Source organism: Phyllostomus hastatus, unplaced genomic scaffold (assembly GCF_019186645.2).
Source record: "Phyllostomus hastatus isolate PE091 unplaced genomic scaffold, TTU_PhHast_1.1 phas_contig_402, whole genome shotgun sequence".
In the NCBI taxonomy this organism is placed as follows: domain Eukaryota; kingdom Metazoa; phylum Chordata; class Mammalia; order Chiroptera; family Phyllostomidae; genus Phyllostomus; species Phyllostomus hastatus.
The window spans coordinates 4,224,265-4,740,557 of NW_025333873.1; the positions used below are offsets into that span (position 1 = coordinate 4,224,265).

A 516,293-nucleotide genomic window follows, 5' to 3' on the forward strand; every position below is an offset into this window, starting at 1 on the left:
AGTAACGCGTTGCAGGCTAGATAAACCTGAAGGGGTCCTGAGGTTAAAGAAACACTTGAAAACAATGGTTCCAACTGTTGTTAATTATAATTTGGAAACTGTGAGAGTGCTGCAAGGTCCTTCTCAGAGAACCAGAAGGTTTTAGATGGCATGCAATTAGAGGGCAAGGACAATATGCTTTTCTTTTAGATTCTGTACGGTTACTGCTACATTAATCCCAGAGCGGGCTGCTGATGGGCAAGGTGGCTTTCTCTTCCCTCAGTCTTTCTGCTGTACAGTTGCCCACCCCCCCGCCCTTATCCACAGTTCTGCTTTTCGTGGTTTCAGTTACCCACTGTCAACTACGGTCCAAAAATATTACATGGAAGTTCGAGAAATAAAGAATTCATAAGTTTTAAATGGCATGCCATCCCAAGGAGCATGGAGGGATCTTGTGCCGTCACGCCTGAGATGTGAATCATCTTTTTGTCCAGTCACTTCTCTGTCAGTCACTTAGTAACTGTCCGGGTCATCTGATAGGCAGGCTGCCACCCCATTGCAGCGTTTGCGTTCAGGCAACCCTTATTTTTCTTAATAATGGTCCCAAAGCACAGGAGTAGTGACACTGCAATTTGGATATAAAGAGAGGCCCCCTTTGAGTGAAAAGTTGTGTGTATGTACAGGAGAACACATCGTATACACAGAGTTAGGCTCTCTCCTTGGTTTCAGGCATCCACTGGCGTCCTGGAATGTTTCCCCCACAGATAAGAGGGGATGACTGTGTATCAATCCTGGAATCTTTAAAAAAAAAAAAAAATCCTGACTCCAGTGGTTTCTGAAAACTTTCAGATGAAAAACACAGGTCAACCCCCAGCCCAGATCAGGGAGGAAAACAAAACAAAACAAAACAAACCACCATTGCAAAAGACATTGAACTTTAGAAAAGGTTAGATCAACACCAAGAATAATGGCGAGGTCTTGGGAACCTCTCCCTAGAAATAATAGGCTGTCTTGAAGCAAATGCCATGGGCCAGGCTCTGTGCCTGTTACCATGGTTACAAAGACTAGGAGAACAAAATGCACGTCTTCAAGGAGCTCCCAGTCCGGAGGAGAGACAGGCCTGTGCGCCCGGAGCAGGTGCCCATGCTGCGGTGAAGGCCGACGCTGAGTTTCACGAGGGAAAGGCTTCTGGAGCGCGTGCCCTCTGAACCGATCTGGAAGGCCATGTCTCGCTCGTTGGGCAAGAGAGGGCAATCTGGGCACGGGAGACAACACATGTGAAGCACAGAGAGGAAAAAGGGCAGAGAAGGGCTCAAAAATGGTAAGGAGAAGTGACTGAATCAGTTAAAAATTAACATACAAATACACATATACACACAGAAATTTGCATACTGGCTAGCTATTTGATATTAAAGAGTATTGTTAATTTTTAAGGTATGCTAATGATTTGTGGTTGTACTGTAAAAGAGTCCTTATCTTTCGGAGACACATATTGCAATATTACTTCCAGATGAAGTAATATCTAGAATTTGCTTCAACATAATTTGGGGCCCTCACTGGTGTGGCTCAGTTGGGTGTCGTCCCACAAAGCAAAAAGTCGCTGGTTCGATTGCTGGTAAGGGCACATGCTTGGGTTGTGGATTGTGGGTTCTGTTCCTAGTAGGGGTGGGTACAAGAGGCAACCCATCGATCGATGTTTCTCTCTCACATTTGATGTTTCTCTCCCTCTCTTTCTCCCCTCTTCCCCTTCTCTAAAAATAAATAAATATAAAAAAAAAAAAACTACGGGAAAGGGTGTGTTGAAAGTGGGTGATGGATGAATGGGAGCTCATTATACTATTTTTTTTATTTCTGCATATGTTTGGAATTTTTAATAAGTTGAGAAAGAGAGAGAAACACCACTGAGCACGGTAGCTACCATTATCATAAGCATTCACCAAATATTTGTGTTTTTTTCTTGCTTTCTTTCACGTGTCAGTAGACGTGACCACCACACCATGACATGACCACTGGCCTGCAGTGACCTTGGAACCCTGCGGATGGCATGTTGAAACATGAGAAAAACATACACAGAGACAACCAGGTCCTGTGGGGAAATAGGGACGGAACAACCACTCTCTCTAGTGGAAAGTGCCGCAGCCACCCTCCCTAGGGGAGAGCGCCTTGTTATCCCACCCAAACAGGCTTTTATTGGGTTCGTTTACACAGGAATTCAGGTAAAGCTCATTAATCATTGCCAGGAAATAAGGATCAAACAATAGGTAACAAAGAAGTCTGAGGGCCTATTTTGAGTCAGGGTCAGATAGCTAAAGAGCTGTAAAACTTTGAGGAACAAACTTACTTCTTCCTTGGACCCTTATCATTTCATTGAGAGCATTCTAAACAAAGCAGGTTTCACAGATTTTACATATTCTTTCTTAGGCCTGATCACCCTGGAACCCGCCCTTTCCAGCACAGGGCTGCACCACCCTTTGTCATTGTTTCAGGCTTAGGTAGAGCAAGGGAAGTAAGGCAGCCAAGAGGTTAGGAGATTACTCACAGACAATGAGGACTCAGGCTTTGTCAAAGCTGAGGGACGAGGGTCATTCACCCCCTTTTGCTGTAGCCCCCAAAGTCCTTCCTCAGGGACCTCCTACGTGCCTGTCTTAGGTTGTTCCCCCCTTGGGGAATCTTACCTGTCATTGGCTAACTGACCAAGCGTTGGGGGCCAGTTATGAATGAAGTAACAGGAGCAGAAGCTGAGCTCCTGCCAGGGAGATAAGCTTTTGTCTCCTTGGTGGCTTACGGTCCAAGGTCACTCCCTCAGGCTTAGCCTTGGTGGGGGTTACAGCTTCTGATACCAGGCAGGGCGGTTCCCAACACCACCACTCACAGACACAAGCTAGAGGAAAATGCTGAGTCACTGATGCTTTTCCTAAACTGAGTCCTGCTTTCCAAAGACACTGTGTTACTCACTGTTTGAAGCCGGGGCGACAAGAGGCGCCCTTGCTGACGGCTCTGCCTAGGAGTTACCCTGTGCAGGTTAATTTCCGGGGACTCCCGCTGAAGGCCAACCTGAAAGGCGAGACAGACAAAGGTTCTGCCGAAGCTCCAGCTCCTGGGCTCACAGAGGGCCAGAAAGGTAGGCCCCCTCGGGGTCTGCCTTTCTTTTTGTTACCATGACTGAGCTCAGGCAGGCAAGCAGGACCCCTAGGGAAACTTCCACACATGGGCGTAGCTAGGACACAGTCCCTAAGGGAGGGAAAGCTCCTCGGGGAAACTCAGGGAAGCAGAGCAGGGCCAGAGGCTCCTGGCCCCTGACTCTTGGGCCTACAGTGTACCAGGCCCACGGCTCCCCTCCAAAAGGAGCCTCAGTGGAAAACTGAAATACCCAAGCAGGGCTGATGATTTTTTTTTTTTTAAGATTGTACTTATTAATTTTTAGAGCGAGGGGAATGGAGGGAGAGAGAGAGACATCGATCAGCTGCCTATCCTGTGCCCCAGCTGGGGACTGAACCCACACCCGAGGCATGTGCCCTGACTGGGAATCGAACCGATGATGGTTTGGTCTGTGGGGAGGAGGCCCAATCCACTGAGCCACACTAATTAGAGCAGGGCTGAACTGTTTTATAGGTAGAATAGACGACCCTCTTTTGGCTAATTTGAAAGGCCTCAACACTCATACACTCTTTTTCTTAAAACCACTTCCTTAACAACACAGAAACTACAAATGTCACTATTAGAGAGTATTTCTTTGGTATTAAAATTTACAAGAGGGGAAATAGTTGTGAATTGATCAATTATAATTATTATTAATAATTTAGTGTTAGCGACATCTTAAATTTATGTGGCATTTTGAAGTTAACAAACCATTTTTATTTTCCTTTTCTCACCCAGTTCTCATGAGGGACAGCTACTACCTTAGCAGGAAGTATTCTTTTTGTTTCCTCCGAGATCTTATAGCTACGGGGGCTTGAATTCAAACTTTTTAACTCCCAGAATAAAAGCTCTTCCCTAAAACTTTCAGTCTCCGAGAATGAGGAAGGAAACACAGAGGAGGGGCCGGGCAGAGGCATTAACGACACAGGAGGGCTCAGTCCCACGGGGACCTCTGCAGAACCTGCTCCAGAGCTGTCCCCAGAGAAGCAACAAGTCCTCTCAGTTACTGCTTGACAGCTGAGTGCATTAATACCCTGGCCATCTCAGCTGGCCACAAATGTGGGCCAAATACGCCCCTGTGGCCAGAGAAAGCTGGCAGGCACAGGGCTGCAGGTGTTGGCAGGAAAAGACCATCAGGGCGAGGAGAGGTCTGTGCCCAGGTGCGGGGTGCCAATGCACTTTGGTCCTCTGTGATCTACCTGTATCCCACAGCAAGTCCATTTTGTCTATCACTCAAGGCGGGAGCCAGTGACGATATCGAAAATAAAAATTAATTGAGGTAGAACCAGACTCAGTCCTGTTGCAAATTACTCACTCCCGGCTGCCATGATATTTATCATCTCTCTCCTGCCATTCATTCTGGATCCTCTTCATCCTCAGTCAACCTTTTCTCTGGTCTTGGTTGCTTGCCTCCATGTCTGAGGAGGATCAGGCCTCCATCCTTAAGGTTACTGAGCCTTCGTGTGAGAACCAAGCGCTCGAATCCAGTGGATCCTCCCACAGGGAGCCAGGCTGGTGTTCTGAGTCACTTGGTATCACTGTCAACTCAGGATCTTGAGAAATCTGAATGCTCTTTCCCTCGTTGTTCAGTTTTTCTCGTACATGGTCATAAATCATTTTGTGGAAGGATTAAGGGAGTCACAACTGTATGGGCAGCGTTTTAGGGTCCTTCCTCAAGGCGACTCGGCATCACAGGTCTGAAAACTGGGGGTGGGGGGGGCTGTGATTTTCCATCCTGTGGGCTGTCCTCAGCTTTCTACTCACTCATGGTAGTTGTGTATTGCCGCATAACAAATTATAGCAAATTTAGCAGCTTAAAACAAAGTCTGCTTTGTTTTCTTACATTTTCCGTGGGTCAGAAGTTCAGGCATGGCTCAGCTGGATCCTCCACTTGAGGTTTCACAAGGTTGTAATCAAGGTGTCACGTGGGCTCTGTTCCTTTCTGGAACTCCTTTCTGGATGGAGCTCCTCTCTGGAGTTTGGTGTGCTCTTCCAAGCTGACATGATTACTGGCCCAAGTCTGTTCCTTGCTGTCATAGGACGAAGGGACTGGCTGACTTGGTACATTGTCTCCTCTCTCAGAGGCCGTTTACTTTCTGGCAGCTTGCTTCTTCAAGGCCAGAAGGAAGATCTCTCAGTTCAGTTGACTAAGATGGAGTTTTTTCATTTATTTTTTAAAAGATTTCATTTATTTACTTTTAGAGAGAAGAGAAGGGAGAGGGAAAGAGAGGGACAGAAACACTGATCAGTTGTCTCCCACTCATCTTCAACTGGGCACTTCACCCACAATCCAGGCATATGCCCTGACCAGGAGTCGAACCAGCGACTTTTTGGTTTGTGGGACGATGCCCAACTCACTGAGCCACACCAGTCAAAGCAGAGATGGAGTTCTTTAAATGATGTAACCTATTGGCAATTAGCAAGGTATGGGTTCTCAAGGAGAGAGAATTAGAAAAGAGTGTGACTTGTGGCGGAAGGGGGCTCACCCTAGAGTGTGTCTGTGTGTCTCTTTCATTCTTGATCTTTTTTTTCCCCAGTATAAAAGTCAAGCAATGCCCTTATTGTCTACCTCTCTATCTTGTTCCTAGGAGCAGCATGGTCTATAGCCATTGCCCCTTGGATCTGGGAAGATCTTGTGACTTGCTTTCACTAATAAAAATGGCCAAAGTGATATTGCACCAGCCTCAGAGACTGGGCCTTGAGACACCTTGCACCTTCTGCCTTTGGCCTCTTCATGTGCTGATAAGTCCCCTGAGTACGGAAGCTGGTCCAGCCCAGTAAAGGAAAGAGGGCCAATGTGGAAGAATACCAAAGCGTCCCAAGCCAGCAGCCAAGGTAAATTGCAAGCCATGTAAGGGATGCCAGCTTGGACCTTTCAGCCCAGTTAACTCTGCAGTCGAATACAGTTCTGCAGGCAAAACCAGAAGAGGAACCACTCAGCCCACCCACAGAATCATGAAACACAACAAATCATTGTTTTAGGCCACTGGTTTGGGAGTAGTTTGTTTTATAGCAATAAGCTACTGAAATACGTATTTCTACACCAACTCCAGTCAATCTTTGTTTGATAGTTGCTCTTAGGGGGCATTAAGACCTTGTTTGGCTTTTCTGGTCTGCCCTGTTCGTGAGTCAAGACTGCTCTAGTGGTCAGGGAAAACTCTCAGGCAGAGAGTCCCAGAGGCATGCAGGAAGGAGCCGCCAGCATATGCAGGAACACCGAGTGCTGAGTGGGTATGTCGGAAACCAGCCACATTTGCTACAACCTCAGAACCTCTTTTTCTCCACCTTGTACACACACGTGGAATGGGGGTGGGAGGTGCGTAGGAGAAGGTGTCTTTGAGGAAACAAGAACATTGGAGTAGATGGTGCTTCTGGGAGATACTACCACCGAAGGGAAAAATTTGCAGAACACAGAAGTGAGGCTCCCGAAGACCTTGTTCTTTTCAACTTTTCTGGCTGTGTGAGAACTGGAGTTCTCACAGCCTGCTGTCAGACTGTGGGCCTGGAATCCCACATTTTGCTTGCTCTCAGATTCCTCTCCATCGCTCCCGGTCTCCTAGCTGGCGAGCTCGCTTATTATTCCTTGCTGGACTTCTCATTAGCCTCCTATCAATTGTGTTGTCATTTTCACCTCTCAGCAACCTACCTGTCTCCTAGCTACTGCCCCTGACCTCCCCACCGACTCCAGATCCTGTCCTGTTCAAAACTAGTTCGCTCAGCATTCCTGCAGTTTCCCTTATCAGTATCAGGGCTTTTTCCATATCAGGGCTTCTAAACGTAAGAAGTCTGAACAAAAGGGTGGATCAAAAAAAAAAAAAAAAAGAGATCTCACTGGTGAGATAAAATTACAGGAAATCTCAGGTGTGATTATCTCCAGGTCAGCACTGCAGGGAGATTATATTGAAACTTGCAATAGATTTGGATCCCGGGCTGCAGAGTTGTTCTCAGGTACCAAGCATGGTGAGTTCACATTTGAAAACATCTTGGAAGGTTACCAGGAGACGTTTTTCTTTTGTCTGAACACTCAAAAGGATAAAGAGAAGCAAACCTTGTGTATATACCAAGATGAGCTATGTTCCTGTATTTGAAATATAAGGAAGTTGTTCTCCAAGGGACTAACCAAATAAATTTACTTCCAGTTTATTAAGACCGTAAGACCAAAAATCACAGCATTTTGTATTTGGCCTGCAAAAAACACTCAGGTTTCAAATATCCAGATGCAAAAGGACTCAATTTAGAAGAAAACCTTAGTCTTAAACCAAAGATCAGAATACGTAGTGTATTATTTACCTCTCTAATGGATGGCAAATGAGGCAAAAATAAATGTGTGTGGTTGTTTTTAGTTTTCCTCATCTTTTTTTCCTACCTTTTATGATAGCTATTTAACTTTTTTGATCGTCTACCATGTATTGGAAACTGCCTTTCATTTTATTTAATCGTCAGAACAACATCCACTATGCCAACCAGTTCTAGTTTAAATTCATGACCACACATCTCAAAGGGAGTCTCTCAACACTGCCAAGCAGCCCCACTACCCTTCTCCGGTCTCTCCCTGTGCTGCAGAACAACTATTTCACACATTCTGTGCTTTCCTCCAATCTCCCACACCTGCCCCCACTCCCCCAGTCCTGCTCTCCTCTCCCACCTCTTCCCGGATCCCTCCCCACCTCACTCCATTCTTCTTCAGGTTCCACTGACACACCAAACTCTTTCCTCCGCCCGAGGGCCTCTGAAGTTCCCCTCCCCTCTAATCAGAATGCTCCACACCCCTGCCTTCATGGGGCTGGTTCCTTCTTGTCTTTTTTGTCTTCTGTTTCAGCTCAGATGTCAAATTCTCAGAGAGACTCGCCTTGTAATCTAAAGATGCTCCCACTTAGGCACTCCCTTTTACACTAACTTGTTTTATTGTCTTTCAAGCATTTATCAACATCTGATACTGTTTTGTCTATTTATTTCAGTCCTCCCTCCTCCTGACTAAAGCTCCATGACTGCAGGGCCTTACCTGTCTGGTTTACTTCTGTATTCTCAACACCCACATCTGAGCCCATCACGTAATAGGCTCAATAGATTTTCACTGAGTAAATTTTCCCAATTTCTGGTAGATGAGGAAACTGAAAATTAGACAATCTAAATAAATTGCTTTAGTTCACCCCGGTAGTGAGTAACAAAGTTGGGAATTGAACTTAAATCATTTTAGGTCAAGGTTGTATCCTCATCGATGTAAAAAATCTCTTGCTACGGTGAACATCTTAAAATGTATTCGGCCTCTGAGGAGGATTTGTGAAAGTGGAACTTAAGACAACTTTAGAATGAATAGTCAGATTCCTCAGGCAGAAAACCAAGGAGATGCTGAAGACATCTGGCTGGACAAAGCCGGTGGTAACTAAGGAACACACAGTCCAGCTATTCCCGGCTTGCTCCTGGCTGGCCTCCAATTCCTCGGCCTTCCTTCCTGCTTCCTACATCTCTGAGTCTCTGGCCACCTGCAGTCCAGTCGGGCTGAAGTCGGCTCTGGATTTCCCTTCATGGCCATGAAGTGAGCTAGTTCCTGCCTGTCAATAGTGTCCAGATTCATGCTTTAGAGGACCTGGAATAGGATATTTTCCAGGAGAGAGGGGTCTATCAATTCTAAATTTGTGTTTATACACCGGCCTTAATTCTTAGGAAGTTGCCTTGTTAGTTCTTTGCAGAAAAGGAGAACCTTGTGCTGACATTTCATTGATTCTCAAAAGAGGAGGGAGAGAAAATGAGATCTCATTGGCTGTTGCCTTAATTAGCATTTAGGAAAATCTTCACAAATAGACTAGATTTTCAAGGGATGCTGTATCCAGGAAATTATTTGTTGGATTTTCTTCAGAAACCAAGGTCCAGACAGCTTATGATATTATCATTTATTGAATATTGATTGTATACCTGACATTATTTTAAGCTCTTTATGTGTATTTGTTATCTTCACAACAAACTTATGAAGATACTATCAATATCACACCTGTTTTTCACATGAGAAAACTGAGGCCAAGAAAGATATTTTAAAAAATTTGTCCAAAGTCACATGCTGTGTGCTGAAACCAGGATTTCATTTCTTGATCTCAGTCAGGAGGAAGGTTCTTAACCGCCCTACCACCTGTTTTGTGTTTGCTTATTTGTTTTTTTGGGGGGGGGGTTGGTGTGTTTTTGCTATGAATTCCTTTGTCAGTTTGTTGAAGGCTGTGGGTCCCTTCTCAGAATCTTTCCATGTGTAATAAAATACATGAGATTGCAAAGACATTTATATTGATGTAGAGCGATCAGCTTATTAAAAAATGAATTTGTGATATAGCGATACGTGTGCTTCATTATTCATGCATCAAATAATGAGATCTGGTGGCAGGTCTGAAGCACTGAAATTGCGAAGTTGTGATAAATGTAAGACTAGTTCCAGACATCTTAACTGTAATATAATATAAAAATATTTATGATTTCTGTTAGTGACAAAGTCATAGGTGACCAATCAGTTTAAAGTTAGTGAAAATAAAAACGTTATTTTCTCTAAGCTAATGGAACCCTTGCCTGGACTCCAGGTTAGAAGCCCTGAACTAGAACTTGAGGACATAGTAACTAATCCCTGTGTACTGTGTATAGCCCTCCTAACTGGTCCCTGCTTCTACTTTCATTTATTCTCCCTGCCCGACCACTTACTACATTGGCTGTCATTCTAAACCTTTCATCTAAAAGGCTCCTCCCTGGAGCTTTGCCAGACACCCTCCCCAGCACTAATCCCCACAGGGTTTACCACCTTGCCACTATATTACTCTAGGATCTTGCATACACGTTTGTGATTGCATGGTATTTACTTTTTTAATAGCTCTTTCTTACTTTAATATGAGATAGTTGGGAGTAGGGACTGTGTCTTATTCATTCATTTACCTATTTAGTCATTCAATACAAATGTATTGAGCACTTCCTCTGATAAGGTGCTATTCTGGGCACTGCAAATATAATAATGAATGTGTTCTCCCTCTTTGTAGTCTTGCATTCCTTTCTGGTCCTCAGTATTTGGTTCATGGTTAAAGTACACTAAATTAATCCATTTCATTAAACTGGGGTATTTATTTAAGTTAATGGTAATACATTCTGATTACTACCTGCATTATTTACATAATCTAGCCCCAAACTGAAACATAGCATAAATATAAAGAGTATTTGAGTATCTTTTAAATATATGAATAGAAGTAACTTAAAAAAATATTTTCCCCCTTCTCTAATCCAAAGATACAGAGTGGCTCAATAGATAACAAACAAACAAACAAAACCATATACTGCCTAAAAGAGACTCACTTTAGCTTTAAGGACACACATAGATTGGAAGTAGAGGGATGGAAAAAGATATTCCACACAAATGGAAACCAAAAGAAAGCAGGTGTAGCTATATCTACATCACACAAAATAGATTTTAAGCCAAAGACTGTAACAAGAGACAAATAGGTCATTATATAATGATAAACAGATCAATTCATCAAGAGACTATAACATTTGTAAGTATTTATGCACTCAACACAGAAGTTCTCAAATATATGAAGCCAATATTAATAGGTATGAAGGGAGAAATAGATAGCAATACAATAATAGTAGGGGACTTCACTATCCCACTTCCAACGGTAGATAGATCACCCAGACAGAAAATCAGTAAAGAAACATTGGACTTAAATGACACTTAGGCCAGATAGACTTAAAAGACACTTACAGAACGCTCCATCCAATAGCATCAGATCACACATTCTTCTCAAGCACACATGGAACATTCTCCAGGATAGCTCATATGTTAGGCCATAAAACAAGCCTTAATAAATTTGAGAAGTTTGAAATCCTATCAAGCATCTTTTTTAGTCATGATGATATACTAACAGAAATTGATTATAAGAAAATTGGACAATTTACAAATATGCAGAGATTAAACAACATGTTCCCGAACAACCAATGGGTCAAAGAAATCAATGAGAAATCAAAATACATCTTGAGATAAATGAAAATACAAATATACCATGTCAAGACCTATGGGATACAGCAAAGCAGTTCTAAGAGAGAAGTTTATAGCAATAAACTCCTATGTTAAGAAAAAAGAAATCTCTCAAACAGACAACCTGACTTTTTTTAAATCTTTTTTTTTAAGATTTTATTTATTTGTTTTTAAAGAGGGAAGGGAGGGAGAAAGAGAGAGAGAGAAACATCAATGTGCGGTTGCTGGGGGTCATGGCCTGCAACCCAGGCATGTACCCTGACTGGGAATCGAACCTGCGATGGTTTGGTTTGCAGCCCACGCTCAGTCCACTGAGCTGTGCCAGCCAGGGCTGACAACCTGACTTTATACCTAAAAGAACTAGAGCCCTGACAAGCGTGGTTCAGTTGGTTGAGCATTGTCCCATAAAGCGAAAGGTCGGTGATTTGATTCTGGGTCTGGGCACATGCCTGAGTTGTGGGCCTCGTGCCCGGTTGGGGCACATGAAAAAGCCAGTGATCCCTGTTTTTTTCTCAATGATAACATTTCCCTCCCTCTGTTTCTCCCTCTCTTCCCTTCTCTCTAAAAATAAGTAAAATCTTTTTAAAAAGTACTAGAAAAGGAAGAACAAACTAAACTCACAGTTAGTAGTAGGAAGAAAATAAAGATCAGAGCAGATGCTATTCTTCTTTTTTTAGAGACAGGGTAAGGGAGGAAGACAAAAAGAGAGAGAGAAACATCAATGTGTGGTTGCGCCTCGTACGTCCCCTACTGAGGACCTGGTCCACAACCCAGGCATGTGTCCTGACTGGGAATCTAACATGTGACCCTTTGGTTCACAGACCTGTGCTCAATCCCCTGAGCTGCACCAGCCGGGGCTCTTTTTTTTTTTTTTAATTGATTTTAGAGAGAGAGAAAAGGAGAGAGAGGGAGGGAGAGAGAGAGGAAAACATCGATTTTGCTGTTCTACTTATTTATGTATTCATTGGTTGATTCTTGTACGTGCTCTGAACTGGGATCAAAGCAACAATCTTAGTGTATCTGGACAATACTCTAACCAACAGAACCACCCAGTCAGGGCCAGAGCAGATGCTATTAAATTTTTTTTTTCCTTTTATTGATGTTTGAGAGAGAGGAAGGGAGGAAGAAAGAGAGGGAGAGAAACCTCGATATGAGAGACAAACATCAGTCAGTTACCTCTCATACATGCCCTGACCTGGGACCAAACCTGCAACCCAGGCATGTGCCCTGATCTGGAATCGAACCTGTGACCCTTTGTTTTGCAGGATGATGCCCAGCCAAGTTATACTGGCCAGGACACAGATGCTATTTTTAAGAGTGCAAGTTAGTGGCATTAAGTACACCCATACTGGAATTTTTTCATGATCTCAAGCTGAAATCCTGTCCCCATTAAATAATAACTCCCCATGTTTCTCTGCCCCCAGCCTCTAGTAAAATTTGTTGATTTTTAACAAAGATTTTATTTATTTATTTTTAGAGAGAGGGGAAGGGAGGGAGAAAGAGATGGAAAGAAACATTGATCCGTTGTCTCTCACACGCCCCCAGCTGGGGACCTGGCCCACTACCCAGGCACATGCCCTGACCAGAAATTGAACCAGTGACCTTTCAGTTCACAGGCTGGTGCTCAGTCCATTGAGCCACCCTGGCCAGGGCAAAACTTTTTAATTCTTATACAAACATGTTTAATCAGGATTCTTAAATACATTCTTTTAGTGTTTAATTATATTTTAATTTAGATTTCACTGATTCTCATGAAGTAGGTATTGTTGTTAAATGTTTATTACCTAATGAATTTCCTCTTTTGTGAATTGTCCATATTTGTTCATTTTATTTCTGGGGTATAGTGTGATGTTTAGCAGGGGTGCTATAGCATACTTTTCCCGGTTGGATAAATCAATTTAATTCAGTAAATTTTAGATTGCTTCCCAAGTGGCAGCAGAGCAAATCTAGGAAGAAAAGGAGTAAAATAACTCCCTCTCTTTAAAAACTATTAGTTAGCTCTCACTAATAATCATGATTAATATTTCTTATTAAAAAAGAAACAAAATCTTCTTCCCATAATCCCCAACCACCAGTCCCACTACTCCCAGATTCCTTTTAATGACTTCTTGTGTATCCTTCTAGAAATTGTATATGTATACACCAGCATTGTTGCAGAGCAGAGCTCCAGAAAGCAGGCTGTGGGCTGGAGGTTAGCATGCGGGAAGTTTATCCGAGTGCCCTCAGGACCCACACCTGTGGGGAAGTGGAAGCAGCAGAACTGGGCAGAAGGAGAAGTCAGGCTCTGATGCCATTTTGACAAATGCTGCACTCAAGTCCGTGGGAGCTCACAGCTGGGTTGTGCTGAGTTGGGATGTGGTGGCCAGGCCTTTCACACCCCGCCTCAACCAGTCATTGAATGCCACCTGTCCTGAGAGGTGACTTTGGGCAAAATGTCTCTATTCAGCTGAGGAAGCTTCCAGAGAAAACTCCCACCAGCTGCGGGATTGAATTCTTCAGTCCTGAGGAGGCACATGGCAAGTGAATGGCAGTGTCCTCTACATTCCCCTTCTTGTATCCCTGGCATCACTTACTTGTGTAAGTGCTCAGTGCAGGTCTTCTGGGTTCTGATGGGCGTCTGTTTCCGAGGGAAGCTTCTACAGAGAGGAGTGGAACAAAATACAGACTCCACCACTGCAGGTGACCTGGAGTGCCAACTATACTTACAGACTCCTGCTTCTGCTTTGCAAACACAGATTCTTCTTAGTTAGTGCTGCTGCTATTTCTTAACATAGAGGGAAGTATTGTTACACTTAGAAGGGCAGAAGAACCCTGGCTGGTGTGGCTCAAGGGATTGAGTGCCAGCCTACAAAACAATGGGCCGCCGGTTTGATTCCCAGTCAGGGCACAGGCCCGGGTTGTGGGCCAGGTCCCCAGTGGGGGGTGCATGAGAGGCAACCACACATTGAAGTTTTTCTCCCTTTCTCTTTCCCTTCCCCTGTCTCTAAAAATAAATAAATAAAAATCTTAAAAAAAAAAAAGAAGGGCCGAAGAGTGGGTGGACACTGTGCAAGTGCAGACAGTAAGTATAGGTTATAGTTTCAAGATATTTACGGGCAATGACAGGAGAAAAATAATTTGGTACAGTAGTATGGTAAAGAGACTTCTTTATTTAAGCTGGAAGGATCTTGAGAATGCTTGTAGAAGGGGGTGGAGGGGAGTCAGAATGAGAAAATAATGAAGAAAATAGGGATAGCTTAAGGAGCAACTTTTAATTTTTATTTATTTATTTATTTTTAAAGATTTTATTTATTTATTTTTAGAAAGATGAAGGGAAGGAGAAAAAAGGGAGAGAAACGTCAATGTGTGATTTCCTCTCACAAGCCCCCCCCCCACCGCTACCCCCACTCTGGGGACCTGGCTTGCAACCCAGGCATGTGCGCCGACCAGGAACTGAACCAGCAACCCTTTGGTTTATAGAGCGGCACTCAATCCACTGAACCACACCAGCCGTGGCAGGAGCAACTTTTTTAAAAAAGCAAGAGGGGATGGGGTCTTGTATACAGTATGGTATGCAGTGTATTCAAGGGAGATTAACCTATGGTAAGGAAGAGGTTAGTACTAGCAAGTTTATGGGTAAACTTAGCAGCTGAAGAAAGGCAAGGTGAGACTGTATCTGGTGGCCACTAATTTTTATATGATGCATGGATCAGTGTTACTAGCCAAATGAAGAGGCTAAAGTAGAAGTAGGGCTAAGAAAGTTTGACTTAATCAGGAACTATGGTGGGTGTCACAGTAGGGGTAAATGGGATTTTAAGAAGAAAGATCTGGCATCCTTTGAAGGATGGGCTTGAATAGGGTGGCAGTAGAGACAGAACATTTAGGAACATTCAGGACTATAGTGGAAATGATGCAAGAGACGCAAATAAGCATAACAGATTGAATTAATAAACACTGGAACAAAAACACTCTCTGGGGAATTATAATTTAATAACAATAAATGATCCAGATCTGTGGAAGCTTAAAAACTAGGAACTGCAATACCATAGTCCCTACCCTTGAGATTAAACCTGAGGCCCTGGCCACTCGGTTGGTCGCAGTGCTGTCTGATGAATTGAAAAGTTGTGGTTTGATTCCCAGTCAGGGCACAAGCTTAGGTGGCGGGTTCAGTCCCCAGTCGGCACATGTGAGAGGCAACTGGTGAATGTTTCCTTCTCACACTGCTGTTTCTTTCCCTCTGTCTCTCCCTCCCTTCCCCTTGCTCTAAAATCAATGATCATGTCCTCAGGTAAGGATTAAAATCTGCCTCTTAAAAAAGAAAGAAATTAAAATCTGGGGATAGAGCTCCAGAAATGTAGTCATTTGCCAATTAAGGTCAGGGAATCATTCTGAGAAATGCATCATTAGGTGATTTCATCGTTAAGTGAACACTATAGACACACTTACACAAACCTAGACGGGACAAGTCTACTATACACCCAGGCTATGTGGTATAGCCTATTGCTCCTAGGTTACAAGCCCATGTAGGATGTCATTGTACAAAACTACATGAAATTTAATCACGCACAAGAGAAAATGATGCAATCAATAGACAGTAATCATGAGATGTACGAGGCTGCTGCCAGTGTAACAAGGCATAGTGTTTACAGCAAACTTAAACATATATATATATATATGTTTATTGATCTTAGCGAGAGAGAAAGAGGAAGGGAGGGAGAGGGAGAGAGAGAAACATTGATATGAGAAACATTGATCCATTGCCTCCTGCATGTAAACCAATGGGGGATGGAACCTGCAACCTACATATGTGCCCCGACAGGGAATCGAACCCCAACCTTTTGGGGTACTGGGCAACATTCCAACCAACTGAGCCACACTGGCTAGGGCAAACTTTTCTTTCTTGATAAATAGAAAGAGTACACTAAATTAATGAAAGAAAGTATAGTGTAATAAATACATAAACCAGTAACAGTCCTTTCTTATCATTACCAAGTATTAGGTACCATACATAATTGTGTTATACTTCTTTTTTAAAATTTTTTTTTAAATTTTATTTTAATCATTGTTCAAGTACAGTTTTCTCCCTTTTACTCCCATTCCAGCCCACCCACCCACCCCTCCCCACTTCCCTCCCATTACCACCCACCCCTAGTTTTTGTCCATGTGTCCTTTAAATTTGTTCCTGTAAACCCCACCCATTCCCCCCTAAAATTCCCTCTTCTCTCCCCTCTGGTCACTGTCAGTCTGTCCTCTATTTCAGTGTCTTTGGTTATATTTTGCTTGTTTCTTTGTTTTGTTGTTTAGGTTCCTGTTAAAGGTGATATGTGGTATTTGTCTTTCACTGTCTGGCTTGTTTCGCTTAGCATAATGCTTTCCAGCTCCATCCATGCTGTCGCAAAGGGTAGGAGTTCCTTCTTTCTTTCTGCTGCATAGAATTCCATTGTGTAAATGTACAATAGCTTTTTGATCCATTCATTTACTGATGGGCATCTAGGTTGCTTCCAGCACCTAGCTATTGTAAATTGTGCTGCTATGAACATTGGGGTGCATAGGTTCTTTTGAATTGGTGTTTTAGTGTTCTTAGGATAGAGTCCCAGCAGTGGAATTGCAGGGTCAAAAGGCAGATCCATTTTTAGTTTTCTGAGGAAGTTCAAAAATATGGAACGCTTCACAAATTTGCGTGTCATCCTTGCGCAGGGGCCATGCTAATCTTCTCTGTATCGTTCCAATTTTAGTATATGTGCTGCCGAAGCGAGCACGTGTTATACTTCTATAAGACTGCCAGTGCAGTAGGTTTGCTTACACCAGCATCACCACAAACACTTGAGTAATGTGTGGTGCTACGGCATTATGAAAACTACCATGCCACTAGGTGACAGAAATTTTTCAGCTCCACTAAAATCATATGGAACCACTGTCATGTATGTGGTCAGGCTATGACCAAAATATCACTGTAGAGTGCATGAATGTAGGACAGTGGGAGGAGCTGGCCTAGCAGGGTGTGAAGACAAGATGAGGCCGACTGTCCAGGGAACAAGGCTGATGGCAAGCCCCAGCCAACAGCTGGAAATGGAGAGGGGTTTCTTGAACTGACTACAGATGTAGGCATTAGAGAGAGAGGGATAATGCTATGAGTTACTAAAAGAATTTGTGACAATTACTTCAAGAATATTTGTGATTAATATTCAAGAAATATTAGTATCTAGGTGGCCTCTAAAACTTCCTATTAAGACTTTTCTTTTTAGTGTTAACAGGCCCCTTTTGAAAAATGGAGGGAAAGTTTTGAATCCTCTTCTCAAAAAATTAATGAATTAACATACACAAAATATTCTCCCTAATTTTAGGGAGTCCATGAACTTCTGAAACCCATGCATGGGCTCCAAGTATTGCTCTCGCCTGTCTTTCTTCCCAAGAAACAGCCCAACTCTTAGGCCTATTTCACAATATAGTAAGTTTGTTAGACCAGAAGCTGCTTCTTGAAGCGGGTGGATTTGTAGATGCTATTACACATTCTTTATATTTTGCCAAGTATAAAGACGTGAATAATGGGACGGAAGATGATCTTTAAGTAGGCTGCTATGAAAAAAAGCTACAAATAATGGTTTCTGACCACAGACATAGCTGAATCATTCAGCAAATATTTACTGGGAGTCTGATACAGGGACTGTGCCGGAACTGAGCTCACCAAGATAAAAAAGACACCATTTGTGTCCCTGATGAGATGATTCACAGGTAAAAACGTGAATGTAGTTATTGGGGGCCTTAACAAAATGTCGCCTAAAATTGAGAGGCATTCCTGGGTGATGGAAAGGGCTCTAGGTGGCAATGTGATTTCCGGTTTCTCTACATCCTAGACTTGTGAGCTTGGTAAAGCATGGTACTCAATCTCAAACTGCTTCATCCATCAAGTATAAGAAAATTGTTACAAATCTTCATAAAGACAACCTTTGCAAAGATAAACACAGACAAATGGGAAAACGCAAGTACGAGGTTTACTGAAGGTGCTAGTTGGGAGGATCGCTCCTTGAGGGAGCAGGCTGCCCATTTCAAGTTTCTGCAGCCAAGGCGGCGCCTCGCACGCGGTCCCAATTCCTTCCATAAGCCTTCCGGGATAGATCAGGTTCCGCTTCCGCAGGCAGATTTTTCAGGGTCGGCAGGAGAGCCAGAAGCCCCAAGCTGACTAGACTCGGACAGTCCTTCCGCGCATGCTCCGAAGGAGAGGCGGAGAGCGGAAGTGCGTGGGCGTGGCGAGTTGCGGCGGACCGCCTCTTCGCTTTCCCTTCAGCCGCGCGCGGTGGGCGGGGGCGCGCGCGCGCTCGTTCGCGCTGCCGACTGCGTACAGTAGTGACGGCCGCGCGGGAGCCGTCACATGACCGTAGCGGCTGCCTGTACAGTAAGGGCCCAATATGGCAGCGGCGGTAGCAGTGGCAACGGCAGCAGGAGGACCGGCCGCCTCATAGACGCCCTCCCTACCCCCCCGCGCACCACCCCCGCCGCTTCCTCTGTTTGGGTGCTCCTCCGGCCTGACTTCCCCTTTCTCCCACCTTTCCCGGCACCGCGGGAAAAACAGCGCAGGGCAGAGTAGGGAGGGAGGGCGGCCGGAGCCCGGACACGGGAGCCTCCCAGTCAGTTCAAGACCCGACATGAGGGAAAAGGGCCGTAGGAAGAAGGGCAGGACCTGGGCGGAGGCCGCCAAGACGGTAAGGGGGCAAGAGCGAAGGGGAAGGCTGGGAGGATTTTGTTCCCTCGCCAACCTCCGGTCGCAGGGGAAGGGAGGTCATTGGCCCAGCGACCCGGCTGAGGGGGCACAAAATCGCGCCGAGAGGCGGCTGTTAGTGTCGGCTTGTGATCCTTGTGCGAATGGAGGCGCCCGGCGGAAAGAGGGTCGCCGCGGGGCTGTGGCTTCTCCTTGCGATTGCAACGAGTCCTCTAGGTGTTCTGGCGCTACGTTTCGGGGTCACGTCGCTCTCACCCCACTCTGCGGTAGCCCCCGCCCCGGCTTGGGGAAGTGTGTTGTGCCTGCCCAGTAACCGGTTCTTCTCCCTTGTGCGGCTGAAGAGCCCCCATTGGATGCACACAGGAGAGGGCTCGTGCGTGCACCCAGCCCCGGAAAGAAGAGGGGAGCGCAGGAGCCGGGCAGAATTTGCCGGCTGCAGCAGCCCGGCCGCTTGACCTCGGGCCCCTTGCTCGTCTGGGCTCCCGGAACCGGCGTGAGGTCACGGGGCTCTTGTTTTTGTTTGCTGTTGGAGCCGAAAGTGCAGGAGGTGTTTAGAAACCAAGTAACAGGTGGGACTTGTAGAATTTTTTTTTCTGTTTCCGTAGAGACCTACTCTGAACAAGGCAGCAATGCATGGCGGGACGTGTAGTTTACCCGGCTTTGAGTTTTCCATAGCTAAAGTGATGGTGGCCTCACGAAGTTGTACTTTGTGGGTAAAGCCATCATCCACCCCCCCCAATTTTGTTATAACGAAGTTTAGAAGTAGGACTATTTAAGATGGGTGAGAACTTTGTTTTAAGAAAAAATTAAAAGCGTTTATTTACGTAGAAATGAGGGGGCAGCAGAAGAGTAATAGGACCTAAAACAGCAGCATTATAGTGTTGGGAAGGGAGAAGGAGTGGAGGTATTTATTATCTTTAATGGCGAATCATCTCAGTAATACTCGCACAGCGTGGAGAGCCCTTCTAAATGAACCTTTAGTATATTATGTTTGGTTTATTATTAAATGAGATTTTTTTCGAATATAAAAATAAATGTTCACTGTGGGAAAATTTGGAAGATTATAGAAACGTAAAAGGAAAAGAATAAGAAATCTTGTATTTCTCCCCTCAGCTGTATCTGTTAACGTTTTGGTGTGTTAGGGAGTTGATGAGTCTTAAACTTGTATTCGTTTCCGTTGGAAATGTGAAAAAGTAAATGAAAGCATATTTTATTTAGTGTTTTCACTTACACTATATCTTCATAATTGTGACTGCTGGTAGTTTCCCTTTAAAAGATTAAAAAAACTATAGAAATAATTTTTTGGTTGGGAAATTGCCCCTTCCCAGAAGATTGTTTTCCCTTCTGCTTGATGAATACCTCAAGACTTCTTCCTTTTATTAAAAGAAGGATGGTAAATTTTAATTATTGGTAAACAGACCTCAAACCTAATTATGTTAATTAATTTTAAGTCTCTAGAATCTTAGTATGTTTCCAATCATTGAGAGATTATGACAAATAGAAATTTGCATCTGTTTATATTTTCTTAAGATGAATTAATATGTTTGAGCATTTATAATAAACATTTCATGCCCTACCTAGCTGTGTGAAAAATGGTATTTTAAAGGTGTAAAGATGAGTTTAATTAGAGTTCTGAGTGGGTTCCTGAAGGGATCAGTATATTAGTGGCTTGGTGTTTTTATGTGATTCTGGCAAATGCACAAGGCCTCAGTCTGAATAAAGATGAATTTTAGAAAGAGAATGGTGACACTAAAACTTTTTTTTTTTTTTCCGGTAGCCAAAATCTAGAAAATACCATCCCCTTTTTTTTTGTTTGTTTTATCACATATAAAGTGAGGAATTAAACTAAACCTCAGTGTTCAAGAGGTTTCTGTTTGTAAGAGGATTAGAAGTAAATGTAGGAGTAATAAACAAAAGTAAATCTTTAATATTTCAGACTGTAAATAATATCAGAAAATTGGTGATTTGACAAATGGAAGTGACTTTGACCTAAATTAAGAAATAGTGCATACGGTATATTTATAAGATCAAGAAGACTAGGAGAAGGAAGTTTGAAACTTATTGAGGTCAAATGTTCTAGGAACAGAGTTTCAGCAAGGAAATACTAAAATTGTTTATGGATACAGGCAATATTTGCTTCTTATTTTAGCGTGTTCTTGGTACCTGCATTGTAGAGTTGTCCTCTTTTAGTGAGCACTGTTAAAATGGGGTTGTATTCCTGACCAATAATGGAGCAACAGATAAGTAAAATTAATTATATATGTATGTATACATATGTGATAATGGGTGTGTGTGTGTGGATTTGTGTGAGAGCTACATGGATTAATGTAAGGTTGCTGTGAACAATCTGAAAAGAAACAAAATAAGTTTCATAACTGTTATATAATAATGTAAAATTATGCCCTTGTGCCAAAAGGCTGATTAAATGTATAGACTGGTTCCAAACTAAGTACACCAGACAGAGGGATAACGGAGTCTTTCTGCTGATCTTATTTATATTTGCATTATACAAATATACTAGTTATAAAATGCATTATTCAGATATTTAGTTAACAGTCTCCCTTTTTAAATTTTAAGGGTGACAGTGATGGTTGTGATAAAATGATTTGGGTGAGAGATCTGTAGTAGTTTGGTGTTTGGTGCAGTTTAAATAGAAAAATTTCTAGTAAGCCAGAGATATTGAGAACCATTACACTTGACTCTAATGTTTAAAGCTATGCTCATTCTTTTTTTTTTCTCACTGTACTTTTTAAAAAAAATTTTTGTTGTATTTTTTTCATTACCACTTAATCCTCTTATACCTCGCTCCTTCCTGCAATCACCACACTATTGTCCAGGTCCATGAGTCCCTTTTCCTTTTTCCTCAATCCCTCCACCTCTATACCCTCCCCACCTTAGCTGCCATCCTGCTCTCTATCTATGAGTCTGTCTCTATTTCTCTTATTAGTTTACTTTGTTCATTAGATTCCACATATGAGTGAAATCTTGGGGTATTTGTCTCTCTGACTGGCTTCTTTCACTTAGCATAATGTTCTCCAGGTCCATCCATGCTGTCGAAAAGGGTGAACTTTTTTTCTTTTTTACTTTTTTACAGCCAAATAGTATTCTACTGACTCTAATGTTCAAAGTTATGCTCATTAAATGAAAAAGACATATTATCATCTAAATATTTGATGACATCCCTGAAGAATTTAGCTGTTTTGCAAAGCAGAGCTTTTGAAATAGTATAATGTTGTTGACCCTGGGTTTTTTGACTTTTCTCTTGTCACCTACCACAACTAGGGAAGCATTAAAAGAGAAAAATAACCTAAGAGGATTAGCTTTGTTGTGATCATAGGTAGAAGGGACAGAGACACAGACCTTGGAGACTGTATACTAGAGGTCCCCTTGGGTATCTTGTGAGTCAAGTGGTTGAAGTATGAGAAGTGAAGTATGGGTGTTAGAATTGAGGAGCACAGCATCTGTAGGTAGATCTTTTAAAAAAACATCCTTACCTGAGGATATGTTTATTGATTTTAGAGAGAAAAAGGGTGAGAAAGAGAAACATCAGTGTGAGAGTGAAACAGCAATCATTGCCTCCTATACATGCCCCTACTAGAGACTGAACCTGCAACCTTCTGGTGCATGGGACAGAGCTCAAACCAACTAAGCACCCAGCCAGGGCTGTAGAGATCTTTAGCATATGGTTTGTAGATTGAAGAAAAAGTGGTTTGATTTCTGGATGGTAATTATATAGACTTCACTTACATGTTAATATTATTTTGAATATTCATAGATTTTTTATGTTTATCATTTACCTAAAGTTATTTAACTTTGGAGAATAAGATGGAACATAGAAAATTTCTGTTGAAGGAGTAAGACCCATAGGCTAATTTCTTTTATGTAGGAAGTATGGGAAATTGAAAATAATTAAAAGTATAATGATAAAAATATATGATTAGAAAGATGTTTAGAAAAACATCTTAACAAATACACGTTAAAAAAGTAAATGTATTAACTTAGAAATTTTCAGTTCTCTTAATCTTTGCCACGAGTAACTTTTTTCTTAAAAAAGGCCAGGGTTGGTTATGGTGGCTTGGATACATATTGATAAGGGCCAGGGTTCTCTTAATCTGTATTTGTATCATATTTGTAGTTATATTAGAATGCCCAGGACAGACTGTGTGTCTTGGAAAAACATATTAAGCAAACCTATTTTTTTGTAATAATAGACTATAGAAAGTAAAACTGGACAAAATCTTGGTTTGTGGAGTTCATAAAAAATAGTGTGAGGAAACTTTGCAAGGGGCATGGGTTAAAAATTGAGAAACTGCTCTGATCTATAATATTAAAAACAATAGCTGCATGTTTTATTTCAGCTTTATTAAGGTACAATTTACATAAAATTGTAAGATATTTCACACATTTGTGCTAGGTGATTTGATGTAACACTTTTTTGAGTGATCTTATTGTAATGAAGTAAAGTTTCTATGGGTTTTGCTTCTTAAATTTTGTGTTGTTATTTTCAGTTAATCTTTCTTCTGTCCTGCTTTTATGTTTCACAAACCTTCTAACTCCTTGAAGAAGAAGAAAATAAAAAATAATTTATTATTATTATTTTTTTGAACACAAGTTTAACTTTTTTGTGAAAGGTGTTGCTGCTGCTGCATCTCCTAGAATTCTGACAGGAGCTGAGAAAATATCAGATTAGCAGAAGTCCTTGCTATTTCATCCTCCACATAGTCTATCCACCCTTAAAAGGCTGTGCAATATTGCTGTCGGTGAAAGGGCATTGTGTTTTCACTACAAAAACTGTCTGGAAGGAGGCCAATATGTGGAAGATAAAATTACAGTGAACTGACCAGTGGGGTTTGCTGAAACTTGCTATTTTTGTCCTTTTTACAAAAGACCTCTGAACGTTCCTCTAGTTCTATATTTTTTCTTTCCATATCTCAGAGGCTATCCTCATAGTTTGTAGTTTTGTGCAATTTAGTATTTTTGGTACAGTGTGATTATCATGTTTTTAGTGTTTTAAAAGATAATTTAATGTACTAAGTTTTTGAACTTTGTTTAAAGGAAAAGCTTTGTTTAGAAATACAAAGATGAACATAGGTGCAGTTTTGGAAGTATTTAAAATGACAAAAACAATTACTTTAAACTTTGAGTTCCTATTGACGTGTAGGCTCATTATTTTTTGGAAAAAAAAAACAAGTAGAACAGAAGTATGTAGTTAATCTTGGATGAATCACTATACTGAAAAATGGATTAAGTGAAAGTCTACATGAAATATTGAAAATATTTAGAATTATAATGAAATTAACTGTATTCAATAATTTGAATATAGTTTTCTGGACTTTTAACTCTGTATATGGAAATATACATAAACATATATGGTATACCTATATATTTTCCTCCCTCCCTCCCTTCCTTTCTTGCTTTCTCCCTCCCATCTCCTCTTTCCCTTCTCTCCCCCTTTCCCTCTCTCAAGGCCTGCCTGCCTGCTTTCCTTCCTTCCTTCCTTCCTTCCTTCCTCTCCCTCTCGCCTTCCTTTCCTTACTTCTCCTTTCTTCTCTCTCAGTCCTCACCCAAGGATATGTTTATCAGTTTTACAGAGAGAGGGAGGGAGGAAGAGAGAGAAATAAATACCAATGTAAGAGAAAAATGTTGATCAGTTACCTCCTGCGTGTACCCGAACCAGGGATTGAACCTGCAACCTAGGTATGTGCCCTGACTGGGAATTGAACCTGAATCCTTTCGGTGTGCGGGATGATACTCCAACCAGCTGAGCCACCCAGCTAGGGCTGTAACTTGCTTACTTTATGAATATCATGGATGTCTTTTTTTTTTTTTTTTTCAAGATTTTATTCATTTTTAGAGAAGGAAAGAGAGAGAGAGAAACATCAATGTGTGGTTGCCTCTCATGCGCCCGGTACTGGGTACTGGCCCGCAACCCAGGCATGTGCCCTGACTGGGAATCGAAATGGCGACCCTTTTCGCAGTCTGCTCAGTCTGCTGAGCTACACCAGCCAGGGCTCGTGGATATCTTTTTAATACCATTACATGTATCTGCCTCATTTTTTCAAATAGTTTCTTAATATGCTATTGTTTTGGGATGTATTACCATAAAAAATCAATCCTTGATTATTTGACATCATAGGTCATTTATAGTCCCCCCCCGCCCAGTAACAAATACTTAACTGTATACATTGGGGCATACATGTATGCATATACATTGTGTGTATATGTGTATCTGTGTGGATGGACCAGTTAAGATAATGAGTTTGTAAACTTGAATTTGTGTGAATTTATATTTCCCCTCCAAAAATTTGGGAGTTCTTGTTTCTTCCCACTTTTCTTTGTAACTCAAGGAATATATTAGCCTTTACACTTAGCCATTTTGATATATTAACAAAGCATTTCTTTTGTTCAGTAGAACTTGATGGAAATGTTCTATACCTGTTCAACACAGTAACTACTTGTCACATGTAAATATTGAGCACTTGAAGTGTGGCTCGTGTGACTGAGGGAACTGAGTTTTGAGTTTTATTGAAAGTTTAAATACCACATTTGTCTTGTGGCTGCTCTTACTGGATAGTGCAGATATGAAGTAACTTCTTATACTTACTATTTGTATTTTTTTCACTTGTCCATTAGTATTATTTTATTTATTTTTGCTTCCTGGTCTTTTTCATACTAATATTTAAGAGTGCTTTGTAGATTAAGGAAACTAACCCTTTGTTATGTGTGTTGTATATCTATGCCCATTTTTGTCTTTGATTTAATTTATACATTCTTAATGTTAATGTAAACAAATTTATCAGTCTTTACCTTTTGTGCTTTTCTAGGTTTTGAGTCCTATTAAAAAAAGTTTTTCCAGCCCTGGCTGGTGTGGCTCAGTGGATTGAGTGCTGGCTTGCAAACCCAAAGGTTGCAGGTTCTATTCCCGGTCAGAGTGCTTACCTGGGTTGTAGGCCAGTGTTTTTCTCCCTCTCCCCCCCAAAAAAAAATAAATAGATAAAATCTTAAAAAAAAAAAAGAAAGAAAAGTTTTCCCCAATTAAAGATTGTAAATTGAGTGCTTTTAAAAAATGTTTTGCCCTGAAGGTGTATATCTATATCTTCCCTAAATAAAATACATATTTATTGTGGAAAAGTAAGAGGAAACTCAGTTTATATATCAGTAAAATTATGCTCCTTGAAGGCAGAGTTTTCTTTTAAGTTTCTATCTGTAGAGCTTAACTCATTTTCTTGCACATGAGTGCTAAATCTCTCTTTTTTTTTTTAGTCTTTTAATTGGAGGTAAAAGAAGACATTGTTTTCACTTTTAAGAGAGCACATTTGAATAAAGTCAACTGTTTTAAGTGTGGTTTTCCACAAAAACAGGTTGAGTATCTCTATCTCTCTATCTCTCTCCCTCTCTCCCTCTCTCCCTCTCTCTCCCTCTCTCTCTCTCTCTCTCTCTCTCTCCCCTCTCTCTCTCTCTCTCTCTCTCTCTCTCTCTCTCTCTCGTTTGTGAAAGAAAATTATCTCAAGACACACCTGGGTTTTTGCCTCCAAAGATCACTTGGAGTTTGGGCATTGGGAAGTTTCTGGGATAGTTCTTAACTTCTGATCTTGCTTGACCAAACTGAAATTGGTTATTAGAAAATACATGTGTACTTGGTCCTGGACATCGGGACATTGTAAATCTTATTGACTGTAGTGTCTTCTGGGTAATTTGATCCATCTTTTGGTGAAAATTGTATTGTGAAAGACTTTTCATTTGAAAGTTTTTTGTTTACTGACTCTTAGCAGTTGATACTACATTTAGAATGGACTTTCATTGGAATTCACAGCTTGGGATGGCCTAAATTATCCTGAATCTTTAACCTGCTGACATCTGAATTATTCAGTAGTTGGCTTAGCCATATTCAGTTTCAAATGAAGAGCTTAATGGTGTTAGTGACTTATTTCTTAATAGCAATGTGAAAATGTAAATGTATTACTATTGAATTATAGGGATTAGTTTTCTGTGTGATTTGAGCAATTGACAAATTTCATAAGTTTAAACTGATGGTACCATGAAATATATTAATATGTTAGGAAGGGTGTTTTTTTTTTTTTAATATGGTGTGCGTGAGAGAGAGAAAGAGAAGGTGTAAGAAAGATGGATTACAAAAAAAAGATAATAGAAAAAATTTTCATGTATATCATTAATTACCCATTAAAGACATAATGGGAAATAAAGGACTATTTTGATTAGCAATTTGGAAATACCTTAACAATCTGGATTTGATTCCATTTCTACCATTTACTCTGTCAGCTTGGAGAAGTTATTTAAACCAGTGCACAATGTGTATGAGAATCATCTGGAGAACTTGTTATAATGCAGACTTTTATTCAGGAGGTCTTCAGTGTAGCCAGAAATTACGCATTTCTAACAAGTTCCTGGGTAATGCTGGTGCTTTGGTCTAGGACCACTTTTGGAGTTATAACGACTTACATTAAGCTTTCTCAGTTCCCCCAACTTTAAAAAAGAGATAATAGTAGAACTTACCATTTGGGATGTTAGGTGATTAGTTGAGAATGTATGAAAAGTTTCCATTTTTTTTTTTAAGATTTTACTTATTTTGAGGGAGATGGGAAGGGAGGGAGAAAGGAAGAGAAACATCAATGTATGGTTGCCTTTTGTGCGTACTGGGGACCTGGTACCCAACCCAGGCATGTGCCCTAGACTGGGAACTGAATAACAGGTTCACAGGCTGTCTCTCAGTCCACTGACCCACACCAGCCAGGGCTGAAAAGTTCTCTATCTAGTGACTAGTATGTTGTGAACATTGTTTATTAACGTTACTGAAAAATTAATAAATGTAGATCATTTATGTTTCTGAATGGGAAACATAAAGTCATATATTATAAAGTCATTATTTCTTAGCAAAGAATCACAGAGGTTTGAGACTTCTAAAAAAAGCCTTTTAACTTCAGGGATATCATTTGCCACTTCTCTGAAAGGTCAACGTATAACCACACAGAGACTTAAATTAGCTGTAGACAAGTTTGGGAACCCACCCATTTCCTGCTTTAGGAGATTTTGCACCAAATCCTGTCCTCTTCACTTACACCTTGGGAACTGCCTGTGGAGAAGGCCATGTGGCAAAGAGTGGCAGGTAACCTCTGGGAGCTGAGTGACTTCTGGCCAAGAGCCAGCAAAACAGAAAGGGACTGAAACCTGTCAACAAGTAAGCTTGGTAGTAAGCTTGGAAAAAAACCCGAAACCTCAGATAATTTCAGTTACTGCTGAAACGTGTTTTATGAGTAGAGTTTATTTTACACCTCATACCCCTTGTCTGCACTTTTATTGATTTTAGAGAGAAAAGAGAAACATCAGTTTGCTCTTCTACCTATTTATGCACTCACTGGTTGATTCTCACGTGTGCCCTGATTGGGGATCAAACCCTCAACCTTGCTGTATTGGGATGATGCTCTGACCAACTGAGATATCTGGCCAGAGTCTGCAGCTGAAACTTTGATTTCAGCCTAGTGTGACCCGAAGCAGAAGACCCTGTTAACCCATGTCTAGAATCCATATACATACTGAGATAAATTTGTGTCATTTTCACCTAAGTTTTGTAATAAAACATAATCACAAAGTAAGTTTGTGTTGTTGGGGCTGTATCATAGCAAACTAGTAGTAATACTAAAATTTGGTGAAGGGGGACTGTTTCAGGGTTGGTCTTAGAGGTTTGACCTGGGTAGTCAGGGATGGTGGATAGTGAGTATAAGTAAGGGCATTCCCAGCAGAGGGAAGAACTGAAAAGAGGTAAGACTGAAAAATGCAGGGCATATTTGATACATGACTAATGTACCTTTGAGTATTGTGAAGTGTAGTGAAAAAGAAGGCCAGAAAAAGTAGGTTGGTGCCAAAATGTGGAGAGTTAAAGAAGTTGGGCTGACAAGTATTTTTATCCTAAGGTTTGCAGAGAGTTTTTATGTAGGAGATAACATTTTTGTTTCAATCTGATCGGGCCATTTGTGGGATTTATTGTAGAGGGCTGAAGAGTCTAGCTGTAGAGAGATTAGGAGGTTAGAGTAGGGCTCTTGAAATAAAAGGGTGGGAAGAGGCATTGGTGTGACTCAGTGGGTTGAGCATTTAAGGCCATTGGTTTGATTCCTAGTCAGGGCAGGCCAGGTTGGTGGCATGGAAGAAGCAACTGATGGATGTTTCTCTCCCTCCCTTCCCCTCTCTCTAAATAAGTGAAAGGGTGGGAGGGGGCTCTGGCCAGAAAGCTCAGTTGGTTAGTGCATTGTCCTTATACCCTACACCAAGGGTGCTGGTTCTAACCCAGGTCAGGGCACATAAGAATCAACCAGGGAATGCATAGATCAGTGGGGCAACAAATTGATGTTTCTCTCTCTCTCCTTCCCTGTCCTCTTCTCTCTCTTTAAAATCAATTTTAAAAAAGGGTGGGAGAAGTTATATGCTTTTTTCCCCCCATGTCTTTCAAATTTTTCTCATTTCTTATTCTATCTATACCTATCTTAGCTCTCCAACAGAAGTCTTAACTTCTTCCAGTCTCCTGAAGTTTTCATACTTCAGTAATAAAATTCTACCATTGGAAGGAAAAAATAAAACAAAATTATTTCCCCAGTTATTCCATCTCATGTTGATTTTTCTTTGATTACCTGTATCATTGTTCTTTCCATACCACTGTCTTCTGTTGGTCTTCAGGTTTGTTTGGGTGGTAGACTCAATCAGGGCTCTGTGTTGTACAAATTTAGGCGGAACCGTTCATACTGTATTTTATGTGAATGTTGCTTCCTGGAGTTGTACCACAGTGGCTCTGGGTTCTATGATGCTTTGTGAAAATACCATTAAATATTAATATATTTACTTCTGATAAAAATTACGGACATTTTTCCAGGAGAAAACCTTCTATTACAGATTTGTGATACGAAAGTCACAGTTTAGAACAGATGTGGGGGACATGAAGGGCAACTTTTCCAGTCTTTCATTTAGTATTGGGTTTGCTTCGTATTTATTTTTCAGGTCTGTTTTTTAGCAGTCAAGAGGTAGCAAATGAAAAAGGCTTAATGAAAATGTTTCTCAAGCTAGACTTCTTACAGACCTCCCATCAGGAATTTGTATATTAATTGAAAAGATTCTGAAAGTTGTCTATAAATACATTTAAGTTTTAGCCCTTGCTGGTGTGGCTTAGTGGATTGAGTGCTGGCTTGTGAACCGAAAGGTTGCCAGTTCAGTTCACAGGGCACATGCCTGGGTTGTGGGCCATGTCCTCAGTTGGGGATGTGCGAGAGGCAACCGATCAATATTTCTGTCCCTCTTTCTCCCTCCCTTTCCCTCTCTCTAAATAAATAAAATCTTTAAAAATATATATAAGTTTTATGCTTTAATGCTGATCCTAAAGTTGTATGAGCATATTTGTGATTTGAATTTGCCTGTCTTAAGACACTAAAATTTGTTTTCTAAAAAGAATTTTATTGTATTTTTCTTTTACCGTTTAGTCCTTTTACACTCCTCTTCCCCCAGTAGTCACTACACTGTTGTGCATGTCCCTGAGTCCTGTTTCCTTTTTGCTCACTTTCTCCATCCCCAATCCCCCTTAGCTGTCTTCCTGCTCTCTGTCTGTGAGTCTGTCTCTATTTTGTTAGTTCACTTTGTTCATCAGATTCCACATATGAGTGAAATCTTGGGGTATTTGTCTTTCTCTGACTGGCATCTTTAACTTAGCATAATATTCTCCAGGTCCATCCATGCTGTCTCAAAGGGTAAAATTTTATTTTTTCTTACAGCCGAGTAGAATTCCATTGTGTGAATGTCCCCATAGTTGTTTTATCCACTCGTCTACTGATGGACACTTGGTCTGCTTCTCTATCTTGGCAATTTTAAATAATGCTGCAATGAACATACAGATGCTTATGTTTTTCCCAATTAGTGTTTTGGGTTCCTTTGGATATATTCCCAGAAGTGTGATTGTTGGGTCAAAAGGCAGATCCATTTTTAAGTTTTTGAGGTATCTCCATACTGCTTTCCACAGTGGCCAAACCAATCTGCATTCCCACCAACAGTGCAAAAGGGTTCCCTTTTCTCCACATCTTTGTAGCTCCTTTTGTTTGTTGATTTATTGATAGGTATTGTAACAGATATGAGATATCTCATTGTGATTTTAATTTGCATATCTTGATATTAACCCCTTGGCAGATGTATCAGTGGATATGTTTTCCCATTCTGTGGGTTTTTATTTTGTTGATGTTTTCCTTTGCTGTGGACACTGAAATTTGTGAATGGCTTCTGTTTGCTTTGTATCATTTTATTTTCTTAATCTGTAATCAGACATTGTTGTTAGTTCTCTCTCTTATTAATGACTTAGATGATGCTTTACAATTTATAGATTTATTTTACTTTAGTATTTGTGAATTTTGTTTCTAAGTTAGGATTAGTGTGTTTTTTTGCTCTTAATGTTGAATTTAGTTATAGGAAAATATAGGGTTTCCCCATTTCAAAAAGTTTCATGAATTATTTAAATTATAGAAATTAAATTAATGGTAAATGGAGGAAAAAAATCCCTGCCATCTGATACAATGTAGTTTAACATTTTGAGATATTTCCTTCTAGCCTTTGATACAGTTGTCTTTGTAGTTGTAATCTCTCTTCTTTTTTTTTTTCTTTTTTAATCCTCACCTGAGGACATTTTTTTTTCATTGCTTTTAGAGAGAGAGGAAGGGGGAGAGAAACATCGATTGCTTGCCTCCCATATGCGCCCGGGGTTGTATGTGCCCGGACCAGGGATTGGACCACAACCTAGGTATGTGCCTTGACCAGGAATTGAATCTGCAACCCTTTGAATACAGGACGATGTTCCTATCAACTGAGCCACACTGCACTGGGCTTCTTTTTTATGTATTAAAGAGGATTTTACTCACTCTGGCTGGGTAGCTCAGCATGTCCTCCAGATAGTCAAGGTTGTGGGTTCAGTCCCTGGTCAGGACACATACAGGAATCAACCAATGAATGTATCAGCAAGTGGGACAACAAATTGATGATTCTCTCTCTCAACCCCCACCCCCCACACTCCCTATCTCTTTCTAAAGTTAATAAATACAAAAGTTTTTAAAATGTATTTTATGTCATTTACTGGTTTTGCTAATAACCCTTTTTAAAAATGCAAAAAAAAATTGATTGATTTTTAGAAAGAGAGGGAGAGAAACAAACAGACAAGTTGTTGTTCATTTATTCATTCATTGGTTGATTCTTTTATGTGCCACAACTGCGGATTGAACCCACAACCTTGGTGTATTGGGATGAAGCTTTAACCTACCGAGCTACCTGGCCAGGGTTGCTAATAGCCCATTCAGAATAGCTGAACAATATTCCATTATGCAGTTGTGTCATAAATGTCCAATAGTATTAAGGAAGTTAGGTAATTAAAAGTGAACACTTTAATTCTATAGTGACTGTCTTGTCTTTTCCCTACTTACATAAACATCTAGTATCTCATCTCAATATTTTGGATATAAAATTTTTTAATTTAAAGATTAACGAATAAAATTTGACCTTTTTGTTAAACAGTTGTGTGACTGTAACACATGTAACCACTACCATGACAGTCAGATACAGCCAAAAAACTCTAATGCCAGCCTGCTATGTCACTCTCCACTTCCCCCAACCCTTGTCAACCACTGATAAGTTCTTCATCACTATATTTTGCTTTTCTGAGAATGCCATATAAATAGAATTGTATGACTTTTTCAGACTGGTTTCTTTTTTTTTTTTAAGATTTTATTCACTTATTTATTTTTAGAGAGGGGAAGGGAGAAAGAGAAGGAGAGAAACATCAATGTGTGGTTGTCTCTTACCCCCCCACTGGGGACCTGGCCTGCAACCAGGCATGTGTCCTGACTAGGAATCAAGCTGGCGACCTTTTGGTTTGCAGGCAATCCACTGAGCCACACCGGCCAGGACATGGTTTGTTTGTTGTTTACTTCTTTTTTTAAATTATATTTTATTGATTATGCTATTACAGTTACCCTGATTTTTTTCCCTTGTGCTCCCCCTCCACGCAGCATCCCTAACTCCCTCAGGCAATCTCATCACCATTGTTCATGTCCATGGGTCATGCGTATAAGTTCTTTGGCTACTCCATTTCCTATACTGCACTTTACATCCTCATGACTATTCTGTAACTACCTATTTGTACATCTTAATCCCCCCACCGTTTAACCCATTTCACTCCCCGTCTGCCCCCCACAAATCTGACAACCATCAAAATGCTCTTCATTTCCATAATCCTGTCTCTGTTCTTGTTTTGCTTAATTTGTTTTTTAGATTCAAACATTGATTTGTATTTATTGCCATTTTATTGGTCATCTTTTTCTTAAAAAGTCCCTATAACTTTACTTATAATAATGGTTTGGTGATGATGAACTCCTTTAGTTTCTTCTTGTCTGGGAAGCTCTTTATCTGTCCTTTGATTCTAATGATATCTTTGCTGGGTAGAGCAATCTTGGCTGCAGGTCCCTGCTTTTCATGACTTTGTGTATTTCTTGCCAATCCCTTCTAGCTTGAAAACTTTCTTTTGAGAAATCTGCTGACAGTCTTATGGGCACTCCCTGGTGGGTAACTTACTTCTTTTCTCTTGCTGCTTTTAAGATCCTCTCTATCTTTAATCTTTGGCATTTTATTATGATGTGTCTTGGAATTTGACCTCTTTGTATCCATCTTATTTAGGACTCTGTTTTCTGGACTTCATGCCTATTTCAAAATCTTCACTAAATTAGGGAAGTTTTCTTTCATTATTTATTCAAATAGATTTCCAGTTTCTTTTTTTTTTTTTTAAGATTTTTTATTCACTTTTAGAGAGGGAAGGGAGGGAGACAGAGAGAGAGAGAGAAACATCAATGTGCGGTTGTTGGGGGTTATGGCCTGCAACCCAAGCATGTACCCTGGCTGGGAATCAAACCTGCAACACTTTGGTTCGCAGCCCTCGCTCAATCCACTGAGCTACGCCAGCCAGGGCAGATTTCCAATTTCTTGCTCTTTTTCTTTTCCTGGCACCTGTCTGATGAGAATGTTGGGCCTGTTGAAATTGTCCCAGAGGCTGCTTATACTGTCTTCATTTTGGGGGGGATCCCCCCCTTGGTTGGTTTTTGCTTCCTTTTGGTTTCATCCACTCTACTCCTGTATCCCTCTAAATTGTTTTTTATTTCAATTAGTGTATCCTTCATTTCTGACTAGATCTTTTTTATGCTGTTGAGGTCCTCACTAAGTTCCTTGAGCTTCCTATAATCTGTGTTTTGAACTCTGCATATGATAGATTGCTTGTCTCCATTTTGTTTAGTTCTTTTTCTGAAGTTTTGATTCATTCTTTCATTTGGGCTATGTTTCTTTGTGTTCTCATTTTGGCAGCCTGTGTGTGTTTCTGTGTATTAGGTAGAGCTGCTTTGACTCCGAGTGTTGATTGTGTGTCCTAATGTACTATGTGTCCTGTAGAGTCCAGGGGAGGGCACAGTTTCCCCTATCACCCAAGCTGGGTATTTGAAGTGTACCCTCTCTGTGGGCTGAGTACACACTCTTCTTGTAGTTGAGCCTTAGTTGCTATTGGCAGATCCGTGGGAAGTATTTACCCAGGCTAGTCAGCTGCAAGGATTGGCTGTGACCACTGACCACCAACCTCCACCCTCTGGAGGATTAGCCTTGCTGGGGCAAGGTAGTGGTCCTCCAGCATGGTCTGTAGTTGTCCACTGGGTGTGCAGGCCCTGGGGATTTCCAGGGTGATGGCAGGCCAAGGGTCATCCCCCACCTGTGTTTTTCCAGGTGTTGGGGTGGAGAAGTGGCCCTTCCTGAGCTATAATGCAATCCGAGATGGCTGCTACTTGTGCTGGGCTTGGGTATTCCTAGGTGAAGCCCAGCTGTGAATTAGTACTATCCTGGAGCTCACCAAGTCCTGGTATTGCTTGTTTGATAGGATTTAGAAAGTTGTGAAGGATGAGCCAAGAGTATCCATTCATATGCAAAAGCTGCTTGTGTGGGTTTATAAGTTGGGTGGGGCAGAGTCTCTGGGGATTTCCAAGGCTGGTCCAACAGTGTTAGCCAGGTTGATGGAGTCTCAGATATGGCACCAGCTTGCCAGCTGTGTTGGCGGAGTGTTTAGAAAAGGGACATTAGCCTCTGCTGGCCTTGGGCCAGACGTTTGAATTCCTCCCTTTATGCCATGGGTGCCTTTCAAGCTGCTGCCCTGGTGCTGGAGCTCAGAGGGAGTGAGTCTGAGTAGGTGAATCCATGTGTGGGTTCTTTAAGAGGAATTTCTTTTGTGCTCCAGCAGTTGCCTCCACTGACTCAGTCCCTGCTGGTTTTGGCAGCCAGAAGTTGTAGGGACTTATCTTCCTGGCACTGGGACCCTGGGCTGAGGGGCCTGGTTTGGGACTGGGACTCCTTGCTCGTGAGATATAGCCCTCCTGAATTTTTATTGACTACATGTGGGTAAGGGACCAGCCCAATCTGTGTCTGAGTCCCTCCTACCAGTCTTTATGGGTGTGGTTTAATTCCGTAGTTTTGAGTCTTCCATTCAATTCGATTTCTGATGTTTCTGAGTGATAGCTGTTCTATGTTTCAGTTGTAATTTTGATGTATGTAGTTGTGGGAAGAGGCTACCCATCTCTGCGTATGCCACCATCTTGCCTGGAAGTCCAAGATTGGTTTCTTTAATTCAGCTAAATGCTTTTGAGATTTCATCCATGTTGTTTTGTGTATTAATAGTTTATTCTTTACTTATTGCTGAGTAGTAAGTAGTTCATTGTACCAATGTATAATAGTTTGTTCACTGTTGAAGAACATATAGGTTGTTTGTGTTTTTGGCACTTAAGAATGGAGCTGCAGTAAACATCTGTGGGCAGGTTTTCCTTTGCACATAACTTTTCATTTCTTTAGGGGAAATATGCAGGAGTGGACTTGCAGGGTAATATGGTAACTGTATATTTAATTTCATAAAAGAACTGCAAAACTTTTTAAGATTTTATTTATTTTTAGAGAGAAGGGAAGGGAGGGAGGAAGAGAGGGAGAGAAACATAGATGTGTTGTTGCCTCTCACATGCCCTGTATTGGGGACCTGACCTGCAACCCAGGCATGTGCCCTGACTGGGACTCAAACAGGCAACCCTTTGGTTTGCAGGCCTGCACTCAATCCATTGAGCCACACCAGCCAGGGGTGGAAAACTGCAAAACTGGTTTTTTGAGTGGCTATATATCATTCTACATTCCCACCAGCAACACACACACACAATCCAGTTGCCATTCATTCTTGCTAGATCTTGGTATTATCAGCATTTGTTAATGTTAGTCATTCTAACAGGTGTGGTGGTATATCATTGTGATTTTGATTTCTCTAATGACATTGTTGAACATCTTTTAATGTGCCTGTTTGCCATCTGTATATCCTCTTTGGTGAAGAGTCTGTTTAAGTCTTTTCCTCACTGTTTAACTGGGTTGGTTTTCTTGCTGTTGAGTTTGGAGAATTCTTTATATATTCTGAATACTTGTTCTTTACTGAATATGTGATTTGTACATAATTTCTTCCTGATTATAGGGGAAAGCTCAGTTTTTCATCATTAAGCTGTAGGTTTTTTAAAATAAACGGGTATAATCAGGTTGCAGAAGTTCCATTATGTCATGAATGGATGTTGAATTTTGTCAAATGCTTTTCCTGAATCATTGATATTATCATTTGCTTTTAATTTTTAGATTATTACTATGGTAATATAGTAATACATTGGTTTTCAAATTTTGAATTGGCCTTGCATTTTTCAGGGAGGGAATTTCACTTGGTTGTGGTGTATGCTTTTTATATATTGCTGGGTTTGTTAATATTTTATTGAGGACATTCTCAGTTTTGTTTATGGGGAATATTAATCTGTAGTTTTTTATACTGTCTCTGTGTTTGAGTAGCAGGATAATGCTGGCCTCATAAATATTAGGTGGAAATTCTTCCCTTTATTATATTTCTTGAGATTCTAGTCAACCATCATTATTCATGGTTTCAGTATTTGTGAATTCACCTATTTGCTACAATTTATTCTTAACACCCTAATCAGTACTCATGACACTTTTGTGGTCATAGATGTGAGGAGCAGCAAAAAATTGGAATCATCTGATGCCCGTATTCCCAGCTGAGGTCCCTGCTGAGGTTGAAGAAGGTGATTTGTTCTTGCCCTCTGGTTTCAGTTCTTATGAAAAATGTGTCCTTTTTGTGGTCTATTTTAAACCATGATTTTTGCATTTTTGTGCTCTTTGTTGGTGCTCTCACTGTTTTAAACTGCCCCCAAAAGTGTAGTGCTGAAGTTTGCTGTCTGTATTCTTTTCTTTTTTTAAATCCTCACCTGAGGATGTTTGTTGATTTGAGAGAGGGGGGGAGGGAAAGAGAGAGGGAGTGAGAAACACATCGATGTGAGAGAGAGAAACATTGATGTGAGAAACATGACCGATCTGTTGCCTCCTGTACATGCCCTAACCTGGGATCGAACACACAATCTAGGTATGTGCCCTGCCTGGGAATCGAACCTGCAACCTTTTGGGTTGGCCTTTTTGTATGGACGATGCTCTAGTCAGCTAAGCCACCCAGGCAGGGCTGCTGTCTGTGTTCTTAAGTGCAAGACAGCTGTGATGTGACTTATGAAGAAAATGACTGTGTTAGATAACTTTGGTTAGGCATGAGTTACAGTGCTCTTGGCCATGAATTCAATACTAGTGACTCAATATCTATCAAACAAGATATCTTTAAACAAAAACACTCAAAAACACAAGGTTGTGTAGTGATAAGTTGACAGTAATGTGACCAGAGTCTTGTAGGAACCTAACTTTGTGGTTCCTGTAATAGCAGTGTTTCTGTATTTGCTAATTTAGTGTTTGTGGTGACTTTATAGAACATAACTATTGTGAATAGTGAGAATTGACTGTATGTAGATCTGTTACTATTTATTTAAAAAAAATTTTTTTTTAGGGCCGGGGAGGTAGGTAGATAGATATGAACTCTAGTATAGTTCACTAGACCTCCTGTCAGGAAGTAAGGAGTTAGGAAGGGCAGAATATAAACAAGAGAGTATTGATATTAAAAGGTCATCGTTATGAGATTCAGAAAAGAAGTCTGTGCATATACAGTGATAGCAAGTTGTATTTTCTTTTTTAAGACTTTATTTATTTTTAGAGAGAGGGGAAGAGAAGGAGAAAGAGGGAAAGAAACATCAGTGTGATTGCTTCTTGCACACCCCCTAGTGGGGACCTGGCCCACAACTCAGGCATGTTCCCTGGCTGGGACTGGAACTGTCAGTGGTAACCCTTTGGTTTGCAGGCCTGTGCTCAATCCCTGAGCCATACCAGCCAGGGCTGAAAGTTGTATTTTCTTTTCCTTCTATTGTGCAGCTTTCCCTTTCTATTTAGACAAGTTCTCTTTTTACAGTGCCTTCAGTTTTTCTTTATTTTAAACTATGCAAGGGCAGAAAAGGGGTATTTTAATCCACCTTTGAACTGGAGCTTTATGTAGAAATTGTATCTCTGGCGGGCTTTTGTGATGGCAGTGTTAATACGGTAAGAAAATTCTGAGTTTTCTGAAGTCCGAGAAATCTAAGTTGGGATTACCTGGTTACCTATCCCCTGGAGAAGTTTTCTTTCTAGTTTTCTTTTGATTAAAACATTGACTATTTTGTCTTAGGGAGTAGGTGCATTTCAGTGTGTGGAGACAAGAGCAAGAGACTAAAATATCTAGGAATGGTAAAAAATAATATATAATTAACTGCTAAATTTGCCCATTTTAAGTACCTGAGGTAGTTGAAAGGAAGAGTGTCATGAGAATGCAAGTGGACTTCTTGGAAGAAGTGAGATTTTATGTGAAGTTTTTTTTTTTTTTTTAAGATTTTATTTACTTTTAGATAGAGGGGAAGGGAGGAAGAAAGGGAGAGAAACATCAATGTGATTGCTTCTTGCACACCCCCTACTGGGGACCTGGCCTGCAACCCAGGCATCTGTCCTGACTGGGAATTGAACTGGCGACCCTTTGGTTTGCAGGCCAGTGCTCCATCCACTGAGCCACACCAGCCAGGGGAGGAATGGGCTCTATCTATTGCAAGACTTTTTTTGAAAGTGGTAGAAAACCTATCCTAAACTGGTAGGGAGAAAAGGGAATTTATGGGTTTGTCACTGACAAATTTGAAGGAAGAGCTTCAGGTATGGTTGGATTTTGTTTATTTTTGTTTGTCTTTGGGGTGTTAGAAAGCTGTTAGCTTCAGTCTTTCATCATCATTCAAAATTAAGTCCATTAGTTGCTGGGACAAAAAAAATGTGTCTTACCTGTTATTTTGTCCCTTTAGCCTTAATTTGAGCATTCTGTCAATTTCTAAACCAGTTGTTGTGGCCAAGAAGTTAAAAAGTGCTAATGGGTTTCATACTGTGTAGCTGGTGTTGGTTCCCACTATATGGATTGAAAATGGAGGAGGGATTAGATTTCCAAAAGAACTTTAAACCAGAAGAATGTTGAATGGTAGGTCAAGTTGCTAAACACAAATCTGCCTTAGGCTTCATGCAGTCTGTGGACCCACAGAAACTAACCATAAAAATTATAGATTTTTTTTCTGAGAAAAATCTTCATGCTGTCATCATATTCTTTAGGGGGTCTGCACCCAAAAAAAGGTTAAGTATTGATATATAGGTCTGCGGAGGGAGGGCATTTGAACTGAGGATAGATATGTAACAGGGTGCAGCCAAGAGGAGGGCCCCAAACAGGGATTTGAAATGGGGTCCAGAACTCAAGGTGTTCAGGAAATATTAGGATGTCCTCACCGCCCGCCCCCCCCCCCCAACAGGTGTGGGTTAGGGGAAGGGACACATGGAGCAGGGCCATTGAGAGCTGTTTTGCATAGCAACAGCTTTGCAGCTAACCTCTGGTATGGTCATTTAACATATCTATAACCTTTAACTGGTTGCATAGATATGTTAAATAGCTGTGGCCATGCTCTGAGCCAGGGGAATGGAAGTAAATTCCCCACCAAGAGGTAAGGGGGCGGGTGGGGGGGGGCTGCATGTGCCCTGAGTTACAGTGCCTGCGTGGGAACTTGGAGATTGGCTCCATGACATGGGGCTAGGCCTGCGCAGACCCACGATGGCAGCCCAGTGAAGCTGGAAGGATATGAGAGGGCTAGCAAGTGTAGCCGATGGTGGGAGGAGTCGGAAATGGGGCTGCTGAGGAAGATTGGCGCGGAGATTTAAACTGAGACATGGCAGCCATTAGAGAGAGAACCACTCGGTCTTTATCAGAGTGGGGACTCCTGCAGCCCTGCGAGAGAGAAGCACCATGCGGCTTTAGCAGAGAACCGTCACTTGGCTTTGGCAGAGTGGCGACCCCCCTCCTTGCAGCCATTGAGGAGAGAGAACCACTCGGCTTTGGCAGAGTGGAGACTCCCACAGCCATTGTGCAGAGAGGACCATGAAGCTGTGGCAATAGAGGGGAGAAACACACGGTTTTGGCAGAGTGGGGACTCCTGCGGCCTTGTGAGAGAGAATCACTACTAGGCTTTGGCAGAGACCCCGGCGACACCGCTGATGGTGCCGGGAACCGAGGAAGGCCTACCAGCTGAGATGGATTACTGGGAAGAACTGGGGGCTGCCTGAGCCACGGACTTCTATTTCTTTTCCTGAGATATGGTACCCCAGACTGGGCAAAGGGGGGAAGGAAGGACTGTGTGTGTTTGTGGGTGTTTTAAGGGACTTTGGGATTTTGATAAAGACATTAGGTCACTACTTTAAGTCTGTATTGCATTAAATAAACATTTCCTTTCCTTTTCACGAATCTCTGGCATTGGAGATGTCTTTCCTCTGGCAGTAGACATAATGAACCCGGGGGTTCCTTTTGGGTAATAGTATATCGTCCCAGGCCCCCCGTCTTTGCTCGGAAACAGGTACATTACCAAAGGCATACATGAGAATCCTTTTTGAGAGACAGTAGAATTGAATCTGAATTTATATTGAGCATAGTAGAGTATAAATTTAAATCTTTTAGAATACTTGTTTTGGAACGGTAGGAGATGCTCAGATATTTGTTAATCATTTATATATGTAAAATAATGTAGTTTAAGAGAAAAGAAACAGCTAATGATTTTTTCTGTAATTATACTTTTCATTTGCTTCAGTTGTCACTAGATATTACAATTATAATTTCCTTCTTGGGCCCTGGCTGGTGTGGCTCATGGATTGAGTACTGGCCTGTGAACCAAAGGATCACTGGTTCAATCCCAGTTAGAGCACATGCCTGGGTTGCAGGCCTGGTGCCCAGTAGGGGGCACTCAAGGGGCAACCAATCAGTGTTTCTCTCCCTCTTTTTCTCCCTCCCTTCCCCTCTCTCTGAAAATAAAGAAATAAAATCTTTAAAAAATTTTCCTTCTTGGTCCAAGGTTTTTTGGGTGTGGGAATTAAAAACAATTTTAAGACTTATTTTTTGTAATGTGTGCTTTTATTGCATTATAATCAGAACATAGATTTGAACCCTTTATATGGTTTTTGTATTTATTGACATTTTCTACCCATTCCATTAGTGGGGAAAACATGTAGAGTTTTTTGAACAATTTAAAGTGTGATTTATCTTTGAAATCGATCTTACTGATTTTACTATTCATATACTCTTATTTCTCTTTTATACTCATGAATGAGAATTGTAGAGGGAAGGTTGAGATGAGAGATACACCATAACTTTAATTAAGATCTGTGATTGTACCCTGGCTGGCGTAGCTCAGTGGATTGAGCACAGGCTGCGAATCGAAGTGTTGCAGGTTCGATTCCCAGTCAGGGTACATGCCTGGGTTGCAGGCCATGATCCCCAGCAACCACACACTGATATGTGTGTGTCTCTCTCTCTCTCTCTCTCTCTCTCTCTCTCTCTCTCCCTCCCTCTCCCCCCTCCCTCTCCCCCCTCCCCCCTCCTCCCCCCTCCCCCTCTCCCCCCTCTCCCCCTCCCTCTCCCCTTCCATTTCCTCTCTAAAAATAAATAAAATCTTAAAAAAAAATCTGTGATTGCTATACCAACTCCTTTATTTTAGTATGTGGTTTAACTCACTTCTTTTATTGGAAATTTTAAAATCAGAAATGGCCAAACAACCCTAGAACTTGAAACCTACATTTTTAGCTTAGACATTAGACATTGAAATTCTTTTGTGATACTAATAAACTGTATTTGTAGAGTGGCACTACCAGAATAGGGTTCCTACACCCATTCCTTCCCCTTTGTTGGCTGGACCCAGTATAAAATATTGATCCTGCAGTGTGGACCAGAATTGGGCAAATTAGAAGCTTTATTTATTTGTAAAAGATTTTATTTATTTATTTTTATAGAGAGGGGAAGGGAGGGAGAAAAAGAAGGAGAGAAACAGTGTGTGGTTGCGTCTTGCATGTCTCCTACTGGGGACCTGGCCCACAACCTAGGCAATTGTCCTGATTGGGAATTGAACTGACAACCCTTTGGTTCACAGGCTAGCGCTCAGTCCACTGAGTCACACCAGCCAGGGCTAGAAGCATTACTCAAAACAAACAAAAACTGTATGCTTTGAGCTGATAGGAATGTCTTAAGGAAATGTGTTAATAAGCAGGTCCTTTAACTTTCTTAGTTAGGGATTAATCATTTATTTTTGTGAGCTGTGGATACTTTTACCTAATTGCCCCTTTTCCCTTTCCTTGATTATCTGGCTAGTGTGCATTGTGGAAAGTTTAAAAACAAAAATGTAAAGAACCAGGAAAATATTATGATTTTGCCAGATAGGGGAGTATTCTTAGTTTGGAGTCAGAGTTCTCTTTTGGAAACTGATGAAAGCTGTGGATCTCTTTCCAGAAAAAGATAAAAACACTAAATAATTCCAAAAGGGTTCATGGAATCTTGAAAGTAGTTCGGGGTCCTGTGGGCCTAGCTTATATTTTAATAGCTCTAATTTGATCTAATACCATCAACATTTTGGCCTTTATTTCTAATTCTTCTATCTGGTCTGCCCTCCCTCCCTTTTCCCCTTCCTTCTTCCATTTACTTATGCATTCATCTCTTGATTCTTGTATGTGCTCTGACCAGGGATCAAACTCACAACTTGGGCATATTGGGATGACACTCTAACTGACCTACACAGCCAGGGTTGGTCTGTCTGTCTGTCTGTCTGTCTGTCTGTCTCGCTCATCTCAGATGTGTAATGTGCCCATGTATTACGAGGTTTGAGGGAGGCACATCTGAACACAAGAGTGTGAACACGCAGTCATCACAGTTACGAACTACAAAAGGATCTTTCTGGTTATTTCTTTACTTAATTGAAATCTTATTGTGTATTCAATTTTGTATGCGATGTTTGTATATCATAAGTGTTTCCTCAGAGTTTCCATTGAAAACTCTGCTTAAAAGATATATTTAATGACAACATAATGTATCACTGTTTTTAGCTTAGAAATAATTTATTGGGTTCTTTCTATGTTTCATGTATTGTCTGATTGGAGGGCCATAAAGATAAAGAGGCCTATGGTTTCTGCTTTGCTATTGATCTGAAAGATCTCTTTGGGAGGGATGTTAAATTGATTTATTATCTTAATATTGGGAATTTTATTGTTTATTTTTATAATTGTTACAAATAATACTATAGCAAATATCTTTATGTCTAGATCTTGTATGTATTTCTGTTACTTTTATAGATTGCTGGAAGAAAAGTTGTTGGGTAAGAGGATGTCAGTCTTTGGAAGGCCCTTAAAGTTACATGCTACCAAATTGCTTTTCAGAAAGGTTTATCGGTTTACTTTCCCAGCTGTGTAGTGTGTGTATGTCTGTCTTACTGAACCCTTGAAGGAATTGAATATTTCTACTTTTGAAGATTTTTTTTTTTTGGTGACAGACTTTCAGGTGTAGAATGGAGTGGGGAAGTTATGTTACATACAGAGAGTGGTATGAACAAAGGTAGGATGTTTGCAGCAGTGTGAGTGTGTTGCAGGATCCTGAGACCGTTACCGTTTATTCTTACACAGCCAGCATTCCATATTAAGTCCACTCTTGTTACCATGCCTGGCAGTTTGTCACATAGTTCTCAGCTTAAATGTTGGGTAGTCATTAAGGCTTGACTACTCAGACTTATCTCTGTTTGCATTCACTGTAAACCATACCACCCTATTTCATTTTATATATTGAACTTAAACCACTGTAGGAAACAAACTTTTTTTTTTTTTTTTTAACTGGCCCTGGCACCCTCTTCTTGTAGTTGAGCCTTCTTGTTTTGTAGATCAATGGGAAGGATTTACCCAAGACATTCTGCTGCTGCAAGGACTGCCTCTGACCACTGACCACCACCCTCCGCCCTCTGTGGAGGATTGGCTGTGCAGGGGCAGGGTGGTGGTAGGTAGGGGGAAGAGGTAGGGGGACTGGGAACTCACTAAGGCAGCCTGTTGCTTGTTTCCTAGAATTTAGAAAGTTGTAAAGCATGAGCCAAGACCAGCCATTCATATGGAAAAGTTATAGTTAACAGTTTGAGTGTGCCTGTGAGTTAGGTGGGACAGTCTCAGGGGATTTGCAGGGTGGGGCAAATAATATCAGCCAGGTAGTTGGAGTTTCAGCCTTTACCTACCTTTCTGCCTGGGTGAAAGCTTTTCCCCCAGCTCTTGCCTTGATGCGGATGCTTTGGTTTCTCCCTGTTTGCCATTCAACCGCTACTCTGGTGCTGGAGGTCAGAGGGAGTGAGTCTGAGTAAGTCTGTGTGTGGGTTAAGAGGAACTGCCTGGGACTCCAGAAGTTTCTTCCACCCACTCAATCCCCACTGGTTTTTGTAGCCACAAGTAATGGGGACTTAATTTCCTGACCCTGGGTCCCTGGAACCCTGGGCTGAGGGGCCTAGTATGGGGTTGGGACTCCTTGCTCCTGAGATATCCCCCTGAATTTTTATCCACCACACATGGATGTGGGACCAACCAGTTCTGGACTCTGCCCCTTCTACCAGTCTGGATGGATGGATGTTTCTTTAATTCCGTAGTTGTCAGACTTCCATTCAACTCAATTTCTGATGGTTCTGTATTTTAGTTGTAATTTTGATGTGGTTGTGGAAGGTGATGAGCCCTGTTTACCTATGCCCTCATCTTAACTGGAAGTCCACAAACCACTTTTGACACCATTCGATCATTCACAGCACCTTATTCATATACCGTACAAATAATTTTTTTTCACTTCAGTTGTGTTTTTACCTTTTTTGAGATAATAAAGCATAATATACTGAAAATGTTGCATGTTTTCTTCCATCTTCAATATTAAAATGGCTGCACAAAAATTCACCAGTTTTGATTTTATTTTTAATGCATGCTGATAAGACAACTATCACAATATAGTCTGACAATTGTTTCGAATGAAGTTAAAGACAACCAAGTGCCAGTAGAACCATCGAATGGAAAAACCTAACGGACTTTTTGGGCAACCCAATAGTTGGGCCAAAAAGTGTTTTATTGTTTCGTAGTTTCCTCTGTATTTGAAATATTGCATAACTATTAAAGGCAGAATTAAAGGTTCTTTACCATTTGTTTCTGTAGGGTTTTTTAGAAATCTTTTTTAGTATTTCCTCTCAAATTATACATGTTGTCTCTTCCTTCTCCCACCTTCTTTCTACCCGAGTTGTGAACTATTAGGGCTTGTTTCTTACTCATTTTTGTATCCCCGGTTTTTGACACTTAAGTACTTCTTAGTAAATGTCCATGAAAGTAAGAGTTAATTTTAGGAGTAGTGTGGATGTGTACTTGATGGAAAAGGGACTGTGTGTAGCCTAAGGTGCAGGAGCAAAGAATCGTGTTCCCCATCATGTATTAGGTGATGTGACCGTGGTCAAGGGACCTGTTTTCTCTGTGCCTCAGTTTTCACATTTGAAAAAAATGCTGTGATTGTATCTGCCTCATAGTTTACAGAGATGAAATGAGCCGATACATGTAAAGCACTTAGAACTGTATCTGGCACTTAAATGCTAGATTAACATTAAATGTTACTAAGCCTTAAGAATTTTGGGAAAATTAGGTTATCTTTAAAAAAATTTTTTATCTACTGATTTTAGAGAGGTGGGAGGGAGGAATATCAGTTTGTTGTTTTACTTATTTATGTATTCACTGGTTGATTCTTATATGTGCCCTTACTGGGGATTAAACCCACAACCTTGATGTTATCAGGACAACGCTCTAACCAACTGAGCTAAGCAGCCAGGGCCAGGAAAATTAGATTTTGAGAACTTTTTTGTTGTTGCTTGAACTAGGAGTGCATATAACATTCAGACCTGTTGGATAATCAGGTAAAAATCAAAGCTAGGACTGAACTATAGACAGAATGACTTGATAGAGCTGTTGAGAATCGAGGTAAAATTACTCCTGGGCTTATGAAGTCAGCCTATGTAATCTTCTCTGGTTTTCTGTAGCTGTCTCTCTGTATATATTTGTATTTAAATATTCAAGCTTCTGCCCCTAAATCTACAAACATATTTGCAATTGCACTCACCTTTCATCTTTTGTGTTAAAAAAAACAAACAAACACAAAAAAAACATTTTTTTCTATTGTCTAAAGCTCATGTTCCTAATTAGTCAAGCCTCACACATTTTAGGCCTACAATAGGTAGGCACTAGGGGTGCCTGATGAACAAGACAGATGGTCACAGCCCTCCTGGAGCTTATGTACCAATGGGCAGGACAGATGATTTAAAATGGAATTATAATAAATACAGTGAGGGTGATAAGCACTACTGGGGGTATATAGAGTGCTGCTGTAGGAGTGTAATTATTTTTGAAACCATGGGAGGGTGAATTGCCCAAGGAGAGTAGAAATTGAGACAAGAGAATCCTGAGGAAGAAGGTCAGTATTAAAACTGTAGAAAGAAAAGTTGCTGTTGAAGGGGCAGAAGGGAAGCAGGGAGAGTCTGGTGTCACAGGAGCTGAACAGAGAAGTGCATCTCAGGACAGAGGTAGTGATCAAGAGATACTGCTAAGCAGCAAGGTAAGATCTTTTTCCCCTCTTTTCCTTTTCAAATATTTGGCTATATTAGTTATTTCTTCTGCCTAAATTCCGTGTATTCCTTGCTGTTATCTGTTCAGCTCCTGAACTCACACCGTGACTGTTTGTAAAGTGGATTTGGTAGGTGAGGGATACTGCATCCTCTGAATTAATTTTGTTTGCGTGTCAAATTAGCACAAGTTTGATAATGAGGGATTTGTCCTTCATTTGTATCTGAATCTGTTGTATTTGCCTCTCATCTTGGGCTGGGGAAAGTTAAGGTAGTGAGGGCTACTTCCGTCTCCTTTTATCCTTGTCCAGTGAAACTTCTTCAGATCTGTTTGACAAAATTCCTTGACATATTTATTTCCTTCACTGTTCTAGGAGTTGTGTTAACTCCCTGTTGCCACCTCTGGACCTCCCATTCAGTGCTGAACCCTCTCAAGTTTGATTTCTTCCCTCCTGATTAAATGGAATTTGTAAGACTAATTAAAGAGCTCATGGTTAAATACAGTGGATTTTGAAATTATTTCAACTTCTGGGACGTTTTTGACATTGTTGATCACTTTATCCTTCTTAGAGTGCTTTTGTTTTTCCTGACACACATGTTCTTCTGATTTTTTCCCAGTTTCACTGGTACTCCTTAGTTTATTTGCTAGTTTTTCTTCTCTTACTCTTAAACATTGGTGTATTGGTTTTGTAGCATAGGCTGTCATCACTTCTCATTCTGCATATTTTCTGGGTGAACTCATTCACTACTGTGACATTGGTTTTAAAGCTTTTGGACAGTAAATAAACCATATAACACTGAAGTAAATCTATAAAGATTTCCATGTTTTTTCTGTACATTTTAAATGTAAAATAAAATTACCTAGGCTACACAAAATGCAGGCTTTATATATCTGTGCATATCTGGAAGTAACTCATAAGTGCAGCAGTAATTGAAGTACCAGTGTCATTGAGGCTAGAGTCAAGCTCAAATCTTAGGGGCTATCTAGATTATTCTTTACTCAGAAAGTACAATTTTTATATCCTTTTTATTAGCTGGATGTGAGATTCTGTAAGTAAAGATATATATATATATGTTAGGCATGCTTTTAAAAACAATCTGTTATGCTTTAGTTTTGGATAGTGTTGATTTTAATTCTTCTGAGCAGTTATTCAGATTGTCATAGTTTCTAAAAATTGAATTATGTAGTTCCATAAACAGTTCCAATGGAATGATATTTTGTTTGATAAACACTGCCCTCCTGTGGTTAAATTAAGCTAAATGTTTTTATAAAACTAGTATTGCCACTTACATGGAATCTGTGGTAAAAAAAAAATGGCAATAGTATTATAATACAGTAGTAATATTACAATAGTACTGTATTTTTGCTAAGAAATATATGCAGCCATTTTGTGTTTTTCTCCATTTTTCCCTCTTGGGTTTTACTAGTTTATATTTTTCTCATTATGTCTGTACACTTTCTTATTAAAAATTAGTGAATTAAGAGAGTCAAATATAAATGAAAAGATGGAAAAATATTAAGCAATTGAAAGGGAAGCTACACTTTTTTTAATTAAAGATTTTTATTTTTAGAAAGAGGGGAAGGGTGGGAGAAAGAGAGGGAGAGAAACATCTGTGTGCAAGAGATAGACCGATCAGTTGCTTCTCACACACCCCTGCCTGGGGACCTGGCCTACAACTCAGGCATATGCCGCTGGGAATCAAACCAGCAACCTTTCGGTTCACAGGCCAGTGCCAATCCACTGAGCCACACCAGCCAGGGTTATAGTTATAAATATTGAGAAAATTTATCATAAATAATTTTGTAAATGAAAATCAATTTTAAATGTCTAGTATGTAAAGGAACTAGCGATAAACATTTTTTAAAGGAAAATCAACATCCCTTAAGTAGTTTTAACTAACTTTTTTCTGTTTTATTTCATTAAAGAGCAGAAAATCAGCTAAGTCATCACTAAAAAGGCATACAAGAAATTTTTGAAAGCTTTTATTTATTTATTTTTAGAGAGAGGGGAAGGGAGAAAGAATGAGAGGGAGAGAAACCTCTCGATCAGTTCCTTTTTGCATGCCTGGCACTGGGGATCTGGACAGAAACCCAGGTATGTTCCCTGACTGGAGTCAACCAGCAACCTTTTGGTTTGCGGGAGGACACCTAACCTGCTGAGCTGCACTGGGCTCTGCTTCATTTTTTAGGATATTTTTGCTAGATGGGAATTTTGCTTTGTTGGGTCCTTTTCTTTCAGCTCTTGAGCATGATTTTCCACTGCTTCTGCATTCCATGATTTCTGATGAGAAATCCACAGCCACTTAAATTGTTATTCTCCAAAATGGAATGTTGTTTTTTCCTTGCTTGCTTTCAAGATTTTTTTTTATTGATATATCTGGGTATGGATTTCTTTGAACTCATGTTGAGATTAATCGATCTTCCTGAAATTTTAAGTGTTAAGTGAAATTTTAAGATTAAAAAATTTTAATCTAGCAAGTTTGGGAAGTTTTCTGCTATTTCTTCACAAATGTTTTCTGTGCTCCGTTCTGTCTCCTCTCCTTTTGGGACTCTGATGGCATGAATGTTAGACCTTTTGTTATTGTCCCATTAACTCTGTTCTTTTATTTTTTTTCTTTTTCTTTTAAAATTATGTGTCAACCCTCGTGCCCCCCCCCCCCCCCCAAAAAAAAAGGTTTCAGTCCAAATCCCCAGTACCTGTGGGGGAATGTGATCTTATTTTTGAAAGTAGGGTCTTTGCAGATGATCAGGTTAAGATGGGGTCATTATAATGGGCAGACTCTAATCTAACACAATTGAGTCTTTATTAAAAGGGGAAATTTGGTCACAAAGACAGACAGGTAAAAAGGGAAGACATGTAACGACACAAGGAAAAAGGCATCTACCAGCCAAAGGAACACTTGAGGTCACCAGAGAGTAGGAACAATTGAAACTGTTAAGATGTCAGTTTCTGTTTATTACTTTGTCGTTCTCTGTTAATTTTTTTTTTATCAGTTTTCCTCTGTTCATTGATTGGATAATTTCTGTTCTTATATCTTCAAATTCACCCGCTTTTCTGTTATTCCATTCTGAAATTGTGTCCCTCCAAGGAATTTTGCGTTTATTTACGTTCTTGTATTTTTTTAGTCTTAAAATTTTATCTTGCGAAGAAACGAAAAAAAGAAAAATTTGTCTTGTTTCACACAGACACATAATATATGTAATCTTATTTTTCTGCTGGAAAAATGCTTACCTATTTTTTCCTAGGAGTATTCTTCCCAACTTTTTAAAAAAAAATCCTCACCCAAGGACGTGCTTATTGATATTTAGTGAGAGAGAAAGGGAAGGAGAGAAACATTGATAGTTTGCCCTTTGTACATGTCCTGACTGGGGACTGAACCCTCAACCTAGGCATGTGCCCTGACAGGAATCAAACGTGCAGCCTTTCATTTTACTGGATGAAGCTCCAACCCACGGAGCTACACCAGCCAGGGCTTTTCCCAACTCCCTGAAGCAATGTTATAATAGCTGCTTTAAAGTTTTGTCTGATAATTCCAACATCTTTGTCATCTTGGGTTTGTTGTATGTAGGTTGTTTTTTTCCCCTTGTGAGATAATTGAGATTTTCCTGGTTATTCATATGTGATTTTGGATAGTATGTATATTAGGTATTTTGATGTGATGTTATGATACTGTCATTTTCAATCCTAAGGAGAATGTTACTTTTTTTTTGGTTTTGAGGGATGGGAGGATTTTTTAGGCAGACATTTGCCTCACTGGGTTCAGGTCACAATTTCTACCTATCTTCTAAACACTAAAATTCTGATGTCTAGTTTTCACAGTCTTCATTGTGCCCTTCGCATCTGATCTGTGTATGCACCATCTAGTGACTAATTTGGGAACCTGATAAGCAGTGTGTTGAGGGCTAGATACACCTAAGCATAGTTTGGAGTGACCCCAGGAGTTTTTATAGAACTTCATGGTATCTCTTTCTTGAGCTCCTTTTTGCAAGTTCCTTGACACTTTCTGGTTCCTAGAGATCCTTCTCCCTTGTCATGTCTGTTTTGTTGCATACTTTCACTACTGCATCTGCCTTCTATACCAAGCAGCAGGATGGAGGAGAAAGAATATAAGCCATGGGGATTCCCTTCACACTCATAGGGCCTGATGGGTTCTGCTTTCTTGAGTATTAGGTTCTTGTCTAGCCATTGCTGTTATCATCACTCCACAAACTGCTGCCTTTGGATTGCCTGGGGACAGCGCCCAAGAGAAAGGGGGGGAAAAGAAACCCCAGAGGATCCTCTTCCCCCTTCACTACTCCTCAGACCAAAAAAGAGAGGACTTCAAGCTATTTCTCACTTCACTTAAAGTGCACTTCTGAGTTTGGGCTGCCATTGAGTCTAGACTGAGTCGTCCCAAGGGAAACAAAACCATGAAATTCACTGCTGGGTTAGACTATTAGTTGTTTCCTCCCTCAAACCAATTGCTACCATTTTCAGAGTCCTTGGATAGTTGCTGCATGTATTCTGCTTAGGTTTTATTTGTATGTATTGAGTGGGAGAGACAGGATAAACTGTGATTACTTCGTTTTTATCAGAACCAGAACACAGATACCATTTTGATTTTATTTATATTGCTAATTTGTTTTGGTTACGGGTTTTTGAACATCCATGCTGTACTAGGCTTTGCTGGAAATGTTAAGACGGATCATCTTTAAGGTGCTTATAGTAAGTTCACAGGTAGGCATGTGATGTAAGGGTGGAAGCAGCAAGTACTCATAATTTCGTATTTTGTATTAATGAATAATTGAGTTATTAATCATCCTTTTGATCTATTTCTGCTTCAGGTTTGACTTGTTTGTGACTGAAGGAGAGAAGATCCTATTTATATTTCATTAATTTTCTACTTATCACCCCAAAATATAAGGGATGAAAAATCTCTGTAATGTATATGTTGGATGAAATTAATACATAGTTTTAATGAGAATAAAGAAAATACTTAAATATATAATTATAATAAGAATAGCACTTAAAATAAAAAATAATTTATTATTATATACTTGTTTCTCAGGTCTTAGAAAAATACCCCAATACACCCATGAGTCATAAAGAAATTCTTCAAGTTATCCAGAGAGAAGGACTAAAAGAAATCAGGTGAGTTATTTAAATATTAGTAATAATTATAATACATAATTAGAGTATTTTATAGTGTGTAGCAGTATAATTTAGTTCTGAACATTGATTGCTTAGTGATAACTGCATTGTTAATTTCTGATTTATTCAGTTGTCAGATGTTTGAAGTTTTCAGTCCTAGTACAGTTATAAAACCAAAAGTAAGTTTTAAAAAATTCTTAGAAGGTAACTGTCTTCACACCCATGCACTTTAATTCTTAGCAAGGCCTAGAGCCATCTTCAAGCCTTCATCTATCAAGTCAGGCTTTTGATTTAATAAGCTTGGTCATTAGCAGATAAAAAGTCAAAGTGCAGAAAGAGTGCTACAAGTAGGTAGTCTAGAAAGAAAGAACCTTGGCCACAAAGACTATAATGGAATACCCAAGGGTGGGGTCAATTAATGTAATATCAAAGGTAAACATACTTTAATTTCTAAGAGTCTTATTATATTACAATAGCACATAATAGTCACTGTTCATAACCAAGACCTTTTATCATCAAGAAATGTTAAAATTGTGTTCAATATAATTTGTCGGTTAAGGCAGAAATCTGGGAGTCTGTATTACAGATATTTTCATTAGCATAGAAAAGGTTTTGGTGCTTTAAAACTGCTACTAGGCCCTGGCTGGTGTAGCTCAGTGGATTGAGCACGGGCTGCGAACCAAAGTGTCGCAGGTTTGATTCCCAGTCAGGGTACATGCCTGGGTTGCAGGCCATGACCCCCAGCAACCCCACATTGATGTTTCTCTCTCTCTCTCTCTTTCTCCCTCCCTTCCCTCTCTAAAAATAAAATAAATAAAATCTTAAAAAAAAAATAAAACTGCTACTAGTTCTCACCTTGGGGTGGTTTTGTATAACACCCTTAGGGGAAGTGTTTAGAATTGTGGGGAGCTATTTTTAATTGTCACAGTGACTAGAAAGAAGGGAGCACTGGCATTTAGTAGGAAGGTAACAGGGATGCTGTCTTCCATCATGCTGGACAGTCTTTCACATTGAGGGATTGTTCAGCTCAAATGCCAGTAGTATTCCTATTGAGAAATAGATATATTTGTGAATAAACAACAGTACATTTTTGATAAATCATATTGTATGTTGTAGATTTCAGTTTTCATTTTCTTTAACATGATATTCAATTTAAGAGTTTTTATTGGCCTTTGATAATGCAGTTAAAAATTTTTGTTTTGATTTGTGGCCAAATGTCAATAGGCTGGGAATAAATTAGGTTTGCTTTATTAATTAAAATATAAAATATAAATTAGTGTATCTCACTTTATATCCCTGAAAAATTGTGAACATATGTAAATTAAAACATTAAAATGGATTTGAAGAATTAGCTTATAAACATTTTTTATAAATTACTTAAAAACTTACTATTGATATAGCTCTAAGTTTTTATTTGAATTAGCTAGATTTATTAGATTAAAATTAAAGCACAGTACCCAATGAATTACAGATCAATTTGTATAAGGCTATAGGAAAGAGAATAAGTGATTATTACTCTGAGGAATGAATTTTGCTAATGTGTTCTAATATCCTTTTATAGTACTATTGGGTCTTATAGAAGTGCACTAGAGATTTCATCTTCATAAAATTAGACTTGATACACACTGGGAAATAAGTCAGGAAACCTGGTATATAGAGATCAGACCTCACCAGTAGTTTAGGTTAGAATGCCAGTTGCAGGGTCATCCAACTCTAACAGTGAGGAACTGCCACTTTAAACTGTCATTTCTAGGGAGCAGGCAAGAACTGTAAATAAGTAAAGCATAGTAAATTAAAAAAGATGGCGATGCAGTTAAGTGACCACAACACACTTCTAAGTCATCAGTGACTTATATTTTGCTAAGTCCCTGCGACTTTCAGTTTTTACCTTTCTTCTCAGCACTATTTATTACAGCTGACTGCTCTTTCCTTGAAACTTTTGTTACCTGAAGTAACGACAAACAGTCCTTCTCTCTTTCCTTTCTCTCTAAGCTTTCCTTCTCATTTCTTTTTTTTTTTTTTCCTCATTACCTTCTCTCCAACTTAAGTGCACTTTTGTCTGTTCTCACAGCTTTATCGTTTCTGGCTTGTCAGTTCCCAAATATGTAGGGAATCTGCCTCACAGCTCAGCCTTTTTACATGCTGACCCCTTAGCAAAGGAATGTGCTTTCCCTCACTTAACTTTTATCTTTCAGGTATCAGTTTGAATATGTCTTTTTCAGGAAACTTTGACTTTCTGTTCTAGGTCACATTTTCCTTTTTTAATTTAATAATGTTCTGTGTTGTTTCTTCTTAGCACTTAAGGTTTAAAATTACGTATTTTTGTGATCCTAAAAAACTCATGTAACTTCTCTATAGCTTACATTAAGCTAGCTCCATTAGGGCAGTGACATTGTCTGCTCTTCCATTTCCTTCTTCCCTCATAGTGCTTGGCACTTAACAGATATTGAAAACCTACTTCTTAACGAGGATATGAAATACCAGTGGTTGGAAGATCACATTCAAATGTAGTTATAATTTATTCTTTTGCTTCTGTGATACATCAAGTGGTAGGCTTATAATAAAGATCGTAGGCAGGTGCCCTGGCTGGTGTGGCTCAGTGCATTGGGCACCAGCCTGTGAACTGAGAGGTCACCAGTTCGATTGGGCACAAGTCTGGGTTGCAGGCCAGGTCCCCAGTTGGGAGCATGTGAGAGGCAACAGATTGATGTTTCTCCTTCTCTTTCTCCCTCCCTTCCCCTCTCTCAAAGTAAATAAATAAAATCTTAAAAAAAAATGAAATTTTTAGGCAGGTTGTTGAATGAAAATTGATACTGTGCTTATTGAAAATGTGCTGTTATTTTTTTTTTTTAAGTTTTTTTTAAAGCAGTTTGGATCTCAGATCTCTCTGTTTATAGAGAGAAGGGAAGGAGAGAAACATCAATGTGTGAAAGATACATCAGTTGGTTGCCTCTCGCACACCCCCAGCTGGGGACCTGGCCTGCAATCCAGGCTTGTGCTCTTACTGGGAATTGAACCATTGACCTTTCAGTTCTCAGCCTGGCACTCAGTCCACTGAGTCACACCAGCTAGGACGCAGATGTGCTGTTTCTTAGTTTTATTTTTATTTCTCAGTCAATACATGGCTTTCAACTCTTTTTTTCTCTTTGTAGTTTTTTGTGTGCTCATTCATTTTGAAGAATCTTGTTTAATTTTGATTATTCCATACTACATTGTTTTATTTTAAAAAATGTTGAAGTGGAGGTAGCCCAAATGTCCAAGAGATGAATGGCCCTGGCTGCTGTGGCTCAGTGGATTAAGTGCTGGCCTGTGAAACAAAGGGTCCCAAGTCCAATTCCCAGTCAGGGCACATGCCTCTGTTGTGGGCCAGGTCCACAGTAGAGAGTGCATACAAGGAGCAACCAACATTGATGTTTCTCTCCCTCTCTCCCTCCCTTCCCCTCTCTCTAAAAATAAATAAAATCTTTAAAAATAAAAAAGATGGATAAAAAATGTGGTACATACATTCAATAAAATATTAGCCTTAAGAATGAATGGAATTCTCATACATGCTATATGGATGAGCCTTAACATGCTAAGTGAAATAATCAAGACACAAAAGGATAAGCATCGTACAATTCCACTGATATGAGATACCTAGAATAGGCAGATTTATAGACAGTGTAATAGAGGTTGACGGGGGGCTGAGACTAGGGGAGAGTAGGAAGCTATTTAATTGGTACAGTGTTTTTTGGAGGATGATGAAAAAGTTCTGGAAATAGTGGTAATGGTTGCACAACATTGTGATTGTTCCTAATAACACTGAATTATACACTTAAAAATGGCTAAAATGGTAACTTGTATGCTCAGTATATTTTGTCACAGCTAACTAACAAAATAGCATTAAAAATGTAATTTTTAAAATCCAATTTGATAATCATTGACATGATTAGGTTTGGTGTATCATTTTATTATTTTGTTTTTCCTTCTTTTTATATCACTGTCTCCTCTACTGCCTCTGCCCCCTATTGCCTTCTTTTGAATTGAGTATTTTGCAGTATCCATCCTTCCTTCCTTCCTTCCTTCCTTCCTTCCTTCCTTCCTTCCCTCCCTCCCTCCCTCCCTCCCTCCCTTTTTGGCTGCATCTCTTTGTTTTTTAGTGGTTGCTTTACAGATTATATAATATACACCCAAACTTTCATTGACTTCTAGAGTTAACATTTTACCGCCTTAAATAAAACGTAAAGGCCTTGCAACCATGTTCCCGTTACTCATCCCCTTTGTTATACTTGTCATATGTGTTACATCTCATACATGGAATTCCCCACCAGACAATGTTACTCATTTTACTTTCCACTTAAAACGGTTCAAAGAATAACTGTGTTAACCCAGATGTTTACCATTTCTTTTCCTCTTCCTTCTCCTTCAGTTCTGCATTTTTTGCTAATATCATTTTCCTTCAGCCTGAGGAGCTTTCCTTTTAATATTTCTTTGCGCAGGTCTGCTGGTAATGAATTCTCTTAGTTTTCCTTTGCCTGAGAATATCTTTTGTTTATTTTGCTTTATTTTGAAGGGTTTTTTTTTTGCTGCATACTGAATTCTGTGTTGACAGTTCTTCCTTTCATTACTTAAAAAAATGTTGCTCCACTCCATTATGGCCTCCATGGTTTTTGATGAGAAATCCTTGATTGCTTGAGTCATTGCCTTTTTAAAAAAATTATTTTATTGTTGTTCAAGTACAATTGTCTGCATTTACCCCCCCGCCCCCCCCACTCCCCCGACCCCAACTCCAGCCACCCCATTGAGTCATTGTTTTCATACAGGTAATACTTTGTTTTCTCTGGTTGCTTTCAAGATAATTTCTTTATATTGAGTTTTCAGCAGTTTGATTTTTGATATTACTAGGTGTGGATTTCTCCCACACACTGTTCCAACAAGTATTTATTGTTAGTTAAGCCATGATTCAGAATCCTAGGGTGGGATATACCCAGGTCCCCCTTGACTCCCCGGGAGAAGGATGGAAGACAGAGGACAGGCAGGGAGCAGCCAGTTCAGATCTTCCCAGGAAATGTGCCTTCTGCCCGGCGGTCATGCCAGGCTGACACCCAGGATACGGGGCAAAGGGACTTATATACACACTGGTACCCTTCGCACACAGCTATATCACCCCCTTTAGCAGCCATTGCCTTCTCACAGCGGTGAAATTCTAGGTAGTTCTGCCAACAGTGCCTGGTCTGGTTCTGCTTGGGGAAATGGCTGTCAAAAGGGGCAGTCTTGTAGTTCTTGATTTTGTTCTTGATGTCTTCTGCCATGTTGCTGACTCCTAAAGACCCCCCCGAAGCCGCTCGCAGCTCAATGTTTGGTGTGGATTTTTTGTGTTCAATCTGTTTAGCATTCACTGAGCTTCTTGAATCAGTAGCTTTATGTATTTTATCAAATATGGCAAACAGTCAGCTGTTGTTTATTTTTTTCTTTACCATATTTTCTCTTCTTCCAATTACATGATTATTTTTGAGCATTTTATTAGTTTCCCGAATCTCTGCTTATTTTTTCCAAACTTTGTACCTGTGTTTCAGAATGGATCATTTCTGTTACTCTATCATCAAATCCCCTGACTTTCTTTTCTGCCTTTATATTCAGCTATTGAGGCTGTACAGTGGAATTTTTTAGTTTTGATGTTACATCTTCTGATTTCAAAATTTCTGTTTTGTTTCTTTTGTAAAGTTTCTATTTTTCTGTTGTAAACTTCTTGGCTTTCTGTTAATTTCAACTTTATTTATCTTTACCACATGAAGTATAAAGTTTTTGTCTGATAAGTTCCATCACCTGGATAATTTCACAATTGGCAACTACTGATTATCTTTTCCCTTGAGAATTTGTCACATTGTTTTGGATCTTTGTTTATGGAGAATTTTAAGTTTGTGTTTTAGATATTTTTAGTATTATGTTATTAGTATCTTTAGTATTTTATGTTAGGAGTGTTTTAGTGTTATTAGTGTTAGTATTTAGTAGTTGTTTAGACTCTGGTTTTCTGTTAAAAATCTGTGTAGAATGGTGATTTCTTTTTGATAGGCAAAAAACCCAGTTGTTCTCTCAGACTACTGGTCTGTCTCACCTCTATAGGAGCTGGATCAATAATTGTTCAGTTTTCAAAGCCTTTTCTGCTGTTTTGGAGTTGTTCCATGCATGTGCCACTCATGCTGAGTCTGAGATATGAGCAGAGGTTCAGTTCTCAAAGCCTTTGCTGTGTCGCTTGGGAGTGTCCCAAGTATGCACCACCCAGGGATAAGCTCAGACCTTGTGTGGGAATTAAAAGGTTCCCTTCTCTGGTTCTTTTGTCTCTGGAACCCCCCTCAGTTCTTCTCCTTCCCCCACTCTACCCTGCAGTACCCTTTTTTCTCTGTCTCTGGCCAGAAAGTCATGGCTTTTTTTTTTTTTTTCCAGAATGTTATCTATCTCCTACAGTAGTACATCTCATCTAGGGCCTGCTCTTCAAAATGGTGAGAGAAAAACCCAGACAACTCACCCTGTGAGCAGTTGGCTAACTGTGACCTTAGAGGGAACAATTCTCATGACCACCCTGACTTAATTAGACCAACTGCCTGGTGAGGGGGTCCCCAAGAATACTTTCAAGGCTCAATAATTTGCTAGGAGTGCTTGTATAACTCAGTGGAAACTGTTATAGTCATGGTTATGGGAAGGATACAGAGAAAGGATGTAGATTCCAATTAGCCAAGGAAAGAGAGACACATAGGCCAGAGTCAAGGTAAAGTACCAAACTCAGAGCTTTCAGTCATCTTCTCTTTCTGACTTGGGACAATGTTAATCATCAATATCAGTGTATGCCAGTATGCATGGAATTTTGCCAGCCAGGGAATCTCACTCGAGCTTTGGTGTCAAGTTTTTATTGGGGATCCATCACTCACGTAGGTGTGATTTGTTACCCAGGTCGTTGATCTATTTCCAGTGTCTAGCCCCTCTGGAGGTCACCTGATACCATGTGACCGAGGCCCCCACCCTAAATCACATTGTTGGTGTGGCTCAAAGCCTATACTCTAAATTACAATATTACTATCTGGCTGGCCTAAGGCCCTCATTGGGGCTAGTGATTATCTTGTAGAAGCTAATAGCAAAGGCCAGACCTATCTTTAGGTAAGGGTAAAGTCTTCACTACGTACCTCTGTATGTGTCAGGTTTCGATTTCCCAGTGTGCCAGCTTTTAACTTTCAGTGTTTTAGGCAGTTGCTTTTAGAAAAATTTGACATATAATTCGCATATCATAAAAGTTACCATTTTAAAGCATACATTTCCGTGGTTTTTATTTAGTTCATTTACCCAAAACATTTCCGTCACCTCCCAAAGAAACCTTGAACTCATTAGCTTTTAGTCCCTTTTTTGACCTCCTCTCCCATGCCCCAGTCCTAGGCAACCACTAATGATGTACTTTCTGTCTCTATGAATTTGCCAATTTTGTAATGGAATCATAAAATATGTGGTCTTTTGTGACTGGCTTCTTTCTTACAGTATGATTGGAAGGTTCTTTTATGTTGTAGTATTTATCAGTACTTCATTTCTTTATTGCTGATTAACATTCCATTGCACGCATATACCACATTTTGTTTATTTGTTTATCCATTGATGGACATTCTGTTTCCAGTTTTTGGCTATTGTGAACAATAGTATGAACATTCATGTAGAGGTTTTTGTGGGAAATTGGTTCTTGTATTTTTGTCCACAGTTTTTAGTTCTCACTAGCCAGGAAGAGACAGAGACAGAGACAGAGACCAGACACAGACTGTTGCGGACCTGATCTGTCTTCACTAGCACCAGAAGTCCCAGCCAGTTTTAAATCATGAAGATTGGATTGAGCTTTAAATTCATAGAACCTTCCTTGATTAACCCAGAGATTGCAAATCAGAACTGTAGTGTTTTACTTTGGCTTAGAATAGAATTGTAGGTTTTTGTGTAGCCTTTGTTTTCCAGTTGATTTTGAATTGCAGTAAGGAGCGGTGGCGGTTTTCACAAAAAGTCTGGTATAGGAAAATAGCGCAGGTGTTTTATGACTACATGTCTGGAATCTTAGTGTTGACTAGTTTAGTTGCATAATTAGAGCCAATTTTCTTTCTACCAAATAAGTGAATGTGAATAGAATGCAACAAACCAGTGTGAATCCATTGGCATGGTTAAATGTTTAATAAGCCTTGCTCTGTCCTAATGTGTGTCAGTCCTCAAAGGGAATTAAGATAATGCACATGCCTCAAACATTTGCTTCTTTACTACAAGACGATAGGTATTCTGGTTTGTTTTAGGTAAATGTATATATTTAGGTAAATATAAATTGTGAAGATGGACTGTAGCAGTCAAGAGTTTGAAGGGATTAAGGAGACAGACTATTAGTAGATTAGGCAATAGATGGTGGTAGTTTGGATTAGGGTGAAAGTAAGTAGAGCTGCAGAGAGTAGACAGATTTGAGTTAACGTGTTTCAGGACTGGCTGATGGCTTGGATGTAGGAGGTGAAAGGAAGGAAAAAATTAAAAATGATTTCCAGGCTTCCTGATTGAGTAGCTGCCGTTCTCTGTAGAGATTAAGAATTGAGGAATAAACTCGTCAAGTGGGGGGTTGCTTAATAAAGGAATCATTGAGCGTGGATTGTGGATTAAAAGAAAAAAGGTTTGACCCTCATGAGGGGTGAGGAGGTATTCAACTGTGGGGAATGGTTTTGTTATAAATGTCAAGACAGCAATTAAAAGGTAGCAGTAGTCTGCAGCTTTAGAGTAGGTATCTCTTTTCAGAGATTAATATGTATGTAATCTGTGTGTTGGACATGGATGAGTAGAGTTCCCAGTGTATTACAGAATCTAAAAATCCTTTTTCTTTTGTGATAATATACTTTGACTTATGTTACAGTCTAGGTTTATAAGTAAGGTACTGAAGACAATTTTTTAAATGTAAAGGTTTACTTTTTGAAAATTTCAAACTAAAAAGTACGCATTTTCCAGTATAAATTACAAACAGTCCTACCACCCCAGATTGTTTTGAAGTAAAACCTCAGGCATTTGACTTCCAACATTCCAATGTGTATCTAACAAATAAGAACTCAAGAGACTGCGTGCAATTGGGTATTCTGGATTGTTATAAAAAATAGAGCAACTAAGTATAGACATTAAGCATACATACTATTGATAAAACATATACACAGAATAGTAAATCAAAGTACTTATGTATACTTCAGGAATATTCCTGCTAATCCTTTACTGTTATCAACATCTCATTGCAACTTCTATTCTTAGCCTGTTGGATAGCAGTTTTTTTTCCTCCATTAGCTGTGGCTGTCATTAATGCTCACAAATGTGCTTTTATAGCATTAGTGTAGGACTTCTAGCCTTTCTTCTAAAGTAGTCATTGCTTTCAGTGCTCCCCCCACCCTCCTAGTGGAGTCTTCTGAACCTGCTTTGCTCATCCTATTAATTGTATATTTTGACTCTCCTTATTAAAGAGATTTGATGACAGAAGAGAAAGAGGAGTATTCATTTCTCGAGACCCTATTCTCTTACTGGTTTCTCTTGTCTTTCTATTCATGAATAGAAGAGGAAAGAGAAATTAAAAAGATTCTTGGTGTTCCTGAATTCATCATGCACAGATAGAGTGTTTTCTGAATTAAACCATTCATAGTAGTTTTGGTGAGTCATGAATTTGAATCTTCTACACCATAAGAGTGGTGTGGACCAGTAAGTTATGGAGCTGATAAATAAGTGTAGCCAACTGCTTAGCTTTTAGATTAGGTGGTCATTACTTATATGTCACCTCTGAAAGATGTCAAGAACTTTAAAAGCGTTAGTTCTTTATGGGAAAAGACCTAGAAAGGAAGACATAAATGCTGTTTATATACTAGTACTGACAAATTTGTGGACAAGCAGATGGCTTGTGTAGGCATTACTTGCAAATGAAGTTCCACGAAGTTTTTTAGTTAATTATATAGTACATCATGATGCCCCTGATTAACAATACCCCCAATTAACAATACAAAATGTATAATCTATTGCATTTCTTCCTCATCTTCTCCTCCCTCCCCAGGACCCTTTTCAAACCAGTCACATTATTCAGTCATGAAATGTTATAGCTGGAAAAGATATCTTGGGATATTATAGTTACATCTCATTTTATTATTAAAGAATGAGGGCCCATGGAGATTGAGATTTGGCCAGTCTTACATGTAGTTCAGTGAAACTAGAAACCAAGGCTTACCCTGTCAGTTTTTGCTCTTTTTAGTGTATCATAACTGCCTCTACATCCATAGTTCCCCAGACCTTTCTTTTTCTTTCTTTCTTTCTTTTTTTTTTTTTTTTTAATTTTTATTTATTCTTAGAGGGGGAGGGAGGGTGAATGAGAGGGAGAGAAACATTTGTGTTTGAGAAACATTGATTGGTTGCCTCTCAAATGCCCCCAACTAGGGACCTGGCCCACAACCCAGGCATGTTCCCTTACTGGAAATCGAACCTGCAACCTTTTGTTTCGTAGGCCTCTACTCACTCCACGGAGTCACAGCAGCCAGGGCTCCAGACTTTTCTGATTAGCATGTGTGCTCTGTTGTTTTTCAAATCGAATTTATATCACGTGCTGATATATATCAATATTAGGTTAGGTTAGTTGTTTTCTAACTGAATTACTTTCTGGAAGAATCTGAAATTAAAACTACAGCCTTTATAATAACTTAACTTCTGGAAAGGGCAGTACATTTTTTAAGAGCTTTTAAGTAGGTCTTTACATTGTTGTTATACAGAGCTCTAAGTTGTTACCTAGCAAGGAGTTTCTCTTATGTTCAGTCTTTATCCCATGCTAGCTCCTTTAGAGGTAGAATTGTAAAGAACTTTGGGAATCATTTTCAAAGATCATGCTCAATAAACATTTGCCATATTGAAATTAGACCTCTTTGGAGGAGTCCCCATTGCGCCTGGTTAGTATTAATACATTTATTTGTGAACCAAATAATCTCTCATGGTACTTAAGCGTGTGTTAGCTCACCTCATATCAAAAACTAATCCCATGTTCTGATTTTCCCCTACCTTTTTATATGTGAAATTATACAGCAAGGAAAATAAAATCAACATTCACTACTACTCTGTGGCAGAAATCATTATTCCCACAGAGTAGATCATTTGCTTATTTTCCAAGCTGAATTGCCTCGAGGTGATTTCATTAGAAAGAGCTCAGTTTAAGAGTGAAGAACATTATTAAATTGGTACCATATTTATAAGTTTGGCCAATACCCTTGAGTTTGGCCTGCATTTTCTTTATCTGCTAGTTGCAGTCTGCTTTCAAGCCCACACACCTTGTTACGATGTCAAAAGGACTAATAAAAACAACAAAACCCAAAGTGCTTGGATATTGACAAAATATTCCTGTTCATTGTTACTAAGCTTCACAATGAGCTCCATTATGGATCAAAGGGAAGGCTACTGAACATTAGGATCCATAGCTGATGGCTTTATGATGGCTCCTTGAAATTGAAATGCATGGGAAGAATATTAAAGGATGGGGAATATTCAATGTATCCACATTTAACTCTAAACTACTGTAATAGTTTTATTCTGCCACATAAGCAAGGTAGTGCAACTGTTACCTGAAATGGTGTAGACTTGAGCTGAATTTAATTGTGTGTTGTTAGACACAGCAATCATTCAGGATAATTTTTGTGAATTCTGAAGAAGAAATTAATATTTTATGTAGCACAGTGTGGGGAGCTTGCTAATTTGAGGAATTGTGGACATTGCTGGGAGGGGAAGGGAGAGTTTGTTTTTTGGCTTTATTGTTGCTTTGTAAAAAATTAAAAGCTCTTTTTTTTCCTTCTTTCATTTTCTTGGGGTGCATTCCAACTCCAGAAGGTAAGAAGTATTATTTTATTTTAAAGAAGTATTATACAATTATAAAACACTCTTTTAGAAGTTTAATTGAACTTACCTTTGGATGCATGATTTTTACCTTATAAAATGATATAATTAGTCTGGAAACTGAATAAGAATGATACTACTATGTAAATGTTTTATTATATGTACTTTTTTTGTTCTTGCAGTTTATAAGCATTATTTGGTCATAATTTCAGAAACTCAATTTACATCTAATTTTGTTAAGATCATCATTTGACTTACTAGCATTGAGATACCTAGTATTCTGCAGATTAATAATGAAAATATTTATGAGATTGGAAATGTCTGAGGTAACATTTGCTTTTGTTCTGCACTTATAAAATGTGCCACTTCCTCGTGGTCTCCATGGTTTCAGATGAGTAATCTGCTGTCATTTTAATTAGTTTTTCCCTGTAGGTAATGTGTTGTTTCTCTCTACTCTCAGAACCTTTTTTCTTTTCTTTCTCCCTTTTTTTTGTATTTAGTCTTTAGAAATTTATGGGTTTTTTTTTTTTAAAGATTTTATTTTTATTTTTAGAGAGGGGAAGGGAGGGAGAAGGAGAGGGAGAGAAACATCAATGTGTGGTTGCCTCTCGAGCGCCCCCTGCTGGGGAATCTGGCCTGCAACCCAGGCATGTGCTCTGACTTGGAATTGAACCAGTGACCCTTTGGTTTGCAGGCGGGCACTCAGTCCACTGAGCCACACCAGTCAGGGCTAGTCTTTAGAAATTTAATTATGATACGTCTTAGTATGGGGACTTCAAGTTTTATCCTATTTAGATTCCCTGACTTCCTTGAATATGTAGGCTTTTCACCCAGTGAAAGAAATTTTCAGCCGTTAATTCTTTAAATCCTTCTTTCCTTTTTTTCTCAGACTCTGATGAAATGAACTTTGAATATTCTGTTATTATCCCACAACTCCCTGAGATTCTTTTAATTTTTTTCAGTGTTATTTTTCTCTCTGTAGTTCATACCGGGTTGTTGTTTTTTTGTTTGTTTGTGTGATAAATAGTCAGGTTTAATGATACATTGCTCTTCACACAGATGACTGCAGAGACTTTAAACTCTAGTTCAAGAGTACACAACTATGCAACACAGACCAATTAGCCAGGTCAAAAATAAAATGGCTTTTTATACTACCCTGTAAACATCACAGCTCTTCGTCTGTTCAAAATGACCCTAATCTCACATGAAAAGTTTATGCAGAAGAATCAGAAACCTAGCTTTGTGGCCAAAAGTAAAAACCAAGGGAAAAAATAACAGTCCAGTGGCTAGTTGGTGAAAACAGGGAATTTGGTGCCCTTGACTGTGCTGCTTTGCTTTTCTTACTCTAGCTCTTTTTGTCCCTCTTCTTCAGCCTGTCCATGTTACCTCTCAACAGGTTTGAATAAGCCATCTGAAACTTATCACTTCTTTGAAGCTCACCACTGTGCTGCTGATCTTCTTTCTCCCATCAGTAGCTCTTAACAGACACTTATTGTCTGAGGGCTCAAAGCCCTCCACAGAATGTTTCCTTGGAATGGGTTTAGTTTGGCCATCATACTTCTTCAGGGTGATGAACACATTGCCTGACAACTGGCACTTCTGGAAGGGCCTGGTCAGTTCCGTCAGGAACTGCTTACTCTCCAGCAGAACCATCCCAGCTCCACTGGCTCCCACCCCATCAACATAAGACCCAAAGAACCAGAAGGCCCACACTAAGCCACACTGGGTAAATTTTATTGATCTATCCTTAAGATCATTGATTCTGTCCTGTTATCCTTATTGTACTATTAAGCCCATTTAGCAAGTTTTTTTTTCATCCAACAAGTTCTTAGATTTCTTAATGTATTTTTAAGTTCTGTAAGTTCTATTTCTTGTTATAGCTTCTATTTCTTTGCTATTTGCTGTGTTTTCATTCATTCCAAGAGAATGTAGAAGTGCTTATTGAAACATAAAGATGACAGCTGTTTTAAAATCCTTGTCTTATAATTTCAACATTTGTGTCAGTGTTGGCATCAGTTGATTGTCTTTTCTCATTTCGGTTATGATTTTCCTGGTTTTTGGTATGATGGGTGATTTTTCTCCTGAATCTTGGATATTCTAGCTATTATGTTGAGAAATGTTGGGTCCTAACCAATGGTGGAAGTGGCTAACACTGCTTGGGTTTACTGTGGGAATCCTGACTCTTACGTTGGACTGTGGTCTTCTTTTTTACTCTTTTTTTTTACTCTGGTAACAACAGAGGCTCCCAGTGATCTCTGCTGCTTCTTTCTGTGGAGTTTGCACAGGCCAGGCTGCCTTATGCCTCTAGATGTGGGAGAAAGGGAGTCTCTGGCCTGTGGAACAAGAGGCTTCCTGGGTCTGTGCTTATGACAGGGTCCCTCCTTGCTTGTGCACTGGGCTACTCAGCATTTCAGAGGAGGAGGTTGTAGTCTTAGGCCCACAAGGACAAGGAGGCTTCCTGGGTTGGGTTGCTTACTGTCTGATCCCACTTGCTGGTGCCACCTTGCCACTCGTATTTTTGGTCTTCGTTTTTGCTGCTTGAGGTAAGGTAACTTGCTGAGTCAAAGCCATTTAATTATATGAGGTTTCCTATAACTTTTAAGTTACTTCTGTGAGCCGGAAAGTGCCAGGAATTGGTAAAATTAAGGGATCAGTTCACTCCTTCAAAACTCTGAATCTCGATGTAAGTGGCTATGTCAAGACTGACAGCTGTTGTTCAGAAGCAGAAAATAATGGTAATACATAGCTTTGCTGTTTAGATGCATCGACTATATTGGTAAATGAACAAGAAATACTGAATAGGACAAAGATGTAAAATTACAACAAATTCTTAATTTTTGACGTACAGAAATCTGTAAAATTTTATACTCTTCAGCTCCTTGTTTCAGAACTATGTCCTTAGCTTATATTGACAAGTATTTTTCGTTTCTGTTTTGCACACCAGTACTTCTTTTATCCCAGATTATCTGTCCTCATACGGCAACCATCTACATATACCTCTTTAGTTCAGAGACGTGTGATTTTCAGGAACTTGTCCCAGTTCCTGAAAGACATGTTAGTTAAGAAAGTAAGAAATGTTAGCATCTTGGTTAGCTAAAATAAAGGCAGTTAATATTTCTTTATATACAGTAGTTAAAAGGTGACCTTTTTAGGAGCATTATATTTCTCTTAAACTCTTTTTTTTTCTTTTTATTATAAGATTGAAAAGCAAGACACTGTTAGTGAAGCAATAGTGGAAATGGCTGTGGACTAAGATAGTATTCAGGTACTTTATACATATGATCTATTTAATCTTAAGTAAGTCCTCTGAAGTCTTTATTTCATAAAGACATTGAAGCAGTGAGAAATTCCATAGCTAGCTAGAGATAGAACTTGAACCCACATCTGTCTGACTCCAAAGCATAAGTGCGCTTCACTTTTGAGTAGGGCCAGGACATTAGGTAAGCTCTTGATGAACAGCTTTGTATTTCACTTTTCAGGGGTGTCCAACCTTTCGGTGTCTCTGGGCCACACTGGAAGAACAACAGTTGTCTTGGGCCACACATTAAACACATTGCTACATGTAATCACAAAAAATTTTCATAATGTTTTAAGTAAAATTATGATTTTGTGTTGGACCACATTCATAGCCATCCTGGGATGCCCCACAGGCCATTGTTGGACACCTCTGTTTTAGGTGAAAAGTTACGGTGTTCTCTGAGGTCCTTCAATACCAAGAGTTTGTGATTATCTAATCTAAATAAAATTGTACCATATTGTTCCATATATTTACTTTAAAATAAAACATAATCACTGGACTTTTTTTCCCTTTCAAACAGTTTTGCTCACACCTTGTTGGTAGTAGACAAATTATACTTTTTAAAAAACAGTAATGGAAAAAAGACAATAATGGGAAGATAGAGTGAAGATTTACAGTGAAGTATTAAAAGAGAGTATACAAGCAAGTTTTCCAAAGAATCTTTTTGTTTTTCTTATTTTTTTTATATGGGTTATTTTCCACTATAATCATTTATTTTATTGTTTGATGATAAGAAGCAGTTTAATCTCTGCACAAGTAGTATTAAGATAAGTCTTTAGCATGGACATCTAAACAGATTTGAGGTATAATGAATTATTTGTCAAATATACTTTTCATTAAAAGTAAATTTTCACATGAAAGTTATTTTATTAGAGGTTTGTAAAAGCCAAATTCTGTTTGAAAATATACTTTGATATAAGACTTCAAAGTTATTGTCAGAATATCATGATGGTTTTCATATTGATACTCTTAAGTGGAAGCTAATTTTTCCCCCCTAAAGATCATTATCATATAATTGAAATGATTAAAAATTTTGGTGATAATGATCTAAGCATTTCTAAAACCACTAGATCTCCCCCACCCCCTTTTCATCATTGCCTTGTCTCTCTCTCTCTCTCTCTCTTTTTTTTTTAAGATTTTATGTATTTATACAGAGGGAAGGGAGGGGAGAATAGAGAGAAGCATCAATGTGTGGTTGCCTCTGTGTACCCACTACTGAGGATCTGGCCTGCGACCCAGGCATGTGCCCTGACTAGGAATCATACTGGCAACCCTTTGGTTCACAGGCCGACACTGAATCTACTAAGCCACGCCAGCCTAGGCTTTGCCTTGTCTCTTGATCTTTGAATGTCATATATACACACAATGTATTTTTGGGACCATAAGACACACCCAGGTTTTAGAGGAGGAAAATAGGAAAAAAATTTTTTGAAGCAAAATGGTAAGATATTTAATAACTTAAATAACAATATTTCACCATTGTAAATGTAAACAGAACTCAACAGCAGCATTAACAACCATTATTCCTCCCAAATTTGATGGGGGGTGGGGAGGTGCATCTTATAATACAGTAGGTATCCCCTGTCTTTGTAGTTGTGGGCATCTGTGACTCGTGAGTGTTTCTTCTTTTACTTGGTCAACAAATACCTTGCTAATCAATGTGTCTTTTCTAGTGGAAGTCTTTCATTTCATTCCATACAGTTTCCCTGTTGCTTGTTTTGTTTTTAATAGCTTGCCCTGTGACAAAGGAAGTGATTCTGAAAAAGAGCATTACTCTTTCAGAAGTTACATGGTTTTAATAATTTATGTATTTTTAGACTATTTAATAATTTTGTAAAAGTGATACCTGATAACCAAAATAGAAAAGTTAATAATGAAAAATGTGCCTGTGAAATTCACTACTCAAGAATAACCATTGTTTATTGCATTTCATTAAGAAACTAAGAAAATTGCTATACTTCAGTTTTCTCACTGAAGTATATTAATGTACTTGATTTAGGATATTAATTCCTAAATGATTTCTGACATTGAAGAAAAGGAAAATAGAAAAATTATGAAGGTGTGTTTTCATTTTTTAAATGAAAGTTGAAAAAATAGAAAACATTCACATTTCTATTACCTAATTGCACTTATTTACATTTTTTCTCCTGTAAACTTTTCCTTTGTTCCTGGATTGTTTATTTTGGTGCATTTCTTTGTTGGCTTTTAAGTTTGGATGATTATCTTTCAATGGCTTCTTTGTCGGAATGGCATCTTGGTTGGATGTAAAATTTTTCTTAACATAAGAGCTTTGCTTACTGTCTTTTGGTTTTGAGTATTGCTAAGAAAGATGTTCTGTGAATTATACAGGGATTATTTTTGTTGGTCAGTTTTGGTTGCATAACAGTCTCAAAATCTTATAACAACAAGTAGTTTGTTTTCTTCCTTTTGTGTCTTTAGATTTGCTTGGGGTTCAGTTATTGTTGTCTAGGCTTGGCTTTAGGCTGTGGTTTTCTCCATTCTGTAATCAGTGGCCTGCTGTCACGGCAGTTTCAGAGTTAAGACAAAACATGCACATTTTAGCCTCTGTTTCTGCATGTCTGGTATTTCATTGACCAAATGAAGTCTTGTGGTCAAGTCCAACATTCATGTGGGGCAGGGAAATTATTTTACTTACTGTAATACAGCAATTTTCAGCTGGTCTGCTGTGGCACACTAGTGTGCTGCAAGAATTTTTAAAACATGCAATACCTGACATTTTAGTCAGGGGTACCGATCTCTTTTCCCTTAGATTGTCAAATAAAATGACAACAGCCAACACAACAATAGCCATCTGGTGTGAATACCCTGTCTTGAACCATGAATATTGGGTTGGCCAAAAAGTTTGTTGGGTTTTTACTGTAAGATGGCTTTACTAGTGCTTAGTTAGTTGTCTTTAGCTTCATTTCAAACATTTTTTTTTAGATTGTATTGTGATAGCTGTCATATCAGCGTACATTTAAAAATAAACAAAATTGGTGAATTTTTGTCTAGTTAATATTGAAGATGAAAGAAAATATGCAGCGTTTTGGCATATTATGATATTTTAAGAAAGGTAAAAATGCAACTGAAATGGAAAAAAGATTTGTTCAGTGTATGGAGAAGGTGTTATGATTGATTGAACATGTCACAGGTAGTTTGCGAAGATTCATGCTAGAGATTTCTTGCTGGACGATGCTCCACAATTGGGTAGACCAGTTGAAGTTGATAGCGAGCAAATTGAGACATTAAGAACAATTAATGTTATTACCACACAGGATATAGGCAACATATTCAAAATATACAAATCTATAAAGTTATTGGTGAAAATGAAAAAAATGTGTCTTTTATGGAAAAAACTAAATGGACTTTTTGGCCAACAATATATAGTTCATGTGTAATAGAGTTGCATCTTATTGGTCACATTGCATAAGGCTGCATTTGACTGGTTAATTCTTGGTACTAGATATTCTCATATAATTTTTTAAAAGTCACTTTGGAGCAAAAAGGGGTAGGTAATTAGTACTTTTTATTGTAAATAAAAATTATACCTATTCTTTTCTGTCAGATTAGCAAAAATATAGTTTTTGGTGTGCTGCAGAATTTTAGTAATTGGTTTATATGTGCCAGGAGATGAAAAAGTTTGAAAATGGTGCTCTACATACTGCAAGGTAACATGATGGTTAAAAAACAGTAATTTAATCTGCTAGTTTTGCTTTTTGTGCCTTGATCTAGGCTTAATTCTTAATCCTTGAAGTTGCAGGATTTAGAAAAAAATTAAGATAAATGTTTTTGAGTATATGAGTCCTTGGGTTTGACTTTACAGGTTTGAGTAGCACCTTGCCTCCTTTTGTGTATGCTGTTGAGTTGGCTTTGACCTCTGGTGACCCTAGGAATGAGTGATGTCCACAGTGTCATGTCCTCAGTAGTACTACTCTCATGCTTATGACTTCTTTATGGAGTCAGTCTGTCTTATGTTTGGTCTTTCTCTTTTCCGGATACCTTCTGTTTTTCCCCAGCATTGATTTCCAAAGAATTCTGCCTTTTCATGATGTGCCCAAAACAGGACAGTTTCAGTTTTATTGTTTTATGACCAGTGAAGCTTCAGGCTGCATTTACTGTAGGATTCATTTGCTGATCTTTTTGGCAGTCCCGGGTATCAGTAGAGCTCTCCAGTAAGGCCATGTTTCAAATGAATCAGTTTTCTTACCAGCTTTTTTCACTGTTCAATTTTTGTATCCCTAAATACTAATTGGGAATATGAGGGTGTGTATGATCTTAGCTTTGGTCTCTAATGGCACATCTTTGCTCTGAGTGATCTTTCCTAATTCTTCCATTGCTGCCCTACTGAGTCTCAGCCTTTTCTTAATTTCTTGGCTACAGTCTCCATTTGAATTGATGACTGAACCAAGGCAAGTCATCTTTAACAATTTCATCTCTAACATTTTCTATGTTAAAGTTGTGTATTCCGTAGTCGTGATTTTTGCCTTCTTGGTGTTCAAATGCAGTCCTGCTTTGGCATTTTCTTTCAATTTTATCAGAAGTTGTTTGATATCATTGCTCGTTTTCTGCCAGTAAGGTGGTGTCATCTGTGTATCTTAAATTCTTGGTATTTTTTTCACCGATTTCACTCTGTTTCTCTGAGTCTAGACCAGTTTTTTGTATGATGTGTTGTGTATACAGATTAAATAAATGAGGAGCTAAAATTCACCAATATGTGACACCTTTGGCTCCAGGAAGCCATCCTGTCTCTCTACATTCTGTCCTGACCGTGGCTTCCTGTCCACAATGCAGGTTACACATCAGGACAGTCCAGTGCTGAGGCATGCCCATTTCTTTCAGAGCAGCCCACAGCTTTTCATGGTCCATACAGTCAAAGGCTTTACTGTTACAGTATTTGCAGGATTACACTCATAGGTTCTGGAGCCTGTATGTTTTTGGGTTCAAATAGAGAAGAGAGAATGTGCTTCCCAGAGAACTTAGCGGAAATCACACACCGTTGAATCTGGCTGGTCCACAGTGGAGTCACACATTAAATTAAAAATTTTTTATTACCATGTATGTAGTTATAAATGCTGTGTATTTAGGACAGTTTTGGTTCTTATACAACGTTGGAGTGGCTTCCTCAAATGAGACATTAAGAATGACATCCGAAGAGCTTGGTAGGAGAAAAGGTGAGGATTATTATCGTTGGAAGCAGAAGCTTTAGCTAGTACAAAGCCCAAGAAGTCAGAATCGTAAGTTACAAAATGGAAAAAAGGCTGGTGAGGAGAATGATCATGGTCAGATGATATTGATAATTTTGGACTTTATTCTAATAAAATGATGATACCATGTGTGAAGTTTAAGCTGGGCAGAGGTATTGTGATTATATTTGTTTTTAAAAGGCTACTCTGGCTTCAGAGTGGAGAGTTTATGGGGGTGAGAGTGACATTACTACTACTGGGGATAGGGAACACTGAAACACACAAGGCTGAAGTGGGGGAGCAAGTTGTTCAGGTCACTTGCCATGGTTACTGAATCTCTTCTCTGTGACATATGCTTTGTCCCAAATTACAAAGTAGGTGGTATTACATCTACTTTGAAATGAAGTTGAGAAAATCATTTGAAGACAAGAAAATTAAGATCAGTGGTGTTTAAAATGACTTGCTCATGGCCACGGTCCGATCTGAATTCAAATTGGTGTGAATACATAAATCTGGCTCTTTTTGTCTCACAATGATGTGTCTGTTCCTGAGTTACTATATTTGCTTCATCTGAGCAGTGTAATTATAGACCCCAGTTTTTTAGGTCTTGCAGCTCTTCAAGCTCCTGCTAAGGAACCATTTTTACAGGAGAGGGAATTAAAAAATAAGGTGATTGACAGCATGACTGAAGTTACTTCTGTTCTTGGGCCTTGCAGGAAACATCTGAGTATATTTCCTTACATGAGGTAGATTCAGCATAAAATTACAGCGTTGCACTTGTTCCTTTTCTTAAAAAAAAAAAAAAAACCAGTCCCCCTTTCCCCCCACCCTGATCTCTTGAGCATGGAAAATTAGAAGCTGCATTGTCTCATAACTATGTAACCAGTACCAGGGTTTTATTACCCATGCATATGATACCTGTTCTTTCCAGTTATTCCATTTTTGTTTTTGTTTTGTTTTTTAATTTAATTATATAATTCTGGAGTTACTGCCCTTGAAGATCTATTCCTGCCATTATGGGCAGTATCTATTTTACTTTCCTGCCATTGCTTCATAATTTATAACATTAACTCTGTCAGAATTCTCTGACTTTTTATATTAGTATTTTCCTGAAATAAAATTTGAATTGTTGTCTTAAACAGTACAGTGTTCTGTATCTCTTTTTGGCTTTTCAAAACTTTATTTCCTTCAGAGAAAATTGGCCCTGGTTGGTGTGGCTCAGGAGATTGAATGACAGCCTTCGACCTGAAGGGTTGATGTTGGATTTCCTGTCAGGCACGTGACTGGATTGCAGGCCAGGCCCCTGATTGGGGGCATATGCGAGGCAACCGATGGATATTTCTGTTTCTTTCCCTCTCTTCTGCTCTCCTTTCCCCTCTCTAAAAATAAATAAATAAAATTGTTTATTTTAGATTTTATTTATTTTTAGGGAGGGGAAGGGAGGAAGAAGAGAAGGAGAGAAACATTAATATGTGGTTGCTTCTTGCATGCCCCTTCACTGGGGATCTGTCCCACAACCCAGGCAAGTGCCCTGATTGGGGATCAATTGGTGACCCTTTGATTCACAGGCCAGTGCTCAATCCACTGAGCCACACCAGCCAGAGTTAAAATCTTTTTTTTTTTTTAAAGGAAAATTATACACAGATTTGCAAAGAAAAAATTATGATGGTGTCTGTATCTCCTTTACCACATCTTTTTACTAGATGTGTTTGCCATTTACTTTCATTTTTAGGTTGGGGTATTTTGAGTTTTTTTCTGTTTTGTTTGGTTCTAGGTAGTGAACCCTACACCTGATTTGTTTGTTTCCCTTTGATACAAAGCACTTTATTTATACATGTCTGCAGTCTCTATTCCATAATTCCCAAATTCAAAATGCTTGAAAAAGTTTTTTCCCCCATATATTTGTTACTGAAACTCATTTGACACCCTTCTCTTGAACTGACAAGAAAACTGTATGTAATCTTTGTATATCCCACTTAGTATGACTATTCATTTGCTTCACTGTGTGCTTACGGGGTGCTGCCCTAATCTCTCTGGTGATATTACATCACATACGTCATACCGTGTTACCTTTCTAAAATCCAAAAGGTTTTTATGTCTGAAACATTTGGTCCTCATTGTTTTAGGTCAGTGCCTGTATGAATAGCACTGATTACATTGCAGTGTGCTGTGGTTATTTCCTTGTCTGTCTTCCCTTTTAGACTATAAGCTAAGAAGGCTTTCTGTTTTGGAGCCACAAATCTCAGTGTATTGGCATAAACAGGGTAGATGCTTAATATTGAAATTGAATGCCATTAGTTGGGGCAAACTTTTACCAGATTATAATGTCTTTTCACTTGGTTATATGTTCTTTTTAAGTGGTCTTTTCCTGTTCTGCTTTTGTTTTCTTCTAACGGCTTCACCATTTATTAATTTCATGATCATGAATGTTTTACCTAACACCTGTATAAATTAGTTTTATGTTTTTGTAAAAATGGTGTAATAATTTTGTTTTACTCTAAGTATTGTTGTTAGGGCTAAACAGAATACTTTCTGGAATTAACACTCTTCTTAATGTTAATGTAACTATTATTTATAGCCTGTTGGTTACTTTACTAAAATATGGTCAGCCATACCCTTATTAATGGACTTTGAGGTCATTTTCATTCCTTTGACACTTTAATACTACTGTAGTTAATTCTTATGTATATGTCCAATCCCACCAACAGTCTATAATATAGAGTGCCCCTAACCTTACCAGCAATGGGTTTTATGAATTCACTTTTTTAAAATGTTAAAGTAATAATTGGCTCATATGAAATTATAATTGTAGTCTCATGTATACCTTACCCAGTTTCCCCTAGTGGTAACATATAAATATAGTACAATAGTGCTAAGATGAATTCATTTGATTTCTCCAAGTCTGACCAATGGTATCTTCATTTAATTTGTTTTCCTTTGACCACTATTAAGTTTGGGCTTCTTTCTGTGTAATCTGTTGGCCATTTGCATTGCATTTTATGATCATTTGTTCCTATCCTTTTATCTGTTTTTTTTCCTACTTTGTTGTCTTTTTCTAAAAGAAACTCTCTTAGGATTATTAATTTTTTTGTCTGCCATTTGTTTTGCAGTTAACACATTTCAGCTTTGTATACTTTCTAAGTTTTGTTTATTATATTTTTCCCTGTATAGAAATTTTTTAAAAGATTTTATTACTTTTAGAGAGAGGGGAAAGGAGAGAGAAAAGGAGAGAAACATCCATGTGCAAGAGAAATGTAGATCACCTGCCCCTTGCATGCTTCCAACCTGGGACCTGACCTGCAACCCAGGCATATGCCCTGACTGGGAGTTGAACCAGTGACCTATCAGTCCATGGGTTGACGTGCAGCCCACTAAGCCACCCCAGTTAAGGCCCTGTATAGAAGTTTTTATTTTTATTTAGTCAGTATGTTTCTCTTCTGTGGTTTTTAAGTATCCTGTCTTCTGTAGAAATATTTCTGAATCCTGTATTCTGTGTCTTTTAATGCCTTTTACTTTTTACATTTTGGCCTTTAATCCATTTGGTATATGTTTTTTAATATATTGTGGGAATTATTTTCCCCAGATGTACAACATGATAGCCAACACTACTTATTAAATAAATGATTTTATTTAAGACTCAGTTCTTGTGACTTAAAACCTTAACAAAATTCCAAGATAAGACTGGCTTCAGGCAAGGCTTGGTACAGTGCAAAAGTAATACTGCTAAAAAAAAAATGGTTGTAGTTCTGTCTTTTTAGATGTTGAAATTTTTTCTGTGACCCTTACCTAGGTGTTCATCTATCTGTCTTTTGTGTTGTTCCACCCCAATTCCAGATAATTCCTGTGGTCACATGATGACTATGAAAGTTTTAGGCATTACTTCTTTTTACTACTCAGGGGAGGACAAAGGGTCTCTTTCTGAAGCTTCCCTGGAAAGAAAGTTTCCTTTCCCAAATGCCCTACAAAAAGACAAAAAGCACTTTGATTGTTGGCCTGGATTAAGTCATGTTTCTGTTCCTGAATCTGTCACTGTGATGTGGGGAGTTGCACACAGAAATGCTTACTGGGATTTCAACCAGGAAATGCTAGTTTAACAGTTTGGATTTACACCTGTGATGAGCGTGGGATTCTGTCTCAACCATGTTAGAGTGGGAGGGGGCTAAGGTTTCACAGGAAATTTTAGGTACTCTCTGCAGAAGAGGAGGGAACAGATGACCATAAGTGACTGTGTCATGATGCCATCTGTATTCTTCCCACTACACAGAAATAGTGCCTTTACATTTATTATGGGCCGTTTCTGCATTTTCTCTTTTGTTTCACTAACAGTATATAAGAGTGCTCATTTGCTTATTTATGCTGTCCCAGAAGTATATCACTTCAATATAATACTGGCTTACAGTGTATTTTAATATCTCCTTAAGCAGTTCTCCCATTATTTTTCCCCCAGATACTTCTTGGTAATTTTTATATGTTTATTTGATATAAATTTTGGGATTCTGACTAGAATTATATGTATTTTTCATGTGGAAATAACCAAATTAGAAACACATAACTATGAAGTAATTAGCCTGGAACTTTCTTCAGCAAAAGATTTTTCTTTCTTTTCTTTGTTGTCCACCATCTTCTTTGTAGGTTTGTTTGTTTTTTTTAAAGATTTTATTTATTTTTAGAGAGAGAGGAAGGGAGGAAGAAAGGGAGAGAAACGTTGATGTATGAGAGATACATCGATCGGTTGTCTCCTGCACGCCCCCAACTGGGGACCCAACCCACAACCTAGGCATGTGCCCTAACTGGGAATTGAACCCTCAACCTTTTGGTTCTCAGGATTTTCAGGACGGCATTCAGTCCACTGAGCCACACCAGCCAGGGCTTCTTTCTAGTTTTTGACCCTGAGCACTTTCATAGTATCAAAAGACAATGGACCCATGGCCTGCTCTGCCCCCACAGATAACCATAATCTTTAGTTATACCCAAGATATGTAGCAGTCTGCTCTAGCAGCCTTATTTTATTAAGTACAAGAGGAAAATGAAATCTGATTACAATTAGAAAGGAAAATAATATATTTATGTTTTTACAGATAATTTTATATATATATAAAACTCGAGAAAATATGGTAAATGCATTATAATTAGGAAACATTTACCCATGTTGTTAGAGAGAAGATAAATAATTATTCCAAAACTTACTTTTCAGTGACCTCATAATAGGTCTAAATACAAGAGGTCAGCACAATTTATACAAATACGGACTCATGTTGTACACCCACAGCTGTATGTCAAGTTCTACTTCTGGACATTTAAAGCCTCTTCTAAATGAATATAGTGTCTTTTAAAAATAATTCAGCTTCGTGAAGGCATAATTGACAAAATTTTAAGTGAAATAGAATCTTTTCATATTACATTTGTGATACTTTTTAAAAAAATTATTTATAGAGAGAGGGGAAGGGAAGGAGAAAGAGAGGGAGAGAAACATCAGTGTGTGGTTGCCTCTCACATGCCCCCCACTGGGGACCTGGCCTGCACCCTAGGCATGTGATCTGACTGGGAATCAAACCTCTGACCCTTGCTTTGCAGCCCTTGCTTTGCAGCCCTTACTGATTGAGCTACACCAGCCAGGGCATTTGTGTTACTTCTATGAGATGTTTTTCTTGGCTTCAATGTTAGATACTGGATGAGGATTAAGAAAATTAAATAATTTTTTTCTTTAGATACATAAGCATGAATTCTAAATCCATGTTCTCCATGGCAGCCTCTCTGTAGATTGATAGACTTTATAATTTATAGTTTACAAAATGTGTTTATGTCAATTGAGTGTTGATAAGTTAGTTTTATCTTAAGTCACCATTACATTGGATATTCAGAGACAGAAGCTAATCATTGTTTTTCTTTTGTTTGTCTTTGCAGTGGGACTTCCCCTCTTGCATGCCTGAATGCAATGCTGCACACAAACTCTCGAGGTGAAGAGGGCATCTTCTATAAGGTTCCGGGTAGAATGGGAGTCTATACTTTGAAGGTAAATATTTTTGTTAGGAAGTCATTTGAAAGTAGGTCATGAAGTGACTACATATAAATAATATTTGTATCATAGAGGACAGTGTTCTTGAAGAGCATATTTCCAGAACTAATATTTTCAACCCTGTATCTGATATATAGTAATCTATAACCATCTGTAGACTAGAAGTACATTTATTTTTTATTGTTTCTAATATTATCTTATGAGGACGAAATGAAAATGACTTTCAGTAATTTTTTTCAAGGGCCATAACATTTGAATAATTATGGTGGACTTACAGCCTTGATGCTCTATATACCCTCTCATTTGATTCTCCATTACAATTCAGAGTTATAGTTACTGTTCCCTTTTTATAATGGAGAAAGCCAAAATTCAGAAGATTGAATTTTTCTGCCCAATTTTGGCCAAGTAGTATCAGAATCAGAACCTAGATCTGACTGAATTCCCAAGCCCATGTTCTTTGTACCATAGCAGGCTTGCTAATTTTTAAATTCCTACACCGAGAAGGGGCCTTGACTTATTAGGGTCCTTTCAGTTACAAACAGGAAAACCAATACAAATGAGCTTGAGTAAAACAATTTTTTAAAAAGATTTTTATTTATTTTTAGAGAGAGGGGAAAGGAAAGAGACAGGGAGAAAAACATCAGTGTGTGGCTGCCCCCCACTTGTCCCTCACTGGGGACCTGGCCTGCAACCCAGGCAAGTGCGCTGACTGGGAATCAAACTGGAGATCCTTTGGTTCACAGTCTCACGCTCAGTCCACTGAGCTACACCAGCCAGGGCTAAAACAATTTATTAATTCAGGTAACTGAAAATTCCAGAGAAACTCAGCCTTGATTCAGAAGCGCAAAGATGTTTCAGGGTTTGGTAACAATTGATAATGGGGATGTTATCAGGTCTCTCCACTTTTCTTTTGGCTTCATTCTCAGGCAGGCTCTCACTCTCCTCATTGTACATGACTTCACACCCAACCCCCACCCTGCAAGCTGTACGTGTGGAGAGGAAAGAGTCTAAGGAACTAAAGCAGGAGCCTTCAGTTTGTTTCGATTTGGGTTAATTAGTTTGCCTTGGCCTATGTGTCTATACCCGAATGACTGCTGTTGCCAAATGTTTTGATCCTCTTGTGGCCACTCTTAGGTTCATGGTTACCCGTGATGTGAGGTTGGTGTTAAGCCTGCTCAAGCCAGATGAATTGATAAGAGGGGTTGTGTCCGAAGGAAATTAAATAGGAGATTAATGCTTAGTATGTATGACTACGACTATGTTTATGTGGGACTGTCCCCTCTAAACCTTTTTAGCTTTGAGCTGTAGTCATCATTATGCTCAGTGGTTGTATGTAGCCCACTAACATTAAAAAGAACTAATTTACCTGTAATGCCTCCTTTTTCTACACTTTATTAAACTTCCTGGGATTATAGGACTCTACTCCCACATGGAGTTTTCTGCTTTTCTTTTAGGCTTGAGCTGTTCTAGGCTTTGTGTGTTGTTAGTAACGTTTATGAAATGGATACTCCATGCTGGACACTGTCAGGAGTGTCCAACCTTTTGGCATCTCTGGGCCACATGGAAGGAGAGTTTTCGTCTTGGGCCACACATTAAATACAAAAACTAATGAAAACTGATGAGCCAAAAAAAAAAAAGGTTTTAAGTACTTAAATTTACAATTTTGTGTTGGGCCACATTTATAGCCAGCCTGGGCCGCATGTGGCCGCTAGGCCATGGGTTGGACACCCCTGCATGAGACTGTAAGAAGGGTACATGGTGGTCCCTGAGCTCTTGAAGGTTGCATAGTTCTTGAAATAAATGCACATTGATAAAACTTACTGTGATGTGAAGTACTGTACTGTAAAGAACTGTGATGGCACAGAGAAAGATTGAATAAAGGGATCTAGAAAGTTTTTGTTTTTTCTTTTTATTTATTTATTTTTATTTTATTTTTTTAATTCTCACTTGAGGATTTTTAGAGAGAGAGGAAGGTGGAGAGATAGACATCAATGTGAGAGAGAAACATCTATTGGTTGCCTCCCGTATGTGGCTGGACCAGGGATCAGTCCCTCAACCTAGGCATGTGCCCTGACCAGAAATTGAACCTGCAACCTTTCGGTTATGAGATGATGCTCTACACTAACCAATTGAGCCACAACAGCCAGCGCTATTTCTGTTTTCTTTAAACTTGTAAGATTTGAGTTACACTTTGGCAGTAAGTAATGTGAAGAGGGCCTTCCAGGACAAGGGAAGAGCTTAAGCAAAGGCACAGGTAGAATGGATTTTTTTGTCGAGTAAATTGGAATGGGTAGACCATAATCTGTGTGTGGGCTAGTGTGATAAGGAGTCAGGGGTGGGATACATGTTAGGTAAACACCAAACTTTTGAGCTTTTGAAAACCTGAGTGAGCAGTGAGAGAGAGTGTGTATGTGTGAGACAAGGGGGTGGGGGAGAATGAGAATGAGTATTCAGGAGCATAGCTATGGTTGTTTGAAAAAGATAATTGTCGTGAAATACAGAGGTAGTAAAAGAGATGGAGGCAAAGGACATTAGAGAAATAAAATATGCACTAAATGGAGTGGGTGAAAGAAGGGATACAATGATTGCAAAATTTGGGGCATGAGCAGTTGATCTTGGAGGGATCACAGGTTTAAGATAAGAAGTTATATTTGTATCTAAAGTGAACCTGCCGGTCAAGAGATATGGCTAGCAACTAACTCTATATAAAGTGTCCTGCATTTTAAAGGAAAGAATATAAAAACATGAGATGAGCATTTGAATAAAGTGCATAGCATAAGAAATGGCACTAGGATATAAACATTAAGTGGACAAGGACAGCTCTTTACTAGATCAGAGTTACTATTTACCTGTGGTATGAATGCCAATTACAGGTAGGGGGGGTCCTATGCCAGAATTATTTTTATCTTATTAGAAAATTAATTTATTAATAAAATAAAAATGTGTCAAGAGGAAAAAACATCTGAAATTTTGTAACTTAGAAATAACATTTATTATTTATATGTGTATATTTTTATATACTACATAAATACATAGTATATAATGTTTACTGAGATCTTACCATTTGCCAGGCACTGTTTTCCATTTAGTAACTCATTTAATTTCAGAGTGATCCTTTAAGGTGGGTATTTGTGTGCCTGTCTTAAAGACTGGGAAACAGAGGCATGAGAGGTTAAGACTTTGCTGAAGTCTACACAGTTAGGAGAGTATAAAGCCAGAATTCAAACACAGAAAGTTTTAATTTCCTAGTTTTTTATCTTATAACTATCTTGTTACATCTCTCACGTACTGTGCTGACACAGGTATCCTTTCTGACTGACATTCTCACAATCCAGTGCAGAAACCAGAGTCATATGATTAAAAAAAAAAAAGATTTCTTTTGTATTTGATTCTTGCTAGTTACTAACCAACATTCAATAACCAGTTACATTCATGGACTATCTTTTGCTACCCATAATTGAATTTATAATACAGAATAGTACTAATATACATACAAACACAGACATATATATTGTACACATATTACATGGATGATGAATGTACACACATTTGACAAAATTTTTATTAGTTTTAAAATCTTGAGCATAAAATAATTTACCTGACTTATACCAGTTTTTGTCTAGTTTAAGTCTCTGTGTTGTGCCTGTATACAATTGTTAATTTGACCCAAAGTAGAGAGATGACAGGGATTTAGAAAATATTGCTGATTCTGCCGCTGAGTCCTATAATACTAAATTAATCTGCACAGTTAGTTGCAACAGTACATATCAGAGACTTAATTCTCTTTGCCAAATTGATAATGACTAATCCTAATTGGATGCCTACATTTTCAGAAAGATGTGCCGGATGGGGTAAAAGAACTATCAGAAGGTTCAGAAGAAAGCAGTGATGGTCAGTCAGATTCCCAGAGTTCTGAGCACAGCAGCAGCAGCAGTGACGGTGGCAGCAACAAGGAGGGAAAAAAGAACAGGTGGAAAAGGAAAGGTAAATCTCCCCAATCCCCCAATAAAGTACTGAATGCTATAGGATAAATGCCCTTGTTAGTAGTAGTTCTTTTTTTGGACCCCAGGTCAGTTAGTCTCCTTCCCTTACCCTTTTGATCACTACTGCCCAGTAGAATTTCCTGCAGTCATGGAGAGTTCTATATCTGTGCTGTCAAGCCCAACAAAGTAGCCACTAGCTACATGTGTCTACTGAGCACTTGAAATATGGCAAGTGTGACCAAAGAACTGGATTTAAATTTTGTTTTAACTTAAATTTCAGTAGTCACTTGTGGCCAGTGGCTACCACATTGGACAACACAGCTCTGGGTTTTACCTGGGTTTGTTTTCAGCCGTTGGTCTTTTATAGCCCTTTTTAAGATGCTCTGATTTTATTTGCCCTTTTAATCCTTTCTTCTAAAATTTGAGCACTTACTACTCTTAACAACTCTCTGCTTACTAGGAAAAGAATGCTTTTCATTTCTTCTAGCAAAGACTAAATGTAGTCTGCTTGTCTTCGCTTTCATCCCTTGCTTCACAGCTTACCAAAAACACTTTTCCTTAAGGAATAGTGTCTTCATTGCTACAGCTTTCCTGGGTTGGATTTTTCACTTAAGAATACATTTTATTATTTATTCTTGCAAATCATCTGTAGCTTCTTGTCAGAGCCTTAAAGAAAGCAAATTGTTTTTACCAAAATATTAGTGACTTAAGCTGTACATGGCAAGGCAGATTTTAATCCAACTCATTATACTTCCTTCCTTCACAAGGGCTTCTTTTACTCTGATCTGATTTTCCAGAGCAAAATAGACATCCAAGAGGTTCCCTAGTTTGGAAACTCGCTTGGGTTTGAGTTTTTGGTGAGCTGTCTTTGGATCTGAAATTAGAGTTATGTTTTTTGGAATACTTGACTCATTAATTTTAAGTGCCTTTAGAACTATCAGAGAAGCAGTCTTATTATCATCCCTGTGTTAATGTGTGTGCTACTCCTGGAGAGAATTGAGATAATTGGTGCATCATCTGGGTTCTCTGGTATAGCTACTACCTGCGCAGTTTGGGCAGATTTTGTGGTTGTGAGGATCTTATCTTTAAGAACAAAACCACTTGGAGAGCAACCCAGACCTCAAATGTTGGGACTGAATGGAATAAAGTAGGGACAGAGCCAGGACTTATGATCAGTATTCTGATAAATATATCCTGAAAGTGATCTCTGTCAATAGTGAAAGGAGGTATGGTCCAGGCCTATATTCTTTACACATTAAGGACCTTTTTTGGAAGGGTAGAGCTGACCATTTTAAAAGCTCTGTCTCTTCTGTGCCTCCAGTTTCAACTTTTCTTTTTAAGTTTGGAAATTGTTGATCTGAGAATAGGAAGCCAGCCAAGTCATCAGGCTGGAGAAACAGTTAGCAAGATTCTTCATGTCTGAGTGTGGCTGGAAATGGAAATCAGTATTAAAGAAGGCCAGACTAATAAACCGAAAGCAAAATCACGGTCTTGGAGGTCTTGACTTTTCAATAGCCACATATGCTGCATTAGCTGTTATGAGTAGTGGCTGTTGCGGTGTTGTTAAAGTCTGTCTCTGAGAATTTAAATGTATTATGCTACAGGAGGATCTAAGAAATAATAATAGAACCCCATTGTCAGTAGTTTATGAGGTTGATTAAAATGGCATAACCTTGCCCAGTACTCAGCGTATTAATAGAAGATACTAACAGCTAAGTTAGCAAAATCAAACTTATTAATAACTAATAAATTTTAAAATAAGTAAATTGTGTGGAACTGCCTTTCATTCCCTCCTTTTCTAGAAATTGTCACAAAATTGAATATTTACCAGTATTACAATGAAATGTTCCATCAAGATCTTTTCTGATTGCGAGTAGTCTGTGGAACTGAGAGTAGAATGGGCTGTGTGGTGGTTTGGAAGGTGGAGATGAGAGGTGCACATGACATTGTATGGAAGTCATGTTTACTGTAGCAGCTCCGATATTCTTAAGAACTGAATAAATGCTGAGTTGTTAACGATGAAGAATGATTTAGTCTCTCATTTATGGGTCATACATATGGCATATATATGTACATTTTTAGGTATGTATTATAGATTTATGAATGTTTTTGTAGTCCAGTGCAAATTAAAGTGGAAAACTTGTAGTTAGCAGTGGTAATAGCAGTATGCAGCAGATCAGTACTAATCAGTTGCAGTTGTTAATAAAGGTAAAGCAAACTAATTGTACCTATCCTTTTTCTTATTTAGGGTTTTTACTCTCAATCTGACATCACTTTATTTCAAATGCATTGTAAGACAGGAAGAACATAGAGATAGTATCAAAACCCACTTCCTTTTATGTACAAAAATAAAGAGCTCTGACAGCAAAACTGATACTTCTGGTTGAAAATCGATAGAAACACTCTTGATAGAAGTGTACCTTTCAGCCAAATAGGAATAGAGAACAGAGCTTTGAAATTCAGCCCAGTATTAAAACTAGTTTATTGATTTCCATGGAAAGTGGAAGAACTTAGAAGCTTGTAGTTTTGGTAACTAATTTTCAGACAGGAAGCAATGTTCAGAGAAGAGTTTTATGGAATTCCAAGCCAAGGTAAGGTGGAATGCCAGAAAAATGATTAAAATTCATTTTTTTTCTGTTGCTTTTTTGGTAGGATCATAGCTATGTAAGTCTTTTTTCAAATATTACAGTATGAAGCAACTTCAGAAGTATTATTTTTATCTTCTGATAAAGTTAGTTTGATTTTGTTCTACTTTTAAAATGTCTTAAGAAAAAAATTAATTATATGAAATATGCCTTTTCACCTACAAGGAATTACTAATTCTTTCCAGGAGCATGACCTAATGTTAATTTTACTGCTTGTTCAGAGCTACTTTAAATCAGGAATTTGATACACACTGTGTTTGCAGTTAGAATACCATAGAGCTCCCTGCCCTCTAACATCATTTTATATGTGTTAAGTTACTGAATGGGGATGATTATGTATAGAAATGTCTCCTTTATAAAGTACACTGGGGAGAAAAACTCCTGTGGGCAAAGTTACCTTATGTGGGGAGAGACGTTTGGGAGAGATGTTCTATTTCTCCTCTGGGCGGTGGTGGCTGAGTTTGAGGTTTTAGCTCTGTCAGTTATTATAGATGACAACACTGTTAATGTTAAGACTTGGATAGTCAGGGCACCCAGAAGCAAGGGAAGGTGTTCAGGTATTGCCTCTCCATCTTTGATTATGGGACTGTTTGAATATCATCAGGAGCCACAGTCTGCACAGTTTGGAGTGGATTATACTTGTTGCTGTGGGGAGAAGGGGCCTAGAACTAAAGCCTGTTACTTCTGGAAAGGAAATTCCTCTAAAGAAAGACTATTGTGAAAATAAGATCTCTCCTTTTAGAGAAGGGTTACTGTTTCTAAAGATAAACACAATTTTGGAAACTTCAATTGTTATCACTGTTTCTGCTATTAATCCTTCAGCTATGTAAAGTTAGGTTTTAATTTTGATATTACTGCTTTATTATTTCTGATAATCTCTTTAATATTTCAGAGGGGCCTATTGAATGTTTTCAGGAGAAGATAAATTATTGTCAATGATTATTTACTAAAGCTTTAAATTCAAATGTATTTAATATGCATACTCCATATTTTATTGACCTTGTTCAATATAATAACCATCCATTGAAATGAGAAATTCTCCATGCTATAAAGTATTTTGTGAACATAGACTCAGTGGGTGTACAGAAATATCCAGCAACAGAAACACTCAGCAACTACTTTAGTAAATTATGCAGTACTGTCTTTAATGAGCAACAAATTTTAAACTTTTAAAAGTTTTCTTGACTAGGTTGCTCTTTGTTTTTTGGGATGACCTTCTTTGTTTTTTAAAATCAAACAATAAATAGTTGCTGATCTTCTGACCAGAATTTGTTAATGTTTTGTTTTGGCTATATGTTTATATGAAAGCAGGCATTTTTGTTTCCAATCAGATACTAATATGTTGTTCAGTGAGTGCTTTTTAATCTGTAGAGCAGTTCATATTGGAGGACTGGTAGATCAGGATATATTCTTGAGAAGTGTTTAGGCCATTATTTATTTACAAAATCAAAGAAACATCTCTGTTTAAAATATTTGCTCTACTAGCCTTTTTCCATTATGTACCATTTGCCAGGTATTTGGGAAACCAATTTGAAATGATGTGGGTTCCATCTGTATCCAAATGTATAGAAAAATAAGCAGATAGTAGCAAGTAAGAAGTGACATTTTCATATTTATCATATTATGGCAGAATTAGAGAAGATAGTAAACTTTACCTGGGTTAGCAAGTATTGTGTGAGATAATAGAAAACTTTAATATGCTCTGTTTCCCCTGAGAGTGTAACCTCTAGTGAAGACAGGACATATCATGAAGGGAGAATGTATTTAAAGACCAGAAGGTGTAAGTGTGTATGCACTGTTTCTAGGAAACCATAGGGGAAAAGTTTGATTGGAAGGGGGGATTTGTAGGAAAGAAAAAAGAGGAAAGAAGTTGGGATCAGACTGTTATGTTACCCTTTAGTTTTAGTCTCCATTATTTATAGGTTGTAGGTGTACATAAAGTAATTTCTTAGGAAAATTAAGATATGTAATATGAATCAGAGAATGACAACATGGCTGACTCACATTTTCATAGCTACATACTAAGAGGAACAAGATTTATGTCTATTGACTTTTTCTATTTGTTTTATCCTCTTATCCATTTAGTTATCTGAGTTATATATGAGCTGCTTTGATTTGTTTTTCTACTCAATAGTGTTTTTTTTTTTAAATTTAAAGATTTTTACTTATTTTTAGAGAGAAGGGAAGGGGGAGGAGAAGGAGAGAAACATTGATCTGTTGCCTCTCACACCCTCCCAACTAGGGAGGGACCTGGCCCGCAACCCCATGTGCTCTAACTGGGAGTCAAACTGCTTTTGGTTTGCAAGATGACACCCAACCCACTGAGCCACACCAGTCAGGGCAGTTTAGTTTAGTTCTAATCATTGGTATACAGATGATGAAAGAATTCATTTCCATTCTACTCTCTCAATTCTCTTACACCTCATTTATGTGTTTCACTCTATTGTCCTTCACAGATCTTTTTTTTTTTTTTTAAAGCAAGTGGAATGTTTGTGACAACCCTGCATTGCATAAGTCTGTCGGTGCCGTTTTTCCAACAGCATTTGCTCTCTGTCACATTTTGGTGATTCTGAAGATATTTCAGACATTTTTGTTGTTATATTTGTTGTGTTAATCTGTGACGTTACTATTGTAACGTTTTAAAGCACCACAGACTATGTCCATTTAAGATGGTGAATTTAACTGATAAATGTTGTGTGTGTTCTTATTGCTCCCCCAACTGGCCATTCTCCATCTCTTTCCTCTTTTTGAGCCTCCCTGTTTCCTGAGATACAGTGATATTTAAATTAGGCCAATAAATAACCATACATCGACCTTTAAATGTTCAAATGAAGAGCCTCACTTCTCTCACTTTAAATAAAAAACTAAAAATATTAAGCTTAGTAAAGAAGACATGTCCAAAGCCAAGATAGGCCAAAAGCTAGGTCTCTTGCATCAAACACTTGAAGGCAAATTTGTGAATGCAAAGGAGAAGTTTGTGAAGGAAATTAAAAGTGCTATTCTAGTGAACACACAGATGATAAGAGTGTAGAACGGCCTTATTTCAGATATAAAAGTTACAGTAGTGTAGATGGAAGATCAAACCAGACATAACACTTTCTTAAGCCAAAGCCCAATCCAAAGCAAGGCTCTACAGTTCTGTGAAGCCTAAGAGAGGTGAAGAAGCTCAAGAAAAAATGTTTGAAGCTAGCAGAGGTTGGTTCATGGCGTTATAGAAAAGAAGCAGTCTAGCAGAAAAGAAACAAAAAAGTATAAGGTGAAGCAGCATGTGCTGATGCACAATAGAAGTGATGGCAAGTTATCCAGAAAATCTAGGTAACATAGTTAATGAAAGTGGCTACACTAAACAACAGATTTTCAATGTTGACAAAACAGCCTTCTATTGAAAGAAGATGCTGTCTGGGACTTGCGTAGCTAGAGAGAAGGCATTGCCTGGCTTTAATGCATAGGCTGACTCTCTTGTTAGGGGCTGATGCAGCTGGTGACTTTAAGTTGAAGCCAGTGCTCATTTATCATTTTGAAAATCCTAGGGCCCTTAAGAAGTATACTAAATCTGCCCTGCCTGTGCTCTGTAAATGGAACAACTAAGCCCGATGATGACATATCTGTTTACAGCATAGTTTATTGAATGTTTTAAGCCCACTGTTGAGACCTGCTGCTTAGTAAAAGATTCCTTTCACTCTGTGACTGCTCATTGACAATACACCTGATCAGGCACTCTGATGGAGATTTGTAATGAGATAAGTGGTTCATGCCTGCTAACAGCATCTTTTCTGCAGCCCATGGATTAAGGAATGGTGTTGACTTTCAAGTCTTATTTAAGAAATACATTTTTCATAGAATTATAGCTGACCTAGATAGTGATTCCTCTGATGGATCTGGGCAAAGTAAACAGAGTATCTTCTGGAAAGGATTCACCATTCTAGATACTATTAAGAACATTTGTGATAATATGGGAAGAGGTCAAAATTTCAACATTTACAGGCGTTTGAAGAAGTTGATTTCAACCCTCCTGTATTACGTTGGGGGTTCAAGACCTCAGTGGAAGAAGTAACTGCAGATGTGGTGGAAAGAGCAAGAGAGCTAGCATTAGAAGAGTGGCCTGAAGATGTGATGGAACTGCTGCAATCTCATGATAACACTTGAATGGATGAGGAGTTGCGTCTATGCCTAAGCAAAGAAAGTATTTTTTTGAGATGGAATCTACTCTTGATGAAGATGCTGTGAAGATTGTTGAAATGACCACAAAAGATTTAGAGTATTACATAAACTTAGTTGATAAAGCAGAGGCAGGGTTTGAGAGGATTGACTCCAATTTTGAAAGAAGTTCTGTGAGTAAAATGTTGTCAAACAGTATTGCATGCTACAGACAAATCTTTCATGAAAGGAAGAGTCCATTGATGCAGCAAACTTCGTTGTTGTCTTACTTTAAGAAACTGCCACAGCCACCCAGCCTTCAGCAACCATCGCTCTGATCAGTCAGCAGCCGTCAACACTGAGGCAGTACCCTCCACCAGCAAAAAGATTACAGCTCGCTGAAGATTCAGATGACGGTAAGCATTTTTTAGAATAAAGTGTCTTAAAATAAGGTACGTACATTATTTTTTAAAAGGTTCTGTTGTACAGTTAATAAACTGCAGTATGGTGTAAAGCAACTTTTATGTGCACTGGGAAACCAAAAAATTAGTGTGACTCACTTCATTGCCATGGTCTGGAACTGAACCTGCAGTATACTTAAGGTATGCCTGTCTAACATTATGTTAGAGGGATTTATCTCATCCTAAGTAAGCAAGAGAAAGCAGTTGGAACAGTGAGTGACAGGAGGGTGAGGGTGTTGTATGCTGTGCCATGGTATCATGTGGATGGTGCAAGCAGGCTGAATGTGTGAGTGGACGCATGAATGTGAGCGTAAGTGGGGTATGTAAGGTGAGGGTGTCTCCCCCTGCATCCTTGCCCTCTACCCCCAGCCTCCACATTGATCTTATTTGATGGGGTTGTGTCTCCAGCCCCACCAGACCAGCCTGAGATGAAAAGCTCTCCTCCTGTGAAGTACCATCCTCCGGGTGCAAGGCCCCTTGGTAGCAGCAACATCAGGGTCTCAAGAGAGCCATTTCCACTGGGCCAGTGCTTAGAAGTGATGAATTGATCAGATAGATGGGGCCGGGCTTATCCTGGGCCACTGATTCTCCAGTGGATTGTAGTCTGAAAAAAGTGACAAGGGAAGGAAAAACTACCTCTGTGTGTGCAGATAATCACATTATCTAAAAAACTTAAATCTTTATCTCTACTGAGATAAAAATTGACAAAGAAGAGAATTTAGTAAAGTAGCAGGATGTAATGAGTGCAATTAACATATAACAGACAGCCATCAATATATAGATGATAATCAATGAAAAGAGAGCATATTTGTGATAAGTACATCACCACCAACAGAAGGTCTAAGTATGACGTTTGTAAGATATGTGCAAAAGCGTTGGAACAACTGAATAGCCAAAAAATAAAAGTGAATTTATTTCTCATAACATACTCTGGGGTAAATGCCAACCAAACAAATAAAAGATGTAATAAATGTAAAATATGATACCAGGTACTTAAGGGGAACATGTGAATTCCTTTTAAAACCTGAGAATAGGGTTTAACAACAAACTTTCTATTCTCCTGGAAGCATGTTTTTATCCTTTCGCTTAGCAAACCTACTTCTAAGAATCAATCCATAGATACATTGTCAAAAATGCAAAATAGCATAATAGCTTAAGACCAGTGCTTCTCAAACTTGAGCATGCTTCAGAATCACCTGCAGATCTTATGATGCAGATTCCTGGGTCTTGCCCTGAGAGTTTCTGACTCAGTAGATCTGGGTTAGGGTCCAGTAATTTGCATTCCCCACAAATTTAGGAACACCTTAGGTTAAGATATTGCAGTAATGAGAGCAAACGACCAGAAAGAACCAAAATATCAAAGTCTAGTTAAAGAAAATCATGGTACATCTGCCCAGTAGAATTCTATGCAGCTATTAAAAGGAACATGAAAGATCTCTACATTATATTGTAGGATGTTCCCCAGGATATCTTAATTAAATTTTAAAAAGTTAGTGGACAGTTTATAGCACACAATATTTTGCTTAAAAAAAATTGCCCTGAGCGGGTGGTTCAGTATACCAAAAGGTCGCAAGTTCAGTCACTGGTCGGGGTGTATACAAGAGGCAACCAATCAGTGTTTCTCACATTAGTGTTTGTTTCTTTCTCCCCCCTTCCTCCTTTCCTCTCTCCCTTTCTAAAATCAAGAAATATATCTGTGGATGAAGATGAAAACAAAGAAAGAGAAATGAGTAAAAGTATTAAAATATATACTATGGTTTCATCAAAATAGAACTATTAACTGATTTCCAGTAGGGGAAGAGAAGTAATAAATTGCTGTAAACAACAAAGGTAGCCAGACTTACATGAAAGTATCTTGTTTTATATTGGATTGGCCAAAAAGTTTGTTTTTTTCTGTATGATGGCTGTGGTAGCACTTAGTTGTCTTTCAACTTTTTGAAACAATTTTGTTAGGTTGTATTGTGATAGCTGTCATATCAGTGTGCATTTAAAAAAAATCAAAATTGGTGAGTTTTTGTGTAGTCATTTAAATACTGAAGACGGAAAAAATACACATTTCACCATATTATGCTTTATTATTTCAAGAAAGATAAAAATGCAACTGAAATGTAAAAAAAAAAAAACGTTAGTGCAATGTTTGGAGAAGATGCTGTGACTGACTCAACCTGTCAGAAGTTGTGTGTGAAGTTCATGCTGGAGATTTCTCGCTGGACAATGCTCCATGGTTGGTAGACCATTTGAAGTTGATAGCGATCTAATTGAAACATTGAGAACAAGCAACATTCTACCATGCAGGAGCTAGCCAACATACTCAAAGTTACTGGTGAAAATGAAAAATGTGCTTTTTTTTTTACTGTAAAAAAACCCACAAAAAAAATCCAAAAAATCAGACTTTTTGGCCAACCCACTATCATTACATAATTAAAACAATTATAAAAATGTTATCCAGAAATAGGAAGCAACTTAAAGCAAACTCAAGTGTACATCTAATTTGTTGCATAATGACATAGGTAAGTTACTGTGGACTATTTCTTAGCTGTGAGAGTCCACAAAGAAATCTTAAATTGCATTCAGCAGTCTTATTTTCAGCAATTAATAACATGGGTTTTTTGAAACTGGATCTATAATAGGAAGTTAATAATTACAAAAAATGTTTTTTTAAGACCCAGGACTATCAGGAAAGAAGAATAGTGAAAGAAATATAAACTCTATATAAACTCTATCTATATTTCTAGATAGAAAAGTTAAATACCAGTCATGTAATTCTAAATTTGAGTTTGTTATGAGCATGATTTATTTTTCTCCTTAAAAAAAAAAAAAGACTTGTTGTAGCCATTGAAAAGTCCTAGAACCAGGGGTAACCCAGTAGCATGGTAGCACCCCAGGTGTGTATAGTGCATGGCATTTTACTACCATTTCCAATGAAAAGATATTAGCTTCTTGGAGAAGTAGTTGATCAAATTCTGAGAAAAAAAATTATGCAAGATTTGCCTGAGACTCTTTTGTGCTAGATTGCAAGGAAGCAGTTAAATACTCCTGGAGCCATGTCCCAAAGGTAGTTTACAACTTGGAGTTCCCACTGTCCCAAAAGGGGATAATTTGCGTGCCAGATTTGTCACGATTGCTTTTGACTTAAACAGTTAAATTATATAAACATCTATGATTTGATAATGATACTTTTAAAAAAGTAAGTTTTAGCTATAGTGTTAGTTTTCTGAAGCTGCTATAACAAATTAGCAAAAACTGGGTGTCTTAAAACAACAGAATTTTACTTATTTACTCACAGTTCTAGAGGCCAAAAGTCTGAAATTGAGTTGTTAGCAGGGCTACAAGTCCCTGCAGAAGCTCCAAGGGGAGGATTCTGTTCCTTGTAGTTTCTAGTTCCTGTGGTTACTGACCAACTTTGCCTTATTTTCACATTGCCTTCTCTTCTGTGTCTGTCTTCTCTGTTATCTCAGGATACTTATCACGGGATTTAGGGCCCACTGGGAAGATCCAGGATGATCTTCTCTTCTCACGATCCTTAACTTAGTTACATCTGCCAAGACCCCTTTCCCAAATAACATATATAGGTGTTGGGGATTAGGACATAAACATGCCTTTTTGGTGGCCACCATTCAGCCAACTATAAGTAGCCACTTACTCTGAAAATGTACCAAGGTTAAAGCTTGGCTATGCTTCTTAATAGCTTTGTCTTTTGGCAAGATAATTAAATTTCCTGATCAATATAATTTAGATAGCATCACCACAATATGCAGATTAATGTATATAAAATTTACATGTGAGGATTTTTTCATCTTTTTATTTGTGTAGAAGAATACCAGTAAGGATGGCAATCCAACTATATTTAGTTATTTTAGAGGATAGGCATTTGGTGGGATTTAGAAAGAGAACTTATTTATAGTCACCTTAAAGTATAGTTACAAGAGTGTACCGAAAACCTGTTCGAATGAACCTAGCACAGATTGATCGTATTAATAAAAGTATGTGTTTTTGAAGATAGTATTTGTTCACTAAAAGGAATTACAGGAGATGAGTTTCTTAACAAGTATATGAATCTTTGTGTTTAAATCTTGTTTGCTGTTTGTAGTTCTTAGCCTTTAATACAGTATTTAAATGTTAGAATCATGTTTAAGTTTCATAGAAGTTATGAGACCAATACTTGGCATTAAGTCACCCCTGGGAGGTGTTCTTCACTGGTGAGTCCTGGTATCTATGATTTAGTTCAGTTGGCTTCAAGATATGTTTATGGTTTTAATTCTTTAGAAAGGGCTTTTGCCTTAAGGGGAAGTATTCCAAACATTTGCTGTGGTAATTACAGATAATTTTATTCTCTCTTTTCCAGGCTGCAAAGTAGAATTCTTATCTGGCGAGTTTATTTTAGTTTGTTTTCTGTTTATTTTTAGGCAGTATTGGAGGCAGGTGAGGGAATGTATGTTCTCAGATTTATACAAACCATTAAAAACAAAATAAATGTAGTTAAATATTAGTAGTCTTAAACTTTATTATGTCCCTTTAAAAATGGTGAAATAAAAAAGACAATAACAAGTGCTGACAAGGATATGGAAAATTAAAAGTCTTACATATTTCTGGTGGGAATGTTAAAATAGTTTGTCCATTTTAGTAAATAATTTGACAGTTTCTCAAAAAGTTAAACAGGGTTACAGTAAGACCCAGCATTTCCACTTTTAGATAATGAACTCAGGAGGATTGAAAACTTGTGTCCATATCATTGTTCATAATGGCCAAAAAAAATGGGAATAAACCTGATGACCATCAACTAATGAACAAAAAATGACATATGTGTACAATGGAATAGTATTCAAAGAGCCCATCAGCAAATGAGGGGATCAGAAAACTGTGGTAATGTTTACACAGTGGAGTACTACACAGCAGAAAGGAGGAGCTCTTGGCATCAGCATGAATGGAACTGGAGAGCATTATGCTAAGGGAAATAAGCCAGGCGGTGAAAGACAAATACCATATGATCTCACCTATAAGTGGAACCTAATCAACAAGACAGATGAGCAAAATACAACCAGATATTTGGAAATAAAGAACAAACTGACAGTGATCAGAGGGAAGGAGGAAGGGAGATAACAGGGAAAGAACGGGAAGGGTCAAGCAAAGGAACACGCATAGAAAACTGATGGGCATGGACAGTGGGGGCAATTGACTGTGGGGGCAGGGGTTGGGGGCGAGCAAGGGGGAAAAAGATGGGACAACTGTAATTGAACAACCATAAATTAAAAAAGGGGGGGGTGAAGTATTGATACATGCTGTAACATAGGTAAACCTTTGAAATATGCTAAATGAAAAAAGCCAGTCCCATTTATATGATGTATTTAGAATAGGTAAATGCATAGAGACAGAAAATAGGTTAGCCTAATTCTAGGGAAATAGATTAGGGAAAGGGGAATGCCAGTGAACTTGTACAGGGTTTTTTAGTGGGTAATGAAAATGGATTTTGGTGATGGTTGTACAGCTTTGTAAATATATTAAAAGCCATTGAATTTTACATGTTAGGTGAATAGTATGATACATAAATTATATCTCAGTGAAGCTGTTATTTTTTAAAAAATTGGTCAGCATCTGAATGCACTGAGGATATGATTTCTGATTGCTCAGGCATCTCAAGAAGTATCTAACTTTATTTTTGTGTGATATGTTACAATGAACTTTTTAAAATGTCACTTGCTGTATGTCAGTTCTTCCCCATATATAGATTGTATCATAATGGTTGGGATAACAGCTAAAGCTATGCAGACAAGACACCTTAATATTGTCTGTTCTTGTCCTCTTCAAGTATTATCTACTGTGTATTGTTTTCTTAGGACATCTAAGAGTCCGTTGAAATTCTGTGTTCCGGAATTGTGTATTTCAGTGAACCATGCTTCTGCATTTTCATATTAGGGTAGCTACCTACAAGCATCCTTTTTTTGCTATCTTAAAGTTCTTTAGTCCATACCATGGAATGCCATTTTGCTATCAAGCCTTTTCAGTCCTACTACCACAAAAGGAGAAGGCATTAGTAAACATGTCCTCTTCAAAGTCATCACTAGCAGTAGTGATGATTATTTTATTATTAAGGGGTCTGAACCAACAATTTATCTCTTACCATAAATAATGCACTGTTGAATTTTATAGAACATGAAGATCAGTTGTTCTTTATTATAAGAGGTATAGGCTCTTAAAGGGGAAGACCTTAATTCAAATAAGTATAAGACACCTGTGGCAAACACAAGGCCCATGGGCTGAATCCGGCCCTCCACCTTGCTTCTGCCTGGCGGCAGTGCTGAGCTCTCATTTAACTGTTAAGGAGTAGTTCCATTTATACAGTCCTAAAATTACATTTGGCCCTTTGAAGGCAACTGTGAGGCTGATGTGGCCCCCAGTGAAAATGAGTTTGACACCCTTTGTACTATAAGGTTTGGCTAAGTTCTTGGGTATAAAACAGCTAGTAATGAAGCGGAGAGTGGTTACACTTTGTTGACCTACGTTGCTTCCATTAGAGAAATTCTACAGTGTCCTCTCACACGGTTAGCAGGAATATCAGTATTAAAGCTATGGTAGAGTTGTTGAGGTAGAATGGGCTTATTCTCTTTGTTTCAAAGACAGGGAAACTGGGAGCTATTCTGTCGATCCAGGTTTCTTCTACTATATCATGTTGTTGTTAGATTAACTTGAAGAACACACTGTCTGTCCAACAGGCTCTATAAAGTCTTTTCTAAGTTTTATCTAATTTGGTGACTAATGGTTTATATTCTGCTTCCTGCTTCTTCATTCAATTCTATTGAAAAATTAGAGAATGAAAAGTAATGAATACTAATAACACCCACCCCTTCCCCCATCCTATCATCCTTCACTAGAGCTTTCTGAGGAAATAAACTGAAAAGGGAGGCTGTTTGCCGTAGAACTCGAAAAGAAGATCCTTCCCAAAAGTGTTTGGTCACAGTTCTTAATACAGGTAGCAGCATATGATTGGGGAAGGAATGGTGCTTGATATCAACTCTAATAACAGATTTTTCATTGTCATTTTCCCCCCCAGTATCATCTAGACTGTCACAGCCATCCTCTCCCCAGTCAGCCTGCCCATCGCCCACCATTCCAGCAGGTAAAGTCATTTCTCCATCACAGAAGCACAGCAAGAAGGCACTAAAGCAGGTAATCATGCTAGTCTTTGCTTATCAGAAGTATAATCTACATTAACTCTGGCAGCCAATGAAAACGCCTTAAAAAGACATTATGTCCTTTTAAGGAGAGATTTCATGCAGCTTTCCCAATTTGGATTTAATAATTTTTACACCTTTGTATCATAGGTCGGTAGTAATATATTCTTTTTATTACCCTTTCATTTGTTCCTAATTTGCTAAGAGGTTTGTGTGTGTATGTATGTGTTTTAAATTGTGAATAGGTGTTGATTATTTTTCAGGTTTGTATTCTTCAGCATTTATTAAGATAATCAGGTAGCTTTTCTCTTTAAATCTAGTACTTAACAGAATTCCACCACTAGATTTTCTAATGTTAATCTATACTTAGCTCCCTGAAATAAACTATTATTTATATATAATATATATAATATATTATATATAATATATTATATAATATATACAATATATTTATATGTAATAATATATATTATATATAAAATATATAATAATAATATATATAATATATAATATATTATATATATATATAAATGGAATTTATTTATTTATTTTTAGAGAGAGGGGAAAGAAGGGAGAAAGAGAGGGAGAGAAAAATCAATGCATGGTTGCCTCTCATACGCTCCCTACTGGGGGCCTGGCCCACAACCCAGGTGTGTGCCCTGACTGGGAATCGAACTGGTGACCCTTTGGTTCATAGTCCGGCACTCAGACCATTGAGCCACACAACCCAGGGCCTTGGTATTTTTCTATATGTCTATTTTGTTCTTCAGTGTTGTTCATTTATAATGTATCTTCTTTTTTCCCAATGTTAGTTGCCAGTGGTTTGTCTGTTTTATTGAGCTTTTCAAAGAACTAGCTTTTGGTTCTTTTGAAATTCAAATGATCAGTAAATATAAAGTCACTGATAGCTGAGAAATCTTTAAAATAGTAGACTATTTTTATCCTCAGATTGGTATGAAAATCTCCATTATATCAAGCATTGGCAAGTATGTGGGGAAATGGCTACTTGTAGTTTGCCAGTATATTATAAATTATTATCGTTATTTTGGAGAGAAATTTTGTAATACTTATTAAAATTTTAAATGCACATACCCCATAACTAAGCATTTGAACATTTTAGAACTAATGTTAGAAAAGTACATACATACATACATAAACACACCAAAAAATATTTGCATTAAAGTTTGTAATAGCAAAAACTTGCATGCTCTTTACCATTTAAAAAGTCATTTATTTTTTATTACCAAAAAAACTGATCTGTTTTGTTTCTTATAGTCGGTTTTCTCTTTCTAGGCTCTGAAACAGCAGCAGCAGAAGAAGCAGCAGCAGCAGCAGCAATGCAGGCCAAGCATGTCCATCTCCTCCAGTCAGCATCTGTCTCTGAAGACTGTCAAAGTGGCCAGTGACTCTGTAACTGCCAAACCTGGTAGGCAGATGTGGTGTTTTTTAATGGAGTTTTTTTTCTTATTGATTTTATTCAGGTGACATTGGTTAATAAAATTATTTAGGTTTTGGGGTAAATGGAAAATTTATGCAATATACTCCTGCAGTTATTAAAAAATACATCAGTGGTATCTGTTTGTTAGAATGAGATCCATGACTAACTTACCTTTCAAGGTATCTTACCTAATAATATTTGGAAGCCTCTAGCCAGTAACTCTAGAAAGTAGATGTTTCTAAAAGATGCTCAAACTGAACTCTTCACCAATTCTCTCCTTTAAAATAAAAGGTTTTACTAAGAATCCATGCTGCTTTTGAGTTTCCATTGGGCTCAGGCCTTTAGATTTTTTGTTGTTGCTTGTTTTGTTTTTAATTTAAACTGGCCTAGGTACAGACTTTGTGTTTTATTTCGCAATGCAGTTTGATGCCAGCTGATTATGTGTGCTCACCAGATTCACACTGTGTCTTGTAGAATTTTGCATTTATGTGAAGAAGAAAATTTACCACTAGAAGCAAATATTGTGCTGAGAAGAAGGAAGAGATTTTACTTTCCTTTTTCAGGCTTAGTACCTATACTCAAAACACATTTGCAAGGTCACATTGCCTCATATATAATTACTTTCAGTGTTGTGTGGTCTACTTGTTTGATTAGTTGATTTCTATCTATAACCTTAATGTCACCAGTCTTTTATATATTTTTCCCCCTAGCAATATGGGAAGGAAGGCAATCTGATGGACAGTCGAGCAGCCCGCAGAACTCTAGCTTTCCTTCTTCAGTTAAAGTGGAAAATCCTTTGCTAGGCTTGGGGAAGAAGTCATTCCAAAGGTCTGACAGACTGCACACAAGTGAGTTAATTTACAAAGACTCTATTTCCTTTTAAATTATTTTTCTTATTAAGTTAACCAAGTCTGTGTCTGAAATGTATCAGCTTCGTGGCTTAATTGGTCACCTATGAGGTCTTGATGATCTTTGTGTTCTTCCTGTCCTGCCTTTACCAAACTTTATTCACAATAAGATCTGCTATCAGCCATTTTGTGTTTGGCCCCCCCGCTTAATGGGTTGCTTTGTCCAGCATTATTTATGTTTTATTTCTAACTGCACAGAAAAGTAGAAGGGCTTATACTTAAACATGGAAAACTGAACCTTTTCCCTGTTCCCTTTGAATCCCACTAAAATGAGTATATGGAAATACAAAAGGTTAAAGTCCATAAAAATGAAGAAAATAAGGAAACAACAGACAGGCAGGCTGTCAACAATTTTAATAGATGACAGCTGGATGGAATTTTTTCACAGAGCTGAGGAGCAGATGCCACTGCTAACGAAGCCAGTTAAGGCTGTAGAATACCAGAAAGGTTCCAGAATGGGAGATGTCATGAATCATAGTAGAGAGGGTGAGGCATAGGGTTGAAAAGAAGAACCTTGTTTAAAAGTTGGTAAGAAGCAGTTTGATGCCTCAATCTAGTGGGAGACAGGAGGTTTATTTTGACATGAAATTAAACCATACAGATTTTAAAATCAGAGCTTGACTTTCAGAATGTTAGTAGTTAGGTATTGTTTCTACCACTAGATCCTTCCTCCTCTCCAGCTGTGCTGCAGCAGGAGATTGGTGGATTGGCAACTGAAGAAACAGAATAACCTTAGACAAAAAACAGGCAGGCAAATTTATAGATTCCCTACTAAACCGAGATTACCTTGGTCACACTTCTGTGGTGCTCTTCAGTCTGCAAAACCTACCCATTGTCCTCAGAATTTTCAGCCAGCCTTTTTAAGTGCCTGTTTTTAAGTTATGCTTACTAAGGATAACCTTTGAGAAAAATGTCCAGCCTGAAAGATAGAATATGAAATACAGACTCAGAAGAAGCACAAATTCAGGAAGGAAAAGATTTAAAACAAGTAACTCTTATTTTTTAATTTTTTATTCAATTTATTGAAGTTGTTGGGATGACATTAATTAATAAAATTATGTAGGTTTCAGATGTACAATTCTATATAAAGCAACTTTTAAAACTATTATACCCATAGAAATAAAAGATGTTGTACCCATGAAAGAGCAGAATATGATATTAAATATCAGAAAATAAACAGTTCTAGGATATTAAATAATGTGGTAGCAGAAATAAAAAATTATAGTAGAAATTCAAAAGGTTAAAGGTGGAAAAGTTTCCCAGAACATAGGTCTAAGGAGCATTTTGTAAGGGAAGAAAAGGTAAGAAAATTGAAACTTGAGGCTGTCTACCGTGTTAACTAGTAGGACTATTAGAAATGGAAAATAGAAATTGAAAGAAAGTTAACTAGTAAGAGAAGTAATAGAAGAAAGTTTCTGCCCTAGCTGGTGTGGCTCAGCGGAAAGGTTTGATTCCCAGTCAGGGCACATTCCTGCGTTGTGGGCAAGGTCCCCAGCTGAGGGTGTATGAGAGACAACGGATCAGTGTTTCTCTCACACATGTATGTTTCTCTCCCGCTCCCTCCCTTCTCCTCCTCTAAAAATAAATATATGAAGTCTATAAAAAAGAAAAAAAAGAAAGAACCCTGGGTTGTGTGACTCAGTGGATTGAATGCTGGTTTATGAACCAAAGACTTGCTGGTTCCATTCTCAGTCAGGGCACACGCCTGGGTTGCAGGCCATTTCCCAGTAGGGAGCGTGCTAGGGACAACTACACATTGATGTTTCTCTCCTCCTTCTGCCTCCCTTCCCCTTTCTCTAAAAATCATCAAATTGCAATCCACACAAATTTTAGACTGGAAGTATACAGTTGGTGTCAAGAAACATGAATAAAAAGAAACCTATTTTAAGGCACATTCTTTTGAAATTTCAAAACATCCAGGATAATGAGATTTGCAAAAAGCCTCCAGAGAGAGAGAAAAGAAACAATTCATATAAAAAGATTCAAGAATTGGAATGGCAGACATCTCAGAAACAACATACAAGCTAAAAGATTGTGCAGCAGTGCCCACAAAATTCCTTGGGAAAGTTTATTTTACACTCAGTTATGTGTTCCAGACCATCCCAAACTGTCGTATTAAGTTTGAGAACAGAATTTCAGACAACTTCTTTGTAAAAATCTAGTTTGATTCTAAGTGTGATTATAAATTCGTGTATTTTTCTTAAAGAGAGTATCTGCCATAAATTGAATATGCCTTTTGATCATCAGTTCCACTGCCAAAGATGAAAAATATTCACTTAATGAACAAATTCTTACAGAAGGTAAACTAATATGCCAAGCACAGATACAGGGCCCTAGAGATGTGGCAATAACAGAACAAAGTTTCTTCCTTTTGGGGACTATTTTCAACTCCAATTAAAGTCACAATTTTAGTATCTTCATTCAATAAAAGTAGAATTGTAGCTGTACAAAACTGAGAAATTATGTATTTAGAATTTCCAACTTTCATGGAAATCTAGGAAGCATTAACCATTTTAAAAAGAAGGCATGGTGTATTTCAGTATGATGTAATGGCTAAACATAAGTGAAAGTTTATCTTTCATGCAAATAAACGTTAAAGGAAACAATATGGGAATTTTTACATTTTGCCACAATGAGTATTTTCAAAACATGGAAGAAACTATATTTTGTGTAAAACATAAATGAAAAAACTAAATTAGGTCATTTATATGAAATTTAGTTAACATTAGTATACTTTGTCTTCAATAACAACATTTATCCTTTATTTTTATATCCCAGATTCAATGAAAAGAGTAAACAGCTCAGATTTCATTGTAATGGAATAGAATAAAACAACCTAAACTGTAGAAAAAGTAAGGTCAACTTTATCAAAATCAGAGGATTTAAAAATCTAAAAAGGAACTACTTTGAGGCACATAAAAGTATCCTCTGGGCACTATTTAATCAGAATAATTTACAACTGCTTCTCAGTTTCACTTAAGTTAAAATTTAACTAAAATTTGATTCCTGTGTGAAGGTGCAACATGAATGCAAAAATACGGTAGTGAAAACTACTCAAGGAATGCTGACACCCCCATGCTGTCCAATTATATAAGAAAAGGAAGCTAGGATGTTGCTTTTGAGTCTGTGGAGCTGCTGCAACATTATTATACAAACAAAATCTGGTAACCACCTGTGTGATCATCAGTGGGCTCCAATTAAATCATACATATGTTAGAATATGGTGCAGCTTTCTTTGCAAGAAAGAGGTGGATTTGTTTGGAAAGATGTTGAAGATATTCAGTGAAAGGAAAAAATATGATTAGTGTATATGTCATTTCATTTCTTCAAGTTAAAAGTGCCGCTTTTAGCCCTGACCGGCCTGGCTCATTGGGTTGGGCATCACCCTGCATAGCGAAAGGATGCCAGTTCGAATCTGCCTGGACACGTGCCTGGGTTGCTGGCCAGGTCCTCCTCAGTCGGGGGTGTATGAGAGAGCCCGTCAGTGTTTCTCTCCATCTCTGTCTTCTTGCCTTTCCCCTTCTCTGAAAATAAATAAAATCTTTTTTTTTTTTTTAATGCCATTTTTGGTAGGAAGCCCTGATTTGAATGTAGAAACATTTACTTTACATTTTATATATTTGGCACTATTTTAATAAGGACATTTACCTTTATCTTTCAACTACTGTTTTTATTATCATTTATTTTGAAAAGGTTTAAAATTTTTTATTGTGATTTTTCTTTTGTCTCATAAGTTACTTTGAAAAGAAATTTTATATTACCAAATATATAGGAATTTTTATATTTTTGTTGTGAACTTTTAACTTGGGGTCAGAGATCATGCACTGTATCATACCTGTGCCTATATAGTGTGGTGATAAAAAGCAGACTCTTAGGCCACATGGCTTGGTTCAAATTCCTGCACTGTAACTTAATAGTATAATGTTGGGCACATTACTTACACCATATCTGGGCCTCACTTTCTTCATCTTTGAGTTGATTTCCTTCTTCATTGGGTTGTATGAAAGTAAATGTGTTAATACCTACCGATGTTTAAAATACTGCCTGGTGCTTTGGGGGCCTATATAAATGTTTGCTGCTGCTGTTATTGTTGTTACTACTACTAGTACTACTTTGCATTTACTGAGGCATTTTTGGGAATAATGGTAAAGAATTTTATGATAGAAAATTCTTGGAATAATGGTAAAGAAAGTGTTTTATAATAAAACAAAAAATTTTGTGTTAATTGGATCAAGCTAGTCAGTGGGGAAAATAGCACAGCTTTTTTTCCCTTCTTGTTTGCACTCCTTTTAATGTGCTTGATTGAGTATTAATTGAGAGATGTGTTGAAATCTCCTGTCTTAAGGCTTTGTCCAATTCTCCCTGTTATTTTGTCAGTTCTTATCTCACATATTTTTGAAGCTGTCTTATATTAGATATTTTCATGTTTAAAATCTTGCTGGTGGATTGAGTCCTTTATCATTTTTTATTTACCTTATCAATCACTGATCAGATTTTTTACTTAAAGTGTCTTTTGTTTGATATTAATAAATGTACACCGATTTTCCTATGATTAGTTTTTCCCTGGTATATCTTTGTTCATTTTTCCTTGTGCTTGTGTTTTAGGTGTATTTCTTTACAGAGCATATTTCTTTACAGGGCTGAGTTTTATGTTTATTTATTCAGTGAGTTTTATTCATTTACATTTATTATAATTGATTATTTGGATTAGTTTCCGTTGTCTTTTTTTTTTTTTAAGGTGGGGGTGATCTTTGTCCTGCTTCTGTTTTTCTTGTTTTCCTTTTTTTAATTAAATGATTTTATTTTTAATTCTTACCTGAGGATATGTTCCCTGACCAGAGACAGAGAGAGACAATTGATGTGAGAGAGACACATTGATCAGTTGCCTCTGATATGTGCTCTGAATGGGGATTGAACCTGTAACCTTTTGGTGTTTAGGACAGTGCTCCAGCCAATGGAGCCACCCAACCTGGGGTAAATTCACTTTTAATATGAAGAATTTTTGGTTGTGGCTTACAAATATTTTTTTCACCTTTTAAACCTTTGTGAACTCAAATCTGTCTGATTGTTAACAGATTTCCTGAAATTGCTGAGCTATTTGATCATAACATTTTTAGGTAATGCAAATTCAAATTGTTGGAAAAAATTTTCATAAGAGAACAAGGACCCCAGTATAATTTATATATAGATTTGAATTTTCTATTTTTAAGTGAAATTTTATATGTGTTATTTATCATGAACTTCCTCATTTCTATTTGGGAAATAATCAAGTCTCAAACTAAAATGCACGTTTAGTATGGCAAAAGATTCACTATTCTAAACCTTTTTCTAGTTTTGTAGAGAAAATAAATTCCTTTTTTTTATCTTTTGTGAGTGAACAAAACTTGTTTTGTTAGCCTTAGAAGAAATTTATAAGAGCCTTAAGTGTTACTTTCTTCACAGTGTGATATTTAAAGTACTTAAAACTATAGTTGTTTTGTTTTGTTTTTTTCCTTTTTTTCCTTGCAGTGCAGAGCAAGCTGTAGTTTGACTAGAAGCAGGAATGTGAAGGAAGGCCAAATGATTCTTTTTTATCTTACAGGGCAAATGAAAAGGACTAAATGTGCTGAAATTGATGTTGAGACACCAGACTCCATTCTGGTTAATACAAATCTTCGCGCACTGATCAACAAACACAATTTTTCAGTCCTTCCTGGAGATTGCCAACAGCGACTGCTTTTACTGCTTCCAGAGGTGGATCGACAGGTGTGTGATTTCAAACATAAGCAGCGTTATAACCCTTCTGAAACTTCCTTCACTCATTCCCTTTAGAACTCCTTAAGTCTTTTTCAAGAGCTTTTTAGATGTACCTGTAAAGAAGTGGTGTCAAAGGTACTAAAAAAAAAAAATATATATATCTTTTTGTAAGTATTCTTAATAGGTTGACCATGTAAAGCTTAAAAAGAAAAATAACTCTTGTCAGAATGTCAAGATTATGTTAGGTTGGCTGAAAAGTCCTTTTAGTTTTTTCCATAAAAGGCATTTTTCATTTTTACCAATAACTTGATTGATTTGGGTATTTTGAGTATGTTGGCTGTCTCTCACTATTGGCTTCCATTGGGCAGAGGCCAGGGGTGCTGCTAAACATCTTCCAATGCATAAGACAGCCCCACAGCAATGAACTATTTGGCCAAAATGTTAATAACACCAAGAAACTTCACAGACCTCTTTTGACACATTTAATCAGTCACAGCACTTCTTCTGTACACTGCGCAAATCTTTTTTTGCATTTCAATTGTGTTTTTACCTTTCTTGAAATGATAAAGCATAATATGTCGAAAGTGTTGCATATTTTCTTCCATCTTCAGTATTACTATGGCTACACAAACTCACCATTTTTGATAAGTTTTTGTTAATTCATACTGATAGGACAGCTGTCACAATGCAATCTAAAAAAAAACTAAGCACCAATAGAGCCATCATATGGAATAAACGAAGTGAAGGTTCTGTTCAACCCAATAGAATAAAATTCATCTAGCTGTCATAGTAGGATGTAGGCATCCATAGAGTACAGTTCAAGAGGAAGAGTTGTCTTGTTTAAAGCATGAAACAGGGTTTTTAATGGATTTTTTTGAAGTGATCAAGACTGTTAATTTACTTTCATTCTCTTGTTAAATTTTTCTAAAATATGTATTGTTTTCATAATAAAGAATTTAAAAAACCAAATAAAAGTTACACTTAAAAAAAAAAAAGGTAGTTAGAAGAAACACCAAAGGTTTGGGAACAGTCTAGGCTGAGGTCAGAGAGATTTAGCCTGGTCAGGAATAAGGTGAGGATCTGAGCCCAGGCTTTCATCAGGGAAGAAGTGACTAGCAAGTACCTCCCCTTCTGATCCTCTGTTACCTCATGTGAAAGGAATACAGGACCATTATGATTTTCGTTAAGGTTGACTCAATTCTGAAATTGTTTTTTATTCAGCATACTTTCCAGAACCTAATATTTTCTAAGTAATCCAATTGCCCCCGCCTTTTCTAATCATAAAAACAAGATGAAAGATAGGTAGTTTTCCTAGTTTACAGTAAGAAGTAGATATATTCCTTAGTTAGAAGTTAGTGGAGAATAGTAAGCTGCACAAAATCATCATAATTAATTGTCTGTAAAGTAAAAACCAGGTCTGATTCTGAGTATCACCTCTCACCTCTCTAGTAGACCTAATTGATATCAATTGCACAGTGCTGTGAATCAGCACATGTAAAAGCAGGTCAGATTCCATTTCCAGGGGAGTCCGGATAAGTAATGTACACTACCATCAATGGGGACAAAGAAGTAAAACTGATCCTTCCCCACTTGATCACATCTTGGAGAAACTGGAGCTTTGCAGATGCCCAATTCTTGCTTGGATCAACTTAAGTGACTGATATCTTGGCAGAGTTTTAGCGAGTATCTTGTTAGGGATTGCTCTCATCTTTTTTCAAGCTTGGGTTATTAGGTTGGGAATAATAATAACACAGGACCTAACTGAAGGCCTATGGGTAGAACTGCATTCCTCAGAACTGTGTTTTGACTAATGGCCTTTATTTCTCAGAATAAGGATTGCTACACACAGTTTTAAAATTAAAAAGTAGCTTTATTATTCAGCTTCCCCCAGAGTGGAGTCCTGTGGGGTATTCTTAATAGGTGGTCATTTGACCTGTCTTTCACTTCTTATGGAGGGAACACACAATAATCTAAGAAATATAGTTCTTGTGTATATAGAGTATGGAGTTCAAATTAAATGAAATATAACTTCACTGTCAGATGAAATCTGTAGTGTTTATTGTAAAGAATTCTGGTTATTACTAGGATGAAACATTGGAAACCATATTTCAGTGTATGAGTACCCAGTAATGAACAGTAGAGAAACATTATTTAGACCAGAGAAAAGAAAAAGGGAGGGAAGTAGATAAAACACCTTTCTTCAAATATATTGAAGGTCTGTCATATGGAAGAGGTAAACTTCTTTTCTTCAGAAAGCAATTTATGGGTTAAAATAACATTCTTTAAAAACAGTTGGAGCTGTTCAACTGTGGAAAGGATTGACTTGTGGTAGAGTAACATGTTCATCACTAGAATATTTAAGGAAAGGTTGGATGACTTGTGATCAGAGAAAACCTGTTACCCCTTTGTTAACTCTCTAGAGTACTACAAACTGTAGCCCCTGGGCCAATTTTTGATTCTATACATAAAATTTTATAGGTACACAGCCACTCTCATTAGTTAGTTGTCTGTAGCTACTTGCATGCTACAATGGCCAAGTTAAGTGCTTGCAACATAGACTACATGGCCTGTAAAGCCTGAAATATTTGCAGTGTATTTCTTACAGAAAATGTTTACCACTCCTGCTCTAGAGATGGGAAAACAATGTTGACCCAGATAGACTTAGAAAGTAAATGGGTCGAGAAGAGCTCCTCCATCCCCAGGATGTCCAAGTGGTTACCAAAATATTCTTCAAAATATTGATGCTGACTTCAGATTTACATTTAGGGTTTTAATCCATCTAGGATTTTTTGTTGTAATGCTCTGAAATTGAGGTTCAACTTTATTTTTTACTGAACGGATAGCCAGTTTTTCTAACACTTACATACATGTAACCATCTTTTTCTTACATTTTGAATTACCATCTTTGTTATGTGTTCCATATATTTACATGCAGTATGTATTTTACATGTACAATTAAAAAGGCAATTTCCCCCTCTGAGTTTTTTAATTATTTTTTTCATATGAACATTAAGATAATTTTATTTATAAAAAATCTGCATAGGGGCCCTGGCCAGGTAGCTCAGTTGGTTAGAGCATTGGCCCTATATGCCAAGGTTGGGGGTTTGATCTCCATTCAGGGCACGTACAAGAAGCAACCAATGAATGCATAAATGAGTAGAACAACAACTCTCTCTTTCTCTCCATCACTCCTTCCCTCTCCCCCTTGTTTTTCCCCCCTCTCCGTCTAAAACCAGTAAATAAAAATTTTTTCAAGACCTGCATAGAGAATTTGATAGGAATATATAGATGTTAATTTTGGAGAAAATACCCATTTTATTAAGTTTTTCCACCCAAGCTTTTTCCAGATCATGTGTTTTATGCCCTTAAATAAGATTTTGTGCTTTTAAACCAGGAGGAAATCCAAAATCTATACTGTAGAGAAGAATCTTAAAACCTTCTGATGTCATGACATCACAAATCAAGTCAGTAGACATATTGGGTAAAATATTTTTGATGTGACAATTTTACTATGAATAATGTGCAAAGGAGTCTCACAAATTGATGGCAAATATAAACAATAAATGTACAAAAATGTGCAACATTCTAGTATGCAAGATAAAGGAAATTTTTACCATTTCAAATTGATTGGGTTGGCAAAAATTAAATAGTATGTTAATGTCTGATGTTTGCAGGGTAAAAGATATGCTCATATATTTCTAGTAGAAATGTGAATTATTTTAACCTTTTTAGAAACTAATATTGAGTTAAGAAAAAATATTTCTGTGCTCTGAGAACCTTTCCCAGCCCTAGCCAGTGTGGCTCAGTTGGTTGGGATGTCATCCCTTAGACCAAAAGGTTGTGGGTTCAATTCACAGGGCACATACTCAGGTTGTGGGTTTGACCCTGGTCATAGTGTGTACAGGAAGGCAACCAGTCAATGTCTGTCTCTTTCTTGCTTGCTTCCCCTCTCTCTGTGTATATATCTCCTCTTTTTTCTCTCTCTAAAAGTAATGAAAAAATATCCTCAGGTGAAGGTTTAAAAAAAAACTTTCTGTAGAAATAAAAGCACTAGTTTATTCACCTTCACCAGAATGCAGACAGCAGTTTTGGGTATGGGAAACAAAGTATATATATGACCAAAAAATTGGTAAATTAATTGAGATACATTCTACAATAAAATAATACGCAAGTAGACTTCCAGTCAAGATGGCAGCATAGACAGACATGGTCCACCTCTTTGCTCAACAACATCAAAATTATGACTAAAATATAGAACTACCATCACTCAGGACCATCAGAAATTGAGTTGAATGGAAATCTGACAACTATGGAGTTAAAGAAACCATGTCTGTCCAGATGGGTAGAGGCACAGACGCAGAATGGGTTGGACCCTCACCCACATGTGGTGGATAAAAATTTGGGAGGGATACTTTGGGAGCAAGGAGTCCTAGCCTCATACCAGATCTGCCAGTGCAGGGTTCCAGTGCCAGGAAGAGAAGTCTCTACAACTTCTGGCTACAAAAGCTAGTGGGTATTTAGTTGGTGGAAGAAACTGCTGGAACCCCAAGGAATTCTTCTGAATTGAACATGGACTTGCCTGCTCAGACTCACTCCCTCTGAGTTCCAGCGCCAGGGTAGCAGCTTGAAAGTCACCAGTGGCATACAGAGGAAAACTGAAGTGTCCAGCATCCAGACAAACGGGCCATTGTCCCTTTTCTAAACTCTGTTCCCAGAGGGTATGGCACCGACAAAGATGGTGCCATATTTGAGACTCCATCAACCTGGATAACACTGTTTGAACTGCCTTGGAGATCCCCAGAGACTCTACCCCACCCAGATTATGGGCCCACCCAACCTGCTTTTGCATATGAATGGATGGTCTGGGCTCAGAGTTCACAACTTCCAAAATCCTCTCAAACAAGCAACAGCTGGACTCTGTGAGCCCCCCAGGCCTGACACTAGCAGAAGCCAGCCTAGATTCAGTTTAGCCTCACCTTGGAATCTCCAAGTCCAGACTAGTAGCAGCCATCTCAGATTGCTTTATAGCTCAGGTAGGGTGGCCCCAAACAGAACACAGGTGGGGGCTACCCATGGACTGCACTGCCCAGGAAAACCCAGGATTTGCACACCCAGTGGACAACTACAGACAATGTCAGAGCATTACCACCCTGCCCTTGCACAGCTGATCTTCCATAGAGGACAGTCCTTGCAGCTGACCAGCCTGGGCAAATCCCTCCCATTGGTCTGCCAACAGCAGCCAAAGCTGAACTACAAGAGGAGACTGTACTCAGTCCACACAAGGGGTGGACCTCGAGTACCCAACTTGGGTGATAGGAGAGGTATTCCACGGGGTCTTTCAGGACACCTACTACATTTGGTCACACCACCAAGACAGGGAGTCAAAGTAGCTCCACCTAATACATAGAAACAAACACATGGAAGCTGTCAAAATGAGGAGACCAAGAAACATGGCCCAAATTAAACATCAAAACTCCAGAAAGAGCTAAGTGATAAATGAAATGGAGCTAAGCAGTCTATCAGAAGCATAGTTCAAAACACTGGTTATAAGGATGCTCAAGGAACTTAGGACCTCAACAACATAAAAAAGGTCCAGTCAGAAATGAAGGATAATCTAGTTGAAGTAAAGAAAAATTTACAGGGAAACAACAGTAGAGTGGATGAAACTGAGAACCAAATCAATGCTTTGGTCCAATCAGAACAACAAGAAGAAAAAAGAATCCAGAAAAATGAGGCTAGTATAAGCAGCCTCTGGGACAACTTCAAGAGGTCCAGCATATGCATCATAGGGGTGCCAGAAGAAGAAAAAGAGAAAGAAGTTGGAAATCTATTTGAAAAAAAATAATGAAAGGAAACTTCCCTAATTTGGTGTAGGAAATAGACATGTAAGTCCAGGGAGTACAGAGTCCCAATTATGATAGATGCAAACAGGCCCACTCCAAGACCCATCATAATTAAAATGCCAAAGGTTAAAGATAAACAGAATATTAAAAGTTCAAGAGAAAAGAAGTTAGTTACCTACAAGGGAGTTCCCATAAGACTGTCAGCTGATTTCTCAAAAGAAGCTTTGTAGGCTAGAAGTGATTGGAAGAAATATTCAAAGTCATTAAAGGCAAGAGTGCTCTATCCTGCAAAGATATCATTTAGACTCAAAGGGCAGATAAAGAGCTTCCTAGACAAGAAGAAACTAAAGGAGTTTGTCATCACCAAACCATTGTATGAAATGTTAAAGGGATTTATTTAAGAAAAAGATTGAAACTGTGAAAACAATAAAATGGCAATAAGTACATATGTATCAACAAATGAATCTAAAAAACAAACTAAGCAGACAAGAAGAACAGAGACAGAATCATGGATACAGAGAGCATTTAGATGTTTGCCAGATGGGTTGGGTATGTGGGAGAATGGGTGAAGAGGTAAGGGGATTAAAAACTATAAATAGGTAGTCACAGAATAGTCATAGGTATATAAACTAGAGGGAATGGAGTAGCCAAAGAACTTACATTCGTGACTCATGGGTGTGAACAATGGTGTATGGATTGCCTGAGGGAGTAGAGGGTGCTGGATGGAGGGGGGTTCAGAGGGGGAAAATCAGGGCAAGTGTAATAGCATAATCAATAAGATAAAATTACAAAAAGAAATAATATGCAAGCGTTTCAAAGGTGGTAACAGTATGTCAGTTAACTTGAAGGGACCTCCACATGTATCCCATGAGTCAGGTAAGATTTAGAGCAGTATGTAACTTGCTCTCAGTTTTATAAAACAAATAATCACCTTTCAGAAGAAAAACTCTTACATATCTATTTATGTATTTGCAGATAATTTTTTTTCGTATAATTAATGGGGAATGAAGTTTAAGGGAGAGGAAGAAAAGGTAAAAGCGAAAGATTTTGTTTAAAAGGTTATATTATAACAGAAATGTCCATAACAGGCAGCATGGTATGATATAGTTGAGTCTTTTATAAAATTGATTGTACATTCTTTTCTGAAAAGAAAAGTCAAATTTCCACATGATACATTTGGCTGTCTTTGTAAGCTTTCCTTGACTTATTCTTTGACCCAGGTTGGTCCAGATGGTCTGATGAAGTTAAATAGCTCTGCCCTTAATAATGAGTTCTTCACTTCAGCAGCGCAAGGCTGGAAGGAAAGACTCTCAGAAGGTAAGTGTTCTACCAACGTCAGCTATCATGTGTATGCACTTGGAGCTACTGTGAGAACATACTGGCACCTCTGCACCTCAGTAGGTATTTAAACAATTTTGGAAGACAAAGGATGGGATGTTTCTGTAGGGTAGAACTAGCCATCTTCTTTGAAATACATTGCTAGCCTTCTTAAAAAGATTTTATTTATTTATTTTTAGAGAGAAGAGAAGGGCAGGAGAAAGAGAGGGAGAGAAACATCAGTGTGTGGTTGCCTCTCATGTGCCTCCCACTGCGAACCCAGCCCACAACCCAGACACATGCCCCTACAGGAAATTGAACCAGCGACCCCCTGGTTTGTAGCCCAGGCTCAATCCACTGAGCCATACCAGCCAGGGCCATTGTTAGACTTTTATCTGGAGCCTGTGTAACCTGCTTTGGCTCTGACAATATGTTTCTTTTAAAGTCAGCTGGCCAACTAAAAAGTACATCTGTTTAGGTCCTATTCCTAAAGATTCTAATTCAGTAATTAATTCTAGGTTAATTCCTGGGAATTAAAATTTTAATAAGCTGCTAAAACTAAAATACAGAATTAGAGTTACTTTTGGTGATATGAATTATGACTTGGTAAGCAGTGAGATAACATCTTTTTTGCTGCACAACCTCAGTAAAAGTAATAAAAGGAATCACTAAGAACTTTTTAAAAAACAGCTTTATTAAGAACTTTACATACTGTAAAGCTCTGACCCACTGAAAGTGTATAGTTTATTGGTGGTCAGAACATTTTAATAAATACAGATTGTGACTGAGGCTTGCTGACTGTAGCCACTGGTTTGCCATTTTTGGATTTGCGGATGTTGTACCAACCTTGCATCCCTGGAATAAATCCCACTTGATTATGGCATAGGATCTTTTTGTGTGTCACTGCGTCCAGTTTCCTAATATTTTGTTGAAGATTTTAGCATCCATGTTCTTCAGGGTTACAGACCTATAATTTTCTTTGTAGTGTCTTTGTCTGGTTTTGGGAATAGGATAATGCTGGACTCGTAAAATGAGTTTGGTGGCTTTCTCTCCTCTTGAACTTTTTGGAATAGTTTGGTGTTAGTTCTTTGAATATTTGATAAAATTGATCTGTGAGGCCATCTGGTTCAGGACTTTTGTTTCTTGGGAGGTTTTTGATTACTGCTTCAGTTTCATTAGTTGTAACCTGTTGATTGAGATTTTCTGATTCTTCCTGATTCATTTTTGGAAGAATGTATGTTTCTAGGAATTTATCCATTTCATACAGATTATCCAATTTGTTGGCATATAGTTGTTTGTAATATTTTCTTACAGTCTTATGTATTTCTTTGGCGTCAAGTGTTACTACTTCTCTTTTTATGATTTTATTTTAGTTTTCTCTTTTTTTCTTGATGAGTGTTTATAATACTTTGTCAATTTATTTAGCTTTTTTCTCTGGAGGCGTCTTCTGTTCTTTGATTCAGAGCATGTTTCTTTTTCTCCCCATTTTGGTTGCCTCTTTGTGTTTTTTTCTATGTATAAGGTAAATCTACTATGACTCCAGTCTTGGTAGGGTAGCCGTATGTAAGAGGTGTCCTATGGGACCCAGTGGTGCAGTGTCCTTGATCACCTGGGCTGGGTCCTCCAGGAATGTCCCTTTTGTGCATTATGCGGGCCTTCTCATTGTGGGTGAGTCTTGATTACTATTGGTCCATTTGACTCTCAAGCTAGGCTGGCTGACTGAGGATCAACCTTGACCAGAGCCATGAGCTGCTATGAAGGTGCTGTCCACGTGAGTGAAATTCACTTCAGCAGGAGGTGCCTGCTTAGATCTCCCTTTGTGTATGCTGCTAGGGAAACTAATTGGATCCTGCTACGATGTTGTCTGAAGCTGGCCACTGGGTGGGTGTATTGGTTGTAGGGCCTCTTGGGAGAGACTCTACTGTTGCCCAATGTCAGATGTTGCCTGTAACTGGCCCTGGGCAACGTGTCTTGAGTTACAAAGTGACCCACACTTTATTGCTGCATCTGCTGGGCCTGGGTGAGCACAAGAAGGGCCAGGCTGTGCACCAAGGCTGGCTTTTACTAGCACTGGTCTCCGGGGCAGGTCAGCAAAGGTCTTGAGGTACTCTGAGATCTGCCTCTCCCTGCCTCCATCTCCTAGCTGCCTGTTAAGCTCAGTCACTGACAGAGTCTCTGGTGGTCCTTGAGTTGCATGAGGTAGGTTCTCAGTGAATTACAAGGTAGGGGTGAGTCATGTTCACCAGGGTATACCAAGTCTCTCTGACACCTGCTGGGTGCGCATACCATTTGTAGTGTGGGGCAGTGTGTCAGGGTGTCGTCAGGGCAAGGCCAACAGAGTTTATCAGGCCCAAACAGTCCAAGATTTGGCTGCGTGGAATGTTGAGGGCTCTGTACCCATTGGGCATGTGAGGGGAAAATAGCCCCTGTCCTAGACCATACAGATCAGTCTGTCCGAGATTCTTCTGGGAGGCTGAACTCAGCAGGGGGGTGGCCAGGAGTCAGGAGGGTGAGGCCAGTGGATCTCTTGTGAGAGGGAGGTGCTGGTCAGGATGGGGGAAGGTCGGCGGGGGGGCGGGCCTCTACTTTAGAGACACACAGCTCTTCCAGATTCTGCTCAGACCTCGGCAAGTTGGATCCACCGTGGGGAGGTAGGGGCTAGTGGATCTCCTGTGAGGGGGAAGCGCCAGTCGGGTTCATGGGAAAGTGGGGGAATGACCCCCACCCGAAAGCCACACAGGTCATTCACTGACACCTGCTGATTCTGCTCAGACTTCTGTACCCTGGACTAGGCAGATTCCTCTCAGGGTGTGAGCTCTGCAGGGTGGGGCTGTGGTGCCCCCCCCAGGCCAATGCCATATGGAGGGGACTGCTCTAACCAAGAAAACTGGTGTCTGCAGTGTGGGGTAATGACTCAGCACAGGGATCATGGCCACTGTCCCTTCAGTTCTCCCTAGAACCACAAACCCCAGTCTCTCTTCGTGCGACTCTAGTCCTTTCTACCCTCTCTCTGTCTGCCAGGATTCCAGGATGATGGCTGCAAATGAGATTTTTGTGTGTTGGCCCTTTTAGCAGACTCATCTCTCCCTGTGGACAGAGGGAGAATGCCCGCTGATTTTCACAGCCAGATGTTATGTGGGTGCCTCCTCCTGGCTCTAGTTCTCTGGGTTGGGGACCCTGGCTTGGGGTTGAGACCCCACTCTTCACAGGGGGAACCTTTGCAGGTGAGGTAGCCCTCCAGAAATTAAGCTGCCTCCCATGGGAGGGGAGCCAGCTCATTTTGCAACTCTGTTCTTCCTACCAGTCTTGATGTGGCCTCTTCTGTAAATCCTTGGTTATAAGACTTCTCTTCAGCTAGTCCTCAGTTGGTTATGCAGGTTGATTGCTCTGTATTTTAGTTGTAATCCCAGTTTGGTCCTGGGAGGGGGTGAGTGAATGTACCTTCCACCTACTCCACTGCCATCTTTGGATTTCATGCCTTTGGTTGTTGGGGTTTTTTTTGTTTTGTTTTGTTTTTTTTTTCCAGTTCCCCCAAGTGATTGTAATATGCAGTCATTATTAAAACCACTAGCTGTGTTAAAGGAAGTGTGGAAAGCTTTAGAAGAAATATATGTATTAAGGAGTGCATTAGGAATGCTATTCATACTTTTTGTCAGATACATTGACAATTAAGAGTTAATTGACCAGCTAATTAATTAATAGCTATATTGTTCCCTGAAATTGTTGACTTTTCCCTTAATCTTTTTCTTTTTAGAACCACTTCTGTGTAGAAGGGATCCTTTGTTGATTACCTTGGTTCTTTCTCTTTCTTAAAGATTTCCATGAGCAGAGACCCTTTTTTCCTGAAAGAATTGAAATCACCATAGCACTTTAAAACATACTCATTACCTGTGCCTTTCTTGAAGAATAATTTGATAAAGGATCTATGACTTCCAAACCCCCATTTTTTAAAGTAGGTATTATTAACAATACCTTGATTATTATCAGTGTTGTCTTTGTTTCATATGAGCAGTCACTGCTATACCTATAGTCAAGTGATAATATTTTTTGAGCAGCAAAACTGAAAACTGTATACATCTGAACAGAGTTCAATACATTAAATACTTTTATTCCCCTTTCTATTATTGTGCACAGACTCAGCAAAAGACCACAAGTTCTGGGTTGGATTCTGACAACCAGATTCCTCTTTTCCTCTTCATATGCTCAGGACTGTGATTTCCACAGTTTCTTAAAACTTTTCCTTTCCCTCTTCTTACTCCCAGGAAGTTTTAAACTTCAAGTCTGCCATTTTCACCTCTTATTTCCCAATGTTCTGGGTATTAGAGTGTAATGGGAACAGCCTTTTTGAGCCACGCTATGAAAATGGTCTACCAAGCACATTGACTGTTTTCTGCTGGTGGACTGGAAGGATTGATGTGGTTGGTAGTGTATGCAAATAAATGGCATATTCAGCTGGGTCTTTGGCACATTGCCTACCTCGTTGCTAGGGCATCAGACTGGTACAATTAGAAAACTAACAACTCCAAAATAACTTTCTGCCTTTTTGCTGGAATCTTAATACTTTTACTCAGGGCCACAACTGTTCATTATACAGTTAGAGATGAAAGGCCTAAAGTACAAGTTCCTTTGGAGAAACAGAATTTTAAAACAATGAAATGCCCAGTGGCATTATTTACTGAAAGCTCATGAGTATTTTTCCAGTGGAAAGCAATTAGAAATTCACAGTTAATGATAAATCTGTAGGGACTATGATATTTAGAGCAGGAGGGAGGGAGGTACTACAAGGAAAGCCCAGGAAAGAGACCCAGTTGACCTGAGCCACACACCAAAAACTACGTGGGGCGGGCAAGTGGTTTTTCTTTCACCTGTTGGCATTTAGGTACTCCTTACAGTGGGGCATTGGGCACATTTATATTGCTTTCACAGGATGGTGATCAGCCTCCTTTATGAGTCTTTCATGATTTATAAAGAGTTAAAAGTTTCAGTGTGTTTCTATTAACTGTGTATTTTTCTTTTTGGTACATTATAGGTGAGTTTACACCTGAGATGCAGGTGAGAATTCGACAAGAGATTGAGAAGGAGAAAAAAGTAGAGCCATGGAAAGAACAATTCTTTGAAAGCTACTATGGTCAGAGGTAATATCAAGATAGATTCTGTTAATTCCTCTATGTCATGTGGTACTTTATCTTACTACCTTTCCAGAATATCTAGTCCTCAATTTCCCTCTATTTTTTTCACCACTTCTTTTTTACCAAAATGTTTTCTCTATGAATCTCAAGTGCACAAAGTTGGATTACTCATAATCTCTAGCTCTTAAAACATTACCATTGGATTTTAATTATCTTGAATTGGAGTCTCTTTCTTTGAATCAATTGGCTTTTCTTCCAGTAGCTTTGTAAAATATAAGACTACCGAAGTTCTGTGTATTTCTTATGGTAGCTAATTTTAATCCCACAGTGTAGTAACATCTAGATCACTAAGGAATCCTAGGAATCCTGTACTAAGGACTGTTATATCCAATTTTAATTAAACAGCCTCTCCTCTTTAAAAGGCACCCCTGGAGATATACGAGGTCTGTCCAGAAGGTATCCAGCCATGTAATATGAAAAATAGAGACATTTATTGAAGAAGATACAAGATAGAAGAAACATTGCACATAGGACAATGACGCCTCAGTCCCCTTCAATATAGGGACCTTGGGACCTCACACTGTTCTCCCAATCACCATCAGCTGCCCCGTCGTATTTTCCTGATATCTCATCGACGGTCTGAAATCTCTTCCCTTTCAAAGGTGATTTTAGTTGTGGGAAAAGCCAGGAGTTGCAGGGCATCAAATCTGGGCTGTAGGGGGGCTGAGTCACCTGGGTGATTTGATGTTTTGCCCAAAAACTCTGCATGAGACATGATGCATGAGTAGGCACGTTGTCATGATGAAGCTTCCAATCACCAGTTGCCCATAGCTGCAGTTTTTGAAAATCCCAATAATTTCTAGCCGGAGGAATGTTCAGGCTTAACGCAAAATTTGATGCAGATTCGTTGCTCTACTTGATCAGTCATTTTGAATGTGATGGCCACACAGCACACATGCTCACACAATGATGGTTTGCCACCTCCACTGGCTAGTACAGTGAAATCATTGTTCACATGCGCGCATTCTGGTCCATTCTCCTTGGCTAACAGGTTACATCAATGTTGCGCAAACCGTTCTTACATTAACAATGGCTAGACTTTTTCTGGACAGACCTGGTATATTTGAAACAAGATATAAATCCTGTTCTAAGGGGCTATGGTCCAAATCAGTATTTTTCTAATAAAAAATCCAAATGAAGTCTTAATAGGAGACATTGAAATAGATGACAGTGGAACCCAGAGTCTAACTTGTCAGTCTCCTTTCATTCCTCTGCATGCCTAATGGCTGCCCTTCAGGGAGACTCCATGACCACTGCTTGAACTGTGGGCTCTCTTCCTTATCTTCAAATAGTGTTCATTGACCCCTTCATGGCCCTTTAGGAAACTATTCCTATTCAGGTTAACCTTCTCATATACTGATTTTTTGATGTTCTTTGTGTGAGCTGAGTTCTTACATAGAAATGATGGTATGTGTACATTCAGATCATTATTATCCATATCAGGTATTCAATAAATACTGTTCATTTTTTCACATTAGGTAGGTAGAGCATTACAGTAGTTGTTGTATCCTTCTGTTTTCAGCTCTTACTTTTTTTCAGTTCATAGAAGGAATTTTTAAAATTAAATTATTGTTTTAGAGAGGGGGGAAGAGAGGGAGAAAGAGATGGAGAGAAAAATCAGTGCGTAAGAGAAATGTCTATTGGTTGCCTCTTGCATGTGGCCCAACTGGGTACCTGGCATGTGCCCTGACTGGGAATTGAACCAGCAACCTTTGGCTTTGCCAGATGACATCTAACCCACTGAGCAATGCCAGTCAGGGCTGAAAGGAATGTTTTTGATATCTGTTCAGTTTTGTCCTTGTGTATTCTGTCTCAGAGGTGCAGGACTGATTTTTTGAAGCCACCAAAGAGGCCTCCCTTGTTTTTGACATTTAAACAGTATTCTAGAATGCATAAACCAGAAACCGAACCCATAGGCTGGGAATGAAACCCAGTTCTCCCAAATGAGAGGCAAGAATTCTACCACTGAACCACCAGTGCTTCCTATTAAACAGTATTCTAAAACATTAGGAGGAGTCTCTAGTGTGATGGCTGCAGAGTGGCCTAGCTCTTAGGCCACACTATGGAAGTCCCAGCTGGTCTTCACTCCCAGGATAGCTCAGGCACTGGATCTCACAATTATAGGGCTACACCAAGAGAAACTTAAGTAGACTTTCCAAAACTCAGAATTAAAATTCTCAACCTCTGGAGAACATTGACAGCCAACTTCCTTACTATCCTTCCAGGGTCTCTTAGGTTTTTTTGAGCTAGTCTTTCTACAGGTACTGCAGAGCAGAGCTAATCACAGTCCAAACCCACAATATCAGGGTGTGTGGGTCTTGGCCTTCTTTCACTTCCCTTGTGGGTAGTCTGTGATGCATGTCTCTAGATGTTGTGGCCTCTTTATAACAGGAAGTAATGATAATAATTAACATTACTGAACTTTTATTATGGGTGAGGTACTGTTGTAAATACTTCACATACATTAACTTAGTTAGTTATAGCAACACTATGAAATGATTAACCTCAGTGCACAATTGAGGAAACTGAGGCACAGAAGGCTAGTCATTTACTTTAATATCATATGGATAGTCAGTATCAGAGCCATGATTTGAATCCAGGCACTCTGGCTCCAGAACCTTCACTAAAAGTAATAATGAAGATACGATATGAAGAAAACCTACTATGTGTCAGGTTCTTCTATGCATTGCCATATACCATTATTTCATAATGCTTTCAGTAACCTGGGCCATGTCTCAAATAGGATCTTTCTTTCACCTTTTAGTTCTGGCCTGAGCCTTGAGGATTCAAAGAAATTGACAGCTTCACCCAGCGATCCCAAAGTTAAGAAAATCCCTGCTGAGCAACCAAAATCCTTACTTCCGTCAGAGGCCTCTCCTGTCGGTGTAGTCTCCGTAATTCCTCAGGTAGAGCCTAAAGAAGAAGTAGTGCATATGCCATCACCCGTCCGAAAAGAAGCACACGAAAGCCAAGATAAGGTACAGCCAAACTCTAAATCTACGGAGCCCCTACTTTCCTCTACTAGGGATACACATGAGCTTTGTGGCATTCTTCCCATCAAGTGTCCAAAGGATGAAGATGTCTTGGAACAGAAGCCAGTTGCCTCTGTTGAACAGGAATCCGAGAAAGAGAATCATCTCACTACAGCTTCTAATTATAATAAAAATGAAAGCCAGGAAGCTTTGGTTAAGTCTCCAAGCAAGCCCAAGAGTCCTGGAGTGGAGAAATCAATAATGAAGCCCATAATAGAAGCAAGTGCACAGGAGACCACTGTGAAAGAGCCTTCATCCACTCGGGTTGATCACAGCCCAGAAAGCCTCAAGAGGAAATCTCTAACCCAAGAAGAGGCCCCTGTGAGCTGGGAGAAAAGGCCGCGTGTCACTGAAAATCGCCAGCACCAGCAGCCATTTCAAGTCTCTCCACAGCCCTTTCTCAGCAGAGGGGACCGGCTCCAAGTGCGGAAAGTACCACCTCTCAAGGTAAGAGAATGGGAAGCACTCAGAGAGGTGGCCTGAACACTAAGTTCTTGGTCATACCTTCCAAATTTCAAGTAATTTGTAGTATTTCTTAATGCAGATGCAGTTGTGTATATTTGATACACATGTAACTGTGGTCTTATATGAATAAAATTGTTAATAAACAGCCATGTAGAGCTTCATCCCAACAGATTTTTGTTGGTGTTTGAAGAAGTAAGGTACCTGGATATGATCTAAACCACCTCCACCCGCCCCCTGCTGGCTACTCTTGTTTCTTAGGACAGTTATGGAAATTATTGTGTCTTGTGGCAAAATAAGAAGTATGATGATACATATAAGGCCATTGGTGTGATGAAGAGATCATATATTTGTACCAAGAGCCATGATATTTCAGTGTGCCTTGGCCTTTTTCTTACTGCCATGACTGACTGAACGTTGTGTGGGTCTCGAGCTACCTTTAGCTCTGTCCTTCTAAAGGAAATGTGAGTGGTTTCCATGACTCACTGCTGGTTATTTGAAGGACATTGGTGAGATGAAATAGTCTTGCTAAGCTCTGCTACTTAGGATATGTCAGTAATTTCTATTTTAACCTTGTATTGCTATTTGTCAAATCTTTCAAATTCCTATAGCAGTGTCTCTACCTCAGCATGCAAAGACTGCATCTAATCAATCGGTAGTGTACCTTTGAAAACCCAGACACTTTTACTTTTGATCTAAAGGTTTATTAATACTTGGGTTTGTGCCTAGGATCAATTTGCAGTCCTTTCATTCATTTAATTACTAATTTATTGATACTTTTTATGAATAGTATTTATTAATACCATTGTGTCTATGATGAGCCCAGACACTGGGTATTCATTCACATTAGGATATAAGTAGGAAAATGAGCCATATGGAAAAACTCCCCCTCCCTCCTTGTCAAATTTAACTCAGGTGAATCAAAACAAAGTTAGTTCTATCAGGAAATACCCTTTGGAAACATTTAGTTATTAGTACTTGACCCATTTTTTTTTTTTGCACAGTGTTACTCCTATTTCTCATTTTGCTTCTTATTAATAGTATGATGTTCTTTACAACTTTTTATTTTTAAGATTTATAGTTTCAGTACTTAGGAATTTCTCCTTATTTATTGATAATTTTCTTCCATGAATATACTGTCATGATTTGTCAGATATTCTGATTTATATGATAATTATTTTTACTTGCCTTACAAAAATACTAGGAACCTTTATTTAATAATTGTCGATCAGAACTAATCTCCAGGCCTGAGAAATGAGTTATACTTTAGGTTTTCACTGGATATAAATGACACTTGGTAAGATCTATCATTTTTATTTCCTCACCTGTAAAGAGCCTGATTTACATGATAGTCTGCTAATCCAAAGAGCCTCAATGCTGAAAACTTAAGCCCACTGTGACCATGTTAGCGCTATTTAGGTTTTTTCCTTTTACTTCTCCCTCCTCATAACCCCCAAAAGACTTTCTATCAGAAGTTGCTTTTGTAAGTATAATTTTACCTTCAATTCTGTTTCAAATCTTGCTTTCTGAGACAAAGCTTAAATCAATTTATAATGAAATGATACCTTTTTAAACAAAATTTAAGTAGAAAAACAAAATTTGAATTTTATTACAAATGTTATACATGTATATATGTGCTTTATGTATATTATACATGAGTATAATATAATATATGTGTGTATATAAAGGGAAGGGAAATTCCAGCACATACTTAATTTTTCCATTCAGTGTACATTTCAAAAGAAAAAAAATCTTAATTCCTTCTCTCTATCAGGGTTAGGGCTTCTCAGTAAAATTACTATTAGTGCCTAGACAACTTTGAGTGGTTTGGTACTTAGAAAGTGTAAGATCTCATTTATTCCACATAAACAGGTAATAGGGCTCTTTACATAAATAATTGAAAATTGTTTTAATAAGTATTAAAACTTTTCATTTTAACCACTTTAATGATTATTATATTTATTCAGCATGTTATTAATGATTTTCAGTAATTACGTTAGATACCATTTATTGTGTTGGGTAAGTTGTTACTATCAAGATTATTTTGATGCAAGGTTGTTTGTCCCTGTGTACAATTCCCTGAAATAGCTGTGCTTTTACTTTTTTGTATTTAATTTTTAGTTTCATCTATATTTTTTACTGAATTGTGGTCCTGTGTAGATGATATTGCCAGGGGATGACAGTTACTACTTTCTTACTATGAGCAGCTTCTGAAGTACTGTGGCCAATTAGATGTAGAATAGATTCTGCTTCAAGAGAGATTAGGTATATCTCATGAATCCAAATTTATGGACTTGGTGATAAATTTTACAGAATCCCACAGCTTTTAATGTCTGAATGACAGAGAATCAGTTTTTTAGGACGGCTAACCTTTTGAGAAATGGGTACTGCAAATAATGAACAATCTTTATTGACTTTATTATTCTTAATTTTAAGGAGTTCCAGAAATATGACATTCATATTCTTGCAGCCTAGTGACTTAATTTTTCTTCTTTTAAGTTAAATGCCATAGAACATCTGTAACAGTTATTTGCTCCTTTAAACTCTTGATGCACTCTAATTAACTCCAGTATCTCTTAAAGTATTGTTCAAACAGGAGCAGATTCCTTTCAGATGCAGTATTTTTTTTTTTTTAAGATTTTATTTATTTTTAGAGAGGGGGGAAGGGGAGAGGGAGAAAGAGAGGAAATATCAATGTGTGGTTGGTTGCCTCTCAATGGCCCCCTACTGGGGACCTGGCCTGCAAACCAGGCATGTGCCCTAACTGGGAATCAAACCAGTTACCCTTTAGTTCACAGGACAGCACTCAATCTCTACTGAGCCACACCAGTCAGGGCTATATGTCTTAATTTTTAATTAGTTTATTGGTATGATGATTCTATTTAAATTGTAAGGTGTGTGATTTGGTTTTTAAGATGTATTTTCTTTTTTATTTTTTTAATTAAAAAATGTTCAATTATAGCTTATATTCACTATTATTTTATATTAGTTTCATATGTACAGCATGGTGGTTAGATAATCTTCTACTTTACAAAGTATTCTACCTGACATTTCCATTATCCAACTGGCACCATACATGGTTATTACCATATTATTGACTTTATTTCCTATGCTGTATGTTATATATACCACAACTGTTTTGTAACTGCCAACCTGTACTTATCAATCCCTTTACCTTTTTCATGCAGTCTCCCACCTCTTCCCAGATATGGTATTTTATGATAGCAGTATTGGTGGCTTTAAACCTGATGATTCATCAGAACCTCACAGGATGCTTTTTAGAAAAGCATTGCCCCCCTAGGGGTTCTAATTTACAAATTTTGAGATAGGACTCAGAGCATATGTATTTTTCAAAAGCTCCACAGGTTAAGTAAGTTTGATGCCAGCCAGGGATGAGAATGACTGGTAAATACTATATACATTACATATGCACTCCCACTTGGGGACAGGCAGAAGGGGCATACATAGATTTTCCCCTATGACCTTGATAATAAAGTCTAGAAGTAGTAAAAGACAGTTGTATTTTATACTACTACTTTCTTTCTCTTTCTTCCTCCACATGCTCATTTGAAAATGCAGATGCCATAGAAAGGTTTATATCTTAAATGATAAGCAGTTGTGAGTAGTTGTGACATTAAGAGAGAGTTGAGAAGAAGTATGGGGATTTGAGGTGGTGGGAATGGGTGTTGAGGGAGAGAAGACTCTTCGGTATCAGAAGAGGAGGTGGAAGGAACCTAAAAAAAATTGTGTTGCCATCTGCATGATTTGGTCTCTTAGCAGAGACCTGCCATCTTCATCCCAGGTGTTGTAGTGTTCATCTTACTCTAAAAATGTAAGTGTTAATGAAGTTTTGCTATTCTTTTAAATGAAAACTAAGCCGTGTTGGTTTTCCCCCTACTTCTTTCAGATCCCGGTCTCCAGAATCTCCCCCATGCTGTTTCCTACATCGCAGGTCTCTCCCAGGGCTCGTTTTCCAGTCTCCATCACTAGTCCTAACAGAACAGGAGCCAGAACTCTTGCAGACATCAAAGCAAAAGCCCAGCTGGTCAAAGCACAGAGGGCAGCAGCTGCTGCTGCAGCCGCAGCTGCTGCAGCCGCCTCAGTTGGAGGGACCATTCCAGGACCTGGCCCAGGGGGTGGACAAGGTCCAGGAGAGAGTGGTGAAAGGAAAACTGCTAGAGGAGGGAGTCCAGACTCAGACAGAGTCAGAGAAACTGGAAAGGGTCCCACACTGGAACTGGCAGGAACTGGAAGCAGGGGAGGTACGAGAGAGCTTTTACCCTGTGGTTCAGAGACTCAGCCCCAATCTGAGACCAAGATCCCAGGCCAGGCACAGCCTCATAGTGTCTCTGGAGCACAACTACAGCAAACCCCCTCAGTGCCTCCAACATCTGCCATCATTGGAGCATGCACAAGTATCCCATCACCAGCTCACACTAATGCACCCCCACCAGCTTTAGGGAAATTGAATAATGAGAAACTGAATGCCATCAGGGCAGCATCCACAGCAGCCTCTCTTAGCCACCTCCAAGGGCCCAGTCATTGCAGGCAGGAGAAAGTACCTTCTACTCCAACAGGTCCTGCTCTAATCTCAGGTGCCTCGCCTGTTCATTTTGCAGCTGATGGCACAGTTGAGCCCAAAGCAGGTTCTAGTAAGAACACACCAAACTCTTCAGCCTCAGCAGAGACAGCTGCCAGGGCTTCAGTGGATATGACTTCCTCCCCTTTAACATCTTTATTAATAGCAGCCACTTTAGAAAAACTTTCTATACCCCAGGTCAGTGTAACTGTAGCACCTACTGGGTCAGTTCCATCCTCGAGCACTTTGCCAGCAGCATCTAGCCTTAAAACTCCAGGAACTTCTTCAAATATGAACGGACCCATTTCACGGCCAAGCTCCAGTATCCCTGCTAACAATCCATTGGTCACTCAGCTGCTCCAGGGCAAGGATGTTCCCATGGAGCAAATTCTGCCTAAACCGCTCACCAAAGTTGAAATGAAAACTGTTCCACTGACTGTAAAAGAGGATATAGGGATAGGAGCACCCACAGGCACCAACACCATACCAGAAAACAGCCCCAGAGAGGAAGTTCATGAGAGGCCTTCTCATCCAGCTCTACAGCAACTGGGTAAAACCTTACAAAATAAGCATCTCTCCCAGCTTCCCAGACCCCTTCAGCTCTTTTCAGGGAAGGATCTAAGAGACTCAAGCATTGATGCAAACCAAGAAGGACTCAGTAAAGCAACCCAAGATCAGATCCTTCAGACTCTTATCCAAAGTGTTCATATTCAGAGACAGAATGTTCTCTCATTTGTGCAGCCCTCCCAGTTCAACTTAACTCACTCAGGTTTCCCGTTAGAAGACATCTCCACAAGCCAGCGGTTCATGCTGGGTTTTGCTGGCAGAAGGACTTTGAAGCCTGCAATGGCAGGTCACTACTTACTTAACATTTCCACTTATGGCCGGGGCTCAGAGAGCTTTAGGAGGACCCATTCTGTAAACCCTGAAGACCGTTTTTGTTTAAGTAGCCCCACTGAGGCCTTGAAAATGGGATATCCAGACTGTAAAAATGCAACAGGAGATAGTAGCAGTGGCAGAGAAGATACTGATGAGGAAAGTACTGATGATGAGCAAGAATCTGTCATGGTGAAGAAGGAGGACCCGGCTTCCCAGAGTTCTGGCAAGTGTGAAGCAAGTTCAGGCCCCCCCGGTCGAGAAGCCCTGCCCACTGATTGTTTAGCTAAAAATAATGCGAAGGCAGAGACACTAGTGCATGAGCAAACCACTGTAGGCAAGGAGAATTATTTGTTCACTGGAGGCCAAACATTCGATGAAAAGACCCTCGCCAGAGATTTTATTCAAGCAGCGCAGAAGAAAATGGCTCATGCAGTGAGAGGTAAGACAATGCATAGCAGCCCTGAGCTTTTCAGTTCCACTGCTTTTCCTCCACCTGCAAACAGCCCCACCCATCAGCCTCTCCTTCTTCCACCACTGCAAACCCAAAAGCTGTATGGGAGCCCTACACAGATTGGGCCAAGCTACAGAGGCATGATCAATGTCTCCACCTCATCTGACATGGACCATAACTCTGCTGTACCGGGAATGCCTGACTGTACCCAGGTATCTAGCAACGTAAGTGATGTCATGTCCTTTTCCGTAACTGTCACTACCATCCCTGCTAGCCAAGCTATGAATCCTAGCAGCCATGGCCAGACCATTCCTGTTCAGGCATTTCCTGAAGAGAATAGCATAGAGGACACACCTTCAAAATGTTACTGCCGATTGAAAGCCATGATCATGTGCAAGGGGTGTGGAGCTTTCTGCCATGATGATTGTATTGGCCCTTCTAAACTGTGTGTCTCCTGCCTTGTTGTTCGATAAAGAGACTAGAAAGAGAACACGCTGTGAAGAAGGCAGGAAGGGAAGAGTTGACAAGGTGTGTTTTTTGTGTCCTTTTGGAATCACAGAAATAAGTGGATTTCAGTTGTCAAAAGACAAATGTTACTTAATCAGGAATACAGAGTGCAGATCTTACATTTTAGAGGAAGAGCACCTTGTATAGTAAGTCGAAGTCAAGCAAGACTTTGTGTAATTGTGACAAGTTTGCACTTACAAAATCATGTACATAAGTCACATTTTGTTTTAACATTTTTTCCCAAGTGTTTAGGTAATAATGTATTACTTTGAATTCAAATTTATGTTCTACTTCATGTGACTCAGAAAAGTTTAATGCCATGCATGGTGGAGGGAAGCTTGTCTCCCATCTGTACTTTCCTAAGAGGCTAGGAAGAGGAAGAAATGAACAAATGGTCTGGAGAAATCACCACTCATGCTGACTATGTCTGCCTGTAGGCTTTACATGGATTATTCAGCCTTTGCAAAATATGGATTCAGGGTTTGCTCAGTCACTTTACCTTAGATGCAACGTTCTCAAGTTCAAGTTTTTGATAAGGTATTAATTTCACAGCTAGTACTTCAGGCTCTGAAAGGCTCTGCCTTGGTTCTTGGCTTCCATAATCCAGTGCTGTTGCCAAGCACGCGCATGCCATTTGTGTGTCTCTGCTGTTCCTAATCCCACTACCCTGCCCTGAGATAGTGAATGTGGTCCATGAAGGGGATGCCTCTCTGGCCCCTCGTGTTACCATAGCCTGGGCAGGGCAACAGTTCCAGCAGTAATGTCCAAATTAGTCATGGGAGCTTACAAGCAGGTTTGAAATACTAGTATAAAATGAACAGGAAAGTGTTAGCAATAGGGTGATTTGAACTATGTGTTTTGTTGGGCCAGTGGAGTAAAGGTGCAGAAACCGAACATACAGAACTTTGGAAAAGGATTTTAACATTAGAAATAAGGTAGTCTCTTTTCTCTAAACCCGTTACCTAATGTTCTGTGGTCAGCTGTTGCTGTGGGTGGAAAAGCTCATTAATGCCACATTTGCCCATCCTGTTAAACCTGTTTTGACCTCCCACACATCTGAGGAGTATGGAGTAATCTTACGTTACTTTTAAGACATATATGCATAGACACACAGTAAAAGTCAGACTCCTTTCCTGTTTTAGAAATACATCCCCTGTTTGGGATTATTGCTGTCTATGCACTAGAAATTTCTAACGTAAAGGGGCTTCAGTGAATGGCTAAGGGAACATCTAGAAAGGAGAAAATTATCTCCAAAGCTTTGTTGTTTGTTCTTGTTTATTTTCTTTTTCCTTTTTTGTTGTGGTTTTAAGCCTGTATTTAGTGACTAAAGAATTTTTGAGTACATATGATTAAAGAACATTAAAATAAGTCTACAGTTTACCAGAACTTGCTATTATTAAACAATCGGGTATTGTCAGTGTGCATCATTCTGCATATTGATTTCAAGTGTGTAAAGTAAAAATTCTACTGTAACCTAGTACAGTCATAATTGTACTTAATATTCAGGATGTGATATTTACAACATTCAGAATAGTGTAAATTTTTTAAGTAAGCCACATTCCAGGTCAGGAGAAAGTAGACAGTAATCATCTTTGCTCTGCCCTCTCCTCCCCTCCTTCCTTGTTACACACTCTTTCAGTACTTTCAAACTCCATAAGAAACTCATTACTTCAAAATTTTTCTTTTTTCTTTTTTTGGTGGCCCAAAGCAAATAGAGGATTAATAGCTCTGTTCTTGTTTCAGCCAAGACAATATGGTGTTCTTATAAGTCCTCTTTTTCTTCCAGCACACACACATAGCTAAGAGAAACGAAAGCGGCAAGGATCCAGGGATAAAGTTTTTCTCCTTAACCAGGTTCCTCCTCAGCCAGGAATCAGTAAGAAATCGAAACCATGGTTCTGGTTTCCAAACTTTCAGTGCCCTGGGTAATTGAGGGGAGAGGTGCTAATTAAAACTTCCCATGCCCAGCTTCTGCACTCCCCACTTCAGTGGCAGGATTTAGGGCTGGTCTGCGTGCTGGAAGTTGTAGTTGTTGAGGGTTTTAGAACTGACCACATGCTGAACAGTTACAATTTCGATTGATTAAAGTGGCTTTTCTTCTTTGCATCTTTCCTGAATCTGAGGATGGATAGACTACACAGGAAAGGAGGAAAGGCATCAGGGATTTTCAAGTCCATTTAGAGAGCAAACCATATTGTGCCTGTTCATCTTGACCCAGGCTCTTGCAGATGGTCATAAGAGTTACTGCTCACTAGATTTTCTTCAAAAGTAATATAATGCCCAGCTAATAAAATAACTTGCATTTATGAATGCCCCTAAAATTGTCAGCTAGGTACACTGCCTCATTATTGACCAAATGAGAGAACAGTTAGGTTCTCTTGGGTTGGTGATAAATTGAATGCAGTCCATTTATCAATTTGTTTCACAACAGTGGTTTCAAGTGGAAAGCCATGAGCTGAGCAGGAAGAAAAAGTTACAAACTGACTCTTGAAAATAAGGCAGAAGGAACAAGAAAAGTATGGTACTCTGGTACCATTAAAGCAGTTTTTATCTTAGATTTTCAGAATTACTTTACCATTCAATTCAACCTAGTAAGTGCTGAGCTTATTTTTGTGGTACTAAATTGGCACTGTTTCTGGTCACTAGTCAGTCGGGTGTTGTGCCTGATGCTTCTGCCTCCGGGGTGTGCTTCAGTGCTTCCCCCGCAGGCTGCCTTGGGAGGCAGCATTAACAGGTGCATCGTCTCAGTCTCGCTTCTGACTGTTGTCAGTTGTGTAGTAGAGAAGGCTCCCTTAATCGTAAATCTCAAAGAATTTTGACCAACATTCTCTCTCCATCCAATTAAATACAAAATAAAGCCAAATAACCTGGAGTTGTTTGCTCTGCTTTTATTCCTTAACTCTTGTGCTCAAAATACTGAAGCTCCCTGTGGTATCCCATGTAACATTTTACACAATAAGGCCTGACTAATGGGTACTTTTTCTTGGTGTAGGGGAGGCATACTTTTATGGGCACACAGATGTAGTCATTCAGGAAATTATCTCAGATTTAAATAAATAGCCAAAGGAAGACCTCATTGCCTTCCAGGTGAAGGTATAAATTCATACATGTTAATGACCTGACAGTCATCATCGTAATTGCTTATTATTGCCATTTTCTGCCTTAGAGTCCTTTGAAAAACTTATGGGTGAAATGATTTGTTGTAATGAGGGGGTCTTTGGTCATTACACTGCTATTTATTTCTAGAACTCACTGTCAGTGAGCAGTGCCAGGGTTGTCTTACTCTCTCATCTAGGAGTTTGACTTCACGACAAGAAGGGAAAAGTCTCCCCGTTGCGTTACAACAGTGTGCTAAGTACAAAACTTGGCCAAGGGTAGTTTTCAGCTCCATTTATAGAATAGTCCAAAGAGACTGAGAAACATGATGATAGGCAGGGACCTTTCCTACCATGTTTCAATACCTACATACCTGTTGAAAGAAAACAATAGGTAAAACATTTCCTAAAGTTGAAGAGCTTCATAGATTCTTGGTTACTTTATTTTTTATTAATGCTTTACATTTGATACAACTATTAAAGATCAATTTTAAAAATAGCTTTCCAGTAATATATTTTAAGTAATATATATTTTAATATCTATGTAAAAAGTGACAGTGAAAAACTTTGAATTTCTCATGTATGGTCTGTTTAATGTAGGACCTCACTGTTAAGGCACAAATGATTTCAGAGGAAGTTACTCTAAAGATACTCAGATTTTTTTCGAAAAATGCAATAAGGGGGATAGTTTGGGAGTTTATTTTTATTTTAAAGGAAAATTGACTTATTTACCACAAGCTATTTTTTCCCCTTCTGGCTGTCAGGTTTGTACAGACTGGTTTGGTAAATGCTAAACTTTTGTGTCTTATTGCCTTTTTAAAGGAATTGTTAACGTTGGAACTGAGGGTATGTACAGAAAAGTTGGTGTCAACACCGTTTAAAAAGTCATATTTTTTCACAAATATAGAAAAAATCATTTTGCATAAGAATTTTAAGTATTTGCAATAAATATATGTATATAGATTGTATGTATTCATATATTCTTATTTTTCATTTTATTAAGTAAAAGATAATTAAAGTGAAAATAAAAATCTTGGAGTTTTTGGTGAATCTTGAGATCTCACATACATCTGAGAGCAGTGTGGGTAAGGGCCCTCAGTTGTTGCCTTAATTACCATTGGAAGATTTCCACAGGTTGTGTAGAAGGGAGTAAAATGGGTAATTTGGTGGTAAATCAGGGTAATGTATTTTTTTCAGAACTGTAGTAAAAATACTAAAGCCTCTTAATCTGTCCATCTGTGTTCACCCTTAAACTATCCTGTCTCCTAACCACTTAATGTCAGTAGGAATGTAAGACCAAAAACAAACAAAAAAAAGGATGGGTGCATTTTTTTTTTTAAATATGCTCATTGTTTGCTTCTAAAACAAAGAATGGTAAGAAAGTATCTCAGGGGAAAATAGATTTTTCTTTCTCCACACTGGTTAGTAATTCATTAACAAACATTCACTGCCAACACTTTCCAGGCCAAGCGATGTATAAAGAAATAATCTCATGAAGAAAATAGAATGCTTTCTGTTTGCCAGTTTTTCTCCAAGAAATTAATTTCATAGCCGGTTTTATGTCCCCAGTTGATCTGGAGAGGCAGACGAGCCAGCTGAACTTGGATTTTGGTCTGTCTCCCTAGTGGCAGGAAGGGCATTTATAAGAATGAGGACTGAGCCAGATGTCAGAAGATATTAATTGCCCATAGTCCCATAATCTGGAATCCTGATATCTAAGAGAAGTAATTTTGTGGTTGTAAATACTTGGTTTTGGGATATGGTTGAGGAAGCAAAGTGATACCTAGATAGTTTTTGGAAATAAAGATATGTAGCCCACTCTTTAAAAATGAATAAAACAGATTTGTTTGATGACGTGAAGGAAAGTAAGGTCAGAATTCCAAGAATGTTCTAATGACCCATGAAACTGACTGTTGTTTACCAGGTCACCCCAAAATTGCTTAGCTGTGGTTATTTTCACTGATACAGGCATATTTTGGAAGTTAATAAGGATACATAGAATGCTTTTAAACATGGCAGCCTTACTGTTTTTCAGAAATTGAAATTTCAAACATTGGGGTTGCCCGAAGACATTGAAGATACTTTAGCCAATCAAAAGAACAGAACTCTAAATCTTTACTGAAAATACACTATTTCTAAAGAAAATGTCTTAAGTCTCAGGGAACATCTGCATCCTCATAGTTTGTGTATGTAATAGGAATGAAGCTGAAATACTTGCGTGTGAACCACAATGACCATTTACACAGACACCTCCCCCACCCCATGTCTAGTACATATTTATCATTATTTAAATGGGCCTTCTACCTCACTGGAAGTAAAACTAATTCAGGTAATGACATAGGAGCCTAAAGGTAGAGTTGGTCTGCAGTTGAGTGAGAGAGCAATGTGCCAGAACACAGAGTTAGCATGGATTCCCAACTTGACTGACATTGCAGCCTTAGAAACTGTCCATTGCTTTTTGACAGTACATGACCACGAGAGGTCTTCAGAAATCAGATTTTGCATAATGTTTCTAGCTGCTTTTGTGCACAAACCACGCTAATTCATATATTTGTAGAACACTTGCTTGTGCTAAGCACTGCTGAAGTCCTGGTTATATGCAAAGGTAAACAAAAGCAGCTATGTAAATTATGAACAGTTTTGCTATCGTAGTAACCATACAGCATGTGTCCAGTTCAGGGCTCAAAGAGTAATACATGCTATGTACTTCCCACGGCATGTTGGAAATTTAAGTGTAAATGAGTTACGAAGTAGCATTTGGAACACAGTGAACCAGTGGCAAACCATGAAGAAAAGAAAGACGTTGCCCCTAGATGAGACGACAGTGTGGAAGTGAGGAGCCATGTTAATAAAATTTACCTTTTTGAGGAACTGTCATTGTAAGGTTTAGTTGTTGATAGAAACTTAAGCCTTTAGAGGTCTAAATTGATGAAAGAATCCGGCCGAAAGCAATACCTTTGAAGTAATTCCTGTCGGTGTGTCAGTAAAGATGCTTTTTCTTAACATTCAATGGACACTTCAGAATAACAAGTGGGTAAATAACCCCAAAGAAGCTAAAGGGGATAAAAAAAGCATACCTTGAGCTCAATCTGGTAGTTTGGTGAGAAGTTCATCCCTAAAGAGATGTTGCTTCTCTGTTTTTTCTCCATAATGGAGATAATTAGTATCCTTTTTTATTCTAATATTGTAGGGTTGGCTCATCCCCTCCCCCATCTCTTAAGTTATAAAGCTTGAATCAAAAGAGGCTTCCACAGAACCCTACCCCTGCTGTGGCATAAGTCTTAATTCTTACTTTAAGAATAATGTAGTCTCATCTCTGTCCAAGAAATAGGAGAGTGGATATCCTGTATTTTCCTAGTACTAGGTGACCTCAAATAGAAAATTGGTTTTCTTAAATAGAGACTGTATGAACTAAAGGAATCCTACCTCCATATAACTTTAAGGCTTAATCTTAAAAGGGAGTCTCCTGGAAAGATTTCCCTTTAATAGGAAGGATAGATTGAACCTGGAAGGGCCCCCAAGATGGTCAGCTGTGGAGATGGGATGGGAGTAGATAGTGGGTTCTCCCTGAAGAGTAACTTTAAACTTTGTCTTTTTGGTTCTTCAAACTCAAAGGAAATGATAGAGCATTTTAAAACACCTGATTTGCACCTTGACTGCAAACCTTGAGAATGCCTAGGGAAGAAGAAAGGTAAACTCAAGATTGGGTTTAAGCCAGATTTAAGTAAAGTGAAAAAAATTTTTTTTTTAATGTTTTGGGTTCCCATAAGGTAATGTTGAATTGCTGAGTGGAACATGGAATTTGATTTGAGGCATTTTGTGGGCTAAGTATGGTTTTTTATTGTAGTGGCAGCTTTAGCTGCTGATCGTGATTTCAGGTTGTGCGTCTGTCAAATGACTCAGACATTGGCTCATACATACTATTAACCCAACTTTAGTCAGCACTTAATTTTATTAACTTTAATCATGGGCCTTTTAAAATATTTAAAATTCAGATTAGCCCAGAAAGAAAACAATACATTAAAAATATCGCTTCAGAACTGTTTTACATCCAGTCTATGTTCTTCCTATGGAAAGTGTGGTACATCAAATTTTGTTTCTTGGGTCAGTTTTATTCAGAGACCAGTGTCAAATGTTTTCCGATACCTAGAGCTTGGGGATGATGGAGCTGGACTTTGATCCTGAGTCCACAGTTCTTCCTATTTTAGGTTTTCAGGCAGTAACAGTTTTTTTGAGTTTAGTAGTGGCCCCCGCTGAACCTTGATCAAATTACTGCACAAGCTTTAAATTAATGGAACGCTTCCTAAGTCTCAAATGTGGTTTCCCCTTTGTTTCCTTTTGTTTGATAGATTCTGGTTTAGAAAGAACCTAAATATTTGTTCTCTAATAATGAACTACTGATTGAAGGGCAACTTTGTTTTTAGAGATTTCATGAAAGATCTAGAATACATGACAAATGAAATTCTAGAAATTAAAACCTTCTTTTCCTAGCAGTAAGTGCTATGACCTATATTTTTAAACCCATCTTAATTCTGTGACTCACTGCATCTCACCTTAAGACTGTCACCAGCACCAAGAGAAATCAGAATGGAAGAAATGACCTTATGTTGGTCTTGTTCACTTTAAAATCTTTGTGCACGTAGGCCTTAGCACTTTGACAGAAGAAACTCTGCCTTTTAGCTCCTCACTATCGTCTTTATTCCTGTCACTTTTAGACTATTCTTTCATTGGTTGTATAAAACTACCTTCAGAATTGAATGTATGATGTTTCTGCACATGGACAACTGTATTTTATCTTAATGACTCATGTTGAATAAAGGCATACAGTTTTACTCTAGAGATTGTGCATTTTCTTTTCCAAAGAAACTAGACATGTTGAATGACTTACCTGCTTGTTGCACCTTCCCCTGCACCTGATGGCACAATTGTCCCTGGATTTGGCTACATTAGGATGCCACAGAGAGTGCCGGTCTTTTCAGGCAATGTTCAAGGATTAAAAGAACTCAATGTGAGCTAGAAAGAGGTATGTGTTTTAAAAATAAAAAGGAAGTTCATACTGCAAAGCTACAGAAGTGAAAACAGCATGGTAATGGGATAAATGCTGATACACAGACCAATGGAATAGAATAGAGAGCCCAGAAATAAACCCTTGCATAGGTGGTCAAATGATTTTTGACAGGGGTGCCAAGACTAGTCAATGAGGAAAGGGCAGTCTTCAATAAATGTTACTAGGAAAAGTTGATATCCACATGCTAGAGAATGAAATTGAACCCTTGCACTGTATACAAAAATTTAAGAGCTAAAATATAAAAACTCAGAAGAAAGTGGAGAGAGCTTTATAATTCAAGTTGGCATTGATTTCTTGGATATGATGCCAAAAGTGTAAGCAACAGAAGAAAAAGTAAATTTGATTTCATTTAAAAAATGCACCTGTCAAAAGGACATTATCAACAGTGAAAAGACAATCTACACCTACAGAATGGGAGAAAATACAAATGATATATCTGATGAGAGATCATTCAGAATGTCTAAAATTCTGCAATTTCACAACAAAAGAAAAACCAATTAAAAATGAGTAAAGAACTTTAGACATTTCTCCTAAGAAGATACACAGATGGCCAATAAGCACATGAAAATATGCTCAACATCTCTAATTACTAGGGAAATGCAAATCAAAATGACAATGAAGTGCAACTTCATACGCAGTATGATAGCTGTTGTCAAAAAAGTGTTGGCAAGGATGTAGAGAAATTGGAACTCTTATGCATTGCTGGTAGAAATGGATGTATTTGTATATCTCTGCACCATTACCACATTATCTTCATTACTCTGGCTTTATAAATGTTTTAAGCCTGGGGAGTGTTAGTCCTTCAATTTTGTTCTTTATTTTGAAAGTTGGGTTGTCTATTTTATTTTTTTCTACTTAGCGGGGAAAGGAGGGAGAAAGGGAAATACCGATGTGAGAAGCATTGATCAGTTGCCTCTCAAGTGCATCCTAACCAAGGACCAACCCGCACCCCAGACATATGCCCTGACTGGGAACTGAACTGGCAACTCTGCTCCATGGACGTTACTCAGCCAACTGAGCCACACTATTCATGGCTGTGTTGGCTATTTTACACTTGATCTTAGCCAAAAAATGAGAAGCAATGAGTAGGCTATTTTAGGTCTTTTAGTTTCCCATATGAAAGTCAGTCTTGATAGAAATTGAACTGTTTGGAAGTCCAACAACCAAAGAGTTAAAGAAGAAACATTCATCCAGACTGGTAAGAGGGGTGGAGATGGGCAGCCGGAGTGGAGAGGACACACAGCAAGGCAGCTACTGGTGGACTGGGCGGTTCCACATTCATGTGCAGATAAGCGGTGGGGGGGGGGGAATAGTGAGCGATATAGACTGCACAACTCAAGGTTCCAGCATGGGAAACAAGCCTCAAAACCTCTGGCACTAACACCCTGTCGGGGTTGCCGTGGTGCAAGAAACTCCCAGTCTCTCAGGAGAGTCCGTTGGAAAGACCCACATAGTCCTAGAATATACACAAACCCAGGGCTTCAGCACCAGAAGGGCCCAATTCACTTGTGGGTAACAGGAAGTGACTGAAGGCTAGCTGAGAACGGAACAAGCAGCACTGTTCCCTCTTGGACCCCTCCCCCCACATATAGTGCCACAACATAGGACATAGTTTTGCCCTGCCCTGTTGAATACCTAAGGTTCTGCCCCTTATAACATGACAGGTGTGCTGAGACAAACGTATGTCCCAAATAAAAGAACAGATCGAAACTCCAGAAAAAGAACTAAGTGATGAGGAGATAGCCAACCTATCAGATGCAGAGTTCAAAACACTGGTAATCAGAATGCTCACAGAAATAGTTGAGCATGGTTGCAAAATAGAGGAAAAAGTGAAGGCTATGCAAAGCGAAAAAAAAGGAAGATGTACAGGGAACCAACAGTGATGGGAAGGAAACCAGGACTCAAATCAACAATTTGAGACCAAAAGAAGAAACCATTCAACGGGAACATATTTTAAAAATAAGAGGCTTAGGAACCTCCGGCACAACTTCAAACGATCCAACTTCTGAATCATAGGAGTGCCAGAAGGAGAAGGGGAAAAACGGGAAATTGAAAACTTACTTGACAACTAATGGAAAACTTCCCCAATCTGGTAAAGGGAATACACTTCCAGGAAGTCCAGGAAGCTCAGAGAGTCCCAAAGAAGTTGGACCTAAGGCAGCACACACCACGACACATCATAATTACATTACCGAAGATTGAGAGAATCTTAAAAGCAGCAAAAGAAAAGAAGATAGTTACCTACAAAGGAGTTCCCATAAGACTATCAGCTGATTTCTCAAAAGAAACCTTACAAGCAAGAAGGGGCTGGAAAGATGTATTCCAAGTCATGAAAGGCAAGGACCTCCATCCAAGATTACTCTATCCAGCAAAGCTATCATTTAGAAGGAAAGGTCAGAACGTGCTTCCCAGATAAGTTCAAGTTAAAAGAGTTCATCATCACCAAGCCATTATTATATGAAATGTTAAAGGGACTTACCTAAGGAAAAGAAGTTCAAAACTTCTTTTGTTACTGTTCAAAACCATGCACAGTAACAACTGAAGTTCAAAAAAAGAAAACAGAACCCCAAAACTAGAACAAGAACAGAATCATGGAAATGGAGATCACACACATAGAGGGTTACAGCAGGGATGGGAGGGATGGAGAAAAAGTACAGGGAATTAGGGGCATAATTTGTAGATACAAAATGGACAGGGTGAGGGGGGGAGGTTAAGAATAGTTTGGGCAATGGAGAAGCCAAAGAACTATGTACAAAACATGAATTAAGGCAGGAGGGGAATGCTTGTGGGGGAGGGGTGCAGGGCAGAGGTGGATATAGGGGAGAAAAGAATGGGACAACTGTAATAGCATAATAAAATACACTTAAGGGGAAAAAATCTTGAGACCAAAGAATTTGAAAACTACACCCTGCAGAAACAGGTTCAATAGCTATTTGGTCTGCCTTCTTGAAACCAAAGAAGTTTGAGAACCCTGTTTTTTACCACTCTTGATTATATTGTATCTTATGAGGCTTATGGCACGTGGCCCCTCCCTCAGCCATTGCTACTCGACCAATTCAAAGTTTGGGAGACATACACAGTGGGAGACATTCCCACACAGTTTGGGGAATCGAGAAATCAGCTGTGATATTCTTAGCGACTCCATGTTTATCTCAGTGTTTCAGTACTGCAGAGTTTTGACAAGCACATGAGGCAAGAGATCTGCATCTAAACCCTGCTATCTTGTCCCCAGCTGTTTCCCACTCTACTGGAAGGGCTTTCTCCCCCAAAATGTGGCAGGAATCTGTGCTTATTCTATGGTTAGTCCTCTAGTAGGCATTGGAAAACTGATAGGAACAATAAACACAGTAAAGTTGTAGGATGCAAAATCAATGTAGAAATACCCAACACTTTCCTATATACTGACAATGAAATACCGGAAGCATGAAAAAAAAATCCCTTTTGCAATCGCAACAAAAAATAAAGTGCCTAAGAATAAACTTAACAAAGGATGTGAAGGACCTATATGCTGAAAGCTACAAAGCATTATTAAAAGATTGAGAAGTACACAATGAAATGGAAATGTATTCTGTGTTCATGGATTGAAAGAATCAACATAGTTAAAATGTCTATATTACCCAAATATACAGATCTAACTCAAAATCCCAATTACATGTTTTAAAGAAATGAAAAAATTACCAGATTTGCGTGGAACTTCAAAAGACCCCAAATAGCCAAAGCAATCCTCAGGGGGGAAAAAATGAAGCCAGAGGTACCATACTATCTGACTTCAAATTGTGCTGTGAAGGAATGATAATCGAAACGGCATGGTATTGGCAGAAAGACACCCAGACCAAAGGAACAGAATTGAGACCAGAAATAAAACCACATGTATATGGGCAAATAATTTTTGACAAAGGAGCCAAAAACATACACTGGAGAAAAGAAAGCCTCTTCACTAAATGGTGCTTGGAAAGTTGAAAAGCTACATGTAAAAGAATGAAACTAGGCTAAAGTTTGTCCCCATGCACAAAAAAATTCAAAATGGGTTAAAGGCCTAAATAAAACTTCTGAAACAATAAATTACATAGAAAAAAACATAGTAAACTTATGGACATTGGCCTTAGAGAAGATTTTATGAATTTGACCCCAAAGGCAAGGGAGGTAAGGCATAAATAAATGAATGGGAATATATCAAAGTAAAAAGCTTCTGCACAGCAGGAGAAACTGCCAACAACAAGGCAACCAACTGAATTGGAGAAGATACTTGCAAACAACAGCAGAACTTACTATAACACCAAACAAACAATCTAATTAAAAATGGGCAGAGGACCTGAACAGATAATTCTCCCAGGAAGACATACAAATGGCCAACAGATACATGAAAAGATGCTCAACTTCACTAGCCACTAGGGAAATGTAAGTCAAAACTACAATGAGATACTACCTTACACCTGTTAGAATGTCAGTTATCAACAAGACAGGTAGTAAGTGCTGGAGAGGTTGTGGAGAGAAAGGAACGCTCATTCACTGCTGATGGGAATGTAAACTGGTACAGACACTATGGGAAACAGTATGGAGATTCCTCAAAAAATTAAGAATAGTGTTCCCTTATGATCCAGCAACCCCTTTCCTGGGTATCTACCTAGAAAGTGAAAAGGTCCACAAAGATATATGCACCCCTGTGTTCATTGCAGCATTCACGATGGCCAAGACATGGAAACAACTGAAGGGTCCTTCCGTAGATGATTGGATGAAGAAGGAGTGTACATATATACAGTGGAATACTACTCAGCCATAAGAAGAGATGGAACACTTCTATTTGCAACAGCATGGATGGACTTTGAGAATATAAATGCCAAGTGAAATAAGTCAGGAAAAGCCAAGAACCATATGATTTCACTTATATATGAGACATAAAACTGACACAGACACACACAATATAGGGGTTACCAGAGGGAAGGGGCTTGGGGGTAGCAAAGGGTAAAGGGGTCCAAATCTGTGGTGATGGGAGAAGGTTTGACTTTGGGTGGTGGGCACACAATGCAATATCCAGATGTATCATGGAAATGTATAATTGAAACCTGTATAATTTTATTAACCAATTTCACCCCAATAAATTTAATTAATTTTAGAAAATCTAAGGTTGAAAAATAATAAAAGGCATTGGTTCTTTTCATGTAGAAACCCAGCTTTAGGATTTCTGAGCGAAAAAAAAACTTTCTAAAAAAAAAACAAAACAGAAAACCCTGGCTTTCAAGACTATTGTTCCACTACGAACATTTTAAACATCTAGTTTGAAGTGCAAAGCTGAGCCATACTTCATTGTTTTAGCCAGTGTGTACCCTTCTTCCTGGAAAATAGGCTTCAATCTCATTGTTTGACTAGAAGGCTTGGTGGGGGGGAGGAGCAGAGGTGGATGAATTACTGAGAAGGGAAAGTACATTATTATCCAGTAACAATGGATTGCAGGTGTCAAATAGGTTGAAGAAGGAGCTCAAAGCACTAAGACCCTGGTTGTCGAATGGCAAGTCCATGTGTGTGTTGTAACTGGAGTTCTATGATGGGTGAGTTGGAGAAAAAAATGCTATAGATTTCATTCTTATTTTTCAGTTCTGCATAGTAGGTGTTTTGTAAATATGTGTTGAACTGAGCAGAATTCATTTGCATTACAAAATTCTTTTCTTTTACATTTGAGAGGTGGGGAAATAGGACCAACAGAACATAAGAAAGGTAAGGAAATTTTTAAATAAAATCTGATGTAAAAGAGGGAAGAGTTCATTACATACTTGACTTTCAAATCATATTAAAACCATTAAATTCAGAAATGCATAGCTGAAGGAATAGGCAAAGTCATATCAATATTATGTACTCCTTTAAGTATACTTAAGGATGAGACCATGTTCTCCTGCGCATCACCTCTCCTCAATTTATTTGCAAATATACTTATTTACAAATTAGTACATACCAGTATATACTTAGATATAAATTTACAGTGTATCTCTTCTGTTTGCTGAATCAGTGCATCTCTTTTAATACCTTAATTGCAATAGTAATATTAGCAATCAAATATTTATTGAACATTAACTATGAACTTGAGGATTGGGAAACAGTGGTCTCAGAGAAGAACAAAGGAAAGAAGACAATGACAAATTTATGTCACAAGTATGACCGATCTCATGTATCTAGGTCAGGTGGGCATCAGCCCTATGTAAAAGGGGAAATCTAAGCGATGCTGTTATGTATGGCAACACACCTACACTTGTGTCACATGTCTACTGCTCATAAAGTGCCTTACAAAATGCATCACGTTTCAGCCTCATCACTGTCCTGCGGGGTAGAGAATTTCATGCTTATTTAACATAAAAATCGGAGGCTCAGAGGGGATCAAGGACCTGCAGTCCCATTGCTAGCTAGTTAGTGGTGGAGCTGGGGGTGAAATCCCATTTTCTGCACCCAGGACACAAGCTGCACCAAAGTGCACCCCTTCTGAGAAGGGGGGAGCACGTGCCCCGGTGTGGCTGTTCTGTTCTGCTACCTACCAGGGAGGATTCCCAGCCTCCTTCAGGGGAAAGAAAGCTCTGCAGTTAGACTAAATATAGTCTGGGAGAGGCTGCATCTCATTTGGACTAATTATCCTGTCACCCGTCAGAAGAACAAAGAGTGAAGAATTTTCTGGCCCCATCATTTCCATTCCTTTCACTGGCTTGCTCTTCCGCGTACTGGCCTGACCTGCGGGCCTGGAGACATGCTAACAGAGGAGACGTGCTGGCTGACCGAGGAATGTCTGGGCTGCCCCCGGTGATGACGCGACTGCTTCAGTCTCCCCCACAATGACCCTATTTAGAACCCGAGGGAGGCTGGCCTGGTGAGAGGCCCCGCAGTCCTGGAAATGCCCGGATGAAGGGACAGGGAACAAGGCACGGTCTTCAGTGGATACTGCAGCCTGACAATCGACTAATGTTATTACTGATAACCCATCTTGCAAAGCCCGCCTTGTTCTCCCGTCTGACAAACAGCACAGCCGTGTGCCAGGCGGGCAGGGGGTTTATTAAATATCACACTATAAGGAAACTCGCACTGAGTTTCTAAGGAGTTCAAAACCAACGTTAGGGAAATTCAAGAGGAAGAAAGGTGCTTTGAGGGTAAAGAAGACTTGCTTTATACTGTGTCAGGGGCACAGGGAAGACGTGAGAATCTCAGGAAGCTTTTATGAAGTTCCTGTGTACGCCAGGGAAATGTTCTAGAACACTTGGCATCGCTGATAGCAAGATTTTCAAAAGCAAGAATGATGTTTAAGTGAACAAAATTCTGTTAACCACAAGCACTGCAAGTGATTCCGATAAATCTGTTACTTTCTGTTGTCGACTTTATGAGGCACAACCTCTGCAGGTGGAGCCAGACGAAGTGTCACGTCAGAGAATCTGCAATAACACGTTTAACACCTGCAAGAAGTTCCAAGTAAAATGCCGCATTGGAAAAAGTGGTTTGCACATTTCAGGTCAGACGTTTGCACATTTTAAAATACAATCTCATTTCTAAGAAATGGCACGGAGCTTGTTCAGACAATGGGACATGAAATACGGAGTTCAAAGGATTCACATCATAGTTTGAATCATCCAACCCGTATGAGTGGGTACGTGATTCATACATCCTGTGCCTGGTACTAAGTACTGGATATTCAATCTTTCTCAACAGCAGTACATATTTACCGATAATCCACTATGACAAGGGGAATGGGAATGGAGAAGAGTCTTGAATTTCACACACACACATCCTAGCTTCCCTGCAGAGGGCTATGCTGTTTCCACACAGGATTCTGCTTCGGAGCCCAGCTATGAGCCCGGGCCTGCCCAGGAGCTGGAGGAGAGGGAAGTAGGCTAGATTCCAGTGCAGTGCGTTGGGGAAGCGGGATAGAAGACCGAGGTGAGCTGAGGGTGGGAACCAGGGCTCTTGCAGCCGAGAAAGTTACCACGGGCCATTTCCCTTCTTTCTGTGCTTGTTAGCCCCGCCCTCAACTCCTTTGGTTTTCTCTCTGTCTCTCTCTCTGTCTCTCCTCTCCCCTTTCTCCCTCTCTCTCCCCATCTCTCTTTCCCTTCCTCCTTCCGCCCTTCCCTTCCAGCTTCATTTCATTTTGCCTCACTCTCCCTCATCCTCTGGTTTCTCCAAAATTTTATTGCTTTGCCGCACCGGGGTGAGAAAACCACCAGATCAAAACCAGTCACTGGGGAAGCCTGGGCTGCCCTGAAGTCCAAACTGGATTAATTATGCCCAGACAACTTTGAATACACTGTAAACCGGAAGAAACAAAGCCAAATGAACTGAAAACTTGGCTTCAGTATAATTTGGTTTATTTGCATAGCATGGTAGGGTCTTCAAAGGGTTAAAAAAAAGGGCAAGCAAGGTCTTTTCCAGGAGATTTTTGTTTGAAAACTCATTTCTATCAGAGACGTGGTCAGACGTAACACTCAGCAGATGCAGTCACAGGGCTGAGCACTCGGGAACAGACTGCAGGGCCATCCTCGCTGCCCGAGAGCCTCTTCAGCTCTGCCCCTCCCACACACCCCGGTGTCACGGAGCGCGGCACAGAGGGCCAGTTTGCTAGGACGTCTGAGGGTGGAGTGTGTTTCTCTGCCTTTGCTGCCAAAAATGACCGATGTGAACGAAGCAGGGCCCCTCTGGACCATGGTTTCTCGCCTTGGCTCATTGAAATCTGGGGCCAGGTGAGCCCATGTCGTGGGAGGTCCTGTTTGTGCCAGGGTGTTTGGCAGCAGCCCAGTGGCATGCATCCCGGCCCCCAAGTAATGAAAACCAAAAAACTGCCTTTGGACATCGCCGGACGTCCCCTGGGCAGCAAAAGCAACCCCTTTCGAGAACCATTTCTTTAGAGAAGAGGATAAAATGTTCTGTTCCAAAACAGACATACAAGAGCTTAAGTGTTTTAAAGTGTTTAGGGAAAGATGATATTTTAGAAAAAATCTGGTGATAGCTTAACCTTCTTAGCTGTCAAGGCTCTGCTCCAAGCTGGTGTTTCTCCTAAACTTCGAGCTTCATAAGGATGGAAACGTGTGTCTCATATGCTGCCATAGTCCTAGGACCCAGCAGAGGGCCCAGGACACAGTAGGTGCTTAATAAACATTTGTGGCATGAACACCTCATTCAGTGAGCAAATACTACCCAACAAGCACTACAACATATTCACACCTTAACCCCAGTCCTTACAACAACACTAACACAGGATGGGCTCTGAGTAAAACTCATCAATAAAGCAAATTCAGTATCGCGTCATTGTTATTTTCTCCTAGTTCCTGTCCTTCCCCAGCCACTGCTCTCCAATGAGGTGAGCGGAAGCTCTTGCCCAGCGGAGTGGGGAGGGCTGCAGCTCCCCCGGGACAGTGGGGGCGGGGGCAGGTGTCCTTGTGTCCTCAGAAATCTTCCAGCCAAATTTCCCTCAATCCAAAAGACCCAATGGGTGTCAGGTAACTAGGAGATTCTTGGAATTATTGCCGCCCTCCTGAGAACCTTATCCAGCCACATAGCCAGGACCCACACTTGTTCCCATCAATATTTAAACCAGAGTAAACAATACCCAGGTGGCAGCAGACCGCAGCTGCTGAGACTGGACAGGATTTGGCCCACGTAGTCGGAACCCTGGCAACCTGAGTCCTTTCACAGACATCTCAAACACACGCCCTCACGTTTTACAAGACCTCTGTTTGCCCACCCATCATCTTAGGCTGGGGTTCTACTATATCATCTCGACGGCGCCGATGAGGAAACTGAGGCCCTAAGAGGTTGCATGACTTGTTCAGATCACCAACATGCTTTGCGGTCACTTGAAACTTACCCAACCACGCACAGTTGGGCTGACTCGGCACTCCGCCAGGCAGCGCGGACCAGTGCACACAAACCCTTCTGGAGAAGGCTGGTCATCGCCATTCCTGTGTTCCCCGTGTTACCACTCCCTGAATGGCTGGGGTGGGGGGCTCCAGGCTCCACTGTGTGGGCTTGGGAGGGGCAGCTGAAGAGGACCTGGTTTGGAGCCAGTGGCCTCAAAGCTGTGCCAAGCTGGGGTGCAGCAGGCATGCCAGGATGAAGAGCAGGCAGGACTGGGCTGGCCTGGGAAGAACAAGCAGAGGCACAAAAAAAAAAAAAAAAAAAACATCTACTGCGGAGTCGAACAAGGTGAGGCAGAACCCAAATCGGACTCGCTCACCACACCGGGGGAGACAGGACGAGGAGTGGGTCGCTGCCTCCTAAGGAGGCCCAGGGATGCCTAGTGTCAGACAGGCCTGGCAGCCTGCCACGCTGGGGAGCATGCGCGTTAACGTGTACACAAATGTTTGCGGGGAAGGAAGCTAGCTGGGTAAAGGAGTAAGCCAAGGCTGCTTATGAATATCCCCCTTTTTTTAGAGCACTCTCATTCTTGGAAAAGCGTTACGCTCTAGGCAGTTGAGTGGTCACCAATCTGGTCGTTGACGTGTGTCAGTGAGTGGGGCCAGGCAGTGAGGACCAGGAGTCCAGCTGGTCAGAGCCGCCAACAGCTAACCGTTCCCAGCAGAGATGGTCGAAGCCAAGATGCCTTAATTCAGGGGGGAGCCGCAGGGCCCTGTGACTTGCCCGGGAGTCCCACTGCGGGGAGGGAGCCAGGGCTGCTCTGGCAGAGGGAAGCTGAACTAAAGGACACAGAAGGGAAACCCAGTCCAAACGAGCAGGCAATGCCAGCCTTCCCCCCTCCCCAGACGTGACCAAGGGGCTGGGCCCCTCCTGGACCAGGGGCAGCATACCTGATGCAAAGAGGGGAGGGTAGCAGGCAGGGCAACGGCGTGGGGCGCAGCTCACCTCCCACTCCACATAGGTGGAGCTGCTGCTTCACGCCGAGGAGACATGCTGGCCTGGAGGGCATCGCTCTTCGTCCTCATTAACCTTCACCTCGAGCCGCTCTCTCCATTCTGCAGGGACGTGGGAACAACTGTACCTCTTACAGCCCTTCCCTCTACAGTGTGAACTCATTTCATCTCATTTCTTTATTTCTCTTGTAAATTTAAATTTTTTAAATGACAGTTTCTCATTTATGTATTTTAAAGATATTTATTTATTTATTTATTATTTTTAGACAGAGGGGAAGGGAGGGAGAAAGAAAGGGAGAGAAATGAGCCCTGGTTCCATCAATGTGTGGTTGCCTCTCATGCACCCCTCACTGGGGGACCTGGCCCGCAACCCAGGCACGTGCCCTGACTGGAAATCGAACCGGCGACCCTTTGATTCGCAGGCCAACGCTCAGCTCATTGAGCCACACCAGCCAGGGCTCTCATTAATTTTTTTAATGCATGCAAAGCTAGTATATAGTGTAAAAATGTGTTCAGGTTTTCACTGACATTTGTTTTAAGCTTCACTCCAGACGCTAGGAACGTAGGACATACAGGTTCCTGCCCCCAGAACGGTGGCGCTCCTCCGGGGTGGGACCGGAAAGAAACATGCACGCGCACACATAAGACAGTTCCACACAGGGGTAGTCACATCTCTGAAGTGGGCACAGTGCATTGGGATTTCCCGAAGCCTTGCATTTGTTGATCTCTATCATATCCTGGAGCTCATTATCCGTGGCGTTCTCCCTGGATGCAGTGTGGGCCCTCAGTGCCTGCATTCACCAGTGGCACTTGGCTCTTGAGCTGTAGTGTTTTCAACAGGCTGGTTCGGGTCGTGTCCTTTCTGCCCCGGCAAAGTGAAGTCGCCTGCACGATCAGTGAGTCTGTGGTGTCATTGACTTGCTGCCGCTGTTTGGGAGGGAGAGGCAGGTGTTTTGTCACGGGCAAGACTCTCACCTTTAGTATGTTGCAATATGTCAAACAATGGCCCCCCCTCCCCCCCCGAAATGTCCAAGCCCTCATCTTTGGAACCTGTGTGTCGTACTGGAAATGACAAGGGAAAAGGAACTTTGCGGGTGTGATCAAGGTAAGGATCTCGAGCTGGGGAAATGACACTGGACTATCTGGGTGGGCCCGACGCAATCCCCTGTCTTTGTAAGAGGGCGGCGGGGACTGGAGGGGGCAGAGGGAGCCGGAATGACGGCGACAGGAAAAGGCAGTGTGATGTGAGCCGCTGAGCCAGGGGTGGAAGGGCCTCGATGAGCTGGAAAGGCCACGAAGTCTCCCCTAGGGCCTCCAGAGGGAGAGAGTCCGGCAAACCTGCTCTTCGCCCATACGTGAAACTCATTTTGAACACCTCTAGAACTATGGGAAAATCACTGCGTGTTGTTTTAAGCCAAGTTGTGCTAAGTTGTTACAGCAGCAATAGGAAACCAACACATATGCCTTCCCTTCTAGACCCCACAACAGAAAAATGTACGAACCTTCCTCCTCCTTCTGGTCCCGTCTCTCCTGTCGGCTTGCAGGGCAGGGTTCGGCGGGGGAAGCCAGAGGGAATGGCAGGGTCGTCTGGAGAAGGAAGGTCGCAGGGAGCAGGAATCTGACCGTTTTCTCCAGCTGCTCACATTATGTCCTCTGCCTCCTGCCGTGGTTTTAAGTCTCTTCTCAGAAAACGACAGGGAGCCCTCTGCCTCTCTCTGTGCGGCTCCCAGCGGAGAGGGGCGGCGTGGGGCTGGAAAGACTGGACCGAGCTAGGCCTACCTGCCGTTTATTCCCTGGCGGCCAATTAAGGAATCTGTAAGGAACACATGAGGGAATGAATGCACAAGGGGTTCAACCGGTCGTCTGCATTTATTGAGTGCCTACGATTTGCTGAGCACTGTACTGATACTAGAGAGCCAAAGAGAAGTAAGCACATTCCCTGACCTTGAGAAAAGGCAGATGGGCACACGGTTTGTTACAAAACAACAGATACATCCCAAATGGGCCGGAGGACCCCAGGGCAGGCATTGCTTCCGTTGCTCGGATTAGAGGTGGCTCCGTACAGGAAATACCTTCTGATCCGGGCTTGGGAAGGGGTACGGAGACTTCCCCGAGAGGAGGGGGCACGTGCCCCAGGGCCCCGTGAACAAAATCACACTAAGCTTCACGGGCGAAGAGTGTGGGTGGGGGTCACACACACAGGGCCATGGAAGCCAGTGTCACGCGGTGGCAATGTGCGATGAGCCACCGTCTCCTTCCAAACGTGGAGCTACTGGCCGCGAGGAGTCAGCCGCCAGCCTGCCCTCGTTTGGGCCCTCTGAGCGCTCCGAACTGACCGCGTCAGCCTCACCCCCCAGCGGAGGCGCACGCTTCTCCTGTTCCGCCTGTGTGGGAACTACGGTGCGACCGTTCAGATTTATTTTAAAAAGTATAAGAAATTCCACAGAAACGAAAGGAATTTCATGAACGTATGTATCGCTTCAACTTTTCTGGCTTTCGTCCAAAAAACTTATCAAAGTTTAAAACTGAAAAATAAAGTAAGAAAACTAAATGATCAAAGTTACACTCCCCCCTCCCTCAGAGAGGGGGGCCGGGGCCCTGGCTTCGGGGGGGTTGGCTGGAAGGAGCGGGGACTTCCTCCGGCAGCCCTGAGATTCCTCGGGCAGGCACGGGAAGTGGGGCCCAGGGTCACCCTCAGGATGTGGCTTTGGGCTGTCCGGAACTGTTAGTGCTGGTCCAAGCCTCTCTTGGCCAAGGCCGAGGGAGGGCGCCTTCAGGAAGGGCTCAGGGGAAGAGCGGGGCTAGCGTTTGGGGAGGGAGCAAACTGTCACCGTTCAGCTGCACTGCCTTGTCCCTGATGACTTTCCAGGTCTTTGCCCCAGTCCTTGCAGAGACCTGGGTCTATTCGTTGCTCTCGGTAGCCCCGAGACACCCCTGTGTCCTCATAATAAAACGCCCCGTATTCAAGTGAACGGGCTGGAGTTCTATCCACAGAAGGAAGCAGTCACGAAGACAGATCACTTCACCTGCATCAGTGCGGCCACAGACTTGTCATGTTTACTGTTCGGTGGCCGTCCCTTCACGTCACGGATCGGAGCTTGTTTTGCAGTGACTTGGGTCATTTCCAGAAAGTCACTGACAAAGCTGCTTTTCCTCCATATAGAAGGTGAGGAGGCGCACAGAGCTGAGCACCCTGCACGTGGCTCCCGGGCCCCCTCCAGCCGACACGCCGCAGCCCCACCTCGATGGGGACCCTGTTATTCAACGTGGTTTGCGTGACGGCACCTTGGAGTCATCTCATGGGTATTTTAAAGCTGCTAATGCAATTTTGTGAGGGTTAAATTAGATAACATAGACTTAAATATCCACCTTACATATTTGCATTTTCCTTATGTATTTGTGTTGGGCGTTGTTTCTCTTTGCAGCCATGCGGGATCCCCTTCTTAGCCTGCTGTGCTGCTCGGGCCTCGGGCCTCAGCCCGCTCCTCTGGCCTCTACTCGCTGCACTGCCTTAGTGGTTCCGTTCAGCCCTGTCTCTCTAACGCTGCTCTCGGCAGGCCCGCAGCTCACGTTCACACCCTCAGCCCGCCCCTCTGTCCCGCGCTCCAGACACCTCTAACTGCCTCTTGGCATCTCCACTGGGATGTGGCCGCATCTCAGAGCTGAGCTCCTGCTGCCCCCTGCCCCCCGCATCCCCCCCAGGCTGCTCCTCCCCTGCCCTTTCCCGTCTCAGCAGTTGGCAACACCATCCTCGAGGGGCTCCAGCTAAGGACTCTTGAGTCTTCCTCGACTCACCTTCTTCCTCTCAAATTCCACATCCAGACTGCACATCCTGTGTGGGCACCACCTAAAAAGTGTATCCAAAACCCAGCAACTTCTCTCCTCCGCCACGGTCACCACTCCGGCCAGGACACCATGTCTCTCACCTGCAAAGCCTTCTCCCTGGTCTTCCCACTTGTCCGTCTTCAGCATTTCAGCTTTGACCTTGGCCTTCCTCCTGATCATACAAAGCCTGGGATGGTACCAACTGGAGGGTGGGATATAACAGTTGCACTGGAAGAAGAGGAAACCTTTTCATAAGAATAAAAAAACCATTTGCAGGAAGCTCTCCAACGGAGTTCCCCTCGCCTGCCCGTCCCTAAGCCAGTCACTGGCCAGAGGAACGGGGTTACCGGGCTGACTGAGGCTGGCTGGGCGTGGCTCCGAGGTGGAGATGGGGAACAAGCAGACGCCTGCAGGGCTGAGGCTCTGTTTGCTGAGGAAGAGGCACGGGACAGGTGCTGGGTGAGCATCAGGACAGAGTCTGCCACGGTGCAGTAGTTCAGAGGGTCAGTAAGAGCCCAGTTCCTCTTCTGAGCTGCTCAGCGTGGGCGGCCCTGGGCCCCCAGGACTTGGGGAGCTGACGTCCACCCCTGACCGAAGACGGACAGGGATGGGGCAGACAATGTGTGTGTCTTTCTGCCCGTGCGGAGAATCCTGCCTTTCCTGGGGTTTCCTTCTTTCAGGTTAATGGAAGGAGATATTTGCTTATCGCATTAGTGTCCTAGGGCTGCCGTAACAAATCGCCACAGACCCGGGAGCTTCACAGCAATGTATTCTCACACAGTTCTGGAGGCGAGCAGTGTGAGGTGAAGGTGTCACAGGGTTGTGCTCCCCCGAGGCTCGAGGGAAACCCCCTGCCGTGTTTTCTCTTCGTTTCCAGCGTCACCAACGCTCCTTGGCCTGCAGGTGCGTCACTCCAGCCCCAGCCTCTGTTGTCACGTGGCCTCCTCCTCCCTGTGTGTCTCTGGTGTCTCTCCTGCTAAGGACACAGCCGTACTGAATTAAGGACCTGTCCTTCTCCTGTATGACCTTATCTTAACCAATTACATCAACAACTCTATTTCCAAATAAGGATGTCTTCTTGAAGGTCTGGGGGTTAGGACTTCAGCATATCTTTTTGGGGGGACATAGTTTAATCCATTATATTTACATTTACAGTATTTATTTTTCTTTACTTTTTCCTCTCCAATCTGGGTGCTCTTTCTTTCATTTTCTTGTCTAATTTTTTGGCTAACCACCAGGCCTTTGCAGCTATAAGTTGTTCTCTCTGTACTGCACTAGCTGCACCCCAGAAGTTTGGGTACGTTGTGCTACATTTTTTAGAAACTGTGGTATGTGCGGGCTTGACTTGCATTGGTTATGTAGGTAACAGTAACCGAAATGTTAAGGAGGAACGTGTACAAGATAGGTTCCTCGCCGTTAAATGAGTGCAGGTAATTTACTGAATAATAAACTAGTAGCCGTGAATTAAGAATTGTAGTGTTTATAGAGACAGTGTAAAGACATCGTGTATTAACTTCCTCTCTTTTTCTAGTTGTTCGTGCCTAGGTCATGTCCTACCGTGCTGCTGAAGGGCCGCGGCTGATCCCACTGCACACGGCCCAGCAGTTACCAAATTACAGGTGCTGTGCATTCGGGGAAGAAGCCTCAGCAGACCTTATCACGTGTGAAATTTGCATTTTTTATTTCAGTGCATCCCTATTTCAAGTTTTATCTGCAAGCCAGCAACTTTTTGTTTGGTTAATTGCCTCCGTTTGACAGAGCCGTTTTTCAGACCCACGGCTGCAATGAACTCAGTGATGAGGTATTTATATTCTTAGGGTTCCTGGGGACTGGACGAGCTAAAGCCGGAAAGGGAATCATCACAAGGAGACCGTGCCCGCTGTTGCTGATCTCTGACAAAGACGCTCTTCTTCACCTTTTCCCAGCTCTTCCCCGAGACAGCCAGCGTCCCTGTGCTCCTGGGGCTCTTCCAGGTCACTAGCATCCACCCCCCTGCGTGCTCCACGCTGCCTTCCTCTTTCCTCCTTCCGACCGAGCTCCCCAAATCGCTGCATAACATCTCAGGTGCCAGCATTCTCTCCTACTCTTCCCCCCGAGGAAAGACGATGTCATCACCAAGTTCACTGTTCCTACACTTGACGTTCAGACAAACATTGCTTTGTGTTTCCTTGCACAAGCCCACCTCTTGTTGATGCAATTCCACCCCGGAGTGGCCAGCCCCTGGCGTGTCCACCCCGGGGTATTTATTTATAGGCCATTATCACAGGGCCCCTCATCTCACAGGCTGTGAAAGGAAGACTTTCAAGCTGACTTCTCCCTCCATCCCCGATTCAGACAGAAGCTGGAAATGGCGTAGAGGATGGGATGAGGCCTGAAATGACTCCCAGCATAGCTCAACCAGAAACAGTCCCCCCAAAAAGCCAGATTTTGAGCATTTCGCACTGTTTAGCTCAGAGTTCATTCAGCCCACTGCTTCGGCAGCTGCTCAGGGGCAGCTCATGGTCACTGGCCTCTGCGCCAGGCTGTTAGCTCGCTGCCGGGGCAGGTAGCCTGGGCGCTGGCTGCTGAGAACAGGCTGTGCTCAGAGGCACCGGCCCATCTATTGCGGGCTTCACTGGGGATGTTTTCGGACCTTTCAAGGTCAGTGACTACTCAGCAGTTGCACACAGTTGTTACTGAAGGTCTCAGTCCCGACTGTGGCTCATCATCTTGTCATTCAGAGAGCAAAGGGGGTAGCAGGAAGGTGGCTTTTAATAGCTGTGACACTGTAACACCAAGATGGTCACCATTCTCAACTTCCATTTTTTTGCATATTGTTTTTCATAGTTGTATAGCTCTAATGATGATACTTTCCATACTTACACATATTATAGAATATTCTTTTATAAATATTTCCTAAGTTCCCATACGATCTTTATGATAATTTTATTGGCTGCCCAATGCCTTGTTGCGTATTTGGGCTTTTGCAGGAGTCACTTAGTTGAAGAAGGTGCCAGAGCATGTGGTGCTCCCCAGGGCGGTGGAAAGGGGTGCCCACTGCTGCCTGAGGGCGACGGGCACCCTGGGGGTGGGGTCGTCCCAGGATGCCAAAAACAAACCGCTCACCTATTTGATCGGACACTAACCCTGGTCCCATGGACAACTCATCCTTTGCCTTAAACAAAAAGACAATGCAAGTAAAGAAAATATGTTGATGTGAGTGTTTTTCTGTGCTGCATGAGTCACACGGTGCCCACAAGCATCCCAAAGCCAGAGCACACTGGTCGCCTCGGTAAAATCTCTGTTGGGTCCAGGACCAGCGAGGCTGCAGCTGGCATGTCTGCTGGAGGTTGGGAGGGAGCTGTGTGCGAGCTTCCTGCTCCCACAGCCCGTGTCCCACCGCTGCGGCCCCTCGGCCCTGCCCAAGCACCTGGGCCCTCCAGCTGCTGGGCCAGCGAGCACTAATTAGCCTCGGGAATAGGAGCCATCTTGGGGAGGAGTTCTGAAAGTATAGATTCTTGGTCCCCACGCCCTGAGTGGTAGGTATGGGATGGGGCCTAAGGATTACAGGATATATTTAATCGTGCCTTGTAATTATTCCTCTAAATAGCATTTAATCGTGAAGAGTACACAGTAGATAATAGTACACAGTAAACTCTAGCTACAGTGATATATTGCTGATGACTCAGATGTGTGTTTGTAAAGTAGAGCTGACCTCTGATTCAACAACCAATAAAGTATGAACCTGTCCTTTATTGTATGAACCTGCAATGGTCTTCTGTCACCACTAGGGGGCAAAGGTGCAGTGTTTCTGCCTTTTTCTTTTTCTGGTAGTTTAGAACTACCTGGGAAGGTGCCAGGCAGCTGAGGGGTCCTAGGTGCCTGAAATCCATCAGAAGGTGGGGGAGGGGGCAGTGGAGGAAGCCACTGAGATGGGGAAAGAAGGAGACCAACATTTACTGTAGCCTGTTCGGCGCTGGGTTCTGTGTTAGGCATGTATGCATCTAGTTTAATCCTTGTGGCTACCCAATGTACAGATGAGGAAGCTGAGAATCAAGGAGCTAGAGTGACCTGCCCGAGATAACAGAGCTAAGACTTACCGAGCACAGATTTTAAGAGGCCATCTGGACTCCCAAGCCTGAGCTTGGAACCTAAATAATACCAGAGGGAAGGCTAGGGTTCCTCACTAAAAGTTGGCTTTATTTCTATTTTTTAAACTTGTTTCTTTTATTGATTCTAGTGCAAAGGGCAGGGAGAGAGGGAGAGAAGCATGGATGTGAGAAACCTAACCCGCAGCCCAGGCATGTGTCCTGCCCAGGAATCTAAGCAGTGACCCTTAGGTTCACGGGACGATGCCCCGCCCACTGAGCCACACCAGCCAGCGCTTGGCTTTAATTTGACCAATGGCCAGCTCTGCTCTTGCCTGCGCCCCAACCACAGCTGCCTTTGAACCTCACGCTTCACACAGCCACCTGCACGCTTTTGCCTGCTGAGTGGGCTTCGGAAGCCTGGCACGGTTCCTCTCCTTCCCGAAACTGAAACAGCCAAGTTTCTGACAGGTCAGGCCCTGAATCCTAACAGACCGCCAGACGCCCCAGTCCAGGGCGCCGGCAACGCGTGTGAGCAGCGGCCATGCCATCGGCCCAGCCCAAGCAGGGGCGCAGGCACCCAGGCCTCCTTGCACCCAGCGTTCAAGTGTCCAGCATCACCCATTTGGGTCAAAGTTGTATTGATCTTTTATTCAGTTATGTATATTGTTTTAAAAGGGACATATCATGGATAATTCTACTTCTGGGTAAATGCACAAATGAACTGAAAACGGATTCAATGGGCATTTATACACCAATGTTCATGCAGCATTAGTCACATCAGTCAAAAGGTGGAAGCAGCCCCAGTGTCCAACCACTGAGGAGCAGGCAAACAAACCGTGTGCACACACAGTGGAGTATTATTCGGCCTCGAAAAGGAAAGAGACCCTGACACTGGCTACCACGTGGATGAACTTGGAAGACATTATGCTAAGTGAAACGAACCAGCCACAAAAGACAAACAGTGCAGGCTGAGCTGAAATGAGATGCTGCGGGTGGGGCGGGGCGGGGCGGGGTGGACGGAGAAACGGAGACCTAGCGTCCACTGGGACAGAGTGCCGGTCGAGGAAGACGGAGAGACTGCAGATGGGACGGCGGTGACAGCCGCACAGCAGCGCGGATGTACTTCATGCCACAGAACAGCGCGCTTACACGTGGTTAAAGAGGCACATTTTATGCAATGGACAATTTACCACAATTTTGAATTTCTAAAAAGTACGTCCCTGGAGCTCTCAGTCCAGTGTTGTTAGCGTCCTGTCCTCTAAGGCAGCTTGGTCTCCCCCCGAGCGCCGACGCAGGGGCGCACCCCTGGGCACAGCAGAAAGCGCTGCCGTCTGGCTCGGCAAACGGGGATCCCAGAAAAGGCTGGCTCTCTGCAGCGCGTCCTTGAAAGCTCCTGAGACCCCCCTCCCGTGCCAGCCTTCCGCTGGGCTTGTGTCAGCCCCAGCCTGGACCGTCGCCGGCACACGCTGCCTCTGCTCGCGGCTGCCAGCCTCGCGGCAGGGCCCGGGCCAGCTGGCCGCGCTCCCAGTTCACGCGCTCTCGCTCAACAGGACCTCTGTGTTGCTTGGAGATCCCGGATTTTCCAGCTCGAGTCGAAGCAGTAGCTCATTTTTCAGTGTGACTCTTCCAAATTCCTTCTGCTGTCTGCGAGCTTTCAGTTTTTCAACATGGCCGTCATGCCCCTGGCAAAATATCTGTGTTTCTGTTTCACTAACTTCAGCGCGTTCTTACCGTCACGAGCACTTTCTGCTGTGCTGGGGGCCGATGGCCAGGAGCCACCAAGGCTTTCACTGGCCCCCTCTGTTCCCTATTTCAGCTCAGCATCGATGGTTTTACATAGGGGGTGCTGAATAAGGCTTGCTTGAAGGAAAGTTTTCTGTTAAAAATATTTTTTTTTAAACAGTATTGCCGTCAAGGATCAAGCATCTCTCTTCTGACCGAGCTGAGCCGCCGATGCCTGTCCCCCTCTTCTCCAGGGCAGCGATGCTTGGCTGTCCTCTCCTGTGCCCTCTCCTCACCCGCACATGTGCTCCACGGTGCACACCCTCCAGCACTTCCCCTTGACCTTGCTGAACTGAGCAGGCGGCCACCCCCCCCCCCCCCACGGCACTCAGGAAAACCTTATCTGAAGCTGTCCCCACTTTGTGACTGTGCTCGCAGCTCCTTACACTCTGGCCTCTGCCCTGTCCCCCCACAACACTCTTAGCCTGACACCCCCAGCACCCCAGCACCCTGCTCTGCGGCCCTCCCTGCACCCTCACAGCCGACGCTCTTCACCCAGGCCTTCAAACGCCGTGCCGGTTCTGTCTGCGCTGTGGCTGCTTTTCCTCTGACACCTGAACACCCTCCTCTAAGTCCCTGCCTTCAGCCCTCTGCTCAGACCCTTCTCCCTCTCCCCCCACAGGCTTTAACGGTTAGCGCTAACTCACCCCTGAAGTCCAGCCGCTCGCTGGACATGGCCATTTGCATCCAGCTCCCGTCTCCTGAGCTAGACCCTCCCTCCGCTTTCACCCCCTGCTCCAGCCGGCCCCTGGTCAGCCTCCCCAGGGGCCTGGCTCCCCGGCCGTGAGCCCTGGAGTTACCTCCCACTCCTTCCTCCCGCGGGACACAGTCAGTCACCAAACCCGACCGGTCCTGCCCCCGCAGTGTCCCTCTCACCGGTCTTTCCGTTCCTTTCGCTCAGCTGCTGGAACCCCGGCCTGACCAAGCTCTCCTGCTCCTTCCTTGCCCAGCTGCTCGCTTCCAGTCGTTCCTGCCCCGATTCTGTCTCCACGCTCCTGCCCCTGCCAGGCAGACCGACCCCTGGAGGTGCGACCCTCCTGGCTCCAGGCCCCTCCCTGCCCGACCTTTGCTGTGCTCGCTGTGCATTCTCTGACCACTGGCCGCTGCCCCAGCTCACGGAGAACTTCCTCCCCGCGGTGTTCTCGCTTCCACTGGGTGCTCAGCCCGGAGCCTCTGCAGCTGTCACCTCCAACAAGACTCCTCTGTCAGGGCCAGAGCCTGTCACCCTGCCAGCTGGACATGACCTCTTCCTCTTCCTGACTTTGGTTTGGTGGCACTGGTTTTCCTACCTGGCAAGTGATCTGCCTGTACAGAACCCTCTCTCTCCGTCTCCCCACCCCCAGCCCCACGTGCTATTGGGAACCAAGCTCCTTGCAGGGACAACCCTGTCTTAGTCATCTCTACATCCTCCTCGGGGTCTTGTGCAAAGCGGCTGCTCAGAGCCGCTGGCTGGCCTGCATGGGCATGGCCACTTCCGACGGGGGATGTGGCGCTGTCTCCTCTCTGTGCCTCTCTGGTCTCTGGCAACAGAAACAGGTCAGGTCGCCCCTCCGGCAGCCAAGGTCCCTTGCCTTCAGCTCTTCTGCCTGAACCATCTTGGACAAAAGACCGGGCATCTCAGGGTCTCTCACAATCACTGCTGTCTTCCTGAGTCACCGTCTTTGATGGCGTTCCAGACAGCCTAAGTGACCCTCTCCTTAAATAGGGACTCCTGGCCAGCCCCCAGGGTCCCTGGTGGGCTTGCTGGATGCTCCCAGGAGGGGCCCCTGCCTGTGTCAGGGCCCCTGCAGCTTGAGGGGCTCCAGGCCATCCCAGGTCATGCACGGGGGGCTTTCCTGCTCTGCTCGCACGGGAATGCCGGCTCAGTCCTGAGAGGGAGAGCCCAGAGAGATCATGGGCTTTACAAAATAACTTTATTGCAAGGGCGACCTCTAAGTAGCAAGAAGGCCGTCACCATAATCTCAGCTCTTTTACACAACTGTTTGCACGTTTCTTTTTAGTCTTGTCCGTATGCACAGTCTATTGCAAATAGTTATAGTAATATTATATATATGGCCTTTTTCACTAATTGTAAAATCATTAACACTTTCCTAGGAGTCCACAGCTTTCACAGTAATCCTTGTAATGTCTACATAATATTACCCAGGCAATTATTTGTTTATCCTTTTTATTAGACATTTAGTTCGTTTCTGTTTTTTGTTTTTTTTTTTTCCATTGGAGGTGATACATTAGAACTTTTCTCTTACCTTCAATGACTTCCATGGGGTAAATTCCCAAGAATGGGGGCTACAGGACAAGGGACATTTTTATGACTCTTGATTCTTATTCCCATAGTGCTTTCCCAACGAGCTGTACCAATGTGCAGACAACAGTATCTCAGCGGCCCCTTGGTGCATCTCACCACCGATGCCTACGCAGGTCCAACATGCATTTGTCTGCAGATCTAACATGCATTTGTCCAACATGCATTTGTCTGCCTCTTATAAGGGAGGCGCTTTCACACTGGTGTGTGCATTCAGACCTCTTCCTTTCAAAGTCGAGGGCCTCTGCTCGGTTTACAAATGAAGACAGACCCGGAGAAGTGAGGCACAGGGTCGTGGCTACGGGTTTGAAAACAATTGCACGTGTGCGGTCCAGGGGATCTGCAGACCGCGCGTCCCCTGCGCTTTCCGGCCTGCCCAGCGCGTGCCGTCTGCGTGTTTGCTAACCTCCCGTTAAGGCTCCGCTGAAAAGTGACGCTGCAGGTCTGTCCTCTGGCCACCGCCGTCCTGCGAGTCTTTTCCACGGAGTGTCTTTGGGCAGTGGAGGTGGAAGGCTCTGGATCTTTAAGCCCCACGGCTACGCCAAGATCTCTGTTGACCAAGGAAAGACCCGCTGGTGCTGCTTTCTGAACGCGGCTCCTGGACGTCCTCCTCGGAGTAGCTCCCTCGGACAGCGGCAAGCAGCCTAGGAAGCCCCGTCCTCCCCTCCCCCAGCGCTGTGCTCACACTCCCCCTCTCTCTTGCGGTGGTGCCGCGGGTACCCTTTCCCTGGCTCTGCATGCGCTCACCCTGTCTGACCTTGAAGCACTAGCTCCTCCAACAAGGTTGTTAGCATTTACCCACTGCCGCCTTAAAGCAAACCCTCCCCGAGAAGGTTTACTTAGACTAATAACGGTTTAGTTCCCCCTGATTCTGCGGACTGGCGGAGCGGCTCCTCTTGCCGGTTTGGCCTGAAAGCCTCACTCAGTGCTGGGTGTTCGGGGCTGGGGGTCCGAGGCACCTGGCGGTGGCTGGCCGACAAGCTCAGGGTCCGTGGCGGAGGGAGACACGCGGTCCCCATCTGGGAGCCACAGGCCACTGGCTCGTGACAAACCGTAGTTCTTGCTCTGCCACAAATGGTTCCCACCCCTCCCAGGGCCCTCCCAGGGCCCTCTGATGGACGTGACGGGAAGCCACGGAGGCCCCGAGGAGCAGCCCTCGGAGCACCCCTCGGTAGTGATCAGACCCTGAAAGAATCTGGGGTCGGGAACAGGAACAGGGGCCAGACTGCTGCGGGCTGAGCTTGAACAGTGCGAGACGCTGAGCCGAAGGCGCTAATTCCAAGACAAGGGGTGAGAAGCAGAAGAAAGATGGGACAGCTCAGCATTTGTGACAAGAAAGCACTGCCCTGTTCCTGGGGACTGCTGGCCTCATGCATCTTTCTCTTGGGCTCCAGAGCGGAGCCCCCAAAAGGAAGGGGGGTGCGTAGTTCCCTTCTCTTCCTTTCCTCGCAGGATGGCAGGCACCTGGGGGACTTCCATTTCCAATGTCCACGTGTGTCCGGTAACATTCTGGACTGTGAGCAGCTCTGCCCCCGCCCCCTTCACCCCTGCAGGGGCAGCCTGGCCAATGGCAGAATCGAGCCTCCCCCCCCCCCCCGCCCCTTCACCCATGCCCTTTGCACTCGCCCTACGGCCAGAAGCTCCCCGAATCATTAACAAACGGAGAAGCTCAGTGGCTCTCCACTTTGGCCACACGGTGTATCACTCAGGAGCACTTTTAAAACTTCAGTTCATCTCGGGTGCATCCCGGAGGTAGCTGTGTTTTCAAAAGTGCACCAGGTGATTGCTGGTGTGCAGCCGGATTGGGAACAGTCGGAAGGACTCATCTTGCCGGTTTAGAAAGTTCAGTCAACACAGAACTTGTGGATCTTTCGAGGCGTCTGAAAATACCGCCTAAGTCCGTAGCCTTCGGTCAACTAGCAGCGCCTAGGAGACACCTTTCCTTGGATGCTGTGGCCTCTGGGCTGCCTATTGGGGTGATTCTCGAGGATCTTCTGGGGGTCTCCTTTGGCCTCGGGCCTCCTGAGCTGCCCACCGTGTGGAAATACGGGAGCTACTCCTGCGGCCACACAGAAGTTGCCTGGTGGGTGGGTTTCGTGAGGTCTCCGGTGTGACACCGAAGGAGAGTCTCGTTGCTGCCGACCCTGACGTCAGTCTTAGAAAGTTTCCTTCATAGAGGTTTTCCTTGCAACTTGTCACGGACTCTGAGTCCACAAGCTCTCGCAGAGAATAAGAACGCACATGTCCCAGCACCGCCTCTCTTCCTGGCCATCCCGTCCCATCCAGAGCCTCCCCCCATCCGAAGACTCCTCTCTCCCTTCCAGGATCTGGGGCGAGACTGAGAACCAATGCAGCAGCCTCTGGGGGGAAGCATTTCCACACGCTGCCCACCGTGCAAACTAGCGTTTCCTCTTTGTTTCTTCCACATCTGCCTCTCTCGGCCACCCACGGCCACCTCACACCGCTGGCATGCCAGGATTTGGGGACGGCACCTGTGCTCCGACTACGCGCACCTCTGGCCTTATTGCGTCTGAGCTCTCGCCTTTCTCTGAAGGCCAGAGTTTGTTTCCTGCTTGTCAGCATGTAAAGAACCCTCTTTCTGCTTGTCACTTGAATCGCCCTCGGTTGGATCCTTTCCAGCCCTATCATGTCATCTGGAAGTGCCGCCGGAGAACGGAACGCCACACATCATGGTGTCAGTTTACCATAATCTGATGCAAGGATGGAATTGGGATGTTTAGTTTCCAGGATTCTTGCCCACATGTGATCAGGGTTTTTTGGTGGGGCTTGGGGGTGGGGGGCAGCGCCGTGCATTCCCAACTTCAAGGAATGGTTTTTCAGGGCCATTAAATTATTTTCCTTGAGCTGTTGCAACCTTCCTGCTTCCCACGTGACACTCTGCCGGCAGGTGTCTGCCGGCCCAGGCTGCTCTGTGCCTCCTCCGGCTTCCGTCCCGACACCGCCGGCTCCTGCCAGACCCGGTGCTGCGAGCGGCCTGGGAGGTTCACTGGGCTCCTCTTCCCGGGTCGCCTACAGCCGTGGGAACGAAGGCTTGGGTGTCCGGCCTGCAGCATGAAAATGGGGCAGGTCCTGGTCGAGATTTTTAAAAATACTTTTTCCTGTTTTTTAAAAAGGGCATGTTCCTTGAAGACATTTTGAGACTATAAAAAAAATACAAAGAAAATGAAAATCACTCTTAATCCTACCACCCACAGGTAATCCCAGAATATAAATCCCTGGCTTATATCCTTCCAGTCTTTTATTCTGGGAGCACCACACACACATACGCGTTCCCTTTATCATTTTTATAATATGATATCTGATAGCTAACAACTACGCCTGAAAATAATATGACATTGAATGTTGTATTGAAACTGTAATTGAAAAAAATTAAAAATAAACGCACTCGATACAAAAGAATATATGTAACATTGTACATGAGCAAACCAAGAAATAAAACATTAGGAATAATTGGCAATAATTGTCACTCACCTAAGTGCTCCCCCAGCCACCGCTTCCTGGTACAGGGTAAATATTTTCTCAAAGTTTGGGTTTGTTATTCTCTTGCTTTACAAAAGCAATTGTACAAATTATTTGGGTTTACTTGATTTTTAAGCTTTATAAAGATGGTATCATTCTATAATCATATGTCTCTTGCTTTCTCTACTCAAACAATACATTGGTTCACTTTATTGGTTGCCTTTGCGGGGAGATCGGGGGGTGTAAAGTACACAAATGTCATTCTGAGCCACAGTCGCTGCACCGATTTCCATCCCCAGCATCAGGGCGCAGGGCCCCAGGCGAGCCGCCCTGTCCAACATTCGAAATGATCAGACTTTAGAAGTTTGCCTTTTTAGTAGCCATATACTATTGTGGTGTTAATTTGCATTTTCCTGAACACACGTACTAATGAAATTGAGGGTCTTTTCATACGTTTACTTGCCATATGTGCTTGCTTTTCTTTAAAATGCCTTTTTATGCTTTTGCCCTCTTTTCTATTAAACTTGTCTCTCACGCATATGTTTAAGCAAAATTTGAATCGTGCTACATACACTATTTTACACTTTCCATGACATGCAGTATTCCTTTACACTGTGGTTTTAATCCTGTGGCATCTTCTAGCTCATGAATGTTTCATAATTTAATTAATCAGAGCCCTGTACTTTAACATGTTCTGTTTTTAGTTTTTAGAAGTAACTCTGGTAACTTACCCTAATGCATAAATTTACACACATCACTTCATGTTTTCACAAAATAAACTGCAAGAATTTGAATTTCTTGGTCAAAGGATATCAACATTTAAAAAAAGATTTTGTTTATTCTCAGAAAGAGAGGAAGGGAGGGAGAAAGAGAGGGAGAGAAACACTGATTGGTTGCCTCTAGTACCCCCCAGCTGGGGACCTGGCCCACAACCCAGGCTTGTGCCCTGACCCCAGGAATCAAACTGGTGACCCCTAGGTCTCAGGCCAATGCTCAGTCCACTGAGCCACACCAGCCAGGGCAAGGATGTCAACATTTTAAAAGAGTTCGATAAGTATTTCCAAATCATCTTCCAGAAAGGTTGTATTATTTACATTTCTTCCCAAAACACTTTAACACTGGATATTAAATTTCAAATATTTTGTTATTTAATTTGTAAATATTAGACATAAAGATAATCAACATTTTAAACTATTCTTATTGGCCAATGCGTTTCTCCTTTTACTGGTGTTGATTCTCCCCCCAGTTTATTGACTGCATCAGACTGACGGTGTGTCTAGGCACTGTGTTCAAAATTACCTCATTTACTTCTTTCTCCTTCTCCATTGTGGTTATGTCATTCATTTGGCATTCAGTTGGGTTTATTTGTTTCTGTTGCATTTGGTTACAGGTTTTAATTTTTCCCTAGGCTTATGGATTTTATTTTATTTTATTTTATTTTGTGAATGTCTATGACATTAACATGCTTCCAAAAGCCAAACTATACACCAAAAGGCATGATGTGTTCCGTATTGCCCCTCCCTCCCTACACTTTCCACCTTGTTCCCTCGCCCAGTTTCTTACAGGAAACCAGTTTCACTGTTTTCTGATTTATTGTTCTTGTGATTCTTTTTACTAAAATGAGTAAAAGGTAACATACTATATATTTGCTTTTTTGCTTTTATAACTTAATACTATACCCTGGAAACTGTTACATATCAGTTCATAAAGATATTCTTTTTCTTTTAAAAAGAAATTACAGTTTATATTAAATATTCAATATATTCAATATATTCAATTACAGTATATATTCAGTATTATTGTGCATCAGTTTCAAGTGTACAGCACAGTGCTTAGACAGTTGTATCATCTAAGAAGTGGTCCCCAATATTTGCAGGACCCACTTGGCACCAGCACAGTCATTACAATATTATTGACTACATTTCTTAATCTGTACTTTATATCCCCATGATATTTTGTAACTACCAATCTGTGCTTCTTGATCCATGAAGATCACCTTTACTCCTGCTTATTGCTTCCTAGTAGTTGATTATGTGGAAGGACTATAGTTTACTCACCCAGCCTTCTACGTTTGGGCATTTAGGTAGTTTCCAACATTCTTCAAATGATGCTACAATACACATGCAAGAGTGCATTGTACCTTCGGAGGCATCTTTTGGGTGAATTCCTAGAAGTTGGAGTGCTAGCTTGAGAGATAAATATATAAGTCGTTTCATTAGATATTGCCAAATATAACCCCCCCCAGGGTTTGTACTATTTTTTATCCCCTTTAGTAATATCTGTCTCCTCCTAACCTCGCCAACACAGTGAGGATGTGTGTGGCTATCGGTCAGAATCCTTTGACTTGCTGTCGTTCTTTCGCGCCTCCTGTCCCATCCCTTTTCATCCGTTACAGGTACTTCGGCGGACCCCGTTGACTGCCTCGCGGGCCGAGGCAAGTGGGTCAACACTATTTATTAAAAAGTCCTTCTTGCCCTGCCTGGTGTGGCTCAGGGGATTGAGCACTAGCCTGTGAACCAAAAGGTCGTTGGTTCGATTCCCAGTCAGGACACGTGCCTGGGTTGCAGGCCTAGTCCCCAGTGGGGAGTGCACGAGAGGCAACTGCACATTGATGTTTCTCTCCTTCTCTTTCTCCTTCCCTTCCCCTCTAAAAATAAATAAATAAAATCTTAAAATAAGGTCCTTTTTTTGCCCTGGCTGCATGGCTTAATTAGTTGGAGCATCCTCCCATACAGTAAAAGGTTGAGGGTTCGATCCCCAGTCAGGGCACAACAAAGTCCTCCTTTGCCTCAGCCATTTGACTGCTTGTCATATACTGGATTTTCATACGCAGTTGGATTGATATCTGCATCTCCTCTTTGGGTCCATTGGTCCACTTACTCCTGCACCAGAACTGCCACGTTTTCATTCAGGAGCTCTGCAGTGTGTTTTAATATTTGCCAGGGCCAGTCGCCTCTCATGCCTCCTTCTTTTCAGTGTTTTACTAGCCATGCTCGAGAGTTTAGTTTTCCGTAAGAACTTTGCTATCAATGTATTTAGCTACAGGAAAAAAAAGCTTGTTTATATTTTGGGGGGGAATCATATTAAATTTAGAAATGTAACATAAGGAGAACTGTCATCTTAACAATGTTGCGATATTTTAACTGAAATGAAGAAATGTCTTGTTCAAGTATACTTTCATGTCTTTCAGGATTGTTTTATGCTTTTCTTCTTTCAAAGAACCAGATATATTGCTACACAATTGACACACATTTTAATTCATCTATTTAAAGTGTGTGGTTTTGGGTGTATTCACAAAGTTGTGTAACCATCACCACAATCAGCTTTAGAACAATTTCCCCAATTCAAAAAGTAACCTCGTACCTATTAGCAGCCCTTTCTCACCCCCGGCAACCCCTCCTGCCCCCGGCAACCACTAATCCACTTTCTGTCTCTACAGATATCTGCCTATTCCGGGTATTTCATGTATTGTGTAGGATTATGTAATATGTGGTTTTCTGTGACTGGGCCTAACGTATTCAAATTTCATCCACTTTATAGCATGCACTCCATTTCTTTTTTATTGCTGAATAATATTCTATTGTATGATTGAATTCACCACATGTTGTTTATCCATCAGTTGCTGGAGTTTTTGGTTGCTTTCATCCGTTGGCTATTTTGAATAAGACTCTATGAACATTTATGTATACGTTTTGTGTGGGTGGATGTTTTCAAGGCTCCTGGGTTTGTACTTAGAAGCAGAATTGCTCGCTCATAAGATAACTTCATGCTGAACATTTTGAGGAACTGCCCAGCTGTTTTCCGGAGCAGCTGCACCATCCGCATTCTCACCAACACACTGTCTGAGACTTTCATTACGGCCGTCCTGGTGGGGGTGGCGGGACACCAAGTTGTACTCGATTGACTTTCCACTAATAGCTAATCGTGTTGAGCGTCTTTCCATGGGATTACTGACCATCTTCTCTGAAGAAATATCTGCTTGAATCACTTCCCCACTTTCAGCTGGGTTATTTGTTTTATAACTGTAGTGGGTTTTTAAAATATATATATATATTCTGGGTATTCTGGGTATCTGGATATTCTTATCCTATGTATTATTTGCAGATATTTACTCCCATTCTGTAGGCTGTCTTTGCACTTTTTAAATGGTGTCTTTGGATGCACGAAAGTTTTACATTTTGACAAAGTACAACTTGCCTATTTTTTCTTTTGCCACTGGTGCTTGTGGTGTTGTATCTGAGAAGGCTTCGCCAAACCCAGAGTAATGAAGATTGACCCCCATGTTTTTGTCTGACAGTTTTGTAGTTACCGCTTTTATGTTTAGGCAGTTGAAGTCCTACCCAGGCCTGCAGAATGTGACTGCATTGGAAGGTAAGGTCTCTAAAGATACAATTGAGTTGAAATGAGGTCATTGGGGGGCCCTACTCCAGAACAACTGGTGTCCTTGTGAGAAGAGACTAGGACACAGATGCTCCCTGTACAAAGGGAAGACCCTGTGAGGACACAGGGAGAAGGTGGCCACCTACAAGCCAGAGAGAGAGGCCTCAGAAGAAACGAACACTGTCAACACCTTGATCTTGTACTTCTAGCCTCCAGAGCTGTGAAGAGACACATGTCTGCTCCCTAGGCCAGTCTGTGGGGCTTCGTTCCAGCCGTTCCAGCAGACTGACGCATACACCCTGCTGGGTCACGGCATGCTATTTTCTCAGATCACATGGGCTTTGTACTTTTTTTGAAATAACTTCCTCTATTTCTTTTCCTTTCATAAAGGAGTGGCAAACTGCAGTTCATGGGCCACATCGAGCCTGCTGCCTATTTTGGTAAACCCAGTTTACATGGGGCATAGCCACAGCCACTCATTTGCATGTCCTCTATGGCTCCTTCTGTGCTGCTGTGGCCGAGTAGAATTGTTAGGCCTGCAACATGTTTACTGTCTGGTGCTTTAGAAAAAAAATTGCTGATCCCCGTTGTAGTGCTCGGGATGGGCTTATGTGCCTAGCTCCTTGAATGATTGCACTTTAGAGAGTTTTCTCTATGGCTTCTGATGTTTGCAAAATGGCATGGTGGATAGAAAATCCTTAACTTGCATTTCGTTTCCTTGAGTCTTGAGAAAGTTCTGCGTCATTATTTGCCTTGTTTGGCGTTTGAGGAGTCTGATGCCAAATACTTTGGTTAACAGACTCCATAACAAACTATGTATCCTAAAAAGTAATCACTTAAAGTAAGGGCTGTTTTTATGATAATTTCACAATCTTTGCAGTCAGGAAGTTGGGCAGGGTTCAGCTGGATGATTTTCTGCTGCATGTGACTTTGACCGGGGCCACTCAGTGGTATTCAGCCGATGGCTGGCCTGATACAAGGCATTCGTGATGACTTCACTCATATTAGCTAGGATCGGCCAGGCCCCCTCCTGCTCTGTGCCGTCTCCAGGCCTCTGCACAGAGAGTGAGATATTTCACACAGCGGCTCGGGGCTTCGAGAGCTAGTGTTCCCAAAGACCCAGATGGGCTCTTCAAGACTTCTCATGACCTACACGTGGAAGTCCTATACATAACCTCCCTCGTTCCATTGGTCAAGCAATTCACTTGGGCCAGCCTGGAATGACAGAAGTGACAGGGAATGTGCAGCCACCTTTGATGTCCGGCAGCCTGGTATTCTTTTTTTTTTAAATTTTTTTAAAGACTTTACTTATTTATTTTTAGAGAGGGAAGGGAGGGAGAAAGAGAGAGAGAGAAACATCAATGTCCAGTTGCTGGGGGCCATGGCCTATGACCTAGGCATGTGCCCTGACTGGGAATCGAACCTGCCATGCCTTGTTCGAGGCCCGTGCTCAATCCACTGCGCTACGCCAGCCAGGGCGATGTCCGGCAGCCTGGTGTTCTTACCCTTTTAAGCAATTTGAACTTTCTGTGCGGAGATTTGGAAGACCGTTATTATTATTGTTTTGTCTAACCACTTTACGATGCTAGCTCTCAGAATCGATCACACTGTGGTCATTTCCTCAAGCTCCTGTGGGTCCTTTCATTATGTAGATTTACATTTTCTTATTTCCAGAAAGTTTCTGGAATAATAGTTTCATTATACCAGGAACTTCAGCTACACATATTTTGGACATTCTTTGCTTGTGTTCAGGTGGCACTCCAGAGAGAGACACCCAGCAGTTTGGGTGGGGTGTGTGCAGGGAGAGGCAGGACAGCCCAGGGCGAGATGGATGGAGGGTCTGTGCGCCGCACTGAGCGGCGACACCACGACAGCACGTTTCTCCTGACGTGCAGCATGGAATGTGAATGGGAAGGAACACGACTACGAGGGAGACAAGATAACAGGCTATGATGTGAGCCTAGGAGAGAGGGGCTAAGAGAGACAGATTCTGGAGTTATTGACAGGCAAAATCAACAGGGTTGTTGAGTGTCATGGGGACAGGGAGGGAGGAATCACAGATGACTCCCAGGTTCCTGAATGGGGCATCCGAGTGGACGGTAATGCTGACCAGTTCGGGACTTGTGGAGCCGGAGGGGTCTCCAGGACATTCGGGTAGGTAAGTCTGGCAGGCTTTTGTGTATCTAGAACTCCAATGACTAGTCTGAGCCAGATACTGCATCTGGGAGTTGCTGATAAAGGTGGCCGATGAAGACGGAGTGAATGGGGTGACTCAGGGAGAATGCACGGAGTGAGATGACAGACCGGAGACGGGCGCGGTCTCAAGGGTTAGCAGAGGAGTCAGGTTGTGAAGACAACTGGCGTTGCAAGGGAGTGGAATGCTCTCAGAGTGGCCTGGGGCATTTAGGATTACCCAACCAGAATGACCGAGGGAAGTGCTGTGACAGGGTGGGGAAAAAGCTACATAGCCACGAGGTGAGGAGAGAGAAGCTGCTCAGTTGGCTGAGATAAGCTACTTTCAAAGTGTTTGTGAAAGAACTTACAGAGACAGAGCAATAACTATGGCGCAATCAAGAATGACAGAGGGCTTTCTTCCTTTTTCTTTTTAAAAAAAAATCCTCACCCAAGGGCATGCTTACTGATTTTGGAGAGAGGGGTGGGAAGGGAGAGAGGGAGAGAAACATCGATGTGAGAAAGAAACATGGATAGGCTGCCTCTCGCAGGCGCCCCGCCCAGGGAACAGAATGCGTCCTATAACCTAGGTATGCGTCCTGACCAGGAATTGAACCCACAACCTTCGGTATGAGAGACGTTGTTCCAGCCAACTGTGCCACGTCGGCCGGGGCTCTTCCTTTTTCTTTGGGACAGGAAAAGCTTGAACATGAATAGATGTTGAAGGAATACGACAAGTAGGTAAGAAAGGAATTGTTGATTTTCAGAGAGCAGGGAGAATCATTGAAATATGTTTGAAAAATGTTTTCTGAGGACTCAGGAGGTGATGAAACACAGAACATAGATAGGGAAATGCTAATGAGTGTCCTTAAAGTAGTCGATTCCCAGAATGGTATATAACAGTCTGGCCCACATATTGAAATTACCTTGGTTTCCACCAGTAGGGCAAATATTTAAATATTTAAAGCAATATTTACATATTTATCTTACATCATTTACACATCTTTTTTTCACAGAATAGGATCAATATTTTACCCTTTCAATGCCTCCTCCACAGTTGGTGCTCAAAAGTGGTAAATGAATAAACGAGATGTCTCTTCTCCGTATTCTTAGCATCTTAACAGAAAGCAGTCAAGGCCCCGCATGCAAGCGTGCAAGCCATCACGTCTTCCAAGCGCGCAAAGTTGTCGTGAGGGTCCCACGTGAAAGGTGATGCCTTTTTCTGAGGAATCTGTTTACTCCCACTCAACAAAGTTGGTTGCCAGCATTTTTCCTTCACCATAGGAGTTTAAAAATAGGAAGATGAGAGGAGGAGGAAGAGTTTGTTCCGAAGGCAGGCAGACAGCAACAGGAGGTGCTCGATCTGCCTTACCACAAGGTGCCAAAAAGCAGTCAATAACCAGACTGGGAGCAGGCTGGCTCTGGGTCTCTGCACTGAGGAATTCAGCACTTTTCACTCACATGCAGTAGTCCTTAAAGCACACTGCTGTTTTCAGCCTTCAAGAGCGTTGAGGAAAATGGTTCTTGGAGTCATTAAAAAAGCTTCGCCGTCTCTCACTTGGAATCATCTTACGTTTTACATGGTTTGGAAAGGATTCTATCAAAACTGTGTAATATTAAAACAAAAAAGCTGATGCTGAGATAGGAAACCTTGGCAACCTTCTGCTCATTTGCCCAAGCTGTTTTCCTAGTCTTCGATGCCCGTCCCCTTTTCTACTAAAGCCTCTTCGAGGCTGAACACAAATGCCACCTTCAAGGCTGAACACAAATGCCACCTCTTCTAGGAACCTGTCTCCGCGGTCCAAGCGGAGGTCATCTCTTGCTCCGAAGCCCTCCGCAGCATCTCACTGTGGCTGGCTTTGCACGGGTCACCAGCGCGGGTTGTTTGTACGGCTGCTTTTCCACCAAGTTGTGCGCTCCTCGAGACCAAGGACCGTGACCGGGATGGTGTACCCACCCAGCACCTGGCACAGCGCTAGGTACCGAGTCTGTGCTCGGTAAACGCTTGCTGAGTTGAATTAATTTGGAAAAGCCATTCAGGGGAGGATCTCGAGGAGTGGATGAATGATTCATGGGGTGGTTCTTTGCATTCTTTACCTTGCAGTCACGTCGGGCGGAGTGTCCAGCTAGCCCGGCAAATACCTGCAGAGTCGAAACGCACCTCTGCCGCCCGCCGTCAGCGTGCGGGAGACGTCCGCAGGGGACACGTTTCACCTGCCCTCCACGTACCCCGAGGCCAGCGGGGGAGCCGGGCCCCCCCGGCCGCAGGGGGCGGGGCTCGACGGGAACCCAGACGCTCGCCCGCCCCCGCCCCGGCGCGGCGGAAGCCCGCCCCCAACGCGCGCTCGCGCCGGCGGCGCGCGCCCGCCTCCAGCCCCGAGTCCTCGCGCCCTCGCACCGGGGGCGGGCTCGCTGCGCGTGCCGGGCGGGGAAGCGGCGCGAGCCGGGCGCTGAGAACGTTCGCCGCGGGGGCGGCTCCGGGGCCTGGGAGCGCTGGTGCCGTCTCTGCCGCGAACTCCGGGCCGGAGGTGGCGGAGGAGGCTGCGGTCGCGGGAGACCTTCTCGACGCCCCCTGCTCCGGCCGGGAAGTGAGTAAGGTGGGGATCCGCCGCGGCGGCGGCCGCCGGCTGCGTTAGGGGTGCGCGGGGCTGGAGCCTCGCGCCCGCGGGGAACGGGAAGGCGCTCGCGCAACCCCCGGACCTCGGGATCCTGCGTGGGTGCAGGGCCAGGCGCGGCGGAGACGGCGCGCGGGGAGCCGGGGCCGCTGCACCGCGCGCGCTGCGAGAGGAGACGGCGCCGCGCTCTCGGCCCTGGAGGGGCGAGCGGAGGGGATGGAGCGGAGCCCCGGGCCGGCGCTGCCGGGCTCTGAACCCCGGGCCGGGGAGGGGGTCTCCGGGTTCCCGAGCGCGCTGTGGCCGTCGGGCGCAGACTCGGGGTGCGGGCGCCGGGCTGATGCTGCTGGAGCCCTGCTCCCTGGAAGGAGGCTCTGCTTTAGGTGCTGAAAGGGGGCAAAGGAGGCAGGTCCTGGCAGAGGGCAGGTGAGGCAGGCAGGCCCTGGCAGAGGGAAGGGAATTTATTTCAGATCACCCCAAAACACTGTTTCCCGTGGTGCCTAACAATGAACCTGCGCACCGGGTCACCCGTGGGAGGAAGGTGTGCTGGGAGGAGAGAGGATGCGGCTAACGACTGCGTGCTGTTCAGTTTCTGTGCCAGGCCTTGGGATTACGAAGACCTTCCAGCGTTCTTAGCAAACGTTTATTGATGAGCGAGCTGCCGCGGGTAGAAAACCACGGTCGGCACTGGGACCACAAAGTAGTATCAGACACAACCATAACTCGCTGTTCAGGTGCTAACAATTCGTTTGTGACAGTAGGCGCATAAAATACAAAGCAGCGTTGAATTTTGTCTCACACCTCGTTCACCTGAGGTCTCTCTCCTCTTTCCCCAGTATTGGAACATTGGAGCCTTAAATGACTTGGTTTGAAGATAAAGCAGGAGGGTCAAGGAAGCTTGTGGGAGAAACAGGGTGTTGTTTTTGAAGGCTCTGCTGTGTAACATTTAAAGGGAGGAAGAAGGAAAAATTTGAAAAGAGAAAAGAAGTTCCCTTCCTTCCCTACTATTATTAAGCTCCATGACTATTCACTGCTAAATCCTCAGTGACAGTTTCACTTAGCATAATGCTCTCCAGCTCCATCCATGCTGTTGCGAAGGGTAGGAGCCCCTCCTTTCTGCTGCGTGGTGTTCCCCCGTGGAAATGTACCGTAGATTTTTCTAAGTGAAATAAGCCAGGTGGTGAGGGACAAATACCATATGATCTCACCTTTAAGTGGAACCTAATCAACAAAACAAACAAGCAAGCAAAATATAACCAGAGACATTGAAACTAAGAACAATCTGACAGTAACCAGAGGGGAGGTGGGAGGGGATAATGGGAGGGAAGGCGGGAAAGAAGGGTTTTCAGGAACAACTATGAAGGACACATGGACAAAACCAAGGGGGCAGTGGAAGCAGGGGAGGGAGGTGGGGATGGCTAGGGCCCCGGGGGGAGTGGTGGGGGGTAAATGTAAACAACCGTACATGAACAACAATAAAAAAATACTAATTGTATTTGTAATTGAAAAACAAAAAGTAAATTGAAAATAAATCAATCCTCACTGACAAGAACAGTGCCTGGCCCGACAGCAGTTGAGCAAGAAATGTGTATTGCCTGAATGAATGAAGCAGGCAGGGTTTTGCTATGTATTATTACACAGAGCAGTGTTACTCGCTCTGGATGGCTGATGGACATCCCCTGTTCCTAATGTCCACCCCCCCCCCTTTTTTTTTTTTTGCATGGAAGGTAACCCAGGTTCATAGGCCTGGGCATTTAAAACCATGGCTAATTGCAGGGTGGCCCGTCAGGAAAACTTAGTCCTTGGCCCATTGCTTCAAATCATCCCTTCTCTTTTCTGTCACTTGAAGAAGAGTACTTTTGTCTAGGGAACACTATTTTTTTTAAAACGTTAATCCTGGTTCGTGGACTGTAGGTCTGTAGCAGGAGAAGGAGCGTATCTCTTCTCCTCTGCATGGGCTGGAGTTCTGCCTGCTCCCGGCCTCGGTTGGGTTTCTGGACTCCGCGGCTCCAGCCTGCTGTTTCCGTTCCCGGGGCTGCAGTGCCTGTTTGGTTACTTTGTCTGCCAGGTGAAAACTTGACCTTTCATGAGGTCTGTGAGGATTTTTATCATACAGAAGTGGAGCTCCCTTAGAAGGGGGTTGTGCAGTCAGAGTAGTGCTGACGAGGTTTTCAAGAGTCCACTCTGCGAGAGACAGAGTTTCTACTTAGAAAATTAGACGTACAACCAGTAGAATGCTGAGTTGCCCCTTATTTTATATCCTTACTAGAAATCTCTAAGGACCTTTGTTTCCTCATTTAAAAAAAAATCAGGTCACATTAATCCAAATTTGGCATTGTGTGATTGGTCTTGTAGAATGAAGTTAATTTCTTTTTTTTTAAAGATTTTATTTATTTATTTTTAGAGATGGGAAGGGAGGGAGAAAGAGAGAGAGAGAGAGAAACATCAGTGTGTGGTTGCTTCTCATGTGGCCCTCACTGGGGACCTGGCCCGCAACCCAGGCATGTGCCCTGACTGGGAATCTAGCCTGCCACCCTCTGGTTCGAAGCCCGTGCTCAATCCACTGAGCTATGCCAGCCAGGGTGAAGTTAATTTCTTTGTAGTTTTCATACTGTGTACCTCAGAGTGCATCCAGCAGGTGACTGCCAATTCTTGTTTGGGGTCTTGTAATTTGGGTACCTTTTTCCAGATTCTCCCAATGATACTGTATTTTATTTATGTATTTAATTTGCATTTATTTTAAAATCGACTTTATTCATGGATAGTGTACATATAAAGGGCATAGATGTCCATGTACAGTAGGACGAGTTTTGAAAATGTGTATACTTTGTATCCACTATCCCAGTCAGGCTATAGAACCCGGCGTCACTCCAGAAAGTTCCCTCCCTCTGGTTTGCAGGCCCCTCCCCCTTCTTTAATTTCTAATTACACAAGCATCAGGGACGTGGTGTCTAGTTGTGCAGGATGCATACTGCCCGGCTTTAGGGGGCGCTGTCCGCAGCAGAGTCCCTGTGCAGGGCAGCTCCTGGGGTTGTGTGGGCTCAGTCCGCGGGGCCGGGGGCCGAAGTCCGCAGCGGGCTCACGAACGCGCGCTCTTGCAAAGTACTCAGGCACACAGGATGGACACGGTACAACCCTCCCTGGTGCACTCCCTTCTTCGCTGAAACTGTAGTTAACAGTTTGTTGTGATTCTTCCCGACCTGTCTCTGTGCGTTTGCATCCATATACAGGTGATACGGGAAGAAGCAGACTTGCCCCACACTCCTCACGTTCGTGTCGGGCCGCTGTACACACTGTTCTGCAGCCTGTTCCCAGAGCGTCTGAGGTCTTTCCCGGTGAGACGTGGGGATCTCCCTGGTCCTTCCTGGCTGCTCAACACACTCCCGTGAAGCGTGCATGGTGTTGTGGTCCCGGGCGGTGCTGCAGCGAGCCAGAGGCAGGCTTGCCGGGTCAAAGGGGCGCACATTTACAATTTTAGTTGCTGGAGACTGAACCATGGTGCTCCGTGTGGATCTGATTCATTTTTTAAAAAACTGCTGAATAGTGTTCAGTTGGAGACTGAAAGGACCGTTTACGGTTTGTGTTGCCTTCACTCAGTGAGGGACGGTTAGATTATTTTGGATACTAATTTTTTTGACGGATGTATGTGCTGTGAGGCACCTCGCCAGTCTGAGGCTTGCCTTTCCCCCTCGCTCACAGTGTCTTTGCTTGTATACAAGTTTTAAATTTTCGTGTTATGTTTATGAGAAAATTCCGTTAAATTAAAAAAAAATGTGTGTCTGGTTAAGTAAATTTTCTTCACCTCAGGGTATGAATTACATATTTCTGTATTTCCTTCTAAAGTTAAAAAAATAAATTTTGCTTTCAGTGTGAAGTTTTTATGTGGTATGCCGAAGAGAGATAATGTGTTTTTCAATTGGCATAACCAGCCTTTCAGCACTTTTTGTCATAATTTAAAAAATATTTTATTTGTTTATTTTTAGAGAGAGGGGAAGGGAAGGAGAACGAGAGGGAAGGAAACATCCGTGTGAGAGAAAAACACCAATCGGTTGCCTCTGTTACGCCCCCCAAACCCGTGGGACTGGGGACCAAACCCGAGACCCAGGCATGTGCCCTGACCGGGGATCAAACCCACAACCTTTTAGTGTACGAGACTACACTCCATCCCACTGAGCCACCAGGCCAGGGCAAGAACTTTTTCACCGTTCCCGCTGAAACTCGGTACCCATTAAACAGTAACTCCCAGTTCTCTCCTCTGCTCAGCTCTGGCGGCCACCATTCTACGTTCCATCTCTGTGAATCTGATGACGCTGGCACCTCATATAGGTGGAAACACACACTATTTGTCCTTTTGCATGTGGTGTATTTAACTTAGCATAATGTCGTCACTGTTTACATGGTTGCATTGTCAGGAGTCTTTCTTTTTCAAGGCTGAATACTATTTCATTGTGTGTATGTATCACATTTGTTTGTTCATTCATCCATCTGTGGACATTTTAGTTGTTCCCAGCTTTTGGCTGTTGTGAGCAATGCTGTTGTAAACCTGGGCGTGCAGATATATTTTCAAGTCCCTGCTTTCAGTTTTCTTGTGTATATACCTGGAAGTGGAACTGTCCATGATAATTTAAAAAGTTATCTACGTAGCAATATGACCGAAATGGGTGGATCATACAGAGAGTTCCTGTGTACCTGTTCTTCCCCATGTGCAATTTCCCGTTACTACTGTCTTGCATTAGTGTGGTACATTTATTACAACTGATGATACATTATTTTTTTAAGTATATGTTATTGATTATGCTATTACAATTGTTCCAATTTTTTCTTCCTTTGCTCCCCTCCACCTAGTACCCTCCTTCCCTTTAGTTCATGTCCATGAGTCCGCATGTAAGTTCTGTGGCTTCTCCATTTCATATGCTGTTCTTAACTTCCCCCTGTCAATTTTCTTCCTACCAGTTATGCTTCTTAATTCCTGTATTATTTCCCCATTCTCTCCTTTGCCCTTCCAGCTGATAACCCTCCAAATGATCTCCATATCTATGATTCTGTTCCTGTTCTGGTGGTTTGGGTAGGTTTTTTGTTTTGTTTTTTTTTTTAAGATTCATTTGTTGATAGTTGTGAATTTGTTGCCTTTTTAATGTTCATGGTTTTAGTCTTTTTCTTAATTAAGTCCCTTTAACATTTCATGTAATGATGCCTTGGTGATGAAGAACTTTAGCTTTCCTTGTCTGGGAAGCACTTTATCTGTCCTTCCATTCTAAATGACAGCTTTGCTGGATAGAGAGATCTAGGTTGTAGGTCCTTGCTTTTCATCTCTTTGAAGACTTCTTCCCAGTCCCGTCTAGCCTGAAAAGTGTCTTTTGAGAAATCAGCTGACAGTCTTATGGGAACTCCTTTGTAGGTAACCCTCTGCTTTTCTCTTGCTGCTTTTAAGATTCTCTCTTTAACCTTTGGCACTTTAATTATGATGTGTCTTGGTGTGGTCCTCTTTGGGTCCCACTTGTTTGGGACTCTCTGTGCTTCCTGGACTTGTATGTCTGTCTCCTTTGCCAAATTAGGGAAGTTTCCTTTCATTATTTTTTCAAGTAAGTTTTCAATTTCTCGATCTTCCTTTTCTCCTTCTGGCACCCCTGTCCTTTGGATGTTGGCTTATTTGGAGATGCCCCAGAGGTTCCTCAGCCTGTCCTCATTTTTTTTTTTTTGAATTCTTGTTTCTTCTTTTTGTTCTGGTTGAATGCTTATCTCTTCATATGTTCCAAATCATTGGTTTGAATCCCAGCTTCCTTCCCTTCTATGTTGGTTTCCTGTGCATTACTCTTTATTTCACTTAGTGTGACCTTCATGTCTTCCTTTATTTTTTGCCGTACTCAAGGAGTTTTTCATTAAGCATCCTGCTAACCAGTGTTTTGAAGTTTGTATCTGATAGATTGGCTATCTCTATTTCACTTAGTTTTTTTAGGGGGTTTTGTTCAGTTATTTCATTTGGGCCATGTTTCTTTGTCTCTTCAATTTAGCAGCCTCCCTGTGTTTGTTTCTGTGTATTAGGTGGAGCTGCTTTGACTCCCTGTTTTAGTAGCCCGGTGTATGTAGAAAAGGCACCTGTGAACTGTGTGGGGCAGAGCCTTAGGTAATTTCAGGGTGGGGCAACCCACTTCACCACTTTGTGGCTCTGTGTGAGGGGAGGGCTCTGAGAGGGGACAGTGCCACTGCCTGGCTTCTGGCACTTTGCCTGGCACTCATCCATTTTTAGTCACTTCACCCCCTTCCCGCCTGTGACCGGTGCCCTTCTAGCTGCTGCCTGGAGTGGGCGGGTTTGTCTACCTTCGAAGACTATGCTGGCCCTTTTGGTGGCAAAAATCTGGCAGTTTCTTCTGCCAGCCCACCCCACTCTGGTTTTTACAGCCAGAGGTATTGGGGATCCATCTTCCCAGTGTTGGAACCCTGGGCTGTGCAACCCTGGGCTTTGTGTCTGGCCTGGGCCTGGGATCACTCGCTTCTAAGGTATCCCTCCCAGCCCTTCCTCCGTGGCTGTCCCCGCCCCCTGTCTCCAGGACTCTGCCCCTCCTGCCCGTCTAGATGAATGTGTCTTTAAATCCTTACTTGTCAGGCTTTCATACAGCTCAATTTTCTGATGGTGCTGGGCGTTATTAGCTTTGAGATCTGGTTGTCATTCTTTCTGTGGTTGCAGGAGGAGGCCAAGCGTGTCTACCTACGCCTCCATCTTGACCGGAAGTTTGATGATACATTATTATTAACTTAAGTTCGTAGTTTATACTAGGCTTCGCTCCTGGCGTTACATAGATTTGTGGGGTCTCACAGATGTGTGTCCTGCCACATGACAGTTCATGTAATGTCATTGCACAAGTATACAGAATAACTTCATTGCCCTGAAAATCCTCTGTCTTCCACCTGTTCGGTTTTTCCCTCCCTCTCCCTGAGCTCCTGGCAACCACCGGTCATTTTACCGTGTCCATAGCTTTGCCTTATCCGGAATTTCACAGAGTTGGGGGTCATGCAGTATTGTAACCTTTAAGACTGGTCTCTTTTACTTACTGGCCTTGTGCATTTAAGGTTCCTCAGTGTCTTTTCCTGGCTTGGTAGCTCATTTGTTTTTATCACCCAAAAGTATTCCGTTATGTGAGAGTGCCACAGTTTGTTCATTCATACCTTTATTGTAATACATTTTGGTTATTTCCAGTTTTTGGTAATTTTGAATAAAGGCTCTTTTAATATTCATGTGCAGGTTTTTGTGTGGACATAAGTTTTCAGCTTTTTAAAATAAATACCTAAGCGCATGGTCGCTGGATCGTATGGTTAGACTACATTTTGCTTTGTAAGAAAAAGCTGCATCTCTAATAATTTAAAAAGTTTATATTCTAACACCCTAAATATACTTAAAAATCAGTGTTTGTCAAACTGTTCTGTAGAGGTAAACTTCATCTGGAATTCATCTTCCTGTTGTCGCCTTTGCTGGCTGTCTTACTTAGCATTATATTCCTTTGTGTGTTTTGAAGTGTTGACTTACAGACTTGAGTGTTAGCGCTTTTGATTTTGTTTTCCTTATCTCTGCACTCACCCTTCTCTGTGTGGCGCTTCCACTGACCCAGTGAAAAATCAGATACGATCCTTGTGGGCCAGGGGTCCTGCTCTTGGAGGTAATTGGGGCTATTTTACATCCACTCACAGAGTGTGTGCGTTCTCGGTTCAGTTCCTGGTCACGAGTCTGCGTTGTTATCTTCCCACTTGCTAAGCCCAGGGCATTGCATAAACCAGTTCTAGGCAGAGACTGGCAGCAGAGTTTTTCAGCTTCCTTTTAACTCTAGCCTCATCCTGGGCCTCAGACTGTGAGTCTGGCGCGGACGGGCCCTGTGCGTCCCGGTCCTCTCCTTTGTGTGAGCGTCGCCGCTCCCTGCAGAACGAGCACCTGCTGCTGCGCTCAGCGTCCGGCGAGCCTGTGGCTTCTTCGGTCCTGCCCGCAGTTTCGTGTGTCCCCTCTGTTTCTGAGCCAGATGGAGGTTTTTCTCGTTGAACCTTTCTACGTCATTTCCAATACATTCTAAAAACACGTTATTTATTACTGTGTATCTGAAGCAGAGGGGGTGCATCCAGGTGTCTCCTTGCTGCGTTGCTTTGACTGGAAGACTTAAGTGGCCAGGCTTCTGTCTGAACTTGACCGCACTTACTCTGTTTTCTGTGTGCTGCTGCAGTGAGCCCCTCGGCCCTTGGGTACAAAAGTTGAACAGCGGTGACTGTAACGGGCACTTATCTTCTTCCTGAATGGGAATGCTTCCCATGTTTCACTCTTAGATATCGTACTTTCTGAGGGTTTCTGGTAGATGTCTGTGTCAACTTACGGAAGTTTTCTTCTGTTCTTGGGTTGTGTTTTTATTGGGTGCTGAATTTATCAAGGGCTTTTGGGGGGCATTTGTTGAAATGATCATTGTTTTCTCATCAGTATGTTAAGAGTAGGAGAGACCTTTCAGAGTTATAGATAACCAAGAGAAATGTATTTATACGATTTACTTGGTAATGCATTTTTAACAAAAAAAAATAAACCTTTAAAGAAAGCATATTTTTATTTTGAATTTTTGCATATTAACATTATATATAAGCTAAAACAGGACTGAAATGCGGAAATAGTCAGGTTTGGACTACATATTCTTACACCTAAGCTTCACTATAATGAAATAGTCCTCACTTAAAATAGATATTTTTTAATTTGGTAACTTTGGGGATTCTATAAAGGCTTTTTCAACCCCTAACCATTTTAGCGTTTTCCTGGCTTCTTTTCCTAGACTCGTGACCTTCCCCTTTTAACTCTGGTCTTTGCCTGCTCCGTCTTCTCTCCCCAGAGAGAGAGAGACCTTCTTCCGTGAGTGATAATAACTGCTACCTATTACGAGGCTACTGTGTAATGCGAAGGAATTTCCGTGGATAATGGCTACTGTTTAATCTTTACATCTTTGGCAGTGAGACATGGTGTCTGCAGTGTATGGGTGGGGAAGTTGAGCCCAGAAAAGTTTCAGCTTGTTGCGGGCCACACAGCTAATCGGTGACGTTTGAACCCAGGGTGGAATTCAGAGCCTGTATTCTTGCTGCTGCTGTTGTGTCTCAGCCAGACGGGTTCGCATTCCGAGTTCGGCTTTGGCCTTGGCTTTGGCTTTGGCTCTGGCTTTTTCGCGTGAGTCCCCCGAGTGGTAACAGGACCACTTTGTGTCTCCAGTCTTGTTTCCCATGGAGACTTTTTCCTCAGTCAGGTCCTTCACTGCTTTCCACCAGTTGGAGTGACTGAACCTTTCCTCACAGCACAGACAAGAACAGAACCTGTCCTGGTTAAGTCTGTGGGCTCTGGAGTAAAACTATTTTGGTTGGATCTTGTTTTTTTTTTAAACTCTTTAAACAGTATGCAATATTAGTCCTCAAAGAGGTATAGAAAATAGAAATAGTGAAGACCTGAGTACACACTACTTAACTTAAGAAACTAGGCTCCTTTTATTTATTATTTACTTATTTATTTAATTTTTAAAGATTTTATTTATTTTAGGTTTTTAGAGGGAGGAGAAGGGACAGAGGAAGAGAGAGAGAAAAACATCAATGTGTGGTTGCCTCTCCTATGCCCCAAACCGGGGACCTGGCCCTCAACTCAGGCATGTGCCTTGACTGGGAATCGAACCTGAGACACTTTGGTTCGCAGGCCAGCGCTCAGTCCACGGAGCCACACCAGCCAGGGCCACTAGGCTCCTTTTAATTTTGAACGCCACATACCTCTTTCCCAGTTGCATTCTCCTGTCCTTCCAAGGGAACCACAATTCTGAATTTGAGGCTTTTCATTCCTGTACAGATGTTCATATTTTTTATTATTTAAGTAGCCCTAAAATGTATAATAGTTTTATATTTTAAAAACCTTTATATTAATGCATTACATATTTTTGTAACTTTTTAGCTCTCAATACTGTGATGCTCATTTATATGGGTATATGTAGCTCTAGTGTATATATTTTTCTTGGCGAATAGGATTCTTGTGTTTGACTACATCACAATTTACTTTTATCTTTTCCTGAGGATTGGCAATTAGTTTGTTCTGATTTTTCTTTTTTGCTATTACAGATTATGCTGCTGTGAGTGTTCTTGTCACATCTCCTTGTGCACCCAGGCATGCCTTTAGAGCGTGCACCGGGGAGAAACCGCCGGCCTGTGTGCCGTGCACGCCCCTGCAGTGGGTCTCGCCACACTCCCCCCTGGAGTGGTGTTCCCAAGTAGCATCCACACCAGCATCGGTGCCTTCTGCTGCTTCCCTGCCTTGTCAGCCACTGGCGGTTCTAGGCTTTGTCATTTTTTGCAAATCTGCTTGATGTACAATGTAATCATATTACTGTTTTTTACAAGCCTCACTCGACATTCTTTCCATGGCTTTTAGAGAGAGAGGAAGGGAAGGAGAAACATTGATGTGAGAGAGAAACATTGATGTGAGAGAGAAACATTGACAGTTGCCTCCAATATGCGCCCTGACTGGGGATTGAACCCACAACCTTGGCATGTGCCCTGCTCGAGGATCGAACTGTCAACCTTTTGGTCTGTGGGCCGATGCTCTAACCAACTGAGCCACACCGGCCAGGGCTTATTTTGGATTTTGATATATGTTTTTCTGATTACTAGTGAGTTTAGACTTTGCTCTGTGTTTTTACTGGCTCTTTAGGTTTCCTCTTTTGTGGTTTGCTTGTTTTCATCATTTACCTGTTTTTCTGTTGTGTTGGTTTTCTTTTTTTCATATCGACTTATAAATTTCATTATATGTATTTATATTGAAATGAGTATTTATATAATTTCTCTGTATTTTTTAAAGATTTTATTTATTTTTAGAGAGGGAAAGGAGGGAGGGAGGGGGGAGAGAGAGAGAGAGAGAGAGAGAGAGAGAAACATCAATGTGTGGTTGCTGGGAGCCGTGGCCTGCAACCCAGGCATGTGCCCTGACTGGGAATCAAACCTGCGATGCCTGGTTCGCAGCCCGCGCTCAATCCACTGAGCTACGCCAGCCAGGGCTAATTTTCATTATATTTTGGATGCTGACATTTCATTTGGATGGCTTCAGATGTCTTCTTCAAGTTTGTGGCTTGTCTTTTAGAACATTTAAAAAATACAATCTTTTGACACGCCCAAGTTTTAAATTTGTGGTTTTAATTTACCGCTCATGAATTCTTCCCCACAGACCATAGACACAGCAGAATGATCTTCATGTTAACATGTAGAACGGTGGTATAACGGGCCAGGAGTCTGAGGTTCTCGGTTTCTGCACCCATTTCCTTACTGCGCGAGGTACAGGGGTTTGCTGGGACGGCACGTTTACTCCCTTGGGGGTGCACACTGTGGGGTCCTGGGTAGGCTATTTCTGAGTCCTCACATTCTGTCTTTACTGCTGAGCCTGTGGTCTTTGTTGCTCGTGATCATCCTGCCATTGTGTTAGCTGAAGTTAAAGTTACGAGACTCGGAAAAGAAATGGTCGTCGACAGCCGGGATTTACGTGGAGAAGCCTGCGTGTCGCGGTCCTGGTCAGAGAGAAACACAATTGATTCAGGTCGGAACACACTTAATGGGTCTGACTTTTCTCATGAATTCCAAAGTTGTTTGAAGAAGTAATTCTAATGTATCTTTCTAAAAAAATTATCTACAGGGACAAGCTTATAAAAATAACAAGGATCCTTTTTCTGAACTGTGACTATGAAAACTAGAGTTTTGCATGTCATTTGAATACGCCTGTTTATTGTTTAAACGCTTTTAATATTTCCTTGTTAGATGAGTAGTAGTATCTTTGCTTAGAACTAAAGTTTCCTTTATGACCTAGGCAGTCCATAGTTGTGTTTTTTTTTTAAGATTTTATTTATTTATTTTTAGAGAGAGGGGAAGGGAGAAAGAGAGGGAGAGAAACACTGATGCGAATCCTCACTGGGGACCAAACCCACAACCCAGGCATGTGCCCTGACCAGGAATCGAACCGGCGACCTTTCAGTTCACAGGATGACACCCAACCCACTGAGCCGTGCTGTCAGCTCAGTCCATGGTAGGTTTTAGGAAGAATGGTGAGGTTTGTCTTTAGGGGCTAGAGGCACCTGTTTCTCCTTTTTGTGACTTAACTGTCCCCTTATTGTCTTATATTCTAATAATGATTCATTGGCCATGTGTTTTTCCCTATTGCTTTGCTTCCTTTTACTTTTGTGAAAAACCTTTTCTCTATTCTAGATTTCAGATGTTGCAAATGGTTGATAACAAAGTATTTATTCTTCTTCCAAGTTTATATTCTTATACTTTTAAATGAGTCAGAAGAACTGTAGATTAAGACAAAGGACCCCTTGATTAAAGAATTCTGGTCTAGACACCCTCCGAGAGGGGAGTTGCACAGTAACACCAATAATTATAGTGGGAGCTAACATTTATTAGGCCCTTCTTCTGTGCCAGGCGTCGTGCTAAATGCCTTGCATAATTTATTTAATTGTTGCCACAGCCCTATGAGGTTTTGTTTGTTTGTTTTATTCAGAGCTCTGTGTAGTAGAGTGCAGTATTTGAATGTTTTTTTATTGGAACCTAGGAAACTTTTTCCGATTTGTAAAATAGAAAATCCCTCGGGTTTCATAAACATTTACTTTCCCTGGCATTTTTTTAAATCTAAAAGAAGTATCCGAGGAAGGACAGTGGGGAGTTTCCCTGAAGTAGGCAAGGAAGTTAGTTCTCTTCCAGGGAAGTGTGACTTTGACGTGACAGCGAAGCACTCGGTGACGACTGTCTCAGCCATCTCTGACTTCTCAGTCGCATGGTGGCCGGAGAAGAACCGACAGAAGTCTTGCTGGGAGACCGGGAACTTGCACACGGAGTTCTGGTATCTGGGTGCGCTGCAGTCGCCGAGAGCCAGGAGGGCGAAGACAGTAACAAAAAGATTCAAGGGAACGAAGGATTGTTAACACTTGGGTGTGCACAGAGACATTCTGGAAACATTTCTAGAGCCTGCTCTCTCTCTCTCTGTCTTTTTAAAATTTTTAAAAAATTTATTGATTTTGGCGTGAGAGAGAGGGAAACATCAGTTTTTGTTCTGCTTATGTGTGCAGTCGGCGGTTGCTTCCTGCACGTGCCCTGACCGGGGATTGAACCAGCAGCGGCCTTGGTGTGTCGTCGTGGTCGGGACAGCGCTCTAACCAGCTGAGCCACCTCGCGGGGCTAGAGCCTGCTGTCTTCCCTTTAGCTTTTTTTTTTTTTTAAACAAATACATTTTATTTATTTGGTTTTCAGTAAGTTGAAACCCTTGAGGGGTACAGCGTTGCACAGATTCTGTGTCCAGTGGCCTTAGCAGGAAGCTTCCTTCGGAACTTGGCACGAGCCGTCCACTGTTTCCATGAGCACGAGTCCCTTTCCCCCGGACGACGCGGGTTTTGTTCGGTTTGCCGCCAGGAGTCACTGTGCTGGTCTTTGCTTTGCACACAGAGGCCCGTCTCTGGCCTGGACGGAGTTCAGCTTCGTCTGGAGCGCACACACCTTCAACGTTGAGAAGAGCCGTGTGCTCCCAGGGCACACAGAAGAAGACCCTGTTTAAGTAGCCGGCAGAAATGTCCTGGCCCGCAGCCTTCCAGCCGCATTTGTCACTATAGCGATGCCGTTCCCGGCAGGCCCCCAGAGTTCGGCAGCAGGAACGCCACTCCGCTTTCCTTCAGCTTTTACTGTGGGCCGTACCCCCCTCCTGCCTGCAGACTTGGTGTACCTCTGGAACACGGAGCTTCCTGGGCAGCACCACGGGGGGAGCTTCCTGGGCAGCACCACGGGGGGGGGCGGGGAGCAGGGGCAGGCGTTTTGTAGGTTTTGTAGCCTCCAGGCCCCGTTCACTATGAATTCCCTTCTGATCCAGCACCACGATGTGGGGACCTGTATTCTTTCCCCTCTCCTGGAATCCTGGCGTTTGTCCTGGTGGGGGCGATGTGACACAGTGGAAAGAGAATGGACTTTCAGTCAAATCGGTGGCCTAAATCCACAAATTGCTAGCTTTGTAGCCTTAGGCCAAGTTAACGCACCACAGAGGTGCTAAATTTACTCGTCTAATTTTACCATCCACATTCTTCATTTGCTCCTCAGGTTAGGCACAGCCCTTCCTGTCTTCTCAGTCTTGTTTGTTTGTTTTTAATTTATTTATTTTTATTGAAAAAAATTTTTAGGTCAGTGGTTTCAACATGGGAGGTACCCACAAATGATTCTCTAGGTAGGGATAACAAGAAAATACGGGCAGTTAACTTTTAGTGCTGTTTAATCCACGGTCAGTCCATAGGCTGACCCTTCACACCCGCCCGTAGGTCTGATGACACACCCCAGGTCTGGGCTGAGCGGAGGGGCGTGGTGGGGCCCCTCGGCCTGGAGGGGCCGGCATGGGAGCCTCCTCACTGTTTGCTTCTGTTCTGCTCGGGCACGCTGAGTGGTCTTTCAGATTCTGGTATCTGATTGGAATGAGATGCAGCTTGCTCGGCAGACAAAGGGCCCAGAAGGATGCCCACAAAGAAACCGCAGATCAACGTTTCAGATCCGGCTGGAGACTGAAGGCCCGATGCCCGGACACGCGCGCTGCGAGGGGAGAGCGGGGCGGACGCTTCCGCTTGCTTTATGGGCTTGTTGTCAGTCAGTGGCGAAGTACAAAAGCAATAATAATCTAAGCAGATTGCAGGGAATCAGTAAAAAAAAAACTCTTTACATTGTTAAAAATGCTACTGGATACATGGATTTATTTATACCATTGAGTATATTGTGCCCAAGATAGTCACTGATGGTAGCACGAGGCCAATGTTGTCAGCTGAGATATTTTAAAACCAAGCATTCAGAGTATGCGGGCGAAGTTATTGAACTTTTCATGGACGATTACAGTCATATGCTAATTAATCTAGTACTGTAAAAATTTAGCTTAATGATACATGTTTAGAAGTTTCGTGGAGATTTCTTGCTTCAGGAGTAAAACATAAAAAGCCACAAACCTTTATTCTTCTGTTTTGGTAGTTGTGGCTGAAATAACATATAGACAAAGCAGTAATTTTAGTTTCGTGAAATGCATCCTTCGTTAGCAAATATTGCTGGGATGCTCATAGAACACACTGCTGAAGATTTGAAGTGATAAATATTGTACCAAATTATGGAGTGTGTGAGAGTTTCTGTTTATCTGCGCAAAAGTACAGAGCTTGTGGTATCTGGTATACTCCCATTTTATTACTAGAATATGTGGGGACCTGCCTTCTCCCCCTCCAAACCACTAAAGAAAAGGTTTACCAGAGAGTATATTCAAAGGAGAGGACTTAAAATTTTACTCCAGAATAGGACATATAATAGTGTAAAGAATATTATAGTGTACCCAGAGCCAGCCTAGTAAATGAAACACAGCTGATAGGGGTGGTTCGCCTCTGCAGTCCCTTTTCTGAATGTGGCGATGCGTGTTTTATGTGCACCTGTGAAGAGTTTGCATTTTGTCGTGATTGGGGGACATAGATGTCAGTCAGATCTCGTCGGCTGACGGTGTTGTTCAGTCCCTCCTCGTGCTCCCCGACGTTCTCCTGTGACGACCATGGAGGAGTGTCGAGGTCTCCAAGTGCGAGTGTGGACGTGTCTCCTCCTCCTTTCAGTTCTGTCGGGTTTCCCCGGTGTGTTCTGAAGTGCTGTGGTAAGGTACGTAGGCGTTTGGAGTTGGTGTGTCTTCCTAGCAAACCCGTATGTTACAGGCCCAACGATACAATTCGATGGGTGTAATGTTATGCAGTTGCTTTTTATTTAGTTTTAGTTTTATTTTTTACTTTTTGGTAGCAGGGTGGTTAGTTACACTGCACCCTAGTGTGGGCCCTGGGGCTTGCCTGTGGCGCTCCCGGACGGACAAGCCTGGACGTTCCACCAGTTCTCTCTGAGCAGGGACACCGGGACAGTGACAGCCGAGTGGATGGGACACCGGGACAGCGACAGCCGAGTGGATGGGACACTGGGACAGCGACAGCCGAGTGGACGGGACACCAGAACACCGACAGCCGAGTGGATGGGACACCGGGACAGCGACAGCTGAGTGGATGGGACACCGGGACACCGATAGCTGAGTGGATGTCATGCACGAGTTCGTCACTGGTCATCCGCACGTGGCCAACACAGCGCCTTCTTCATTTGGAATTAGTTGTGGACTTGACTTCAGCCTTGGCCACCGTGTTCTCATGGTGGGTCACCAAGGAAGGGAACTGGCCAGCCTCACTCAGGCCTGGGCCCAGGATTCCTGGGATCTGCTTGATCAGAGACTCTGAAGCCAAAAAGTCTCATACTTCTGGGCCAGCTTCTTATTCTTGTTGAGTTTCTTCAGCACCTCGATGTCCACGTGGGGGACATCCACGACCTTGGCCTCATCCCAGTGTTGCTGGTCCCCCAAACACACACGGAGAACTTGGGGTGGGGAGTGGACTTAAGCCTGGCTGTGGCTGAGAAGCGTTTGTCCTTCTGGGGGTCGTAGTTCTTCAAGCTGGGGTGCAGCTCCACCCTCTCCAGAAACTTCTGGGCTTGCGCTGGTTCCCGTGCAGGACTTCCCGCCTCGCCTATAGAGGGCGTCGTGGGAGACTCTGCTGCTCCTGACTCCTTACGCCGCAAACACCGGGAAAGGGTGCAGTTGCTTTTTAAATCAGTTAAGAGAATGAATAGAAATGAATATGTTTATACTGTCTTTTTAACAAAAATAAATTTGAAATTTTAGAACAGTTTTAGCTTTATTAAAAAAAAAAGAAAAATAATTGCATCCCATACTCTATTCTGCCATGAACCTCTTACATTCTTACAATTAATGAACCAGCGAGGATACATTATTACTAAGAAAAACCCATACTTTATTTGGATTTCCTTGGAGTTTATGCAGAGGCCTGTATCTGCTCCACAGTCCCAGCCAGGATGCCGCATTGCATGTGATCACCGTGTCTCCTTAGATGTCTCTTGGCTTTGTCGGTTTCTCAGACTCTGCTGATCAAGTTTTTGGTGAATTTGACGAGTCCCGGTAAGGTCTTTGTAGACTATCCCTCAGGTGAGACTTGCCTGATGTTCTCCTCATGATCCTGCTGGGTTTGTGGGTCTGGGGAGGAAGATCACGCAGGTGTGATGCCGTTTTCATCACATCGTGTCCAGGATGCACTCGCACACGGTCAGCGTGATCCTCCCTGCTGATGGTGAACTTGCCCGGGCTGAGGTAGGGCTTGGCCGGGGTCTCCACTGTCAGGTGGCTTCCCGTTCCCCCGTCTTCCGTGCTGTTGTCTTGTGAGGAAGGCCCTGTGTGCAGCCCACACTTAGGGAGTGGGCGTTAACGCTTTGCTTTTCTCAGGGCTGAGTATTGGCATAGAGTATTTGCAGTTCTTCACAGGATGTTTGTTCTCCTTTGTTTATTAATTTATCCACTCATTTGTGTCAGTATTTGCCGATGGGTGTGTAGTACTGCTTTGTTCATTTTGTTGCTGCAGTTGCGCCGACTTTGTCCGTTGGGAGCTCTCTCAGTTGGCGTCTGCGTCCCTTTGGTCTACCTCCATCGCGTGGTCTTTTCTCCGGGAGCTTCTTTACTTTCCACACCGCACGATGCTCTAGTCTCATCTTGTCTATTTCCTGCCTCGGCCACTTCTCCTGGTTCCTTTTATCGGAGAGTGGAGTTGTGAACCAAAACTTGGGCACTAGGTGTGCTCATTGCTGTTGGGATGTTGTTGTTTCTACGCCCTCTCAGTAGACACAGCGAGGACTTGTGTGTATACGGAGCCATGCGCATACACCTCTCCAGAATCACTTTTGCAGGTAACTCTCTGTGTCTGCCTTAAGTGAAACATGATCTCATACTGCCGTCTGCAGTTGGGTCCGTGGGGATCCTTCTGGCCTCTCACCTTGCTTGTCTGTAACCTTACACTCTTCTGAGGGCCACCCCTTTCCGTGACTGTTCGATTCCAGGATTCACGCGTAGCAGTACTGGAATTGGGAACTTCTCTAACCTGTGGGAACTAGAGTACGGCACTTAGGTGTATTTTGTTTTGCTTTAGTCTTACAAACACCATCCATTTCCAGAGTTACTGAGGTCACTTCCTTTACCTCCGCACCCCGCTGCAGTGAGGTTGTTCCATGCGTTTGTAAGGCAGTTGGATCGCTTTGTCACGTTCTGCATCTCACCCTTGGATGCTCTGATGTCCTAGAGCACAGGAGACAAACACCAGGCCCGTGGGCCGAATCCCACCCTCCACCTGGGTTTATCCAGCCCGGCGCCTTGTTTCTGCCCGGTGGCAGCACCAAGCTCCTTGGCCCTAGTGAAGGAGTAGTTACATTTATGCAGTCCCCAGGTTACATTCGGCCCTTTGAAGGCACCCATGAGGCTGATGTGGCCCCTGGTGAACATGAGTTTGACACCCCTGTCCTAAAGGATTTAATAAAAATGTATGTCCGTTAAGGCTCACTCTGTGTTGTCAATGTCTGTCTGTTTGACTGACGCATGGTGTCACACGCACGCCCCACTGCAGCAGCGTGCGGGGAGTTGCCCCACCCTAACAGCCTGTGCTTCGCCTGTTCGTCCCTCATCCCTCCCCCCAGATCTCTTGGCCACCGGTCCTTTTACCATTGCCCTAGCTTTGTTTCTTCACACGTTCATCACCTCACATAGTGCCGTGTGTGTGTGTGTGTGTGTGTGGGGGGGGTGCAGATGTTTAAGATCTTAGCGGATTTCAGTTGTGCGGTATGGTGTTATCAACTGGAGTCGCCATGCTGCACACTCAGTTCCCATGTTGTAACCAGAAGTTTGTATCCTCTGACCACCATCTCTCAGTTTCCCCCACGCCTTAGCCCCTGGCAGTCACCACGCTACTCTGCTTCTGTAATGAGCTTGACTTTTAAGACAAAAAGATGTTATTCATTTATTTTTAGAGAGAGGGGAAGGGAGGGAGAAGGAGGGAGAGAAATGTCTATGTGTGAGAGAAACATTAATTAGTTGCCTGTCACACGCTCCCAACCAGGGACCTGGCCTGCAACCCAGGCATGTGCCCTGACCGGGAATTGAACCAGTGACCTTTCAGTTTGTGGGAGGACACCCAACCCACTGAGTGACACCAGTCAGGGCTTGTCTTTTTTTTTTGTATTATTAGATTCCACATATGAGTGAATTCACTCACATGTGTCTTTCTCAATCTGGACTGTTTCACTTTGTGGTCTGATTTTTTTAATTGGGTGGAATAAGGCTCCTGAATAGGGTGGTTAGGACCCACCAGAGGTCAAAATGTTTGAATAAATAACCTAGTGGGTTTCGCTGGGTGTTCACAGGATGAATGGCAGGAAGAAGGGGGCACAGAGTCCTGAGATCACAGTGTCACAGGTTTTTATGTGTGCATTCATGTGGACAAAGATTTTTGGCAGTGAAAATGGGGAAAAGGGTGGATATGAGAGTGATTACGAGGAAGGAAATGGCAGGCTTTAAAATCAGAGCTGGTCTGTGAAAGGAGTGATAGGAGGTCTGGCTATCTCGAGACTGTGAGGCCAAGGAAAGGCAAAGTGCCAGGAGCCCAAGTGGAAGGAAGCAGAGAGCCTGCTCACATCCATGTCCGCGTGGATCGTCAAGGCTACATCAGGAAGACAAGGACGCGTAATCAGGCCTGTCAGTAGGCTTAGATCTTTGTTGAGTGGAACCGTGGTGATTACAAAGACGCAGCTCTCCGTGCCCGCGGAGCACTGGGGAATCCCCGATGCCAGGGGAAGTCATCAACAGTCATCGTAGTTTGTGTGCGCCCCACACGTTGTGTGCCGTCTGAAGTACAAGCGTGGTTGAGATGAAAAGACAGTCCTGGAGTTCCCCTAGGAGCTGACTCTTAGATTTGAGTGCAGGTATTTTGTTTTGGAGGTTATCCTAGGAAATATCAGTAGGGGACTGAGAAGTGAGAGGGGGAGGGAAGTTAGCAAAAAAAGGGTTTCTTATCAAGCAAGTTGCCACTGTGGATAACTGCGGAGGGGGCGAAGTAGGCGGAGTGTTATGAGACCTGTCTGGAAAAAGTCCAACAGTTGTTAATATAATGAGAATGGTTTGCACAGCATCGATGTAACCAGGCAGCCAAGGAGAGTGGACTGGAATGAGCATGTGTGAACAATGACGACTTCACTGCACTAGTCAGTGGGGGCGGTAGACACTGTTGAGTGAGCATGTGTACTGTGTGGCCGTAGCATTCAAATGACTGAGCAAGTAGAGCAACAGATCTGTGTCAAATACTGTGTTAAGCTTAAACATTCTTCCATGGAGACTATTTGGATGATTCGGAAGGCTACAGCTATGGGCAACTGGTGATTGGCAGCTTCATCACAATAACGCACCTGCTCATGCATCACATCTCATGCAGAGTTTTTTTGTGGAACATCACATCACCCAGGCAACTCAGCCCCTCTGCAGCCCAAAGGTGCCCTGTGACTTCTGGCTTTTCCCCAAACTAAAATCGTCTTTGAAAGGGAAGAGATTTCAGACCATTGATGAGGTTCAGGAAAATACAACAGGGCAGCTGATGGAGAACTGCGTGAGGTTCCAGGGTGCCTGCTTTGAAGGGGGCTGAGGCATCACTGTCCTGTGTACAGTATTTCTTGTATCTTTTTCAATAAATGCCTCTGTTTTTCATGGTCCATGGCTGGATACTTTCTGGGCAGATGTCATATACCAACTCCATCAATCACTGGTTAAGACTGCTCCAGGGAGTAATAAATTGACAGTATTTTAGTATTTCAGACCTGCCATGCAAGAAACTAAAATGGATTTCAGATGTCAGAGACAGTCCCCAGGTTAAAAAAAAAAAAAGCAGATGCTGTCAGTCCAGAACAGACACAATCGGTGGAGGTTAGGAGATACCGACTCTTCCCTTAACGCCCTGCCGTACAGTTCCAGCATCTGCGGTTCATTTTCTGTAGCACATCGACCCCCGCCCTGCAGCCCAGGACAAAATGAACCCATCCAGCAGCTCATTAGGACTGGCTCCAGGTGTCCTTTTTGGAATGTTAAATCCTGGGTCCTGGGAGAGTGCCCGCACATCAACAAACTTTTCCTTACTGTCCTTAGACGTGGCCCGCGGGTCAGCACTGTCGAGATCCATTCCCCGGTGTGTTCTCCCAGTTCCTGCCAGTGCCTGTCGTCAGCTCCCGCAGCTGCTTGGGCGAATCACCCCTTTCCTCCCAAAGCAGGGGCAGGACCTCCCTATTCCGATGACGCTGTGACTTGCCCCTAGTTACTAGCCTGGGTGCAGCGAGGGAGGCAGGGACAGGGCAGCTGGGGGTCGGCGTCTTCGGAGGCCTGCATCTTGGGTGAGGCCCGTGTCTAGCCTTTGGGCACGGGAGACTCTTATATCAAGAGCTAGGGAGCCAGCCACTCCTTATGGCTCAGAGGGTTCAGGAGAATCTTGGCTGTGATTTGCCTCCTCTCGTAGTCAGAATTTGGGCCTGACTTTAGCATCATGCGCCCTCAAGTAGTAGGAGCTGAGAGTTCCTTAAAATGCTGCCATGGAGGCCTCCTGGCTGCCGTACCACGCTTTGGGTTGACACTTGGCTGATTTAAGCCGTGACATGTTCCTCCTTCTGTGCATCACTGCCGCTTAACAAAAGTTCAACCCATTTGCCTTTAAAATTTTCTCAAATGCTAAAGCTGTTGCCTAAGCCAGTCATCCTCCACGTCCCTTCCTAGCTTCTCCCCTCGGAGAGTCTGGGTAACATCTCTGCAGCGGCACGCCAGCGGCTCCCCCTAGCGGCGCACCACCGGCCCTGCGGGCTTCGTGGTATGGATGGCAGGTGCTCTGCTCACAGAACCTGTCGGAAAGATCTGTTTTACAGGAACAGATCTGTCTCGCTTTGGGTTACTCTTGAAGCAAACCCCGATGTAAGGATTCAACTAAAAGTTTTTGTTTTTGTTTTTGTTTTTAATGACCCTAGGAAATACCAGTAGAGGAAGAGAGAAATGAGACAGAGGAGAAAGTAGTTAACAAAGGGTTTCTGGTTAAGCGCTGTGGGTGAGCAAAATTAATTACAGTGGAACCTGGCTGGTGTGGCTCGGTTGCTTGGGGATCATCTCACAAACTGAGGTCGCCGGTCCGGTTCTGGTCAGGGCGCATGCCTGGGTTGTGGGTTCGATCCCCCGTTAGGGCGCATGCAGGCGGCAATGGCTTGATGTTTCTCACATCGATGTTTCTCTCCCTCTTCCTTCGTCCCTTACTCTCTCTCTAGAGTCAAGATGAGAAAAAAAAAACTAATTCCAGTGGGGAACTCAGGGAGCCATTGGACCACACTGCTTCAGAGCTATCCCTCTGGTGGATAAAGGGGGTGGCGTATTGACATCATTACTTCTGTCAGTGGGGGCGCTGCCCCCGGGGTTGTTATGCTGTGGTGCTTCTGGACTTCCCTGCAGGTGCCAGCACAGTCTGCAGTGTCCAGAAAAACCCTCAGGCGAGACATGCAGATGCTGGCGAATGCAAGCGGATCAGTTACGCATCAAAGTGATAGTACAGGCAGCTGAAGAGTCAGAGTGTCGGCAGGGCCTGCTCCACCTGCCGGGTCGACAAATAATGTCTGTCGCGGTTGCTGCTGAGTAAAGCTTTTCTTTTGTGTGGCTTTAGTTTTGAGGCTTTTAAAAATATATTTTTTTCCTAAGGACATGGACCACAGTGCGGTGATTGCTAGGGGGTGGGGAGTGTGAAGGGGCTGAAAGGTAATGTAAAAAAAATACAATGAAGATAAAAAATATATTTTTCTGGATACAAGTTCTGTGTCACGTATGTGATTTGCAAATATTTTTCTCCAGGTTTGTAGTTTGTCTTGTCATTTCTTTCCTTCTTCTGTTTTAAAGATTTTATTTTTTATTTTTGGAGGTGGGAAGGAAGGAGAAAGGGAGAGAAACATCGATAGGTCGCCTCTCACATGCCCCCATCTGGGGACCTGGCCCACGACCCAGGCCTTCGTCCGGCCCAGGAATTGAACCAGCAACCGTTGGTTTGCAGGACGACGCCCAACCCCCTGAGCCACACTGGTCAGGGCTGTCTTTTCATTTCTTTTTTTTCCCTTATTTTACTTTATTTTTTTAGGTATATTTTTATTGATTATGCTATTACAGTTGTCCCTGTCTTTTCATTTCTTATTCAAAGTGTTTAAAACCAAGAAGTTTTAAACTTTAATATTTACATCTGTCTTCCATTTTGAATTAATTTTCGTATATGGCATGAGGCACAGGCAAGGTTCACTTTTCAAATTAAGGTACAAATGAGATACAACGTCAGTTTACAACAGTGATTCAACAATGGTTCATCTTTTTGGCGTATGCATGACCAGTTTTTCCAACACACCATCTTTTCTTCATTGAATTACTTTTGCACCTTTAAAACAATCAGATGGCAGCATTTGTGGGGCTCTGTTCCGGGACTCTGTTCTGTTCTATTGATCCGTGTGCCTGTCCCGTTGCCAGCACCACGCTGTCCTGATCGCTGGAGCTTCATAGTGATTCTTCAGCCTGAGTCGTGCGATCCTCCAAGGTCATTCTCCTTCAGAACTGTCTTCTCTGTTCTGTTCCTTCTGCTTATCCATATAAAATTTAGAATTGCCTATGTTTAGCAAAAATTTCAGCTGGGATTTCTTCTTCTTATTTTTTATAGATTATGCTGTTGCAGTTGTCCCATTTTTCCTCCTTTGCCCCCCTCCACCCAGCACCCCCCACTCCCTCTGGTGATCCCCCCTCCTTCGTTCAGGTCCATGGGTCTTGCATATAAGTTTTTTGGCAACTCCATTTCCTGTACTTGCTCTTAACACCCCCTGCCCATTCTGTAACTACCAGTTTGTGCTTCTGAATCCCTTCCCCTTTTCCTGGATTCCCCCACACCCCCTCCCCACTGGCCACCATCCCAATCATCTCCTTATCCACGATTCTGTTTCTGTTCTGCTTGTGTGCTGAGTTTGTTTTTTACACTTAATTGTTGATAGATATGTATTTATTGCCATTTTATTGTTTTCACAGTTTCAATCTTTTTCCTGAATAAGTCTCTTTAATATTTCATAAAATAATGGTTTGGTGATGATGAGCTCCTTTAGCTTTACTTTGTCTGGGAAGCACTTTATCTGCTCTTTTCATTCTAAGTTATGGCTTTGCTGGATAGAGAGATCTAGGTTATAGGTCCTTGCTTTTCATCACTTTGAATACTTCTTGCCTGTCCCTTCTTGCCTGCAAAGTTTCTTTTAAGAAATCAGCTGATGGTCTTATGGGAACCCCTTTGTAGGTAACCCTCTGCTTTTCTCTTGCTGCTTTTAAGATTCTCTCTTTATCTTTAACCTTTGGCATTTTAACTAGGATGTGTCTTGGAGTGGGCCTCTTTGCATCCATCTTGTTTGGGACTCTCTGTGCTTCTAAGACTTGTATGTCTATTTCCTTCACCAAATTAGGAAAGTTTTATTATTTTTCCAAGTAGGTTTCTAATTTCTTGCTCTTTCTCTTCTCCTTCTGGGCACCCCTATGATGTGAATGTTGAAATGCTTGAAGTTGTCCCAGAGGCTCCTTCCACTATCCTCAATTTTTTGGGTTCCTTTTTCTTCTTGCTGCACTGATTGGATGTCTTTTTCTTCCTTATGCTCCAGATCATTGATTTGATTCTTGGCTTCACCCACTCTGCTGTCGATCCCCTGTAAATTGTTCTTTATTTCAGTTAGTGTATCCTTCATTTCTGCCTGGGTCTTTTTTATGCCATTGAAGCACCCACTGAGTTCCTTGAAGTGGGCCTTTTAGCGTGAATTGAAAGGTGTTCTTTTGTATTTTTTGATGCAGATTGTGTGGACTTTATATCATTTCTTCTAACATCTTTTCTACTGCTGTTCCTTCATTGTAATGTTTCGGGTTTCCTTACGGAATTACTTCCCTTCTTTCTGAAGAACCTGCTTTGGCAGTTCTTTTAGAGCGAGTGTGCTGGCTGCAATGCTCTCAGCTGTCTTTACTTTCTGAAGGATGCATTTCCTCAGTCTTGGATTCTGGGTTGACAGCTTTTCAGCACTTTCAAAATGATATTCCACTGTCTTCGGGGGCCCATAGATTTTGATGAGAAGTCTACAGTAGTGCATGCCATTCCCTCTCAGAGGAGCCGCAGACTGTGGGATGTGGGCCTGTTTATTTTCTGAACGAATTTTTTTATAATTTTATTTTTTAATTTTTATTTATTTTTTATTTTTAAAAGATTGTTTATTTATTTATAGAGAGGGAAGGGAGGGACAAAGAGAGAGAGAGAAAAACATCAATGTGCGGTTGCTGGGGGCTGTGGCCTGCAACCCAGGCACGTGCCCTGACTGGGAATCGAACCTGCGATGCTTTGGTTCGCAGCCCACGTTCAATCCACTGAGCTACACCAGCCAGGGCTTTCTGAACGAATTTTGACAGTGCCACACCCATGTGTCTACATACCATCTGTGGCTGCTCTTGTGCCGCATGGCCGAGTCAAGCAGTTGTGACAGAGACCGTAGGTCCTGCAAACCCAACATGTTTGCTGTTTGGTCCTTTCCAAAAACGGCTGATTCTGGCCCTGTGGGTAATGCATTCTTTTATTCTGGCTGGTTTTAATAATTTTTCTTTGTCTTTACTTTTCAGTAGTTTGATTATGCTGTGTCCATTTAGGGGTGTGTGTGTGTGTGTGTGTTTTGGCTTTAACTTGTTTGGGGTTTGCTCACTTTCTTAAATATGTAGGGGTATGTCTTTCACCAAACTTGGCAAGTTTTCAGCCAAGTTTTGTGTCTTCACGCGTTGTCTGTGGACACCCAGCAACACACACTGTCCTTTCCCCTGGGATTCGGACGGTGTGGTGACCGTGAGACCTTTTGTTTTTGCCTGCCAGCTCCCTGAGGCTTTATTTCTTGTTCTTTCCACCATCTTTTTCATGTCGTCCAGATGGGATAGTTTCTGTCTGGTCTCTGGTCAAGCGCACTGCCTCTTTCCCTCGTCATCTCCGTGCTTTGCTGTGTCCCTGCAGTGAATTCCCCCACTTAGTTACTGCGTATTTCAATTGTAACGTTTGTATTCGGCTCTTCTTTATCGCTTCTGCTTCTGTGCTGACACTTCACATTTTAACTTCTGCTTCAAGAGTGCCTGTGATTGCTTACTTGAGCGTTTTTTCTCGGTAGCTGCTGTAACGCCGCTCAGATCACCCCAGCACCCGTGTCACCTCGTCATCGGCATCCATCCGGTATCTTTCCCTCGTGAGTGAAGGCTTTCGTGGTTCTTCGTTTACCAGATAATTTTATGTTTGTTTTCTGGACATTTTGAACACTATAAGACTTTGGGTCTTCTTTAAAAACTTCGTGGGCAATGCCGATGTCTTTGTGTTAGTGGGCACACTTGAGCTGGTTCGGTTTAGCCTGCACAACAAGTTTCTGTCTGTCTGCTGTCGGCTGTGGTTCTGATGTCAGTTTAGTTTTCAGTTCCGGGTCACGTATGTGCCACCCACCGGTCCGGGACTTGGGTAGAGGTCTTTCTCTGCGCTCAGTTTTCAGAGTTGTCGGTGGGCTCGTGAAGATCAGATCCCGGGACGTGCAAGTTGGAGAAGGTCCCAGGGTTTCATGAACAGTTACATGGGGTGGCTTTCCCAAGCTTCTGCTCAGTTAGCACCTGGGTACTTTCTGGCTACTCTGGACTGGCCAGAAACTGCCCACTGTTGCAGTTGCACCGCATAGCCGAGGAGAGGGAGAGAGGGAAATAAACACTTCAATGAGGTCCTGCTTGGAGCTGCAGCTTACAGAGCAGAGAGGAGGGTTTCTTTTCTCCACGTGTCTGATGCCTGCAGTCTCCAGGCCAGGGGCTTTTGCTGCTGCTGTCACTGCCTCCACTGCAGGACGGCCTGCTGGCTAGGGCGGGAGAAAACGAATAAAAGGGGAAGAGAGAGAAAAAGACCTGGGAAATGTCTCGTTCTCTCTGGGCTTTAGTTCTTCGTTTCTTTGAGCTAGAACTAGAGCGTTCTGAGGATTTCTCTGTGTTTACATCACAGCGTTTGCTTTGGGGTTTTGCGCTGGGTTGAGGTCAAGCCGGGTCATTCCTACAAGAGGGAAAAATGGCAAACTCACCATCTGTTCAGTGGTATTTTGAATTCTGTGTTCTTCCTGGATCCACCTGCTGATGTTTACTATCCGCAGAGCTCAAGACAGCTGCAGTGCACATTCTGTCTACAGTCGTGTTTGGTGGGAGAGGGGCTGGTGTGTGCGTGTGCGCACTCCAGTTCACCAGGGCCCAGAGCTTACAGGCCTGGGCTCTTGACCTTGCATGTGAGTCCCCGGCCGCAACTGCCCGTTGGTCCCTTTAGCGGGTGAATTATTTTCCAGGCGTTGCTTACGGAGTGTCCGGTGAACTGAAGGTCATTCTCCAGGGAGTGCCTCTGCAGGAGGTTAGCAGCCAGGTAATACCGGGCCAGGGCTCAAACAGTATCTACGGGGTTGTGATACTGTTTCCTTGCCTTTTTTAAAAAAATGATTTATTTTTAGGATGAGGGGAAGGGAGAGAAGGGAGGGAGAGAAACATCGATGTGAGATAGAAACATCGTTTGCCTTTCACACGCACTCCAACCAGGGACCGAGCCTTCAACCCAGGCATGTGCCCTGACCAGGAACCAAACTGGAGACCTTTCCCTTTGGGGAGTGATGCCCAGCCAGCGAGCTACACCAGTCAGGGCTCCTCACTTGCCTTTTGACTTGTATGAGCTGCACACACTTGTCTCGTTCTTTTTAGCACCCGTGGACTGTACCGTTTCATTCTATGGCCGTACCGTAAGTTACGTAAGCAGTTGTACACTGGTTTTCCCCTTCTTCCCTTCCTCCCTCTTCCTCCTTCCTTTCTTCCTCCTTCCCCTTCCCCTCCTTCCCTTGCTTCTCTTTTCCTTTTAAACAAATAAACAAACATATTTACTAGGCCAAAGGAGTATGCATTTGAAATTTTGGTAGATATTGCCAAACTGCTATTCAAAATACATGCGTCAGTACGTGTATATTCACTGATAGTCTGTAAGAGCACGTTTCCCCGTCGTCTCCAAGGAAACATATTTGGACATTTTAAAACTCTGAAGTATAAACATCAAACACATTCAACTTTCTAAAAACTGCCAGGCAACACAGTGACAAAATAAAATTTGAGGGGGGGAAAAACATACCTTACAAATGTATTTTCATTCTCAAATTCATTTCTGATCTTTATTCGTGTACATATATGATGGTTAAATAATTTCTGCAACACGAATACAGTATTTTAATGTCATTGACACCATATGCAGGTTGGCATGTTTACATTTCATGATTATTTTCAGAAGAACCCGTCATGACTAGCTTTATCCTGTAGCTCTGAATTTTGAGAATTTTTCTGTCGTGTGAACAATTTTCCAAACTGTTGAGAACGTGGTTCCATGAATATGATTTCCTAAAGCAATGAAACATTAGAAGCATTGTTTCTGAAACGAATATCAAATCCTTGTAGTCGAGTGGATCTTGCTTGTCTTTCATGGGCCTGAGCCTCATTTCCTTTGGGAGGCAGTTTCCCGGTGAGCACCTGGACGTGTGATTCGGATGGGAATTCCTCTTGCAATGTCCTCAGGAGCCATGCCCCAGTGGAGACGGACATGTGCAAGTGGTTCGACGTCTGGCACAGTTTTTTCTTCATGTTGCAATTGGCTGCTTTTTCTTTAGTGGAATGATGTTTTTGGGAAAAGGAGGAAAGACGGGAAAGAGGATGCTCTGTGTGGGAGAACCGAGACCGTGGGAAGCTGCAGACCGCAGGTGGCAAACACGAGGCCCCAGCTGGAATCCGGCCCGGCACCTCGTTTCCACCCAGCAGCGGCGGCGGCGCCGAGGGCTTGAGTAACTGTTCCAGAGTAGTGACACTCACACAGTCCTGAAGTGACATTCGGCCCTTTGAAGGCAACTGTGAGGCTGATGTGGCCCCTGGTGATGATGAGTTTGACACCCCTGCTGTAGAGTCACTTTCTTTCTCACGCTCTCTTGGGGCAGGTGGTCCTGATGTGGAATTGCCTGTCATTTAAATAATTCCCTTTCTCGCGCAGGTAGTTGAACTTGTATTTGTTAATTGTTAGTATACTATAAGTCCATGGTAAGTTTTTTAAAAAATGAGGTAGTTTAAGTAGCAATAGCAAAATTAAAACCCAGTTGATAAAACAGATTTCTTACTGGCTCATGATGACGTTTTCATCTGTTATCTCGGAATGTTCTGGTATGTGTTTTCATGTCTTTGGTCCAGGTTTATAATAAACTGTCTTCATGACATGAAGATACCATCATTTTGTCAGTTGAGATCATTACATTTCTTTTTTTTTTAAATTAAGGACATTCTTTTTTTAATTTTATTTGTTTATTTTTAGAGGGGAAGGGAGGGAGATAGACAGACAGAGAGAGAAACATCAATGTGCGGTTGCTGGGGGTTATGGCCTGCAACCCAGGCATGTACCCTGGCTGGGAATCGAACCTGGGACACTATTACATTTCTTTAAAACATCTTTTTGCTGATTGATTTTTAGGGAGAGAAAGAGGGGGGAAGAGAAAGAGAAACATTGATTTGTTGTTCCACTTCCTTATGAATTCCTTGGTTGCTTCTTGCATGTGCCTTGAGTATCAAACCCACAGCCTTGGCGTGTGGGGACAGTGGTCTAACCACCTGAGCCACCTGGCCAGGGCTAGATCGTTACATTTCTAAAACGTCTACTTTGTGCTTTATTAATTTGAAAACCCCAAGGACTTTCTTAAAAGGAAATGTATTAAATTAAATAATGTCTATCATGGTATTATTAATTATAAATCAGAGTCTCTTCACTAGATTTATAAGCCCCCTGTGTTGTAGTAGTAGTAGTAATGATGATAATAATAATTGTAATCCTAAGAATAGCAGGCACCATTTGTCCTTTGCCTGCCCTAGGCCAGGCGCTGTCTGAACGAATTACTGCATTTAATCCTGCCAGAAAAAGCTAAATGAAGGTGGGGACTTTGTCTCTTCTGTTCACTGCAATATTTCCGTTACGTCTAGACGTGCCTGCCATAGAAGAGCTGCTTGATAAATATTTGTTACATGGCTGGTTAATAAAGTATAAATATTCATGCCATTTCAGCAATGAGGCCTCAGTCTTAGATTGATTAAAGCACTTCCTCAAGGATGAACCTCCAGTAATGGAACTGGGACTCAAGCCCACGTGGGATGATCCCTGCCACTTTGACGGTGGGGACACGTGTATCTCATTGCAGCCCGACGTGTGTAGTAATGCCATCGTGGTTACTGTTGCCTTGCGTCGGGCTGGCGTACTCTTTCTTACAGAACCGCATAGCAACTGTTTCAGACTCCGCAGGCCCGGTGCTCTCTGTTGCAGCTTCTCTGCTCCGCCGCGTGGCAGGAGCGCGCCCACAGTGACAGGTGAAGGAGCAGGTGTGGCCGCGTTCCTGCAGAACGCGGGTGTTTGCAAAAGCGGGTGGCAGGTCGGATTCGGCGGCGCTCCCCGGGGAGTGCGGTTCCCTCGTGTGCCTGCCGTGCCTGCGGCGCTCTCCCGCCCCCAGCGCCGCTGTCCTCGCGCGCCCTGCGTGCGTGCACACGCCGTGCGTGCCCTGAGTGGCGTGGCAGTACTCGTGGGTGGGTGGTCATCTAGATGGTCCAGAATATGGTTCCATTAATTTTTTCAAAATTGAGCTGGAAATAAAGACAAATTTTTAAAAGTCGTCATGAAGAATTTAGGGGTCTCCAGGGAGTCTTAGATCCTACTTTGAGAAAAAGGGGTGTAAAGAAATAGCAAAAGTAGAAAAAGGATAGAATAAATGAGATATAAGGAACATTAGGATATTTTCTGTTTTAATCTGTGTGTAACATTTAAACACTGTATTATTTAATGGGAGGCAAAGATTGGGGTAGAGGGAGCAAGCTTTTGAACACTTTTTCTTTGTAATTACAGGGTACTGGGACCAATTCCTGTTTTTTTTTAGGGCCTAGATTTCATTGTTGTCGTTGTGTTGTGTTTTTTTTTTTTTTTTTTTTTGCTGCTGTTGGTTGTGCTTTCCTCGGCTTACTTTCTTTTGTTTATTTACAATTCTTTCCTCTTGTGGCAAATTGTTACATAACTGTCATGTGTGTTGCAGGCTTTTTGGTAACATTTCAATGATGTAGGAAAGGACCAGTCTTAATTATCGAAATATTATTGAAGAATAGTGAGGAATATATTTCCATGTTAAATTTTCTCTAGGATATAGTTATAACTCAACTTTCGCCGGGCACCTTGCTTTAATGGATATGTAATCTGCACAGTCATTATTGACTTAGTTTGTGAGTCTAACATGTGAGAATGATCTATGACAGTGTCTTCTGCTTAGGGGGATTATTTGTGCTATTTGTCTAGGTATTTTTCTTCATAGAATAAGGCAAAGCTCTGCTAAAGTTGTCACAAATTTTGTTTCAGCAGGGTCCAAGCAATGGGCTATTTCTGTTCTAGCTTTTTAGGTCTAGATACTTGAAAATATGCATCTAAAAGCAATAATTATGTAAGAGGTTTTAATGCAAGAGTTGAGATTCTACTCTTCCACTTCTGAGGTGTGTGCTCTTGAGCAAGTTAGTGGTCTTTTTTAAGCATCTGTTTCCTGATCTATAAAATGGGGACAGCGTAGTAGTAGAAGTAATAATAATAATAATAATAATAAATAATACTACTAGCAGCACCCGGGGTTGATGGGAGGGTTAGATGAGTGAATGCATGAAGCGAGTTCGAACAAAGTCACTGGCATAGCCTAAGTCTGACAATGTAAACTACTGTTACCATGTGATAAAAAGTTACATTCAGGAGTTCTTCCAGTGGGGAGAGGAATACCTATATTTGTTTAATATAAAAATGGATATTATTTATATATTTTATGTGTTAACTCACTATTATGTTCTTTACTATAATAGCCTTTCATTATAATTATTTTCTAAGTGATATTTAGTAGCATACTTACCTGTATAAAATGGCAGGGACATGGGAAACTGCCTCAGCTGATCTAGGACTCTGCAGAGAAAATAATCCGAGTTAGAAATAAGACAGCCCGTATTTTATTCAGCACAAGAGGCGTGTACAAGCTCATTTAAGTACTGACTTAATATTTTAGAAGGTATCACATGGAGGAAAAAGGGTTTATCTTTTTGGCATCAGGCTCCCACTTTATTTTTGCCGATGCCCTCTCCGTACGTGCATATATACAGCTTGGTTTCCTGTACCTCTCCCTTCCCAATAGAACAGTAAGCACTTGGTTGTCAAATTACACAGTGATTTGCTGTCTCTCTCTCTGCCTCCAGGATGATTGAGGAAAGTGGGAATAAGCGGAAGACCATGGCAGAGAAGAGGCAGCTGTTCATAGAAATGCGTAAGTCTGGAGTGCTCCTGGAGTCCTTGTTTGCGTGCGTGGGAGTGTTTTTCTTTCCTCCTGATGAAGTCACAGAAGGTTTTAGTTACAAGCTTTCGAACGGGAAGAAGGAGAGTTAATGAGTCACGGAGTTGGCGAGCCCCAAGCCAGAGCGTATTAATCTGATGGAACTGACTCGAACTGCTTTCCTTAGCAAGGCCATAGATAGTGCGGCTGCAGTGTCACCTAGAGTGTCCGTCAGGCCGAGGCCTGCCCGTCAGTGCAGACCTCTTGCCGTAGCTCCATTGTTACCATGGGCTCGCACATGCTGATACATAATGAATGTGTCACATAGTGTCCCCAACACTGGATACAAATTCTGGCTAGAGAAGACTGTTAGTTCAGCACTTAGAGTGGGGGGCGGGAAGTTGATAGTATAAAGGCGTGCTTCAGTATATTACTTTACTATACAACTTGAAATCTGTTTAAAAATCACATTATTCTGTAAAACGGAAGAAAAGAAGATGGCGGAGAGGAGGTCCCCATTATTTGGAGGATTGATTTGCTTTGTGACTGCTTGTCTGTGTGGCCGGGACTAGCGCCCTCATTTGCGGGACCTCAGAGTCCTCCGCCTGAAATGGGGCCGCTTGCTGGTCTGGGCCAGTGACTGTGAACCCTTCGGAAAGCGTTGGACGGCCACGCGGTCAGTGCTGCTCAGCCGAGCTGGAGAGGGCAGGCAGGAGCCCAGCCGGGTGGCCCCTGAGGTCCTTTCTCAGAGGGAGGACCAGTGTGGGTTCCCAGGGGGAGCGACCGGAGAGAGGGAGGGCAGGGGCAAGCGGACCGCCTTTCGTCGCCTGTCTTCAGAAGTCAGGCCGTGTCACTTCTGCCACGTCCTGTTCATTAAGGCAGTCACAGGAACCTGCCCAGATGCAGGTACAGGGAAATCACCTTTCGTTCTTGACAGGGAGGGACAGTGCGCTGGAAGCACATGGAATACTGGTCTGGACGTTGCGTTAAGGCCCGTTTTTGAAAAATGTAGGCTGCCACAGATCTGGAAGGGGACCTCAGAGATCGGCTGGTCCGGTTCCCTCATTTTACAGAGGAGGACAGCGAGGCTGAGACGAGGCACGTAACAGGGCCACGGTCAGGTTCTGTGGTTGGCCGTCAGGCTGGGGCTGGAACTGACGCCCCTGGGTCTAGGCTACGGTCTTCCCTGCTCTGCGACTTCTTTCTCCCTCCCTGCTCCGTACAGTTAATTAATGCGGGTCATGAGTGTTCCTCCCCTCGGAGCTTGCAGAGGCCAGTAGACCTGTCGGCAGAAGTAGGAGCATGGTGCCTGGCGCGGAGCGGGCACGCCGAAAACGGACCTGGTTAACCCTTCCTCCCGCCTTCGGTTTTGTCAGAAGGCTTAGCTGACAAGTTCCTTGTACATTGTGCCAGCACAGTGGAACAGAGCCTGTTCCCAGCATGTGGAAGTTGAACAGTAAGTCCAACTGAACATGTTTTATTTGCCCCTTTTTCAGGTGCTCAGAATTTCGATGTCATACGACTATCCACGTACAGAACAGCGTGCAAATTACGATTTGTCCAAAAACGATGCAACCGTAAGTCGTTTCTTGTACATATAGCTGCATAGAGTTCTCAGTAATGTCAAGTAGAAGACTTGAATATCTTTTAGTCGTGTTGTAGTTTTGATGGAGTTATTTTTGTCTGAAGTGCTTAGCAGAATATAAACTGCGTCATGGAAAGAACGTGGCACTCCGCGTGTCCCTCAGAATATTTAATCAGCTCCACATGGGCTAGTTGTGAGACTGGCACGTTGTTTACGTTCTGTAAGCGGGAGAATGGGTTTCTCCTTGTCACGTTTTAATGAAAAGCTTCGTGCAGAATTAGTACAATGTATCAGCTTCTGGAGGAAGAGAAAAATATTCATATTTTGATAAAGGTGTAATAAGAATCAACTTTCTTGATTAAACGTAACATGAATCAGCCGTTTCTATAAGCAATTGCTAGCACAATTGCTGCTTATAAAGTAAGTAAATAAAATATATGTGAACATATGCATGTAAGATGCATAAAAATCTTTCTTAATTTCTGTGAAGGTGAACTAACTTATGGCAGAATTATTGCACTTTTCTCATATGTGTTTGTATGTATATGTCTGCATTAATGAAAAACTGTTTTGTGTAATGGCAAGAACATTGGCCTTAGAATGGGGAAGAACCTTGGTTTTGGCCCTGGTTTTGCCAATTATCATAAACCTGTGCCTCGGGCAAGTCACTTTCACAGCTAGATACTTTTACCCTACTTTAAGTCTTACTCGAAAATCCCAGCTTAAAATTCTCTTTGAAGAGTGTACCATTCCGTCCTGGACTGAAGTCATGTTTATTTTCTGGTGTTTCAAAGCATGGTTTTTCAAATTATGGGTTGTGACCCATTAATAGTTCATGAAATTGTTTTGGTGGCCCTAGACAGAATTTAAAGCATGTAATAGAGAAAAGAAAGAAAAATAAAAATCAGAACGCAGCTTATGTGGTAAATCTAAAAAGTATTTTTGTGAAATTTGTATTTCACTATATCTAGGATCTAGGGGTGTATGTGTGTGTGTGTGTGTGTGTGTGAGGTATGATTTAAATATAATTGTGTGGGTTGCGGTCAAAAACTCTGAAAACCACTGCTCTAAAGAACCTACTATTTTTATAATTCTTCCTGTAATTACTCTTAGGAAATGGTAGTCTGTGTGTGGAGTGTCGAGAATCTGAACCAGGCCAGTGGGATTCGTAATGCACAAGATGCATTGTTCTAGAAGTTTCCTTTTGTCATGTGTGATTCTCCATCCACATGAATTCTGTGGGTCCGCAGCACCTACAGGGGTCGAGCTTCAAGGTTTTCTCTACGTGTGTTCTATCTCCCTCTACCGTTGATTCAGAAGACCCCTTTTCCTCTGTCACTAAGCAATCTTTTCTTCACCCTCTTTGGGGAAATGCACAAGCATGTTCACAGCAGTGTCTGTATGTGAGAAGATCTGCTTTTGGACACTTGCGTCCCACTGCTCTGTCTGTCCTGTACCAATAGCCACTGTCACAACTTTTTTAAAAAAGATTTTATTTATTTATTTATTTATTTTTAGAGAGAGGGAAAGGAGAAAGAGAAGGAGAGAAACATCCATGTGTGGTTGCCTCTTGTGCACCCCCCACTGGGGACCTGGCCTGCAACCCAGGCATGTGTCCTGACTGGGAATCGAACCTGCCACCCTTTGGTTTGCGGACTTGTGCTCAAACCACTGAGCTACGCCAGCCAGGGCACAACTTTATAGTGAGTTGATATCAGGTAGAGGAGGGCTTCTACTTTGTTCTGTTTTTCTTTTTAAGATTGGGGCATTCTTGGCCTTTTTACCCTTACTTTCATATATAGTTTAGGCTCTGTCAATTTCTACTAAGAACAAACAAAATGAAACAAAGAACTTTGCTGGGATATTTTCCTTCTGCATCTCTTTTTATAAGTATAATTAACATACAGCAAAGTTCATCCTTTTAACGTACAGCCCTGTGGGGTGTTGTTGCGACTGCATTAAATCTGTAAATCAAGTTGGGAGAGTTGACAGATTCCCCGTGTTTCCAGTATTGAGGTTTCCTCTTGCAAACATGGTCTGTCCCTCCATTAATTTGGGTCTTTATTTCTGCCAATTGTATTTATAGATTTTTTTTGTAGACATGTTGCACATTCATCACTGGATTTATTTCTAAGTCTTTGATGACTTATGATACTTTTAAATTTCATCATCTGTTACTGATACATAGAAATAGTTACTTTTAAATCAATCTATGTTTAGCAATCATTCTAGACTCAGATATTAAATTTTGTAATTTATCCATAGAATTGTTATGATCTTCTGCGTGTATAATTTTCCTCTTTCTGAATAATGACATTTATACTTCTTCATTTTCAATACTTGTACCAATAGTTATTGCATAATTATTTTATTAGGACTTGAAGTACCATAGAAATGATGGTAGTGGGCATTTGTCTCATTCCCAATATCAGAGGGAAGGCTTTCCGCATTTTACTGTCGAGTCATATGTGTGATGTAGTTTTTTGTAGATACCTTTAATTATATTAAGGGAGTTCCCTAATGTGTTTCTTCGTTTCTAAAGGTAAAATTCATTGAAAAAGTTACCATTTTGATAATGATTTTTAACTTAATTTCATTTTGTTCAGAGGGCATGATTTATATGATTTTAATTCTTGGAAATTTGTCGAGATTAGCTTTGTGACTCAATTAAGGTCCATTTCTATACATATTCTTTGGGTTCTTGAAAATAAGGCATATTTTCTAATCATTGGGGGCAGTATTTCATATAATGTTCATTGTGCCTTTTTTGGTTGTTATACAGTTTAGTTTTTCTATCCATACTTATTTTTTGTGTGTTTGCCTCTCATTTACTAAGAAGTGTGTTAATACCTCCCCCAAAGCTCGTGGATGTGTCTCTTTGGCATTTGGTTGAATTTTACATTGTATATTTTTGAGGCTATTGTGGAGGAGACTTTACCTCTGCCCTCTTAGGGTCTCTGGTTGGCCTGGGAATTAAACTGATGTAAGACAGGTAGCAGGAGAAAAGTGTACAGATTTTTATAGCTCACGGGAGCCCCCGTAGGAAGATGAAGACCCAAAGAGTGACTAGGTCCAGGTGCTTGCATACTAGGTTAAACAAAGAGTAGCGATTTTGGAAAAGTAACTAAAAAATATAGAGACTAAAGAAAGGTAACATTTTAACAAGTCCGTACAGATTACTCTTGGCTTCCACTCCCTGTGTCTGTTGCCCAGAATGCTTCTCTCCCCCCGGAATAGAGAAGGCATCTTCCACGCGGGGTTTTACTTGCTGCTGTCAGGAAGAAAAGGTGAGGGTCAGGACACCTCGCCTTCGGCACCTGCTGTTCCTCAAGTGTCTTTGGCTCACAGGAATCCTTATGCCAGCGTGGCATGTTGGGGTGGCGTCTCCTGCCGGCCTTCACTGATCTGTCAAATGTAAATACATGTAAAGTTCCTGTGCCTTTCTGATGAATTAAAACCTTTAACTTGTTGACCGTTTATCTGCTTTGTGTTTTAGTCCATCTCGTTGACATCTGGAACATGATCGAAGCCTTCCGAGACAATGGCCTTAACACGCTGGACCACAGCACGGAGATCAGCGTGTCCCGCCTCGAAACCGTCATCTCGTCCATCTACTACCAGCTGAACAAGCGCCTGCCCTCCACGCACCAGATCAGTGTGGACCAGTCCATCAGCCTCCTCCTCAACTTCATGATCGCTGCGTATGACAGGCTAGTACCTCCCGTGCTCGCTGAGCTCTAAGAATTCTTGTCCCTTAATTGTTCTTCTTCCATACTCCCTTGCGAAGGGTTGTCCACTTAGAATCGTAGTTAGTGACCTGCTGTCCTGCGGCATGTCACATACTAAGCCCTGGAACGTTTCAGAGAATCACACACTTGAGACATGGAGTTTGGCTAAGGTGTAGTTGCCTATCCAGTGAAACAGAGGCAAGTTATGAATTTGCTTATGAGGGTTTCTATTTGATTTTATTATTATTTCTTTTTTAATTTTAATCCTCACCTGAGGATATGTTTTTATTGATTTTAGTGAGAGAGAAAAGGGGGGAGAGAGAGAGAAACAGGCAGACACGTCAATATAAGAAAAAAACATTAATTAGTTGCCTCCTGTATATGCCCCAACTGGAGACTGAAGCTATGTGCCCCTAGGTACGTGCCCTGACCAGGAATCGAACCCACAAACTTTTGGTGTACAGGACAATGTTCCAATGATCTGAGCCAGCTGGCCAGGGCTCTTTTTGACTTTTAAAGCTAACTTGTGTTTCTTATGTACAACAAATGCCCCTGAACTATATAGTATCTCATTTTCTCTTTATTTATGTTCAATGTCTTATTTTAATTTTTTTCAATGCAGAACATTGCTTTATAAGGTTACAATAATAGTAGAAAACTATTTAAATATTCTCTGAATTAAAACAGAAATGGGTTGCTCTCTTTGTATTTATGGAGAATTAAGTTGGTTTTATAAAAAACAAAAAGAAATCATAAATGATAGAAACACAGAGGTTAGTGGTTGTATTCCAGGAACTAAGAGTTCAGATTTCTCATCCTGGCTATTTTATCAGCCATCTGATTCGGAAGAGTTAATTCTCTGCTTCATTTTCTCTCTCCGTAGACCTATATTTTTTTGTTCATACATTTGTTATTAGTTAAATTTTATAAAATATTGAGGATTCTGTGAATTGATGGTAAAATCATACAAACGTCAAAGCCAAGTTACAACGTAGGCACTCACTAAATTTATAGCATTTTATAAGATGTTACAAGTTAGATATTTTATTCATTTAAAAGAAAATGATGTAAAGAAATTTGAATTTTTAAAACAAGTGTGACATGAGACATAAGTCCCAAAATTCTGATGCCATTTTTTAAAGCAATTTACACAGTAAAACTGTAATTTTAATACTGTCCAAGGAATGATTCTTTTGATCCAAAAATCTTAGTAAAACTGTAGACGAGCAAACGGGGGCTCGGCCACATGGCACCTTGACACGTGACCCAACCATCAGTGTTGAAGGAAACAGGTTTTTATTAACAGGGTTCCAGCCTGGGCGGGGGTGGGGCTTGAGAGCACTCCTGTCCCGTGAGAACTTGCCCAGGAGTTCCCCATATCCTTATCTGTTCTTCAACCAGCTGCGCAAACAGGTCCCTATCCTCTCTGGAAAGTATTCTTGTGGGTTTCAGAGCCGCCCTGTTCCCAAGAGAGTGGCTTCTCTGTACGTCCTTCAGAGAAGCAGAAGTCTGCAACTCAGCATCCCTGGTCAAGGTTCAGCTTCCCCGGTCACACATGCTTGGTTGAGCAGGTCTGCGTAGCTCCACCAGCTCCTCCGAGCTGTTCCCTACTCCGGCCTCTCCCCCTGCAGACCTCCTGGTGCACTCCTGTGCCTCTCCCGCTCACTCCCGACTTCCTGTCTTCACGCTGGACTCTCTTCTCCGCCTGCTCAGCCTGCCCTCATTTGAAAGCTTGGCCTAGAATTTCCTGCTTGACCTCATCACTGGCCCCTCCTATGATGTGTTAGCGTCTGCCATTTTTGCCAGTTCCTGTGTACGTTTTATCTTCGTTTGGTTGCCATCTTTAGTTAGGGCAAGAGTTCCCAGGGACGTGGGAACCTCTGGGGTGGACATCACCTTCCCCATCACTGTATGCTCTTCAAGTCAGGTACCCCTTGCACCCCGGGCGGCAGGCCTCTTCCCGTCAGGAAAGACACTGCTATTGACGTAGCAGTGTTGTGCAAAGTATCTTAAACGGCATCATCCACTGCCCCCTGCCCCCAATCAAGGGTTGTGGGGGGTACGCTCTGCTGTTTTCAGGGGACCCCGCCCTGCACCCCACTACAAAAACCGTTAATCTGCGGTGAGCGAGCAGCACCTTATCATGACACTGACACACGGAGTAAATCAGTTCAGGTTGCGCAACAAAAATTAATTCAAGAAACAATAGTTTTAAAGTCAGAAAAAAAAAGTCCTCCTACTGAAATGATAGAGCAGAGACTACACACTTTGAATCCCTGATTATATCAAACAAGGTAAATACGGTGCCTTGGAGGGGAGGAGGAGACGGCAGGAGGGAGAGCGGGACAACCAGGGTAGGGACAACCAAGGTGAGGGGCGGAAGGTGCGGAGGCGTCTCGGACAGGTTCAGAGCAACGCGAAGATGCCTGCGGGGTGAAGCTCCTTATACATCTCATTCAGGATGGGTTTGTGTGAAAACTTCTCTGTAGTTTGGGAATATGACTCTGAACCATTTTAAAATCCTGTTTTAGCAGCTTAATTTGGGTGTATTTAAAATTTTCCATTGTTCCCTCCTTATGCTCAATGCTAAAAACAAAACAATATAAAAAAAGCAAAAACAAACCAGTTCATTTTAAATTCTGAATATGCCCAAATAGCATGTTATAGAGTGGACACTGCTGAAAAAGGGTAATACTAGATTACCGTCTTACTCGGTAGTGATCTTTAAACAAAACTGAAAGTTCCTGGGAGGCTCAAACATGTCATGGGCGGAAGGAAAGGGGCCACATGTGAAACCTGACGAGGTGGGGTGGGGGTGGGGGGCTGCGTGGCGGCCTTGCACACTCAGAGACCTAAAGTAACCACCCAGGACGGTCTGAAATGAAAACGTCCTAATTGAAGGCAGCTCATGACGGGTTGTCATGTCCTTGGCAGGTATTTTTCCCTAACAGAGGTCAGTCCTCACCTTAGCTGAGCCTGTCTGTGGTCCTTTTGCATCTACGATAACACACCTTTGGAATGTCCGGTTGCCTTTCCCAGACCCCTCAAAGCACAGGCACCGCCCCAGGGGGAGACCACAAGCCCCCTCGCTGTGACTGCCGTCGTGTTCACTGTTGCCTGTCCACTGTCCTGTTCCCACCTGTGTAAAAGGTGTGTCTGTCCTTTTACTTTTTATCCAGTCCCCGAGGTTCCTCCCGCCTCCCTGGTCTGTCACCAGCAGACTTCACGTGACCTGTTTATGCCTCCTCTTTTGATTTTAATGTGTCAAGTAAGGCGCAAAACTGCCATTTTCCGGACCATTTCTCAATCCATTGAGCGTTTGCTTCCCGACGATTGTCATAAGTTTGGCTCAAATAAACTCACACAAATTCTCTGCAGACTTGATCTTACGCTGACACATGCATTTATGTACAGTATTTACTAGTGTCCCTACTTGTTCTTGGGTTGATTCAGGATGGCAGGAAAAAGCCAGCCAAATACAAACAGGAGACAACTAGTGCTGGGCGGGAGGAATTTGGTGCCCTCAACAGTCGCACATTTTTATAAGGATCTGACTCTTACAAGGATGGGATTATCGCTCTTTTAGGAAATGTCCCGGCAGTGGTGGAGAATGAGTCAGGGGCTTTGCATGTTTCAAAAGCGTGAAATCCTAAGGAGAAACCTAGTGCAAAAGGGAGAAAAATGGCTGCTCTGGTGGGAGAGCGGCGTGGAGCTAACTGCCCACACTGGCGCCCTGCCCTGCTGGGTGCCATTGGCCTGTGGGTGTCGGGGTGTGCCATGTGAGGTGACACCACCACAGCCAGCTCACTGAGCCCCAGGCTAAGTGCTTGGTGGCAGAATTATTCAGAGAGCAGAAGTGAATGGACTTGAAATTCACCTATTCCTCTTCCCATCACTTACTGTGTATTTTGTAGCTTTTCTTTTCTCCTGAGCGAAGTCTTGTGTTTGTGCCGATTTTCAGAGAGGAATCTTCTTGACGCCAGGGCCCCATGCAGACCTGCAAAGGGCGTGTTTGACCATTAGCTAATAATCCAGAAAGTAATTTTTTTGCTTATTATTTTGCCTTATTGTTTTCTTTTTGTAAGCTTTTTTTTTTAAAGAAAGGGCAAGGGGAATTCTTTTTCCAAGTGTGTTGCTTTTTCTTTGCCTTTGTTTTTCTCTGAAAGTTACAGGTGGTACCAGACTCCTGCAGTTGATTCAACACTCACCTCCACGTTAGTCTGATTAGGACACCGTTTTTCATCATGTGACTTCCTGCCCCAGAAACTTTCAGACTCCCTGTGGTTTTGAATGACATTCACACTCTTCAGGTAGATCTAACAATATCAATTCATAATTCTCGGCTCACACCAAACTCTGATTAAGCTACTTGAGGCACTTCTCAATTTTTCCAGTATGATGTGTCCAGTTTCCCTCCGTCCGGTCTGTGCTCCCCACTCCTCCGCCCCCTGCGCCCCAGTTCTTACCTCCTCTGCAGCCTTCCTTATTCTCGTCACCCACCCACTTCCATCCCTTTGGTGGCTTATAGTCTGTATCATTAGTTTGACTTTCAGTTACAGTGCTCTGAACTGCTTCCTAAGAGTGCAGATACGACCGGAAGTCTTTGAGAGCAGAGATTTTACCTTTTTTTTTTAATTTCCCAATTAATGTAGCATTGGATTCTTAATAAATATTTGTAAAGCTGAAATGACAATTAGTAGGCAAAAAATATAAAATTGTCAGACATTCTGATTATGATAAAATTGAAGAAGACTTTTCATTGATTTCACTTGATTAAGCTATTTGCTATTTGCCAAGTGGATTCTCGATTTGTAGTTGATGCTTGCATAATCCATTCGCTGTGAAGTTTTGTAAATTAAGATTAACTGGAAATATATGAATTTGAAAACCAAAGAGAAATGCTTTCATTACTTTTAGCTGCGTGTGATCACTGGACTGGTAACAGTGTTTCTAGACTAGAAGTCTGTTTTCAAGGAAAAAGTACTAATTTATAGTTGGCTGCATCCACAGTTACTTGCTAAAGATGTAGAAACAACATGTTTTCTTTTCTTTTTTTTTTTAAGATTTTATTTATTTATTTTTAGAGAGGGAAGTGAGGGAGATAGAGAGAGAGAGAGAGAGAAACATCAATGTGCGGTTGCTGGGGGTTATGGCCTGCAACCCAGGAATGTACCCTGGCTGGGAATCGAACCTGGGACACTTTGGTTCCCAGCCCGCACTCAATCCACTGAGCTACGCCAGCCAGGGCTACAACGTGTTTTCTTAAGTAAAAAATGTTCCCTATCGTCTTGTTTTCAAAAGAATTAATTTGAATAGCAAGCTCTTACTAGATAGTGCAGAGTTGTAAACATCACCCAGACTAGGCGGGTCAGACATGGAAAGTACAGGCAGGATCTGAGACTTTGCACAGCTGACATGAGCGGTCCCCATCCGACGTGCGCAGGTAGGGACGGCAGAGGCTTCTGAAGGTCCCTACCTGCGTTCCAACATACGTGTTTATTCAGGGTGACTCACTGTCTGCCCAGCTGGGCCCGGCGGCAGTCCCGGTGCTTTCTGGGTTTTGGACAATAAGAACTCCTTTAGAAGTCGTGTGCATGGTCCATTGTCAGACTGCGAAATGATAGGTCTGCGGGAGTGAGTCACGCAGGGATGTCTGAGAAGGAGAATCGTTGTCCTTCTCTTCATTGAGGGAGAGTGCTCCTCAGAAGGGTTCTGTTTGGGTGGGGTTAGAATACCACGCTTCCTCTCTCCCGTCTTCCTCAACAAATACTGCCTGTTCATCCTTTCATTTTAGTAGCTTTTTGTGTGTGTGTGTGGGGGGGGGGTTAATCTTCACTGTTCATTGTGTTGCAGCTTAAATATTGACCTGCTAGTGAACTCTGCAGCCATCACAGGCCCGGTTTTGCGTGAGTCACGTCTGTGTGATGAAACCAGATCTTTCCCAAGTCCTGTTTGCAGAGAATTGATTCTGGTAGGAACCTGGGCTTCACCTGGGCATTGCTGAAAACATGGACTCGGGCGAGGTTACATGGTATGTCCCGTGACCCAGGGCAGCTGACTCTTCACTTTTAAATGTTACCTGAGCAAAGTATGTGGATTAAATTCAGCTGTCTGGTGGGAAGGGTCAAGAATGAGTTTTTTTCAAGAAGAAAGAATCAGTTAGGTAAAGGACATAATCATAGGGTATTATGCTGCTAAGTGACTAGTTTTCCTCTGTTGCCTCTAATCTTAGAGGAAGAATGCAGGAGTTGTTGTGAAACATTAGCAAAGCGAAAGTGACACTTTCCCTTGACCTCGTTTGGGGCAGTTGTGGGGAGTTGCACTGAGGCGGAAAGTGACTTCAGGGGCAGAGCAAAAGCGTGGATGCTCAGTGTTTTTCTTTTGGGAGTAAAAATGTAAAAAGAAATGTGATTTGAAGAAGTAAGAATTGTGAGAACACCCCTTCAATAATTTTATTTGGATGATTCTTTTTTTTTAAAAGATTTTATTTATTTATTTTTAGAGAGGGAAGGGAAGGAGAGAGAGAGAGAGAGAGAGAGAGAGAGAGAGAGAGAGAGAGAGGGAAACAAACATCAATGTGCGGTTGCTGGGGGTCATGGCCTGCAACCTAGGCATGTGCCCTGGCTGGGAATCGAACCTGTGATGCCTGGTTCGCAGCCCCCGCTCAATCCACTGAGCTGTGCCAGCCAGGGCGGGTGATTATTTCTTTATACTAAGTTATACTTAGATTTTTATATAAGTATCTTTAAATATACCATTTATTAATTTGTTTATATTAATATTTTCTTTAGAAAGGCAAGTAAACCTTCCGATAGTTGAAACTGTGACCCTAAAGTTGTAAATGATGGTGAGCATTGCAGGTGGGGAGGATTTGTTCATAATTAAGACCTGAGCCGACTTTGCATACTATTCAACGGGTTCTTAAACGTAAGGGCTCACTAAACATCATTTCCACATCTCTCCTTTCTGCCAGTCTATCCCCCCCACATTTACTGTGATCCTTGATCTCCGATTCCTCTCCTGAGCCCACACTTCAAACACCCTCCGCCTTACTCATGAAGGCCCTTCATCCGCACGTTGTCACTTAGACACACGTCCCCTCAGCCTCAGGAAAGCGTGTGATGGTACGCACACGTACGCCGGCGCAGCCCGGAGAGCATTTGGGCCGAGAGAAGAGCCAGGGTTGCTGGGAGGGAGATCAGGTGTGGAGGTTGCTGTGTCTGTGTCGTGAATAGGAAAAGTGGTTGGAAAGTAGGTATGAGAGAGGGTGAGGTAATTATTACGGATAATTATTAGTTGAGGAGTTAAGGCATGACTTTGTTAATGCATCTACAGAGTACTTGATCCAAGACCAGCCATTGAGACTAGGAATAACCCGAACTAGTGGACAAGGATACGGGTGTTTGAGTGCCGGTCCAGGTTGAATGAGAAGTTCGTCTGTTATTCTGTGTTTGCATGTAAGACTTTCTGAATCTAGGACTATTATTTGCAACAGAGTTGAGTTACATAATATTTTGAATAAAGAAGGGAAAACGTTGTAAATACTCGTTTCTAAAACATTTTGAAAATTAAGAAAAAGTGTGTAAGTGCTGTTACAATAGTTTTTAGAAAGAAAGATGTTATAGTGCCCACTGAGACCTGTCGTATGGTGCGTACTGGTGGGTACCGCGGGTTAAGTCTTTCTTCGGGAACGGAGGTGGAAGCTGGGCCTGGCTGTGCCGCCCGTGCGCTGGGCCCTGCCGCTCTGTCCTGTCTGTTTGCCCTGATGACACCGGTTTCTCCTCTTCAGCAAGGACTAGCTCTTTGAAGGCAGAGTGTCAGATTTGGAGCCAGAGAGAGTTGAACAAACACAGATTCATTCTCTCTAATCTTTGATCACATCCTTTGATCTATCATTGCCTGTAAAATAGAAGCTAAAGTCTTGGTATTGCATTCAAAGTTTTACGTTTGTAGTTCTCAGCCCTGGATGCGTAATAAAATAACACAAAGGGCTTTTAAACAGTGCTACGAACAGGGTGGGATTTGGACGAGCGAGTTGTAGCTTTAGTATGTTCTCATACCTCACCGAGCTTTGTAAGGGTTTACAACTCTGAGGATATACGGAGAATCATCTTGCTGATTTCCACAAAAGTGCTCTATGGTGAATTTGCTTGGGATTGCCCTGAGTCACCACAGGTCCTGATGAGCTTAGGGAGAGTTGGCAGTTTAACAGTATCGCCTTTAGCTTCATGAACATGTCACATCTATTTGCATCCTCTGTGATTTCTTGAATCAGTATTTTGGAGTTTTCATTGTATTCATCTTGAACATTTTTTTGTAGCTTTTTATTGCCCTGGCTGGGCAGTTCAGTACATTGGAGCATTGTCCTGATACTCCAGGTGTGTGGGTTTGATCCCCCATTGGGGCACCTGCAAGAACTAACCAATGGATATGTGGGTGGGTGGAGCCACGAATCGCTGTCTCTCTCTCTCTCTCTCTGTCTCCCTTCCTCTCACTCTCTAGAATCAGCACATTTTTTAAAAAGTTAAAAAAACTTTTTAATTGATGCTTTTGGTATTTTTGGTGCCATTGTATTTCCTATGATCTTGTGCTAGTTTGTGGAAATAAAATTGAATGTTCATGTTGACCGTGAATTCTGCAGCATTGCTCAAATCCGTGATAGTGTTTGTTTTGGCAGGGTCTGCAGATATTTTTGGTAGGTTCTTTGGGATTTTCTGTATAAAATGTCATATTGTCTGGAGTAGAAATAGTTTTATTTGTTAAATTTTCAATCCGTATGCCTTTTCTTTCTTCTTGCTTTATCGCACCAGCGGGTCAGTCCAATGTGATGCTGACCGTTGGTGAGAGCAGTCCTCTTTGACCTGGTCTCGGTCTTTGGGGGAAAAGCATTGTCATTATTGAGCATGATGTTAGCTGTTGTTATTTTTCAGATGTTCTTTATCAGATTGAGGCAGTTCCTTTTCCCCTCTAGTTTTCTGAGAGTATTTGTCAGGAATGGGTGTTGAATTTTGTCATCTGCCTCTGGTTTTTCTCTTTCAGTCTGTTAATATGCTGAATTATGATGATTGTTTTTCAGATGTCAAATCGGTGTTAACTGACATTCCTTACACCAAGCCCCCCTTATCCTCTTTATATATTGTAACATTTGATTTGCTCACGTTTTGCTGAAGATTTTTGTGTCTAAATTAATGAAGGACCAACTTGGTTTCTTTTGTTGTAATGGCTGTGTGTTTTGGGTTAAAAAAAAATGCTGGCCTCTTGAAAGAATTGGGAACTGTTTTTTTTCCTGTTTTTATTTCCTGGAAGAATTAGTGTAGAAATGCAACTATTTCCTTCTTCAGCTGTTTAGAATTCGCCAGCACAGCCCCCTGAATGAGGAGCTTTATTTTTCGGAAGGCTTAACAATGCCGCCTCCATCTCTACAGCGGATACGGCCTCTCCCGGTTGTGTGTCTGTTCTTGAGGGAGCCCTGGTGGTGCGTTCCGTCGGGGGGCGGTTGTGTCTGTCCAGTCGGTTCAGATTGTGGAGCTTACGGACACAAAGTTTTTTGTGATGTTTCCTTATTATTTCCTCAATGTCTATAGAACGTGCGGTGTATCTCATCTTTCATTCTCGATATTGGTGATTTGTGTCTTTCCTCTTTTCTCCTGAGTCTGGCCAGAGATTTATTAACATTATTGATTCATCTGAAGACCCAGCTTTTGGTTTCATTCATGTTTCTCTGTGTTTTCTGTTTTCAATTTTTATTGATTCCTGCCCTTACTCATGGTATTTTTTTTCCCCTTTTGCTTGTTTTGGGTTTAATTTGCTGTTCTTTTTCTAGTGCCCTGAGTTGGAAGCTGAGGGGATGACTCCAGAACCTTCTTTTCTAGTATAAGCATGCTGAATGTTCGTAAAGTAAGAAGTGACCACTCTTTCATTGCTCTCCTTTGGCTGCCTACTCGCCACCCTGGCGACAACTAATGTTGCTTTTTCAGCATCCCTTCCCAGTTGGTTAAACACATACAGACAAATACACATGCTCTTCGCCATACAGTGGGACTACGTCCCAGTAAACCCACCGTACGTTGAAGATGCCCTGAGTTGGAAATGCACTCAGTGCCGCCCAGTAGAGCACTGGTCGTTTGCCCCATGGTCACGTGGCTGACTGGGAGCCTGTGGCCCCTACAGCTGTTTGGCATCATGGGAGAGTATCACGCTGCATATGACCAGCCCAGGAAAAAGTCAGCATTTGACATGATTTCTGCTGCATGCATATTGCTGTTGCACCATCATAAAGATGAAAAATTCTAAGTGGAATCATCATAAATTGGGGACCGCCCATGAGAATATTATTTTTGCTCTTTCCTTTTTAAAGTAATTGCTAGACTGCATTCTAGCAATTATTTTGTTCCATGCCTTGCCTTTTCTATGTAGTAAACTGTCTCAGATATGTTCTTTATCTTTCATATATTACATTTCTTTTTAAAAATTTTATTTATTTCAGTGAGAAGGGAAGGGAGGGAGAAAGAGAGGGAGAGAAACATTGCTGTGGGAGAGAATCACAGATTTGTTGCTTCTTGCCTCCAAATGGGGATCAGGCCCACAACCCGGGCATGGGTCCTGGCCGGGAATTGAACCGGTGACCTTGCACTTTGTGGAGTGACACTCAACCAACTGAGCCATACCAGTCAGGGCTATTTTTCTTCTTCTTCTTCTTTTTTTAAAAAAATTTTTATAATAGCATGAATAGCCAGTCTTCTATTAGTGGACACCCAAGGAGCCTGGGCCTTGGTAGTTTTCTCTTTTTCATATACTTTTAGTATTGAAGCTTTTATTAGGGGAAATTTTATACATTGCAGTTTCTGTATCTTAAGTGTCTTTTAACCGACAGGGCTCCCCTTCTTCATTTTCTCCTAAAACGGTTAGCTGTGTCCGGGAATGGTGACCTTCATTTTCCCAGGATTCGTTTTTTTAACACAGCAGTTTTTGAGAAATAGAAAACAAGTGCGTCTCGAGCACTTGGGGGGCCGGCACCCCAGAAGCTCCTTTCTGTGTCTCAGGCCGCCCCTCCCCCAGGTGGTTCAGATCCTGATGTTTATGAAAATCTCTTCTACGGTTTATTTTTACTTTCCCCCGTGGAATTCCCCGGATATTCTGGCATCATGAAATGAGTCTGCAGAGAAATATCTTGAGCACCTTACCTTAGCAAACGCCCTTAGCGGGGTTCGCACGTGCGGCTTGGCTCCGGGGCTCGCGGGCCCTGCTCTGTGCTCGCCCCGCCGACCCCCGGGCACGGCTGCTCTGCCCCGGGCGGCAGGGGTGTCCTCTGCTGCTGCTCTCCGCACCCGTGCAGGACAGAAGCTGCCTGCCTCAGAGCCCTTGGTCGTAAGCGGTAGAAACCATCTCGGGCTGGTTTATTAAAAGGGGGTGGGTCTTGCTAAAGACTCTCTGAGAGTGTTGGGAGGTGCAGCCTCGAAGATCACGCTGCCGAGAACGAAGCTCCGAGTCCCACGCGATGGCCTCACACAGCCCTTCTGCCACCAGCCGGGGCTCAGATGCTGCTGCTGCTTGTGCTCCGGACAGCACTGATGCTGGGCTGCGGGGGCCGCCCCAACACCGTCTCTCTGTTGCCTCGGGACACGGGGTGTGGCTGCCCCAGCGGCTGCCACGCTCTCCCGTGGACCCTCTGAGTTCCAGCTGCCGAGAGATGAGTTTTCTGTTTGAAGTCTAGAGCTGCATCTCATTGGTGGAGCTTGGGTCGTGTGCCCATGTCTGAGTTTCAAGAAAGATGGGGAGGCAGGTATCTGAGGGTTCTTTTCCTTTTCGATATTTTGTTAATGAGAAGAGGACGAGTCCCGTAAGGAGGGTTTACTTAAAGGTAGACTCAGCATTTGGGGGGTTGGTGACCGAAAGGAAACGTCCACTGTTAAAAGTCCTCTATCAGTTTTGGGTGTGCATTCGTTCCGACGTAATTGATGCTCTTCATGGGACATTGCCTCATGTAATGCAGTGGGTATTCGACATGGGACCGTTCCTTATCATTTCCAGGTCCCGTATAAGACAGGAGGACAGACTCTGCATTTCTAAAGATCCGGTATTTAGAACACCCCGTCCTAATTTTAACTTGTTATGTAGAGATTTCCATTTTATCTTATGAATAAACTTAATGAGACATAATAGTTAAGAAAATGTCATGGTGAAGGTTTTCACTGAGAACCTTCTGGCTTATAGATAATTTGCCTTTTTTCAGGTATGATCTTACTGTAGACAAAGGTTGGGAACATGGGAGATGCTTAGTAAATACAAATAGGGTGGCATAATATAGTAAATGGCAAGTAAAATGGGGCCATTAGCATAAAGAGGACGACACTTGCTGATTAAAACGAAGACAGTATCATTCTCATTATTGCACAGGTATTTTACCGAGTTACTAGGAAACTTTGTGAGCACAAGCTGTGTAAGACTAGCACAGAAACCCTTGTGAACTTACACATGATAACTTAAAAAACTGAGTAGTGGGGCTTCCATCTGCCGTGAGCCCAGGGCGTGGCTGCCTGGGGGGGCGGGGCCTGTTCGGGCAGGGACCTGGGCTGGCATCCTCTCGGCTCCACGGATGCAGCATGGCCTTGGGTAATTGGTTCATGCTCTTCCACGTCTCATCATTCCAATTTCTAAACAAGGTTTACTGCTACCGACCCTTCCCCTTCACTTTTCTCACCGTTGTGGGATGGGAAGGGCTGAGATAGGTATGACTGAGCTTCTCAGGATAAACCCATGATACCGTGAGGTTGCTGCAGTAAAAACAAAGATGAGTGTCCTGTAAAATCTCTGTAGCAACGTGCACCCTGTTGGTTTAGTACGTAACAATAAACGATTGTTATAATATGTTGATGGAAGGACACATTTCTGAATTAGTATTCAAAACAAGTGATGCCACAGTTTTGAATACTTAAAAACACTGCAGCTGTGGATGTAATGGGCTACATTGATAAGGAATTTACTTCTGTGTAGGCCTCTGCCCACACAGCCAGTAGAAATTGCTTTGCAGAATGTTTATAAAACCAGTTTCCAAATAATTTGGGTTCCAGGTAGTTTTAGCACTACGCACCTAGCGTAGATGAAGCCTTAATTCTACAAAGACGCAATAATCCGAGGTTTCTAAAAATCCAAGGTAATGTGGCAGAAAAGGGTAGGGATCAGTTCACTGGTTGCTCGCTGTTTAATGAACATTTGATTGCTTTTGTGGCTCCAGATGGCAACTATTTGTAATATAATTTCTCTTGCAGCGAGGGCCGAGGCAAGATGACGGTATTCTCAGTTAAAGCTATGTTAGCAACCATGTGTGGTGGGAAAATGCTGGACAAATTGCGATGTAAGTATTCTCATATCGTTTGAAAATTTTTATTTTCAAATTGGGACTTTCAAGCAGTTTTACGTGAATGTTTTCAGAATTTTGGATGATGCTGTGTTAAACGTTTGTGTTTACCGCCACATCGCTCACCTGACTCAGAGCCTGTGAGTTACGCCACCTACTGTTCAGATGGAAAAGTTGGTTGAATTTGTTTAGTGTTTTTATCGTAAAGCTTTAAGTTTAAAGCAAGAAGATGGAAGAGATTTGGAGCAGTAATGTGGACATTTAAAAAATTATTTTTAAACTGGTTTCCATATTATTAAAAAGTGTGTTTACACAACTGTTCTGTTATGTTTGATGGTTCTGTTAGAAAGTAAATTTGATTGCTTTGACCAGGTTTCGTCAAGGTCAGCCCTTTTGTTAGCGCCTCCCTTCATCCTCCAGCGGCGTCTGCTGCGACTGAGCTGTTCTCGCGCGCTGCGGAGTCAAGCTCGGTTATCTGGAAATCGACAGCGTGCTTTTCCAGTTACCTTTCCAAGTTTTTTTCTTACTGTTGACCATTTTGGCACTTTATTGTTGATTAGATACTATAAAGAGGTGGTTAGATGAAAGCAGAGGAGGTGAAATTCACAATTATTTAATATTTTTGCTTTGATTTTTATTCACTTTTTAGATAGTTACTCACTGCCTAAGATAAGTCAAGCATTGTGCTAGGTGCTTAACACGTATTTTCTCACTGAATTCTTAAAATTTCTTTGAGCAGCAGGTGGTATCTTGCCCATTTTATAGACAGGCCAACTGAGGGGCGAAGTGGGGATTTCCACTCGCTGCCAGGCTTCCAAGCCCTGCCCCGGCTGCGTTGCCGAGTCCGCTGGGCTGGCCCCGTGTAGGGAGCAGGGAGCGGGAGCTGCACCACAGGCGCCCGCAGAGCGGGGCGCTGGCAGGGTTCGGGAGGTGGGACAGAAAGAAGCCTGAGTCTCAGTGAAGTGCGGAGACACCCTGTGAACTGGTTTGTGGAAGAGACCGGGTCATCTGCCCTGTGGCATTTCTCGTAGACTGGATTTTGACGATCGGGTCCCATGATGTTCCTCTGTGCCCTACACGTTTTGTTTTCATTGAAAGATATGGAGGCTTGATCAAATTCAAGTACAGGCTTTTGGGCAAGATTACTTTGCGGGTGCATTTGTCTTCTGTGCTTTTCTTTTCTTTCTTCTTCTGTCTTAACCCTCACCCAGGGATGTGTTTGTCGATTTTAGGGAGGGTGGGTGGGGGAAGGGAGAGACAGAAAGAAAGAGAGAGAAAAACATTGATCTGTTGCCTCCCGTCTGCACCCTGACCAGGGATCGAACCTGCAACCTAGATTTGCGCCCTGACTGGGAGTCAAACCTGCAACATTTTGGTGTACAAAACAATCTCCAGTTAACTGAGCCACCCAGCCAGGGCTGTGCTTTTTCTTTTTGTTTTTCTTTTCTTTTTTATTTCTGTGTGTGTGTGTGTGAGAGAGAGAGAGAGAGGGAGGAAGAGAGAGAGACACTTTGAATTCTTCTTTAAAAAAATGGCATCTGCTTTTTCTTACATGTTACCATGACATCAAAAGCTGGAAAGCTAGATGGCTCACTAGATACAGATTTCAATGTTCTAAAGCGAGATCTTAGATAACGCATTTGGTCAAACTGTCATCCGGTTTGCCTCCATTTCAGAATCAGCTGCAATGCCTAATTTTTGGTAATGAGAATTATAGTTTTATTTAAATGTTCTTCTGTTTTTTTTCACATGGTAATATTACTCTTTTGGGCTGAAATTTCTTCATATTTTAATTCTAACATGTTTTTCTGAGGAAAACAATATGATATAGATGCAACTTTACTTCATTCAAACAGAAAGAAAAATAAAGTCGAGATTCTGTTATTTAATGATGATGATACCAGATAAAGAATTAGCCTTGGCTGGGTGTGGCTCAGTGGATTGAGTGCCAGCCTGCAAACCAAAGGGTCGCTGGTTCAATTCCCAGTGAGGGCACAGGCCTGGGTTGTGGGCCAGGTCCCCAGTAGGGGGCGCATATGAGAGGCAACCACATGCTGATGTTTCTCTCCCTCTCTTTCTTCCTCCCTTCCCCTCTGTCTAAAAATAAATAAAATCTTTAAAAAAGAAAAGAAAAAGAGAATATATGACAGCGCACAGTGACATGTGTTTCAGGGTCAGGGTGGCAAAGGTGAAGGGAGGGGGAAGTACAATTGGTAGTTACAAAGTAGTCATGGGGATGGAAAGGACAGGCAGGGGTGTCCAACACGTGGCCCAGGATGGCTATGAACGTGGACCAGCACAAAATCGTAAATTTACTTTAAACCTTTTTTTTTTGCCCATCAGTTTTTGTTAGTGTTTGTGTATTTGAGGTTAGTGTTTGTGCATTTAATGTGTGGCCCAAGGCAACTCTTCTTCTTCCAGTGTGGCCCAGAGATGCTAACAGGTCGGACACCCCTGGTAGGGAGTATGTTGTAGTCAGTAACATTGTAATACCAATGTATGTGCCGAGTGGGTACTGGACATGTGGGGGGGGGGTCACTTTGTAATTTATAAAAATTTCTAGCCACTATACAGTACGCCCAAAACTAATATAAAATAATATTGAATGCCAAATGTAATTGAAAAAGTAAAAATTAAAAAAACGGTTAAAATATATATATATATACATTGCCATTTTAATTAGTACCAAATAAACTGGTTGAAAATGAAAAAAAATTGATTATGTAAATGCACATTTTAGATGGCTCTGGAATTGTTAGGTTTCTGTGATGACTGAATCTGCTACATCTACATAGAGCGGATCCCTGGCACATAGTGAGTGCTAAGATTTTGCCAAGTATAAATCGTCGACGGAGCCCTTAAATGACTGCACGTGCCTGTTGTAACTGTGAGTGAGAAGGCACAAATTTCAGTACCATGTGAAACGTGGAAGGGATCCGAGTGACAGCAGTTCTGTTTTTTTTATGGATGTGGCTTTTGAACTTCTTGGAGGCACACAAGTGACCAGCATTCGAGTGGCATGAAAGCACGCACGCCCAGGCACACGTGACATGTCAGGTGTGCTCAGAATGCCAGGCATTGCACACCGCGTGTGGGTTGGTGAGTTACACGCCACTCTGAGCCGCTCATGACAGTGTTTTTATCATTCAGATAGGTTTAAAATGTGGCTTCATTGTCGTCTTCATGTTCAAAGTCGTAGCTGCTTTACCATCTGTCACTATTTCATTGTTTTTATGGTACCATAAATAGCTTGAGAATGAGGTGTTTAAAATGAGCAAAATAGTCAGAGACTGAAGCCTGTTTCCCCTTTTTAATTTTAAGCATCCAGGGCAGAAATCACTTTGAATGTGGTCTGTCCCCCTCACATTAAACAGAGCTCACTGATCGTAACTTAAACGCGTTTCCGTCTCTTGGGGATGTCATTCTCTGATGCATGTGGGGCTTCTAGTGAGGCGCTGGGTGGGTTGTCCTGCCTCATGCTTTCAGACCGTGGTGCTGCTGCAGTTCTTGAGTGTTTGTCGCTGTGGTTGTTGGTAGCGATGGAGATGATGTGTGTGTGCCCTTTATCGCTGGAGGGCGTGATGGTGTTATCAGGGTACTGGTCTCTGCAGATCTCTCTTTGCTTCTGATTTACTCCTGATACACTGCTGACGGAGGAAACGCAGCCGAAATTCTTAGTATTCTGTTTCGAGTAAGGAGGTTGAGATTACTCAGAGGTCACGGGAGAAGCCCTTGAGCTTCTGCGGCCTGGTTGGCAGTTCTGCCTGTCGGGAGAATCCTTTGCCCCTGGTTTCCTAGTTCTCAGCTGTGTCCTACTCAGTTGGAGTAGCTGAAATTAATAGTGTAGACAAAAGTGATACATAACACTGCATTGCAAGATCAAACAGTATTTGACCATTTATTCACTTTCTTTTCCCTACTTACTCCACTGTCTTTGTTGTTCTTAGCTTCTCCGTCTTGGACTGACAGTGCTCTCTGCTAGCACCTCTGTTAATGGTTTTCTAATTTATGAAGTACGCCTTAGTATTTCTACTTTTCTTACTCTCATTTTGATCTTTCTGCTTTTTACCTTTTCCTTTCTATTTTTTTCCTGTAATTTTGTCCCCTCCCTTTTTAAATTTGATATATATATATATATATATATATATATATATATATATATATTGCTTTTAGTGTCAAGATAGCCTTTGAAATGACTTAACCAATATTTGTGCTTTTAGTCTGAAACTTTTCTTCATTAGAGTTTTCAGATCTCTCACGAGAGAGGTTCTGTCCCAGGTGTCATTTATTTACAGAAATGGCTCACTGTCGTGGCCGTTAAGGACTATGTCCTGGATTCAAGGTAACTCTGTTTAGGATTCTCAACACAGCACCGAAGATTTATCATCAGAATGTAGACTTTAATTATAAGCATGATCAAAACTCAGCCATGTCAGAAATCCCCAAAATAACTCAGAGAACAATAACATTTATAGACTAGAAAGCCCATTATTTATTACATTGTACTTTATCGTCAGTCTCAGTATGTGATTTATTTACTTTCTGCTGTTTGTTTTCTAAGAAACTTAATCTACCCTTATTCACGCCCCATCTGTTGTACACCAAAAAGTAGGAGCAGATGAACTCATGAAATTTATTTTTAAATTTTTTAAAAAACTGGTGCTACATTTTGAAGGGCCAGTCTCACGGTGAGCATCGGGAAGATGGTAAGAATATTTATACCCACTGACGCATTCTACTACTTCAGTTTATCCCAAGGCGTTAATGAGAAGTGCACCTCAAGTTTGGTGTGTATCTGTTGCAAGGCACTTTATAACATACGAAAACTTGAAAGGGCTGTAGTGTCCAACAGTGAGAGCTCAGTTAAGTTTTGGGATACCCACATGCAATGCCTTTCAGCTATGTTTCAGGTCAAATGCATAAATGTAGTACAGTTTTTTAAATATTTTATTTATTTATTTTTAGACAGAGGGGAAGGGAGAAAGAGAGGGACAGAAACATTAATGTGTGCCCCCTACGGGGGACCTGGCCTGCAACCCAGGTATGTGCCCCCACTGGGAATTGAACCAACGACCCCTTGGTTCGCAGGCCAGTGCTCAGTCCACTGAGCCATGCCAGGCAGAGCTGTTTTGAACAAAAACTTATGATGCACGTAGAAAAAGTATGAAGTATACTAAAATGATAACAGGTATCTTATCTGGGTTGTAGCATAAACGTGGTTTTATAATAATAATAATAGTTTATATGATTGTACTTATATTTTCACATATTTTTGGTGGATGGCACTTTGAGGAGCCAGAGATATGGTGACTTGAGGTTCTTTCTATTTTTACCCAGAACTGGCAGCTGTGTCATTTTAATTGTTTGCCTCCTGGATGTTTCATTAACAGACTATGGGAGGCCGGCCTTTGAAGTTATAAGTAAATAGTTTTGCCTGTTCAAAATGTATCCCTCCCTGCTCTGGTCTTTTGGCCACCTGTCACTGCGTATTTCCCCGGGCTGCTTTCTGTTGGCCAGTTCTTTTCTTGATCAGACAGAAGTGACTTTAATGTGAACGATGGCCACGTTGACGTTTCTCATATAACCAAAATGTTTTGGAGCTGGAAGCATAGAAGTGATAAGTCCTGAGTCTGCATTTTGTGAATAAGAGAAAGAAAAGCCAGCACACACCAAGGGAGGCCTGGAGACTTGTCGGAGGGAGTTCTGGCGGGGCCAGCACTGGAAGCCCCAGCCCGCCCACTCCCCGCCGCCGGCCTCGCGCTGGCCTGGTGAATGGTGTCAGGGTGCTCGTGAGTTTGGGACCGACGTATGCACTTGGACTGAGTCACATCCAGGCACTTATAAACATGCAGGTGTGTGTACGTGCTTATTTGGTAGAAGGATGACAGGAGATGAAAGTCATTTCGCCAAGGAAAACTAATATCTAAAAGAAAATGCTTTCCATGTATATAGACTTGGGTCTTTATTGGAAACAGCCCTGTCGTCTTGCAGAAGTGTCTGTGTGTGTGGTTGGCCATGTGGGGTGACGGGAGTGGACAGGTGGACAGACGCAGCGAGTAAAACCAGGATCGTTATCATCAGGGAAAAAAGGAAGCTTATACGATACTGGTAGAATGACAAGTAGCATTGTTTTGCCATTACACAGAGGACAGAATGTTTTTTAAATTGTGTGCACCTGGGCATTTAAGGGCTTGATTGTAGGTTTTTCCATAAGGGAGAAAGTCTATATTTTTATCTGGAACAACTAATGGGGAATCAGCATACCCTTTTTCATAGGTGTATCAATAGAAAGAGAATTACTGGCACAATGAACCAGTGATCTGGGAAGTAATTTAGTCTCTAATGCCAGAAGGTTTTATGACTTTAATTAGAGGTCAAGTTTAACTTTTTTGATATTTTTATTAAATGTGATTGTCTCTTCTTTAGTAAGTTCTTTTTATCTGTACATAGTGAATCACACGGACTTAGATTCATTGTACTTCATTTAAGGTGTAAAAAATTAGCAGTCGTTTTTCTTATGGAAAAACTAATCTAAAAATACTTTTTAAACCAGTAATTCAAGAAGTAATGACTTCCAAGTAATTACTTAACTATACCTTCAATTTCAAGGTGCAGGAGTATTTCTCTTATGAAAACAAACCAACTAACAAATGTGTTTCTGCTTGTTCTCGTGTTGTTGTAATCTGGGCTTATTAAATTATAGTGTTTTTTTCTTGAATCAAAGTTTTTTTTACTACTTTGAATCTATCTGATACATGTGTAACTGAAAATAATACTTTCCTGAGGGGGTAGTTAGTCATTTCACTGTCTAATCACTCCCTTTTATTGCTCTGAATGAGTTAGGTTCTGATTTGTTGGTGAGGGTATACACACACATTTTATGTTTTTTTTATTGTGAAATTACACGATGTGTATTTATAGAATTGGTAGCCAGAGTGTCTGGTCTTAAATATTTCTACCGTTAGTGGCTACAGGTTAATAACTTGCCGGTGTATCAGTTTGGAATGTGTTGAGTGGCAACAGAAATTCGACTAACAGTGGCTTAAAACCAGTGGGATTTATTTTTCGCATGGGGACTAAGTCCATAGGCTGGTAAGTCCAGAGTTAGCACCATGATGTGGGGACGTCACCAGACACTGGGGGCCTGTCTCCCTGCTCTGTCACGTGGGTTGCCTCCCGAGGTTCGTGAGGAATTGCTCTGTGCCAGGCCTCATGTCCTCACTCCAAGTAGAAAGAAGAAAGAGAGGCCTTTTTCAGGAAAGCAAAAGCTTTCCTCAGAAACCCACTCCAGAGGTATGATGTGCAGAAGAGGCTGGGAAGTCATTTTTTAAGTGGAGTACCCTGCCCTTCTGAGCACCGCCAGGGTGCGGCCGGTGGGCGAGCACCGGAAGGCAGGGCCCGAGCCGCGGGCCCCTTGCTGTGTCCGCCCCACCCTGCACCCTCTACTGACCCTTGGTTTCTGTCCCCATGTAGCAGGCGATTATTGTCCTCGCTGTAAGAATAGGAGCCAGCTGTTTAAAAATCGTGTTGCTCTGCTTCTTCTTCCTGCAGAGGACTTCCGTTCCTCACACCATTGGTAACATCTTGGAATCTCTGGGTCTGTGGTCTCGAACTGCGGCCCAGGGCTCGCTCTCTCACTGCCTGCAGGGCCGCTCCGCTCGGAAGTTTGCTGATTACAGTCATGTTCGCAGCTCGGTATCTTGATCTTCTGCTTGTTTGTTTCACTCAGGGTCGTCAGCCTTTTCCCAAGCTGCAAACCTAGAAGAACCCTAACTTCTCAGATTCCTTTGTTCTCTGATCCAGCTTGCCACCCACTGCAGTTCGCTGCGCTGAAGTGCATTGGAGTTGACCCCTCTCCCCGAAACGGTCCCTGCTGTGGCCCTGACCCCCCCTTTTTCATTCCTTCCGCCCGTCAGTGATTCTCATTTTCTTGAAACCTCGCTCTATAAATATGTCTGCCCGACTTAAGAGTTTTTAAACCAAGTGCAAGTTGCTTTCCTCTTTCAAAGTTTTCATTCATAGCATACTCATTAAATCTTTATTTACGTTTATTTCTCAATGTTAAATAGTCTTTCATAGAATGTTCTCTTCAAGGCACTGTTTCTTACTTATCATCATTAATCAATACACTATAAGTTCCTGTCATAGAGACTTTTACCCTTCTCTTCCCTAGTTGTGTCCCCAAACCCTCCCTCCCAGGCTGTTTTGACCTTCTCGTGTCAAATCGTATCTTTCAAGGCCCAGCTTCTGAATTCCCTCCTTGACAATTCCTGCCTGTGTGCTTTTGTAGCTATTCTACACTAGAGTTGGAAGAAGTGTGGTACAGTGGAATTTCTTTAGAGTCAGGTAAATGTGGGTTTAAATCTTGATTTAGCCACTTACTAACTTTTTGACCTTAGACAAGTTAGCCTTTCTAAACTAGTTTTCTTCTCTGTAATTTTTTTCTATTTTTAAAAAAGATTTTTAAAAATTTATTTCAGAGAGACAGGAAGGGAAGAAGGAAGAAAGGGAGAGAAACATTGATGCATAAAAGATACACGAGTAGCCTCTCACGCACCCCAGCCAGGGACCTGGCCTGCAGCCTAGCCACGTGCCCTGACTGGGAATCGAACTGGCGACCCTTCAGTCCACAGACCAGTGCTCAATCCACTGAGCCACACCAACCAGGGCTCTTATCTATACATTCTAAATAATCATGTGCATACATATATGCATGTACACACATATGCACCTCTTTGTGAAAGTACAATGAGATAATAGTATTAAGGATTGTTGCATGAAAACAAAAACTTAGAATAATAGTGTCTTAAATAAAGTTGAAGTATATTTTTTTTCTCGTGTGAAAGAAGTGCAGGAGTATGTAGTCCAGGGCTCGTCTGGTAGGTGGCTTCATGTTCATCTGAGACCAGGCTTCCTCTGTCTTTCTTTTCTGTCATTCTAGCGCATGGCTTCTACATCAGCACTGGGATTACCATGTATTCCAAGGTGGCTGCTGGAGTGCTAGCCATCATCACTGCATTCCAGGTAGCAAAAGGAGGAAGGAAAAAAATGGTCTGCTTCCTACCTCAGTCAGTTTGCTTTAACCAGTCTTCTTGGAAGTGTCTCACAACCCTTATGTTTATAGTCTCTTCAGCCAGCACTTAGTCACATGACTACATTTACTAAAAGGAGGCTGTGAAGCTTAATCTTTTCAATAGTTACATTGCTGCACAAAATAAAATTACTCTGCTATTACTAAAGAAGAAGGAGATAAGAATGTTGGGTGGCCATAGGCAGACTCAGCCATAACTGCCTATTGTGGCACCTGGCAAATGGTAAGGTTTAGCAAGTGTCTTTATGCCTCTCTTCTGTTTTATTGAGAGTCAGCTTAGCACTTAATTCTTCTTTGCTTCATATGCATCTTATTTTTTCAGCTACATTGAAAGTTTCATGGGAGATAAGGGCCAGGAGTCAAACTTGTTTGTTGTGTTTTGAAACACCTAGCGGAGTGCTTGACACTGGGACCCCATAGTAAGAATTTGGGGGGGGGCACAGTACTTGTTAGTTAATGGATTTTGCTTTGCACTAGGACTGTACTTCTTTGGGCCTTTGGCTGCCTATTGCCCGCCTGTCTGGTTATTTGAGACTTTACAAACTAGCAGCTGACGCGAGAGGATGTACTGAAGATGTTCATTCTTTTGCTAATTTCCTGTTTTCTAATCCCTTAAAAGTTAATCTGTGGAATTGAACATTTAACATGTGATCTTTCTTTCATTAATGTTAATGTATTTTGAATGTTCCCCCCCCCAACCCCAATGTTTTGGGACAGATTCCCCAAATTGAACCTTAAGAGTAATGTGTACACATACATTACCTAAATCTATTACATACAATGTACGTGTTCATTGTGAATGTATAGATTTTCTATTCAAAAAGCTGTGTTTGGAAAGGCCTCAGGAAATGATTTGTGTGTGTGTGTGCATATTTAACTTACCAGTTGGTTTGTAAGGAAGCTCAGTAGTTTGAAAAAAATCTTAGGTCACATTTCTTTATTAAGTACTTTTTGAGTTCCTGTTTTCCAAGAAAGGGGTAAGTAACTGGAGATGGGAAACGTTCTTCATGAAGATGAAGAAACAGTACTGTTGCTGGAGACTTCTTTCCCGGTAATAGTACTGTGCTTGGGTCAGAGTTTATATAAAAATAGGATCTTACAGAATCAAAGTATCTTGTGATAGAAACGTTTATGAGTTCTTTTCATTCTACTTTGGAACTCATTCGATGGAACATTTTTAACATGCTGTATGCTTCCTTCCAATTTATTCTGTCCTGGAAATATTGCATCATTAGTACGTGAGCATATAAATATAATACAATTTCTTTCATAGCCCATCACCAATGTGCTAACATATTCACACACTCAGACATGCATATGTCTTATATAAACACACATAAAAAAGGTTAAGAGATAAAGATATGCTCCTACAAATTCTGAGGTATAAATATCTATGCATATATATATATAAAATTCAGTACTGTACACTCAGAAAAAGTCCATAGTAGACAGCAGAGATGAGTGGAAATTTGATTTGATGTTTAGGGTGAATTTTAAGTGGGTGGGAGAGAGGGGCCTCGTCAACCCAGTAAGCACACAGTGTCAATAAAGAACAAGAATCCATGTCAACTAAAAATTGTAACAACGTTGTGATATACTTTTCTTCACTGATACTTTCTGACCGGTATACGAATGACTTAGAGCCATTTATGCAAAGTTGATACTTCTTTTCAGTTGGACTTTCTTTGGTTTTGTTCTCATAGATGTTTTCTCCCAGATGTCAGACTCCAACGGCTTAATGATCTTTAGCAAGTTCGACCAGTTTCTGAAGGAAGTGCTGAAGCTCCCCACCGCCGTCTTCGAGGGGCCGTCCTTCGGCTACACGGAGCACTCCGCCCGCGCCTGCTTCCCGCAGCAGGTGAGGCCCGGAGGGGCGCTCGCCCACCCTCCAGCGTTTGCCCCGTCTCCCCAGGTCGCCTCGGTCTAGGGATACAGGTCTCCTGCGTCGGGGAGGAAACGGGGTTAAAGTCAGGGGTGGGGAGTCTGGGGGGCTGGAAAAGGGGGCATTAAAATTCACCCGAAGACTTTTTTGAGGGGTGGGGAGGGGCGTATTTTCTGGGGAAAAAAAAAACATTTGAAATATTTTAAATGACTAAACATTTAAAGAAAAGTGCTCATGATGAAGTGTCTGTATCGTTGCTACCGAACACGTATTGCTCTTTCTGATGAGTTCTGTGAACTGTGGGATCTGGGGGTCGGGTGTGACGCTCCCTGCGGCCCCGGGTCCTGGGTCCTGGGTCCTGGGTCCCGATCACCGGAGACAGGCCGAGCTGCTCAGCTCCTGGCTCCACGCCAGGCCCCGCCCCCGGGAACCCGTGTGGAGCACACGCTGCCGTTTTTACACGAAAATGAGAGATTTGGTTTCCGCTGCGTTCGTGGGTGCCCTTCCACCGCCCTTCCCCAGAGGCTCATAGGAGTCCCTCCCTGAGACATCAGCTGTGCCTTGGGGCGGAACAGGTGCTGGCTGTAGCGTCCTTTTTTTTGTAGGAAAAGATGAGATAAAAGGAGCTTCCTGCTATATTTGGAAAGTTCTGGAAAGCAGGGAATTAAGAAAAAAACTATGTTAGCTAAGGGGTGAAAGATTAATGGAGAAAGGCTATTGACATAGTTTGAAAGTATCTCCCCATAAAAGATTTATTTATTACAAAGGATACAGTGACTCAGTGGTGGAGAAACCTGTCAAACATCACTTTAACCAGGTGACAACCAAATGCCTGCCACCAGCCAGAGGGACAGGCTGACACCCCCAGCTCCCAGGAGGGCGCACCGGGGGAGGCCCCGCACCACTGCCGCGCTCCTGCCCGGGGGGCACTCCCACGTCTCGTCTGGTCTTCCCGAGGGCAGGGTCTCTGCATCATAAACCGTCAGTGTCGGGAAGACCCAGGAGGACTAAGGGACTCTTCCAGAGCCCAGGGGCCCACAGAGATGGGAAGCCTGAACACGACCCACGACCCAGGCTTTTCTCTTGTTATAACAGATGTTATGGGGGTGTTCTGGAAAAATCTGAAGAAAGCTGGTAGACTAGATAATAGTATTCTGTCAGTGAATGTTAATGTCCTGATTTTGATATTTGTGGTAAAGGAATGTCCTGGTTTTTGAGAAACATGTATGATACGAGGAATTTAAGGGTGAAGGGGCATCTGTGCTGCGGTGTTAACACCTGAGGAACCTGGGATAATGGTAAATGGAATTTTTAAAATAGTCTCTTACAATCTTTCTGTAAGTCTGAAATTAGTTGAGCATAAAAGTTAAAATATAAAACGAACAAGCTCTCCTGACCTGTGATACTTTGATTCACAAAAGAAGCAAAAGCATGCATATACCCCTTTTTACATTTAAAGTGAAGAATCCGTATTTATCTGAATTCAGACTTTCAAACAACATTTTATAATTTGTTTAGAGGGTCCCAACTTCAGCACTGAAGGGGGCACCTATAAATACTGGAGAGTTATTTTTAGTAACTTCTGAGGAGACGTTCTTCCCAAATTTGTACACGTGCCGGCTGATCTTGTGAAAATCAGCCTCTATACATTATTTATTTTCTCTCTCAGCATAAATAGCAGTATCAGCTTTTAGCGTATTAAAAATATCTCTGTGCTTCAGTTTATTCTAATAAAGCACAGTTTGCACTCCCCCCTCGGAATATGCATTTTCAAACGACACGGGGCTGTCCAAATGCACCCGGTACTGAGCATCCTGCAGGCAGCGAAGGGTCCTGCAGAGCTGTGACCGAGGGAGAGGACGAGGAAGACACGGCAACAGTGCTGTGGGGGGAATCTTGTGTCTGATGAGCACGTAGCTCTTTTCACGGCGGCTTCCTCTTGGTCAGGCAGAAAACGGGTCCCGTTCTGGAACGCTGCTGTCAAGTAACGTCGTCTCAGGCCGGGGGAGAGAATTTGTACACAGAAGTATCGTTGAAGAACAACAGTTGTCCAAGGGGTGGTAGTTCTGTGGAGCACTAGCTAAAGCAGTCGACTTTACTGGTAACGTGCGTCCTGTAAGGAGGATCCGGTGTTGGAATAACAGTTGAACATGGTGGAGAATATTAAAAAAATTCTAGTTGTGATCTAAGAACGCTGTCTGGGATTCTCTGAATTACCTTATGCCACGATTGTCGGGCCTTTAAACTCACAGCCTAATTGCTGCTTTTCGCTTGCTTCAGATTCCCATAAAAAACTCAGGCTCTGGTTTTAAACTTGTCAAGTGTGGAAAAGTCGAAGAAGCACGGGAATGTTGAATTTTCCTAGGTCTCAAAGATGACAAAAAGGCTCCCAAATAGTAGAAACGACTGAAGGAATGACCAAAAACGATGAGACCTGGGACAGAGTTTCATACAACAAGAGTGAAATTCATTTACGGGAACAAACTTAAAGGACACATGGACAAAAACTAGGGGGAGGGTGGTAATGGGAGGGAAGAGGGGAGGGTTGGGTGGGTGGGCTGGATTGGGAGTAAAAGGGAGAAAACTGTACTTGAACAATGATTAAAATATAATTAAAAAAAGAAAACATAAAAGAAAAAGTGAAATTCAGTGAGTTTTGGTTTTCTTTTTGAAAATGGGCCTTTTCTATATGGTTTGTTTTCCTGCATTTTTTAAAAAAGATTTTATTTATTTTCAGACAAAGGGGAAGGGAGGGAGAAAGAGGGAGAGAAACGCTGATCAGTTGCCTCTTGTGCGCCTCCAACTGGGGACCTGGTCCACAACCCAGGTGTGTGCCCTGACCGGGAGTCGAACTGGCGACCTTCCGGTTTGCAGGCCGGCGCGTGCACCGAGCCACAGCAGCCAGGGCAGTTGTTTTCTTTTTAAAAAAGGACTTTTGTCAGTTAGGAACGCCAGTGCCAACTGTGTACTTGCTGTGGGAAAGGCTCCCCACCCCACCCCACCAGACCCCTGACCCTCTCAGTTCCTACCCACGAGCTGAAAATGGGTCCTAATGCGTTCAGTCCCGCCCCTGGCCCGTGGCCGGGCTGAGCGCTGCTGGGCGCGGAGGGCTGGGGGCCGGGGGCCCAGGCCCTTCTCTGGGGTGCAGTGGTGGCACGCCCACTCCGCCCTCTGCCCCCCAGCCTTGTGCTCACGAGTCTTCAGGGAAAGCAGGAAAATTCTTCGCCAGCAAAACCAAGGACCCTGGTCTCCTGGTCTCTGTACTTGATGGCCTAATGGCCCCTCTCAGATATTGCTTTTGTCTTATTATTCCTTTTAATCAGAAGCAAGTTGGAGTCAGCATTTTAAATACAGCTCTGCTGATGTCCCTATTTTGCTTAAAAACACACGACTAACTCCTGTTTCCTAGTGGGTGAGGTTTTTTATGGTGGCACCATCAATGTAGCCCCAGCCTCGCTGTCCACCTGGGCTCCACGGCGCCCCTCAGACCCCCTCCACCAGCCTGCCCGGGGGGCTTTCTGGAGGTTCCCGAAGCGCCACAGGAGCCGCGATGTCCCCTGGGACCTGCCCGCCGGGAGTGTGTAAGGGCGTCTGTTCCTCCCCATCCCTGCAGCAGCACATGTTCTTACATTTATGACTTTCTGCCAATCTGTAAGGTGAGAATGTTGCCTCAGTATAGTTTTGATTTGCGTTTCTCTTGTGTTGGGTAATGTGCGTTTGGAATGAGCGAGAGCAGCGCCGTTCTCGTCGTTGTTTATGCTGTTCAAGCTCTCACCGGAAACACCAGGAACCCGACCCCTCTCCTCCAATGAAGGCCTCACGTGTCAGGTCCCTACTGCATCCCCTCTTGTCTGACCCTCTGAGTGCGTCAGTGCAGGGTGACCCTTCCTCCTCTGCAGCCCAGCGACACGTCACAGCTAGCTCACGGGCCCCGAGGGCGCCCTCTGTCTCCCTCGGCCTTCCGTCCCCTTGACAACAGTGCCTGCAAAGTGCTCAGTGCTCACTGGGGGTGTGGTGTGCTGGGTTGGGTGGTGATTTTGAGTCAAAGAGGCATGAGACAGGGTCTTTGGCTTGAATGCCGAGAGAAGCTCGAAGCTCACGGAGACTCTCACGGCTTGTTGTTTTTTTTTTATGTTATTCCACAGTTTTCTCAGATGAAACAGTCTTTGTGGTCGGGAGGATGAAGTTTCTCCCATTTTTCTTTTGGCTATAATAAATCAAAATTCCTCTGATAAAAAGCATGACAACATTATGTTGTGTATTACAAATACTCTAATTTTCAGAGTCCACAATAAACCTATGATATGGACAAATTCCATGGCTAATAATAATCGAAAGGCGGATCCATAGCTCCAGTCCCATAACCAGTTTTTTCTAACCAGTGTGTTTGCCTCTGTCGGGTTAAACAGTGTTGTAACTCCACACAGAAGTTTGCATGAAGCCATTTTCATCTAAAAGTTTCTAAAAATATGTTAACCAAATGTCATACTTACAACTGATTACCAAGCAAAAGAGCAGTGGACAAGAGATACTTACCCGTCGCCCATAAGGATATGAGTTTTTAATGGAAAGGATGAGATAGGGAATTGCATCCATGCTGATCTAACGCTGAACTATTTTGCTTGTTTTCTCATGTACTTCTGCGTTTCTCATTTTTAGGAGATGGTTCCACTTCCTTTTTAAAACAGGGAAGATGTAGCCAGGGGCAGAGGGAGGGGAATGAGAATGGCATTCAGGGCAATAAATTGTTGATATTGAGGATTAGAATGACAGCGGGCAGGAACTGGGTGACAAACAGAAACATTCCTCTTTAAGACAAGAGTGGGAGTGCATTCCAAGGTACAAACAGCCTCAGCACTCGACTGAGGAGGTCTGTGCACAGACCATGGTGTTTGCTGAGTGGGTCAGCTGTTAGAGTGATTAGAAATGAGGATCTTGTAGCAAAACAATAAAATGTTTAATGAAATGTTAAATGAAAAAACAGATTACATGGTTTTTACTACTCTGTGCACATAATTACATAGAAACATTTATACATTTGGAGGGAGATACAGAAAAATGAGAATCGTGGGGGGGCAAATTTTCATCATTTGCAATTTTATTATAGTGTGTGTTATAAATATTTTTGTGCTATAAAAAAATAAGGAGATATGCAAAGGATGTGTTCAACTCAAGAGGAAAAATAAAATAAAACAGAAAGGGAGAAAAAAGAGCCAGCCTTTCACACAGTAATGTAGTAAGTCACAGTTTTTAAGCTGGAATTCCATCCCAATAAAGTTCTCAAATTTTTGATCTCAGGACTTCATTAGAATACAAAGTATTGAGGACCCCCAAGAGCTTTTGTTTGTGTGGGTTATGTCCATCAATATCTCCATATTATAAATTAAAATGGATAAATTAAAGAGTATTTTAAGTCATTGAAAAAACAATGATAAACCTGTTGCATGTTAAGATAAGTAATATATTTTAATGAAAACAAAATAGCTATTCCAAAATCAAAGCATTTAATGAGAATGCCATTGTTTGGTATTTTTGTGGATCTAGGATTTGCTTAGTTGAAGACAGCTGGTGTCTCGTAGTTGCTTATGCGTTCCGTCTGTCGTGCTGGGTTTCGGTTAAAGTGTAGGAAGGAAATCTGGGCTCGCGCAGTCAGGTCGCTGGCAGGAGGGGGAGTGTTTTCCTAGCTTTTAGAGGTAATTGTGGACTTACCAGATCTCCTCTGGAACACCCCGCTGTACACTCAATAGGAGAATGGTATTGAAACAAGCAATCGTGTCTTAGTTTTATTATGAAAATAGTTTTGGTTTCGTGAACTTTCTAAAAATGTTTTAGGGACCTCCCAGGGGTACCCCTGACTATGCTTTTGGGAACCATGCCCTTGAGAAATGAGAAAGCCGAAACCAGATTGTTAACCGATTTTCCCCCCAAAATCACATGTTAATGGAAGACAGAAACTGGGGTATAGTTCTGGTTTGATTTCTCACACTTACAGGGGATTTCACATGACAGTATGACCTTAGGACAGCTAGCGTGTTTATGAGGGTCTTCTGAGATAGTAAATCTAATTGTTCCTTTTTGTCTTGAACATTAAAAAAAAGTTAAATTCCATGACTGGTGAACTAAAACTTTTAAAAAATTTTATTGAAAAAATTTTTAAAAGACTTTATTTATTTATTTTTAGAGAGGGGAAGGGAGGGAGAAAGAGAGGAAGAGAAACATCAGTGTATGGTTGTCTCACATGCCCTCCACTGGGGACCTGGCCTGCAACCCAGGCATGTGCTCTGATTGGGAATCGAAACTGCGACCCTTTGGTTCACAGCCTGCTCTCAATCCACTGAGCCAACCAAACAGGGACTTTTTAAAAAAATCTTTACCTGAGGACATGCTTATTGATTTTAGGGAGAGGGGGAAGGGAGGGAGAAATAGAGGGAGAGAAACATTAGTGTATGATTGTCTCTCACATGCCCCCTACTGGGGACCTGGCCCGCAACCCAGGCATGTGCCCTGACTGGGAATTGAACTGATGACCCCTTTGGTTCACAGGCTGGCATCCAGTTCCTTGAGCCACACCAGCCAGGGCTACCAGTTTCTTCTTTCCAAGACTCTTTTCAAAAAAAGAATGACTTCTAATTTGCGTGTAATAGAATCAAGATTCTCACAGATTGCCAAGAAGATACCCACTTCAGCCTGTGTGGTCCCGCGTCTGTGTGCTGGGCCCGACGTTGGAAGGCATTGCGGTGGGTCGGGGAAGCTCCCGGAGGCGCTTGTCCGCCTGGCCAGACGCCACGCTGCCTGCACTCCTTGCTCCCCCTCTGTGTCCAGTGCGTTAGTGGCAAAAGCCAAAGTTACTTTGTAATGGATTGGCAAAGTATTTGTCCGCTCTCACCAAGTTGTTATTTTCTACCCTTTTTTTCTGAAGTGTTTTAAAGTTTTGCGGGGAAGCCCTGTAATTTTTATACCCTGTTTTGCCCGTTAAATAAAGTGGTGGGACCGAGAAGGCACAGCTTGGGAGAGGGGGGGTTGACATTCTGGGTGCCTTGTGGCTTCACCCCAGCCCCAATGCTCAGTGTCTCCCTGGCCCCAGCCTTTGAGTGGTGGGGCCAGGCCTTGGCAGGGGCCTGTGCACTGGGCTGTGCGTCTCTTACTCTCCTGCCTTGGCCTTTCGCCTTTGCTCTCCTCTCGGAATGAGGTGTGAAGTGGGGGCCTACGTGTCCAGGTCACAGAGACAGAACTCCAACATCTGGTTCCATGGCACTGCCTTTTCCTCCTCGTTCCTTTCTTCTTGGAGCTAGAAGCGTGTTTTGTGGGTTAGAGAAAATCAAAAGAAAATTCATTAATTCGGAATATTGTTGAGAACGTGTTCTGTCTCCATCATTTGACTGTTTTTATTCTAGACGGTTTTCTAAGTTTCTAGGTCTGCATGGGACGGGATTTTATGAGTGTTTCCCATACAGTGGAAGCTTGCTGTACATTGGTTTAAAAGAGAGAAACAGCGATAGGACAGAAGAATGCAGTCCAGCCAGGGAGGTGGTGTGATGGAGGGCATACCGTGATGGGCATTTGGATGGTTAGGTTCTAATCGCATCCTTCTTATAACCGTCTCTGTGCTGGATCAAACAACTCACTCCTCTGAGCTTCAGTTCTCTCTTCTGTAAACGAGAAGGTGGTTCAGTGGTGGCCGAGAGTGTTTGCCCCTCACGTTGTTCTTTCGGCGATTGCTTGCTCACTGCCTATTGAGTGCCCTGCACCGTTCCGAATGCTGGCAGCGGGAGGAAGTGTCGTGTGAGCAGGGGCCGGGCGGGAGCCCCCACTGCGCAGCAGGAGTGGGAATTCGAAGGGCGTCCGAGTTCTAGTCCTGCTCTGTCTCTGATTTTGGCAGGACCTTTACAAGTCGTTCAAATGCTCTGTTCTTTGATTTTGTCATCTGCAAAACAAAGGTAGCAATACCTAACTTATTTATCTTATGCCGTTGTTTTAAGACTCAGATAAAGCGATGTATGTGGAAATGTATTTGAATATAGGAGTGGTATATATAGTACAGTGTGTGGCAGTGTCTGTAGGAATGTACAATCTTTTATTTTGCTGTAAAACTCCACGTGTACTTTATCATGGCTTGGTTGGGGGAGTCCTAAGTAAACTCAATCTTGGAGTTCAGAGGTACTTGAAAAATATGAAGTGTGTATATTTTTGTTTTCACAGAAAAAGATAATGCTAAACATGTTCTTAGACACCATGATGGCCGACCCCCCTCCCCAGTGCCTTGTCTGGCTGCCCCTCATGCACAGGCTCGCCCACGTGGAGAACGGTAAGCAGGACCCTCGCCCGCAGTCCCTTGCGCTGTAGGGAGTGTGGGAACTGGGGGCGTTGCGCTGGTCATGTCCTTGGCTCCTATGATTGAAATTACAATTGACATTTGCTGGCACGTCGTCATTTGAATTGGTGACTTTAGCTTTCAAGGGAAGAATGTGTCTCAAAAAAAGGAGTGGTGAGGGTCTTATTCCTTAGATGGGGTGCCCAGAAGTAGTAACCGCAGGCCCTGAAACTCTGTGGCTCGGAACCTCCCCGCCCCCCACCCCCGTCCCGCCCCGAGGTTCCAGGTGCTGGTTTTTGGCTGGAGCCCACCATAGCTTCTTTGTCCCTTTGATTCATAAAGATCATAGATCTAAAAAAGTGGATATATTCAGTATCAGCCACTGAAACTGTCACTGTTTTTGAGTTGTTTGAAGGAAAGTGGCTAAGAAAGAACTGCACACATCTCCAGTGTTTTACTATTTGACCTTGGTTTACTCTCAGGATCCTTCCCAGTAATTTGGTTTAAACCTTTGTTTCAACTTGGAATGGAAATGGCACTTGTCTCTTAGTGACTTACTACTCTTTATCTGCTATCGCTATCACTTGATCTCCTGGCTTAGGCTGTTTATTAAAGGGAAGGCTGCGGTTTTTCTCTGCAGCCTGACCTCTCGCGAGGCTCTCGCTGTCTCTCCTCCTTTCACACGAGAACAGCGATAGCTGAGAGGCTCTGGAAGCAGAGTCCTCTTTCTCCTGTGTGAGAATGGAACACACTTTTGTAAATTTTTATCCTCCCCCCTTATCCATACTGTTTTTACTTTGAAACTGTGGCTTTGGTGCACAAGTACCTTAGATCCACAATTATTGTCTTAAAGGTTCAGTATCTCTTACTAGAGTGAAACAACTAAAATTTTTAAGAGGATTTTCGGATAGAGACTTATACTGTTAAATTATTACAGTGTTATTGGTTCTTTTGGAGGCACTACTTTTAAGGCCTTAAATGTTTTCATAGCTTTATAGATGATTCCTTTTCATAAAATAATTTTGTATCTGCTATACCAAGTAGAAAGAAACTCATTTTTCTTGATGTATTATTATTCATATGAACATTTTATTATGAATTTGCATTATTTATTGATTACATCCTTATGTGATTATTGATATTTTCCTTAGAGACAGAAATATTATGAACTTATTGGAATACCTAGAAAATAAAGCATTACCTACTACATGAACATTTATCTACATATCTTAATATTTATGATGGGAAACAAATTATGGTGATTTTAGGGTTTTTTGTTGTTTGGGCCCTTCTTAGGAAATTCATCATTCAAATTCTATTGAAGTTACTGTTTATAAGGACAAATATTTATTTGCTTAAGCAAAAGTTGCATTTTTTAGTACTGGCTTACTAACTCAAGTGTATGTAGTAAGTATATCAGAAGTTAACTACCACATAATGTGGTAGTTATTCCAAATACACTTTTTGGAATAAAATAAAGTGTTCCAAAAAGAACACTTTACCAAAACCTGATCTCATTTCTAATTGGCCCGGCACACTTGTCGACTCTGTCCTCACTCTGGTTCTCTGCGCTGTCTGCCCGGTCACCCACTCCACTGACTAATGTAAGCGCTGGCTGTCTCTCGACCAGTTACAAGAGAGGAAACATCACATAGACATACATGATCAGCCAAAATGACCAGAACATATTTGAGAGTTTAATATTGACATACATGTCATTTAATACTGACCCCGAATTATTGCATGGGATTATATATGTTGGTGCACTTATGCTGCATGCACTGATTTAGATTGATTTAGGAGTATGTTTTCTGACAGAACTCTGCTAAGTTGTATAGTTTTAATTGGGAACACAGACTCAGCATTTTTATGATTCCTTAGAAATTTTTTTATGATAAAAGCTTGAATTTCTTAGAGGAAGTATGTCCTTTGGATTTCTCGTTTGTATTTTGCTTTTCTTTTTGTCTTTTTTATCTTGTTATATTGTTTTCTTCATCTAGTGCTCAATTTTTTTTTGACTCTTGATTTCCTAGTTAATACACATTTTTGGAAGTAGGACTAAAAATCCTTAAAATTGAGATAAGATTGCTTTGTGTATAAAGTGCTAGAAAGAGTCATTGAGATTGAAGATTTGAATATTATGAGGGGGACCCCCTGAAAATGGAATTTATTTATAAAAAATTGTGTATTTATCCTTAGATGTTTGCACTTCAGTCACCTTCAAAGTACTCTCCATTCGATCCAGTACACCTGTCGAGATGTTCTTTCCGCTGCTCAAAACAGTTTTTGAACACGTCGATTTTGATGCCTTTTAGTGCCACAGCAGTTTTTTTGTTTCACCTCTTCCACATCAACAAAACGTTTCCCTTTGAGGACTTTTTTCATTCAGGGAAACAAAAAAAAAGTCACTGGGGCGAGATGGGGCAAATAGGGAGGGTGGGGCACAGGGTTGATGCAGATTTTGGTCAAAAACTGCTGATCGCTCAGCATGATGTGGGCAGGTGCACTTGTAAATCACCATCATGAAATGGGCAAATGCATTGAAAGAGTCTTCAAAAAAAATTCACTGAAGCTGAACGCAGCCTCTTACAACAACGCCAGCTGGTGCACTGATACAGACGGGTTCCTAGAACACTCACCTAGTGGGGGAAGTCTGTACTATAAGGGGCCCGCCCTCCAGAAGATAATTCTATTTTGGGGGGATTCCCCCTCATATATCCATATTTCCTGCTGACTTTCATTTCTTCTATTCAGAAGTGAATTGCCACAGGGAACAATTACACTACCAAAATTTAAAAATATAAATAATAATCTATAATATACAACTGTGAACTAGGCTTCCCACTCAGTGAACTAGATTTTCTAGCTCTAAGAGAATCCCAGTAAAATTTTTTTTAAGGTTTTATGTATTTATTTTTAGAGAGGGGAAGCGGGGCAGGCGGAGATAAACATCAATGTGTGGTTGCCTTTCAAGCTCCCCTTACTGGGAACCTGGCCCACAACTCAGGCATGTGCCCTGACTCGAACTGGCAACCCTTTGGTTTGTAGGCTGGCACTCAATCCACTGGGCTACACCAGCCAGGGCCCAGTAAAATCTTGATGAATCCTTATTGCCATCTGACAGTGTTTCACAAGGTAAGAAGCCCAGCGTGGTAGAGAAAAGAGCTGCAGACCATGGAGTTTCCCTTCCTCCAAATTACTGTCTCTTCCTTGGTCTAGAGTATTTTATTTTTATGATGCTACTTAGAGCTCTTGGCCCAAACTGCTATTTTAGTATGTCATGTCTTACTTTTTACCAGTTACCTTTTGAGCCCAGGTGTGTGGGCGTATTTAATTCAGGAAACATCTGCAAGTCCTCATTCCAAGGGGCTGTGTAAAATACTGTTTGCAGTGACAGTGATACATGGTACTCATCCTGGTGCTCACGGACTTTATGTTAGTGAAGGAAACAAACTCATACACGTACACCCCACCGTGATACGTAGTAGCTCTTAAAAAAGCAGTGGGTTTGGAACAGGAATTTTGGAGTGAAGGCTTTTCTTTCCTCCTTATTTGTATCCTCATCTAAATTTCGAGAAACAGGCATTTCATTTTAAAGAAAGAAATTGGCAGCAGGAGGCTAGGAGGGGAAGCCGGTGCTGGCTGTACTTGCAAGGCTGTGTGACTCAGGCAGCCCTGCGGGGACAGCAGGCCTCAGCAGTACCCTTTCTCCCTGCTGTCTCAGTGCTGTGCTTCCCTGCCCCCGCCAAGTCCTGCGCTTGTCCCGGGGACTGGAGGGAGAAGGGCTAGAAACATGGCTCAGCAGGGCTGGAGAGGATGTGCCAGAGGGGCCGGGTGGCACCTCTGAGCTCTGGCTGTGGGCAGGGACCGCTGGGAGCCATGGGAGGTTAAACAGGCTGTGGAAACAGTCACTGCTTTTGCACGCCGGGGAGAGGAGGGACGGCGAGAGCCCAGGGCAAAGCAGCAGCAGCACTAAGCTGTGGGCAGACAAATCTGCTTCGGAAATCCAGCCCAGTTGCTTTTTTTTTTTTAAAGATTTTAAAAATTTATTTATTTGCAGAGAGGGAAGGGAGGGAGAAAGAGAGAGAGAGAGAGAAACATCCATGTGAGGTTGCTGGGGGTCATGGCCTGCAACCCAGGCATGTACCCTGACTGGGAATCGAACCTGCGACGCTTTGGTTCGCAGCCCACACTCAATCCACTGAGCTACACCAGCCAGGGGTAAATCCAGTCCAGTTGCTTTTAAATAAACTCTCGAGGGGGAAAAAAAAGAAATCGACTGTTATCTGAGGTGTTTGAAAAACATTTTTTCTCATGGTCTTTCTTTTTTATTCTAATAAATGGCTGGTTAAATGAACTACCTAGGAGACGACTTGGAATCGTCAGTTCTGATTCTGTTTTCACCCTTGCTTTTTTAAATGTTAGATTTGGTTTCCACTGCGCTGACTTTATTCTCCAAGTGAAAATGATCTTCTCTCCCTCTCCTCCCACCCCGTCTCCACCTCCCCGCGTGCTCCCACGTCCTCGCCGCCTCCCAGTCTTCCATCCCGTGGAGTGCTCCTACTGCCGGTGCGAGAGCATGATGGGCTTCCGGTACCGATGCCAGCAGTGCCACAACTACCAGCTCTGCCAGAACTGCTTTTGGCGTGGCCACGCCAGTGGTTCTCACAGCAACCAGCACCAGATGAAGGAGCATTCCTCCTGGGTAACCGCTTTGTGTTCCGTCTGTGTCCCCAACTGGGCTCCCGTGTCCCCAGTGTCGGCGTCAGCGTTGGGCCTGCTTCCAGCCAGACGCCCACAGATGAGGGTGTTGTGTAATGAGATCGCAACACTGACCTTTAGGGCTGGGCTTGCGAGGATGCTGTGCTTCATCGCTTGATTTTGAAAGCAGAATCTTTATATATTTTAAAGATTTTGTTTATTTTTAGAAAGGGGAAGGGAGGGAGAAAGAGAGAGAAAGAGAGAAATATTAATGTGTGGTTGCCTCTCGTGCGCCCCCAACTGGGAACCTGGCCCAAAACCCAGGCATGTGCCCTGACGGGGAATCGAACTGGTGAACCTTTGGTTCACAGGCCAGCATTCAGTCCACTGAGCCACACCAGCCAGGGCAGAGAGCAGAATTTTTAAAGTTCTGGAAGGTGGAGACTCTATTACACTTGCACTGGTTCCTTTTATTCAGTAAAATGGAATGTTGCAGTGCCCCCTTTCCAGAGTAAAAAGCTAGTTTTTTCTCATTGTAAAATTGTATGAGATACCTTCTAAATGCCTACTCTGTCATCTTTCAGTAAGATTTAAAGTTCCTTTTTTTTTCAAACAAATTTTCATAATGTTTATAAGGTTTAAATTTTTTAACTGATTTTTGGAGATGAAGGGGGAGGACAGAGAGTGTGCTGGATTTGTTGCTTCACTTACTTACGCACTCATTGGTTGATTCTCGTATGTGCCCTGACCGGGAGTTGAACCTGCAGTCTTCATACCGGGACAGTGCTCTAACCAACTGAACTAGCTGGCTAGGGCTGTTTGTAGGGTTTAAATGTTGTCAAGAAAGCTGTGTAAATAAAGAAGTTAAATTTTTGCCTCTCTGAGTTTGGGAAAATAGTATATTTTACAGTTGCCACATTAGTGTCCTTACTTTCAAAAGTAGTGTTTTAAAAAGAACAATATTTAGGTGCAGGTGATGTCAGATATTTGTGTGGTGTTTATAAATCATGTAGCAAGTTGAGTATCAGTAATTTTCTTCCCTTCTTTCAATTTATTTCCAGTTTTTAAAATGCCATACTTTTATTTCCAAAATGTTGCTGTAGCTTTGTTTTAGAATCTTTTTCTCTAATTTTCATCATCGGTTGGTTGGTTTGCTAAAGGGTGGAAAAATATGTAGGGTTATTAGCATAATTCAGGATTTAGGTTGTTAAGCCTGGCCATTCTACTGGACTTCAAGTATTAAGTAAAAAAAACTTATTTTCTAGTTAGCCTTCTTAAAAGTCAACCAAGAATAAACAAATAAGTTTATATCAGGAATTAGTTTTTGTGTTTTTTTTTTTTAAGCAAAAACTTCCACCGAAGTTTACACTTTACTCCCTGCATCTCTGGCAACGAGTTAGAGATTTTTTTCTCTATTATATAGTTTTTCAGTTACAGTGAACCATAAAATTTTGTTAAATTGAACATCCTAATCTGGGCCTTATTGTATTATAAATCCCAGTATCTTCTTGTTTGAGGAGTTATTTTAAATTTTTTTTTAACAAAGGAAAAACTAAAACCAGGTCATTTGTTCTCTTTTTCATTGAATAGAGAGAATTTATAGATTTTCAGTTGTCACTTTTTTCCCTCCTTAAGTGCAGGTACCCCACTCTGTTCTTTGGTCTGTTCATGTTTTCCCCGCAGTTTTCTGTTTAGAGTCTAATGCTTTCCACTGAGACAGCTCTTTGCTCCATTACTTTTGTAACAGTGGATTCCCCGGGGGGTCGCTAATGAAAATTCTCGTTCTCGATGTTTGTGCCGGGAGAAGGAGGATCTTCTTGTTCACCTTAGTTTGAACTTGCTCAGTTAACTAATTTATAGTTACCCTTTTGGAAGTGGGAATTTTAAATATAAGTGACTGTTGAAACGTTGCCTTATGATTCACGAAGCAGTTTTTCATGCTCTCTGTTGGCTTTTCACTGAGCTGTACCCTGTGTCAGGAAAAGTAAGGACATCACAAGCGAATGGCCATACTTCTGTTGGAGCCTCAGAACACTCTTGTAAAGTGAGCCTTACCCCCATTTGTTATTTTTATTGCAGCGCTTTTATTTTTTTCTATTTTATGAATCCATTTTTGCTACAATGACTCCAAATTTAAAGAAAAATCAAGTACTATCAGCATGCGTGAGTTTGAAGCTGGTGTCTGCAGGCGTCGGTTGTGAATTCTGACGAGTGTGTGTGTCACGTGGCAGATGCACGCTGGTGAGGTCTTCCAGCTGTGGGTGCACGGCTTGTTTGCAAGGTCAGGACTCCGTGTGCGCGACACCTTTGCTCTCTGAGAAAGCGCAGGGTGAATTTTGAGGCCGATGGTGAGAAAAGAAGTTTCCACCTAACAAAAAGATGTGTGATCATTCAAAAGTAATTTCTCTGAAGACTGTCCTCCATGTTTGTACCCACATGTTGAATCAATGTTTCCCCGTGTTCACAGTGCATGAATCTGATGTGCATTGAACCGGCTCATATGTGAATTCTCACTGTGGATTTAGTATGTGTATGTAGTATCGGTGCTTAGAAGGCTGTTTTGATTTTTCCAAAAGCTTCTGCTTAATGTTTCATCTAAGTAACTATGCAGTCTAATTCATTATTCTTCGAGTCAGCAATCCATTCATTTGCCTTTATTATATAAAAGACGCCATATGGTATCTCCATGATTCATCTCGTTCATTCATTGTTCATTCAGAAGATGGTTGTTGAGCGCTGCTGTGCGCCAGACACTGTAACAGGCACGAGGGGTGATGCATCGAGCAACAAACCAGACAGAGATTCCTGCCCTTGTGCAGTTTCGCTTTTAAAGGGCGTGAAAGAGGCAGCTGGCACTCGCCAACCTCACTGTCTTCCTGTTCCTGCCGGGCCCACACCTGACCTACATTTCTCAGTCCCCGGTATGTAGGCCGGACCGTGGGAGTAGTTCTCACCGGGGGAACGTGAGCAGAGGGATCCTGTCTTGGCCTTCCCAGGACAAGACAGTTAACAGCTGGGTGCCTTTTCTATCCTCTCGGTGAGCTGAGTGGAGAGAATTTCATTAGGACCCAGATGAGGGTGAAACCATGAAATGAAAGGAAACTAGTTTCTTGAATAATGGGTTGAGAAGAGTATCTTGCCGACCCGCTTGACTTTGATGGAGCAAGAGGGAAAACATTGTGGTCAGCTACTGAGGTTTTAGTGTTTTCGCAGTAGTTGGTACGAGGAGTGGAGTGCTCTCGGAACAAAACCTTAAGATGTGTGTCATCGGCTTAGCCTTCCAGTGGCACACTTACGAGGACACTGGCCTTGAAGCTAGGAGAGACAAACCCATGTTGTACAGTGGTGACCCGCTGGGCAAACTTGTTACCCGTGATACCTGGAAGGCACACCTCCTGCCGACTGAGCTCGAGGTTAAATGTTGGAAAGGACCACAGGGTGACTGTGTGTGTCAACTGTGATCGACAAGGTATTATGTGGAAGAGGTGAGCTTCTGAAAGAATTTGCTAGTTCTCAAGCAAACACTGAAAGGGAACAGAGAAAGTTCTGACCCTTGGGACAGTGAAAGGAAAAAACAGACTCTCTCTAGACCCTAGAGAGTAGGAGGTAAGAGTTGGGAAAGGCTTGGAGCAACCAAGGCCTAGCAGACTTCCCCAGGTCAGCAGAAGCATCTCAGTCCTGTGGCAAAGGTCAGATGAAGGGTACAGGTGCCTGTTCTTGGGTGCTCATCAGAATCGCCTTGGTTTCACCTGCACAGCTTCTGATTTAATGGTCCGGGTTACATGAAACCTGGACACAGGCAGTTTTTTAGAAGTTCCCCCAAGTAATTCTATGTATTGTGCAGCCAGAGTTGGAAACCACTGACCTGCTGCTTCATGTGGCCTCCAGGTGGCTGCCGTACGTGGAAAGCAAAAGTCATGGAGGCAGAGACATAACTCAGGCCCACGAATTATGTCTAGGAAAGAACTTCACCATTGCTGACACATGGAGCTGATGGGAAACACACAGATCGGAGGCGTACTGAGTTTTGGGGGGAATTACATTGGCAAGAACCATGAGCCTGGACTGAACAAGCCATTGAATGTTTGAGCTTAAAACCCACCTTCTAAAGACCCAGAACTTGCTCTGGCGGGAAGTGGGTTGTGAAGATTATATGGCCCCTTAGGAGGGCATGCCAGTCCCCAGCTGGACGCAGTACTGGATAAGCAAGAGCCTCCTGTGTCTGTCCCACCACTGTATGTTGGGACTGCAGGGGGAGGGTGCAGGTAGTTTGATTTTTTTAGTTCATAGGTTGCATCACAAAGAGCTACACATGATCTTGACGAAGAAGACTATGCTATACCCCGAGTTCCTGGCCTTGTAGTTAGAGGCACTGGCCAACTGGTAGGACTTCAGGTTTTCTTTTGAGGGGTAGAAGGGTCTGAGTGTGTTTTATGTTTAGGAAAAGGTAACAAAAAATATATTTAATGGTTAGGAGTACTCGCCAGTACTCCAAGTTTCCCTTCTCTTCCTAGACATGTAACTAGCATACATGCGTATAGCCCACCCTGCTTGCCGTCAGATGGAGCCATGTGATTAGTTTTCCCCAGTGCAATGTGTGAGGAAATGGTCTGTGTCACTTCTGTGTCCGGGCAGCCGAAAGCCTTCTGCATCTTCTCTGTCTTCCCCCTTCCACTTCGTTCTGCACATTGGCCAGATGGAAAGGTCTCCAGAGCAACTGGCCCAGGCAGAAGCCGTTAGATGGAGGGAGGCTGGGTGCCCAAACCAGAGCTCCTCCGCCAGTTCCCAGTGGACAGTAAATCAGGAAGGGGGTCGGGGCAGGGGCGGGAGAGTCCTACAGGCCTTGCTGAGAAAGTGAGATTTGAGCGTCTGAGACGTCTGCCAGCAGACGGCTGGAGGAGAGCAGCAGTGTTTGGGGAAGAGTGTTTGGGGTGCAGGCCCCAGGGCAGGAGTGTGCCTCTGAATTCGGGGAACAGCTCGTGGAATGAGCGGGGAGCATCGTAGGAGAGGGTGTCAGAGCGGTGATGAGGGCCCGCGGGCCAGCGTAAGGGCTCCGGCTTTTACTTGGAATGAAAGAGGAGTCTTTATAGGGTTTCAAGTAGGAAAGTCACGTGATTTGATTTAGATTTTAAATTGGTCATTCTGGATGCCACGTGAAGAGTGAACTGGCCCTGGCTGGGTAGCTCCGTTGGCTAGAGCGCTGTCCCGAGACCAAGGTTGCGAGTTCCGTCCCCGGTCAGGGCGCGCACGGGAAGCAACCGGTGAGGGCATCGAAGAGTGGAGCAGTAAATCAGTGTTTCTCCCTCCTTCTCTCTCCAATCAATCAATCAAGAAAGAAAGGAAGAAAGAAACAAAGAAGAAAGTTTTTTTTTAAGGGTGAACTGGAAGGAAAAGATAGTAGCCAAGAGACCATTTAGGAGAAATGATTGCAATTATTAAAATAAGATAGGAAAAAAAGGTTGAATTGAGTTTTATTTCATGAGTCAGCCTGATGGGTTGAACGTGGCCTACGAGGGGGAAGGAGTCCAGGTAAACTAAGGTTTTGTCCTAGGCACCTGGAAGGTTGGACATGTCTTCGTCAGCGACGGGGAAGTCCGTGTGCCCATGGAGCGTGTTTAGGGTCAAGGGCTCGGTTTCGGAGAGGTGGAGTTTGGGTGTCCGTGTATGGAGTTGTTGAGTAGGCCCTGTCTGTGAGTCTAGACTTCAAGGAGGTGTCTGAGATAGCAGTACCGACCTGGAAGTCATTGTCGTGTAGTCGATATTTAAGGCCACAAGACTGGATGATACCAGTAAGTGAGTGAGTGACACAGAGGAGCGAGAAGGAAAAAACTGACCCCCGGGGTGAGCCAACACTGAGAGACCCGGGAGAGGAGGAGGAACCGGCGCCCATGAGGTGGGGAGAAAACCGGGAGAGGGTGGTGGCGTGGGAAAGAGTGGGGGGGGTTCTGTTGAGGAGGACGCGATCCACTTTGTGTCCGATGCTGCTGATCCCGAGTAGGAAGACCGAGCCCCGCCCCTTTGTCTGACAGTGTGAGGGCCCCGCTGACGAACACAGCCCCTGTGGTCGGACAAAAACCTGTTCAGAGTGGGTTCAGAAGGGAAAGGAGAGAGAGGTGGGGACAGCGAGTACAGACACCTTTGCCAATGAATATCTGTTGCTGATGGTAGCTCTTATTCGGATGTTGGGAGACCCACTGAATCCCACTTCCCTTTTTCCCACCCAGGATTGCAGCCATGAGTTAGGAAGATGGCAGTCTGTGTGAGAAAGTGGTTTTGACTGAGAGAAAAAGCTGGACGTGCTAGTAGCTGCTGAATGGAATATAACCCCCACCCAGTGTGGGCGTTTCCAGCAGGGAGCAGAGCCTTGCCATTCCTGGGAGCAAGGGGACTGTATGCTCTGTGGGGTTTGCGGGTCCCAGGACCCCAGGAAACGGGGCGGGGAGAGGCTGGGCTAGGCAGGTGGATTACTTCTCTACACCCAGCCAGTCTGGTGGGAGAGGAAGTGAGTGAGGGCAGAGGGCATCCTGGGGAGTCCTACAGAGAAGGTGACACAGTGATCCCACTTCCCTTCCTTCCTTTCTGTTAACTATGGTAAAATACACCTATAACTCTTTCTTGATATGCAAAGAGGCTGCAAATAAACAAGCCTATTCTTATTCTATGCCCCAAGTGCCTTACAGTCCGAACTCTGCTCACCCAGGTCTTCACTGTGCCAGGAGAACTTGGGCTGATTCCCACCTGGTTATGCCATGGCAGGAAGTGTGTGTGTGTGTGTGTGTGTGTGTGTGTGAAGTACACAGACGCAGGTTGCTAGGAGAGGGCCTCAGTAGAGGTGGTTACGTAACTCAGCTGCTGCCACCTTTCTCCCCAGCAGATGGCAGACTTCACCTCTAAACAAAGTTGCTTATTTTTTTCTTCAAAATCTACTATAAATGACAGAGTATTTGGATTTATTTAACAACCGCTGTTCATATTATTTCTTCTTTTTTTTTAAAATAAATGTTAGTGAGCAGTTCATACGTGTCCACAGTAGTTGTTTGGGCATTAGTGATGTTAAACCATTTCCTTTAAGAAGTCAAAGCAAATTGTGTCACTTGAGGCCTGGAACAATTAAGATTGTTGGCTTACTTTTTTGCCAGAAAACTCTGAGAACAAAATGTCTTCGTGCATAGCACCTTCCTAGACATGATACTACATGCACAAGCAACAGCTAAAAACCAGATAAATTGAATTTCATCAAGATTAACAACTTTGGTGCTTCGAAAGATAGCATCAAGAAAGAAAAAAAGACAACCCACTGAAAAGGAGAAACTGTTTGCAGATCATATCTCTGATGAGGGACTTGTATCTAGAACTATATAGAACTCTTATAATTCAGTGACAACAAAAGACACCAAGTCACCCAGTTTACTTGTGGGCAGAGGGAGAGTAGAATGGTGATTACCCGGAGCTGGGGTGAGGGGCAAACGAAGGGGAGTTTTTGTTTAATTGTATAGAGTTTCAGATTTATGAGATGAAAAGGTTCAGGAGATTGTTTCACAATAGTGTGAATAAACTTACTACTAAATTGTACATTTAAAAATGGGGACTTCTGGCCAAGATGGAGGCGTAGGTAGGTACACTTTGCCTCCTGGCACAACCAAAAGGACAACAACAAATTTCAAAATAAAAAATAACCAGAGATGCAAGAAAATCAAACTGTATGGAAGTCTGACAACCAAGGAGTTGGAGAAGAAACAGTCACCCAGATCAGTAGGAGGGGCAGAGGCAGACAGCCAGGGCGGGCAAGGCAGCAGCTGGTGGAGTGGTCGGTCTCACACTTGCCTGCAGATAAACTGGGAGGAACAACTGGGGAGCGAGACAGACTGTGCAACCCAAGGTTCCAACCTCAGACCTCTGACTAAAAAACCCGTGGGGGTTGAGGCGGCAGTGGGGGAAATTCCCAGCCTCCCAGGAGAGATCACTGTAGAAACCCACAGGGTCTTAGAATGTACACAAAACCAGCTACCAAGGAATCAGTACCAGAAGGGCCCACTTTGCTTATGGATAGCAGAGGAAGTGACTGAAAGCCAGCTAAGATCTGGGCAAGTGGCACTGTTCCCTCTGGGACCCCTTCCCCACGTACAGCGCTACAACACTGCGACCTGGGTTGCCCTGCCCTGGTGAACACCTAAAGTTCCACCCTTTACATCGTAACAGGTGCGCTGAGACAAAAAAGATGGCTCAAATGAAAGAACAAGTCAAAGCTCCAGAAAAAAATACAGCTAATGAAGATATAGCCAACCTATCAGATGCAGAGTTCAAAACACTGGTAATCAGAATGCTCACAGAAATGGTTGAGTATGGTAGCAAAATAGAGGAAAAAGTGAAGGCTGTGTAAAGTGAAATAAAGGAAAATATACAGGGAACCAACAGTGAAGGGAAAGAAACTGGGACTGAAATCAACAGTTTGGAGCAGAAGGAAGAAATTAACATTAAACCAGAACAGAATGAAGAAGAAACAAGAATTCAAAAAAATGAGGAAAGGCTTAGGAACCTCTGAGACAACTTGAAATGTTCCAACATCTGAAACATAGGGGTACCAGAAGGAGAAGAGGAAGAGCAAGAAAGTGAAAACTTACTTGAACAAATAATAAAGGAGAACCTCCCCAATCTGGCAAAGGAAATACACTTCCAGGAAGTCCAGGAAGCTCAGAGAGTTCCAAAGAAGTTGGACCCAAGGAAGCACACACCAAGGCACATCATAATTACACTAGCCAAGATGAAAGATAAGGAGAGAATCTTAAAAGTAGCAAGAGAAAAGGAGACAGTTACCTACAAAAGAGTGCATATAAGGCTATGAGCTGATTTCTCAAAAGAAATCTTGTAGGCAAGAAGGGGCTGGGAAGAAGTATTCCACGTCATGAAAGACAAGGGCCTACATCCAAGATTGCTGTATCCAGCAAAGCTTTCATTTAGCATGGAAGGGCAGATAAAGTGCTTCCCAGATAAGGTCAAGTTAAAGGAGTTCATCATCACCAAGCCCTTATTATATGAAATGTTAAAGGGACTTATCTAAGAAAAAGAAGATAAAAAAACTGTGAATAGTGAAATGATAACAAATTCACAAGTGTTAACAACTGAATCTAAAAAAACAAAAACAAAAATGAACTAAGCAAACAACTAGAACAGGAACAGAATCACAGAAATAGAGATCACATGGAGGGTTATCAGTGGGGAGGAGGAGGAAGGAGAGAAGGGGGAAAGGTACGAGGAATGAGTAGCATAAATGGTTCAAAATAGACAGGAGGAGGTTAAGAATAGCATGGGAAGTGGAGAAGCCAAAGAACTTATACATACAACCCATGGAGATAAACTAAGGTGGGGGAATGCTGGTGGGAGAGGGGGTACAGGGTGCAGAGGGACAAAAGGGAGAAAAAATGGAACAACTGTAATAGCAAATCAATAAAATATATTTTAAAAATAAAAATTGTTAAGATGGTAGATTTTATGTCATATATTTTGTACCATATTTAAAAAGTAAATTAAGTGGGGTAAAATGAGTAAAGGACTATATTTTCCAAGGAAGATAGACAAATGGCCAATAAGCACGTGAAAAGATGCTCAGCATCATTAGTCATCAGGGACCTGTCTAATCAGAGCCACAATGTGATGCCACTTCCCACCCACGAGGATGACTGAAGTGAGAAAGGACCGACCACGACAAGCGCTGGTGAGAGTGTGAGGAACTAGGAGCCCACATACGCTGCGGGTGGGACTGTAAGATACAAAGAAAAGTGAATGCCACAACGCACTGTGGGTCGTAGGTTGTTTGAAGAGAGAAATAAGGCCGTGAGGGTGATAAGGGATTAGTTGAAGGCGCGAGGCTCAGTGGAGTAGAGGCCCCGCTGGGGCTGGAGTGCTGTCAAAGCCAGGGCACCGGGAGTCAGCTAGAAAGACAGACAGTGGTAGGAGAGCGGGGTGCTCGAAGTTATGACCGCAAGCGATGTTCCGTGATTGGCAGTAACATGTTCTGCGGTGCGACGGAAGCCGACGGCCAGTGTAGGGAGGGGGGAGGGTGTTGCAGGAGAGGAGCTGAGTGAAGTCCGGTGTGCAGGTTTCCTTGGGGGGGGGGGGGCTGCTGTGGAAAGGTACCACACCCTTGGTGGCTTAGAACAAATGTCCCGTCTCGCAGCTCTGGGCGCCGCTGGTTTGAAGAGAAGATGTCTAGCGCAGTCTCTCTTTGTGCTCGTCAGCGTTCTCCAGAGAAACAGAACCAAGGGGAGACCCGTAAATACGAAGAGATTTATTATGAGGAATTGACTCAACGTGACTGTGGAGGCGGACAAGTCCCGGGATCTGCAGGTTGAGTCGACAGGTGGAGACCCAGGCGAGCCGGCGGTGCAGTTCCCATCGGAGTCTGAAGGCCTTTGAACCCACAGAACTGATCATGTAGTTTTGGTCCCAGGACCAGCAGGCGTGAGACCCAGGAGGAGGTAGGGGATCGGTTCAAGTCTGAAGGCAGGAAGAAGCCAGTGCCCCAGTTCAGAGGTAGGCAGGCAGGAGGGATTCTCTCTTACTCTGGGGAGGGTCAGTCTTTCGGTCTACTCAGGCCTTCACCTGATTGGACGGCGCCCACCTCCATCAGGTAGGGCAGTCTGCTTTATTCAGTCTCTTAATTTCGATCTGACACTCATCCAAAAATACCCTCATAGAAACACTCAGATAACGTTTGACCAAATATCTGGGTAACCCACAGCTCAAACAGGCTGACCATTGAATTAGCCATCACACCGTTGTTGACCTTGCCCAGCTTCTGGTGGCTGCTGTCGTTCCCTGACGTGTGGCTGCCTCACTCCAGTCTCTGTCTGCCTTGTCGGTCCTACCGCCTCCTCCTCTGCTCTCTGTTCTCTTCTGTGTGTCTGTCTCACGAGGACGCATGCGATTGCGTTTTGCGCCCACCCCGATAATCAGGAAGAATTTTTGCTCTCAAGGTCCTTAACTTAGTTACAAATCTTGCCATAAAAAGCAGTGTTAACTCACTTGCCGCATAGGGTAACATTCTCGGGTTCCAGAGAATAGGAGGCAGACATCTCCTTCTGGGGCCACCATTCAACCCACTGTCGCTTATGTATCGGAAAGGCCAGCTGTGCGCATGTTGAAGTCCGTGAGCATTATGGCAGCAGTAATGCCGGACAGCACTGTGGAGGGATGGTTAGGGTTTGAATCTGAGGATGTGACATTCAAAACCGGGGTTTTAAGGAAAAGGAGAAAGGGTCTGAGAATGGCTGTGAGGCTCCGGAGGACATCCCCACCCCCCACCCCCACCTGGAGATGTAGAGGTTTGAGGGATGTGGGGGAGGAGGAAGCTGCTCCCACTTGAGTGGCTTCAGGGGAAACCCAGCCCTCAGGGAAAGCCCAGAGCAGGAAGGCGAAAGCAACTCTCGGAGAAGACAGTCTCAGCTATTCGAGGGATCGCGCCGATGGTGGACCGTGAAGACAAGCAGAAGGCTTCGGAGAGTCGAGGATCGGTGGGAGATGGAGTCGTGTCAGGGGATGTGCGGAGCCTCATGGGAATGAGGATCCGGCGGGAGTCCTGGATTTCTTGTGAAACGAGCATGGCCTCTGGTGAAAGTGGTGTTGGCATTGGCCCCGGAGAACCTCCAAGGCGGGCCGCAGTGATGCCGCAGTGAGGGGCCTTCGGAGAGAGTTTCTCCGGGAGCATGCAGGGCTCTGGCTTCCTCCCTTTCCTCCTGTTAGCGGTGGTGTGAAGGCCTGGGGAGAAGGGCCCTGACCCAGCACTCAACTCACTGCTTCACGGCCGAGGCCCTCCCCCTGAAATCATGGACTTTCTAGGGTCATCCGCGAGATAGAAGGAATGGGCTAGAGGTGTCCTGACAGCATTCATCAGCGTTTTCAATAGGTTGATGGGGATGGTGTAAATATTGCCCTTTTTTTGGCGTCTGCACATTGCCCTCATTTGACTGTGGTGTTTGGACGTGCTATTGATTCTTAGACCCATTTACAGCTGCAGAAGTGCTGAGTTAGAAGGCAGGCCATGTGAAATGGCCCCTGCTGTTTAAAAAGATGGATGCTTCCCAAGGACGACAGTGGTGTGTGTAGTTTTTATAAAACAACAAGGCATCTTTTCCAGCCGTATTCTGATTGTTCTCAGAGCAGAGAGATGGCAGGGCGGTTTTCCATCGCAGAGAAATGTGTGGCTTTCCTCTAGCAGCCGTCACTTCGCCACAGCCCTTTCTCCGGCGTCGGATGTTTTGTGATTCTTACAGGTGGCCGCCAGGGCTGAAGCGGAGAGCGTGTCACCTCTTTCCTATGTGGGAGGAGCCGTGTTCTCCGGGACTCGGCGCTGTGAATTGCTTGTCTGTTTCTCCATTAACTCACATACGTCAGTGATGATTACCTGTTTAGCTAGTGCTTTGTGAGTGTCTCTGTATACTTCGTGTATCTATAGATACAGGTTTAGGGTAGAACTGTTTCTCTAAATAAATTTAATCTGTGTGCATTGTATGCTCATTACATTTTATCTGCACTTAGTGACTGCGGAATGTCCAATTATGAAATGCTCCTGTGCGGTGTATTCATTAAACCTTTTGATTACCTACGATAAAGCAGATGGTGCGTTCCCCAGCATCCTCTCCTGGGCCCTTGTCTTGCCTTGCCGTGCTTCCCACAGTTCCAGGTTTTACAAGACCCCCCGGACACTGGCAAATGTCTGCGATGTTTGATTCCAGCCCAGCCTTCTTGTCTGCGGTGACTCCCGTATTCGGTGGTCTTAGGGACATTTTCATCTGGAAATCTCACGGGCTTTTCTGCAGTACGTGGTCCTAATAATTTTTCACTTAGTGCTCTTGGACTTCTAGGTAGATAACTATACCATCTGTAGGAAGCAACTTGGCCATTTTGCAGTCATTGTACCTCTCTCTCTCTCTCTTTTTAAACCTCTTTGTGTTGGCAAGAACTTCTAGAGAAGTGCTTCCAAAAATTGCCCGAAGAGAATCTTCTGGGCTGCTTCTGAAATATATAAAGTACCAGGACTCTTCCCTGGGAATTATAACTTAGTAGGTCTGGGTCGAGGCAAAGGAATCTGCTTTGTTTTGTTTTGTTTTTAAACAAGTACCACAAAAATTTCTTATCTTCAGCCAAGTTGGGGAAGCAGTGTTTCAGGACAGGGCCGCACGGCCGTGGCGGTCGTCTTGGGGTCCGGACTGGTGTGTCTGTGTCATGTGTGATGCTGATCGGCTGCTGGCCCTGCTCCGGCCTTGCCCTGTAACGGGTGGTATTGGTAACTGGCTGTGGAGTTCTTGTGTGCCCAGGGGCAGTCACACAGTGGTTGATCTAAACCAGACAAAGAGCTCTCTGCCCTGGTGCCCCTTCAATAAACATGTCTGGTGCCTGTCACGTTCCAGGCCCTGCGGAGAGCTGCGGGACAGAGGGGTGCATGCTAGCCAGGTCATCTTGATTTTCCAACCCCCGCGCTCTCTCTAACCTCTGGCCTTTCCCGGGGCTGTGGCTGCCCGTGAATATCCTTCCATAGTGCTCGTGGGCTCTGCTGCTTTTTACTGTAACTGATTAGACTCTTGGCCACACTTCTCTTTCATTCCATCCTGCTCTGCAGCCTGCGACTTCACTTCAGCCAGAGCGCTGTCTGCTCGGTGTCTGCTAAAAGCGGCTTCTAAACCAGAGAGGATTTGGAACACACCGAAGGTTCATCTTGTGGAGCCGTGTTTGAAAGCTTTTGCAGTTGTGTCCGTGGTCTGGGCCTTTTGTGTGGGTCTTTCATGCACAGGCACGCTGTGGCCGTATGGAAATAGTTGCAGTTGCTTGTTCCGCTCTGTTTTCTTTTATGCCTTCGAAGCTGCTGCTGTGGCTGCCTTTGCTTCCACCCTCCCCGCTCCTCCCAGCTCTCCCTTGCCCACTTCTCTGTAGCCTCGGAGATTCAGCCACTGCCTCTTGCTGATCCCCCAGTCTTTCGGTAAAACTCTCTGATTTTTCCCCAGAAAGGTCTTATCAAGGTTAGATTAATTCTTGCTTACTTTGTTGTCACTGTTGCGAGTGGTGCCTTTTTTTCCTAGTGTTTTTAAGACATCATTTACATGCAAGTAAAATGCACCTACTTTAAGTATATAATTTGATGAGTTTTGGCAAATGTATATAGTCATGCAAATGATATCTTTTTTGGATTATGTATCTTAACACTTTGTTGCTGGTATATGGAAATGCAAATTATTTTGGTATTTGAATGCACTATGTGGTTGTCTTCCTCAACTTGCTCATCGATTCTAGTAATGTGTACTCAGGCATTGACTCTAGTAATGTGTACTCAAGTTCTCTTGGGTTTTCTATGATATTTACACCACCTGCAAATAGTCGTCACCTTTTTTCCTCCCTCCCTCTCCTTTTACTTTCAAACATTAATCATACTCCCCCCCCCCTTTGGTCTTCTAATGCTTCTGGAACCTCCAGCACAATATAAGTACATAGAAATAAATTTGGAAGAGTGACATTTAAAAAAGGAATGAGCCAATAGCAAGAAAGGACCAAATCAAACTTCTAGAAATAAAATAGTAAGGTTAAGCGCAATAGAGAGGTTACATAGCAAATTAGAGATAGCTACAATAAAAATTAGGGAGTAGAAAATGGATCTGAAGGAATCAACCAACACAGAGAATATTGAACACAGACACAGGGAAATGGAAAATGTGAAAGGCAATGAAAGGATCTGGAGCATAGAATGAAAAGATCAACCTAGAATTCCGTACCTAGGTAATCTATTCAAGAGCAAAGATGAAATGAAGATATATTTTCAGAAAAAGTTGCAGTGGGTTCGTCACCAGTCGTCCATTGCTGAGGAACTAATAGAGGATATACTTTGGGGAAAAAGTAATTGAAGCAATAAGGAAGAAATGGGATATAAAAAGAAATGGTAAACAGTGGAATTAGTCAATGTGAATACATTTAAATAAGCATCATGTATAAAATAATAATAATAATGCCCAATTTTGATGGGCTTAAAATAAGACCCAGCTAAAGCACTAGTCACTGGGACATGAATATGTAGTTGAGGCATGACTATAGAGTTACAGGATTTTAAGTTACCGGAGATGCTGGTTAAGATTGTGGTCAGTGTTCATGGGAAAGTAGTCGGAGGAGGTTCCTGTCTTGTCTGAGGGTTCAGCAGGCTTCTGCTTCTGCTTGGACCCCTCAGACGGTGGCTTGACGCTCAGAGGAGGTGCTCAGAGAGGGTGATTTGAAGTGAGTGGGACGGGAAGGGCCTCCAAGGAAGGCATCAATCCTGAGCTCTTTCCATTAGGCCGCTGTGCTCCCAGGTGTCAGGGCCTGTCGGCATGTGCCCTGAGCTTCAGACTGTACCTGAGCCATGTGGGGAATGAGCTCGAGGCCGATTGAAAATACAGTCCTCTGAGCTCAGAAAGACTGCCCCCCCAGAGTGTCTCCATGCCAGGTCCATGAGTCCCAGCCCTGGCCCAGGAACCCGCAGCGCAGCGGTTCCTGCACAAGTCACCTCCCAAGTCACCCGGCCTTAGAGTCTGCCCCTCAGGTGGGACTCTGTCCCTACTCCCGGCTCAGCAGACCTTTCCCTGGAAAACCCCCCACTGCAGAACTCAGTGTCCCCTGTCTCTGTCTGAGTCCTCGCAGGAATGCCGCACTGTCCCAGGCTGTCTCTCCCAGCCAGTCCCGCATGCTTTCTCCCTGGGGGATTGTTCTGCCGAGGGGCTGTGCTGCACCGTGAGAAGAGTGAGACGGGCCTGTTCCTGTGAGCTTCCACACCTGTGAAACTGCGACCGCGAAACTAATTCACGAGACTGTCAGATGGTTAGATGAGCCTGTGTGCGTGCACAAAGCATCTGTTAGGTGCCTGATACTAGCTAATGTCTTAGTAAGTGTTACTTCCATTTCAGGGGAGAAAAAAAACGAAACCACCAGAAGAGTAGACTCAAAGATTATAATTGCCAAAAAGAGGAAATCAAAATGAATTAAAATGAGAAAAATAAAACCTGAAAAGTAGGTAAGAAAGGACAAAATAAAAGAAAAATGAAATAAAATGAAAAATGTTACAATAAGCTATAGAAATAAATAAAAATGTATGAGTAGTCAGTAGATTAAAATAACTACTTGTCCGGTATGCCAAGGTTGTGGGCTCAGCCCCAGTCAGGGCGCACACGAGAGCCAAGCGATGAATGCGTCAGTGGGGCAGCAAATCAGTGTCTCTCCCTCCCTCTCCCCCCTCCTCTTCTCTCATTCTCTCAAATCAGTTTTAAAAAAATCTATAAAATAACTAGAAATAAATGAGAGATGCATAGATTCTGCATGGACAGGAATGTGTAACTATTGAAAGACATTAAAGAAGGCATAAATGCTCGAGGAGATGAATATATTTATGAAGGAATGTTCAGTATATAAAGATGTCAGTTCTCTCCAAAACCACCTATAGATTTGATCAGTTCCCATCAAAATCCCGACAGGATTTTTTGTGGCAAACAACACACTGACTTTAAACTCTGAGTGGTAGTAGAAAGCATCAAAAGAGAAGAGTGTGAGTTTGGGGCTCGGACTCCGACCTCGAGGAGCAGGGGACGCCACCGCAATGACGTCACGGCGCGCAGGCGTGGAAGCAGAAAACCTGGTGGGGAGAGAACGGACCAGCTGCTAAGTGATCCTGGGGTGGCTGATTATCCCTGAGGAATGAAGTCGGGCTCTGTCTCCTTACCTACCAAGCAAATTAGCTCTAAGTAGATTGAAACTTAAATATGAAAGTTGAAAACTATAAAACTGTAGAAGACAAAGTGGAAGACGACCTTTCTGACCTCAGAGAGAGAAATATTATTTAATTTACGAAATACAAAGGAAGAGAGTACTAAATTGGGACTAATGTTCTATTTGAAGATGACTGTATAAAGAACAAATAGAGTGAAAAACAGCCCTTATAGTTAAGGAGTTGTTTGCAAGTCATAACTTCCATAGGATTAACATCCAAGAAATATAAAGAACTTCTATAGATCAAAAAGAGAAAGACAACTTACACGACTACACTCTAAGAAGACAAGGAATCCAATTAAAAAATGGGCAAAGGACTTGAACAGATACTTCTCCAAGGAGGACATACAGAAAATCCAAAGACACATGAAACGATGTTCAATATCGCTAGCTATCAGAGAGATGCAAATTAAAACCACAATATGATACCACTTCACACCAGGCAGAATGGCCATCATAAACAAAGCAACAAACAACAAGTGTTGGAGAGGTTGTGGAGAAAAGGGGTCCCTAGTGCACTGTTGGTGGGACTGCAGACTGGTACAACCACTATGGAAGGCAGTATGGAACTTCCTCAGAAAACTAAAAATGGATCTGCCTTTTGACCCAGCAATTCCACTGCTGGGACTTTATCCTAAGAATACTAAAACACCAATCCAAAAGAACCTATGCATCCCAATGTTCATAGCAGCACAATTTACAATAGCTAGGTGCTGGAAGCAACCTAGATGCCCATCAGTAAATGAATGGATCAAAAAGTATGGTACATTTACACAATGGAATTCCATGCAGCAGAAAGAAAGAAGGAGCTCCTACCCTTTGCAACAGCATGGATGGAGCTGGAAAACATTATGCTAAGCGAAACAAGCCAGGCAGTGAAAGACAAATACCATATGATCTCACCTTTAACAGGAACCTAAACAACAAAACAAAGAAACAAGCAAAATATAACCAAAGACGCTGACAGTGCCCACAGGGGAGAGTAGAGGGAATTTCAGGGGACATTGGGAAGGGTTCACGGGAACAAACTTAAAGGACACGTGGACAAAAACTAGGGGGAGGGTGGTAATGGGAGGGAAGTGGGGAGGGTTGGGTGGGTGGGCTGGATTGGGAGTAAAAGGGAGAAAACTGTACTTGAACAATGATTAAAATAAAATTAAAAAAAAGAGAGAGAGAGAAAGACAACCCGGTGAAATACTACGCAGAAGACAGGAACAGGGATTTCACAGATGAAGAAACACAAATGGCCCATAAACACAGGGAAAGATGCTCAATCTTTTCAGTACTTACGGAGTTATAATTAAAACTATGATACTATGTATCACCCCCCAGACTGACAAATGTTAAAAGTGTCTGACAACACCAAGCACCGGGCAGAACGTGGAGAGTCAGGGAGTTTCTGACACGGCCGAGGGGAGTAGAGATTAGTGCGGCTACTTTGTTGAAGCAAGTTGGCAGTGCCTGGTGGAGCTAAGTGTGCCTAACTCCTGGCCACGTAATTCCACTCTGCTGACATTCGCACATGTGGCCACCAGGAGTCATGGACAAGAAAGTTTATGGCAGCATTGTGAGTGAGGGAAAAAATGGAGGCAACCCAAATGTTCCCCAGCAGTGGACTGAATATATAATTATGATGTAATTAAGTAACGTAGTACAACCAAACATTGAAAAAAATGAGTAAATTACCATTACATCGGTACGGATGAACTGTAATGTAATTTTGAGTGAAAGAAGCAAGTTGCGGAAAAAATATGTAATTGTGTAGATTAAATGAATCATGTGACTTATGCATACTTGCGAGATAATAAAATATAGGAAATGATTAATACAAAACTCAGGACACTGGTGCCGGGAGAGCAGCCGGTGTGGTGGGAGGGGCCGCACGGGGTGAGGGCCCACAGGTAGGCCAGACTGACCAGAGCGCGCTGCTTCTCAGGGAGAATCGTGGGGAGATGGGGACATGCTCTATAACTTTTAAAACTGTTCACGCACACTTTATACACCATTTGATATATTTTTAATTGTAAAACTATGAGGGGGACCCCCAAAACCCCCAGAATTTATTATAAAAATTGTGTATTTATTCTTACATGTTTAAATTTCATTCACCTTTAAAGTACTCTTTTTTAAAAAAAGATTTTGATTATTTATTTTTAGAGAGAGAGGGGAAGAGAAGGAAAAAGGGAGGGAAAGAAACATCGATGTGTGAGAGATACATTGATTGGTTACTTCTTGCACACCCCAGGTCCCTAGGTGGGGACCTGGCCTGCAACCCAGGCATGTGCCCTGACTGGGAATCAAACCAGAGTCTTTTTGATTTGCAGACTGGTACTCAGTCCACTGAGGCACACCAGCCAGCGTTCAGAGTACTCTCTATTTGATTCAATACACCTATCAAGACTTTTTTCCACTGCTCAAAATAGTTTCTGAACTTGTATATTTTGATGCCTTTTAGTACTTCTGCTATTTTTGTTTCACCTCTTCTACATCAACAAAAGATTTCTCTTTGAGGCCTTTTTTCATTCAGGGGAACAAAAAAAGTCAATCAGGATGAGATTGCATGAATAGGGAGGCTGGGGCATGGGGATCATGCTGTTTTGATCAAAAACTGCCAGACATTCAGCACAGTGTGGGCAGGTGTGCTGGTAAATCACCCATCATGAAATGGGCAAATGCATTGAAAGAGTCTTCAGAAAAAATTCACTGAAGCTGAATGCAGCCTCTCACAACAACGCCATCTGGCACACTGATACAGATGGGTTCCTAGAACACTGCCTAGCTGGGGAATCCTATACTACAAGGGGCCCGCCCTCCAGAAGGTAATTCTGTTTTTGGGGGTGTCTGCCCTTGTATATTTTAAAAATTTAAGAGATAGTAGGAAATGTTTTGAAATTAGATGTATTAGGGTATTGAAAATTCTCGAATATTGAAACTCATCACCTAAAAGTGTTTGGAGGAGACTTAATTTTCTAGGTTAAGGCCTCCCCATATTTCAGTTTCAGAGTTTGGGGGTGGGGAGGGAAGGAGACCTAGAGGAATATCGCTGGCATGGCAGTATACACCAAGTGTGGGGGACGCTGGTCCCTGGACCCGACTGCTTCCCCTCCTCCCTCACCCCCTTCTTCCCGGCCATGAATATGCAGGGACTGACTGCCCAGTTCTGGGCGCTGTCCTTGGGGCAGGTAGCCAGCAGGGAAAGCCCCGCCTTGGTGCTCACAGCAGTTTTCAAACCTTGGTTAGTACAGACTTTGTTACTCTCCACCTCCTGACTGACTTCACAGTGAAAGCCACTTCAGGGCTGTGTCATAATCCAGTCTTCGAGATGTGTTAAGGAAATCTTTTATGTACGTATTTAAACATCCCAGTTGAATGCGGTCTCTGAAGTTTTCAGTGTAGTATCGTTTCTGGTTTGGTGCTAGCCCATAGTTAATATTTCCAATTCCTGTATTTTTTATTTTCTAATTTTTTCTCTCTTGATGAACCCTAATTATTTGGGATTGACTTTGATGTATTGATTTTACCATGTCTATCTATATTTTTGAGACTCAAAATTGTATCCAATTTGATACCTTTTCTTAAAGCAGTATTTTCAAAGCACAACAGGCATCCTGCTGGAGAACATTAAGTGGGGCAAAGGGAAACATTTTTTTATTTGACAGTCATGTAGTTATTTTAATGTGTATTGTAAAATATACATATGGAACCTGTGATTTCATGGCTCCTGTTACTCAGGGCGCAGCTAAGATAATCCATCTCCCATAAACTGCATGAGCGAATGGCCCAGGTGGCTCCCAAGTAGAGCAAAACATCATGAAATGAATACATGGAGTACAGATGTGGAGTACAGATGTGGGGTTCAGTTGTAAAGGTGAATTTAGGTATTCTCTGATGTCCTCTGATTGTCTCCTACTTGTATCATAGTTCTCAAAAAATAAAGCACATGTGGTTTGTCAGGAAAAAAGCAACCTATAAAATTCATCTAGGCACATGGTTTGTGCAGATAACATATTCTGTTACAGGACAGGTTCTGGAAATACACAAATACGTGAAGTATAGATCCCACCCTCGCGGAGCACCAGGCTCGTAGAGATAGGCCCGCCAATTAACAAGTGCAGGGCCACGAGGAGAGCGCACCAGTGGGAGTGCGGACGGGGTGCAGGGGCAGCTCTGAAGGGTGGGCACTGGCTGACGGAGCAGTGGGGGAAGTCTCCCCAGAGGAAGAGAGGCTGCAAGCAGTCTTGGGGGCTGAGCAGAACGTTCCCAGAGAACCAGACTGGGAGAGGCAGACCCCAGAACGGCAGGGGCCAAGACACCGAGAGCTGGGAGAGCACGCGGCGTTGGGTTAGCTGGAGCACGTGCTTGTCGTTCATGCTCATGTGAGGGGAAAGGTGAGGGCGAGGGGCTGGGTACGAAAGCTGGGGCATGTGGTGGCATTTACTGAGATCTAATTCTGAAAGTGATCGCCAGCCCTTGAAGGGTTTTGAGCAGACGACTGACGTGTCTGGGGAAGTGAAGGACCGGACCGGACCGGACTGGACCAAAGGAGGGAAAACCAGCATCACGTTACAGTCAGTCATGGGACGAAAGGACCAGGACGGCCATTGGGGGAAACTCAGAGTGTCGTGCTTTGTTTTGTTTCATGTTATTTTCAGGCAACTGCATTGCATTTAGACTTTTCTGAGAATTTAATGGGTCAAAGGGGATCGTGCTAGGTGATTTGAAGTCAATATAGGAAATTTCTGAAGGAACTGGGTATTATTCCATCTTTACTTTAAACAAGGTATTAACTAACTTTGCCTGTATGGTCTTAAACACCAATCGATTTTTGCTTATTTTGGGTTAAAATGTGTATAAGCAGCATATAAAGGCAAACGGAGAGCATGGTATCGATGAGGCACACGGCTGTAAGCAAGCAAGTCCTCTCTTCCAGTGAGGTGGTCCGTGCGGTAATAGACTGCAGAGGCAAGAGAATGAAATGTTTAAACTCCTTTGCAGTTAATATCCTGCCAAGAAAATCTCAGACAATTGTGTTATTTAAAGGGAATCGGTTGGACAACAAAATCCATGTCCTTTAAAGAGCCTCCTTTAAATCACGAATGTTCTACCTAATTGTGCCATATGTTTACTTTGGTGCATATTTACTATTAAATCTTAAACTTAATAGTCTTTGGGTTTCCTGTGTATTGTTCTACCTCCCAAAGAAATGTATTGGTACGCCAACCTATTTTTGCACCTCAGCATATCATAATTTCGGGTCGCGGGTCTGGTGCTGACCGCCTGTGTTTGGGAGTGCTCATTTGTTTCTGTGTCCACAGCCAGCCCCTGAACACCAAATTCTCTGCCTCACATTTATTTTGGGAATGTTCTCCTAATGGGCACGTTTTGGCATGTGGCTTAGTCAGCTAATTGGCTAACATTCAAAAGCCTTGAGCTCTCAGCACTTCAGCCCAACACAAATTTCTGACTCCAATTAGGGAATGAACTCTAAAATCTTATATAAAAAAAAAAAAAGATCCAGAAGCATCAAACGGGGGAATTTATGCGGAGGGCACATAGGGATGTTCAAAGGGGAAGTTGACATGGCCTTGGTAACGTGACTGCACAGAGCGATGAGGAAGGAAGCCAGAAATGAAGGGCCACCAAGGGCCCGGGCACAGCCCAAGAACGTGGGTTACAGTGGAGCAGAGTGTCCGTGGAAAGCTGTGTTTTACAGCTCTTGTCACCATTTCTTTTGAAATTCTTTTTCGTGCTTTTGAAGATATAACTCCTTACTTCCTTATTTTCTACTTTGACACAGAAATCCCCTGCAAAGAAGCTGAGCCATGCAATTAGTAAATCTTTGGGGTGCGTACCCACCAGAGAACCCCCGCATCCTGTTTTTCCTGAGCAACCAGAGAAACCACTTGACCTTGCAAATATAGTGTAAGTATACACCTGGATGTGGGTGTGGACTAGACTGACCTGGAGACCTTGCTAAGTTCTTTTGGATCCAAACCACTTAACATGAACATTTAACCTTCCGGTTTGGGGAAACGTAGACTTCAAGCTCTCATCTCTTTAAACCACCGTGAATGTCTGTGTAGATACCTAGCTCCGGAGCCCTGAGGGCTAGTGACATATTACAGTCTCCAGAAGAAGCATTGACACATTGGAGAGTAATTGCTGTGCTGGACTTAGCCAAGTTGCCTTTTGTTGTTGGTGTGCTATTCCCTTAAAACAGTGGTAGAGGTTGTTTCTTCTCTATCGCAGTAAGGCCTATAGATTTTAAAAATTTGTTTAGACAACATGGAAATGAATACCAACCTGATTTGCTCTTTCTGTATTGAGAGAAAATTAGGAAACATAAGGCTATATTTTATAAACGAAACTAGAGATATGTGTGTGTGTGTGTGTGTGTGTGTGTGTGTGTGTGTGTGTATTTAATTGAATATTCATGCTAGAAAGCTGAAGGGACCAAAAGAGTTAGAAAAATAGAGAGAGGAAAAGTAAGGAGGAGGAGCAACAAAGATGGATGCTATTCTGATCTCTTCTCTCTGAATGAAATGTTGGTACTAAGTTTAGTCTGCTGGATAAAGTTGGTAATGGTTGAGCATTCGTCTTTATCAGGTGTTAGAAGTTTTTCTGTTGGAGTAGACATTCACTTTCCTTTCCTACCTGATGGTAGAATAATGCAAGCATGTGGCTTAAAAGTTCAGTAATACAGAACTTAACATGAAACCCAGCACATCCTCCCACACTTCATTGTGTTTTGTTTGGCTTTCGGATCTACTAGCGGATACCTCTGTATCTCTAAACAGTGCATTTAGAGCACCATTTCTTGACTTAATCCGTTTTGGACATTGTTGAATCCCTTCTGGGCATAAGGAATCAACCCATCCCAGTTTTTTGTAATTACGAGGTCTGTCTGGAGCACGTCCAGCCATTGTTAATATAACGAGAACAGTTTGCAAGACACCAGTGTAACCTGGCAGCCAAGGAGAGAGGACTGGAATGTGCATGCGTGAACAATGACGACATCACTGTACTACCAGTGGGGTCGGGAGGTGCCATTGAGCGAGCATGTTTATTGTGTGGCTGTTGCATTCAAAATGACTGAGTAGAGCAACGAATTTGCCTCAAATTTTGTGATAAGCTTGATCCTCCATGGAAGCTATTTGGATAATTCGGAAGGCGTTCAGGGATGATGCAGTGAGTGCAGCGCAAGTAAAAGTGTGGCACGGGTGCTTCAGCGATGGTTGAGAGTCTGTGGAAAGTGATCTGCATTCTGGAAAGTCTGCAATAAGCACAGCACCTGAGAATGTTGACCACATACGGGCTGCAATAACAAAGATTGGCGACTGACAGCGCGAGAACTAGAGGCTGATCTGGGGATTCCGAAAACGACTGTGTCCAAGATTTTGACTCAGGATCTGGGCATGAAACGTGTGGTGGCAAAATTTGTTCCCCAGCTTCTGCCACCAGAGCAGAAGGAGCATCGTGCTGCAGTTGCTGATGACTTGATTCAAATCACTACCAGTGAACTAGATTTCCTCAAGGTCATAACTTGGAAAGGGACTGAGCTGTCATTGACCTACATACCATGTTTCTTGTGTCTTGTATCTTCTTCAGTCAGTGTCTCTGTTTTTCATAGTACGTGGCTGGATGCTTTCTGGACAGACCTCGTGTGTCACCATTTTTTTACATTGGCCAACTTCGTAATTGTAAATGATGTTCCTAACCCTCTATTTCTTCTAAGTTTCCTTGACTTTTGTATAAAATGAGAAAATTGGTCCCTTCCTTCTATTTCCTCCGTCTCCTTGCGCCTCCTAACTTGTGCCATCTGTGCCTTCACCTTCATGTTGTCAAGACTGGTGATACCTCTGTTCCCTCACACACAGGGTTAAATCTAAAAGTTATAAACCAAATAACAGCATTTACAGTTAATACCAATTATTACAAAGTCCAACAGTGTGCTGTGATTCTGTATGCTCTTTCTTGTAGTTCCAAGTTCATGGCCTCTGTGACCTCTGCCTGATTTCAGTGGGAGCTTCTTTCTCATATGACACTGATTGCTCAAAACCATGCCTGTTGACTTTACAGTCGCATCGACTTTCCGACTTGTGTTTTCTTCTGTTTCCCATTGCTTTTGTCTTCTTGCTAGAGGAAAAAAAATGCTTTTTTACCCACTGTGTTCCATACTGAATTTTACCTGTTGTGTGTAATCCATTTTGGGGGTTAAATTTGTTAAAAATTTTCCCTTTTTGGTTAGTGTTTTTAATGTTTCTTTTTTCTTTTTTTTTTTTTTTACTTAAAAAGAAGTCCTTGTCATCCTGACAGGTATGGCTCAGTTGGTTGGGCTTTGTTGCATGAAGCTAAAGGTTGCTGGTTCGATTCCTGGTCAGGGAACCTGCCTGGATTGTGGGTTTGGTCCCGGTTGGGGAGCATATGAGAGACAACCAATTGATGTTTCTCTCTCGCATTGATGTTTCTCTCCCTCTCTTTCTCCCTCCTTTCCTCTCTCTCTAAAATATAAATAAATGAATAAAATATTTGTTTAAAAAGTCCTTGTGTATCCCAACATTGTAGAGGTTTTTTCTCTCTCTCCTTTTTTCCTCTTTAAGTTTTGAGAATTCCCCTTTCACATATGTCTTTAATTCACCGGAAGTAGATTTTTGTGTATAGTGTGGTATAGAATATGTAATTCTCTTTTTTTCTTCGCTTTTGAATAATAACTTGTCTCAGAGCCATTTGTTGGATAATTTATTATTTCTCCGCTGACCTACAATGCCACTACTGTCACAAATGAAGTTTCCAAATACACACGGTCTTGTGTCTGGGCCCTTTCTTCTGTCCCTTTGGTTAAATTGTTTATCCCTATGCCAATATCCTAATTACTACAAGGGATTAAGTAATCTTTTTAAAAGGGTGTCTTATCTATTCTTTGCTCTTTCATATAAAATTTAGAATCAGCTTGTTGAGTTCCTCATTAATTGAGTTCCTCATTATTTGAGTTCCTCATTATTGAGTTCCAAGTTTTGTTGGATTTTTATCAGCTCTTCACTGAATCTGAAGATCAAATTGGGGAGATTGACATCTTTACGGTATTAATCTTTCATCCCAGGAATGTTTTATGTCTTTCCATTTATTTAAATATACTCTTATGCCTTTCAATAAAGCTTTCTAATTTTCCCCAGAAGGGTCTTATGTAAGTTAGATTAATTCTTATGTACTTTATACTTGTTGTTGCTGTTGCAAGCAGCACCTTTTCCCCTACAGTTTAAAAATATGATTTACATGCAATAAACCACCCACTTTAAGTGTACAATCCGCTGAGTTTTGGCAAATGCATATAATTGTGCAAATGGTATCTTTTTGAATTATGCACCATAACATTCTGTTGCTGGTGTGCGGAGATGCAAATTGGTTTGGTGTTTTAATCCACTGTGTAGTCATCTTGCCACGTCAACATGCTCATTGATTCCGGAAATTTGTACCCAGGTTCTTTGGGATTTTCTCTGAATAATACAGTACCTGCACATAGTGACAGCTTTGTTTCCTCTCTCCCGCTCCTTAAACTTGTAAGCATTAATCATACTTTTTTTTTCTTTTTGGTCTTATAATACTGGCTAGAACCTCCAGTGCAATACTGAATAGAAGTGGTTTAACAGGCATTCCTGTGTTATCACTAATCCCAAAGAGAATGCTCTCAGCATTCATGTAGTATGTCATTTGATGTAGTCTTTGAATGAACTGTTTATCAGGTAAAAGAGGTTTTCTTTTATTACTAGTTTGCTAAGACTGCTTTCTTTTTGTCATGAATGGATGTCAGATTTTCTTAAAGACTTTGCGTTAATTGAGATGATCATATACACTTCTTTATTCTATTAATGTAGTGAATTACATTTTTTAAACAATCCTGGAATAAATGTAAATTGACCCTCCTTTTAAGGCACTGCTAGGTTTCATTTGCTGATATTTCATTTAGCTTTTGCCTATGTTTATGAGTTAAATTGTTCTGTAATTTCCCCTTTTTTTGTCTTTAGGACAAAGTTTGCCTAGTTTGCTTACTTTAAAAAGTTGAGGAACATTCTCTCTTTTTATATTTTTTAGAAGAACTTGCTTAAGATTGGAATTATGTGCCCCTCAGCCTTCTGTGTAGGAAAGTTTTAATGGTTAATTCCATTTTAAAAAACAATTATAAGACTATTTTCATTTTTAATTTATTTTTTAGTCACTTTGGAACATTTTATATTTGTAGGAACTTGTCAGTTTCTTCTAAATTTTCAGTTATTGGCCCAAAGTTTGTAATATTTTGTGTACAGTATGTAAGCTACTGTTCCTTTTTTCACTCCTAATTTCATGTATTTATGGTTTCTCTCCTTCTTTTTTATTTGAAAAATCTTGCCATAGGTTTGTCTAACCTACTGGATTTTCAGAGGACCAACGTTTGTTTTTTACGATTCTCTTATTGTATGTAATTGTATTTTTAAATTTCACTTCCACCCTTACCTTCATTATTTTTGTCACAGTTTCTTTGACTTTCTTTTGCTACTCTAAGTTCTTTAAAGACATGGTAGCTTACTCACTTCAAGTTTTTTCGCCTAATATAAGCATTTAAGCCTATTAATTTCTCTAAGCACTACCTGAGTGGTGTTCCAGGTACATTATATAATTTTTTTGTTTAGCCCTAAATATTTTCCAAGTTCTGATAAGATTTCTTCTTTGAGATGTATACTTCCTTAATTTCCAAACATATGGGCATTTTTCTAGATCCTTTTTGTGATTAATTTTTAGTTCAATTCATTTTAGTCCGCATTATTCAGTTCTTTCAGATTTGTTGATACGTATTTATTACCTAACGGAGAACCCAGTTTCTATCCTGGTCCCTGTAAATTTGGAAATAACATATATGCTGTGCTAGCTGGGTGCAGAATCCCTACTGAAGGACGGACTGTGTGTCCCTGGGGTCCGGTTTGTTAGTCATGTTGCTCCACCCTTCGGTAGCCTTATTTACTTCTTCCAAACAGTACACTTCCCTAGGAAATGGAAAATCTATTTTCATGTAGTGCCTCTCTCTATTCCTGATAATTCTGTTTGTTCTCAAGTCTATTTTACCTGCCAGTAATGTCTTTTACTATCTTCTGCTAGGTACGTGCCAGATATAACTTTCCCAATCTTTGATTTTCAGTCTTTCTGTGTCCTTGGGTTTTCAGTCTATTCCTTGTAAATTGCAAGGTGGATTTTTTTACCTTTTAAAGAAATTTTATTTTTCAATTACAGTTTATTATTGTAATAATTAACCTTTTGTCAAACTTGCTTCCAAATTTTTCTGAATTAGTAAATGTCTCAACTGTTTTCCGTGGTCAAGTTTTTAGTTTAAAGATCAGATTTGTTACATTTTTTCATCATGGTTTATGGCTCCCCTTTCGTATTTAAGATAATGTTCTCACCTCAACATTATAAAAATACCTCTGTCTACAAAAATTTTCCCATTTCTGGATTTTTTTTGTTATCAGATGAGATAGAATTGAAGTTTATTTTTTCAATATGGATAGCCATTTGTTCCAACTCCATTATTTTCCTGGTTATTTTGTTGCAGTCTTAATATGACTTCTTTTAGCAATTGATACTCACTTTGAAGCTCTGAGAAATCATATAAATTACATATTTGCCCTCTATATGTCATTTTCTAAAAAGATGTCTTTGCCTTACAGTCTGTTTTTATCTTATGGGCTGGTTAAGAAGGGCTCTTGTGAAGAATCAATAACATTTACAGTGAAGCTTAAAAGATGAATAGGGATTAGGCCGGTGGGAGGCAGTGGGAGGAGCATTCCCAGCAGAGGGGGCGCTCAGACCGCCTGAGATTTTGGACATTGTCTCTAACCGAAGGGTTTGGATAGGAGAGGGACATGTTGAATTGTATTTAAGAAAAGTCATTGCCCACTGTGTGGGAATAGGAATGGGACAACAGTGAAAAGGAAGAGCCAGCTAGGATTCTTTTTTTCCTTTGGCCAGGTGAGAGCTGACGGTGGTTTGAGCTGTCATAGAGGTATATACCCAGCAATTGCATACCCAAAAATAAGTTTAAAACCTCAGTTGAAATGTGGGTCAGGAATTAAAACTCCAAGTATACTGTAGTGTTAATGGCTTCCATTTCATTGTTGACATAGAGGTTTATTCAGAGCCTCACAGGTTTGAGATTCCAGAGTGGTCGATCTTTACAGAGTCCCCCTAGTGTTCCAAGTCCTTTGCCCACCTCCTGCCTAACCCTCCCAGCACCCTTTTCAGTGTCAGCATCCTTAACCTGTAACAGATCAGGGGACAGCACTGGTGGGGCTCAATGGTGTTCCCAAGGTCACACAGCTACAGGGCAGCGAAGCTGGGACCGGAATCTAGGGCTCGTAACCCACGCTCCACGTTCTTTCCGTTGCACCTCAGTTTCCTAAAGTGCTGACCCAGGAAAAATTGTTATTATAGAAACATACAATAATGGAACCGTTGTTTGCACCCCACGGTTGGTTTTAGAATCAAGAGAGAACACTGAGTGACTGTAACCTGGACGGTTGAGAAATAGAAGAGCAGCCGTGTGAAACGGTAGAAGAAAAACTAGATTCAAGATTCAGAGATATTAAAAAAAAAAAAAAACAAGAGACATCAGTTTGCTTTTCTGTAAAACTGGTGGTGATAAAACTTATCTTAGCCCTGGCCGGTGTGACACGGTTGGAGCATTGTGCTATCGCCAGAGGGCTGTGGGTTCGATTCCTGGTGAGGGCACATGCCTGGGTTGTGGGTTTGGTCCCAGTCTGGGCTCATACGGTCCCTGATTTGGGCGAGGACTGGGCGGCAAACAACGGATGCTTCTCTATCTCCCTTCCTCTCTCAAAGGCAATGAAAAAATGTCCTTGCTGTGCTGTGGGGCTGCCTGTGGGGGAGGACCTGTGCGGCTCGCCTGCTGGTCTCTAGCACACTTTTCAAGGGACTCTCATGTGAGACTGGGAGTTTCTTCCACCTCAGCAGCTGCCGAAGTCCACTGGCAGCTCTGAGTCTCAGTTTCCCCTTAGGTCAGCACCTCCTGCGCAGCCTGCCACCGTGCGCAGCCAGCCCTGCCTGCTGCGGTCCGCCTCGCTGTGGTTTCTCTCCGTCCACCGCCTTACCCGTCTGGTTGTTCTGGTTGATTTTTTCTTGAATTCCGTGGTTGTCGGAGTTCCATACAGTTTGATTTTCTGGCACTTCTGGTGGTTCATTGATTTTAGATTGGTTGTTTCTCTCCTTTTGGTTGTGCAAGGAGGCGAAGGGCTTGGAGGGTGGTGCCTAAGGAGAGAGAAATGGCGATGGAGAAACACGTTCATTCTAAACCAGCGTTCATCTGGGCTGATCACCCCAGCAGAGATCCAGAAGTGCCTGAATCTTGGACACTGCTCTGCAGCCCTTTTTCTGGAAACAGTAACCTCTTTGGAGACTTGGTTCTCCCTCAGCCCTAACCATGTTTTTCTAAGAGGATTGCCAGTCAGAGTGTCCAGCCCTCCGTGCACCAGAGTGGGCAGATGACTCAAGGCTGACCATCTTGAGAATTTCACAGTGGAACGAGGAAGAGGTTTTCCCCTCCAGTGGTGAAGCTGCAGTCTGTTAGGCAGAAGCGGTTTCTTGTTAAACACGCAGCTGTGGGATCTATATAGATTCTGACCCAAAATGAGATCTCAGCAAAAATCACAGCCAGTGTCCTAATGCCGTTCCAGGGTCCTGGGAGCCAGCTGCACCCTCACCCTTCATGAAGCTAAGTTGTGAGTTTAACTACACTGAGTAGATTGCTCTTTTTTTTTTCCTTAGCTACTTCAAGTTAGACTTGAAGCTCATGGTTCTAACGTAGAGCAGTGTTTCTCAAACTAGAAAATTTGTTCTTCCCTGAGAACTCGAATCTGAAAAATTCATTTGGATAATACAGAGATGCCTGGGTTAGGGTGGGGAGTCTGTGGATTTGATCTATTCAGTAGCTTTAGAACCAGGTAAAGGTGGACAGGTTCTGCCACCCCCTAGCTTTGTGATCTTCAGCATGTTAATTGTCCTCTGACCTTTATTTCTTTACTTGGAAAATGGGAATGCCATCATGGGTAGTAGCAAGAATTCAGATCGTATATCTAGACACCGAGCTCACTGCTGATGCAGTACTCACACTCAACAAATGTTAGTGCATTTACCCCTTCCCTCCCGGCCCTCTTCAGCGTTCCAAAGTAAAGAAACGTGCAAAATACACAGCAGATCTTGCACAAGGCATACCTTGGAGAGTTGCGGGTTTGGTTCCAGAACACTGCAAGTAGTATCACAGTAGTGCGAATTGTGATCTTTTTGCTAGTGTAGGGTCTTTTCTTCAGGTTGTAAAAAATGCACCATTCGTGAAAGGCAATAAAGCAAAGCACAGTAAAACAAGGTGTGCCTGTGACTGTTGGCATCATAGGGCTTTTTCATATTCTTTCGTTGTACTGGTCTTTGGCCCATTATTTAAAATAATTAAGTTGTAGCTTTTTGTGAATTATTTTATACATCTTTGGTTGTAAATGATAATTGTTAAATCAGGTTTGACCTAAAAACTGTAGTATGTGAAGCCAAAGTTTAAATGTCTATTGTCGAGATGGCTGATGATTCTGAGGGCTAATTGGACTCAAAGCTTCTTGAGGGCAGGGACAGTCTTCAACTTGTTTTTGTTTTTCTCAAAGCCCCTGACAGTGCTGGGCATGAATGAGCCATGGATTTTGTGTGCGTGCTGATAAGGCCCTTGTTTACCGTAATGGAGTTTGTAGTCATGGGGGTGCTTTATGGAGGTACTTGGAGCCATTTCTCTGACAAGGGAGGTGAGAACGAGTGTAACTTTGGCAGACCTATGAAGAAGGACATTCCAGGGTAGGTACCTAGTTCATTTGAAAGCAGGGGCTTAGATGAAGCAAAAGAACAACTTGTTTGAAGGATGTGGAAGCTCTAATAGTTTGATAGATAAAAGAATGAATGTCTCTACAGCGTGGGTCTTGAATTTGTCTTAAAGTGTGGCGAAATCTGCGAACGACCAGAGAGATGGGGAAGCATGATCAAAGTACGTAGGGAAGATGGTTCAGGAGCAGCACAAGTGTCTAGGATTGAAGGCGAAAGAGTCGGCTGCAGAAACCTTAGTAAGTGATTAAATGTATTTACCGGAAATGGTTAAGCACCCCACATGGACAGCACTGTTGGGGAGATACAAAAACGAATCAAGTCAACGAAAGCATAGGGCATAATAAAAAAATATTGTTTCTTTTCACACTAACAGTCATAGACAAACCACAACTTCTGGTAAGGAGTCCCCAGGTGCCCGAGTGGCAGAGAGCTGTCGAGGTAAAAGACAATTACGGAACTGTAACCTTAACCTGGCAGCTAAAAGATATTCTGGGAAAAAGAGCGAGATAATGAGCAAGTGCTTTGAAAACTGTAGGGCAGCAGTTCCCGCCTGTCCGAACGGCTTTCTGCAGCGGAGGGCTGTCAATGGCTGTGGGAGGGGGGCCGTCCGCCAGGCGCCCGAGGCCTCGCTTGTCCTCTCCGGCTTCAGAGTCGGCTTTGTTCACGCACCCCTTTATCCACTCGCAGTTTTTAAGTGGAAATCTTGCTGAGTCAACAACACTGTACTTTCACATTCTTGGCTGACCAGAGCTCTACCCAGCCCGTGCTCACTGCTGGATCGAAGTCAACTCAGAAAGCCAGGGCCAGGGCGTCCCCTCGGTGTGGGTCCCGAGCCCACCCAGGGCCAGACTTTTTCTTTCATCAATAGTCTGGCTGATGAAATAGGTAACTTACTCATTAAAAGTATGTATGTTGTTAGGCCGAGATGAGGAATCCAAAAGGTCTTTGAAATTCAGATAAGATTTTAAAGTCACCCTAATAAATTAGAGAGTTGTTTTTGAAGGAAACGATTCCTTCCAAGTTAATCTAATTTTCCGTGGGCAGCCAAGAAGTGGCTTAAGAATGGGATTTCCACAAACAAATTGTTCAGATAGGCATTTATTGTAGTAGAGCCCTAGTGATGTAATAAGGAAAGAATACATCACACAAAAACTATACGCTGGGGCTTTTATTGTTTTCCCTTCCTAGAAACAACTTGACAAGCACTGTTATCTAATATCATGCTATTGGTAATAATTTTTTTAAAGATTTTATTTATTTATTTTTAGAGAGGGAAGGGAGGGAGAAAGAGAGAGAGAAACATCAATGTGCGGTTGCTGGGGGCCGTGGCCTGCAACCCAGACATGTGCCCTGACTGGGAATCGAACCTGCGACACTGGTTTGCAGCCTGCGCTCAATCCACTGAGCTACGCCAGCCAGGGCTATTGGTAATAGTTTATAGACTAAGCAGTCTACAGTAAGGTTTTCTAAAAGTGCCGCAGGTAGCTGAGACACTGCACCACACACCAGCGATCAAGAGCACAGGCTCCAGAGCCACCCCGCCCTCGTTCAGATCCTCCTTCCACCATGATTTGGTCGTGACCTCAGGTGCTGTGCATTAGTTCCCTCCCTGCCTCAGTGTCTCCATCTGATAGAATAAAGGTAATCACAGTGTCTTCCCCATCGGTGGTTGTGAGGTTTGAGTGAATGAGTCCACGGGAAGCACTCGGTGAGCATCGCTGCTGCTGTCGTTGAAGACACTCCCCACTCTTGACTCCACGACTAAGTTACAGATGAGCCCGTGCCACGGCTGCAGATACCGTGAACACGCCCACCCCGTGTAACAACTGATAGTGTCACTACTTCCCTCTCTGGGAATAGTCTCCCCGACGCCAGGTGTAACAAAGATTCGTTCTCACACACTCTACACGTCAAAGTATTAAACTGCGTGGGGCTGACCCACGACCAACCAGTATTTCCTGAAAGCCCACTCCACGCGCAGGTGCTCAAAATACAGTGATAAACAAACCACAGACTTCGTAGTCAGGTCGTGGACGTAATGCAGATTGATTGAAGACCTTCTTTTTGGAGGAGGTGGTGGTGGGGATGTCGGGGGCTTGTGGGACTTCGAATCTGCTCACACCGTTTAACGGGTTTTTCTTCTAGTGATGCTCTCAGAGTTGTCCCTGGGTGTGTGAAACACCTCCCTTTTCCGTTTGCTTTGTTAATGGTAGCAAAAATACTATAGACTCACTTTAGAAAGTTGAGTCAGTGGTATAATAGGTTTTATTTTTCTCTTAACATTTTCCTACTTTATAATTTTTTTACATTAAACATCATTTTCTCTGAAAATCAGGAAAAAATAAATTGGAAGAATTGGAGAAGTATCGAAAAGTACAAATAGGCAGGAAAAAAGTTCCCCGTAATTCCACTTTTCCTAACAGTTTGATATATTTCCTTCCGGTATTTTGTTTTATTATATTTAGATCAGACCATGCTGTGTGTATGTATAAATAATTTTATCTTGTTTTATAGGGTTATTGCTAGGATAAAATAATGTATTTAAAGCTCTAAACACAATGATAGACTTATATAAATATTTAATAATTGTTAGCTATTATAATTATCCTGCCCTTCTTTTTTTATCTCTTATAAGCTAAGCACTTTTCTATGTAATTGGAAAGTCTTCATAAGCATTATTTTTTAATGACAGCACAGCATCGTATAATTATGGATGTACCATTGTTTACTTTTCGTTTGTCTTATATTTGACCATTTAGATTTCTACAATATTTGTTCTACTCTAAATATCTCCCTAAATATTTAACAGTGTAGACCCATCTTTGCATTTCTGATTAATTCCTTGGAATAGATTTCTAGAAAGGGAATTATTTAGTCAAAGTGAACATTTTTAAAGATCTTTAATAAACATATTGCCAGATTGCTTTCTAGGAATTTTGCTTGACTATCCTTTTACTTTTTTCTGAGAGTGAGTTAACAGCCTGTCTCAGAAAACCCCCTCCAGCCCTGGCCATTGTGGCTCAGTTGGTTGGAGCATCATCCTGTAAACCAAATGGCCGAAGGTTCAATTTCCTGTCTGGGCACATACCTAGGTTGTAGGTTCGGTCCCTGGTTGGGGCACATACAGAAGGCAACCAACCGATGTTTCTCTCTCCCTCCCTCTCTCTCTCCCCCCCACCCCCACCCCCTTCCTCTCTCTCTAGATGTTTCTTTCTCTCTCTCTGTCTCCCCCTTCCTCTCTCTCTGGAATCAATGGGTATGTCCTTGGGCGATGTTTTAAAAAAAGAAGAAAATCCTCCCCAACCTTAAGGATTACTTTTTTTTTTTCATTTTTTAAAAAAGATTTTATTTACTTTTAGAGAGAAGAGAAGGAGGAATAAAGAAAGGGAGAGAAACATTGATGGGTTGCCTCTCACACATGCCCCGGATGGGGACTGAACCCGAAACCCAGGCTCGTGTCCTGACCAGGGGTTAAACCAGCGACCTTTCGCTTTGTGGGACAACACCCACCCAACTGAGCCACACTGGCCAGAGCTAGGATTACCTTTTAAAAAATTGTGTGTTAACGGGAAAGTGGTCTGCAATTTTAACACATTTCTTTGCTTTTTTTTTTATAATTAATACACTTTTATGTTATTATTTGTATTGTTTTATTGAAGGTGTATTTTCACTTTGCTCATTTATCTAACTGAAATCTTAATAATTGTCTTAATGAATTTGTGTAAAGACTATTAATTGTTACTTTCTCATATTTATTGAAATAAGTCCCCAAATTTTGTTTTCTTTCTACCTCATTTTAATATTTCAAGTTAACTAGTCTTTTCCTTTGTAGTTTTTCTATGGCTTTTGAGCTTAGACCATCCACTCTGTCCATAGATCCATATTTTTTGTCCTAATTTATGTGAGTCAGCATTTACATTGAGCTCCTTAACACCCCGGAAATGTATTTGCCTCTGTGGGGTGCGGGGATCTTCCTTTGCTGAGGTACAGACGTGAAACACCTGGTGACATGTTCAGGTTTTTCAGTAGCTGTTGCATATTAAAGAAGATCAGCCAAACTGGTCTGATGAGTTGTGTCAATTCTGCTGCTTTGTAATTTCCGCCTGCACACCTGGAAGCATTGTTCCCCGCTCTGCCTTACTGGAGCTGTGACGACTTTTTTTAAGCAGAAGTCATTTTTGGTGCATTACATCTTCCTTGTTTTTTTAAATCCTCACCCAAGGACATGTTTATTGATTTTAGAGAGAGAAAGAGAGAGAGAGAAGCATTGATGAGAAACATCGATTGGTTGCTTCTCCTACGTGCCCCAACCAGGGATCAAATCCACAAGCTTTTGATTTACAGGATAACACTCCAGCCAGCTGAGTCCCCCTGCCAGGGTGTGGGTTCCATCTCCTGACTGCATCTGAGCTGCGGCTTTCACAATGAATTGTGTGTCTAGTGGTAGACATTAAGGATCCCCTTTATGTTTTCTTTTTCTTTTTTTTTTTCCTTTTCTTTCCTTTCTTTTCCTTTTCTTTTTTTTTTTTTTGGCGTTAAAACAACAGAAAGTCATGGTTTCACGGTTCTGAAGGCCATAGGTCAGAGGTCACATAGGTGGCAGGGTTGGCCACTGCTGGAGGCTCTGAGGGAGAATCTGCTCCCTGCCCCTTCCAAGCGTCTGGCAGTTGCCGGCAGTCCTTGGTGCTCCTTGGCTTGTGGGAGCATCACGTCAGTCTTTGCCTCCTTCATCTACGTATTGCTGCCTTTATTCCATGTGCGACTCTGTGTCTCTTGTTCTAAGGACACCAGTCATTGAATCAAGGCCTGCACACTCCAGTACGACTACATATTGACTCATTATGTCTGAAAAATTCTCTTTCCAAAAGGGGTCACATTCTGATGTTGCTGGTGCCGGTGAATTTTGGAGGAATGCTATTCAACCCAGTACAGGAAAGAAAGCCCGACTCTTTATTAGACAGACTTGAAGCAATCCTCTGTTCTCTGCCTCACACCTCCTGACTTCAGACGTACCTGAGCATTCGTTCCTGAGTCCTTCTCCGCCTGGTTCCACTTGCTGTGGTCTCTCCAGTCCTGCAGGCTCAGCTTCCACTTCCTCTGTTTTGCCCAGGGACAGACCTTTCGCGGCCGACATACAGTCATCCTGGGCATAGACTCTGGGGCCAGACCATCTGGGTTTAAATCCTGGTTCTGTGGCTGTGTTACCTCACACAAGTGACCTAACGTCTCTGTGCCTCAGTTTGCTCATTTGTAAAAGGGGGTTGATGATAAGAGTACCTACTGCACACAGTTATTTTGAGGAGTAAGGGGAGTGCTTAGGATGGTGCCTGGGATGAAGAGTTTATGATGACTCTCGGCCACTTTACTTCTAGGTTCAAACGTGTAGGGGCAGTTTTTCCTCTGGTTGCCTTTGTCCCTGTGTGTTTTCAGAGGCCGCTTTCATCTTGGACTGCAAGCATACCCATTTTCTTCTCAAAATTCGCTGGAAGTTCAGAAGGGGTATGATATGTGGGGCAGTTATGATTAGTTTATAGCTTACATTACTGTCTAGTTTTGAACATTAGAAAAGAGGCTTTGATATGTGGGCTAGACCGTAATACGTGAGCGTGATGTTTCCCAAGAGTTAGAGATGATTATGAGAGACGTTTTTGTGATATCAGATCAAACACAATGTGACAAGTCACGAAATTTTATCACATGGATCCATGGCTAAGAGTTTTGAAATGTTGTTTTGTCATTTTTCCTCTGAGAATGTCAGAAAGAAATCGAATGAATACAGCGTCTTCAAGCCTGATATATACTAGGTAACCGCATTAGGTTGGTTGGTTTGTTATTTTTTGGTTCATAAGGTTTTTAACTGTCTTTTGTTTTGCAGTGAAGATTTTTAAAGTTTGCTCAGAGAACTTAAAATGTGAGAGGCATAGGTCAAAGAAAAGCAAAGCTTATAAAACCGGATTCCAAAGAAAGAAACAAGATTTTAATACAAGACCGAAAATAGACAAAACTGGGGAGCTCCTATAGTTTTAGTCAAAATCCAGCACCCTGGTCCTCTTACCCCGCGTTTGTGTTCTGTTCATGGCGGAGGGGTACCTGGGGCAAACAGAGTGCAACCCACAGAAGAGCACCAGGCCCTCTGGGCCAGACCGTGCGGCTCTTGGGCGGATGCGATTCCAGCCTCCTTGTCGTGGTCAGAGAGCAGTCAGACAGACGTACCCGGGCACTTTCTCCTCGGGCACTTGCACGTGACTCTGAAAGGCTGGTTGTTCACATCTGTCTGTTATGTGGCAGACCTGTTTCTCATCCAACTCGGTGGTATTTCAGGGTGGAGAACCCCCCGTAGAAACCATTTGTCGGCTCCCCCAGGACCTCCACGGCACTGGGGTTGGTTCCCTGCCCCTCTGCCTGGTCCAGCCAGGTCACACTGGGCTTAAGGTCCCAGCCCTCGGTGATGCCCATGGCCACGTCCTCATCATCGAGCCTGTGAAACTGCACCTGGGGCCTTTCAGAGTCTTTTACTATTAACTTGACTGTACTTTTGCCTCTTCCATGTGGTGTGATGGCTGAGCACTCGTAGTTTCGTCCATGAAGTTCACATTTCTGAGTAAAAGTGAGAGAGTCCCCTCAGAAATTTCAGCCCGATCCTCAGAGACTCCTCCCTCTTACGGGCAGTTCTGGTCCTGTAGTTGCTCTCGAATTCCTCTTGGATGTCTTCTTGTTCCCAGGAAAACAAGGTTTTCTGTGCCCTCCACCAAGGAGGAACGGCAGGAGAGGGCAGTGAATGCCAGTGAAAGGGCGGCCTGTAGCGCTTCCCTAGACGCCGCACCACGGACAAGCCAGGGGTATGTTGACAGTCGGCAGAAAAAAAGACCTTCTGTGTTACAGCTGGTCCCTCTGATCAGCCAGGTGAGAAGCAGGTGGGGTGGAGTCAGGCAGGTCTTCAAAGGGGCCGTTGTGTGGCAGTCTCCAGGGGCTTCTCAGTGATTCCGTTGTTACCAAACTGTTGCAGCAAAAGTGCAATGCTCCGTGAAACTTAATATTTCTGATGGCTGTATTTTTTGGCTAAAAAAAAAACGTGTTTGCAAGGAAACCTAGACAGCATAGCAAGGTGGCCCTGGACTTAGGGGACAGGTTACCAGATGGGGACTGTGTAAAGCATGGCAGGGTTCAGAGAGCAGTGACCTGCGTTAGTTTTGAAAGCAGTATGGACGTGTCCTTATCTCATGCTGGGAGGGGGTTACGAATAATAATGCATTAGGGAAGCAAAGTCCATTCTGCTTCCAGGACCAGCATGTTTGTGGTGCCCTCAAGTGCGAAAAGCTATGAGGCTAGATTTGCTCCTTTCATAGGAATTGTCTCCATGTTCCATTTGGATAATTGATTTAAAAGAACTAGTGGCAAAAGTGTACATTTAGGACTAAAATTAATGCAGTTTTTGAGTTGATGTTCACTTCTGTTATTAATCAACCTAAAACAATTGATCGATTATTATTCAGCAAAGCCAGGAGTGTTAATACACTTGGAAGTTTAGGGACAAAACTGGGTATCTGTTTGGAAGGCTGGTAGTAAGATAAATAATGTGGATTTGCAATCCCTCCAGCCCGTGAAGGCAAGGCGCGCTTCCCTTCTGAAGGCCCGGCTTGGGGACCTGCCCTGCAAAGGGAGGGTGTGTGACAGCAGGCGCGGTGCTATGGCTTAAAGACCAAGGGACCTAACTCTGTGCCCTGCAAATGACTTGCTGTCTTTGGTCATCTCCATTAAATGGGAAATTATAAAAATATTTCCCTACCTAGAAATGAAATTGGCTTAAAAAAAAATGTGCCTAGACAGACAGGTGTAGATATACATAGGTTGATCCATTCATCCCTCTTAACCTTTTTTCTGGGTTCCCTGGCTCCACCTGAAAAATTTCCCGAGACTTTACTAGAATGCACTATGAAATCTGTGAAACAATGAAGGCTTTGGTCCCTCAATATTTACCAAGACTTGCTAAGTATAACCTCTACAGAAACATTTTACATAATTAACTCCTGAAGATAAGGAGAAACCAGCAGATAGTTCTCAGAACACCTAAATGGGAGAGAAGGGTTTTTCTGCTTTACTTTTCTGGTTTTGATGGACAAATTCCTCTGAAAAGTACCTGTTCGCGTTAGGAGAGGAAGTATGAGATTTCTCAGGCGAAACCGGCAATGGTCACGTGAACCTGGTGGGGAGGGGGCTGACGAGTGCCTGCAAGGCCAAAGCATAGATTCCTTTCGGTAAGTTTGGATTCATTTTCCAGACACAAGAGGGAGAAATAGACCTTGAGTCCGGAAAACCAGCAGTTAAAGCCAAGTTATCAAAAAAACACTTACCTTCAAATTTAAATTTGGATTAGACTGGAAAAGGAAGCATTGTAACTGGAGTATAGGTATAAAATGTGGTTCATTGTTCCCCCGCCGGGGCCTGTTAAGAGTCTAGTAAAGGATTAATGAAGGAATTTAGTATTTAACAGTTTGCTTTGGTAAAAAGTATGCAAGCTGAGTCTGAGGGAAGGCAGTAAGCGCCAACCAAGTCTCAGGTGCTGTCGTGACCTGTGTGACGCAGCACGAACGCCACCCTCCCAGTAGCCCCGTAAACACCTGACATGCAGAGAAGCTAACCAAGTGGGAGAACTTAGACGGTCCTGCGCTCAAACGACAAAGCGAGAGGCCCAAAGCGAGAGGCCCGGCGTTCCATCCCGCAGCGGCCTGTGTGTGACTGCGGAGCGCTCCTCCTGGCTCGTCTGGCTTCGCTGGGGGAACCCTTCCTGAGGACTTACCATAGGCTGGAAGTGTCGATTGGTTTCTTCCTGCCCTCTATCCCCGTGGGTCCCACTGTGCGTCTCAGGCATGATGGTTGGTTCTTTGGCCCTCATCATTCTTCATTTGCTTTCCCCTAGTCACACTGGTGACTATTAATATAACGTAAATGTCTTTTTTTTTTTCCAGTCCTCCTCGCCCTCTGGCCAACATGAATGACACCATGGTGAGCCACATGTCCTCCGGAGCGCCCACGCCCACCAAGAGGTACGTGTCACGGCTCGCGCCTCAGTCGCCATGCAGGTTTGGGGACAGGCCTCTGGCTGGGAAGCAGCGCGTTCCACAGGGCAGAAAGGACTGGCTTGCTTTCGCCTCCTTTGACTCTCTTTTAATTTTATTTTCACTTTTTACTTATTTATTTTCCCAGTTACTCCTAAATATAGCAGCTGAAGGAGTCTGTTTTGAGTGGTGCCTTGAGGTGGAAAACGGCATTCTCGACAAGCAGCGAACATAGTGTCAAAACAGATTAGGCGTGTTTGAGGTCTTTTTTGAACATTAAAAACATTTTGATAATCATGCATTTCAACACCCTTGCATTTGAGTTCTTTGAGTGTCAAAGATGGATTCTGTGTCCTGATGAGACTGTGTAAAGTAACTCTTTACATTCTCCTAGGTCATTCCGTAGACGATTCATAAACATGGGAGTTGAAAAGCACAAGTCCCTCTCTTAGCTGTATGAGTAGTTTCCCTTACTGGCCTTTGAGGAACTAGAACTGTGTGTCTGCTTTCTCTTTATTTAATTTACTTTGCTCCAGAATTCTCTTAGGCAGAACTTAAAAGAACTATATAACATGGCTTACTTTCGATTTGATTTAAGCTGCTCCCTGACCAGAGCAATGCAGAAACTCCCTCAGGGGCACAGCCATTAAAGAATTCTTTCTAACAGTCACCGCTCAGAAAGGAAACGAGAAGAAAAGCATTTCAGCCCACTCCCCAAGTCCCTCCCACGGGAAATCACTTCGTGGCACAGTGTGCTGATGGCTTTGGATTAACTCAGCTGTGGAAATATCATCTGGTTACTAATACTTTGACTTAATATATAACATACAGCAGGTCCTCAGATAGCATTGCTTCATTCACTGTCATTGCATTATGCTGCTGGTAAGATGCCCTCGGAACTGGTCTCGTTTATATCCACTAGCCTATGGTGAAATGGGTTTCATTATACATCATTTTGCCGCAGTTCCAAGAACCTACCCACAACACTGAGGGAGTACTGACTACACAATGCTAAGATCAACTCCGTTAGTTCCCATTGGCTAAAACTCCCAGAGCATGTTTCCCAAACTTGACCGGTGCAAACAGCCACCTGGGCCACTTCTGAAAGGTACAACCAGCTGTGATCACATCATACCCAGTGGATCCTGAGACCCTGAGAAGCTACACATTCAGCAAGAATTCCAGGTGATTCTTATCATCAGGCAAGTGTGGAAAATAGCCTTAGGAAGAAGCTAAGTAGTAAGCCGTAGGCAGGCTCCCCTGAAATAGAGGGCTTGGGGGCTTCATAAATCAGAGCATCCCGGCAGCCCGGTGCAGCCCACGTGGAGACTCCAGACCTGACCCGGTGAGAGCGCGCGCCCACCGCCGTGTTGGAACACTGCAGGCAGGGGGATGCCACGCCACGTCTTGTGGGCGGAGATGAGTGGTACTGTGTGTTAGAGCGTAGACTTTTTGTTGTTTTACGTTCTCAAGATATTTACTTATTTTTCTCTTTTTAAAAATCGAGTGTATTGGGGGCGACATTGGTTAATAAAACCATACGGTTTCACGTGTACGGCTCTGTAACGTGTCATCTGCACACTGCATCATGCTGGGTCGGCGATTTTCGACCAGCGTGCTGCAAGGGTTTTTAAGACATGCAGTAGCTGACTATGCAGTTGAGGACACGGACCTCTTTTCCCTTAGACTGTCAAACAAAAAGTTGACAAGAAGGCTGTGGACATTTCATGTAACTATGGCAATACCAAGAACCCTCAGTATAAAACTTTTTGCTTTGTGTATTTGGTTGGTATATTTGTATCAGCTCTTGACTTCAGATATTAAAATTTAACTTTAAAAAGCACAAACCCAGTTAAGCAAGATGAAAACATTAAAATGAACACTACTATACTGTGCCCTTAGAAATGTTAGGGGATAGATCTCACGTTATGTGTTCTCACGCAAGTGAAAAAGGGGGGAAGGCACAAACCCACAAAGGCAGAAGCAGAAAGGGAAGGGCAGAAGCGTCCGTGGGTCACAAGGGCAGCTGAACTGCCCCAGGATGCCCTGCGTGTCCTGCTTCCTCCGTCTTCCTGCCCTTGTACTGCGGGAGAGCGACTTCTCATTACTGCCAACACTTCAGACACACATCCAGCGCCTGCCACTCAAGATGCCGTGCTTCTCCCACGGATGAGAAAGCTCCAAGGATTGTATGACTGCCCATCCTTGTATGTGTGTGATGAGTTACACCGCTAAGAACAGCAGAGAGCGATCCTGGGAAAGAAAAGTAATGCAGGTTGTTGGCAGACCACTGTTTTGCCGCCCAGCACACAAATGTGTGCAAAAGTGCGCACATGCCCACACGAACAAGCCCTCACACACATCCCATACACACTGACATTTTCAGAGTTTTCCTTCTTCACACGGTATAGCCCTCCGTACACAACTGCAAATGCACGCACGCCTTTCCCAGGAGTTCACCCTCCTCCCGCCGGCAGCACAGGGCCCCAGATGACTCGGTTATGTCCATCTGTCCAGGTGAGGGCCAGGTAGGCCCCTAATTCTGAATAGTCACCGATTGCTAGGAATCTTAAGAAAAGGCGGGATGTTATCAGTTGGAATTTTTTTATGTTACTTTAACACCAACTTCACAAGAAGGAAAAGCAGTTTTTAAAGGCCAGAAGATCTCACCGTAAAAATACTATTTCTGACCAAATTAGGAGAGGTAATAGTATTAAAAAGACTTTCTGCTTGGGCGCCAGGTAAAGAGTTTATCCCGTCACCTGCGGACCACGGTCGAGCGACGAAAGCCACAGGCTGCTGTGTTTTCAGACTGAGGACAGGGGGGATGTTGGGGAACCCGGGAAAGGAGGCAAAATGGAATCGGTCGAGCCGGAAGCTGTCCATTTCTGGAGTCACGCCACTGATTCTCATCCTTCCTGTGCAATGAGAAAAACAGAATTTGGTTGAAAAGCACAGTAATGAAGGATTCAGCATGGTCATGGAACAACTAGGTCGTGTGAATTCATGAGAATCTCTCCATGGCAACGCAGGGATTTTTTTTTTCCCTCCAATATTTTTTTGAAAGACAAGAAAGCAGAGTAATTGAAAATTAACACATAACTTGCATGGAACGGCAGGGTCCTCGCTGCTGGCCGGGCTGCTGGCAGGGCTCCAGAGTCCGTCCGTCCTGTAGCCTGGGCAGACCTCCAGCTTTTAACTGCTCCCGGGTTGGGGTTAAAGTCCGTTTCCACTCGTGCACTTAAGGTGAACCCCTCCGCAGCTCTCACTCAGGTTAACACAATCAACAACAAGGCACGTGTATAATTATAATTTACATATACAGTCATATATAGGTATTCTGTCAAAAAGGGGAAGTTTAAATTCAAAAAGCAAATCTGGAAATCAGGTACAATTTTGAATGTGAGTAGGAAATACGTGGGCACTTAATTTCTTCAGCTACTGTAGGCTGCTGGGATAATGCTTTCCCTCTTGGCTCAGACCCCTAATTATCTGGCAAACAACGCCAGTTCTGAACAGCAGTCTTCACGTGAAGCCGGCGGAGCGCAGCCGACTGTTGCACCTGCAGTGCACGCCTCACCTCTGTTCTGCCATCCCCCGGTCAGGTCTCCGCTTCCCCTCACTCCGCCAAAGCCGTTCCTGTCCCGGAGGCCAGTGGAGACCGGTGGAGACCGGTGACTGCCTCAGCGCGAATCCAGGGGTGAAGTGTCAGGGCTTCTCTTCCTTGATCCGTCAGCGGCAGTTGACACAGAGGCGCACTTTCTTCTACTTGAAACACTTTCTGCCCTTGCCTCTAGGTAGTGTGCCCTTCTGGTTTTCCTCTTATCCCTCCTCGGCTTCCCTTGCTGGCTTTTTCGTGCTTCTTTGAACTCCAGACGTTAGTGTACCAGAGGGAGCACTTCTCACTTTTGTCTGTACTCACTCACTGCAGGGAATCCCATCTAGAGTCACAGCTTTAACACTGTCTACATATTGGAGACTTCCAAACTTATTTTCCTGCCCCGACCTTTTCCCTTGTACTCTCCTCCCAGTCAGTGTTTTCGCTTGGCCGTTTCACGCATGTCTCACAATCGGCGTGTGTCAAGCCGAGTACTGTGTCTTTCCCCACCGAACCTACTTCCCCCGTGTCTTCCCCTGTCTCAGTTAATGGCGGTTCTCCTAGTTGCTAAGTCAGAATCTTTGATCCTCGTCCCATCTAATCTGTCAGATTATTAGATCAGCGTCATCCAAAAACACCATCCAAATACGTTCAAGATCTTGCTATTTCTAACCACTTCTGCTACTACTGTTTTCCGAGCCTCTTTTGTCTCTCATCTGGAATGATGCAGCAGCCTTCTAATTAGCTGCTGCTTCCCCTGGCTCTGGCACTTCATCTGACAATGAGCCTTTTACAATAGAAGCTGCATCGTAGCTCACCTCTGCTCTAAGTCCTCCAATAACTTTACGCCTTAGAGTGAAAACTAAAACCCTTGCAGTGGCCTGCCTACCAGGTTATACAGCACTACTTCTCAAGATCTGCCTTGAAGAAGCAGTTTTATTTTAATTTCTAGTTTGAAGTGGATCAATACTTTACAAAAGTATGATACAAATGAGTTCCTATAAAGAGATCTTTCACTCTGGTCATGATGAAGGAACTGGCATCAGATTTAGCTCTTCCACTATACTTTATGCTAGAAAACCAGTCTGCGTATAACAACTGTTTTCAGAAATCAGAAGGTGGATAAGGCAGGGCTGATCTCTGAGAGACAAGAAACACAGGAGGAGATTGCTGTGATTGTCCAGGCTTCCTGCTGAGAGGCATGTGCCCAGCTCCAGGGCGGGGTATAAACAGAGCAAGGCAGGCTTGCTGGGAATACGGAGACAGAGGTTGCAGTCTGGGAGGCAGGAGTTTTTGGAGCAGATGACCAGAGCGTAGCAAGTGTGCAGAGAAAGAGCTCCATAAATCCGCATAGAGGACTCCTGAGTCTTTGGCTGAAAACTAAGCTATATTTCCAAAGAATGAGATCTCACAAGACCAGTAAAGAACAATTTACCTGGGAAATTACAGCCCCTGAGGAATTCGAAAGTGGAATAAGTACCTGGGATTACGCGGTTGTTGAGTTTCAAGCAACACAGTAGAAAGACATCATTGAATGCTTGAGGCATTCAGTAAAGACCCGGAGAGTCCTAGGAGCAGGGCAAAAACCATCCTAGATAAAGGTCACCCTGGGTTTGTACTGATGAGGCTTAAACCCAAGCCTCTTAAGGATCCAGCTGTCCACAAGCAAATTAACTAACAGATTCTTTGGAGGAAGACATCAAAATCCAGACATTCAAAAAAAATTTTTTTAAACTTTAATGCAGACACTGAACAACATAATATTCACCATTTCCATCATCCAGTAAAAAACTAGAAGGTGTAGGAAGAAGCAGGAAAGTATGGCCTGTAACCAGGAGAAAATTGGTTGACATAAAAAGCGTCAGAAGTAACAGCCATGAGGCAATTAGCAGATAGAGACTTCAGAACACCGTGATGAACACCAAAGAATACAATGGAAAATATGAACATATTGAAGAGGAAAATGGAAGAAATGAAACAGAAGCAGGTATGAATGTAAATCTAACTTTCTACTTAAAATTCTTTCCTTAAAACACAACTTCCGGAGTTGAAAAGGATGACACCTTATATGGGAAACTCCAGGGGTGGACTTAACAGACCAGAATGCGGGCAAGAAGCCCACGGAGCTTAGAGACAGGCGACCCGGAGTGCGGCCCAGGGAAGGAAGAGGTCAGAGAGCAAGCCCAGCGTCGGTGACTGGTGGGGCAATGCCAAGCAGTCCAACAGAGGAGGCAGAGGAAAAACAGTTAAGAAAATAAGTGTTTTTCCAAATAAATTAAGATTACAAACCCACATATACAGGAAGCTCAACACACTGTAAGCAGGATACTTAGAGGAAACCATACCACAGCGCAGCACAATCCAATTGCTAAAAACTAGTGATAAAGAGAAAGTATTCAAAGCAGCTAGACCAACAATGATGTTACTTACAGGGGAACAAAGATAAGATTTTTTTCAATGGCTTCTCATTAAAAACAATGCAAGCTAGAAGAAAATGGGATGGCATCTGGAAGTGCTGAGAATTTTAGTTTTTAAATATATACATTTACTAACTTTATCCCCTGAAAAGCTCTGGAAGCAGTGACAGCCCAGGAACAGTGAGCACCCTGGACCCCGGACTGTGGTCCCTTTAACACTCTTTTTCCGGCAAAGGGAACCTGAAGTCCTTGGAAGAACAGTGGACCTCAGGTGTGGGGTAGGGTGGGACTACACAAGGTGGGACTACACAAGGTGGGACTAGGCATCCTGTTGTCCCAAGCGAGAAATCCAGTACGAGCTACTGCCTATGTCAGGAGAACACAGGAACCTACTACCTGCAGGACTCCCACTGACCAAAGGCAGGACAATCTGAGCCACAGAAAGATGATTGTCATGGACCGAAGCACATCAGATACATGCAGATCTGTGAGTTCATATGATACTAAAAAAGAACAGCCCTTGGTAACCATTGGAGTTTGCTAGGGTACCAACTAACTCATTGTCCTGAATTTTGTTAAATAATTGGAAACATCAACCATTTGTTTTACCTATTCTGAATGAGCACTGTTTCAAGATAAACAAATAGAGGAAAGTTTTAAATGGAGAAAATCAACACTTTGCAGCTGCTAATGAAATAATGAATGTGGTCAAGAACATCAGTAAATGCAGAAATCATCAGGTGTGAAGTTGATGAGGGACTCATGACGGAGAGATGTAACCAGTAACATCTGAGCCCACCTGTCAGCATTCACATTCCATTGTGTGCCTCCTATTTGGTGTATGAGTCTGCCATATTACCTGTGGTGGATCCTAGCCCCTCCCCCCTACAAAAACCCCCACAAAAAACCTTCAATCAGGTATTTATATCTAATCACAGAGGATAGAGAGACAAATTAAATGACACCACCAGAAATAACCAGTTAAATACAGAATATAGGGTATGCTAAAAGACAGCCTGTTTTCTTCACAAATAAATGACAGAAATGGAAAAGCAGAAAGTGTTACAGATTAAAAACAGAAACATCAACCAATTGCAAGGTCTGTGGACCTCGTCTGGATCTTGATTTTAACTGTAAATGTATTTTTTTAAAAGATTGGTGAAATTTTCAGATGGACTGCGTTTAAATATTTTTGTTAATTTTTCAGGTGTCATAACGGCATTGAGGTCATTTGAATTAAGTATGTCTGAGGCAAATACTAAGTTGTCTGGGATTTGCTATGACCACCTTTCCTGCACAAACTGTTAGGAAAAGAAAAACTAGGGTAAATAAGTAGGAAAGTGTTGATTTTTATTGATGTTTGGTGATGGGTATGTGACGGGTAGTCAGTGGATTCTGCCCTATTTTGTGCATACTTTAACATAAAAAGTATTTATTTTTAAAAAGATAGAACGCTCGAGGACCTTCCATCGATCAGGAAGAGAGCCTCTCGCTTAGCACGTGCGAAGTGTGTCTCCCAGTGAGATAGAGTCCAACAAGTTCGGTGTAAGCGCCAATCGTGTGGGAGAAAGCAGAGCGATGCTGAAGGCAGTGTCCTTACAGAAACGGAGAGGGTTAGCTGCCGCCGTGAGGCAGCACTGACAACTCCTACCTGTAGACAGAAGCGATGAAAGCATTAGGGGGCCACTGCGTGCTCTAAAGGGACCCACTTCACCTGTTCTCGTGCCAGCCAGCATTTCCTTAAAGGTGCACCCATCACGGAGCCCGGAACCTGGACAGGACTGCAGGGCAAGGCTCCTTGGTGACCCCTCCGTGGTTTCTTCTCTCAAGGGTTCTGCTGTCAGGTGGCCAAAGCCGTCTGCTAAGGGACTACTTTTGTTGAAAGGATTCGTGAGACATATTCCGTATGGCCTAACATCACATTACATTGTGCTTTGTGTGTTTTTTTTAATTTGTCTAATTGCAATTTATTATTTTTCTATATTTCTTTGAAATTTGCCCACTTTAATTCAATGTTCATTTCTCGCTCTGTGTTTGTGTCATGCTTGCTGTCCTTGCCTCTGTTGTTCCCAGGTTACAGTGTAGCCAGGACATACCCGGTCACCTGGCCGATGAGCATGCGCTGATAGCCTCCTATGTGGCCCGCCTGCAGCACTGTGCACGGTCAGTGGTAGGGCGGCAGCAGGCGGGTGACCCGGGGCTGAGCAGAGGGCGGGAGAGCTGGGTTGCCCGGGGCTGCCAGCTGGAAAAAGCTCCGCGTGTGGGGTTTTGCTTGAGAAGCTCCCAGCTATGTTTGGCAGGGTTTATGTTATTGCTAAAGCATTAACTTCTAAAGGAGAAGGAGCCTTGCCAAGCCCAGGCACTTACCTAAACATATAGTCAGAATTCTCCTGCAAAGTGGAACTCACTTCCTTCAGATGATACTCAAAGAATATCTAAACCTCGGAGAGCTAGGCAGTCCCGGAGATGTACATCCAACAGAGGCATTCCATGAGCCCCTCACTGTTCACCCTGGCCTAGGTCAGGAAACCTTCCTGTTGACACCCAAAGCTTAGGTCAGCCAACCCGCAGACATCGCACTTTGTCTAATCTTCGGTGTCTCCACCCTGTTACATCTTCCCATGTCACACCGCCATCTCTTCCCCCAAGTCTATCATTGTTGATCATTTAAACCAGCGCTTTTCAACCGTGGTATTGGATCGTTGTCCGACGCCTAGGGACTTTTCCCAGTGGTGTATGCCTCCTCCTACTGCAACGGTTATATGGACTATACTAGCCCCACACGCCCCTTTCCCTGAAGACTGTGATCGCGACTCATTCTTCATATGGGAATGTGACCGACCCTTCAGTGGGTTAGGACGGAAAACCGTTTGATAACCACTAACCACAGCGAAGGCAACCCTTTAACAGAGTTCGTACCAAACAAAGTGCTGTCACATTCAGGCAGACCCAGCCGCCCGCCCGCGCCACGCCCACTCCCACCAGCGCTCCGCAAGGAGAATGCAAGTGAAGTGTCAGTCACCCAAGGCCATCCCAGCTGCTCTGCGTGGCAGAGTCACTGTACCCAACAACAGGAGATTCTTAGTCTTGGGGGGACCCCATAATTCATAGACTAAACACACAAGGGAGGCTGGAGCCTTAAAATTTGATCTTCCTTTTGCCCATAGCATGCCATGGTTCCATGAGAAGGTAACTCTTATTCCCCATGATAACAGATAAATTAATAGTCAATGAGAAATGCATATATTTAAAAAGGACTCTTGTCAATATTATACTTCATATCATTTCCCACAGCTTCCCTAGTATGACTAAACAACATTGGTACTGTTAGGCCTTTACCTATCTGTAGAGCCTCAGAGAGACTGGAGGGTTCTCCTGCTTCCCCAGTAGGTTTGACAGGCTTACCCTGCAGGAGGGAAGTCAGGGCCTGGTTGATGCCTGTGCACGGGGTCACAGAGAGTGTCTTTTCGTCCAGCACAGCTGATTTCCGTGCACTCTGCCCCTGCCCCTCGGTCTGGAGGAGCAGAGCCGTCTCATCCTCACCCCAGGCAGGGCAGCTCACTTAAAATCAGTCAGGGCAACTGCCCAGGTGGTTACAAGTTGCCACGGGGGAAGTGGCAACTGAATGTTGGACAGCAACTGCCACCCGATATTTCAGCCCAAGAAGATTTATGGTGGGTTTAGCCAAGGAGTCTTTGGCTTAGGGAGAAGGCTCCCTGCTCAAGAATCGGTGGCCAGGGGCCCGGGAGAATGTGAAGATGCGGTGAGTACTACATCTCTCCCCGATTCATACTCGAAGGAACTGAGCTTCCTCCTTCCTCAAAGAAATCAGACATTTCATGGCTAACTCTGCAGATGAATTCATGCAAATGAATTCAGTTCAAGAAGAATAGGGGACCTTGCTAGTTTTCCTCATAATTTTCATTGACCTTAAAACCTCTCGTCAACATAAAGTTCTCGTTTCTGGCTGGAAAGCAGAGTCCATCAGAACAGCCCTGTTGTCCGCACTTGGGTGTAAATGACGAGCAGGGCTGACCTTCCCTGGGCGCTGGGCGCTGGGACGTGCTGGAGAAGGAGCCCTCCTGCCCAGAGGAGCACGGTGGCCCTCGCCGAAAGACAGAGGTTACCGTGTTAAGTCTCACTTCCTAGGCTGCCAGTCCCTCCAGAGTATTATCTCCTTGTACTGTTAAATATTCATTTCTGTTGTTTACTGAAAGGGTAAAGGTAGTTCTCTTGTGTCAGACAGACACCTTGAAAGCACAGACACATTTCGGCCCAGACCTTGGGGCCTTGGCCCGAAGGTGTTAAAGTCGGCTGATGGTAGCGAGTTCTTACTGTACGATCGTCTTTTGAGAGGGCGATTATACACGTTGGGGACTGGCATTTGTACACCTGAAGTTACTAAGGGTTCAGAAGAGTCATAGGCAGAGGACTTTAAAGCCTATTCCAAACAAAGTTATGTATCCTAGAGGAAAGCCTAAATTTATAGAATTAGCCACAGAGACAGAAATATACAAAGGTGAAAAAAATCTAGGAAAAATACAGTTGCTTGTATCCCTGAGAAGGCCAGATGGAGCTCTGTGAAGCTGCCTCTACCCTTCCCAGGTTCCCCTCAGTGATTATAACGAGATTTGACGAGTACTGAACTCATAACTTTAATTTTTTTTGGAGTACGCATCAGGTCGCTAAATTCCAATCAAGGATTTTTAGAACTCCAAGAACGTGGGGCCGAAGTAGAAGCAAACCACCACAGCCAGCCCTGGTCCGTCACTGTCCTCTCCGTTACCTGAAAGCTCCTGCCAGACTTAAACAAAGAGAATTGGACAGTCACGGCCCCCCGTTCATCAGGAGGTGCCCTGATGGGACACCTCCTGTTTCACCCACAGCTCACTGCATTGCATAGAGCGGACCTGCTACTCAGGAACCCGCTTTTCATCCAGGTGCGGCATTACCTGATATCCCACCTTGGTGAGTCTTTAAGTTTTTAGAGTGCTAGGGCTCCCCTTAAAGAGGAATGGACTGAGCGGCTCCAAGATGGGGCTGTGTTGTGAAATAACCATGGTAAGGGAAGAAGAAGAAGAGGCATTGAAAGCAAATGTTTGGTAGCATGGACGCTTCTCCACCTTGACCTCATGCTGGGCCTGCCCAGGCCCTCCGTTTTGCTTGGCCGCTGTTAATCGTACTTTTTTCAGCGGTTTGTCATGATGCGTCAGCTTTCTCTTGGTCTTTTGGGGTTCGAGACTTATGTCTAAAAGTCATGAGTTTTTTTAGAACATTTGATTGGAAACCCCTCTGTCAGACTCTGTAAATGCCCTCTCTTTTCTCGGTCCTTGTGTGAAAAAAGAAGTGCCCACCTGCCAGTGCAAGAGCACGGGGGTGTGCTGCTGAAGAGGTGACATGCGTGGTGGCCTCAGTTCCCTGAGTCCCCCCCCCCCCGTCTCGGCTGGCCACTGGCATCTGTGGGCCACGCCTCCACTTCTTCTGTTACCATCCTTTTTTATAAGCTTTTCTCCCGTCTGTCTTCCTGAAAGAGAAGCAAGAAGAGGGGGTGTTTAAGAGACACCTGTTGAATTTCTATCTCCTTGGCAGTGTCCTGGACAGTCCCAGCCGACTGGATGAGGAGCACCGGCTTATAGCTCGCTACGCCGCCCGGCTGGCCGCAGAGGCGGGAAACGTGGTGAGTGGACAGAGGGTTCCAGTGGAGTGGCACAAGTTAGCATCACTTTCACGTCTACGTGACAGGGGGGCAGTCGGCCTGACACTCAGGAGAATACGCACCTCGGGGACAGAAGGAGAGGAGCGGGGTTAGGGAAGGGATGTCAGTGGTCTTGAATTTCATCTGTGATATGCTTTCTTCAAAAAGTGAACCAAGAAGAGAAAATCAAAGAGCCAATTTAGTTCTCTGGAAAAAAATCAATAGACGTAATAAATCCCTAGAAATCCTGATCAAGAAAAAGAGAAAGAAACCACAAATTACCAGTATCACCAACGAGAACGGGGCATGGCTACGGATCCTGCAGACATTATTAAGGATGATAAGGGAATATTATGAGCTACTTTTTAACAACCTAGATAAAATGGACAAATTTCTTGAAAGACAGATTAACAATACTGACGTAAAAGTAAATGGAAAATCTAGCTAGTCTTAAACCTGTTAAAATGTATTGATAACTTCCCACAAGGAAAACTTCAAGCTCACATGGCTTAACTGTTAGATATTATCATATTCATAAAAAAGACATTGTAACAAGCTGACATAAACTCTAACAGGAAATAGAGGAAGAAGTTCCTCACCTTCCAAGTCATTTCATCAGACCCCTATAATCTGATACCAAAATAATACAAGGCAATTATAAGAAAAGGAAACTGATAGCCAAATTCTCTTATGATCATGGATAAAAATTTCTTAACAAAATATTAGCAAATTGAGCCTTGGCTAGTGTGGCTCAGTGGATTGAGTGCTGGCCTGTGAAACAAGGGGTCACCAGTTCGATTCCCAGTCAGGACACATGCCTGCGTTACAGGCCAGGTCCCCAGGTGGGGGCGTGGGAGAGGCAACTGCACATCGCTGTTTCTCTCCCTTTCTTTCTTCCTCCTTTCCCTTCTCTCTAAAAATAAATAAATAAAATATTTGAAGAGAAAACTTCTTTCAAAAAAATTAACAAATTGAATCCAGCAGTACACAAACTGGATAATATTCCACAATCAAGTGAGATTTATTTTAGGAATGCAAATTGATTTAATACACAAAAATCAGTTAGTGTAGTTCCCCATATTAGCAGTTTAAAGAAGAAAAATTTAAGGCCATTTCAATAGATGCAGAAAAAGCCTGTGACAAAATATAATCATTATTTATGATACAACTTCTTAATACACCAGGAATAGCAGAAACTTCCTCAGATGATAGATAACAATTACCTAAAAAAAACGTAAAGCTACTATTACACTTAGAGGTTAAATTTTAGGATATTTTGCCTACCTAATATTCTCACAAGACAAAGATGTCCCCTTCTGCCACCCCTGTTCAAAACTGGTCCAGAGGCCCTAGCCAATGCAGCATCACAGGAAGGGCCTAAATATTAGAAAGGGAGACATAAAACTGTTATTGTTTGCAGATGACATGATATTGCATGGAAAATTCCTAAGGAGTCTACCAAGACACTGTTAGAACAGATTCCTGACTTTATAACAATGCTGCAAGATACAAAGTCAATATAAAAATATATTCTATTTACTAGCAGTAAACAAGACAATCACATTTAGGAAAAATGCTATTTCCTATAACATTAAAAATCATCAAATACAAGCAAAGGGCTGAAAGGAGGAGTGATCTGAAGCTAGAACAATAAATGGGCCCTGTGAGCGGTGACCAGGTAAAGAAACTGTAACGCGTGCCCACTGGGGTGTTCTGACGAATGTCAAGGCCCAGGGTGGGAGACTTCAGTAAGAGAACAGTCCGGAGTGAACTGGGCTGGACAGGACGCCAGGTCGCCCAGGACCGCAAACACAGTGTATTAACTATAGAAATGTGTGCCAGTCCGTGCTTGCTTTTTCATAGGAAGGTAGAGTTATGAAAGCTGCCAACAGAGAATCTTGCTTTGTTCCCCCCCGCAAAAGCAATGTATTCCTTTGCATTTGTTTTTAATTAAAAATAAATTTTTTTTAAAATCTCATATCAGGTCCTACATCAGACTCTAACATTGCAATTCCAAAGGTCAGTGAAATAGAACAGAATGGGGGAAATTCTGGGGAAAAAGCAAAGTTCTGTTTATTAAACCTCACACATACACTCAGTCACAACTGTCCACGTTATTTTAACAATTACAATTTGTAAACAAAATTCATGAAACTCATTGAGATGGACAGCATCGTGGTTGAGTTTTTTTAAATTAAGTATATTTAATGCCATGATGTAGTCTTGTTGACTTTGCACGGAACTTTCAAAATGCCATAAATTAAAGCTCCAAAGCCATTTGACCCTGAATAGGAGATTGCAGCTCTCCTTCGTGGCAAACAAGATAAGGCTGTTTACACCTGATAGTGTCCGATACCAGCTCTCTTACTCGTGTGAAAATGGTCATTGTTAGAGGGGGCTTGGGACTGAATACTGATATGGCCCCTTTCATCTGCAGCTCATTTTCTGAAGTGTGGTGGTCTTATAAACATTAGACCTCTCAGGCTGGGTTCTCCTAGACTGGATTTCTGTTACACAGAAGGCTTCTAATCCGCTAATCTCTCACTGATACAAGTGCTTTGCGTAAAGTGGGTGTAGTGCTCAGAAGAATTTATAGCCTGCCAGATAGACTTTGCATTGATTTTTTTTAAAAAACCTTCCTCCACAAAGAAAGACCATTAAATCATCCGAGCAGCCCGTAGTGGGCTTCGGCCTCAGAGTCCCCGTGTCCCCTTCCCCGGGGGACAGGGGGAGGGGACACAGTAGCCATGGACACTGCAGCAGCCTCACCCTCAATTGAAGATTCTAGGTGCCTGGAGGAGCCAGGGGAACTAATTTGTTTTTTTTTCTGAAGAAGCAAACAAAGCAAAACTACAATGTGTGAAAAGTCCTAATAATAACAGTAAATTCTTAAAGTTACATCACAAACATCACCAGCCTTAGATATGCTCAGATGTTTGAGGTTTATCTCTAAAGTAATTTTCTTTATGAAAAAATTAAAAATTCACAATGGAAATCTTGGAAGAAAGGTGGAAAGGAAGGGGAAACTTTTGCGTTTGCACCCCACTAAGCTGCACACAGTTTTGAGATGCTTTTACCCCGGTGGCACGGCTTAGCCATCACAGCATCTTCCCGGGTCAGCACGCACCGTCCCAGGAGTCTCCTGTGGCTCCTTAGAAGTACAGATCCGCGGTGTCCGTGTGGCGACTTGCACACACTCACCGACTCAGAATCCCCCGTAAAAACAGTGAGTGGCAAACCTGACATTCTAGTCGTGTGAGGCAATTAAAAAATAGGTCCTTGGCTTTGCCTCAGACCTGCTGAATCTCTTGGTTTTTTTATTTTTATGTACAAAAGGAGTAGAAAATTCCCGGTCTTGGGGACCACCACCCTAAAAGACATTATTGGGTGTTTGAGAGACAAGTGAGAGATTGGTGATCCACAGCCCCCCAGGTAGTCGAAGTGGGTTCGGGGTGATGGCCGGACTTCCTCTGCAATTCAGAGGGGAGTCTAGTTGGTATCAGGCACGTACTTCTCTTCGGAATTCGTCCTCGCCAGGTTCATACAGATGGGGAGCCTCCGGTCTGCAGGGCCCGGCAGAGGCAAGGCCTACTTGGGTGTGGTGGGTAGCGTAATAATGTGGTTGTAATAACTTGTAGTTTTAATTTGAGCATTCCACCTGAAACATCATATGGAATGCTTGAGTGTGATATTGTTATGTCACAGAATTACATGCTTATGATTTTGTGGTAAAAGATTTTGTAATAAACAAGGGCGTTATTTGGGCCGGACCCTGTATTTTCAGGAGGCCACCGAAATGCACGTTACCAGATTACAGTTCGCTGACCGCTGGCGTCCCTTGGTTGTGAACTTGCGCCCAGTTTCACTCAAGGGGGCCTTGTCTGTCACCCTGTACTTTTCAAACGTGTCCCCATCTCATGAAAGATGACGGAGTTCTGTGAGGTTGCCTGAACCGAAGGGATCCTCTTCACACCTCTTTTTGTAAATATCCCCACTTTACAGACAAGAAAATAAAGTCCCAGTAAAACAAAATAACTCAAGGTCTCCACGGCGAGCAAGTAGCAAAACCTAGGATTCCTAACTAATCTCCCCACTTCCATTCCTACCCCACTACAGCAGATTCCCCACTGGGGGGCCAGAGCAGCATTGTTCGTAATAAACTTCTATTCCAGGACAGTTGTAGATCTGCAGAAAAACCTCGAGGCCAGGACGGAGAATTTCCACACAACCCATACTCGGTTTCCCGATACTAACGTCTTACATTAGTGTGGCGTGTTGGTGGCAATTAATGAGCCCATATCGATGCACTATTGTTAACCAAGGTCCATATTTTATTCAGACCTTGTTAGTTCTTTACCTAATGTCCCTTTTCTGTCCCAGGATCTCATCCAGGATGCCACGTTGTACTTAGTTGTTGCGTCTCCTTCAGTCCCTCTCGGCGGTGACAGTTTCTCTGACTTTCCTTGTTTTTGATGGCCTTGCTGCTTTTGGGGAGGATTAGTCACACACCGTAGAATGTTCCCTGCATGGGATTCGCATGATGTTTTCCTCATGATTAGGCACAGACCGTGGGTTTTGAGGAAGAAGAGGCAAGAGTCACTTTTCTGTCATATCAAGGGTACATAGGATCAGCATCATTCATCACTGTCGCTGTTGACCTTGGTCGCCCGGCTGAGGAAGTATTTGTCAGGGTTTTCCAACATAAAATTCCTGCCCCGCCTTCCCACGCGGCCTCTTTGAAAGGAAGTCATCACGGGCAGGCTGCACAGGAACGGGGAGTCAGGCTCCACTTCCTCCAGGGGAGAGCGTGCTCCTGCGCTACTCGGAATTGCTGTGTTTCCCGTCCGGAGTCCTGTAGTGGCTTCGCACCACATTCGGGATGAAACGGGGGCTCCTGTCTGCAGCCCTCCGTGATCTGGACACCAGCCTCATCTCCCAGTTCTGACCTGAGAACAGCAAACGCGCCAGCCGCAGGCCTGTGGCCTTTGCTCCTCCCACTGACCTCCCCCTGGTTCGCTTCCTGCTGTCATCAAGTCTCTGAGAGCGTTTCCCCACCACCTCAGTTAAAGAGAGTCCCTGCCTCAGCTCACTCTGTCTCGTGACCCTGCATTTCTCCATTGCATTTATCACAGCGGCCGTATACCTTTCTGTCCCGGTGTAATGTAAGCCACATGAGGGTGGGGGCTGTGTCCTACCCACTAACACATCCCTGGTTTCTGAAACAGTGTCTAGCATGTAGTAAGCACTCGGGAAATATTTGTTGAATGAATGAATGCAGGAACTATTGAATTTTTGAAGGAAATCATCTTTAGGTCTCTTCTTGCCCAAGTAGTCTGTGTCTTTATGACCTAATAATTCCCTTTCTGCTTTTTTTTTCCTCTTTACTGTCCTGAGCATTTTAGAAATAAGGATACCTGGCTTGATTGATTGATTTAAAGGAGCACCGTGGTATTTAAGGTTGCAAATAAATAAAATGCTCAGTCTCTCTGTTATTTAATGGGCCGTTGACTGTGTTTAAAATCTGACCCGGTGAAATAAGCCATCCGTGGACATTTGCCAGTGGGGCGCTCCCCGTTCTGTCCCCAGGCACGACGCCCCAGTGAGAGTGCTGCCTGGGGTCCCACTGTTCCTTGCCCCGCCCCCGCCCCCGTCTTTGTATCTGAGCCACGATGCTCCTCAGTGCCACAGACTCCTGCTGGGCAGGAGCCTCTGCCGATCATGACCCCTGATCGCCGTATCAGCCTCCCCTCTGAAAGGTGCCTTTGAGCGCAGTCAGACGCTCAACACTGAAAAGGTCCTTTAGAAATGTCCAGTGCAATACTATGGGGTTTTCGTCTGTTTGTTTTCTATCTAGGAAGCAGATTCCCTTCAGAGATCATTTCCTCCTAATTTTCCCTGGTCCCACTCTAATAAGAAGCCATTAGTATGAACTCCAGTTTTCAGAAATTGTAAATCTATTATTCATAGCAGGTTCAGTCTCAGGCAAGCCATTTTTCTGAGGTTCAATTCAGCGTCTCATAAGACTCTTAATAGAATATAGAAAATATGCTGAATTGGCTGCTGGTCCACTCATCTCTGGAGGAGAAAAAAGAAAAACATTTGCTAAAAACCTCCCACCCAGATTTGCTCTGCGGCTTTGCTCCTGTTTGTTTAGGAAATGCACCTTCAGGCCTCATACAGGGATCAAGGTTCCTGCTTCAGTGCAGGTCAGGCTCGGGGCGGAACTGAGGGTGAGCAGAGCGGGGCACCGCCGTGGAAGGACCTTCCTTCTCTGAGAGCATTCGCTCTGGTTAACAGCAGAGGGGAAGCATCACCCGTTCCTCCATTTTCCTAGTTCGTGTTGATTGGCTTCCGTATTCTTGAAGGGTGTAGCAAGTGTTAGCGACATCAGTGGACTTACAAAACAAAACCACGATGATTTCTTCAAAGATAACATATAAGGGACAATCAGCACATGAAAGTGCACTTACCACAGTTGTCAGGAGGAAGATGTAAATCGATTCCACAGCGAGAGAGCGCTCCATACCCACTAGGAGGAGGGTGATCAGAACGAAGGACAGGAACAGGTGCTGACGAGCCCATGTGAAAAACAGACTCCGCGGGCAGCGAGAGCGGGAACGTGAAATGGCTCAGCCCCTTAGGAAAACGGTTTGGTGGGCCCTCCGACGGCAGTTACCACATGACCCAGCAATTCCCCTCCTGGATGTCCACCCAAGAGAAATGAAAACACATCTCCATGCAAAAACGTGTCCACAGATGTTCATAGAAGCATTAGTCAAAATAGCCAAAAAATGGGAACCATTCAAATACCCACCAACTGCTGAATAGACAAAATGTGATCTGCCTGTAGCATGGACTGTCACGCAGCTGTACAGAAAGAACGAAGTCCTGATACATGCGACAACGTGGACGAACCTCGAAAACATTTTGCCACGTGAAAGAAGCCAGATATAAAAGATATACCTATTGCATAATTCCATGTGCACGAACTGTTCAGAATAGGCAAGTCCAGAAAGACAGGAACCAGACCCGTGGCTGTCGGGTGGGGGCGGGGCCGTGGGGGGTGACAGCTCATGAGCTCGAGGGGTTTCTTCCTGGGGGCGATGGAAACATTCTGGGATTACGTAGTGACGATGGTCTCACAAAATCATAACTCTACTGGAAGCCACTGTACCCTTTCAAAGGGCCGGTTTCATGGCGTGTCAGTTATATCTCTTTTTTTTTTTTAAACCCACAGTTAGATATTTCACACCCACCAGGGCAATTAAAACTAAAAAGACAATGACACATTTTAACAGGATGTGGAGAATCACTCCCGGATTCATTGTTGGTGTGATTCTAAAAGGGAATAGCCACCTTGGAGAACAGTTTGACAGTTCCTCTCAACGTTAAATATAGAGTTACCATATAACTCGGGAATTCCACTTTTAGGCGCTTACCCAAGAGAAATGAAAGCAGACATCAATGCGTAGCTGCTTTGTTGAATGGCCCAAAGCCGCAACCGTGGAACGCTAGTCGGCAGTAAAAAGAGGGAACTCCTGACTCATGAAGCAGCGTAGATAACCCCCAGAAACACCATGCGAAGTAGAAGCTAAAAGCCAGTGACTACATGTCATGTAATTCCATTTACAAGCAGCTTCTAGAAAAGGCAGAGCTAGACGGCAGACCTGCGGGTGCCTGCACTGGGGGTGGGAGTAAGGGGCAGTTGACCCACGCTGGCACGAGGGGCGTTTTTTTGTGGTGGTGGAAGGAAATGTTCTAAAGCTGGACTTTGGGCAACTGGCTCCACCCCTGTTTAAATTCACTAAGACTCGTTGAACTGTACACTTTAGATGGGTGGGGTCTCTGGTAGGTAATTCCTAAAAAATGAGTCAACAGTCTATCTGGGACTCTGGATATATTTGAATCAGGGGAGAAAAAAAAACAACCTTTCCGTCTCCTCACTGCAGCCCCGCCCTCCCACTGACCTGAGCTTTAACTTCGATGCCAACAAACAGCAAAGACAGCTCATTGCAGAACTGGAAAACAAAAACAGGTAAGAATGCAGAGGCTGAGCCGGTTTCTGAAGTCCTGGGTTATCACGTGAGTATCTCACTTTCCTGGCAGACTAGATATCTTTTGACCACAAAGGAAGAACCAACCCCCCGCCCCCACCTCCCCAGTGAATATAGGCCAGCCCGAGCCCAGTAAATTCCCTGGACACTGAGTTGCATATCTGCCTGGTGTTCGTGGCCCTAGTCCAAAACCCTGCTCACCTGCCCTCAGGCAGGTTCTTTTCCCGGTGCCTGCTCACACCCACAGGTGTGTTTCTTTCTCACTCCCAGGGGCCTTGTGCCCTCTCTGGTCATCTTGTCCTGGCTCATTAGGCTGTGGGTGGCTGGTCTGTCACTAAGAAAGCCATATAAAGGCTTGGAGACCAGACGACACCCCATTGTGTGCTGAAAGACGGAAGCCAGGCCAAGGAGACGGGACGTAATAGAACAGGCACAGGTGGAAGCCACTCTCCGCCACTTGGGGTCAGGGGAGGAAGGGAGACGGGACGCCTTGGGGCGAGTTAGTCCAGGGCCTCAGCAGGTGGCAAGGTGTTCTCTTGCCTTTTCCCCGGGGGTGGAGGGACACAGTATTCTGTTGTCATTTCCCTCTGGGAAGACTTTTTCAAGTTGTCGAGAAGAGTATTTCAATGGCTTTCTCTACCATGAAAGACTGTTTCCTTGAGTGCCGTGTGCCGCGGTGTTAAGGAGGTGTCCGCTTCCCCTCGCGGTCACTTGGAAGCCATCAGGATGAGGCTGGCAGAGGCTGCAGGGCAGGAGTGAGAGCTTGTGCCGGGAAGAGAGAGAGCGGGAGGCCCTCTGGGGCCCTCTTCCTTCCTTCCTTCCCCTCTCCAGGGAGATCCTGCAGGAGATCCAGCGTCTCCGCCTGGAGCACGAGCAGGCGTCCCAGCCCACCCCGGAGAAGGCCCAGCAGAACCCCACGCTGCTGGCCGAGCTGCGGCTGCTGAGGTGAGAGGCGGGCTACCGCATCACGTGACCGTCTGCTCCCGTGGGAATGTGTGTCCCAGGAAACCAAGGCAGTGGGACAGAACCTGTGTATTGGTGTAACTAGTCCGGTCGGAACAAACACTGAAGGTTCCCCTCGTTCTGCTACGGCTTCAGACGCTTGGGTTCCTCTGTTCATCGCTCTGAGAGCGTCTGCGGGCATTACAGAACTAGGGGAGCACTGTCTCCCGCTCCATGCCAAGCAGAGCAGGGCTTGTTCTTCTGCAGTTGCTTCAGGAAGACGGTGGCGCTGCATTCCACCTCCGGTCTCTCTCATCAGTCTGCCTTCAGGGACTGTCGGCGGGAGTAACACTTTCTCTGACCTACGGGTCTGTTCTCCTGGCTCTTCCTAGTCAGGGCAGGACTGTGCTGGAGGAAGAACGCTTCCCACGCACATTACGCTGAGACCTGAGACCACGAGGGAAGGCTGGGGAGCCTTCCCACTGCCACATACATATGAACTGTCTCCAAGATCGGGAGGCTCAGGGTGCAGGATCGGGAGAGTAGGGAGCAACTCCGGCTCCCGTCCGGATGCTCTTTTGGAGGGAACGAGGAGGTCTTCCAGACGAGCGCAGCAGGAGAGCCATCTGATCGAAGTTATTACACTCTAATTCGCTGTCAGTCTTAGAAAGACGTGCGTGTCTTCCGTAAGGGAGACTGTCTGGAAATTGAGTGACTCGAGTCCGCCAGACCTCTAGACTTCCAACTGGTGGTGCATTTTTTTCTGTTCAGGCTGTGACATTTAACATTCCATGGTGAGCTTTAATGTGCTGTCACCTGGGATTCTAGCTGAGTGTCCTTTCTGAGTTCTTTTGACTTCGGCCACGTAGCTTCTCAACCACGGCTTCTTGTCCTAGAAAAGAGAGAAGCTAGTTTTTCTGTGACTGTCATTCTGTTTAGATTTATAGCATTCATAAACAAGTCATAAAGAATCTTAAGTGTGCAGATGAAAATCATCAGAGGTGGAGAGGTCCCCATTTTTCTAAAAATTCATTTTAGTTTCTAAATCTAGTTGGGCTGAGCCACTGGGCCGAGCCCGTGGCTGCCCTGCAGGCCACGGCCGCACATCGGGGAGGGCGCCGGGCCAGCTGGTTTTGCACGGAGCACACGGGCTCCCTGCCTCACGCTGTGCACCAAAAAAAGAAAAGTGCCGACAGACAGATTACACATGGAGACGAAACCTCAGAACTTCTGGAAGAAACTGTAGGGGAATTTCTTTAGGATTTGGGAATAGAAAATAATTTCTCAGAATTACTAAGCATGAAAGAAGTTCATGATTTCATCCATGTTAATAACTTTTGTTTATTAAAAGACATGTAAAGGGCAAGGTTCATTTGTAGGTACCTGGTGCCCTTCTGTCCCTGATGGATACATAGGAACTGCCAGGTACTGCCAGTGCCCCGCCCTATCACAGAACCAAACAGAGGGTTTCATCGTTAGGGTCAGTGGTGATGCCTCCTGACCGCTAACGTTGTGTTTTCCTCCGTTATCGTTATTCTAACGGTATGTTCGTCACAACAATACGTGTGACAAAGGTGTGAAATATGGAGCATGGGGAGAAGGTGGACCGCATCCTACTTGAGAACTCATGTGACAGAACCCCATCATGTGTGTGCGTGCCCCCTCATCCCACATCCTCACCGTCGCCTTCCCCCACGGAGCGGACCTCTCTGCAGAATTGGGTTTGTTCTCCCCTTGCTTTTTAAACAGTGTTATCAAATATATGTGTACTCCTACCTAACAAGGTACTTAGTTTGCTTTTGTTTTCTGGACTTTATAGAAATAAATATGCAGCCTTCCGGGATTTTCCCCCCTCCGTATTACTCTTTAGGATCCTCCCATGTTGCTGCACATGGCTGTAGTTTATTCATTTTCACTGTGTGTTGTAATTATTTGGTCGTGCCAGCACAGAGAACAGGCACTGTGTCCAGTCCCAGGGATTCAGGGAAGAATGAGCGAGCTCCCCTGATTGCATTTATACTGTGCTGGAAATGTGGGGTGAATGATGATGAGAAGACAGTGAATCCATCCTAAAACTTTATAATCTAGTTTTGGGAACAAAGCATGAGTTGCTAGTCGCCTGAATAACGTTATACAATGTTCATAAGTAGTATGGATAATATAAGCAATCTGAGCAGTGTGTTATAAGAATCTAAATCTGTACAGGCTAGAAGCACTTAGACCCATGGGGTGGGGGAAGTTGAGCGAGACCGTGAGAGGTAGGTATGACTCGCATGGAGTGTGAGACCGACCATTTCTGATTAGAAGTGGTGTTGGGGTTCGGCATGATCCCCCAAATAAGTATAACACATTTCACAGAGGGGAAAGGCTCTCAGAGCTAAGTATTTTCAGTCATCCATTGAGTTTATCTTTAAGTGCCAGTGATAGGAGATAAAATTAGTTAGTTAATTGATACCAGATTCTAGAGAACCTTAAGCAATAGGCCATTGGAAATCCTTGAAGGGTTCCAAATAATGATCTCTCTGAATTAACTAGGGGTTAACCTAGTACATACTGGATGCATGATAGTCTATTAAGGCTCATCCCGTAACCTGAAGGATTTTGCAGCGGCAGGAATGACAGCACGGTCATGCAAGGTAAAACAAAGTGCCACGGAGAAGCACCGATTGCTGTAGTGATGCGTTAAGCAGGACCCGAGACCTGCCGGAGTAGTCAGGAGCAGCTTCATGGAAAGAGTGGTTTGGGATGGACTTGAAGAAGTGAACAGCATTTGGAAGGTGGGGGGTAGCTGTGAGTTGTAACTTGATGGGGTCTGTTTAGGGAGAAGTGCACCCTCTGGAGGTCCAGACGCAGGGAGTAGGAGGTGAGGCGCTGAGGACAGGGTTGTGGGCGGGGTCTGGAGCCGTGCCCTCCGATAGAAATACATTGTGCACGTGCACAACTAAAACTTCTCTGACACCCACAGTGAAAAACTAAAAGCAAATAGGTGCCATTAATTTTAATGCTACCTTTTACTTGACCCGATACATCCAAAATACTATCATTTTCACATTTAATCAACCTGAAAAATTATTAATGAGATAGTTTACTTTCTTTTGTCCACACGACACATGTGAAACCCAGTGTGTATGTTACTTCCAGTGCTTCTCAGTTAAGACTGGCTGCCTGTGGGCGGGCACACGTGGCTTGTGGTTACCGTATGGGGCGGCAGAGGTCTAGACTGTACGAGGCAAGAGCTGGTGACACCAGAAATCCTACCGAGGTCGTTACACGGGATGATGAAATGGACGCAGCTTCCTTTGAGCGGCACGGCAGACTTCACAAAATACTTTCATCGTCATTACCTTATTTGTGCCGCAGAATATCACTGATGTTATTCGTTATCAGCCCCATTTCACAGAGTAGAAACTTGAGGCTCAGGCAGGTGAAGTGACTTGTCCCAAACTGCACATTTAGAAAATGATGGGCCTCCAGTCTCCCACTGCTGGTTGCTCACCGTAACCCATGACGTCGGGATCAGCCGAGCTAAGAGGCCACTGGGCGTGCACTTGTAGAAGGGAGAGAAGGGAGAATAGGAAGATGGGCACACACGTTTCCAGGAAGGAGTTCTCTGAGCCAGGTGACTGCACTGACTACAGCACAGAGGACAGGACGCATCAAAGAGGAGCGACTTGGGCAGCCGTGACACCCGGAAGAAAACGGGGCGGAGACGGGGCAGCTGGGAAGGAGAACGCTGGGGGAGGGCAGTCGGGCCTGACGGTGGACGCGCGCAGCCAGCACTGACCCGAAACCCGTCCTCAGGGCAGAGCGAGTCGTCCTGGTGCCCGTCGCAGGTTCCAGGACCGGCGTTGGGGGCTGGGAGCGCGCGGACTACCGGACCCTGGTGTTCCCGGGCGGTGTTCATACCTTTTCCCCACTATTAGTCTAAGTTTGCACGGGTTCTGTGTGTTTTTCTAAATGAGGCGTTTGACTTCTCGATGAATTAATTTTTTCAAACACTTTAATAATACTAATAGTAGTAAGTTTTCTCTATTTGGCCATGTATACTTTTCAGAGCATGTTTATGCTATTCTCACAGTAACACAGGGGGCGAAATAGGTGTATAACCCCTTTGTACGTAAGGTATCAGAGGTCAAATGGCTCACTCAGCACCTCATACACTGGTGAGTAGCAGAACTGGGTCCAAAACAGACCTTACCTGGCCTCAGACCCTGTATCTTCGAAGTCTCGTTTCTCATGGGCTTTTCCTCTTGGACAGGCAGAGGAAGGACGAACTGGAGCAGAGAATGTCGGCTCTGCAGGAGAGCAGGCGGGAGCTGATGGTTCAGCTGGAAGGGCTCATGAAGCTGTTGAAGGTAAGAGCCAGTGCCTCCTCCGGCCACTCGCTGTCGTGTCCCCCACCCACCCCAGGGCAGCTCGGGCCTCCCACCCCCTGCGAGGTCGGAACAGGAGGAGGCTGAAGGCCGACGTATTGCTGCCTAGACCCAGTTTCTAGGTAAACCTCCGTTACGGCAGTCTGAGTCATTACGACAGTGATCGGCAGTGGTGCAAAGCCTGATTTTAAAAGAAGAAATTCAGAACTGGGACCAGAGTAATGTCTTTGAATAGTTGCTTTTGTGGATCTTTATAAATAAGACATTGGCTACATATAAATGAATATTTCCCAACTATCTGAAGTTTCTTTTAAGACAAGTATTCAGATATTCCACCTACAAGCATTATGTCCTTTTTTAATAAGTATCGCCGAGGCACACCAGTCTTACCGGGCTAACCCTAATCGATAACTTCGCTGTATGAGAAGGAATGAAATAGCGTGTTAGTTCTAGGTTTGGTGGGTGGGGGCTTGAATAAATCTGGGATCATTCAAATCTCACTGTTTTTTGTTGTAAAATACATTACAACCCCGACACCCAGGGCCGAGAAAGGCGTGCTTGCCATGTAAATGCCCTCCCTGGACAACTTGGTTAGCACCGAACAGAAACGCGTACCCAGCCACGGAGTGGCAGTGCCAGGGCACACCTGTTCCTGCCGTCAAGGCCTAAGGCCCGGGCTCTGAAACCGCTGGCTGCCGAGCCAGGACGGAGTCAGCAGTCAGCGCGGAAACAGGGAGATGTGCGGTGCTCCCAGCGCCAGGTGGGCGGCGGGGGGGCGTGGATTTAATCCTGTGATAGAGGGGGGTCTCTGAAGGTGCTGGGAAAGTAGGAAAATATGCAGAACGGGTGAGAAAAGGGAGGAACTGAAGGAAGAAAGGAGACCCGTGAAACCGTCCAGGCCCGAAGTGACGAGGGGCCTGGGGCAATGGCCCGAGAAGATGTCACCTTGGAAAACATCGACTCTCCTTCACACCGGTTCCTCCATTCTAAACCAGTGCCTTAAAAATGAAGCTAGTGGTCTTGGCACCCGGGTAAATGTGTTCTAAACTGACTTCTGACTTGCTCAGGACAGTCACTTCCTTCAGTCCTGAGCACAGTTTGTTTCTCGCTTTGGTCCTGGGTGTTGGGGTTGTTTTGCCTGGATGCAGTTCTGCATGGACCCCATCCACAGGACTTCTCCTGAGAAATGTCTGAAGTCTTAGTGGGTCTTGTTTGAAGGAAATCTTGGCATAAGACCTGGCCCAGGTCCTGTCAAGTATCCGGCTAAGCAGCCCGTCCGCCCCTCAGCATCTCGGGCCTCGTGGGGCTCTGGAAGCTTGGCTGTTGGGAGGTGAGCCCACCAGTGGGTCAGAAATGCCAGGGGATCCACGCACTACTCCCCTGTGTCGAAACTCCCTTTCAGAAGATGCTCTCAAACATTACCCAGACACAGATGGAAAGGTGCCCCAGGCTTATTTTTGTGAAAAGTGAAAAGTTTAGAAAAGTTAAAGGAAGTGAGAATTTCCTCTAACTACCACCACACTTTCCGTCAGCTGGTTGCCCTCAGTGTGCCCGGGGTCCCGGGCTCAGAGCTGGGAGTGCATCGCTGTGACCTCCTAGTTCGGCTGTGACCTCCTAGTTCGGCTCTGACGCGTGTCGTCAGGGGCTGAGCAGCATGCGCGGAGGCCCAGAACTCGAATCCCGAACCCCGAGGTGCTTGCATTTCCAGCTGTTGTCTTGAGGTTACAATTTCTGTAAAAGAAGCAGGACCCCACTGCCCCATTCTGTGGGATCCCCATCTGGGTTCTTAATCAGAAATATTGTTATCTACCCACCTGACAGGCGGAGGCCGTGCAGACTGGGGGGAAGGATTTACAGATTCCCCCAGGAACGTCGTCTTCTTTTCCACTGACGAGCATTCACAGCTGAAATCTCATTCCTTTCATGTCCAGCTTCCTCAAAGGCTTACAGTCTTAATTTGTGTATTAGGTTCCTCCTAAAGGGTCAGCCCCACGTAGGAATCACTGACTTCAATTAAAATTGCAACAATGTTTTCCTACCACTAAAAATACATATATTCACCAACACATGACAAGAATACCCTTTGGAATTCCCCTAATTTTTCTTCCAAACGGCTGTCCTGCTTCCCCGATGTTCCATCTGCCAGCATTTAACCCACTCACAGAGCAGCCGGGAGCAGCGAGTCAGACGGACAGGCAGGCCCACGGTCTGGGGCGCTCAGGAATCGGAACGCACCCCGAGTCACGTCTCCATTTCCCAGGGCGTTCCGTCATTTCCCTGCTTCAGCGAAACGTTACGTGCTTTGTCTGAAGAGTAGCTGGGAAGAAGCGTGCATATGAAGTGCCATCATTGTTTACGAATTCACTGAACAAAAATCATAAACCCTTTCTTTTTTTTGGAACAAGGTTGGGTAAACATTAATCATACATTTAACACAAAAGTATTGAATTCCTGAGTGCCGTGTTTACATACTTGGCATGTCAGGGTGAGGAAGACTCCATTCCTGTCGCCAGGGAGTGTCGGAGACCTCAGTGCTTTGTTCCGAATGACAGGACACAGGCCGACCCTCGGGCTCCGTGGTTCAGAGCGCCTTCTCCGTCCGTGCTCCCCTGATTGATGAGTGTGTGGACGGCTCGGCCCCCCCCACTTCTTACTTAATCTAGAAATGGTTATGTGTTGGCATTTCAGTTCCTAAATCATGTCCCCAATATTTTTCTACATCATTTTCCATTTTCCCATTATTGCTTTGGAAACACATTTACCAGATGAATTGCGCAGTTTGGAATTTCAACGTCGTTTGCAAATGAGGCTTCGCCATGAAGTTTTAGATGGATGAGTGCAGCGACGGTGGCATTCCTCTGGGCAGCTGGCCAGGCGTCCCCTGTGTGCAAGAGCCCCTCACGCCGTAGGTGACGTGGCAGTTCCGGGTTTGCGCTGCATAATTGAGGTCGTATTGCCCCCTTTAAATCACGTTGGCCGCTATGCCTCGTCATCAACTCAATGTTTACCAACCCTAACTGACCAATTGATAACAGAAATGTTCTAAGACCTTCTATCTGGCCTATTTTCTGTGTTGACACAGCCTTCAAGGCTTTATCTGAATGACTTTTGTGAGTTTGAATTATACGACACCGTCCTAAGTAACACTTTGCCAAAGTCCACCCTCTCCCAACCCCGGTGCTCACAGGGGCCTCTGAGTCCTGATGAGTCCTGAACACGCTGCCCGTCCACCTCCATCCCCACCCAACCCCCCAGGTCTAGTGCAGGCTGAGTGGTTTCATGTCTGAGCAAACTGTGTACAAGTCACCGGGTCTGCAGACAAACTTGAAACGTTGCTTTTTGGAACTCCCCTGTTCTGTCGGACCAAAGCAATGTTTTCTCCAATCCCACACCTGGAGAAAACAGAGAGAATGGGAGGTGTCCTAGGGTCAATTCTAAGGAACCTCCATACTGGTCTTTTGACCTCAGATGCGATCTCAGCCTGTCAGGATGGCTGCCTCCCTCCCTCACCGTTTCAGTTTGCATGGCAACACTTAGTACCAGCAAAACAAAACACGTTTTTAAAATTGTTTCCTAACTCTACTAGGACTGTTTGCCTTACCAGTGAATGGAAGAAGAGTATTCTGTCCTCCAGGGAAGCCTGGCTGGGAAGGGGGATGGCTTCCCAACTGCAAAGCCCTAACCCCTTCCAACTAGAGCCCGGTGTGCCGGGTGGAAAAGACGCTGCTGACTCCCCAGGCTAACCCAGCTCGCGGTCAGGGCCCACGCTGCCACGTTGCAGCTGACTTTCATTATGAGAACACCTTCCTGGGCCGACGTGGAAAGTTTTAGAGCCCCTTTCGTTTCTAGAAATCCATGTCTCACCCTTATAGGAGTAAAGTTATCTTCTCCAAATGGTTACTTTCTCTCTCCCTTTTGTAATTACTGGGCTTTCCTGAAATCGTTCTCCACACTGCACGCAGACATGCGCCCTGAGAAGCCCTCGCCCTTCCCTGAGACACCCGCACACAAGGTCGTTGAAGGGGAACAGTTACAACAGCCTGCAGATGCGCGTGCTTGGGGCCAAGAGCAGGGGCTTCCCGACCACGGTTACCCGTAATGAGGCACCGAAAGGGAGCAAGGACGCCCATTAAAAGACAGAGTGGTAGAGGAACAGTGGACGGGACAGGACGAGGAGAGGGAAACTTCCTGGAAGTGTGATCTGTGTCCGCTGTGCCGTTCTCTCCAGCGCCTGGGGGCGCGTGCTGAGCACCCCCGGCCAGCGGCTGCCTGCTGCGCACTGTTGTGAGGCTCCAGAGGCGGAGACCGTCTTGTTTCCAGACCTTCACCAGTTGGAAATACTAAATAAACCCAAGTGAATTCAGGAAAAAGTGAGGTCTCTCAGGGCCCTGAAGCAGTTTTGAGTTTACTGGGGGAAATGCTCTATTCTTCAGAAAAACCAAAGCAGCCCGGAAGCAAGTGGAGGGGAGGGCCCCGATTCAGAAACCAGTCTGTGCGCACATGGATTGCCAGCTGGTGTGTGTGTCGCGGGGCGGGGGGGGGGGGGACGGGGGAATTGCTGGCAAGGGAAGTCCCTCGAGCAGTGGTTCTCAAACTGGCGGTCAGCAAAATCAGCTGAAAGGCTCATTGAATACATTGCCACGCCCCATCCTGAGAGTTTTGATCCAGTTTGTGAGGGGTGGGGCCCAAAATCTGCATCCAGGACAGGTTTTCAGGTGCTGCTGCCGCCACTGCCACCGGTCTCTATGCTACACTTTGAGGACCACTGCCTGGATAAAGGTGCCGGAACTCCTATGAATATTGTGAATACCGAAAAGGTTATTGGACTTTTTGAGTCATGGTTGAGCCCCTTCTTCAGGGTTTCTCCAGGTGGTTATAGTTGGGAAAGTTCGATGCTGTAAGTGAGCCTTTTTGATGCATCACGTGATGAAGTTGGAGCAGGTGGTTTTTCAGGTTCTTTCCTTGCAACTCCAGAAGTCAGTGCGGAATGAACCGGGCGGGGCAGAGGCCAGCCGTTTGCTCTGTCCCGCTGGTGATGCTCCGTGGTGCTCAGGGCTTCCATCTCTGAACCCATGGGCCTGGCCCAATCTGCCCTGTCCTCCTGTCGTTTCTTCCGAGTGTCTGTGGTGATGGGCATTAATCTCTCTCGTTTTTCCCTCTGCCTTTTTGTTTTGTCTCGTTTTCACCACCTCTAGGAGGAAGAGCAAAAGCAGGCAGTAAGTGAACTTCAGAATTCTCCATCTGTTCTTGCTTGTTTTGCATGTTCTTTTCCTCGTGTTGATACTTCCTCCTCTCCTCCCCGCACAAGGTCAGCCCTGCAGAATTGATTATGGGTAAAACCCTCAGCAGTTCTCTCCATGGTGTTGTAAAGTGGCCTGAAAGTCCCCGTCATGTTACCTAGTAGAGCATGTTCTTATTTGAAACCAGAGCTTGTTCAATTATTTTTCAAAGTGCACATCTGTCGTGTTTATTTGAGTATGCATGGTTATGCAGGCTACAATTGCATTTTCCTGCTCTCGTTTTCTCCGCTGCTTCCTGTCTAGGGTGACATTAATTGCTTGAAACAATTCTTGGAGGGGTGGAGGTGACCTGAATAGTGGCGCATGAGAATGAGTAGTTTTTCTGATAACTTCAGATGTCTTTTGGTCCTGAACAGGCTCTGGACGCCACAGCTCCAGTCGCCTTCTTAACAAAGTTACAAAGTTAACAAAATGAGAACTGAGCAATGATGAGGCTGTGATTTCCTGTTCAGAGGCTGCCCGGAGGGAGCTCTGGTTTCTCTGGGCTGGGTGGCTGTTGCATGGTGTTTAGGGAAGGTTTATGTTTGTTTTTATTTATCCTGATAGCTACTAACACACATACAAAATCAATTGAGGGCCTGTCCCCAGTGGTAACACCATCTGTTTATATAGCATAGCGAGGTTCCCAAAGCATGCATCTTTCAGATAAGCTAAAGCTGACATTTAATTTACTTCAGGGCTTTTTGAGAAAAAAAATTGTAAACAAACTTTGGTATTTTCTTAAAAAACTGTAGGAAATCTTATGGATAGATTCTATTTTCCAGTATCCTGTACATTTTTTCTCTGAAATAAAATATGCAAAAAATACAATAAAATATGCAATTAGGGAAATTTGCAATTCTGCATGTTTCATTCCATAAATATTTTCTTTTTTAAAATATATTTTATTGATTATGCTATTACAGTTGTCCCAATTTTTCTCTCCCTTTCATTGTCCTCCACCCTGTACCTCCTTTCCCACCAGCATTCCCCCACCTTAGTTCATGTCCATGGGCTATACATATAAGTTCTTTGGTTTCTCCATTTCCCATACTAGCCTTAACCTCCTCATGTCTATTAATGCCTACTAATTATGCTTTTTATTTCCTGTATCTTTTCCCCCACTCTTCTTCCTCCCCTTCCCCACTGATAACCCTCCATGTGATTTCCATTTCTGTGAGTCTGTTCCTATTCTGGTTGTTTGCTTCACTTTTGTTTTTGTTGTTTAGGTTCAGTTGTTAATAGTTGTGATTTTGTTGTCATTTTAATCTAGAAAATGATTATATATTCATATTTTTGATCATCTTCTTTTTCATAGGTAAGTCCCTTTAGCATTTTGTATAATAAGGGTTTGGTGATGATGAACTCCTTTAACTTGACCTTATCTGGGAAGCGCTTTATCTGCTCTTCCATTCTAAGTGGTAGTTTTGCTGAATAGAGTAATCTTGGATGTAGGTCCTTGCCTTTCATGACTTGGAATACTTCTTCCCAGCCCCTTTTTGTCTGCAAGGTTTCTTTTGAGAAATCAGCTGATAGCCTTATAGCCACTCCTTTGTAGGTAGCTATCTCCTTTCCTCTTGGTGCTTTTAAGATTCTCTCCTTATCTTTCATCTTGGCTAATGTAATTAAGATGTACCTTGGTGTGTGCTTCCTTGGGTCCAACTTCTTTGGGACTCTGAGTTTCCTGGACTTCCTGGAAGTCTATTTCCTTTGCCAGATTGGGGAAATTCTCCATTATTTTTTCAAATAAATTTTCAGTTTCTTGCTCTTCCTTTTCTCCTCTGGCACCCCTATGATTCGGATGTTGGAATGCTTAAAGTTGCCCTGGAGGTTCCTAAGCCCCTCCTCCTTTTTTTGAATTCTTGTTTCTTCATTCTGTTCTTGTTGAATGTTTATTTCTTCCTTCTGCTCCAAACCATTGATTTGAGTCCCAGCTTCCTTCCTATCATTGTTGGTTCCCTGTACATTTTCATTTATTTCACTTTTCATAGCCTTTGCTTTTCCCTCTATTTTGTGACCATACTCAACCAGTTCTGTGAGCATCCTGATTACCTGTGTTTTGAACTGTGCATCTGATAGGTTGTGTATCTCTTCATTGCTTAGTTGTATTTTTTCTGGAGCTTTGGGCCAAATTTTTTCATTTGGGCCATATTGTTTCATGTAGGTGCATCTGTTACATAGTAACCATCTCTGCCCCTCCTACCAGTCTGGATGAATGTTTCTTCTTCAACTCCTTGGTTGTTGGACTTCCATACAGTTCAGTTTTCTGGCAGTACTGATTATTTTTTGTTTTTAAATTTGTTGTTGTCCTTCTTTTGGTTGTGTGAGGAGGCAAAGTGTATCTACCTATGCCTCCATCTTGGCCAGAAGTCCAGGGCTTTTTTTTTAAGGAGGGAAATATGAAATGTTAATTCAAAAAATTAATCATGTCTTTTTCATAGAACAAATCTGTGTCAGATTAAGAATGGGAATTACATTTATTATTATTTCCAGTTAGGAGAGCAGTGGAATCATAGAATAAAGGGGAGACTAAAGGAAGCAAGAGAGGGTTAGTGAAAGGAGGAGGGGAAGAAGGAGTGACAGAGTGACAGACTGCGAGGAAGAGGGTGGGAAGAGAGAGCATGGCGTTAGGAGGAGCAGACAACTCAGAAATCTCAGTGGCTTTAACGTAAAGCTTGTTTTCTTCATTCACACGGAGTTTATTGCTTTGATCTATGGCATTCCTATATCAGTAGATACGTTGACCTGGGCAAAGCAGAAGACCAGGATGGCAAGTGAATTGCCGCAGTTTAATGCATCTACCAGGAAGTGACACCCATCACGTCCGCTCCACTTCATTGGCCAAAGCAAGTCACATGAGCACACTGCAGCTCCAGCTTGCTTAGCAGAAGCAGAGAAGCAGATACCAGTAATACGTAGGTGTAAAGGAGGAAGGTCTGTCCTTCCCTCTCCCTTCTCCACTCCGTCCCTGGCCGTCTCCTCCCCTGCTATCGACCGTACCTTTCCTGCTGATGCAGCGCATCACCTCGCCTGTGGTTGCTGACCACCAGTGTTCTCCTCCTTCCCTTCACCCTTCTATACCCCAAGGATACACTCTGCAGTCAAAACCGCTTGCTGAGAATGTTCCAGCAACCCGCCCAGACTCACATCTTCTGACCCCTCTCTAAACGTGCCAGCTCAGAGTGAAGCACATACTTGGGAACACCCTACACCTTCCTGAGAACTCGCTTGCAGACGGGGGCAGACACTGTGTATATTTATTTATTTTTGGCAGCCACAGAACCTCCAGTAGACATTTCACTTTTTTAAAAAAATTTATGGATTATTGGATTAATCCAAGAACCAGAAATTGCCACTGCCAGTGTAGTATTTCTCAGGTCAATTTAAAGCTAACCTTGGGCCGACAAGGGAATGAATTAACATGTTCATTTCACTGACTTTGATTCTGTGCAAGATTGTCATTCCCTTGAAGTTGGCAAAAGGAGAAGCTGGACCCAGGCCGCTAAAGCCTGCCAGTCACAAGCCACTTGCCCGTTGCTGCATTTTGGGACCTCTCTTGCTACTTGAGTCAGTGGGGATATTAAGTGGAATCTTGCCCTTTCTGATTCCCACAACCAAGGAGATAACCCTCTACTTCCGCACCAGAGAAGACATGGTGTGGGCTGGCCCTCTCTGGCCACAACCCACCAAATATGCCTGAAAGAAGGGCGTTCAGTATTTATTTAGTTAGCCAGGGTGGACCCCTGAGGACTCCAGCAAACCTCATGAGTGTTAACTTTGTAAATTTAAGAGAAAGTACTTAAAAAAATACATAACAACAAATAAAAACCTCCTCTGTCCATTAAAAAGATTATTGGCAAACCTCTTGAGGTGCTCATGGGTCATTTCCCCTCTTGGTCACTTAACCTTTGGACACAATCTCACTGGGAAGTGATTCACACGCCTCTGAAATCTTCGGGACTCTCCGCCCCACCCCCCACCCCCCAGCCTCACCCCCCAACACACGCTCTGAAACAGAAGCCTGTAGCTGCTTCTCCCTCAAAGGCAAAGGGTTGCCATTTATTTATTTATTCAGCAGTGTCTTACTACCCGTGTTCAAGGCAGTGAGCGTGGCCTTTTGGAGGATAAAAAGAGAAATCGTGCATGAATCCCACTTTCAAATAGCATGAAAGTTATTTCTTGGTTGGCGTGATGCCCTAAATACAGAAACTCAAGCCAGGTCAGTGACATCTGAGCCTTTGGCACCACTGCCGCCCTCCTGCGTTTGCAGACGGCCCAGACGTCTCAGTGAACGGGCCGCTGTGCTGGCCTGCGGGGCTCTGCCGTAGCCTGCAGCCTGAGCCCTGTCCTCGTCAGCGTGCACTGACCCCGCAGCCTCTGCACACGGGCGCCCTCATCAAGGTCCGCCGGGAGCTCCCTCCTCAGTCTTGGCTTTTGTACTCACTACAGGGACCTGGCACCTTGCCCATTGGGGTTGTTGTTTTATTTTTCCCCACAAGAGGAAATGCCATTCCAATATTAAAAGATAGGCATTTGTATCTCACTCCCCCCACCCCCAAAATCCCTGAACACCAATAAGGAGTTGGTAGTCTTGAGGATACAGGGGAAACAGCGTTGGGTCTTTGCAGCACTCCCAGTATTTTTGTTCAGTCTCATCTGTGACAAGCTGGTATGTAGGCTTGCCTGCTTTTTCCTTTCCCTCCTGTACTGTACTGGTCTTTTCCTCTCCTAACTGGAATGCACACAGCCTATGGAAAGTACCTGCCAGCATGTCCAGGGAAAGCCTACACACCAGGCTGGAGAAATTTGCCTTCTACTGAAGAAATATTGAATTCCTAGGACCACCATAGGTCCCCCCAGAACACTCCAGCCTGAGTCTCAGCAGAGCATCAACAGAAAAGAATGCGTGAAAGATGACTTCTAGGTTTTGAGCCTGAGAACCTGGGAAAACGATGAATACCAGTGACTGAAAAAGTGAAAATGGGGAGGTGATCTGGGTTAGGAAGGGAACTTTGGTCTGGCTTTGAAGCTATTAAGTTACAAGGAATAGGCAGGCAGGCACGCTTTTTGTGTGGTGTACTAGATGCTTGGGGATATGCAACTGGAGTTTCAGGGAGAACACAGGGCCAGCATTGTAGGTGTGCAAGTCTTCAACATAAAACTGGGATTGAAATCATAAATGTGAGCCTTAGGGAAAACCCAAAGTAGACACAAGGAAGAAAGAGTAGTGGGTAGGAGGGGTCGGATTGTGGGTTCTCCTGAAAGCCCAGTCAGTTTCAAGGAGAAAGTTAATAAGACAATAAGCACTGAAGCCCTTGAAATTGACAGTGAGGAAGTTATCAGCACCTTGGAAAGGAAATTTTCAGTAGAGTAGTGGAGTGCTGACAGCTCTGAAAAATGGGCTTTGTCTTCTGCAAGGACTTGCTTCACCCCAACCCCACTGCATTCACTCACCCCGATACAGGCACTCACCTCAGTGAAGGAAGGATTAAATCTTCAGTCTGCATGTTAGATTTTCTGACTCAGAACCTTGTTGACAAAACTTCGTTTCTTTTCTGTCTGAACATGTACCTAACCCTTCGAAACTTCAGTTTCCTCATCTGTAAACTTCCGACATCCCAATTCTTCGACCCTTTTGTCACTGACAACCAGTTGGCGTACTGGGGAAAGGCTATAAACCAAAAAGGGGCTCCAGAAATTCAACTGGGCTCCTTGTGCCTGCCGTGTCCTTCTGTGACTCTGAAACCCTCCGGTCCTCACTCCACTGTCTGCGCTTTCAGGAACCAGCCCCTTCCCCAGGGTTCATTCATGCCGGATCGTCTGCCCTCCACTTTTCCAGACAGACAAATGCGGCCTGTGAAGAGGGCATCCCCTCCTCCCATGAAGCCCACTCCTTTGGCTTATTCCCAGGACTCCTGGCCGTGCCTCCCGCAGGAGGGCAGGGACCCCTGGTGCTCTCCTTCTGTTAGACCTCCCCCTGCCATCAGCTGGTTCTGATGGTCCATATTAGCAACAAGGCTGAGGTCGGGAGCTTCCCAGCCCAGAGTCCTGAACTGAGATGAACATCTGCCCCTTTTCAGCTAAGGGAATCGTGTTCTAAAGGCTACAATAGACTCTTTCACTCTCGTCTCCCTTTATTGCTAATCATAATTTGGCAAGTAGAATTACTCTGATTTGGAGCTGTAGTATAGATGCCCCAGTGTTTAAAAAAGAAAGAGAGAGGGAGGGGCATGTTTTCTAAAATTAGAGGCAATGCAGAGAGACAGTTTACTGCAGCTCAAGTGTTACCTTTAATAAGAATCCACACCAACTCACCGCTGCTTACAAAGCTGGCTAACCGTAAACCCTTTGGTGCCTTTATTATTATGTGTTCATGTTAACTTCACCATGTGTGGCAGTCATTTTCTATACATTACTTTCACCTTACAGATTTCAACTCCTGCATTCAACCAGCTCAGACCTCAGGAAACCGAGAGAGGATCTAGGAGACTCTCGGGCCTGTAGCTGCCCTCCGGGTCCTCCCCCAAATGTGCAGAAGATACCAGAGTTTATTCTTGGGCTCTTGAAAGTTCTCACCTGGCCTTAGGCCACTGGTGGCCTGCCCTTCCTTCTGCAGCAGCTTACCACCCGGGAAAAGCAGCCCTGGATTGGTCACCCTCTCTCTGTAGGACGGCGTGACTCTGAATCACCCTCGAGCAGGTTTCTTATTCTCAGCACCGTGGACGTATGGAGCCAGAGGGCAGGGGACTCTTCTATGCCTTGTAGGATATTTAGAAGCATCCTTGACCTCTCCCTCCTACATTCTAGTGCCAGCCACCCGCACCCCCAGCAGGTAAAATGACCCCCAATCAAGAAGCCCTGCCTTAAGCCCAGAGAACCTTTCTCTGTGACACCAGTCCGAGCCCCCAGGCCTTCTCGGCACCCCTTATTCTAGGGGTTAAGGGTGGGATGGAGGAGGAAGGATTCCCAGTCACCTTCCCTCCCATGTCACTGCTCGGCCCCCATCTCCTGCTGCGCTGATGGCACTGCCAGCACCCCCCCCTCCCCCGCCCCCCGGCAGGCACGCTCCCTCCCCACCTCTGCTCTTCCTACTGGGTTGTCGAGTCCGGCCCACGTGTCTCCGAGTGCTCTCCGCTCTCGCCTTCCCGTTCCCATCACCCTTCTTCGTGCCAGCTGCCATCATCTGTCACTTGGTCTGTGGGAAAAGCCTCCTGATGAGTCTCCTTGTCTGCTGTTTCTCGCTTCCCGGTCCCTCCTTCACATCGCCCCAGATTCCTCCAGACGCACCACGCTGACCTCATCATTCCCGGCTGGGGGACCTCTAGCAGCTCCCTCTGCCCCTGCCTAGGGCAGGTCAGCAGGCTTTCTCGCTTCGAGGGTTAGAGAGTAAATATTTTAGGCTTCGTAAGCCACACCAATAATATTATGTGAGTACTTACATAACCTCTTGAAATGTAACCATTTCAAAACGTAAAGCCATATTTACTCATGGACTGCAGAAAGCAGGTAGTGAGCTGGGTTTGGTCACGGGCTGCCGTTGCCCATTCTGTGGCCTGGTCAAGAAGCTTGACGACCATTTATTTGTGGCTCTGCATGGTCGTGGCCCTTTTGCACCCTCCCCTTTCCCACCACACGGCTTCCGTGCTTCCTGCTGTGCGTCTTATCCCCACGCACGGCCGCCTCCGTCCCTGTTCATGCTCTCTCCTCGCCTGCATCGCCCTTCCCGAGCCTCTTCTGCCTCATGAAACCATACCCCTGAAGACACTCTCGGATGCCACCCCTCTGTGAAACCCGACCCTGTCCTGGAAGGTCGGAGTCAAGCCCTCTGTGCCTGTGCTGCGTTCCCTTTGTAGCTCCAGGGGGGCGCGGGTTGCATCCTCCTTTGTGTGACGGTCGCCCCACTGACCTCCAGCCTGTGAGCCTCCCAGTGGGGACCTTGCCCCTTTGTAGCCCCAGCACCTTGCTGGCTCATGGCAATTAGTTCGCGGCTGAGCCGATGCGTGAAGCACGGTATGTTCATCCTCACCCTCCTGTGGGGAGATTATTATCGTCATTTCATATATGAAGATCCTGAGGTGCCGGAGAAGTTAAGTAAGTTGCCCAGGATCACACGGCTGGTAAAGAGCAGAGCCGGATCCAAGTCAGACGGTCAAACCACAGAGCCTGGACCCTGACCGCGGTGTTGTGGATAACCAGGCCCGCGGCAGAGAGGGCTGCTGTGGAAGGGTGCCGCCCCTCACCGCCCTGGTTTGGCCTACCCACGCAGAGCATTTAAATTCGTCTCATTGAATTTTAAAATATCAGTGGTAGGTTCTGGCTGTTTGCCTGGTGGTCATTAATGTAGCTGTCGGGGTAAGGGCCACGCTCTCCTGGGAGCCTGTTTTCTTCTTGTTTCTAATGTGCAGTCGGGATGTTTGGCATTCATTTTATCGGTATTTTTTTCCCTTAATGAGGTTCCTGATCATTTTGTCGAGAGCTGGTATTAAAATCCTGCAATGAGAACTAATGGGATACCATTTTCCAACAGAGCAGGGCGAACTAGGAGAAACAAACAGAAAGAGGGTAATTCCGGTCTTGGAATTTATTAGCTTCCCTATCAAAACGTCTGACTTTCAACTTACCGTTGATCTTTGGGTGTACAGTGAGTTTTAATGGGTTGTTCTTTGTCTCAGGAGCTTAATATGCTTTCCTCTACCGCTAAGAAAGATAGCCAGATACCTTGCTCCCACCCCATTAAGCCTCAAGGTAAGCTTTGTCTTCTGTATAATGTAGTTGGACTTGAACGTGGACAAATCACGAAGATCCGGAACCACGACTTTCCACCCAATGCCTACACCGTGACCGCAAAGCAGCCAGCAGCCCTGCAGTAGCCATTTCCTGCCGGCGGCTGCTGTCCCCACAGCCACCACAGGGGGCAGGCTGAGTGTAAGCGCCGAGTTTCCTGAGGTGACATGGGAACAAACAGGTGTCAGCCCCCTGCGGAAGGACCTCACGGCAGACTTTTTGATGGCCCTGACTTTCCAACACACACACACACACACACACACACACACACGACAGACAACTGGGTGTTGACGGTGGTCCGGGAAGAGACGTGATGAAACTCTCCAGCGCCGCCCCCCCCACTTCACCCCCACTGCAGTGTTAGAAGCCAGGTTTATCTTTAAACGCTGCTCTGCACTTCAGCTTGAGGGCAGGCACCTTTGTGTAGAGAGCGAGGTCTCCAGGCGAATCCTTCATCTGTTTGAGGTCACCCCCAAGCCCCAAGGGATGCACAGCCCACGTCTTGGCTCACTGCTCTGCGGTTGTCTTTCTCTTCTCCTCCACCCTACTGGGCACCGTCCATCCGCTCGCCGCCACCCCTGGTCCTGACTCCCAGCGTCGCAGCTCGTGTGGAGTTAGGCAGCTATTGCCACCTCTTGCAGCAGGACAGAGTGCGGCACCAGATCGTCCTCGCTCTCCCTTTACTTCTGTGTTTGATGAGACAGCTGCGTTTTCCTAGCAGAGCCGGCCAGCACCAGCTCAAAATAGCATGTGGGTTTTGTTTTTGTTTGTTTGTTTGTTTTTGTCTTTTCTCGAAGGAAAAAAATGTACAAAGGCTGTTTCTTATACATCCCAGTCCCCTTTGCCTTCGTGGTTGCCGCCCCTGCATTTTGGACTGACGGCTCCTCTCTCCCAAGGTTGTTTTTCAGTGTTTTGTTTTTCTGAGAGGGCCTTTCAGAATCGGCAGCAAAGAGGCCAGTTTGTTTAATTTAAATACACTGCAGCAAAATGAAGGTAATTGTCCACACAGACCATCTGCTACCTGGCAGGTATCCACGAGTCAGAGAGAGAGAGAAGCGGAGACTGAAGTGTCTCCTTCTGTTGCCATGATGACAGCCCGGCTCGGAGGTTTGGGGGTGGCGGGGGGAGGGGGGCCTCTGCGGTTACCAGGGCTCCTCAGAGGGCAATAACTCTCAAACCCAGGCTTTTGCCACAAGCCTCTCCAGGCACCAGAGATGAACAGAACTCACACCTGTTCCGTGTGGAGCGGGAAGGGGAGGCAGCAGTGCTTACGGCGCCCCTGCCAGGTGTCGGGCACCGTGCCGGGGATGCCCGAGCGTGGCCCGGGACAGCACTTCCCGTGTCCCAGCGAAGACAGGGCCTTTCTCCGTGTGCGTGCAGCCAGCTCACCCCGCCACCGCAGCGAGTCCCTCTCTCTGCTCAGGTGCCAGCTGTGGGGAGGGATCACAGTGTCCTCAGGTCACCTCCTCTGGCATCCTCTGTACCTGCTTGACGCCGGTATTAGATTTGTGTTCTAGACAAGAGACCGAGCCACAGTTGTATTCTGCACATTTCTCGCTGGGAATTGGCCGCCCTGTCAACCATATTGGAAATTGACTGTCCTGTTGAGAGTCACGGTGGGCTTCAGCAGGGAGAAGCCGTGGCTGACCCGAGTCCTGCCTGGCCCAGAAACCCGTGCTGGGCCCCCCGTGCCTTGGTTCCTCCCAGCACCGCGAGGCGATTCGAAGACCCCAGTACCAGTCTTAGCCTTTCTACTGATTGGTCATAACTGGCCTCATGACCTCCATGGGCCTCAGTCTCCTCGAACATAAAATGAAAGTTGGATGAAACTAGAGGCTGTTTTCCCGAGGTCACGGACCCTCTGAAATTACAAACATGATTTCTGAGCTGTTTCCTCAGAATGTGATACATTGCCTTCTCAGGTTCTCAAGAGTTTTGCTGATGTAGAAGAAGTGAAGAGCCAGCCGACGAGAGAGTTCTCAGATTATAGCATCTCTCTAGCTCTGTGTTTTCAGCAGAATTGTTCCCACTACAAGGGACCTGTGTGTCCGGAGCCCCGAGTCACAGGGCATTTATCGTGTCTAGTTATGGGTCAGACACGCGGTGAGCCTGTGCTGCGTGCCGGCCTTTGTCACAGGTCGCGTTTCAGTAACATTCCACTGTCCTCGCACCAGGAAACCGTGAAACACCAAGCGGCATGCTGCAAAGCCTCCCGCCTCCCGGGCTGACTGCCCCTGTCCCGGCACCGGAAACCCGGGGCCCAGGGTGGTTTCATACCCTCACTGGCCAGCCCGTTCCCATCCCCAGAGCCGCCTGACTAGCTCCTCCACCGTGACCAACTTCTGTGTGACTCTCCATTTCCCCGTCATCTCGAGGTCCCGACCACGTCGCTCTCCCCACCTGCGGTGCCACTTACCCAGGGTCGGTTTGCACTGAGCGCAGTGCCCGGAGCGCAGTGCCCAGAGCGCCCCGCAGGGAGGGCCTGCCTCTCGGAACGGGCCGCCCACCTGTGCCTCTGAGGGGAGGTGCGTGGACGGCACAGCCCCGCGCTCCAGCTTCCTTATCGGCACGCGTCTCCAGCCCGGGCCTGCCAGGAGGGTGACGAACGAGCAAACCCAACCGGCTCCCGGGCGACGCTCAGCCTGCTGGGAGTGTGGCTCGGTGCTCAGGCACCGCCACCAACTCCATGAGGTCCACAGGCCCCGATCTGCACATTTAAGGAGGCAGCAGCAGGGGGCGGCAGCGGGAGGTCAGGGGACCTGGGTCTCTGGAAGGACCTGGAGTTACACGCTGTCTCTCTCGGAATAGCCCCATCCTCTCGTACAGCCGCCTGCTCCCCGCACCTCCCCACCGCCTGCCTTTCCCTGAGGCCTACATGGGTATCGCCTCTGGGGCTGGCTGCACCTGTGACGGAGGTGGGTTAGCTACGGAAAATGCCGTCACACGACCCTGAGACACCTACTGAGACTCCTCTGAGGAGGAAGACCCTTCCCTGGCGGTGCAGTGAGGGCCGGAGCAAAGCCGTCCCTTCTCGGTGTTTCTGACATGAGGTCGCCTGGCGGAAGTCAGAGACTCACAGAATTCTACATCTGGAAAGTGCTTCAGAGACCGTCTAGTCGGTGCCCCTCGGTTTCCAATAGGAAGACGGAGCCCCATAAAGTGTGACTGCACGCGCCGCAGTCGAAAGACAGACCCGGGACCCCCGCCGCCCGAGCCATGCCCCTCCCGCCGAACCTCGAGGCTCCCTTCAGTGCATTCCCCAGAGGGGGGCGGCCAGGGCCAGGTGCCCCCTCGGGGCCTGCGACCTCCTCTCTTCCTCCGGGTCACCGAGTTCGCAGCAGAGAGCTGTCTCCGGTTCTGTAATTACCGACACAGTGAAAAGGCTGCGACTTGCAGTGTGGGGGCAGATGAAGGCACCCCAGGACTCAGGCACAAACTCAGATCAGAAGACATACTCTCAGCTACGCATCCCGGCCTCTCTTCTCACCCGCCGTCCTCTTTCCGAGGGTCTCTGGCCTGTCGTGAGCACCTCTGCGTCTGGTTCCTCATATCCCCACATCCTCCCTCTCTCCATCCGAGGTCCTTCAGGGGGAGCCGATTTAATAGCGCATAAAGAAAACAATCAGCCTAGCATATGAGTTGCCTATTGCTGCATAACAACTTACCCTGAGACCCATTGGCTTAGAATAGCAACTGTTTGTTAACTCACGGCTTCTGTGGGCCAGGAACCCGGGCGCTGTGCGGCAGGGTCCCCACAAGCTGAGGGGCGGGCTCTCCCACCAGACCACAGTCCCCTCGAGGCTCAGCAGCTCACGTGGCTGTGGCAGGCTCCCTCGTGGACTGTTGGACTCGGGGCCTCCGTTCGGTGTGGCTGATGGCTGGGAGCCGCCCTCAGCCCCTTCCCGCGGGCCTTTCCGCAGGGCAGCTCGGGCGAGGGCAGCTGGCTTCGTCAGTGTGAGGAGCCAGGAGAGGAGCACGGGAGTGTGGGGGCGGATCAGAGTCTCAGTCTTGAAGAACCGAACCTCGGAGGTGGCTTCCCATCGTCCTGACACACTTATAAGAGCAGTCACTGAGCCAGCCCACCTTCAAGGGGAGGGGATTGCACAGGAGTGACTGCAGGGCAGGAGCCGTTGGAGGGCCCCCCCCCCCCGCCCCCCGGAGGTCTGGTTAGAGAGGCCCCGCTCTGCTGCGCTGGCGGAGACGCCCCAGTGACCAGTGACCGCTGCCTGCCCTGCCTCCTCCGGCCTCGGTGCTGGGCCCAGGCCTCACTGAGGGGTGGAGCCAGCACTCGCTGCACGCTGCAGGCCGGCTGGCCCTCTGGGACACAGGCAGTGAAGTCAGTTTGAATTTCACAGGCCACCTACTCAGGCCCCCCGATTTTTTTTCCTTTTCTTAACTGGGCTTGATTTCCCTTTTCAGTGCTCAGCGTCTGCACTGTGCACTTGGTCTCGGCATTTCCAGGCAGACTCTGCAGCCAGTCACTTTAGAGACTCTCACCCCCTTCCTGTGCCCGAGATGGGTGCTACGCCTTGGGGACTTGTGCTGGGTGCTGTTCTATCAGCGGACGAGTGCCCGCAGCTCCAGCCTGACCTGGGCTGAGGCCGTTGTCCTCCGCGTGCGGGCAGGCCTGGTTCCCACTGGCCGCACTCCCTGCTCCGTGGCGGAGGCATCAGGAGTCGTAGGCTCCCCCAGCACCCAGGGTCCTCACACGGTCTCACTGAGGTTTGCCTTTCACGAAAAGGCACACCTTTTCATACGCCTGCTGGCCCTTTACGTGTTTGTTGTCCTCGGAACGTGTCTGCCCAGTGACTCCGACCGTTTTTTTATTGGACTGTTTGCTGTTCGCTAAGTTGTACGAGTGCTTTATATATTTTGAATATGAACTCACCATCACACGCACGGTTTGCAGTTCTTCTCCCTCAGGTCGCCTTTTCATTTCGTTGGTGGCTCCTTTGCTGCGCAGAGCTTTTCAGTTTGCTGTGTCCCTCTCGTTTAGTTCTGCTTCCGTTGCCTTTACTTTTGGTGTCAGGTCCAAACAGTCATTGCAAAGACCCACAAGTTCTTTATCGGATATAATCTGTAAATATTTTCCCCACCATATGGCTGACTTTTTTCCTTAGTGGTGTCCTTTTTATAATAATTTCACTTAGCTGTAATTTACATAACACACAATTTACTCTTTCAAAGTACACAAATCAGTGTTTTGTGATATATTCACTGAGTCGGGCAGCCACCACCACGACCAGTTTTAGAACACTCCATGACCCCCAGAGGGCACCCCGTGCCTCGTAGCACTCACGCCTCTCCCCCCAGCCCCCAAACCCCCCAGCCCCAGACCACCGTTCATCTCCTTTGTCTCTCTGGATTTGCCTGTTCTGGACACTTCGTATGCACAGAACCAAACAACATATGGTCTTTTGTAACCAGCTTTTACTTTGCTTATTTTCAGAGTCTGTCCACTTTGTGGCATGTATCAGTACTCCATTTCTTTTCACTGCCAAATCGTTTTTCATTGTAAAAATATACATTTCATGTAAATCATTCATCAGCTGATGGATGTTGGGGTTGTTTCCACTTCGGGGGTATTACGAATAATGCTGCTGTGAACACTTGGGTGCAAATTTCCGTGTAGATACACATTTTCATTTCTCTTGGGTGTGTACTTGTAGTAGCGGCGTTTCTGGGTCATGTGGCACTCACTGTCGAACCTTCTCAGGAATTGCCAGCCTGTTTTCTAAGGCAGCTGGACCATGTTAGGTTCCTATGGGCAGCTTATGAGGGTTCCCACTTCTCTGTATCCTTGTCAACACTTGTTATTGTCCGTCTTTTTTATTATAGCCATCCTAATGGTTGTGAAGGGTTATCTCCTTGTGGTTTTGATTTGCATTTCCCTAATGGCTAATAATGTTAAGCATCTTTTTATGTGCTTATTGGATAGGTATATATGTATATCTTGGGAGACTGTCTATTCAGATCCTTTGCCTACTTTTAACTTAGGTTACTTGACATTTTATCACTGAGTATAAGAGCTCTTTACATATTTTAGGTACAAATCAGTAATCAGATAAATGATTTGCAAAAATTTTCTTCCATTCTGTGAGTTGTCTTTTTACTTTCTTAAAGGCGTCCTTTGAAAAAAACATTTCATTTTGATGAATATCAATTTATTTATTTTATCTTTGTAGCCATTGCATCTTCTCATATCTAAAGAATCATGGTCTAGTTTTAGTTCTCATATTTATTGTGATCCGTTTTGGGTGAGTTTTTATATATAACATGATAAGGGCCTAAGTTCATATTTATTTGTATTGTGGGAAAAAAATCTCAAAAAGCATGCTAATGATAAAAGCACATTGCAAAAAGATATGTGCAGTAGGATACTATTTATGCAAAATTTAAAAGCGTGACACATCGTATATTATTCATAGTTACCTATGTATACACAGGTACAAAGCTCCACACCAAAATCTTTGGTAGCGGTGGCCCCCGAAGGGATTAGATGAGGGGGCTGGGACTGGAAAGGGCTGGTGGTGAGGGGGGTCTTCAGGTTTTCCTGCAGCATCTTCAGGCTGAAATAAATGGATACAGTGATAACAAGTATTAATGGGGTGGTATATTATGTTATACTTTGTAGCTTCCTCTATTTTTTTAAATTCCTCTAAACACACACACACACACATACACACGCACGCACGCACGCACGCACACGAGGCAAAGCAGGAACGATGGAGAACAGACCGTTCCCAGCGAGCCTGGCGCCACACTGCCTGCAGCGTGGAGGTGAGGCTCCGTGCAAACAGCCAGCCACCTGTTGGGGCAGATTCTGTTTGTGTGGAGGTCGGTGGTGTTGCACTAGATCCCAAAAGGATAAGCATGTTCATTTGAACTCATTTGTACACTTTGGCTTACGCTTTCCCAGCGTCGCTTCCACGGAGGGCCCCAGCGTGTCCGCCACGCTCAGGGCCCCTCGCTCTGCAGAGCGGCAGAGCCCCCTCGGGGAGCTGTCTCTAACCAGAGCTTCTACATCACGTCCCCTTGCCCCAGGCTTTGCCCACACCGACCCCAGAGCCTTCACAAGGCAAGTTCCATTTCCACGGAACATATGACCATTCTCACCCGGTCCCTGCAAGGCGGCCCACAGAAGACCTCACCTTGTGTGCCTGATGCGCGCAGTGTGACAGGCCAGGTGACCCAGCTCCTGATGCACAAATTTAGGCACGTGAGGCACGGGGTCTGGAGCCGCAGAGGTGCAGGGGACGCGCCATGTTCCTGGGGGAGACGGAGTCATTCCAGCATCTCCCGTGGGTAGCCTGACACAGGTGGTCACTCTTTCACCCTTGGTTTTCTCCTGTAAAACGGACACAAAAACCTGTGCCCTTTCTACGCACCGGGTGCCGTGAGGGCCAGATGAGACGGTGTCCATGAACGTGCTCGCAAACCAGAACAAAGAACGTTTACAGATTGTTTTCCGACTGTGTGACCCCCCACCCCCACTCTCAGACCCTCGGCCCAGCCGCCCGCTCAGGCTGCCCCTGGAAAGGCCTGCCCTCTCTGAGCTAGCCCCTGTGCTCCCCCCACTCTGGTCCCTTCTGCTGCTGCTGTTCTCTGTACCTGCCCCTGCCACACACACACACACACACACACACACACACACACACTCCCTTTCTTTCTTCCCGTTCTCTCTCTCTCCGGCCATGGAGGCAGCCTGACTCCTTCCTCTGAAATGTGGCTGCAAACGGACTGCCTCGCCCCGGGGACTGAAGCCCAGTCAGCCGGCCGGAGCTGAGTGAGAAGAGGACCCTCCCTCCCTCCCTCCCCCAGAGGCCAGGCACCTGAGATAACATTTTCTGTCTTTGCTTCTCCCAGGCTCAGGCCGCAGGATCGCCGCACACCTCGCCCACGCACGGAGGGGGCGGCCGCCCCATGCCCATGCCGGTCCGCTCGGCGTCCACTGGCTCCACGCCCACACACGGCCCCCAGGACCCGCTGGGCGGCGTCGGGGGAGACATGCAGGAGGCCTTCGCACAAGGTCAGTTTCGGGACCAGAGTGCGAGGCAGAGAACTGAGGGGGTTTGGAAACATAGACGAGATTCTTACTGAGAGTTTTCCTGTTTCTTTGCTCCTCGGTTTAAATGGTCAGATTTTTACGCACAGAGTTAGTAAGTCAGGTGCTGGCTCTTCCTCCCTCGAGGACTGTCTCCAACGGGAGGCTGGCAGGCTTTGCACCTGTGCAAAGAAAGACCTCCTGGGCTCCTGCGCTTTTTTTCCCCCCGGCTGTGAGCAGTGCCTTACCCTTTGGGCTTTGCTTCCTCCGGAGGAATGGGGTGGAGAAATTCCCAAAGTCATGTGCTTAGGACCTTGCTGAAGGCTCATTCAGTGTCAGAATGTCACCACTGCCCGCAGGGCCAGCGGCCAGAGTTATGCAGTTGGGGGAAGATGGGGTGGTGAGGGAGTCTTACTGGGGTGCAGACAGAAGACAGGGAGGAGGCAGCACTGGGGAGGGAAGTCCTGCCTAGGACTGAGGCGCGTCTGGGAGCGGTATTCGTTCCGGAACTCAGCTCTGTGGGTTGTGGCAGGAAGCTCGGAACTGACCGGGCCCTGCCCTCCTGGCAGAGAAGGAGAGGGAGGAAAGCGTGCACTGGGCGACCTGGAGCTGCCGGTGTGCCCGGGGACCGGCGGGGCTGCTGCGGCCCCGCGGCCCCTCGGCGGTACTCGGCGCTACGTCCCAGGGCCTGGCAGACCGAGTCTCGCGCTCTGCCCTCCCATCTCCACGCCCACCCACCTGGCGTCGCCATCTGCTCTGACTCTCCTCAGGTACGAGGAGAAACCTCCGCAATGACCTGCTGGTGGCCGCCGACTCCATCACCAACACCATGTCATCCCTGGTGAAGGAGCTCCACTCAGGTGAAGCCCAGAGCTCCCACCCGGCCTCCTGTCTCCCCTGCCTCTCGCCCGCCTCGCTCCCGCGCCACACGGCACAACGCCGCCGGGGAGCAGAGACCCCTCATGCCACCCCCCCATCCTCTTGCCTCCTAGGGACACCCTGGATGTCTTCACCCAGAGAGTCTGTCTCCCTCGAGATCACACAGAGATAATTACACGTTTCAGTTTCTCTTAAGAGCACAGCTTGTGGAGCCAGCGCAACTCAGAGCTTAAAGAAACGTAGGCCTCCACGTACAGTCGGGCCCCTGCCTCCCCGATGTGCCTTCTGCCCGTGCTCCTTCCGCGGCTGCTCTTTCCTGTCCTAGGCCCCGGCCGCCGCCTCGCTCCGCAGCTCCCCTGCGTGCCTGGGACCACATCGGCCATCCACGGACGCCTCCGGACTCTCTCCCAGCTGCCTTTCTGCCCCCTCCTCTCTGATTTGGTGTTGAAACCCTATTCTCCCCTTTTGTCCATGACTAGGCTCTCGTTTCACTTGAAGTTCATGACCTGAGTCTGTTGCTTCCTTCCCTCCTCGGGTTCCGTTTCATCTGTGACTTCTTTCTCAGTCTCTCTCGATCACTTAGCTGTTTCAGCGATTTTCCAGAGACCCTTACCTCATGCCCATTTCCCCCCTTCCGTGAAACCCAGGACAGGAGTAAAAGCCCATTCCCATATCATCACCCCTCCAGGAATCCCCATGACCCCATCCGTTGTGTAGCTGCCAGATATCTGCTGGTTTTCTTACAGTGGCCCGATTCCCATGTTAAATATTAAGCAGGCGGGTTCCCTTCCCGAGTTCCATAGGTCACTCATACAGATGGCTCTCTTGTGTTTCTTCTGACCTAAGGTAATGCTTTTAGATGCCTTGACAAGGTCATTAATTACCAAGGTTATTAATTAAAAATATAAAGCTGTTTTTCCACGGACTGTTCAAACAGATACACTTACGCAAACACACGTATCGCAATCACCAGGCTGTGCCCTGAAGGGAGGCCGGCCCACAGCTCTGCAGACTTCCCGAAAGACAGTGCGCACCTTCCAAGGTGCCCCAGGGCCGTGGCGTCGCTCGCTCTTGAGTCTGCCTGCTTTCTTTTAAAAGAGAATAAATGCAGGGCCCAGGCTGGTTTTCCCAGGGTGGCGGCTGAGATAAGGTGTCAGTTCTCCTGCGCAGGGGGCGTGGTGGTGATGCCACCCCCTCCCTAGTGCCTGTCAGAATCACCGCCCCTGCACACACTCGTGAACAGAGCGGTCACTGCCGTCGAGATGACTTCACACGTGACCAGAACGTCCCTGTCACGGCTCCCCACGGATTCCAGGCCATGCACGTCAACCACACTGGTGCCTCTTGGCCACTTAGTAGGGTTTATGCAGAGTAAGTGGCTGTGAGCTCATCACACTGACACGGGAGGCAACTGGACACCGTCCAACAGAAAACACACACAGACCAGACAGCGTCACAACCACTCAGAGTTCAGGGGGATCCTCCGCCACCTCTCACAGCAGGGAAGCGGGCGGTGCTGACAGAATTAGGTGTGTCCGGAAGGTCCCTGAGAGGTCCCGTTGCCCATTCCCTTTGCTTTGGAATCGCAGTGAGCGGCTCACAGAAAGGTCACTTGCCTGGAGTTAGGCAGCTCAAAGGGGCAAAGCTTGTTCTAGAACTGAAGCCTGGAGAACATTAAGTCTGTGCTCTCACCACCACCCTGGTCCCTATGTAGGACAGGGTGTCGGATCTGGGGTCCCACGAGGCCCCTTTCCCTGGTGCTGTACCCTCTCACACACTGGAGACCGAACGGAGATGCGGACCAGCCCCCACACAGCACCGTCTCCACAAATGCAGGAGTCAGCTTTCCTTACCCGCGAGGCTGCCAGTGCCCCAGGGACTGGGACAGCCCAGCCGACACTGGCCGTTTCCTCTGCCACCCTGGAGGTTTCGGTCAGGGTGCGGCTGCATCCTCAGGGTGCCTCCCCATATCTCCCGTACAGCGTGGCCGTGCTGTGGACACCCCTGGGTGTCACTCACCCCAGCCTGCCTCCCGACACGAAAGCCCTCTGTCTGTGTGTTCCCAGTGAGCTCGCTCATGACCAGCTCTCACCTCTGGAAAGTTCTTTCTCATCAGGGAGCCAACTTATGCCTTTCCGTAACCCATTTGTGCTTGCTCGACCCTCTAAGCCTGCCCAGAGCAAGTTCAGTTCCTCCCCTTTGTGTTGCCTTTCGAGTATCCGGTGCCGAGAACAAGGCCCTCCCTGAGCCTCATTCCTCTTGAGGCAACTATGGGTCATCCCTTAGGCTGTTCCCAACAGGACGCGGTTTCCACCACACCATCCTGCTCGCCGCCCGCCGCCCGCCGCCCGGGGAAGTCGCCGGCGTTTCCAGGCCCTAGTTCAGAGGCCCCAGGGCTGAGCGCACTCCACACCACAGGGGAGGCTCTCTCTCGAGAGCACAGTGACCGTGACCTCCCAGAAGGACCCTTGGGGAAGCAGCCTTAGACCGTATTTTTTTCTCACAACCACATCACAGTGTTCAGTCATTTTAAGACTTGTCAGCCGAAAACCCCTAGTGGTCCGTTCGTCTTTCTGGACTCGGCGTTAGTCTAGGTTTTCCCCGCCGTGCACTTTCAACCCGATGGCAAGATGCTCGGTGTGTCCCCCGCAGGCGTCCCCCCTTAGGGAAACGGGCTCAGAGGACAGGCCGCCGCCCCCCTCGCCACCAGGGAAGCCAGCGGCAGTGTAGGCGACACCGGGCTGCTCTGCGGGCCCGGGACTCCCCAGTAGCTCTGTTCCACCGTGCAGGGGACGTGCGCACAGGGTGCAGACCGGGTGGGGGAGCAGCCTGGGGGGCTGTGGCCCGGGGCCTTGGGCTGGGGGTTCGCCCCAGGCCTCCCGAGTTGCTCCCTCCGCCCCGCTTCTGTGCTTGTCCTGCGCTGAAGGGTCACGGGCCTCCTTGGACTTGTTTCCACAGCGGAGGAAGGTGCAGAGGAAGAAGAGGAGAAGATGCAGAATGGGAAGGACAGAGGTAAAGGCAGCTCACCAGGAGCCCCAGGTTGAGTGGGAGCCAGAGCTACTAGCCCCTGAACGGACCCCCCCTTTTGTTTCTGCCTTCCTTCCCGCTGCCGCCCAGAGGGTTCGGACCCCCACAGCACCCCCTACCTGCTTTGCCCAACCGCCCGGCAAATTTTCCGCCCCCCTTCCCCGCCCCGGAGGTGGTGGTGTCCGTGGATCAACACAGCTTCCTAGACATTGGGATACAGGAAATAGATGCTCGACATTGGGATACAGGAAATAGATACATAGATGCTAGACATCGGGATACAGGAAATAGATACATAGATGCTAGACATCGGGATACAGGAAATAGATACAATAAAACAAAACAGGACTCCTCGCCTCCAGGAGTGTATAATATAGTTAGGAGAGCAACGTGCAAAATAAACAGGAGACAAGTGGAGGAAGAGTTCACCATCAGACTTGGAGTGGATGATGGCAAACACAGGAACGTGTCCTGAGGAGGAGGAGGAGATGGTGGTGGGTGGACTGGCCGAAGGGTGTGGTGGCTTCACGGGAGGAGGAAAAGCAATGAGGAGAGGCTGTGGCAGAGAGGTCACACAGGCGACGTGGTGGAGACGCGGTGGGATCGGCTCCGGCCGCTGCAGGCCAGCAAGTGTGGCAGTAAAGCCGGTCCTCACCTTTTGCCAGTGGAGGCTCTGGCCTTCGGTTTGTACAACAAAAATAGCAATATCTGGGAAGTGCAATGAAACGAAGCATGCCTATAAGGCCTTCTCAATCTCACTGCAAAACCTCGTTAATACCTATCTGTGAAGAGCTGTGCTAAATGGTTTCCCCTATAGTCTCCTTTAATCCTTAACAACCCTGTGAGGTATATAACAACGCTTTGCCAATGAGGAGACGGGCTCAGAGGAGTTTAGGTCCCGTGGTTAGGAAGTTGCAGGTACCGGGCTTGAACGGGGTCTCTCTGACTCCTGACTTCATGCGCTCAGCCTTGGTGCTCCGGAGTTACACTGGACAGAGAGCCAAGTCCTCCAGGGGCATTCGAGAGTCGGCTGTCCCTTCTGTCAGCTGTGACTATGTCCGTGCTGGGTTCCCCTCAGCGTGAGTGCCACAAGGCAGAGGTTGTGGTCCGCTTTGCTCAGGTTGTATCCCCAGTGCCTAGAACAGCAGCTGGTGCGTAGTGGGGTGTCAGCAAGGGAACGGGTCCGGTGAAATGCACGGCGGTGTGCCAGCAAGCATTTGGTCAGGGAGAGAGCTGCGTGCCGGCCGCAGGAGGCACGCCCTCCGGTGGGGTCTCACGGTCCCGTGAGGGAAGGATTCCAGATGAGACTCAGCAGTTCGAGAACTCGCTCAGGTAGTAAGTGTCAGGGCCTGGGCTCCCTGCAGGTTTCTCCAGCCCCGGCGCCCGAGCTTTGGTCGGAGCAGATCAGCACCCTGAGTGACGTGTAGGGAGGGAGGGCCGAAGGGAGTTGGTGCAGGCTGGGATGCTGCGAGGGGAGAGGGGAAGCCATGTGGCCTGGGGGTCTGCAGCCTTGTGTGCCCCGGGGGCTCGTGTGGGTGAGACAGGGAGGGCTCTCGAGTGGGTCATCAAGGACAGGACATCGCCAAGGGAGAAGCTGGGAGAGGAGGGGACATCCTTCAGGTGCTGGACTCGTTCGGAAGGTGGCCAGGAGCCGGGATGAATGGATGAGGGTGACGTGTTTGGCACGGATGTCAAAGGTCAGAAGTGGAGGGCAGTGGTTTGAAGCGTCTGGAAATGCTGCAGAGAAGCGTCGGGACGGCCGGCGTCCCTGTGCCCGTAGGGGTCTCAGAAGAAGGCAGGAGGGCCGCAGTGCAGGAGGTGAAGAGCAGATACCCAGGGATAAACTTACACTTATGTAAACACAGCCTGCAAACACAAGCACGCACGCACGCACACACACAACCCAGCCAGATCCTGGCATTCATTTTGGAATGTTCTTGGCTGAAGACTTAACAGCTGCTACTTTGGCCTCCCTCCCCATGTACCCTCCCTTCCCCAATAGCTTTTCCCATGGCCTCTCCCCAGCCTCCCTCCGCTCCCCTGTAGCACAGAGGACTCCTCCCTGCCCACCGGGGCCTCGCCCTGACCGTGGACTTCAGCCCTTAGCCCTGGTTCGAGTCTGGTGCAGGCTGCGTCTCACCTGCGGACTGGCCATGGTTTCCCTCACCCGGTGTCTCCCGGCCTCGGGGGCCTCTGTCCTCACACCCGAGCCGCCCTATCGGCAGCTCTTCTTCCTCTCCCTCTTTCAGCGTGTATGTACGCCAGTGTCTTTCTATCCGTGTGCAGCCTTTTTGTGAAAATGCCTGAATTTCTATTTCTCTGGCTTTCCATGTCATCCCCGGGGGGAAAGGGGGAGGAGTGTTAAGAGCTGGGGTGAGAGAGAGGGTTTAAAAAAATACCTGACTTGGCACATTGTAAAGGCCCTAGGATGCCCCTCTGCGGCTGTTACGTGGGAGCTGTTCTAAAGCCGAGTGTTCTCGTGGGTGGCCCTTCCGGCTCTCTGCCGTGAGCTGGGCACGAGTTTTTACTGGGTAGACTGACACTGTGGCAGCCGCTGTCACCTGGGTGTCAGACGGCAGTAACTGTCGCCCAGAAAGAGAAAGAGAATTGCTGCTTCGGGGTTGAGATGCTGCCGACATAATATACACGGAACTTGGTCGGCGCCCTGTCAGGCGGCGTGGCCTGCTCAGTGCAAGACCCCTGTGAGCCCAGTGGACGCTCTGGAAGGAGCTGGATGCCCCAATCACATCCGCCCCCTCAGGCCTCTCCCTGCCCTCCTTTGGCTCTCTGGCTGGCTGCACCCTGGGGAACGCTTCTGCTCTGTCGGGGTCCCCTTCCGACGTTGCATCCTGCACCGCTTACCTCGAGTGGCGAGTGCTTTTCCCCAAGACTATGCAGAACAGACACAGAAGAGCAGAACTCACCCCGGGGTGCCTCCCAGCCCCACCCATGCCTCCGCTGCTCCAGAACCCCACTTTACGCTCCCGTGTTCTTCCGAATCCCCTCTCCCAGCGCCTGCTGTCCACGGCGAAGAGCTGTACATCCAGTTTGCACACTTGGGCAGGCCTGGTGTGTGTCTGGCGAGCTGGCAGCCACGGCCCTCTGTGAAAGTGGGCGGGGGTTTGAGGGTCCGGGCAGTGCTCGTCCTTCCGGGGTGGGTGAGAGAGTGACTCCCGGACAGACGGGTCTGCGCGAGGGAGACGCTGCCCCCGTCACAGTGCCATCACGGTCCCCCGGTTCGCGCCCAGGACACGTGGGCCGTGTGCCCCCGAACTGACTGCTCCCTGGATTTACGGTGGCTTTGTTTCCGGGCAGTGTCAGTGTCCCCTCCTCCTGAGAGGCGCTGGTCCTCGTGGCGAGTGTGTGGCCGCTGCAGTGGGTGGTGGTGGGTAGTGGTGCTCCCTTGGGTTCAGACCTGGTTGGGAGAGTCCCGGGGCCCGTGGGAGCAGGGGGCCAGGGAGGCCCTGGGAGAATATCGGGGAGTGAGAAGACCCTTGTTGTGACCTGTGTGTTGTTTGTGTCCCCGCTGCCCAGGTTAGCGGAGGAGCCCGGATGGAGAGCAAGCCAGGTGAGTGCCGACTATTCTCTCTCTCCACAGCCCTCTCCCTGCACAGCTGAGGTCCCCCCTCCCCCCACTGAGGCCCATTCTGATTGGTGGAGACCCACGTTAGGGTTTTCTTTAAAGAGCCCAGCTGCGCCTCTTCCCCTCTTCCCTTTGCCCGACCCCACCAGCCTACCCATCTGGTCTGGGTCCCAGGCCCTGACCGACCTCTCGTGCTGTGCCCGGGCCTGGGCCCAGGCAGGGCTGGGTGTCACCTGTGTCGGGATGTAGTTACCCGAACAGGCTTGTGACTCAGAGGTCGGCGGGGAGCCGCCATGTCCTGAAGCTCCCTCTGCCGCGGCTCCTCACCTTAGTCACCCGTTTCATCACGCAGATTCACCCCAACTCCATGGGCCAGGCAAGCCGTGTCCCGTGGCACCTGGCCATGCTGCACCTTCTCGCCTCCTTAAAAAATTAATAATAAAAGTACAGATTTCCCCCACAGCAAATGCCCGTTGCCTTGAGGAATTCGTCTTTTACACGTTTTCCATCTTAGGACCTTAATTCTTCCCTAGTTCCAGTTACAAGATAGCGCAGCTTCTGGGCATGCTCACTGGAGGGACAGCGCAAAAACAATCAGACTGCCGTGCTGTTCCAGAGAAGAGTTCTTTCCCAGGGTAGATGGCTTTCGGTGCAGCCCTGAGAGTTCTCTTTGTTTTTCGATCTCTTCTCCCCTCCCCTCCCCCGCCTCTAGCGCTTAAAAGTTAGGCCATCTCAGTTACAGATCTTTCAGGCACCAAAGCCAGGGCCGCAGGCCTCACAGCTCAGAAAAATAGCTTTCCCGGACCCTTCCAAGTGGTCTTACCCTGGAGCGGCCTCCAGGCCGTGTCCTGACAGCCTCCCCATCCCACCTGCACCGGGTCCTTTCCAGCTCTCCCCTGCTCGCACCTGCGGGCTGTGAGCTCGCACCGACTGGGATCCTGCAGGCCACGGCGAGGCAGCGCCCAGGCTGCTGAAATGCTCGCGCTGGCCCGGAAATCCCAGAGCCTGCAGGGCCTGGGCAGGCGTTTACCTAAACTCCCTGCGCACTCAGGCAAGGCCCTTGCCAAGAGCAGCCCGAGGCTGCCCCAGCCGGCCCGGGAGTCAGGAGCCGACTTGCCCTTCAGGAACCTGCCAGAGCCCCTGTCTCCCAGGCACAGGAACTGGGGGACGAGGAAAGGCAGGTCCACGTCAGGTGGCCCGCCCCCTGTTTGTGCAGATGAGGCCCACCACCCGACCAACCGGGGAACCTGGTGTCAGAAACAGAATCAGAGCTGGGTCTTCCACGCCCAGCGCTGTTCCCTGACACTGTCAGGAGTTAGGGGAAACGCCCAGTGCTAGAGAGTCAGGTGAACAGCATAAAAACTCCAGTGGCTCCACTTCAGGGGCCCGTAAGATCTGCTCTCTTCGGCCCCTTGCATACGGGCCTGTCTCTGACCCCCCTGCCCTTCTTTCTCCTCAGTTCTCCTTCCCAAGAAACCACCACCTCGCACTGCGAACCCAGTTTCTTCTTTCTTCCTTGGGAACACTCCCCAAACCGGTGACCTACACAGGGACCCCGAAGGCCCTAGGTGCCCCCAGAAAAGAGCATGCCTTTCCCTGAAGGGGGCGCGAGTGCCGTCCGCCCTCCACATCTCCCAAGGTGGAAGGCGACTCCCCAGCAGCCCAGCCCTGCACGTTGTCTCGCCCCCAGCAGATGAGAGCAGCATTTGCTGGGGGACCCTCGGCAGCACCCGGAGTAACAGTGCGTCTGTCCTGCACAGGCACGGGGCACGCGGAGTGAGCTGGCATCGGCCTGAGGAAGGCGAGGCCCTCCCCCAGACGGGCATTCCTGTCCATCTCTCCACGGCACACCTGGATCGGGCTCGCAGGATGCCAGATGTCACCACCTGCCAGCGGGAGGGGAGCCCAGCGCCAGTGGGAAGTGGGAGGGAGCACCCGACGCCCCGCTGGTGGGCGGCCCCTCGCACAGTCCTGCATGAACTAGCACCCTCGCCGCTCCTCTCGGGCGGCGGCTCACCTCTGCCCAGGACTCGACCGGGAGGTTGGAAAGAGCAAAGAAACAGCACAAGTCTCCTCTGTGTGTGACCTGATGGCGTTCTCGCCGGCGGCTTGCTAGCTTGGGGGGTTCTCCCCAGGATGGGCAGGGGGGGGTGGGGGGGGCACATGTTTCCCCGCTACCTTTGACCTTTAAAAACAAACAGGTTTTCTTCCCCCTGTCATTCAAGACAGCTTCAGGCCCTGCTCTCTTCTAGAGACATTCACGCCCTGGCCACAGAGCTAAAAATAGCCTCCTTTCCGCCGGCCTGCCCCGCCCCATTTGATGCTGCTCTATAGCCTAGGCAGGAAGGGGGAGCAGAGAGCTGGGGCCGCATCCTGGAGGTTCCTCCTGCAGCAGAGGGTTCTGTGCAGCCAAGCCGGTGGCCGGCCGCCAGGGCGTCGTGGCCATCAGCCGCCAGGGGGAGCCCTGCCCGCTGCGGTGCTCCCTCTCGCAGCCGGTCCGGCTCAGGGTTCCCTTCTGCTCTGGCACACATGCTCTTCGAGCCCAGGTCCTGGTGCTTTGCATTTATTTATTTATTTTTTCTCCTCCCTGGGCTCCAGGATGTTATTTTTAGTAGAAGAACTTCTATAAATATTTATAAAGGGCAGTGACTGGAATGAAGTGAGAGGCCCCACAGCTGGTCCTCACATCCCCCCAACACACGCCCCTCTGCAGACCCCTGCCCGCTGCCTGAGGAGGGCTGTGCAGAGCGAGCGGCTCGGCCCCGCCGTACACAGCGAGTCACATGGAGACCTCGTGAGGGAGCTGCCAGGGTAAGGCAGGGGCAGGCGTGACTCCCCACCCCCCCTCCCCTGCGCTCCCTCGATCACTCATTCCTGAAGGAGGGCACGGCGGTGTGTGGGAGTGCCGCGCCCGGGAGGCCCCGCTCCCGGGCTTCGTAAGTGCGGGGGTGCAGGGCAGGTGCAGGGCAAGCTGCTCCAGCTAGATGACAGCCAGGAGCAAAGTGGGAGCCGGAGCTGGCTTCCCCTTGGGGGTGAAGAGCTCTCCCCCTGCAAGCCTCAGGAGGAGCCCCCACACCTGGGGGAGGGCCTGCCCCCCACAGCAGCTCTAGAGTGGCGCGGGGGCTCACACTGACCGGCAGTGAGCTGAGGCCCCGGAGAGTCGGCAGGGGTTCTGGGATCAGAAAAATGAGGGAAAGCGTGCTCCCACCCTCAGCAGGGACCCGGGCTTGCCAGGAGGGCCAGCAGGGGCAAAGGTGAGTGTAACCCGGGGGAAAGTTCAGGGGGACACTGCCGAACCATAATGAGGTGAGGTATGGGGCGGTGACAACACGCTCGCAGAGGTGACACTGGGGTGACTGCTTCCCCCACCACCCTGACTTCTCACACTTTATGCCCGGCCCCTGAGGACGGCAGAATCCCTCCTCCCGCTCCCTGACATGAACTACTTGCTCCTTGCAAGGAGCCGAAAGCCAAATGAAGTTAGGGAAGCACCCAAACAGCAGGGTGCTCAGCCAGCGGAGGCGCATGTGGTTCCCTGGGCCACGAGTGTGCCACTCTGCTCCGGGGAGGCTGCACGGCTGAGTGCCACTCAGCAGGCTCTGCCTCGCCGTCTGCTTGCCTGTGCCGAGGAGAGGCCTCGACGCCTTCCACCCCGGGGAGGCCCGGAGCACCCAGCCTCCGGCTGTGGCCAGCACCTGGAGGCAGGCGGCACTGGAGAGAGCTGCAGCGATGGGCGCAGGTGGCAGCCTGAGGGTGCATGGGTGTTCCTCCTTTATATAAATTCTGGTTGACAATTGACTTCTTTTAGCGCTAGAATGTCCACCATTATTTAAGGCCCCCGAGGTGCCTCCTGACTTCTTGGCATCTGATTTATATCAGAAGCTTAAAGCAGCGTCCGTTTCTTCAGCCCAGACTGGAAACGCGAGTGGCCGTCCCGTAGTGGGCACTTCCTCCCTGATTGCTGTGACCGTGTAGGAACCAATCTAACCTCGGTGGATGATCTCTTGCTCTAAGTGGCGTGTGCTGTCATCATCGCGGGCCCCTCAGGGCTAGCCGGTGCAGTGTTGTCGCTGCGGAAGCCCCTAGAGAGATCCCAGACGCATCCTGGGTCTTGAGCAAGTCGTGGCCCCACCGAGCTCCGGTCTGTAAATCCCAGCTGTGCTGAGGTTCCATCTATTTTCACAGCCTCATCTGCTGGGTGAGCTTTCTCCGCTGGCGCACCCTCCCCAACCTCCACCCCCCCCCCGCCCCGCTTCTGCATTGCTTACGCCCTGCTCCTGTAGCCTGTGACAGCTTCAGAAAGGTACAGTTGCTATGGCAATGCCCGCAGCCATCTGAATTCCTGCTGCACCTTCTGGAAGGAAAGGGCTTGTGAGGAGCCATTCCGTGGATCCCAGATCTAGCCTTCTCCGGCCTCTCGTCTGCCAGGGTCCGGTGGCTGGAAGTGCAGCACGTAGGGAGCCCGTCTTCCTGGAAAGATACTCCCCATAGGTGCAAGGCCTGTGCACCTGGGCAGGCTCTCCACGTGGCGATCAGAAAACTAAATGAGGCCTCCTACCTGGGGCTCTTAGGTAGCATGCAGTGTCGGTGGGTCTCCAACTTAAGAGTCCCCTGGATGGCCTGTGAATAGGTGGCTTGCTGGGTCCCACCCCAAGAGTTTCTCGCGCAGTAGCTCTTGGATGGAGCTCCCGAGTGGTGGTGGTGGTGCTGCTGCTGTGGGTGCTCAGACCACCCTGTGAGGACCACTGTACCATTTGTGAGGAGGAGGAGAAGCATCCACGTCAGCACAAGAAGCCGTCACCAGTCAGGTGGAGAAAGGCCAGAGTCAGCTGTCTATTCTAAAGGAAGGAAAGGGAGTGGGGAGCGGGGAGTACTTTACAGTCACGTCTCTTGGCCAGGGGTCCTAGGGATCATGCGCTGTGACTGGTAGTCCTGCACTATTTCCCTTTGGTCCCCAACAATCAACGGACAAACACATTCCCCTAGATGTGCAGCAGGGGGCAACATCCTGAATAAGGCCTTGAACTTACAGAAGACCAACCTCACAGATGCCTCGTGGTTGGGAAGGTCTAGGTCTTAGTGGTGGGGGAGGTCCGGCCCGCCCAGCCCTGGAGGGAGGAAGAGGCATCACAGGCACCTAGGCCCCCACTGTTGGAGCTGGTGCACCAAGATGCTTTCCCCAGGATACAAAGATCACATTCCACACTGCGCAGTGTTCAAGCCCCAGCTGTGCTGCTTACCGTCAGCCTGCGGGAAGCTCCAAGCCCTGTGGGTATTATCGTCCTAAGAGAACAGGATTGCCAGCGAACCCGCAGTGGGTGTTGCAGGCATTCCCAGCCATGAATAGCAGATGCCAGGTATTCGGGTGTCTTCTCTGCACCCTTCACCCTGACCAGAAAGCCAGGCCTGTGCAGGTGGTGGGCTTGGTGTCTGTCCTGCCCGGGGTTGTTTACAGACAGGTGGAGCCATCTCCTGTCTGCCTCCCACCCTGTGCAGGGACCGCTGGGGGTAGAGCGGTGGCGTACAAGCAGGGGGCATGGAGTCCGAGTACCAGTTCCAGAATGCAACATTCGTTTCCCAGTTCTGTGAAGCTCTGAGGGTGTAGAATCCCTCAGGGAGACCCGGAGGCCAACTGGGACCCGCTGGAGAGGCAGGCACCGGGTAGCCACCCTTGTTTTTCTGAAGTCAGTGGATCCAAGCGCTGCCAAGAGGCAGACTGAGAAGGGACAAGGAGCCTTGGGTGGACTGTTGTCCATTCCAGAAGCTTCTGGATGAGCGCTGGCCCCTCCCCAGGTCTGCAGGCCTCACTGAACGCAGGGCCTTAGGGTTAAGGTTGAAGCCTGGTCTGTGTGTGTAACTAGGGAGTGAGCAGTGGGCTTGGAGTGTCGGCACTGTCCTCTGAAGCCCCCGGGACTGGGGACGGTGGGTGCAAACCGAGGCCCCTGCAGGCAGGGAGGAAGGGGTATGTATGGTCACTCCTCCGAGTGGGCGGTCTTTGGGCCCGTGAATGGGGGAAGAGACTGGGAAGCGTCCGCGTGCGTTTAAGTGACACAACTAACATATAGAAACATTAAAGCTGCCTGGAGCCCAGGCGCGTGGCCAGCTAATGAGTTAGTATCAGTCATAACCAATTATAGCCGGAATCCCCTCCAGCTTCAGCAACAGCCCTCGGCCAAGCACCGGGAAAACATGTTAGCATGTCAGCCTACGGCCATTGCCCCATCTCCCGATCAGAGTTAAGAGGCTGCAGCCTGTGAGAGGGTGGCGCGGGAGACACACTCCACCCAATTTTGGCGAGGGGCGCCGGGAGTCCGGCATGCGCATGCGCACACACGCGCCGGAGGGCCCTTCTGGCTGGCAGAGTTTAGGGCGCAGGGGCTAGGACTTGGCCCGAGGGAAGTAAAGCCTTAGACTCAGCACCTGACTCCGGGGGCCGCGGGAGGGGGAGAGGGCGTGTGCCGCGGCGGGCCTCAAGATCCCCTGTGCACAGCGGGCTTTCCATTCCGGTCCCAGGTCATGGGCCACGCCGGCGCCGCCATGGCCCAGTAGTCCCAAGCCGTTTGTCGCTTAGTGTCTGCATCTCCTTGTCAGAGATGGCATCCTTGTACGCCAAGCATCCGTCTCCGAACAAGAAGATCCAGCCTGGGTCCCGGATCCATACCGAAGTCCTGGAAGATCTAGAAGTCCTCCCCATCCACCGCTCCTCCAAATCCTGGGCCCGGTAGTCAGGCATTTCGCTCCCGCAGAAAGCAGGCCCTCTGCGGGCCCCTCCTCCACAAGGCCAACTGGGCACTGAGGAGTTGTGCCCGGGTGACAGCCCTGCATGCCCCGGCCCCTTGACCTTCAGGCATTACCTCCCCGGGGCTCCAGGATGGGCTGGTGTTGGGAAGGGCTGTGTCTCTAAGCGGGGGCAGGAGGAAGGCATGCAGAGGGGAAGCAGCCAGTGGAGAGCGGGGTGCAGAGGGGCAGCCCTGGGGCTGGGCAGGAGCCAGCAGATGCTGGCTGTGAGGGAGTCAGCGGGGGCTTCCTTCTGGACCAGCTCCTCAGGATGGGACTTGGGGGGGTGGGGGGGGGACAACAGGTGAGTGTGACAGAAGCCTCCATGCGTGAAGCCTCTGAAGGTCCCCCTCTCCCACTGGCCAGGTGTTCGTCCTCCTTTCCTTATCGCCTAGGCAACCATCCCCCATTCACCCTTTGCCATCCACCCTGCCTTGGGAGCCCACTCAGAGGAGGGGAACCAAGGACCGAGGAACGTGGAGCAGTGGGGCGAAGAGAGGGATGCGTGGACTGGAGGACCAGGGAGAGGGGACTCCAAGAGGAAGAGGATGGGAAGAGGCAGAGCATGGGCTGAGGAGGGACGTTTGATACTGGGGTCTGGGAGCCCGGACTGCAGGGGAAGACGGGGAAGATGGGGACAGATGGAGAGAGGAGGGTTGGGTGGATTCTCCTCAACCCTCGGCTCTAGGCTGGGGGCGTCTCATTCCTTTGTCCTACTGTGGCCACGACTTTCTTTGCCTACTGGCCTTTCACCCCTAGCCAGGATGGGGACCAGGCTGCCCAACCTCCCACTGGAATCCTTCACTCCTGCCCCAGCCCCTGCCCCAGGCACGGATCTCGGCTCCAGAAGGAAGGGGCCTTATCTCCCCAGCCCCTCCCTCCCCTCCACAGCCCACCCTGACCTGGGCCTGGTTTCTAGAGCTCAGCTCCAGCCTCCGAGGGCATGGATGGAATTTCCCCTAGGGTTGTCTGGTTTAAGGAGTCACTTATCTTCTTGCCTTTAGCCACCACTGGAGAGGGAAATTAGACTGGGGTCATCGGAAGGCCTCGAGCCAAACTTTGCAAACTGTGGGGTTTAAAGCTTGGGTGGAGCAGGGAGAGGCCCTTGTTTAACATTTGTTTGCAGAGGCCCCTACCCTCCTGACCTGCCCAAGGCCCACCTCACCCTGTTCCTAGCTGGGCTTTGCTTTTCCTGCTCCCACTTTATGACAGGGATTGGGCCTTTCTTCCCCTGCATATTCTATCAAGGGAGCCAGCTCCCTGGGCAAGGTCACTCTCTAGCTGTATTGTACATACAGAACCTCAAAAAGGCCTTTCAACTCAGCACACCTAGACACACCCAAGGCAGGAACTCGCTTCCAGCGGGGCTGCGGAGGAACGCAGAAGCCACAGGCAGCCCCCCTCTGCTCCCACCCCAGGCTGCACAGCGCTGTGCAGAGGAAGGAAATGGAAGTCCACCTTGAGAAACCAGCCAACAGAGCTGCTGGAAGACATCTAGGAGGGAGTAAATGAAGGAAAATACTAAACAGAAAAACAGCAAGGTGGTCACACACAGAATTGTAGTTGTTCTGTAAGATGCTTGGATGCTGGGCGCGCTGACATCACTGGGCGTGCTGACGTCGCTGGGCGGGGAGAACCAGGCGGGCTTCCTTAAGACAGCTTCTCTGCGAGGGGAAGGGGCCGGACATCTGTGACGCACCTGCACGGTGCCAGATGGGTCTCTGTATGCGATCTAAGTCAGCGTCCTCCGGCCAGCAGAGCTAGGGCATCGGTGGCCCGGATGCCCAGAGACACAAGGCTCTGGAAGAGGTCAAGTGCTTGCCCGAGGCCGCACGTGTAGGAAGCAAAACAGCCACCTCATCTCTCCATTTGGCTGTGATGCAACTCTTCCTCCCCCGTGGGAGACCGTTCACCTGGGGGCCACGGCAGCATTTCAAGGGAAGGGAAAACAGCCCAAGTCTGGGTTGGGGGTGGGGGCGGAGGCAGGGAGACAGTGGCTCAGGCAGGGAGCTGAGTGTTGGGCGGGCTGGGTGTCCTGCTACAGAAACCACCGTGGAGAGACGGTCACCCAGATTCCCTGATGTTTTCTTCTAAAACGACTTGGGTAGTGTCTAATGTCTGACGTCACCTCTGAAGAGAAGGCAGGACGGACGGCGTGAGGCGATCAGTGTGGCACACCGGCTTCATCCCCGGCTTTCCCTTAAGGACACCGCTAGCGCTGTCGGCCCTTGTCCGGCGGATGAGCGACTGGAACGAGGGAAGTATTTTCTCCGGGGACACGGGCAGCCAGGTGCAGTGGCTTGCTCCCGGGCAAACGGTCTGTAAAGTCATCTCCTGACCTACTCTGCCTCTGCAGCCAGCAGACATGGAGCAGGGTTTCTGGGCCTGGTGCTCTGGCGTTCTTCCTACGTATCATCAGACTCTTGCAGGACAGGAAAGACAGAGGTTCAACCTTTGCTTAGGGAGGGGGGTCCCTCAGGCCCACTCTGCACTTGGAGCACCTTACTTGCAGAGACCACTGGGGACGTCTGGGGCTCCTCAGCCTCCCCTGGACTTTGCGGGGCAGGATTTGAAAGTCCCCCATCCCACCTGTTGCATTCAGTCCTGATGAGATTTGCGGGGGGAGGGGGTGTCCATCAATAGTCCCGGGTGGCAGAGTCCCCCTAGAGACGGTGGAGGAGGTGGAGGAAGGGCATGAATGAGAACTTCATCATTAGCCCCACCGCTGTTGCCGGTCAGGGCAAGCCAGAGAGCTTCAGCGTGCAACAGTGATGCCAAGGAGAGCCGACCGTTCGGTCCGGGGCACGCGGGGAGGAGGCGCAGGAGCCCTGGAGGGGCGGGCTGGTCCTCCCAGGCTTCCTTCTGTTAACATGCATCCAGGGAACTTGTACTGCTCTTAGCATCATCCCGAACCTTCGGACGGAGTGTCTGAGGACGCTCCTCCCTGAGGACGTGTGAGATGACCCTGTGCTTCACCTCCCGGTGTTAGGCTAAACGAGCATTCAGCCCACTCTCCCGGCCTAAGCCACGTCACAGAGAAAGCGTCTTCCTGAGCTGGCAGCGAGGTCTAAGCGGGGTCTCGGCACCAGGCTTCCCCGACCACGGGAGGGACGGCCCCTCTGCGCACGAAGCTGACCCGGCCAGAGGCCGAGTTCCCGGAGGCCCGTCATTCAAGGGTCAGTCACTGGATGACTGACCCATGCTAATCTGGCCAAACGGGGCCTTCCCCCCTCTCTGCCTTCGTCCGTTGCAGAATTTCCTTTGCTGCCCACACTCGGTCCTGTGAGTAAAATGTCACTGTCCTCCAGGGGTTGCAGCCCGAGGCAGAAGGGCATAGATGTGAAGACGCGATAGTACAAAGTGAGGGGTGGCAGGGATCGAACTCGGCGCGCAGACAACTGCGAGGGGACGAGGGCAGGCGGGGGAGCGCGGCCTCGGGCAGATAAAATGACATCAACACTCGACCTAACAGGAAACGTGCCGACTCCTGCTCCACGGCCGCATTCCTTCAGTTGCTTGCGGAGCCTGCCCAGGGCTGCTTCCAGAGAGAGTTCCAGGGAGTTCTGTCACCGTTTTCTGCGCTCACTTCTAAGGCCTTAAATATGCCTGGTCAGCTCCTTTGGCGTGTTCGGTTTTTAAAAACACATGCTAAAGACTATTTTTGAAGTAAAGCTTTCCTCCTGGGATAAAACTTCCCTTCATTGGCTCTCTGGCTCCTGAAGCCGCACCTCCCCTCCTGAGAGCCAGAGCCTCCTCCGGCCCAGGTCTCGCTCTGCCTGGAAGGCTGTGGGGTGTCCACGTGCCTGAGCTGATTTTAATTCAACCCCTCAAGGCGAAGCAGAGCCAATGGCTCCAACAAGTTGATTTTCCAAAGAGTCCATCTTATTTTGAACCAACATGTCAAAACAAAATCAAGTCAACCTAAAACTCATGCAAAGCAAATAAGCGAGTCTGTTTGTGGGTTCGCCTTCAAAATCCCAAAGGCAATGGTAGACGCAGAGGGCCCGCAGAGCTCCTGGGGAGGCAGGGCGTCTACTCCAGCTTCCCCACAGCAGGGGCCCAAGAAATGGCAGCACCAGCCGTGTCCTGGCCACAGAGGGGTTAACACAGGGCTCAGGACTTGGATGAGTCCTGTCTCCTCCCCACCCATGGGCCCTTCACCTGCTGTCCCTGAGACTGCAGACGCCAGGCCCAGAAGGGGGTCTGACCCTCAAGGTTGTGTGTGCCAGAGGTGGCTGGTGAGCCCACAGGGACACTGGTCCTTGCTCTTGCCTCAGCCTGTTTTGCCAACTCTCCCCTCCCGGGAAAGAGCACTTTGAGGAGCACATCATCCCCAGAGGTGGGGTCCTTATCATTTCAACTAAAGAGACAGACACTCTGCTTGCCGTCTGGGGTCTAAACTGGAAGGTATCACAGGCAGTAACCCAATCTTACTTATTATCTTTGACCCCAGACCTATTCTTAGAACAGTTTAATGGGTTGTGAAATACCAGAAAATTTCAAAGAGATCTAAATTTACAACTTCTGGACAAGTTAGAATATCTGGCTATACCGGTCCCCCTATTTCCCCACAAACACCCCCCCCCCATCACTGACCAGTCCTGGGGCAGTTGCCCTGGGGCCACAGGGGCGTGGAAGTGTCGGGCTCTGGCCTGCATCCTCTGGAGCGCCAGCCAGAGACCGCCTCCCCAGGCCATTTCCGAGCAGCAGCGCACAGGGGGCCTCCCTCGGATTCTGAGTAGAGCAAACCCGTTTACTAAGAGCTGAGACAACAGACAGTCTGGGGAGCACAGACTTGTGGAAAAGCATCCACACCCATCCGCAGCCCACCCCTTCACCAAGCTGCCTCTCTGCTGAGCCCTGCAGCGTTTGGGCAGAGCCAGAGATAGTCAGTCCCCAAGGTCCTGGTCGGCTGCCCCCGTACACTCTGTTACTCAGCGCAGGGGAATTCCAGGGGCAAAGCCCACATCCCCAAAAGGACCGCTCTGTTTTAAAGCCCATTGGCCGTCAATGCAAAATTTGCCATATGGTGGTGTTCTGGAAGACTTGACCTTGGGCCACCTCATAGTGATGGCTGTAGTAGTGACCTCAATAAGTTCCCTGGGCTATAATAAGAAAAGGCAAGTAGTTTTAGACAAACAAGCCGCCTTCACCATTGTCACAGTCATGAAATTAACATCCACCCAGCCCAGGGGGTTTATGTTTGTTTCCTGTCTCCTCTCAGTTGACTCATACAGGGCCCTGAACTTTGGAGCTTTTTAACACTGTTCCTCTCATCTCCCTGAACAGACAGACTGCCAGCTCCCTGAGGGCAGGGGTGGTGACACATTTCTTTAGGTCTCCTTACAACCTGTAGTCCTCCAGCATTCCTGGTGATTAAAACGGGTGCTTGTGGACAAATACCTACAGTACCATGATGTACTAAATATAGACAGACCTACCACAGAGAATGAAATTGCTGTCCATTCGTTATTGCTCATGAAATGCTAGAATGGTGTCTGAACAAAGTTTACAAGTAATATATTTTTAAAGATTTTATTTATTCCCAGAGAGGGAAGGGAGGGAGAAAGAGAGAGAGAAATATCAATGTGCGGTTGCTGGGGGCCATGGCCTGCAACCCAAGCATGTACCCTGACTGGGAATCGAACCTGCGACACTTTGGTTCGCAGCCCACACTCAATCCACTGAGCTATGCCAGCCAGGGCTACAAGTAATATTTTTTAAAAAGAAAAATCCACCTATCATCACCTGCCTGCCTGAATGAACCCCACTATGCCACACAGCCCCCCCACCCCACCAAAGCAAAAGCACCGCAGACGGATGCTGCCCTCCAAAGGAGCTGGGGCACCTCCTCCGGGCTCTCTAAGAGCCAACTGCCGCCTAGAGGTGTTTCCAGGGCCGGGGGCAGACGGCCCAATCACCCCGGCCTGCGTGAAGGAACTTGCCACCCTGCGACATGACCACTGGGGGTAACCCCACTTGGGGAGGCTCGGAAGGGGGACCGCCTTCCCAGACACGCCCGCCAGTGTGGAACATGGGAGAGAGAGCTAGAAGAGAGAATGCAGAGCACGCAGTGGTGCCGATTCTCAGAGAGCAGACGGCCGACACGTGGTGACTCAGGGTGCACGAAGTCTCAGGAAATGAGACTTAGATTAGCACCTAATTATTGCGTAGACGGTTCCTACCAAATAATGGAGAAAAGACCACTTTTCCAGTGAATATGTGGTTTAGGTGATGCAGGGGGCTATCCATCTGTAGAGAAATTCAGAGAAACTAAAGGGGGCGATAAGGATCACCTCTCGAGTAAGAGAGGAGCCAACACTTGAACCCAGGCCCTGCTGCCCAAATGGCGTCTCCTTGGCTGCCTAGAACAGACAGGCCGCCTGGAGTCCTGGGCCTTGTGCTGGGGGTCTGGGGGTCCCAGATCCTTGCTCTGGCTCATTTCTAGCATCCCGTGTGCCTCCACTTCTGCCCTGTCTGTTCACCACCCTCTGGCTCTCAGGCCCAGCTCCCAAAAAGTATTCCTACCTTCTGCTCCACGTTGGTCCCAAGTCACCCAGTCCTGCCGGGCTACCTCAGGCTGCCCAAGCCTCTCCCACGACCTCCCCAGAACTGCCGCCTCGTGCCTCACTTTATCTCTCTGAGTCTTTTCTCTTCCCACCCTCTATGAACCTGCAGGCCCCAAGTCCCTCCATTAGGCTCCTCCTTCTGCCTGTGTCTTTGCTCCCAAGCAAAGGCCTCACCCTCTTCTCTGAGATGGGCCCACCCTCTCTCTTTCAGAGGCCTGGCTTGGTCCTGTTCCCCGGGAGGCTTTCCTTGGGCTCCCCTCCCGACTCTGTCTCCTTAGGGCGGCCGTGGGTGCAGCAGACCAAGCCTGGGCTTGCGGCAGGGGGGCAGCTGCGCCTGCACCTGCGCACGGCCCCTGATGCAGCTCTTGTGTAGAGTGTGACCGCAGGTCCCATCGTACTATCTGCACCTATGAAAGGAGAAGAATTCCAGCCCTACAGGGTGTCATAAGGATTATATTTGAACACGTGAGACGCCTGGAACTGTGCTTCGCATACAACAAATGATCAATAGCCGTTACTCTCCTTCCTCTGCCACTAAGTGCGCCCCCTCTGGACACTGCAGGTGCTGCCCTTTCAGGCCGCTCCACCTCAGGGAAGGCTCCGGAGCCCCCCTGGCCAGGCCCTTCCCGGGCTCACAGGCGAGGCAGGGATGGAGGACCCTGGTGCTGCCGGAGCCTGAACCCCATGCCTGGTGCCAAGGGGCTCAGAGGAACCCTGCTGGAGTCTCCCGACAGGAGAGTTTAACTTCAGTATGTTGCTCTTTGGGGAAGTGGCAGTGTTGCTCCCGCCCTCAGCACTTAAGGTATTCGAGTCTCCACGCTCCTCTTTCAAGGCACCAGCCACTTTCCGTTCACCGTCCCAAGGGCCTTTTTAATCTGGCGTGCGTGAGACTGCTGGTTCGGGGCTGCGGGCTACTTGAGGGCAGGGCCGGGTCTGTTCTACTCACCACTGACTCTGCCAAACCCTCCCATGCCTGGCAGACATTGGAAGCTTGACAAACAGCGGTCTCATATGCAGATAGAATACATCCACGGGTACAAAACTATTTTGGTAATGCACATGCAACAGTCAAAGACCAAAGACACATGAAAAAGGAAGACCTGGCTGAGCGGTAGACCCTGAACCTTAGCTCTAAACCATGTAATCTGCCCAAGGATTTGTTTCCTGGTGTGTAGATTTATGAGGTGTCCTTATAGAGTGTTTTTTTTTTTAAATGAAAACTCAGTTTCAATTGTAAAGAAAAAAAAATAGCACACACCACAAACCACACACACATTCTTTGCTCTCCAGGATCTCAGGCACCTACCTGAACTGGAAACCTTTGCCGTCGGGATGTTGAAAGCAAGCAAGACCAATCAGAAGCCAGCATTTCTAGGGTCCCGCCCCTCAACATGGGTGACAGACAGGGCTTTCAACCCAGCGCCCCCTGGAGGCGGGGAGTGCAGATGCTGCGCCTGCGGAGAGGGTTCCCTGCCGGGCGGAGCCGGCTCACCGGGCGAGTGCCGGTCGCCCCTGGAGCTGCGGCCTGCTCGTCCCGCACCCGTCGGACTGCATAGGGGGCCAACGTCGAGTCCTACAGGGCTGAGCTGCTGAGGAGTTGCCGACAGTAATTTTAACCTGTTTACTCAGGTGAGTTTTCCCACAACTTTCCCCTAATTTCTGTTGTAAACTACCCCTGTTTAACCTGAAGAGTGGCTTTGATGAGACAAAGTGGCTCCCAGAAGTGACACAACAGCGGGCATAAAAGCTTCAATAACACCTCTTTGGGACCCAGCCCGACCTCCATTAAGCAGACGGACGCAGAGAGGGGGTGGCACCCTTTCCTTGGTCCCCAGTCCCTGGGATGGGGGTGCAGGGACGGCCCCCACCCCCACCTGCTGGTCCCGCCATCCCAGAAGGAGCCCCGGCTGCTGCCACTGCACCCAGACCTCCAGGTCTGATAGCCAAGGTGTCTTCAGCCGCCCCCTCTCTGGAAGGACCTGACTGGGAGACCTCGCCCTGCTCTCCCTCACCTGGGCAGGGCACAGAGCTGAAATGACCATTATCCACTTCATGGTCCTCGGTCCCAGTCTGAAAGAAGGTCTGAGGAGCACCCCTTGCGAGGACGCCAAAGACCTGCTGGGTTCAAGGTGGATTCTTCCTTGGGCCACTCAGTGGCCCATGGGACAGGCCCTGGGCCCTGGCTGCCCTCCTCTGCAGAAGGGGCTTGTGCAGGAGGAGGGGTCAGGTGTGTGCAGGCCGGTGGCAGGAGAGCCCTGGGACACCCGGGAAGCGCAGGCTCTTGCCACCGGAAACGTGGGGGAGGTGAGGGAGGGGAGATGTGAGGAAGAAGAGTTTTTACTTTATGGAGCACCTACTGTGTGCCAAGTACCAGGTGAGATTTCTGACCAGGACAGCACATTCCTCACAAAGGCCCAAAAAATGTGGTTTTAAAATTATATAATTTATGTATCATTTGTACACACATATTCATTTTATGCAGAGGAGAATATTCCTCTAATCTCCTTTCCTACCACCGCTTCTTATCTGGGGCCAAAATAGTGGCAGTTGATGAGACGGAAAGGCCAAGATACGACACCAGAATCGCCTGAGAGGGGAGGTGAGATCCTGGTCTGATTAGCACCAGAGGAGTTGTGAGAACTAGAAATACAGGTCCAGGCCCCTCCCTGGTGGGTGAGGAAAAACTCGAGATTTCTGGGGAAAAAAAAAACAAACCTAGTCCCCAGTCAAGGAGGGGAGTTGACAGGGCAACTGCATGGGCCCTGCTCACGGCTGGTTCCCGGGAAGGGCAGGTCTGGTCGGCCACCGGATCCGGAAATCTGCCATGTTGCGGCTGGAGGGGGGTGGGGGCACCACTTTGTCCAAGACCTCCATGGTGGTGGGAGGGGACTCGCTTCTCAGCACCCAAATTAGCCCCGGCAGGGCCAGCAGCCACCCTACAACCTAACACATGCTCTTCCCGCCACTCCCTGAGTGAGACTCCCTGAGTGAGACGCCCTGAACCCCGGGACCCCTGAGCATCACGGCGGAGTGGCCCGGGCTAGGGGTGACTGAGGAGTAGCCTTTGCCTCCCTGGTACAGCCGAACACCCGGCCTTTCGTTCCCCTCCTAGTTCCAATTTACTCCTAGTTCCCCAGGAACATGTGAACCCCAGTTTTGGTTAGGAAAATCGGCTCCCCTGCCCAGGTACTACCCCCCAGCCCCGACCCCAACCTGTCCCTGTGTCCCAAACTTGTCTTCCCCTCTCCACTGCTCTCCTGCCCTGTCGAGGACCCCAGTATCCCCCGGACTACGGGTCCCATTCAGCTTCTGGGACTTCCTTAATCACGGAATACAAGGCTTGGTCTCTAAGCACAGAAACGTCAAGACCTCAGGGGGCAGGTGGATTTCCCAAGTGCTTTTGGACGCTGGGAACCTGGGATGCTGTGTGGGGGGAGGACACTGCAAAGACAGGCCTGGGGTTAGACCTGCCTAGAGACAGAGCTGTGAGCCTAAAGTCTCCTGCACTGCATGGCGACAGGAGAGCAGGCAGGCCTGGGGCCGCCGCCTCAGCCATCCCCACGTGCACCAGGAGCCCTGGGCCCTCTGGGAAACTCCACGTGGCACAGAGCGGAGCTGGGGGTCCAGGTCTGGTCCCACTCGGCCACTGACTTGCTGAGAGCCTTGAGAATCGGCACAGCAGTGGCTGGCCTTCATGCCTTCGGGCTCATGATTAGGACCAAAGGAGAGGGCTCAGTCTCAAAGCCCGTCCTACTGAGGGGATTCTGCTCGTTCTTCTCTCCGCTCAGGAGACAAGGAATAGAGGGAAGTGAGGACACAGTTGATAAAAGCGCATTAGCTGACGTTGTGGAGTGCGTGCTACCTGCTTCCTGGCTGGCTCCGTACCAGGCACTCAGCATATTTGATTCTCCCAGCAACTGCAGGGACCAGGCAGGACCGTCGCTGCCAGTGCCACTTCTCCCAAGCTCACTATGTCTGGTGAGTGGCCAGGCCGGCACTCAAATCCTCACCTGCCTGAAGCCAAGACCTTCCCTTCCTCACCAGCGCCCCCCACCCAACACCTTCCTGGGACTGGTTTCCACGGGAGACCCTGCTGGCCTGGGGAAATGCCCTGACTGGGAGCACAACCTGGGTTTCATGCTTTCCCCCTGCTCGCTGCGGGGACTCGGGCAGCGCACTTTGCTTCTCTGGTCCTCTGTCCCTTCTTTTGTTTAACAAGGAGTTTTGCTCCCTGAGCCCCCAGCCAGATCCTTGGGGGTCATTTCTATCGTCCTTGACCCTGATCCTACGTTGGGTTAGAAAAGAAATAAAAGTGCAAAAGGGAATCAGACCTGGAGTAGGGGCCCAGGGCCCTGGAGTGGGGTTTTCTCAGCCTCTGGGCATCCCTACGTGTGTCCTGGAGTCACCCACCCTGGGAGGGTGGCAGGTAGCCTGTTACCAAGTTCATGTTTCAGAAAACTAAGGTCCGTTGAGGTAAAATGACTCCTCAGGGTCAAAGAGCAAATTAGAGGCAGAGCCAGGGTTGGACTCCAGATCTTCCAACCCTGAGTCCAGGCTGCTCTCGGGCCCCTGGGCTGGACCCTTGGTGTGGTGGGGGTGGGGTGGGGGGGGGCAAACGAGAAAAGGGAAGTGTCAGCATGGCTGTGGTCCTTTCGGAAAGACCACTTTCTTGCCTTTGCCAGCTTTCAGAGGCTGCCCAGATTCCTTGGCGCGTGACCCCTTCCTCCATCTTTGAAAGCCAGCAGCAGTGGGTTGAGGGGTTTTTTTTTTAATAGTTTATTTTTGTTGCATTTTTTCCCATTACCGTTTATCCCCCTTATTCCCTCTTCTACCTTCACCCAGCCCCCAGGTTGTTTTTCTCACATGGCATCACTCTGACATTGACTGTTCTCCCTAGTTCTAAGGGTCCTTGGGGCGACCTTGGACCCACCCGACAATCCAGGGTACCTCTCCAGCATCTGCATTGGCTGATTATCAACCTTAACCCCATCTGCAGCCTTTATTCCCTTGGCCATGCGACCTAACACATTCACAGGTTCAAGGATTAGGACGTGGACGTCTTTGGAGGGCATTATTCTGCCTGCCATATGCCCCTTGTCTCCAAGGGGACTTCCAAACACAGTCACCCTTCCTGCACATCCAACATGTGGGCTGGGGTGTGTGCCTGCTCCTCTCTCCTGTGCGCCTCCCAGAAAGTCCGCGTGCAGCCCTGGCCTTGCCCCTCAAGGATTTCCCTTTCATTCTGTGTCCTGCCTCCCTGGCACCCACCTTCTCAGCGCCTCTCTGTATCCCTTTCACAAGCAGACCCTTTGCCTCTGAGCCAGGCAGCCCCAAGCTGGAGTGGGGACAGGGAAGCAGCTCAGGTTGCTCGCCAGGCTCAGCAGGGGAATGGGGATTGCTCTCCAGAGGGGGCAGGGGGCTGCTGGCTGCTGGCTGCCACAACTCAGACGGTGCCAATCCTGGCGTGTGGGACGGGCTGTGGGATTGGTTCCCATCCTCCCAAGCCCAGAAAAGGTTCCCTTGCCTCGATGACAAGCGCCAGTTGGGGAAGTGGAGAGGGCGAGCCAGGCGCTGCCTGGTTGTGTGGCTCCGCTCTGCTGGGGGTGAGGGGGTGCAGAGGAAGCAGACGCCTGAGCTGGGATCTTCTGGGAATGGGTGGGGGCTCTGTCTACCTAAAGAGGGGTGGGGGCTCTGAGTTCGTCCACATCTCCCCCGACGTGCTGGCTGGCTGAGATTTGGGCATCACACCATTGTCTTCCTTTGTTCTGTCTTCTGCTTCTTGTACCCTCCTGATACTGGCCTCTCTGGGGTCACCTGGGGGGAGACTTAGGTCAAATGCAGCCACCTTGTCCTTGCACCCTGTAGTAGGCAGCTTCTGAACCGGATTCCTGGTGTTCGTATCCTTACGTATTAATCCCCTCTCTTTGAGGCGGGCTGGTCCTGGTGACTGGCTGTTCACAAAGAGAATAGGGAAAAATCTTTTAAGATTTGGTTATAAAAGGCTGCGTCTTCTACCTTTCCCTAACACTCTTCCCCACTGGATCTGGCTCGTTCCCTCTGATGCAGCCAGCTGCCGGCTTGTGAGCGGCCGTACGGAGGAGTCCATGCGTCTAGGAATTGAGGGCAGCCCGCGGCGACAGCCGGCATGGAACTAAAGCCCGGGGTCCCACAACCCCTAAGCAACTGGATCCTGTCACCAACCGTCACGTGAGTCACCTTGGAGATGATCCTTCCCCCATCAAACCTTGCGATGACCTGCGCTGCAGCCTGGGAGGGACCCTGAGGTGGGAGCCTACTCAGCCACCCACAGATGGCGGGCACAGATCCCCGAACCCCCTTCCTCTGCTTGGCCGTCATCTCTCCCCAGCTCCAAGCTGTGGTCTGGCCCCGTGTGGACGGGCCCCGCACTCGTGGGGAGAGCCCGCCCGTCCGTGGCTGCAGCAGCCGGTCAGCGCCGGGTCTGCGGCGACACGCTTCCGTCGTTCCCCCATCCCACCGGCTCGTCTGCGTGCAGTTGCACTTCTCCTCCGGCCCCCGAATACATATTTTATCTGGATGTTACTATAACAACCCAGATCGGTGAATGTGTTTCTCCTCGTCATCTCTGTTTCCAGTCAGTAATAGATGTTCCCTTTGGAAGGCGGCTCCTCGCTCACGTCCCCAGACCCTCTGCTGGAGCGAAGCGGAAGCCTGCTCCGCGCCCAGCCGCCTCCCTCTGACTCAGCCTCACCTTCCCTAAACGTGACTCTCCAGATGTCAGATTTTTCGTGGCTGTCACGTCTCCGCATTTGCCATTGAACCTGCCTGACGTTTCCCACCACTAGCCCCGCGTGACTGCAGCGGGCAGACAGGGTTTGCACGCCGGTCCCACCGCGTGCTGCCCGTGAGTCCTGGTGCGAGTGGGCTCGCCCCTGACCTCAGTTCCCTAATCTGAGGTGAAAGCTGAAGACACCTCAGGTGCGCTTCAGCCTGGGGAGGCTCCCTCCGTGGTCCCGGCTCTGGTCACCAGCCCACTCCGAACCAGGTTCTACTACAGCCAGTGGGGTGGCGCAGGTCACACGCCCGGCCTGTAGCTGGGCGCAGGCGGTGGCATTGGCGCTGGGACTGACAGATGCAGCCCGTGAGCCAGCCCGCACCCCACGGAGTGGGGAGAGGGCTGCTCGGCAGGTGCGTCGCCCTTGCCCGGGTGGCCGCCCGCATCCACGTGAGCCTTCTGTCCCGTGTAGGCACGCTCAGAGTGCTCTCGCTGTCTGACACGGGCGGTGGTCGCACCACATTGCGAACGTACCCAGTGCCACTGAACTGTGCATTTGGCGATGGTTAATTCAATGTTATATGAATTTCACCTCAATAAAAAAGGTTTTTAAAATGCTCCCACTAAAATAAAGAACCCACGTCATCTACAACTAAAAATGCACTTACTCTTCTCCCAAAGGAAGATAATCCAAGTCATGACCAGTTCTAAAATCAGGATCTCTGAGTAATGTGCGTTCCTCTCAATGCCGTCTGGGTGTGGCTTCTTGTTATCTGTAACAGTGGCTAAAGTATAAATTTGACCACCTCAAATGCCAGATCTCATGACGGTGGACAGAAAATAGATCATCCACAGTGAAGACCGACTTTGGGAGAGGGGAGAAGGGAGGGAGCACGCAGAGGTTGCCGGCCCCCGGCCTCCACTGCGCTCCGCCGGTGCGGTGGCCGGGGCTCACCCCTCCACGGTGGTGGGGCCAGGTCCCAGCCCAGTTTCCTGGAAGGTCCTCCTGGACTCCTCGTCCTCCAGGGCTGGGCTGAGGGCCTGCAGGGAAGTTCCGTTGGGAAGCGCCATCTTCCTGTCGGTATGGTCAGGGCTTCCCGGGGATTCCTTCAGGGGGTGAGCGGTCCCTGGGTCTGGGGATGGTGATTCCCAAACCCAGGATTCCCTAAAGCCTCAGCCAGCTGCCAGTCAGCTCATTTCCTGGGAAGACCAGGGACTAGTAACTGGCCCCACAAAGACCTGAAGCTGCTGGGTGGGCTACGTGTGCCCGCCACAGAAGTTGTGAGCATTAAAATAGTGTAGGTATGAAGGTGCTTTGTAACCCGTAAGTGTAATTATCCTCATTCACAGAGAGAACCATAAAGTCACAGATTCATTCTGTGTGGTTTTAAGTATGTCGGAACACCATTCTTGTATTCCTTTTTTTACCCTTTTGAAAAAAAATCTTTCTTATTTATTTATTTATTTATAGAGAAAGGAAAAGGAAGGGAGAAAGAGAGGGAGAGAAACACTGATGTGCTTGCAACCCAGGCATATGCCCTGACCGGGAACCCAGCCGGCGACCTTTCGCTTTGCAGGACGATATTCAGCTAGTTGAACCATGCCAGTCAGGGCCTTTTCTACCCTCTTGTTGGATTCCCCACAGCAACTGCCATACACTTCCCTGCCTTTCTGGATGCTGGTTCAGCCCCTTCCCACTGGAGGTACCTCAGCCTCTGTCTCTCACTCCAGCATGAACCTCAGCCTGTGTATTGACAGGTGTGAAAAGGAACATAGATGTGAATGTATGGGTGTATGTGTGTGTGTGTGTGTGCGTGTGTGTGTATTCGTACATATACTTTTTCTGTCCACTGAGAATACCTGCCAGGAATGAAACCTCAGTAGCAATGAGTACACCTTGTGCCTAAATCTTGGTTTCTAAACACCATGCTTTACTAAAAGGAACTGCACTTTGTGGGAAAAATCACAGGTCTCAGAGATGGGTCAAGGAAGGGACAAGATGAGTCCAGAATATGTCACACTCAAAAGGAAGGGAATACTCCAAGAATGATGGGATGCAGAAGGGACTCCCACTGGCAAAATACGGGAACATCTGAGCACCAAAATAAATAATGATACCAACAGACTACAACCCACTGAATCCAGTAGGAATCTATGGGTCCACATCATTAGAAACAAATATGATGAGTCAATTGTAGGCTTAATGAGGAGTGGGATATATCTACATAGTCTCAAAGTAGTTCTCTACAAAACACTTCCTAATGACAGCGGGGACAAGAGGGGCTCTGCAGTGGAAGAGTCTGGCCCACACCCCTTCCATCCTGTGACCGGAGTTAACGCCATCAGTGAAGCGGTGTGCCACCTAACAGGATGCAGCGAGAACAACACAGCATCGCTTTCGTGATATTCCAGCCAAAGATGCGTCACCAAAGCTAACCTCAGGGAGACATCAGACAGATCCCATCCTTGTCCATTTGGGCCACTATAACAAAGTACCAGACTGCGTGCTTTACAACCAACACACATTTCTCACAGTTGGGGGCTGGAAAGTTCAAGATCGATGTGTTTGGTGCAGGCGTCCTAGTTCAGAGACGGCCGTCTTTCCTCTGTGCCCTCACATGGTGGAAGAGACAAATTGGCTCTCTGGGGTCTTTCTTATATGGGCACTGACCCTAATCGTGAAGGTTCTGCATTGCGAAAGTGCGTGCACAGGGAAAGAAGGTGTACGTGGATGCTGGGTGGCCCTGGGGGAAATGTAACGTGTTTGCCCAGCACCCCTTGCTTTGAGGAGCAACCCTCTCCCTGCTCTGTGGGGTACTGGCTGGATCTATCAGTCCCAGTGCCAATGCCATCGCCTGCACCCAGCTACAGGCTGGGTGTGTGACCTGCGCCATCCCACTGGCTGTAGAACCTGGTTCGGAGTGGGCTTGTGACCAGAGCCGGAACCGTGGAAGTAATCCCTCCAGCCCTTCCTGCTGGGGATGGTCGCCTTGAGTGAGGATGACATCGAGACACGAAATAGAACCGTTACGTGCCTCCGTCCTTGAGGCTCAGGGCTGGGGAGGGAGAGTGCCGTTAAAGGACGCGCAGCCTCGTGCCCTGGAAGCACTGGAGGGGCTCCCTGAGGAAAGGAAAAAGATGTTTCCCCACTGGGATTCTAAACTGGGAGATGGGCCACCTGAGGCTGCAGGCTGCCGTCTTGGAGTTTGTTTGAAACAGGAGGGAAAGCAGATGAGAGTGTCGGAGAGCAAGCTCTGGAACTGGCACCTGAGTCCCTGGATCCATCTATTCCTGAACCCCCAGCCCTGGGCTGCCCGATGGCTTAAACTCTCTAAACTACTGAATCTCTCTGTTTGTTTACCTAATTTAGGCTGGGATTCTCTCACTTGCAACCGAGAGTCTTGACTACCTCGCCAGTCTACTGGAAAGGTAAGTGCAAGCATCACCATATGGCACAGATGAACCTACATGGACAGTGGTCTCAGACGTAGTTCTCCCAGTGGGTGTGACATGCAGTGGGTGTTGAGATGGCCTGAATGGTGAGTCGCTGTGTGGTTGAGGTCACTAAGCAGGGTGGTCGGTGACCCGTGTCTGGGAGTCAGGGAGCAGGTGTGGCAAAGGCAAGCAGACCGGTTTCAGGTACAGACTGATGGAGAGGACGTCAGGTCTAGCAAGGTGCTGGAGCCAGCGGTGGGCATTCCACTCTTTCCCTCCCCTCAGTCAGGAGCGTGGGGTCTGAGCCTTCTGCTAGAGTCCCTCGGTGCAGGCGGTCAGAGGAGCATGGTGCTGGCGGAGGAGCTGAAAGGGCCCCTGGGGCAGTCCCTGGTGATGGTGGCTGAACACGTCTGGTCCTCCCCACTTCGAGGGCCGGGTAGCATTTACTTCCTGGATCCTTGTAGTTGAATGGAGCTGTGTGACTGGTTCCAGCCAATGAATGACAAATGGCTACTGTCAGTGGGCCACCCTCCAGTGCTCTCCCTGAGGTGGCGGCTCTCCTGTCAGCCAGAGTCCCAGAGCTCTCACTGAGCTCAGCCCCTCTGCAGACCTGCCGCAGACATGTAACAGGAGCAAGAAACGAAACTAGGGCTTTAACAGCATATTTAACTAATTTACAACTGGACGATGCTGTCCTTTTGTTGTGGACCACGGTATATGACAGAAGACGAACCCAGTGACCGTGTTCGAGCTCGCAGTTCGGAAGCAGTGAGCACACCCACGTTCTGTGCAGCCGTCACCGCCGTCCGGCTTCCTAAACCGAAACTCTGCCCACGGAACACGACGCCCTACTCCGCGCCCCCTCAGCCCCTGGTAGCCATTCTTCTGCTCCGACTCTGTGCATTTGACCTTTCTAGGCACTCCACATGGCATTTGTCCTTTTGTGTTGACTTATTCCACTTAGCGTGTCTTTGAGGTTCACCCATGTTGTGGCACCTGTCAGAATCCCCTTCCTGTTTAGGGCCCAGTAATGGCCCATCGTTGTGGATATGGCGCTTTGCTTCTCCACCTCTCGGCTGATGGACATCTGGCTGGTGTTCACCTTTGGCCGTCGTGAGTAACGTTGTTCCTAACACTGGTGTACAGATGTCTGTCTGGGTCTGATTTCAGTGCTCTCAGGCGGGTACCTGGAAGTGGAATTGCTGGGTCATATGGTAATTCTGTGTTTACTTTTCCTGAGGGACCGCCATGTGTTTTCCGTAGAATCTTTGTGGTTTTAAGTCACCAAGACTTGGGGTTGTTTGTTACCCCAGGGTAACCTAGCCTGTCCCTGCGGATACCGCCCCTCACCCCAGATGATCTAGGATCACCCAGAATTCTGGTCGGGCCCCAGGGGGCAGACACAGGTGAGGGGTATAGAGGAGCCCGAAGGCTGAATCGGCGTAGGCTGGACCCAGGGGCATGCGTGGTGAGGAGGGCCCAGCAGGGTTGGCCAGCACTGATGTGCCTCCTCTCAGGACCGCTGGAGGGTCCTCCTCCTGCCAGAGACATCGGGGCCAGGCTCTGGAACCAACCCTGCAGCCACATGGCTGCTGCCCACTGGATAAAACCGCCTTAACACGGCGGCCTCGGGCCGCTCAACCCCAGCAACACAGACATCCAAGGTCACACACGTCACGGGCCCCCAGTGGCTTCATCATAAATGGTCCTACTGAATAGAAAACCTTGCCCATCTTGAATCCTGGCTCGACCACTTCCAAATTGTGTGGTTTTGACTAAGCCTCATCTGTAGAGTGAGGGTGATGTGAGCTAGCTGACAGGGTTGGTAAGGACTAAGGGGAAATGCCAACTCTGGTGCCTGGCGGACAGGCAACACTCAGTAAACGGTAGCTGCTATCTGGAGCAGTATTATATAAGCGTTTGAGGAAGGGAGAGGAATGGCAGCCATCTTTCTAAACATGGGCGTCCCCTTAGCCCAGCCTTAGAGTGTCTTGGGTGCCCATCTTGCTGTCAAAAGCAAAATGGCCTGTAGTGCACATATTCATAGAACCAAGGTTTATTGAGAACCTACTATGTGCTGAGTGCTGGGCTCTAGAGATGACAGATGAGGGCCTTGTCCTCGTGGAAGGAACATGATGAGTCTCCGGGACTGGCCAGGTGGAGACCAAGGCCTACCATCAGTGGCACAGGGTCACCCCTTGAGTGAGGGCGACACTGAGAAAGACCAGGACAGTTGTGTGGAGAGTGGCCTCTGATCTTCAGTTTCAGGAAGTGCGGCAGAAGAAAGGACCCGGAAGCATTAGAGGGCTTCCAGGGGGAAATCTCTGGGATGAAAGGTCAGCTGTGTCCCAAAGAGCTCAGTAAGTCTGTTCCTGTGACCCTCGGGGAGGTGAAGCTGAGGGGGGAAATGGGAAAAGTAGCGTTTCCAGCAGAAACAGCCTAGGGGTCCTCTTCAGTTGCCCTTGCCCACAGGTGGGGCGATGGGTGCCTGGGGAAGGGGGCACACCCTGTCTGGCATTAGGGAGCTCAGGGCACTTCCACGTAGTAGCTGAAGCCTCACAGGTGGAATGGGGGTGCACCGTGGGAGAGGGCTGGTGGAGATGAAAGAGAAGCAGGGAGCCAGGCGGGGGCTCAGGGGGCCCAGCGCCAAGCCCTGAAGGCAGCAGGTGGGAGAGCCATGAGCAGAGGGTGGCTGTGCTGTTGGAAGTGGACAGAGGTGCCCCAGATCAGAAACCTGAAGGCCAGAGGACTCTATGGGAAATAAAAACAACCTCCCTCCACGGCGAAGAGGGGAGCGTGAGGTTAGGTGAGGTTACGTGTAGGTGTGTAGAGAACCTTAGACTGGAAGGGATCTTCAATGTCATTTAATTCAACCTCCAACTCCATGAAATCTTTCAGCCTTCCACTGCCCAACTGAGGGCACTACTTGGACACCTCAAGGTACAGGGAACTCACTCCCTTCAAGGGGGGCTCATCCTGTAGAGGGCCTCGGCCAGGATGGACCTGGCGACCCGAGCTCGTCCCTGCTGGGCGGGCGGCCTCCACTTAGCCGCCCCACCTGGCGGGGGTGGAGGGCGCAGTGGGGGTTGGGGCGCGGAAGGGCCGGCGCTGCTGTCCCCAGCCCCAGTGCTGAGGCAGGCAGAGTGCAGTGGGCTCTGGTGGAGGTCGGGAGAACTGTAGGGCATTGGCCGCCGGGGTCTCCTCGGGCTGAGGGGAGGCACTTGACACCGGCCAGGGGAGAGGAGGGGCCGCTGTCCCTGCGGCCAGTGCTGGATACGGGGACCCAGCTCCGAGGCAGTGCCAGGTAGCAGAGCGCCCCGCGGGGGAAAGGCCGCAGAGGCTGGGAAGTGGGACCGTGGGCGCTAGGACCAGCCGCGCGCACAGGCCGCTCCCGCCACGACGCCCCGGGGCCCCCGAGTCTGCGCTGCCTCCTGGGCCGGCTCCGAAGCGCCAGAGCCCGGGCCAGCGCGGCCGCGGGGGACGAGCAGCAGGCGAAGGCCTGGGCCCGCGGGCGGCCGGAGGGAGGGAAGGAGGAAGGCGGAGAGAAGGGGTGGGAAGGGGGGGGGACCCGGCAGAGGAGGCGGAGAGAGAGAGCGCGACAGCCAGCGGAGGGAGGGAGTGAGTGAGCGAGGCAGGCAGGCGGGCTGGGAAGGAGAGAGGGCGCGCGGGCGGCGGCGGCGTCGAGACCAGAGGACCATCCGGGACGCGGCGCCGCGGCACCAGGGCGCGCAGACGGGCCGGCCCGACCCCACCGGCCACACGGTAATGAGCGCCGCTCCTGGCGGCCTGGGCGGCCGGCCCGGAGGTGGGCGAGGAGGAGGTAGGGCCGGGAGGGGGGCACGGCGGCGGGCAGTGCCCGGCTCGGGGCAGGCTCCCGGACCCCTGCAACTCGGCGCCGGGAGCTTGCGGGGCCAGGGCTGCGGGCGGGGACGGCGGGCTGGGCTGGCCGGAGTGGCGCGGGGCATTTGTGGGTTTGTTTATGTCCCCGCGGGCTCGGCAGGCGCCCCCTCCCGTCCCGCCCGCTCCAGGCTCGGAGCCCCCTCCCCGCCCCCGCCCCGCTCCGGGCTCAAGTTCAAGTCTATACAATGCGGCGCCCCTCCACTGCTGGCCTCAGCCGCGGTGCCCGGCTCGGCGCTGCCGCAGGGGCTCCGGACTCGCCACCCCCGCCTTCCGGCCCTGCCTCCACCCCGAGCCCCGCCTGGGGCCTGCGGGCGGAGAGCTGGAGGGCGCAGACCCCGACCCCGAATAATCGGCTCCCGCCGCGGCCCGCAGGGAGCGGAGGAAGGGGCGCGGGCCCAGCTCAGGCTCCGCGGCGGCGGCAGAAAATGGCAGCCTGGCACGACCCGGCCCCCCGCCCCTCCCCCCGGCTCCCGGCCCTCCATGGCCAGGCGGACACGGGAGGCCCCGGGGGGCGGTCCGAGGGGTGATCGGCGGGCCGGGCCGGGGAACACTGCGCAGCGATCCTCCTTCGGCCACCTGTGGCTGGGGGTGCGGGTGCCAGTGGATCTGGGAGGGGCGACGAGGGCGGGGAGAGTGCCACTTGGGGGGCACACCTCCCCGCGGACGGCCGGGGGTGGGGTGGACTTCGTGCCTGGCTCCTCCCCGCCCGCGCCGTGGGCAGTGGGAGCCGGGGCGGTGGCGCCGCAGTGTAGGGGCGAGGCGGGGGCGAGCGAGTATCCCGTCCCCGGCCGCGGGGCCGGAAAACGCAGGGGTGGGAGTAGCAGGACAGAACGGGAGCCGCGCGGGTGAGGGCGTCGGGGGTCGCCCAGGCAGCAGAAACACCCCCTCCGCAACACTCAACACGCACGCGGACACACACGCACACGCACCCCCGCTGGGCCGGTGCAGACGTGTCCTTGAAAGATTCCCATCTGCACAGTGAAGGACGAAGCCTGGCGGAGGCTGCAGATTAGGGTCACCGAGCCCAAGTCCCCGCGCCTCGGGAGTCCTGGAGCTTCGGAGCCGCAGGCGGCCCTGGTCCGTGTCCCGCCCTCACCCCAGCTCCCCTCCCCCAGGCCGCCCTGCCCTCCCTCCCCCTCCGAGCGGACGGAGCTGGCGTGGGTCCAGGGCCCGCCCCCGGCCTCCCCCAGCCCCCCGCCGCTGGGGCCCGCCGCCCTCCGGCTGCCAAACTTCGTTTAGCTTTCCTGGAGCCTCCCTTCTTGGGAGAACCCACTCCCTTCCCACCCTACCTCTGTTTTCCCCCTTTTCTCGTCATCCCCTCGGTCCTTCCGCCTCCTCTCTCCACGGCAAAGCCAGTTGAGTAGGTGTTGGCGCCGCGGGTGGGGAGTGGGGGCTCGTCAGTTCTCAGGGGCTCCCTTCCCAGCTCGCGAGGGGCGCCCCCTGCGGCTGCACCTTGACCCAAGATGGCGCCCTGCACCCAGCGGGGCGGCCGGGGCCTGCGTCAGGCCGCGGGGAAGGCCCAGGGCCCCGGCGCCGCACGGCGCGCCCCCTCCCAGACCAGCAGTGACAGGAGCCTGCGCGGGCAGCGCCCTCCGCCCTGTGACCCGGCGTGCCCCTCTCTGCTGTGCCCAGAGACGGCCATCAGCACCCCTGGGGGACTGTGCGGTCTTCGTGTTTCACCCTGGGCCGCCAGCGGCCGAACGGGCCTCCTGGGCTGCGGCTGCGAAGGGATCCTGGGATCAGGTGCTGGGCCGCTGGGCCTCCTCCCTCCCGGGCAGATGTGACAGCTGCAGCCAGGGAAGCTTTCCTCCTTAAGCGCTGCTGGAGTGTGAGGACTGGTCTATGGGATTTGGGGAGCCCAGCTGTCAGGCGGACCCTCTTTGGGCTGTCCCCTCTGTTGGCAGGGGCCATCTCCTGGTGGTTTGCGGGAGCTGCCTGGGCTTGGAAGCTTTGGTTGTCAAGAGTTCCCGCTAGGTTTCTGGGGCAAGGTGGTCCCTCTCTGCCTCCGAGTCGCACTAAGCCCCCGTTGGGCTGTTTGACAAGCAGCTCTGAAAGTGTGAGTCTGTGTGCGCATGTGCCGCACCCAGTCAGGGTCTCCAGGCGAACTTGCACAGCAGGGCCTGGCGCCTGCCTGCCTCCCTTCCTGGCCCCACTTCTTTGGGCCCTGGCTCCCTCCCTGGACTCTTGTCCAGCTCCTGGGTCACTGTCTTCAGCCACTCGTGAAAGGCAGAATTGCAGGCTCCGGCTGACTGAGGCTCTCCTCGCTCTCCTTCCCAGGCCTGTGGGCCTGCAATGGGCGGCCAGCCTCAGAAGAGGTGAATTCCTTCTAGACTCAAGGACTGAGTCCACAGTGCCGGGACTGTTCCCCAGGCCGGAGCGCCGTGGCCATCTGTCAGGGTGCCTGTGGACAGGATTCCTCTGTGCATGGAGGTTGGACTGGAGCTTGAAGGTCCATTCCAACTTTTAAATTCTGTGGCTCTGATTCCCGTGGCGGCATTTCGGACCCAGGAGTGGGGGCAGAACGGTCTCTGTTTTCACCACACAGCAGTAATCGGGAAAGACCCCCCAAGGAGTGGAGGTCTGCAAGAGAGCAGCCTCCCTCCCCGAGGGGGTGGACCTTTGAAGGCAGAGGTGGCATGAGGGGTGGGGACCCTGCAGGGGACGGGCTTGTCCTGTCTGACTCCTCAGAGGGTGTAAAAGTACAGCTTCCGGTGAAGCCTTCACACGTGTGTGTTCTTCTGTACGTTTGCATGTCATTCTGTGTGTGTGCATAAGTTATGAGGTTTCTTCCCAGACCCAGGTAAGCACTTGAGTGCCTTGCGGATATTTTACTATCGCAGCCCCGCATCAGTGCAGTCGGTCCTCTGTAAAAGCCTACAAGGAAGACAGGACAAGCTTGAAAATACCTGCCCAGGGCGACCTGGCGGGGAAGAGGGGGCCAGGCCTGCCCTCTGGGGAACTTCGACTGTCCCTCGCTCAGCTCTCCTGGGGTGCTGCTACGCTTGGTTTCCTCTCCTTCCAGTCTCCTGTGGTTTCCATGGGACAGGGGCCGTGCCCCCGCTGCCTCTGGGTCCCCCCCACTAGACATTTCAGGGGGCCGCCACGGTCATCTGCTGAATGGGGGGGAGCTCGCTGCGCACCTGCGTTTTCAGTCCCAGTCCTCTCCCCAGTGGCAGAAGCTCTCCTCCTCTTGCTGCTGCTCTGCCTTCCCCAAACAGTCACTGCCTCCTTTTCTGCCAGATACTCAGGCTCCAGCTTCCCCAAAAGACCCCGTTCTTCCCCAGCAAGAGCCCAGGCTCCCCAAAGGCTCCTTTTTGGCGGGGGGAACCAATTGGAAAGGGGACTCTGAGAACCAGTCTTGCTGGTTCTCTAATGGGGGTAAAAAAAAAAAGAAAAAAACAGACCCAACCTCTCCGCATCCTTGAGCCTGAAATGTTATCATGAGAATCCAAGCCTCAGACTTTAGGGCCGAAAGGGAACTTTGAGCCCTGAGAACACTTGGAGTGGGGCAGAGGGCTGTTTGCATGGGGGCCAGGCCTCTTTTCCTCTGGGGCTGGGAGCGCTGGCCTGAGCCCGAGGCCACAAGGCCAGCGGTGTGCCTGTCACGTGCGCCTCGGCCTCTGCACTTCCTGACGCCTTCTGCTTGTGTCGGCCTGGGGGTCCTCGGTTTGGGGGCCACGTCCCCTTTCCCCACCCCATGCCCCACTAGTAGGAAGTGTGTCTCCGGCCTCTAGCCTGGGAACAGGCCACAGCCAGGGCTGTCACACAGCCTGCGGGCATCCACTTACTTCCATTTTGGTGTCTAATAGACAGTGGGGCCTGTCGGGAGCCTGCGTGCCCTTGGAGGCTGGGCGTCTCCGTGAGCCTGTGGCTTTGCTGCTCCCGAGCGGGACTGTAATAGTAAACGGAAGGGGTCAGATCCCTCTCCGCTCCAGCCTGGAGGGCTTGTTGTCAGTCATTTCTCTCTGACTGCGTGTTTGCTAGGAAAACCATAAAACCTGGGATCCGTGTGGAGTCAGGGATGCGTGTGTGTCCAAGCTGCCTTCATGGGGGCAGGACAGGGTGTGGTGCACGTGGATCTGTGCGCGCGTGTCTGTGCACACCTTTCCGTGTGTGCCCTGTGCGCAGCTGCGTGGGGATAGATCCGACTTGCCGACCCATAAGCCTGTTTCAGGGCGGCCGAAGCGGGAGCTGTGGAGTCAGAAGGGGCTGCGTTCTGACACCGACGTCCCGGCGGCGGGATCCAGGGCCGCTGACGTCATCCCTCAGTTTCCTCACCTGGAACGGGGCAGTCCGCCCGGGCTGTACTCAGAGGTCGTTATGAGGACTAAACAAGGTCACGTGCCGAGGGCAAGGGCTCAGTGGTAGCTCGGCCGTGATTGTTTCCGGCGTTGGGGCAGCTTGCGTGCATCGCACTGCAGGCAGTGCGCCGAGAAGTCTGGTCCACCTTCCTGCCTCTTTTGCGAAACCTCGGACTGATGACGAAAGTGCTGCTTCTGATTGAAAAATCTCCCGAGGGGGGAGGCTCCTCTGCGCCGCTTAGCAGTCTGTTCCAGAGCTGAACTAGTCGCGTTGTCAACAGGTCGTCTCTGTAGTCACCTTCAATCCCTCACACGGCAGTGTCAGCTCCTTAGTCCGCTCCTGTCCCGAGTGCAGTGCATTCGCTTCCAGAGACTTACAGAGCATTGCCCGTGGGCAAGGCCGTGTGCTGGACTTGGAGGGGAAACAGCGAGTTGAGGGTGTGCCCAGCCACGGTTGCAGGACAGGGAGACAGAAAGTGCTGAAGGCCAGGTCACAACCAGCTGCGAGGCTCTGGGAGGGTGTCTTGGGGGAGATGGCATGTGAGACAGGCTTCAAAGCACAGAGGCAGGGCTGCCAGGGGGACAGGAGGAACCCCTGCTGGTGGGGGTGGGGCAGGGAGCCACTGGGAGGCAGACCAGGGCCTTGGGTTGGGACCCGTGCTGTTTTGGGGAGAGCCGGCTGCTGTGCTCTGTGACTCCTCCGTGGCCCAGGAAGGGTCACTCTGAACTGCTCTGCTTGTGGTGGCTTTGGGGGGTAGGGTGGGGACGAGAGGGAGGGAGGAAAGGGAGAGGGCAAGGGGCCGGCTGAGCTCATGTGGTGCAGGATCTTGATGATTCCTTTATATTCTGTAGACGAGAGATTAGGAGCTCAGGCTTGGAGAGAAACAGAGCAGGGTTTAAATTACACCAACCCCAGGGGTGTGTGGCAGTTCAGGGGAACACCAGCCAGGGTAAGAAGGTCTGTGTGCCAGTGATGGCATTCATAGCGTAGCGTGAACGGGGAGGGTCCTTACCTGGTCTCCCAGAGGCCTCTGTGTCCCCCTTTCTATCCCCTCCCTCAGGCCCAGGGGCCCCTGCAGGGGGCTGTGAATAGGGGTGCAGAGCCTGACTACCCCCTACTTTTCCTCTCTTTCCTCCACACTCAGCAGAACCAGGCCCCCAGTTCGGCAGGGATGTGTCCCCGCCTGGCATCCCTGCTCCTGAGTGTGGCTGCAAGTGCCTGGCCACCCGGAACAAGGACAGCCAGTGGTCAGGGCCCGCCAGCCCACATCTCCCTTGCTGATCACATCGCAGGGCTGTCTGGAGGACGGCGACAGGGGAGGAGGTGTGGGGGCCTGGGGCTCTCCTAGGCTCATCCCGGTGGGGAGTGGAATTTTTCCAACTGTAACTGAGCATTGCCCACTCCCATCCTGATGTGGTCCCCTCTGACCCCGCAGGCTTCCCAGCCTTATTTACATCTATAACCAGGTTCCTATTTTCTCTTCCTGCGGTCTTGGCCCTGCTCATTGTCATCCCTATTGATCTTGCCTTTCTGTTTGTGTTTCAAATGTCAAGGTCATTTTCAATTCTGAGCCAGTTGTTTGCTGCCCTGTCTGGGTGCTGAGAGGGGACAGAGGACCATCTCAAACAGCTGGTAACTAGAGGGCTGGAACTGGGGTGTCCTGACCCCTAGTCTGTTGCTCTTCCCATGTACCACTGCATAGGTGGACCTGGGGGGCAGTGCAGGTGTTCTAGACCTAGTTGACCAGCCAGAGCCCCGGGTTCCAGTGATGCTTATGTGAAAGGGTTAAAAGATGCTTACTGGGGACATTATGGGATAGTGGGGTCCGATCTGAGGGTTGGATGCGGTCCGAGTCACAGGGAATCGGGATGCCCAGGCTGGGAAGCTGGGCACCTGGGAACAAACTTCCACTCAGAGGGTCCCCGGATGACCCAGGGAGGAGCAGGCCAGGATGCGCCGGCCAGTGCATGGGGATGGGGTCCTCCAGCGTTCCTGCGAGCGGAACCTGTTGGGAAGGGGCCTCCTGAAGGAATGATCCTGTGTGATTAGTATTAGAGATTCTGAAAGGAGAAATACATTTATAGATACAGGGAGATCTGTTTGGATTCCCCAAAGCCTTTGAAATGCGGTAGTAAGCATGTCTACACTGACATGTAGCAGTCCACGATGAGATTGGGTTACCCCCACCCCCCACCAAAACAACAACAACTGTGTGCAGAGTGTAATCTCACTTTTGTAAAATTTCTTTAAAATATATACAAGTATAAGCCCTGGCTGGCATAGCTCAGTGGATTGAGCTCAGGCTTCAAACCAAAGCATCGCAGGTTTGATTCCCAGTCAGGGCAAATGCCTGGGTTGCAGGCTACGGCCCCCAGCAAGCGCACATTGATGTTTTTCTCTCCCTCTCTTTCTCCCTCCCTTCCCTCTCTAAAAATAAATAAATAAAATCTTAAAAAAAAGAATGCCAAATACTTTGAAAATCTAACCATTAAATATATATATATATATATATATATATATATATATATATATATACAAATATATACATTTATGGGCTGTACCTGCAGAGAAAAAACCATCTGGAAAGGGGCACAGCACACCCACCCACAAAGACCGCCTTTTTACATTATGTGATTTATGTACTTTGTAACCTTTGAACAAATGTAAATGCCCATGTGTTACTTTGTTAATAACAAAAATAAAACCACACTTTTTAAAGCTTCTGAGTAAGAACTTGAAAACATATTGAGTCACATTTAGGGCCGGACTTGTCCCAGTCACAGGTCGGACTGTTTCCACGACGGATGAAAAACGGGGTTGGAGACGGACCGCAAAGGGCAGGGCTACTCAGGGGCTTGTCTTCTTGGGAAGGCGGCAGGGAGGAGCCCTGCCCACGCCGAGGCCTCTGGCGAGGGACCGGGCAAGAGTGGCTACACCCAGCTGCACACAGGGGGCCGTGGACCGAGTTAGCTTTATAGGATGCTGACTCGAAACTCTCAGTTCCAACCCAGAACGGTGAACAAATCATTGAGGATCTTCCCCGAAAGCTCCGATCCATCATCCCCTGGGCACTGGAGGTGTGACCAGGGCCCGGCCGGTAGGAAGCCTAGGGCGCTGTACGGAGGACCAAGCGGGGCTTCAGGAGGCCCTGCCAGGGAGGGGAAGTGGTGCCTGGGGGCCTCCGTCTGGCCTGTGGGCTCAAGCTGTGCCCAACTCTGCTCTGAAGGCCGTGAGCAGGAAGCAGTGACCCAGGTGACAGGGTGGAGCGGTGAGGAGGGGCAGATAGTCATTCCTCTGCCTGTTGCTTGGCAACAGCATCTACCTCCCCTTCCCACGGTCCCCAGCCCCAGCCCCAGCCCCAACCCATGGGTACTCTCTTGGAGCTGGCTTTCCCCTCTGAGGCTGCCCCTGTTGAATACGACGTGAGCAAGGGCAAGTGCACAGTGTCCTTCCTTGGCCCCGCCCCGCCCTGCCCTTGAAGAAAGCGGGACGTTAAGTGAAAGGTAACGTGGAAGCGAGCCCCGAGCAAGTGGCCCCTCTGCAGACCTCCTCTCCACCCCCGGCTGGTAGGGGGCGGCCTTTCAGGGCAACGGAGACCCTGGGGGCAGGCAGGCCTCCATTCACGTCTCAGCCCTGCTACTACGAAGTGACTTGGAGAACGAAATGTCTTTGAGCTGCAGGTTTTCCATTAGGGATAAGAAGAATATCCACATCTTACCTGAATCCAATGAAATACGTTATGTAAACAGCCCAGTGCCGCCCTGACCGGTGTGGCTCAGCAGGTTGAACGTCATCCCACAAGCCAAAAGGTCGCCGGTTTGATTTCCCTTCAGGACATGTGCCTGGGTTTCAGGCCAGGTCCCTGGTTGGGGGGGCGCAAGGGGCGACCGATCAGTGTACCTCTCCCTCTCTTTCTCCCTCCCTTTCCCTCTCTCAAAAAATAAATAAATCCTTATTGAAAAAAGGAGACTGTCAGCATTTTGCCCCCGGCACATAGTAGGTGCTCAGGAGGTATAAGTTCCTTTTCTTTAACGGGGGTCATGACAGGGCCGCTGAGGGTGATGTTAGGGACTGCGTGTGACGACCCCCGTAAAGGCCCCGGTGCACTCTGAGACCCTACAAATGTTGCCTGTCATTTTTCTCACTTCTGAGGGGGCTTGGGGCCCTTCTTCCGGCCCCTGTAAAGCCAAGATTTGGCTGGCCGGTCCCTGAAGCCCCTGGCTCCTGCCATGTGATCTCTGGGTCTCTCCCCTTGACGCACTTCACAGGTCTCATTAGAGCCTGTGCTCACTGGGGACTGAGCGGGTCCTGCAAGCCCTGCGCCCTCTCCCTCCCTGCCCTCTGGCCTCTTTGGGCCCAGAGCCAGCAGCGGCCTGTCCTCTGGGTCCTGGGCCTGCTGGCAGGGCTGGCTCTGCCCCCTGGCCTAGAGGCATGGGAGGGTCCAGAGCACAGCCAGGCCTGGCAGCCGGTGCCCAGCACTGGCTCCTAATGGTTTTATTACCAGCAACAATGTGGCGCTTGTTGCCACCCTCTCACAGGCCGGTGGTTCCCAGCCCCGCTGGTGGCGGCCGAGGGCCTGCCCAAGACTGGAAGCCCAGCTGGGAGGCCCAGGGGGGCCGGGCCGGGCCGTTGGCTGTGCCTTTTCCTCTGTCAACCCCCTCCACGCAGCCTGGACTCTGAGAACTGGGGCTCGGCGTGGGGAGAGGCCAGGGCCCCCAGTTGCTGGGCCTGACAGCTCTCAGGTTTTCTCTTTGGAGGCCCCTTGCTTCAGATCTGCAAATAAAGTCCATCTGTCCATTTACTGAAGACCTACTGTGGGCCAGGCACCAGCTACAGAGATGAAGGGGACTAGCTAGTCCCCATCCAGGAGCCCGCAGCAGAGACGAGAGTCTGGGGAGGGCGACCATTATGTCCCAGGAGGGAGGAGCAGCTCTGGCGGCACGTGCCCGGGGCGTCTCGGGGGCTCAGAGAGGGGCCATCTCATTCCGGGGCAGGAAATATCAGGAAAGGCTTTTGCAAGGAGGTGATGCTTGAGCTGCGTCTCGAAGGGTGGGGAGCATTTGGCCAGGTGTTCCAGGGCATTTTCCAACCTGATGTGGCCGGAGCGGTGGGATTTGAGGAATGGTGGGGTGTCCAGCTGCAGGCCTGGGCCGGAGCGGGGCCACGGAAGGCTGGTATGTTATCCATCGGTAGGTGATGGACTTTGAGTAACACGCCCATATTTGTATCTGAGAAGGGTCATCCTGGGACATTGAGGATGGGACATTGGACAGGTGAGGGTGGGGGCAGGGAGTCCAGGCAGAAAGCTGGTACGGAAATCCAGGGAGCGGCGGGTAGGCCTGGAGCAGGGTGCTTTGTGAGGCATTTAAGGAAGCAGAGCTGGTAGGAACAGGCGGAGGGGTGAGAGAAGCCAGGGGCGCCTCTTTGGTTCCTGGCTCAGCCAGCTGTGTGGGCGGAGATGCCATCCATTGTGAGGGTCTGGGTTGGGGGCAGTCTCCAGAAACCTGGGAGTGCTTCACGTGGGAGGCAGGCCTGCAGAGGGGCTTGAGGGCCCTTGGGATTTGCCCAGGTCGAGCCAGGGGTGGGCCGGGCTGCACAGAAGGAGAGAGCCTGCGTCACCAAACCTGGAGGCAGGGGCCCTGGGAAGGGCAGGGTCCAGTGTGATGGAGTAGAAAGATGGGCACGTTTTGTTCCATGACTGGTAGCAGCCCCTGGAGAATTTTGAGGAGGGAGGTGACTTACGCAGGTGTTCATACCACGTGCACCAGGGATGCTGACATTTGGGGCCCTGAGCTGGGACTCAGGAGCTCCCCCAAACGACAGGCCGCAAGGCCTAGACTCCCAGCTGCACAACCCCAACCGGGGGTGTGTCCCGTCACCCTGTGAGAACCGTGTGGGAGTTGCCATATTGACACCCCCCCTCCCAGGGGGGGTGAGACAGATCTGCTGAGGTGTGGGGGATAAGCTGAGGGCCGCAGTTTGGGTAAACAAACAAAAGAGACAAAACTGCTTCCCTAAAAGAGAAATGAGTCTTTGGAATGTCACAGGAAGGGCAGTTTTTGGAGAATTTTTAGAAAAATACCGAGAGCCAGGTCAGCATTACTGAGGCAAAGGCCGTGTGGCACGCCGGCCCGGTCCCTCCTACTGTATCCTGGGGCAGATCTCGTAACCAACGTCTCTTAGCCTCGGTTTTGCCATCTGCAAAGTGGAGATACCCTCCCAGGCTTGTGTTGTGTTTGTAGCTTGCATCAGACACTGCTCCCTGCACCGAACCCTGGCACTTTCTGTCACTCGTGTAAAGAATCCTCGTGCAGTTGGCCGCCCTCACAGGTGTCTGAGGATTGCGGCTCAGCCGTGTGCGGGCCCCGCCTGGCACCCAGGAGGCGCATGCGCGCACATGCCCCTTGCTGCCGTCTCCCACTCCCGGAGCTGCTTCATGCTCTTCGCCTCCTGGGAGGCCTGGCCCACTGTACCCTCCGTCAGTGCGGTTCCCATTCCCGGGAAGGCCCGTTTGTCATGTTCCATGGGTTCTCCTGCTCGCGAAACCTGGATCGTCCCAATGTGTTTGAAGAGCATCTGCCGAGCTAAATGGGAGTTGGAGAAGCTTTTTTTAATTTTATTTTTTAATAAAGGGAAGGGGCGGTCTGTGCAGAGCTGCCATGCATGTCTGTGTGGAGAGCTGAAGAAGGGAGAGGGAGGAAGGGGCTCTGAACCCTGCAGGGCCTGGGGGGACCACCGTGGGGACCTTGCCTGGTAGCCGGCCCAGTGTGCTGGGGAAACAGGGTGCAGAGCCCGAGAAGGGTCTGGGAAATGAGCTCTGGGTGACCTTGGTCTGGCAGGTGCACCCAGCTTCCTCTGTGAGCGGGGCACACGTGGCTGTATGTTGGACCCTGTGACAAGCAGGCACGCCCCGCCCCTTGGGGAGATCTTTGAAGTATCTCTGCCTTCCGGAGGAGGCTGGAGGAGGGTGCCGGGGTGGGGCAGAGGGGGAGGATGGCTTCTCAGCGGGGGCTCCTGTGGGGGTGCTGTTGGCGAGAAGGCCAGGGCCACAGTCAGGCTGTCTCCGGCTGGGTGTGGGCTGGGGCGGGGACCACCGGCCATCTGAGTGTGGAATGCAACATCCCTCTGGTTTGCACAGACCTGTGCACCTGCCCCTGTTGCAGAGCCAGCCCCCTGGGGCTGTTCTTCCTCCCCGACCCACTCCGCAGACGGTTTGGTGTTGGTTGGAGCCCAGGGTGAGAAGGAAGCCAACCGGAGGCCAGTGGGTGATTCTGACAGCAACAGGCTCTTCCTGCATCTGTGAGGAGGGGCTCTGCTCCATCAGCAGCTCCCAGGTCCTGCAGACCCTTTGGGGGACTCTTAGTTCTGGCCTGGGGGCGGGCCAGCTGGGTGTCAGCTGGTCAGGGAAGAGGGCCAAAAGGCGCAGGTGAGGGAGGCGTGTGTGTGGTTGCCGTGGGGAGAGAGCGGTCACAGGCAAGCCAGGGACTCAGCTTCCAAGGGCCTGGAGGGATGGGAGGCCAGCCCCCCCTCACTTCCTGTGGTCACTGGCACCCTGACCTGGGACCCTTGTGACCCGCTTCGTTCTGGGGCACCTGGGGACTGGTGGGGCTTGCACACCCCACAGCAGGTGTACGTCCTGACCCAGGGAAGGTGACTTGAGAGCCTAGGAGCTCCCGCCGCGGGCCTTTCCATCGGCCCAGGGCCGTGGGGGACTCTGCCAAGCGGCCCCTAGAACGGGGGCTGTGGGTGGTCACTCTGGGCACCGCAGCACTGTGCTGGGGATGTTGCAGCTGCCTGGGAGTGACTTCACACAGTCCTCTCTGCCTCAGGGGTCACGGGGAAGGGGTGCGGCAGGAGGGGGAGAAGCACTGAGCTTTGGGGGGCCAGAAGCTACAAGTTATGCGCTCTGCCCTCATCTGTGTGGGGAAACGGGCACATCTATGTACAAATGAAAAGCCAAATGACCACCCAGCAGAAATTGGTTAAAGACCCTGGGGGGTGTGGTTGAGGCGAAGCGATGGAGGGGGTGGGGTGTTGCTAAGGGATGAGGGGGATGGGGTGGGTAAGCCCGAGTGGAGAGAGGATGGTGTGAGTTGGACACAAGTGTGGAAATAGGGGGCGTGAGCTGGGGTTCAGGGACTGGCTCCGGAATGACGGGATCTGCTGGGAGAGGCGGGCGGCAAGGTCCCAGCCAATCGCTGAGGCCGCCAGGGTAGGACCAGACTGGAGTTTAGGTTTTACCATGCTTGAAAATCACGGGCATCGTAGGCTTTTTTTTCTTTAAATAAACAAGAACAGCTCATTGAAGCATAATTCACATACCATGCAATTTACCCATTTAAAGCATGCACTTTGACCCCTTCGTCGAGCTGCGTGACTGTCGCTGCAATCAGCCTTAGCACGTTTTCATCGGGCATCATAGGTTCTGACTGAGGAAGCCGTGTGTGGGAAATCTTTGCCAAGCGGCTGGGGTGCAGGCAGAGACTCCAGGGGCAGGGAAACCTGTTGCGGAGTCACTGCCAAGGCCTAGACCTCCGGTGCGGAGGGCCTGGGGGGAGTGCGGGGGACAGCGGCCGGAGGACCAGGTGTCCAGTGGAGTGGGGGGACTGGGAGGAAGGTGGGACCCTCGTCCTCTCTGGGGCTTGGGGCTTCAGCAGCTGAGGGGAGGGTGGTGCCAGGGGACACGAGAGGCATCTGGGTCTGGAAGAGCAGGAGTTTAGGGGACAGCACGTGACCCAGATGGTGGCGTCCAGAAAACGGAGGTGGAGGTGTGGCAGAGGGAGTCTGCTTTAATTTAAGCCCAGCCACCTCAGCAGAGGAGGGCTAGAGTGCAGCTGACGGCAGAGCGTGTCCCGTGCGTGAGGGGTGTCCACGGGGCAGTCGTAGGGGTGAGACCGCGGCCAGCCCAAGAGGCAGAGCAGAGGAGCCCGAGGGGCCTGTGAGAGCCTGGAGCATGGAGCCAGGTGCGGTCTGTCGTGGACGGGAAAGGGAGCCAGAGACTCCGCTTGCTTGTGAACTTCCAGAAGCCGGGGTCTCTCTGCACCCCAGTGCCTGGCCCGGCAATGGTGCTCGACAAATGAGTGAGTGAGTGCTCGGAGCAGGCAGCGACTGGCTGGCGAGGGCGCTGAACTGAGCTCAAGGGCCAAGAGGATGCACAAAGGCCATTTGAGGCTGTGGGTGACTGTGTCGGTCGGGGCCCATTCAGGAGGCAGAAACCACACAGCGATTTGAACAGGAAACGTCTAATAGGAAGGCTTATAGATTATAACAGGCGACTGGTGTAAGGAGAGATTGGTCAGTAAAAAGCTAAAAGAACCAGCAATGAATATAGAAATGGCACATGTGAGACTGCCCTCAGGGTGCCCATGGAGTGCCCAGGGGCGAGGCCCCTGGGGCTGAGATCCTGACCTTAGTGGAGAGGGCATGGCCGTGGCTCCCTGGATGACAGGGAGGTCACTGTGGTGCCATGCTGGCAGGACTTGCTGGAAACCTGTCCCCTGGAGCCCACTAGAAATCCATGCTTGTGGGTCCCAAGAAAAGTTGTTCATGAGGAAGTATCTTGCTGGCGCACACTGATGCTAACCTACCCGCGTGGAGTGTGGGCGAAGCTGCTGGCTGCTGTTGACGTCATACACTGCGCTGGAGGAGCACCCTCACTGCAGGGGCTGGGCCCTGGGGAGTCGCGTGCTGCAGGGTGCTGGGGAAGCTGTGACCGGGTGGGAGTGGGCACTGGGGAAGCCACAGGGACAGCAGGATCTGGCCCCTGGAGGGGCTGTACACGGTGATAGGCCCCTTGGAGAGAGCACCCTGGGTCTAGGGAAAAGAGACATTCTTCAGTGCCTCCCTAGTGCCCCTCTGGCCAGTGTCCCACGCCAGCTGGCGAAGGAGAAGTCTGGAAAGGGCCTCTCTCAGTGTCCGTGGAGCAGGCAATGAGGGGTGAATGAACTTACCGGCACTGTCTCCTGCTCTGGCTACCCAGCTTCCACTGCGGCCTTTCACACGCATTTGAGCTCCCCTGCAACAACCAAATAGCCCTATGTCTACCTATCAAAACACCCTTCTTGCCGAAGGACACTTTACCTTCCTCTCCCCCAGGTGAGGAGTCTCACTACTCACTGCGCCAGTCACTACCGACACGACGGACTTCTCATGTTCCGTCCCAGTCCCACCAAATACTCCGTCCCCTAAAGACTCGGGGGTGGAGTTAACTTCCGATAACTGGTATATAAAATAGTGGGAAGACGGAGGGAAGAGAAAGCAGGTGCCAGGCACGAATAAACATTCCCGTATGTATCAGGTGAGGAGAAAACAACGCACCCGTGCTGTGCTTCTCGTGTGAGTTCTGCTCAAGGCCATGCTTGGTATCCGGCTTCCTTCCTCCGTCACCTGCCCTGTGTGTTCTCTGTGCTCCGCCGGGACCTGGAGAGGTCAGGCGGGAGTGACCCAAACCTTGGTTCTCGAAGGATCTGAACCACTCAGTTGTCCTCTCCCCACCCTGGCCCGGTTTTTGTGTTTTTTTGTTTTTTTTTTTTTTTGTTTTGTTTTTTTTTTTTGCTTCTGTAGTTTTCCGCTGACCCTTGCTTTGGGGCACGGAGGCTCTAAGAGGGACCGGAGAGTCTCCGGGTCACAGACAGTCTTCCTCGCCTCTGGTGTGTGCCAGCGCTCCGGCTGCTCCTTGGGGGCCAGGGTCGGCCGCTCCAGCCAGCGGAGTGACCCCTTTTCCTGTCTGTTGAGTCAGTGGCCAGGGGGGTCCAGAAAAGCCAGGTGGGTGATTTGTCTTCCAGCAGAGCCGCCGTGGTGTCCCCTTTGGGGATCACCACATTCAGTGTCCCTAGGGGGTTCAGACATAGAGGGTGGGGTGGGGAGGTGGGGACCAGATGCAGGGCCCGAGGGCGCGTGAAGCGGCTCTATAGCTGGTGGGTGTGGACTCCGTTTAGAGAATGCTGGGGAAGCAGAGAAACACGCAGGTATGGGCCATGGGCCGCCTCCAGGGGAGGAGAGAATCAGACCCATGCCCGTGGCAGCCCCAGACCGCCAGCCCCATCAGGGTCCCCGTGGTTGACTCTCACACGGGCTTTCAGCCGGGCTGCCCTGTGCCCTTGACCCACCTGCTGCCACAGCATGCACGACAGGGCTTCTCCTGACCCCGCCGCCCCTGGACACGCGGGCTCCTTTATGGAAGTCTCCACTGGCTCATGCTGGCTCTCGAGAACGACTTCTGCTTCTTACCAGTGTCTATTTTGGGTATAAACCTTTTTTTCCCCTCTCTGCTTTTGGGGCTGTGTCATGGTAACCATTAGTAGGAGCAGAAGAGTCTGATTCAACTCATCTCTGCCCCCGTGGCCACTGCCACCGTCATGGTGGTGGCTTTGGTGTGATCACAGATCCTCACGTTGGTGGCACCCTGGCCTCGCAGTGGGGGGGGCAGCGGGGAGAGCCACCAGTCATCTGGCTGTGCCTCCAGACCCAGACAGATGGGCTTTGAAGAGGGGAACAGGATGGCAGGATCGGCGGCCCGTCACCGGTGGCCTTTGGTGTTCTATAGGCAGCTGGTGGTTTGGGTGGGAGGGACATCTCCAAAAGTCAGAGCAGGGTGTGACGAGGGGCCCCTCCCTCGTGCTGAGAGAGAATAAGCCGTCAGAGAGTGGTCCTGGGACCTCTTCCTCCTCCTCGCTCAGCTCCGGTCCTGTGACAGGGAGGCTGTGGCAGATAGGCATCTCTGTCTGGGAGGCCCTTGTGTCTCCCGTCGGCGTGCTGCCGCCCCCAGCGTGCCAGGCCTGGAGCTCGTCACCACGCTGGCAGATGACTGGGCGACGTGGGCACAAGACACTCCCCTGCCTTCTGTCGCCCACAGGACTCAGGCGTGCGTCCTCCCAAGCTCAAATAGGAAAGTCATGAGGCTGTTACCTGTGGGCTGGCGTCGCACCCGGGTCACAGGCAGATGATGATCTGGGGTCTGTGCTTAGCACGCTTACCCATGACTGAGTGCCACCAAACGAGTAAAGACTCCAGAGTTGGATGCACCTGGATCTGCCACCCCGCCCTGGGACTCTCTACCGGGGCCACCTTGGAGAGGTAACAAACCTCCTTAAGCCTCAGTTTCTCTTATGAGATAACCATAGAACCTACTTCATAAACTTCGCAGGACTGTTATTAAAATGGTATAGGACAATGTACACCCCCAGCACGATGCCTGGCACGTAGTAGGTGCTCAGTAAATAATTGAACAAATAAATGAATGAATGATTCCCACCTTGGCCGGGGCACTGATTATGAGGTTGTGTGCCCGTCTGTCACCGCCCCTGCTCCTGCCCCCATGGCAGACAGACCTAACCAGGAGACGGAGACTAACTGGAAATTTTTTCTCTGGCCAATTCATGGTCAAAGGTAACGTGGCTGCAACAGTCATGTGCTGGCTGTAAGAGATCATGATGGAGTGGACGGCTGGATTTCGGGGTGGGGCAGACCTGGTTTTGTATCTGATTGTACCACGTCCTGACTGGACGACCTCATGCAGTTTCATCGACCTCACTATACTTCTTTTTTCTCAACCGGAAAATGGGGGTAAAAGCAGCACTCACTCCAGAGGGTGGGAGCAAGGGGTGAGGGTGAAGGGGATGTTGAACTTGTAAAGCTCTGTTCACAGGACCCAGCATGCCGTAGGAGCGTGATAAGCCCGTATTCCGTGGAGCAATGCGCCCTCGGCACTCCAGGGATCTCAAGAAAGAAGAGAAAGCTGTGGGCTGGATGAGTCAGGAGCGACTAATTGTTAAAATTTATGGAGTATGTTTTGTGTGTATGTGTGTGTGTCAGGCTCTCTTGTCAGCGTGTTTAATGCCTTTCATCTTAATTCTCACAACAGCACTGGGAAGTGGCTGCTATTATTCTTCCCGTTTTACAGCTCAGAAAACTGAGGCGCAGTTTCGCCTCAGGTCACACAGATGATAAGTAATCACCACCCGGCAGCCAGGACTGGACCCCCCGCAGTGGGCCTCCCGGGAAGGACGGCAGGAGGTTGCGATCAGCACATGAGTCAGGACTGTCAGCCACAAGGCACAGACTCACTCACACTCAGGGAGGGTGACAGATGCCTTCCGTCCAGGTACAGCTAGATCCGGGGACCCAGACAATGACTTGAGTGTTCCATGCGTCTGTCTCTATCCCTTTGTTCTCAGGCGAGCAGCCAGCAGCTCCTGATTCACATCCTACCATATTAGCATCTTTCCATGGCACCAAAATCATCCTGGGAGGCCTCTGATTGGCTCTGCTTGGTCACGTGCTCACTCTGCCGAAGGTGAGGGGTTGGGTTAGCACCAACTACCAGCACGCCCCTGGGAAGGAGGGGAAGGTAATTACAAACACTCAAACAAGCAAAGTCCAGTGTGAGAAAAGTAGACCAGGTAGAGGGAAGAAGGAGCTGCTACAGAGATGGCCAGTGTTTTTCAGCAATTCAGATAGAGGACTTGAGGTGGAGTGCAAGGGGCCCTTATGGTGAGAACATTAGGATTGTTTTTGGTGGAGCAAGGAGTCAGGTTTGTGGGCACTTGTGGTTTTGTTTCTGGGAGAAGATAGTTCTCTGCAGGCTCTTGTGGAGGTGAGACTGTGGGGTGACAGTCTAGTTGCTGCTGGTTGGATTATGCCAGGAGGCGGGACTTGAGGTGACCAGCTTGGGGGCGCTAATGGGCCTGAGGTTGGCGAGGAAGGTAGGGATGGCACGAGGGACAGTGTAGGGGTGAGGCTGGGAGCTGACACAGCATGGGCCGAGCAGAGGGTTGCATTGCGGGCCTTTGGTAGGCGGTGGACTGATGAGTGAGCTAGGGTGGTGACTGGAGCCGTAGGCAGCAATGGCAGGCGCAGGTACAGTTTGGGGGGGATGCGTGTGTGGGGGAGCGCCACATGCTGCCTGACTGGGCTGGGTGGAAATGACGTCTTGCAAGAATTAAACGTTCTGTGAGGGGCGTGTGTTGGGGCAGAGGGGGAGGTACCACTTTATAGCTGGTGACGGAACTCTGTGTGGGCGTGAGGAGCTGATAATGGTTGTTCTGTGGGATGTGATGGTTTCATAGAGCGAGAGGTGGCAGGGCCGCGGCTGCGCTCTGCAGAGGGGGCGGAGGCCACGCCCAAACGCGGTCGCCGTGGGGTGCAAGCGCTCACGCCTAGCCCCATCCTCTCCTTTTAAGTATTATTTTTTAAATTTCCTCGCAGTAGCACATGCATCTAAGCTAAGAAGTCGAATAGTACTAACACCTCTTCACCAAACGCGGGTGTTCCTGGCCTGCTCCCCCACCCCCCCCGCCCCGCCCCAGCCTCTCCTCAGAGGCAGCCACTTTTAGCTATTTCTTCTAGCAGCTGTACACTTAATATCTGAGTAATATGCATATTTTTGACTCCCCCATTTTAGACATTTTTCATCGCTTTCCTATTTAGTAAAGGAGACTTTAGTTCTCGCCCTGACTGGTGTGTCTCAGTTGGTTGGGCATCGTCCCGCAAAGGGAAAGTTTGCTGATTCGATTCCCAGTCAGGGCACATGCAACTGATGGCTGTTTCTCTCCCTCTCTTTCTCCTTCCCTTCCCCTCTCCCTAAAAATAAATAAATAAGTAATCCCCAAAAATAGTTTTTTTTAAAAGATTTTATTTATTTTTAGAGAGGGAAGGGAGGGAGAAAGAGAGAGAGAGAGAGAGAGAAACATCAATGTGCGGTTGCTGGGGGTCATGGCCTGTGACCCAGGCATGTACCCTGACTGGGAATCGAACCTGCGACACTTTGGTTCGCAGCCCGCACTCAATCCACTGAGCTATGCCGGCCAGGGCTCAAAAAATAGTTTATAGTTTATACATACATCAATATAAGTATGCATATAGTGGGTGGGAGAATAGCACCCACCCCCCCAAAAGAGCCACATCCTAATTCCCCGAGCCTGTGGACATGGTACCTTATGTGGCAAAAGGGACTTTGCAGGTGTGATAAGGTTAAGGGTCTTGAGATGGGAGATTTTCCGGGGTTATCTGGGGGGGCCCAATGGAATCACGCGGGTCCTTAGAAGGGAAAGACTGGGGCAGGGGAGGCAGAGAAAGAGATGGGAGGGCAGTGGGGGCAGAGGAGTGCCTCGGCGGGAGCGTCAGGGTCAGGGTCAGGGTCAGGGTCAGGGGGGACTGGCCACTGCTGGCTGTGACGGTGGAAGCGGCCATGAGCCAAGGCATGTGCACAGCCTCTAGATGTTGAAAGAGTCAAGCAAATGGATTTCCCCTCGAGCCTCCAGAGAAGAATGCAGACCTGCCAACACCTTGATTTTAGCCCGGTGAGGAGAACCACTTTGGGTTTCTGAGTTCCAGAACTGCAAGATAACACATTCGGGTTGTTTTAAGCCATTCATTTTGTGCTCCTTTGTAACAACAGCGAATAGGAAATTAACATATTCAGTAGTATCATTCACATACATACGTAAATACACGTGTGTATACGTGTGACAAATACACATGTATTTGTCACATCAACATACACCACTGTTTTCTGCATTAAATCAGCTAGTGTAGCTGAGCCTCTTCGTGTACTGCCACCATTAACTTTCTTTTTGTCTCCCCCGAAATTAATGATGCACCTGTGTTTTCACCTGCCTTGTTTTCTTTCTTTTTTTTTAATTAAAAAAGTTTTAAAATTACTTATTTTTAGAGAGATGGGGAGGAAGGTTAGGTTGTCTCTCTCGGGCACCCTGACCGGGGATCCAACTGGCAACGTTTTGCTTTGGGGAACAAAGCTCAACCCACTGAGCCCAGCATTAGGGGTATTTCCTGGGTGCCTTCTGCTAGTCTCTGCTATACCTTCTGGTAACGGACTATACCTCGTAGTAACTTTATTATTGCTTTCCACCAGGGCAGTCACGTCAAGTGTTGTGTTTCAGTTCCATTCCCTATTGTCCGTTCTCTTGCTCTCCACTGGCTGCTGTCCTGCCACCTCCTTGTGTCGTCGGCCCTGGCCTCCCCTCCCCTTCCTTCTTGTCGGAGTGCTTTCTGGATCATGCGTCTTCCTCTTGCCTGGTGTACTCGCCCCTCGGGAGCACATCATCCAGAACAGACACCTGTCAACATGCACATGCGTGTTCGGTTCCTGAGTTCAGGTGGCCGAGAGCAAACAGTGGGTGACACAGGTGGTTCTGTCAGGCACGACAGGTGGCTCCAGGTGGTTCCAGGGGAGAGGGCACGGGGATGGCAGCCCTGCACATGCCCGACTCCCGAGTCTCACAGCTGAGGCCCGAACAGCGGCCCTCCACGGCTTCCTCCCTTGTCTGTTCTCCTGTGTCTTGGAGGACGTCTTCCCATGCTTCCCGAGAAAGGAGTGTCTGAAAATATCTTTATGCTACACTCACACTTAAGTGATAATTAGGCTGGGTAAAGAGTTCCGATTAGAGAATTATTTTAAGAATTTCAAGTGTATCAGTCCTTTGTTTGCTTGCTTTTCATATTAACGTTGAGCAGCCTGAAGCCATTCTGACTCCCCAGCCGCTACAGGTCAGTCTTCCTCTCTTTCTGGAAACACGCGGGGTCTCCTCTGGGCCCCAGTGATCCGAACTGTCACCACGATGCGCCTTGGCGCGGGTCTGTTTTCATCCACCGTGCAGGACCCTCAGGGGCCTTTCCAGTCAGGTGACCTGCGTCTGTCAGTCTTGGGAAATTCTCTCAAGTTACCTCCTTGGTAATCCCCGCCCCCTTTTTTTTTCTTTTGTAACTCCTCTACTTTTCAGATATAGAAACCTCTGGACCAGTTTTGTAATTCTCTTTCCCATCCTCTCCTATTTTCTACTTTTCTCTTTAACATTCCTCTTCTGTTGTGTTTTGTATTTCTGCTAGCACAGTTTTTTCTTTCTAGGAGTCCTTATATGTTCTTGGAATGTCCTGGTTTAATAGCATCACATTCTTTTTTTCATGAATGGAGTTACCGTCCCTGGGCAGCAAGCGTGTTTCCTCCAGGCTGTGTTTGGTTTTGTTTGGGTTTTGGTTTATTTGTCCTGGTCTCTGTCTTCCAAGTTGGAGCCTTCCCCGAGATGTCTCCCTGCCTGTCCTTTCCAGGTTAAGAACCGGGGACTTGTGGACTTCCTGATCCACTGGTAGTACTAAGTAAGCCAGTAGCACACCGTTTCGGTTCTGGGGTCGGTATCTGCCCCCTTAGGCCTTTTCAAAAAGAAGGTTAGGTTCGGCTGCCAGTGTTCTAGGAGCCCAGTGGGGGGGGCGGGGGGGCCGGTAGGACACGACATCACATTTATAACAATCTTCATCCCCGTGGTTTTGGAATATTAACCTTCGCTCTTCAACCGGCTAGGCTACCCTTCCTGCACAAGCCCTCTGCTTTCTTCTCTCCAGGGAACAGCCCTCAGACTTCTGGGGGAGGCGGGTCGAGGGGGCTTGCTTCTTCGATTCCATCCTCTTTATTTTCACACACGCATCCTCTCCAGCCCCGGTCCTGGAGGTACCTGCTGCTATCGTGTCGACGTCTGTTAGGGACTTTGTTGTAAGTCCGTTTTCATGAGCTGTCTGAAATCGGGAGTCTGCTTTCCAGACTCCAGAATTTCATTGGTGGCGTCTCCCCTCTCTCTCCAGCCCAATCTGGGACTTTGACATTTTACTTGAAAAAACTGTCCACTCACTCAGTTGGATTTAGAAGGTGGCGAGCTTTGGTGTGGATGTTCAAAATCCCAACTCTTTTTCCGCAGGAGCTTTGTCATTAAAATGGTAATGATGGTGACCACGTCGGTGGTGATACCAAGACATTTTCAGGATGGGATTCCTTAAAAACAATTTTTTAAAGCAGTTGTGATAAACATTTTTCATGGCCCCTGTGGACATTAGAAGTTTCCAGAAGGAAATAAAAGCTGCCTTTCACGGAGGTAGAGGCTTGGCAAGGATTTTTCTTTGGTGGTGGTTGTGGCGCGGCCTGCGGCGTGGGTGCGGAGGGGGCCTCAGTGCCAGGAGCGGCAGGGCCGTGCGTGGCAGAGCCGTGCGTGGCAGAGAACCGTCATGGCGGACACACGCCGCTGGGTGGGGGCTGTGGACCCGGGGCAGGTCACTCCCCTCGGCAGGGATACCTGAGAGAGGAAGGGAAGCTTCTCGGGCTGGGTGGGAAGGGCTTGGCCCCCACAGTGGGCCCCCGGGGCCATGCCCATGTGCGGCCTGCCTGGCCGAGGGCTGGGTGGTTCCGGACGATGCCGGGTGATCACGAGGGGCACTGCTGACAGGTCTGTCCCAGTGAGTAGCATGGAGGAACCCCGAGGTGGACTCGGGTCAGCGGCGTGTGCTGTGAGGACAGTGTGCAGCTCAGACGTTAGCAGGTATCTGGAGGAAGGGGAGGAGGAAAGAGCATTTCCTTTCCTTTCCGGGGTGTCTGCATCGGGGTCAAGGCCTCACCATGTTCTGCTTTCCCTGCTGCTTCCTTCCTCTTCGCACCAGCAGCCAGAGGTTCACTGAAAGTGGTTTCCTCTCACTGAAGCCCCTGCTTGTTTCTAGGCCTTAGGGCAGCACTACTTGCCTCTTACTCTGTGCCTGGGGCTCCTTGGATTATTCCATGCTGGGGGCTCCTGGGGCTGTCTTTTGCCCTTGGGACCTCCCACAGCTGGGCAGGGCTGAGGTCGAAGACATCTCGTGAGTTATCTAGTCTGACTCTCCAGCTGTAAGGACGAGGAAAGAGGGCCAGAGAAGCCCGAGTTGGGACTAGCACCCACGTCTGGGACTGCGGCTTCAAGGTCCTACCTCACCAGACTCTGCCTTTTAGCTTCCACATCCTTTTGAAGGTTTTGACGTGGGGGTGCCTGGGGATATTTGTGTTAACAAATGGAGTGGGTTCGAGGTGGAACTGCTGGTTTATAGTGGATGGACGCCTCGTGGAGTCCTCACGGAGCTCTGGTTTGGGCCAGTTCTCGAGTGGGCTCTCCAGAGTTGTCTTTGTGGGGGGGGGGGTTGTAAGCTGAGGGGTGGAGCTTCACAGAGACCCCCTCGGAGCTTTAGAGAGGTCTGGATTCAAGTCTCTGCCCCGACACTGAATATGGACAAGTTCTAACCTTCCTTTTTTCCATCCTTATCTGAGGGTATGTTTATTGATTTTAGAGGAAGGGGGAGAGGGAGAGAAACGTTGGTGTGAGAGAAATATATATATATCGATCTGTTGCCTTCCGTTGGTGCCCTGACTAGGGATCAAACCCATAACCTAGCTATGAGCCCTGATCAGGAATCGAATCTGCAACCTTTTGGTGTGTGGATGATGCTCCAACCAACTGAGCCACCCGACCAGGGCAAGTCCTTACCTTTTGGGGCCTAGATGCAACGGTCAACTAGGGATAGTGATGGTCCTAGTAGCTGCCCAGAGGAAGAGTGCCTGTCACGTGCTTAGCACAGCGTCCGACACTTGCAGCCCCTCTCACCATTGCCATGGACTCCCTCCCGTGTTGGAGGAGCAGACATCCATGGGGCCCAGCACCCCGCCAGGCTTGGAGGTGTGCATTTCACCTCGGGCTTCCCAGGGCTCACCTGCAGGGAGGGCGGCACTTGCAGCCTACCTGGGTTTTAGCTTGTAGGGCCCCTCGTGTCCTGGCCTGAAGGAGGCTCCCCCACCCTCCCCGGCTTCAGCTTCCCCCTCCTCACCCTGGGCAGAGCCAGGACCGGGACACCCACCCCCCAGCCAGGCACCCGTCCCTAGACTAGGTGCCGTGCCCCTGGGAGACCCAAGCCTGTGCTTTCTCCACTTCCTGGTTTTCCAGGGAGCCTAGCAGGAGGGGGATGGGAGGAGAAGCCCTAGGAGGAGGGGGAGCCTAGGGAAGCAGAACAGGAACTCAAAGGGGAAGGGTGTGGGTGGGCCCCGATCCAGGCTGCCTCCCACTTTCCTTCTCCTGCCAGTCCCCTCCCCGGCCCTGGCTGGCGCTCTGGAGGCAGGGCTCGCTCTGGAGGCAGGGGCTCGGCCCACATCTCCTGGTGGGTGGGGAGCGGAGCTCCGTCTCTTGTGTAAAGGGAGTTGCAGCCGCAGCACCCCGAGCCCCAGCTGAGGCCCTTGGCTTTGTTACTTCACTGGCTGGAGGCCCACACCTGAGGCAGTGGGGGGAGGAAAATCCCCTAAAACTCAGCTGTGTGTGTTCAGAGGGCCCCCCTTAAGCCCACCAGATTCTGAAGGCAAACGGGGTGGCGGAGAAAGGGGCCTCGCATCCCCCCTCTGCATGGCTGTGGCCTTGGTCTCTCTCCACCACAGCGACCTTGCCCCACAGCAGCACCGCCCGAGGCCTTCAGCCCGGCCACGGCCCCGTGCTCAGCCTCAGCTTTCTCTGGGCCCGAGCGCCGGCCCCAACGCGCAGTGACATTCGCTTCACTACATCCTGTGACTGCCGCTCACTTCCGCCACGTGGGGTAGCAGCGGTGTGGGGGTGGCACGAGCGGGGGACAGATTGGAAGGAAAATGTAGCTGGGCTGGGGACCTCTGGGATTTCCCAGGGGGTGGTTGGGGTGGGAGGGGTGCGGGAAGCTTTCAAAGGAAAGAGCAGACGTGGCTCCCACTGGCAGCGTGGCAGCGTGGCAGCGTGGACTGTCGCCGTCTCAGAGGCAGGTGGCCCTGAAGGAAGCCAGGCGGTGCTGCGCCTCCGTCTCCTCCGCTCTCTGGCTGCTGGGCCGGCCCGAGCTGCCGGTGAGCCCACCGGGGACGAGCAGGCCAGGCAGGGGGAGGACCGGGCCTTGAAGGCCTGCGGGGCTCTGGGGCTGAGGGCCCAGCCTTGAGGAGGAGGTGGGGACCAGGCGGGGCCTGGGCCGGGGGGTTCGCTGCCCTGCTGACCCCTCTTCTCTCCCCCCACAGGTGGAGCCATCAGAAACCCACGCCCAGAGGCAGCCTGAGGCCGAGTTTCCCCGGACTTTTTCCCTCGGCACCCGGATCTATGTCTGACTTGTAACTGCTTACGAAGACCACGAGAATTCCTTCCCCAAGGCGGAGTGGCCCCCCAGCCCCGTGCAGTCCCAGCCTGCCTCCCACCGCCCAGCTGCCCGCGATGCCCTCCAGCGGCCCCGGCGACACCAGCAGCTCCGCCCTGGAGCGGGAGGAGGACCGAAAGGTGAGCTGCTGGCTCTGCCGGAGACCTTCCAGCCGGAGCCCAGGTCGGGGGAGGGCCCGTCCCCAAGTCACCGCTGCCGCAGCCCCGACGTGCTGAGCACTGGACCGCGCAGCTCAGCTTTCACGCAGGCGCAGGGAGGACTGGCAGCCCTGGTTGGCGATGAGGAAACAGGCTTGGAGGGAGAGGTCAGATTCTGGTGGCAGAGGGGCAGTTTGAGCCGGTGGTCAGGTTCCAGGTCCTGAGTCTCCCCTTCACCCTCCATCCCCGCCGCCCCCCACCCCCGTAGTGTTTGAGCAGGGGTTCAAACCCTAGGTCTGTGTGGTTGTTAGGTCAGCCTTGCAGCGTCCCCAGACATGGGTTCCTTTTGGGGTTGGCCTTTTACTAGCTGTGTCCTTGGGTGAGTCTCTTACTTTACCTGCTTTAGCTGCCTCTGCCTCCCCAGGGTGTTCACTAGCTTCTGGAAGGCCAAAGACAAGTTCGGGGGGACTTGGTGGGCGTGAGGCCGCGTTAGGGCTGCCCGTCTGGCACGGGCACAGGGCTGCGGTGTGCCGGCTGCTCAGGGTGACATCAGTCATCGTGGAGATGGTGACTTCCTATCCCCCGCCCCCACCCCACGCTCTGAGCAAGTGTCACTTCTGCCCATGGAGCTAGTGACTTCCTCATTTTCAGAGCTCTGTGAGGGGTGACCCCTTCACCATTCTTTTGGGTGGGCCTCAGTCGGGTAGAGGGGGTCACAGCAAGCTGGTGGGAGTCCCTGCTGGGCCCCAACAGGCTGTGTCCACCTACAGGCAAAGCCCCCCAGCAGTGGAAGAGTAAACCCTGCCACCTCCCTTTTGGAGAAGCTGTGCCAGCCACAGTCCTTCCTGGGGTGCCCTATCTGTCGTGCCCTGGTCCCCACAGTTCCCTCTGCCTGGTCCTGCTTCCCTGAGGGGTGGTGGTTCTTGATGGCATCAGGGCATGTTCATGGGGCACGGTTTGTCTTTCTGGAACCAGGGTGGACCCCTGCTCCCAGATGTGGGGCCCTGAGCACCCTGAGGGTGCCAGCTCTGCTGGCCCTCTGGCAGGGGCAGCTTCGAGACCCGCTCCCTGCTCAGCTCCTTCCTGGGCTTGCCCTTTTCAGAGTGCATTTTGGTTTTCTGGGTGGTTTCCATTTATTTAGTCCTTTTAGGACAATGCTTGTGGCAAGTGGGGCAAGGACAAATGGCCCTGGTTGACAGATGAGGAAGCTGACCCAGCTACTTAGTGGTGGGTCCAGATGGGAGCCTGGTCTGTGGGAAAGACAGCACCCCGCCTGTGTGGGTCCTGGAAGGGACACACACACACACACACACACACACACACGTGCGCACACACACACACACAAGCATGAAGTCCAGACACCTGCCTTCCCAGCCTGGAAACCTACTGCGTGCCTTGGAAGGCTGCCTGCCCACCAACCTGGGGAGGAAACGTGTGGTGCGGCTGGCTGGCCAGGGCTTCTAGGGTGTACACACAGGTCATTGCCATCTTTTTGACCCCACAGAAAAAGAGGAGGTGGTCCAGGTTACCCCACGGGTCTTCTGGGCTAGTCCCACCCGGGTTCAGGCAACGGCAGACCCAGCCCCCGCCACCGCAGGCTCAGGGCCATCTGTGGCCACCTGTGCTCTCGAGTGGCAGCTGTGGCCGTGGATAATTCCCTGCCTTCCTTGAACCTGGCTTTGCTCCTCTGTTGGATTAGGTGACCCTGACCCTCCTCCCTTGGTCTGAGGTCCTGGCTGGTACTGACACAGCTTTGTGCCCATGTACTTGCAGTGGGTGTTCAGCTGCCCCCCCACAGGTGGGGAAGGAGGGGACAGCTGAACCAAATCCCTCCTGGTACTGGCCTGTGCTGCCCTGGGCGGCAGAGCCCCGGCCCCTCCCGTGGAGAGCAGCAGATGGGCGCTGTGTTACGTCAGTTTGGAACAGAGGAGGAGCACTGGATGAAGAGTCAGCAGTCCCAGGTCCCAGGCCCGCACTGGAGATGGGACTCCAGGCCGTCAGGGCTCGCGCTTGCTCAGCTGTGTAATGGGGATAGTAACTCTAGCTGCGCCTGTTCTGCAGGGCGGTTGTGGAAGTCAGATGAGGTCATGGGCATCGAAGTGCCCTGCAGACAGCAAAGTCTGGTCCAATTATGAGGGATTACGATTGCTATTATTATCCACCCATAGTAACTGCGCAGGCTCCAGCGGCAACAAACACACACCCGGGCCCAGATCCTGGTGCAGATAGAGTGAGCTGGTAGACAGGGGCCGGGGCACGCCCACAGCACGCATGCCGGCTCACCTGGCACAGGTCCCTGGCACCTCCAGGCTGGCTCCCGAAGCTCCGGGGAGTCGCCCTGGGAGGGTGGGTGAGGACACCGACAGCCGCCCACAGTGGCCTGTGAGAGCCAGGCCCGGGCCAGGGCTGCCTTGTTGCTGCAGAGGGGGACCATGGGCTTGGGCTGGAGCTCAAGGAGCCTGGCAGGGTTGCCAGGGGTGCCTGGCACAAAGCAACTGCTTGGGAGCCAGAGGGAAGGGGTGTGGCCACCCGCTGGCCCCACGTGCCCTCCCAGCCGCCCTCTGGGCCCCGCCTCTGTTCACCTTTCACTCCAGTACTTCCTGGAGCCGCCAGGCCTTTGTCTCTGCCGCTTCCTCTGCCTGCTGAGCCCTTTCCCTAACTTTCTCTCCCCTTCTCTGATCAAAGCCCATCCTTCAGCCTGCCTTGAACCCCCATTCGTTGTGGACCAGTGGTCCTCAGAACGTGACTCCTATCCATTCACCCAAAGGTGGACGCTGAGGTTGTTTCTTGGCTTCTGTACGTAATGCTGCAGTGAACCTAAGGGTGCACGAGGGTATAAAACTAAGTGAAATATGTCAGAAAGGAAAAGACAAAACCATATGATTTCACTCAGATGTGGATTCTTTAAAAAAAAATACTGAACAGACAAAGCAAAACGAAAACAAACTCCGAGAACAGATCGCTGGTTACCAGAGGGTAGAGAGGTTGGGGGTGGGTGGGGGAAGGGGGGGAAGGGCGACAATTGTATGGGGATACGCACTGACTAGACTTTTGGGGATGTATGCAGATATAGAACTATAATGTCCTACACTTGAAACTTATGTAACCATTTTAAAAATGTGATTCCTAGGCCTGCAGCACCTGGAAAAGTTAGAAATGCAAATGCTTGGCCCCGCCCCGGACCTGCAAATCAGGCGCTGTGGGGATGGGCCCCGCCCCCCACCCTGAGGAGCACTGGTGTGGATAATACCCAGCCCCACTGCTGCGCCCGGAGGGCAGGGCCCCAGGGCCCGACTAGCGCAGAGTAGGTGCTCAGGGAATATTTTGTGGATAAGATGCAAAAGAAAGCGAGAGTGAGCTAGACCCCTTCACAAGACGGCAATCCTAAAGCCCAGACTGAGGCCGGCAGGACACAGAGCCGCGGGTGACGGGCTGAGGTGGCCGTCCTGTGGCGGGGTGTACCGAGAGGTTGGTGCATGTGGGTCACCCTGGCACCTGCCCGGCATCCCTTCTCCCTGCAGTCCCCCAACCACAGAGGGGCTTCCTGGGGAAGCTGGGAGGGGCAGGCTTTAGGGGTCTGAGCTCCTGTGGTCTGGCCGGGGTGGGTCAGCTGAGTAAGCTTAGGTCACAGCGGAGGGAGGGGAGCCAGCCCCAGGGAGATGGGTGGGAGGCGAGCAGCAGGGAGGCCAGGAGCCTTGGTCCCGGCTTGGAGGGGATTGTGGAGGCAGGGTGCCAGGCCCTGCGTGGAGGGGAAAGAGAGGGGCAGAAGGAACAGGAAAGGGGGCCAAGAGCATCCCAAGCCTGGGGGCTGGAAGGACCTGCTCAGATACACGAGTATGGATCAGTGACTGGCCAGGGGTCCAAGCCCCTGGCTGGGTCCCAGTCTAGCTGCTTCCCAATTTCTTTCAGCCTCAGAAACATAACAGCCGAGATGCGTTCAGTGCTGATTACCTGCCAGGTGCTCTCTTAAGCTCTGTACTGGCGTTCTTATTTCATTCTTACGATTTGCTCTGCAAAGTAGGCTCTATTGTCTTCATTACTTAGTCTTGTGAAAAGACTGAACTGATGCTCAGAGAGGCTAGGTCACTTGCCCAAGGTCACATAGCCAGTAAGTGGCGGTGCTGGGATTGGAACCCAGGCAGCCCGTGCTGTTGGCCTCCCTGCTCTTCAGGCTCCCTCCTGCGTGAAGGAGGGCAGAGTGACTGGTGCTGCCCAGCTGTGACGCTTCATCGTCCCATCCACGTTTCTTCTGCTGCAGGCTCAAGTACATTTGTTTAGACCGAAAGTCAGGGCGGTCAGAGAATGCTCTCCTCTGTGTAACAGCACTCTGCCCTGGGGCAGATGTTGGGGGCCCTTCAACTCCAGCAGAAACTCACACACACAGGCTGGTGTGCGTGACCGTGGGCTTGTGTGTCTGTGCACACATAGCTTCTTACCATTCTTTCCTCTGTTCCTCCTTCCCTCCCTCCCTTCCTTCCTCTCTGCACACATTGCTCCTCTTCCCAACCCCTCCCTTCTTTCCTTCCAGCTCAGGTACCTTTCCTTCCAGGTACCTAGCCCATAGTAGGGCTTCCCAAGTCTGTCGTATAAACTGAACCCGCATTCCTGAAGGATCCAGTCCAGGAGAGAGCATAGGAAGATACTCGCCTGCTGGGTGGTAGAAACTGCAGAGAGCGGGAGCATGTCTGTGCAGAGGGAGCACAGCAAGTGTGCATGCGTGTGTGCGTGCGTGCGTACATGTGTGCATGTGTGCACGCTCGAACAGGGCCAGCGCTGTGGCCAGACCTCCCCCTTCCTCACCTAAGTCCGACCCAGAGGCCTGGCAACTGTTATTTCCCTCGGGCACTGACCACTTCCTGCGCTCTGGAAGGGGAGCTCAGGGCGTCTTCGGGTGGGGTTGCCCCAGCTCTATCCTCAGCTGTTCCTGCGGACCCCCAGGCCCGTTACCCGACCCGGGCTCGCTCTGCATTGATTGTACTTAGATGCCCACACACCCCACTTAAGCCAGGCTCTTTGCTTTATAATAGTCACTATAGGGGTCGTTTAAATAGCATCCCTCTTAGTACATTTAAACAGTTACTGAAAAGGCAGCTTTACTTTGACCTCTTCAGGAACAGCTAATAATACTAGCACATCCATTTTTAGCTCCGGGAGGTCAATTAGATGCTTGGGCATGTCGAACAGATGTGTGATATCAACAGTGCCCCTCCCCACACCTCCCCCCGCCCCACGCTAACCAGGACCTACGTGTTAGGCTCTCTAACATTCTCTGAGTTAGCTATTGTTACATGTCAGGGTTAGCTAACCTTGCCATCAATAGTCTTGAGTGAGAGTCAGTTGGACTCTGGAGACAGACCTGTGTTTGAACCCAGACTCTCTGTGTGACTCAGCTCTGTGACCTCTGAGCAGAGAAAGGGGGGGCTTACAAGAGGAGATGTGTGAGTGCTTCACACAGGGACCCAGCACGTATTGAGTTAGTCTTGTCATTTATTTTGGGTACCTGTCTGCCTACCTGCCTGCCTGCCTGTGTGCATATTTGTGGTATCGGCCTGCTATTTCAGTACAGCCCCAAGGGTGGCCAGGGCCTGGGAGAAGAATGCAGAAAATGCAGATGGGAGTATGAACGGTGTGGGTTTATTTTGTTTTAATTTTTTTTAAAGATTTCATCTATTTATTTTTAGAGAGAGGGAAGGGAGGGAGAAAGAGAGGAAAAGAAACATCAACGTGAGAGAGAAACATCGATCGGTTGCTTCTCGTGTGCGCCCTGACTGGGGACTGAATGGGAAACCCGGGCATGTGCCCTGACCAGGAATGGAACCGGCGACCTTTTGCTTTGTGCGACAACGCCCAACCAACTGAGCCACTGGTCAGGGCTGGATGGTGTGGGTTTGAAGTCTGCAGGGAACCCAGCACGTGGAAGAAAGAAAGGTTACTTCTCTCTGGGTCTTTGGGCACAGGCAGGCCTGAGGTTCCTTTTCCCCTCATCCACTGAACAGAAGCAAAACTGAGGCACGTGTCAGGAGATAACCCATGTCAGGAGACCTAACCCGTGAGGGCCCAGGCAGTGGCCGCCTTCCGAGGCCCTCCTGCCCATCGCTGCCAAGAAGTAGGTCATGGGGGGCCGGAGGCCGGGAGAGCTGGACTCAGCTCTGCCGAGGGGAAGAGGGCAGGCAGGGAAGTGAGCGGCAGGGGGTGTCCCGGGCGATTGGGAAATGGGAGGATGCCCTTCTTTCCTGGCACCTGCACTGGGCACGGGGCCTGGTCCTGCCCTGCAGCTGCCTCTGCGGAGAGAGCCACAAGGCAATTAGGGACCTTGCTTATAATCACCCCACTTGGCATTTGCACGGTGTGGAAGGGCCTATAAGGGAATTTCTTTTGCCCGGCAATCAACTCACGGGATCCTCGCAGTAATTTAGGCGGGGCCTCCTGTCATGACCCCATTTGACAGATGAGGAATTGGGGCTGAAAGAGGTTGAGAAACGTGGCGAAGGCCACGTGGCTGTGAGGTAGTTTTGCCTGGATTCTTCACCTCCGTAAAGCACGGGGCCTCGCGGGACGGAGAGGAGAGGGTGGGCTGTGCAGAGCCCGGCGCGGGGGGGCGGGGGGGGGCGCTGCTGAAGGAGTAAAGGTGAGTGAGTGGGCTGGGTGTGTGCAGAGGTGGCTGCTGGCAGGGGGTGGGCATGCCCCACTCTGACCCTCGGCACCGTGCCGGGTACTTCTTCGCTTACACGTTGCCTTTCTCTCTGTGTAACAGAGTTCCTCACTTGCTTACCTTTATATCCAGTACACAGTAGGCGCACGATAACTGTTTTTGAGCACACCCATGGTCCTGGCCTCACGGTGGCCCCGGGACCACAGAGGTAAACGCTCAGGGCTGCAGTCTGCTGGGCCTGTGCTCCCCAGGTTCTCGCTCCGAAGGCAGTGGGGCCCCCGCAGGGCACACAGGCTGCAGGGAGGGCCCGGGAAAACCCACAGGTGCAACCATTTTCAGCCACTTAGCATTTATGGAGCACCTGCTGTGTGCAGGACTGGGGACAGGGCTGCTGCCCTCCAGGAGCCTGGCATTTTGGGAGAGACGGGTGATTTTCACCGATGATAATTATGAGGCCCACCTGGCCGTCAATGACTATTTGTTGACTCTTGTTGAATAATTGAGATAAACGGCTGATGAGCTTTGGAGGTGACTGGGATCAGAAAAAGCAGGGCTTTGGAGGGCTGTGTGGCAGTGTGGGGACCTACGGTGACTCCAGTGCCACTGCATGTGATGTGGCAATTCACACCGTCACCCTCTGTCTCTCCCTGCCCGTCCAGCCACACACCCTGCTGCTCACCTGTCTGCAGGCCCGACCTGGGCAGGCCGGGCCTACGAGCGCGTGCGTGCATGCATGCGTGCGCGTGCACAGTGTGCTGTGCGGGGTCCCGTGACCGGAGCTCTGCGGACAGGGTCCTCAGGTGGCCCTGAACGGGGCTCTGACAGCGGGGGAAGCCAATTCGTTTCACTGAGTTTCACAATCACGGACGGGCCCTGGGAGGCCAGCCAGACAGCTGGCAAAGGCTGGACGTGCTTCTTATCCCAGGGGGCCCGGGCAAGTGGCTGGCTAGATCCGGCAGGTTCATCCCCTCGGCTCCAACACCGACTTGAGACATCTGCTCAGCGGATGCTGGGTCAGTAGCATCCGGTGCGTGTTCCGCAGGGAGCACGTATGTCTGGCTGGCGATCTCTGGGCAGGGCCTGGTTGGATGCCTCTCTTGGAGAGAGGGGCACGGTGTCCAGCTAGGTGTGAGGCCCCTGGGACAGCTGTGTGTGGACTGTGCGTAGGAATGCAGTGCGCTCCTTTACCTTGGTTTGCCTGCATGTGTGTGGTTTCACTGTGTGTGTGCACAGTAGGGTACAGTGGTACATTGCAGTGCAGAGACCTAAGGGCTGGGCATCAAAATATTTAAATTTCGATTCAAAAAGGCCTCGCTTCCTGGCTCTCTGATCTCGGCAGGTTAGGTAACCTCTCTGAGCTTCAGATTTCCCGCCTGTCTAATGGAAAGAAAAAAAAAAAAAAGAAAGAATACCAGCTCTGCTTTCTGTGTAAGAATAAAAATGAAATGACGTATGTGAAAATGCCTTGTTAATTACCGCGTGCTGTAAAAATGTGAGAGATTATTATCGTCACAGCCCAGCGCATCAGAATGAGCAGTTGTGTGTGGCTTAAAATAATCCACCCAGTGAGCTGAGTCAAAATGTAGGTCAAAGCATCGCCTCAGAAGTTGAGAGGGGCCGATGGTAGCTCCCTAATCTAACAGGCCACCCAATGGGAAGGTGCTTTGAAAGCTGTGAAGAGTTACATAAATGTAAAGTGACATGATTGCGTTGGAGCCTAGAAAGTACATCTTAGTCTCCCTGTTTCCTGCCTGGGAGTCACATCGTTCAGAGCAGCCCCGGAGCCTCATGCGTGGCTGGACTTGGGCAGATTTGTGGATTCGTATGTGTGCCTCTCTGCACGCATGGGCTCGTTTATTGAGCACCTACTATGTGACAGTCACACACCGAGTATTTTTGAGTGCCTTCCCTGTTTCAGGTGCATCTGTCTGGGCTCTGGTGGTGAAGGCCAAGGTGAAGAAGACAGTCCCTTACCTCAAGGGGCTGGTGGCCTGGCTAGGACAGTAGCTGGCAATGGGAGTGCTGGTTAGTGGGCGCTACAGGAGAAGGAAGCATGAACTTGTTCTCGGTGAGGGAGGGGAGGAAGTCATCCAGGGGAAGGGGATCCAGGAAGTAAGCTGGAAAGTTACGGGTTTGCTGGTCCACCTGAGGGAGAGGGAGCTGGGCCAGCAGGAAGGAGGGGTCTGTGCCAAGGTGCTGGGGAGGGAAGCAGCCCGCGTTTGCACCTGACTCGGTCTGTTTGCGAACAGGTGGGAGGGAGGCAGTGGGGAGAGGAGTCCACGGCTGCCAGCCAGGTCCTGAGGGGGCCTTCCTTCACACGGGCTAAGGAGCTTGCGCCCAGCTTGATCCCGCAGGCTCCAGAGAGCCCCTCAGCAAGAGCTCACGCTCTGTGGGGTGACATAATCAGCTTTGATTTGGGGGAAGATTGTGGAGCCCCAGTGCTCCTGAGCACCTCACTGCAGCAGCACCAGCCAGATGTTGGGGTGTGCCTGCCTGCAGCAGTGAGTGACAGCTGCTCATGTGGGTCGGTGAGCTGGGGTTTGTGTGGGGGTGGGAGGCGGGGGAGGGGGGTGCACTTTTTATGGATAGTTCTGGTTAGGGTGTGCTGTGGGAGCAGAGGAGGTTAGCAATTCTTGAGTGAGTATCACGTGTCAACTTCCCATGTATTACCTTATTTAATTGTAACATCTCTGAGGTGGCTATTACTAATATTATTATTATTTTATTGATTGATTTTAGAGAGGGGGGGAAGGAGAGAGAGAGAGAGAGAGAGACGTCAATTTGTTATTCCACCTGTTTACACATTCATTGGTTGATTCTTCTAAGTGCCCTGACCTGGGATCAAACCCACAACCTTGGTGCATCGGGGCGATGTTCCAACCAACTAAGCTACCCAAGCCAGGGCCGAGGGAGATATTAGTATCCCAGGTTTTTTTTTTAAGATTTTATTTATTTATTTTTAGAGAGGGAAGGGAGGGAGAAAGAGAGAGAGAGAGAAACATCAATGTGTGGTTGCTGGGAGTCATGGCCTGTAACCCAGGCATGTACCCTGACTGGGAATCAAACCTTTGACACTTTGGTTCGCAGCCCACGTTCAATCCACTGAGCTATGCCAGCCAGGGCTAGCATCCCAATTTTGTCGGTGAGAAATGCAAGACCCAGAGAGGTTAAATATTCTTGAGGTTATTTGTGAGTAAAGAGCAGAGCAAAAAGCCCAGCCTGCCTCTGCCCTCCCATAGCCCACCTAAGTAGAAGTTCAGCCCCCTCCTGCCACTTCCCAGTGGAGGGATTGACTAATTAGTTCCCTTACTTGACAGATGAGGAAACCAACCTGGGCTCAGATCTGTTCCTGCTAAATTTCTTACTGTTTTCCAGCTGCTCCGAGTCACTGTGGATCAGATTCTTCCCTTTCAGAGCATTAGCAACGCTTCCTAATTCAGCGCTACTTGCAGATTTGATAAGCGTATCTTAAATTCCTTTGCTCAGCCTATCAGCAAGGATATTGAGTGAAATGGGTCTCAGGACAGATGCGAGACTGAGCCCCTCGCTACGCCTCCTGGAGGGACACGGCCCCGAGCCACCTGCTCCCCCTTCTCAGTGTGTTGCCCCCAACTCCTCGTGTGAACACAGTCGGGCCCGGAGCAAAAGGGGCCTCCTTCCTTTTTGCCCTGTGACTTGTGGCCGCGTCGAGGAAGAAACGATATGTTGGCCAAGAACAGCATGCTCTTCACAAAACTGTGCTTCAAGGTCTGATGGGAAGGGCACGAAGTCACTCAGACCTGGGTGCAGGTCCTAACCTAGGCCCTCGTGGAAACTTGGTTTTCTCCAGCACAGCCCAGGGGTGCCCGAGGCCCGAATGCTGGGCTGGGCATGAAGCACCTTGCCCCGCAACAGGCTCGGTACGCGGCAGCCGGCCCCGGGGATCTCTGTCTGCACTCTCAGCAGGCCAGGACCTGGGCATCAGGGCATTGCACCCCTCCCTCCAGGGGGGTGTTGCACTGAGTTGAACTCCACAGGGAAAGAAAACGTGCTGAGCACATGTGACGTAAGGTGAGGAACACTAGCAAAGCCGCAGGCGGCACAGGGGTTGCCCATCCGGGGCCCCCCAAGGCCTTCTCCACATGCTGATCCTGACGTGTCAAGTGCCTTTGTTTTGGAGTGATCTCTGCGTGGTATTCATGGTTCGTTTTTTTGCTGATCAGAGGCTTTCACAGGTCTCATGGGTTCAGAGTAAAAGTGAGAGAATCAGCCCTGGCTGGTGTGGCTCAGTGGATTGAGTGCTGGTCTGTGAACCAAAAGGTCGCCAGTTCGATTCCCTGTCAGGGCGCATGCCTGGGTTGTGGGCCAGGCCCCCAGTTGGGGGCGAGCAAGAGGCAACCAGTCAATGTTTCTCTCACACATCGTTCTCTCTCTCTCTCTCTCTCTCTCTCTTTTTCTCCTTCCCTTTTCCTATCTCTGAAAATAAATAATTAAAATATATTTTTTTAAAAAGGTGAGAAAATGAAGCCTCTGTAAGTTGTTAAACAGTGTCAGGCAGAGGTTTGCTCGACCCAGTGACTGGCTGGGCTGATCCTGACCTACTTCGGCACCCCCTCTCGTCTGCTGCCCTGTGCGGGCCAGTCCCATGGGCCTGGCCACTAGGAATGGCCAGAGGCCCCATTGGGTCTGGCCTAGTGCTCTCCGGGCGGGTACAGAGGTGGGCCTCTGGCCACTGGGGAGGATGTAAGCCCTCTCACCTCGGGGGCAGGACCTGCTAAGTGCTGGGCCTGGTGTAGGCTCTGGGGGTCCAGTAGTACACAAAATAGACGAGGGCAAACCATTCATTCATCTGCCCTCGTAAAACTCTGTGAAGCAGGCAGAACGGACACCCATTTCATGGATGAGGAAACTGAGGCTCAGAAGGGTCCAGTCACTACCAAATGGGCAAGCTCTGTGCACTCGGGTGTGCTATAGGCCCTGTGCCTTCCGTGACCTCCCGTTGCCTCCGGTTGTTCTGTAAGTGCTTAGTTACCTGGCCGGAAAGGTCAAGACCGTGCCCACTAGGCAGCGGTGGAGTCAGACCAAGAACCACCTGAGCCTGACATTCACTATAGTTCTGCGGGTCCAGTTTAAAACTGTGCAGATGTTCAGTTGCATTGATGGTATTTCCTCTGAGATCCAAGCAGTCTTTTCTTAAGCGGGGGTAGCTGTCTGTGGGGTCTCGGAAGACAGCTCGGAAGCAGCAGGGCTGGCCTGCCTCGGGGCACGTGCCCTCGGGCCACCCTCAGCCCTGGCCCCCCCAGAGCTCTCAAGGACCCCCCAGAGCTCACCCCTCGGCCCAGTGCCCTCCCTTCCCCCCCACAGACAGGCCCCAGGCCCCCCAGCTTCTCTTTCAGGCCAGTCTCAGCTGGCCTCCTTACGTTGTCTCTTGGGTCCCTCTGCAGCCCCTCGGTCCTCACCGCACAGCTTAGGGACAATGCTCCCTGGGAGATCGGCCATCACCACCCCCACCTCGGTCCTTGGCTTCCTCGAGTCTGATGACTTCAGGACCTTGAGTTGGCAGCTCTCTCCTTCCCTGCGCCCATAATATCCCGGGGTCCTCTTCCTGCTCCTCTGAATGTTCTCCATCTCCCTCGTGTGTTCTGCCCTCCCTCCAACCTGACCGCAGCCTCCACCTGGTGCTGAAGTCCGGCGCCTCTGTTCCCCTTCCCCTCGCGTCTCCCAGAGCTCAGCCGTGATGCCCCGACGTCTTCCTCCCGGGAGCGTCTGTCCCACAGGCGTGCCTTGAATGCGCGGACGGTCCAGGGTCTACTGGTCGCAGTAGGTTTTTGTCTGCATGTCCCGTTGTCACCTGAAAATTAATGTGGCAAACCACAAGATATTTTGAAATCACAGAAAATGAAAGTTGAGTGGGACGTCAAGGGCCAGCTCGATGAAATCCTCAGGGAACCCGTGGGCCTTCCCTTCTGCTCCTGGGCACTGGCACGGCTCTGCATGGGCGCCCCCCCACCCAGGCAGGCCTCGAAACCATCGTTGGCCCCGGCCGCCACAGAGGGCGTGCAGAGCAGCCTGGGGTCCCTGTGCCGAGTCAGGGTCCCCCTCTCATGCCCTTCCCCAGCATTGTTTTTCCTCGCGATTAGTCATGCTGGAGCCGGCTGAGTCAGAAGGGACGTGTGGGTGGTTTGTGGCTGGAGCAGCGAGGTAGAAGGACTTTCTAGGTTTAGTTAAAAATCCCCTGTACCCCGGCCTGGCCTAGCACGCCTAGTCCCAGCAGGTGGGTAATGAGGGGGGAAGAGAGAGGGGAAGGGAGGGAGGAAGAGAGGGAGAGAAACATCGACTGGTTGCCTCTTGCACGCCCCCAACCAGGGACCTGGCCTGCAACCCAGGCATGTGCCCTAACAGGGAATCGAACCGGTGACCTTTCACTTTGCCAGAGGACATCTGATCAACTGAGCCGCACCAGTCAGGGCTGCATTACTAAATGTAATATTTCTTTTCTTGTGATTTTATTTTCAATAAAGGCGATTTCTTAAATATATATCTGATTTCATTTTTGTGCCGTGTAAGAAATGTTTTTCCATATAAATAAACTCATTTCTGGAAACAAATTCTTTGTTGTTGCATGTGTCGTGATTCTGCAGTTCAGAAATGTGGCGACCAGGAGGGACAGCTGCCTGCCCCTGCGTCCCCAGAGGATATATTCCAATGAGGCTCTAAGGGTGGCTCAGGCTTCTCCAAGCGCCAGGGGGTGACTTTCATCCCCGCCTTGAAGGACCACCAGGGCACAGGCCTGGGAGCGCGGCCATGTGGGGCGGTGGGGCGGAGGCCTGCTGTGTCCAGCCCGGCGTCACAGGCTGTGTCTGTGCCCACAGGAGGGAGAGGAGCAGGAGGAGGCACGCGGCAAGGAGGAGCGGCAAGAGCCCAGCACAACTGCACGGAAGGTGGGGCGGCCTGGGAGAAAGCGCAAGCACCCCCTGGTGAGTGTCGTGGCAAACCCCTAGCACACGCACACGCACGCATGCAGCAGTGAGTGTCTCTCAGGGATATGCGAAGACCTTCCCATGGGGTGTGGCCCCTTCTCCACTCTTTGAGCCCCTCACCCACCCTCAGGCCTTCCCTTTTCTACATCCAATGGGAGGCCCCTAGAGACCCAGGGACCTGCGCTGTGGGTGCAAGCAGAGCAGGGACTTGAGTCAAGCCCCCGACTCCCAGCTTCCTTCTGAAAGGGCAGTGAGAGAAGCTGACACGCACCCACTGGGACTCCACAGGGCAGAACCTGCCTCTGCCTGGCCTGCCTGCACAGGCCCCTCTCTCCCTGTGCACACACCCACCCTGGGCCTCAGCCCCACCTGGAGAACCTGGAGGAAGGGAACTCAGGTTTGGGAGTCTGAGCAAAAAGAGCAGGAAGGAGATGCGGGCTGCTGAGTCCCTTTGTAAGGGAGGAGAGCTGGGCCCTGCCGAGTCCTGTACCAGTGGTACAAGTGTAGCCCGAGGAAGTGCAGGCCCCTGACCGCCCACAGCCAGGCTCCTGGTCAGAGGGCGGGCAGAGGGGGAAGCTCTGGGGTTGCCCAAGCCGAGGAGTGCTCCGGAGAGCAAGGCCCTCGGGCTGTGGGAGCCGGCCTGGTGCCTTAAACTCCTAGGCGGAACAATAATGATTTGCCAGCACCAAAGACAGCTGGTTCCTTTCTCTTAGCCCCTTCCAGCTGAGAATGGGAAACTTGAAGCATGAAGGTAAGGAGGAGCCAGAAGCTCCGGATTTGTAACTCTGCCCTCCAAGGAAACGTTCTCAGCAGGGCAGGATTTTCTGTCCCGGGCAGAGTTGGGGGGCAGGGTGGCAGCGGAGAAAGGAGGCAGCCGCGGGAGGGAGGGCTGCAACAGCTGGACCCGAGAGGGCATTCTCGGAGGCGCCGCAGCCGGGTACTAAAGGGCCCCACTCCTGACCGTGCTGGGAGATTTGGAGGGGAAGGGAGTGGGGGTGGGGCAGAAGCGAAGTCATGTAACTGGTCATTTTTAGACATTTTAATATTAACGCAAACATGGATATTTTATGGCCTGGAATGAAAAATTCACATGAAGTTGAATGATAAAAACAGAGGACTTTAAAGGAATGCCTAGCTTGCAGCAGACTCCAGGCTGCACCCCCAGATTCCCGGGGTGACCCTCTACCCTCCTCCTCAATAGGGCACCCAGTGGGAGACGGTGGGGGCCCAGGCTGGAGCGGGCGGGGAAGCCAGGCTGAGTCAGACAAAGAGTTCCTCCTCTGCCCATGTGCCCATGACCCACCGTCCCGTTCTGGGTGCTGGGGGCGAGTCCCACTTACAGCAGAGAAAGGCTCGCCGCCCTTTGAATCCACGGTAGGGCGCCTCACTGTGAGCTGGGGTGCAGCCCTGGGGGCAGAGGGTGCACGGAGATCGGGCGGGTGTGCGGAAGTGTGCCCGGAAGTGTGCCCGGAAGTGTGCAGATGCGGGGAGAGGGTCACGGGGGAGTGGGTGAGCCTGAGACGGGGCCTAGTGTGGGAGGAAGAGCTTCGTCCGTCTTTGGAGCCCAACAGACCTGGGCTTCAATCCCGGCTCCACCACTGACCAAGGTTACCTGTGTAACCTTGAACCTTGGATTCCCCTTCAAAAAATTAGAGATGATAGGGATGCATTCCTCCTAGACCCCTGGGAGAATTAAATGGGTTCAGTCACCAAAAAGCTAGCTACCTGCCCTGGCCCGGCCACACCTCTCCTCCTCACCGCCCCTCCTCAGGAGGCCACAGCGACCTCGGTTGGACAAGAGACACAGTACTGAGTTTACTGCTTCGAAGCCATGTGATCTTAAGCAAGTCACTCAACCTTTCTCAGCTGCCGCATATTGGCAGCACCTGCCCTGTGTGCTCCAGTGGTGCTGTGCAGACAGCAAAGTGGAGTCCAGATGTCTGGGGCTGGCTGCAGTGTACCTGCCTGGCTGCAGGGGCCGGCAGGGCCAGTGCTGCGAGGCCTTTTGGGTAGGAGCCTAGCTCGGGCTTCTCACTAGCCCCAGCGGGAGGCTGCGCATGGTCACAGTCTGGACGTGGTCCCGGCCACGTCCTAGGCGACGCCTCAAGAGAGGCCCCAGGATGGGAGAGAAAGCGTGGGGAAGGCAGGGTCGGTTGGGGAGGCAGGGGGCCGGGGCAGCTGTTGTGAAAGGACCCCCTGCACGCTGGGGGAACAGAGAAAGACCGACCCCAGAGAAAAAGGCCAGCAGAGCCCTTCCTGGGCAGCAGGCCCTGGGGGTGGGGGTTTGGGCAGGGGAGGAAACGTGTGCTGTGGCTAGAGGTCAGTCAACCCATGGGCCCCTGGCCCACAGGCCATCTGGTTCACTTGTGCGGCAGGTGCTCCCCCGGCGCCGCTGTTCCCCCCGCAGAGGAGCACAGCAGGGAGGGTGTCTTGGGGACCTGGTGCAGCTGTGGCCCTGAGAACGATCGGCCAGGGAGCTTTCAAGCAGCAGAGTGTGTGTCATCCAGCTAAGCCTGCAAAGGGGCGGGAGCTTGGCTCAGTCCCCAACAGGTGGAATGGAGGGGGCAGTGCTGGGAAGGGAGAGAGGAAAACCTGGCTGTGGGCTGGGCTCTCCCTTGTGCAGAGGCTGCAGGAGAAACTCACACCAGCATCATCGTCCCCGGCCCCAGGGTTAGGAAACCTGTAGTGCCCTCCTCCTTTTGCCCCCGAGGCCTCACTGCCCCCAGGTGCCTTCCACTCATTCCTGCTCCTGTCACCTGGTTGCACCCTCACCCAAACCTCACCCAGGCCCCACCCAGACCCCACCTGCCAGCCCTTTCTCCCTCAGGGACAAATACTTCACCCCTACGGAGCACCTACCAGGATGGGGGAGGCCACCCAGATCAATAAGGCTTAGCTTTCAACCCAGGGAGTTTGAAAGGAGACCACACGTAACCGTACTAAATGCAGCCTGTGGCACGTCTCTGCCAAGAGCCGATCTCTAGGGACTCTGTTCCTATGGAACAGGCTCTGGAAAACCCCATCTGGCTCCTCACCACGGGGGCTCTTGGCCCCTGCACTGCTTGCTGCTCGGTGTCCACCTCTTGCCACAGACACACAGAAACCCTGTCCCCTTGCTGCTCCCCGAACACACCCAGCTCAGCCACCGCGACCCACACCAGCTCTCCCTTTGGAACTGTTTGTAAAATTAATCCAAACACCAAGAAACAAAAGACAAGCGATAGGCCCCCGACCACTTGCTCGGGCGGCAGCGGCCTTCAGACACAGGCCTGTGGACTGTCGCCTGGCCGCAGAGAATTCGAGAATGAGCACTTAAGACGCTTGGACTTGGACTTGCCACGTCCAAGTGCGTGATTCTGTATTTCGCAAAAGGATCACTTTCCCTGTGGATTGGGAATTAACAAAAATAAGAGCAAACACCTGGCCTTTCAGCTCAGAGAGCTGGAAAAGCAGGCGGAAAGAGCCTGTCTCTTCCACGAGATTTGTTTTAAAGGTTTTATTTGTTTATTTTTAGAGAGAGGGGAAGGGAGGGAGAAAGGGAGAGAAACATCAATGTGTGGTTGCCTCTCACGTGGCCCCTGCTGGGGGACCTGGCCCGCAACCCAGGCATGTGCCCTGACTGGGACTCGAACCAGCGACCCTTTGGTTTGCAGCCTGCACTCACTCCACTGAGCCACACCAGCCAGGGCTCTTCTATGAGATTTGATGTTTGGTGCCCCCAACACTGTGGTCACGGGGCTGAGCCATAGTGCACTGTGGACCCACCTCACAGTGGACAGAGCCCGTGGATACACGCTGTGTAGCCTTTATCGCCTGCAGAGGCCTCTACAGCACAACTTCATGTGGTGCCGGCAGCAAACCTGTGGGAGGTGGGGCGGGGGGTGGGGCGGGGGCGCTGTTATTACCCTCCTCCCCCTCATTGAAGAGACTGAGGTGCAGAGCCCACACCTCCCCTCGGCAGAGCCCACAGTACTCGTCTCCCCCCGGGTATCCAGATTTTCATTGTTAATATAAGAACACAGGGCTGTTTGAGAAAGTGTGTGAGCTGGTCAAAAAGCATACAAAGAAAACGTAACCGAGGAGGGTGATTGACCCAAATACCAGGGAGCCCGTGGGGGAAGTGGGTGAGACTGTGGTGGCCCGAGGGGTGAGAGGTGGGCCCGTGAAAAACGGGCAGCGGCTTGGTCTGCAGCGCTGGTCTCAGAGCCAAGATGCTTGAGATCAGAGCCGGCAACAGGAAACAGGAAGCCAGTGCAGGGCTGGGCGGGGCTTAGGAAGGGGGCTGGCACCTGACTCGGGGCCTGCGGGCTGGCCAGTGCCTGTGGCAGGGAGGAGGGGACGGCGGCATGCCAGGCTGGTCTGTCGCCCCGAGCGTGAGCCTGCGTGTGGGCGTGAGTGGCGGGGTGGGCGGAGGAGTCATCCTTCTGCCCACCAGCTCCGCCGAGTTAGAAGTGAGGGTGTCCAAAGTTGGTTCGGCCTGGTCACAAGCCCAGACAAGCCCCGAGAGCGCCTTTGTCCTTCATGCTGGTTACAGCTGGGGTACTGGGAGGGACAGCTTCTGCCCTTGCCCAGCAAATCCTAGGGGCTGACCGGCCCTTCGAGGTTCCATGCCCTATTTACTAGCTGTAAGTATTTATTCATTGAAGATTTATACCCACCAACTTCCTCCAGGGTTAATTTTGCTCAGTGGGAGCACTCTGAGGTCACCTCTTGCTAAGAATAACCCAGAAAGGGAGGGAGGGGAAGGAGGGGGCTGGGAGCAGGCGCTGAGCTCAGCCAGGCCGGCCCAAAGCCAGCAGTTACTCCACATTGAAGCAGAATCTCCAACGCAATGCCTGAGTGAGTGAGTTCCAGAGGGCAAAACCGTCCCACTTCAGAGCCAAGGACTGGGGTACACGCCGTGGGAAGTTAGGGAACCACTCCTCTGTGGCTGGAGCCAGCTGGGCACAGTTTAACTCAGCTGTTGGGAGGCTGCAGCGCGGGCGCCTTCTCTACCCGGGCGTGACCTTTCGGGTAGCCTGCTAGTGAAGGCGGATCTCTGCTCCCCTCTTGGTGTCCAGGCCAGAGCGGCCCCGTTGCTCGCCCCCGGAACCTGCCTGGGTGACTCGTGCCCTCTTGTTCTGATGCACAAAACTAACCGAGTAAGGGCGCTCGCTTCGGCGGCAGCACACATAGACCTATAGACACTGACCAGTACAGAGGAGATTAGCGTGGCCCCTGTGCAAGGGTGACACGCGGATTCGTGTGAAGTGTCTCATCCTTTGTGCGGCACCCAGTGGGCGTCCTCACACCCTTTGGTTATGTCGGAAGAAACATGAGTCAAAGCACGGTGCGCGGCACTCGATAGCAAAACTGTGACTTTTCACCGTAAAGATATTCGTGGAAGGCAGTCCGTGAAATGGAAACGAAGCTGAGTTATACCTGGAGTATTTGTGCTAATATGTTAACTTGCATTTTCTTTGTAACCCTTAAAAGAGAGAGAGAGAGAGAGAGAGAGAGAGAGAGAGAGAAAGAGAGAGAGAGGAAAAAAACTTCCTGAAAGAGTATCTCCCGTTCCTGGGCCCCAGTCCTTGGCCTCCCTCTGAGCCTGTGTCCGCACACCGCCACCTGCTCCCCTGGCTTATGGTGTTCGGGAAGGTGCAGAGAAAGCAGGGCTGTCGTCCTGCTGTTTCTCACGAGGTTAGAGACGTTTCCTGTGACCGCCCTGCAGACCCGTCTGCCCCTTCCCCCACCTAGTCGGCCAGATCGGCACCCACTAATGGCGTCCAGTGCAGAAGAGCCAGGCCGTGGGCTGCAGGTCAAGCGCAAAGGTGTGTTGGGGGCGGAGCTGGGCTTGGGCCTGAGAAGGGAGGTAACATTGGAAAGTCAAGGGGAAAAGTGGGAGCCTCTCCTACTTTTTGGGGGCCTTCCTGAGTGAAGAAGACATGTGGCGGCGGGGGATGAACCCAAGGGCGCGGCAGGTCGTGGGGCGGCCCTGAGGGCCGTGTGGACCAGGGTTTCACAGGAGAACGAAAGTTTCCGTCTTGGTCGAAGAGGTGGTTTTCAGGCAGCCTGTGTGGTTTGCACGTCGTCCTCTCAAAGATGTGTCCCTCTGGAAGGTTTCCGAGGGGCCGGCCCGCGTGGAGGGGACAGGAGTCGCGTTTGGGAAGCCGGCTCTGGCATCCCGGAGCACGCCAGGCCTAGCACAAAGGAGTGCAGGGAGCCAGGAGGCCGCCGTGGCCGCCCCAGAGGAGGGAGAGGAAGGGGCGAGAACAGATGTTTCCAGACCTCAGGCGTGGCGTCAGCGCTATTGTCAGAGACCGAGACTTCTGGAAGGGAGCAGATTTGTCAGGGGCCCTGTCAGAGGCCCCTCCAGTCTCGTCGGGGGAGCGTCTCGGTTTTGTTTTCCCACAAGTCCCTGTTTATCTCCATCCCTCCCTGGCCCCTTCCCCCGAGTCACACGGTCCAGGGCCACCTCCAGCAGAACTCCGGCAGCCCCGCAGGTCCCAGCCGCCTGGGCTGCTGCAGCCCCAGCTGCACCTGCGCCCCTCCTGTGGCAGCAGGTACTCGCCGGCACATGCGCGGGGCAGGGTTGTTGACACTGGTTTTCTTTCATCAGCCTCGCCCAGGGAATTTTGCGTTTCGGTTCTGCCGCCTCCAGAAAGACACAGCCACGCGGGAAAAGCCCCAGAGAAGGGCAGCTGAGTTGATCGGGGGGCGTCCGGGCTGCCGAGGGAGGACAGGCTGGACAGATGACGACCGCCAGGCCCGGAGAGGCAAAGACTGCCAGGGGATGTGCTTAAAGCTACAAAATCCTGTCGCAGGGCGGGGCAGGATGAGCATGCCCCGGGGGCGGGGGGGTTGAAGGTGGGGAAGCGCCCATTAGAAACCTTAGAAAGGTGGGCGCAGCACAGAAAAGACAGCTCCATTCACCCTGGCCCGTTCCCTTCTTACCAAACATGTCACCTGAGGCGAGGATGGTAGAGGTTGAAAACAGAGAAGTTCAAAAGAGATTTGCTTAAATATGCGGATCTCCTGTACATAATGGCTTGTGCAAGGAAGCCTTCAGCTCCCTCTGGAACCCTCTGAGGCTGACTTCAAAGAGCAGAGCCAGGCCCTTTTCCGGGCGGACAGGTGTCCCTGGTGGAGCCCACAGTGGGCCGGCCGAGGACTAGGCATGTGCATTCTTGCATCCATTTGCCATGGCCAGTGGGGGTACAGACTGAGTGACTGCTAAGGCTTCGTGGAGCCTTGAAGTTCTCAACCTGGGACACACACACACACACACACACACACGCACGCGTGGGCGTGGAGAGATCTCGGCGGAGGGTGGGTTCCCAGGCTAGGGCCAAACTTTCCAGAGTCGGCCCTCTGTGGTCTCTGGTCCTGCTGTCCCCTGACCCCACTGCGGACCCTTTTAGCTGCCTCACTGGGAGAAGGAAATTAGAGGGGTCAGGCTCCTAGCTCCAAAGCGATGGAGGCTGGCTCCCGTCACCCCAGGGAGGCTGAGTAGGGAGGCGTTTGGGACTTCTCCTGGGAGTAAGTGTGGAGTTGGACCTCTCTGGCTCTCCATGTCTCAGGGCCACTTCCAGCCAATCAGATCGGAGGGCTGCCGGGGAAGGGGCTGCAGGAAGGCCTGGGGCAGAGGAGAGGGGGAGCTAGGGCCCAGTGCCAACACTTGGGGGGCAGCGCTGCCCTGCTTAATCGGACCCTGCGGCTGTTTCCTGAAACTGGAGTCCACCTGGGAGAACCCGGGGCGTGGCGAGGGGCTTGTGGGCCTGCAGGAGCCGAGGCAGTGGGATGAGCCTCGGGCGTGAGTGGATGGCGACCGCTTTATGGTTTTGTTGACATCGCTCCGTGGCATCTCAGTCTTGCAGAGCGGGTGGGCGTCCGTGGGCAGTGGTGCAGAACCCTGCGTGTGTGTCTGTGTGTCTTTAATCAAGAGGCCAATGCTGGCCCGGCGCCAGGGTCCCGGCTGGCACAGAGCTGAGCACTGCCGAGGGCCTTAAAGGCACCATGGCAGTGATGTGGGGAAGGCCAGGGAGGGTAAGGTGAGGCCGAGGATGGGTCGGCGGAGGGCCATCCCTGCATCTGCTGGCATGTGGGCCTCCCTCCCCAGAGCCGCTGGGGCGTCCGGGGGAGAAAGCCCTTCTCAGCCACAGCCCCCGTCACCAGAGTAGAGGGTGAGTCAGGCACCCAGAGCCAACCCAGGGCCTCGGCTTCTACATCCAGGGGCTCCAGGCCTCCCCTTCCACGCCTGGGCCCAGGTGAGCGTCCCAGCGCCCCCGTGAATGGGCTCCTGTGCGCACAGACACCAGATATTGTTTCCCTGACCTCTCATGTGCCAGGCTTTAATTGTTTTTTTTTTTTATGTGTAAATATTACAACTATAGTAAAAGGCCTCTCAAAAATCACTTTCCTATTTGGAGCCTTTGAACTCTGCCCGCCTTGGGAGACAAGGCCTTACCCATGAGCGAGGGGTGGGAGTGCTGGGGTTCGGACCAGACTTCCAGCAGAGGCGGGGGTGGGAGAGGCTGGAGGATTGGCTGCAGCCTGGACGGGTTCACTGCAGAAGGCCCCTGCTTGCTTTGCCTCGCTGCGCCGCTGGCTTTTCCTTGCAGCTGGCTGCTGCCAGGGAAACAGCCTGCAGCCTCTCCCGGCCCTGCTTAGGCCATCAAAGCCTCCTTTCCTCTGTGGGACCCTTGGGATTTGAGGTTGGGCTTTTCCAGAGACTCAACCCGGAGCAGGGAGGCGGCTTTCAAATGCCTCTTCTGTACCTGGGTCATTCGGGAAGCTTTGCCACTTAGAAGGTGTGTGACCTGAGGTGAGCCTTGGAGCCTTTGTCCTCAGCAAAGGGAGGGTAACACTACCCATCAGATTAATTGTGATAATTAACCGTATTCATCCATATGCATATTTATGCTGGGGCCTGTGCATAAACATGCGTGTGTGCACATTTATGTGGCCAGTGCTTGGTGCCGGGAGCTGTGGGTAGAGGGCCGGAAGGGAGAGGAATGAAAAGATAAATGAGACAGAGCTCACCGTGGAGGAGAGACGCGGTAAACAGATAATTAGGTGCAGTGTGAGGGGTGCTGTGACGAGATGGGCTGTGCGAGTGCTCTGTAAACAGACGAGGTGGCAGAGGCCTGCGGTGGGCTGGCCCGGGGTCAGCGGGAGCATGGAGCGGACTTTGACCCAGCTCCTGGGGCCAAGCTGGGGCTTCGGGAGCTGGGCGTGGGGGCGAGCTGGTGGCCTCGGAAGACCAGGGCCTGGGCCAGAGCCCTCCCAGGCTGCTGTGCGTGTGAGAGACAAGACAGCGGGTGATGTTAAAATGTTCCTTAGAACAGGGGTCCCCAACCACCCAGGTGGCGGTCGGAGCTCCTGTCCCCACCTCCAGCCCCACCCCCACATTCTCAAAAAAAAACCCCAGTTCTGGTGCCAAAAAGGTTGGGGACCAGTGCCTTGGAAGACAGAAAGTCGAATGGCGGTTGCCAGAGAGTGGAGGCAGGGCCGTGGGGTGGGGGCAGGCACGAAGTTAATAGGCATGAAGTTTCCGTTTGGGAAGATGGAAAAGTCCTGGACACGGACGGTGGTAACTGTTGATCCACAGTGTGAGAGTACTTAATGCCACTGCATCGTACACGGGGAAATGGTTAAAACGGTAGATTGTAGGTTATGTATATTTTATCACAATACTTTAAAACAGTTCTCTGAAAAAACTGGTCCTTTGGGAAAAGGCAGTCCCTGGCCAGTGCCCCCGCCCTCTGCCCAGGGCATCTCCTCGGCCCGTTCTGATGCCGACGTGTCCGGCTGCATTCACACTTCTTTGCTGTCCTGCTTCTCGTAGCACACTGAGCGGCACCCCTGGCTCCCCCGCGCACGAGAAGCCAGCAGGCCGCCCCTCCCCCGTGTGCCTGAGACCTGTGTGGTGGTCTCCACTGCCTTGCCCACTTGGCATAAGCCGCTCACAGGAGAAGCCCAGAGAGTGCATGGGAGGCAACCTCGAGGCCTGTCTCTGCCTGTAGGAGGTGGTTGTCCCGGGGTGGAGGGGCCTTGCTTGGAAGGAAGGCAAGAGTCGACAAACTCTGAGGGCCCCCAGGAAGTGGTGGACGGGGTTTGAAGGCCCAGAATGAGGCATAGTGGGCATGGGGGGGGGGCAGTGTGCAGTGGGTGACACGGCGGGGCTTTACTCAAGGCTGTTGCTCCCATCCACCCAGGGGAGAAGGGAGGTGCTCCCTGCCACCTCCCCTGCCCCGCACCTCCCCCCCAGCCCCACAGGGGAGAGTCAGAGGAAGATGAAGTTGTCGCCTGCAGCTGTGGGTGGTGCCTCCTAAAAGGGCCAGGGGCTCCGCCCCACGGGGGGGAAAAAAATGAGCGTCTCAGGGTGTGCTGGGTCTCCTTTCAAGGCGACAACAAAGAGAAAAGCAAACAAAACCGAAATCTCTAGCAGTTCGATCTGATGTGCAACGAAGGTGAAACTCTAGGTGTATGCGTGCAGGCTGCTCTCTTAACCGAGTCCTCGGCAGTCCGGAAGCAGTTATGAATCCTGAGCACGGGCCAGGTGCCCGGCTCCACGCCCAGTCTAAGCAGATGAAGTTTCTGCCTCCCAGAGGCGCCAGCGGCAGGGGAGAGGGGCGGAGAGCGGGGGTGGGGGGGGGGGGGCTGGCCTGGCCGGGATGGCCTCTCCCATTGGCTTCCCCGTGTGGGTTATTGACATGAAATGCCCCTTTTTGGGGAGTGAGTGCCCAGCTTCTCCCCAGAGATCTGATGAGTTGCTTTAGTCCGCTTGCCCGTGGACCTCCTCCTCTGTCTCGGTGGCCTGCCCAGTTACCCTGGCACCCAGAGGGCCAGTGAGGGGCTCAGGGTGGGTTCTGGGTGGGTGAGGTGAGCAAGGGGTCCACGGCAAGAGTTGGTAGCTCCCCCTAAGTCCAGAGCTTTGCTTGGTGCAGGCTCATCGGGGTGGGAGGGGACAGGATGGCAGGGGAGCGTGGGAAGAAAGCAGGGTGGGGAGCTGCCCTGGGGCTGGAGCTGGGCAGAGTACTCCCCTGCCTCCCCATCTGCCTGCCTCACAGAGGGTGGTGCCTCGGACGGGGGTCCCGCAGGGCTGTCTGGGAGGGGACTCGGGGTTTGCTGGGTGCCCGCGCGGGCACTCGTGGCCGTCTCTGCCCTGGAGCCGGCAGTCAACAGGAAGCGAGTCCAGGGTGAGAGGAGGGTGTGTGGTCCTTGGCAGGATGTGGATGCCTCGAGCAGCTCTGTGGGGCCCGGAGCCTGCCCCAGCTTGAGGTGTCGGTGAGGCAGCAGGTGTCTCGACAGAGCGCCGCCACGACAAGGAACGAGCTCAGCCCGAGTGGGCCGTGGCACCCCACCCCTGCCTCCCCCGGAGTGCCGTGTTTGGGCTCTGGGGTGGCTGTGGGGCCCAGGCGCGCCGCACTCTGCAGGCTGCCCGGGCCCACGGGCTTTCTCACACACGAGAGAAAGCCTTGCGGATGAGGGGATTTACGCCAGGGAGGGGCCCCCCAGGCCAGGGAGCCCCGTGGGTTTGAGCAGGGAGGTGGGAAAGACAGTCTGCATCCTGGGCGGAGGGCGTGGGTCCCGCCATGCGGGGATGGCAGCTGAGGGGAGAGACAGGGCCTTCTTGCTGCACTTGCATTCCTGTGTTTGACCTTCTGGCCCTGCTGGCTTCGGCCCTCAGTGCCCAAGTCCCGTGGAATTCTCGCTTCCGCTTCCGCTGGAGGCCTCCCCTTCCTCTTGCTGCAACCACCCCCGCGCCCCACGTTTGCAGAGCCCCCTTTCCCTGGGAGGCTCTCTTCCTGGACGCAGGCCTGCCCCAGGCTGCCCCTCACGGCCAGGAGGACAGCTTGGCCGGGGTCCTGGAGTTCCCTCTGCCCACGCTCATGCTGCTCTGTGTGCCTGCGGCCTCGTCCAAGGAGGACTCCGGATTAGTTCTGGCTTTTATTTTTGCCTTTTCCCCAAGGTTCTTGTCCCTGTTTGCCATCTCTTGGGCTTTGTCCCCAGACAGTAGCAGGCTCAGAGTTGAGGTCGTAGACCCCTAGAGCAGAAGCCGCCTTTCAGGGTGCACTTGAGTAGTACCACTCCCTCAAGGGAATTTGGCCATTTCCACTAACACTTAGGTGGGCAGGCCCTGACCTCCCAGCTGCTGCACTTCTGGGACCCCGGCCTGCAGAGACCCATGGGTGCACAGAGCTCTAAGTGCGCCCGTCCACTGCGGCAAAGAAGCAAATCGGCCCAACGGCCTGCCATTGGGGAACTGGGTGCCTAATCTGTGGGGCGTCCCCTCCATCGAGGGTTGGGCAGCTGTGACATGAGCGAGACAGGCCCGTGTGCACAGGGCGATAGGTGAGGGGAGCTTTGCTCTCTGAGCAGCAACACTTACAAAGGACAGTTACGACTACTCTTCGTGTGAGTCTTGTAGCAAGTTCTGTTCTTAGACTCTCAGGAACAAAGCAATGCGTTTCTCTTTGGAAGGGGGACCTGGGACCACGTGCTAGGGAGGGTGTGCCGTACAGACTGCAGCTGGGGCCTTGGTGCTCCTGGGTCTGAGCACCTGGGTCAGATCAGAACCGTCTGGGGGTGGGGGGCTCCTGAGTAGAAGTAGGGGTATCATGGGGAGCATTTGTTTTTAATGGGGGCTGCAGAAGGCTGGAGAGTGCTGCGTCAGCTCAGTGAGTGTAGGTGTGGGGCTGCGGCTTCGGCCGTGGAGCCAGGCTGGCAAATCTGGTTGTATTCTTCCCCGGTTTCTTAAGTGGGAGTCTGTGGGTCCCTCGTCTTCAGGGGGCCAGGCCCATGAACCCCTTGAAACTGAGCAAAATCGTGCATATGTGAACATCATGCAAAGCCGCACAGACATTTATGTTAGCAGAATCGTCTGGGCAGAGAGGGGTACGACTTTCACTGGCATCGCAGAGGTCAGTGGTCCCAGAGAGGCTGGGACACTGGCCTGACCCTCTCCCGTGTTCTTTCTTCTTCCTTCCAGGTGGAGAACAGCGACACAAAGGACCCTGCGGTGACCTCCAAGTCCCCGTCCATGGCCCAGGACTCGGGCTCCTCAGAGCTGTTACCCAATGGAGACTTGGAGAAGCGGAGTGAGCCCCAGCCAGAGGAGGGCAGCCCCGCTGGGGGTCAGAAGGGCGGGGCCCCAGCAGAGGGAGAGGGCACAGCCGAGACCCCGTCCGAAGCCTCCAGAGCCGTGGAGAACGGCCGCTGCACCCCCAAGGATGGCCGTGGGACCTCCGCGGAAGAGGGTGAGTCCCCGGTGCAAGGGGCAGCCTCCATGGGGCTTGCCTGAGGGTTGGAGACTCGGCGCCTCACCGGTCCCTGGAGGCGTGGGCTGGGCCCGAGAGCTGAAGCTCTCCTCACCCAGGCTGTGCCTCCTGTGCCCAGGAGGCTACTGGCTGAGTGCAGCCTGAGCACAGGTTTTTTTTTGGCCCATGTAGTATTTTAAACATTGAAACATAGTAATTGCCAATATTTAAAAATCAAGACACTTCTCATAAAAATCTGGAGCTTTTGCTTCTTGTGGGGGAAAAAAGCTAGATCTGGCAACAGTGTGGGTTTGCAGAATGCTGATGGTTGCTGGGCTGGGGCGAGCTGTCCCCATCCCCCGGCCCCTCCCCCCAGGCGGGTTGTACACTTGTCTCCCTCAGCCCCTACCCAGCCTGCCCACTCTCCCAGAAGACCTGTGGCTTTTAGGGATTGCTGTGTTTGTAGCCCCTGGCCTGGGCGATCGGGGGCAGCAGGTGCCCTTGTGGGCATTAAAAGCCCAGTGAGCCTCCCCCAGCCCGGTTGTCCGGAGCCCACCACAGTTTACGTGACTGGACTAAACTCTTTCTGGGACAGACTGGGGTGGGGGAGGGGCGGCGGCCAGTGCATCGCCCAGCCTCGGCCTCCTCTTCCTCCCTTCCTCCAGGGACTTCTTGGCCTAGCCCCGGAGTCCTGGAAAATTGCCCACTATTCCCTTTCAGGTTAAGCCAGCGATTTCAGGGCCAACCAAGCTGTAAACATGCTAGTAATGAGCACAACTAGCATTTGTACAGGGCTTCACAGTTTACGCGGCGCCTTCTCACACATTATCACATGTGCTGCTCCCGGGGCCCTGCCAGGTTGCTTTGCATATGTGCACTTTAATTCCAGAAAGCCTTCCTTCCAAGTGCGTGTGGTGGAATGAGTGAATTGATTAATTGGCATAAATCATTTTGTATGGATCCAAACCTAATATTCATACAGGATTGAGAGCATCTCCAGAAAAAAAAGATTTCCAAATTAATGGAAAAAAAAAAAGTCCTTCATTTATTATTCATCTGATATTTATGATGCTCCCACTATGTGCAAAGAGTTTTCTGAGGCGTTCCGTGTTCCTTGTTTTACTCCTCCAAACAGTCTTCCTCCAGAGGAATTATTATGCCCGTTTTAGGGTGGGAAACAATGGAGGCTTAGCGAGAAGGAATGACTTGCTCAGAGGCCCCAAGCCCATAAGCGGCAGGGCCGGGTTGCCGTCTGTCCCGGTCTCTGGCCTCAGAGTTGGTGTGCCCTTCCACTCTCCCCTTTATCCTGCAGGGGGTGTTGGGAGGGCTGGCCCTGGGCCCCTAGCCTCACCAGAGTGAGTGCCTCCAGGATGCATCCTGACGTTTGGTGGGAGTGTTCAGGGGCCTGAGTGGAGGGAAAGGAGGAGGAAGGGGCGTGGCCACCATCCTTCTGGTAAAAAGGCCAGGTATGTGAGAGCAGAATCTGCCCGCCTTTCCTACCAAGGGAGCTGGTCCCAAGAGGTCTCCGCTGACTCCCAGCTTCCTGGGAGCCCCCTGTCACTGGCACCCAGGTCCGGCCCAGGGCCCGGGCGGTCCTTTCTGGCTGGCAGGATGGAACCATAGCTCCAAGGCTGCTTTTCACCTGGGGGGTTTGCTTTCGGTCTGGGATTTCCCTGTCTCCATTTCCATGTGTTCTCAGGAGCTCCTCTTTCAGTCCGTCGACAGGTATTTATTAAACACCCTTTTGGTCTGTGCCAGGATCTGGAGAAATCCTCCAGAACAAAAACGTAGTTCTTGCCCTCAAGGACCGCACAGTCCGCTGGAGAGACAGACACTAATGAGAAATCTGCACTGAAAAGGGCATGATTATACCCAGAGAAAAGCTGTCAAAGGGAAAATAAACATGATCCTGTGAGGCACCCTAACAGAGGAGCCCAGCTGGCCTGGGCTGTTCCCCCTAAAAGCTGAAGGAGGAGCTAGGCCTCCCCAGGAGAGGGGTGGTGCAGGCCAGGGCTGAGGGCTCCCAGGTGGGAAGGTGCAAGGCACTTAGGGACCGGACAGGACCCCACAAGGCTGGAGTGCAGAGGGCAAGGGAGGCAGAGGGCAAGGGAGGCAGACAGGCGAGGGTGAGGGGAAGAGCAGACGGGCCCGGGGCGGCCTTTGAGGCCACCCTCCCAGGGCTGACACGGTGTGCTGTACATCTTGGAAAGAGCAGTTTGCCGTCTGGATCCTGGAGTGGAGTGAACAAAGGGGCGGGAGGCAGGGCGAGGGCTTAGGAGCTGCTGCAGGCCCAGAGGCAGAGAGGGTGGCTCGGATAAATGAGGTGGACACAGAGATGGATAGCAGTGGACAAATGGCCAGGGACAGGAGGGGAAAAGGGAGAGATGGTTCAAGGGTGACTTCCGCATCGGGCGGACCTTCCTCAGAATCTCAGTGCTGAACACAATGGGCAAAAACACTCCGAGTTTCCTTGGTTCACTGAGCCGGGCCTCAGCACTCCTGCTTGGCTGCCACAGCCCAGGCACCGGAGAGGCCGGCAGGGGTTGGAGCTGGTGGGACCCTGAAGGCCGCTGTGAACTGCCGGATGCCGAGACTGGCGAGGTGTTACCTAGAGAGTGGGCAGTGGCCCACTGGGGGCTTGGCCCCCATTCCAACGTCAGCCACAGAGAGTATGCGCTCAGCTGCTTGGTTCTGAGGAGGAAGGAAATGAAGGACCCAAGGAGGAAGGGACCGGGCCCTGTTCTCCCTTCAGTTCCCCTTATTCCAGGCTTCTTCTGTTCAGGGGCCTCCTTCTGTCTCTCCTGGAAGCCTTCTCACTCGGTCCCATGCAGGGAAGATTGAGGGCTCTAAGGCCGAGTTCCTGTGGGCGGAGCACCCTCCTGTGGGCACTGCCAGAGCCCCAGATCCTGAGAGGACAGCCGGGAGAAGGAGGGAGGAATGGGGGAGATGATGAGTAATCGGGACGAGAGCCACCTGGCCAGGCAGGTGGTGGCCTTAAGAAGAAGGCTCCTGCACTCCCAGCACTGATGCCATCACTGTGCTAACAGGAACGCCAGTAGGGTGGCTTCCTTTGCTCGAATGTGTTGAGCGCTCTGCATCCTCTACTCCGAGTGGTCCCCCTGGCATCACCAGAGAAGTTACAAATGCAGATTCTCGGGCCCGCCCTAGACTTGGGGAACCAGAATCCGCATGCTAGAGAGATCCTCATGGTTCCAATGCGTGTTAGAGCGAGAAGCCCTGCTCTGTGTGTGTTCTTTCACCTCGTGATCCTGCGAGAAAGACTCTTTCACCCCCATTTTTCAGATGGGGAAATTGAGGGTTCAGAGAGTTCGGTTACCCACCCAAGATAGTACGACCACTAAAGGACCAGCTCAGGGTCGGCATGGAGCTCCTCTCCCCTCATCCCGAGCACCCAGTGTCGGGCCGGGGACTGCCCTCTGGGCAAGCCTGGCCCCAGCCCTGTCTTTGAGATTTAGGTTCATTTTAAAGGGAATTTGGGGTGGCCCCCTGCTGAGTATAGTCCCAGACCAACAGGTAAGTGTTAGAAGCACCCTGTCCTCCCCCTGCCCCTAGGACCACGCCTGCCAGGGCCAACCTGGGAGGCATACAGCCACCTGGCCCCGCCTGTGACCCTGGGTCTGGGCCAGGAGCAGATGGACTGGCTGCAGAGGAAGTGTTGAGAAAGCAGCTGACCCTCCTTGACTCTGGACAAGTGTCGCATTCTGAGGCAGCGCAGTTTGTTGTTTTGCTTGCTTAAGTGTGTGTGTGTGTGATATCACTCAACTGGGCATGTGCAGAGGCCAGTCTGTCCAGGAGAAAATTCCGGAGAGAAGGCAGCTAGAAACTACATAAGGAAAAGTAATTCCGTTTGGGAGAACGTGGGGCCAGGCATGAAGAAAAGGGGAGCATCAGGTTGGTGCCGTATAAAGTGAACTGTCTTTCCAGCTCAGGTAGTTAAGTCACGCCACTCCCCGTGCCTTGCCTCAGTATCCGCATCTGCAAAATCCAGGGGCCGTTGGAGTACTCCCTCATCCTTACCATTTCTTTCTTTCAGCAGTTGATTTGCGTTCATTTGCATGAATAAATGATTTCCCCTAGATCAAATGTCACAGAGGGTCCGGGTAGGAAACGTGGGAGGTCCTGGGGGGTGCCATCATCAGGTCCGAGGGCAGGCGCCCCCTCCTGGCAGCGCAGAGCCCCGCCAGGCAGAACGTGCTGGTCGAAGTGGCACAGAGCACTTGGGGGGCGGGGGGCGGGGCTCCGCTGGCTGGATGGCGAGCCCTGCTCCTGGGGCCCGATGAAATGTTGGGGAGCGTGCAGTGGAGAGACGACGGGGCCTAAAGGAAACACATTGGAAGAGACTGAGAAAGTCCCAGTGAGACCTTGAGAGGCCTGTCATGTAAAAAGCGTCAGCGAGTACCGCATGCGCCGGCGACTGACTTACGCGCTTCCTCCCCCCGCCCCGCCCCCCGACCAGCTTGGCCCTGCGGGCGCGGCGCTCCCCACGTGTACTCCCGGGAGTGCGGGCCTGCAGGGTGCCCCGATGCTGGTCCTGGCGCCCGGCTCCCCCGGGACTCTAGGTCCCAGGTAACCCAGAACTGCCCGGCCCCTGGTCTGGTGAAAACATCCTCTGGGGGCTGAGGATTCAGAAGCCTTCATTCACATGAAGGCATGAAGCGTTCATTCGCCAGTGCTGTAGCGGGTTTCCGCTTCTGAGCCAGGCTGTTTTTTCCGTTTTTGCCTCTCCGTGTCCCCCTCCACCTCTGCCCTCCCCGCTCCTCCCCCCACCCAGCTACCTTGAGCCAGCCTTAGTGACCTTCCTGCGTGTGGGCCCACACTAGGAACTCTTGGCTTCAAAGAAAGGAGTTCTGGGGCTCAGGTAGGAGGAGGGCTCACTCCCGCTGACCGCCTGTAGGAGGCCCAGGAGTGCGTAATTAACCCCGCCCCCGGCCACCTCTGCACGGCAGCCCACTCCCACTGCGGGTAGAGCTGGGCCAGGGACCTGGCCTCTGGGAGGTGAGGACACGTACAGGACCAGGGTAGGAGCGCAGGGATATTAGGAAGGAATGTGGCTGCCCTCTTACCACGGACCAGGAGCAGGACAAGGAGTGAAGAACGTTCTCCTAAAAACCTTGGCTCCTGGGGCTTCCGCCCGCAGGGGAGCCCTCCCTCCAGGAACTGGAGGCACGACCCAGGGGAGGAATTGCAGGGAAGAGGCGCAGGGAACTGCTGCCTTAGGGAAGGGGAACAAAACTAACCTGTATTGAGTACCTACTGCACGCCGAGCCCCATTCTAGGCGTTTAATGTTCCCAGTCACGTAAAGATTTTAGAAGGTTTATCTCCCTTAGCTCAGTGAGGACACAGACCTGGAGAGGTTACAGGGGTCTCAGGGAGGTGGTCACAATGCAAGCCTTCTAGAAGGAAGGCTGCGCTCAGGAACCTGAGAATGGGGCGGGGAAGGGGGTAGAGGGGCAGATATCAATCATGGAGCCGTAGTTTGGGGACCGCAGGAAGATCTTACAAATGATCTCCAGCGCCTTTATTTTCCAGATGAGGAAACCGAGCCTCATAGAAATGGAGTTGCTTCACCAGAGTCTTGCTCCAGTGGCCCTATACCCCACCGCTCTCCCCACCCCAGGGCCCCACACCCCGAAGCGAAAGTTCCAGTCCGGAGCCAGGGGAGGCTGTGCAGGCTGGGCCCTTCTCTGGGGAGGGGGCGCTGGTGACTGGGAGGAATGGCGTGGGGCTACTTCTGCAATAGATGACCCCCTCTCTGTGCCTAGGACAGAGTCCGTGGGCCTGAAACCACAGCCCCGGCTTTTGTTGCCCGGAGTTTTGGGCCTCCCGCCCTGCCCCAGCCCCTCGTCCTCTGCTCTGGCTGTGCTCTGAGTCCTCGGGGCCAGCATGGCGCCTGGTACCTCGTGGGCCGTCACGCGTGACACACGAACAACCAAGTGGTTGGAGGACCCCTGTCCCCACGGCAGGCGCCCCAGGCTCAAGGTGGGGCCTCCGAGCCACTCCTGCAACTCCGCCGACAGGCCCTTTGTTCTTCCCTCTCCACAGGCAAAGAGCGCAAGGAGACCAACATCGAAAACATGAAAATGGAGGCAAGTGTTTCCCTCAACCCCAGGGGCTCTGTGGATCCCGATTCTAGCAGAAGAAAGCCACTGATCTGACCAACCGTGGCACGTGTGTGGGAGCAGAGCCTGAGGTGGCCCCTGTCCCCTTCTTTACATGCCCCTCTGTGCGGAGGAGAGGAAGTGGGTGTGGAGGTTGGACGTACGTCCCCAAGGTGCCCGTCTAGTCCCTCTCCAAGACCAAGCACCTGCCCTCTTGGTGTTTGCCCATGTGCACCGCCCCCCGCCCCCAGCTGCTCAGTCTCCAGCCCAGACAGGGCCTCCTTGCCCAGCACTCGGGGGGTTGGCACCTCTGGCTGGGAGTCAGAACTCCTGGGTTCTTTCTGTTCGAGGTGAGTGCCTCCTCAGTTTCCCCTCCACGAGGAATGGACCCTGCGGTGGGGCTGTCCGTGCCCACCTTAATGGCAGTCTGTCTCTCTGTTGTCTCTCTGTCCTAGGGCTCCCGGGGCCGGCTTCGGGGTGGCTTGGGCTGGGAGTCCAGCCTCCGCCAGCGGCCCATGCCGCGGCTCACCTTCCAGGCGGGGGACCCCTACTACATCAGCAAGCGCAAGCGGGACGAGTGGCTGGCACGCTGGAAAAGGGAGGTGAGGTGCCTTCTGGCCTGGGCCCCAGCCAGTGCCACAGTGACGGAAAACCAGAAGCTAGCTTCCGCCGCCCCCCTGAGGCTGTGGCCAGTGTCCCTCGGGCTGACCTCTTGTGCTTCAGGGGGCTGCTTGATCCCTAGGCAGGAAGCGGTTCCTTGGTTCTTCCAACAAATGTTTATTGAACACTAGCTGACTATCGGGCAGTGTGCTCGCGTGTGACTCCTGTGCTCGTGGGGTTGCCGTTCTGACGGGGGAGACGGGCAGAACACAAGTAAACGGGCTGGAATGGGGGATAACACAGGCCTGCTCTGGGTGGGACGGTCAGGAGAGCCTTCTCGGAGGAAGTGACGTTTAAGAAGAGACCCACAGGAACCTGAGAGCTGGCCGTGTAGGAGCAGGGTGGGAGAGAATATTCTAGGCAGAGGAAACAGCACAAGCAAGGCCCCGACTTGTTTGGCAGAATGAAAGACCAGTATGCGCGGAGTGAAGTGAGCAAGGGAGACAGTGGGACCAGACGGGGCTGGGAGGCGGCAGGGGTCGCATCCTTCAAGGCCTTGTGGGTGCCCGCCGAAAGCTGGTGTGATTCTAAGTGTGCTGGGATGCCATCGGCGGTCTCTGTGCAGAGGAATGATGGGAAGTGGATGGAAGGGGTGGCGGTGGAGACACGGGACAGGTCCAGGGCGGATGTGGGAGATAGAATCAGTAGGGTATGCTGATGAATGGGAGGCATGCAGGGGAGGGAATGGAAGGAAGGGCTCAAGGATGACCCCCAGGGGTCTGGCCTGAACGCTGATGGTGGTTGTGTCGCGTCATCAGATGCGGAAGACTGGGAGGAACAGGTTTTGGAATGTAGAGTTCAAGGCCAGATGCTGAGGTGCCCGGCGCCGCCTGAGCGGAGGAAGGTGCGGGCGGCTGCAGACACAAAGGTGGGGAGGGAGTCGAGAGCAGAACCTGGCGTAGAAGTCCGTGGAAACTGATGAGCTCACAGCGGGCAGTGCGGGGAGGGTGTCGAGGCGGCAGTGGGGCGGCAGCAGCGGGCAGAAGCCAAGTTTCAGGATTGCATTTATAGAAATCCCTACGTTTATGGGCCTCATAGAGAGCAGGGGTGGCAGGCAGCAGGGACAGAGCAGAGCGGCCTGGGAGGAAGAAGAGAGTGGAGTCTCAGAGAGAAGGTTCTCCGGGGAGAGTGGCCACCCAGCCCTGTGGAAGCCGAATCCGTTGAGCCATGACCATCGCCTCTGACGAACTGGAGGTAGCTGGTGGCTTTTCTAAGAGACGCTTTGGTGGGGGTCGTGGGGAGGGTGGGAGCCAGCCCGTGCAGGGCTTCAGCAGTGAGAGAGGGGCGGAGGCGGAGGCGATGGAGAAGGAAGGAAAGGCCGGGGAAGACCAGACCACCAAGGACGGGGCTGCTGTCCTGCCTGTTTGATCAGGGAGAAGACTGTTGACCCTCCAACACGGCGAAGGGAGCGGAAATGGGAAATGCTGTGAATTGCCACCACCTGGGGCATCTCACCGCCACTCTCACTTGTCTTCACCCCAGGTCTGAAAAGGAAGGCATTAGCCTCAGCACATTGTTTGGGGATTTGCTCTAGAGAAAGTTCAAAATAGGGTGGGGATTTGGCGACCTGATTGTTTTCAGGCTCTGGGAAGGCAGACGTGACTTTGCTGGTAGAGCCTAGAAGGGGGGCAGCCAGTGCCAGTCTAGCAGGAGAGAGGGACTCGGCTTGGCCCGAGCAGTAAGTGTGATCTCCGGGATAGGAAAAGAGGGGGACCATTTCCCTCTCTGGTCAATTGCCCAACTCTTGACCTCCTGGAGCGAGGGGAGGAGCTTTGCTCTTTAAGCCCTTGTTATGCGTGGTGCTGTTTCTGCCCTTCCTTAGCCTTCGGGCCAGAAGCTTAGATCTAAGAACTTTCAGACCTACAGAAGCTTCTACAAATTCTGTAGTCCTCCAACTGCTCCCTTGAAGAAGTAGTGTGGAGGCTTGCCCTTAGTTACGTATGGTAAAAAAGGAAACCCGCCCTGGCTGGCATGGTTCAGGGGACTGAGCTGCAGACCGCGCAGGGAACCGAAAGGTCACCAGTTTGATTCTCCGCAGGGCACATGCTGGGGCTGTCGGCCAGGTCGCTGGCTGAAGGCGGGCGGGCAGGGAGGGGGCTGGGGGCTTGCGAGAGGAAGCCGATTGATGTTTCTCTCCCCCTCTTTCTCCCTCTCTTCCCCTCTCTCTAAAAAGTAAGTAAAATCTTTAAAAATAAATAAATAAGGGAATCTTTTCTCAACTTGCTGGGAAAATGAAGATAATAGGTACATTTTCCCAATTTTAAGTTTCCTACTAAAATTTAAGAAGACTTGTCTACCGCGAACCATCTCCGACACCCACGGAAGTCGCGAGAGAGGAGTAACGAACCCCGTGCACCTGTCACCCAGCTTTAACAGCCATCGGAAGCTTTTCTAGAAACCCTTAAACCTTCGGTCACCGCCTCTTCTCCATCCCCAACTCCAAAAAGGGAGCCCCTCCCCACCACCGACCCCTCGCTGCTTCCCAGGCAGTGTCACCTGAAGGTCCAGCCAGCATTTCCCCACCTCAGAATGGGACACCCACTCTTTAGAAGTCCCTGTGGGGCACTGTCCCGGAGCTGACCCCCAGAGCCCTCCACACCTGAGTGCAGAGCGGGGTCCTGGGGTGACCGGAGGCTGAGGGGACTCTTTGCTGCCTTGTGACAGGCTGAGGGTTTGGGCACCTCAGGAAGGGCATCACCTGGAGGGACTCAGACCCATTCTTTTTTTTTTTTTTAAGATTTTACTTATTTTTTTAGAGAGGTAGGAAGGGAGAGAGGGGAAAAAAAGTGGAACATCGATGTGTGAGAGATACGTCAGTTGGTTGCCTCACGCACGCCCCCAACTGGCGACCTGGCCTGCAACCCAGGCATGTGCGCTGACTGGGAATCGAACCAATGACCTTTCCGTTTGCAGGCTGGCGTTCAACCTGCTGACCCACACCAGACCAGCCAGGGCGGGACTTAGACTCATTCTGCAGGGGGTCATCCATACGTCAGCAAGAAGTGGCTTTTGGCTTTTAGGGGACCAATCGGAATTTAGGTGTGCGGTGTGGACAGAGGTTCCGAGGCACGGCAGAGCCTGGCCTGTTTGGGAGTGGGGGTTGTGGTGGCAGAGAGCAGGGAGCAGGGCGCCGGGCGCAGAGGGCGGCCGGGAGGTGGCTGGGGCCCCGGTGGGCGGGGCTCCCGCCTGACTCCAGTCTGCACCTGCCCCTTCCCTGCGGGACCTTCTTCCCCCAAAGCCTCCTCCTCTGCGTAGTTTCCTTTTCCAATGCCGCCCTTGTCAGGCAGGCCACAGTGATTAAGTGAGGGCTCCTCCTTACTTCTCAGTCCATCTGAGATTGCCGGCCTTCCCAGACTTTCCTGCCCTCCCCCGCACCACACACACAAAAATTTAAGACGTAGAATATCACAACATGAATGAAATGTAAAGCAAGTGGATGAGGAAAACGGGGCATTTCTTCCTTCCCTGAGGCTGAAGCGGGAGTTCCTGCTGGGGCAGGGAAGCTGGCGTCTTCCGTCTGTCCCAGCTCCTATTCTCTGCGCCTCTTCACTGATTCCTTTAGGGACCAGACTACCTTAATCGTGACCAGGCCCTGCTACAGAACCGAGAGTGGGTCCCTGTTGCCTCCCCGGTCACGTCGGAGATCCTCTGGCTGTTTCTCGAGGCTTCAACCCCCACTGTCACCCACCCCACTTCACTGCCATTCTCTAATATGAGGGGCCAGCCTCCCCTTTATACGTGCCATGCTCCTTCCCTGCCCTTTGCCTTTTTTTCGTGCTGTGCTTTTCCCTCTCCATTCTTCAGAGTTGAGTTCAAGAGCTGCTGCCTTCTCCAGGAAGCTCTCCAGGATGTCTCCAGTCTACACTGACTTCTTCCCTTCTCCGCACCCCCGTAGCCCTTACTGATAACATTGTTGGGTTTAGCACGTGGTTCCTTAGAGTATTTTGTCACTATTTAATGTGTTGGTCATGTCTTCCCACGTTGCACCCAACCTGGTGTTGGGCAGACAGAGGAGGCTCCCTGAACGCCTGTTGGTGACTAAGCCGTTGGGAGGTGGGTGAATGGGGGGGCGGGGCTTCTCAGGGAGCTTGGCCCTTGGGTTTCCATCCCAGAGCCCAAACCCTTGGTTTCCAGGGGTGCTGACAGTTGTACCTGGAGGATAGCATGGGGCCCGAGGAACTGGGTGGGCAGACCCCCACAGGTAAGGCGGTGCCTCAACTCTTCTTCACGCTGCGCCCCTGCTGTTCCCACTGGGGGAACATTGCTGTGGGGAACGTGGGGAGCATTGCTGTGCTTGAGCCCAGGAGAGCCCGCCTCGGCCTGGGAGAACGGCCCGGGCTTGGGTGGTGGGGAGGCCAGAGGTGAGGAGGTTCCTTCTCCCAAAGGAAGGCAAGTCTTGGGACCCTCTTTCTACTGATTATCAGAGCAAAAGGACCCAAGGGAGGGCTCGGTTTAGGAAGGGCTTCTCACAGGTATTACTTCCCTGGTTCCCAACACTGCGAGGCGGAGGGGTGCAGAGGCCTAGCCGAGCAGCTGGAACAGCCGTCCAGCCGGAGGGAGGGGCTGCGGACTCCGTTGGTGTGCTTAGGTTCTAGGGCTGAGCTACGGCCAGACGTTAGGGCTCTCTCTGTAATCTCTTCACTCCTACTTGATTCTACATCGCCTCAGGGCAAGGATACCGTCAGTCCTGCTGATCTAGAATCTGGTCTGTTCAGACTCCCAGCCTGAAGGGGGGAACTCGTGCATTCTTACACTTATTAGAGGCTTAGTACAAGTTAAATCAGTGGTGATAACACAGCCCCCGCCAGGAGGGTCAGTTGTTTGGAGCGTCAGGCCGGTGGGCCAGGGTTGCAGTTCGACCCCCTGTTAAGGCACATGCACAACCAATGGGTGCATGGATGGGCAGGTAGAGCAACAAATCAATGTTTCTCTCTCTCTCCCCCCTCCCCCACCCCTCCCTTCCTCCCTTTCTCTCTCTCTAAAATCAATAAATAAAAGAAATCTGTTTGAAAAAAATATGATAGCAAATAATCTTCCGTCCAAATATCATGGTCTCCCCTCCTTTCCCCTCCCCTTCCCTCCCTCCCCTCCCCTCCCCCAACAGTCAGACCCAACCTCCCCTGCCCTGCCCTCAGGCTGCCCAGCAGGTAGCAATGCTTCACATTCCTGGAGGGCGGGGTGCCTTTGGAGGTGAGTTCAAATGCTGACTTAATCTCTTCCCAGGTGTGGGACCTCAGGCACCGTTTAAGCTTATCAAACCCGGGTCCCTCCACTGTGGCCGCACGGGCAGCCCTCTGTTCTCCCGGGCATGTCAGCACTCACCAGTCGGTGTTCTGCTTCCGCCCTTCCCGAGCTGGTCCTGTGCTGGCGCTCCGACCCCTCTGCCCCCAGGACTGGCGTTCAGAGGGCTAGGTGAAGATTTGCTGAATGAATAAATCCAATCTCAGAGCTGTCTGGGTTCATAAGGCAATACATAACGTTTAATGCTTCTAGCACAGGGCTGGCATATAATAGTAGCTCGATCATTTTTTTAAAATAAACTTAAATTATGTAAGTTTTACACAGACACATTCTTATTGTGAAACCCCTTCCCCACCCCCCACTCCCATTTTAATTCCTCCACCAGAGGTACCTCCCAGGGCTTTTCTCTCCTTCTCTGCATGCGTGTAAATACCTAATTTTGCTTCACAGTCCCTTTTTCTTTTCCTTTCTTATTTAAGTGGAACCACACCGTAGTTTCATTGGACAGCTTGGTTTTTCACGTACAGTAAGTCTGGGCGGGCGAGCCACGTGATTGGTCACTGTCGTGTCCCGCCATATGCATTGCCGGGATTGTATTTAACGGTTTTCTTCTCGGGCACTTGTATTTACAGCGATCTGCCGTGTGCGCGAGACAGTAAACACCCTTGGTTAGGACTCTTTGTGCATCTGTGTTTCTCTAGAAGGAGAGAATGCTGGGTCGAAGGGAACGTGTATTTTGCATTTTATAAAATCTGCCAAATTGCCCTCCAGAAAGGCCAGCACCAATTTGTGCCCCTACAAACAGGGTATGTATGAGAAGACTCCCACCTTTGCCAACATCAATATTTTGCTAATCTAATGGTTGGGGAAAATGGTATCTTGTTATGATTTTAATTGGCATTTCCCAGATAATAAGTGAGGTTGGACATCTTTTCATATGTTTATTGGCCATTTGCACTGCTGCCGCCGCCGCTGCTGCTGCCGCTTCTGTGAGCTGAGCAAATGTTGCTTCCTCTTGCTTTATAACCCCGCAGTCTCAGCAGACTGCTTCCTGTCTGCCCCGGGAAGAGCAGCCTGTGAGCGTCCGCAGGGTCGTCTCCTGCTGCGCTCTGTTCCATTGACTAAGCCATCACCGCGCACCCACTCAGCAGGGGGCATTGCGCCGCCGGGGGCTTTGGGACTAGGTGGATTAATCTGATCCCCTGGGCTTTTGTATAGGAGACTGGAGAAATGTCAACACAAAGTAGACCATTGAGGACAAAAACCAAAGTAGTAGCAAAATATGTGAAGTGGCAGCTGTAGGGTATTCTGACCAGCAAACGTTCCACACTTACTCACCACATATAGGCTAATGAAACCTGAGCTTTTGCAGAGTGGCCTCAAAAATAACATCAGCCTTCAGAGAGATGCTGCCGTTCGGAGCAGGCGTGACAGGGTGCTCCACCGACAGGCTGAACGTGTTTTAAAGGCATCCCAGGGACAGCCTGTGAGCAGTCGTGACTGCCGGGGCAGTGACTTTCCGATAGGCTGTGACATTGTCATTACAGAGGTTCCCCATTGTCTCCTAAGTGGGTGGGCTGTTTGCACGCTAGAGTGACCGTTTCATCTAAGAGAGAAAAGCGCTTCAAACGACCCCCATTTTTTTTTTTTTGGTGGTGAGCAAGCAAGGGGTGGGGCAGGTGGTCGCCACTCACCCAGGAGGGGAAGGACTTGACTGAGCACCTACTGCACGCCGGGCTCTGTGCCAGGAGCACTACTTTCACCGTCATCCTAAACCGTGATAAAGTTAATTCCTATTTCAGGACCCAGGAAAGGGAGAGCGCCCCGCGGCGCGGCCTACGTCACGCATCCTAACCCAGGTCAGCTGCACTTACAGGAAACACCTGTCAGGGAAACCTAGCGCACAGGCATCCCAGCCCTCCCGCTCAGCTTCAGCTAGTTGACCTTTCTCTAGAAAAATCAGACCCGCTGTCCTTATAAGGAAACCCCCGACTTCCCAGCCAATCCGGCGCTGTTCCCGCGTTGCCTCTTCCAGTGCTCGGGAAGAACGGTCCACTGCCGGTGAGGTACTCTGTTCCCCGATCTGTGGATTGCTCTCCCTTGAATAAAGGCCATCAAACGCATCATTAAGTTGTATACTTCTTGTTTGACAGATGTGTGATCCAGAATCACTGTAAGAACCACTTGTATCCAATTTTACTGTTAGGAAACTAAGATTCCCCTGGGTAAGTAGGTAGCAGCCGCATGGGTGTCCTTGTGGAGAGGTCACGTGGGTGGATCTGGACGCCGGCTCCCATGCCGCGTTTGTCTGCAGCCACAGGGCTCACCTAGAACCGAGTCTTCCTCCTGGTCTGGTCCGCGGTCTCGGCTCCTCCTGCAACTGGCGTGTGGCTGGCCCCGCCCTCCGCCAGGCTGCCTCCCCTCCCTCCCCACCTCGGCAGCTGCAGGCGTGGAGGCCGCTCCACCAGTGCCGGGTTCGGGTCCTTCGGTGCCCTCGGGGCCGGGCCCCGCTCCACTCACTGGGCCCCACGCCCTTGGCCTTGCACTGCTGTTTCTCGTGGTCTGTGTTGGGCATTGTAAGCTGGCGTTGGAAGGGTTGGAGTGAGATTCAGGAGGCCTGGGTTCTGGTCTCAGCTTCTGTCCCCGAGCAATCCCAGGGATCTGTCTCCGCTGTGCACTTTAGTTTTCTCATTAGCAAGGTGGCAGGTACAGGCGAGAAGACCCCAGAGATTCTAGAATTTCGCAATTTGCGGGGTGGTGGGGGGGACAGGAATCAGGGTCTGTAGCTCCCCTTGTCTCCTTTACTGGCTTGTCCGTAAATTCTGCGTTAAATATTTGAGTGCGTTCTCAGGCTCACGTAAATGCCTCTTCTGGAAGCACATACATAAAGCATCCTTATAAGGATTCTTTAAAAGAGAAAACTTTCGTAAAATTCACATGTTTGGTGCTAGAGTCTAGTGCTCCCTCTCCACTACTGTCCCCGGTCCCTCCTTTGTCATTTTATGCCGGGAGCAGAAAGGTGGGACGCAGTGCAGGTCTTTAGACACTAGGCCTAGGTACAGGGAGGGGCTTGACTTCATCGCTAAGAAGGTGATGTTGCGGAGCGCGCCCACCCTGCGCCCACCCTCGGGCACGCCCAGCTTCCTGCAGCATTTCCTTCGCCCGGGAATGCACAGCCCTGCTCTGGCTCTGGTCGCCAGAGAGCTGCCTAGATCTGCTTTCCGCTCCTTGCTGCTAGTTTTCTTTTCATTAATCATACAGCCATTGGTTCCTTATTTCAAAGAGTTCTTGAACCCTGACTGAGCAAATGCTGTGTGCTCAGGCTTCAAGCTAACACCGGAAGTGTCTGGGTATCTTCTGTGTTCCCACTTGTTCTAGACACGGAGGCAACACATTTAAAGGGAAATCAGAACCCTGCCCTGGGATGCCACCCTCCCCTGGGAGAGGTGGGCCGGTGAGTGACTAAATGATGCTGCTGAAATCCAGGAGGGGCACCACAAAAATATGAGGAAAGGGGCTACAGGAGTAACCGACTGCCCCTGCCCAGGGTCTTGGGGAAGCTTGCCAGAGAAGGGACGTCAGGCAGGCCTCCCACTGGAACGGGAGTTTGCCCTGCAGGGACCGTGGGGAAGGGCACTGAGGGGGTCCTAAGGTAGGTGGTCCAAAAAATCCTCTAGGAGTTTGGAGTCCAGAGCGCCTCAAGATTTCTTGCATACTTAGTTCAACTTTTAGGAGCGTTCTCATAGCATTTTCTAGGAGGCAGACAATGGAAAAGATACGATGGTGATGCTTTTTCTGCTCTGCTTGAAAAACCAGACCATTCGTCAAGGAGGTCCCTGGGATGCTCAGGCATGGGGTGGCAGGCTGCACCCTGTGACTCTGTCAAGGGGCCAGTACACTAGATGCAGGAGTTCACAGCTGTGAACTAAGGCCTCACTGAACACACCCAGCCCTGGGCCGGCGCTGGGGAGACGGACGGGCACCGCGCTCGAGGCACACGCTGCCCCACGAGGAGTGGGAGTGCACAGACTGTTCACAGTGAGCCTCCCTGTCAGGGGAGCACGGGGCTCATTCTGTGCTTGTGGCACCAAATCTGGTGAGCAAAGAAGGGCCAGGGAGCTTCTGGGGGGGCTCCTGGAAGGCTTCCTGGAGGAGGTGTCCTTTGAGAATTCCATTAGGGATACATAAGGAAGGCATTTTGGGGAAAGGAACCACGGACGACAAAGAGAAGGAGGCATGAAGCTTCTGAGTTGTTCAGGGAGCAGCAAGAGATGTGGCCGCTGGGGTGTGGGAGTCGGACACAGAGTGCGGGAAGAGAGAAAACGGCAAAGGAGAGCAGTCAGGCTGTCCAGGGCCTGCTTGTTGTAGTGAGGAATTCAGGCTTCCTCGTGCAGCGGGGGCTGGAACGTGAGGGCACGGGGTGTGCGTGTTAGGAAGACAACCCTGGCAGCTTCGCAAGGGGCCCGGACAGGGGACGTTTAGAAGTGGGACCAGTTAGGAGGGCGTGACATTTGGTTTTGAGGGTCCAGGTGTTGGGGATCAGGTTGGATAGAACTGATGGAACGTGTCTCTGGCCGGAGGGAAGGGAGAAGCCTGCTGGCCTGTATTTGGGGAGCGGGGGGTGGGGTGACTATCATTACCCGCACCAGAGGATCATGCAGGGAAAGCGGGTTTGGGGCAGGAAGGTGGTGTGGACTTTTCCTCTTCTTCAGAATGTGGGTATTTTGATGAGCCGGAACTTTTTGTGTTAATGAAGTTCTGTTTCTCTGTCTTTCATTGGTCAGTGTGTGTGTATCTCTAAGAATTCTCTGCCTGCCTCAAGGTCACGGAGATGTTTTGTTTAGAAGGGGTAGGCTTTTGAGCTAGGTTTTAGACAAGCTGCTTTTGAGAAGCCTGCAGGGTGGCCGTCCACAGGGAGAGGGTTAGCAGGCAGCGTCCAAGGTGTCACCGGCAGGCGGGGAAGGCAGAGCTGAGACGTGGAGCGCAGCCGTGCGTTGGAAGGAGCAGGACAAAGGGGGACAGAGACTGGCGGTGTCTGGGAGCAGCTGGCAACCAGGACAGACTCCGGAAGGAATTCTGGAACCGACCGGAGGCCCACGAAGACCCCCCTTTTCACCCGTCCGGAGCCCTTCCTAACCCTGTCAAGTCTCTGTGGGTGCCCTGTCCCTCACCGCTCAGTTCACGCTTGCCCTGCCAACTGAGTGTGTGTGTGTGTGTGTGTGTGTGTGTGAGAGAGAGAGAGAGAGAGAATTCACCCCTTTTCCGACCTGACTTTGTCACAACCCTTCACAGGTGCTGCGTTCCTCTTTAGCTGGTGCGCGGTGGGCAGTACACACATATTCAAATTTCACTTCCATCTCAGGTTGGTTATGCAAAAGTAGGGATAAAACAGTTCAGTCTCTTGTATATTTGAATCTAGATGCAATTCAAAAGGTAACTTTGTGGGGCAAAAAAAACCAAACCAACCCCGAAACTGAGTTGGGCATGCTTTGTACATCCCAAAGGAGCTATCAGAACCCAGTGTTTCTGAAAGGGTGTGTTCCTCCCTCACAGTCACCGGGGCACTAAAAAGGCACACCCCCAGGCCCCACTCTGGACCAATGCGAGCAGAATCTGTGGCTTGGTTCCTGAGAAATCTGGTTTTCCAGCCAGGTACCTAGATGCTCCTGTGGCGTGGGGGAGTTGGAGAACACCCGAGCTGTGGATGAGTGAAAGGGAACTAAATCTGGCCCAGGAGAGAGTCCGCCGAAGGTGCATGCACTGTGCACTGTATTTCAGACCATCCTATCGCCCTCATCAGGGGTCTTGCTGTGCGTTGGAATCACCTGTGAGTTTTGTTGCAGTTGCCCCTGCTGGGGCCCCTGCTCTGGGGTCCTTCGTGAAGGGCGTGGCCCAGCTGTCTCTCCAGGTGATTGGTTGCAAGGGTCAGTGCCAAGTGGAGGGAGGAGGGCAGGCTCTAAGGCTGGCGGAGCTAGGGGACCATTTCCGAACATGGGCGGGGTGAGAGGCCGGAAGGGACTTGGTACAGGAATTCAAATTTTCCCTTTGGGATGGAGATGATAGGTGTTCGGGCTGCTTTCAGCCTGGTTTACCCCAGTGCTCCTAGGCTGAGCTCCTCCTTCGGAGTCTTCTCTTCGGACCCTGAAACGTGAGAGGGTCTGCGTGCCTGAATCTGAATGGTGGTCCTGAGGCCCCACCCTTTGACCCCTGGAGCCCAGCGACAGCGGGGAGGTGGGGAGGGGAGAGCAGCCTGGGCCTTTGGGGGTTGACGGGGTGCCTTTGACCCACAGCCCTCCAGGGTCGGGTTGCTAAAGCAAAGTGACAACACGGATGCGTCCTCAAGCAAACTTGTCATAAGGTTCTTTCCACCTCTCACATGTTCCGCTCTCCTGACTTCCTTTGATCTTATCTGTAACATTCAGCAGATAGTTGTGGTCCCATTCCCGGACTAATCCAGAGAAGCTAGGCGTTTGTAGGAGGTGTTGTCCTCAGCGTGATCCCCTGTCCGTCCAGACCTTGCAGCCTCTCCAATTGATTTTCCTGGTGAGGAGCTAGTAAGGTCTGGGGCCCTGCGGCACCCCCACCCCCACCCCCCGCCCCAGCCTGTGCCCTCCTCCCTCCCTGGAGGACTGGGCACAGCCAGCAAGCAGCTCCTGGGTGTGCTGGGGGATGAAGGCAACTTTGAGAGAGAGGGAGGGGTTTGTGGAGGAGCCCTCCCCAGCGGAGCAGGCCTGGAGCTGCAGGGGAAGAGGAGGCCGATGGGCGCAGGGAGGCAGGAGGCAGCAACCAAAGTTCTGGAAGCCTAGGGCAGGTCTGGCGAGTTCGGGCTTCCGAGCACAGGCCACTAGGAAGTGTAGCAGTGACAGGGAGAGAATGGGGGACCTGTGGAGGGGGAGGGCAGCTTGGGGCAGAGGTGGGGGGAGATGAAGTAAGGGGTCAGTTTGCTCTCTGGGTCAGAATTGATGACAGCGGATCCCAGGACAGGCGCCTGGCTGCTCCCGTTCCGAACAGATAGGCAGACGGCTGCGCCTGCGCTCCTCGCCCTCCCTTTGTCCGGCAGGAAGCAGATGCTACTGCAGACCCCCCAGAGACCTGGCCATTCCTGTCTGAGAAACCTGGGGGGTCGCACCCTTCCTAGCTCCCCGTCTCCCGCCCTTGAGTCCTGCTGCCTTTGCTGATCCCGGCCTCCCCGAGTTTCCTTCCTTGTGAGGAGAAAGCATCTCAGCCACATCATTCACTATCTGATCGCACGCTATCCTGAATGGGGGCTATGGCTCCCTGTGTGATGGGTCCTGGGCACATGATTAGGCTGTGAGTCACAGAAAGGTGGAGAGGCCCATGTCCTCCACCTGACCTTCCACCTCCATGGTGTCCTCCCCCAGCCTGGCTCTTCCCGGGAGGCCTAGGGCTCCTGGATCCTCGTGTTTGGGTCTGTTTCAGGTGGAGTCAAAGGTGTGCCGCCAGGTAGAGCATGGCCTCTTCGGGTTCTAAGACTCTACTGGCAAGGGGGGTGGGGTCCCTCCGCCCCTTGGTGTTTGCCAAAATGCTGCACCTCTCCTGGGCCCAAGTTCGGGGTGGTGGCGCAGAGCCCACACATCCTAAGCCAGCACATGGCAGGTTGCCATGGCGACCCTTTGGCTTTTCCTCCAGAAGAGGATGGGCTTCTCTTCCGGCCCAGATCCTCTGCCTGGGCCGCCACCGTTCTGGGGACCAGGCCTCCCAGCCCCGTGACCTCACACTGTCTGCCGTGGGGGCAGCTTGTGGACAGCTCGGTTTGAATCAGGACCCAGGACCAGACCACAGCACGTTCTGGCTTGAAGGGGCCCTGAAGGGAAAGGCCCAGGGGATGGGGCTGCACCTCAGGCATGTGCCCTGAGCGGGCTTCCCCCACCACCTCCTCCTGCCTGCACCGCCTCAGCCCAGACCGCTTCCTCTCCAGCTCCGGCTCCGACCCTTCTGGTGGCCTCCATCCCTCCCGGCCTCGGTTCCCTCATTCTAACAGAAATAGCCAAGGCATTTAGTGGTTTCCATACCTGGCCAGGATCTGAATTACCTAGGGAGCTTTTAACAACGGGTTCCTGGGTCCTACCCCAAGCTTGCTGATCTCCACAAGAGAGCTCAGGAGTCCGTATGTTTTTAAACCTCCTTGGGTGATCCTGATACACGTGAACCCGAGTGAGCCTGGGATTCCCCCGGCAAGATGAAGTGTGAGGCCCTCGTGGAAAGAAAAGGCAGCTCTGCCCTGTGCTGAGGTCTGACCGGGTTCCCGGGAGCTTCTGAAGACCCCCTTGCAGGTTCCTCTTGTCAGAAAGCCAGTATTCCCTGGCCATGCTGGCTAAGCCCAGTCCAGGCCCCCACCTTTCCACCACAGGAGAAGCCAGGAGAGAGAGAATGACCGAAAAGGGGGGGGGGGGGTGTTGCCATAACAACCAGCTCCAGGCAGAGGCCTTCCTTCCAGGGGCTGGTACTTCACCCCAATCATGGTGGTTTCCATGGAGATGGGTTACTGAGGGACAGGGGAAACATTTGCCCCACTTAAAGCATTAGTCAGGAGCTGCCAGAAGGCAGAACGTCTCTAGGTGGGAGCCTTGGACCCCTGTCAACTTCCAGTCGCCCCCAGCGTGGCCTCTGCTCTCCCTGAGCAGGTCTGACACTTCTCCCTGCTTAGTTGCTCTCTCTGCGACTGGTCTCCCTAGCAACAAGTCCTGCCAACTCCTTGCTGTTGGCTTGTCGCTATTTTTAGCTTCACTGCCAGCAGCCCAGTCCTGGTCATTTGCTTGCAACTTCCATGTGGACTGCAGGGAAATGGGAAAACAAAGGTTCTCACCTCTTTGGGGTAACCTAGACCGGGACCTCTTAGCACCTTCACAACTTTGCTATGGAAAGTAACCATCCCCCACTGGGAACTTGGGCAGTGGCTTCCCGGTGCGGCTCCTGAGATAACATGGGTTTCAGTTCAGCAAACACCGTTTTGATCCTCTAGGACGTGCAGGGAGTTCTGGTGCACACTGCTTCCATGTGAGGCTGAGCAAGACCCAGTCCCTACCCTCCGGGAGATTTTCACCTCGTGGAGGAGAAAGCTGAGTACACAATCGCCTTAGCCCGGGCCAAGGTTGGCAGGTGCCACGAGAGGGTTCCGAAGTGCTATGGGGGCATGGAGGAGGAGAGACAGGATGACCTTTGGGCGGGGGGAGGCAAGGGTGAGAACCTGGAGCACATTGTCCGGTAGGCCCTTCTGCAGTGGTAGGGATGTTCTAAACTCTCTGCCACCCAGTACAGGAGCCCCTACCCCCAAGGGGCTCGTGGGTACTTGGGATGTGGTTGGTGCAACTGAAGAGCCGAATTATTTTTTATTTATTTTTTAAAAGATTTCATTTATTTATTATTAGAGAGAAGGGAAGGCAGGGAGAAAGAGAAATATCAATGTGTGGTTGCCTCTCGTGTGCCCCCTAATGGGGACCTGGCCCAGTGCTCTGACTGGGAATCGAACTAGTGACCTTCTGCTTTGCAGGCCAGCGCTCAATCCACTGAGCCACACCAGCCAGGGCTATTTTTGTTTAATTTAAATAGCGCATGCAGCCAAGGGCTACCTTCTGGGACAGTTCAGGTCTAGAGAAACTTTCCTGGTGGATGTACTTGGTGAACTGGGCCAGAAGGATGGGGAGGTAGGATTTGGGCTGGTGGGAGGGGAAGGGGAAGGGCAAGGAAAGCAAGAGTAAAGGCACGAACCCCCCCACACACATTTGGGGGCTGGCAAGTAGGCAGACAGAGTGTGGGGTGCGTGACGTAAGTGCTGTAGATTGTGGGGGCCTTCAGTGCCATGCACAGTGTTGACGTCATCAGCAGGTAGTCAGAGGGCGAGCGTACAGCCCCGAGGCTGCTGAGCTGTAGGTGGGAGGACCGGGCCAGAACAGACATCCATATTTACCTCGTGCTCTTTCGTCCGGATGAGGTCTCTGGCCTCGAGGTCAGCGGGAGCGTTGGTGTGGCAGAAAACCCAGTGTCTTCCCAACGTGCGGCTTGGCAGATGGCTTCCCGGGGACTGTGGCTGCTCTGATTTTGAGGAAAGGGTCTCGGGTGGTAACTGTCCTGTTTGAAGGAAACAAGATGACCTCCCCACATGCTGTGGGCCCTGGATTTTGACAGAGCAAGAACCAAACGCTGATCCTGGAATTGAAACCAGCCAGGCTGGCATGGCATTCCCACCTGGACCTGTCTGTGCAAGTGACCACCCTTAGTGTGGGGTGGGGGGCAGGGAATCACGGCCTGAGGTCTCATCGTAGCTCTGTGAGTTGGAGAGTCACGTGATGATTAACAGCACATCGTAACCACACTCGTGGGAAGCACAGAGAGTGACAGACACCAGAATGTTCAATTTCCCAACTTATCACAGGGCGCGTCCTTGCCACACAGGTCCTCGTGCTTGTCCTGCTGTGTTCTGGCAGCTGACCAGTGTCCGAGTCCCTGGGAAATATGGTTAAAGTCAGAAGTTTGCTCGATGGATACAGGCTCGGGGCTGAGCGTGCCAGGCGCCCTTAAGGGGCATTGTCACCAGGCCTGCGAGTCACTGCCCTCTGCCTGCCTGTCCTTCCGGTTGCCCTCTCCTGCGGGTCGTGCTGGACCCTTCCCCCCCAACACTTCTCTCAGGCTCTCGACACCCACCAGATCTCCTTTCCACCCAGGGGTCCTCCTTTCCACACCCTTCTTAAAACTTGTCCAAGAACCTGGCTGTTTCTCGCAACTCTGCTTTTTCAGGTTGACTGTCTACCTCACTCCAGAGACCTGTCCCAGTGGTCATGCTGGGTGGGTCGGTCACTCTGGAAGGTGGGGGCAGGTGGGACCTCAGGGATCCTTGAAGGCCGTCCTGGTTTTTCCCCTGATCTTCTGCTAAAGGCACTCTTGCCCTAGGTTGTGGCGTCTTTTTGCTCTGGGGTCTGCCCCTGCCCACCGAGTACAAAGTCACGAATCCCTGAGAGGCTAGAAAAGGGTGGCCTCTCCTGTCTGGTAGCTGCAGGAGGCGGGTGGCGCCCTAGGTCGGCAAGGGGATGGCTCTGAGTTCGGGCTTCCTTTTGCTTAAGATGGGAGCTGAGGGTGAGAGGCCGCTTCTTTACATCAGCCAAGAGAAAGTGAGGCTGATGGCTCTGGTCCGAGCTGACGCTTTGAGTCCTGGCTGAAGCAGTTCCTAGACTGACAGAGCGTAGAGGTGAAGGTGTTCGGCTGTCTAGTCCAATGGAAAGGAGGGGCCGTGCGTGGGATGGAGTGCTGCTAAGGAGAGCCAGGCGCGCCCGATCGCAGACTTCCTTTTGAGAGGAGGCCTGCTGACGGGGCCCGGGGTGCCGAGGAGGCGGGGCCCGGGGTGCCAAGGAGGCGTCGGGGAGGGAACCAGCTAAGCAAGTCCTGTTACGTCGCATCAAGGGTGGGAGCAGGCCAGAGACATAAACTCGGGGCTTCTCAGGGCATCTCCTGAAAAACTGTACCAGACAGATACCGGGACTGGGTGGAAAGGGGGGTTGGGAGAGAGAAGGGCCCATGTTTCGTCGAATGGCTCCTTTGTGCTGTGTGGATTCTGGGTCCCACCTGGGGCTGTCAGAGGGTGGCCTGTACTCCCCAAGAATTATCTGGAGAAGGCGTTCTGATCTGGAGTCCTCCTCCTTCCTCTTGGTGCTTGCAAGCTCAGAAGGGGGCTGGGCCTCAGGAGAGAAGGCGGGTTGTCCTTCACAGCACATCTCTTGCCTGCATCCTACTGGCGCCCGTTTGGGCTAGCATGTTCCCCCTGACTGTGGCTGGAGGCCAGGCACCCGCGGCGTGAGGTGGTCCTTAGGAGGTGCTGGGTCTCCGGGGCCCGGCAGGACAGGTGCCATCGCTCCTGTATTGCAAGTGAGAAAGCAGCCTTCCTGGGGTCAAGTGGCTCGTTCAGGGTCACAGTGCTGGAGACAGAACCCATGTCCAGGTCTCCGGACAAGTGCCACTGGCCCGCCAGCCTTCCCATGGGTAGCATTCACCTGAAGTTCCGGTGCTGCTGCTGCTTCTTTTTTTAAAAGATTTTATTTATTTATTTTTAGAGAGGGAAGGGAGGAAGAAAGAGAGAGAAACATCAATGTGCGGTTGCTGGGGGCCGTGGCCTGCAACCCAGGCATGTGCCCTGACTGGGAATTGAACCTGTGATGCTTTGGTTCACAGCCCGCGCTCAATCCACTGAGATACGCCAGCCAGGGCCAGTGCTCTTTCTAACTCATCTTGCAAACTGAAACCAGGCTCATCTTTCCAAACCACCGGTTCATCTCCTCTCAGAAAACCTGCAATTACTCTTCACGGCCGCAGCATCTAGCTAGCAACATCTTCCTCTGCAACATTTAGCTTTAGTTGTGCTGGGGGTGGGAGGTGGGCAACGGGTCTGCCCCCTCCCCAGACGAACATCTCTTGTTCCTCACTTCCCCTACCTCATTCCACACCTGGTCCCTCCCCCAGGCCCAGTCTGGGCTCCGCACTGACCTTGCTGACCCCGTTTATCCTCCATACTACCTGCTGTCTGTCGGCTTCCAGGCCCTGCAGACCCCTGGGGCCTGGTGTCTGTGATACAGCTATCTGCAGGTGCTCGCTTTTCAATGGCTTCTCCTATCTCTCCGAGTCTAGTCGACTCTGCCCACTCCTTGCGTGTCTGTTCTCCTTGAGGCCCCTGCAGAGGAGGAGCGGAGGAGCGTGCCCTGGTGGAGGCCGTGCCTTGAGGCTCCCCCTGGAGGCGCCTGGAGACAGGAACCGGGTGTGGAGCTGCAGATACTTGAGCGGGAATGAAGGAATTGCTACCCGCTTGTTCTCGGTCTGCAGTCTGGCTTTCCCTGTTTCAGTTACCCGAGGCCAGCCACAGTCTGGGACTAATACATTTCCCCAGCCATCCACATCGCAATAGCCTGATGGTCCAGGGTCACCCAACGCAGACGACCGACCTTCCTTCTGACGGGTGGTCAGAAGGTCAGTAGCAGCCTAACAGTAGTTCATAGGGCTCAGTTGGCACCTCCCTTCCCCACACTGGGATGGCATCCATCACCTCCCATCGCCACAGGGATGGGTGAGTGCGGTGGGATTTCAGGAGGGGCTCCAGTCACACAACAAATTTTTGTATATTGCTGTCATTGGTCTGTTTTACTAGTCGTTGCTAATCCCTTACCATGTCTAATTTAGGAACTTCATCAGAGGTGTGTACCTGCAGGAAAAAGAGCACATATAGCACTGGGGACCATCCACGGTTTCAGGCACCTGCTGGGAGGGGGTCTTGGACCAAGTTCTACCCCCCCCCCCAGTAAGTGGGGGCTGTCCTGCTTTTGAACAAGCACCCCCCCAAGTCTCGCAAAAGAAAAGCAGGAAATTGAAGGCCGACCCCAAGTGACCTGTGGAACCCAGAGACTTGGCTAGGAAGAGGTTTTGAAAGACTGAACAACTCAGCTAGCTTTTTAAGGCACCTCTGCCTGTCCAGCTGTAGTGGGAAGGGAGCCCCCTCCAGCCCCCCCTTCTTGTTCTGGGGTGCCCCCGATTCTGTGAGGGTATCTTCGCTCTGTCTCTCTTAGCTTGGAGTTCTGCAGCTTCTCGGGTTTCGTCGCTCATCTGTAACCTTTTCCTTTCTCTTTCTTTTTTATTTGGGTATGCTTCTGAGACTCAACTTTTAACAACTTTCCTGACTGTCCGGAACCTCATTTCTCCTTTAGCTGCGCTCGCGGCTTACCTCCGTACCTGGCTAGAGAGCGGTCCCGGCCCGCCCGCCCTCCTCCCAGTGGTGCTCCCGGGGGCTCCCCGCTCGCTCCCGGACAGCGCAGAGCTCCTGCCGAGTTGCGGGAGAGGGGGCGGCACCGCCTGCGGCCCTGCCCTGCCCGGCCCTGGGAACCCGCAGGGCCCCACCGCGCCCCCCGGCCCCCACGCCCCCGGCCCGGAGGAGAGGGGCTGGCCCACTGCCAGCGTCGGAGGGCCGGCCCCCTCCCCCGGCCCGCTCGCAGCCAACCAGGCAGTCCAGCGGGGCCCACGTGACCTGGAGTTCTAGACAAAGAAAATGTTCAAGCCCTCCCCCCCCCCACCTCCCCCCTCCCCCCTCTCTGGCCCCCCTCCGCCCCCAGCCCCATCACCCCCTTCCCCTCCCCCCAGACGGGCAGCTACTTACAGAGCTCCAGGGCCGGGGCTCACACCTGAGCCGGACCTCGGAGGGGCTGCACCTGGCCTTATGGGTAGGTTCCTGGACAGAGCCCTGGGGGGCTGGGGGCGGGAAGGCGGCAGGGCCAGCAGGGGGACCTTTGGGCCGCTGCAGCCCTCCTGGCTCAGAAGAGTCAAGTATGCCTCCCTGGCCCGAGTTCTGGAGATGCTGAGTTACTCCTGTCCTACCCACTGCCTCCTCAGGAGTCCCCAAGTCCCGCTCTTTCCTGTGCTCAGGTGGGACCTGGCTGGTCAGGGGCCAGGGAGAGCAGCCCTGCCCTGAGCTAAGGACAGCGGTCAGCGAGGGCTGGGGAGCAGGCCCTGGGCAGGGGTGCTGGGAGCCCAGGAGTTGGGCTGGAAGCAGCACTTTTGCTGAGCTGGCTGGCAGCTGGGTTGTCGGCATTTCCGTGTTGACCTGTGTTCTGGCTGGTGGACCATGCTGTCCTCAGGCTGTGCCAACCTTGTGGCCTCTTGAGAGGGAGAGTTTTCTCTCCTGCGTGTCCCCGGAAGCCGCCAGGCAGGCCACCAGGAAGAAGTGGTGCTGGGGATGGAGGGAGCAGTGCAGCCCTGACAGGGGCCGTGGCTCATCAGCGGGAGCCTGGGGCGGGGGGCAGCCTGTGATGGGAGAGGCGCCTGGGACAGCCCAGGGTCCATTGCACCAGTGGGGAGTCCGCGTGGGTGTCCAGACCTCTGACCTTTGGAACAGGAAGCGGCCTGAGTGCAGAGGGAGGTGGAAGTGGGACCGGACAGGGAGGCCCGGCCTCCACCAGAGCGGCGTTACCAGTGGCTTTCCAGGCTGGACAAACTCCAGGCAAAGTGGCTTCCCTGAGCCGCAGTGGTGGAGGGGGGTGGTGTCGTGTCTCCCTGATCCCGGCCCATCTCTGGGCCACTCTGGAGTGCTGTCTTCTGACCTGGGGGTATAGGAGCCGTTAGCCCCAATGCCAAGGCCGAGTTAACCCTTCTGTCTCCCATTGTTTGCTCGGGAGGAGGGTGAGAGTGTACGGAGGAGCGCAGACCGGCATTCCCTCACTACCCTCGGCAGACTCCTCTGGCGAGGGGGCCCCTCCCCCACCCAGCCGCCGTCCTTGCCCCTTCCTCCCCTTTCTCTTGCCTCCTGCTGCTAACCCACCTCTTCTTCCTCCCCCCACCCCTGCTGGCCTTGTCACGACGGAGGCCCCCTTCCTCCACCTCCGTCTGCCCAAAACTGTTTCGTCTGCCAATGACTGTTTTGGGTGCGTGCTCTCCTGCACCTAGTGGGTTGGCTGTACTTAATAGCCGTCAGCAGCAGCAGCATCTGACAAGCAGGAGGAAGTTGTGGGGGAAGACTAATGTTCAGGAACTGGCTGTGGAGGGGTGGGGGAGAGAGACAAAAGGGCTGTGGGGGAGGACGGAGGTGGGGGGTGGGGGGTGGTGTCAGGCACGACTGGATCCTGGGCCGGGGGCACCCAGCGCCCACCCACTGCCGCTGGCTGCGGACGTGACTAAGGCTCCTTTCCTTAGGAGGCCCTTTTCTCTCTCCTGCCCGCTGCTGACTGCACCCCTGGTTCTGGCCGAGGGGCCTCGTGGCTTCCGATGGGGTCTTTGGGACATTCGAGGCGGCACCCGGGTCTCGGTCGGTCATCAGAACTGGTGGTGGAAGCGGCAGGGTGGAGGGGAGGGGGCGGAAACAGCCGGGCGTGCCGATTATCCGCCCGGGTCAGTGTGCTGGGCTGGGGCTGCCCCAGCCGATGCGAGAATCTGCCTCCCCCCTAGGGTTCCGTGCCTGCCTACCTACTACCTACTATCTACCTAGGCGGCCCACCTCCTCGTGGGGGAGGAGGCGGTGGGGAACTGATAGTAGGAAGGGGAGGGCAAAGTCCTGGCAGGTAAGAGTGGGGCTCGGCTGGGAGGAGCAATCACTACGCAGCTTCCACCTCATCCTCCCAGCTGTTTGTGGGCTGGGGCAGGGGGTGAATTGTCCCATTTTAGAACTAGTTGAGTCAGAGAAAGAACCAGGACTTCCATCCTTGATGTTTTAGGAATTGCTACGGGAAACCGATTGGTCCCGCGCAACAAAGACTTAAAGAATGAATGAAATGAATTTACGAGAGAGTAGTCTATTGAGTTTAAACCCAAGTTTCTTTAACCTGGCACTCTGGGATCCGGGGGGGTCCATTCACAGGCTTGGGATCATCCTCAAAAGTCTCTATCACACACACACATCAGATCCTTCTACCTCGGAAAAGGTTAGCAGAAATCCTTCGCTCAAATGCCATTTTAGGTCAGAGCAACTCAGCAGAGAAGGGGCTGCTCCAAAGTCAGCTACTCGTGCTTGTGCGTCGCAAAGCTAAGCCGGGGAGGGAGATGCTCTGACTTGCACCTGAGAACCCCTGCACTCCAGGGTGCTTTCCGATGCTCTGTTTCCATCTGCAGGATGGGCGTGCACCCTCAGCGCTGAGCTCTGGGGGGAAGTCTCCTGTTCAACGGCATGTCGAGGGTGGGATTTTCTCTCTCTGAGTCTGGTGTGGTGGAAACGGGTGCAGGGCCTTGCAGTTTGGGGACCGCACGTTCTCGATTCAGTAGCCGGGAGAGATGGGGAGGAACAGTCCTCAGAGCTAAGTACCGGGGATTTCTCGGTTGTCTGTGGGAGGATGGGAATATCTTGGAGTGGGGTGTGAGGAGGAATGGAGGGGCCTGGACGGGCCTGTGGGGCAGAGGCTGAAACCGGAGGCGGGAGATGCTGTCCTGCTGCGACAGTGCTGGGACCCGGGCGAGCTTGGGGTGGCCGAGAGGATGTCTGTGCTCCGGAAGCAGTTGTTGCGAGAATAATGTATGTATGCACGGATCTGAGAGGTTAGCAGATTCACCCCTTCCTGCTCTGTGCGCCTTTCCGCACGGCGCGAGCAGGCAAGCTCTTGCGGGGCGTTTCTGCGGTGTTTGGGCAGACGGGGAAGGAGGCAAACTCTAAACACACAGCAGTGGTTTTCATCACCAGTAAACATCACAACAAAACCGGGACGGCGGTCGGTCTGGAAACCACGTAGATGTTCCTGATTGCCCAGGAGAATTGTGGGAAACGGATGAGAGGATCCAGTTTTTGGTTGGGAGATGAGGAGAGGGTGGAGCCAAGGACGGTGCCTGAGTGAGGGTGCACAGATTCGGGTCGACTGGAATTAACCTTCCCGTGTCCGCAGGGGGAGGGGGGGGGAACAAGTGCTCGTGGCGACAGGTTGGGAAAGATGAGACCGGGGAGCGAGGTGTCCCCAAGAGGCGGGAGAGAAGGCCAGAAGTGAGCCAGGCAATTGGCGTCCACCTCTCACCTTCAAGTCTCTCTGTTTTCGTGGCAGGCCAGGTGCGTTGATGAGGGAAGAACTCTCTCCAGCCCTGTACCTCCCGTCACTGTCTGCAGACCCCAGAGAGATTGCGGAGAGCACCCTAAGTTTGAGGTGGCCTTGCTGACTCCCGGAGAGGTCAAGGTAACTTCTGTCCCTTGTTCCCCCAGGCTGAGAAGAAAGCCAAGGTGATCGCAGTGATGAACGCCGTGGAGGAGAACCAGGGGTCTGGCGACCCTCAGAAGGTGGAGGAGGCCAGCCCTCCTGCGGTGCAGCAGCCCACCGACCCCGCGTCCCCCACTGTGGCCACCACGCCCGAGCCCGTGGGGGCTGACACCGGGGACAAGAACGCCACCAAAGCAGCCGATGACGAACCAGAGTACGAGGTGAGCGGCTCGCTTCCTCCTCCGCCTCGACCAGCTCTGTCTCGGGTCCTTCCACTGCCAGCTCCTCCCGGCCTGCGCTCCTCTCTCCACCTGGTCCCAGGCCTCTGTGTCTCCCCGCTGTCGCTCTGTTTTGGTCCATTCACATGGAGCTCCCCGCTGGCTGTCCTGACCCTCAGATGCCCAGGGCTGGGGTTGCCGTGGGGAGGGTCCGGGGGGCAGGGCCTCGTGACCGCTGTGTAATAACTTGTGCTCCTTGGGGCTCCAGGACGGCCGGGGCTTTGGCATTGGGGAGCTGGTGTGGGGGAAACTGCGGGGCTTCTCCTGGTGGCCAGGCCGCATTGTGTCTTGGTGGATGACGGGCCGGAGTCGCGCCGCCGAAGGCACCCGCTGGGTCATGTGGTTCGGAGACGGCAAGTTCTCGGTGGTGAGTCCCGGGGTTTGGCGGTAGCCTGGGGGAGGAAGGGGTCTCAGTCCCAGGGCCTACAGTTTGGGCTGGCGGCTCGGTCTGGCACGGGGGCGGTAGTGGTGGGTTCTGCTTGCCCCCACTCTGTGCGTGTGAATGAAAGAAGCCCGGGAGATAAGTAGGTTGCACTTACTCAGAGAGCTAGCATAGCTGCCGAGTTGTGGCCTTTGGGAACCCCTTGCCCAGAATTCCGTGCGTTCAGTGCATCCTCACTTGCATGCAGGTCCTTTGTGTCATGTAATTACTTATTGATGCATCGGGTTCTCTCAAGGACGGGGGCCAGGTCCTGATGCCCCCAGCCCCTGCCAGTAGCCAGTAGCCAGGCAGGTGGGGGGTGCTCGATGAGCGTGAGGGAGGAAAACGAGGGTGGCGGTTGTCCCTCCAGGTGTGTGTTGAAAAGCTGATGCCGCTGAGCTCCTTCTGCAGTGCTTTCCACCAGGCCACCTACAACAAGCAGCCCATGTACCGCAAGGCCATCTACGAAGTCCTGCAGGTGGGTGCCCTGTGCGGGGCTCAGACCGCCTGCTGGCCTGGGGGCCAGAGTGTCCACTTTAATCCAGAGCACAGGGTCCACCTGCCGGGCCCTGTGGACTCCTTTTGTCCCCACCTTACTCGCCCCCTTTCTGCCCTCCTCTGACGGCCCCCCCCCCCCCCCGCCACGGTCTTCCCCTTCCCTGCCCCTTCGCTGCTGGGAGTCTGCCCTCCGGCCTGACACCCACCCCCACACCTGTGGTCCTCCAGGTGGCCAGCAGCCGGGCCGGGAAGCTGTTTCCAGTGTGCCATGACAACGACGAGAGCGACACTGCCAAGGCCGTGGAGGTGCAGAACAAACAGATGATCGAGTGGGCCCTCGGGGGGTTCCAGCCCTCAGGCCCCAAGGGCCTGGAGCCACCAGAAGGTAAACGCGGGGGCCCAGCCCAGCCTTCTGGGATCCCTGCCAGCCAGGCCCGGCAAAGCTGTGCCTGGGGAGAGCAGCCAAGGCCTCCATCCAGGGGCCACGGGTTCCCTCCTCTGGGGTCAAGGTAGGGGCAGCACTGCTCTGGGACTCAGAATGGCCTGCTCCCCACTGGCCTGGGGGCACCAGAGAAGGGGGAGCAAGGAACAAGTGGGGGACCAGGCTTCCCCTGTTGTAGGTAGAATCGGGGAAGGAGGGGGAGCTGGGATTCCTGGTCAACTGGTAAGCGTGACCTCATTGCCTGCTTCTCCCGTCCAGAGGAGAAGAACCCCTACAAAGAAGTTTACACAGACATGTGGGTCGAACCTGAGGCAGCTGCCTATGCACCACCCCCACCAGCCAAAAAGCCCCGAAAGAGCACAACGGAGAAGCCCAAGGTCAAGGAGATTATCGACGAACGCACAAGAGGTAGTTGGCCCAGCTCTGGAGAGAGTGGCGCGGCGAGGCCGGCACTCAGAGGCGTGGGCACGGCCCTCGTGGCCGCCTCTGATGCTGGCTTCCCTCCCCTCCGCAGAGCGGCTGGTGTACGAGGTGCGGCAGAAGTGCCGGAACATCGAGGGTGAGTCCTGCGGGGACAGCTGGGCAGCCGGGGGTCTCTGCCCCTGGGCCAGGCAGGTGGGCTTCCTGGTGCAGAGGCACAGCTACTTAGGAAAGTTTGAGTGATGGGGACATCAGTGCTCAGTGACAGAGTCTGCTCTGTGTGTCCCACCACGGCCAGCCTATTTCTCTCTCTCTCACACACACACACACACACACACACACACACACACACACACCTGTTTTCAGGTGCCATAATCTTGCCTTCCTGTCCATGTCATGGGCTGGTCATTAGGGTTTGGAGCACTCCAGTGGGTCACAGAGGGTGGCCTATCTTGGATTTTATTGAATTTGCCTGAACTCGACCTTTTGGCCTTTCACCTCTCATCCCCATATTTCATCCCGTGGTCATTATGAGCACCGCAGGTCTGCCTCCCTTGGCCTAGTGATGGCATGTCCGGCTTGGGGACCCTCAGGCGTGGGCAGGATGGGGCGGGGGCCCAAGGACTGTCTCCAGAGTCACCCTGAGGCAGGGCCCTGTTCTCGTTGGTGGGTTCCTGCCCTGTCCGACGCTGCTCCTGGCTGGTGCTCTGAGAGGTGACTGGGCTTCTGAGACGGGGGCCCCAGCGCCTCCCTGTTCTATGGGGCACCCCCCAGACTCCTCTCTGCCTTACTTTTTGGCTGCTGCTCCGGCATGCCCCTTTTTTGTAGCTTTTCTGGTGCGGCTTTGGTCCTACGTGAGGGTGACCCTGTGGGGACATTCACTCCACTTTCTTTGTTCCCTAGACATTTGCATCTCTTGTGGGAGCCTCAACGTGACCCTCGAACACCCTCTCTTCATTGGAGGAATGTGCCAAAACTGCAAGGTAGGGTCGTGGGGCGCGCCCCTTGCGTGGCCCCTGGATGAGCCCCGTGGAGTGGAACAGGCCTTTGGGCTTCGGGCATTGGAGCTGCCACTCGTTTTCCTCCTGGAGGATTCTTCCCCCTCTGAAGCCCGTGCTAGTCCCCAGGTGGACATCGGTCACCGGTGTGAAGTGGGGGCAGCTCAGGCTGACCCGGCGGGTGGGTTTCTGTGCTCTCGGGGCCAGGAGAAAACCCAGGGCTGCTGCAAGGGGCAAAGGGCGCAGCTCCCTCCCTGGCCTTCCCTGAGGCTTCCTGGTACCGTCCACCACCGGGGTCATCCACCGCCGGGGTCGGGAGGACTGCTGTCCCCTCCCCCGATCTGTGGCTCAGGTTGGACCCTGGTTGGATGGGTGGTCCAGGGCTGGGTCAAGGTCCCGAGGTGAGAGCCCCCGGCTGGCTTCAGCCGGCCTCCGCCCCGCTGCCCGGGGTCCCGCCCGGGGCCTGACACCCCCCTGCTCCCCAGAACTGCTTCCTGGAGTGCGCGTACCAGTACGACGACGACGGCTACCAGTCCTACTGCACCATCTGCTGCGGGGGGCGCGAGGTGCTCATGTGCGGGAACAACAACTGCTGCAGGTGAGCCGCCCCGCCTCGGCCCCCCCCCGCCACCCCGCCCGGCCCCAGCTGCGTGCCGTCCAGGACTGCCTGGGGCTGAGGGTCCCGCCGCCACCCTGGGCTTCCTTCCAGGTGCTTCTGCGTGGAGTGCGTGGATCTCCTGGTGGGGCCAGGGGCCGCCCAGGCAGCCATCAAGGAAGACCCTTGGAACTGCTACATGTGCGGGCACAAGGGCACCTACGGGCTGCTGCGGCGGCGGGAGGACTGGCCCTCCCGGCTGCAGATGTTCTTCGCCAACAACCACGACCAGGAATTTGTGAGTGCGGGGCCTAGGGCCTGCTCTGGGGCGCTCTGCCGTGGAGGGCGGGCTCAGCTGAAGCAGCCGCGCTTTGGCTGGTCCCGGGGCCGGGCGGTGAGCCGAGGTGCCCGGGGCCGCACGCCGGCCGGGCAGGGCTGGGGGCCGACCGCGCTTCCGGTTGGCTGGGGGGGCGGCCCTGCGCGCGGAGCCGGAGCGGGCACACGGGCCTGGGCGCTCACCGGCCGGCTGGTGGTGTGCTCCCTGCCTAGGACCCTCCGAAGGTCTACCCACCTGTCCCAGCCGAGAAGAGGAAGCCCATCCGGGTGCTGTCTCTATTTGACGGGATCGCCACAGGTGAGGGCGGCACCGGCGTCCCCGGGCTGGGTGGGGCGTGCAGCTCTGCGTGTTCTCGCGCGGGCGGAACGGAACTGGAGTGAGGGTTGCCGCTGTTAAAGCGTCGCCCTGGAGGAGGAACTTTGGGTTCGAGGAAACGTGATGTGGATGGTGACGTGGATGGTGACCCGGCGTGTCCAGTGGGCACTCTTCTTAACGGCAGAGGCTTTCCCACGGAGGGGGGGGGCGGCGCCTGCTAGTCAGAGATGATATTGACGCTGTTCACAAACCTCAAAGGACGGGCGGGCAACCAAAACAAAAACAAGAGCAAAGAACGTTTAGATCGCCCATAATCCGGTAATTAGTGTTTTGGTGCATGTCGTTTTAGGTTTTTTTTGGTGTGCGCATAGACATACGTTTGTTTACATAATCACATGTAGATAAAACAAAAGGGTGGTAAGATGGGTAGTGTTTAAACTTGCCTTTTTATTTATAATACCGGGACTCTCTCATATCAATCAGCATAGAACTACATTTTTTGTTTGTCAGCGCTTCGTGGGGTTCCACTGAGCGAAAGTTCCGTGATCTATTCCGTCCTCCGCTGGGTCGTGCACCGTCTTCTCCGCTGTTGAGCGCGGTGCTCTGACGAGCCTCCCGGCACGCACGTCGCCGCAGGCCGAAGAAGCCGGCGTCCTTTAGGGAGCGCTGGGTCACCCCCCGGGCAGGTGCTGTTTTTCCCGTGGGCCGGAAGGCCCTCGATGAGCGTGGTGTGACATTGTCTGCCCCTCCGGCCTGCTCCCAGGCTGGGGGCGTCTCACTTTCTTGGAAAGGAGTAGCCCTCCTCAGGACTGGCCTGCACGTGACCAGAAGGGGAGGGACAGTCTAAGCCCAGGGACCTTGGCCAAAGAGCCAGTGTCGGGGTGGCACCCCAGGCTGGACAGTGGTCTTGCCTGCAGCTCAGCACTGGTGCTCTGTGCAGCTGTGGCTTCCAGGCCGGAGCCGGGGGCCTCCTTAAGCTACGTCGCACTTTAGTGGGCCTCAGGCACTCCTGGTGGGGGGGGTCTGTCAGGAGCGCTGGGAGTGGCCCCACCGTAGCCTCTTCCTCCTGGCGCTCTCGGGCCTGTTCTGGTTGTGTCCTCAGTCGGCAGGCGTTTGTGGAGGGATCGTGCTGAGGGAGTGAGTGTAGGTAGCTCAGGAGGAAACCCGTGGACGAGGCTCCGTGCTCTGTCTGGGAGACCACAGGGAGCCCGAGGGAAAGGCCGTGTTGGGAATCTGCTGCTCTGCGTTTGCAGAGTGGGTGCGAAGTGCTGGGGGCTCCCTGGGGAGGGCAGTGGTTCCGGGAGGCGGCACTGGGGGGGAGCCTTTTCAGAGCAGGCGGCGTCTGGGTTGAGTCTAGAGGGGTGGGTGGGAAGGCAGCAGGGCACGCTGTTTTGGGGAGAGGAGCGGGAAGGACAGACCAGCATGTGTGTGAGATGGAGAAACAGGAAAGAAGGGGCCGCCTGAACACTAGCTGCTGTCCTTCCTGGGACGACACGCTGGACCCTGAAACCACACGCTGTCCAGTCTGTCTGTTCTGGCTCCTGCCGCCTTTGCAATGGATCAGACGAGACAGGGAACGGCCTCGATGTCCCCGTTATAGTTGTTCCAGTTGGTGCAGGAAGATGTAAAGCAGCATGCTGGGCAGGGCGGGGCTCGGGCCTGTGGCTGACCAGCGTGTCCCGCTGGCCAGAGGGCTCTCCTAGAAAGACCAGGGTGCCGGAGGCGACCCAGTGACCGTGTTCTTTGCCGGCCGGCGCAGGGCTCCTGGTGCTGAAGGACTTGGGCATTCAGGTGGACCGCTACATCGCCTCGGAGGTGTGCGAGGACTCCATCACGGTGGGCATGGTGCGGCACCAGGGGAAGATCATGTACGTCGGCGACGTCCGCAGCGTCACGCAGAAGCATGTATGTCCGTGCCGCGGGCTGTCCCGCCGCCTCCGTGCCGCTGGCGCCCAGCCCCCGGGGGCAGCGCCAGCCCCCTTGCATTCTGTTCGTGTGTTCTGCTCCTTTCCCCGTTTGCCCCCCCCCCCCCCCCGGCCTCTCTCCCTCCTCCCCGTCCACTCTCCTCCTCGTCTCCAGGGTGATGGGCAGAGTGCAATGGGAACTGGGGAGCTGACCTTTTGGGGCTCCGGCTGCCCCCTGGCTAGTTTCAGGGCCCTTGTTAGGTGAGTGCTTAGGATTGCAGTGAGGGGCCTGTCCTGATCCGTCGGGGACAGCGTCACCAGCCTCCGTTTCTCAGGGTTGCTGGGGGGTCTTTGCCCTCCCGGTCACCTGTGTCTACCCCTGAAACCACAAGCCCTCAGGAATGCTGAAGGGCGTTCATTTGGCGGGCGTTCAGATCCCAAAGGGCGCCAAGCGCCGAGTGCCTTCTGTCCAGCTGTGTGGCCGGGACCGCCTTCTCCCCGAGGGGCTGCTTTTCCCGCGGGGGGCACGCCGGCTTCCCTGCTGGCCTCCGATCACCCAGTCTGGTCCCTTTGCCTTGTCGTTTGGGAAACTGAGCCCAGAGGCCTCAGCGACTGGCCTGTGGCTGCACAGTGTGTGTGTGCGTGTACCTAGTGCGTGTGTGTGTGTGGTGAGCGTGCAAAGCAGCTAGGTCTCCTCTCCCCATGTCCAAGTACGTTTTTTGCCACGTTCATGGATATTTCTGTCCTGCTCTCTGCCTCTGTCCCCGGACATCAGCCCCATCACGTTACCTTTATCCCCCAGATCCAGGAGTGGGGCCCGTTTGATCTGGTGATTGGGGGCAGCCCGTGCAATGACCTCTCCATCGTCAACCCCGCCCGCAAGGGACTCTACGGTAGGTGCTGGCTCGCCCTGCCCCTTCTCTGCCGGTGCTCCCGCGTGTAGGTTTCCCGCTGGGTTACCCGGCCCTGGGGCGGCCCCTCCCAGCACCCCTGCCCTCCTTCCCCCTCCCTGTGCCCAAGCTGCACCACTGTCTCTGCGGACAGCCCCGCTGACAGCTTTCTCTTCCGCCTCTCAGAGGGCACGGGCCGGCTCTTCTTTGAGTTCTACCGCCTCCTGCACGATGCGCGGCCCAAGGAGGGAGATGACCGCCCCTTCTTCTGGCTCTTTGAGAATGTGGTGGCCATGGGCGTTAGTGACAAGAGGGACATCTCGCGATTTCTCGAGGTATAGCCGGCCCCTGGTTCGGCCAGCTCACTAATGACTTGTGCCTTGGACCGCCGCTTTATCCCTGTCTCGTCTGCACTGTGGAGCTGGGGGCGGGGGGCTTCTGCTTTGCGAGGGGCCCGTTTGAGAAGCTCAGAGGGCTTCCGAGTTAGCCAGGGAGGAGAGCAGCATTAGAGGCCCACCCCGGAAGAGCTCATGGTCTCCCTCTAAGAGGGGTACGTGGCTGTGGGCCCCAGGACTCGAGGCCCTGACTGTTAAAGAGGGGTGCCCCCTCCTGGGGCTGGGCTGCTGGGTGGTGTTTCACTAGGGGGACCTCAGAGAGGCCTAAATAGATGGCTGTCCTCACTCCTCGGCAACCATGACAGGTGCTCTATGTCACCTAGGGAGAAAACACAGCTCATCTCATAATGTGGGTCCTAACTCAGCTCTGAGCCGGGTTCAAGCCCTGCGCAGAGGGTTTCTGCTGCCAGAGGCACTTTGGGGGCGGGCGGTCCGGGAGCTCAGCCCATGCACCCGAGTCCTGGGATCAGTGGCCCTCGGGCTGCTGTTCTGGCTGTCCGTGCAGGCAGCTGTCTGGCCGGCTCACAATCTGGGTGCACGGGGAGGGTGTGCACACGTGGGGGCTGGCTCTCTCAACGCCTCTCTGGTGAGACAGGGCCTTGGGGTCCTGTGGCCGTCGGCCCCAGGTGGTATTTGAGTAAAGGTTAAAATTCCTCAGTCACACTAGCCCCGTTTCGGGGCCTCGTTAGCCCCCTGCCGCTGATGCGGTAGTGGCTGCTGCAGCGGACAGTGCAGATCGAGCACATTCCTGTCCCCGTAGTGTGTGCACTTGGTCGGTGCAGGTCTGGAAAGCCCCAGTAAGAGCAAGTGCAGTGAGTGAGGTGAGGGCTCCTCCTGGCGTCCTCTGGAGGCATCAGGCCACCCGGTCCGTGGCCCTCAGAGCAGTCGGAGCCTCCGAGGCTGCAGGGCTGTAACTAGCAGGACTTCCTGGCACGAGTGGACGCCCCCCTCTCACTCACCGCTGATCTCCCTGCTGTTTTCCAGTCCAACCCTGTGATGATTGATGCCAAAGAAGTGTCAGCTGCGCACAGGGCCCGCTACTTCTGGGGGAACCTTCCTGGTATGAACAGGTGGGTGATGGCACCCGGGCCTGGGGTGGCTGCGGGGGGCGGGGCGTGTCTGCCGGCAGGACGGCCCGGCCGCGGGGTCAGGGGTCCCTGGGTGGCCCTCTCGGCCATCCGCTGGCTGACCGGCCTGCTGCTCGGCTGTGCCCTTCGTTTCCTTCTCGAGGAAGGAGGGGCGTCAGGGTTGGGTTATACTTGCCTGAGAAACCAGCAACTGGCGGTCGAGAGCAAGGCGTTTAGAAGCGCGCCGTCCGCACAGAAGAAGAGTCGACCTGCCGCTGAGCTGGTCAGGGAGTCGGTTCCCCGGTGCTGGCGGTGGAGGTGGAGTCAGCTGGTCTTCGTCCCCCGAGGCCGTCGCGGGGGCCGGGGCTGGGGGTGGGGGAGCGGTGCCCGTGGCTCAGCCGCACGCTGGTCCAGGAGAGGGGGTCTTGAGGCAGCGGCATGCAGGGCAGAGGTTCTGACTTCACTCGTCCACACTCAGTTGGCTGCAGGTCTTTGGAAGGATGCTCTTCATTTAAGGAACACAGGTAGAGATTTGGACGTTGAGGAATGAAGAACATTTCATTTCTTCAGTGCAATAATTGCAGTATAAAAAAAGGCCTGTGAGAACAGCGGAATTCTGGTCGAAAGGGGGCAGCTCAAAAGCAGAGTGAGGTCTGCCCCCTCTAGGTCTCTCCTATGGAGGGAAGTGTCTTCCAGAATGTTCTGAGTGTGGATTTGACACCCCCTGGGCGGTACGTACCTGGAAAGGGGACGCCTCCGCCTCCCTGGCCTCCGTTCTCTCCTCTCCTGCTTGGCCGTCAGCGCCAAGTTGTGGGAACTTGCCCAGGCTCGTGCCCGTTCGGCAAGGCTGCTGCCTCTGGGGAGGGCTTGCTGACGGGAGGGAGCGGGGTCAGCGGGGCAGCTGACCCACAGACTCGCAGTGTGCCCCCGAGGTTCCCGAGGTGGGCGTGTGCATTGGAAAAGCGGGCTGGCTTATTCCGTCCAGTGCTCTCGTGAAGCCGGACTCGGGGTCTCCCGCCAGTCCTTGGTCCCAGACAGCAATTCCCATCTGCTTCTTGCAGCTCTAAAGTTCTAGAACCCTGAGCTTCCAGCAGGGGGTACCAGGGGGGGCCAGGAGAGTCGTATGTGTGTACATGCGTGTGTATGCACGGATGGAGAGGAGCCCAGAGCTCGGGTCCCTGGGCTGCCACACGCAGGGGGCGGGCCTGTCTGTGAAACGTTCACCAGGTGTTTCTCAGTTGCGGGGAAAGGCCCCTCCGAAGGGCGTCCGGCCTGCCCTCTGGAGAGGGACACACTTAGTGTCAGAGAGTTTCAGTTCTCAGGGGCCGCAGAATTCCTCTCTTTACCTGTCCGCTTAAGGGGGACAGTTTGTTGCATTTTATCCAGTGTGCACACCCTTGTAACTGTCACCGTAATCGAGATACACTCTATCGAGATACATTCTGTCACCCCCAGAGTTTGCTCGGTGGTGATGGATACTTTCGAAACTTTTAAATCTGATTAAAAATATTTGGGTTTTCCCCTTCCGGGCAGGTGTTGTCTGCTTGTTTGTAGTTTGAGACCCCCTCCGTGTGAACTCCCTCCAAGGGTGATTGCTGCTGGGTCTGGGCCCAGGGATGGCTGCTGCGTGTGCGCACGTGTTCGGGGGGCGTTGGAGGGGCTGATGACATGCGTGGGAGACAGGACCCCCTTTTGTTGGCATGCGTGAGTCAGGCAGCAGGCGCAGCACGGCCAGGCGTGCCCCTGCTCTTCTCCTGGTTTCCGCCGTCACCTTCTCTTTTCTGCCTCCCAGGCCGTTGGCGTCCACTGTGAACGATAAGCTGGAGCTGCAGGAGTGCCTGGAGCACGGCAGAATAGCCAAGGTTAGCCCGGCCCCAGAGCCCTCTGCGGGGTGGGGGGTGCGGGGAGGGGGCAGAGGGCAGGACCTCGGGCTCTGGGTGCACCTGGCGTGGGGGGTGTGATTTTGGAGGCCATGTGGGCCGTTCACACAGTCGACCGCAGGAGGGGATCCAGAAAAAGGGTGGTTGGGAGGGTAGGGAGAAAGATCAGAAGTCATTGCTGCCCTGGCTGGTGTGGCTCAGTGGATTGAGTGCCAGCCTGTGAATCAAAGGGTCACCAGTTTGATTCCCAGTCAGAGCACTTGCCTGGGTTGTGGGCCAGGTCCCTGGTTGGGGGCAGGTACAAAGCAACCCATCGATGTATTTCTCACACATCGATGTTTCTCTCCTAGTCTTTCTCCCTCCCTTCCCCTTTCTCTAAAAATAAATAAATAAAATCTTAAGCCAAGAAGTCACTGCTGGCCTTCAGCCCTCCCTTGCTAAGCATCGCTTGCTGTCCCACGGGAGGCAGACACTGAGAAACCTTTGCCCAGGTCCCTAGAGCTGCTCGGGCCTCTTTTTGGCCGGCACCTGTGGCTTGAGCCTCCGCATCAGAGATTCCCCTGTGACGTGGCAGCGCCACCTCCCTGGAGAATCCCCCGAGTGAGTGCACCAGGCACCAGGCTCTGAGGGCAGGTGCCAGCGAGTGCGCCTTCGAGCCTGAGTGGCTGGGCATCTTTCTGCCTGTAAACCACTGGGGAAAGCAGTTCTTAGAAGGCTCAGGAAGGACAGTGGTTTAAACTGCTGTACCCCAGGTCCTTGGCCAGCAGGAATGGATGAAGGATGCTGGGTAACCTCAGACTAGGAAGGAGGAGCAAGGCGGCAGGGTCTGCGGAGGCTCATGACTGGGGCCCTCCCCGGCACCCCGGATGCACCGGGCCTGTGCAGGGTTGGACTCACCAGCCCCTGGCGAGCGCCTGGTGCACGTGGTGCAGGCGTGACCAGGGAATGAGCGCTCATCCCTCTCTCCTCATCTTCTAGTTCAGCAAAGTGAGGACCATTACTACTAGGTCGAACTCCATAAAGCAGGGCAAAGACCAGCATTTCCCCGTCTTCATGAACGAGAAAGAGGACATCTTATGGTGCACTGAAATGGAAAGGTACCCGAGGCCGTGGGCTGGCGTCCCAGGGTGTGTGGTGTGTTCTCACTGCTCTTCTTGTCGGGGGGGGGGGGAGGGGCAGGGGGGGCCTTGTCTCTCCCAGCCAGGCCAGTGTCTTCCACAGGCGCCGTGTGAGCAGCGGGTTTTCCCAGGCATCTCCCGGCATGGCATCTAGGAACCAGTCAGTCCACGAGGCCTCGGCTCCCAGAGGCCCTGCTGCATGCCAGGAAAACACGGCAGCTCCAGGAGCTTCCTGACCTGGTGCTGCTCCTTTTACGGACCTGCCAAGCAGGACAGCACAGGGCCAGCGGGGCCCTCCAGCCTGAGTGCCTGGACTTGGTGCAAACTGGACTCGCAGACAGATGCCTTTCTCTGTGTCCCTGTGACTTAGCCAGACAGAGACTATCTGTACAAACAACCAGAACAAAGGGGGACCCCTTTGGAGGTTCCCCCCTTCTTGAGGGGAGACAGTAGGATCAGGAGGGGAAGGCACAGGTGGAGTGGTTATCTACAGACTTGGGTTACCCACCGTGGCCCTGAACCTCAGGCGGGGCCTGCCCCGGGGGCGCTCTTCGCCAGCACCAGCTCTGCTTCTGCCTGCGTGGCAGGTCCCCAGGCCGTGGTTGTCTTACCTGCCTCAGACCTGCAGAGAGCACTGGGGCGCCCGAGCCGAGGCCCGCGCCCCGGCGCTCACCCGTGCCCCTCTCTGCCTTCCCTCCCCAGGGTGTTTGGCTTCCCTGTCCACTATACCGACGTCTCCAACATGAGCCGCTTGGCGAGGCAGAGACTGCTCGGCCGGTCGTGGAGCGTGCCGGTCATCCGCCACCTCTTCGCTCCGCTGAAGGAATACTTTGCTTGTGTGTAAGGGACGCGAGGGCAAACTCAGCTAGTGACAGAGTCAAACAGACAAACAAAAATCACAAAACACAACAAAACACCAAGAACGTGAGGACGGAGAGAAGTAGCAGCACCCAGAAGAGACAAAGGAATTTCACAACCACAGAGGCGGAGAGACCGGAGGGCTTTGCCTTGTGGAAAGGGTTGGACATCATCTCCTGATTTTTCAATGTTAACCTTGAGTCCTATTTAAAAACGAAACCGAGTTCCCTCCCCGCCCCGGCCCACCTTTCTCGGTCAAACCTTTTATTTTCTACTCTTTTTTTTTTTTTTTTTCAGAGGGGTTTTCTGTTCGTTTGGGTTTTTGTTTCTTGCTGTGACTGAAACAAGAGGGATTTTATTGCAGCAAAAAATCAATAACAAAAAAAAATAGTAACAATACCTTGCAGAGGAAAGATAAAGAAAGAGAGATGGGGGGGAAAAAAGGAAATTCTATAGAAATCTATATATTGGTATTGGATTTTTTTTTTCTTTACTATATATCTTTTCTGTTGTTGTTGTCTCTAGCCTGATCAGATAGGAGCACAAGCAGGGGACAGAGGACAGAGAGACACTGAGGAGGCAGAGCTCCCTCCCAGCCCCTGAGCTGTCTTGCCAGCACCATTCCTGGCCATGCAAAACAGAGCCCAGCCAGCAGCAGGGAGACGAGAACACCACACAAGACCCTTTTATACAGTATTTCAGGTGCCTACCACACAGGAAATCTTGAAGAAAATCAGTTCCTAGAAGCCGCTGTTACCTCTTGTTTACAGTTTATATATATATGATAGATATGAGCTATATATATAAAAGGTACTGTTAACTACTGTACAACCTGACTTCATAATGGTGCTTTCAAACAGCGAGATGAGTAAAAACATCAGCTTCCACGTTGCCTTATGTGCAAAGGGTTTTAACCAAGGATGGAGAGAGGGAGATAGCTCAGAGGGGGGAATCGTCATCAAGGTGGGCTTTTGCACCCCCCTTGGTGTTCAGCGGGGTGAAGGAGAATTTGGGAACAGCGCTTTCCCGCTTCTCCCTGCCAAAAAGTGGGGGGCGGGGCGGAGGTGAGGTGGCCGGGACCGTGGACAGCTGAGAGCGGGATTCATCCAGGATCACGCAATAAACCTTTTGATTTATTTCTGCTTTCAAAAAAAAAAAAGGAGACTCCCTCAGCAAGGTGGCAGGAGGAGGGGTCTTCATTCCAAGTTTCTCACATTAGCCGATTCGAGGGCTCCTCGTGGTGGGATCAGAAGTAATCCAGAGTGAGGGCAGTGACCGTTCAAACCCCACCTGGAGCAAATAAAAAAACATACAAAACGTACTGGTGCTTTCCTGTCTAAAGTCGCCTTTTGTGTGTTCTTTTATGAGGCCCCACCATCCACCCTCTGCGCACAAGGTGGCTGCTGGCCCTGGAATGTGATGTTTTTGGTCATCTCCAAAGGCTGCAGTTTTATACTGGGAGGCTGATGACACCTTTTGTTATCCTTACTCTTATGGTTCTGGTTACAGTTATGTTTGTTTTCAGATTTTTCGTTCAGAACACAGAAACCCAACCCCCCCCCCCTTTAGGTTTCAAACCAAGGTGCGGGGAGCAGGGTGCTTCTACGTGAGCTGAGCGGTGGCCCTGGTGCCCTGGCTCCCCGCCCCTCGGGCCAGGTGGGCCACCAGGCGCAGCTGGCAGCTGGGCGGCCGGGCAGTCCCCGCGGCCGGCCTTCCGGTGCGTCCCTCTTCTCTTCTACTTCCCCTCCTCCGGAGTCACGCGTGTCAGGGCTGGAGGGAGGCCCGGCCGTCTCTCTCCTCGTGTGTGTGTGTGTGATTGGAGTGGTGTGTATTTCTTTTCTAGTGCTTGGTCTGATGATAGCTGTGCTCTTACCTCGAGTCAGCAGCACCTGGAGCCCCAAGTGCGCGACACTTGGTTCCGCTTCCTACCGAGGCGAGCAGCCCGGCGTTGGCGGTAGGCGGGGACGGCACTGGCGGCTCCAGGGTGAGGGCCCAATGGGCAGATGCTTGCCTGGATAGGTGGGGTGTAGATATGTGGCATATAGAGATATATATTTTATAATGGGAGGGGGGATGGCACCTCCTGGGACCGGCAGGGCTGGGAGGTGTGCTGTCAAGCACATGGTCCCAAGTTCGCATCCCTAGAAACACAGCGCCTATGGTCGTAGGCGCTATATAAATACATAGATAGGGTCATGTATAAGAAATATTCTGTAGTGGGGGGCGGGGGGGGCGGGGGCTCAGGGTGCTGAGCCCCGGGCCCCACCGCGGCCAGAAGCCCCACGCCAATCAGTCCCACACGCATACACAGGAACATTTCTGTCCCAACGCATAAGGAGCGCACTCACCCGCGCGGCCGGGGCGCCCGGCGGCTCTCCCCAGGATTCAGGACTTTGTGGAGTCGGCCCTGCAGCTCCTTACCTCTGTTGCCCTGATTGCAGGTAGACTGTCAATCCCAGAAGTTGCTAGGTGCTGAAGGCAGGACGAGGAGGAGGTTTTATTTTAGCAGGTGCTCTCCTCTCGCAGGTAGCGTTCTCTCTCTTTTGCCCCTGGTGATGTCAAAAGATTCTTCTGTTAGCAACTGTGATACTGACCTGCAACTCGAGGCACCAGTAAAGTCAGCCCTCAACTCCCCCTACCTATTCTCCCCCCGCCGAAGTAAAATTGACATCCAGGTCTGTCTTGGCCAAGGGGCTTCCATTCAAAAAAAAAAAAAAATGGGACAGTGAACTTCATGTTTGGAATAAAGCAAATTAGTAATTGGTGATCAAATTAAACCGAGGCTTTCAATCCCTTGCTCAATTGCTCAGGAGTAAGCTCCCAGCCAGTAGCCAGTCTTCTGGTCCTTTTAGGGGTGCTTGGTTCTGGACCCCAATCTCATTTCCTTGTCAGATTGGCTTTGAAGATCACACCCAGCTGCTTCCTGCCAGCTCTGTGAGGTGGTGGCTGGTGGTGACGGTGGACCTCCAAGGGGGCTGGAGCAGCTAGGAAGGGGGATAGCTTTGCCCCTCCCACTCTGGAGTCCCTGCATGTAACTGGTGCTCACCCCGTCGTCCCCTGGTGCTCCAGCCAGCTCCATCTCCCTGGCCTGGAGACCACCAGCACCGCTGTCGGAGGGCTGAGGGGAGGAGGGCTGTTGCGGGCAGTCCAAGGTGCTCCCTCCCCCGCTGGCCAGCACTCAGGTCTTCCCAGCTCCCAGTGCCAGGACAGTGTGGGCCTTCCTCCGCAAACACTTCCAGCATCTCGGGCTCTCCTAGGCCTTTGTCCCCTGCTTATGTGAAGGAGTTCGCTTTTCCCAGTGGCCCAAGCCCCGCCTGAGGGGTGGTATGGGAAGAATCTTGGTAGCCAAGGACGTGGCAAGCCTGAGGCTTAGCGTGGGCCGGCCAGCTTGCTTAGAGGAGGTGCGTTGTGGCTGATCCTTAAGAGCACCAGCTCTCCCAGCCTAGCAAGCTGACCAGGCCCCAGCATGGGCTAGGTGCCCCTCACAGGGTTGAACGTAAATAATCACCAGCTTTTCTTCCAGTGACCTGTGGGGTCAGTCCCACAGTAGAACTTGGTGGGTGCAGGGGCCCTTGGGACAGCGCCCTCTTGGCCATGCCAGGTTACTCTTAATCCACTTCCGACCCCAAGGGGATCGGAAGCTTCATTTTCAGGAAGCTTCTGGGGGCAGGGACAGGGCTGCCTTCCAAAGGGGTGCTGCGCCCCAACAGGCAGGGCGCTGGAGGGTTACGGTGGGGATCCTCATACTCGCATGGATGCGGCTGTGGGAGGAGGCCGTGGGACAGGAGAAACCAGAGGCCTAGGGAAAATTCTGAAGTGTGTCCCCAGTGAGATTCTCTTTCTCGGGAAGAGCCACTTATCCCCGAAAGCAAGGGCTTCTAAGAGACTGAAGGTGATGCCTCCCTGCTCACTGCAGGTGCCAGGTGCGGTGTGGTGCCAAAGAGGTCTGGGAGGTGGCAGGGGCTCCGGCCAGGGCCACAGGGCCCTTGGTCGCCCGCCTGGGGAGGGAGCTGGTCTCCGGCAGGCAGCTGCTGAGCCCCGTGGGCCTCAGGCGGGTTGGTGCTGACCCTTTTCCCCGTGGATCTGACTTCAGGATCTGGCAGGTGGTGGAAGTGTGTTACTGCCTGTTGTCGTCTCCAGACCCCAGAACCTTCTTGCTGTTGGACATCCTGTTAGCACCCTTTGCAGAAGAGCTTCTGGGACAGGCCTGGGAGTGGCTGGCTGGTGGAGATGCCCGTGTGAGTTCTGGTGGGCCGCTGAGGTGCAGATTGGGTCGGGCGGACCCAGTGTGGAGGAAGAGGGTTGGACGTGGAACTAGTCTGACGAGGCTCCCCACGCTTCCTGCTCAGCCGGCCCTTCCAGGGGAGCCTGGACGGGAGTGAGCTGCATTATATAAGTAAATGTGAAGTGACCCTGGAGGCGGTGTTGAAGTCCTGTCGCTGTCTTGCTTGGTGCAGAGCCGCTGTGGTGCTGGTGTCTTTCAGAGGGCTCATTTTCAGGAAGCTGACAGAGCGCCCCCCCCCCCCCCCCCCCCCGCCAGCTGCTGGCCCGAGGTCTGCAGAGGGCAGGCTGTTTTCTTGGTCAGGGGGCAGCCGAGTCAAGGTTCTCCTGGTGAGACCTGAGCTTCCAGCCCGGTCCGTTTCCCTCCCAGAGGTGAGGACTCTGAGTCTGTCATCGGGCATCGTCTAGTCTGGTTGCTCCCCAGCCCAGGGATTAGACGAGACCCTGGAGTTGCCCTGCCCTCTGGCAGGAAGCAGCTGAGGCTGCTCTGCCCCACCACAGGCTGGGCAGGGTGCAGTGGAGGGCTGGCCTGGAATGAGCCTGGGGCGGCCCTCCGGCCGTTTGCTGCCGAGGCAGGGATTGGCTACAGGCGTTTGGAGGATCTGGGAAGAAAGGATAGATAGGGATGGACCCCACGGTGCTTGCAGAAGCTCTCGGCGCTTCTGGTAAAGGAAGGCTGGGTCTTGGGGACACGGGGGCAGCCCATCCCGCACCTGTGTGTTGCAGAGACCCAGCTGAGGTGGCCTTTGGTTGATGACCTCTCGGTCACCGCGGACTCGAGGCGGTGGAGTTTGGGGGAGGGGCACAGAGCAGGTTGGAAGCAGTGAAGACAAGGGCAGAAGGCCCCTTTCCCATGGGCGACCGGCTGAATCGCCCAAACAGAGGCCCACAGACTCCCGTAACTGGAAAAGTCCCCCCACGTGCTCCCCCGCGGGCCGTGAGAGGCCGGCTTCCTCACTCCCCAGCCTAGCGGCCGCCAGCCCCAACCCTGGGCAGATGAACAGGGGTCGAAAGCCTCACCTTAGTCCCATTTCATGTCCCACACTGATTCGGTTGCACAGCCCTAGAATTCAACAAAACAAACAAACAACAAAAATGCCGAAATTCCTTAGAATACGCAGAGGGAGGAGGTGACTCAACAAGGTGCTAAAACATTTTATTAAAAATATATATTGTTAAATTAAGTCTGCTGTCTGGACAATGACTGTTTGTTTTGTTTTCTTGTAGTGGAGTTTAAAAGAGACTATTATTTTACTCTGATATATTATTATTAAAAAGGCATTTTAACTTTGTACTTGAAAACTAAATGAGCGATTTCATGTGTTTTAGCTGAGGCATTGAAGTAGCGGGTGCTTACTTATTTGTGGGAAATCATGTATCCATACTGAAGAATAAACTCCGTAGCTGATTTGGTAATACCTTTTACTGTTACAGCCGACTGCGCTTTGACCCCATTGGCAGAGCACTTTCACTCCACATTCCACGCAGCTAAACGCAGGACTTCCTCCGGACCCTCCCCTCCCCCCCTCCCCCGCCCTCTTCCCTGTCTCTTCAGTTCCTCTTTCTTCCTTTTATTATTATTATTTTTTTCCTGGTTCCAGCATCCTTTCACCACTGTATTTTTTTTAGGGTTGCTTCTCTATTTATTGACAATAATAATGTACATTTCACAGTCTGGTTCTGGGACACCCCGGGAGGGGCGCGTGCGGGAGGGGGGTCGCCCAGCGGGTCCCCGCCCCAGCCCCCCGGCCCCCTGGCGTTCTGTTGTATCTCTGTGTAAGTGATGCTCGTGACATAGCTGTTTATGAAATAATTAAAGAGGTCCATGCGTGCAGCCGATGTAGAAAGTCTGTCAGTTCCGCCTTCATCACATTTTTTTGTGCCCAGAAGAATATAATAAAGCTCCTTTCTAATGTACTTGTGCTGGAGAACACTTGAATAAATGGACTGTTTTTGTGCAAAAAGAAAAATGGAAAAAGCACCGTCATAATGTCCTTTTGTCTTGCGTCTCCTCCCCCCTCCCGCCCCCCCCGGACTGCTCACAGCTTCTCCAGAGGGTTAAATTCTAGCGCTGGGTGCAGACAGTGTCCGCCCTCCCTCTCCAACATCACCTGCCTGGACATTAAGTAAGGACTGTAACCCGGGTGAAAAAAAAAAAAAAAGGACGGTGTAGGTTCATTTGAAGCGCAAAGATGAGCTCGAGCGAGACAAGTTTGCTAGAAAAGCGCATTCTGTCCTGGCTGAGCAATACACGTTTTCAGACGCAAGCCGGGAGAGGAGAGGGCCTCGTGCCCGCGTCTCGGTTGGACAAGCTGGTGGGCTTTCAGTTTCTCCAGCACACGAGGTGGTAGTCTGGGCCTTGCCGGACGCTGGAACTGAGCGAGAGCGGCACTGGGTCTACAGGAAGTCAGGGGATGTTTGCAAACACTTCACAGGGCAAGCCCGAGGGCCCGGGACTGTTCCGAGAGGTTCCACGGGGCGAACCAGGCAGCAGGAGTCGGCCTGCTCCAGGCCTGCGTTGGCAAGGTTCTTTTGCACCCGGGGCCAGCAGTGCGAGGGGCTGCGCGGAGTGCGGTGAAGGCCCGGTCAGCTAAGAGATGCTGGACAGCCCTTGGGGTTACTGCTGGCCCCCGCGAGGCCCAGGTCTGTGCTCCCCTCGCTGCCCGGCCCTCCCCGGAGCTATTCTGCAAGCGCGCGGTGCCTTGTGGCTTCAGGAGCCCCTTCATGCCCCGTGTCCCCTTCGTCCTCCTGGTTCTTTGCCTGACGGTCCTAGTTCCCTGTCCCCACCATCTGAGTGACCGAATCCAAACACACAGACACTGTGGTAACGCTCCCCCCCCCCACGCCCCTCGACCCCATCTCTAAGACCCCTGGCGTTGCGTGTTGTATCCTGACTGCCAAGCAGAGCCGGTCAACGGTGCCGGCCCTTCGCGGAGGGTTATGGGAGGCTCGTTCCCTCCGCGAGACTCGGGGGAGGTTCCGGGGTTGCTGGCAGCCTTGAAGGGCGTATGGGGAAATTTTGAGAAAAAGTAACAGGCTTTTTTTTCATGGGCACTTTTCTTTACAAAATTGTAAATGTACATTTAACTTTTATCCGAATTTTTTTCACAATATTTTTCAGTGTTGATGTAGAATTTTTTTTTTAATGGCCGCATTGCACTTTCTCATTGGATGTTTGTTTCTCTATATATGCATTTTATTTTAGCTATAAATAGAGCTGCAATAAATATCTTTGTGTTGGCGTTTGCCCCTATATTTTGTATTTTTTCCTAAGGATACATTCCCAGAAATGAGACTGACTGGGACAAAGTAGGTGAACATTTTGGTTGGTTCCCGACACATTTGCCTGACTTTCTCCGAAGGTCAAGTTCAGAAGAAACCAAATGTAGCCTTTAGTTTGGTCCCAGTGGGAAAGTGAAAGCTTAAGACTTGAGGGGGGGGGGGGCGGGCGGGGCCGGGAGAGGGTGGTGCTGGTGGTGAGCAAGAAATAGAAGCAACATAATTTGGCCACTAAATTTTGAAACTTATCTCACCAGGCGCACCTGCCTGGGGGAAGCCTGGTAGGAGATGGAATTCAGAAGGAAGCTTCGAGGCTCCAGCTTAGGGCTCAGCAGAAATGGGCGCCCTGGAGTCCGGAAACAGGGAGGCATCTGAGCTGAGGACACAGAGCTGCGGGGGCCATGTCATTAATAAAACCTGCTGTGGACTTCCCGGATGTAAACAAGGCACCCTTCGGTGGTGGAGAGGGAGGGAGAGACAGGGCAGGGTCCCGCAGGGCAGGCGTCAAGGGCAGCTGGGAAGTGACAGGGTCCACAGCCCGCCGAGGCCGCCCAGGTGGGCAGTCCCAGCCCCAGCGAAGACCCGGGCGGGGAAGAGACGCCACACTCCACCAGGGCCACCCTGTGGGTTCAAGAGCAACTTCCTTGGGTTTCTCAAGGACAGCTCGGCGGGTGTGGAGTGGAATCGAGGAGGGAGGGGGGCAAACACCGACTGGGTGCGGGGGGACAGGGAGGCTGATGGCGTGCATGGCAGGGCCAGAGGTGGCCTCATGGGCAGTGGGCAGGCGTCATGCCGGGGGGCTGTGGGTGTTGGATGAGGGGCCGCGGGGAGGGGAAGAAAGTGTATGTTGGAGATGGGGGCACAGAGAAGTCACAGCCAAGGGGGTCGGGGCCCCCCTGGGCTGGTCTGGCTTCACCCCAAAGAGCCCTTCCTCCTCCTGTCCAGCACACTCTGAAAGGCCCCGGTCCTCTCACCACAGCGGCCCCTTCTCCTCCTCTCTGCCGGGGTTCCTTCGGGGTGCAGCTGAGTTGAAAGGAAAGTCCCTGAAGATGGGGGGGTGGGTACGGGTCGTCAAGGCCTCTTAGGAGTGGACAACGAAACCAGGCGTTTTCAGAGCGGGGTGCAAGTCTCGGTCAGCCCTTATTTTCAGCCCGGAAGTCCCCGGTGTCCCAACTGTGTCAGAAGAAAGTCCACAGCACCTGGAACTCGCAGACCCAAACCCCGTGTGACCTTGGGCAGGCTTTGCTGAGCCTCTGTCCTCTCATTTGGAAACCCGGGTTTTGTTCTCTTGACACCCATGTGACCTCTGGTGCTCTGTGTGGGCGTAGTGACTGGGTCTCGTGGGGGCAGGAGCGCTGCCTGTGGGGACACCACCCCAGGGCCCTTGCTGAGCTCGGGGCTTTGGCCGAAGTTGGTGCACTTGGTTTGAAGGAGGGAACTTCGGGGCCTCTGGGGAGGCCTTGGCCCTGTACAAGGCTGTCACTCAGCCGGGGAAAGAGGAACACACCCCACCTCTCACTGTGTGCTCATCCTTTGCCGGCCTTGACTTGACCCCTGTAACAGCAACCTGAACCTTACTGATCGCCTAGGAGCTGGTGGCCCACTGTGAGGACTTCTGTTCCTCCCTGGGCTTTCTCCCCGTTTTTGACAGTTCTGCTTTCTCACTATTGGTTCAACTCCCACCTCCCAGCAGGGCCCTCCCCCACCATCCCACAGGGTCTCTCAGGAGCTGGGGCCCAGGTGACTTCCCTCCTCCTGACGCCGCTTCTCCCTGGGTTCCTGGCACCACACCCTGCGTCTTCCTGCCCCATGAGTCCTTTCTTCTTCCCATTCTCTAAACATTGGGGGGCTCCCGCGCTCCCACCCCCGGCTTCTGGAGGCCCAGGTTCATGTACCTACCTGCAGTTGCCAACAGCGACCGAACTTTCTATGGCTCTAGGTTGTACCCATTTTACAGATGGGAAAATGGAGGCTCCTGAAGATTTCCAGGGGGAAGATGGACAGAGGTGTCGTCTGACACCCCCCGCCCTCCAGACTGTTCCACCCTCTGGACTCTCCCAGGGAGAGCATCTCTGGGGGGAGGGGCGCCTCCGCTCTCAGAGCTGCCTCTACATGGAAAAGAGTTGACCGTGGGTTTTAAAAGAACAACATAACATGACTTCTCTCCATTCTAAAATTATATTAGTTCCACCAAATTTTAGAATAACCAAAGCAAAAGCAAAAAAAAAAACAATCTTTCATCATCCCACCTCCCAGCGACAATTACTATTGGAATTTTTCTATTTTTCTTTTATTAGATTCATACAGAACTTTACTAATTCAAAATCGAATAATGTATGTATTATTATACTACTTGTAATGGTTACTGACATTGACTGAGAACTCCCTCTGGGCCAGATAATAGTTTTCGGCTGACATTTTCCCAAATCGCTCTTCTTCGGACGCGTCATTTGGGGCGGCTGCGGGCTGCCCCGCCCCGTGGCCGTCCCACGATTTACCAAACCGTGCCCTGTTTGCGGACGTGTAGATGGTTTCCCTCTCTCTCGTCTGGAGGGTGCTGTTGTCAACCATGCTGAAGTGAGTGGGCATTCTACCACGGCCCCTCACGAGCCAGCATGCTTTCAACATATTTTTGTTTAAAAAAAAAAACAAACCCACCAAATACAGGGCAGCAGAGAAGAGGGTGATGAGCGGGGAACTGCGGGCTCGGCTAGAACATGCACGTGTTCTTGATGACGGCGTTCTCACATGACAAAGCTGTGCAAAACTGAATGCAACACACACACACATACACACACACGCACCTAGGGAAATCGAGGAGGTCAGTGGATCATCGTATCACCATCAATATCCTGGTTTTGCAAGACGTCACCCTTGGGGGAAATTGTAAAAGTGGCTCTCTTTGTATTATTTCTTAAAACTGTGTGTACATCTATCAGCATCTCAATAAAACTTCAGGATAAAGAAAAGCAGCTCTGAAGGAGCTGTGAGCCCTGAGTGTGACCCGTTTCACAGGACACCCTTTTTCTGTGAGGTCCCACGGCCAACACTCCCCTGCTTCTGCAGCCCTGGCGACAATTGCTTAATGGCCGCGTGGTGGTCCAGCTTCTGGGTGTAAAATCGTTCCCTTAGCCATTCTCCTCAGCCGGGCCTTAGGTTGTTTCCTGTTTTTAGCCACTGTCAGTAATGCCGTAATGAACGTTATTATGCAGAGAGCACTTTTATTCTTTTGGACCATTCCCTTAGGATTGACCCCCAGGGAGTGGGGTTCCTGGGCACAGGTTGGGGAGCTCTGTGGCTGCCTCAGGTATTACTAACTTAATACCGTGATATCTGTATTCACTTATTTTTATTAAGTTTCTTGGGTGACGCTGTTCAATAAGACTATACAGGTTGTGTGTTTGACCCCCTTCGCCCTTTACCATCTCCCCGCCTTCTCTCCGGTAACCCCATACTGTGCTCTGTGTCTAAGTGCCAGTTTTATGTCCCACATACGAGTGAAATCGTATGGTCCTTGGCTTTTCCTGACTGACTGACTTCACGTAGTGTGATCTTCTCCAGGTCCATCCACTTTGTCGCAAAAGGCAGTGTTTCATTTTTTCTTATAGCTGAGCAATGTGCCGTGGTACACATGTGCCACTTCTTCATTTGATCACCTATCAAAGGACCCTTTGGTTGTTTCCGTGTCTTGGCCACTGTGAATAACGCTGCAATGAACATAGGGGTGCATATATCTTTGCAAATAAATGTGCTCAATTTTGCGGAGCATAGATACTCAGAAGAGGGGTTGCTGGGTCAGATAGGAACTCTATCCTTAATTTTTTGAGGAACCTCCACAGTGTTTTCTGTAGTGACTGTACTATTTTGCATTCCCACCAGCAGTGAATAAGGGTTCCTTTTCCTGCACAACCTCTCCAACACTTGTTATGACCTGTCTTGTTCATAATGGACATTCTAACAGGTGTGAGGTGGTATCTCATTGTAGTTTTGATTTGCATTTCCCTAATGGGTAGGGAAGCTGAGCATCTTTTCATGTATTTGCTGGCCATTTGTATGTCTTTCTGGGAGAAGTGTCTGTTCAGGTCCTCTGCCCATTTTTAATTGGAGTGTTTGGTGCTGAGCTGTATGAGTTATTTTATATAGTTTGGATATTAACCCCTTGTCGGAGCCATTGTTTGCAAGTATCTTCTCCAGTTTAGCTGGTTGCCTTTTTGTGTGGTTGGCAGTTTCTTTTGCTCTGCAGAAGCTTTTTAGTTTGCAATAATCCCCCCTTATTTATTTTTGCCTTTACTTCCCTTGCCTTTGGGGTCACATTCATAAAATCTTTCTAAGACCAAGGTCTGTAAGTTTATTACCTATGTTTTCTTCTATGTAATTTATTGTTTTAGATTTTTAAAAAAGATTTTATTTATTTATTTTTAGAGAGGGAAGGGAGAGAGAAAGAAAGAGAGAGAGAAACATCAGTGTGCAGCTGCTGGGGGTCATGGCCTGCAACCCAGGCATGTACCCTGACTGGGAATTGAACCTGTGACACTTTGGTTCGCAGCCCGGGCTCAATCCACTCAGCTACGCCAACCAGGGCTGTTTCAGATCTTATATTTAGGTCTTTGATCCATTTTAAATGAAGTTTTGTACATGGGGACAAACTGTAGCCTCCTTTCATTCTATTTTTTTGCATGTGGCTTTCCAATTTTCCCAGCCCCATTTAGAGAAAGAGGCTTTCTTTTCTAAGTGTATATTTTTGGCTCCTTTGTCAAAAATTATTTGCCCATAAACATGTGGTTTTCTTTCTGGTCTCTCAGTTCTGTTCCATTGGTACGTGTGTCTGTTTTTTTGCTAATACAATGCTCTTTTGATTATCCTTCCTTTGTAGTATAATTGGAGGTCAGGGAGTGTGATACCTCCGGTACATTCTTTTGTCCTGAGGATTGCTTTGGCCGTTCAGGATATTTTGTGGTTCCATGCAAATCTGATTTGTTTTGGTTCTATTTCTTTTAAAAAATGTCATTGGAATTTTTATGGGAATTTCATGAAACCTGTGTATTGCTTTGGGTCATAGGAACATTTTAGTTATGTTAATGCTTCCAGTCCGTGAACACGGAATATCTTTCCATTTTATTGTGTCTTCTTCAGTCTTTTTAAATAATGCTTCACAGTTTTCAGTATACAGGTCCTTCACACCCCTTGTTAACTTTATTCCTGGGCATTTTATTTTTTTGGTTACCATTGCAAAAGAAATGTTTTTCATTTTTTTCCTGAAATCTCACTGCCAGTACATCGAAAGGCAGTGGATTTTCGTGCATTGATTTTGAACCCTGAAACTTTACCGTGTCTATTGTTTCTAATTTTTTTTTGGTGGGGTCTTTAGGGTTTTCTATATACAGAATCATGTCACCTGCAAGAAGGGACACTTTCACTTGTTCATTCTCAGTTCAGTTGCCTTTTATTTGTTTCTCTTGCCTGCGTGCTCTGGCCAGGACGCCCAGTGCTGCGTTGAGTAAGGGTGGCAAGAGTGGACACCCGTGTCCTATCCCCGATCTTAGAGGGAAAACCCAGTTTTCACCACTGAGTATGGTATGTGGCCTTATTATATGTTGAGGCACTTTCCTTCTATACCCTTTTTACTGAGTGTTTTAATCACAAATGGATGCGGCATCCTATCAAATGCTTTTCCTGCAGCTGTGGATAAGATCGTGTGATTTTTATATTTTGTTGCTGCGGTGCGGTACCTGGAACACTTTGTGTATATTGGCCCATCCTTGCACCCTTCGAGTGAACCACACTTGACTGGGGTGTATTATTCTCTTTTTAATGTATTGTTATATTCGATTCGCTAGCATTTTGTTTAGGGTTTTTGCATCTGTCTTCATCGCGGTATTGGTCAGTAGCTCTCTTTTTTTTCTTTTTTTTTAAAGATTATTTATTTATTTATTTTTAGAGAGGGGAGGGAGGGAGAGAGAGAGAGAGAGAGAAACATCAATGTGCGGTTGCTGGGGGTTATGGCCTGCAACCCAGGAATGTACCCTGGCTGGGAATCGAACCTGGGACACTTTGGTTCCCAGCCGGCGCTCAATCCACTCAGCTACTCCAGCTATGGCTAGTAGCTCTCTTTTTTGTGTGTTATCCTTGCCTGGTTTCGGAATGACACCTTTATTATCCTCTTTTCTAACTAACATACACAGACTGGCTTTATCCCTAAAGAGCAAATGTTCTCTGCTGCGCCCTCCTGCATTCAGATTTCTGGGAAGAAACCAAGGTAACCCCCGCCCGTTTCTACCTACACGATGCCGCCCGGGATTTGAATGGCAGGAGGCAGGGGCAGCAAAGTTCAGGTGGAGGAGCTGTCATGGCATCACCCTCCCACAGGCCTTGGCGGCGTCCTGGGACCTTGCTGACGAGGGTGGCGCTCACGACCTTCTTCCCCGCAGCACCACGAAGCAGCAGAGGTGGAGGGGAAAGCATGCGGGGGTGCGGGGGGCGGGGTGCAGGGGTGGGGGGTGGGGGGGTGTGCGGGGGTGGGGGGTGCGACTTTGCTGAAAACAGAGCTCCCTTTTCGGAGGCTCCTTTCAGAGCAGCAGAATGTCGTTTCTAGAACGGGCTAGATCCGTTAAAATGCGATTGATAGCCAGCCCCCTGCAGTCCTTCGGGCGCCTGAGGGGTGGCGCTGCGGGCCGGGCTCCCATTTCTCGATGATCGTCATCTGGGAGGCATGGTCCGGCGATCCCTGGGCGGCCGCTCTTCCAGAGCTTTCTGACGGCCACTGCGTCACTCTCCCAGACGAGTCGCCAGCCTGAGCCGCCAGCGGCGGGGAGGCTGCGGAGAAGGGCTTGCAGCGCGGGCCGGGCGGCCTCGGAGGCGCCACCGCCAGCCTGCGGGGCCGCACTTCGTCCGCTGGTGGCGTGGTTTTAATTTTATGTTTAATATTTTATTCGTACAAATATCTTATTTTTCATGTTTTAGTGAATATTATTTGAAGTTGCATCTTATATTTTTACTTATTTTTGTTTTTAGATATTTTTTAAATTTTATTTTATTTTTTAATTAAGATTGCTCGACAAAATACTAGATACCCACTTAAACTTGCATTTTAGAAGAGCAACAGATAATTTTTTAGCTAAATGTATCTTATCTAGTATGCACTATTTGGTATAAGTCCGTCCCAAAAATTCCATCCTGTGTTTTTATTTAAACCCAGCACCCCTATTTACCGCAGAGCTCTTTTGGAGGAAATCTGACTGCGAATCCTAACTCCTAACACTGAGGAAGTGAGGCAGTTTGTGTCAAATGGGAGTGGGACAGGAGGATGGATGTCGCCCATGTCCCCCAGTTGTCCCTCCTCTCCCCCCGCCCCTGCCCCGTGGGTCTGAGGAGCCCCATGTACCCAACCTCATCTTGGGGGGCGGAGCTTCCCCAGGGCGAGGCAGCAGGAGTCTCTGTAGCAGGCGGCCTGCAGCCACTGTCCTGGTCCCCGCTAGTAGAAGGGAGCCCGCTGGCACCAGCAAAGGGAGCCGTGGCCTCTGCACATTGGATTTTTTCCCAACCACGAATGGCCCTCGTCCTTTGAAAATGTCCCTCATGCTCATGTCCTGTGAGCAACAGGTCTGAGGGTGGGGCTCACGTTGGCCCGGGTGGGACCTGGGCAGGCCCCTGACCCCTGGTTCTCCATCTGTGAAGGGGGTGGGGGCTGTTGCCAGGGTTACACAGATGAGTGACGCAAAAGTGCTGGTGAACTGCGGGGAAGCACGGATACTCTTCGTGGGCCTGCACGTCCTCGTATCGGCTGCACTGTGGTGTCATCCGCAAACAGTAGTAGCATTCACCTATCTCAGATAGAAATTCGCTGAGCTTAGACCTGTGTTTATGGTGGTGTGACCACAATTGTAAGTAGCCTTTTTTTTAGGTCAACAAATATTTCTCACCTTAGGGTGTGCTGTGCTCTTCGGGCACAGAGGAAGAAGCTGCAGCCCTTCCTCGAGGAATTCAGCCTGGCAGAGAAGACGGACCACACACATGCCTGTGTGAGAAGCAGCAGGTGGCGGATACACACCAGGACATAGGGGGTGCAGTGTGGAAGAGGTCACTGTTATGACTCTAAGTCCCTAGTGCCTTGCACAGTCCGGCTACCCCACCCCAGCCTTGTCAGGCCTTTGGTCCCACCCCACAAGCAGCTTGCTGGGTGCCCAGTTCCCTGTGTGTACCTACAGCCTCATTTCTCCTAAAAAATATCTAGCAGGAGCTCACTCCTCTTCATGCTTCAAGACCTAACTCAGGTGTCTCCTCTGAGACTGCATGCCCTCTTCCCTGGCTGGCTTAGGACCAACCTGAGGCTCCCTGCCCCAGGATGGGGGCCTGCAAGGGCTGAGGGCTGGAGGAAGGCTGGCCAGAGAAGGACCACTTCCTGTAAGCTGCAGGTGCAAGTGGCCGGGCAAGGGGTGTGAAGGACCAGGGCTCAGGGTGCAGGGGAAGTCTGTGTAGCCTTCCTCCTGGGCCACGGCCACTCCCCTAGAAGAGTGTTGTGCTTCCTTCTGGGAAGGAACCAGAGGGGTCGTGCAGGGAGAGTGAATGGTGGAGGAGGGAGGTAGTACACCTGCCAGCAGCGGCGCTGTCTGCATACCCTTCCGGATCTGGGGGAGGTGGTAGCCATTCCCATACTTGTTCATTCAGCAGGTGCCAGGCAGGCTGTCACCTGGTGCTGAGGCTGTTCCTGGGGGAGTGTGTAGTTGGGAGGGGTGGACCGAGCTGGCTCAAGCCCTGCCATCATCCCTGGGGCTCCCACATGCTCTGCACCTTCAGCTGCATTCGCCTTGCGGGGAGTCTCCTGCTCGGAGGCTCTGACCTCTTCCAGCCAGTGCTCTGTGCTGGCGCCCGCCAGCCTCCTGGGGTCCTCCAGGCTCTGTTCCAAGTGGTGGGGAACTAAACAGATGTGGTCTCGGTCCCCACAGAATTTACAGTCGAGTGGCACCTGGGGTGTGCTTGCCGTGGGGCAGAAAGGTGGGTGGGAGAGCGGCTGAGGGAGCCCAGAGCGTTCGCCCCCGCTTCCTGGTAGGGCTGCCTTTTCAGTGAAATGGGAATCCACCCATTTCTTTCCAGGTGCACCAACACCATCTCAGCGGTCATGTCGTATCTGGACGGCCAAGCATCTCTCCGCAGGCACGCACAGCCCCTGTGTCCATTCGCCCCGCGGCAGCCTGGGTGATCTTCAGCAGCAGTGGCATGTTTTGGTGCCCCTACAAAAGCGCCACATGCTCGTGGTAGAACCTCAAATAGCCAGGGAGGCTATAAGGTGGAAAGTCAAAGGCAGAACCCTCTCTCCTCAAACCCCGGTGTCCAGGCCTACTTCCCAGAGGCAATCAGTGTCTTCTGTTGCCTTCTAGAATTTCTCAAAACATACACATGCTTTTATTGTATTTATTTATTTTTAGAGAGAAGAAGGGAGGGAGAAAGAGAGAGAGAGAAACATCAATGCGTGGTTGTCTCTCACATGCCCCGTACTGGGGACACGGGCTGCAACCCAGGCATGTGCCCTGGCTGGGAATCGAACTGGCGACCCTTTGATTTGCAGGTTGGTGCTCAATCCACTGGGCCACGCCAGCCAGGGCCATCCGTACACATGCTTGTATGTGGGTGTGTATACGTAATCACAGGTACTGCGTCTGTGTAACGATACCTCTGGGTGTATTGTATGGAGCCTTGAAAACTTCACTGCCCGAACTTCTCACCTTGCATTTTCCACTTGGAAGTGCGTGCTGGAGCTCTTTTCCTGTTGCCCTGTTGTTCCCAGGGAAATGCTGCTGCATTAAATCAACCCCCAGAAGGAAGTGAGGGCCCATGGGGAGTGTGCGCGGCAGCAGCGGGCAGCTCCCGCCCCACCGCCTCCCACGCAGCCGCACTGGTCTCCACGCTCACGGTCTGCTGTTTCTCCTCCGCCCTGCCACCGCGTGCCCAGACCTTCGGCACTCTGCCGGGCAAAAATCCGTGAGCTTAGTAAAAATCACGAGTTAGGCTGAGCTTTTAGTGTCTCTGTGATCCCTGCAACTTTCTTTTTCGGCCATGTGTTGTCTTGCCTCTTCTCTCCACTGAGTTCCTTAGTCGTCACGACTGAGCAGCTGAGGAAATGGTCGCAGTGCCTTCCGTCATGTTGTAAATGTTTCTCCCAATTTTCCTTGGTCTTTTGACTTTCGGTGTTTTTTTTTTTTTACATTAAATGGTTTTATTTTATTTCATTTTGTGAGCTATTAATCACACAGATAATTCCTTGATTTTAGTCACGACTTGCCCGGTTACCTACCTTGGGTTTCTATTGTAGCCGTCATTATTAAAAGACATACAATCAACAAGGAAAGACATTTATAAGTTCAAAAATGTAATACAACAATTTCTTAATAAAGAAAAAATTTCTAATTAATACACCATACCAAATGAGCAAAAGGAGTGCATTGTAAAGCGATGAACTAGAAACGGTTATTTTTGTTTATGTGCTGAAAAGTCCTCAGATTTGAAACCCTTGTCCAGCACACCCCGAAACGGGCCTTCCCTGGCTCGGCCGACGCGGGACGTCAGCGGCGGTAAGTTCCTTGCAGAGCGGTGCGAGCACCGAGTTGCTGGTCCAGCACCTAGAACAGTGTCCCCACCTTCAGCGTGCTTTGTGACCGTGACCGTGGGAGGTCCTTGTCCGCATGTCTCATCCAGTGCCTGTCTCGCTCATCTCCCCTCCCCGGCGGCGTATGGAACCAGGGGCCAAACCAGCCGAGATCTTCAGTGGAAGCAGAAGGTGTGAAGAAAGCACTTCCCTGTTTCTTCCTCCCATGCCAGGAGCAGCTTATCTAGACCATCTTCCAAGTCCCCCACGTGCCCAAGGCCCTGGCACCGTTCACAGAGAAGGAGAGTGCCGTCCCTGCCCCCGCCCGCCAAGAAGGGCGTCTCCCGCGACGGCCATCAGCTGCACAGGCTGCCAGGCCTCCTGTCCTCGGACGCGCAGCTCTGCCACCACAGCCACAGACCCTCTCCTATGGATGCAGACGACATCAAAGGGGCCGCTGCGCTCTTGACACCTCTCTGGCTGGGGCTCGATTCTCTCGGTTCTTCCTAAGACGTGTAAAAGCCCGTTCTTGCTGTGGCATTCTCCGTCTTTCCTGAGAAGGTCACCGTGCATCTGTTTCTCTGTTGCTGAGGAATCGTCAGCCACAGGGAGACTGGGTGCTGGGCCTGGGACCTGCACGCGAGACCCAGTTCTGGAAGACCTGACCCCAGCCCCTTTTCTCCTGAGGGTGCTGGGGGCTTCCATGACCCTGTTCCTGTCACTCACACATGCCACAGCCACCCTGAGCGGGGATGAGGGACTTGGTGAGGCAAGGGGGCTCAGGGGCTGTGGGGACTCTGGAGCCAAGGGGGTGGCCGCCTGGCTGCAGCTCTTCCAACAGGGCTGCCTTTTCGTGTGTTTGCTGCAAAGGCGTCTTGCCTGGAGACGCTTTCTAGAATCAAATTAGCCTTTTCCTTCACAGTTTACAGAGTCAGTTACTCTGCAGTCACAAAAGAAATGTATTTATGTTTTCCTCTCGTGCTTTTATGGTTCAGATTTTACATTTAAATCTTTGATCTGCCTGAAGTTCATTTGGATGGGAAGGAGAAAGGGATTGGATCCACAGTTAATTGTTTTTCTAAGTGGCTAGCTGTTTTCCCAGGGCTGTTTACTGAATAACCCATCTCCTCCATGCATTCTAAATTTCCGCATAGAGTTGGGTCTATTTCTGGTCTCTGTTGTTCTTCCTTTCTATTCTTGTATGTGTGTAAAACTGTTTTACTTACACCAGCTTTAGAATATATGGGGTGGGGTGGGGGGAGTCGGTTTATAGTTGTGAGTATGCAAAACACAGAGTTTATTCTTGTGTTCTTATGTACTGATTAGTATAGGTTGTGGTTTACAGAATTCCCCAATATACAAGGTAGTGTAACCCCGACAATAAAGCAGACGCAGTCAGTTCGGTACTATTATTTAAAGTGCAAGTTAGTTACAAGGTAATGGAGATTGCCAAGGAGGTTGGAGGAGACAGTGGAGGAGAGGAAAGGGGACTGCGATCCTAGAAGGGGCAGGAGCAGACAGAACGGGAGTTTGGAAGAGTGAGGCGCACGGGTCCATGGGAGCTCTGCTGGGGCGGGCAACAGAGGGAGCAGGCACCGCAGAAGGAGCGGGCGCACTGTGGAGCGGTGCGCGTTCCGAGCGGCTGGGGCGCGGGCGCCGAGCGGAGGGAAGAGCCCGGGGGAAGGTCAGGCCGAGGAGAGTTCGGATCGCGAGCTGGAAAGGGCCAGCAGCCGCGAGTCTTGCAGCCGAGGCGGCGGGAGTGAGGGAGGGAGGAGGAGAGCCAGAGGAGGGGGAAGGAAGGGAGAACTGTGCTGGTGGCTGCGCCAGGCTGTGTGATTCCAGCCGCCAGAACAAGTGGGAGCTGAACACTGGGTTTCTTTTGGGCGGTTTGCGGCTGGCGGGACGCTTTCTGGGGCTGGTGGTCGTCTGGCCTTCCCCGTGCACGTGTTCGGAGCACCCGAGCCCGCTGAGCAGGATGAAGGTGAGCGAGTGGCCCGCCTGCCCAGTCCCGCAGCGGCGACCTGTCACCTGTTCGGTTTGCGGGGCCAGTGTGGAGCGCTCCGCCCCCGGCCCCCGGCGCTCAGTCCGGCTGCTCGCCCAGGCCCACCCCCACCTCCTTGGCAACCTTCCTGTTTACTTCGGAGCCCTGCTAACTGCGCTCACCATGCCGTAATTGCGTCCCCAGAACTCTTTCACCTGGAAATTGGAAGTTTGCACCTTTTTACCCCCTTCCCCATTCCGCCACCGCAGCAACCATAAATCTGGTTTTTTTCCTGAGGTTTTTAAAATTTTAGATTTCTCATGAGTTCATATAGTATTTCTCTGCCTCTGCCTGCCTTACTTTATTTAGCATAATGCCCTCAAAGGCCATCCACGTTGTTGCAAATGACAAGATTCCCTCCTTTTTAAGGGCTGAACAATATTACCTGGATGTTACTTCCATCCTCCGCGATGTTCTGTGTGTGCATGAGTCTGACTGTCCATTAGCGCCGGTGGGGCGGGACCTGCATGCGTCACCTGGGACTCGAGCACAACTGCTTCTGGGGTCTGCGAGGGGTCCTGGGGTCTGCCTGGCTTCTGCGTGTCTGGGTCTCGGTCTTGGTGCGTGTCCCAGCGCGCCGTCCGTGCGCACCGGACTGTGCGCGCCCACGCAAGTGCTGCCCCCTGGTGGTCGCCGCCTCCTGACTTGCATTTTCACTGGGGTCTGAAAAATTCCTGGCTGTCTCTTCTTAGCCTCTCCCCCCCATTCTCAGAAAATTATCCACGCTCCTGTCTTTACCCACTCACACCCGCTCAGCTCCGCAGCTCACTGCAGTCCCAACTCCATCCCCTCCACTCTGCTAGTTCTCTGTGGGGGCTTAAGCCAACCGACACTTCTCAGCCTCGCCTCCACTGGGTCCCTCTGACCACAGCCTTCTCGAAATTCACTCCTTCCCTAGCGCCACACGCTCACCCTTTCCGGTCCGCGCCTCACTCTCCCCTCCTGTCGTGGCTCGTCTTCCTCTCTCTGCCTGATCTTCAAATATATATTTATTTTATGGATTGCAGAGGTAGAGAGAGGAAGGGGAGAGAGAGAGAGAGGGAGAACCATCGATCGGTTGCTCCCCACAGTTCTGGCTGGGACGGAACTGCGACCTTTCAGTCCACGGGAGGATGCGCCAACCAGCTGAGGCTCGCCGGCCAGGGCTGCTGCCTAATCCTTGAATTCTGTGTTCCCAGGGCTCCCTTCCTGTTCTCCCCACTGACCCTCATGGTCCCCTCTGCATCTCCCTCATGACTTCAGCTCTGATGTTATGAGTAGGCAGACCCCAACCAAACCTTTCACTCACAGAAAGATGTAAAAACACACCTGTACATCCACACCTGTGGACAATGGCAGGCACACACACACACACACACACACACACACACAAATGGTCAGATATACACATGTGTATGTAATTGTACACAGCCAGCCAGACATATCCATAGAAATCCAGAGGACAGCTCACAGAAATTTGAAAAATCACCACCTCTGCAGTGCTCTGGGTTTGAAACCCTCGTCTCTAACCACACGCCTTTCCATGGACAGGCTACAGGCACCTCCTGGATCCCAGACCCCTGGGTGGAGAGCAGCCACGAGAGCTTCTGAAAAATCTCACTTTAAAAATGCAGCAGGAGCCCTGACCGTGTGGCTCAGTGAGTTGGGCGTCTCCATGCAAACCGAAAGATAATAGGTTTGATTCCAGGTCAGGGCACAGGACTGGGTTGTGGGCCAGGTCCCCAGCAGGGGGTGTACGAGAGACAAGCAGTTGATGTTTCTCTCCCTCTCTGCCTCTCTTCCCCTCTTTCTAAGAATAAATAAATAAAATCTTTTAAAAAAAGGATATATAATGAGACCAGTTCTGGTGATGGAGACCCTGCTCTAGTTGAAGCAAGCTCGTGGCTGCTTCCAGGATGGCGGCTCCCTGGGCCCCTGGGTGGGGTGGGGTGTGGTCAGGATGGTGGTGGCCCTCTCGGCTGAGGAGGCAGTGGCTGCAGCAGCAGCTGCCCGGGGGGCACAGCCAGGGCACCAGCTTGTTTTGACCTGCTGTGGCTGGCCATTCTGTCACCTGCTCCTGAACTCAGATACTGACTCAGTGGGAATGTCTCTCCTGGGAATTAGAGCTGGGGCAGATGGTCCAGAGATGGCCGGGGACCAGGAGACCTTCTCGTCAGGGTGTCTGGTCTTGGAGCCCCCAGAACTGGAAATACTGCCCTTCAGTTAGTTCTCTGAGTCAGCCCTGAACCCTCCTGGCAAGGCTCCATTTATTCATGTATTTATTTGATGACTTACTACAAGTATGTACGTATGTATGTATATATGCATTCATTCATTCGTTCATTCGTTCTCAGCTTAGCCCAAGTCAGCTCCTGTTACTTGCAACTTCAGACTCCTCACTGACTTCTTGGCCAGGTAACTTGCAAAAACTGCTTACCTGGTCCTGGGCAAGTAACAAGCGTCCTGACCTTCCGCTTCCTGTCGAATGAATGTCAGCTCAGCACGTCCTCGCAGGCCTGTGGGAAGGGCAGCATGATGTAAAGGTGGGAAACCGCTTAGTGGCGGTGGTGCTCGGCTCTGGGGTTAGTTAATCCTTATCCTTGTCCTGGGGAAGCAGCCGTCTTTTAAAAGCTCATTGATGATGTTGTTCCTGAAGTTTTAAATAAGGACTAAGAGTGCAGCAGGCAAGCCCTGGGTCGTAGGTGACCAGGAACCCAAAGGTCTGTTACCTCCACCTCTCAGGTGACAATGGACAATAATAATAACAGTAGTGCCACCACTTGTTTGGACTTTACATCTTGGGAAATGCATCTGATATCTCTGGTTTCGTGGCCGGGCGCAAGCTTCGGTCCTGCAAGCTCAGTGACGTGCCCAGGACCCCTCAGGAGGGGCGAGCACCCACAGTGCCCCACAAACTGCCTACACCGGACTCCCTGTCCAAAAAGGGGAGAAGAAAAAGGCAGGAACACGGCAGAGCTGGAAAACGGCAGTGTGAAGGGCCAGCGGGAAGGCGATGAGGATCGAAATAAATAACGTTCTTCTGGCTCTGCAGCAGCAGCAGCATGGAATTGAGGCTAGAATCGTGCAAGGGGGCATCTGGGCTGCTCCTTGGAGACGAGTTTGTACAGGCTGAGAACATCTGTGAAACAGGCAGCAGTGGGTGTGGGTGGGGGGACTCAGGAGCTCAAATGAAGAGGACTTTCTTTTTCCGTGGAAGGGATAAGGAGACAATGTCCCCAGCCAAGCAGCCAAGACACGTGTGCTTCTGTAAAGAGTGGGTGTTGCGTGTGGAGAGCCCTCGCTGGACAGTGAGGGTTCCAGTGGATGGGGCAGGAAAGCGTCCTTCGCCTGCTAGTGCAGCAGTGGACTGAACGACACAGCCCATCGCCTTCCATCTCTGTGTGAGGAAGCCCGGGCTGCTCTGTCTAGGCTGTTCGCTGGGAGAGGCTCGCTGGCCAGAGGGCGTCTGTGACAGCTCTGCTGGGGCGCTGTGGAGAGCACAGGAAAGGCTCCAAGCTGACCACCAATTCAGTCGGCGTCCTTGGTCCCATCCTCACCTTCTCTGGGCGCCGATGTTCTTATTTAGTAGAACAGAAACAAGAACACTTATCTCCTTCTCAGAGTGTTTTCATAATAACCAAATAAAGATGGATATATATAATGGAAACCTCTTGCATACTGTGAATGGTGCTTTGATGGACCCAATGTCGATATAATTGAAAGCAATGGTGACTTGCTTTTCACTGGCGCGTCCAGCACAAACGTAGGTTGAGGAACAGGAAAGTCTAGGAGGAGGAGGACTCACCGGGAAGGGGGACCGTGTTTAGCTGAGGACACGCTCTGTGTCAGACGGCAGGGTGGAGACAGGGAGGAGGTGATGCAGAGGAGGTGCGAGAGCAGGCCAGGGTCACCTGGCGCTGCAGAGCCCCCTCACACCCCGCAGAGGCGCCAAAAGGAAGGGGCAGCCGGGAGGACAGTGTCCGTGGAGCAGAGGGCAGGGCGCCCAGAGCCGCCCCCCAGCCAGTGCCCACACTTAGCGAACAGAGGACCAGACCTGCTGTTGGAGAAACTGGATCAGTTACCGAAACGTCAGAGGAAAATTGGGGTCGTATAATCCCCTGGAAATCAAAAAGCGTTCTTCCAGGAGGGGATGTGGTAAATGTGATGCAGAAGAGGAGCTGAGGGGAATGAAGCCCTCAAATGCGGTTTGATTTAGCAGCGGGGACTCATTGGTGGTGTCCCATGGGGCAGCCATGGCACAGCCTTGCGGGACCCAGGGCCAGGGTTGGCTCTGTCCGGCTGGGATGCCCACATCAGGGACCCCTCCACAGCTGCGGCTCGGACATCGTAAGTGAGGACGGGCAAACCAGTGACCTCATGAGAAGCTCTGGCTCTGTGACGGACTTGGCCAGAACGCAGAGGTGTCCTGTGGACAGAGTCCCGGTGCTGTCATTCTGAGAGGCTCTGAGGCTGACGGCCAGGCCAGTGGGAACACATGGAAGGTGTCACATGCGTTTCCTTCTTTGTCCAAAACTCTAATCCCATTGGGCAAAGCCAACCCTAATGTGATTGCCAAACACAGAGCCAAATATAGAGACCTAAAGAACGAGATTTTGGGGTTCCCGTACTGACTGACTCGTTTATTCAAAGTGACTTTGCTGACTGGAGCAGAAATGGCCCCTGTCCTTCAGGAGATTACAATGTAAAGTCATTGTCCTCACTGTGATATTTCCTTCTCAGCCTCAGCTTTCTGATGATAGCTCACACGGAAACAGCCTTCTAGGATGCAGCCCCCTCTGACGCCACAGAATTCTGTCTGTCCTGTCTAGCCCGTTGATTCCATCTTTCTGCCCAGCAGTCACAGGGCAGACACGTGGGTCTCGTGGCTCTGGCCCACGTCACCCACCCTCCCAGGACTCCGGGACTCCTGACCTTCCTCGTGACCTGTGAGTGGGTCCCGGGGTCTGAGCAGATGGCCCCATGTTCCCATTTGTTTAACTTATTCTAGACGACGTTTAAGGGGAAGAGGGCGCCCCTGGACTTTGCACACTGCTGGACCGACCCCAGCAGAAAACCCCTCCTCGGTTACATCATCACGCGAGGGTGGCGTCCTCACCCCGGGTTCACAGATGAGAAACGGAGCCCCCACTCATGCACCGGAACCACCGTGGTCCTGAAACGGTAAGGAGCACTCCCGGGAGGGCAACGCTGCCCCGGGCGCTGTTATTACAGGGGCTTCGTGTGGACCCACGCAGTTACTCCTCAGGGTGTCCTTGCCCCTAACAGGCGGAGGCCCAGAGAGGGTAAGCGACCGCACCCTTCACACAGCTGATGGGTGGAGGGGCTGGTGTCAGAGCCCATCGTCCTCACGGTGTGGGCTGCAGGCAGTAGGTGCCTCGTCCTGCCTTCTATCTCCTCGCTTAATCTAATTTAATATTACTTCCTTTAACCCTCACCCTAGTGCTCCGAATTAGGTATTATCAGTGGTGTGCTGGTCAATGTTTAACAGCCGGTGCTCTGGGGAAAGGGGTTGCTGATTTGTGGTGTCTGCCAGTTTCCCCGGTGTTCACGTTCCCACCACGGTCCGCTTCAAGCTGCCGGTGCGGCGCCGACAAACCGCAGGTTGGGAAGAGATGGTCAGTGGCTCTTCACCGTATGGGGTTTCTGCCGCACAGACACCATACATACAAATAGCTTCGAGGAGCTAATTTATGAATAGCTTTGTAGGTAATAGTAAGCATTATTAGAAAACTAGTAGCAAGGTAATTAGAAAATAGAGGAGTTTTGAGTATTTCTTGCCTTTATTTTTTAAAAGATTTTTTTTAAAAAAAGATTTTATGTATTTTTAGAGAAGAAGGAAAGGAGGGAGAAGGAGAGGGAGAGAAGCATGGATGGGTTGCCTCTCACATGCCCCCAAACAGGGACCTGGCCCCCAACCCAGGCTTGTGCCCTGACTGGGAATCGAACTGGTGACCTTTGTTTGCCAGATGATGCTCAATCCACTGAGCCACACTAGCCAGGGCTGTTACCTTTATTTTTAATAAAATATCTTTAACTGTAAGTAAGCGAAAATGCAAGCTGTAAAATAATTCCTACATTTTCTTATTTCTGTATATGTGCGAAAACTGCCCACCCCATATGTGAACATGTGTATATTTGATCAAAAAAGAGTGAACTATTGTATTGGGTTACTTCAGAGATGGGGATTGCAGGTGCCAGGAGATAGATGACCTGGTCCTTATCATAACTCTGGATTGTTTGAATTTTTATGAATTGTGCTTTTATGATAAAAAAATAATTTGTAAAGTGTTTTAAATGGGAAACTAGAATCTGTAGGTGAGAAGTGACTTTTCCGTTAACTAATGATTGTGGAGGTGAGGGGAACTGGGATAACTGTAAAGGTTGAGGACTATTCAATTTCTCATTGTGCAATTAGCTTATTTATTTGTTTACTTTCAATTGTCTGCCTGTCCCATTTGAATGGAAACTCTGTGACAGCGGACACCTAAGTGCCTGTGAAGCCATCCATCCCAGCCTCCAACGTCACTCCCTCCAACTCACACAATAGCCTCTTCCCCTTCACTGCTTCTGTCCTTCCCTCTGTGTTAGTTTGCTAGGGCTACTGCAACCAAGGACCACAGACTGGGTGGCTTAGAGTCTTGTAAATGTATTGTTTCAGAGTTCTGGAGGCTAGGCATCCAAGGCCAAGGTGTTGTTGGCGAGGCTGATTCCTTCTGAGGCTCCGAGAGAGCCTGTTCCATGCCTCTCCCCCAGTTCCCGGCAGTTTGCTGGCAAATCCTCCCAGAATGGCTCTGCCCTCCCCCCTCCTGGGTCTGTATCTCTTCTCCTCTTCTTACACAGACACCAGTCCTTCTGGATGGAGGGCCCACCCTACTCCAGTACGACCACCCTATCTGCTCCCGTCTGCCATGGCTCTATTTCTGAACAAAGTCACTTTCAGAGGTATTGGGGTTAGGACTACAGCATTTCTCTGTTTTGAGGGGAGGGCTTGCACAAGCCAACCCAGAAAGGCAGTATATCTTTTCTTTTTAAAAAAGATGTTATTTTTATTTATTTTTAAAGAGAGGGAAAGGAAGAGAGGGAGAGAAACATCAGTGTGTGGTTGCCTCTTGTGCACCACCTACTGGGGTCCTGGCCCACAACCCAGGCATGTGCCCTGACTGGGAATCAACCAAAGGCCCTTTGGTTCACAGCTTGGTGCTCAGTCCACTGAGCCGCACCAGCCAGGGCAAGGCAGTATATCTTTTATTTCTTTATTATATGACATGTCTCCTCACTAGAATGTAACCTTTATGAGCAGGGATTTTTTTAAAAATTTGAAAGCTTTGCAGACATTTTTTATTGACTTTTAAACTAGGTTAAACTTTTGAACAGGCAATCATTTACATGGTGGAAAGTCAAAATGATATTTAAAGGTATCTAGAGAAGTCTCATTTCCATTCCTGCCTCTGGCTATCCAGTCTTCCCTACCTCCATAAAAAACTATTTTTGATTAGTCTTCCAGTATTTCTTCATGCAAATATAATCCATATGTGCATATATGTACACATATAGTCTTATTTTCCCACTTACACCAAAAATACCCTTATATACATAAGCCGCACCTTGCATTTTTCCCTGAAAATATTTCCTGGACATCATTCCATATCATTTTATGGAGAACTTCATCTTTGTTACAGCGCAACAAAGATGTATTGCTTTTTAGGGACATATAGTTGATTTAATCAACCACCTATTCATAAACACTTGTGGCTTCCATCTTTTGCTATTACCATAAATGCAGAACAGGGATTTTTATGCCGAACTCTCCCCCGCCTCCCGCCTTGCCCAGTCTTGACGTCTTTCTGCACGGAGTAGACTGTCAATAAACACGGGTGGGAAGAATGACTTAACCAACAGTAGAGAGCGAAGGAGCCCTGGTAGAAAGGAGCCCTGGCGACCGACCGGCACACGGTCCTTCGCCGAAGCCCCAGCAGGTGGCGCTGCAGGCGGCAGGTGTGCCTGGCGCTCCGGGCCTCCTGGAGCAGAGCTGGGTGGCGGGACAGCATGGAAAGAGGGCTTGTCCTGGGAACCCCTCGGGCTCCTGGCTGCGGCCGCCGCTTTTCCCCAGCGTCTGCTGGCTTGGCGCCCGAGGAGCCGCGGGGCATCGGGGCCAGGCCAGCTCGTGCGGAAAGCGCCGCCGGCAGCCTTCTTGCTGGCGTCCTCTGGCGCCTGCTGGACTGATGCCGCGGGCTCTTCTGGAAGGAGGAGGTGGGGCTGCAGGGCAGGCCAGACTGTCATCCAGGTGAGCGCCCCCGGCTCCAGCCCGGCGCAGCCGCCACGCCCCGCGATCGCCGGGGCCGCCCCTCCCCTCCCCTTCCTGCGGCCTGGGTTCGGGGGCGCAAGAGTCTGTGTGTGCGCTCCACGGGGCCCCGACTTGGAGTGTCCCGCGTACCGGTGGCTGCGGTCGGCAGCTGAAAAGTTCGTTCCTTTTGGCTGAAAAGCGCCCCCGGGGTGGGGGAGGGGGGCTCGGGAAGGGCGAACTTGGGCTTGTCGCTCATTCAAAGTGTGTGGGGGGTTGGGATTTCCCTGGGGCTTGCTCGGTGGCGGCGGCCGTAGCATTAACTCCAGCGGGTGGCTCTCCCGAAGGGACGGGTGGGCCTGGGCGACCCCTTGGTCCCGTGAGCAAGCGGGAGAATGGAGAGTATCCTTCCCGGACTTTGTGCGCAGCCGGTCCCCTGTCCTCGGAGGCGGGTTTCACTCGTTCCCTGGGACCGTGGTCGGTTAGCTGGTGGCTGCTGCGCCGACGCTGGACGCGGGGGGCAGAGTCCCAACGGATCGGCAGCAGCGCCCCCTGTTTATTAAGTGGGGGCTCTGCTTCTCCAGGTCCCAGCGGGCGGTGGGGGGCAAGATGGATCTGCAGAGGATTAACAGCCTTGACAAATGGGGTGTGTGTGGGTGGGTGGGGGGGGGATTCTTACAGAAGATGGGAAGGGACTGGGCAAGGACGGAACTTATTCCAGGCCCCGGGAGTGGACGTCAGGGAGGGAACTCGCCCCGGGAACCCATGTACAACGCGGTGTTGATTCGGCAGTGACCGCATGCAAGGACGAGTGTCAGTAATGGTTGTTTGGTTGGGGAAGGCGTCTCATCACTGTTGAGCGCCCCGGCGTTGCCCTGACCCAGTCTTAGCTGGCAGGGGCTTGTCCATCTCAGGGTGCGTTTGGAACTGTTCTGAAGAGAGACGGCCGCGCCGCTTCGGCCTAGGAGCCGACCCGGGACTCCGCCCTCACCCGGAGGCCGGCCGTCCGGCGGGTGTGGACTGTTTCTCAAACGCAGCTCCCTTACTGGGAGAATGGGCGTCATGTGACTCCTTGCGCTGATGGAGCAACAGGAATGAGTGAGATTTGGAGGAAAAGAGGTGAACGTTGCTTAGGAGTATACATATATTTACCTGTTTGGCTTTTTTTGTCATATGATTTTTCTTTTTTCTTTTTTTTTTTTTTGGCTCGAAGTGATTATGTTTCAACAAGTGTAGCAAGGTGGAATGTGTATCAATACCGCTAAAATTAATATGGAAAAACTTGGGGCTAAATATCCGTATTAGAACTTTTGTACGATGCGGAAAAGGTCAGCCCGAGTGCCTCTGTGCTGAGTTAACTCTACGTTTTCTGATAGTCCCTGGATACGAGAATTGTTGTCTCCTTGTAAATCCTATCCGGTTGGCAAGGCTGAATTAATTTATGGTGTAGATAGGCTATTACTACAAACAATTGTATTTGTTGCAGAGAAATAGTTCTGCTTGGGAAACCTAAACAAAACTTGAGTAAATGGTTGAGGAACTCAAAACAGTGTAGCTTAATATAATGTGCAAGAATTCCGAAGTCCAGCAACTCTGGGGTTGCCCTCAGGCTCTGCCCGTGTTGCGGTCTTGTATCTTCTTTCTGCCTTTGTTTTCTCGTCTATTAGGTGGAGATAGTATCTTTCTTGCAGAGTTTCTCTGAGGAGTAAGTGAAAGGATACATGCGAAGTGACCAGCACCCATGCCTGTCCATAGAAGGGGTTAGGTAAATAGTAACGATTGGTATAATTTGTAGTGGGTCCACTCTCTTGGTGCAGAAACATTGTTTTAAAAATACCGAGAAGGGAATTCGCGGGGGGTCAATTTCCTTCTTTGAATCTCTGAAACAGTGGGCTGCAGTAGTGGTTTTACAGATTGAGACGCATAATCACACAAGCGCATTTTTTTAAAAAATTATTTTTAATAACAAAACTGAAAACCTCCACTATTATTTTAACATTAGACTATTCTTTCTGCATTATAATGATATGTGTAGGTTCTGTTAGGAAAAAAAAATCTGGACCATTATTGATAGGGATTGGGTAAGAAGCTGGAAAAAAACAAAAGAAACCTCAGTAAATGTCGTGCTTTTTCTTTTTAAACCTCAGACTCTGATCCAGTTGTGATTTTCATAGACTATATTGAGGGCGAGGAACAGGTTAGTAATTAAAGGTGATTTTACAGACTTTTAGACAGAAAGAGTATGTCCAAAATAGCATTACCTTTTAGCATTTAGCATTACCTTTTAAAAAAAACATCAGTTGTATGTTCTTTGTATTTTGTGTAAAATATTTGTTTAGTAGACTCAGAAGTACAGATGTGTTATGCACTCTGTAACTTTTATTCAAATCGAACAAGTAACTTCCCAGGTATGAAAAGCTTCCGGTGAAGCCAGTTTTCTTTGGGTAAAAATCAACTTCTTTGTAAGCTTTAAAATGTGGCTCTATCTTCTGCCTTCAAAGTTTGATGAATACAATAAATGTTATTTAACTCACTCAAGTGGTTTGTGAAGCTGAAATACTTAAATGTAGGGTTTGGTCCATCCTGAAATTAGGCAGTTTACAGACAGAGAGTTTCAATCCTAAAATTCGTATTCTTGTGGTTTTACAACTGAAGTGATACTTAATTTTACGTAATATTTTACGTGGAGGCCCTTGATGTACATAGTGTTCCCTTTATTTTGAAAGATTTTATTTATTTACTTTTAGAGAGGGAAGGAAGGGAGATAATGAGAGAGAGAGAAAGAAACATCAATGTGTGGTTGTTGGGGGCCGTGGCCTGCAACCCGGGCATGTACCCTGGCTGGGAATCGAACCTGCAACACTTTGGTTCGCGGCCCACGCTCAATCCACTGAGCTACGCCAGCCAGGGCTTCCCTTTATTTTGGACATTAAAAAAGAAACACCTCTCCTCTGTCATGTTCTGATTCCTATCAGGGAACGACACAGTTAGTGCCCATTGCTACAGATTTTGGCAAACACTGCAAAATAAATCACGTGCCCGCTGTATGTGATGGGTGTTGATCAATCTTTGTTTTTGGCTGAGGCTTTAGATGGGGGATGGGATAGTTAACTAAGAAATGTTTAACGGAATCTACTAAAATGTTGTAGGATGGGTTTTGTGGAGCCTGTGTGCCCTGTCCCTCGGGGTCATGGCCAAGTAGTATTTGAAGCTATTCCTTCAGTATATTGGGCTTCAGGTGCTATGCTAAGTACTAGGGATAAAAGGCAGTTCAACCTTGTCCTCTCTGGAAGGACTCACAGTTTAGTGATTTGATGTGTTTAAAACCATGGAGGAGGATGTCATTAAGGGCGTTCACATCCAGGGGTCAGAACCTGAGTCTGGGGACCCCAGAGCCTCCTGGGGCCTCTGGGAGGTGGAGCCGGAGAAGGGAGCCTGAGGTCTCTGCCCCTCCTTCCGGCTCCCTCTGGCTCCTCCCACCCCTACAGCACAGGTGACTCCCGCAGCCTCTGGGAGGATGCAGGGCTGATCTTGGAGCCCAGGTCCTGGGTGTGTAAGACAAGCTCAGCTGCTCTGCGGGGGCCTGGTGGACGTGGGTGCTCCCCGAGGCCAGTGCAGACCCCGTGTCAGTGGCACCTGCGGAGAGTCAGAGGGGATGGAGCCGCTGGGCCCCGCGGCTCCAAGCTCTGTCTTCATGACAGTCAGGCCGCATCGTCATCCTGCTGCAGGGGCAAATCCATGCGGCCTTCCTACTTCCTTGTTTAAAACTGTTAACAGTGCGCTCCTTGTGGAATGCTCAACAGGTTGGGTGTGACCAAAGGGAAGAAAGACTGTTGGTTGCTGCTTTATTTAAATAAACTTCGACTGTATTCTTGTTAAGGGAAGGGAGGTGCTTGAAAGTTCAAGGGGGCCAAGAGCACGCTGTGGTTCCAGAAGGGATGTTGCAGCACAGGTGGGGCCTATCACAGGTACCCTGAGGCAGTGCAGTCACCTGCGGGGATCTGGACAGGAGCCTGGCTGCTCAAATCACCGCCGAAGACAGTGCCGCACGCCGAGTGTCCTGGAGGCACAGGACGCAAGCTGTGGTGAGTGCCGCTGAGCCAGCCACCTTTCTCTTGAGCTCTTCGAACCTCTCCTTCAGACTGTCCCCACCGGGTGGCCAGAGTAGCCAACAGGCCAGCCTTCAGAGAGATGTTCTATTTGACACCCATCTGCCATCGTGCAAAATCTTTATCATTATATTTACTTATTTTTAGAGGGGAAGGGAGGGAGAAAGAGAGGGAGAGAAAGGTCAATATATGGTTGCATCTTGCGTGCCGTGCCCCAGGGACTTGGCCTGTAACCCAGGCGTGTGCCCTGACTGGGAATCGAACCAGCGTCCCCTTGCTTCTCAGGCCAGCACGCAGTCCACTGAGCCACACCAGCCAGGGCCAAAATCTTTATCTTTAAACCTCCCTCCTTGTGCAGGAGACGCGTGCCAGTTCAGAAAGGCACATCCTCAGTGTGGCCCCCTGCAGGACGGAAGCGGCCCGGAGCCCACGCCACCAGGGGACAGGCACCGAGGAGAGAGAAGTGGATTGGTCCTCATTGTGGAACTTCTCCGAGCAAGTTTCTTCCTGGGCATTGGCAGTTAGAACTTGCTCCGCCTCCCCAGCAGGGTCACGGTGTGAGTCCAGTTCCACCCTGCCGTTCAGAGAGACCTTGGGGCCCGAGTCACAGCTGGGCTCGGGGTTTCTGTCCGCCCTTTGGCAAGTGACTCACCCTCTGTGTGCCTGTTTCTTCATGTGCACGGTAGCGATGATAGTACCTACGTATGTAGTGGTGCTCTCAGGCTCACTGCCGTAATTTGTGGGACGAGAACAGTGCTGGGCCCCACGCAGAACCTCAGGAAGTGGTAGCTGTTCGAAAGGTTGTTACCATGCGTGCCCTTGACTCCCGAGCACGTGGGATTAGGGTGCCGGCCTCCCTGGAAATCGAAAATTTGTGTATGACTTCTGGCTCCCCCAAGTCTTCAGTTGCCCCTCCGTGTCTGGAAGGCGTGGGTTTCGGGACCCCCGTGGACACCGAACCCACGGGTGCTCAAGTCCCTGTACACAGTGCAGAGATCAGCACAGGCAACTGGCTTCTGGATCCGCCGACTCCCGACTACGATCAGAAAGAGTTGCAGGAATTCATTGGAAAAAGTTAGTGACAAAGTTCAAACTCACGTTCTTTAAGGGTCTGCTGTGTTATTATTGCTCTTACTACTGCCTTTGTTGCTGTCACCCAGGGGCACTGTGGGGACATCCCCTGGGAACCCTTGGAGCCTGTGCGACAGGGCTGGGGGGTGGGGGGTTTGTTGCTGGGTAATGTCCAGGTTATCCTGACACGGGCCCGTGATTGCCCCGGACTTGCAGAACAGCCCCCCTGGAGCTTTCTACCTCGCATGCCATCAAATCCACTCTTGAGGGGCTTCCCACAAAGCACCGTGAGAGCGACCCCGCCTGCCTTGGAAGCAGAACCCGTTTCCACGTGAAACGTGAAATGCTGCGGGCTCGCTCTGGGTTTTTGCTGTGATGGGTCAGCGCTGATTTGTGTCTGGAGCCACACACACTGGAGGGGCCGCCTGCAGAGCAAGGTGCCGCCTGCAGAGGGGGCTGCCGCAGGGCCCCCGCGGGCACTTGCGGACACGGTTTTCTGTGCCTTCACGAGTTCTCGTGAAACGTCTCTGGCTGATCCTGCAGGGCTCCTCCGCACGCTTCCCTCTGGTTTCTGCTCTCCCCACCCGTGTCTTGGTTTCATTCTTCTTGACCGAGGTGGTGGTGGGTTCGCACAGCCACTCCCTCACCTCGGACAGTGTTCCTGAGGGGCCCGCGGCCTGGGACTCCCAGCTGCCCAGCCCGTGTGCGTGGTGCTCGTTTTTGAGAGGGGCTGCCTGAGGGCCTGGGGGAGGGAGAAGGGCGCCAGCACTGTCCCACCGGAGGAATGACATGCAGAGCTTCAGGCCGAGGGACAGAGCCCAGCACCTAACACACCACAACCTGCTCGTAGGGAGCTATGGCGGGGCCGCCTGTGCCAGGCCCTGGGCTCGGCTTGGGGGGCAGGTGCGGAGGAGTGTGGCATGGTGTCTGTGCTTAGGGAGCTCACAGCCTGGTGACAGGGACTCTGTCCTTGACCAGAGTCTATGCAGGCGCCCCTGAACTTCTCAACGAGGCCTCCGCTTCGGGGCTCCGAGTCTGTCTCTGCACCGTCCAGTCTCAGCAAGCGTCCTGCTGAGTGGTTTAGCTGGACTCCCCCGCCCGCCCTGTTGGACTGCTCATCACATCTCAGCACGTTCCCCGCCCCCACCCCCGGGCGAGGTCGGGCCCCAATGGCCTGCCCTCCGAAGCGTCCTGCTGGGCTGCTCTACCCTGGTCTCCCCGACCCCGATGTTTTTCCTGGTGATTTTGCATCCACTGGCCCCACCTGCTCCTCCCCGTGGGGTCCCGCTGGCCCACGCCGTGCTCCGAGTTGACCTCAGTGCTGTCCCGACGTCTCTTTTCTCCTGTTTCACTCCTGAGAAAGATCCGTTGTTATTGCCTTGCTGGCTCTGGTTGTCCTTGGAGATGAGACCAGACATACAGACCGAGGGGCCGCTGGTTCAGTCCCAGGTAGAATTAAAATAGGGGTGAGACAGGAAGGGTTTCCAAAGGGGTGAGTGATGGTGACTGGCAAAGAGGCTAATGACGCCGGGGCGAGTCTGGGGCTGGGAGCGGCGGAGGCGCGTTGGGGCGGGAACACGGACTCCGCTGAGGGTGTTGCGAGGTGCAGCCGGAAGGTGGAGGAGGCTGATGGGGTCTCGGACGCAGGTGACACTGAGGAGCTGAGGTGTGTCCGTGACAGGCCAGAGGGCACGAGAGGGTCCGTGTGTGCACGCCAAGCACGGGGCATAGGTCAGAGGAGCATGGTTACCCCAGGCTGCCGGGGAGAAACGGGACCAGCCAGAGGGCTGTTGTACTCCTTACTGAAGATGGATCCGCCTGTGTGGGTTTTACAGGATGAAAGAGGAAGTCAGAGGGGGTGGAGTGGAAGCAGAGACGAGGGCAGATGTGTGAGCTGGAGAAAGAGACCTCGGAGACCAGACCCGCCTAGGCCACCCGAGAAGACACTCACCCCCATGACTGCTGTTACAATAAAAAGGCATCAGAATTCCATCTTCCTTAGACAGCGCCTCACCCTAGCACCTCCTGCTCCCACCTGCAAAATGCTGATGATTGATGTTGGTGATTATGCCCAAGATTCAGAAGAAGCAAATAATGTAGGTTCAATAAAACATCGACTTCAGGTATGTTATCTGCTTTGGAATTTGTTGAAACCAGGAGATTGTGCAGGGCAGCTGAGTGAACGCCCTGGAGATTCTATCAGCCGAGCCTGTCCCGTGGCCACCCCAGGGGCCAAAGCGTGTCCTAACTTTAAAATTATAGTCACCAAACCAGCACCCTGCATAACATAAACTGTTCTTGGATGTAAATCAGTACCTTCCCCCTTGTCTGTCCCTTCTGGAGATAAAACAGAATTCTCATTTATTCTGTTTTGTTCTGTGGGTAAACTAATTTTTTTCTTGTCATAAAAGAAAGAATTCTAAGCCCTGGCTGGTGTAGCTCAGTGGATTGAGTGTGGGCTGTGGACCAAAGTGTTGCAGGTTCAATTCCCAGTCAGGGAACATGCCTGGGTTTCAGGCCACGGCCCCCAGCAACCGCACATTGATGTTTCTCTGTCTGTCTGTCTGTCTGTCTGTCTCTCTCTCTGTCTGTCTGTCTCTCTCTCTCTCTCTCTCCTTCCCCTCTCTAAAAATAAATAAATAAAATCTTAAAAAAAAAGAAGGAAAAAATTCCGATTTGCTGCCATGGAACCAGCTGAAGAATAGACCTGAGCCTGCAGAGTGGAGCAGGGATGAGCGGAGTGAGGCCCAGCTGACCTCACAGCACTCGGTGAGCCGCCGTCCACGTAAGCTGCCAGCGACGACAAATCCAGCGACTGTGGTAAAGGACATCGGGGTGGCATTGGGCAGAATGGAGGGTCTGTTAATGAAAAGCACTTAATCCTCACTCCCACGGCCGTCCGGTGCCGGGGGGCTGCCTCCTGCCTGTCCCTGCAGTTCCTCACATTCGGTTCCCACTCTAGTGTCCCCAGGGAGGTGCCCCACGGTGAAGACGGGTCGTATTATTTCTCTGGTTTGTTGACGGTAGGCAGGGTTCAGGGTGGTAAAGTCAAAGGAATTCCTACGAAGAGATAATGTTCAGCTGTTCTCAAGTGAGACCTGTGTGCAGTCGGAGGTGGGCTGACTTCCAAAACACACCTGTGAGGGTGGTTATTATTTTTCCTTGAACTTGAGCCATTTTGTCTGGCACTTCCCACCCCCGTGGGCCCATGATGGTTTTACTCACCAAGTGACCCAGTGCATAGAGCAGGGGTCTCACGGAACGGGGGCAGAGGCCAGAGGACCTCGGAGGAGTGGGAGGTGTCCGTGCACCGGTGTTCACATACGCCGCACTCTGAATGCCTCAGATCCAGTGGACTCTGGCAGAGTCCTGGCCTCTCCCCCAGCAAGTGCTCCGTTGTTCAGGGCTCCTGGGGAGGGGGAAACCTCCCCGCTTCTCTCTCCCTGTCTCTCATTCCTGCCCCCCTCCAGGCATGAGATGGTCGTCTGTAGAACTAGTCACAACACACAGTAGGGCGACTGGGAGTACGGGCAGAAAAGGGAACTTGCAGATTCGCAGGCGTTAGTTCCGACGCCCTAGTCCTGGGTGTGATCTGGTGGTGAACCGTCCCACGTGCCATGGAAGCCACGGCATTCGGGGGGCAGTTCCCGGTGGAGGCCTGTTACCCACACCCACTGCCTCCCCTCAAAGGCGACAATTAAAGTGTAGCCCCTGTGACTTAAAACCAGGTGCCACACCTTGATTGTATTGCAGGGGCATGGATTTGGTCATAGTATCCCCACGTTTTCCAGCAGAACCGGGAGGAGTGCTGGGCCATCAGCAGGCACAGGCGCTCCCACCAGGCGTCCCCACTTAGGGGTACTGAGCACAGCCTGGACTCCCTGGGCGCTGAGGGGGGGGCTGGGCCTGTGCACTTCCCTATCCCGGCAGACGGGGGCGCTGAGAGCTGCTCTTCACTTGTTTATGTTTACCTTTCAGACAAGAAATTTAGTCCATAACATAGGAAACAGGGAAAACTGAAAACGCAAAAGAAAAATCAATTTATTTGCAAAAAGGAGCTTGTCTCAAAACTAAAATCCAGGGCGGGGCAGGTCAGCAGGCTGGGCTCCGGGGCTCTGGCCTTCTTCCGCTCGACCTCTATGCCTGTTCAAAGTCAATCATATTCTCCCTCCGAACTTTGGACGAAGCTGCCTGTGGATGTGCTGCCCTTTCTCCTTACTAAACAGGGTTCTGTGGTCTGTCTCCCCACCACTGCGCGGCAGAGGGTGACACCACTATTAAGTCTGTGAGTTCTGTCTCAGGGGTGACCTCAGCACCAGTGAGGCGCAGAGCCTGAGGTGGCCTCCAGGGTGCGCTCTCTGGGGCGCCAGCTCACCGTCAGCGTGTCTTCTCCTGGACTCTGCCACCTTCCCTGTCCTTTAGCGGGAAGCTCTGGTTTCTTTCAGAATCTTAGATTCCTCTCCCCCATGTGCTGCGTGGACGCTTCACATAAGTGGGTGGTTTTCAGGGCTAACTGGCAAGAGGGAAAAAGAGAGAAAAAATAAGCAAGATTCCCCCAAACTGTGCAGCACAGGGCCCATTTCCCAGGTTCTCGCCAGAGACGGGGTTTTCCTCAGCATTTCAGGACCTTCCGCCCCGGCCCTGGCTGCACCTTCAGGGCAGCAGCGCGGCCAGGGGAGGAGGAGAGAGGGGTCCCCAGCAGCCCTCCCACTCTGGCTCTGACAGGTTCCTGTTCGGTCCTTTCCGCGTCCTTCCCGTCCTGCCCATGGAGCGGTGCTGAGACTCACCGCCTTCAGGACAGAGCTGAGAGCCAGGTGGGGACCCACCAGGTCACTGCCACGCTGGCCACTCTTCCAGTCCTGACTTCCGTCCCCAGTCTGCCCGCTGCTGCTTCGTTCCGAATCCGTAGGCACTGGCTTCTCTGTTCTGTCCCGAGCTCGTGGCTGTCATCGGGGGGGGGGGGGGGGGGATGGCTGGCTGTGGCCCTGCTCCACGCTGGTGGCTGCAGAACGATGTGTTCTCTTTCTGTAAAGGAACACAGAGGAAGAAGAAAGGGAGCGTGGACGGCGGGGAGACTTTCTTTAGAAACAAGTGCACGGTGTGGTGTTTACTCACAGTCTTTTGAAGCGCTGTGTTGGTCGGCACGACGCACGTTTATTCTCTCCTCCTCTCTGGTTCCTCTTCCTGAAGAGGGTGCATGGAGTTGGCTGCACATGCACCGGGGCTGGACGGTGGGCATGCCGTCCCGGTGCCCAGACGCACAGTGTCCGTGCTGCCCTGTGTCTGAGCCCCTCTTGCCATGCAGTTCAGGTCTGGCCAGAGGCGGGGCCAGCCGTCGGTGGCTCCTCCCAGGCTTTCCTGACACCACCTGTCCATCTGTCCTGCACACTGCTGGTCTGTGCTCCTTGCCAGCTGAGTTCGGAAGGACAACAGGCCTCCAGGGCACTTGGGGGAGCCACACAGCAGAGAAGCCGTAGGTCCCTGAGTCCCTGTGTGGAGAGGCTGAGCCGTGGTGGCTCCCTGGCCCACATGGTGGGACACGAGGACCAAGGAGATTTCACTGGGTTCAGACGCTGGGACGTTCGTTATGACAACTTAACATTATTACCCTCATGGGCTGAGTCTCTGACGGGCAATTAGACTCCCCCTGGCTTGACCGCTGAGTAAGTGTCCGACTTTTGACGAGTCACTTTCTGTCCCTCATCTCCCTTTAACCCCAGCTGACTGGGGTGTGTTGGTTCCACCCCCAGCATTCCTCGTGCCCTCTCTCCGCCGCGCTGAAAGATAAATTGGAGCCATCTGTGGGAGGAGAGCGCATGGGAAGACGAGGTATCATTATTACCTCATTTGGACACCATTCTGCCAAGTACACAGAGAAAAATTATTAATCATCCCTTACCTTTGACAGTGTAAGTAGCGTTTCTGCAGCTGCGATCTGCAGATAATTAAAAAGCACGCGTTCCGCCGACGGTGCCGCCTTCCCTCTGATCGTCGCGCATCCCCGAGTGGCGTCCTCACAGGCACTGCGCCTTGACCCCCGCCACGACCCAGCGGAGGCACCAAGAAGGTCTTTTACATACTTGGTCGAGTTTATTCCTACGTTGTTGGTTTGTTTTTTTTTTGATGCAGCTGTAAATGGGACTTTCTCTTAGTTTCCTTTTCTGATAGTTCATTGTTGGTGCATAATGCAGCCAAATTTTTGGGTGTTTATTTTGTGTTCTGCTACTTTACCGGATTCATATGTCAGTTCTAGGAGCATTTGGAGAAACCTCAAGGGTCTCTATGTACAGAACCTGCAAATAGTGAGTGTTACTTCCTCCTTTCCAATGTGAATGCCCTTCTCTCTTGTCCGGTTGCTGTCACGAGGACCTCCGGCACTGTGTGTGTTGGATGGATAAGGGTGGTGAGAGCAGGTGTCGTCTCGCCCCAGTCTTAAGAGGAATGCTTTTCGTTGTTGCCCGTTAAGTATGCTGCTGGTCGTGAGGTTGTCATAAATGGCCTTTGTGTTGAGGTACGTTCCCTTTATTACCACTTTGCTGAGAGGTTTTTTTAATCATAAGTGAGGGCTGAATTTTATCAAGTGCTTTTTCTTCATCTGTTGGTATGGACATGTGATTTTTACCCTTTGCTTTGTTTATCTGGTGTATCACATTTATTGGTTTGCAGATATTATACCAACCTTCCATCCCCGGAATAATAAAGTCCACTTGATCGTGGTGTATAATCTTGGTGTGTGTGTATAATCTTTGAAACATGTTGCTGGATCTGGTTTGCTAAAAGTTTGCTGAGGATTTTAGCATCTGTGTTCATCAGGGATATTGCCTATAATTTTCTTTGTGTGTCTTTATCTGGTTTTGGGATTAGCACAATGCTAGCCTTGTAGAAGAAGCTTGGGAGTCTTCCCTCCTCTGGAGCTTCTTGGAATAGTTTGGGAAAGACAGTGTTAGTTCAAAGACTTCTTTGAATGTTTGGTAAAATTCACCTGTGAAGCCATCTGGTTCAGGACTTTCGTTTCTCGTTACTGCTTCAGTTTTATCCATTGGTCTATTCAGAATTTCTGCTTCTTCCCGATTGAGCTGGAAAGATGGTGCTTCCAGGACTTCACCCAATTTTTTCCAGATTGTCCACTGTGTTGGCGTGTAGTTGTTACTAAAGTTGGTGTGTAGAGAGAAGAAGGGAGAGAGAGAAAAACATCAGTTTGATGTTCCACTTATTGATGCATTCATTGGCTGCTTCTGGTATGTGCCCTGAACAGGGATCGAACCTGCAACCTTGGCGTATTGGCACGGCACTCTAACCAACTGAGCTACCCAGCCAAGGCAAGTCTCCTTCAGTTTGAAATGATAGCCTTGCTGGGTAGAGTAGTCTTCGTTGTAGGTCCTGGCTTTTCATCACCTTGACTATTATGGGCCAGCCCTTCTCGCCTGAAATGTTTCTGTGGGGAAATCAGCCGACAGACTTACGGGAGCTCCCCTGTAGGCGGCTCTCTTTCTCTTGCTACTTTTAAGATTCTCTTTGTGTTTAATCTCTGTTACCTTAAATATGATGTGTCTTAGTGTGCGCCTCCTTGGGTTCACTTGTTTGGGACTCTCTGTGCTTTTGGCCTTGTGTATCTTTTTCCTTCTTCAGATTAGGGAATTTTTAAAAAATATTTTATGTGTTTATTTTTAGAGCAAGGAGAAGGGAGAGGGGAAGAGAAGAAGAGAAACATCGATGTGCAGGAGATACATCCATCAGTTGTCTCTCACATGCCCCCGACTGGGGACCTGGCCCACAACCCAGGCATGTGCCCTGACTGGGAATTGAACCAGCAATGTTTGGGTTCACAGGCTGGCACTCAGTCCACTGAGCCCCACCAGCCAGGGCTTTTTTTTTTTTTTTTAATCCTTACCTGTGTGTGCCCCAACTGGGGATCCAACCCATAAGCTTTTTGGACGACCCTCCAACTAGCTGGCCCCCCAGCCAGGGCCAGGTGAGGCAAGTTTTTAGTCATTCTCACCTCCAATAGGTTCTCCGTCCTGTGCTCCTCCTCTTCCTCTGCTGGTGCCGCTGTGACGTGGGTGTTGTTACGCTTCATGTTGTCCCAAAGGTCTCTCAAACTATCTTCATTTACAAATTTTTTTTTTCTGTTCTGATTGTGTTTCCTGCTACCTTGTCTTCCAAATCGCTGATTCGGTCCTCTGCTTCATCCAACCATTTATTCCTTCTACTGTATTCATTGCAGATACTACATTCTTCACTTCTGACTTGTTTTTTTTGGGGGGTTTTTTTACTGCTTCTGTGGTCCTTTTTCATGCTTACTATCTTTTTGTTTCAGTCCTCGCTGATTTCATCCATTCCTCCCCTCAGTTTGTGAGTGTCCGTGGGCTCTGTTGTTTTGGACTCTATCTGGTTGAGCTCTTGCATCCACTTCATTTTGCTTTTTCTCTGGGGATTTCCTCTGTTTTTCACTTGGGGCATGCTTTTTTGTCTCCCCATTTTGGCAGCCTCTTTGGGTTTGTTTCTCTGTACCAGGTAGAGCTGCTACGATTCCCAGTGTGGGCAGGGTGGCCTCATGCTGTGGATGTCCTGTGGGACCCAGTGGTGCAGTCTCCTTGATCATTGGAGTTGGGTGCTGCAGGAATGTCCCCTGTGCAGGTTATGAGGGCCCTGAGTCAGTCCAAGATCCTGCCGGAAGGCCAAGCTCAGTGGGGCAGGACAGTGGGGAGCTGGGACAGCTGGGAGCTGGGAGCTGAGAGTGTGGCGCTAGTTTGTCTCCTGTGAGGGGGAGGTCCAGGGAGTGGCCACCACGCCTAGGAGCCACAGGACTCAGTCTGTCCCCTTTTCGTGTCTTCCCACTTCCTACCAGTTTCAGTGTGGCGGCTTCTGTAAATCCTTGGTTACAAGAGTCTCTTCAGCTAGTGTTCAGTTGGTTGTTCTAGTCACTTGCTCTATATTTTCATTGTAATTCCAGTTTGGTCCAGAAAGGAGGTGAGTGATGTCCACTTGCTCCTCTGCCGCATGGGATCTCTCGCAATGTCCTTCTTGAAGGAGGAATGATACCCTATTTTATCGATTGACCATGTTGGGCTTACTCACTCACCAACCAGTGGAACCCTTGAGTTGCTTCCACGTTTTCGCCGCTGTGAGCAACGCCGCCATGAACAAGGGCGCGCACGTGTGTCTCCCAGACCCGCCTTCCGTTCTTTGATCAAACACCGGGGGCGGGGTTGCTGGAGCACAGGGCAGTTCTGGGTTTCTTGCTGTGCTCCGGAGGAACCTGCACGCTGTGTCTCACGGCAGCTGCAGCAGTGACGGATGTGGGGCCCAGGCTTGGCTTTCTTTGCAAAAGTGGAATTAAAAGGTCAAAACAGGCCGCATCCCAGCACTGAAGGAGTCCAGGATCCGCAGTCACGTGAGGTCAGCCGTGCGGAAGGGCTCTGCAGAGGGTCCCTGGGTTCTCAGAGGCCCGCGAGCTGCTTCCGGCCGCGGGCCATTCCTGGGTCCCTGGGATGTGGCGGTGGGGCGAGAGCGTGCTAGGGCCATGCTGCTGTGACCCCGTCACCGTGTCATGAAGAGGTTGGTCCCCTCGTGTGTGGCCGATCCTGGCAGATGCCTCCCTCCATTTGCTTCCCGGGAGAACTGCAGTTCTGTTCAGACGTCCGACCGGATACACATTAACTGGCTGCCCAGACGGCCTCCTCTCGGCCTTCCCCCAAGGCTGGGTGGGCAAGGCTGGCTGGGGAGGATGGGTGGGTGGATAAGGATCCCTTGGGTGGGTTGAAAATGCTATCAGAACCATTCAGGGTTGTTTTTTTTTTTTCTGTGTCTCTCCCACTCTAGAATGATGCAGCCTGAGGGAATGCATAGCACACTCTCAGGGCAGCACAGTTCTGCCCGCAGCACTGCCACATGCCACCAGGACAGTGACGGAGACACCGGAGGGAGAGACAGGCCCCTCCTCTCCCAGCGGCGTGAGTCCGTCCCGGCAGTGAGTCCGTCTGCCCCGCTGACAGCTGCCGGAGCCAGCAAGACTGTTCGACATGAGACTGACATCATCTGATTTATGTTTCTTAAAGATCACTCTGAGTTATATTTTTATTTATTTTTAATAATCTAAATTTCTTTCCATTAGAGGTGGCATCTAGTATTAGTTTCAGGTGCACCGCATAGCGGTTAGACATTTTACACTTACAGAGTGATCTCCCCAGTAAGTCTAGCAGGGGTGTCCTCACGCAGGGTATTAATCACCTTCATGAGGGCTCCCCCCTCAAAGGCCCCCTTTTCTTTACTTGTAATTTATCTCACTGGGGTGCCGCTGGCTAGCACAATTATTGGGGTTTCAGCAGCACAATCGCATAGGCCTCGTCTGCATATTGTCCTGTGGGTTCGCCACCCCGAGCACGTCTCCTTCCATCACCATTGACGACCCCTGTACCCTCTGCTACCCTCCCCCTGCCCCCCAGAGATCACTCCGGGATTTGACATTTAAAATGTTGTTCGAGATGCGTGTTGAGAGCACAGGATTTAGACCTGCGATTTCCACGGGTGTGCCGCGGCACCCTCACGTGCGGTGACAGTTTTTAAAACACGCCACAACTGACAGTTGATTCAGGGCACTGACCTCTTTCCAAGGCCATTGTCATTTTTTTCTCTTTCTTGCTTTTTTTATTTCTCTTTTCCCCTTTTTCCTTTTTTCTCAGGTGTTTCTTTCTAATGAGTTGTCCGTTACATTTCCTGAGTTCTGAAATGGTCAACCAGCATTTCTTTAGGCTCCTACGGGAAGCCACGTTGTCGTTTTTTACTGGGCACTCTAAGGGGACAGGCCTGTGCCCAGCCCACGCAGCCTGGCGCAGCACGCCCAGGGGCCAGGCACGCCGGTGGAAAATCGCCGGTCCAGACAGATGCAGAAGGTGAGGCGTGGTTCGGGCACAGAGGGCGGGCACGTGGCCCGGAGGCAGGAGAGTGGGGACCGGAGGCCCAGCACAGGCCTCGCGGAGGCCCGTGAGCGAGGGGACGGGACAGGAAAACAGAAGCCCCGGCAGGAGGGAATGGGGACCCTCCATGGAAGGGGAGGGCAGGGGGACAGGGGACAGAGAAAGGGACAGGGCAGGCTGACAGTGGACCTTAGGAGGGACAAGGAAGGAGAACAGGAAAGCCCAGGAAGGACAGGGTGGGGGGACAGGGGATCATGGAAACAGGCAGGGAAGGGGGGTAGGGGACTCTCCATGAAGGGAGCTGGTGTCCTTGTCACCTGTCCCTCCTCCCCTCTCCCTCCAGCTCTCACCCCTCCATGGAGGGTCCCCTGTCCCTCTGCCCTGCCCCCTCCCTCCTCCATGGAGGGTCCGCCTGTCCCCCTGCCCTCCCCTTTCCCCCCTCCATGGAGGGTCCCCAGCCCCCTGCCCTGCCCCCTGCCCCCTCCATGGAGGGTCCGCCTGTCACCCTGCCCTCCCCCCTTCCATGGAGGGTCCCCTGTCCCCCTGCCCTGCCCCCTCCCCCCTCCATGGAGGGTCCCCTGTCCCCCTGCCCTGCCCCCTCCCCCCTCCATGGAGGATCCCCTGTCCCCCCCTGCCCTCCCCCCCATGGAGGGTCCCCTGTCCCCCCCTGCCCTGCCCCCTCCCCCCCTCCATGGAGGGTCCCTGTCCCCCTCCCCTCCCCCTCCATGGAGGGTCCCCTGTCCCCCCTGTCCCCCCTCCCCCTCCCCCCCTCCATGGAGGGTCCCTGTCCCCTCTCTGTGCCCCCTCCATGGAGGGTCCCTGTCCCCCCTCTGTGCCCCCCTCCATGGCGGGTCCTCTGTGTCCCTTCTCTGTCCTGTCGCTCACAGGACTCCGGGGCCCGTGCTGTGGCCTCCGGAGCTCGCGTCTCCTGTCTCCGGGCCGAGGGCCGCACCCACCGTCTGGACCCGAAGCACCGTCTCACCCTCCTCACCTGTCTGCACCGGACCTGTGCTCTCAAAACACATCTCAAATATCATTTTAAATGTCAAATCCCGGCATGAGCTTTAAAAAATCAGAGGATGCCGTTCCCGTGCCGGCAGCCTTCCTGGCCGTGATCGCATCTGCAGCCCACCGAGGCCCTCCGCCCACCTGCCCCTGCCCTACACCCGGCCAGCCTGGCTGTTCCCCGCCGGGGGCGCTTGCTGCTGCTTTGGTGGTGGCTTCCCCAGCTCCCCATGGGGCCAGCTCTGTCTCGACAGCCCCATCTGACTTTAAGTGGGACAAGGTCTTGGGAGCCCTTCCCCGGCCCTGCCGCTGGGGAGTCCCTGCAGAGGTCCCAGCCCAGCACTGTTTGGTATCAGGTGGCACCAGGTCACAGAAGTAACACAGGTCACAGTGGTAAGACAGGTCATAGAGGTATCCTAGCAACCATCCCGGGTCAGCCAGGGGGCCCAAGGTGACCAGTTGAGGCTGGATAAAGGGCCCCCAGGCCAGAGTTTTCTAGGGCCCCTGGAAGCTGGCAGTGGCTTTGGCAGGGACATGGGAGGGAACTGTCCGGTAAGGAGAGGATCCTGCCAGCCCCCACGAGCAGGGGACGGTGCTTCCTGGAGCCTCGGGGGCGGAGTGCAGCCCGATGATCCCGCCTGCTTTCTCGCCCACAGCACCCGCGAGCGCACCCTCTGTGGTGTGGGCGCTCCGTCTGAGGCCCTTTGTTAGGGTGGCGGTGGAACACCAGTATCGTCCTTGTCACTGCCCGGTCGCACCGCCCGGGTCTGGTTTCCTCGTGGCTCCTGGCATCTCCCCAGACACAGGGCCGTCCTGTCCACCTGTGCGTGTCCCCGCCCCTCCCAGCACCTGGAAGGGCAGCCACGGAGGAGCGGACGGCATGCACATTTCTGATTTCATAAAATTTTATTTTTGTAGTAAAACTGATTCATGAGCATATGATCCCTCAAACCTCTGTAAGCATCTCAATAAATAAATTCACAAATGAGAAAAACCTTTTCACTTTTTTGTCAAACCTGCGTCTCAGATTTTGGCTAAGAGGTGCCGCTGAGCCGCCTCCTAGAGGGGGAGGGTCCTGCCTGCAGGCCAGGCTTACGTAGGATGTGTCTCCGTCCACGTCCCCACACGCCAGCCCTTTGGCCTGGGGTGGCCAGCTGACCCCTGGTGCTCCTGACACCTCCTCTCACAATCACCTGCCTGGTGTAGCTGCCAGCCAGGCTGGGAGCCTCCCATCCTGGGCCCCTGGGCCACAGCCCTGGTGACCTTAGCTCCTTGAGTTCTTGTTCTTTCTTACTTGGGGATGAGGGATTGCGGCGGCCGCCAGAAGTAGGGGCAGCTCGGATGCTGTGGTCCGTGGCTGCAGGCCCGTGTGGGGAGCGGGCAGTGTGGGACAGCCCCTTCTGAAGCCACGTGCTAGCCGGCCTGTTGCCCGGCCGTATCCTTGACAGCAGCTCCCTTCTGGCTTTGCCTGAGGCTCCTGGGGACAGTGTGGGGGATGGAGTGACGTTGGGTGTCTGGTTGGTCTCCCCGGGAGTAAGCAAGCAGGTGCTTTGGAGTCAGGAGGGGCAGACATGGCTGCCCGCAGCGGGGTGCTGCTTCTCCCTGGGGATTGCTTCCTGTCAGCAAATGCCAGCCCATGGAAAAGCCGCTGTGCAGAGGGACGAGTCTGCCTCCCAAAGACGAGGCCGTGAACACTGAGAAGCGGCGTGCACTCCATTGAGAAAACCCAGATAAAACGGTCCCGCAGAACGTGTCTGTTTGGTGAGCTCCGCACCATGTGAGTGCATCTGGGAAGCAGCGATGAGGGCGCAGGGGCAGATGCCGGGCCCAAAAGTGTCCGCTTAACTCACTGACATTTCAGCCATGGCTGTGAAGACCCACAAAGAACAGCAGCTGCCTGGGCCCCCTGTGGGGTTTGCGGGGCCCAGTCACTCCCCTGACTCTGGTAGAAAGGCGTTTGGATGAGACTCTGTGACCCCAGGATTGATGGGACGTTGCCCTGCCTGCCCTGCCTGGGGTGTTTTTCCTCTTGTGTGGCTGAACTTGGCTGAGCATGTGCTCAGCTGTCCCCAGGCACTGAGCAGCTCTCCGGGCTAGGACCGGGCTCTCACAGAGCTAGGACCAGAGTAGTGTTCAGGGCCACCTTCAGACACCCTTATCATCAAGGAGACAGACTTTGTTTCAGATATCACTTCCCAGCAGCAGCCCAGGCATTGGGCCCTCATTTCCTCCCCCAGGGCGGTAACAACAGCCACTTATTTCCTGTCCACAGCCCAATACTGCACCGAAACTAAGAGTCCTGTCTCTCGGGGAATGTTTCAATTGCACCCAACCCCATCTCCAGCAGGAGTCAGCATTTGATGTTTCTGGTCTTCTCAACCCCTAGAGCAGCTTTTTATTTCCTCTCTGCCTGCCTCTGTCCCACCACGCCTGTAAGTCAGGTTGCAATTGTCACAAGCCCTGTGTATGCGCTTCACGACCTCCCTCCCTTACCTGCATGACCTCCCTCCCTCACCTGCATGACCTCCCTCACCTGCACGACCTCCTTCCCTGCATGGCCTCCCTCACCTGCACGACCTCCTTCCCTCACCTGCACGACCTCCCTCCCTCACCTGCACACCTCCCTCTCTCACATGCATGACGTCCCTCCTTCACCTGCACGACCTCCCTCCCTCACCTGCACGACCTCCCTTTCATGTACAACTTCTTTACTGAGATGAGACAACAGAAGCAATGTGGGTAGTGGGCATCAGCCTATTTTAGAGATGAAGGGTTTCAATAAATTTACATAATTTGCTTCAGCCTGGTGCTTTAGATGACCGTGGAAGAGGCTGGAGGGAACCTCGCTCTTCTTGCCCAAACGCTTTGACACTGGGCTGCACAACCATCTCCTCTCCCTGCTCTTGCTGCCCCCTGGAACTGACACCACGTGCAGTCAGGGCCTTGCCCGCCTTGTGCTTTCCTAGTCCCAGGCCCTCGGTGGTCCTTGCTGCGGGGTGGCAAGAAGGAATGAATCTGCCATCCGTCTACACTGCCTCAGCCCTGATGGTCCCTACCCTACAGACAATAGGGCCCTGAGGGAGGAGGGAGAGAAGAGTCATGTTTGGGTGGGTGGGGGTGGGGGTAAGCCTGGAGCAGGGGTGCAGGTGGGAAGGCAGAAGGGAGAAGGTGACTTCCAGCCAAGATGGAGGCATAGGTACACAGACACACTGTGCCTCCTCGCACAACCCAATTAAGGACAACAAAAATTTGGAAACAAAAAAGACAACCAGAACTGACAGAAAATTGAACTGTATGGAAGTCCAGCAACCAAGGAGTTAGACACATTCATCCAGTCCGGTAGGAGGGGCGGAGTCGGGTGGCCGGGCGGAGAGGGGTCGCAGCAGAGGCTTTCGGACCCTGGCACACAAGGCAGTGGCTGACGGACCCCAGGCTCAGGGTGGCAGTGAGCAGACCCAGTGAGGCACGCAGGGCAGCTGGCTGACTGAGGGGTCCCACAGTTGTGTGCAGACAAACTAGGCAAAATTGGGGATCAAGACAGACCTCACAACTCAGGGCCCCAGCTCGGGGAAACAGACTCAAAGCACCGATGGAAAACACCTGTGGGGGTTAAGGTGGCAGCGTGAGAAACTCCCAGCCTCACAGGAGAGTTTGTTGGAGAGACCCACAGGGTCCTAGAACATGTACAAGCCCACCCACACAGGAATCAGCACCAGAAAGGCCCAGTTTGCTTGGGGGAAGCGGCAGAAGGGACTGAAATCCAAGAGAGAATGGAGTCAGCACCCTAGTTCCCTCTAGGACCCCACCCCCACATATAGTGTCACAACCCAGAGACTGGGGTGCCCCGCCCTGGTGAACACCTAAGGCTCCGCCCCTCATATGTAATAAGCACTACCAGACCACCCCCCCCCCGCCAAAAAATGGCTCAATTGGAAGAACAGATCAAAGCCCCAGAACAAATACTTTTAAGTGATGAAGAGATAGCCAACCTATCAGATGCACAGTTCAAAGCACTGGTGATCAGGATGCTCACAGAATTGGTTGATTTTGGTCGCAAATTAGATGAAAAAATGAAGGCTACACTAAGTGAAATGAAGGAAAATGCATAGGGAACCAATAGCGATGAGAAGGAAACTGGGACTCAGATCAATGGAGTGGACCAGAAGGAAGAAAGAAACAATCAAACAGAAAAGAATGAAGAAACAAGAATTCAAAAAAATGAGGAGAGGCCTAGGAACCTCCAGGACATCCTTAAATGATCCGACATCCAAATTATAGGGGTGCCAGAAGGAGAAGAGGAAGAGGACGAGCAACAAGTAGAAAAGTTATTTGAACAAATAATAAAGCAGAACTCCCCCAATCTGGCAAAGGAAATAGACTTCCCGGAAGTCCAGGAAGCCCAGAGAGTCCCAGAGAAGTTGGACCCAAGGAGGAACACACCAAGGCATATCATAATTACATTACCCTAGATTAAAATGAAGGAGAGAATTCTAGAAGCAGCAAGAGATAAGGGGACAGTCACCTACAAAGGAGTTCCCATCAGACTGTCAGCTGATTTCTCAAAAGAGACCTTACAGGCAAGAAGGGGCTGGAAAGAAGTATTCCAAGTCATGAAAGGCAAGGACCTACATCCCAGATTGCTCTATCCAGCAAAGCTTTACTTTAGAATGGAAGGGCAGATAAAGTGCTTTTCAGATAAGGTCAAGTTAAAGGAGTTCATCATCACCAAGCCCTTATTATATGAAATGTTAAAGGAACTTATCTAAGGAAAAGAAGATAAAAAACATATAGTAAAATGACAGCAAACTCACAATTATTAATAACCACTCCTAAAGCAAAACCAAGAACAAACTAAGCAAACAACTAGAACATGAGCAGAACCACAGAAATGGAGATCACATGGAGGGTTAGCCACAGGGGAGTGGGAGGAGGAGAGAGGGGGAAAAGGTACGGAGAATAAGTAGCATAGATGGTAGGGAGAAAATAGACAGGGGGAGGGCAAGAATAGTATGGGAAATGTAGAAGCTAAAGAACTTATGACACATGGACATGAACTAAAGGGGGGGGAATGTGGGTGGGAGAGGGTGTGCAGGGTAGAAGAGAATGAAGGGGGGGAAATGGGACAACTGTAATAGCACAATCAATAAAATAAAAATAAAAATAAAAATAAAAAAGAAGAAGGGAGAAGGTGCTGTCGCTGTGGGTGAGCCTGGGGGGCCATGCGGGCGCTGGGCTCTGGGACAGGGGGCTCCCCCCCACCGCCAGCGCCGTGGAAGAGGGCTGGGACCTACACCCCCCGGCAGGGAGCGCGACATGCCCGGCACCTCTGCAAATGACTCCTCGTGGAGCTTCAGTTTCTTTACCTGTGAAACCTTGGGATCGCTGTGATGAGGGACTCGGGAAGCTTCTGCTATTACCGGTTCCAGCGTCAGGGCTTGGACTACACAGCAGGCCCTCTGGGCGGAGGCGCTCCACTGGCCGGAAGGGCAGGAGGTGAGGGTGGGACAGGAACGCGTCCCCACTCCTCCCTTTGCCCAGGGGGAGGTGTCCAGCCGCCGCCGCTCAGCCGTCTTTAGAATCCCTCGTCCTTTGCATCCGTGCCCAGGGTTCCCTGGCAGCCCCGGTCTCGGGCGCCTGCGCCGACATCTCCAGGTTGTCGGGGTGTCTCTGTGCCTCCCAGTCAGCATCTGGAGGGGTAAACCCCAGCTTCACTAGAGCAGCTGTCCAGGCTTGTCCAATTCATTGGAGGCCGGATTCTCCTGCCTGCTTTTCTCGGCAGGTCAGTTCTTTCTAAGGGATGTGGGTCATGACTTTCAGGCCTCTGGGTCCCGCAGGTGCTGGCGGTAAGGCAACAGTGCGCCCGTGACAGAGCTTCCCGTCCTGCAGTTCCGTCCGCTCGGGCTCCCAGCCCTCCCGGACCCGAAGCCTCGGCGATGTCTCAGACCTGGCGGCACCCTGGGCTGGATCCTGAGGGCACACAGGTGTGTGGTTTGGAGAAAACTCGTGTTCTTTGGTATTCATGCAGATTCTGTGCTGGACAAAAAGGCTCTGTCCTTATAAAGTATATATTTTAAAGATTTTATTTATATATTTTTAGAGCGGGGAGAGTGAGGGGAGGAAGGGAGGAAGAGAAACATCGATAGGTGAGAGAAACATTGATTGGTTGCCTCTTGCATGCCCCCACCCAGGGGCCTGCAACCCAGGCACGTGCCCTGACCAGGGATCAGACCAGCGACCTTTCGGTTTGTGGGAAGATGCTCAACCTATGGTGTGGTTTCAGATTCCACATCATAACTAATCCTGAAGAAGGTACCGCTTGCTGGTTGGGGTGTAGTACCCAAGACACACCCACAGGACCTGAAGGGGCTGTTGAAACAAGAGCTAATGTGGCTGGAAGGCTCAATAAGAGCAGTAGCGGAGTGCCCCATCCCTTTATTACGTGTTAAATACGTGTAATGGTTAGACTGCCATCAGCTTGTAGATCCCGTGGTCTTGATTCTCCTGGCGGAAGAGCCATAAACGGATGTTCAGGACAGACTGGAAAAGACCTGAAGCCCAGTCCTTAAAGAAATGCTTTCTTTGTAGGTGACCATCCCACCGTTCTGTGACCCTTTGAAAAGGCACAGTGTGACAAAGATGAGGAACAACGAACTCTCCTTCAGTGTGAGACTGGTACTTCGTCTCTAACTGTCACGCGATTCCGTGACCCAAGAGCAATGGGAGTTGCATTCGACTGTGCTGATTGTGTTACCAATCTTCTCACAGGCAAGATGCAGACCGTGAAAGAATTTAAAGAGGCTGAGAAGGCCAAAGTACATTCCAGATTCCCAAGAATTTCTAATTCAAAGTGCTTCATAACTCCAAACGAGTGGATTAGACTGCCTGCAAACTACTTAGAGAGTGAATTTTGTAAAAGGAGCAGGTAATGCTTAATATTGTAGAAATTAGGGAACCCATTGGAATCAGGAAACTTTCTTGAGAGAGTGATGCAAATTTTGTTATAGTTATTATTATTTTTTAAGTTTCATTTTGCAGTGAGAAGTCTACTGGAATTCTTGACTTTGTTTCTCTGTATGTGATGTTTCTTTATTCTTGGGTACTTTCAAGAATTTCTCTGTCTTTGGTTTTCACTAGCTAGACCGGCAATTTTCAACCCGTGCGCCGCAAGGTTTTGTTGAACATGCAACACCTGACTTTTTAGTCGGGGACACTGACCTCTTGTCCCCCAGACTGTCGAATTTAAACATGACAACAGCCAGCACAACAATAGCCGTCTAGTGTGAATGAATCAAAAATATACCTATTTTTTGTCAAATTGGCAAAGAATATATTTTTTTGTGTGTCCCACAGAATTTTAGTAATTAGTTTATGTGCAACAGGAGATGAAAAAAGTTGAAAATCCCTGAGTTGGACTATGATGTGCTTAGGTGTTTTGTTCCCCTTTCTTCCCGTTTATCCGACTTAAGCCTCTCTGAGATGCTTATATCTGTGGTTTGGTGTCTTGCATTATTTTTTGGGGAAAGTCTAGGCTGTTATCATTTCAAATATTTCTTATATCCCATTCTTTCTTTTTCTTCTGAGATTCCAATCGTATGTATGTTAGACCATTTGATATGGTTCCAAAGCTACAGCTCTTAGATACGCTGGTCCTCACCACTATATTCCTAGTGAGAATCAGCCCTGCAGACACTGCCCCCTGGAGGCAGGGCCAGTGGGGGTCCCCCAGTCTCCGCAGGGGTCTGACTCCAGGCAGAGGAAGGGGAGGCTCGGGCAGGAGGTAGGCGGGGCCCTGCCTGCTGGGCGGGGCCCTGCCTGCTGGGCTAGTCCCTGGGCTCCGTGTGGAGGACTGCGCTTGGGGGCGCCAGCTCAGCTCAGCCCAG

The 516,293-nt window shown here is 48.1% G+C and overlaps 4 protein-coding genes, 3 long non-coding RNA genes and 3 other non-coding genes across 28 annotated transcripts; 4 read left to right on the plus strand and 6 right to left on the minus strand.

Annotated features, from left to right (window-relative positions):
- Positions 1-16,744: 16,744 nt before the first annotated feature.
- LOC123822623 lies at positions 16,745-16,851 on the minus strand. The gene has a single exon (XR_006786383.1). It is a non-coding gene; the product is annotated as a U6 spliceosomal RNA (small nuclear RNA).
- Positions 16,852-18,477: 1,626 nt separating this feature from the next.
- ASXL2 (ASXL transcriptional regulator 2) lies at positions 18,478-134,957 on the plus strand. 5 transcript variants are annotated; one of them, XM_045844636.1, is made up of 14 exons: positions 18,478-18,792; positions 51,842-51,924; positions 52,126-52,128; positions 78,178-78,286; positions 82,123-82,273; positions 89,351-89,470; positions 96,564-96,679; positions 97,978-98,110; positions 98,833-98,970; positions 104,612-104,775; positions 111,830-111,926; positions 116,956-117,061; positions 119,880-120,594; positions 124,517-134,957. In XM_045844636.1, the coding sequence occupies exons 1-14, from the start codon at positions 18,736-18,738 to the stop codon at positions 126,989-126,991; spliced, it is 4,467 nt and encodes a 1,488-aa protein (XP_045700592.1). In that variant the 5' UTR covers positions 18,478-18,735; the 3' UTR covers positions 126,992-134,957. The 5 variants fall into 5 exon arrangements, with proteins under 5 accessions (XP_045700592.1, XP_045700593.1, XP_045700591.1 ...); XM_045844638.1 differs by lacking the exon at positions 18,478-18,792 and adding an exon at positions 31,544-31,590; XM_045844637.1 differs by lacking the exon at positions 52,126-52,128.
- On the minus strand, positions 42,976-43,079 carry LOC123822635. Its single transcript, XR_006786392.1, has one exon. It is a non-coding gene; the product is annotated as a small nucleolar RNA U13 (small nucleolar RNA).
- LOC123822567 (cytochrome c oxidase subunit 6B1-like) lies at positions 56,916-57,215 on the minus strand. The gene has a single exon (XM_045844641.1). The coding sequence runs from the start codon at positions 57,213-57,215 to the stop codon at positions 56,955-56,957; it is 261 nt and encodes an 86-aa protein (XP_045700597.1). The 3' UTR covers positions 56,916-56,954.
- Positions 89,716-90,123, plus strand: LOC123822636. Its single transcript, XR_006786393.1, has one exon. It is a non-coding gene; the product is annotated as a small Cajal body-specific RNA 2 (non-coding RNA).
- An 11,566-nt stretch (positions 134,958-146,523) lies between the features above and the next one.
- Positions 146,524-156,745, minus strand: LOC123822616. Its single transcript, XR_006786376.1, has 3 exons — positions 156,571-156,745; positions 147,520-147,830; positions 146,524-146,944 (listed from the first exon to the last, which is right to left on the minus strand). It is a non-coding gene; the product is annotated as an uncharacterized LOC123822616 (long non-coding RNA).
- A 13,648-nt stretch (positions 156,746-170,393) lies between these two features.
- On the plus strand, positions 170,394-343,150 carry DTNB (dystrobrevin beta). Of its 6 annotated transcripts, none has more exons than XM_045844347.1 (20): positions 170,395-170,625; positions 202,952-203,019; positions 204,522-204,602; positions 208,107-208,320; positions 221,607-221,692; positions 232,490-232,644; positions 240,868-240,973; positions 245,518-245,684; positions 268,251-268,375; positions 286,321-286,398; positions 294,499-294,588; positions 298,015-298,102; positions 306,070-306,155; positions 307,006-307,119; positions 311,375-311,471; positions 333,419-333,581; positions 334,367-334,456; positions 337,434-337,487; positions 341,037-341,070; positions 342,846-343,150. In XM_045844347.1, the coding sequence occupies exons 2-19, from the start codon at positions 202,953-202,955 to the stop codon at positions 341,039-341,041; spliced, it is 1,866 nt and encodes a 621-aa protein (XP_045700303.1). In that variant the 5' UTR covers positions 170,395-170,625; position 202,952; the 3' UTR covers positions 341,042-341,070; positions 342,846-343,150. The 6 variants fall into 6 exon arrangements, with proteins under 6 accessions (XP_045700305.1, XP_045700303.1, XP_045700306.1 ...); XM_045844346.1 differs by having other exon boundaries at positions 170,396-170,616; XM_045844350.1 differs by lacking the exon at positions 337,434-337,487 and having other exon boundaries at positions 170,395-170,616.
- Positions 337,729-342,214, minus strand: LOC123822434. The gene is made up of 3 exons (XR_006786340.1): positions 341,909-342,214; positions 341,413-341,508; positions 337,729-340,966 (listed from the first exon to the last, which is right to left on the minus strand). It is a non-coding gene; the product is annotated as an uncharacterized LOC123822434 (long non-coding RNA).
- Positions 343,151-355,923: 12,773 nt separating the features above from the next.
- On the plus strand, positions 355,924-467,101 carry DNMT3A (DNA methyltransferase 3 alpha). Of its 10 annotated transcripts, XM_045844612.1 has the most exons (26): positions 368,218-368,382; positions 384,677-384,897; positions 385,469-385,605; positions 385,998-386,116; positions 393,641-393,893; positions 407,415-407,519; positions 420,496-420,763; positions 426,828-426,871; positions 427,339-427,485; positions 450,441-450,656; positions 450,922-451,080; positions 451,505-451,612; positions 451,861-452,017; positions 452,333-452,482; positions 452,589-452,633; positions 453,398-453,477; positions 453,978-454,090; positions 454,202-454,385; positions 454,637-454,721; positions 456,499-456,644; positions 457,446-457,536; positions 457,720-457,868; positions 458,913-458,998; positions 460,788-460,857; positions 461,854-461,972; positions 462,696-467,101. In XM_045844612.1, exons 5-26 carry the CDS (start codon positions 393,831-393,833, stop codon positions 462,835-462,837), a joined length of 2,727 nt encoding a protein of 908 aa, XP_045700568.1. In that variant the 5' UTR covers positions 368,218-368,382; positions 384,677-384,897; positions 385,469-385,605; positions 385,998-386,116; positions 393,641-393,830; the 3' UTR covers positions 462,838-467,101. The 10 variants fall into 10 exon arrangements, 9 of the variants coding, with proteins under 9 accessions (XP_045700572.1, XP_045700568.1, XP_045700570.1 ...); XM_045844616.1 differs by lacking the exons at positions 368,218-368,382; positions 384,677-384,897; positions 385,469-385,605; positions 385,998-386,116 and adding exons at positions 355,924-356,060; positions 360,498-360,638; positions 364,556-364,614; XM_045844614.1 differs by lacking the exon at positions 385,469-385,605.
- On the minus strand, positions 359,251-369,955 carry LOC123822555. Its single transcript, XR_006786360.1, has 3 exons — positions 369,810-369,955; positions 361,854-361,958; positions 359,251-360,382 (listed from the first exon to the last, which is right to left on the minus strand). It is a non-coding gene; the product is annotated as an uncharacterized LOC123822555 (long non-coding RNA).
- Positions 467,102-516,293: the final 49,192 nt, after the last annotated feature.

Coding starts and splice junctions, on each gene's coding strand:
- ASXL2 (XM_045844636.1), top strand. CDS start 18,736: ATGAGGGAAAAGGGCCGTAGGAAGAAGGGCAGGACCTGGGCGGAGGCC. Junction 96,680..97,977: donor GCAAGAAGGCACTAAAGCAG/GTAATCATGCTA, acceptor TTCTCTTTCTAG/GCTCTGAAACAGCAGCAGCA. Junction 104,776..111,829: donor TTCCAGAGGTGGATCGACAG/GTGTGTGATTTC, acceptor TCTTTGACCCAG/GTTGGTCCAGATGGTCTGAT.
- LOC123822567 (XM_045844641.1), bottom strand. CDS start 57,215: ATGGCAGAAGACATCAAGAACAAAATCAAGAACTACAAGACTGCCCCT.
- DTNB (XM_045844349.1), top strand. CDS start 202,953: ATGATTGAGGAAAGTGGGAATAAGCGGAAGACCATGGCAGAGAAGAGG. Junction 204,603..208,106: donor TGTCCAAAAACGATGCAACC/GTAAGTCGTTTC, acceptor TTTGTGTTTTAG/TCCATCTCGTTGACATCTGG. Junction 232,645..240,867: donor GCGCCTGCTTCCCGCAGCAG/GTGAGGCCCGGA, acceptor TTGTTTTCACAG/AAAAAGATAATGCTAAACAT.
- DNMT3A (XM_045844616.1), top strand. CDS start 393,831: ATGCCCTCCAGCGGCCCCGGCGACACCAGCAGCTCCGCCCTGGAGCGG. Junction 457,869..458,912: donor ACATCTCGCGATTTCTCGAG/GTATAGCCGGCC, acceptor GCTGTTTTCCAG/TCCAACCCTGTGATGATTGA. Junction 461,973..462,695: donor TGGTGCACTGAAATGGAAAG/GTACCCGAGGCC, acceptor TTCCCTCCCCAG/GGTGTTTGGCTTCCCTGTCC.